The sequence below is a fragment of the Anopheles nili genome, chromosome 3 (genome assembly GCF_943737925.1).
Source record: "Anopheles nili chromosome 3, idAnoNiliSN_F5_01, whole genome shotgun sequence".
In the NCBI taxonomy this organism is placed as follows: domain Eukaryota; kingdom Metazoa; phylum Arthropoda; class Insecta; order Diptera; family Culicidae; genus Anopheles; species Anopheles nili.
Window position 1 is genome coordinate 42,854,930 of NC_071292.1, and position 535,946 is coordinate 43,390,875.

Here is a 535,946-nt window from a genome sequence, read left to right on the forward strand (position 1 = left end):
CTCAAAAATCTACCAAAGCTTACCTGCGTTACATGGCACAGAACCATTACAAAAACTAATCGAGTCAGTCCGGCATAAGACAATAGGCGAAATAAGTAGCGAAAGCTGTTGGGAGGAAATGCTTCTCAGCTCGCAAATAATCATACAAATCTAAAAACGACCAGGCCGTTCTTTAATTAAATATCAATAAAAGTATTTTTTACGTCATTTATGTGAATTTTTGAGGCACATTTTTACGCAACATTCCATTGAAGTATTTCGTTTAATTAAATCAGTGAACTTTAAAGAAAACTCACAACGAAAAGAAAGGTTATGAAAACACAATCACCCACGTGCAATCAATAGTCAGATCGTTTGTCATGAAGCACAGCAAGATTAGCAAAACGAGCAGATAGTTCATTAAGGTAATACATCCCATCGGCATTCGTTCAAGTCCCGTCTGGTCGCCGTGTGTTCGTTATCATCTTCGCCGGTACGCTAGCTCCCACTTGAGCAGGCCGCTATTAATTTGATACCCAGCGTTTTTTATCCCACTCACCGTAACCTGGCATTAGCGGGTATTTAGAGGCTCTAAAAAACCATGAATCAGCGTTTACCCAGCCAATGATTACACGGCAGGCAGGCAGACCCTCCGGGTTGGGTGCTCGTGCCGCATACAAAGCAGATGCCATCAAACAGACTCATTTTAATTAATTAATTAATAATTCACACAACAATACTCCCCCGAAGACGCCCTTGTGCTGGGTTTTGAGGCTCCCACACGCATACACCTGGGCTTCGACGAGACGAGATGGTTGAATCGAAGATCACGCCGAACCTTCTCTGTCGAGAGGTCTTCGAATTCAATCTTCTTTCGTTTCGTTTTGTCGCCCGGAAGCTTGGATGTCGGGACGAGAACGGGTTCCCATCGTTGCCCCTCCGTGCTACAATAAGTTTTCCGACCGCTCCGTCGAGGGCACTTTGTTTGCTTAGATACCAACGACGACGAAAGCGACGACGACGATGTGTTGACGGTAGAACCCAAGCACGGCTGGTAAACATTTCCGAGTACTTCAAATCATTATCTGAACTGTCAGCCATCTGAACTTTCCACACTCAGGCTCTCAGGTCCGGGGTGGCAAGCGGCTGACCGAGGCTTTAGGCTTGTGAGATGAAAGCCCCATCTTCTCGGCTGGCTCGGATGCGCTTTACACCCACGTTCCAGCAACGTGGGGTTTCGAGCGTCGAACGCGTTTTCGTACGGCCGGTGTGAGTTCTCGATCGCCCGCAATCCAAGCAGCTATGAATGGAAGCCAATTAAAATGGAAAAACTTGTCTCTACTTTTGAACTTATGCTGACTATTATTCTGCCAAGTGTATTACAATAACAAAAGAGAGAAAATTAGTGCTCACCAGAACCGAGCGGTCTCGACCACGGTTGTGCCATGGTCGGTTACGATGTGCCATGCGTTGGAAGGACAAAAGCTTGGCCCGGGCGTCGCAGGCAAGCTAACCCGAAAGGACGAATAGGCGCGCATACGGTTGGTGAGGAGATTTGGCAACCGGAAATCAGGGAGCCGTATCAAGCGGGAAACTTTACCGGTCCGACAATGAGCCAGAAAGCACCATTGAGAAGGCAAAACTATTGGCTGCACGTGCGGTCAGGTTTAGAGAAAAATAGTGCCCAAAATTCACCAACCAGAGTTCGAGATCATCGAGATGGCGAAAAAGAGATCGAGCGATCATACTCGCATTTGGTTTGTTAATTCGAGATGCAGATGAGCGTGCTGTAAATTTGGCTCCACGCGATCAAGCTAGTGCACGGTGGAAGCAGTAGATTTCAACGTTTACCCGGAATTATTCAAGCCATTTTGCCCAAAATCTTCTCTCGTTCTTTCCCGTTTCGAGCGTAACTCATAGTGGAAAACTTTAGCAAACTTGACTACACGAAACCAAACTTGTGGTGAAATTTGCTTAGATAGTGATTTTGATCGGGTAATCCAGTTAGAGAGCAAGCTCGAAACACGCTACACAACACAAGCTGAAGCGAACTTTGCATCACGCCACGTGCACTTTCGAACCGTGTTCCTTCATCGTGTAGGATTGTTTCTGCTCAGCATCGTAAGCGAAATGGCGAAGCGAAGGTCCAACTCGCCAGCCCACTTGGAACGGAAACCATATCCGTGCCAATGTCACGCTTGCTTCCAAACGCATCCAAAGCCTCGCCGTCTATGGTTTTTTTTTTGTTGAACTTGTTGAAGCAGCTGAGCACTGATATTTTCGCATCATACGACGGATACGCCCGCACCAGTCAGACGTGTGATATCGAAGATATAGTTTTACAACCCCCACTTCAGATGCTTCGGCGTGTTCGCTGCTGCCAAACGAACTCGCTCACATCGTCCTTGCTTCTGCGAGCAGGAGACGGCATTCGTGGCAAATATGCAGATTAAATATTTTTGCGCTCGAACAAGTTTCGGCACACGGTTCCGGAGCGGTGCTTTGAGTTGACCTCGTGGGTGTCGGCTGGAGCCATTTTTGGGGGTGAAAGCTCTTACGATTTAAACGACGTCACGATCGATGGAAACGACTCTATTGGGTGGAAAGCTTTAACTCGTGTAGCTTAAAGTAGTGATAAGTGGTTTCGAGAAACGAACGTCATGTGTTTTATTTCAACTTGGAAACTTTCGTCGTATTTCATCAAATTTTTCTTTATTTAACATCAGTTGTAAAGTCTATCATGGTTATGTTTGATTATTATATTAAAATATACTCCAAAAACTAATTAGATTGTAACGTAGATGTCGCTATTCCGAATGGGAATGAGAAGCGTACGATGCGGACGTTGTCTTCAATTCAATGTAAAACCGTGGCCGAAGTTTGTTTGGTTGACCTACTCTTATTAACGGAACAGATCAATCGGAAAGATGTCCTCCGAATGACTCGCAGACCTGTCTGCGGTAGCACCAACCAACCAAACGTCTCGGCACAGTAATAAAGTGGAAAATTGAAAAAGTTACCTTGGCAGCGAAACGGCGGAAGAATAACCAAAAAGCTGCTGATGGAGGCATAAAACACCCACCCACACACACACACACACACACTTCTGTGAAGAATCCTTAAAATGTTTTATTAGATTACCAACAAAACTAATTAGGAAACTAATCAAATCGTCCCGCCCGAAATCGCGCACTAGATTTTCTAAATTAAAATTTAATCGACATTAAAATAATTACCCAACACAGCTGTGACTGAGCACGTCGGTCGGGCTGCGCTTCCCGGTCAGGGTGCCTTCCAAACTGCAAGAACTTTGCCCTTTGGAAGTGGCGCCGCACTCGCCAAGGAATCCGAAAAGTCCGCCGGCTTCGAGGTCGTGGAGGGAAATGCGCCTCGTCGCGATTGTTACAAACAGGATGCGAAAAGGTGAGTTAAAAAGTTTACGCTTGTATGTCCATGCCAAGCTGAGCTAAAGGATTACCAACGAAGATGTCAGAGAGAAGACTGCGGTAGCCACATTTCAAGCGCGTAATCAATGAAATACTTGTTAAGCGTGAATGAGATAGTAAGTGTAATAGGTTCATCATACTTTGCGATACTTTTGCTATAAGGTTTTTCATGTGAAAATGTTCAAAGCATTGAATCTTTTGCCTTGAAAAGGCCTATGCTTGGCGATCTTCGAACGAACGAACGCCAAAAACGCACAACAAGCTTGTCTAACGCCATTTGACGGCTAATCCGTGCAGATGAGCTTGACGCAATGAAAAAAAGAAAAAAATACCGCTCCTTCAGCGTGCCAAAAGAAAATCGTAGATAAGCGAAAAAACGGCCGACCGTACGAGGTGGCAAACAGGGCAACGCCGTCCCTGTACACGCAAGGATACGATTCGGCGAGTGAACGAGATGCACCACCAAAAGCCATTAAGAGGGATTTGCGCGGCTATAATTGCTTGGTGTGCTGCAAATTATCCCACCGGACCCGGCGGATCTCTCGGAAGTTGTTTTGCAAACTTTGGGTTTTGCTTCCCGTCGCTGCTGTTTACAGAATTTGTGCGCTGCGAACGGCGGAGCACCATTGTGTGCCTGCTGTGCTGCAAGAACAAAGCTAACCGAGCTGAGGGCGAGCTGAAAAACTTTTTCCACCCCGACTTTGGGATGAACTTTTTTTCTTTTCATCAATTATTATTATTTGAAGGATGCGTTTTACCAAGCGGTAGGTTATATGCGCTTCTCTTCTGAGAAGTTTCTGTGCTAGAGCATGTCAGGGAAGATCTCTAGGGATGGGTTGAGTAACGATGCAGTTAGAATCGATCGCGAGTAATCAACTATTGGAGAAGGTTATAATAAAAAGGATTTGAACATGATTTATCATGATTTATGTGCATTTATTAACACATTTATCAATTTTCCCAAGGGTGGTGAATGATTGTAAGTAATTTTTCTCCATTAGATTTTTTTTCAAATAAAGCGTTCGAAGAATTCAGCAGGTCCTTCATGTTTTCAAAAATGCATTTAGTTTTGAATAACCAAGATCGCACCACTTTGTGGGAAGCCTGTTCTTCCATCATTAGTTTTCCCATTCCGGTGCATCGAAACCCGTCCGGACGGTTGATTTGTATGGAAATGGAACTATACGTGCGTGTGCCGTCTTATTGTGTCTCTGCTGTGCTTCGTAATATTGTCAGCCAGCCATAGCATGGCAAAAGCCATAGGCGGCAAGATGGCAAGAAGAACCCTAAACAACCACGAAACCAGGCAGGACTTCACAACCGTACGGATGGCTTCCGTGCGCACAATGCCGTTTTTCGCAAAATGCAGTCTCAGCCGGCGGATGTACTCCACCGAAGATGGTTTTCTCACCGGAACGGAAATGTGTCCTGCTCGTTCGCTTGTGTCCGCGCGCCCGTCCGCCACTTACGTGCGTTTCCCTGAACCGCACGGGATGGCACGTTTGGGAAATTTCCGGCCAACAGCAAATGGTAAAGGAAGGCCCACCACTACCACGTGGCCAGTGTGGTGTGAAATGCGCAAAATGGTGTGTGAAAAGGAGCGAGAAAAAAGCAAACGAAAAGATGCGAGAGAGAGAGAGAGTGAAAAATTTAACAAAAAGTAAATATGACATGCTGTCAAAATGCCACGGAAATGATATCGTTAGGCAAAATTTGCTCAATATCCAAAGCTCGCAGGCCGCCTTACGTCACGCGGGTGTGGAGACCGAGGTGCCCGATTGTGCCATGGAAATGGTCTCGCCGCGTGCCTCCAGGGATCGGGAAGCATGTGTACGAAAATTGACTGTGATGAATTATTGCAATCACGGGGAGCCATATTTTTGTTGTTGTACTCACTCCCCCACGCGCTCGTTGGTGTTTGCATCGCATGCGATAAAATTCTGGCCCAGAACTGCTTTCCTTCTCAGCGAAACTCAGTTTGTTGTTAGAATCTGGAGCCCAGCAGCAGCAGAAATAAAACGAAGTTTCGATTATCGTCATTCCACGATATCAGTTCCAATTAAAGCATCAATTCCACCGTCCTCGCAGTGAGTTTGTCGATCATCACAGTCCATGTCTGACGGCTCGTTCGACAAAGCGCTTCCTAACACCACGAGACGAACGAGAAAAATGAAATTAAATCCCCCCGGGAGAGGGGAGTACATTCAATGGGGCTCGCAGCTGGCGCACCGAAGCACCAGCTCGAAACCAATCCACATCGGCAAATATATGCTCGGTTTTCTGGCGCGCGCGCGCGCGGCGCGAGAGAGTGTCGAATATAATTACTTCATCAAACAAACCATGCATGATCATTAAAAGTTTTATTAAATCACATGGTTGAAGCGCGACGGTAAGCACGAATTTCTGCACACCAAATGTCACCCACCAGGCAGCAGGCGACGCTGTTCAATCGCAGCAACCCGGCAGAAGAAGAGAAAAAAACACACACACACACACATTCGATGAAAACTTTTCGCGAAGCAAATTTTCGTTCACTAATTTCCTAGACGCGAGCGTGCAGAGCTAAACTCCGTTCGCCATCAACTGTTGATTCATTTTTTGAGCATTCAATAGCAGGCGCCACGCGATCGGTTCGGGTTCGCGGCAAATGACAGCATGGTGTGGGTGTTGTGTATTTTATGGTAAAAGTAGTGTCATTCCACGTTGTGTGGCCGGTTTGTATCGGAAAAGTTAAAACTCGCATCGCAACAGAACGATGAGAAACGCGCCCGTGCGCTAATGGAAATGACGCGAATAGCTTGCGTGAAAGAAAAATCAAGGGAGGGAAAAAAAAGGACCAACTCAAAATGCTTTAATATTTTTCTCGATACCGATTTTTCTTACCTGAGTCCATGGCCATGCCCGACCAACCACCGACACATCCAAGTTGGAGCTCACACACACGCGCGCGCCGGGGCAAATTGTTTGAGCACCGGCAGCAAAATTAAGAACAACAACTTAATGACAGTGATTAATACTGGGGGTTTGGTGGAAAATAATTAAAAACTGTTCACTAGTTCGGGCATAGTTTCCAGGGAAGGCGCGAATGGAAAAGGGAAGCAAAAACAAAAAACGAAAGAGAGAGAGAGAGAGTGAGAGAAGTGTACACCACCAGTGTTAACGGCAGGTGTGAGTAGCGCATTTTCTTGCTAAAAAACTTGATTAATTTCGGGATAGTTTCGGTGGTGGGGAGGGGGAAAAAGAAGGGCCTTCGATTATTTTGCACTCCCTGTTTAGGTGCCCGCTTGTTTGGACATCAATGCGCGCTGTCGGGTTCGTGTGAAATTTAACTTTTTAATTAATAGCATGAGTGGCGTTAGTGGAGTGATGAAATTTACTCGCCCTTAAACATGCCCGGCGGAATCGAGCATATTTTTTTTTGTCAAACCGTAAATACTGTTACGAGGGTGAACATTGAACCGATCCATCGCGTGAAATCACAATACAATAGCTGGAAACCAGTGGTTTGCGTGAAAGCATTTACTTATCTACCTGCCTTCGGTACTGTAACGCCGGGCCATGGGGCGATACGATATGGGTGTAAGGATTTAATCGTTTAAAATCGCAACACCCATAACCACTCGCGATCAATAGTGCTGTTAAGCAAAGCGAAAAAACCTACGCGGATGGCTGATAAACGGGATGGCACACGCGCCGTGATCGTGATAGAACGGTGTCAATGGAGCCGCCTGGTGCCTTGTACCGGCAAGGGCCCAGCCAGCGACAGCACACTGTCCCAATGAGCGTTTTCAGGCATGTAGTTTTAATTTCAAAGAGCATCATTTTATGCCCCAAATAATAATATCAAAGCACGCTTTTCTAGATACCTGAACATTACCGGAGCCATTAATCCGGTTAGGTGAAGCCGAGGCCCGCCATCCGAGGCTGGCTGCCGCACGACAGGTTAGGCGTTTGTTGCCGAGGTGTGTGTGCATGTGTGTGTGTGTGCTGATTTTTTTTTGTACTTGGATCTTTATGCCTCACATCATAGGACCATGAACTCCTGTAAATGTATCCATATTAGTGTCGACTGAATGGGTTTTATTTATAAATGCCTCCACGATACGTCACGGCTGAATGGTCGAGACGGGGTTTCTGGCCCCTTCCCGGCCAGTTCCCCCTAGCTATCCCACACACACACACATACGCGAGCCCGCACACTTTTAGCTCCGGCGTGTTAAACCTATGTGAAGGCACTCGGTACCTAGAACATTCCAACGAAGCAAGGCGCTGATATCCGAGCTCAGCCGGGTGTACTTTTCACCTGGCGCGAATGGGTGTGTGTTACGCGCGGTAAGAAGAACCGAGGGATTGCGAGGTGGGAGGGAGCGAAAAGGGCACAAAAAAAAATAGCCACAGGAAATCGGATACATATGATAAACGTTCCAATGTATGTAGATACGGCGAGGAGATTTCCTCCAACCGTAACGAAGCACAACCATGGCGAGCTACCGAGTCCGGGAGAATAGCCCAGGCAAGCCAGGACGAGTCACCTTTGCGGCCGGTTGCGGGTGTACCGGTCATGCTGGACCGAAATCTTGGCCGGTTGTGTGGATTGCACAGAAATTACGGCGGTGAAAGGTCGGGTTTTCTTGCGCACCTGAAATGTTTACCAGCAATGTCCTTATTACCTGGTTCGCTTTCATGGATCGTTGGCAAGGCGAGAGATGAGATAAAAATGCTCCAGAAGGTAGCACGGCCCAGTCTAGCACAAACTGGCCCATTGAACGCAGTCTATCAGTGCCTCAATGCTCGTTCGGTGCTCGGTACGCTCTATCCCTGGTGCTATGGGTGCTTGCAACTCTCACCGGAACAGCCGATAGCCGGCAGTGATATTAACACACATTCTAGGCAGAACAAACACACCCTCTTCCGCCATAATTATCTCATATTTTATTTACACCTTAATTAAAATGCTGTGTTTTGGAGGAGCGAGAACTATGCCATGTTTTCTGCCAGACCATGTACTCGTTAACGCACTCGACGCGGGTCTCGTGCTGCTGCACTGTCCGGGTTCCACGTTCTTGGTTGGTTTCTCAGCTAAGAGCTGGCGAACGTCGGTTCCGGCCGGGTGACAAGACTTTCATCTTAACTCTTTAATAGCACGTGAAATGGCTTGTTGGGAAATGATTTTTCGTCTTCTCCTTTTTCTCAAGTAGTTTTAGTAAATGCAATAATTCAAATCTTTAGCTCCAGCCAAGTAAAGCTGGTACACACATATTGCAGTGTTAGTTGTTGAAAACCAAATGGAAGAAAAACGGAGATATTGTTAGCACTTTTTTCACAAGTCAAATTAGTTTCCTGACTTTACCTGTTGTCTGAATCATGAACTATAGTAAAATTATAACGTGTCAAAGACAATTTGGTCAATAAATTCAAGAAAAAAAATTAGTAAATCAATCGATTCCTCAAAACACCTTTTAATGTACATAATAAGAACCACAGATAGTATCGATGCGCTCCAGTTTTATGCGAATTGCAAGAGATTTTAAATTTAAATAAGCATAAATAAGGCAGGCTTGTGTCGTTCATGTAGCCATTTCGCATATACTTTGGCGAGAAGAGGTCGTAAAAAAAAACAAGTCATTATTTTCACTATTTGGCTTAAAAAGCAAGCAATGTGTAACATGTTCCATTAATGTTATTTTTAAATATGCCAAATTGAAAACATTGAAAACAAAGTTTATACTATGACGAAAATAAACAAGTATTGCTAAACATGACCGTCCTAAGCTAGCTTTTTCATAATTAGATTCGTTTCTATATTTCTAAGTAATAAGCTTAAAGTAATAATTCTGCATCTTTTTGTTGTATTGTATATTTGTTTGTACAAACAAGGACGACCCAGCTGCCGTCACAAAAAATATATGAAAAATACGTAAAGCTGTAACACCACGAAGCTTTCGATAAGAGCTGCGATATGAGGAAAGCTTTAAAAAAGCTTAAAGGTTTATAGCATACTACGCTTTTTATGCAAAAAGCTTATGTTCTCATATTTTGAGACGCCTGGCTTTTTTCAGCTAGCCATAAAAATATCTAAACTAAGTACTCTTTTTTTACTATTCGATGTGCTGTGAATGAAGTTTGTACGGTTTGTTAAAAAAATATGGTAAAAATACAAGCAATAGTATATCAAACTGTGATGCAAAAATAATCAAATAGAAACAAAGGGTTAAAAATTTATTTAAGCCCTCGTCACACAGCATTGGTTGGTTTCCGATGAATTTTGGTTCTAATGGTTGGCAATTTTATATTTTAACAGCTTTTCACAGTATCATTTCTATAATAAAATGATAACTATAATGAGTAACTGTATCTAATTATAGTCACGAGCATGCAAAAACACGTATTTTCATTAATATTTATCTTATAGCTATATCTTATTACTTTCATGTAAAGGTTGAGACTGAGATTATTATGTTTGTGTAATAGTATGATATCAAAGAAAAGGAAAAAAATGCCTTTGACTATTATTCAATCCACTAGATTGAAATTAATAAATTGCAAAAAATAGTGAATAAGAAAAAAATCGTTGCGATTACAATACTCAAAGCTTTCTTCTTGCTTTCTAGCTACGTTATTTTGCTAGTTATCTTGCTTTTCTTGTAATAATTTTGTATTCTTGTAATAATAATGAAATTTTAACAATTTAATATTTTTGAAATTTCAATAATGTGGTCTTTTTCATAGTATTCTTTGCATCTAATCCAATACATTCGATATGAAACTTTTACATAATAGTCGTTCAAGTCTTATATTCTAAGTACATTTTTACAATCATCTGCTATATTGTAAATCGGGATAGTTAACATTCAAAGTTGAATGTGCATCTTCATCAAATATCAATAACATAGAAATTAATGTAACACAGATCACATGCCAAAGATCCAAACAATGATAATCAATCGATTTAACTTACGCGAAAAGAACCAGCATTTCGGATATAGTATAAACATTGTGGAACTTCGCAGTCCAGTCAGCAAGCAAAGCTGTGCATGTTTTCACTTATGATACATGTTATGAACTTATTGAATCGAGTCGTTTTCCATAAAAGCTGCATTACACAATTGCAGTCAAAAAATAATTATTAGTCTAAAATCAAACGGGCAGGATAATTCAATCATTAAATACATAAATTTAATTTATTGGTGTTACTTTTTCAAGTTTGTATTAAAATGTTCAATATTTAGATAATTACATTTTGAATATCCAAAACTGGCAGAACAACGCAACCTAACCTCAATCGTTTTATTAAGATATTTTTAGAATCCCATTCATTCTTTGTTTAGACTTCTATTACTATTTTGTGCGAACGACTCTCGAAGAAAATCCACAACGTAATGAAATAAAGCTATGATATAGATAAAATCAAAACTAACAATATTTGCCTTGAGCTACCAAATTCTTCACAAATATTTACGAGAGTAAACGAACGAATTTGCTCACATTAAAAACAAATATATCGTCAAGTGCACTGTAGAAAGCTGTCCAAATATGAAATTGCATACCATTAAAGACACATTTCCTCACAAACCAACCGAGGGCTGTGTAACGAGGGCTTAAATACGTTTTAACCCAGCTCGCTTAAACATATCCAACCGACTGCTTTCTACAATCGTTGCCCCCCGTTCGCGTATGTCAATATTTATAAGGCGAAGGAAAAATGCCGATTTTATTTACTATTCGTCAACCCTCCGGCTCACCAGGCAGGCACGTCCCACTGCACTATCGTATTACATCCGACGTTATCGGTATTTACATGAAACCGATATGTGGCGCCTCGTGGACGAGCCCGCTAATTTATTGTTATTATGCTCTTCTCTTCGGCGGAGTTTCAGTGGAGTGTAACGCCATCTTCCGCGTGTTTTCTCCGCGTGGCAAACGACCTCGTGCCACCGGATGTCGAGGACGGACGTGGCTACATAAAAAAACAGTGCACTTGATACGTGCCGTATTGTAGCATTGTTTGAAAAACGCGGGCAGTATCTTCGCGCTCCACGATCCAGCACCTTTGGATAATCTATTCACCCGAGATACATTAGCATCGTGCTTTGCTGATGACAGTTTACAAACAAACCCAAAACACATGTCCTTCGTCCGATTCGTCTGCCAAAAGCGCCTCGTGACACGCCTGGCTCACTAGCTCACCATGGTGAGCTCACGTGTGAGTGGTGAGTGGTGACCGAATGTTTCTCACCACGTGAGAGCGCTGCGAGAGCTCGCTCGGTGGAAAATGAGAGCACACGTGAGAGAGAGCGAACGGCACTAGGACACTGTGCGTGCGTGAGGGAAAATCTGAAATCAAAAAACGGAAAGCTTTTTCGTCAGTTCTCGTCGTACTACTTTGCAAGCAGCACCACACCAGTTCGCTCTGGGGGCACTTCGCATTCACATTTAGTTTTTCTTTCTGTTACTCAGTTCTCTGTTCTCACCCAAAAACCTTCAAACTTCTTCGCTGCTGCTGCCAGCGGCCACACGCTTCTCGGTTTGCATCGCTCCGGTTGCACGCCACCCGCCACGAGTGGAGAAAGTTTGCTAAAGGTTGCCACAATTTCGGGGTACGGCTTTCGCAAGTAAAAATGTTACAATTCCCAGCAGGAGACGATGCGTGCAGAAAGCTAGCGAAACGGACCGAAAATTAACTCGCCACAGTGAAGTGTGTGGCATTTTCCCCCTGCTCCCGGGCTGCCAGCAAAGGGGAAAATAAAGAACACAACCACACACACACCATGCGCTGATAGTGCGCCCGCCGTTCGTTAAGATTATCGTCGAAGGAACGCGTCGTCAGTAATGGCGCCGTCGTTGGCGAAGCAATTGGTGAGGCAATTGTTCGTTAGAACGCCGTGTTCCCTTGGCGTAAGCCTGTAAGTGAAGTTCGATTTATGTAATGTTCGGGCTACGAACGCACGGGAATCGGTGAACGTGATGTGATCGGTGCGAATGGAAACAGACACACTGTTTGTGTAGGTGTAGCAGCAGTTGCAATTCGTGTGAGTGAACTGAACTGATGCACGCTGATGGTGAACACGGGACGGATTCGGTGCGGGCCGTTTTCGGTCTCATAAAATCGATTACGCCTTTCTAATGATAACACGGCAGAGCGGCAGAGTCCTGAAACCAAGCCAGCCGATAAGCTTTTCTTCAACACAAATGTCATCTTTATGCGTAGGATCACACAGACTCCTGCGTATGGGAGTCTTTTGAGCAGACAATACATTTTTATTGTTGAAGAAAAACCTTTGCTCTTTGAAAAACCAAAATCAAACAAAAAAAAAGTGGTATTAGAAGTGAGGTTGTATTGCAGGGCTGCTTATTGGATAAGATGGTTGCTGCCTACGTGAGCCTGATTAAGGTGATGCTGTTGAGAGTAAATTTTCATTTGCCCCACGATAGCGCAAAATAAGGATACCCAACAATGCTGCACACTGGCAACATTATATAACTCGAAAAGCGATTTAGAACCAGTGACGGATGGATGGGTGGTCTAATCATTTTAAAATGTATCCCGAATTTGGGGTCACCGCAAATGCAAAAAAAAAAGAAAAGGAAAAGAAAAGCAAAGAAAAGAAAGCCTCATTGTCGGAGAGGATGGGGCTTGTGTGTGCTCGTTTCGGCTGGCTGGCTGGCTGGCTGGCTGTTAGCAAGCAAAGAGCGGCCCCATTTCGTATCCCCCATTCAAGCTATCCCTGCTATCCTGGAATCGCGTCCATGCAAGAGCGTCTGCTGCTTGGGCATGTGCAGAACGGGCCACTGGAGTAGATGAGTAGGCCAAATCGTTGAAGACGACAGCGACCAAAGAGCGAGAGAAAGCAGACCTGTGAGACAGAGATGGAGCGAAGCCGAGGCGAGAGAAAGCACCATTAGACAGGGAATACACTCTCCTCACGGTGGAATACGACGTGGAAATGAAAATAACATACCGGCATCGTGACACGGCTATCTAAATCGGCCTGCACTGATAAGCGCCAGAAATCAACCGGCTAAGTATGGCACCGAAAATAGCTAAACCGATCAGCGGGCGCCTGGTTCGTTGGGCAGGTGTTTAGGTTTTATTTTCGGACACCACTCGACCCGACCAAAAAGGACACCCTCACCGGGCTGCCGGGCTTTGACATGACCTGCGGCCAGTTATCCTCACTGGGGTCCGAAGGTTTTCGGTGTTATTTCACCCATTTTTTTCCTTTCGTTTGTTGCTCCACTAACAGCAACAGCAGCAAGTTTGTTGGAGCACTTCCAGGAAGATCTTGTCGTTCCCGCCGTGCGAGGGTTTTATTTTTTATTTTTCGCTAGGTTCCAGTCCGGTTCTCCCTCACCGGTGGCAATTTAACGCCCACCGTTGGAGCCACAAGACCGGTGCAGTTTTTCAAACCCCCGTAGGCCTCCTGTTGATGATCCGAGCCGCCACCGGCTGTGTGTGTGTGTGCCGGAAAAGCTGGAACGGAAGTGGCCCCACAAAAAGGGGGTGCTATGTAGGTCAGCGAGGGAATCGTCCCGCGAGCTAAGGGCGAATGTTGTTTCGTGCTTCGTGTGCTTTTTCCGCTTCACAAACGTGCCGCTAACTACGTTAGAGCGAACGGAGCTGCGGAAGGAAGTAGTCCATTTCGTCTTCCTATCTTGCTTGCTTTCGACCTTAGGCTGTAATGCTTTTTTTTCGTTGGTCTTCTTCCAACGAATGCACCTTAGCGCACACCGTTTGGCGCTGGGAAGGCCAAATGTCGCTCGAGACGAACGCTGAAGAGGAAGAGAACTTATAATTAAGTGTTTAATCTCAAGCCCGGTCACGGGCGTGAAGGTGCGTGATTGGTCATAAACTAATGAGTATCGTGCGCGCGCGCGCCTGCAACAGGACAAATATCATTTGCATAAAGCGACCGTCTATTAAATACCGCAGGAACAGGGGGCAATAAATCCTTGCCATAATTTTCTCTCGGAAGGCCGACGTGCGACTAAAATTGTAGCTAAAATGGTGTTGGGGCGTAGTTTGGTTGCGTTTATCTTACTTAACTTCCCTGGTACTGAACGTGTGGTGGCTAAACGCGAACTAAGCGAACTCTAAAGGCATTATTGAAAAATGAAGCTCGCAAGGGGCTCTATAGTTCCGCAAACGATATGCAAAGCAATCTATTTCTACTCTTCTCTCACCAAAATAAAAAAAAAAGCACAGCACATAGTTAAGAAAAGGCTCCACCTTCCGGGGTTTTGGAAAGGTTTCTCCGCGACCCAACGCACCGCACAACTGCAGTTATTTGAGGAATGTGAAAAATGGCGCCATTGCGACCGAGTGCTAGAACTGACACACACATCCTGCCGTGAACACCAGCGCCAGAAGCAGCAGTGCGAAGTGAAACGAGACGAGTTCCATCGGTACGGTGGAGCCTCGCACCATCAGCCAGCACCCAAGATTGCATGCGTTGTTAAATGAGTCTGCCATCACGCAATGCCCGGACTGGTGTAATCCATCAAAGATGATAGTGAGTTTCTTCCCCGACAGTGTCTGGGGATGTACAGTGAAGCAGCACCAAAAGCAGAAACACCTCCTGTACCATAAGATCATCTACACCCTCATTAGCGATAAGTACAAAAGCCGAATCCTGCGGAAGTCGTCCTTCGCGCTGCTCTATCTGTCGTACGTGTTTATAAAGATGCTGCCGGTGACGTTGGCGATCGAAACGCACACCGGCACCAAATCGATCACCTCGCTGGCAGTGAAACCGCGTCCGCTACCGGAAATGGTGGCCCCGCCGCTTGACGATGAGGACGACGATTACTTCGACGATTACGTCGACGAGTACGATATAGTGAACAATAAATCGGGTAAGTCATCGCGCGGATGCCGTAAGTAAGCTCTGTGGAAACCCAATTCAGTGTGCTTTATTTCATTTTGCGTATCCGTAACCCAGCGGGGATGAAATTGAATTGTACAGCCCGCCGAAAGCAGCCTTTTGTCGCAGCTCAATGGCGCCGTGTCAATACGTCGGGACGCATTCGCGCATCTTACGCGAATCCAATAAAGCTACGCTTTCGTGGGCGCTCACTTGTGAAAAATAATCTAATTTATGCTCACGGTTGTGGTTGGCTCGTTCACGAAACGTGAAACCGTCGCGGCTTTATTGCGACGATTCGGAGACATACTGGGATACTTCCGGGATTCCTTGAAAAGGGGAAATAACATTTCCTGCTAGCTGCTACATCAAAGAAGCGCATGGCTTACTGCGAAACCCAAAAAAAAAGGTCATGGCATGCTGCGGACCGGGCGATCACGGAACGAGTGAAGTGTGACAAAAGCGGTTGCATATTTATTACGAACCGAGCTTTGATTTAATTAATTACCGAGAAGAAAACCCCTTTCGGGTTGGAAAATCGTGTATTGTTTATGACACGTGCGATCGCTCGAACTGAACAAGCGTTTTTAGCACATTTAACCGCTTCCGTGAAGCTATAGCGATGCGGGACAAATTTATTTATTTATCATTATTTTGACATTTTATCCACTCTAATATGGTCACGCAAAATGCTTCCGCTTGGGAACAAAGCAAAGATATTTGCGTAAGCGCTGGTACGCCGCTGGTAGCACTTGGTTTTAAAATTAATGCCCTCATTTTGGGATGCTGTTTATCCGTGGGCAGCATGAGCAGAAACACACCGCCTAATGGAACGCAAGGACCTACGCGAAAGTACAAATGCCTTCCCTTTTTACAGGTATTTTGCCAACCATACAGGATCGTGAAATGTATTATGGTCATTAAAACGGAGCTTTGTCCTTTGGTTCAGCACTGTTGGACCGTGCGTTAGCAGATAAGGCACGTACCAAAAGGGTCGATGAACTGAAGCCACGACATTCACAATTGCGATGAGCATGTGCGAAGACATTTTTAGTGGCATAATTTAAGATGTAAATTGTTCTGTCAAAATCAATACATCCGGTGTTCGTGGGTGTGTGTGTGGTGATGGATTGCGACAGTTCTATTTAAGTGGTTAAATGGGAAGAAGGTCGATTTCCAACTCAGCGTGAGTGCAAGAGCAAGCAACGACCCCGGCCGATGAAACAAACTCCGGTTCATGAAATTTCTCTCACGAGGATTCAACTTTTCACACCCCATTGTGGGGGTGTAGTGAAAACGATGCGTCCCGTGGTGACCCACACCGTCTCCTTGCGGGAAAGCTGACCAACCCGGCTGCTGCTGCTGCTGCTGCTGGTTTATCGTGCTTTGATCGCTTCTAATGATTGCCCTTTATTGGTGCGTGTTGAACAGGAAAGCGGAAGTTGCCACCGTTGTTTGTGGTTTTTCACGCATTAAGGGAGGAACGCGTGCGGTGTCAGCTAAAACGGGACGCTTCATTCGCTTGTTATTTCGACGTTTGCTCACACGCTTGTTTTTGGTGGTGTAACACGCGCAAAAACAAAAAAAACAGGAACTCCGACTACTGGACTAATGGACGTGGATGATGGCAACGACGTGATCATTAAAGAATCATTCAATCGGTGGAGCACTTGAACGGTTCATTGATTGGAAAAGTTTTCCCACTCCGATGCTCTCGAACACAGGGAGAGATTACAATCCATTTGGTTTTTTTGTTTTTTCATCAACCCGTGCAGTTGGCAGCTGTCTAGCTGTAACTGTACCCAGTTCCGTGTTTGCTCCGTGTTACCACCGCCGGAAGTACCTTGGCTTTTGCCAAAACTTCCCAGAAAAGTAACGACGCCGGTCGCTCTAAAATGCCACACATTAGTGCCGATAATATTGCTCCCGTGGTCGCCCCATTTGGTAATAGTTGACCCAAATTCTTCCTTACATTTTGCAACCCCATAAGCGCTGGCAACCGTCCAGCGTGCCTTCAACGGGTGCAGCCACGTGCAGCCGAGAAGATAATAAAAACAAAATTATGGGTTATTTCGCGCTGTTTTACAACGCCCCCCTTCGAACATTGCGCGTCTTACGTAAGGTGACAGATTATTTGTCCACCGCGACATGGCGGCACAGACAGTTTGTTTACAGATTCATAATGGATGATGGCATTATATTTCGTGCTGTGCGACGAACGCCAACGTGGGTGGATATAAATAGAGTTTTAGCAAATTGCGCGCGGGCGATGGTATATCCGGGAACCGATCAGCATTCGGATACGTGACAAATCCTGGCCCCCGACACCACCGACGCAATCAATTCCTTTTTTCCGATTAATTGCCGCCTGTGTGTGTGTTCTGTTTCGTTTACTTGTTGTATGTTTCTTTCTTTTTTTTTTTGGTTTCCTTTTCTACTTCCAGCCAAGGGAATGTACGTCGGGGCACCGTGCGAGTTTACGTGCCACGCTAAGCTTCATCACGTGTACTGTGATCCTACGACCAACACCTGCAGCTGCGAGAAAGATTACGTCGTGCTGATTGGTATACTGAAAGGATGTGCCAAGCGTAAGTTTTCCACAGGGCCTCGGCGCGGTCAACCTTCTTCAAGGCACGAACAAACACGCCCGGAACCGGAAGCACCAATGCTTCCGCCTTCCTGTTCCATTTATTTTATTTTCACCTTTCTGCGGTCGTCCCTCTCTCTCTCTCTCGCACTCGCTCTGTTCTCTCATCGCCAGCCTTAGAACCGCTTAGTTTGACCACTGCGGCGAGCTGACCGCAGGACGAAACGAAACGAGTTTTATGAGCCGCAACCGCTTTGGCTGAAGGCCAGCGTATTTTCAAATTACCCACAAAGCAGAGCGACAGAGCGAGCAAAAAAAAGCCAGAGGGAAAACGAAACCTTCCCACCACACTGGGTTCACAGCGTTCGAATCCACTTTGTGCGCGTTCCGTTGGCAGTGGCAGATTCCCACTTCGTGCCCGGGGATCGTGTTTCTGTTGATCAACATTGATTCAACATCGCGCGGCAAATGGGACAAATGTTTTCCTGACAAACTGAAACACTCCACCAACGTCCTGAGTGTGTGTCCTTGCATTGCAATAGCGAAAAGTGCGAGAAAGCGTGTGTGTCCGAGAGAGCGAGAGAGAGAGAGACACCGTGAAATGTGGTGTATGAAATTTCTAGCTTATGCTTGTTTGTTTGTTTTTTTCCCTCCCCCCCTATATCAGCCAAAAAACTTGGGGAACAATGCTTCTACCATCAGACCTGCATCTACAACGACGAGCATGCGATGTGTGTGCAGATCGTGCACAACGCCATCTGTCAATGTGCGCCCGGTTTCCACTCGGTCAGCTACTCGAAGCCAACGAAACGTGTCTTCTGCACACAAGGTAGGTTGCTCCCAAGGCTCCCAAAACCGCTTATTTTGTCTGCACGTCACACGCCACACGCCGTGTCCTGCCGCCGCAGATAAGGACGAAAGAGATCCTGTTGTTTCGTGCTTTCGCTTCACACGCGGAAAAAAGAAAGATAACGGCTGACTGGACGCGCTGGATTGTGCCGCATAATGTAGTTTGCCGTCGTCACTGCTCGGTGGAGTGATAGCAAATTCACGATGCAGAACCAAAGCGGTGCAAAGCGTTCCAACACGCGCCACGTGCTGCACGGCTTTGTCCGGTTCGTCAAGGTAACGTGAGGTGCTTTTTTTTTTGTTGGCTTTCAAACCGGGGCTGAAATCACGATCATCAGCATGCCGGTGTACCGTTGAAAGCGGTTACTAATGGCAAGGAAGCAGATGATAATCGATCCGTGTGGTAGATTGTAAGTAGCGTTAAAAGATGGGCTTAAACTTTCCACACTCAATTTGTTACCCCTTGTTTCGAACGTACCGGGGGAAAAAATATTCAAATATCAAAGACTGTTTTTGATCGATTTATCTATAGATGAGACGCTTAAAAGTTTTAACAACTTTTAAAGACAGTTTCTTTTGCATAGAAAAATATGCATTAATTATGTTCCAATCTGCATTACTTTATTAACCCTTTCACAGTTCCTCTATTTCGAAAAAAAAGGGTCAAAACATTGTTACCTGATTTTATTTGTATTTTGGGAAAACCGTGCTGTAAAATTCATAAAATATAAAGTTTGTTTTTTTTTAGATTACATGCTAAAAATGATAATCGGTTTAGTGTTTCAGAAAAATATTCAAAAATTGCTTGGTTGTTTTCAATATCAATGAATATTATTTTTTTTGTAATTTTAACATTATTTAAGTTTCTTGGTAGTTTCTATTGGCATGGAGTAAAGAACTCTATTCGGAGTTCGATAATAATAATCAGTTTCTTCGCGAAGCTTTTTATTGCACTTACTTCTGCACGAACCACACACTTTGCAGTCTCGTCACTTGAGTAATATTTTTTATTCCAAGAACGGACTGCTCGTACTGTTAGTAAAACTTGGTTATTAAAAAATCGTAATTCATTCATTCTAGCTCTGTAATTTCAAATATTCCATGGCTGGTGGGCATTTCCTTCCATCAAAGTCAGAATGTTGTAATAATTTATAAAACTATTACGAATGGCCCAAAAACAAAAAACTGCCAACTCACACATTGGCGGAGAATCTATAGGTACTCATAAAAAATGAAGACTCAACAGCCAAAACCAAAACTGTGAAGGGGTTAAGTTATTTTCCAAAAAATAGTTCCTTTTTTGATATACAATTTTGCAAAAATTGAACATCAATTTTGTGCTACTCGATATTACTTCACTAGAGTATTGTTCCAAAAATTGGATACTTTTTCTAAGATTCAAAGCTGTATCGAAATGTAAGATCACCTCTCAGAACTGCTCCTGCTTGGAATATGGTTGCAGCCTGTCGGATATATTCGATGTTTGATTTATGCCAAAAATAAAAGACCCACTGCTGCGGCAAACAGCGTGGCCGGCGATAATAGTTCGATTTACGTGCGCCGGCTGCCGGTCGTTGCAAAATAGACCCCCCCATTGCAACTGACAGGCCCTGGCAGTGACCCAAAAACAACGCTGCCCTCGTCGGCTGGTGGAAATAGCGAAATCTCTGTAATCCGTACGGTTTAACAGCTGCCAGCACCCCACGAGCCGCTAGTATGTGAGCGCTCCAGGACAGCTCGACACCGACACAAAGGACATACTCGCGCAGGACATGAACCGTGGCCCCTCAAAGTGACCGAATGAGCCGATGTGGCGATGTGACGTGGCCTGGCGCTGCGGTTCCGGCTATCTGCACCGCGATCGTTTAACATTTTAATCTTCCTTCCGTTTTCCTTCCATCCACAGACTTGGCCACCATAACTGCGGATCTTCCGACGCTGTTTGGCGTCACAAGCGGCATAGCCGTGCTGGCGGGGCTCATTTGCATGGTGCTGCATTTATTTAGCAAAACGAAATACCCTCGACCGAGGCATTTCGGTGACGCGAACCTCGCCCCGCCGATACTATTTTCCAGTGATACAGGTACGGTGGGACCTCGGGAAGGACCTCGACACCCGGCCAAGGAGATCTTGACTTTCCCATGTTCGGACTCGGTTCGGTTCGGGGGCTATTTTTACCATTGCCATCGAGTTGTGGGCTCCGTCGCTTTGTGCGGCAGGTTTTTCTTTTCGCTCCTTATCCTCCATCCTTCATCCTGACACCGCCCGTGTCCTTTCGCTTTGGCAAGACCTTGGCCTGCCACGGCGTGAGGGGTTTTCTTTTTTTCACCCTCGATTTATTTCAGTCCCATTTCCGGGTGCTTTTTGTTGGATTTACAGTTGCCGATTGGCGTTTCATTTTGTTTTTTTTCTTCTTTCGGGGTTATTTTGTTGCATTTCCGATGCCCCCCGCGTGACCCGTGCGCAATTTTTCGAACTCCCATCCAAAAGGTCTCGCTTTCACCTGGGGTGGGTCGTAAAAATGTGCCCCCTTTTGGGGTGGAAAAAAAAAAGAAATCAATCGCCTCTTCCGATAGCGCAACGCGCCGTTACGTTTGACGTTTCCGGTGGTTCGCTTTTTTTCGTTCTTCCCTCCCAATCAATTTTCAAACATTTCCGTGACGTGAAGTTGCACACCTTTTTTTTTTGGACACCTTTCCTCCGTTCGTATGAGTTATCTTGCGTTTTGTGAACACGCCCACGTGGTTTTGCACCCTCGATATCATGCCTCATCGTACGCTTCCGTTGCCAAGCGTTTCCGTTTCCGTTTCCGTGTCCGTCTGTGTGTGTGTGTATGCGTTGCCATTTTGTGCGATATGTTTGCGATACTTTTTTCTCCTCCTTACTTCATCTTTCTCCATTTTCTTCTTGATCTGTGTCTTTTTTTTTCTTTTATTTTCATGCTGACCATGCTGTTCACCGCTCACGCTATCTCTCTCTCTTTCTCTCTCTCTCTCTCTCTCTTTCGCGAACACACATCACCCCCGGCCCACCAACACCCATGTGGGGCGTCCACGGTTCACACACACACACACTTCGCCCACGCGTGTGCGATGATCACCAGGGATACCATTGACAATACAGTCGGCAAGACCGTCATCTCGTTCCAGTCAGCGCTCGAGCGGTTCCATCGGTTCCTATGGCAATCGGCGGTCGTCCAGTGCGCCGCTGCACGGCTCCAAAGGCGTCCTGGTTTCGACCTCCCGTACAGGTGCGGCCCGATCTGCCGCCATATTGCTTGTATCATGTCACATATCTGCAATTAGAAATAGTAAATCCACTAGTACCGATTCCCAGCACCCCAGCAGCTATCTGAGCGACGACAATATGACCAAATATCTCGAGCGCCAGCTCGAGCACCAGAAGCAGCTGCTCTACCTGGACATACCGTCGCTCAGAACGCACAATAAGTTGTTTTCCAAGTTTTGCAAGGCTACCGCCCTCATCGGCGGCCATCATGCGGAAGCCGCCCGGAACGACGATGGCAACACTGGCGATGGTGACGATGGTGCGACGGCCGGCGGCAGCGGTGGCGTTGGCAGCAATAATGGCCAGTATCACGGACCGTATCACTACGTGGGCGCTTCCACCAACGATGATTCGAGCTTCGACGATGAGGACGGTCGTGGTACGGCCGATCCGTTCGTCAATCACTGCTACAGCTACGATCCGCACGACAGCATCGAGCTGGGCGCACTGCCGACTCCTGCAAGCGAGGTGGCAAACGTTGCGGTAAAACACATTCACACACCTCCATCTCCAGGCTCTCCTTTAGGCCTTCCCATTTTCCTCCCCCCCTCACCGTTTGCTCTCATTCCAAGTCGCAGGAAGATGCAAAAGCAGAAGAAGAAGAAGACTCCCTTTTGCTCAATCGAACGATTTTGACCACAACTGTGCCGCCATCTTCCTTCAGAACCACCACTCTTCCTTCCCCACCTCTCCCCCCTGGAGCCTAGTGTACATGTATCGATGTGTTAGATGTTGCTGTTACGTTTACTATCCGTTTTGGCTGTACCATCCTCTACCAATGTATGTGTGAGTGTTCGTAAGTGTGCCGTGTCGTCACGCACTGAATCCCATCCCCTGTCCGTCCGTTGGGTGGGGTACTGGGGTCGAAGCAATCGTGCTGTGGCGATTCATCGTGCACAGGGAGTTGATTTGTTCGACGAGGTTGGTGGCACAGGTAAATTACCGTCCCATCGGGTACGGGTGCGAGTGTGACATCGATTTTGCTACTCGATTTCTGAGCAACACAGGGTTCGTCGTGACCCATTGGGGGCACACTGAAAGCAGCCTACTACGGTGGCGTCGCCCTATCGCGCCCTAAGCACATAGCGATTTGGTTAAATGGTCCTTATGGCGTTACAATTGCAGTAGGCTTCGATTTATTGGCGCACGAGCTCCTGGGATGATTTGATCGCCAGTAGCCCGCGCATTTCACTGGGCATTGGGGAATTTGAACGAATGGGTGAAAGATTTTGTTTTTGCTTTAACACCTTGCGTGCCAAGCGTTTTTTTTTAGGAAAGCGCAAAAAATGCCACGATTCAAGCGATTCTTGCTCATACGTTAGAGCCTCGGTTGCACCGGCTCTAATTCTTTACGTTCTACGTTTGTGATGAATTTTTGGCTTTCTTTGCGTTCATTCGTATTTCTTTTTGGTAATAGATGTGATAAAAAGGAATAGAAGCTGTTCTAAATATTCAAAAATTGCATTTTAAAATGAAGCGTTTTTGCCGTAACCCAAAAATGGGTGACATGGCATTCTTGCAAATTTTCCGTCAGTAACTTTTTGACTGACATGGCACACAAGGTGTTAAATTGAGATGTGTTCAATCTTTTAATTTCTTTTAAAATTAGGAGTTCCAATTCATTCCAACATTCCAAAGATAGATCTTATTGGTACATTTTTAGTAGTATTTTATAAATGTTATTGAAGCCTTCGGTGCAGGAGTTTGAATGCGTACAAATTAGCTGTTGTAGTACAAAAAAAATCACTACCACTTTTATTATCACATTTTTCGGTATTCGAAAAAAGTAATATGTTTATCATAGACGGACATTTAGTTAGAATAGGGTATTTTTCGAATTCAAACTGATCGTCAGGTTTGAATTTGCGATGGTGCGATAAAATAGATAACTTTATACTCTCGGCATTACACACAGCAATCAGTTGCTTTAATTTTCAAATTAGATTCAACATGCGATTTATTAAATTGTTTCCCCCCGCCACAAAAGCAACACCCATCGTGCAACAGATAAAAGTGTGACCCGAAAACGTATAAATCTGAAGCAAATTGAACACCGGTCATATCGACCAATCAATTACTGCCCGCCGATGGTATCGCGAGGGAGTATCACATTTTAGCTACATTTTGTCGATTCGTTAACGTAACGAAAAATCGTGAGCACGCCAATCGTTTCGAATCTAATTTCCCACACCTGCCAATCGTGCGAGCAAATTGCTTGTTTTTGGGACCCGCTTTCGAAATCGTGCAATTGCGTGCCAAACGAGCACCGCACATGGGCTGAGGGCTGTTTCGCGTAACCGACAGGATATGGACCACCCGGGCGCGTGTCGATTAAACCGCAACAATTGTCAAGGATGTTTCGTTCCGGGCTGAGCAGGAGAGCGTTATGTTAGCTATTTCCACGAGATTCCCTTTCCCTAGCGACTTTGTGTTGTGTTGTTGTTGATTGTTCGTTTGAAACCGGTTGTCCTTCACCACATTTTTCTATGTTGCCATTCTAGGTAGTAAGACACCGCCGACAAACTCATTTAACAATAGTGTGTACGATTCTTACCGTTGTGCCTAGCTGTTTCTTGTTTGGGTGTACATGTACATTAGTTGTGTTGTGTGACTTAGCGTTTGATCATTAACCGTCCTTTACTACTACTTTTTTCCGTTTCAAAAAAAGAAAAAGGGAAGCGTAAGTTTATGTTTTTCTTTTCCAACTCAATGAACGAACTAATTTCAGCAGTGTTTCATGCATATAAGCAATATGGCGAACTGATTTACCTAATCTTACACACAAAAACACACCAATCTGGTAATGGAACTGACATCCAACAAGCTGTTGTCATGGTTTTTGAAATGGCTTTATTTTGTATGTATCTATTGTCTATTCTGGCTTTCATCCTTATATGCTTTACCTTTTTCTCGCATCCTCGTTCCAGTTACTCTTCTTCTCTCTGTTCTTTGTTAGTTTCTTTGGTTTTATCTTTCCGTTTATAAAACAATCTTCCATTAGCTTGCCATAAATATGGTACATGCGCTATAAGTTTTATTCAAATCTTTCTCCCACAAATGCTTATCGACACAAAATTACACACCAGATCCAGAATAAAGCATTGGCAAAATTCGTTTTCTTTTAGTTTTTGTTTTCGGGTTAATTTTTTTGCGACTTACGACACATGTTGTATTTGCATAAGAGTAACCTTAATAAGGCATTTTGCAAACCAGCTACAAGAAACTGCATCGACTTAAACTGAACACTGCAAGTTATGATTGCTTCAAGCATAACACGTTATAGGTGATTTAGAAGGAGACTAAACGAAACGCTTGCTATCTGATCGTCTATCGTCTTGTAAACCGATCGTCAGCTTGTCTAACTGGAACACCAACTGTGGAATGTTTGTGCTTCATAATGCTTTTTTGTCGGTATCGGTGGCTTATCAATCAACTGAATAACGCTATGCTATGGATTTGACTATTTTTTTTTTGGTTCAATTTTCTCTATTCTCATACCTTTTTTGGCGCAACGAAATTTGCCCTTGTCTTTTGAACTAAATTATTAGACTTGCTATCGATTGCTCTGAAGCTTTCCTCTGCTCATCTCGTGCATTCATAGGTTTATGTTTGTCAACTTTCTATCGCATCGTATCTCTTCGGCATTTATATGTTACTTCTTTCATCACAGCGGAGAGTCTGTTACGATCTGATCTCAGCTAACATGCCATTCGTTGAATGTACAAAATAATATTGCGTGCACCTTTCATGTAATAAAATCACGTAAGATCACAAACGTTGGTACAGTAATCGACACTAGCTGCTGCAAGGAGATGATTGTTGCAAGAGCGCACCTTCTAAAAGCTGTCCTGTTGTATTATAATTTATTTTGCAAAAACTCTTCCGTTCCGTATCTATGGTACATGCATCGTTTCGTGTAGCACTATGCCAGCTTGTCAGCATTTCACACTCAATCAATTCTTAATGTACGTTTATTTATTTATTTTAATTTTTTTCTTCAACCCCATCGCTGCCGGTGGTTGCAAAGCGCAAAACGCAAACCGTTTCTAACCGCGCCGTGCATCCGCCATTTGGCTCATTGTCTCATAAAAGCAAACGAAACGAAAAAAAAAACCAAGCGAACATTTTTCCCGAGGACGGCCAAGTAATTGGGGTGAAATTGCTTTCTCTTCTTTCGAATCTTGCCACACGGTTCCCACAGGTTCCCGAAGACCAAGTTTAGCTTCCGTGCACAGTACCAGCTCGTCCGTGCGGAGCTACAGTATGCGTCGGTTCGAGCAGGAGATCCAGCAGAAGGAACTGCGGCAGGAGATGAAACGGCACCTGGCGCGGCTCCAGGAGCAGCAGCAGCTGCAGAAGATCAAACCGAACATCATCATCGGTGATGTGATATCGTGCCCTATGAATAAACCGATTCTGACGACGCCTAGCCCGATGACGCCTAACTCAGTCGACGACATACTTCCGTCGGTGGACGAAACACAGGAGGTATCACTGCCAACCATCTGCCAATTAGTGGAGTGAACGCAAATAACTCCTCTTTCGTTCGCAGTTCTCGCCGAACCTAAGCCAACGGTCGATTAGCGACAGTACGGGTGGCTGTTTCGATGGGCCGTGTAGCTCCACGGAATTGTTGAAGTAGTAAATGTTGACTTCCGGAGCGCGTGATCCTCTAGGCGTGAGCTCGTAGGCGAAATGTTATATAGAAAGTCGTTTTATGGAAATTTTTAGAGTGATAAGCAAACCCAAACCCCGAAAACACACACAAAAAACGAATACATTTGAGGGTCGTCAGCCTTTGCTCCTACCACAATCCTTAGGAACTGGAATGGCGCGAATCGACGCGAACAAAACTGACCAACCGCGCGAACCACTCAACAAGAACAACCCTGTGACATGTGAGGCTGACTTTTGGAGCCGAACGCCTAAACATGGGGCTCCTAGTGTCTGACAGTCTGCTAGCTCCGGGCTACTACGATTGATTTCTTCATTTTGCAGTTGTCATTTTTCATTCAGTAGGATACATACACACAAACGTGCAGATGGCTTGCTGGTCAGAGTAAATAACGACGGTCAAAGCAATACAGCGAAAAAGGGTACGCACACACACATTTCTTTCTACGGCCATGGTTGCATTGATTCAACGAAATATCCTTTAAGGGCAAGCGACATAGCGACATTTTCTAATACAATACGCCGACGTACACCTATTGAAGACGTTTGTTTTGTTGTAACGCAGACCCATTATCCCAAGATTTAATCACTAAGTATTCAAGCTGTCAACTGGCAGGTTAGTTTTTCTTACGAAAGTTTGTCAAAAAATAACCGAATCTTTCCAATCAAACCCAAGTCGTCTGCAGTTCACTGGGACAAAAAGTACGGCCTCAGCAAATCATTCTTATGATTACCCCCTAAACGCACTGTAGCCGTAGCGAAGATGAGGCCCTCTCTGCCTGCAAAGGGATTGATAGGGTTCGATAGGGTTCGTTGCTCTTTGCGCTTCCCGTTAAGGAAAGTCATAGTTTCATTAAACTACCGTAAAGAAACGCTAACCAATGATAAACACAAACAAACAAAAAATCAAAACCTCTTTACTAATGTTGTTGCAGAGAAGAAAAAAAAAAGTTATGCTGTAGCCTTTGAATCAGTGCGCGCGTTCGCGATAACGATTTTTAAATTGTTCTATTTCACTTTTTTCAAAAAAAAAACACTCTTTTTGTAAAATCCACATTCCATTCCGCATATTGATTCTGATAATAATCTAGAACAGCAACTACGTAAGCAACCGTTTAATTACAAAAACATTCAATAGGTTTTATGTAGACACGCAAACGCATAAAACCCAGTTAGCAATAGTGGGAACACAGCGGGCAGTAAGACAAAATGTTATGCAGTCGAACAAGCTCGATCGGTAAAAACATCTATTGCAGATTACTATAGCTGTACAAAACAAATGGCTGGCGGGGAGAATTGGCGTAGCGTTCTATTTCAGCAATGACAAACCCAAGATAAACGAAACCCTAAACGGAAACCAGTAAAATTAGCACGTTCATGTTGACTTAAATGTTGTATTAATATTAAGAAACTTATAAACATCAACTGATTACTCGTGCTCAGCCTTAGGCGTATAAAAAAAATGGATAAGATTCTCAGGATCGTTTGTTGGTCGCGAGAAACGTTTGAGGGCGAGCCAGACATCCGGTGGCAGGAAGGAAGATGAAGGAAGCTATTCCGACGGGAAATCGGCTCCCGCAGTGAAATCGGATTGGACGAATTGATTGAAAAATTATTCTAAAATACAACCATTACTTTATACAAGTAGCGATTAGTATTAAGGGAAACTGTTCCGTTGACGTCGAATGTGATGATATCGATTCTAGAGGCGATTAATAATGCATGTACATCTTGCTCTCTTGTCGAAGTATTACCAACCGTGATGCTTCGTTTCCAATGTATTCGGGTTTTTTTTAAAGATGTTTATGAAATGTCTACAATACTTCTCATGAACTATTTGAAACGACTTGTTTGATTTTACTTTCCCGAAGTTTAGTTTATGAAAATTCATTAACATTTTACTGTTTCTTCTACCCGATTAGTTACATGAATATTCTCATAATTTTTATTAAGTTAGTTTATCTACGATTGCAGACAACGATGGAATTACAAAACGTAAAGCGCGTTCAAATCGTGAATCAGCCATTAAAATGAAGCTAAGTGAATTACAACTTTACTCTAACCCTTATAGCTTCATAGCGGAACTTTGTTGAAAATCCGCGCCTGTATATGTTGCACCCGTGGCAGGAAAAATGCTGCGAGAAATTATTGTTTTCACTTGAAATGCTTCCTACCGACTCTTCCGTACGCGGTATTTAAAACAAACAAATCGCTGGGCTTGATTCTTCCCGTTTTTTCGATATCTTGTTACCGTTTACGTAATACGTGTTGAAAACAAATCTCTTGTATATTGTTTGGTTGAGGAAAAAAGCGAAATTAAAAAAAAAAACAAAACAAAACATAAAACGTCTTTCGGAGCAGAAATGTTACAAAATAGCTTGCATGTTACTGCGGGCGACACTAAACGAACCATTGATAAGGCAAAGAAAAAAGTGAACACAAAAGAAAGTACGATTTACCAAATCCTTGATGTACTGTCGGTTCTTGAAGCGTGTACTCCTCGTCGACGGTGGTGCGATTGAAGCGAAAACTGATCGAAGCCGGCGGTGCGTAGGCGACGATCGCCCCCTTTCTATACACGTCAAATGCATTGATATTGTAACTTTAATATTGAAAATAGACTGATATACCTATAGTTGAGCAAGAGGAACGCAAATTGGAATACTGAAAAGGGGATTGGAAGCAATGCGAAGCAACACGAAGAAAAAAAAGCAGATGTCAAACGATAGCAACGGTTGAGTAATTGAGTAACTAATCAAACAAGCCGCCGGTGAGCCACTGCCGGAAAATTCTGCAGTAAGGCATGGCCAACTAAGGGAACACGCAACGGGGACACATTGATCCTAGCGACATGATCCATACACAGTAGTTGCCATTGCTCCCATCGCTGGGCATACGCTTCTGGCTATCGCAAAAGCGCGTCGATGTTTAGCGTTGAGTGTGTCCGTGTGTTTTTTTGTTTTGTTTTGCTCAAAAACAATACGAAACAAACTGTGAGCATGCATGAGCACCGCTTCCAGATGGATGGGATTTTGCAGAATTCCACGAGGCTGTGGGAAAGTGCAAGCAAAGCCTACTCTGATCGCTTTTGCTAAGCTCGTTTTTCTCTAAACGCTTCTGTGTGCCCACGCGTCTTGCATTGCTTTGTTTTTTTTTTGGTTTTTCTTTCGGTGCTTTTCATTTTATCCCCGCGGTAAACAAATAACGAGAATACGAACCTTTTTTGAGCTGTGTAAAAGGCCCCAAGGTCAAGGAAGTAAAAACCACGCAAGAAAAATCACGACAGAAAATCTGCCCCCCCCCCCCCCCCCAAACATACTATCTTCTCACCAGACCAGAAAAACGCAGTTTGGTGGTGCGGTGAAAAAGTAACTGTTTTAGGACAAAATAAAAATGAATTATTAAAATGACAGCTTGCTTTTTTAGTTTCGCGTTTGTTTCACGGTGGTAAATTTTATTCCAATCCGCGTTGTTTAATCGACTTCCTCTATCGTCGGCCCGGCACCGGAAGCACCACCGGAAGTGGGTCCCGCACCAGCACCTGGCATTCCACCACCCGGCATACCACCACCCGGCATACCACCCGCACTCTGATAAAGCTTCTGAATGATCGGATTGCAGACCGCCTCGAGCTCCTTCTGCTTGTGCTCGTACTCCTCCTTCTCGGCCATCTGGTTGGCGTCGAGCCACGTGATCGTAGCGTCACACTTGTCCGTGATGAGCGTCTTATCGGCGTCCGGTATTTTGTCCTTCACGTTCGCGTCCTCCATCGTCGACTTCATGTTGAAGCAGTACGTCTCGAGCGAGTTCTTCGCCGAGATCTTGTCCCGTTGCTTCTCATCCTCATTACGGAACTTTTCCGCCTCGTTCACCATACGATCGATGTCCTCCTTGCTCAGCCGGCCCTTATCGTTCGTGATCGTGATACGGTTTTCCTTATTCGTCGACTTCTCGATGGCCGACACGTTCATGATACCGTTCGCGTCAATATCGAACGTCACCTCGATCTGTGGCACACCACGTGGTGCCGGTGGGATGCCACTCAGCTCGAACTTTCCCAGCAGATTGTTGTCCTTCGTCATGGCACGTTCACCCTCGTACACCTGAATCAACACGCCCGGCTGGTTGTCCGAGTACGTCGTGAACGTTTGTGTCTGCTTCGTCGGGATCGTGGTGTTGCGTTTGATCAACACCGTCATCACACCGCCCGCAGTTTCGATGCCCAGCGAGAGTGGGGTCACGTCCAGCAGCAGAAGATCCTGTACGGCTTCCGACGTGTCACCCTGCAGGATAGCGGCCTGTACTGCAGCACCGTAAGCGACCGCCTCATCCGGGTTGATGGATTTATTCAGCTCCTTTCCATTGAAGAAGTCCTGCAGCAACTTCTGCACCTTCGGAATACGCGTCGAGCCACCAACGAGCACGATATCGTGAATGCTCGCTTTGTCCATTTTCGCATCGCGCAATGACTTCGACACCGGTTCCATCGTGTCACGGAACAGATCCGAGTTTAGCTCCTCAAAGCGAGCCCTCGTGATTGACGTGTAGAAATCGATGCCCTCGTACAGCGAATCGATCTCAATGCTAGCCTGCGTCGAAGCAGACAACGTGCGCTTTGCGCGTTCACACGCCGTACGCAAACGCCTCAACGCACGCTTATTGCTCGTGATGTCCTTCTTGTGCTTGCGCTTAAACTCCTCCACAAAGTGCGACACCATGCGGTTGTCAAAGTCCTCCCCACCCAGATGCGTATCGCCAGCCGTCGACTTAACCTCAAAAATACCGTCCTCGATCGTGAGGATCGAAACGTCAAACGTGCCACCACCGAGATCGAAGATCAGCACGTTACGCTCCCCAACGCCCTTCTTATCCAGCCCGTACGCAATGGCCGCCGCCGTCGGTTCGTTAATGATACGCAGCACGTTTAGACCCGCAATGGCACCAGCATCCTTGGTCGCTTGACGTTGCGAATCGTTGAAGTACGCCGGCACGGTGATGACGGCATTCGCGATGCTCTTGCCGAGATACGCTTCGGCCGTTTCCTTCATCTTTGTCAGCACCATCGAGGAGACCTCCTCCGGGAAGAAGGACTTCTTTTCGCCCTTGTACTCGACCCGCAGCTTCGGTTTGCCACCGTCACTGACCACCTCGAACGGCCAGTGCTTCATGTCGCTCTGTACCGTGGCGTCCTCGAATTTGCGCCCAATTAAACGCTTGGCATCTGAAAAAAGCAGAAATTTGGCGCTCGGTGTTAATTTTACGTGGCCTTTTTCTCGTGCACGAACACGGCTCGGGATCTTAACGCACTTACCGAAAATCGTGTTGTTCGGGTTCATTGCCACCTGGTTTTTGGCAGCATCTCCGATCAACCGCTCCGTATCGGTGAAGGCGACGTACGAGGGCGTCGTGCGATTGCCCTGATCATTGGCAATGATGTCCACCTTGCCGTGCTGGAACACACCGACGCACGAGTATGTCGTGCCCAGATCTATACCCACTGCCGGTGTTTTTGCCATTTCTGGGCAGCGACGAAAAAATGGAAAGAAAATCCCACCCCACCCATAAGGATAAAACTCATGATTAACGGTTGCTTCACGGAATGCCGGAAAAATCTAATTATAGAACCCCACCGGTCTAAAGGTCAGGGTGGTAGTAACAAAAAAAAAAGAACCAGCTGTCTTATTTGGCATAGGAGGGTAATTTTTTGGGGGAATTCAAATGCTGGTCCCTGCATTAAAAAGGATCCACTAACATTACACTTTCACTTGCTTTTGCTTACCTCCGATGTTACAATTTAAATCCGCCGCTCCGTACGAATAGGTGCACTGCAATTAGCACGTGGTCTTAGCACTCTTGGGCTACCGGCGAGACCGTGCGTCCGTTACGACGAAGAAACTCCGCTCCGTTCGATGAACAATTGACGACTGAGCTCTGGGCCTCACGGAGCGTTCGCTTAAAATAGTATTCGAGTACGTTATGTCACAAAATCGTGCCCTACCATGTGGGCTAGTGACGAAAATAGTGACGATACGGTTGTTTAAACTGTAGTTGAAAAGAAAAAAAAAAGACATTTTCCGACGTTCCCGAAAGGATCTAGAAAGATCGTCATCGGAGAGGTGATGAGCGCATCGTGAAATCGTACAACTTTTTGTTTCTTTTTGAAAATAATACGATTTCATGCCATCGAATATACCGCATTATGTTGAAAAATGCGTGTGAGCACCTAGATTTGAGGACTAATCTTCCGGTTTCTCGAAAACAATCTTCAGACAGCTGTTTCAGCTACCGCGTGGCTTTTGGGTGTATAAATTTTAGATGCGAAAACCTCGCCAAATTACGTACTAAAACACAGAAACCACCCTTTTCTTATACGTAGAGCTAAACGGTTTACTTTTTATTGACACAGTTCAAAAAATCCTTTCTATCCTAATGACTTTCTTACTCGAATCACTACGGTGAAGCGATGGAAACGCATAAATTATAAATCTACGTAAACAAACAAATACCACAACAAAAAAGGCATTGGTGTCGCTTAAAGGCAATAGTATGAAAACCGAAAAACTAAAAGGGACTAAACAGTAGTGAAAGTTTAAAACTAGTGTCTGATACGCGAAGGTTCAGCTTGCGAACGATACAAAGGTTCGCATGGCTCAGGACACAAGCCGCGTGAAAAAAAATGCATATCTAGATAAAAGCGGGAAGAGAACCGGCTGGACGAGGCTGATGATTGTTGGCTATTTACAACCGCGCTACACCCGCCGTATCGGTGGTGTTCGTCACAGGTGGATGCCATTCACGATTTGGTAAAGTACGACTGGTACACCATTCCGAGCGAGCTGGCGGCAAACCAGATGAAGCAGCTCCACCACGTGGCAAAGCCAAACAGCCCGCGGTAGACCTCTTTGGTGAAAACCTGCTTGAGGTTTTGCAGCGACATGTGGAAGTTTTGGGCAGTGCTGAGTATGTTCTCCTCGAGTGGCACCACAGGCTCACCCTCGGGGGTAATGCCTTGGAAATCGTTAGCTTCCGCTATCGTTTTGGTCCGCGCGATTGTAGCCAATATGGATTTTTCGTACTCGAGATCGGCGGAACACTCGTCCAGCGGGAGCGACTGCTTGAGCACACCGTCCCACGTGTACTCGCCGAGCGTTTTGTACATTAACGCAAAGAACAGACACATCAGGATCGGTGCAACGTACTGGAGCGTCACCACACACAGGTAGTAGAAGATGGATGATATCTTTTTCTGCAGCTCAACGTTCGTTATGCGTCCGGCTTCCTTCTTTTGGTCTTCTACGCGATCGTAGGCGAGATTGAGGTAGGCTTGTAGGTAAATGGGCATCAGCAAAAACCGTAAAACTACTGCAACAACAACCGCCCCAAGGCGCATTGTTTCAAATGCTTCCGTCGAAAGTCTACCAGGGGGAGATGAAAGAATATTATGTTGAAATCTACCTTCACACGCATGTACGAGAAGGTCGAGCTTACATCGGGGAGCTCATGCCTGAGAATACTCGTGCAGTAAGATAGTCCCGGGACAGAGGTTTGATCCACAAAAGAACCAGCAGAAACGGCATAGCGAAGCTGACGTTGAGAAAAAACTTTAACCAAATGCGATCCTTGCAGAACCTGTAACGACAGTAAAGCAGCGTATCATGTAACTGAATTGAAACGGATCCTCCTCTCCCACGATCACGTACTTCAGTGAATCCCAGTGCATTCGCGCCATTCGCAATCCAGGGAAGGTGAACAAAGCTCCGAGGAAGCCGCAGCTGACGGCAATGAAAAACTTCACCACAATCTTTGATGCTGGACCACTAATGGGGAAAATGAGGAAAAAAAGAATCAAATTAAGTCGACCACTGTCGGCAGCATTGGTGGATTGGTGCGGTTTAGCTTACGAGGAATTAAGTCCCTGGCCCTCGAGGAAGCTCGACGCACTGGCGTTAAAGCTATGGTACGCCTTATCCAGACCAACTTCTAACGTTTGTTCGGGAACGATCAAGATTATCATGGCGATCAACAGGTAAGCTAGGCCCGTCACAATGCAGGTCGATCGTTCGCCGATTGATTCTTCACTTTTGAAGTACTGCACCGTAAGAGACGCTAGAAGTTTACTGTGGAGGTAAGGTTGATAGTTAAGGAGCGTGGGCATTGACAATAAAATTTGAACGAGATTGAATTGAGCCAGATAGAATTGAAAAGGATACAATGCAAAAAATACAACCAGAAGGCACCATAACATGCTGAGGTTGATCTCTTCTTTCAGCGGGAAGAAAAAGTGATACACCTGCAAGAGAGATCAAATTCGAACGCATTGTACCTTTGATTTAACTGAAGGCTCTGTAGATCTTCAAGCTGCTTTTCATACCTCGGATGTAATATATACGATAACAGAGTACAAGCTAAAATCAACCAGCCACTGATACTCGGTGTAAAAGCGCAAATGCACAATGTCGTACGACGAGATCGGAATCGAGTCCAACTGAATGTCCAAGCTGCGGGGAATATGGAATGTGGACGATTTCTCGCCATTCGCATGGTGACCGTTGCGTTTGTCCTTCTTCCCTTTGCTCTTTTCCCGCGGTACACCAGACAACTTTCGGAGCTCGTCGTCCGTTGGGTGTAGGTAACGGGTCAGACCCGTGGAACAGAGTATCCATTTGGCTAGAGAAAAATGCGGACTCAGCTTCTGGATCACGCTGACCATGATCAGCGTGATGACTAGTTGTGCGCCTAAAAGTGCCTGAAAAGTATGAAGTGATATTAACGACCATTATGAAGGGATGTTAATCGACAAGATTCATAAGTATAGCTCCACCCGGTGGTACCGGTAGCGGCGCCCGAGTGTATCAAGGAAGCTATTAATTTAGCGCTAATTATAGAGTTGTCCTCGCTAAAAATAGGTCAACCGATTTTCGTGTTTTGAAAGAGAACCTTGAATTTACGTACCATTGTGTTTTATCCTTTCCTGCAACTGTAAGTCAGGGATGTTGGCTTCTCAGCATTACGGATCAGCTAACAGTAGGACGGAAATGCGCCCACTACCGGCACGTTTTCATCAACAATTTCGCTCAATTGGTCTGGCTCGTTTTTACGTAAAAATACTGCAAAAGAACCCAGGGTTGTTGACAGCTGTTAATGCGCACGAATGACAGCTGACGAATTTGGTCCGATACCCAACGGGATAGAAAAGGGTTAAAACCCGGTTTACCGATACACTTGAGAGTTTCTGAAAGAATTAAACACCGCACATAATTTTTGTTGGGATTTTTAATAGACCATTAAGCAGTGATATGTACATTTTCACCCATTAAAATAAATATTGTCTGCCCAAAGTTGAAACTTTCATGTAAACAGCCGATTTTGTCTGTTTATGTATCGTTGAAATGAATATACCATTCGGTTCAGCACTTCAGAATTTAACACATGAGAAACGGATGTCTTAGCTTACGCTCACGCTTGCACAATATTTAGACCGGTTTATTCTATTAACTAAAAATGATACAAAAAAAGCTCGTGAACAGTTGTTTATTACTGATTTTAAACCTATTTCAAATATAATTTTGAGATGTTCGGTGCAGCTAACCTGGACGAAATTTATGCGTGTTGCATCTGCGATGTAAATTTGCCTTATCCAAAATGTTTGATTGTAATTTAATTCATAAGGCAACAGCAAACTGTAACGGGTAAGAATTAATCATTATAAAGTAAAAGAAACTAAAATAATTTTGAGAAAACAGAATCCTTGCATTTTAGCATAGCCTGAGTTACCATTCCCACCCGAAGCAGCATGAATGAAATAAGACATACTTAATTCAATAAGCTATACCTAGCGATTTTATTTCATACCAGAAATATTGCCAAATGACATACGAATTACGATTACATGGTGTAATGTTTTTGCTAATGTTGGTAGTCCTCATTTCATTTTACGATTAAATGCCACTTGTGATTGAAGGGCTGTGTTTTCTTGCACAGGCAGCGTTAGTCCGACGACAAAACTAGCTTGCAACTTCTTACCTAACTGTGGTGGGATCTTCACAACGGTGATCCTTATTCGTGCTAGCTTCATTAAATAAATGCTTCATAGTGGAAAGCGAACGGTTTCCCGCAAACGCAATAAATAAACGCGCACTAGCATACACGGAAGAGAGTTCGGTTTGCGGTAAAAGAAGACAAAGTTCAACATGCTAGTGCTAGAGGCGAGCGAGAAGGATGAAGGATGTGTCGTTTAGTGCATCAACTGCTCCTGCTTGTAAACGGCGTGGTAAGCGTTGCGAATGAGCGCGTACGGGAAGCACGACTCCAGCAGATCCATCGTGAGGAATGGCGACTCTTGCACGATCTGATCCAGCAGCAGGTAGATGGACTCGCGGTTCTTGATCGCCTCCTTGTCCGATTCCTGGCCCAGCCGCAGCAACGAGGAACTGGCGAGGGCGAGAAATTCCTTCATCCGATCCTCGATGTCGTTCTGCCCGCAGATAGTGAACATCGCGCCGAATATGTTGTTGATGGCCACGGCCATACAGTGCGTGTTGTTCGTGTGCGCCTCCAGCGACGCCCGGTAGAAGGAGTTTTCGTTTTTGGCCAACTTTGGAATGCTTACCGCGACGAACACCATCAGCAGGCAGATGTTGAGGTGGTCGCTTTCGTCCGGTTCCGATTTTTGCGCCTTCAGCGCGTTCGAGAGCGCCGGATCGACTTTGCACTTCAACCCGGCCGCCGACGCCATCTCGGAGACGGTTTTCAGCGGATCGCCTCCCGGCACGTGCTCCTGGAAGTCCTTGATTGATGACAGCAAGAACGGTACTCGCTGCTCCAGCACATCCACCAACGCTTCTTGTGCCAGCTGTCGGAAGCTCAGAATCACACCGATGATCGTCATTCGCTGCAGCAAGTTGTCGACCTGCTGCAGGCGCTTGAATTGTTCCTTCATTATCTCCGGCTTGTCGAAGTTGCTGCGCAGGATCATCAGCACTTCCTTGTTCTGCACGACTAGCCGCTTCAGCTCCTGCACTTGGTTGGCGATGTGCCACATCAGCGACTCGTTCAGCAGCTTGATACCGTACGGTCCGATCAGCTCCGCAAGTCCGCGCAACTCGTTGAAATCCGAAAACTCCTCCGGGTTGAACGGAATGTAGCCCTCCGGTGAGATCGACACGAACGCTTTCTGGTTCAGCGAGAACACAATGTTACCGCCGCTGACCTTCCGCAACAGCGCATCTGAGTACCAGGTGTTGTACAGTGCCGCGATCGTCTTCTCACCGTGGCTATCCTGCGGTTGCGTCTGTTGCAACAGACAATTGTTAAACACGCGCGTGATGTCGATGTGTACGTAATTCTCCACCGTCTGCAGCACGTTCATGTAGGCACGCACCGACGCCAACAGTTCCGATGGTTTAGCGATCTCCGACGTGTCCGGGCTGTACATAACCATCCCAACAAGTGCACGGGAGAACCGCGTCTCCAGATGCTGACAAAGGTATTCGCGCGGGGCAAACGCGTACTCCCACACGTTCACCGTGGGACAGTAGTTGATCGCGTAGCACAGCTCCGTCAGCGCCATGTGCAGCTTGTCCATTGTGGTGAGCAGTTCGCGTGTTTTCCGGTAGCTTTCATCACCCGGCCGCCGGACATCGTCCATGTGCTTCTTGTTTTTGTCCTTCTTCTTGCGGTTGGCCGCGGCGGACAGGATCTTGGCGCAGTGCTTGGGGAGTAGCGCGTCCGCCATCATGCACTGCTCGTCACAGATCGTGGTAATGATGTTCTTCGCCTCTTTGGCCATCTCGTCGAGGAACATGTTCACCACGGATAGCGAGCGCTCGCGGATGTGGTGCCGCTCCTCGGGGCACATCTCGTGCGTGCAGTTCTGGAAGTGGCTGCAAATCAGCGGAAACGCAATGATGTACCGGTTCTGGGCCGGAAACTCGAGGCACATGTGGAACTGATCCTCGAACATCTTGTTGTAGAAGCAAAAGATCGACAGATCGGACGTCTCCACCAGCGACTCGTCCAGATAGTCGACCATCTTCGTGTGGAACACCATCGAGTCGAGCAACCGCGCTAGATCCGGAAAGTCCGTGATGCGGACGGCCGATTTCGCGCTCATGAACGTCTGCAACCGGAACCAGTCGATCCGGAAGGCGCGGAAATCGAACACCTCGTTGTCCTCGACCTGCTTCACCGACAGGCTGGTGACGGTTTTGTACAGCGACGACAGAATGATGCTCTCATCCTCCGGGCACACCTGCAGCTGTTGCATCTTGTAGTTCAAATCGATCGCATCGTACCCGGACAGGTACTGCACGTAGTACCGCTGCATGACCTGGCTGTACTTGCGCACCAGCGCGCGCAACTCCTCCATGTGGAACAGCAGCTCGGGCAGGTGTCGATCGACCAAATCCTCCGTCGATTTACCCTTGCTTTTCACCACGGGCGGGTTGTCGTTATGCCGCAGCAACCACAGGATCTCGTCCCGTGCGTAACACAACCCAATGAACACGAGCAGTGCCTTCGGTCCCAGCAGACCCGGCTGATCGGTCATGATCAGCGCGAGTTCTTTCAGCGCCGTACGCAAGAACTTGCGTCGTTCACGGTGCAACAGTGCTGCCTTTTGGATGGCCTGGTTGTAGCACTCCTTCACCTCGGAGATGCGCTTTCCGTACCCCTTGAGGCCCTCGAAGTTGGTCTGAATGTACTGGTGGATGTAGATCACCTCGTCGCGGAACAGCGCCACTACCCAGCTCGAGTCCAGCGCCGATATCCACATGTTGCTCACCAACCCCTGCTGCTGCAGGGCTTGGTGGTGCAGCATCAGCCCAAAAATGACCCACCGATCGAGCGTTTCCAGTGATATGTACTCGCACGACATGGTGTCCGTTTTGGTCGCTTTCAGCAGCATCGCTGGCGTACCGATCAGGCTGAGTACCTGCAGTTCGCGCCACTTTTCCGCGCTCAGATTGCGCATCGAGTAGATCTTCGTGAGCGAATTGATCGCACTCGACAACAGCCGCTGGTGGGGGATGAACTCTTCGGCCAGTTTCTTCACCGGCATGTCGTAATCGATGATCATCTGACCGAGTCGCGGGAACGCTTGGTCGCTTTGGCTGTGTTGCATCTCGTAGGCGGCATTAAACAAACCGAGGACGGCTTTGCGATCATCCACACGTGACAGCAGGATCATGAGTGATACGTACGTCGTCACCAGATCGAGGTAGTTCTTCGTGAGCTCGAAGTTGAGCGTTATGTCGAGGTGGATCTGCAGCGCGTCCATGGTCGTAAGGATCTCGCACACATTATCCTTGAAGTCGAGCAGATCGACGAACGTGTAGTAGTACAGCGAGAGCGATTTGATGATCTCCGACTTGATGTTCGCGATCGCGGTCAACCCCTTAATGTCGATGTTCGGGAACCGCTTGACGATGAACTTTATCGATGATTCCAGCGACTTGTCCGACAGGAAGCCGGGTTTCGATTTCGTGTCACCGCACGCCTTCTTGATGTTGTAGATGCGCGTGAGTATGCCGACACCCCGATCGTTCAGGATGATCAGCTTCTCGGCGATCTTCTGCTGATTCGGGTTCAGCTGGCGCGCCATTTGCGTGCGTGTGTGTGGGTGGGTTTTATCGATGATCTGACGAACTGATGCTGGTGAATCGGGGTGGGGTGTTTAGCACCCGGGAAATAGTGAAGTAGCCGGTGTTCGGGCTACGTTAATGCATTGCGTGCGTGAATTGCGGCCACTTTCGGAAACGTCCGCACTGTGCCTGGGGAAAGAGGAAGGAGAAGAGGGAAAAAAACAGCCCTTATGAGATGGAATGTTAACGAAACGGAAACGGTACGGTGGGCGCAGATTAAGCTAAATAATCAACCGAGCGGGACCATACGAGCACGCTCTAGGGGTGAGAGAATCCAAACCCTCCTATCGCTGCCCATGGATGGATGGGTAGGAAAATAACGCCCTGTTAGTCACCCCCGTCAATGTGGTTACTATCGCGACCAGGAGATGAAACGAGCATCACACGCAAACGAACGAGAGAGGGAACGATCACGACGGAGCATCTGTTTCACTCTACACCACACGTTGCATCGTCCACAAAAATGCACATAGATGCACTGTCCATCCACAACGTTTTTGCTCCTTCCCGTACTACGGGGTGAGATAGTGTAACATTCCAATCGGAAGCCGCCCATCGATATAGAATGGGAGCACGACAGGGTGAGAAAAAGGGGGAAAAAAGGGCGAGTCCACGAACGATACCGCTGCACTGAGATTACACGACTTTTTCACCGGCAAAACACGCCACCGGAATGGGGGTTAGTGTTGATTCTTTGAGTTGCTGCCTACCTCGGCTGATTGCACGCACTATTAATGCTTGATTTGAGGCTCTTGTGCAGATAAATCACTTTATATTTTCGACGAACTGACTAACGCAGGTTTTTCAATCGCGACGCTTCTGCAGTTGTCATTTAGACACAGGTACGGACAAAAGTTTAGCAGCACACACCGAGCAAACGATGACGAGTGAAATCTATTTTTTGGTTATAATAAAGGGTCGCGAGTGGTATAATAACATGTTATGATTATAAATTAAAGCTTTCAGTAAGCTTATTTAAAGAAAAATAATGATTTTTGAGGTAATTTTATGTGCTGTTATTGGAGTTTATTCGTAGGCTCTTGTAACGTCAAATAAACGTCACAACATTTACGAATCGTCTTCACTTTCAAACGTCTTCAAAGAATTGTCCAGTGTACAGAAATAAAAGAGAATTAATGTTTGAAAAAAAAATATCACAGACATAAATAACCGCACAATCGATGCTGCTTGAAGTTGACGGTTGTATCCAGTGTATTTCACTGGCAGGCATATGACTCTAGATAGTCGAGTCTATAAGGGAGTGGTCAACCTTAGAATATATTAAAAGTGACTCTTTGAAGAATTCAAAGCTAGAAGGTTACATCCCATTTCACAAAGAAAATAAAGAAAAAGACGTTAATTAAGGTATATATCAACTGCAACTGGTCTACTGATATAAATGAGCTTGTGCTACATTTATTATTAAACTTTCAATGACTTGATTTTTTTCTTGTGAAATGGAAAAAAAAATTTATAAATGGTAATAGGATTTAAAATAGCCAGATTTTTATAAAAAAAATCTTTTCCACTTTTATTAAAAAAATGTTTCAAAAATATTCCGAACACATAAAGAAAATATACACAAAGATTACACACAATTTTTGGAGCGCACTCTAGCGAGAAAAATTTTGAGCAAATTGTGTGTCCATGGTAAGAACAATGCGATGTTTGAAATCATTACGAAGTTTCATTTAAATGCGATGTTTTATTAGCATGCGATGTTTTATCGAATGTTCTATATTTCGATGTTTTGATGCACGTGGATAGATTTGAAATCAGAGTATCTGAAAAACCTGAAAATAAAAAAAAATGATCACATCGTTCTCTTGTGGAAATTGATAGCACTCTAGCAATCACAATAGAAATATCACCACTTCCATTAGAGAAAATAAAGTGATTGAAAACAATGTGCATTAAATTTGAAGTGCATAAAAGTTCAAAAGAATAGGAACAACGAAAGGAAAACGACAGTTTATTTATTAAAAAAATTTTCCTGGCTCTAATTTTAGGTATAGGTACTGTAGGATATATTTTAAATATAAATATACAAATACAAATCGTTAAATATAAATTTATTCAAGGTCATTTAATACTTCATTTCCATGCATTGCACAATCGAAACGAAAACATTTTTGCCTTGAAATAAACGTAACCGTGTGAAAATAATCAAAAAAAGAAAATGAAAACCTTTTGTTGCATTTTTTGTTATGTTTTTACAATCATTAAAATAATATACATGTGCCATTTAAATATCATAGTTTGTGTTATCATATTTCAACCTTTCGACTAAATTACCAATCACTTTATTAATCATCATGATGTTAAACCAATTGCATCTAATTCTTCTGGTATTAAAATCTCTTCGACATGCATATTAAACTCTCGCTTAGCAGATCTGTTAGGACCGCAGGGTCAACAGATAGAAAGAATGTGAATTTGACACCCATCGATTAGGTTCTTTCATCATCTGCGCCACATTCCCACAACCCCACCACACAAATGAATTGAACTAAAAGAGTTAATCCTCCTTCGAAAGGGACCCCACTCCGGAAAATCAACCCTCCCGGCAGCAGGCAAATGGTTTGGAGGGGAAAAAAACCCAGCTTCCCACAGGAGCAGAGACGACAGGCAATCATAGGATCACCCCGGAATCGATTATTATTCACCCTGGGGCATTCACGTGTCTCCGGCCGAAAAAGGCAGGATGCATATCAATATTCCAGTTTGCGAGAAGGCGAGCAGACACAAAAAAGAAAACCCTCACTCACAAATTTCCAAACGGACAAACAAGCCCAACAAAAAGTGGCGAGAGAGATGGCAGTGAAAAGCCTCCCGGAAGGACAGCCCGAAGACCGTGAACGGACGGAATGCTGGCGGGAAAGTTATGATCTGCTGCTTAAAAACACATCTCCCCGCTCGGTATCTTGAATATTTAATTTTATTTATTTGTTTCCGCCTTGCGGACGGCAGAAGAGAGTCGCTTACTTTCGCCCGATTTGTTGCCACATTTCCGAGGGAGGCCGCTTTTCGATTCCTTCCACCGGTGACGACGACGACGACCGCATCATGGCCGGCGGAAACGACAAAGGAAAAACCGGCCTGGGAAAGCGAAAGTGCTCGAACCACTTGGCCGCCGAAACGGGGAATTATCAACCGATTTTGGGGATGCTTTTCCTCTTCCTGTTTTTTTTTCTTCTTCGTTGCTGTATTCCGCCCCTTTGTTATTTGCCTCTGTTTTATTCCACCACCGGGATCAGGGAGCCCAGCACCGAGGTGTATCTGTTGAGCTTCATCTTGGTTTTGGGCCGGAAAATGATTACGAATTTAACGGTGACCTCCCGGTCGCTGAAGATGATGGGTCAATCTCTTCGGGGCGTTTGGGCTTCATGCGGGGTGGATTTTATCATTGACGTCGTTGACGAGCCGGAACGCCGATGGAAAATGGATATGTCCGGCCAGGCCAGGCCGGTGCTCGATGCTCACGATGCTGCCATTCGCCTCGAGGACCAATTGGGTCGGGCCCAGTGGCTCGGGTGAACGTGGTTTGGCCAATTCAACAGGCAGCCGCATCGAAGAGACCCATCGAAGCGTTGCAGCATTGTGGCTGGAGTTAATATCGAGCCGCTTCCGGCACATTTGTGTCCGGCGTTATGGATCCTCGAGTTAGCTCGAGTGCTTGTTTTGCGTGATTTGTTAGTCGTTTAGTTGAACGGTGCATTAGCTGGAATGCAATTAACGTCGCTTTCGGATTTTTCTTCGATCCTGGAACTCTGCGGTTGCATTACCGAACAGAAATGGCAGATTGATATTCGTTTTCTTTTCTCTATATCTATTAGCATTTATTTGTATGATTATTCCGTAGATGATTTGCTATATTGGTTTGTGCTGATTTTCTTCTTATCGTGACTGAGAAATAATCAAAGCTTAGCTTATTATTTTCTATTAAATTTTGCTTCTATTGGATTCTTGTATTTACCTTTAAGTAGCAAAGTGCAGATTTTTATGCGTGTATTTTTTTATAAGTTATTATTAAGGCATAAAAAACGAGTATCAGAAGGAAAAATCTACTTTATGAAAAATGTCAGCAAAAGACAAACTAATGAGTTTAGCAATCCATGAATGTTGTTTGGCTATAATATTTAGGAAACTATTTGAACTATTTACAAGCCGAGCTAATATGGTTGCATTATGACGCTGATTATGATTATGATCATGATTCCAAATAATTTATAAAAAAGCGAATATAAACTTCAATAATAAATTAAATTACTTCTCCAGCTGCCGAATACAATCTTTGGGTTTGCAAAGGGTGTATGGTGGACTTATTGCTGCAATTTAGTCAGGCATGGCAAAAATGTCTTATAATAGAATTATTTATTACAAACAACAAAGTTATTTAGTTGCAAATTTGTATTGATTTCTTATATTACTTCATCGCTTTATGCTGCTTAATTTGTACCTTGAGTACCAAAATGTGGTATAGCCAAAAATTTCACTTGGTATAGTTTTTTATACTCTTTTTAGAAACCCCTTTGTCCATTATCATAATTGAGATAACAGTCATAAATTAATTTTCGATGGTGGATGCATAAATTAATTTTCGATGCAGGACATACTTTTGTGGTTTTATACTATCCAGACCTTCACGAACTCGTCGATAGCAAATTCACAGTCCACCACCGTTGGCAATGGCTAGTATATGGTGTAAAAGGAAATGATCTAGATATCACCAAAAGACCATAAACTCACATTTAAATATAATGAAAATTGCTTTGCGATGAAAAGTGGTATCCCATCATAGATAAAATTTCTGTTCGAGTTATCTGATATTCAAGCCATATCCGTGTCCGGTGTAGATGAAACGTTTTACTAAATGCAGACGCTTCGTTTCAAATTCTTTTGAATGTTTAAAGGTAGGAATGTTATCATGAAAGTGTATTGAGCAATGGCTAATATTTCTGGCAGAAGTAGAGCTAAACCCGCACACGATTATCCATTCCTTTTTATTGTAGGATAATCATTCTAACAAGTCGAGAAGGCTCACTAGCTAACAGCAAATGCTTCGAACGATGAAATCACCGTCCAGCCGTAGAACAATTATTTTTATTCTGCTATCTTTCCTCCTGAAATCCTTTTTTTTCTTCTCACCACACACGAAATTTTTGGCGAGCAGCAACAAATAGCAAATGTTTCGGATACGATTATGGCCCTGTGGCTTTTTATTGCAATACCTTCCATTTCCTCTATCTACTCATTGTGTATCCTTGCAATGCTGGAATGCATAAATTTTACATTTTCCTGGCAAGTTTGCACTACCTACCCGCTGAACGGCTGGATTTCGTTTTATGTTGCGTTTTTCCAGCAGCAAAATGTTGAGGTTTCATTCGTTACGTTTTGTGTTAAAATATGTCGAAAACTCTGAAGAAAAGAAGGCCAGAGCCTGAGTACGTGCTTTCGAAGCAAACGAAACAATATGGGCCACATTTACGTGAAATATATTTTCGGGCGTTTTATGCGGGAGAAATAACAACAACAGCAACACAACAATTCTAATTAGCTAGCGGCATTATGTCTGCTAATGATTTCTGATGTCAGAACGACCCCAACCTGGCATCAGCTACCTTTGCTCGATCCAACGCACCAACGCTCGAAGCAGGCCATGAACGTTCGCTAGTCCAATCTTTCGGAACGGCGTCTCGCTGGTCTACGGGTCGCCCAGTCCAAGTCCAAGGGGATGTGAGTCAACACTGATAAGTGATCGTAATTAAAGAGCCAATCAAACGTAGATCAGGATTGTCGCTTTACAATCTCGGTTCGGTTCTCGACTCGCCCGCACTCGCTGGAGCAGTCTTATCGGGATCGTTTCCGTGGCCGATCGATTCGGATGGGAAGCGCTCCTACTGCCGGATGATGGTGGTATGGCCGGTCGTATGGGTGGATATTCGCCCGGCTTGGACAGGGAAATAATTAATTTGAGATGAACACAAAATGAATACGATTATGGCGAATCGAGGGATTGCGTCGGTATAATAGGTGGCACAAGAGCGAGTTGACATGAGCAGAACATGTGGTGCGGGTTACATGGCACACTAGATTGCTGGCATAATGGATTATCGGAAGCTTCTGGTCAGTTACCTGGAATAGATGTGGGATGGTGGTTTCGAAAAAGGGCACGACGGTACTCATGGATAGTCGTAATTATTAGCCAAAACCTCAACCGTTCGAAAGTTGGATGCTGAGTGATGCTGATATTTTCCAGGGAATAGATCATATGAAATTAAACCATGTTGAACCGTGGTTAATGTTTTCGCTTACCATAACACCAATTTTGGGTAGCAGTTTTTGGTATGATTGATATGAATCTGATCATTGTTTGATTTATTATTTGGGTTTTTGCTACCACCACACATAAGCTGAGATATGCCGCATGAAGTTGTACCAATTTTATATGCAACATGTTAATTTTGATCCAAACGACTCTTGCCTATTGATTACGAAATACTTTCTATTTTAAAAGAATCATTTCCTAGAGGTGGTTTGGATACAAAACCTTAAAAAAAGCAAGTAAGATTATTAATCAAGTAAGTGAGAGTTTATATCAAAGTCAAAAGATGGGTCATGAATGCAATCTGTTTGGTGACAAAAGTAATGACTAGTAATGAAGTAAATTTTTATCATTGAACACTTTGAACACTTTATTAAGCTACCATTTCCCATTTGAATATCTAAAAACATGTGTTACTGCTTCAGTTAACAGGAGTAATATATTATTTTCTCACATAAAACGATCCATATTTTAAAAGCAAACAATTTAAATGAAAAACAATTCTCATACACGGCAGAAGTATGGGGTATGCTAATAGTAATAATAAATTTAAACTTTCATTTCAACGAAAACCACCGAAAGCCAGTATATGTGGCTCCCTTGCGAACGTTCCCTCGTTCTCGTTCTCGTTCCGGAAAAATCCTTCAACACAAAACCATGCGAAATGAGTTTGCATTAAGAACGAAACGAATTTAGACGAGCGCGAGCGCGACCATTCGCCAACCGAAACCATCCACGTATGATTAAACGCCACGAAGCACGGGCTTTGATGGCATACGGAAGAGGTAAACGGCCACGGCAGGTAAGGTGCATAATAGATTGCATCGCCTATCGCAAATCCCACGCCGATGCTTCTGGCACACCCAGGGCCCCTCGTACCATTTTGGGGGGGGAGATTGGACCCGCGAGACCACGCGCGAGGTATTATTATAGACGTTATTGTTATTGTCATGAGCAGGCACCCGCGCTGGAAGGCACGAAAACTCGAATCCCGAGCCCCGGGACGGAACTGGACAGCCGATAGGCGTCCGTGTGCGGATAGCGATAGGCAAATTTTCCACACTCGACGAGACCGAAAAGGGAGCGGATCGTAAATCACTGTCAATAATGTGCTGTAATTAATAATAAATTATAATGTGAAAGCTTTAAAAACAATTATAAAATTATTGCCCTTTCGAAGAAACAGGGCCGGCCCGTTTTGGGCCAAGACCACGCGGCCAAGTCAGCGCCAACAAACGCACACAGAACAAGCGACTGACCAGGCAGGACCAGGATCCTCCTGGTGGATCGGCCAAAGGATACGATTATTGGGTGGGATTACCGTGGACAAGCCATGCATCATGTGCATGGCCGAACGGAGATTGCCTTCTTCGTTTGCATCGAAAGCCCCAAACAAGTGTTTTCCTCCGCCAAGCGAGCCGCGGCTGTCATGCCGAGTTGCCTGGCCAGCCCCGGTGGCCAAATGCGAAATGTTGTTCCACTTGGTCGAGCGCTGAGACCTGAGCCGCGCTATCGGATCGGCCACTAGCGAGCCGCTCGAACGGCAATGCATTATTATGATTGTTATGTTATCATTTAATTATGCTCTGCCAACATTGGCATTATATTACTGTAAATTAATTCTCAATAGACCATTTAAAACGAAAACGGCCCAAACCGCTACCGGTTAGTTCGGTCGGGTTGGACGCTTACCGGGTTGCTTGCTTGCGGTGGTGACTGAACTGGCCCGTCCGAGACCCGGGACCGGGACCGGGACCGGGGACTGGCCAATTGCCTTTGGGAAAAGTTTTGTTGTGATGAAGAAAATTATTTGTCGAACCCGGGACCGGGCGCCTCCACCACCGGTTCGGGTGCAGCTTGAGCTGCAGCATAATTCATGCAAATCGTTTCGAAAATATAGTTCTCATTTTGCCGATACATTCTTCGGTCCTGGGAGCGGAAGCGAGAGTCCCTCATTGATGAATAGCCTCGGCTGCTATTCGGCGGCGGTTCAGGACACAGGACACAGGATGGAGCCCAAACAGGATGCACGAGGCGGAATAATCGTCCTGGGCCGGTTTGGACCGGGGGTTTCCAGTAGGGCAGCAGTTTGCCGGGAAGTTTAATGCCGAACGACATCGGTGGCCGGGAAGTATCAGGAAGTCCATTATGTTTCGCCAAACATTGCATTTCGTTTGCCGTGTTACTGACGCTGGGGGCGCGTTGTGTTCGGTGCCACGGTAAAATCCCAGCCAGCAGGGTGGGAGGCTTTTGGTTCATTAAAAATGGTCTACCATATCGCTTGCTCGAAACCGGGTTGCATCAAGATTGTTTAGAGGCGCTCGCACGTGGTTCCCTGACCTGGTGTCTGGGGTTTTAGTGCAGCGTCATAGGCTTTGGAGCAATTGTTACATTGGCCAGTGTTCGCCTGTGTGGTGATACCATTGTTAACCAGACTCTCATAGTAGGCCGTGCAATGTAGCCTAACGAACATAAAAAACTTTTTCTCTCTAAATGTAATTATTTGAGCTTTTTTTCTTCGTAAGCTTTCGAAAGCTTGTTAAAGCAATTTAAGCTATGGAAGTGTTGTTAAAACAACAGTAAAATCGAATGAATGATGTTATTAAAATAAATCTGAAAATAAAGGTAACATTATAATTACTCTTATTTTCAAGAAGATACTTTTTGAAGACTATGAGAGGAATTTATTGATTTTTTATTATTTTTATTCTCACCACAGTGTACAATTTGCGTGCCACAACAATAAGTAATACTTTTAAAATAAATATTAAAACAAAGGCAACATTATTATCACTCTTCTTTTAAAGAAGGTAATTTTTGAAGACTATGGCCTGAAGACTATGAGAATATTTTGTATTTTTTTGGTCTTTTAATTCCAAACTTGTTGTGAAATTTCTACCATTGTTGAGGTATGTAAAAGCACCTTCATAATAAATAATAAAGGTTGAACAAAGGTAAAATAAAAAGTGCTCTTCTCTTAAAGAGGATAATATTTGAAATCTGTTAGACAATTTTATTGGTTTATTTTATTTTACCTCTTCACAGTGAATAATTTCTTCTATTGTTGAGGTAGGTTACAGTGCCTTGATAATAAATAATATTAATATAATAAATATTAAAATACAGATAAAATAATAATCACTCTTTAAAAAAAAGAGGTAGTTTTTTAAGACTGTAAGATAATTCAGATACAATTTTGTCATTTTTAATCCCACCACCGTGTACAATTTCCACCATTGCTGTGGTATGGAACTGTGCCACACCAATAGCAACTAATGGATGCATGTTCAGTTTGATTTTTCTTCATCCAAACCGCAGCGCATGGATTAATTGGAAATGTTCTCTCAAATCTGCCACCCCCTTCTCGTTGGGAGCTTTTATGGGAGCGATTGTGCGTGTCGAGTAGCGTTCTTAAACGGCGTTTGCAGGATTAACTAGGATTTCTCGCTCGGAACGCCGCCGATCAGGGAACACCGCCTCGACCGAGGACGCAACATTTAACCAAGGCACTTTTACATCGTCAACTCCACCGCAAACCACTGTGTGTGTGTGTGTGTGTGTCACTCGCACACAACCACCCACCAGTGTGGCCGGTGTCGCGTATGCATCATATTAGCGTTTTGTGATGCTTTAGGGATTTCGGAATGCTTATCGGGCGAGTGTCCGCGAGGCGGTGCGCTGTGAAACAAAGCCGGAACAACACGGTTTCCTCCCACACACACACACACACACACACACACACACACACACACACACACACACACACCGGCAACGCGCACATTATCATAATAACATTAAGCATTTCATTATCCCGTTTGTTGGTCGGGTGGTTCGGCAAGCCACTCCGCAGGCTGCCGACGGTTGGACGAATTCGGTGGACGTTCTAATCCCCGGAATATGTGTGTGAAACCGACCACCACACCCCCACGCACACGTTAAAAAGGGCGTAATTAATTGATAATTAATAAAATCCGATGGGATACTCGATAATTGCTGTTCGCTCGCGGGGGCCCCGCGATGAAGATAGGCGAGTTTCAATTTAGCCTCGGTTGCGTTTGAAAATCAATTTCCTACACCTGCATGAGCGTGGTGCTGGTGCTGGTGTAAATTTAATTCAAATCACTTACGCATTAGAGCAGCTCATCGAAAGCTCCAAAAAGAGGTGGGCTTTCTCTACCTTCCTGATGTCTAAAAGGCGGGGTTGAGCGCATGGGAAAACAGGATACAGCTGCACCGCGCGGGCTGTTCCGATTGCAATTATGCCATTAATTTATTGCACTCGCTCAACTTTAGCTAAAGGTGGGCGCTTACTCGTCGCCGCCAACGGCCACGCGCAACAAAAGGAAGACATATTTTTCGGAGGCCGGTCATAAGAATGTTGTACCACCGCTTCCGGCTGCCGGCTACTGGCCGGGAGTGGATGAGTTTTGGCAGCGGTCAAGCCGGAAGAATGAATCATTTCGAATGCACGGTCAGTGCCAAAATTGCGGGCGAACGGATGAAGCTGGACTAAAAATTTGGCGCAAGTGTGATGAAGGAAAGTGAGCAAGCAACAAAAAAAAAAGAAGTCATGTAATAAATTGCTCGGCTAACTGTTCGGCCAACAAAACCATACAGCCAGCGCCATATGTGACGTAATAAATATTCAATTTTTCCGGTATGAGATAGCGAAGCGAATGGTCACCAGAACAAAAAGAAGAAGAAGAAGAAGAAGAGGAAGAAGGAAAAAAAGAAGTGACCGTGAATAGGCGCAAACCACCCCCAATAGAAACCCCATGCACGGTGACAGGTTAGAGCGAAAAGGGATGGCGCGCGTGTGCGCGGACAATGAAGAAAAGTTTCAGCGGAACAAGTTTGGCCACTGTAACGAGCGGCTGCCAGGGATTCCGAAGGGATGCCAGTGGATGGACGAATCCGATTTTCCACTCTTAGGCACAAGCGCCACACTGGACTGGGTGTCCAGTTTGTTTTTGAAATTGATGGTGAAAAGTTGGCCAACGCTTTGCCAAAAGGGCTCGCCTGCTCGATGATGCGTTATTTTTTGGCCCAGCCCAACCGGGCGGCCCAAACTGGTGCTTCCCGTGGCAAAATGGGCGGGACCTCCACGGATGGGGGGGGGGGGGAAATAACGGGCAAATAACGGGCCGTGCTCATCCTTTTGTTTGGAAAAATAACGAGCGTAAGCAACAGACTAGCCCAGGAAGTGGATGTTGCCGGTGATGCTGCCCGGTTCGCCGGGTGAAGGCAATATTTTCCTGCGAGCGCCCCGAGAATGGAAATTCGGTCGATTTCCCCCCCCGACCGGAAAGCAGCGGAAGGAAAAATGCCATTTAAATAAAATTAAACTGGAAACTATGGAAACATTTATAGCTAATTGTTGCTTTTTCGGGGAAAATTGATGGCTCGCAGACAAAGGGTGGCGGCCGGTGGTGGATTTGGTGGACCTCGCCGGTATTGTTCTTTTACGAGTTGCACGGGGCGTAACGGGTGGGATTTTTTGGGTTCATTTTAACGGCGAGCGCCTTCCGCATAGAGAACGCTCCGGGTGTTATTAGTCGGCCAATTACGGCCGATAGGCTAACCGAAATTTATTTCAATTTCTTTATCGTCCCCCCTACTAAAACGTTCCACGATTGCTAATGAGTGGTGGGTTTTGATGTGGAAAGTTTCGCCATTGATGAGTACGTAAGAAAAAAATAACAAAAAAAAACAAATCGTTAGCTAATATTGCTTGCGGGGTTACTTATGGAGTTGGAATGCTTAGCTTGGCTTTTTTCAATACGTGTTGTGATAGAAACGGTGTGATAAGGAAAAATGTACGAAATTGAATTTGTCAAATTCATAATTTTTAAAAATGCACATAATAAGCGCAGAATTTTTAGTTTTTGCTTTACACGTCAATAAAATATGTGGTTTGAGCTTTTAATTGTTTATGATAATGTATTGTTTCTTTTTTTACGATGGTTGCTACAAATTAGGTTAAAGAATTTCACTAGGATTATTAAGTAGAAGATTAGGTTTACTAAAAAAATTAATTAATTAACAAATGAATTTCAAAATGAGCTTTAAGGGTGGTCAATTGAAAACAATAGCAACCGAGCACTCGTAGAGGAAAGTTTAATAAAATTGATCATCCGAACGCCCGGTTTTACATAAAAACCACAATTACAACGATAGAGTGGAAGATATTGAAATGTTGTTTACCTATTATTACATGTTACATGATATTGAAAAATGTTACTAATTGGGAAACAGTTCTAATGCGTATGCTAGTGAAATAAAACATGTAATTTATATTAGCAGCATCGAATGAAAATGATAAGATATAATTGGATGATCGACACCTGTCTCGTTTCTCTAATGAATTTTTAATCAGTGTCGATAGATTTTTGTTCTACGTTTTAGCCACGTATAGCCACGTTGCTTCTGTTAAGTCCAGGTTGCAAAATGATCCTGAACAAAACAAAAAAACAACTCATTACAGCTGCATTCATCGAAAGAGTTATGTATTTCTAAGGATCAAAAAAAGAGACCCAAAACCGAATTTTACTACACGTCCATTTCACGTCAATCAGCTAATGCCGGGCTAGGAAGCTTGGCCCCACCGAGCGCCGAGACAGGGCGCTCATAAAACTATTTACGATCCAAAATTCGGTGTACCAGCGCCAGCAGTTTTCACCGATACGTAAATACGGCGTATGGTAACGAAAACAAATACGCCTTTTCCACCCCAAACGGCACCAGCATCGCTTCCACGTATGTTTGCAGGTGCAGATTTCCAACGAATCGTTCATCCATCGGTGACTTCTTGCGAGAACAAATCGAGCCCCAAAATGTTGCAATTTCCAGCGGTGCATATGCGCTGATAGTTCGGTTTGTGTAGCGTTCGCTTCCATCGTTTTTTTTGCGGCCGTGCAAACAATCCGCATCGAGCGTATCGATTGGTGGAATCGAATCGAACGCGCATTGATCTGCGGAATGTTATTTTTTTTGCTTTTGCTTTTGGTTTTGTGTGCATGTGCCCCATCTGAAGTGCATTTCGGGATGGAACCGCCTTGACTGCTTCTTTCCATCATGCCACCGCAATTTTCGAGCTGTAAACGGTGAGGAGTGCCCTAATTGAATGCGAACATCCTGCCAGGAGCATCCTTTCCGTGATCGTAGCCTTCCCCCATTTCAGCCACCGTGGTAAAAAGCGTTGATGTTTGCGCAGTGCAGGGCGCAGTTCGGTGCGTTTGCATTTCGAGCACAGCGAACATGAATATTTAATTACCATCTTGACGGATGAAATATGCTTGGAGCTGGGAATTAATAAAGTTTGATCTTGATTTCTGCCTCGCATGCTACCGATGCACGCCGGCATTGTGGCATTGTGGCAGCCGACAGCTCGTTGTTGATGAAAATACGCCTCCAAAATGCTTATCATGTGGGGAGGCGGTGGTCGGGATTGTTGGGAGTATGAATAAATTTTATTGAAGTCTTATTTCGCCAAAGTCAAACAGACGCTCCGGTTTGGGCACTCTCTGACTGACGCTTTGCCTGACGGAAAAGGTAGAGCGCTCGCGCTCGCGTACGTTTGCGGTACGGATGGAGTGTCGTAATTAAATGCATGCATTATAATTAACTTCCCTTGCGAGACGCAACTGCGTCGCAGAATGTGTGGGCCGCAGTGTGTGTCTGGCAAGGGCGCAGTTTCGCAGAAGGTGCACCGTGAACAAAGCCATACACAGCCAGCCAGCCAGGATTACATTCGAGTAGGGGGTGGTACCTCCTGCTGTGTGGGTGGTGGGTGTAAAAGATATGCTTTGATTTAATGATAACCGTCAATTTGTGGAGCCGGGTTTGAAAAGTGCTGCGGCCGTATGTGCAATCTGCAAACTTTTGCTCTCATGAATTAAGACGCTAGGGCAGCGGTACGGCAGCGTTTTAAAAGGCACCCGGTTTAGGCGAACAATCGGGGGGCGTACGAAACAAAGGGGGGATGAAATGGGTGCGAACATGCTTCAGCGCATTGTGCGATTGTGTGATGGCTCAATTGGCTGGCGGTTGTCTATAAATTTGATGGGTTGCGTTACAGTTTTACAAGGAATATTGCTCTCTGTTCTTGATTCAATTCATTTCACTTCGTGCATATGTCTAAGCTGCCTTTGTTTTAAATTAGTCTTAAATGCTTATCACCAATAAAATAGATAAAAGAGAAAAGGAAAATCAAAGAAACATACTGTAGAGCTAAAGATGCACAAGGGAAGAAGTGAACTCGAAAAAGGCTTACGTAAAGCAAAAAAGATTGCGTATGGTCGTTGCAAAGGAGTGAATATAAGTAAAAAAGAGAAAATACAGAGTTTAGCTCATAGACTAGAAATAAATATTGCATATTTAACCTGCTGAATTGAGTGGCGAATAATTGTTTAAGCAAATGTAATTTTTTTGTCGACAAAACACAATTTAAAACAATTTTACTATTATTTTAGAGCAAGTCCTTGATTGAAAGAGTTTAAATAATGTACTGACCATTTGATTAGTTGAAGGGATTGTTGGACAAAAAAAAAATCCACATCTTTTTTCGAAAAACTGTTCCCCCTGAAAACCGAATACGAATGCGAGTTTGTAAAACCCTTCGCAATGGGGTGCAGCAAAAAAAAAGCACAAAAAAGAAATCCATCAGTAGTTTCTCAAACGGCAGGAATGGAAGAAGAAGAAAAAAAAACAGCCAAAAAATCGTGAAAAGCGAAAACAATCCCACACGAACACGTCCGTTTCGCGGTGGCGGGGGTTTCGCATGAATTTGAAATTCTCTCGCAACCGTGGCTGCCACAACGTTCATCCATCATCGTGCCGAGTGAAATGGAGGTTTGGACTTTGATTTGTGTTTCAATTTTTCTTATTCATTATTCAATTTGAAAAGTTTCGTGTAGCCGTTTTGCGAAAAGGCGCACGCTTTACACCACGGCGCGTTGGGTCCTGCGAGAACGCGCCGTGCATTTGCGCAACGAAAAACAACAAAGCGCGAGTGAGCGGAAATAAAAAACGAGCGGCGATTGAAAAGGGGAGCGAAGAATGAGAAGAAGGAGAAGAAAAAAAAACCCCACAGGAAACCCCCAACGCGCCTCCACCGAAAAAACTGTCCCGAGCAATATGCGTACTCATCTTGCGTGTGAGGATCGTTCGCGCGACCGAGCGCCAACTTTACGCATGAAGTGATGCGTATGAGAGTAGGCAGGCATTGGCGTGTGTGCGCGGCCACACCAAAAATACAGCCGTTACATGCACGTTGGGTTGTGGCAAAAGCACGGTGCTTCATAAATCTTGGGACTGGGCCGGTTTTTGGGTTTTCGCATCGCACAGAACCGGGACATCTCATTCACCGCACGAAAAGGAAAACTCAACTCAAAGCTCGGTCCTCCTTGCATCCCTCGCGGGTTCGCGTCACGCTCGCTGAGCTATCTCACTAACAATGGTGGAACGAAATGGCCGATGTCCTCCCGCGTTTCTGCGACTCCACGGGCTGTCGGGCGCTGCGCTTTTGGTCGAACAATTCTGTTTACATATTAACATCAAGCGAATAACATTTATTCTCAAATCCCATCCCGTCGCTGGTACACGCAAAGAAGGGCCGGTTTTCGTGGGGGGAGAGAGAAAAAAAAATGGTTTTGAAAACTCCCGGCCCTCGAGTGAACTCTCGGAAGGGATGGAATGCATGCATGGAATCGTACGCCTTTTGAGCCGCGGGTGGACAGATGTCAGTGTTGTTTCTTGTTTTTTTTTTCTCGTGTCGTGGTGTTGCGTGATCCCGTTCACCGTGGCGTGTAACCGAGGCTTAGGCCGATCGAAGGGATGGAAAATGCTTTGAAATGAATTATGCCACCTGGCCGGTAGAGGGCGCTCTGTTGGGATGGATTGTTTTTTTTATCGAGAGGAGATCGTTTCGCAACCCGTTTTGAAGCGCAATGAAAAGGGTGAAAGTGAACAAAAGAGAGCTAGAGAGAGAGAGAGAGAGAGAGAGAGAGAGAGAGAGAGTAGAGCAAAAAAATTGCAAAAAAAAAAACGACACACAGATCCAAAAGCGACCGCCGCCCGGTGAAAGAGTTGTGAGGGTATTATTTTTTTTGTTTTTGCTCAGCAATAAAACGCAAACCCAGCAATACAAACACCACACAAAAAGTGTTTCCATTGGCAGAGCAAATAAGGCAGCGAAATCATGATCCCCCCTTTTAAAACATGAATATGGAAATGAAGCCTCCGTACCGGGGGGAGCGTTGTTGAGTGGCTAAAAAGAAGAGAAGGTGGTTGGTGAGATTATGAAGCATTAGGTTTGCCATACATTCTACTGATGCGGCTTCGTAATGCTGTGGATTAAATACGCATAGGCCGATATGTTATAATTTGTTACAAACACACACCCAGTCGGTTTGCTATTGCTCGTCAACTCGTCATCAGCGGGATGTATCGAGCCACCCGTGGGAGATTAATATTTCGACAAACCTACATCGCGATGATGACGGGTGAACGCATCGAGAACGCGTATTCTGCTTGGTGTGGTTTTTGTTTCAAGCAACAGCCCGCGATTAAAGACACGCGAAAAAGAAACGCGCACTTTAGAACGTAGTAAAGCTGCTGCAGTAAATCAGTTACGCAAGGACAACAGTAAACTAAAAAGCAAAAAAAAAGTAAAGAAAACAGCACGTTGGACAGGTACATCGATCTTGTCCACACATCACTTTGTGCCGTAACGTCAGAATTTATGAGCACCAATTTAAAAGCCTCCCCACGGCGTGCGTGAACGCCTACTTCGATCGTTTCGCTTGGCGTCGGTGCGTTTGTTTAGGACGGTGAACGAAATCTTGCAGCTTGCGCGCTCGATAAGGTTTGCTGGCGATAAGATTTTTGAAATGGGAAAGTATAAAAGAAGGCACCCTAGCGCACGCTAGCGTTTAGGGAAATGGCATGTAATGAAATGAACCGTCGGTCACGCTTCCTGGGCCTGCCTTCCGTTTGAAGGAGCCGCACGAACACACACACTCATACGAATTCATTTCTTTTATTTAATGTCCTCGCTGGGAATGTTGGGGTGGGTGTTCTCATGTGCTCTTGTCCTGTCGCTACCACAATACCAGGGGCCAATGCCTCTCACGGTCAGTCATCGTGTACGTTGAGTTTGGGGCCAGAAAAACGTGGCCTCGGTCTTCTTGAGAGGGCCTTGAGGGGTCATAAATTGTTTATGTCGTTGTGTAAAGATTTATACGCTGGAAAATGATTTACGTTCCGGCGTGGTGCGGAACAAACGAAAGCGTGTGAAAGCAGCAATGGGGAAGGCTCGCCCGAAGGGGCCTCCGATGTCCGGTCCGGAGTTGATTTGGGAATGCATTCGATTAAGGTTTACTCCCTGGCATGGCATGGGCTGGTCGTGTAATGGTGATTTTTATGTGCCTCCGCTCCCAATGGGCGTCTTGGGTGGTGTTTGTAAGAGAAAGCGAAAGTAAAAGTGCCCTGGGAAATGCCGTGCCTTTCGTGGATGGTTTCCTTTTTTACAATCACACCGTCAACCACGTTATGGGTCGCGTTCGGGTGGCTCGGTGGACATGAGAGATGTTTGCTGTGGCTCTCGTTTGTGGGTGCAAATCCCGAACCAATGGGAGGCGCAGGGAGTTTTTCCCGCGCAACGACATCAGCACGCGGCATCCTTGTAAAATGTTAATTTATATGCGAACAAAACCATCGCGCTGGCCTAATTGTTGTTCGTGATCGCGTTCGGAACACGCTTCTAATGAGAGTGCTCTAGAGAGAGTGAGAGAGAGAGAGAATCCGTGCAAAAAAAAACAAGCATAAAGAATACAACGATGTACAAACCGAATGCAAACCACCAAAACCAAAAATTTCATGATACGCTGGCATGTAATGCGTGACGCTTTTTCCGAACTCAACTCAACCCAACTCGACCGAACTCAACCCAACTCGACCCGGTTTGGGGTAAATGTTCCGCGCTTTAGCGAAAGCTGAGATGCGGTTAGTTCGCCCACCGACCTCAGCCACAGCTCTCCGACAACGGGCGCAAATGTTTTGTGGTCGATGCGTAATCACGAGCGCCCCAAGCGAAGCGCCTGGCTCCATTCCGGGTGGGGAATGCTAACAAAGTAACAAATAATTCGATACAAGCGGTTTTTGGGGCGATAGTTTTTCGGGGGCGTATCAGACTGCATCAGGTGCAGTCGGGTGGCCGAGGGTTGGGTGATTGCGATGATGCGTTTTCCGGTTAACCGCATCCGAGCGATGGTGAGTCGGTTGCAGACGGCTGCTAAGCACGGTGCATGATGTCAGTTGTTCGATTCGAGAAGGCCCTTTCCTGCTAATGATTGGTTCGCCGCTTGGTTGGGAAGGGTTTTCGCTGATTCGATTAAACGCAACCGAACGGAGGGTGGCAAGGATATTCGGAGGTCTTGTTTTTGTGTAGAATCAAACAATGATAAGTTAGCGCAGAGGGAGTTTTGTTTTTCAAGCGAATGACTATGGTTATCACAGTGGAGATTAGATTTTATTGTTGTTTTGCACATGCTGTTGATGGTTTGAAAGCAAACCTCTTTTATTTGTTTTATTTATTCTTAATTTGAGGTTAATTTGCACATGAATTTACTATTGTTTTATGTGGACTTTTCTTGGATAAAATTAAAAGCTCCACATACTTTAAAAATATTACTTTTTTAATCGTCTTGTGTTTTTTTATCTAGAATAGAATTAAAAATAAGGTAACTCAGTTTATTAATTTTTGATCCAATATATGCTATATTATTGTCATCAACCACGCTCTACTCCTAACCAAGATGACTAAATATGGATAAACGTAAAGTTGGTGTGGTGGCTCAGGAGCTTTCTGACTGAGAGACGCATTTTGGTCAATATCGGTGATGCCTTCTTGTCTCCATTCTCGAATGCATCTGGAGTGCCGCAGAGCAACATACTGGACTTCTTTTATTTACCGCATTCATCAATTACATCAAGTTATGGATTCCTGACGCATCGAAGCTGTTGCATGCTGAAGACTTGAAAATTTTCTCACATGTGCATGGACTCGACGACTGGCAGAGGTTGCAACAGTGTCTTGACCGGCTTAATTCGTGGTGTGCGACTAATTGTTTATCCATTAATGTGAACAAGTGTTGTGTTGTGTCTTTCTCAAGGAAAAAGTCTCACGTCTCGTTTAACTACTCACTGTCAGGGTCCTCAATTCCTCGTGCTGTCTAAGTTAGAGATCTCGGTGTTTTACTTGACCAGAAGTTAAGTTTTAACGAACCACTTTGACTATATTGTCTCAAAAGCTCTTCGTTCTCTAGGCTTCATATTGAGAGTCTCCAAAGAGCTCTCAAATAACCCATTTACGATCAAAAGCCTATACTGCTCTATCGTGAGACCCATCTTAGAATTTGCTTGTGTTGTCTGGTCTCCCATTCACCAACAACACATCAACAGACTTGAGCTTATTCAAAGACGATTGACGAAATTTATCTTTAACCGAATGACTTGGGCTAGTAGGGTCAACAAGGCCAATTATAAAACGAGGTGGCTTCTTTTCGGCTTGGAGTCGCTTGAGCACAGACTCATCTTAAGTAAGATTAATCTCAAGGCTCCTAGCAGATCACTGAGACCCAGACAGTTGCTGGCGGTTGACTTCCGGTGTTGAGAGTACGGCACGTTTGACCCCATGATTCACATGGCTAGGGACTTTAACGAAATGTGTCATTCAATCAATTTTAACCTCTCCATGTTCAGTGTCAAAACGCGTGCTCTTTAAGGCTTCTGATATGTGTGCTTACTTATTTGCGTCTGTTTACTTTGCATCATGTTTGTTATGCGTTATTTTGTTAAGCCTAGTTTGCTTGTTCTGTTTTGTTGGCCACTCGAGCCAGAAGACTTAATAGTAATAAATAAATAAATAAATCATGTGGATAAGGAACTTTTCGTTAAAATTAGGATAATGAGCGTTAGCAATATAAACATAATTTATGTATAATTGATTTTTATAAGCTGTTGAAAAAAAAACATTGAAAGGTTCAGTAAAGTGTCCACTGTATTTGGAAATCAATAGATGATCTAAATTATATAATAATATATGTCTTGGAGCCCTCTTTTTTAAATGATCCTGAGGAAGTGATAAAACATTTACATAAATAAGATTTTCCTTCCTTGCTTTCGCTTATAAAAAAACTTGAATAATGCTTAACAGAATATTCACATGAACAGCACAGCTTTTTCGATGATTTTTTCCAATTTACTACCATTATTACAAAACTCTTTGCTGTTTCTCTATTAAGCGGGTTGTTAAGGATACGTCGCGCAATAAGCATCGATTTTTCCTCGTACACTTACACCTCGTGGAGAAGTTAATAAAAACAAAAAACCGGCCCACGATAGAGTGCAACATTGTCGAAGGCGCACCAGCATCGAAGTATCGTGCCCACGTTCCGGCATCAAAAGTCGCAAACATTCCATAATTTATTAATTGATTAATTGAATCGATTCAATCGATCGTAAATTTTAGCCCACGAAAGCCATAAATTCAATAATTATTGTTATTATTATTGTTGCCGCTCGAACGCGACTGTGTATGTGTGTGTGGGTGTGTGTTTTCTGGCTCTGTTGGCCGAGCGCGGTGTTGAGTATAATTGCGAGCGAAATTGCACAGAAATAATTGCACAAAAATGCAACGCGTGCACCGAAAGGTCAACGAGCGAGTAAATCTGCTGTGTGTGTGTGTGTGTGTGTGTGTGTGCACCGGACGTGTTTGTGCGTTACGTTGCTTCGTAATGAATCTGACTGGCCGCTGTGACCGTGGTGGACCTGGGAAATGAAAAATAAAGCCAATCCGGCACAAAAAAAAGCGAATAAGTGAAAAGTGCAAGACCGCGGCAGGTGAATGTGGCATTGCGCCTTAAACCACGGTCACGCGGATTTCGCCCAGGTTGTAAACCCCGTTCTGATCCCGCGATTTCCCAGCCTGACCGGAAAGGCGAAGGTTGGGTGGGTTGTTTTCCATAATTTTTCAACTTAGTACACCTGATGGAAATGAATTTCACGTGTTGGCAAGATATTCATCAGCGCAGCGCAGCACCACACCTCGGCCGCTACTAATGGTTGCCCCTACCGTTGGGTGGATGGCAAAACTTTCAGCAACAATTCCGAATAGTTGCCCTCCGTTATGGCAGCCCGTTTCCCATTGCGCGTTATAACGTCCCCCTTTTCGAAGCGTGGTGGGGACGAGGATTTATATCCTTCAGGCATGACACGAGCCACTCGAGCCTAGGAGGCACACCCGGGGCGTTGCACGCGGCGCAAGCAACAATTGAGCAACTTTCTTGGCCCATAAATAAATAGACAGCGTGCAATTTGCGTGCGCTTTCGAGTGCGAATGCCCCCGGGAGCCGGCCTTCCTGACAAGATCGAGCGAATGGGCCTGTGGCTGTGAAGGGATGTGTGCGCTCGACGGCAGTGGTGTGTGATGGCGAAGCATAAATCATAATTCCAAAAGTGCAATAATTTCTCCACGCTTGGATTATGGCTTTTCCGTTGCTGGTTTTTATCTCGCACACCGCCGTGTATCGGCTTGAGCCACCACCCACGCACCGGGCTACTAACGGGCTGAGGGAACGCGATGGTAACGCAACAAAAAAAAGAAAGCCCTCTCCCTTAAAGGATGGCTTAGATATCCGTTTCGTGCTTCTTTTGTGTTCTTTTTTTTCTTCAGTTCGCTCTATCCCACCCCCACCATTTGTAACCCGTTTCCGATGGGCAAACTGTGCGCCGTGTGGGAAGCAGTGGGTGTACCGGACACAAATGTTCGGCAAGAAAATGTGTAACTAAAGCAGAAATAATGTTCCTTACTACTGTTTCGCACGAGATCCCGCACCAGAAGAATGCGCGGACAACAAAGAGGTTTCCCGGCTGGCCGGGTTGAGGAAACAAAATGTGATGAATGCGAAAAAGTATTCTAGTTGAGCGGGAATGCGAGAAAGAGAAAGAGAGAGAGAGACACGGTCTTGTAGGACCTCGGCCGTGGGTAGTGTTTTTGTGCCATGTGTAATTGGATTTTTGAACTGCGTGCATTATAATTTTGACGTTTCGGGTTTGATCGTTGGAATGTATAGGACCGTGATTTGCAAGCGGGTTGTTTATGAGGACGTTCGATTCGTTGGTTTTTAGAAAATAAGGCTACAATATAAAATAGGGGTTACAATTCACATGCAAAGGGATCAAAATGAAATTAACATTTTATCAGCACTTTATTTTATTATGAAAACTTATCAAAATGCGTTCTAATCTTACTTTAAGCACAAGTAATCAACCACAAACATTAATCACATGATTATTGTGACTAAAAATTGAATCTAAACACAAACAACAGCCTCGATGAAACACATAAAAAACGTTGCGGAATGTCTTCTTCTTATTTTTTACTGGCCGCTCACAATTGAGAGCACGTCAAAATGACATGGCCTACTTTGCTACCTTTCATTGCTTTTATGACGTTTCGGCTATCGAGCTCCTCCGCAATGTCGCGGAATGTAAATAGTAATTGATTATGTAATACTTGATATAATGTAATTTATTGAAAAAATAATGTAATGTAACAAATAATAATAAAAAAACAATTTATGTCAATATAAAAAGAGAGCGTATCGAGTAAAAGAGTGCATAAAAAGATTACAAAAGAGTGCTTTTATTATAGAGGTTTTTGAAGTTCTATGGTATGATTTGTGTTCACATTCTGCTCACTGATAGATAGGAAAAGAAAATGTTTTAAGGTATGAAGAAAATCTATACGGAAAATCCCGTTTGTTGCTGAATCTAATCTAATCGAGTGCTTTTATTTGTGAGGCTTCTAAAGCTACAAGGTACAATGAAGGATGTACTGAAGGAAAACGGAGAAGTACCGTACACGACAAAACTTTGTCAGAAAAACTGATACACTCGATGATTAGAAGCTATTGACTTCCAAACACCTAAACCCCGATTGCGATGAAGCTACCAAGCACACGCTCGAAGTTGTCGTTGTGCTCTCGTCTCCGTCGCTATCGAATCGATCGTTTGTTTTCATCATTAGAGCGTCAGCGCACTTCACTTTCGCTTACAGTGGCAAAGGACCGCTCAACACGGCTCCCGTGATTCGTGCTGTGGCCACCATCCCCATCGTCGCTTTCCAACACGGCCACCCTTTTGACGGTTTCGCAGGGCAACCGAAACACCGTGCCGTTGCGCTGCAAAATCGCAACAATTGCGCGAATGCATCGTGCGGAAGGATCACCCGGTGGGATGAATCTCGGACAAGCTCGACAGTTTGACTTGGCCACCGGAAGCATCAGTCAGCCTGGCATGCCACCTCCCACCCTCCCACCCCTTTTCCCCCATCACACGAAGACATTAAAAATTGCTTTCGGAATACGTTCGGCTGGGTGTGTATATTATGATTAATAACTGCAACTCTTTTGTTCGCCAACCATTTCGTCCCCGCATGGAGGGGGGGGGGAGCAAAAAAAGGGGGCAGATGGCACTTCCGCTCGCATGCGACTGATGGCCAATTCTCGCAGCGAAACGCCGTACCACGTGGGGTGGAGGGCCGTGATGTATCGTTGCTGTTTTGATTTATGATGCAAAAATAGTTCCTTTTTTTTTTTGCTTTTTCGCTCCACATCGTCCAAGCGGGTTGTGTCACGACGCGGAGATCCACGTCGAGCATGTGGGTGGAGTGGGGGATGGGAAACGGGCAGATGAAAAGCAGGACAACATGCGAGAGTGAGGTTATGTTTTTGGGTGAGCACTCGAATATGACGTGCACGCCTGGAGGCACTCGCGCGCGGAGATTGCATCCCTCGGTTGCTTAGTCGGTGCGATGCCACGTCCGACTGATGTTGGCAAGTGTTTAGCGAATTTCCCACACACACACACACACCCACCCTGTACTATGAAGCTTTTTGTCAGCGGTAGATTAACGACGGCCGCTGTCGTGCTATTTGGCGGTGTGCTTTCGGTGGCTAGGGCCTGTAATAGATGGACGATCGTTTCCCGGAAAATGATCGCCAGAAATATCATCAACCATCCAAGCATTCCGTTGGCCATCTCTCTGCAACCACCCTGTGCTGGGTGCAAAATCCGACCGCACAGGGTGGTTGCGGAAATGAGATTTTGATTATTCTCGCCATCGCGTCTAGTGGGGGAAGCCACGGGACGTGTGGTTTGCTCGGCGGGTACACAAATTGATGTTTATGGTTGCAAATTATGTAATGTGTCGGATGTAGTCGAGGGGTGGGTGCTTTTTTTATTTTTTGAAGCCCACACGAAAGATTGTCTATCACGGCATGATCATGGGACAGCTTTGTCGTTGTTTGTCGGTTGAAATGAGGAAAAAAAATCCACTACTGACCGGTTCGATCAAACGTGGGCGTGTACGATGTGAGTGTGATAGATTGGAGAATTGCACTCTTTTTTGGGAAAAGCTTCAGGCTATTGATACAACAGCTTATGGAAGGAAGTTATGTCGCTGTTAATCCTCTAATTTATCATGAAGCTTCAAATACGCTCCACCGGGCGTAGCTTAAACTTAGCTTAGCGATTTTTACGACTCTGTTTCGGTTAGCCAGACCACCACAAAAGAAAAAAAAAAACAACCCAACCAGCTTCCGGAGCCACGATGAACCCTCGGTTAGCGAATATATTACCACGAGGACGGGGCAACGTCGCGACGCGAGCACACCCTGCTGAGCATATGCTGCATGTCATTAGCAACCTGTTACCGGTGATGAACATTAAATAGTGTTGTCAATGCGAATCAGATGCAAGATTCATCGGGCACCGTTTGGCTAGGCAAAGAGTAGCAAGCTAAACCCCCCTTGGAACCGGCAGCGGCATGATTATCAGATTGGATAGTGTGCGAAAGGGGATTAGTATCCATCATTAGGGAAAGTCATTAAATCAACAGCGGGCGTTTGCCGGAGCGAAGACGTACATCTCGCGCTGAAAAGTGTCACTTTAATTAATAACCAGATTAAAAGCCGTGTTTGACGAACGCGTTAGAATGATTTATGGTGATTGGGAGCAAGTGAAGCGTGTCATTTAATTTCTGCGACCTTCTGGAAGGTCGTCTATTAAATTAATAAACAATCGCTGGTACACGTGTGGCCCGTTTGTGGGATTCCTATTTTCTCTTCTCTCAAACCGCTTTGCGGTGTATAAGCGCACAGTTTAAAATTGTTATGTGAATTGTTCGGTACTTGTGTTGCGCTTCCATAAACGAAACCACCACACACCGTGACGAACGAATGCACCGGAATGCGGGGTTTTTTTTTCATTTCCTGGAAGCAAATGATACGCTTTAAAAAATAATTATCTCGCCTCAAATCTTGCCCGACTTTTTGTCCGCCCGTTTTTGATTGAATAAACTTGGCAACGAAATATGGCACGGGCAAACTTTTCCAATCAATATTTACCACTAGTGTAAGCATTTTTGTGCGGCCATTGTTTCTGCGAGTTCTCGGGTTAGTGCTGGTGCTTGCCGGGAAGCTGCTGCTCAAAACCGGGGTTTATGGTGGAATGCTGAGAAGCAGAAGAAGAGCAGCGTGAAGAAAACAAAAATTGCTCCTCCACAAAAAAAAAAAACGGCGAAATGAAATGAGCGGGATCGCACGCGCACAACGCAATGATTAAAACGTTGCCAAAGAAGAACAACCGCATCCGAAACGGCATTAAGTGTAAAAAATGACTTTTCCAACTTTTGGCAAGCGGAAAAGTTGTATTGTTATGAATTGCTTTTCAAATTCTTTACGAGGTCAGGAGGAAATCGGTTAGAACGAAAAGTTGTCTCAACGCCGCCGGTTGGGTTGGGGACACAGTGCCAGTGCAAATGCCCGTTGGTTCGCCAAATGTTCAATAGAAAACCGCTAGCGAGCGGTGGTCAGCAAGCAAGAATGTTAGTTATTAGTTATCATGTTGGTTTGCTTGTGCTTTTTTTCCACTGTCGTGATTTGAAACCAAAAACTATTATGTCGCACATGGGAAAAAAACTTGTGGCTAAGAGGAATTGCACTGAACCTAATGTTTCGGGTGGCTAAACTGCAACTATCGATTGGCTGGAACAAACTAGTTGTATTTAAATTATGCTCTCAACGAAGGTATTTAGACCATGCTTTGGAATGTTTTTGAAAATGTGATGTGACTGTTTCTTTTTTCTATGCTCATTTGTTAACATTTTCTACTGTGGTAACAAGTTATGGAGCCACTTTTTTTCGTATAAAACCCGAATCAAGAACTATGTCGGTGGTATGTAAACCGACGTATTATAGCATTGTATGGGAACAAAATTGTACAAGCATGAAGAGAAAAAAGAAAGCACAAGCCTACTTACACATATTCAGCCGACAATAGTTTATAAACCCTCTTCCGGTTCTCATGCGCATGCATTTATTTCCCTACCGCAGGCAAGTGATGTGAAAATGAGAAGGGAGAGAAACAGCAAACAAAAAAAAAGGCTCGAAAAAGGAAATGGCTTAAATTTGCAGCAGTCCTCTCGCTTGCGTCGTGGTATTTTCGGTCAAACCACCGTATAGAAGATGTTGACGATCGCGAGCACTTGAGCGTTTTCCTGCGTCCCGTTCCTTGCGAGCCAAATTAAAACTCCACGGGGGGGTGGTTCATTTATGGCGCTTCCATCGGGCAGGTGGTAATGGTGCTTGCACACCGAGACGCCCAGGTTCAGCGTCATGTGAAGCAAAACAAAAAAAAAACAAAAATGGGGGAGAAAAAATACGCAACCCAACCACTCGCGAAATGATTTCCGCGCCGTCTGTATTCTGGAACCACTCGCCGATGGAAGCGAACGTCGGTGGAATCGGGCTCCCGTTCCCAATTTAAAATGTTTAGTTCAGAAGACATGAATGAGAATAATTTCAATTGCACACACTTGAGGTGGGCGGACGAGCGCACATTTCCCGCAACGTTTCACCGAATTAATGGCACACCGAAAGCACCCTTAAAAATGCATCCCATGCGAACCCGGGGCGCGTTCGGGAAAATGTAAAGCACCACGGAACGGTTTTTCGCGATGCGAACCAATGCGCACCAGTTCCATTTTTCCCGGTCGCGTTCTGTTCGCGAGTTACATCAGTTCTCGGGGCTTTTTTTTTGTTGTTGTTGTTGTTGCTGTTATCCTTGTCAGCGTTGTTGGCGCCCGCGCGCGTTTGTAAACTTTCTTGCCATGGTTCATTTGCCGTGCCCGATGGCGTTTCGATAAAATGTAGTGACGAGAGAGCGAGAGAGAGAGCGAGAGAGAGAGAAACCTTCGGGAAGCGCATTTCCACGCGCACACGCGAGTACAATGTGCGCGAGCTGGACAACGCTGGGCGTCCCCCGGAAAACGGAGCAGCATTAATGAACATTCCCTTTGATCACGGGGCTGCTGATGGTGTTTGGTTGAATCGAAATTAACATTCCGACGCGTCGGCTTTGGCTCGCTGCCACTGATAGGCCGTGGGTTTTGCGAGCGAACGCGCCTGCTGCCAGCATGCAACGATATTAATCATTGAGACGGAAATGTGGCCGACGGCTGAAGAGAGTGGTGGCCGACCCATCCGGTAGGTGCTGCCGCGAAACATAATTAATCATCCCCACCCTGAAACGGGGGGAGGGCGCAGAAATTACCGAGAGCACCCCTCGGAGAGCGTGCATTCCTGCGCTGGCGAAGCGAACCCTGAACGCCCGCTCGGATGTTTATCAAAAGCAACGAGAATTTACATATAAATACACGAAATGTTTGGCTAGTTGTCCATCACGCGGAGCGGAATGGAATCCGTGTTTTATGATGTTTCATTGATTATCTAGCGTCAGGGTAGGGCCAGGGAATGCACATACGCGCGCGAGCGCTAATAAATGCCCGAAGATGGGCCCGACTCATGAATATGTAACGCTCGGCGGCTGTTAAAGCGGCCAGGACTCGACTCGAATGCAAGGATGAATGGTTGCTTTATCATCACCGAAGACAGATACATTGTCCCGGGTTGTTCACCGGGTGGCCACTCGCTTTGTTGGTCGGTGCAAGCGATGGTTGCGACCGGGATGGTTTATTGCTTCATAGCTCAGCGCGTGCATCATAATTGGCTCTAATGCCTTCGCCCTTTCGGTTGTTGCCGTGTACACGCATGGGCATGGGATGCTAAATCACTGCCAGATCGAGCGATAGGAACAAAGCGCAGGGATCGCATCTGCGTGGGACATAAATTAAAACATTAAAAAAAGAGATAGAGAGAGAGACAGCGAGCGCGCAATCATGCCAATTGAATCGCTTTTGTGGAACCGCACAAATTAAGCACTATAAACGTTTCAGGCCGTTGAGGGAGATTCTGGGCTTGAGTGGTTTACACTTCACGTAAAGGCGTGTTGGGTGTCTATTTGGCGATCTGAAATGGAGGGTTCTCTTTTTTGAAAATTGCTTTTAAAATGCATTTTGTTTCATTAGTGCAAACTGTTGGAATGCTGGATCTTTTGGAAGAACCAAATTTACTTGCTTAACCACACATATTGCAAAGAACTCAAAACAAATGTTTAAAAAGACATCGCTAAGGGTCCCTCTTTGGTACAGTGCAAATGCATACCATATAGAGAGTAAAATACTCAAAATTTAAAAGATCATGTCGAAATATAAAATATTCTATGATGGTGTATGCAAACTTGTTGATAAGAAATTTAGTACGTTAAAACAAATGTTTTTGAATAGTTCCCTATTTGTAAGTTCTTCTAAGTTTTGTCACACACTTGGTTCTTTGATTAAAATAGATTATTAATATACACTAAGAAATTAAGCTTACTTCACTTTAAATTAAGGATTTTTAAATTCAAGCAATTTTTTTTCTCCAGCACACAAATTAATCATTCACTCGATGTTGAAGCACAAGCATACATGTTTTCATCATCCAAAATATCTACAATAATAGTAATCTGTTTCAATAAGGAAATATGTCTTACTCGAACCCATTACTGCTACATTACATTCCAGAATTGTGATAACTGAAATGTACAAGAATTTGAAAGACCCTTAATTACTTAACTAAGCTTAATCATTTTTGGAATGAAACATGCATCCTTTTTGGCCACTTTAAGTACATGAATCGAGTGAGTATCACCCAGAAGAAGAGTTAAGACCCGTTACTCGTGTTGTATGAGCTTATATTTTTGAGCACGCTTTTTTTCAGACCATCTCCCAGCCACAGCGCTCACTGGGGCTTGAAATGAATTCTTTCTCGATGCGCCCGACTCCGAGGTTGAATAAATAATATATCTCAGTTACTCCGCTTTCCACTGAGCGACACCCGAGCCCCAGATTAGCTCTGGCTCGGCTCTACCAACGAGGTGTAGCAAATAAATAAGCGACAGAAGCAAAAGAAGCAAAAAGGAAAAGCAAGAAAAAAAACAACATCTCTCGAAACCTCACTCACAAGGGCAGCTGAATAATTGAAGTTCAACAAATTAAAGCCAGCACCAGATTAGCATTCATTATATTTCCATAATATAACAACTATTATGAGCTCATAAAAATTTCTCGCACAACCCGTTCGGACCCTCGGCGGACGAACGAACGGACGGTAATCCTGCCCGTGATCCCCACGAGCCTGCGAGGCTGCAGCGACGGGTTATTTTTGATCAAATCTAGCCGAGATTTCGAGCGCCTTCGGCCGACCGGGTCCTTCGAGTCCTTTCCCTCGAGAGAGAGAGAGAGAGAGGCTGCGACGCGATTGCGAGCCGGCGAGGGATTATTTCATTATTATTAGCAAACGGCCAAGAGGGTTGTACAAGTGCTTAGTGCCTTCGTCGGGGCGAAAATCTCCGCCAGTGGCAGTGCACATTTCCACCAGGGAGAGAGAGGTGTAGATTTTTCCTCGGTTAATGTGGCTTTTTGCTCGATCTTTCCGTTCGGCTTTCAACCTACCTAGCGGGCACAGTTTTGTGAAGTGATTTTTCTAATTAAATCAAGATTGATGCACGTTCCGCTTTGCCTTTCGTGAAGCTTCAAGCTGCACTCGTTTGGGGTGGGTTTTTCTTTTTTGATTTTCCCCAGCTATTTCTTCCGCCCCCATGTTCACGATAAACGATGCGTAAAATCAACACCCATCGCAGGCTTGGGAGAGCGTACCGGGAACCCCTTTAATTATGGCGATCGCCATAAATCGCTCAAACCGCGACAGGTTACACGATTGAAAGTTTCCGCCCCAAAAGCCCGCCAGTTCTTACTTCAGTCTTATGTCCTTTCGCGCCGCGTGGCCAGACCGGTTGAGTTTGCTGATGCTGTCAACTCCGGAGCCGGTCGGTTTTTCCTTCGCACGAGGACGCGTGTACCGCTTTACGTAACGCAAGCCAGGTTCTGTGCTCCCTCGAGGACCTCGTGGGCTAAGACGCAGTAGCAGGAAAACAAAAAGAAAAAAAAAACGGCGACCGGACCGGACAGGAAGCGCACGCGCCACCGTGTCATGGTGGGCATGGTTTTCTTTTTTTCGCAAAGAGCGTTTTTCGTTTTTCAACCGCTCGCAAAAAGTGGCGAAATTTTAGAATCGATCGTAATATTTCACCGTGCCAAACCAGCGTGTGTGAAGAGCCGGGGGCCAGGCCGGACCAAAACGGGCAAGATTTATGTGTGTTCGTTTCAGTGTGCGTACGCTGGCCCCTTCACGGTAGGTGATCACCCACACCAACGCGTTGGTGTGGCGCGCTTCAGGCGAAGAAGTCAGTTGACATATTTATCAAGCCATTCCCCATCCACCCCCAGCTTGATGGAGAAAACCCGATCTGGGGCGGAAACTTACTTACTGCACTTTCGAACCACACCACACCGGATTAGGCCTACTGGTGTGGGTGTGTGGGTGGGTGTGGGTGGGGTGGTTGGGTGGGTGGATGATGCGAAGACGAAGCAGGACAAGTGTAATCTTGATTAATGTAAGGGCCTCCACCGAGAGTCCTCCTGCATGAATTCTGGAGCAAAATGGCGATGGATGTATGTGTGTGCGTGCGTACGTGTGTGTGTGAACGACCGGGAAAAAGGGGGACATTTTTTGTTTGCGCTGTGTCGTCGTTTCCCCGGCCGGTTTTGACTGCGTAAGACACTGGCACTGGCTTACGGGATCGGTAAAGACGAATCGCTTCCGGGCGAATCCTGGGGACACTTTGTTCCACCATTCGATGGACGACGACGACGACGACGCTGCTGCTGCTGTTTGTAACGTTGGTTAATGAGCTTGAATGATGGCTGCCGGACGGCGATGGAAGTAACCACGAGCGCGTTTGATTAATACCCAAAACTTTCGGCAAGGCCTACTTTGGGAAGGACGCGAACGCAGGCGAGTCCAATCGCGTGGCGTGTGGAATTACTTCACAATGGGTGCTTTTTGAACCGTTTGCCGGAATTTAGACGGTTTGGGAATCGAAAGGGTTCCGATTTGCACGGAATTCACGCCAACTGCCACTGGCACATGGACGAGAGTTTAATAAACTTGTCAAGAAAATGCACAGCTACGCTTCTCCAGGGGTGGCGCACTTTTAAAATAAACTCCTTCGCCTGAAAATCGAGTGTCTCTTCCCGGGTGGGACTTTTCCTATAAGTCCCATCAGGACGCCGTCTTGCGGGGTCTTGCATGCCTTGCACCGGCGCCCGTTCGCTCTCATTTACATTCATCTCGAGACGGAAAGTCTATGAATTCTGCGCCTGAAATTAGGCACAAATGTCGCCCCCTTTCCAAGCACTTCGTGCACTGGGCATTAACATTCTCCCTGCATGGGGTGGCTGGGTCGCCATTTTGGAGTCCCCGAGTTCCGGCATTCCCCCCCCCCCCCGAGAGTGGCTTGTCCGACATCAGCTTCGCTTACTTACGCTCCGCCAGCTGTGATTGTCATTTATCCTGGCGCTTTAGACACCGCAAGCAATGCCGGCAAAGGGCTTCCTGGGCGCGTTCGGGTTTGAGGGGTGGTTTTCCCACCCACCCGGGGTCTCGAGCGCAATCACACTAACGAGTGGAGACAGTTTCCGGTTCCGGTTTCTGGGGAGAAGAGGGGGTCGCAAAACCAAAAATAGTATTATTACGTAATTAAGAAAATACTTTCCTCATTAGACGAGACACAGATGTTACAGGCCACTCGAGACAATCTTTCTCGCATTGTTTGCTGGTGGTGGAAGGTGGTCATCATTAAAACCCGTCAGTGGAAGGCCTGGGGGTGGGGGAGGGGGAGGGGGTTGATGGGAAGAAGAAGAAGCGAAACATTTAACGGTTTTTAGCCCATGCCCCCATGAGCGGTCGGTTGGGTGCGCTTCGGCGGCGAACATTGCCACATTGCCTCGGACGACATCCAGACTGGGCCGGAAGCTGTGGAAATGTATGTGTACCAGTGTGTGTGTGTGTGTGTACGGTAAAGAGTTGCTACTGGCGGTTTGGTTCGGGTGCTTGTGGCAGGAAAACGGAACGGAATTAGTCTCATACTTAGCTGTTCAACATGCCACGGTTAACGTGTGCAGGCAATTAGTTTCACTTCACGACAAAAGTATCGTGTTGCTTTTCTTCTTCGTTTTTTTTTTCTGTTGCATCAATTTACAAGCGCTCGTGGGAGGGAAACTAAATTCGCACACCTTCGCCGCATCGATGGAATCGATAGCAATAAGCTCGAGCCCGGGAAGGCATTCTCCGTTAATCCGGCAGCAGACGATTGTCATTTGAACGGGCGCAAAGAGGCCAATGGTGCCAGCGCCGCAAATGGTTTGCCCGCGAGAAAAGCGATGTCTCATTATTTGGCCAATTGCACCGGGGGTGGGAAACGTCCACGACTACGCTCGTGATGATAGTCAGTCCATCGTACCTTTTAAAATATCCAACAACGACGTTTTCGCGCCGTCCCGGCTTTGCGACGTTGCCAATGAGCGTGTTTAGTTTCCAATTTCGTACCGACCTCGAAGATAATCGCCCAAAACGGGGCCGTCTGTGGCAATGAAAGCACTTTGCTGCCATTAAAATAACGCTTGCCCCGGGCTATCGCTGCGATGGGGCCGGCACACATGTTGGGCCGTGGAAATCGCCTGTGGATGTGTACCGGTTTTTTTATTTGCTCCTTTTTCTTCCTCTGTTGCTTTATTGGTACTGGCGCTACGTGCCACGGAGACGTTACGGGTTAAGTTAGTGTAAGCGCTGCTGCTGTTGCTATTATTTTTCAACTTCTATCCCCCCTTGGGCTGGTCGTTTGGAGAAAACTGGCGGCTGGTCAGTGGCCGGTGTGCGGTGAAAAAGATAATGGAAGATTCTCAATCTTTTGGGACGACACCAACTCTTTCGAATGCGCACGGAAAGTGCTTTGCTCGCACTGATGAAACGTTGCGATACGATTGGTGAGGAGTGGCAGAAAAAGAAAACGCGCATCACTCGCTGCTCGGCTGGGAGCGAGTGAAAAAAGCACACAAAAAAAAGAAAACAAAAGGGAAGCAAATATTACACAGCCAGCCTTGTGTGTGGTTCGGCGGGAGGAAAAAGCGGAAAAGCAGACCACAAAAGGCCGCAACGGACGGTGCCATTATATTTTGGGAGGTTTATTTCTTACGAACTTGCAAGGCAGCTTGGGCGGTTTGGGTAAAGTCCTGTGCGCGCCGGCAGGAAATAGTGTTATTTGATTAGAGAATTTACTAACCTCAGATGTCATTATTGTGTTACTTCGCGGTGTGTAACGCTTGGGTAACGGCTGGAGCCTAGCGGGCATATGGAGTAACGGGAGATTTTTCCTTCACCAAGCGATGGCTTTGTGTTGGTATAAAAAACGTCCCTTTCGTAGTTTCGCATTGAGCTTCCTTTTGTGATGACTGTTTGTACGTTGAAGCTATGATTGTTCATTGTGAATTTTCCCATTTCTATAGATCATTTATTTCTCATTGCCAGGCCGAAATGATGAAACAGCAATGCGAATGATCTTAGTAGTAAATATGGTAATAGTACATCGTTTAACACAACGAATATTTTAAATTGCATTCAACAAGAGACCCAAATCACCCAAAACAAAGTTCTGCCTTAAAATTGAAGTGAAATGTTTGTTATTTCTTTTGCAATGCCTTCACAAGTGTTACACGGTCATGGCCTACCTTGTAAAGGCATTTTTTCCTTTTTTTCTTTTTTTCAAATGCATACAAAAAAGCTTTAAGAAAAGACACATTTGCCTAAAAAAAGACACAAGTTGAAATTGTATAGTTCTATGTACCACAGACAAACCGAAATCAATTCTAATATCAACTCATAACACTGAAAGAAATCTAGGATTTTCAAATTGAAATTACAGATACAAAAATACAGATGTATGAAATGTCAGAAGGATTTCAGTAATTATGAACTCAAGCGATGCGAATTAAACAAGTTCAATTCGTTGGCAGCTTTTCTCCAGCAATCATCGTATTCTTTAGTGATAAGGTCAAATGATTTTCTTGTGTTAGGTTAACTGACAAACCGAAAGTAGAAGCAATTCGATCCAAGAAAAATCGCATTGGATATTTGTCTATCCCAGTTTCGGATACGGTGCACATAAATTAGAACACTATTGCTTAGCTTTGGAAAAATAATGAACGGACGAGCATATTACACTATTTATCAAGATGATGTAACAGCTCTACGATTGTTTCAGCGCTGTTTCGGCATCTTGAAAAATAATGTTCATAACATTAGCAGCTTCTATTTTTTTCCATCAGCTGTATTTTTGGATTGATTTCTAGGGCTGTTGGTATCCGGGTTGTAATAATTTGATTCATTCATGTAACACCGACGAAACCTGGTCCTGACCTTAGAAATGAGCGTGTGATAAGCGTGAATGAAGGCAAAACCCTGCTCACCTTGATCCGGACTGATGTGTCAGAAACATTGCGGCTAATATTTCGGATCTATCCTCCGGAAACCACGCGAACAACGGAATCGCTCGCCCCCTTTCCACACCCCAAACTGTTCGTCCTTAATTTCCCCGTGACACTAGCGGCTTACCTTCAGACCCACCGCTGCAAGTGTGCTAGTGCCTAGCCTCATTTCTTGGCACTGTGTGCGAATTCCGGCGTGCATACGATTCCAACACCATGAGCTTCAATTAATTTTGAAAATGAAATATGCCAGCGGTAATGGGAAGTAATTTATATCTTTGATTGGATTATTTATGTTTAGGCGTGCGGTCGAGCCACGGAACCACGGGACCACGCGGTCCTGCCTGGCGGGAATCGGTGGGTTGAGCCAACCGAAGCGTTTTTGGTGCCAAGCCAGCCAGCCAGCCAAGCCGAAGGGTGCCATTTAGGATGTCTCGGTTTTGTTATCGGGGAAATTATCTCATTTTTCTTGCGTCCACCGTGCAAACGCCCCCTTTTCGTCAGCCCATCTTCACCGATGGAGGCGCCTGGTGGGTTTCGCGGGCGGAAGAAAACCCCCCCCCCGGTGTTGGACCCGGAAGAACGTGAAAAGTTGCCAATATATATATTGTTTCCATTTGTGGTAATGGTTGTGTGTGGTAATCACGGGCAGGATTACGGGCGCACTTGGGGGATTTGTCGAGCGAAGACTAATGACAGGTGAGCTATCGTTAGTAAGCGCTTCCGGTGGAAATGGTGTGTGTGTATGTGTTTGCGGGCGAAATCAACACTTTGGCGTCCCCGCGTGCGTTTGATGAGTTTCAACATTAATAATTTACTTTATCGCCTTGCGCGTGGGCCCCTTAACCTCCACCCTGCAGACCGCTAATATGCGACGCGTTTAATTGGCCGACGCAGCCGGCTGGTTACGGGTATGGTTGATTTGTGGTCACCACTTAGTACTGTTAATAAGGATGGTTTATAACACTTTTAACAGCGCCTCGGGTAAATGAATTCTCACCTCACTGGGCGCGTGGGTTCGTGACGTGACAGTGCAGTGGAATTGCTTCCTTGCCGCCGTTTTACGATGTTTACGAGGCATAAATTTGGCTTGTTTGACTTGTTATGTTGTTGTGTTTTCGCCAGTAATTAGTGATTCGTCTTGGGGACGCTTTGCTTAATTGTGAGCATCGCAGACAATTGGATCGGTTTAAACTACGATCGTGAAAGGCTGCACGATCGTCCAGGGTTGTTTGAGTTTGCTAAACAAACGCTACTTTCATCGTGCCTCAAACGACCTTTACTGCAGCTTCCGTACATCGTGACATATTTAATAACTTGCGCTTAAGATTCCAACGATAACCGCCCAGCCACTTCGCTTTTCAAGGTGTGATATTTACACCGCCAGCACTACATTTACTGTGGCTTTCAGCTCGGCTTTCCGCCCGCCAGTCGTAAAGCCGCGAAGAATAATCCGCCCTGTAACTCGCTGGCAAAAGTTTTGTCGAGTGCGATTTTTCGTCCCGGTTTTGATGGCGTTCACCGAAAGAAGCGCAAAGTTTCGTTTTATCGCGCCATGATTGATAAGGTAATAATTACGTATATCAAAGTTACGGGCCAGCATTAAAGTTGGCCGTATTGAGCATCTTATCGCTGCGTCCAGTGCCGCTGTCCGCGCACCACCACGGTGGCATTGACGTTCTCGAGTGGAAAATCCAGTGGAAGATGGACGAACTGTTCGAGTGGGGTGAAAATAATGGCCCAAAAAAACAAAACGGCCATCTCCTGACGACCATCCTGGATGAGAGTAATAGCAACCATCGCGGCGCAAGGAAAGAGTGCCCAGAACTCAATGATGACACTCACGCGTGAGTGCTCATTTTCCCCAACCGAGATCCCATTTGCTTTACCCCTTTTCAAAAGACCATCCGGCACTCACTGACTGCCGGCATCACTCAGCCGATCACTCACAGAAAAGGTGGAGATTGTACACTCACTCACACTCACTCAACCCACGGGAGATGGAAAACCTTCTCCGGTTTACATGGCCGTGGATCGTGCCCGTTGTAATGGAATAACCCCCTCCCACTTTTTGGCAACACTCACCGGGAGTGAGTGAGTTCTACCAGTAGGCCAGCGGCTGAAGTGCGCATGAGCCGGTTTCGGTGCCGCGTACGCCAGTCGAAATCTCGGCTACTCGGATGGGACTTGCCTTTTAGTGGGCCAGCAGTCCGTTTCCAGAAAATAGCTAAAATGTGCGTGTTATTCCAGTACAGCTCAGCCGACAACGCTGCAATTCTTGGGGATAATTAAAGCGATGCCGTCCGTTGGGCGTGAAAAACTCCGCGAGTACGCCAAGCGAGGACACGCGCCGCAAAGGGGCGTAAATAAATGAGCATTTGAACGCGTGCCGTTGCAAGGACGAAAAAAAGAAAAGATTTCTCTTTTTTGCAGCGTCACAAGTATCCTCCGAAATATGGTGAAATTCGAATGGCAGAAAAACGCGCATCTAGTTCAAGCAGGATTTGTGGAAAAACTCTGCCTTTGCTGTGGCGATTTTCTCGGTGCTGTACGCCCGCTCTGTCTGACACGGTGACACGGAGATGGGCGACGAATTTCCCGAACCCGGGCTGTGGTTGTGTGTAATTTTGATCGATTTACGAGTTACTTTCGCGGCCGGTGACGCCTTTTCTAGCAGCGTGTTGCTGCTGCTTAAGGCTGTTCTCGGGCGCACAATGAAAAGTGTGTAACATTGCTGCTGCATTATTGAGCGAGCCTCGAATTTAGTCTCGTACTTTTAGCTACGATCAATTATTAAGTCATCCCATTGGTTGAAATTTTCCAATCGCTGAATAAATCATCGCCATCAGTTTTGCACCGTCAACGCACCATGAATCGCCAATTAGTCACATTGCGATTAGAGCCGTGCGTGTTTTGCACTGGCCCTGGTGCTCTGATAGCCAGAGGAACGAGGCGGTGTACCATCGATAGCATAAAAGTGCCGTGAGATGGGTTGCATGTGGTGGCTTGAAATATTTACAGCCTTAAAGTACGGGCTCGGGTTGGCTCGGTTGTGGCCGGAAATTGATGCCATGCCGTGAGGTGAGCATCCGAGCCTCAATCGGATTTCTGTGAGGGTGTTACATAATTTATGTTTCTTAGCATTACCAGGGTTTTACACATCGACATGGACGACCGTCGACGAGGTCATGCGTCCGTCGGCCATGGATCCTGAGGGTGGTTTTTGGTGGTGTGCGTGCCGGTTCCTTCGGTTCCTTCGGATGTAAGCTTCCGTGTTGTGGGTAGTTTTATATCAGGGATGGCCGACGGGATCACATCATCGTCGTGAGCGTTGGTTTGTATTGTTCATTTTTATGCTCTCCTGTCCGTCTGGTCGAGCGTCGTGGTGACAAACGCCCCGAAAGCCATTAGTAAAATCTCCAAAGAAACACACCTTTTCCCTGTTGGCCCATGATTAGGTTTCGGTTCGTTCTTTGTCTTTGCCCATTTGCTGTCCGGTCATTGGCTTCGATGGAATAATGTACGTACGAGCATTAATGGAAGCCAACCTTGTTTTTTTTATTGTGTGTGCGAGGGTAATCTGTCTGGGTGGTTTGAGGTATATTTGATGGACATACCGAAGCCAAAAAAAAAAGAAAATGCTCTGTTCTGAACATATACGAGCGTAATTCAAACGATGGAATAGTGTGACGCTACTAATGATTTATTTTACGACCATCACATCTGATAGACATACACATTTACCCAAAAAACTTGATAAAATGTTTAGTAGTTTGTATGCACGTTAATAGAGTACTTTCTGGACAATTTTTACGTCGTTACAACACAACATTAGAAAATATGCACAAGTAATAGCTGCTTCGGTTTTGGAGGTTTATGGTCTCTTTATAATAAACAGTTTAAGCTTCATTTTACAGTAACATTTACAGGCTCTAATCGAGAGATGTTTTACCCTTCTTTGAGTACCCATGCGCTCAAGTACACAAATTGAATGGAAGCTCTCGTAATGCAACGCAGTAATTTCTGCTATTCATTTTTATTTCCTTTAATTCCAAACTAACACTGCACCTGAAGAGCCCTCATCGGTAGGCAAACGAAGCACCACCGGGCTGCGTTTAGCAACGGCGCTCCCATAAGTTCCCGGGCACACCACAAAATGGCTGTGACTTTGGCCAAGATTTTGCACCACATCGAGGAGCAGCAGCAGCACCACAGCAGCGCTAGTTTTCGTGTGGTGGATAACGACGGCAATAATCGTTATCATTTATTCCATTATGGAAATATTTAAATAGGATTTTATCAAAAACCCCCACCCCCTTTGTGCCTTTTGCGAGCAAGAAATGAACCGAAACCACCACCGAAGCGAATTCCCGAGCATGCGGATGCGGTTGTTGTGTGATTGTTGTGTGTCCTGAAACCCATTGGCGTTACGAATGTTACAGCCGGTGCGGTGAAACGCAAGCAAAAGGCACAGGCGAGTGGCTCGAGTATATGTCCCGGCGTGCCGGCTTGGGACGTGTAAAAGCCACAATCCGGTCACAGGTGCACTCTGGTGCATGGACCCCTAATGTAAGCGTCGTGCCGTTTTCTAGCTTGCACTAAAGACGCTCGAGCTTTTTATCGCTCGAATGGAAGAGTTCGCCAAGCGGAGGTGGCTTAGCTGCTTGGTATTTTATTTTTTTTTGGGCACGTTTCCTCTCCAAGCGGAGAAGTTCATATCTAATCCACATAGAGCGGCACTTGACCGAGACGATTGTCTGGATTAATAAATGTCCCCGGCAACATTCAGCGGCTGGTATGTGACTTGCCAAATGGTACGGAAGTCACTTGCTCCTGCTATTTCTGCTCTAATGCTCAGTTACCAACCAACAAATGAGAATGAAGGCGATGATTTTAAAACTAAGACACAAAATGGGGAATCGAGTCTGCTCGCAAGTGCATTGGGGCTTCTGTTGAGGTTGTCGTACGAGAGCATTGTTCACCAGAGTGGGATGTGAAATGGCGAACGATAAGCGAAGGTGGATTGCGAGTGGTGCCAAAAAAAAAACGCCCGCTGCACTTTGAGGTTGTTCTTGATGGGAAAGTGAATCCTTACGTCTCTAAGGATTTGTGAAATTGTAGTATATAGTTCCAATTCACCATCGGTTTACAATTTTTCCGCTCCTTATGCGAGTAAACACGAGATTTTTTACTATTTCGCTTGTAAAATGGAGGCACGCTTTTCACGAGAAACAGATCTGTCGAAAGAATAACAGCGCTTCCTTGTTTAATTATTCCATGATATATATATATATATATATATATATATATATATATATATATATATATATATATATATATCGCAAACAAAAGATTCCTTCTCGCAAACAGCGTCCTGTTTTATCGATCCTGAGGTCCAAAAATAGCTTTAAGAATATAATGGCGCTCTGAAACCGGATCCCTCGATTGCGGATCGAGTATCGCGTTCCGGATGTTGAGCCTAATTGACTCTAAACTGACCGCAACGGGCAGTCCGAACCGATTCGACCGATTGCACGGATGTGCTGCGAGAGAAGCAAATCCGACCGAAGAAAATATTGGTTTCCTTCGATGCTCCCGAAGGGGAGCGGGCTCACACTAACATCGTGCATTTTTATTTCACCATAATACCTTCGCCCAGCCACAATTTTAATGCACACCGACGTGGCCATTGGCGAGGATATCGTTTTACGATGTACGCCATGAATTCCGGTCCATTAAAAACAAATTGCCTTAAGTAAACATTTGAATTACGGCTCGGTGGCGGTTTGTACGGTGGAATACGATAGGCCCCTAGAGGAATGTTCCCTTCTCGCTCGTGGTAAGGAAAAACGTTGTGGGAAATCGCCTTCACTGGGAGGCTTGTGGGCGCATTGTGCCGAAGTAGTCAGGCGAAAAGTTGCAGATGATACGCTGGCGCAAAGCATGATGTAAAACCCACCGATGAGTGATAACCTACGCGCGATGTGTATTACGTGTACTATCGTGCCTGTTATCTTGCAAATCATCGCAATCGAGCTGTTCTCGCTCCAAGCAGATCGTCGCTCATCGTCGGGGTATTGGGCAAGTCGCGAATGGAGGGTTTCCAAACTTCTTCCGAAGCCTCACAAAACGATGAGTCATCGCGCATAGCATAGAGAGACGGCTTGGGCATAATTACACATTGAAGATTGAAACCGACAAAGTAGGCGAGCTACCGCTGTTTGACGTGACGTCTGCCACCGCTGGGCGCTGGTGAGCTCGCCTACTGGGACTATAAATTACTCACAAGCACCTCCGACGGTTAAGTAAGAACGTTGCACATCGGGAAAAGCGATCCGTTTGTTTCTGTGGTATTTGCGTGTTTTGTTGGTCGAGTTTTGTTGCCCATCGGGGTGGTTAAGTGAACGCAACGAGCTTTCCAGACAGTGAGTTGTAGCGTCATGCCTGAAATTTCCGCTGGAACCAGCGCCGAGCGCGAACGCACGCACCAACTGGAAAAGCAGGCGTTTCTTGGAATGAAATTCGCCGAAACCGTAAGCAGAACAGGAAGGACGACAGCAGTGTGTCACTCGCGCCCTGGGTCGTCGTGTTCCATCAAATTGACTTGTCATGTTAAGACAATTTGTTCTTTTTCTCGGCTTCGTGTGGTTCGTCGCGCTGCTGGTAACCGTGCTCGACGTGCTGTGGCTGGTGGTGGACCTGTGCCTGGGAAGATTTCGTGCCTGATTTGCGCGGCGCTGCACATCCAGGGCTTTCTGCACCATCCGGAACCGTTTCCCCACGAGATGCTGTTCTGCGGTCTGTTCGCCAGCTACTTTCTGATCTCGTTCTACTCGTTTCTGTTCCTGCTCAAGGGCTGCAGTCAGGTGAACTACACCGTCGAGGCGGTGGTGGCCGGTGGTGCCTTCCTGCTGTTCGTCGTGTCCGCGTTCGTTTCGATGTACCACGCGGAAAAGGACATCCATCTTCAGTACCTGACGGACGAGGAGGAATGGTACCACCAATTTTTTATCTACTGCCGAATGCAGAGCCTGAGCGCAACAATTACGGCGCAAGTGTTTCTGGTCCACTGCTCGCTGGCACTCGAACTGGCCGGGTTTCTGGACCGATGGTTTGGTGGGCTCGCCGGGCGCCCATTGGGCACGGGAACGGATCCGGAAGCAAGCGAACGGTTGCAAATCAACCCATTCTGGATGCCTGCGTTGATTGCGATACGAAAACGGTTTTCGTGCAACTGCGAACGAAACGAAGCAGGTGTATTACAGCGCTCTTTGTAGTCTCAAGCGGTTGTGAAATTAAATGTTTGCCTGTTTGGTGCTCGGGAAACGAGACGAAAAAACACAATCCGCAATGCTAAATGCGTGCGGTTCCGCTTGTTCGTGGAGGTTTGAGCACCGCATCATCTGCTACAAACATCGGGGCACATTCGTTAACATTCCAACAGCAATAAAACATCGTACTTGAAGGTGCCGAAAAGCGGTGCTCGGGAAAAAAGAAAAAAACTTCTGGAGTGAATCACCTCACGTGTTGTGTGCTTTTGTTCATCGAAAGAAAACGCATTGAAAATAGGTAAGACCTGTCAACCACACGCTATAGTTATAGGTATAGCTCGTAATGCCACAATCGTCGGCCACAATCTGCAAACGCTGGGCTTAGACTTTGGGGTATTATCAACTTCGTGCGAAGAACTATAATGCGCCATGTATTACATCACGTTCGCAACAGGTTTACCGATTTTGTCGAAGCTAAGTGCACCGGTAAGCCGCCTGCAGCGTTCATCCTGCTTCCGCAACACAGCCTAGCTTCCCCTAAATATGCTGATAAACGCTAACATGCTAATTTGCAAAAGATTATAAACAGGTAGTAGTCGCGCCGGCACAAGTTGGGGCTTAAATTACGTGCTAAATATGGTTAGCTTGCCTGGTCGGTGTGGGTGCCGACACGGCGCAGCGTTTTAATTTTATCTCGTCAACAGCAATCTTCGCCGGTGCCGGTTTTGATGAAGCGATTAGGGACAAACTTTTTGTGCGCTCGGTAAGATAATAGGTGCATGGATTTGTTGGCTCCCGGCCTTGGCTTCACCGAACGGCTCGCACAGAGGTACGTTTTTGAGCGAAACCATTTTGCGGCAGGCTTCTTGCATATTATATCACGCTAAGGACCATGGGAAAAGTTGTGCAAAATGTGGCCCACGATAAACAGCACACGCTTCGCCAGCTAATTTGTATGGAGGAGAAAGCTTCCAAGTTCGCTGAATTATTAGTTTCTGCGATGGTTTTTGTCGAAGCTGGTTTCGCGGTACGCAGCGTGGTTGCGTGCAGTCGGATATGCTGCACGTACATCAATATTCATAAACGATGCTTTTGCTTATTAAAACTTTTGATGATTAACGAACCGACGGCGTTAGTTTACCGTGTCTGATTGTTATTGTCCCTTCCGGGGCGGGTTTGTCAGCGGCAAACCGAGGATAAAGTAGCAATGGCTCATTGATTAGTTTACATCAAATCACGTTGTTGGTCAAATAGCTGAAAAAGTGTAATGTAAATTACCAGAAGCAGTAAAACAAAAATCACTTTTTTAAGACGAGTATAATTGTTTTGTAGAATTTAGAGTTTTCCATTGCCTAAGCAACAAACACATTAGAAGTTTCGATAGAATTGTTAGGCGATGTACTGTTCAAAATAAGTAAAATAGTAAAAATCTATAACACTGATGTGGTATTCAATTTTTTTTAATTTTTCATCAAAAAATGAGCCTGAAACGCTGTTGAACACTAATTTTAAAATACAAATTCACGTCAAAAAAGTAATATTATACCACTTATCGCTCATTATGTCTTTTATTTTGAGCTTAGTTTCATTTTATTATTTTTTTTGTAAATTATTTTTAAAATTTTGCCATCATTTTGATTATGATCAATCTTTACCTTGCTTCTGCAAGAGCTTCCCAAGCACTCTATCTTCGAGTACAAGATATTAAACATTGAACAACAGCATTTCGGTTAAAACTAGAAGTGCAATACTAACATCCAAATCGCCCGAAAGGACGACAAATTGACCAGGATCAGTTGAGCGAGCTGACTATCTTCCGGCTAGCTCGCCCATGCGGACAGAAATGACGGTGGAAATAATTTAATCGACACGCATAGTTAAACATTTGCGCTTCCCTTTGGCGTGAAACGTGCGAACATTATTTGCTCAGCTTTCGAGTCGTGTCGACAGCCGGCGGGTTTGGCCGCCGGTTCTCGCCCGGTCGCCACTAAACGATGCATGGACCATCGAAGAGCTCAATGGGTTCACCCGAGCGAACGAAATTTTCACTCGCTTGCCAAGGATTTGTACTTCTTAGAATGTTTTAATTAGAATCCTTTCCGACGAGTGTCTCCACCGACGACACCGGCGACGAAGTGAGAGATTGTGGAAAAACGAGCGAGCGAAACACTTATGAGGATAGTAATGAGACAAGTGGAACCAAGTGCGGTGCAAGCGGTGCGATCCTTCGCCATCCCGTTTTATCGGGCTGTTTAAGAAACTCAGCCCGACCGGTGTCCGGGAAAGAATGTATCCGAGATCTTTATCCCACGAGAAAAGGTGGCCCGATACAGCCGCCACGGCCACGCTTGGTCGCCAAACCTTCCATTGTGGCCGTGTGCGGTGAGCGCAACTAGCAGCAAACCTCGCTGTCGTCGGTGCGACTTTATTTTACTTTCAATTATTCTCACGATAAAGTTTCTCCGCATGGCTTTGGGAGACAATGCAGGGACCTTCATAGGGTGTTCATGGGAGAACGGAATCTTAACGAATTCTGGCCGGGCGTATCGGGCGTTTTTGGGGCCGAAGCTGAAAGCATCAAAGAACTATCTCCCCGCCAGCAGATAAAACTGTAAGCCCTCCGATCTAGGGGTGGTGCAGCACCAGTGGAACCTTGGCGCGCGGCAAAGCGGATTACTAGAACAAGCGCACCTAAAACCCCCCTTTTTCTTTTACCAGGAGGGATAATGTTACGAGGTGAAGCTACATGAAATAATTAAGAATGGTTGGTCTTTCTCTGGACAGCCTCCAGCGAAATTGGATGTGGGAGGGAGGGGTTAAGTCGTTGAGTAGATTTCTTGATCAACGGTAAGTATACGCTTTTCTGTCATCCAGGCGACCGGCTGCAGGCGAGCAGGCGATTGTGGAGATGTTAATGAATTTGGCTCAAGTTGCAAGATTAAATTTTATCCCGCTACAACGTGCTGACTATTTGTGGGTGGCCTACTTGAACATTAAAGAAATCGATTAATACTAGCGTAGGCGCAACCACTCAACTCATATTCCGTCGGAAGCGTTCTTGCGTAATGTGCTCGATCATCTGTGAACAGCTAAAAGTTCCTGGGCTCTCGTTGTGTGGTGGATCGTTCTGATGCTCCACTATGAACCGTTTTATTGTTTCACCGTTGAGTATCTCGTAAGCAGGGCTTGCTTTCATTTAGAACAAGAACACGTTATTAGCCATGAAGATACCCTGGGTTTGTAGCACTTCCCGCTCGTGCTGCGAGTTGTGTACGACGTCCGATTTTGGGTGCTTTTCGGCACCGCGATCACCGTTGGTGTTTTTATTTTTAATTTCAAATGACATGATTTACACTCGCCCACCCGGAAGGTTTGGTGAAGCGTCTTCGAAGAAGGATGCTCTGTTTTTGCGGATGAGCAGTTTCAACGCTTGGGAAGGTCCACCGGTCGCTCGTAACGAGCGCCAGTCGATGGTGTAAATTTGCCCCCGTTGGGAACTTCCCGGTGGCTGGCTGGCTGGAAAACTAGCAACTCCGCCACGAACTTATCCGGCGCGAAACGGGTTTGCAGAAAAAGTTGTGGTGCAAAATATTCCCCTGCTTATGCAGTTGCGGAGAAATTGCAAGTGCATTCGCTCAGGCCGTTGGGCGATTTGGTTTTCCCTCGGTAGTAACTTTCGATAGATCCGTGCGCTCGTACATTCTGCCAACGCTGCCTCGTGGTTTGCCTCCGTCACCTTAGCGGTTTTCTTCAGCCCCTTTCGTTTGCAGGGGTTTGCATTTCGTTCACTCTCTCTATCTCTCTTTCTGGGATGCACTTGTTTGCCTCTGTGCAGACCGGAAGTGAATTGAATTTCTCCAGCTGGTCCGGATCGGCCAAGCGGGACCGTTCGGTACGAATGAACGTAAGCGCAGGCATTACATTTACGGGGCACTTTTATCGGTAGTTTATGATGCTACATATTTTAAGCGAAAGCGAAAATAATACCGAACAGGATTACAGGCAGTCGAGCGCTTAGCGAGCGCAACTTTCGTCCACGGGCAGAAAAGTGTGAGCTTTCGTTATTTTTTTTTGCTTGTTGCTCTTCTCGCGTTGGTTCTGATCACCGTGATGGCAAAACAGAACCTGGCTGTGTGGGTCGTTATTGGATGCATTTCTTGCTTGAGCTTTTTTTTTATTTCTCTCCACGTTGTTTTTTTCCCCACCGTCCGTATTTCGCAAATTAGTGGAAGCCTAAGATCGGAATGATGGTTTTATATAGATTGTAGGGGACTCTACTACAGCCTCTACTGATCGGTTGCACATTCGCGATGTGCACAGATGTGCAACGATCAGACGGGAGAGGTTTATGTGAGCGGATTAAGCACTGGAAGCATGGATAAGTCTGCTGTAATGAGTAATAAGTAAAAAGATTTTCAGGGAATAATGAAAGAACACTTAGTCTCTGGTATCATTCGAGATATTCGAAGCAAACCAAGAGTTTGCATACAAAGGATTCACTTAATAATGAATTGAGGTGTAAAAATACTGCTATAAGATGAAGAGGTATAGATATCACACAATACCTGATTGACTTCTCCGTTGACTTATTTCATGGCGCTAGAAATAGAATTCTATCGTTAGCGTTTCACAACGATGTCCTTCATCAAAAACGTAATTTACCTGAATAGAAACAATCGCTTGAATATCTGATCATACAACGCACACAATTCCCGCAATGCCTCATCGCTCTCGATCAATGGAAAACGGTGTTGTGCTGCACTGCCTGCAGCTACAATAGGTCCAAGAAACTCCGACACTTCCCAGCTTGTAAGCGCACGACCGAGCAGCATTTACAGAGTCACAAGATTGCACGAGGCAAACGGAATCTGCTGCTCTCCGGAAACAGAAAACCTTTGGGAACGCAGGCTGAAGAATGCTTCGGCTGCAAATGAATATAAATAAACATGAAACATTCTTGAAGCTTGTTTTTTTCCCTTCATTCTTGGTTGCCTTGTTCCTGCTGCCTGCAACGGGTGGACCCCAGTTGTTGACACTGGTGGATTTGTTCGGAGCGAAAGCACTCGGCAAGTGTCCAAACCGTTTTGTCGTGCCGCTCCGAGTTCAGCAAATATGTATGTGGAAATTTGATAATTTATAATCATTTAGTTTTCTTTTGTTCCTGCCCCGGGCCGGAACTTCAACATCTCGAAATGAAAGCCGGAGGGCAATCCATTCTTGTTGAACGTCCTTCTGTTAAGAGTGGTGCACGAAATACACACACTCTCTGGGCCCCTGCAGTCACGCCCGTTTTGGGTAGAGGCTGGACTGCTCCATAGATTTAGGGCCAAAAGCCGGCCATCGTTTTGTCGATCCTGTTGCTGGGAGCATCCGGTGAGGACCAGGATTCACCGGCAGGCAAAAGGACTGACTTTAATAAGCAAATGAGCAAAGTTCGAGATGTGACAATAAAACACAAAAAGCCAAACCTATTCTGCTGGCCAGCAAATTCCTGCCATTATTTATGAGTCCCGTGCATGTCCGTGCAGAAACGGCACCTGTTGTGGTGGTGGGCCGAGTGAAGCGAACTGTAGCGAGCATCGAAAGAGCCTATCATTGGCATATGCAGCTGGCATTTAAATAACTCGTCGGAAAGTTACATGATCACCAAATGGGTTTGTGCTGCATATGTTGTATTTTTTTGTAAGAGAATATTTTGATAATAAATCCATATCGTTTTTCGAAGATTCGGATGTGTTTGTTTAGTAAATAATTTAGATTGTTTGTCAGCCGATCAATATAGATTGTGGCTAAAATTTCGCAATTTTCGGGAGTAAAAGAACGCATCGAAGAGTGTAATATTCGATTTTAAAAATTCAAAGCAATATCGATTTGACATTAAATTAATCAAATTTGTTTATAGCAATGGGTTAAGGAATTTTATCAAAAAAGAACATATAATGGTTGCATTTCCTATTGACGATCACCCTCGCTCAGACTGTCTTATACTATTGCATAATTCCCTTCTCAGATGTGTGCATTCTTACCGAACCCATCGCATGCAGCACCTACCCGGTTCATGGTCGTTGGTAAAGTTGGTTGAAAAAAATTAATTATCCTACTCCACGATGACCCACCCCATTCCGTCGTCGACATTTTACCCCGATCGGTAATGTGAAAAAGTTTGCTCACAACCCCCGGCTTTTTTCCTATTCCGGTGTCCGGTGCGCGGTCCGACGAAACAAATTCCTTTACGAATTTACGCTTAACTTCCAGCACCGTGACGACCGTAATGGCGGGAATACCTTTTGCGAAGGAAATCGCGCAGAGGTTGCGCGGTAAGTTTAAAGTTTTATTAAAACGATACCTCTTTAATGAAGATGTTCGCCCATGTGGTGTGGAAAGGTTCCGGTCAGAAAGTAACGAAAAAGAACGGCCCTCGCCCCACTTCGACACTTAATGGGCGAACAGGACGCGTTTCGCTTGGTTTCGCGCCAGCCAACGGGATGGGCTAAAATACACACGCAGAAGGTAAAAAAAAAAACGGGAAGCGAAAAAGTCGACACAGCCTTTCGTGCCGAGAGGGAGAAGCAGCAAAAGGACGAAAGCATCTGAATGAATTTCAAAAAGGGCGAGTCGAAGAAGCGAAGTCCAAAAAGAAAAAAAAGAGGAGTCAAAATGTAATGACTGGATAGAAATTCTAGAGCACCGTGGAATGCGAACCGAGCCGGGAACCGTGGGCCGGGAAATGGAGAAAAAGAGCGAACACGGAGTGAGCGGAGAAAAAATCGGAAAAGTTTGGCTAATGTAATATGGAAGATCTTAATGGACTTAATTTGCATAGGGTGACGCCTGTTCGGTGTAAAATCCAGTGCCGGTGAATTTCCGGGCCGCGAGCGCCACCGACCAGAATCACGGAAAACGCAAATAGACAGCGTGCGGCAACGACACGGCAACTGCCACGGTGACGATGGCCAGGACGACAACGACGACGAGGACAAGGACGACGACCACGGGCGTGTCACATCTCCGGAGAGGCTGAATCTCTGACGATCTCTGGAAGTTCCTTTTCACCTTGACTGCTTTTAATAACGGTTTTAATGAAAGTTTAGATGTTTTGCAATAAACATTTATTTTAATGGTTCCATGACGGCGCGCAGGTGTGGCAGAGAACACCGAAACCAGCAAGGCAGGAAGTACGGACCAACGACAAACCCACGGTCCGGTGGCATGGTGCGTCCGCAAGGAGCCCACCGGTGAGTTAGAAATACCTAATCAAAATGACCCCTGAATCGGGTCGCTTAATGTCTTTTCCTCGATTGCCTGCGCCATTTTTGGCTCGAAGGCTCGGTGTTGGCTTTCCGGGGAAATTTGTGCACACCCAGCACTCCGATCCATCCGGTGTGATGGGTAAATTGTATCGGGAATCGTAAAATCACTTAACTTGGCATTAATTTGAGGGCAAATTAAACGAAATGTGTAGAAAATGTGCACTTTCCGAAGCGTATAGGAAAAAGGGGTTTTAAAGTTTAATTTTCAAATGACCGGTGCTGTAATCGCCCCAAAATGACCCAAATGTGTACTGACTTAATGAATGAATATCTCTTGAGTATTGCCGGTCAAGAGGCACGATAGAAGCGCCAAAGGAGGATTGTATGGTTTTCGTTTTTTTATTGACTCGTCGATTTCGAATATGTTTTTATTTTCAGAGCTTATATCATTTTTGAAAGCTAATGGTATCCGTTTACTATCCGTTTTACAACTTAAATGCCGCGTCACCCCAAAAAATGGATGACGACAAATTTTCTAAAATGCCGTGTCACCCATTTTTGGGCGACGGCAAAAACGCTTGATTTTAAAATGCAATTTTTGAACATTTAGAGCAGCTATTATTCCCAAAATTTAAATTTTTGGCTAAACAGAAATACGAATGAACGTAAAGAAAGCCAAAAATTCATCACAATCGTAGAACGTTAAAAATTGGAGACGGTGGATCCGTGGCTATGACGTATGAGTAAGAAACGCTTGAATCGTGGCATTCTGTGGAATTTCCTATAAAAGCGCTTGGCACTCAAAGTGTTTACCTTTCTTTGCATGATTTTAAATCTTGTTCCTTTCTTCCAGATCCAACAAATAGCGGAACGATTAGTTCTTGGCCTGGTAATTCACAGAGACGTTTGTTATTTTATGATAACTGCGTTTTGCTGTACGCAATAGTCGCTTAAAGAGTTGCCAGCAACATCAAATTTACAGCACAAGAATTTGAGTACCTTTTTTTGTTAACTTAATATTATGATGGAAAGCATCACCATGCAAAGAAGGGTTAAGCCATCAAGAAGATTGTTCAATTTTTCATTGCCAAGTAACTGCATTTATCTCGGCCAGCTAGTTGTCCTACTGAATCTGTAGATTTGCATTCTTGTTTTCGAGATGATTTCACATTTTCAGTAAATGAAGCCGTCGTGCGGGAAATGGCACAAATAAGCACATGAAAGTAAACTGTGTTTTTAATTTTACGTTTTACGAATGCATGCCTCGTAAATGAAACCCACAGAGTACCAAGCGAGTTCGTTAGCTGCAGCCCACCAAAATCCAGATAAAACAGGGCAATCGAAACCAATTCGGTGAGACACCTTTTGCCCCGCGCGAGGCCACATGAGCGACAGCGGAATGCGGAAAGTTATACATTGTAATCCAGCGCCAATACACCATGGGTGCCCATTAGTGAATCGAAAAAAGTCGAACAAATTAAATTAATTGCGAGATTAAATGCAATCCAGCAAACTGTGGGGCAGGGCGAAAAACGATTTCCGAACGGCCGACCGTGGCATTTTGCAACAAACAAATCCGGGCAGAATTTTGATTGGCCTCATAAATACTGAAATAAAACGCACCGGTGCTGAGAGCAAATTATACACGCTTTTGATGATGGCGCGCGTGGAATTGCGTATCGGTGTGGTGAAAAGAAACGCATTGGCTGGGAAAATTCATAACAATGAAATAAAAAAAAAAAAGGACACCGCTTTAATTTAGTTACATCAGCGCTCGCGCTCCACACTCCACGGTAATTGCATTGGGTTGGGATTTTTTACGCGCATAAAAACACGCACCACTACCGGCGCGGTAATGTTAGGACTCAAGTGCCACACCATGGGCACCGAATGGGGCAAATTGAATTAATGGTGTGCATTCTTTTTGTTTTTTCTTTCTCCACACATTAATCTGCGAGTAAAATCAATTCCTGAGCGAAACAATGACCACTCTCGGGTGGCCGGCAATGGCACGATTACACCGCGGCAATTGGAAATTCGCAAATTTGCTCGTGCACATCAACGCCTGCCGTGTGCAAGCTGCATTTGATTCCCCGTGGCGTTCGACTCAAGCCTCTCAGTCTCTGTCACCGGAATGTGTCCAATTCATCAGACCGCATTTACTTTCCCGTGTTACCGAGCCACTCGAGCCGGCCCGTGTGATGAGTGAGCGAGAACGTTTTAGAGTGCTTAAGTGTGTGCTGATGATGGCGCTAAAAGCTTCGAACTTCGGGAGCTGTTTCGCAATGCAACGCCGGGCCAAACCGAACCCAACACTTGTGCACCGTGAAGAGTGAAAAGCGTCCAAGGCCTCCCGAAAGGGAAGCCAACGGGTGGGTTGGCCGTCAGCGTCACCGATTACGACGCCGAATGGTGATGATGGAGATGATGGTTCTTCAAACCAGAAAATGCATATCTATCATGCACTTCCTGTGCACCCACCGGGGGGTTTGGGAGTTATTTCATTCCATTGCGCCAGAGCGATACAGCAACAGGGAGCTGAAACGCGTGGGGCGATGAAATTATTTCATGATTACACATTTTCCCGTCACATCCACCACGCACACGCTCGTCATTCTGGTAGCTCTTGCTCGAGATGCCGGTAAGAGAAACTTGTCATTAGCTGGTGAGAGTAATTAAATTTGAAAGTACGAACACCTAGCCTTGTGCTGATTTTCTCCAAAGCAAAAGTTACCCGAGATGTAGGTGGGTTCACACGTGATACGGTTGACCAGAAAGTCAAATAAAGCGTCGTCTGACTTTTTTGATTTTTTTCCTTCACTTTTCCGGAGTGGAACAAATAAATGAAAGGCACGTGCAGCATGCATTCGATAGAGCTGGTGCAGCGTTAAATGTCATACTTTTCGGTGCTGCAACCGGCCTTTTTGGGCTCTTGGATTGAAGACGACCCATTCGATAACCAATTTGGGATTGTAATTTCATTTCCTCAGCACAGCATAATGAAAAGCTAGCGTTGACGTTTCATTAAAACTCGATGCACGATGGGTGGGTGGGTGGTTTGGCGTCACCCAACGGAAAAACCCCCAAACCGATCGGGTGCCGGTGTCGAGAGGCGAACATTCATAATTCAGTGCAGCTGTTGCAGGGCATTTATTTATCATCAAATCATGCCTTCGTTTTGTTGCCTCTCTGCAGCACCGAAAGTTCCACCTGACCGGCTTTCGTTTCGGCTCGCATCAGCACCACAAACGCCCATTCCCTGATTGAATTTGGGGGTTGAGTCTTCGGACCAGACCCGCCCCCCACGGGTTCAACCGGGACAGAATCTTGAGTAAGTTAAATGCAGTAATGCGTTCAAGCGAGAAAGAGAGTGTGTGTACTTCCATTGAAGTGCTCAATACTTACTCGGCAACCGGTTCGAGCTCGAGGAGACCCCATTCGGTCACAGTTTTTGGTGTGGCACCGTTGTCTGGCGGGTTTTCCGATTAAAAGTTTCATTTCAGGACACAAGTGCCGTTGGACCGGAAATCGGTGAGCACGTTCCATCCACGGTGGCCACACGAGGTTGAGTCGCATCCTGGGCAGAGGACATACTTACATGCATGATGCTACAAATTCGAGATACTTTCCTGGAGATGTTGTGCCGGCGACGAAGCTTGGCCTGGGCACGGTTTCCGATGCCGCTTGAGCTCAGCTCGATGGAGCCCCACCCGGTGAGCGAGAGTGCACCGGCATGTATATGCAAATTGGGCGCTATATCCTTGTGGCGCAGTGCAGGCGCTGGTTTGGGCTGGACCGATGCGATGCGCGCGCCCTCGCCGGTGTGCCGATACATTTTCTTCGGCCTGGGCAGCTAACGCTGCTAACGAACTCGCGTTCGTTTTCGGGAGTGAAAACGAAATTAGTATTCATCGCCCGGAACGCATCATCGTGCGGGAGCATGTTTCTGAATAAATAAACTTCTTAATAGTATATTTATAGGACAAACACCATTATCCATTTCGGGTTTTCGCGATGCGCCATCAGGCGTTGAGCCACCAGCTTCGGGGTGGGCCTGAAAAGGCTAAGGAGTAGCAACAGAATGTGTCCCTTTCCGGGGGTCCATCTTCCGCTCCAACGCCATCATCATCATCATCAACGTCAAAAAACTATTCCTAATGTCAACCGTCTTTGATGGGCGCTGAAGGTATTGGATGCGAAGAGCGCAACCGTGTCTATCGGCCGCATAATCTTCCTACGGACGTTGTCTCTTCGGATTCCGGTTCCGGTGTCACTCCATTGTGGTGACCGTCGGTGGGATGTCTCACGTGAGCGTGAGCTTATTACAGCGCGGTTTTATTCACCGCCATTTAATTGTCTACCATTGTTCGATACGAACGGTCGCTTGGAAGACATTTTCCATCACTTGCCATCTCGAGCTTAGCGCGCTTTTTGACTGCACACAGAGAAACTGGAAAAATAAGAAAGAAAAAAGCACTTAATTAGCCAAGCAAGAGTGGCGTGCGGAAATGTATGCGAAAAGTTTGCCACCATTTATTTATCTAAGATTGGGGATATTGTTTAACTTACATGGCATCCATCCGCGCCGGTTGCTCGCTTTTTGTTCTCGGTCGTGGCCGGAAAGTAAACGCATCCGTTATGCGATCTGCCCGGGTGTGTGTGAGAGAGAGAGAGAAGAACCTTTGCACTCCGACTGGCACAAAGCCATCATCCATTGAGGTTTGCTTTATGAAACCAAATTAAACTTTATGCATCGGAGCCGCACATAAAAGCTAGATGAGAATAAACGAATCGAGGGAGACCCGGCCTCGAGCCGCGGTGGTGCAAGGAAAGTGCATTTTCCCCACATTCGCGTGGTGTGGCTTCGCGCAAGAAGTCTGGCGAGATTACTTCCAGCTGGCGGGTGTGGTTCGCTGGCGTTAGCGTTCTCCCGGTTCGCGCCGGTGGAAAATCGGGCCGCAAAACTCAACACGTTAGCGAAGTATGATTGTTTTATGTGCATTTCCCGTTGCACTCGGTGTGGGCTCGAACACAAGGCACAGTGCGCTTGGTTTGGAGATATTTCTTCAGAAGACTTTGTTGAGAGCCAACGACGACGACGCCGGCGACGGAAGGTGGCTCGAGCGCGGATTGGCTCCTTGGGATATATTTCTTTTAATAACCGCCACCGCTCCGGGCGGCCACTGGAAGCGAGCTTCGTCGGTGCCGAGCGACTCTATTTGCCAGCCTGAGCCTTAGCGCATGGTGCGCACGAGAAACCGAAACGGATTTTTGGATCATTTTTCCGGCTTACTCGCAACAAATCGTAATGCTCCCGGTACACTTGTACCGTGGGGTTTCCCGCTCGTTGTGATAAAGAAACAAACCGCGAAGCTTAACGCTTTTCCACCCACACACACCCATACATACATGCCGGAGGTCCGTTGGTGGAAAACCGGGAGCTGCCAGGCGATGATTCGTTCTGTTGCTTTTATGTGCATTTTGAATGTCGGTTGCAGTGCGCCTGGAATGATGATTTATGTTTGTGCTTCTATATTTAATTGAGATTAATTTTAGTGACCAGCAATACCGCGACCAGCGAGTTCCGGCGGGCGGTAGGATCTTAGTGCTTTAAGGTTAATATTCTTTTATTTTACTCCACTTGAAATTCACACACAAAACCCGTTCGCCAGCGCACGGCCAACAGATGAGTTGCCAATGCGATCTCATTTCCATTGCGGTTTTGTTGAAGCTAAAAGAGAGAGAAAAAAGAACAAACCACCAACAATCGACCCTAGAGGTTCGCGTTCGTATCATTATGCGTCCTTTCTCGTGGTTCCAATACATCCGCACCACAAGAAGAAATCATCCCACGAAGCCGGATAAACCTCCCGAAGTGGCAATATTGTAGCGTCCCTTTCAGCTGCCCTGCAGCTGGAAACCAACGGTCCCAACGCAAATGTCGAGCTGGTAAAAAACGTTGGCCTATAAACCGTTCAAGTAAACCATTCATGGCCCGAGCGTATCCTGCCGCTTTTGGCACAGAGTGCTGGTGAGATTATTAAAATTTTCGTTTGAAATATTATCATTGTTATTGTTACTGCCTGCGAAAGAGAATCAATTTTTAAGGAACACTTTGCCGCTCGCAGGCACCCATTCCCGTGACGGGTGTGGGCATGTAATTGGGGCGATGACGCCAACTCGCTAGGCACGCAGGAACCGGAAACCCAGGGACACATTCGCACCGCACTAGCCAAGCCTGGTGCCACACAATTATGGTGCTAACGTGCGCGCGCCGCCGAGGCATGAAAACATGAAAGCGATGATAAATACGGCAACCTGAGTGTCTTGGAATCGAGGTGGGGTGGGATTTTCTTTCGCGTACTCACGCAGTGATTATGGGCTTGCCTTGAAGCGTACCCCGGGGGACGATGGTGTGTAAACGTGGCCCCGTTTTGTTCAACATAATTGTTCGTTGATAAAATGCGCTTGTGAAGCAGCGAATTATTGCGCTGGGTGAAGTGTGTAATATGTATGCAAATGTGGGAAATAAGCTAGATTAAAAATGGCATAGAAAAGGTAAGTTATTTCGCGTGATGTAGGGCTTTTTTTTTGGTAGCGCGAATTCGCTTAACCTATCTTATTTTCACGAGGGATTTCGATTTGTTTAACCTGTGTTTTTTGGGGTGAGCTCGATAGCCGAAGCGTAAGCGTGCGGCACAAACACCACGATAGGATCGGGATCGAATCTCGTCTGAGCCTCCACTGTACGCAGGACTGACTATCCAGCTACGAGAAATAAAAAAAAGTTATGAAAGCCTTTGGCTTAAGCATAGCAAGGTAGGCCATGTAATTACGGCATGCTCATTTGTAGCGGGGCCAGTAATGAAGAAGCTTCTTATTTTCACATGAGCATGTTTAGTTAAGAATCATGCGATATTTTACTAATCATTTTTTTTTCAAATCTCTCTATTGATCATTGAACTGATTTCATTACGCAAATCAATTATCAAGCGTAAATATTTTGGGCAAAAATCCAAAAAAGGGAACCATTTCCGTTAGAATGTTGCGTTGATTTGATTAACACGCCTCGTTTCGTATCGACGAACCTCTCCACTGCTGATTCGAATGTAATCAATGGCGAAAATGAGCTGTGCAAAGCATTCCAATAAAATCCCCATCAAACGGCCACCCTTTACATGTAGCAAAAGCTTCCCAACACTAAGCTGCTCCGCCGCTGCTTGTTGACGGTGTTGTAAATAACGGCGAAAACTAAATCACCACCAAGGCGCGTCAGTACTCAGCTCGGGCGTTTGTTTTTTCGTGTGCTTTCACCAACCACCCACCCCGTTTTAATTGGCAAAACACCGAATTGTAAATGCAATGCAATAAACAAAACCACCACCAGGTTCGCAGCCGCCAGAGTTTCCCCCAAAATGCCAGCTAATTGCCAGCTCGCTGGAAGCGCGAATCATCGGCCACAAATCGGTTCTGTAACTTCTCGTATTGATTCGCGGGCGTGCACAATCCAACATTAATGCGCTTCCATGCCGCTTTCGGGTGTGGTGAGGGTTTTCCCCGAAACTGGCCACTCACACACGCACGGTTGGTCGGCAGTTCGGTTGATTATTTAACTGGATACTGCAAAACAAATTACATTTACATTAATTAATTTCGTACCGAACCCGGTGGGGGCTGCCGGGCGGCGACTGTCGCCCAAAACCCAGCATCCCGCGGAGTGAGGAGTGGCGTATTTTCGCAACAAAGTAGTAATTTGCTAAAATATAATCTCTGCCCTACGGTACGGCCAGGGCCGGCCCGATTCGGTGCCCGATGGATCGTTCCTCCGACGATGCTCCACGATACCGTGACTCAGGCAGGCCTCGTATGCGAACCAGATGTGCTAGCAGGCAGCTTCGTTGACATCAGTGTTTCGGGCCGGCCGTTTCGGTCGAAAACGCACATAAATACTGGCATTAGCTCGGTGCCGTATGTTTGCTGTAATATCATTAGTACACACGAAACCGCAACGGCACCACTGGACAATGTGCCGAACGCTTAGAGGTCGCATTTGGTCGCGTGGGTGCGGCTTGATTTGTTGTCCACCACTGGCAGCTGGAAGTGTTTTTCCTTTCGAGATTCTTCAGCCCGAAAAAAAAACAAAAAGAAAAGGCCGCCCAGGTTGCAGCACGTGGTCGGATATATCATGCCGAATTTACTTCGCCACGGAACAAGGCTCTAAAGACGCTCGCTCGTTAGCGACTGAATAATTACTGTTGCGCGCTGCATCCGTGGTCTACAACCGCGGGTTGAGGGATTATAACAGCGAGTTGCCTAGTCGCTTGAGCACAGGCAAGGTCAACAAGGGTCACGTGAACACAGGGTGGAGATAAAGTTGTGAGATACTCGAAAAATGTACAACCAAATCTCTGTTTCCGGTTCATATTTGCCCGGTTTGCTGGTGGGCAGGGCGTGCGAGGCCCGGCGCGCTATCTTAATTACAAAAGTTTCAAATTAAATCATAAATTAAATAAATTGCCCTACCTTCCTAGTGGCCTGCTGATGAACCTTCATAAATGCAATTCTCCTCGGAGCAGTAGTTTTGCGCAAAACGGTTGCTGGATGTGTTTTTTTTTCATCTTCCTCTTTCGTTCGTCTGTCGTATTCCGTGTTCTTCTCCTTCTCCTGCCGGGTGTTTCATTTTCAAACCCCCAAACCGCGTTTGGAGTGTCTTAGTCTTTACACGCTCGTTTTTTCGGGTGGGTAGATGGGTGGGAAATGCTCTCGTTTGGATCTCGAGCCTTTTGATGAAGTGCAAAACTGCTGACCATTTCGGAGGGATGTGCGACCGTTTTGTGGAGCTCCCCCGGACACCGAAGCGTCGGAGTGGAACGTAATGGGGGCAAATAATAAAAGTTGCTAATACTTTCGAAATTCACTCCACTGTATTACGTAAATGAGTTTCGCTGCCCCCCTCAGTCCGGGAATGGGAGTAATGGTGCGAGGTTTTTTTTGGCGGCGTAGGAAGGCCATCTCCCGAGCAAGCACGGATAGCAATCAATTGCTGTCGAGTGCAGGAGCATAACGAAGGGTATCTACCTTAAAAAGGCGCCACCTCGTTGAAAGTGGATGGAAGAAGAAAAGAAGAAAAAAAACAAACGGGAAAGCAAAAATACACACGCCAGCACGCTTCGGCTCGGAATTGCAAATGAAGTAACTCATGCGGAAGTTTCCATTCTGTAACGAAGCTGCTTTCGTCCTTATTTCCCGGAAAAAGTCGTGTCACCACGTGGAAGGACACGGGTGTTGTGATGAAGAACAAGAAGACGAAGGTGAACGAAAGCCGAGGACGAGCTGTCCTGCAAGAATATTGACACTATCCATCCGTGGGCGAAATATTCGTCTCACCACCTTCTTGGGCGGTGAGTTTGGGTTGTGTATGCAAACCCGGAGTCGGAAGCCAGTTTGAAGAAAACACTCGGCACCGTTGGCGAGCCAGCAGACTCGTTGTTGGTGGAGCTTTCTTTCGCCCGGGTTTCGGAAGGTCTTTCCCATTATTTGTTCTCATTAAACGTTTCGCCAGGGTGAGTGGGACCGGAGCAGTTGAACAAGATGTTAAAGCGGTTTCTTTTCCTTCTTGGTCATGGTAAGGGACAACCCGGCAGTGAATTCAACCAGCGTGCCTTTCTTTGGGCTACGTTTTCCCCTTTTGAAACTTTGTCCTCTTCCAGGTGTGGGAGGTTTTGCTTTTCTCTGCTTACGCTGAAAGTTTCTGCCATTCTGAGAGCGTTTCGCCCACGACGGCCACCCAAATGATAAAGAATACACGAGCCGTATGCCCACCGCCTTCATATTTATGTCGAAATACGCAAATGGAGGGAAAGTGACAAATTTCCCGGGCTGATCTTGGCCGGTCGCGCTTGTCATCCGCATTCCGGGGCAAACCTTTCCCACCACCCCCAAACGCACTCCGAGACCGGATGGAGAGACATTTTCACACCTCAGAATTCTGCGCGCGGTTACTTCGCTTCGCTTCGGCGGCCTGCGAACCACTCCGGGGCCGCAATGAGACTGAAGTGGTGAAAAACGAACTCCCAAAATAGCGCCGTCCACGACCCTCTGGCCATTCTGATTCACCACCAACCCAAACCCTCAAGGTGGGCCATGCCTGTCGTGTGGTGAAGAAGGGGACGAAATTTGTCGGGCGGACAATTTCACTTTTTCACCGAGCGAACGGACCACCGAGCTGTGCGCGGGTGTACATGAACAGAATGAATAAATATTGTGCTTGTTCCAATTTGGAAAGTGGGCAGCGGAAGCCACCATCAGCCGGGTCCATCGTTAGGTTGTTGGGAAACTGTGTGGGTGTGTGTGGTGTCCTTTTTGGAAAGATGGCCCTTGTCAGGAGGATGGGGTTTTTTTCTGTGTGGTCGGTCTCTTCTTCTCACCAGTAGTTGACTTATTTCGAAAACCTGTTGGGTGAAAGTTTCGGTTACTACTGGGGATGGGCACGCGAGATGAGATATAAGAAATAATTTTCCAGCCATATATAGCCGTCTCGTCGTATTGAAGTGAAAATTGAATAAAAAGAAAGCTAAAACGAAAAACAGTGAGTTACACAGGATTTGAGCATTTAACATTAAATATGGGATAATAAACAAAAGTGATAGGTAAAAAATAAATCGTATTTCTAAATAAAATGAAGAGCATATCAAAACGTACAGTACCAACAAAATTTATGAATATTCGTATTGATATCTTGATAAAAGCAAATAAAGGGTGTTCTTTTGAAGATTTGTACACCCAGCATTCATCAGGTTGATTCACGTTCGAAGGAGGGAAAACTTAATTTAATTACCACGTGGTTTTTTTTATGTCCCGAACGCGTTGTTGCTATGGCAACCTATTATAGCACACGAAACGGAGAAGCAGGCCCAACTGGAGCACACATGGCTTATAATTGGCGTGTGTGCGTACGTGCGTGTGTGTGTGTTTGTGTTGTGGCGCTCCATCCGAAAGTAGATGCAACACCTCCCGAATAACAAGAACGACGCGATGCGACACCGTTCCACCGTATGTTTGTTGATCGTTATGAGTGCAACAAACGCCCGGACCACCACCGTAACCCGTTTTTGAACCGGGTGAGGAAAGGACAATAAATTGCGCAAATGCTTACACGTGGATTTGAAATATAAACACGTCAACTCGGTCAAACCCAACGGTGGCCCCAAACTGCTCGGTTTCTCCCTTTTTCAACCGGTCTTCCGGCATCGGGTCTCTGTCGAAAATGTGCATCGACCCTTCGGCAATGGGCGTGTTGGGTCGTTTCGCGGGTTGACTGGGCCGCACGTTGGCGCATTATCGTCGGTACAACTCGACCGGCCATTAACTGGGCTACCCTGAGCTGAGGCGTACTGCGAGTCCAGCGCCAGCCGGTTGAAGCATTTTTCATGCATGCCACCACCGAACAAATAGCGGACTCGCTCGTTCACGATCGGTTTGCCGGTGTGCTATTTTTCAACATGCCACATGCACAGATGTGGTGCCAATTTTTGGGAGCCCTTCCTCGTTTTTTTTTGTTTATTTTTCTGGCACCCAAACAATAACGGCCAATAACGCGTCGAATCGCACCGCTCGGGAGCCAACCTTCGCGCAGGTGCTTCGGGTGTTGGGGTTGTTTTAAATAAATGCTCCTAATTTTCATAAAAGCCACATTTATATCAATCGTTGCACGGTGGTTATAAATTGGACCACGCTGCAGTTCGAATTTATTTTGGGCGTTCCACCTTCTTCCAGGATGGTGCACCGGTGTGTGGGTGGGATTCGTGAGCGATTACCTTCGGTATTGTGGATCAAGCTGGGAGGACAAATTATTGGTGAGTCGTTCGTAAAATTGCATTGCAGTCCACCTCCGCTTTGTCACTCGTCTGCTGTAGTTCTTTCAGTATCACCTCCATATTGGTATCGCTGAAGTACCAGGCGCCTCCATCGGGCTTTGCCATTTAATGGTATTGTTATGTTGTGTTGCATTTCACTGCACCGGTAAGCGTGTGTAGGTGTGTGTGTGGGAAGCTCTTCAAGTGCACCATCAAAGGGAACCTGGCTCACCAGGTTCGGCCAGCACGTCAACACGGACGCCCCCTCGCAAGGAGCGCAAACTGATGACGGTTTATGGGACTAGCTTTTTAGAAAGGTTGTCCACCAAACGATTCGTCACCGGCCACACGAGCCACTCCAGCAGATTGGTTTTCAAGCTGCCAGCTGCACGAAAACGTGGCCACCCGTGGTGGAAGGAGAGTGTGTGTGTGCGTTCCATAAAGCCAATCGCTGAACGCTCCAAACCACGGTCAGTTTTTATTGCACTTTCTCTCTTTCGCTTGGTGGAAATTTATTTCCCTTCAACCTGCATATGCGCGCGAGAGTGCATCGCAGGATCGCAGGAAGCTGGGTGGATACGGACTCGCACCGTCACGCGGAAGCGATGAAAAATAGGGCTGCGAATTTGCAATCGTAGGTGTAGGTGTTGGCCAGCTGGCGAGCGAGAGAGATCGCGTGGACCGGATGGGGAAGAAAATGCAGCGAAAATAAATTCGAATAAAGAGTACATGATGGAGAGTGACAGTCGAAGCGGTGCACATGAAAATTGTCATTATTCAATGTCGGTACATTAAACGGTTTTCATCGTTTTTGTTTGGCTTTTTTTTCGCGTCCTGGTCGCGTCATCAGGCTTCAGCTACCGGTGCGATCGTTTCAGTCAGATTGACTGGGCATTGTGGGTGGTGCCGGAGCGATCGCCAGCACCGGATGGTTCGCTGCACGGATGTGCGCGATGAATTGGCCCGTCCTGAATCATTCTTCTCCGTGGCGTAAGTGCAGACACTTTTGTGCCGTGGTGCCCGGGTTACTTGGCAGCTGGCAGCGCATGTTTCTTGCCCGAGCTGGCAGGCTCGATGGTACCATTTTTCCTGTGTGTGTCCTCCCAACGGGCGTATTGTGGGCGATGGTCTCGGGGGAAAAATATTTCGCTTCCGGAATGTGTTCATTCAATGTGTCATGGGTGCACGGAAAAACCACCAAACCGAAGGCGGAAGGATTGTCATCCGACGCTGACAAGCGACGCTCGAAGCCTGGCACGGTGACCGCTGGTTCGGTTCGGTGGTGGTTGCGCCTTGCCGGACACGAGAGTGTCGAAGTTTGGGTCCCTAGTGAATAAAATAATACTTTTGACAGACCGGTGGGCACGCTGGAGCCATGGAGGGTTTCTGTAAAATAATATTTTACCACACTTGTCCCATTTGAACGGCTGGTCCATGTTGGTGTGGCAGATCGCAAGGATGGCTTTTTTCCATGCCTGAGAAGCTCAACATGAATGAGAGAGCATGGCTACATCTGCTTTTTTTTGTCGCACAATTTTGCTACCAATGCGTCGTCATCGATTTGGGGTCTAAATTGATCTGTGAAACCTTTTTTTTGCATCAAAAAGGATGTGAGTAAGTAATGAAATTGATGTGTCTCTTTATTTTTGCGCTCCAATGAGTGATGATATTCGAAGTGTTTTACGCTATATTATGATGGAAGTTCAATGGAAATACTCTGATTAAGACAAAACACGTTTGCTGGAGATACTGGAAATGTTGACGCTTTGATATTGAATTTTTATAGCTTCATATTCATTGCAGAAATTTTTCAAAAACCTATAGAGATGTATTTTTCAAGTAATTACGAAGAAAATATAAGAGCATTATTTTTGAAACACGAAATAATGAGACTTTTACGCAAATTTTGTTTTTCATACTAAGATAAAGGATTGCACACGAATATTTACTTCCTAAAATAATTTGTCTTATTACTTTCTTCTTGAATGTTGATTTATTTATTAACATTCTTTAATTATGTTCCATGCTGATTCTAGATAACTTATATTTGTTTAAAACTTCTTAAAAATTTTATTTTATGCCATAAAACGAGAATACATTGTCATCTCTTGTGTTTAGAAAATGTTCTTATTTTGCACAGAAAGATTCTGTGAATTTATAACATCTGCCAGTAGCAAATGTTATGCAGAGTCTAGTATTCGAACTCTCCCGCCTCAAAAACAAACCGAAAAAAATTCCATGATGTCCCCTTCGATTCCAGCGCTCTGTTTTCCTAACTTTTGACCTACGGTCCGTAGATGGGTCAATTCAGATATTCTCGTCACATCAGGTGCAGGCGTAATGACCGAGTTAGCGTACACTGAATATTCCAATCAAATTCTATCTCAAATTTAATCCCACAAATCGAACGTGTTCGACAGCACCCGAGCTGCCGCTGCACGGGGACAAGTCATCGATGTCGTCTGCCAATCGGCAGAGCATTTCAGCTCCAACCCTGCCACTGACATCCCATTCCAAGAGGAATGGGGTGTCCAAAGCGAAAACAAAAAAAAACATGCGAACCACTTTCCACGAAACATAACGACTGAAGGTGAGCTGACGGACGGAGACGAAAAAAAACCACGCGAGCGAGCGAGCGAGAAAACACAAACAAAAAAATGGTCCCCGCGATTGCAACCCTTCGGTCCCGGCATTAATATCCCTCCGGTGGGAATTGACCCGCGCTGCTGAACCGCGAGTGGTTAAGCCGCTCGCTATAGCCCAAGCCGTGTGCGTGTCCATGGCCCGAGCGGTGAACGTTAGCGTTTTTGACGTTATCACCCTGGCGGGAGACATCATCCCGGTGTCCAATGGCCAGAGCGACCCTCTGGCTCAACTGTCAATTTTGAGCGCGTTGGACGAGACGAGAAATAAAATGAAACACGAACAGTACTAAAAGAAGAAGCAGAAGAAGAAGAAGGAAAAAAACGAAACGAATGGAATGAAAATCCAACCACGTTTCGATTTTCGCTTTATCGGTAGATCCCATTTGAAATTCTGTCTATAGTGGGTGAGCAGTTTAGCTGTGTTTAGAATTCCATTCGCTCTCGAATTTGAATTCTTGCGTTGACCGCAGCAGGCGGTGAATTCGATTTCGAACGCACGTTTTATTAATTAAATGTGGCATCACAATCTTCGGTGGCGTATGGTGCGATCGATTAGACCGAACATGGAACTGTTCGGTTGTGCGCAATTCTAAAAGTTTAATTAATGTAATGGTGCAGGCAGGGAAATATAGGCGAGTCGAATGCTCAATGCTGATGCATATTTTCGATTGGGTTTTGGGGATTGAATAAAAAAACATGTTCTAACTTTGTAAAGGGAAGAAAACTATCAAAAACCACAAATAAAAAGTATTTTATGATGCTTGGATAGTTTAGCAAGTATCTTTCATGTTTCGATGCCTTTCATTTGTGCTTAAATTACAATGATAGACTGTTCCATTGAACAGGTAATCTAATGAAATATGGCACCTGCGAAGCATAGCTGGCTTATTACCTGTGTTGTATTGTAAAATTTATGGCTTTAAGTGTCTAAGGTACCCGCCCCGATCGCCCACCAAATGGTGTCTGAGGAAGGCCAATATCTTTCCAAAACACTCGCCCATTCTCGCGTGAAAGAATTCGAACTCCCACCATCGCAAATGACGCGATGAAGATTGCCTCTACGAATGGCATTGTGCGCAATTGTGTTTCAGTTTCGAGCGCCAAGAAAAAGAAGGCGCAGATGCACAGAAAATGCGAAGAAACACTCGACAAACGACAATCGGTGAGGCAAATGTTTCCATTTCGTTGCTTGCAAACGAGATGAGGATAAAGTTTCACTTTTCTCCCACTCATTGCAATCGTTATCTAGCCGGGTGTGTTGGAGTGTTCATCGTGCCACTGCACCACCGTTTCACAATGATGGCCAGCCTAGTAACCGAACTGCTTACCGGCGCTTTTATGCAATCGGAGCGAAAATGAATTTTCAATGAAAGAAATAATTATCGGTAAGATGGCACCGATAGACGGGACGGTATTTTACGGGCGTTTTAGGTGTTTCCCTTCCATTTTCCCTGCTTTGCTGTCTCATCATTGTCTCTCTCTCTCTCACTCACTCGCTTCAGTGTGCCTTTTCACTCTACAGAGCTTTCCTGCTTCTGTCGCTGGTCCGAACGAGGTGAGTGGCCGGCGCTTCATTTGCCTTCATAAAATCTTCTCGTCCATTGAGCCACTCTTACGGTCGAGGCGTACCGAAGTTCCAGCTGAACGGAAGAGATTCATCGTTCAAGGCTGGCGTCCGTCCGGGACGAATAATGTGAGCTGATAGCTTCGCCAAAAAGGGAAAAAAAATAAAGCAGAAAACCCACCATGGAACCATGGAACGCTGCACAAAAGCCACACCGAGAAAGATGACAACCCTCGGACCTCGGGAACGATTCGAGTGAAAATAATTTCGGATTGAGCGGCCGGTCAGGCAGGGGCGTACCGGCATTGAAGGGTGAAAATGCAATTTATGCTTCTCACTGTACAATTATCTTTCGACTGTTGCAAAGAAGACACACAGACGAAAGAAAAAAAAAAAGCACCGAGGAAAAAGCACGCCAGCTCGGAAATGGGAAGCGGCGCACACAGAATTTAAATGGCCACATCATAATGATATTCTCTTTGGCTTTCGGCTTTCGTATTTCCTTCCTGAAGGATCTCACTCTTGGCGTTTTTTTGTGTGTGTGTGTCTATCTCCACCTCGCACCGTAGGTCCCAGCTCAAACCCGGGCCCGTACTTTGTAAGCCCTTGAGAGTTTATTATATCGGAAGAATCGGTCCTTGGACAAGAAAGATGGACTCCGGTCGAACGACAGCACGCGTTCGGACGCCTGGTGGACGGATCCGCAGGGATCGTTGCGATTCGATACCACCGACCGACTCGAATGCGAATGCGGTGTGATATCACGGAACAAACGGGGACACTTGAATGGTACTTTGGCTCCATCAAGCGGGTGGAGAGGGCTTAAAGTTCAATTGAAGGCTGACACCCGGATGGTCGGGTTCTTAAATATTCATTAAATTAAATTGTCACCGTATACATTGACTCATTACGTGCGACGAGTATTTTTCATTCCGTGAAACCCGAAACACCGAAACGAAACGAATGTTTTTTGAAGTGCAACGAATTGAACGTGCCTTGTTTTTTTTTCTTCCCTCAAGTAATTCAACACACGGCATGTCGCGAGAAAAGCAGCCAAACTTCATTTGAATTCCATTAACTGTGGAGCGGGTGGAAAAACCAGATTTGCTCCATTGGCGGGTTTGTCGGTGATTTAGTGTCTGGCACTAAAATGCACCGGCAGAATGTAGGCCGCGACCGGGTTGGATGAACCGGCGCCATTGCTCATAATGAAAAGTTGGAAAACTTTCCGCACAAGCGAAGGAAAAACCTCGCCCAGATTATCCGCGCCGTCTCGGAAGGGCTTGGGTGCAAAACGTGGGAGGGTTTTGCATCAAAAGAAAACTCACCGGGCGCATTAAACATTCAGACGGTAAAACAAATTTGTTCTTCGTTGGGACCTTCGTTTCACTTTACGCCACCGGACCGGAGGCACCACCAAACGCTGGAAACAATTTCCACCGGCTGACCTGCACGTCTCGACCGGCGACGAGTGCAAAAGGTGCGAACGAAATCCAAAGCGAACCGCTGGTGTAATTCCGTTTGTACGGAAGTTGTAAGAAGCTTTTGCAGCAGCTAAGCGAACTGATTTCGGGCACCACAAGAAAGCTTTGCGCTGCATACGAAGCCCACCACGAAAGTGCATCATCAAAGGGACAGCACCAGGCGACAGCAGATGATGGGCGTTAATCAGGACGGCTGAGCGAATGCATTAATTATGAAACACGGCACTGTGAGAGCCAAAAGGGTGGTCGACTAAAATCCGGATTGAAGCTGTCTGCCAGCGGCTATTGAAGGAACTTCCCCGGTAGAATCGTCCCAATTCCTGGGCATGGACAAAATTACACACAAAAATCTACGCTCCACCGAGGTGCCTTAAATGTGCGAAAAGGAACTTTACTGCCGCCTCGCAACTACACCATTCGCCCAACGTAAATGCCACGACCTTCAGGGACGTGTTTGGTGGGTGAGAGAGAGAGAGAGAGAGAGAGAGAGAGAGAGAGAGAGAAGAGCAGAGGCGCGCGCGCGCGCGCGGGAGTTTCATTATGCTTTCGAACAATTATTAATTATGTCATCCGAATTAAATGTAGCTGCATCGTAAAAAAAGGGGGCCGCTGTAAAAAAGGAAAAACACAGGGTGGTCCCACAGGGTGGCTAGTGTAACGAGCCGAAAAAGGCTAGCAGCAAAGTTGGGACACCGTTTCACCGCGCGAACGCGACTCGCTGACTTTACATCTCGTTTGTGTCGCAATAAAATCATTGCTTTGAGCGTGTAAATTTCCGAAGCGGTTCTTTTATCGCACCATAAAACAGGGCCCCGCGTGCGCTGCGGGACCTCACCGTGCCGTTTACCATAATGTTACACCAGGGGCATGCCGTACGGTTTTACCATTTGGCATCGAAGCAGGCCCGATGGCCGCTTTTGCGTGAAGGATGACGGGCTCCGGCGCAAGATGGAGTGGTTCGGATATATTTGTGTGTGTGTGTGCGTTTTTTTTTTGTTAGCCAACCCAAGTGCGATTTTCAATGAACATCGGCATCCACGTCCCCCGAAAACCCCGACCGGTAATAGGCCGAAGACATGGCAAATGCCACAAGTCGTAAAGCTGGTGCCAGAGCCGTATTTATGACATTTCGATCGCTGTACACGTTCGCATTTGACGCATCATATCGCTGCTTACGGTCGTCGCTTCGTCGCTTGTTGATGCGCCGAATTGCGTGAATTTGAGGATTATGGCTTCTTCAAAACCGTTAAAGGTATTTCTATTTCGTGTCGGTGTCGTAAATACGTTCGCGCGGTTTTTATGAAGCCAGCGGGCGCAATATGCAGCGGCGTAAAAGGCGCGTGGTTCCCGTTTTTCTTCGTCCGTGTCCTTTGTCCTGGTGGGGAGTTCGGTGGCGTAAGCGGCCGATGGTTTTGACGAGTGATGCTGATGCTGCTGGCATGCCGCTGCCACTGGTAGGCTCGTGAACGACAAGACAAAAATCGACGATTATCATGATTTTGGTTTCCTTTTACGAGTATCGGGGAAGATTGCGGGAGAGTACTTTTTTAAAAGATTGCAGCGCGATTCCGTTTCATAAAGTTCAGGTAAGTGATCAATTTAACAGCAAATTGCGCTTTGCTAACGTGCGGGATTATTTGGGCAGGGGAACTAAAACGTTCGGTAGCCTGTAAAGGGAAATGAATTATTACATTGCCGTAGAAGAAGGTGGAATATGTTTGGAGCAAATATGGAGCGATGTTAAATTGATTTTAAACATACGCAAAACAGTTCATTATTCGAGCTGCCGCTTAAACTTGAACTCGTTGTTTTTTATAGTCAACCAAGCGAGATGATGTTTTCATTTTGTTAATATTGATTTTTTATAGACATAAAAATATAACAGAGAAAATAATATTTGCTATTTTGAAATGAATAAATCGTATACTTTTCATTAATCTATGAAGGCTATGAAAGAAATACAAAAATACTTATGCTCTATTATTTTTTTACTTTTAAATACATAAATTGAATTTTGGGATTATTTTGAATTGCGTAAGTTGTATACTTTTCAATAATCAGAAGGATATGAAAGAAGCTCAAAAAATGCTTATATTTCATGAACATTCCATAGCTTACAACTAAGAAAGTTCAAAGGGAAAAGTATTCAGAAACATACATTTTAGTTTCTATAGCAAACCCTGCTTAAAAATAAGGCTTTTCACATTTATTTCATTACGATACCTCTAGTATCGTGAATCCCGCAATCCAATATTCGCGGCCGATGCCGCTCGTCGACACAAACCATGCAACACAGTAATGGAAATTATTTCAAATTGACCAATGACCTCACACTGTGAACAAGATCATTTGAAACATGCCAAGTGCCTGCGCCAGATGCCAGCACTGAACGAAGTGCGTAGGCCTTGCGACTGCTAACGGACGCATCGCCCAGGGAAAGCGAAATGGAAATTTTATGCTAATGAACCGAGCGTTCGGTCACCGCGGTGAACGCACGGGCCTCCCGCCAGGTAGAGACGTCACGCGTGGCTTTCAACGGGATTTCCACGGGTGCTGCGAACTCGGTGACCGAACTGGACAGCATAGATTTTGTAACGTGGCTTCCATCGATGCGTTCGTAAGCTCTTGTACATATTTTAGCCCACCAGCGCTGGTCGGGCCGCAGGATGTAACAGGTTCCTTGCCGGCGTAGCCTGACTCAGGTGAGAATAATTCATACGTCGGATATAATAAATCAACCCACCGCAAAAGCCAGCGGAAACCTATCGGCGTGATGTGATCGTCCGGTGTTTTTTTTTTTGTGATCCTGTTTGGTTGGGGCTTGACGAAAAAAGCCACCCCCTGGTGTGTGGCTGTGCGTTCGCCACAGGAACCCACGATGTGCTTAATGAGAAACGAAGTCAAGGCAGCCATGTGGTCATAATTACTCAATGTTCACGGGGGCATTAGAGGCATTACTTTTTGCACGAGACGCCAGACTGGGACTTATTAACACCGAACGAAAATGACAGGCTCACTAATGATTCGCCGAAGAAGAGAAAAAAAACAGCATTAGCTGTTTTTACTTTTGCGACAAGCAGATTTGCCAGGACCTCCTGTGGCCGCGCAAGGTATGGAAGTTATGCTGTTTGACGACCGTTGCTCTCCTGTCGTAACGTTTCATGTTTTATGTGTGCCTCGTCATCGTCTGCATTAAGTGTCCTGTCATCGTTCATATTATTTGTTGGTAAATTCGTTCTACTAAAACAAACGGTCATTTCAATGTTCCACCGATAAATCACACTATTTGCATTTGGGTTTTATTTGAGCAAACTGATGAACAGAGCCATACCATCTCATTCGCAAAGTTTCACGCCTCACAAGCCTCACGCATTCGACCGGCTCTATCTGATCGATAGAAGACGCGTTCTGGTTGGCATTCCCACAGCGTTTCACATGACGCTTTCGCCCTCGGGATGCTGATGCAATGCACTAACCTCCCAGGCAGCTTGCTAGTCGAACAAAGCGATCAGCTCAAGACAACTGCACCGACTGATGCAGACGTGCACACACACACACCTTTCGGCGAAACATCTCAACCATCGATTGTGTGTGCCCGTTCGCATGCAAGCGCCTCTAGGCAGCGGTTGTTCACCTGTAGGCAGCGTGCTTAATTAATTGCAATTATGTTAATTGAATACGAATATTGTGCGCTGCCGGGTGTGGAATCCGTTCGGCATTACAAGCGCACCTAGCATCACGGGAAATTCGATGTGCTTCTGAAGGACGCTGAAGTGTGATGCATACGAAACGACTACGTGAACGCATCTTCATCGAGTTTCACTATTCACAACAAGAACGGCGTACAGAATAATCTATCTGTAGTAAAGCTAGAGCATTGTATTGATGAGAACACCTATGTAGGTATTATTTAACGGCTTTAAGCCATGAGTAGAGTTTAAAAAAATGATTGTTTGCTGACATTTTTCTTACAATATGAGAAGAATTACCTTTCTTCTGTAGAAGGCCAAAGTCTACAGAATATCCTTACAATGTTCTGGATTATTTTATTGGGAACTGTCATTAAATCGCAGTAAGGTAAATTCCCATTCTCAACACCACTGTGTCAGACACTCCATCAAAACGTCGTTCAATATGTTTCGTGTCGCGGACTGGCGGCGACTGTAGTTTTTTTTTTGCCCTCTCAACACGATCAGCTGCCACTTGGCTTATATTTATCGCTTGTTCCCGTTTCACCCGAAGATTTACTAACCACTAAACACCGCTCATTAATCGCCATTACGCCTGACGAGACACGTGGTGTGTGTGGTTTATCGGCGCTTCGAGGCGCTTGCGTCCGTTTTTGCGTGCCACCAGGAGCTTCCCGAAGCCTTCCCATTGTGCTGCGATGATGAAGGGTGAGAACCGACGAAGCTAGCGACCGTTTGCGTCCTTGGCTGCGGCCACACGTTGGCCATTAAAGGAACGAAACGGTTAGACAAAATCACGATGCAAAGAAGCCGGCTGCATGCGCGAAAAGGGCGCGTGTTGGTAGCGTGTGCGTTAAATTTATGGAATGGGCCGCCAAGGGCCGACGAAACGACCTGAGCGCAACGACTAAAATGTGTTAATTTCTCCGAAGTAAATCGTGCCCATTAATCTTGTCGAGAAAACGGGCCGAAAGTCGGGGACGAAACCATGCACCGCGCCGTTGTTACATTGGCGTGTAAAGAGTTTACCGTCTCCGTTACCATTGCTGGGGATTGTGTTTTTTGTACGCGTGTGTGTGTGCTCGCCTGTATGTGTGCTGGAAGCTCGTGTGTCAGCTCTTGTAACACCGTTTAACAGGTAAAACTTTTGAATGACGCTTCTGTGATAATCGCCAACCGGATTCCGGGCCGGGCTGGCCCCGAAGACGATCATGACACGCACGCAACACACGGAAATGGTGCCATTCGAGGCACACTTATCAAATTTCATAATGGCACGCATTTGCGTGTCTCATCGCGTAGAATTAACGGCATCCTACCGTGAAGCATCCTGGGTGCATCCTGGCGAGTCCTTTAGCACCGATCGAGCGCGGACGCGCGCGGCAGAAGCGTGGAAATAAAAGAATGTGTCAAGCATGAGCGAGATAAGCTATTGCCGTATTAAAATCAATATCCAGCCTGGCATTTATGATATGCCGTAGCTTATGTCGGCTTTGTCGCTATCAACGCCGCCCTTCCCAACTCGGCGGGTTGCTCTTCTTGGCAGATGCAGTTGCAGTGACCGGCTCGATCATCGGAACGTGGAGCGAGCGAGATGGGTGATAGAGAGATAGTCGGAAAAAGAGGCTCTGTGGGGCATTTCCGGAGGTTATCCGGGGTTTCGTGCTGGATTCGTGTACAGCGCCTACACACGGCGCGTCCTGGCACGGTTGCATTTATGAGCGCTTTTGCCGAGCGAAAGATATGTTTATTCATGAGAAATGAGCTTCAGTGTATGAAATTCAGTGCATGAAGGCCTTCTTCACAGTGGGATCCATGTGGGATAAAAGATCAGCTGCCGTCTAGCCTCTAGCATCCCTGCACGGTCTCGCTTCTGTGGCGCCTGACCACCAGAACGAGAAAGGCCAACGACGAGCATCGACGAGCGCACAGGATGGCACCGAAGCCGACGGTTTCGGCTTCATTTCGAAGCCGACGGTGAACTATTTTCCCATGTCCCATGCGTCCGGAACGATTTTTCCAATTTGAAATATTTTTCGGTTGATCTCAAGCGCCGTGTGTGTCCCGGGCAACTCTCCCGGCCGTCAGGCTCACTTAAAGCATCCATATCGAAGCAGCGGGCGAATAAAACTCAACAACAGCCATGCCACTCTGGGCCTCGGGGCCCACCAGGAGCAGCTTATATTTATGTACGTCATCTGGTGCCTGGGATAATCGTTTCTTTCTATCAACACTTCTCCACCTACGGTCGCCGTAATGGTTCCATTCTTCTCGGCCGCCTCCGAGCATTGTGGCTGAATGGCGCACATTTGCCGCCATTCAGGGCGAATGGCACCAGGCAGCGAGAGAGAGCGAGAGAGAGAGATTTGCTGGCGACGGTCCAACATTCTTAATAATACACAATTTCCTTTCACATTAGACAGCGAATGTCTTCAAAGGATGGGACGATATTTGGACTGGATCGAGTTCATTTCGAAGGGTATAGAAATTGGTTCTATCTGGGGCGTTTTTGCCCACCCGGCCGGCATAACGGACACATTCGGGGGAGGTCATTCGCTTTGGCATTTGTTGCGATCAAATATTATGACAGTGTGCAAAAATTCTATCTGGATCGCAAATAATTAATGTGCGAGGCAGAATCGTAGAAAGTTTTTAGCTGTCACACGTTGCGTTCGGGACGCTTGGGTGATCATTTTTATCCAATCGAATCAGAATCCTTCCGGATCGATAGAATCTCGGAGATATCTAGCCATTATACCGGTCCAGAGTTGCATTTAAATATTCTTATAAATGTATTAGGCGCTTCTTTAGTGATTTTTCTTTTGCATAATACATAAATACTGCAGTAATTCTCGTATCAACACTAACCCGATTGCATGCCTAAGGATTTACGGAATCATTTATGGCTCATATTAATCGAACCGAACAGAAAGCGCACACAGTTTTTCGCAAATCCTTCCCGCCGGTGCTCGGTGGCCGGAAAAAATATATCATTGTCTACTTAATCATGCATCAATCTGGAAAATTACGTCCTACTACCAACATGGCGAGCTCGCATCAGACCACGGCCTGCTTAGACCGATCAGGCCGGTAGTTTCGATGCCCACCAACGATGCCATCGAAGCTGCTGTGTTGTCATCCATTGTGTTGCGATGTTATCAATTCTTTTTCTCCATGCAGCCGTGGTGGGTTTCCTACGCCAACGCACCGATGATGATGGTGCCGGGTCGATGCAACCGATGAAGTTTCGAGATTGCAAATGATGATGCTTGGGAACCGGCGCATCCTCTGCGCGCGACGCATTGTACCAAAGTCAATGGGCGGACCTGTGTTGCTCGGTTGCAACCAAGGAAGCATCGGTAATATGACAAGGCGCCTCCATCGGAAAACATCGAGCTGGTTCTTCTTGTGCGCTTTTTCCCTCCCACGGTGGGGTGGATTGGGCGCCCGGGCTTTACAGCACATCGATTGCAAAAATAACAAACGTTGCCCGGCGAGCAGCGCCGACAAGCATAAAACGCGTTTTTGCTATTTTCTGCTCCATTGCGAGCAGCGGCGAATTGTGCATAGATTGAATGTAAATCTACCGATGAGATGCGCTATCGAGCTCCCGGGGTTCCCGCTCGGTCGTGTGCATCGGCGCAAGCGAATGCATACAAAAGGGGCCCAGCGCGCTTTGCTGCATGCATGATTGGCGCGGGAGTATCGGCTGAGCCTGAGATGGGCTGGGAAGGCATCTATCTGCCCGTGTATCCGTTAGCTGATAATTTTACCCGTTCTACGGCTTACAGTGCCGGTGAATTTAAGCCATCGGGTGCCATCGTACTGATATGAAACTGTTGTGCTCCTGCTTTCCTGCACCGTTGTGAACAATTTTCTTCTCAATAAAGCTTCATCGAATGTAAAAATGCATAGTTTATAGCACATTTTTGTCCAATAATTAAATGACTGGCTTGATGATTATCCCTTTTTCAGGAGTTTCTGTGCACGTCCTTCTCCGAAAGATCCGATGCCGTTTGTTTCTGCCATTTTCTGTGGTTTCGATGCTGTCAAATGAACTACCGGAAATTCTTAACAGGGTCTGTAACATGGCACCACGGACCTCGGCAAACCCCTACGCACAATTTCGCAACATCATGCGCTGTGACATGGCTGATTTAAGCTGACAGCAGTGAAATATCCCGAAAAACGGCACAACCAGCACTTGGAAAATCCATCGTCCATGTGGAAATTCGCTAGCGCGATGCGAATATTGATTGATATTTTGCTATCAGTGAAAAGCAAACCCTTGTCGACGATTTTATCCCTGGATGTGGCTCAAAAACGACCTACCTCGAGAGCTTTGGCATTCTGTGTGCTGTGTGTCCAAAAGCGCGTTCAAAATTATTAGGCCCATCGTGGAAAGTAACGGACCCACGAGAGTGAGGGTGTGATAGTGTGAGCATCTGCAAGGATTTCGCTTAGCAATGAACGCACGACCAAAAGGGGCGATTTTCAGACATCCCTGCGTGTGTGGCGAAATGCAACCGGTCATGTTTATCTCATTACACGCAACAGTGACGAAGCGAGCTCAACATTTGGCATGTTGTTTCAGTTGCTTCTTCGAGCAGTGAAATTTATTGTTCAAAACAAAGTTAAGCTTCTGCGGATAACAACGGTACAACGTGCATCGTCAGTTTTGCTTCAAATTAGCAAATATTTGCCTAATGTATATTCCAGTAAATGGAATAAATTTTCGCAAAGACCACAACACGGGCGTGGCTCTAGAACTGTTTCAATGAGTTTAAACCTTGTAAAGTAAAGATATTCTATCGTTTAACAGACAACAACTCATTACGCCTATAATATGAACCGTTTCTTTATTTGTGCATTAGCTACAACGCCATCCTTTTGTATTGCTTGTAAATTAATTTCCTTAGAAGCATAAACAAATTTTAAATGATAATCAACGATGAGTTTCCTCCCTGAATGGCGTCGTGATTCGATCGACTTTGATCTTGGTTCCTCTTCCAGGGGCAGCTTTGTCCGACTCGATGTTGTTTATGATGCTTCCACATCACAGCCCCGGAATAAACATTTCTCCTGCCGTTGAACTCGTCCACCGCGGGATGACGCCAATTTATCACAGTCAAGTATTATCGTTTTTCTATCTGCCTCAACCAGTTTTTCTTTCACGGATGAGCGACTGCACGAGGCAACAATCGAATGAGATCATTTTTTTCTTCTTCAACCCTCTCAACCTTCTGCACGCGATGAGTCAGGCGTTTGCGGAGAGCCCGGTTTTTTTTGGAGAGCACCACAATCCGGAATTTTGCTGGCTGCTTAGGCCTGGGTCGATGGACCTTCAGCAGTCACTGACCGTGGCGAGTCAAAGTGGAGCGCATCTTTGTGCTTGCTGGAGAAATTGAAAACAATTAAGGGAAGAGTTTAATCAAGATGGATCGTCGCACTCGACGATGATTCGTGCAAATTTTGTGGAACGAAGTCAAAGTTAAGGAACGGGCGTGAAAAGTGGCTGTGCTTCTTGATAAATGATGCTGCCCGTGGAGGAAAGGGTTAAAGCTCAAGTGATTATTTCGCTTAAAATCTGCACTTTCTGTAGTTTACTGAACAATGCAAATAACGTTAATGAACGATGCGTTAACGACAATGACAGCGTCTTGTTGAAACGATTTGTTGAACACGATGATGGGAATCAATTGTCATATTTAAAAATGGAATTTAACCGTTAAATCGATACTTGCGAAGTGTCAATGAATAGTATTGATATCGACACCCACTGGTGACAATTTTACAGCTGTTTTTATTTGAAAGAACGAGTGAAGCTTTATAAATAATTTTTTTTTCAACAAACAAAGCTGAGCGAGATTGTTTGATTGAGTGGTTGGATTACATGCTGTAATGAGAAAGAAATTTCAATGCACTGTTACTGAATTCGTTTCGTTTCCTTATCGTGACTTAGCCAGCTTCAATTCTGAGCTAGAACTGACGTATGAAAACAAGAAAACATCGTACGAGCACAAGTGTGGAGGCTTTTTAGTTGACTCTACAAGAATAGGTGCTTCAGTTTTTTCAACTCTTTTTAACATTAAATCAACGGCATCATACAAAGTAGACGTGTTAGAAACAGTACAATTAAAGCGCTAAAGAATTGAAAATACTATGCCATACGAATTGTTCCATTTCATAAACCCAACAAAAATAAAAGAAATAAAAATTTTAATAGAGTTTTTTTTGTAGTATGAAGTATTGTGAAAAAAAAAAACAAAAGTCAATCGGGAACCCGGAAATGGCTACAAATTTCTAAAGTAAAGATGTTTATAATGATTAATCGACCGAGCATTTTTGTTTTGCAATCTACTAAATCATCGTTACCTTTGCCGGGGATGCGAGTTACGCAATTTGCTGTGCTCTAATCTACGCTGTTGAGTGCACTCACTCCATAAAAGCATACTTTTAATGCTAGCGTTCCATTCTAACGTCAAGCACTACCTGGCGCTCACTTCAGGTAATAATGATCAGTGGGTGCGTGCGGGCGAGTGAGTTAAAATAAGGAAATTGTTCCGCAAATGTGCCCCGTCCATTAGCGTGCGCCAATGCTAAGCACCTTTTTCACCCGCGGAACAGACAGGGCAGTAAATAATAAAGCAATTTTTCAAAACTGCAATCTTCATCTACGACAGACCCGTGCGCGGCCACGGTGCACAGGAGTTTCAATTTGCGATAGCCCTGTAATTTACTACCCAAAATATACGCCGACCCGTAATTTATGCGGTCAAATGTTATCAGCAGTATATTTCGGTCGGTTCGAAACATACGCGAGCAAGCGAACGCCCAAACAAAGCAACGAAATCGAGCCGGGGCTGCATAAACACTATGCACACGGTGGCCGGGCAGGGCGCGATTTAAGAGCCTAGGCTACCTGTACGAAATTTTTGCACTGTTAACAGGCAACCGGGGACCGTTAAGCCAGTGTGAGGACATGTGGCTGCTAATGTTGCGAGCTTGTGGTACGAAATTACGACCACCTCATGGCCCGGCTGGAACCGGAGCCACGAGAGTGTAAAAAGTGGATGCAAATAGCCGAGGAATGAATCATTTCTGGCCATCAGCGACAAGCTGTATGTGTTTGAAACGCCCCTGAAGGCTTGCGGACCATTTTCCGGTACAAGACACCGCCCTTCTATCGACGGGTCGGATCGCTAGGAGCTCGTCGTTATGGCACACGTAAAGGTGTACCAAACCCGGAGAGATATGCAAGGGAAATAAAAAAATGATTTAGCAGCATTGGAACAAAGAGTTTGTGTATGTTTGAAGAAGAAAAAAAAACGACGTGCTTTGCTTGTACGCTTTAATAATGGACAAGAATAAGTTGTGTTCAACACGGTCGATACTTTTATTTAGATTTAATTAACATTCCGCTAATCTGACCGATTGAGTCCACCAAGCGGTGCGTGCAATTGGTTTGCACATCAGTTTGTCAGGCTTGGAGACATTAATTAAACCTAATTTCACTTTAAATGACTGGCACATGCCCTCGTTCCCGAAAGGGCTGAAACGCGGCCGGGATGAAAAGTGGTTCGATTAAATGATAAAAATAAACCCCAAGCTGCACGTTTACCGCGCGGTGACATCACCGCTCCGGTGACGCTACTCGTCCATGATGAATATAATGTCAAAAATTAATATTAAAATAATTATTTAGCGACATCGCCCGTGCAGATGGGAAACGTTTTTGCCGAGGATGCGATGAAAAACAAAACAAAAAAATAAAACAAACGGCTCCCAATGAGAGAAACACCGCAGCGAACGAGTGAGGAGTGTGAAAAATTGATATGTTTCTGCAATTGTGTGTCGTGTCGTATAAATTATCGGATTTTTTTTTACGATACGACCACCGACCGGCCACGAGACTGGACGGCTCCGTTTCCGACGGCCCTTGCCTACCGTCGGGATGCGCGTACTGCCTTCCCCAAGCCGAAGCCATTCAGCCAACGGCAAACCACCCAATTAGGGTATGGAAATTCTACCAACATTATCATATACGCGGTTATCATCATAATAGAGTGCAACTGCTGTATTTTTGCCGTTTTTTTTTTGCGCCCTCCTCCCTGCTGTTATTGTTAATCAAATTTCATGAGCGAATAAGCGAAATGATGGCGCTGGTAAAAATAAATCTCGCCTCGAAATTCATGGCATTGAAATGTCATTTATGAGAAATTAATTCGCACCGTTTGATGGAGAAAACATTCTTCCAGCTCACTGCACAGCACGGCGTGGTCTTAGGTGATGCGTCGTCACCTGTCACTTTTGCCGTGCTCAAGGTTTTAATTGGCAAACCGAACACGTTAAAACGATGCTGTGATGGAGGGACATTTTTGTGAGACTTTTGGCACAACGGTAGAGACAGGACCATTTGTGGTTGGGCTTTTTTTTCTCTCGAACCAATGTTACCGGGAATTCTATAAAACAGCGCTTACAGCGTGTGTTGATTGCAGTTATAACAATCTCGTGCTGCTCTTCGCACGACATTGTGACATGTGTGTTTTTGCCTGAGCTCACGAGTGCAACAAGAAGCTGCCCGATTCTTGCCACACCGATGTTTGGGAGGGCGCATGTTTGTCTCCGTTTGTTGTTGTTTGTTGATTAAACAGCAAAACCCCTTCCCGACCGGGTCCAAACCGCGATGGAAACACACGCTTTCCACCACGAAGTACCGCGCACGTAAACAAAGGCAGAGATTCTTGTACCGTCCGAGTGTCATACGGCGTAGTGATGGGTTTTTCGTGTAGTTTTTACGTACGTCCGTACTGACCCCGTACTGGAGCTGGTGCAGCCACACACACACACACGCACTGACCCACACACGGTAAGCCCGCGTGTGCAGTGGCCGGCCCATATAAACTTGGTGAACGAGCGGAAAACATTCACTTCTAGATGGATGCGAATGTTCGCCCTTCCCGGTGGAACCTTCCCGCTGGATCTGGCCGCCTGGCCCTGGCCCTGGCCGGAACCTCTTTCCTAACTCATCTCTCCAACCTCCGGCCGCAAGGACGCTTGGGAACGGTGCAAGGGGATTTTTTATGTCCTCGGCGCACGGGATCCGCGTCGGGTTTGTTTATGGAAGCGGTCAGAGCAATTTCCATTTACCAGCTTACAGACAAATGGCTTTATTTCCCTCCGAAGAGAAAGCGATGTCCGTTCGCTGTTGCCGGTGCTGCCCCAGCGAAATGGCTGACTTTTGACCGGAGCACTAAAAGTGAGAGGAACAAAAACAAAAAACATGGCGAGCACAACAAAAATGACAAAAGAAACAACTCGTCATGCTCAAAGCGGTGAGCTAAGTGAATGGTTAGGACTTTCTACACATTTTATGAGCGACCGTTGGTTTTTAGTCGATTTAACAAACCCGGCGAGTTGGGTGGGCAAAGGCGAGAGACAAAATAAAAAAAAGATGCGATTGCGAATTTATGATTTAGTTTTTGTGTAGTGCCGCTATCTGTGGAATTTGTGTTGATGATTTCCTGAATCCCCGCTGAGCCTTAATTATGACGATTTCAAACCGTGGCTATAAATGCAGCGCCTGGAAGCATACTTTTTTTTTGTCGTGGCTTTAGAATGTGTCCTGGGCCTTGGAAATATGGCATCGGTTTTAAGCTTCAAGTATACCGCGCATGAATATTTGAACATTTTATTTGGATTGCATTCAGTAAGACTTACAAGATTCAGGAAAATTTATTAAAAAAGAATTAAAAATAAATAATAAAATTACTTGCCCTGCAAAATTCATCACAAGATGTTTTATATGGATAGTTCAAACGTTAACTAAAAAATCTATTCAACCCATGAGCCACGATTTAGAAATCGTTTTCGTTGGCTCAAGATGCTTCACGCTTTCGAAAGGTATAAGAGCATTTTCAACCAGCAACGAACTGCATACTGAAAATTCCGTTCCGGGTAGTTTTTGTTCCCCTTATTTGCCATTCAAAGTGCACTAAAAATACTTCAATCAAATCCAGCCAGCTGAAAGATACATTCTAAATTTTGCTCTCTCTCTCTCTCTCTCTCTCTCTTTCTCTCTCTCAAACATAGCCGATCGTATCGTAAAAGTTTCTTTCATCACCAGACGCCGGATCGTTTTACTTACACCGTGTGCGCATATTTACCTTCGGGTGCTTTCATCACCGCGTCCGGATCGAGGCGAATCGTTTTTGAGATCGATTCCGCTACTTCCAGCAACCATATAACTAGCGCCATCAATTGAAATGAGTGAATCGCCGAGCCCACCAGCCCAGCCAACGAGCAACCGTAGCTTTTTGATTTATTTTCGACCACTTCTTCCGTCTTCCGTTGCTCTTAGATGTCTTCGCCGCCTGCGGAAAAAAGTCATCAATAGCGACTTTCCTTCATTTTCCGATACCGAGATGTTACGTCCTTACGACGATGCTTTTCCGTTTTTGCTCATCAGTCTTCGTTCCACGGTTCGTTCGGCCGGGAACATGCCCTTTTCCGAATTTCCCTGCCACCGGCCGAACCGGCTCGTTCAGCTGATGGGGGATTGTGTTGGCTTTCGTTCTGCTTTCATCACTCCATTCATTTCGGATGGAAAAGACATCGACGAAAATCTTCGCTAGGCATTATTGCCGCGATGATGAGATGTTATGAGAACACCTTGCCTTGCCATGGCGTCTTTGAGTGGAATCGAATAGCGCGGTCGATAAGTTGCCAGATGTAGAAGGGGCAGATATTGTAGGCGAAGAATTAAACATGCATCGTGTGATCGAGATTTGATTTGGAATGTGAATGGATGGATAAAGAGAAAAAAAAACATATCGACAGAACATGAGGGAGAAAACATATGTGCGTGCTTTCTCTGCGAAACGATCCCACACGCTCGGGCGCTTTTCTATTCACCCTCTCGTGTAAGGAAACACTTATCGTTTCTCGACCTACCACTTTCCATCTGAAGTAGGAAATGATTGCCGATCCATTTTATTTTATCTTTTTCCTCTTCTTTCTCGTTCCTCTCCGGTGGCGAGGTGACAGTGAGTCTTTGGGAGCAAGCAGAAGTAGAAAAATACGATATAACGATTATGAGAACGAGAACGATTGACGATGAAATAACACCGCCTCGCTGAGCGGGATCGCTGGATCGGTGGATGGCAAAGAATAAGTTTTCCATAATCTCACCTACCTGGGGCGGTTGTAAATCATTATGCGAAACGATGGATGGAAATCAAACGGACGGGTGGGGGGCGATTAATGAAAAAGAAAAATTCTCCCACAATCCGATGCTAAGTAAGCGATTCACGGCTGATTTCTGTTCTGTTTGCCATCCCGGTGGCGTCCCGAACAAACACGCCGCGAGAAATGCGAATATTGCTTTCGAGCAGCAACTTCCACTACACGCGCAACCTGTCGCAGCAGGTTTTAATTTGGTTGTAGCGTAATCCTAGGACGGGCTGAAGAAAAGAAAAAAAATTTAAGTTGCGAAGAAAAATGAAAAAAAACCCCTCCCCGACAAGTTGATATTGTATGCATTAGGGCGAGAGTATAAAAAAGAATAAAGAATACTAAAGGAATATAACCCAACAGATACGCCGTAAAGATCCGGAGTATACTCCTCCGCCCGCGAAGGATCTTCATATCTTTCGCCCACAACCGGCGAGGTGCCGAAGAAAACGGAACGGAACGCAAGGAAAAAAAGGTCCGACTAAAGGATTAAAGTGAATATGAAAAAGATATTTTCTCGCAAAACACGAGAAAAAGGGCCTCGAAAGGGAATGGCCAACATAAAGCGAGGGAGCGAGTGAAGGGATGGAGAGAACCAAAAAGAGGAAGAAGAAAAAAAACTGGCGAAACAAAGTGAGTCCGCTGTCGCTTCCGTTGAGCAGGGTTCTTCGCTTTATAACTTCCCTCACGAAATCCTTCTTATCATAATTGCAAATCTAAACCAATCTCTCGGCCAGGGCACGCAGTGCGAGCGAACGAGCGAGAGAGAGAGAGAGAGAGATAGCGGTAAAAAAGATAACATTAGCCCATTTAATTTCAAGTTTATTATAATTTAACAGTTCAACACATGCCTCGAAAACACTGTTGCTGCACACCATATGCTACGGGTTCGAGTTTTCATGCATCAGATAGCCTGTTGAGCGAAAGGGGTTTGTGAAAAAGGGATAACACGAAAGAAAGAAAGAAAAAAACGAAAGCCCCCCGGCACGCTGACTAAATTCGTGCATTCGAGTGGTGCGGAATTCACTATCCGCGGAAAAGGACACGCCGAGGAGGAAGTTTTGGCTGGAAGCAAAATGGCGCTCTATTTTGGGCAAAACTTGTGTCATTATTCAAACGATGGGTTTTTTTTTAAATTGAGAAACAAACAGCTCCTCAACCACATGGTAGAAATGATGGCAAAAATGGAAATGCAATTTACATTTTCTTTTCCCGGTGTGGGTGTTTAATATTGTTTAACCATCACCTAAGATTCATACACTTATTGTCGTTAACAAAATCGTAGCTTCAAAATTCCCCCATCTACGAAAGAAACGACCTTAACGAATGTGAAGCCAGCTATGAGCTTCCAGCATCCTTAAACTTGAGTCGAGCACCGCCAAATGGGTAAATTATTTGCTCACCCAAATTCAAGCCAGGCTGCACATTTAATACCCAACCCCATTTTTCGCGGCGGTGGAGTGACATGGTCAGCTGTAGTTTTGCTGCGGATCCATAAAATGTGACACCTACGAGCAGCACAACCAACAAACCACCACGAAGACCACACGGCAGACCGAAGGAGACCGACACGGTTCTAGGATGTGAAGAAGGACCGAGTGAGTAAACCGGCTCAAGCGGCGTTTTTCGCTTTCGCCTTTTCCGCGGTTCAAAACGCACCACCTTGCGAGAGTTTCGCTTTCCCCGTGAGAGGCAAAAGCAAGCCACTCACGGGAACTCAGACGATGGAGTACTTCTCCCCGCTCGGTAGCTCACGGCACCATGTGACGTTTGAGTGCGGCGAGTGTGGTGAGTGCATTTCGCGGAAAATGAGCGCCTGATGATGATGGGTAAGGACGCTTGCGCCGATTTGTGTTGCACTCTGCGGACTGACCGTTGGCTTGGGTGACCCGAACGTTTGTATACATGCTCGTGGGTGGCGGTTTCCCTGCAGCTCCTGCTTTCCTTGCGGATGTAACTGGGTGCGCGTTTAGAAACGTCACCGGTTCCTTACAAACGGTGACGTCACGTCGGCATTAGGAGTCGATAAAGTGCGAGGAATGCGGAATTTTTTCCTGATTTCACACCACATCATCCGACACTCCTTGTCGAAGGTTGGCCATTCTATGCTTTGTTGGATGGTTTTGTGGGAAAACCAACACGCTACACGATGAACACACACTAATCGGGGCACTTTTCCACCACCAAGGCTGATAAGCCCCTGCCAAAAATAACCACACACCCGTGGAAATGTAATTCGACAGGCAAAGAAAGTGCGTTCAATGTACAATTTACCAACGGACTGACATCCGGCAAAAGCCCCCGGTGCTTTGGCCATCGTGAGTCACGATGGGAACCGTGGGTGGAGCGGAGTTAAACCCTGGCGCACCCACGGCAAGGATCTCATCGTCCTCGGCGCGTCGTCGGTCCTGCTCGGTGTCGTCGTCCGTCCGAGCCGTCGGGACTCGCAAACCGCACCAACCAGAGGTTCCTAGATCCGGTTGGGGCTGTTTTGGCTTCAGAGAAAGAAACGTGGAACAAGGATACGGGTGTGTTATCGTCATCGTCGTTGTCGTCGTCGTCGTGCTCGTCGTCGTTGTTGTCGTCGTCGTCGTATTTAGTTGTTCGAATCATAAGTTTGTTGATTGTTCCCCGGTCTTGTGTGAATACTACTACCTATACTTCGCCTATCACTACCCCATATCTGCTAAGGTGTCGCGCGCGCGTGTCAAGCTAAGCTAAGCTCGGTAGAATTGCCTCGAAAGCGAGAGTGTTGCGAGTGAGCGTGTGCGCGCGAGTGTGAGGAAAGCCCCACGGAACGGCAAGAAGAAGACGAAAAAAAAAACACGGACCCGCTGCATCCCAAGTAGCCACAGTGCGATCGCTGACCTGAAGGCGAATGAGTGAACCCAACCGTTCCGGTACGTCAGCGCGGCAAGGCATCCGTCGAGGTTTTGGCCGTCCGAAACTGTCGTAGTAATCGCGGGTTTGGCGTCTTGAAGGAAAGCGTCCAGGCCAGCGTTACAGGACGAGAACGACGCTCCCACACCGGATGCACCCACACCGACCGAGTGGTCATGACGGAGCGGTTTTGAGACAAACGGCTCAGGCAGCAGCAGGAGCAAGAGCAGGAGCAGCAGGAGCAGCAACAGAAGTGCCCAACCAAAACGCGCGAAGGACAACAAACAAAGCTACCAGAAGGTAAACAAACAAAGGCGTCGTGTATAAATAGGCTAGACAACAACATCCGCCACAAGCGCCGAGACGCGAAAATGAACACATTGTAAAAAAGTATCAACGCACGAGGCAAAACCCCTATCGTAAGCGGAAAGCACGAAAAAAGAAGAACCGGCGAGAGAAGGCAAAAAGGCAAAAAGGCCTCCCACGCAGCACACGCATACACATCCAACCGAAACAAACACTGAGCTCTGAATCAATCGAAAAATCATTACAGGGATTATATAGTTTACGAAAAGTGTACGTTAGTCACCGTTTGTGTGTATGTAAAGTGGCTGTTTAGATGACGATGATGGTAGCATTCGCTCGAGCATAAGGCGAGCATTTGGGTTTGGGTGGAAAAATCGATATAAAAAACCACCCCGCCCCCAACTCTCAAAAAAAAAAAGGGCGCCAGAACGAAACGCGGCCCGCACAGACGTTAAAGACGCGTGGGCTTTAATACCGGGACGAAATAGGAAACGGAATCCGGCGATCGGTGTGTCGGCCAGGCGGCCAATGTTGACTGACTTTTCCCGGAGCGCCTGCATCCGGACGACACGCGGACGGCGTGCGTGCAAGCGAGAGCACTAGTGAGCGCGAGCGAGACGGCACGAGCCCGAGCGAGCGGGACGGGCACAGGCGAACCAGGGCGCGTGCATTGCCGTCAATAATCAACAATCAGTCAGTCACTCAGTCAGCCAGGCAGTGGCAGCATACAAACAGGCCTGCAGCAGCTGCATCAGGTGCATCATATCCTGGCTGCATCCTTGCGGCTTTTCCCGGTGACTTTAAGCCTCGCGCGACCCCAACCGGTGCAAGTGCATTTTTGTGCGTGACCCATCGGGGAGGGGGGGCGTGAAAGTGAAAACGGTACAAAAGGAGGAAGAAGAAGAAGAAGAAGACGAGGAAAAAGAGGGGGAAAACAAAAACCACAAAATAACAAACAAACGAAAAATACCGGTTCCGCCAAACTAAACGTCTCGTTTCCGAGCAAAAACCCCGTTTCGCCTTCCCCAGTGTCGCTCAGCTGCTTCCGCTTCCTTTCGCTCCACGGGAACGGGCGTTTGTGTGTCACTTCGGGTGGAGGCGCGTGCGAGCGTAGCCCTACAAGCCCTACAAGCCCTACTACCTTCCAAATTAGCATAAGCGGCTGGACAGCGGGCCGGCAGTTGTAAGTCGCAGACGGCCGGAGACAAGCGCCTGTGAGCAAGGAAAACGAAACAAACCTTTACGGAAGCAGGAGAACCGCAACCATCACATCAAAAAAGTGCCTAACTATTTTTCGTTTTGCGTTTCGCTTACAATCCGTTGGTTTTTTGGTGTCGCGTCGTAGTCCCGGTGTCCCGGAGTGCCCCCGAAAGAGGCACGGATAGTTTGCCCGTTTCGCCAGTCCGTGCGTGCGTGCGTGCGTACGTGTGAGTGTTCGTGATCGGGAACGGAAAGAATCAAAAAGGCATCGAAAGTTCGAAATTAAGCGCTTCATAGTTGGTTGCCCAGTAGCGGGATATCGTTCACGTGTAGAGAGAGAGAGCTATTTAAAACAAAATTAATCAACCCACGGTGCAAGGCAGATTTATGAGCAACACCAGTAGCAACAGCAACAGCAGCAGTATATAGAGCGTACCGACCTATCAATTGTTATCGTCGATCGATTGTTACTCGATTGTTGCGGGAGGGCAAAAAACAAGTAAAAAAAAGAGCTCCCTCGCTCCGCCAAAACAAAAAAACAAATCGAACCCAAATTAAAATTCTTCCTCCCCGGGCGCGTCGAAAAAGAACCCGCGACGCCAGCCCTTTTGTAGCCTTTCCCAGCCTTTTTGATCGATGGCAGTAGGCGGTGCGTTACATTAAAGCGCGCCCGAACGCTGATTTTCTCCGCTTTCCGGCGTCCAAAGTTTGGCCGTTGGCGGGAGGCACCGCAGCAGCAAGTGATAGGAAATATTTGTGATATCAGTGTCTGTGCCAGGTTTTGCCGCGTGGGTGGAACTTCCGGTTAACTTCCTCACATATCGGTGCTTCGTATGCTTGCTTGCGTATGCTCGTCTCGTCGGCATATTTCCGTTTCGTGAAATTTAAATCGACTCACCCCTGGCGGCCGGGCGGGTGGACGTGACTAGTGACGTGGCGTGTGGGTGAAGGAAAAAAGGAGCAAAAGTGTGCGAGAAAGAGAGAGAGAGAGAGAAAGAGAGAGAGAGTGGGCTGAAAAAATAAAATAAAACAAATAGAACCAGCAAAACGGCCACGCGAAAGGAAGAGACTTCTCGTGCAGACGCCTCCCGCAGGAAACCACGCGAGGTTCTAATAATAGTTCCGCAATAACAATATCATCACTTTCGCCCCCATCATCCCCAGTCGGGTGGGGGTGGTCCACAGGACCAGCGGTTGGGTCCGGAGGGGAAATACTTTCGCCTGTTTTAAAGTGCACGTGTGCGAACGAACGCCACCATCCGCGTGATATTCGTTCTCGACAGCGATCGGGAGTTTGCGGCCTGGTTTTCCGGTGCTTCCCATCCGCGTTCGTGTCTGTGTGTTTGTGTGCTTGTGTGTACGTGGGTGTGTGTCGCTGTAAGTGCTTCCCATCCGCTTCCCTACACGTGCCTGGCGCATATTGTTTGATTTTTCGTTCGTGTACTGTTCGAGTGTGTGGACGATTGCGACGATCGCGAGTGAATTTCCCGGCAGATCTCCGGGTGGTTGAGAAATATTTACCACCCGCGCGCGTGTGTGTACGAGTGTGCGTGTGTATCCGTGTGTGTGCGGGGCAACGTTTCGGTTCCAAAAGGCCCCGCATCGTGAGGTGTTAAAGCCGCAAGGCGAAGCGACGGGTGAAAACAACCGGGCGCGAAGTGATACCCGCCGCGAGCGATATTGCCAAGTGTGGTGGAAAATATTGATGGTATTTTCTGGAAATCATAAAAGTCGAGTGGCGAGTGCACCGGAGAGTGTGTGTGTATGTGAGTGATTGTGTGTGGGTGTGGGTGTGTGTTTGAGTGTGAGTGCGCGTGTGTTTTCCCTCTATCACTCGTGAGCCATCACCGCCCTTCGGGCTGGGCACGGAAATAAATGCAACCGATGAAAAGCGCCCCAATGCAGGCGGCATAAACACGTGCAGGGAAAAGAGAAAAAAAGTCACTGCTCGGAAAAGGGAAATCGACGATCGTACTGGTGCCGTTGTACGACGGCATTACGACAAGAGCAAATCGCTAGAGCTCGCGACCCTTTCGAGGTGACAGAGAGATAGATTTCACCGGCGACAAAACAGCCGCTTCCGGTTTGCGAAAAGTATTTTGCCCATTTTATTGCGCTTCAAGATCATCAACAGCACTCCGCATACATGTTAGGTAAGACGGGGTGAATAATTTTTCCGTTCGACCCGTGTCCGTGTCCTTATCCGCGAGCTCGCGCTATCACGCTTTCAATTCGACCCGCTTTTCCCGTTCGCTTCGAGGGCTTCAGCTCGTTGCCGACACTTTAACTCTGCGCGTTTGGTCTCGGTGAATAACACAAAAAAAAAGAAAACGAAAAACAAAAAAGAAAACTCCCCACCAGAACGAAGCGAAAGTGAACATTCCGAATCACTTGCACTTCAATCGCGCACTCGCTCGCAGGCAAAAACCCCGACCTGGGCGTTCTTTTTGCTGTGGCGGTTTGCTTTCGCTTCGGCGCGATATATCGCCCTTTAAATTATTGATAAATATAAAACCTAGAGCGCTACGGGACGATATTTCTTTAGCAGAGGCTAGCCCGCCAAACCGCAGCCTCCGGAGCGCTCCCGGCTGCCCTTTTGTAAAGGACCACGAATGTGCTAAATTGTACGTACGCCGCCGGAGACGCGCTGGATGGATGGATAGACGACGCTCTCGGTTTTGCTCGACCTCGGTTCAGATCCCGTCCTTCTCGCAACAAGCCGTCCGTCAGCTTCAGACGGTGCCCCATAATGCCATTCGTTTGGGGTTGGCTTGGGGGTAAACACACACCCACACACACCCACACACACACACACACAGTCGCGTTCGCAACTTTGAACAGGCGACTGGTGGAGGGAAAATGAGAGAAAATCCATCCAAACTCCTAATGTGCTCGTTTTTCCACCGCACACCGCACACGTGCTAAGCTAACAACCGTGTGCACGCACACATACACAGGGCGTCATCAAAACACGCCCCCGTCTCCCTCCCCCTCCTTCTCCTCTTCCCCCGCTGTCTCCCATCCGAGCATCCTGGACCGTATCCTTCCAACGGGGCACGAATTGCTGGAAGGATTTGTTCGTATATATGCGGTCATTAGTATATGCTCTCATTTTACTCCTATCCTAGGTCGTAGTTTTTTTTCCCTTATTTTTTATTTCTTCTGCTTCTTGCGCCCGTTTGTGCGCCTTCATTTTGGAGTCCTTCTTTTTTTTTCCTGTCGTTTTCTTCCTCGAACGCCACCCCCCCCGGGGTAGCTCGGAAACGCTTGATTTGCTGTAGGCTCGTTCGGTTCGTTTGGTGAGCCGAGCGCGAGGTTTTGCTCAATTTTCCCTCAACCCAAGGCTTCCAGGTGGGTGTTATCCGACGTGCATCTCGACGTGGCCGCTGTTGCTGCTCAGGTATCTGTCACCCGTCCCTGTTCCGGTGTGGGGGAAAACGGGAAAAAAAAACAACTACAAACAAACCGGAGCAGCTGATGAAGTTTTTCTTCGTCTTCATCTCGCCGTGGCGTCGTGGTTTCCATCCGATAGTTTTCCACCGATCTGTCCGTGGGATGTCCTCGGTGTCACCGGTCCCCGGACGGGTTGGAAAAACGACGGGCTGCCATTTGCGAGCGGCATCGTTAGTTCCGGGGGTCCAGGATCCTCCCCGGGTTCGAGCTGGTTCGAGAGGAAATAGAAATGAGGTCAGATTTAGCTTTAAGCGCCCGGTCAGGTGACGGTATTGATAATTTTTTGCCATACACTCGCAAAATCGGCAAGCATCGAGGTTCACTTAAAGCCATATTCAACTATTCAATAAGCACGTTAGATGCTTGAAATACTACCCGTTTGCGTAAGAATGAAGCATTTTATGCTCGAAAACCCACACTAAATGATGCTGATTGCAGTGATCCATTGGCACGTGGAATAACCTTTATAATATCCCTAACCTTCGCGCGATTGTACTGTTCATCCACACTATCCGCTTTGTTCGTGCTTTTCTCGCCATGCTCGTCTTAAGAGCGTAATCCTTAAATACCATACCGACGTTTCTCGGGCGAGCTTTCTGCTCCACTTTAAAACTCACCCGTGCATGTCCAGGTGGCACCTTAAGCTGCGCTTTAACACCCCAATAGCCGCCACTTTAAATACGTGGTTGTTTCGGTGTGATCCAGAAATGTGGGCTTAAGTATTATCACAGGCTCCCAAAAGTATAAATCTTCACTTCTATCCAACCCACGTCCACGTGAACCACCCCGTCAACCACCCGGCACAAAAGACACGGCAGGGCAAACAAACAAACAGCCGACCGCTGAGACGTCCCGATTCGGGGCTCCTTTATCGAGTGCAATAGCTGCAGGTGCTGCAGCGAAAGGCCAGCAAACAGGCAGACAGAAGCAAAGCCAAAAGCAGCGCCCACGTTGGCGCTGTGTTCATACATAACCGAGCGTACGTGGTGTTCCGAGCTGACAATAGTTTGCATGCCAATGAACAGCCGATGTTATGATCAGCCCGGCAGGTTGCAACAGTTGCATTACGAACGGCAGCGCCGATAGGGCACCCGACGGGTTGCAGCGTACCGGCTCAACTGGTCGGTGTGTCTTGGGGTCGTTTTCCCGTACGGGGTGGTCCCATCAGAGGAGACTCTAGGAGGTCCTCCGACTGGTGCGAGCTTCTTGGTGAAGGCGTCGTGAAGCGCAAGAAGCACCAACACGGAACACGGTCGCGTTCCGTCACTTGTGTGTTGCGATAAACTTATAAAGTCACGTTAGCAGAAATAACAAAAATCACGTGCTGCTTCATTCATTGTTAACGTACCTCGCGCTGGCGCTGGCGCTGGTGGAATCGGTGGAACAATTGCATTCGTGCGCCTTGCAAGCGGCGTGATAGCTGGCCAAATTATATGCTACTTGAAGGGGAACGAGCGTCTAGGTTCCAATTTTATTTTCATGCATTCGAAACCACTGGGTATGTTTCATAGGTAAAGGGTTTTAACGGTTGCTTTGCTGATGAACGAGATATCACGCTGGCGGGGTTGTGTTATGCATTTTTGCTTGCCTGAAATTAAGTTCGGGTAACCAATAAATTTGAAGTGCTTGACATACAGCGCAGTTCCATCAGATTAGGTGCATGATTGAATATTTCCTTTAACTTGTTTGTATTCGACAAAGAGTTAAACTGTTTGAAGAACGATCTGTTTGACTTTACTCGAAAAAATTCATTATCAAAACTGATAGAATTAACTTGCGTTGGAGCAATTTTTTTGGAAGAGAAATATGTTCTTTCAACCAAATTTTGTTGATTGACACTTTACGTTGAATTCCAACAATCAGTCTTCACTTTGGTCGATTTGCTTCTAATTCATGTTTCTAACATTATATGATGGTATGAAATGTTTCGTGAAAAATGCAGCTTTTATGTCATATTTCAAGTGTCCTAAAATTGAATCATTTCACTTACACAAAATCGTTCTAATATCTTTGAAAACAGAACTCTGCATTAGATTAATTTCACAATATATTGAATTGTATAAAGAAAACAAAAGAAAACTGTATTCCGCATAGTTTCTTTTGCAGCTTACATTCAATAAAAAATATTGCATTTCTCTTCTAAACTTTACTATTTATGGAAAATAAACACAACGTTTTGTATTAGATTTTGTAGCATAGAAAAAAAAAACAATAAAAAACCAACACGTTCATAGTACTGAAAGCAGATTTTCTTCTTTAAATTATAAACGGAAAAAGCGTGTAAAAATCTGCTGTATTACGTTTGAAGAATGGAAAAAAATAATAATTACTGCACCACCTGCTTACGTTCTCAGCTAAAACCATTAACTTAAACGAAAAATTCCTGAGCAAATGCCTCCGAGCCCCAAATGTCGATCCCGAAATGGATGAGCAAACGAAACACACGGCTAGCTGGAGCGGATCTAGCCCTGCGTTCAAAAACAAAAACAATCCCCGTTTCTTGGCAGGGCAAATTGCCTAACGGTAAGACTTTCTTCTCGAAATCAATATTCTGCTGAAATCCACCCCCGACAACCCTTGACAACCCTTTTCAAAGCTTTTTAAAGCAGGCGCAGGCTCGGTGGCAGAAACGAACTGCTCATACGGCAGCTGAGCCACTTCAAGGGGCACCTTACGTTGGCTGAATGCTCACGGTTTCAATCTTGTAGAAATGTAAAAATTACCCGCCAGGAAACGGAGAATAAATAACCGAGCAACCGAACTCAGGGCCCGGAGCGGCCACTGAGGCGGAGTAAAATTTAAGTGAAAATAAAACGATAACGGAGCGGAACCGGAACGTACCGAAACCCGCCCAAGGAAGCTGTGTGTGGGTGTACGCTCGAGAGAAAATTTGGGTTGCCGAATGTTGGCGTTTCGTTCATTGCGCTCCGGTTACGTTCGGAACCGTTTTCAATCGAAAGAAATTTGAACAGATTTGCTTTCAATACCCGAAATACGGCACTCCGTCGGTGAACGAGCGCCGGGTGCAGAATGGCGAAGAGAAATGATTATGTTACATCATAAATTTGGCTCCAATCAATATCGTGTACATATGTGAGAATGTTGTTTCCGTTTCGCCCGGGCACCGGTATCTGGTATCCTTCGCCATCGGTTTCGGTAAATATCGATTGTCTCCAGTTCGGGCAAGGGAGCGTACCTTATACGAGGTCGAACGCATACATTTTGCTTCTGAAGGAAGTTTCAGCATTCGCCTGAAGGTCACCCGTGGTATGAAAAGTTACCGCTTTTCGAAATGAAACCCAACGCTCCCGGAGATGAACCCACGACGTGGGTGCATTATTAAGCAAATGCTGTGTTTCAGGGTGGGGCTTTTTTAACGGGTCGGAAAATGTAAGAGTTTTGTAAAGCGATAAAATGGAAAAAGAAAATCCCGTGAGCTGGTAGTTCGTCAAACGTTGTGGGTTATTTAACAGACGAGCTCCTGCCGGAAAACACGATCCCATTGTTTGAAGCGCACCTATTTACATATAATACAATCCACCATGCCGGTCCCGAACTCATTCGCAAGAGAAATATTTATTTTTGCACGCACCTTTGCGAAGCGGCGGTTCCCAGCTCCCGCGCGAGACCTTCCTCGGCGTGTACGTTCAATTTGGAAAGACAATAAAGCAAAGAAGCACTCGACTGCCCCCCAAAAATGAAACCGGCTTGATTGGTTCAGGGGGACGCGAACCGTTCCCGGTGCCGGAGTATTTGTACATCGTGTATTTCCCTTCCATAAGTACGCCGATGTCAACCCGACAGGAGCCAAGGCACCGGAACGGAATTGGCTCCGAACGGTGGAACGGCGGGACCTGACATGGGAAAAGCTTTTCCCGTGTATTTGCCTAAGAAAATGAAACGTCAATAAATAAACGCTCCACGTCTCCGACGATGTAGGAAGCGAAAGCGCATTTGCAAAAGTTAAAGCACCGCCCGGTCTGCAACTTTCCGAGCCGGAGCGACTTAGCGTGGCTCGTGTTTCGCATTTCGTTGTCGGAATAAATTTAACAAAACATTGACACCATCATTAAGACGAATGTCGCTGGTTGGGATTTTGTTCCTGCTGCTGCTGCTGCTGCAGCTGCTTCTGCTGCTGTTTCTGCCACCGAGGCCTTGCGTTTTGGTTTTGGGGGTTTGCGGTTTTCCCTCGCCAAAGGTTGACAGGAAAAGCGTCACGAAAAACGATGAAACGTTCTTATGCACGGCAAACGGGATCGAGTCTGCATCGGCTTCCACGGCCTACGGGTGCCCATGTAGCGTCGGGTGAAACTGAAGCGGCTTACCAGCTTCATCCTTAAGGTGTTGTAGCAATGTCTTTCTGGGCTTATTTCCGGTGTCCTTTTCTGGCTCCTTTCGCCGTCATGGTCGAGAAACACGTAAATCCCGGTCGTGCCCTCGCCACAAAGAAAGCTTCTGCAATTTCGGACAATTGTTTCGGGGAAGCTAGAATGTCGTACCGCATCGAAGCTTTGGGAATGGCAAATCCCCTTATCATGTTCATTGGAGCCGGTTCTGTTGATCCTATGCAGTTGATAACACCGGAATCGAAAACGACGATCTGCTTGCGCTGAAGCAATGCAATCGATTCGAATGGATACCAAACTTTTAGTAACGTTGTGAGAGAAAACATAACCAATTGCATGCGCTATTTTTAGTGTCGGACATGGAATTGGTCTTTTTCTAAGGAAATGTGCAGTTTAGCAGATGTTCACGAGTGAAATAAATGTTTTAGTCGGTTTTCGATACATAGACATTTTGTAAAGATGTTTTTCTTCTTTAGTATAGGACGAAACAGAAAATACTTGATCATTTCAAACCTTCAAAACCTTTAGAGCAGGACGAAACAGATAAGACAGATTCATATCAAATCTTACAAAACCAATGGTCATGATAACTACATCTGGTTACGTGCGTTTTTAATCTAACGCTTTAAGGTGGCAAGGTTCTGCCTGCTTCAAGAAAAGGAAAAGCAGATCTCGATCCAATCGTACCGAAATCGCTTTTGAACCCAAAAGGCTACCACCCAACAACAACAAAAAAATACCCGCCGAAGAAGCCAAAAGAAACAGCTCAATCGTCTGTGGCACACGAACACTATAATCGCATTAAAAATTTATTCGAATCATTTTTATCAATTTTCCCATTTCCTTGCTTTCAGCAGCCCCTCGGGGCCGGGGATTTGTATTCCGTCACTTACTAGCAGGTTCGATTTGGAAGGGTCGGTGTTTTTTTTTATTGCCCTGCCCAAAACACACGTTCACATGTATCAGGGGAGGATATTCTTGCTTCGTTTGCTAAGATTCCGTGTATTGGGTTCGGGTTTGCTTTGATGATGAAAAAGAACGAAAAAAAAAAAAGAAACCGTAAAGGCTGGACCACGCAATTAGTGGAAAGGTTTGTCGGGTGCAGCTATTACTTTAAAGTTTCAGCTGCTTAAAGTGTTTCATATGCGGAAAAAAATCCTTCATCCTTGTAAACATTTCATTTTTACAGTACTATGGTCTTTTGTTTTGTTCTTACAAACATTAGGAATAACACTAGTTTTGAATAATTTCAAAAAATACAACAAACCGTTTTGCTACTTGAAGTGTTCGAAACAAGCCTTTAAAACTTTATTTCGAACATGTGTACATTTTTATACGATCAAGCTCAACCAACAAATAACTATTATTTTCGAGATAAAGTATCAAAAAGTGGTATTAATATTCATTGATTTTGTGAAATGTTTCAGAAATATTACATTTCACAATCATTTCAGCTTAATTCTACTCTAATTTCAGCTATAAGTTTATGCAAATCGATTTAACAGATTAAGCAATAATTCTTCACGTTGACTCCGCAAAGAGTATTCCGCATTCTCCTTTTTTTAAACTGCACCCGGAAGGCATTCAAAATTCTTCCAGCCCTGCTGGTAGGAACGAAAATTAAGAAAACCTTTTGAGTCATGCTGACGCTCGCCCGGTGTCAAATTGCTGGACCAATCCGGTAGCAGCCGTCCGCCGGACCGGGAGCGTAAATCGATAAAGCCCCACAAACCAATGAGTCATCCGGTCGCTCGAAAAAGAAAGTGTCGACCATCGTTGCTGACCGTCGTGCTTTTCCCGGGCAGAAGGCACCGCCAATCGCACCGGCGCGAGAAAATAAAATCAATTTCCCTCCTGACGCCTTAGGCTCGGACGAGTCTTCCCCGTTCGCGTTCGGAAGCGCAAGGCTAATTGGTTTGTTTTAGAGCACCTACCGAAGTGACCCGCCAGGCAAACGGCGTTTGTAATAACAATAAATTACACAATTTATGCCACCACTTCGGCTGCTGGCGGCGCGTCATCAACGGATAGAACGTCAAAGTGCATTAGCGTTTCATTAGCGATTCATTTTGCCTATCTTGATTGAGTATCCGCGCATGAATTCTCGGCTGGCAATCCTTTCGGTCGCCGGCACTGGCACCGCGAGATTGCAACGTCCAACCTGCCCAACCTTTCCCAGCCTGCAACAAGCCCGCTTTCGTCCCGCTAGACGAGTCTCCGACGGACGGATGGATGATTGCGCGAAGTAGGTTAACTCGTTATCGAGATTTCCGATCGATTTGTTCGCTCAAACTGATTAGGGAGTGGCAGGGGGGGGGGGGGGCCTTAAATTTGTTATCGACCCGCAATGGCTGGCTGCCGAAGAAAAGGGTGCTAATTGAGAGGTTTTCGCTAGGTAAGCACTTTCAGCGGGATAAATTTCGCCGGTCGTCAGCTTACGAGACCCGGACGGCTGCACGTAAGTGGTCGGTTTGTCGAAATCGAAAATGAAGCCGTTCGATACCGATCGCAAGGTGTGGCTTATTGATGGCTCCGTTAATGGAATGCCCCAATCGATACTTATTGGTTTTGTCCCAAGGTTTTCCGGGGGCAAAATCACCCAAACCGCATGGGCAGCGCTTCGTGAAAACACGGGATGACGGTTTCTGTTTTCCATGGCGTGATTATTTTATGCTTAGCTCAATCAAATCCATTTTACTTCTTTACTTTTCCTTCTGGAAAATCTGATAAATCTGTCGCGTTTCGTTGTGTTACTGTGAACGTGCACTTTTTAATCGAAACACATTCGATATTGATTTTATAGAGGCAACATTTTGTCAAGAACAATAAAACACTTTGATGGCTTGAAACATCCAGCTACCACAAGCATTAATCAAGCCATAAATACTTTAGTGAGGCTTACGGGGCTCTACGCCTGGGCTTGGGTCGAACGAACGCTCCACTTTATAATTAATATCTACTCAACTTTGATGAAGATTCACCGAACCAACCGGCTCCAGCCGTCCGCGTCCAGCAGGCAAATATTGATATTCATAAGCAAATCTTTGTTTACCGTTCTTCTGCCACGGCCACCGATCCTTTGCTTTGGGTGTAAGAAAGCCCCGGTTGTATGATGAAGCACGGCTCGGTACAAAATACAAACATGATTAAGACGTATCATCTTTGTAATGATTGGCGTCGGGATCGTTTCTTTGCTTGATGATGGGAGGCGCGTATTTTAATATGGTTCTTCTCTCTGGTACAGCCGAGAGAAAGAACCGATGAACGTGAAAGAACTTTTCCATCCTAAAGAAGGACCACCGCAAGGCATGATTAAGTGGCTTGTGAAATAAAACCTCACGAGGCTGGATCGAAAGCACTAGGCTAAGGAATGAATGATGTTCACTTCAAACCATCGATCAATACACGTAAGAATTTTTTGTCAACAAACATAATTCGCAACCAAACTACGAGAGAATGAAGTTTGTGCATTACGCATTCATGAACTATCGTATCATATTCACTCAAATGAGTCCTTTGGCATTCCGAAAAAGGTGCTCCAACTTAATAACCCAGCAAGCCATGCACTCCCAACGAACAGAGCTCTGCGCCCGGGGATGGTATTTGTGGCATTCACTCGACTCAACGATTGCACACCTTTGAACGGCAATGCACGAGAACGGCATGATTTAAAAAATGTCACCCCTGCTTCAAAAACGCGAATCCACCCCCCACGGGCGGGCGAGTGTGAGGAATTTTCATTATGGCTTTTAGGCCGGATTAATTAACTCGTCGCTGCACCCGCGTGACAGCGGGCGATCGATATCAATAGCAGCCAGCTTATATTTATCACATTTTTCATCACACCTCGCAGGCAGGACACCGGCACGTGGAGGCTCGCTTTCCCGCGTTTTGCTAGGTTAGGTTCGCCTCACCGACGAATGGCATGAATGGGGAGAGAGAGATTTAAGGCGAGTCCTTTGCTGTCCTCGGGGCTGTAACCGGCTCGTTCCGGGCCCTGCCAGCTGCCAGTTTGGGTGCCTTTTCCCGGTTGATGAGCTGCGAGTTGCACCGACCGACCGACCACAGCCATGTGTGTGTGTTTCGAGCGAGTCGAACGGCATTGGAGGAAGGAAATGAATTTTCCCGCTTGCACCACCACCACCAACGCACCGGGGGAGCTGTGGTACGGTGTGCGCCACATTCACACATCATCATCGCCATCATCGTCATCATCTAGTGCCTTGTGCTGGTGTACCGGGTTGGATCATGATTGGGTTTAGGCAGGAACCCTACCGAGTGGGCTACGCTTGTACCCCCCGGTGTTTCGAGCGGATGACGGCCACCATAGTTCCCTGGGACTGGCTGGCGGAAGAATTGAGCCCCACGAGAGTGGGGCTGGCCTAAAGCGGTCGTGTGGACGGCTGTTGGTGGTGGCGGCCGTTGTTCACCCGCGTCCCTGGAAAGTCATCCCCGCCTGGTGGAAAGTGAGGCATGAAAATTTAATTTCTACCAAGATCTTACGTCATCCATCGTGGCCCTTCCAGCCTGCCAGCCCCGACGGACCGCTGAATACATTCATGGCAGAAACGGTGGGCATGTCCTGCCTCAGCGGACAGGACCGAGGTTTGGTTCCACTCGAAGCGATTTCAATCGCAAAAGTGCTCCTTATTTGGCCGATCTTTCATCAACGCGCAAGACAGGGATGTAAACTGGGCCACCCGGTTACATGCGGCCCGTGGGAGGACACCTGAGGACAGACTACGGTCGCGCACAAGCAGGGATAAATAACGTACCCCGCTGGGTCGGCGAGCCTCATCACGATCGGAACAGCCGACAAAGGCAAAATTACACAACAACAACAACGGCAACAACAACGGCAAAAAATCATATCAACAAGGACGAACGAAAAAAAAAAAGAAACACCCAGCGAACGGAGTGCGAAGGAACAGACGGAACATAATCAAGGATGGAGCGGTTCGTCGATGGTTTCGTGTCCGTGCACACCGTTTTGGAAATTGATCCCCTTGACGAGGTGTGCAACCATAAACCAACCTGCTCAGCGAATGTCGTGTCCAAGTAAGTGGTAGTTTGCTGGTGAAAGCAACAAAAAAGTGGAGCAACAAAACCGGTTGACGGAACCGGGACGAAAAGGACACACCGTGGGGCGATGCACGGGAATAAGGAAGGCTAGGTTGGGAACTTCACCGCCATGCATATTTTACGTTCCGGTTTTAGATTATAGAAAAATTATCAGATCCCAGCAGGAAACACTCGACGATAAGCGTATCACATTCCACACGCCCACAGCCCGGCAAAGTCCCGCGTTCGCGTGGAGTTTGTGTGTTTTTCGAGAGCGCGTTATTTGTTACACCGTGTCTCGAGTTGGGTGTTGCTGCGGATGATGCAGACACGCTGAGAACAAAGGTTTTCCGGGCTACGGGACGCGCTGACCGAGATGTTGAGACTTTGTTCGGAAAGGGTTACATGTCGTCCAAATTTTCCCCATGCCATTGCCAGTGAAATTTTGCGCTGGGAAAAATGTACTCGTAAGCACCGTATAAAGGGTCTCCGTTGTGGCGGGACACAACAGGATTGATTCGTTAAAAAGGTATGCAAAAGAGCTCACATCATTACGGGGTGATATCTTGACTTTCATCGATAGATCTTCTAACTTACGGCATTTGTAATGGGCAGAAAACTTAACGACAAACCCCAAACGATGAAGGATATACCAAAGGATGCTTACAGTTTTCCAATGCAATTTGATTTAATTTAACTGATACCAAGCACATTGGTGAATATTTTGTAAAGGCATACGTTTCAAGCTAGTGTAAAGATCTTAGACAATTTCAAATCGAACGCGTGGAAGAAGAGAAAAGCAGTAAAAATAAATCTAATGCATAAGTAGCTATATAAACAGACTTGCTAATGAATTCACAAGACACTGCAAGCCATACAGCCTTGAAATCTTCTTTGGTGTGTACGATTCACCACAAGCACTGTGACTGTGCGGGTAAAGGGTTTAAGACTTTGAGTAATTTATTGGCTATAAATAACAGTTGAACATACAAACCAGACATAAGCTAGCACTGAGCACAAGGGCAAGTCTGTTGTGGAAAATCAAGTACAAACAACTAAAGCCCTTTCAAGAACGAGCCAAAACAAATCTTACCATATTTAGCTTTCATTATCCAACAATAGTTTTTTTTTACCTAAAACCGATGTTTTGAAAATCCCTCAATTTCGGCTTCACTAAATTTTGTCCGATAAATTTCTCAGTTGCGTGGTATCTACAAGGAAACAATAATCGAATCGTTCAAATCGTGTGTGGAACATGGTTTACAGATAAAACAAATTTATCATATGCATCTTATGCCTTAACAAAAATAGTAATAAGTGGATGTACATTTTTTGTAGGAAATTGCCATTTATAAAAGTTTCTGCAAGTATATAGAATTTATTTGTTTCTCAAATTCTTAAACAATTGATGAACAAAAATAACACTCACACACCGATGTAAATTCTCACACATATCGTATTAAAAACGGTGAGGTATTTATTTACACCAAAAGAAGCTGAAGCTTTAAACATCACCATGATACAACTAATCGTTTGACATACAACAGTAACCGTTTTGCTATAATGCAAATAAGCAAGTCCATGAAAGTCGCAGATTCTCGTTGCTCGAACTGCCTGTGCGGTCGACGAGAGTTCGTTGTCCTTGCTGATGTCCCTTTTTTCGCTGTCTCTCCATCGCTCGACTCAGTTTCCGACTGACAGAGCCGGCAGGTCGGCTTGACTGGCATTCGTTTTCATCATCGTCACTGTCATTGTCATCGTCATCGCCGGTGAAGTCATTATGTTCCCCAACTGGGGCGAGATAATATAAATGTAGGAATATAAATTTTCTCCAGAGCTCCGTTCGTCTTTTTTTTTTTTTGTTTGCTCGCCCCATTCATCCAACGCGGCTCTTTCTTTTCTTATCGTGATTTATTTCACCCCCATTTCGCATTCCAACCATCATGCCGCGGGGCAATCCGCTTCCACGGCTATCGTGCCACGGGTCCGTTGTTTAGTCCGAGGCACAACAATCCGATCGCTCTCGCGCTCGGCTGAAAGCGGACAGCCTGTTTCCTATCACACTGAATCGAAAAACCATCCCTCCGTTGAACGCCGGAAATGTTGTCTTCCCCGTGAATCGGGATGCCGATGAGCGGCCGCTAATGCTATCTACTCGAAGTTTGCTGCTGCTGTCTTCTGTGCACGGTGGTAGCTGGGAAGGTTTTGCATGAGTGTGTGCCGTGAGATTCAATAGGGGTATGTATAACATGCCCGTTAGATAAGATTATATAAACTGGAGCGTCGTTTTTGGCAGCGCTTTCATTCTAAAGGTAAAGTGTGATCACAAAGGATTCGAATGATTTAAAGGACATGACAATGGACATGTTACAGATCGTACATCGTACATAAACATTTGTCAATCATTGGATTTATTACACCCTGTACAACATTTACGTCACTTCTTGCTGTAAAACCAAGCAGCATCATGTATTTTTGCAAACGAATCACTAACTTGAAGTATCTGTCTTGCAAAGAAACTGTCTCGTGGTTTTGTGATAGATGAGTACGCTGTCTAAAATAATCAATGCATGAAACGCATTGCACTAATGTATGGTAGGAAGTACTTGTATTTGGAACTATGTCAAAAAAGAACTTTGTTTTATAAAACCAAGAATATCTGTCAATGACTAGGGAGCGAGATTAAAAAAAGACTTCAAGATCAGAGAATTGACAACGTTCGCATGCGGAAACATACACATTTTCGTTCACTTGCAAAGGTACTTTTTCCATCAGAATCTGAAGCTGAATAGCTGACCCTGGATCTGATTTTCAAATCCACGGAGATGTTTATAAAATACTGCAGAATTGAAAATCAAACAGTAGAATAAAAGCAGCAAGAGATTTTACAATGCTTGCGGTTTGCTAAAGATAGGCTACAGACCTTTCGTTCGACGGCATAGAATTGCCGGCAGAATGCGAAGGGTTTTGCTTTTCTTTCGCTACCATCCTCGCAAAGCACTTTGCATTCCAATGCGAACTCCGTCATCGGTTCGCTCGGAAAAGCTGCTAGCTGTCCAACATGGCAGAGTTCCTTATCAAATCGAGAGAACTGCCTGCTGCAGTAACTGCTGAAAGCAGGCTTTCACGTCAGTGCGATAAAAGCTAGGAGCAGCTGGGCAGGACAGCAAAAATAGGAACACGATTGCTGGGAAGCTGCCACCGGCTAAAGGCTTTTGGAAATCCGAAAGCAGTACAGGCGGCAGCCCACGAAGCAAACGAGAATAATAATAAAAAAGCGGCAAAACACGTTTGAAAATAAAAATACAAACCTTGACGCATATTTTATTTTCGCTTGCGTAAACTTTATCCCAACTCTGGCGGGGGTGGTCCCAGCTAATTTGGATGTAAATTTTGTGTCTGTTGTCTGATTTTGAATTTCCAGTATTGAAGTGATATTATGAATAGGTACCCGTTTTACGACCCTTTCGGAGGTGGGGAGAGGGCGCTGTTTGATGTAATATCAGGAGAGTCCGACGGAACGACCGTGCCCTTAATGTCCGGCAGGGATCTGTGATGGTTTGCTGTGACGATAAGGTACGAGAAAGGGCAGAAAATGAGATGTAGATTGCATTGAGAGCGTCGAGGAAATCCGTTAGGAGAACGCAAAATGATGAAGCTGCTATAATTTGTATTTCTCACAAAACAACTGGCTGGCACTGTGGAACTGTCGGTGGATGCTGCCGGTGAGAAGTAATAATGGAGTTTTAATTTGACATATTCTTTGAACTATTTTCAATAGCCTTTTATTGGTACTTTTGAAAGATTAGCTTATCTAACGCTTTTTCATGTGCTCTCTTAACGAAACTGATAAGCTTTTAATAATGACGAAACATTCACGCAGCTTTCAGTAACTTTGGATGCAAATCCACCTCATTCTGATAGGAAATTATTTATTTTGAGATGCAGTCTCTTGCATTGTGTTTCTAAAACGAGGAAAAGTTAGCTTCTTAGAGGAAGATTCCCTGCCTGAAAGCTTTTCTGATAAACGCGATAAAAATACCAAGCTATGGGAAGGAATTGACTGGGAAACTCTTTCCTGTGAAAACTTTCCTTCCCATCTATATGTCTCGTGGATGTGAGAAATCGTCATACTGGAGGTGTGAAGTGAGGGCCGGAAAATCTGTTGTGCACCAGTCATTCAGCACCTTCACCTGCAAGTGCTAGAAATTTATTGATTTTCCTACGAAAGTTCGCTTTCCTGGCAGCATTTCACGTGGACGCTGGAAATGTACTAAGTGAAGGGAAGTGAAAAAGCTCCCAGGTGAAAGCTCTTCCACCCGGCACCATAAATCTCAGGCGCGAGAAATTGGCTCGCGAGAAATAGTAAACGGAAGGAAAAAGCAAAACAAGCTTTTGACCGTGCGAATGAGTGGCATAAAACGCCCATTTCACTACCATTCGTGATTGCGAATGAATTTACTACATTGAACAAGAGTCTTAGAGACGCTAGCTACTGAACGAAAGAAAGCTTGACCAGCAAGATCCTCGTGGATGCGAGATCATTTTCTAAGAGCAAAAAAAGAGTGTGCCTAAGGAGGAAAGCTAGCCCATCCGGTTTTGGTCATCGTGAATGCGAGAAAGTTTACGAAATTAAGGAAAGAAGATCAAACAAGCAACCTGTGTGAATCAACTTGGGCCGCGATAAATGCTATTGAATGAGATTTTCCCCGCCAAAAGGTCTGCTACCGCGAGCGAGATTTTGTCTTCTGTAGGCTTGTCTCATTCTAGGATCACCTCGAGTTTATTGCGTTGATTGATATCGTGCTTCTTATCCTGGCCATTCTGTTCTATAAAATACTATGTCGCATTGATCATCAGTTCTTGATGCTTTTAGTAGCTTTTTTAGAGCCTTTTAGACAACATTCAGCATTATGGTGGAAAGATAGTTCTCAGAGACAAGTCTCTCGCCCGTTTTGTCATTGATGGCTAGCCTCCATACCAACGGGTGGTTGTTTCTATTCTTCCTTCACGATTAGTTGGTGCCTTGTTGACGGTAAGCCTCTCAAGCTTCATCTTAAAAAGCTCAAAAGCTAGGACATCACTCCAGCGGCATTTTAAGAAGACGCTCCTTTTCCTGAAACCATCGAGTCTGCCGCATCCTCGGCAGTTTGCAATTCTTCACCCTCATTTAGATGACTTACCGACAGCTGCATGCGGGTGCGTGCTTAATTTTGCTCCGGTTACGAGTCTCAAAGATCCCTATTCAAAGATCCCTAATGAATGGTTTAGTCCCCCACTGGAACCTTTCTGGAGATCGCTATGGTTTAGTTTGAGTCACGTGATCACCTTCGTCACAGGTGGTCATAGTGAATGATCTCTAGGTAAACCCGCAGATCTGACTTTCACCCAATTATTGGAGATTGAACGATTGACGTGTTCCTGTCGAAGACTAGAATTCATAATGGCTTTCGGCTGGTTTGTCGTGAAAAACAGATGTTGGACCGAATTCCATTCCTTAACACTTTCTATCGCTTCATCGGTGCTGTGCCAGTTTTCAGTCCCCGAGAATGGTAAAATACACCAGTCTCAGAGTAGTCTTTCCAAAAAATGCCATGCTGTAGCGTCGAAACTGATATTTAGTGAACGAAGCAGGCAATGGTGATAAATCGTATTTCATTCGTTTGAGAAAAAATCACACGAGAGAAGATTTTGACTCTTTTTTTCCCTTGGTATTGCTTGTTGTTCTTTATGTGCTTGATCTGAGATGCATTCACACCATTGCAAAATCTCCCTCATTAGATGGCTGCTTCTTGTTGTTACAAGTAAAGCTTATTAACGCAGCTTTTTACAGCCTTTGGGCACATTCGATACTTTTTATCGCCGCCATGTATAGGTCTTCTACTCGATCTTCCTCTCCCGGGCATTAGATGATCATCACTATCCTTGTCAAATGTTCTCTTGCATTCGATGGTTTCGCTATTGCCAAAACATATTTTTCATATGTCGATGGACGTTTTCTGTAGTGCATTTTCTCATTGCCGTGAGAGAATGTTTTGAACGCATTTCTTTCCTCCTCAAATCTCACTCTTTTCGATACCTGTTCATGAGAAAAGCCGCTACACGTGAGTTTTTTTGCATTGAATTCCGTTTTAACCAATGGTTTTTCTCACTACTGTGATTTGTGATTTTGAACGGTATTTTTTATCATTTCAAAGCATTCCTGGTGCGTTAGTTGAATGATTTTGAGCGGTATTTTCAACTGGTTTCTCGATCTCTTTTGCTACTATTTTTACATTCGGAAATGGCGATCAATTGCCCTTATTCGGAAGTTCATTCATTCAACATTTTTCTCGGTTCTCTCATCGCACACAGAACCGTTTTTCACTTTCGCGAGTTTTTGCCTTTGAAAGAAAAATTTCCTCCATCTCGGTGGCTTTACTAATTGAATACTATTTCTCGTTGCCACGCTTGGCATGCCTGATACTGTTTTTAAACGGGTATTTACGAGAAAATTAGCTATCAACAATTAAATTGTAGAGAATTCATGATAATCGGAAAGGTTTCATGACACGTATTTGAAATGAACGAGTAATTTTTTTTTATAAATTACTTTGCTACGTACGTGATTACGTAGGCATTTATATCAGTCCGAGCAGTCCCTTATCGTCTGCTTCTCAAGATCAGACATTGTTTACAAACACAATCGATTTTTTTCATGCCATTTTTTGCACATCTAGGCCAAAATTGCTCGTCTGAGACGCAGACATAATAACCGGTAAAACCAGTTTGCATTAAAAATTTCGCTTCCAGTGTGTTTTTTCTTATCAAAATCTCAATTTGTAATGATCTTTGACTGGTTTCATTAAACGCTTGACCAATAGGAGATAACCCCAAGAGGATTATCAGTGTTTAATGATGGTGAAGCTTCAACATCAATTACAGCAACAGCCTTAGCTATGTTCCAACGATTATTCAAACTGATCCAGAGGTATTCTTTCACATCAATCAAAAGAACAATAATCTATTAACACTTCGTCTGGAATCCAAAATAAAGAAGCTTCCAATGGAACGTGGTATCGATGGTATCGCATGTTGTGCGTTTGCTATGTTACAACAGTATGTAATACCCTTGTCTTCATCACCGAACGAAGCTTGATCCCAGCCGTAATGTGCGCAAATGTCAACACATAACCGCTCGCCGGTGTCAAAGTGTGGATTGTTCAAAGTGATGAATACAATCCCCGCACTGCTCTCTCGATGAAATACCACTTTCCATATCCATTTAGGTATTTCCACCTTGTCGTTGTCTGCGAGGCTCATTCGTACCCACAATCCACTAATATCCTGCAGTTGTAGAATGTCATGCACTCCGGTGTATACTTCTACCGTTTGGTGCAGCATAGCGGCATATCTTCTAGCAGCGTTCTCCACACGTTTCCAGTTGCCGTTGTTGATAATCTGAAGAAGTTAAAACATTTTACACTCAGAATGATCCTTCAAAATATAGTGTAGCAATCAGGATTGCATCATATCGCTGGTATTTCTTAGCCATGTAGAAACCCTACCTGCCACATGGGAACTACATTAGCGTAGTAGTACGTAGCATCTGCCCAGCTGTCAAAGATTCCGTCTCTATCCGGCGTAAGATGGCCTCTAGCCAGAAATGAATTCGCATATATATACCGTCTGGCGAGATCTATTGATCTGAGTTGCGCTCCGAATCGTTGCAGTTGAGAGATCTGGGTATAAGCATCTTTTATATTAACCGTTCTTGGCAGTCCACCATATTTAAAGGTCCCACTTCCCTCACCAAGCTGAACATCTGCAAACACAAACAGTAGTTCAAAGCTTGGTTTGCAGGATTTTTCTTAAATCAGGCTATTATAACTTACGCAGCGTAACTCTTCCAAGCAGCTGGTGCTGGCTGTAGATAGCAGATTCTGTGCGTATGTTGTAGCAGACCTTAAATAGTGTGATGAACGGCTCCCCATTTACCTCAAAGCCGATGTCAAATAGCGCACCAGCTCTACTGGCGCATGGTTGGCACTCATCTTTTAGTACACTTCGTATAGTCTTATGACAAGCAATATCTCCAATATTGATAGTTGATGGCATCAAACCATTATAGTACATAAATTGCTGATCATTAAAACACATCAAATGAGTGAGGCTTGTTCTAGCTAAAAGAGACACAAGATTTTCTTATGCTGGATTGTGTAACACTTTCAATGTTTGCTGGCACATACTAATTGTGAGAAAGTTTCTAGCGGATGAGCAACCAACGGTGAGTATATCTCCGCGGTTCAACGTCAGAATTGGGCCTGATGGATGAAGTAGCTCGTATCGATCGATGGATTGCCTCAGAAGCAAAGGAAGGTTACTTTGCGTAAGATGTTGGTACAACCCTACCTGGCATTCTGCAAAATTTAATCGAAATGTAACATCGATCGCTAATATTGAAATACGTTATAAAAGCTTTTGCATTGATATATTGCACTAGCTTGATGCTCTCAACCGGATCAGTATTACTTAATGGAACAATTTTTTGGAACAGAGTGGATAAAAGATCATTATTAGTAAAGTTAGCTCTCGTGAAATATATCCGGCTTAAAAGGTGAGTCATGCGTTTAAGAGGGTAATTAAGAGATGAATGGTAACTGCAGCAAACAAAATCGAAACACTGAGTACAAGATATGCCAGTATGCTAGCGTCAGCTTTTCTTCATTCGTAAAACAATCTCGTTTCGTGCAAAGTACAGTTTCTTTGTAAACGTTAGACTTAACGTTAGAGATCAATAAGATGAAGAAACAGGGTAGTAGAACAAAAAAGGGTAATGAATTAATGGGTATGATGCATTGCACTAAAAGAATTAACCTAAGCATCCAAATATGACTTTTGCTTCCAGCAAATAAAAATCAACGAGCACAAAATGGTGTTAGTTTTCTATTATACGTACAGCTTGATCTTAGTCCCAAATATTATACAAAATGGCGAGCTAAATGAAGCATCAAACTAATCAATATAACAAATTGAAAAATAAAGATTTTCTAGTAGTCAAATTTACCCCCTTTTATTCTTTCTAAGAGCACTAATATTGTTATCAATACCACAGGGAGCAACATTTTATTCGCGGATGAACACAGCATGTACTGATCCGTAGAAACGTTAGAAATAGACTGAGTCAGCATTTTGCAAACCATTACTGTCGTGGTGTCCACACGTGTTGTTATCTGCAAAAAACTGAGTGTGTGTATATATTCGACAAACTTTTTGAACCTACGCTTATTCATGCTCTGTGCAATAAGGGAAGCAGATTCAACTTCCCAGATGGAGTGCAAATGTAGGTTCTAATACATGCTTTTCAAATCATGCAAAAGTCGGTTTAAAATACAAATGGAATGAATTGAAAAAGAAAATTTACACGTTCTCTGCTGCAAAGCTGACAGGGTTCGATTTGATAGTGTGGATGGCGTATGGCACAAAAAAAGAAGAGAGAGAAAGAAAGTCAAGTAAGAAGGTAGAGTGTGAAGTAAGTGAATTAATGAAATCGAAAAAAAAATAAACTGATGTAGTTTTAAAATCCTAAGCAAAAAATAAACACATCACTGTAAGTAATAAAACAGAAAATATTTTCAGAAATGCTAACCTGCAAATTCTACAAATGATTCGAAAATTTTAAATCTTTCGAGGTAAAATGTAGCTCTCAATAACGCATTCAATGTAGGTAAACGCAACACCCGAAAACATTCGAATGAGAACGACTTGAATGTAATCGGGCAAATCAGCTACTGATCAAACTGTAATTTGTGTAAGTGAACTTTGAAAATATAAAAAATCCAACGATGGGATAGTATTAGCAGCATAAAAAGTGAATGCTTGAAGCAACAGAAGCCACTAGAAAGGATGCTTTAAAAGTACTATACTCAATTTACATTAAAATGATATTTTTCAGCAATAAATTTAAGAACCATTGGTATCGAATTAAAAAAAATAAGAATAAATTCCTGTCAATCTGATACAAGCTTTGAAGAATCACTTATGTACTGTACATAAAAACAAGCAGCCTCAGAAGTAAATTCGGTTAATGATTTTAAACGCCACTTTGTGTCATGCTCAAACTTCATGGAGCATAAAAACAACTCTTTCTTATATTAACTCAAATTTCCTTATTTATGTCAGAGATTTAAGAAATGGTGCAGTGGCGTGAAGAATCGTCGCATCCTTGAGGTCAAGCGGCTGACACCGATTGAATGCTATCTCTCTAAGGTGATAAAAATATGCTGAACATTCTCAACGGTAGCTGCTGCTCTTAAGTTGAAACAAAATCAAATTGACATTCAACAATTTACTTTTCGGTAAAATTGAAAAAATTTAAAGTTTGAAGCAATATTTATGAGCTGAATAGTCAAAGTAGTATAGATAAAAGAGCAATTCTTATGAGTTAGAGTTATGATTGATTAAAGACAAAGAACTTTGAAAAAATATGGAGCTGAGAACAACGAGACTTGCTCCCACAGTTACTTTTTGGATCCGAAAACATGAAATGGTAGCGTTTTATAACAAGTTATGTGCTTTTCAGCGATAATTTCCACAAACAGCTTGTTGATTAAAAGAGAAACTAGTTACAATAAAATGTATCATATTTTACAACATAATCAGAAACATCAGAAACAATTTCAAACACCTTCCATTGAATTCCATTTGATTTTTAAATTTACTGACCAAGATCGAACCATCCCAGCAAAGAGAAAACCCTCGAAAAAATGCTTAGTTCTATTAAATGCAATAAGGGCGCATAATCCCTATATACATGAACAATTGATTTAAAGTCAAGATTGAATTAAAATCATTAGTTTGAACGTTTTAATTTACCGGGCCTTATATACCAACAAAACAAACAAACCTAATAAAAATCATCATCATCTACCTCAACCGATTCGACAGGATAGTACAGCGTATTATAGCCAGTAATTGATGTCGGTATGGTTGGGATCGCATTTCGCGCTGTCGCAAGAGTGCAGCAGTATGTTATACCCCTCGATATTATATTAAATGTTTCTTGATTCCATCCATATTGTGAGCACACGTTCGGGCATAGTCTTTCATTGTCCTCGTAATGTGGATTGTTCAACGTAATGAAGACAATACCAGAATTAGATGGTCGATGTACAACTACTTTCCATATCCACTTCGGTATCTCTACCATATTATTGGGTGCTAATGTCATTCGAACCCAGTATTGGTTGATGTTAGGTAATCGAAGTTGTCCGTGCACTCCAGTGTATACGTCTACCGTATCATGAACCGAGGAAGCATATTTACGAACCGCGTTCTCAACTCGTTTCCAGTTTCCATTATTGATATTCTGTGGATGGAAGATGTATAAATCAATAGAAAAAAAGACATTGTATCCAGAAGTATCTCTTGTGTTCGCTGATATCTGTCGTTGACACTTTAACATACCTGCCACATGGGGACCGCATTTGCGAAGTAGTACGTAGCATCTGCCCAACTGTCACAAATCCCGTCACGATCGGGTGTCAGATGGCCCTTGGCTAGAAAGTAGTACGAATCGAGGTGCCACTGCGCTTGTGTGGTTGATCCGAGAAAAGTTGTAAACCTTTCTAGCTGACTCTTTTGAGTGTAAGCATTTTTAATATCAACAGATGTTTGTAGATCTCCATACTTGAACGTCGCTCTTCCAGCGCCTAATTTAACGTCTGTAAAAGCAAATCGGCGTATTAGTGATGTACTCGATGTACAGTTCTGCGAAAGAACATGACATACGATTTGTGACCCTTCCAAGGAGCTGATGTTGACTGTAGATGGCAGATGTTGTAGCATGGTTGAAACACACTTGAAAATACCGAATAAAAGGCAGACCACTGACCATAAATCCAATATCATAGAGACGACCGATGCCACCGGCGCAAGAATAACCGTTGGCTCTAATGGCACTTGTAGCAGTTGAGCGACAGCTGATCTGACTAAATTCTACGGTTTCCGAGGAGCCAGAAAATTTCAATCGGTTCTCACCAAGGCATGTCATGCGAGCGGAGCTTGTTCCAGCTTATTAGGATAAAAAATTGTTGTATTGATTATATCACATTGTCACATAGTTTGAAGTACTTGAAGACTTACTGTTTGAGATAACATTCCTTGCACCCGAACATGCAATCATGATTTGTTCTCTAAATTGCAATAAATAATTCGGTCCCGTTGGATGCAGTAATTCGTTACCGTCTGGAGTTAAAATTAGGGGAGGATTGTTATGCGCGAAGTCGCGATCCAAACGTAGTCCACATGCTGCAAATAATAAAAACAATATCAGTATAATACTATTTGCTCCAAAACGATGCGTCCGCCAAAAAGGCCGGGATTAGTGATTGGCAAACGACGGCGCTCGACCGCGAACGGTTCCGGTTTCTCTTGGAGCAGGCCAAGACTGCTAAACGGTTGTAGTGACCGATAAGTAAGTAAGCTAACGTTCAGCTAAGAGCATAATGTTCATCTCAAAACATACTTACTTGATAAAAGAATCGCAACCCCAACATGAAAGGCCATATCGTTGCCGGTCGCTTGTGATGTGCTTGATGCTAGCTGGTTCGAATGACTGAATTTGCGATGGTCGATCTGTTCCAACCTAAGTGACGAATATTACCTCAACACGCACCCATACATTTAAAACATTGTTACAATTCGGTTGCGAGCTTTGGAAGCTTGTTGGTTTCTGGTTCATGCATCGCTGCAAAGCCGCAGCATTATCAATTATCAATTCTAATACGCATCTTTCTCGTATTTCGTTAATGACTGTTTATTTGATTGTCGAATGCTTGGCGGACCTGGTTTTCAGAGTAGTGTAGAGCATTTTAATCTATAATAAAAAGTGTATCTTTTGTAAAAATAGTGTCTATAGTATCTACCGTAGAGTTGTGAGCTAGTATATTAGACCAAATCTAAAGCTCTGCTTTTAAATCAGTCTACAGCATTGTTTTTTTACGGATTTTAAACGAAAAAACGAAAATTCTAAATGTTATTTGTTGTTTTACAACGCCTTGGAAGACGACTACCCAAAGAAGTTCAGAATTTTCTTCCATAATTTTTATTATACTTGAATAACTATTCCGTTTGGAATATTACGAATCACTGCAACTCAAGAACACGGTTGTTTCTGATTGATTTTAGTATTTACTTGATTGCGTTTTGCGCATCCGAGACAGCACAGAGGAAAATTATTCCTTTTCAGTGTTCGTTCGTTCAGTGTTGTAAGATGAATAGTAGCATTGGTCGATTCATATACTTTACTACTGTGTGTTTTTGAAAATAAAAATGCAAGTTGGCATTACGAAAAAATTACAATTTTAATATTTGAACTCAAAAACATTATACTCAGGTCTTGTGAAAATCATATCAATCCCAAACCTAAATGAACCAGACGAATGTTTTATTTATCGTGATAATAAATTACAAATTTTCCTCTTTTACGCAAGTAATTGTTGAAATTTCACAGCAATGAGTGTAATATAAAGCCGAAGACTAATGTTACATGATCAATAGAATACAATGGAAATAAAAATGAGGAATACATCTCATCAAAAGGAAAAGAAAATGAAGAATACTACCTCTAAAAGGGAAGGAAAGTGTTGGTTCTCATCAGTTGCTCATGTTGAAAGCTGAAGCTGAAAAAACTGAAATTTCTACACAAAATTTGCTCAAAATAAAACAAAATTGGAATTAGAAAGCAAACTTAAGAATTATTATGATAAACAATTTATTAAAAACTTGCCCGAAGACAAAGACTTTAATCCAATTCCTTGTTTAAAATACAAAAAAAATGAAAAATTTAAAGGATGATGTGCAACGAAACATGGTAACGCAAGTTGTAAGACAGGAAATATGTTTTAAAATATGAATTTTTACTTGCAGCGACGCAAATTAAAACAGATTCCCAAAATATTGAGCATTTTATAAATAAAATTTATTATAGAAATATGAAACACTATGTTTCTTAAAACAAACTGTTGTTTCATGATGTGTACGAATTGATTCTTGCGACTCGGCAATTTTTTATAACATAACAAGCAACAAGCAACAATTAGCAGCAGAACAAAAAATAGTCATGTCCTAATTTGAAACTTATTTTATCTGCTACCATTAGGTTTCCAGATTTATTGATATAGATCGAAACACTGACGCAAAAAAAACGTTAAAACAATGCTTCAACGTAGTTGATGCGTTGCCCAACAACCTTTATCACACTTCCACATTCCGGCTTGATTTTCAGTTATTTCAGTAAGTGAGTATTTCAGTACGTCGGTATTGTTGGGATCGCATTTCGCGCTGTCGAAAGAGTGCAGCAGTATGTAATACCCTTCGAGACTTCATTAAACGTGTCTTGATTCCATCCATATTGTGAGCACACGTTTGAGCATAGCCTTTCCCCGTCATCGTAATGTGGATTGTTCAACGTAATAAAGACAATACCAGAATTAGATGGTCGATGTACAACTGCCTTCCATATCCACTTCGGTACCTCTACCATATTATTAGGCGCTAATGTCATCCGAACCCAGTATTGGTTGATGTGAGGCAGCCAAAGATATCCGTGCACTCCGGTGTAAACGTCTATCGTATCATGAACCGAGGAAGCATATTTACGAACTGCATTTTCGACTCGTTTCCAGTTTCCATTATTGATATTCTGTGGATGGAAGATGTATAAATCAATAGAAAAAAAGACATTGTATTCAGAAGTATCTCTTGTGTTCGCTGATATCTGTCGTTGTCACTTTAACATACCTGCCACATGGGGACCGCATTTGCGTAGTAGTACGTAGCATCTGCCCAACTGTCACAAATCCCGTCACGATCGGGTGTCAGATGGCCCTTGGCTAGAAAGTAGTACGAGTTGATGTATCTCTGTGCTTGTCCGGATGATCCGAGAAGAGTAGTAAACCTCATTCCTTGTTCTCTTTGAGTGTAGGAATTTTTTATATCCACTGACGTTGGGAGATCTCCATACTTGAACGTCGCTCTTCCAGCGCCTAATTTAACGTCTGCAAAAGCAAATTGATGAGTTAATGGCGTACACTATGTACATTACATCGAGAGAACACGACATACGATCTGTAACTTTCCCCAGGAGCTGATGTTGGCTGTAGATGGCAGATGTTGTAGCATGGTTGAAACACACTTGAAAATACCGAATGAAGGGCAGATCGCTGACCATAAAACCTATATCATAGAGATGACCGATGCCACCGGCACAAGAATAACCGTTAGCTCTTATGGCACTGGAAGCGATTGAGCGACAACTGATCCTACTAAAATCTACGCTTTCCGATGAACCAGGTAATCTGAATTGTTTTCCACCGAGGCATGTCATGCGAGTGAAGCTTGTTCCAGCTTATTAGGATAAAAAATGTTGTATTAATTATATCACATTACCACACAGTTTGAAAAACTTACTGTTTGAAATAACATTCCTTGCACCGGAGCATGCAATTACAACATGATCTCCGTTGTTCCATGTATAAGCTGGTCCTACTGGGTGCAGTAATTGATAACTGTTTGGAGTTAAAATTAGGGGTGGATTATTATGCGCGAAGTCTCGATCCAATCGTAATTCACATGCTGTTTAATGAAAAGAAAATCACTGCTATGGTATGTCCTTCAACATCAGAAAACGATCTATATAGGTTAATGTACAATTTTTTTTGGAGCATAATATTCATCTGAAAACATACGTACTTGAAGCTGATGATGAAATACTTGCCTCGATGATCGCAGGTAGGAAGAAATTAAGGAAGGAATGAAACATCTCCGTGTCGATCGCTTGTGATGTGCTTGGTGCTAGCTGGTTTGAATGACTGAATTTGCAATGGTTGATCTTCGCAAGTCCAAGTGACGAACATACTCAACACGCACGCATACATTTAACGCACTGTTACCATTCGTATTGGTTCTTTGGAGTTGTTGGGTCATAAACTTTGTTAATTCAAAGCCTCATCATTATCACTTCATGCATTCATGCTCCAGCATTATCAGTACTATCTATTCTTATTCGCATCTTTTGCATGATTCAGCTCTTTCTCTAGCACTATCAATCGAGTTGCTTACATTTCTACTTGCAACTATGAGCAGAAGGCGTATCACGTACGCAAATGATAATTTGGGTGGCCGAGTTAAACAAAATAGCAAATCATACAATATTACGCAAGGAAGCGGCGCAGAGAAATAGCGTTTATGCACGCTTAGAACGGCATGTGCTTAGAAAAGAAACGAATAAAACCAGGGCAAAATCTTTAAGTAAAGAAACACAAATAAGAAAGTTTGATTGAACTAGTACGTTAAGTGTTTTATTCGTATTATTTCCACGTAAAAAGCTTCCGAAAACACGTTTATCGTACTTCCATACTCCGGATGAATTGAAATCATTTGAATAAACAAAACAATTTATTGAACACAATATATACCAGAAAACAAATTGCACAACTAATAAAACTCATAATCTAACTCAATCGATTCGTCAGGATAGTTTAGCGTATTGTAGCCAGTGATCGATGTTGGTATTGTTGGGATCGCATTTCGCGCTGTCGAAAGAGTGCAGCAGTATGTTATACCCTTCGATACTACATTAAAGGTGTCTTGATTCCATCCATATTGAGAGCACACGTTTGAGCATAGCCTTTCCCCGTCGTCGTAATGAGGATTGTTCAACGTAATGAAGACAATTCCAGAATTAGATGGTCGATGTACAACTGCCTTCCATATCCACTTCGGTACCTCTACCATATTATTAGGCGCTAATGTCATCCGAACCCAGTATTGGTTGATGTGAGGTAGCCAAAGATATCCGTGCACACCGGTGTAAACGTCTATCGTATCATGAACCGAGGAAGCATATTTACGAACCGCATTCTCAACTCGTTTCCAGTTTCCAGTATTGATATTCTGTGACGTCAAAATGTATAAATCAGTTGAAGAATATATTTTCCATCTACAATCATCTCTTGCGTAAGGTGATGTCTATTGTTGACACTTTTAACATACCTGCCACGTGGGGACTGCATTTGCGAAGTAGTACGTAGCATCTGCCCAACTGTCACATATCCCGTCACGATCGGGTGTCAGATGGCCCTTGGATAGAAAATAGTACGAGGTGATGTATCTCTGCGCTTGTCCAAATGATCCGAGAAGTGCTGTAAACCTTTCTAGCTCAGTCTTTTGAGAATAGGAATTTTTTATGTCAACAGATGTTGGGAGATCTCCATACTTAAACGTCGCTCTTCCAGCACCTAATTTAACGTCTGCAAAAGCAAATCGGCGCATTAATGGTGTACTCGATGTGCAGTTCTGCGAAAGAACATGACATACGATTTGTGACCCTTCCAAGGAGCTGATGTTGGCTGTAGATGGCAGAAGTTGTAGCGTGGTTGAAACACACTTGAAAATACCGGATGAAGGCCAGACTGGTGACCATAAATCCAATATCATAGAGATGACCGATGCCACCGGCACAAGAATAACCGTTGGCTCTTATGGCACTGGAGGCGGTTGAGCGACAACTGATCCTACTAAAATCTACGCCTTGAGAAGAGCCAGGTAATCTGAATTGTTTTCCACCGAGGCATGTCATGCGAGCGAAGCTTGTTCCAGCTGATTAGGTTAAGGGTTTTTTTATCAATTATATCACAATGCCACACAGGTTGCAGCGCTTAAAAACTTACTGTTTGAAATAACATTTCTTGCACCCGAACATGCAATCATGACTTGTTCTCCGTTGTTCCATGTATAAGCTGGTCCTGCTGGGTGCAGTAATTGATTACCATTTGAAGTTAAAATTAGAGGAGGATTGCTATGCGCGAAGTCTCGATCCAATCGTAATTCACATGCTGTTTAATGAGAAACAAAATCACTATCATACGATATTCTTCAACACCAGAAAATCTACACAATAGCTCAACACATCTGAAAACATACGTACTTGACAATATGCCTGTTCCTGGAAACAGTAAGAAGTTTAAGAAGGTAGGGATCATCTCCGTGTCGATTGCTTGTGATGTGCTTGGTGCTAGCTGGTTTGAATGACTGAATTTGCAATCGTCGATCTGTTCCAACCCAAGTTACGATCATGCTCAACACGCACGCATACATTTGCCGCACTTTTGCAATACAAACGAGTTCTTTGGAGTTGTTGGTTCATTAGCTTTGTAAATGCAAAGACCCAGCATTATCACTTCACGCATTCGTGCATTCATGCCCCTGCATTATCTGTACTATCAATTCTTATTCACACCTTGCTCGTATTCCCATCTCTCGCTCTAACAATCTACTTACTATATACACTACCTCTACGCAGGACAAATTTTTCCCTGCAACTATCAGCAGAAGGCGTATTACGCAAGCAAATTATAATATGGGTGGCCGACTTAAACAAGAACGCCAATCAAACAATATTGCACAAGGAAGTGGCGAAGAAAAATTGCTTTTATGCACGCTTAAAACGGTGCGAAATCATGTGTGTAAAAAAAGCGAATGTAAGGAGAGCATATTTTATGAAGGAAATAAACGAGGAAGGGATAAGAAACATAAAAGTGTGGTTTACTGCGTTTATGTTTGATAAAACTTTGGTGGAACGAATACGTTTATAGTTTTTTCAATGGTACAGACCTTCTTCTTCTTCTTAATTGGCTTGACAAACCGGTGTATAGTCTAGGCCTACCTTGCTACACCTAGCCAAGGCCTTCTATGACTTGGAATTTCTCGTAGCTGGATAGTCAGTCTTGCGAACAGCGGAGGCTAAGAAGAGATTCGAATCCAATACTATCGTGCGTTTGTGCTGTATGCTAACGCTTTGGCTATCGAGGCCCTGCAAACAATAACTGACGCAAAAATACAAATTACAAAACTTTCGTGATGATTTTATTTTATTGTTTCTGCAGGGCTCCGATAATTTTATTCGATAACATCTATTATCTCTGTTCATACATTTCTTTATTGGTTCAGTAAAAAAACCCACACTTATTAACCCTACTAAAAAACAAACATTTGTACTGGAATAATTGTTACGTTGGGAAGATTACAAATCACTGCAACTTTAGCACAGCTTTACTTCGAATTGATTTGGGTATATGCTTGATTGCGTTCTGTGCATCCGACACAGCACAGCAGTAGGTTAATCCCTTTCGCAACTCTAAAAACTCCTTCTGATGCCATCCATGCCGTGCACAAATGTCTTCGCACAATCGCTCCTCGTTAGTGGCGAATGGATTGTTCAGCGTAATAAAAGCAATAGCTGCATTGGTCGGTTGATGTACCGCAACCTTCCACAGCCATTTTGGGACCGCAACTGAGCCATCACCTCCCAAAGTTATTGGAACAGAGCTTCCCTCAATATCGGGCAATCGGAGAACGTCGTACACTCCCGTGTACACCTGTAGCGTGTCGTTCAGTTGAGTGGCCACTTTACGGACCGCGTTCTCGACACGCTTCCAATTGCCACCGTTGACAATCTGTAATTGGGAGCAACACTTTACTATCTGAGATGTTACTTAAGCATATAAGCACCTACCTGCCACTCGGGGGCGGCATTCAAAAAGAAGTACGTCGCAGCTGCCCAGTTGTTGAGGATTGCGTCAGCGTCGGGTGTTAGGTGGCCTTTAGCCAGGAAGGATCCCGAATCGATGTACTTGCTTGCTTCCTTTGAAGATCCAAGCAACGTCGTAAACCGTTCCAGCTGTTCTCTTTGGGTGTACACAGACGTCAACCGGACTGTGGGTGTCAGTACGCCGAGTTTGAATGACGGCCGGACATTGTTTATCTGCGCGTCTATAATTGTACAAAACGCATCGCATGTATTCCAGCACTTCCAAACTCCTCGCTTGAGATCTTTACTTACGACTCAAGCTTGCTCCCAGCAGTTGATGTTCACTGTAGATCGGCGTTGAGGTTGCGAGATTGTAGCAAACCTGGAAGTACTTCACAAAAGGCACCCCGTTGACCTCGAAACCCGCATCGTACCAGCTACCGATTCCATCTGCACACGGTTTTTCTTGTGCTCTTATCACACCGGACACGGTCGAGCGACAGCTAAAGGCGCCAAAATCTACAGACCCAGAGGAGCTTGCTGTTCGAAACTGTTGTCCGTCGATGCACGTCAATTGCGCTACGCCAGTGCCAGCTGGAAAACCCACCGCCCCCAAAAAGGATGCAATGTTTAACGGGAGTTTGCGAAATCTCTGCAGAACCTCCGAATGCGCTTACTCTCCGTGAGGACATTTTTCGTCGTCGAACACCCGACGACGGTTGTTTCTCCGCGTTTCCACTCAAAGTACGATCCCGTGGGCTGTAACAGCTCGAATTGGTTGCCTGTTCGGTGCAGGAAAAGCGGCGGATGATTCTGTGTTAGATTCCCGTTCAAGTACACCCGACATCCTGCGAAATGGAGCACCAATCGGTTAGTGAGCGGGAATGTTTCCCGGCGCTTGTAAGCACGCCTGTTAACATCGGTACGCCCGGGGACCAGCTTAACTACCGGATGCCTTCGCTCGTGGAGGCTAAATTGATTAATAATTTTGCCCTGCTGAGTAATCTGCCAGGCGTCTAAATTAAAATAAATTAGGCGCGATTCCGTGGCCATTGGTTCTGGCACGAGCGCTAGTGTCTAATAGCATTCGCTGTGAGTCGCGCTTGTAATGGTATGCTTACCGGCAGAGACGCTGTGTGAAAGCGCCGATAACGTTATCACTACGACAGCGTAGAACATTTCACTCACGAGCCTCACTGGTTTGGTCTGATCGGATGCAGTTCTACTAACCAACTGGTCGAAGAGGGTCGACAGCGGTCAGGGAAGTGTGTCCGCTTATGATACTTCGTACTCATACACCACCAGAGCAGTTCTGTGTTGATTCAGCCAATGGCCAACGCAAACGCTGCAATGAGTCACAGTACAGCGAACAGTGGGAACGCTTGGAGTTGAATGGTGATTGTGTCACATTTTGGCGTCAACAAAGCCATCAACCGGTCGCAGCGCGGATGTCTCAGCAAATAATCATCACGTTTATGGCACGGGAATGTTTTTGTTCGCGCGTGCGGGCGCTGCAACACCTCGACAGTTTAGCGCGGATGTTGTAACTACAAAAAAAACAAGCTTCGATGCTGGTTTCCCCTACATAGGCACGAGGGTAACCTTGAAAAATGCAGTTCGTATGCAGTTTTTAAGCGTCACTACGTGTTGCTCTTTGGGTCATGAAAGGGCGGCAATAAATCTGCAATCGTGGTGTAACTAGAACACCAATTACGTTTGCAGGTAGTATAATGGTAGTATTTAAACTTTTTTTGTATTTAAAAAAATGCTAAAAGCTTTACAATCCATTACAAACGCCACAAGCTTTCCAAATATTTATCAATACAAAAGATGATGTAGAAACAAGATTAAAAATTTATAAACGATGACGTTAATTATTCAATATAGCGAATAAATGATCAGAAAAATTCAATTTTTGTTTCCACTTGAGATAATTAATCATATTTTTTTTCAAACAACATACGAGAACTTTTGTTAGCCGCACAATACATGGAGCCCATCTACCCTCTACCACGATGGAATGGAATTTAATAAATATTTTTTATTGTTTTTGTTTTGTTCCTCACCTTTTTTATCACCTCTGATAAAGTTTTAGCGTATCAATAATATTGCGGCCAGCGTGAACCAAATGAACCAAGCTCAAACAAATGTTGATGGAATAATTTTCCATCTTCCATTCCTGCCGGTGAGCGATACTGCGAGCGAAAAGAACCCCTAGAAATGTCCCGCCACCATCACGAAGAAACACGGAAACCTATTCCCATCAATGGTTCGTCGAAATGTTTGCTCCTTCTTTCGTTCGTCTCTGCATTTGCGAACCAAACCCAGCCAGCTTGAAAGTTTTATTGCAAACCGTTCGGTGCGATTCCGACGGCAAAATCTTTTACATTCCCGCCTCTATTTACACAACGTCCGGTTCCGTGCAAGGGAAGCGAATTTTCCCCCGTTCGCAAAACGGTTCAATATCATTCGCCAGGTTCCCACCGCCAGTTGATCGACCTTCTTGTGAGTTTTTTTTTGCGCGTGGCGTTACTCTAACACTAACACTACTGGCGGTGAGATTGATTTCCCGTTTTCCCCCACATAACCGGCGCGTGTGCTGGTGTAAGTGAAGCGTCCGCCCAGCTGCTCGGTTGGAACGATTTTCCCAGCCGAGGGAAAGCATGGAAAATTCCGCAACTCCGTCGGACAACGGACGACTGACCAGGACGATTCGACGTCGATGGGACGCCATTCGCCGACCCAAGGCGGAACGCCGTACGTACGAAGGCATGAAGTAATATTTGAAATTGATATTAGCCGGAGGAGAGACAGCGAGCAGCGAGCAGCGAGCGCCGGACGAGCGAGAGGTCCTGAAATGTGCGGCATATAACTTTTTAATACTTCGTGTTCCTTTGCGCACTGGCGTTTCTTGCGTTTCCGCGGTTTGGTTTCTGTTCCTTTCGACCGCGTCGAGAAAGGAATGGCAGGATGGGCGAGACCTCCAAATATTGGTCCGTATTTTGAAATACTGCCGTGTTTTATGGGCTCGTAAAATTATTTTAGAATTTTCACTTGCCCCCGCTTCGGCACAAAAGTTCCGGGCCCCATTTTTCCTCGCCACACGTGGCCCGGGGGAGTCACCGGCTGATAGGGCGTGTGAGGAGGTGGAGGTGAGCGGAAGGAATATCGTTTTCGGAATTTCGGTACTTTGTTGACATAAAACATACGAAAATGGGAAGAATGAGAATAAAGATCTTTGCGAGTTGGGGCGTTATGGTGCTGGATGCTGGAGACACGCCGCTGCAGGAAAGGCAGGAAGTTTTCTGTTTGATGGCTGGTTCTGGCGCAACAACGAGCGCCCTGAAAACTCACTCACGACTCCCTCGATGTAACACGCAAGCACGCGGGCTGTGTCTTTTTATCTACAAACAGACGGAGCGGAGACGTGCGTTTTGCCGTTGCCGCGGCACCGGAGCCAAGGAAATGTGTTATATTCTCCCTTAGCAAAGGCGAACGTTCCAAGGTTTCGAGGTTTGGAGCGTGCCATAGTTTTCTGAAAGACTCGGGAAACTTATACGAACTTTGGGAGAAGAAAGAAAGGAGAAAAAAAAACACCGTTAAAGAATGGCCCTCAAGTATGGCGACTCTTCGTATTGTGGTTTAATGTTCATCAAAAATGTTCTTCATTCGTTCGATGTTTTGCAGAGACAAAAAAATATCGCATCAATAACGGAATGTTCTACATTTACTCAAACCCATGGATGATCCCAAGTGCGATTAAATGCTATTGCGTAGAGGATTATATTTTTCGAGCGATCGCTGTTTTTCTCGCTACTACCGCTTATACTTCGTTTTTAACACCTTTAGTGCCATGTCGCCCAAAAAGTGGGTGACGGTAAATTTTCCAGAATGCCATGTAACCCATATTTGGGTGACGACATAAACGCTTGATTTTAAAATGCATTTTTTTAATATCTAGAACAGCAATTATTCCCAAAATTTAAATTCATCATAAACGTAGAACGTGAAGAATTAGAGCCGGTGCAACCGTGACTATGACATATGCGCAAGAAACACTTGAATTGTGACATTCTGTGGTATTTCCTAAAACAACGCTTTCCACGCAAGGTGTAAATCAACGACTTTGCGCAGATCTGATGAAGCTTGCAAAAAAGGGTACATTTTTTTAGCAGTCTTAGATAAAAACGTTAACTACTACAGGTTGATGGTAAAATGGAGCATATCTTGGTTCTGCATTAAGGAATGGGTTCCAGACTTATTTTCATGGTGTTTTTCGTCAAACTTTTCATACTGCATGTGCCTTTTAAATGACACTAAATTACAATTTCCTTGCTCCCGGAAGTGCCCATACCCAAAGCAGATTAACAGCCTTGGCTTAATGACCCATCATTGCTCACAGCCCGTGTCGTGCACATCCGCGAAGGAAGTAAACAGTTGATAAATTCACACAGTTTAAACTCACTGCAAGCGAAAGAGAACGAAACACTGCCACTTTCTTTGGCCGCGAGCGCAAAGTTCATCTGCTTCATTTACGATACCGCATTCGCTCGGGCCTATTTATCACAAATGGAAAATAAAACGTATCAATAAACCCCTATCCCACGCACACGTACACATGCGTACGCGTGGCAAACGATTTTCCGATTGTACGCCACACCACTGTCCGAGCAATTTCCATCGCTCTCTAACCTAAGCCTCCTGTCGCCGGTCTAAACTCGGGCCAAAATCGATTGTGTTTTCCCACCACACGTGTGTGTGTGGGTGTGTGTGCTTGAGGTGGGCGTCGGTGCAGCCCGTGGAGCACATAAATTTCACATTCTTTTGTTTCGCATTTAGGCAGATCCTCCGATAAGACCATTTACATCGCCAGCATGCCTAAGCTTGCTTTATGCCCTCGTTCTACCAGCCCATCCAAACCAGCGCCAATGGCCAACCGTGGTGCGTGTGTGCTGTCGACGCCAGCCCCGAGGAGGTGGCTTTTACGGCGGACTGGGCTTCGGTCGGTGGCGAAGATGCAAAGACTTTCATCAGGCCCGTGTCACGACGCGTTGAGCCGCTAAGTCGGCCGGGGGCTCGAGTGGAGAAAATTTCGTGGTAATCGAAACTTCGGGCCAAGGCTTCCCGAGGTGCCCGTGTAAAGGAAAGCCATGAAAACCACCTTCTCGTGGTGCCCGCGGATGTGCATTTGTGGTGTTGCTAAGCGAGAGAGAGAGTGAGAGAAAGCGAGAAAGAGAGAGAAGGTGTGCGTGAGTGTGCGCGCACACCCGAGAACGATGCCAAGGAAAAGCCAAAGTAAATATCTGATTGGTATTCATAAAATGTTTATGCATGATAAAAGTATTTGCGGAGTAAATAATCTTCCCACGAGAATGGGGCCATACATGCTGCGCCGTGCTGCTCGGGATGTTTAGCGGTGGTGGTTAGCGTCCCTTCCGGAACGTGTACCAAAGCGGGCACCAAGCGAAGACGTTACGAATGCTGAGGGTGAGCGCGAGCAAAAAGCCCTTCAACGTTTCCTCGTGATGCAACGGGGAAAAAGGGACCACCGTGATCCGTGTGCCGATACCGTTGCCACACATACTTCACGAACTTCGATATATAGATTGTCAATTCCCGGGCACCGGCGATGATGGCGAAGTCTGAGCGCAGCAGATTGAATGTGTGACATCAACGTCGGCCTTGCTGACGTGTCGAGCGCAAAGAGGGGGCCAGATCTCGGGGATGTGCCAAGTGCTTATATTAGGCACATCATAGGCCACATCTCGTCACAGCACTTGGGAGTGTAGCAGCAACAACAACAGCGAAAAAAATGGCGGCCCACGACGAGAAGGGGCACCTATTTCTGGGTGTAATAAAATCATCATCATCGTCGCCAGGACGCGCCGCCCATCAACCGCTCGTGCGATGAGATATGCGCCGTGACCTGATTTGAATGAAATGCAATATTTTCCTCTTTTATTGAATAAACTTTTCCGGGACGGGAGATTTTCACTCAACTTGATGGGCGCGTAACGAGGGCGAATGAATGACGCCTTCGTGGCCTGCTGCGTTTTGGCTGAAGGGCTTCTTGGTTTCTTTTTCTTCTGCTTCTTTTTTTCGCAGCATGCCATGCATGCGATGAAAAGGGAAGATTTTTCGGTGGACAACACCGTTCAACGTCAGTCAATCAGTGGCGACGGGTGAAAATTCGCGGTTGAAACCGTGCCAACCCAAACGCGGGCGCCGTGAGTGCTAGAAGTGGCAATATAAACGTTGGCGTGACATTCGACTGACCCTGCGCTACTGCGCACGGACGACGAAGCTGTCGGATTGTGGATTGAATCAGGGGGGTTTAAGCCAATTTTCACCACGTGAGTGGCGGGTAAGATGGAGTTGAGTATTGCTCAAGAAGCTGAAAGCGTGTAATAACACTGCCATGTTTGAAGAAGGGTTTTTTAAGGTGTTCCAATCTAGTGCAGGAAATGTATTTTTCGTTCGTTTATTGTAAACTAATCAAAAAAATCTCCAACTCAAAAATGATATTCATAGGAAAGGGCTTTTACAGCTAAAGCCATAGAGAAATGAATATTGTTATTTATTTAACGACAGCCTGGCAGTATTTAAATTTGTATAATTATTTGTGAACTGAAAGGCGTTTCCTGCCAACAGCCGCTGAAAGCCTTATCCCGGGCTGTCTCGGTTAGTTTTTGTTATGGTTCTGTGAGATGTAACTCAAGTAAGAACGCTGGACGCTAAACGAAATCGTTTACGTAGCTGTCAAGAGGTTTCAGCAAAGGGTAGCCTTTTGAAAATCACGTCCTGGACACGCGGGATATTTTCATCAAACGGTAGATATTCTTCAGATGCGATATCATGCAGATCTTGGTCCTGACTAACAGGAGTGTAAAAAATAAACTAATAAATAATTTTTTTAATTTATTAACTGGAGCCCAAATTGTGATCCATTTTTCTACACAAATTGCTTCGAAAAATGCCCGAAAAAAATACAACTCACTGGCCAGAAGCTATAGTGAATGGTTGTCCGTACAGCAATGTTTCAGACATTTTGAAAACCTCTTCGAACAATAACCCCGTCATGTTACACAATACAGCGTGAATAGCTGAGCTCCCAGGTTCTATTGTTTCACCGCGTTCGGCGTAGCGATGAAAGGGCAACAAAATTGCCCGCAGGACACACTGCTAAATTAATGAGCACTACTTAACCGCAAGAGCGGCTCGAAACTTGCTCGAAAATAATTCCCCAAAATGCGCCCCCGATTCGGTGGGTGGCCCATTAGCGCAGGTGAATCGTCGGAAGGGCACAAACAAAAGCCAAAACCACAAACGAGCCCTCCCGTGCTGACGAGTCGTCTCAAATGCGCGAAACGAGTGATGTTTTCCTTCACTTTGATTATTGCTGACATCCTTTCCGGGGCAATGCAGAAGCGATGGAATGGAGGGAGAAAACACACACACGCACACGCACGTCACCCACACACCCAATGAAGGCACAAAAAAAAAAACAAAAGCCCGAGAAGTCCATTCGGGTGCTTTCTCCCAGAAATATCTTCGATTGTATCGATTGTTCGTGGCCAAGCGATGTGGGCAGTTTTACGAAAGCTCTCTATGCTCGAGAACCTCGAAGGCACCAAAACCTCCGATTCGCTTGGCGATCGTTCTGTCTTCCTTTTGGGGGTGCTTTTCCCACCAACAACCAATGGGACGTTACAAGGGATTGCGTGTGGCCATCGATTTCCGGCAATCCCAAACATTGGCAGATCCCGTAATCGGTAAAAAGTGCGTCGTTCGGATGGTTGATGGAGTCATTTGTCTGGCATTATGCCTTATGGTCAGTCATTGTTTATGTCTGCCGGCAGTGGCTGGGCTTCCCAGTTCCCCGACCTGAAGAAGCGGCCCTTTTTTACACGCACACGCCCACGCCCATCGGTTTCCGGGCGGCGTACATGCCACCCTCGTCCTTAATGGCACCAAATGTTGGTTGAGCGTCCGAGGTTGTGAGAGTGTTTTTATTTCTCGAGCATGTTTGTTTGATTGTCCCCGATTCGGGGTGCCGGGAAAAGCACATGCAAAGCACACACACACACACACACTTTGGGAGGAGGTCTTTACGGCCCATTGTCGGCCATTGTTTCGCCCCCCCGGAGCTACACCTGCACGCGTTACTCGAGAACTGGATGACTGGAGAAGCGATGGAAACCCAAGCTCAACCGTTTCAGGCCAGGAGTGCCGGGAGTTTGATTTATCGTCGTCCGTTTTAGGCTAAATTAAAGATTATTTATAACCTGTAGGAACCATTCAGCGTGAACTATAAATCAACGAATTGGAAATTAAGGCGTCCCGCTTCAGGGCGCTGACCATTTGCCGTTAAGTGCGTCCCGAAGGGCGCATTTGGCGTGAGCGGTGTTGTTTGGGGCGCAAATAAATCCGATCCACATCCCCGAAAGGGTTTTCGCCAAAACCCTTCCCAGGACCCATCGGCAATCGGCAGGGAGAAGGTCCTTTTTTTGCGTGCCCCAGTTCTCGTGGAGCACGTTCCACCCAAAATAGGGTGAGTAAAGCCCGAGAATCCCCAAAAAAAGCCTGGGGTCGATTATCGAGATTTAAGGAAGTATTCATAAAATTGGATAAATTCCGTCGATAAATCAAACCGACCCCGGGCAGCGTCGTCGTCGTCCGATTGAACCGGATGCCGGCCAAGTGGACGTAGGGAAAATCAAAACACCGACCCGTTTCGATCACCGACGGAAGGATCTATCAACGTTCGAGTGAAAAGCGCTCAAGTCAATCGGGAGGAAAGAAAACCACGGAACGGAACGCTGAATGGCGGACATAAATTTGCAAATAGACTTCAGTTTCGCGTGCTCCCGCGCGCTTGACGGGGAAAATTGTTTCTTATCTTTCAATTAGGTTTGCGATATTATACGCCAAACACGAGCACAGGCACACAGCATTATGCGAAGGAAGTCTTCCTGTAGGACGAACGAGAGAGAAAAAAAAAAGACAATATGAGTGTCGAACGCGAAACAAGCACGCTTTTGTACTGGCCATGGTTTGGATTTGTTTCGCGGGGTTGTTTTTGTTAGTTCGTTTGTCGAACGCCCCTTCTACTTACGAGACAGGTGAACTGGAAGTTCCCTCTGTTCGTGCGCTGCTAAACCGCAACTACGAGCAAGTGAAATGCTAACCTGTGGCTAACCTGGCGTGCACCTGGCGCAAGCCTTCTTTCGCGCTGTTTTTACTAAAGGGGGTTTGAAAGCAGGAACATCTACGGCGAATGTTCTGCGAAAGGAAAACATCATCATAACCGGTAAATAGTGTTTGAAAATTTGAAACAAAAGCATGCCAGCAGAAACAGGACTCGGGCAGGAAGCGTAAAAAGGAAATTTGAATCGAGAAGAATAAATCGGGGAGCTTTGCTGCAGGTCAGAGAGAGTGAATGGTTCACCAAAAGCAGCCAAAAAAATCAAGCAAAAGGAAGTGATTTAAAGCGGCATACCTTCTGAATGGTCAAAGTCGAAAAGAACGGAAATATGGACCCGGAATGCATGCGAGAGAGAAAAAGAGAGAGAGAGTGTGTTCAGACAAAAAAGGGAAAAAAAGAAAATAATGCTTCGTCAATATTTGAGCTCGACCAAACGCTGGGCTTTCATAACGAACATATAACAAGTAAGTAGCGGTGGGTTTTTGCTGCTCGCCAAAAATCGCCCCAACCCACCCACACGCTAGTGGATGTCTTGTTTGGCCTCTATAAAGCTCGCTTTTTCATTCGAACCTGCGTCTTGCATAAACGATGCTCCCGGCCCGACCCGGGATCGTTTTGTTTCCCCAAAAGCAAGAGCCAGCGGGACGATGTATGCCGGCATACGTGCCGCGTGTGAGGTGTGAGGGAATAATTTAGTTGTCTAGCCTACAGGAACCGGGTGTGAACACGTGTGTGGGTGTATGTGTGTGTGTACACCAGAAGGAAGCTTCAAATGAACTAATGCGAGTGCCTGTGTCCACCGAGGGAACCGAAATTTCCCCAGAGGGATCTGGCCTGCTTCCTGACAGATAATCCGATTCACTTTCGGTTGACTCTGGGCAAGGAGTGAAACTTTTGGCACAAGGCAAAAGAACAAAACAATAAATGAAAAGAAAATAGGAGCAGGAAATTGGATCACAGCCGAATCAGCCGTTCGAAAGGCACGCTAAATGTAATGTGGCAGAAGCAAAAGAAGAAAAAAAAAGCGCACTTCGGGGTTGATGATCGGTTGAGCAGAAACCATTGATGGATGCAATTGTTCAGATTTAGCAATTTACAATGGTGGCGTACTTTCTTGCATCCAAAAAGGATATAAAAGATGATCACGAAATAGGTGGCATTAAATTTCACATAGGCTTGTTGTGGAATATTTTAGACTAGTAGTATTCCAATTTTGCAAAACCGGAATGGCATTTATTCATTATCTATTAACATACTTGTCCTTTGTATTTTGTCCCATTCTTGCATTTGTTGAGGCTAGATAACACAACATGCCTTTCATACATACGCTAAATTCAATCTAGCAGGCTGCGAAGTTGGTAAATGAATTTTGTGTTGCGTTGTGGTGAACTGATCCTCACGTATGGTATTGTACTGAAAGCATTGTCCTGAAAGCAGTAGACGCAGAATACGGCCATGGTTGATTTGTGCACTCCCGAGCCGGTGGGAGAAAGGAAAATTGACTTTTATGAATGCGGGTTGCTGCTATGCTAACGTGAATGAGCTAACCGTTCGTACTACACAACACAGCACTGGTATTTTACTCGCGGTTCAAATTATGTATGGGTGTGTTTGTTGTATGCCAAAAATCCCCTCCGATGGTTGATGATATTTGGAAAGGCAGCTAGCGGGCCGTTTTTGCAAACATTTCCCGCCCCCCACCACGCTCATTGGATCCATTGTTATAAAACTGATATGACATTCACCGGAAAAATGGATCTAGTTAATAGCTAGTGCTTTCTGGATGGCAGGATGTCTTGTGAGTTCGTGTTTTTTTTTCGTTTTTTTTGCTTTGAAGCAGCAGCAAAAGAGAGCAAATTCGCTGAATGCACGCCCTTTCCTGGCCTTGGTTTGCATTCAATGGGCAAATTGGCAGCTTGCTTCCTGTGTAGCATGTGCAGCAAACAAAAGAACGTTAATCGTCAACCCTCGGAATGGGACGTTTTAGCACAGGTAATCGCTGCTGATTGCCACTCGTCCTCGCAAAAGCTAGCCGTGCTCTTGTCATTTGGCGTTGGCGAGGCGTGAGTCTCCTCGGTCTCGTTGTCTCGATTTTCCCGGCACCATTCACCGGGACTCGCAGCAGCCCGTCATACGTATATGTCATCGTTGGTGCCCCCGTTTTGCCCCGATTGCTTCAGTCCATCATGGCATCTTTTTTTTTTGTTTTGCGCAAAAGAGAATATCATTTTCGAAACCAAGGGCAGCTGCAGAACGTACGGCGGTGGTACGTCGTTTCCGTCACTGAGGGAGCAACAGAGGGAGCTCTGGGTTTTCCCAGGTCCACACACCCACACCAACGGCTTAATGGTTGATAAAACTACAGCAAAGCCAATGGTTGGATGTCGTCTTTTGCCGTTTCGCTACAGCAAAGCAATAGGCCGGTGTGGGCGGAAGATCTCGGCCCAGGCGGATTGGTCTAAACGGACGGATTGGTTGTAAGAATGGAATGGCATCAACAGCAACAGCAACAACAACTACAGCAAAATGGATGGAAAACAAAACTGAGAGAGCAAAGCTAACACAAAAAAAAAAAGAAATTCCGCAACACACCAACTGACAGCAGCGAAGAGAAGCGAACCAAACAGCCCCTGGGACCTTTTCATCCACATTGTCCGGCAGGAAATGAATCCCGGGCCCCGGCCGTCCATCCAGGCGGATGGATTGTATAATTATGGGACTTTAATCCTGGTGGCCGCTGCCGGCCGACCGTGTCTCGGTGGCTGGCTTTGAGGAAAGTTGAAACGAAAAGCTAGGTCTATTTTTAAATTATGCTTCATGTCATTCCCGTTTGCCAGCTCCTTTTGAGCGTGTGTCTTTTTTTCTTTTCCTCCGACCCACACAATGTTTCATTTTTTGGGGCCAAAGTTATCGCTGGTTCGTTTTCTTTCTTTTTTGTGAGTATGCCGTCGACGTGACGCTTTCCTTTCCACCCTTAAGCGCTGAGGCTTCCTTCGCACACCAGGACGCGCTGTGCAACAATGCCGGTGGAGATATATCACGGTCGCTTCGGAAGAGCCGCTGCCTGCCGTGGATCTGGTCATAATTTATCAAAAAAGGGTAATTTATAAGAGGTGGACACGGAGGTGGGAGCAATCCCTTTTTAGTTCGGGACGTTTTTTCTTTTTTTTTTTTGGCCCCGGGAGGCAGCAAATACACACGATGACGGAAACTCAAAGGAGCCTTCAACGTTTGGAACGCCGTTGAAAATGTGTCATTAGATTAGAGCGGGGCTCGGCGAAGAGATTGCTGCACTTGCTTGGGACAGATTTTCCCGCATTTGATAAGCCTTGCAGGTAGCCGAGTGTGTGAGTGTGTTTGTGTTCAATTTGCGTTCTCAGATTACACACCACGGGGCCAGGGATTGGGCTCGAGCTGGATGTACAGCACCCTTATCGCACTTCCAGGAAGCCTCCAGGGAAGGCTGTTTCTTTTTTATTCACCCAAAAATTCATGTCCATGCAAATAAAACAAGCAGTTCGTCCCGTTCGCATAAAATTCAATTTCAGACCCCGCTTTAACTGCTCTAGCGCTGGTAGGTTCTACCACGAGCCGCCATGATCTGACGGCGTGCTAATTTGGCGTCTAATTAGAAGGGAAAAGTTTTGTTTGCTTAATCCAGCACCAATTGAACCCTTGCAATGCCGGTGCGTATCAGCTGTTGCCTCCAAACTCGGGGGGGAGAGATATAAAAGTAAAAACCCTCCACCAAACTCCGGCTGTTCACCGGTGCGGGGTGTCGCAAACTTTCCCTTTTTCATCACTCAAATCCACCCACAGTTAGATAAGTTTTATATCGGCGAGTCCCTTTTTTTTTTGTTATCCTTTTTCCCTAACTGGCAACCCTTGCGCGGTCCCCCCCGAGGGAGGCCGAACAACTGCCCGTTAAAATGTGCCCCGAGAATTATGCCATTAGGGTGATGTTTCGCTGACAGCGCCCCGGGAGGTGATTTTTCACTTTCACCCCGAGTATTAGCGCGGAAAAGCGCTATTTTCTTAACGCGGCGGGGGCCGGCGGCGACGATTGTGAGTCTCACCCGAAACGAACGAACGAACGAACCGGGCAGCGAAGTGGAGTGAGCTTGAATTTATTATTCCGCCCGAATTTATGCCCCTTCTTTTTGCTCTAATTGCTGTGTTTTATGCTTTCCATTTTTGAAAGCCACCAAAATGATGCTGTCTAAAGGAAGGCTCCCTTCCGATCGGTCAGCAAACGGAAGGGCGACCCAACGAGCGGGAACACAGGCATCACGTCTTTCAAAACTCGCCACCGAGTGTTGACTGAGTGAAAGCATTCGCAAAACGGGCTTCCTTCTTTTTTTTTGATGATGGCCACGCGTCTCGCGCGCGATGGGCGGAAAGGATTGTGCGCCTAATGCGTTTTTTCTCTCTCTCTCTCTCTCTCTCTCTCTCTCTCAGCCTCGGGCTTTGTGGGTGGGTGGGCTGATAAAACGAGCTGCCGCTTGATATATCGGGTTGCTGGATTTTTGGCCACCCCAAAAAGCGGCTCCCGAACAATGCTTTACGAGCATTCCTTGGCGTGGCCAAGTGGCCTGATGGTGGGTTTTACGGCGCCTCGGGACACCATTAATATTTATTCAGCGCTTTCTAGCCCCCCTTTATTTCCTGCTGGTGCTGGTGTTATGAAACCAATTTAAAGCTCTTTCATCAGCCGGGCTTTAAGCGAACGATCGCTATTATCTACCCCGAAAACGCGTGCAAATCGTTGCAAAAAAAAAACATCAGCGAGCGTGAAGTTTTCCACCTGTTTAATTACCCAGTCACCTGTAGCCGTGGTCGGTTTCGTCGCCTGCCAATATAAACCCCCCTTTTCACGCTGAACCCCCTGTTGAACGATATTTGCTTAAATTCCCTTTTCTTTCTCCACAGGCTGCGCGTTTTTGACGTACTTCAGTCCGGAAAGCGCCGTTAACGCTCAAGGCGCGTTACATGAAAAGCAGACACTACCTGGGGTGAGTTTTTCTTTTATTTCACCGACCCCGCATTTGCGATGGTTTGCGAATAAATTTTAGCCACGTCGTGTCCTGCGAAGCAACACCTTCGCGAGAATGGGGGCCAGACTTTACGACCAGCTAGACAAGCGATGGTCACATGCTCTCTAGCCCCGCCACGAAGCTCCAGTGCGCTGGAAGATGGTTAAGTTTATGGTAGCAAGGCTGGTTACTCTGAGGAAAGGATTTGTCCGGCGACCGAGTGGCTTTGAAGGATTGATTTTACTGTCGAAAGCGAGCGAACGATGGAACGTTCGCTCGTTCGATCGATTGCAATACATGTCACTGCGCCACGCACAATCCGCTCGTCGCGAAGGGCTCGCTTTTATGGACGAATGAATGAATAAAATAAAACAACGGCTTAACCGGGTTGGCTGCCTTTCGGCCAAGGGGGTGAGTTTTACTGCGTGCTCGAGCAGTGAAACGCACGAAAACGGCCCGTCTTGAGCCGGTTGGACTCGGTGTGCGTAAAAGTAAATAATAAAGGCTGCGGGCTGGTGGCTCCAATCCAAAACCCCGGCGTCTTTTCGTGGTGGCTCGTGGCCCCCGTCGGAATTCAACAAATTATCCTTCTCGTCCTTCGTTGGCTTGGCACGGATGTGAACCGCACGCAGGATTGAGGCAGGCAATTGGATTGGGCTTTTGAGGGCTTAATTTGCCGCTGGCACGCTTGGCAATTGCTCGTTCCCGGGGGCGTAATTGACACCAGAATTAGCGATTGGTTCCGTTTGCGATGGGGACGGGTGGGGATGAAATATCCAGTTCCACCCCGTTGATTGGGGGCCGTTGAAAGGGTTGAAGGCTAGCCATAGCAGCATCGATCGCTGGTTCTGTTAGTTGGGTAATCATTTCTCAAGGATTTGTAGCAAACCACGCATCGAAGGTAGGTTAAATTTCAGCCTTTTTCTCGTTCTCGAGCAAACGCACTACCGACCACCGGGCATTCAACGAAACCACCTTCCGATGGGGCGTTCATTTTTGCAGCATGGTGCCCCAACGAAACCCGTTGCATAATAGAGCGCTCCTTAAAACCTCACCCCATCCACGGTGGAAATTGGCCGGGAAATCGGCTCGCAAATGATTTAGATGTTTTCCCTTTCGTCCCCGGGAACGCCAAGCGGCACAAACGGCCGGAAAACGCACGCTAACGCACGAAACAAACCGCCCCGGTTAACCGGTTCCGGTTGGTGGAAAATAGATGCAGGAAGTGGCTCTCCAAACCCGCCAAACACCGACGCTTCTGTCGATTTTCCCTGCCGACCTGATGCAGCACGGCGATGTTTACAAGTGCATCCATTTCTGCCGGGTTTTATGGGCGTATTTTTTTTTTGTTTTGTTTTTAAAAGGCCACCCTTTGAACCGTGCTCCAGCAAACCATTCGGCGTTGTTGGCGGATGTTTCGCGCGGTCGAACCCAGCAGTCGGTCCGCTACGCAGCGTGTTCATACGCAAACGAGCGCACACAAGTCCATGGCCTGCTACATATGGTAGGAAGAGAAAGAAAAAAAAAACACACACCACCACCAGCATGTAATGAAACTCTCCGATCAGGTCAATAAAGCAACGGGTAAAATGCTTTGTTGGTTGGGGAATTTTCTCCGGCCTATTTTTAGCGGCCGCGCGTCGAGTTGGCTTGCGTTTATGAGCACCGTGCGCTTCTGGGTTTTGTTTATGCTCCACTTGACTGGAAAGATTATGGGAATATGATTCGATCGAAGACGGAGCGAAGCGTGCATTCGGGCGTGGACGCGCGCGTGTTCGTACACGTAAACATGTGCGTGTTTAGTGGCGTGTGTGTGTGTAGCGTGGGGTTGTTAATATTTCCACCACGCAACGCAAAGCGAGGGTTGGAAAATGCGTGTTACTTGGAGGCTGAGGAGGAAGAACGCGCCGTTCGATTTCCTCCCGGCGTATCGATGACAGCAAAGAGCCGGCCAATCGAGGCAGCGAGTTCGTGCTGTTCACGGATGCATTTATCGATTACGGGTTTGGTTAGCAACAGCGGAGGGTTGAAAACCCTTACGAAATCTTACACCTTCGCCGAGTTGAACAGAAATAACACGTTGTTTAGTAGTGCTTTATGTATTTATGTGTATTTTCAAACACAAAAGGAAGGCAATTAAAATATTGTGAAAAAAATTTTAATGTAATGTAGACGGCTTTTGTGTAAAATAATTATGACTTCTTTCTCGTTTTAATAAACACTAGTCGAAAAATTGTGATGGTAAAATTCTCACCTTTGCTCATTATTGTCGATAAAACCATGTCGGTGTAACAATCGGGTTTCGAATCGTTTATCGGTCTGATTGTGAGAAGTTGTCCAATTTTTTAAGAAATCGAAAATAGAGAGGTTATCCCTCCGATTAAACCTAAGTAACGCTAGTGTTTTTACATTTTTGGAAGCCATTGAATACTGGATATGTCCAGAGAGTACATTTTTGCAAAATCATCTTATCGATTGATTTAATTGGTCTGTTACTTCGATGTTTAATGAAACTAAACGAAACCATAATCTTGGGAAACGAATAATTACACAACTTCATGAAGTGCCTTTCTCTTTTACCTTCCCAACACTCTTTTTGAAAGGCAATAATTACACTCCCATTATTCTCCGTTACATGAGCCTTACTCACCTCGCAACCGAATGTATGGTACGTTCACATTTAGCCATTCGGAAGAGTTTCGATGCACATTACAAGCTTGGAGAACGTTCGATTCTCAAGGTTCGACGTGCTGTCGTTCGGGCTAAGAACACGCACCAAGGTATTCCTACACCAGCAAAATGCGCCCATTCTCAGCCCGAAGTAAACTTCCACCCCCTTTCATTAAGGAGCCCAATTGGAACGGTATCGGCACGGCAAAATGGCGATTTGCCCTCTGAAACACCAAACACCGCCCGGTGCATTATCTGCGTTCCAATTATCAGTATCGATCAGGCTACGTGGCGGTTTTCCGCGTCTGTAGGTACCCGTGCCCCCACATCGACTCGACGCGTGTTTTGCCGTCAACGGGACGGTACATTTACATCTGCTGTCTAAACACCCGCGCACATTCACTCTCTCTCTTTCTCTCTTACGCAGCTCGAGGTTGTGCTGCTTCCGTAAAATGTTTACTCGTCCACACGAGGGCACGAAGGCATTCGGGTGGTGGATGCGAAAACAATCGACCCCACCCAAGGAAGTTTGGGGGGGTGGTTTTTCCCCCGGTGAGGTAGAAAAGAGAGGGGGGGGGTTAGTTTTTCCCAAAGGGTGCTCCCCAGACACACGCCTTTTCAAATGGGGCAAACGGTTTTAAAACGGCTGCGCTTACCACGAAAACTGGCTGATATTTTAAACAAGCGAAGTCTGGCGGTTGGTTTCGAAGGAAAAGTTCACCCCCCCCCAGCCCTGTCTAAAACCCAAACCACAAACACACGCACACACGTGGCCAAGGAATGGCGGCCTGCGTCTTGGCCAGAACACACGCTCTGGCACTGTACGAAGAAAACGCCCAGCTCCCGGGTAAAGATCGTGCACCGAGCGGCGATTCGATTCGATGATGTTTTCTTTTACATTTCCACCACCCTTATGGCCACCTCCACCTCCCGAAAAAAAAAAAACGCCTGCCACATTTTCCACAGCACCCAGCCAGTCGATCTTGCGCGCGCACTCGAGAGCAAGCGCTTTGCTCATCGCAACGAGGTTTGAATCGTCGGAGTTTCGGAACGCGCGCCTTCGCACTAAGTGAGGCGCATTTTCTTCGCCTTCGCCCATTTGGCGCACGGTTTTGGCGTGTTTATTTTAACGTCGTGGAATCGCCGGGAATCGACGTAAACGTAACCCGCGCCAGCGATCGATTCGGTCCAGGCCCCGGCCCCCACGGCCGATACGTTCGACCGTTTTGCGGAATTTGGCCACGCGCATCCGTTGGTGCAGTTCGTTGCGAAAGTCTCATCGTCGCGGGTCGCGGTTCGTCGAAGTCGAGTGCTCCAACCAAAGGTGATTGTCCAACAAGAATAAGTTAGAGCGCCTTTTTTTTGTTGGTTTGCAGCAACAGCCCTGGTTTTTTTCTTTGGTCATTTGGCAAGTGACGTGAAGGCATCGTGCCAGGAGTGATTTAATTTGCACCTTTCGAAAGAAGATCCTCGCGGCGTGTGCACGTGTGTTGGTGAACTGTTTTGGTTGGAAACTTTTTTGCCCATCACGACGAGATGATGTGAGAAAAACCTCACAAGCTCTCCCGATTGTCATATCGAATTACAAAGTTTCGCCTACTGCGCTTTGGGGCGAGCTAAAGAAACGGCCTGCTAAGTGCCCACACGGAGATGAACGTCTAGTGTGGTGTGTATGCGTGTGTGTGTGCGTGTGTATATGTGTGCGAGAAAGAGAAAGGGAGAAAAATCGAGTGATTTGGTAAACCCACGGGCGCGCGCGTGTGTGTGTGTGTTGCTTGTCCAAAGGTACGTGTGACACGTTGACCAGTGTGTGCGGGAAAAAAAAAAACAGGAAAAGCTTTTCCGGCGCGCGTACGAGTCCACTCGAAAGTCCTTTCCGCATCGCATCCCAGAAGCGCCAGGGCGACGGATTACGATGATGGATAATGCTAGCATTTGGTATTATGATCCGTTATGGGTAAAGCCGCGTTTTTTTTTTGTTTGTCTGTTTTGCCGTTCTATCATTTCGCTTCCATTCCCATTCCCAAGATCGCTTCTCCCACGCGGCGACAAAAGGCGACCGATGCCGTCATTCGTCCATTTCGCAGTTTGGGGATGGGTTTGGTTTTTGGGTCGAGGGTGTCCGATTTGTGTCCCGTTTTGTACAAATAATGAGTCACGCTTGCTTCACTACCATTGCCGCGGCCATTGCTGTAATGAGCAGCACACATCGAGCCGGGGAAAGATGTCCGGAAAAACGTGTGGTGTGTGGGGGAAAACCTTCAAGCAGATCCTCGCAGGATTACCGCGGCAGGAGATTGATTGCAATCGGATCGAACCGCGCTTCAACAGAATGCAAAATTGCTCATCCCACCGGTGCAGCTAATTTCAACACATTTTCACCACCGAACCGAGCAAACGCGAATGCGATTGAGTTATTGAGTCCGAAGGTCCGGGAGTTTGGCTCTGGTTCCAAAAAAAAAAACGAAGAAAATCTTAACGCAGCAGCACACCTTAGCCCTCCGTTAAAGGCGAGTTGTTTGGGCGAGAGTGGTAAAATGAAAATCCCCGGGGGGAGAGCGTTGAATGAACGTTTGAAGCCCGGGATGGGAACGATTTATCACTCGCCCTTTAAGCGCTCCCTGTGCATGTGCGCGCGTGTGTGTGCATACGTGGCCTTTTTCATGGTGGGCGTGTTTTGGTGGTAGTGTGCCAGTTTCCGGACCCGTTTTTCATGCCGGTTTGAGAGGACATACAGAGGAAAGGGCAGACCAACAAGGAGCCGCTACATACACGGGGATGTGTTTACTCACGTTGTTGGTCTGTGATTGGCATGGATCGATCGTTTGACTTCGGGCAATGGGTGAAGAGAAGCCGGGAAAGGATCGGAGCTGACGCGCGGCGTCGTTATGTTGATGGTGGAAATTAATTTCATTAAAAAATCAATGGAAATGTTCATCGCTTCCCGGCTCGGTAGCAGGAGTGGAAATCCGACCGAAAGAACAACGCCCCTGCTTTTTCTCGAGTGTGAGTGGTGTGAGAGAGAGAGAGAGAGTGTATGTAAAAGCATTTTCAGGTGTTGCCCTTTCGGTGGGGGGAGGTGGGATGGGATGTAATGGCGGGGTGCAGGGGGATGTGCAATATTTCCAATCGAATTTATACGCCCGGTGTAACTCCCCGGCGATAAGAGGTGAACAAAAAATCCTTTAAACAATGTGAATGTGCCTTATTGATTGATGGGTAAGATTGGCTCAATTGGGGTAAGAATATTTGGAGTCATGTGTAGGGTTAATGCTCTCGATATAATTGCTTGTTTTTCAACTTACTTAAGTCGAAGTAAATATCTGCTTCATGGAGGATTGTTTGCGAGCTAAACTGTGTAAAAAAATACTGTATATGATACCATTGATCTTAGCAATATTATAGTCGATGTAGAAAATCAACACATTTTGTCTTTTTAAGGATATCTACACTTTTGCCTTTCAGAGGCCTTTCAGATGGTCTTTTTAAAACTACTAGAAACATGAATCTAGAGACATTCTCTATAAATTCTCCTTCTTATCCTCTTTTCTACTTTCTACAAAAGTCGACATATGTCGACATAAATCAACGTTTATAGCGACCGTAGAGTGTTTCCGGATATTCGGATTGACTGTATTTTTTATTATTAAATGCATATTATCAAATGCAGTTAAGCGAGTTCTTCAACAACTACCATGTGATTGAATAATTTGTTTAAAAGCTGTTTCTTTCAGCACATTCTTAAAAATTACACAATGCATATAAATGTGCCAAAATAACATCCAAACAGCTGCAGCACACGTTGCAACAAAATCGCATACTAACGCTTCACTTTTACCACTTGAAATTCTTTGATCTTTCTTGGCATCTTGCAAGATAAACACATTGCAAGTAACCTCACGACTGGAACGGCTCAAACTAGCGCACACACAAAACACGCCCATTTTCCCCCCGTGTGATGGCACACATAAGCAGGAAAACATGTGCCTCCAGCGCAACGTTTGCTTCCGCGTTTCAGATTCATGAGGCACCACCAAACTGCCGCCAAGCATCTTGTACGCCATCCGGCCGGGATGATGAGATTACGGTCCAACCTAAAACCGCACCATGCGGGATTTTTGCACACGCTCGCGTCTTACTTCCACACAACTCCTCGCACAAGAACCAGAAGCTTCTCGTCGGAAAAAGGCACCCTCATCGGGAATGCATCGACCGGGGTCTGCCTCACACAAACTGTTGCGAACGTCCCGCAACCCGCTTTATGGTGTGATCATTGAAGTGGCTTCACCCCAACCGAGCCGCGCGTTTTCATGAGGTTTTAATAAACTTTCCGTAAAATAAAATAGCACGCAACTTGTTCATTTATTATGTAAGTTGCTTCACACATCGCGTCTCCACCACACACGCTAAGCCGTCGGCTGACTTCCTTTTTTTTTTTTGCTTTACTCTTCGCTTTTCCAACGCCTTCCCAAAACGGTAATCCTTTTTCTTCGTGCCCACGTGCGGGTTTTGGCGGAGCGATCCATTTTCTCCACCCACGGCCGCTCGAATCGCGTGCTGTGTTTTGGGTGTTGAGGCGGCACGGGCGAGACCTTTCGATTTTGATATGGATGTATTTTTCCTTCCAACCACGGCACGGGTGGCCTGTGGCTGTGGTTCAAAAGGGACGACGACGACGACCGACACGGCACCAGGAAGGAACGACGAAGGCCGAAGGTTAACTTTGAGCGGTGGTGCAGGGAAAATCCTACCACGTCCGAGGCGAATGTGTGTAGCGGGAGTTATAACTTTTAATTTGAAACATGCTTAAATAATCGCTCGACCGAACTTCACGCGGCCTCCGGAAGGTTTTTGTTTATTATGCAGCAAGCGCGACGCGTGCGGGTTCCCTTCCGAAAGCCATCTCTTACAAATTTGAGAGTTATAAAGTTTAAAAAATACGATTCGTTGGGGCTCTCCCCGACCAGAGCAGGTCTGAACTCGCAACTTGTTGAGGCGACATAATCGGGCCCGCGCGAAGTGGCTGTTTCGCTAATTATGATTGTGATTTGTTGCGCGAGTTTTCCAACCAACCAGCCAGCTCCAGGTTGGGGTTTGGGCGTGAGTGTTGCCTGTTTGCGGTCAGTTCCGGGTAATGGATGGTTGTGGCGTTAGGTTGGTTTTTCCCCGCACAACATCACAGCTCACGTGATTGTGATAAGATTCGGGAACGTTCGTATATATTTACTGGAAACGCGTGAATCAAGACCTCTTCGTCACCAAGGGAGGGTACCTTTTCATATTTGCTATCAAATTTAGGGCATATTTATCTAAACAATTACTCCCGTCGTCTTTAAATTGAGAAATTACAGCCACGCTTTCCAGCCCAACAATCCCTTCCGTTTGAGTCAATTCGCGCTTGGTAGCACAAAAAAAACGTTTCATTTAAGCAGAAACATTTTACCGTGTCGAATCTCTTCCTTCCAGCCGGTGGTGTAAAATTTAAGCATGAGAAGAAGAAACAATAGCAAAGCAACCAGCCCGTGGAAAACATAAAACGGAAGCTTTAAATTCCGTCCAAGTTCGCTCGCGCCGACAGGATTTTTCCCCCCTTTCGGTCTAAAGTGGGCACTCTGCGTCCGCGTATGTCTGGCCGTTTGTAGCTTTTGTGCTTCGGTACACTTTTTCCGTCTTCTTCTGCTCTCTTATTTTCATTTTCATTCGCCACCCAAACCCACCCAAACCGGGTGGACGTTTACGACATCCATTACATGTTGCCGTTACTTTTCCGGGCTCCTGGTGTTTTTTTTGCTGTTGTTTTCTTGTCCCTTCACTCCGGTGATGCAAACAAGTGCAAACAATGTTGCGAATGGTCGAAAAATATTGCACAATGAGTCTCAGGTGTCCTTTTTCTTAATAGCTGTTGCAAAATTCAATTCGCGCAAGCATTCCCGCTCGTTTGGGGGCCAGTTTGTGTGAAGGAAACTTTCGTACCATGGCTTTTCGTAGCCCGCCCGGCAAGCGACACAACATGAAGACAACTAGCCTGGGCGAGACTCGACGTAAAAGGTGGCCAAAAGGGGTGACTTTCCTGGCCGGCACTGGCGTCCCAATGGCACCTTTTGCATCCGCGCAACGGTGTTACCACACCGGCTGGGATAAATCTTCTTAATGGTTCGAGGCATATGATGGGTTCGGATAAATATCGCTTCGTCCCCTCCGAAAGAGCGAGACATCCGGCGTTCGGTCGGTTTGGGGGAAGTAATCTGAAAAGGCTTAGCAGAATTTGATCAAACATAAACGACTCGTTCGACTTGAATGCTTGAATGCCTTCAGGACGGTCATAGTTTTTGGCCTCTTGCATGTACCCGACCTGGTCCAATGTGCGAAAGTACTTCTTCGGAAAAGCCACTCCTTTTCGCCCGTGAGCGTCACCGAAAAAGTTCATCCAACTCGCCCACCATAAGCCACGTGAAGGGGGCATGTTCTAGCGTCCCGACGGTCAGATTGCACGTCCCCAGCCAGCCCAGGTTCGCCAGTGACATATGGGAGAGGCTTACATATGGGAGAGGAAACTCCTGACCGACCACGGCCACGGTGGGCGAACACTTTTTGATAGTAAATTTTTAATACCACTAATGCTTCTCCTTTGACATCGTGATAAGTTTATCATAGTTAATGACCCTTCGAGGTTCTCGTCGACGTCGACTCCCAGGACTCTGGGGCCGGCTCGATGAGTCTGTCAGCGCCACTCGTGTGTCTCCCTTCAGAGTGGCCACCCAATCAGCTTGATACGTGAAGGGCACAACGAAGGCCACACATACACGAAAAAGTTCAACCACAAGTGCCCACTTCCTCTTTAGCGGGGAAAAAAAAACGCACGCGACCAATCGAACCTCCGAGGTCGACGAGGCCGTCTCAGTGGTTGTGGAAAACCCTTCCGTCGGGCGGGTGAGTTTCCGAGATCGACCCGAGGCGATGACACTTGGACACTGCCTTGCTGACTAAGTTCAGGGGTGCGAGATGGAGCCGAGGTTTTCGTTGAAATTCATCACACAAACCACTTTAGCAGCCGTTCGGTTTGGGTCTCTCGAAGTCAGCGATTCAAAACCGCCGGGCACATCCTTGCGTCCTTGCGTCCTTGACGTCGGCCGGATCTCGTCGTACAACTCATTGATAATATGTGCACATAAAACGATTTCAAATTGATTGTATAGAATTATCGGTATGTGCGCCACATGTGTTTGTTCCTCCGCTTTGTGCGCTGTCCCGTGGTCCGAAGGATTCATCCCGCAGGTCCCCTGCCGACGGTGTGTGGGAGTGAGTCGTGTGCGATACTCGATGATTGCTCGATTTTCGCTGATTCAGCTACAGGCCGATGCGATAGGTTGTCCATTACCTCGCTCGTCCTCATGCTACGGCTCGGGAAAATGAGTCTACTCCGAATGGAACCGTATGCGTCACGTGACGCTCACAGTGACGCGCGTGAGAAAACCCACCGTGCAGGGGTCTAACGATGGTGAGTTGAATGAGCGAAAATGGGCCTTTAATCTTCGAGACTTTTTTTTATTTCGAGTGTGTCGACAGGAGCGTGAAATAGCAGCAACAAAAAAAACCCTCGAGTAAATGGCCAGCGAGGGATTCTGCCACACGCTATTAGCAAATGTCGTGGCAGCCACTGTGCGGTTAACGACCGTTCTTTCTGACCAGCCAGCTGGTTCAGCAACGGCGCCGGTAAACGTCGGGGGCCAATTCCAAAGCGATGCGATAGATGGCATCGGATAGCGCATCAGGGCGGAAAGATAGTGGCGAGATCTATCTTTCCGAGAATCGGTCGACGGGGTTTGTGCGAAGGCGACGTGGCATTGCACTCGGTCAAAAGCATCATGTTTGCGCTGTACATAATCAATGACATTTTCAGACGGCATGCTTTCCTTTTGAGCTGGCCAGCGGCCGGGACACTATCCGTGTGTTATCACTCACTCGACTCGACTCGACTCCAAGGGGGAAGACATTTCTCGAACTCGAACGAATCGGCCGCCATCGACGGGATTAGCGACCGAGAACGCTCCGTTTGGACTTTTTGTACTTTTTCTCTCTCTCTCTCTCGAGTACTCGACAAACGGACGATAAACGTCGTGTGTGTGTGTGTGGAGGATCACACTAAGACAAGCGATTTGAAGGACCACAAGGTTCGCTGATGATGGAAGGATGGATCGTGTGTCGATAAAAAATCAATGAATGCATTAAAAAAGGGGGCCACAAAAAAAAGAGCGACGGAATCGAATTACCTTTTTATGATTGACGGGCGTGAGTGGTGCGTCTGCTTAGGGCGAATCGTTTGATCTTTACTCGGTAAGCGAGGAGTCAAACGAATCGCTATCGTGGGGCCATTTTGAAATGTTTGTAACATCGTTTTGTGGGTAGGAAAAGATTTCATTTTTTTTCCTCGAGACACGTATCGAACAATTCTTGAACTTTTCCAGCGTACGATTTGAAGAACCTCTAGTCCGATTAGCTAGTGCTGATGATTATTTTATCTGCGAATCCGCGACCACCGTGGTCGGTATTTATCGAGCCGCTTAATGCCTCGTACGAACGAATGCATCTGCACCAGATCATTTATTGAGTACCACAAGCGGTGAAACAAATTCGCCACCGAATTGTCGCGTGGCAGTTTCTTGAAGAAGATTTTCGCCGCCCGGAATCAATTCCACACACAAAAAAAACCTCCACTTGCACCTCATCTAAATTGTACATGCGAGATGCGACCGGACATCCATAGCCATCGTTCTCGTGCACGCGGCCCAGCTTCAGCGAGCCACCGCCACATAAATGATTATTCATGTTCCCATCCGCCCTGATAGGGCGGGAAGCGATCGGTGTGGAATCGTCGCTGTGGAATTGCTCTTTATCGTTTGCCACCCACACCACCGAATTCGGTTTCCCACCCCCACAAAACGAACGAACGATTTATGCTTCTCTCTCTCTCTTTTTTTTCCTTTTTTTTTCTCCCCTTTATTGCGATGATGTTGCTGGCTGCTTTCCTTGCATTCTCACGCCGGCTGCGCCTTGCATTTCCGGCCCGGAACGGAAGAAGCTGCGTTTCTGTGTGTGGGTGTGGGTGGCCTTGCTCCTTGCATGCACTGCACCGTGTGGTGTTTTGTCTCGCCTCGGTCGACCCTAAACGAAGTTTTAAAAGCGTTTCCAGGAGGAGGTTATTTCCATGATAGGTTATCGGATGGCAAAAAGGGACTGATGACTCGAATTGGTAGGATGGAGCGAAGATAGCCCAACAACAAGAAAAACACACACACACACACACACTGCCGGAAGCTGGGCGTCATGCGCCTGCGGTGAAGGGAACGGGAACATTAATCACTCGACAGCAATTTGCCACCCTCTTTCTCGTTCAGCACCAGTGCGCAAAGGAAGTGGGGGTTGCAAAGTAGAGAGGCAAAAAGCAACACACACACAAAAAAAAACCGCACACCCAACGTTTGGACCGTTTTTCGCTCTGTCCATTCTTTTCTCCCTCATTTGAAGAACGCCTCCTCCTGGAAATCGTAGGCAGCACAAAAGCGAATCACTACATCGAGCGAGCGTTCCTTGAGGGGGCGCTTCATTTTTTTCTTCTTCTTCTTATTTCATTTTTGGTCGTCGGCTGATGCGAAATGCCAGCGGCTCGTCGAAAAACATCACCACGAAAGCGGCTCGTCGAAAGGGAATTGGATATTGTGAATCTTTTACCATCTAGCCGGGCATTTTGTGGTGGTTTAATTTTTTTTTATATTTTCCTGACGCTCGTGGCACTCAAGCACACTTACGGCGACATCCTCGCAACCCCTGTGTGTGTGTCGTGGTGCGAAATTTCAAAAGTGCCTGATTTAATTACCACAACTTTCCCGAGCCATCAAACTTTCAGCGCGCACGTGGGGTTGGGAAAAGCCGAAAACCCGCTTGGGTCTCCGTGAGCGAAAAGACGCCCAAAGGCGTCTACTGGGGACGCTGGGGTGCACGAGCGCAAATCACTGCCACCCACAACCCTGAGCTGAAGTGTAGTGTCAAAAACTAATGCGCCTTGGTATTGGTGAGCCAGCGCTCGGAGCAGCGTTACTGCGAGCTTATCCAGGCGAATGGAACGCTCCTTGGGGACGCAGGTTTCCGGTTTTGGTCAAGAGAGACAGAGAGAGAGAGAGAGAGAGAGAGAGAGAGAACGGAAAGCAAAAAATCCCAATGTCCCACTGGTGAACATAATCATGCTTGTTACATGGTGCTGCTTTTGTGTGACGTGCACCAGAAACGTCCGCGTGTGCGCGCGTGTGTGTGGGTGTGTAATTTATGCATTTCATTTCTAGTCAACCGCAGCTCGTCAAGTATCATTTAAAAGCCTTAATTTCAGTCAACAAAGCTGTCCCGTCGACGTTGTGGGTGGGTGGTTGGAGGCCATCCTTTATTCCCGGCCGAAGTGCCCTCGAGTCCTGTGCATCGAGGATCACACCCAACGAAGCGGGAACGGCTTTTTTTTCCTTGTGTGTGCACAATGGCACAAAATGAGACCGTGAGCAAGCACCGGCCGGTGAAAGCGGCTCCCGGAATGCATAATTACGCAAGAAAATGCCATAATCTTTTCAACCAGGGGCCAAAAGGGACCTCGGGACGTTCGTGGTGCCATCACTCCAGGACGCGAACCTCGGTTTCCATTGACAATTGGCGTTGGTTTTTCCGCACCGATGCTAATGATGGCGTCGGTCGAGCTGTTTCGTCCTGCAACATTGTTTCGGGATCTCGCAGGGGGGCGAGCTTTCATTTTTCGTTTCGGTGCCGCTCGGCACAAATAGTAGATTGTAAAAGCACACCATCTCGGGGGGGTTGACATTTGCGTGGGAAGAAGGCGCTCCAGGACTACCACCGAGCCTAGGCTAGCCCGAGTGGCGAGCGAGAGAGAGAGAGAGAGAGAGAGAGTACTAAATTTGTTTTTCTACATTTCCCATTTCAGGACAATGGCGACCAATTTCTTCGTGCAGAAGAGATCGCCATCTCTTCTGACCTAACGAATCGGTACGTCACTGAGTTGTCAAAAGCTAGTACTTTCTCTTCGCGCCGCAGTCCAACTCTAAGGACACCAGGGCGGCCTCCTTGTACAGTCACGCTATGCAGCACACATACACACAGCCACACAGCTACACGGCCACACACGCACACGATCGTGTGGTATTTGCTGCTCGCAAGATTCGAACGTACCTCTATTCTTTTCATTGTCCATTTCTATCTATGTATCTGTGTGTGTGTGCGTGTTTTTTTTTAAATCATTCCGCTTCCGAGCGTGTTCCGTACCTGTGTTGGATGCAAATTGTGTGTACAAACGTCGATCAGCGATCAGCGATCTTCGAGCCCGCGATCGTGTGTATGCGCATAGCGGAAGAGACGAGACTAGCTTTTGATATGAGTGGTGTCATTTGTGGCTTGTGTTATTCGTGTCATTTTCGTCAAATGTGTTTTCGGTGTTTCCTTTATTTTCCATTCGGTCGTGTGTGTGTGTGTGTGTGTGTTTTCTTTTGTTTTTATTTTCATTTTTATGTCAGCCGTTCACGGTCTCTCTCTCGTTGTTTTTCCTCTTTGTTTTGCGATTTTGTTCGTCTGCACGAGCTGTTCGTGGCCGTTTTAGCTGGCGTGGTTATGTGTCTTCTCTTCTTTTTTTTCTCTCCATTAAACACACTCGCTTCAATTGGTGGTGCATTTTGTTGCTAGTTTGGTGGAGTGCTTACATTTCGCGCGGTTTATTTCAGCAATGGCAGCAGCTTCTACATTTATAGATATTTTTCGTCCACTAGTTTGATAGTTTGTACGTTCATTGAAATGAAAAAAAAAATCCGATCCGATGCGATGTGTCTATTTTCTTGGAACTGCGGGCTCTTTCCCAATTCGATCCGTCAGTTGATGTAAAAGGAGTTTCCGCGAGCGCCGACGAGTACCTTTTCAACCCCACAGCTGACTAGTGGACCAAATTTACCAGCTTAAAAGTTTGCCGTTCGGTTTCAAACCATACCAAACCAGCGCAACACCGGGTGTCGCTTTGGGGCAGGTGACGAGTGTGGTTTTTCTGATAATACCGTTGCATCCACCCACCTCCCTTGTGGCACAATCCGGCAATCCGGTTCGTCTGGGAAATGTGCATAAATTTCCCACCATCATCCATCCGTGGAACAGAGAAATGTCACGATAAATAAAAAGGGAAGTTGTGTGTGTGTGCCTGTGAGTGTCTCTCGAGCGCTCGCTGTGCCTCTTTAGCCGATTTCTTCGCTTCCGGAAGATAACTTCTGCGAAAACGGTGAAAACACGGCCCTCGGTGCCGGTTTTTGGTTTCCATTGCCAGCCTCGATTTAAGGAATTCGTGCTTTCAAGCTACTCCGACGCGACCGGTTCCTCTCGCCGGCGCACCTTAGAAGCGGGCAACGAAGGAAAAGAAAAAAGCGTTTGCCTACGGAAGAGAAATATAAAGCGGAAGCAAGTCAAGTTCGGGGCGAGTTTCTTTTTTTTTTCTTCATTTCATTCTTATGTGAGGCTTACCTCGTAGTCGAATTCGTGTCTCGTACTCGTTAGGTGCATATCATTTTAACCCTTGTTAGTACACGTCATGTTCTGTGAATATGAAATTTCCGCAGGACTCGCCTCGTGGCGTTTCTCCGTTATTTTAGCTCGCCGCCGCTGAGCTGTTGGTATTCTTTTTTTTTTCTTTCGTTCATACCACCCGAAGGCCGTATTTAAGCAGGCAACGGAAATAGTCCGTAGTAAACGTTTGGATAAATTCTGTTTGATTGTGGTGAGGGTTTTTTTTGTCCTCCCCAACGCCAAGCATTTGCTTAAGCTTTGTGACTTTTCTAACATTGTTTCAAGAGCATGCAAAAGCACTATTTGTTCTGGTTTTTTTTTCGCCCTAACCCCCAAATAAACGACATTTGTTTCTAAAGAGCGAGCGAGCCCGTACAATGTGGTGATGATGTTTGCAAATCAAGCAAGAAACGATTACGGGGGCATGGTTTGATTTTAATTTACCTCGCCCCTTAGGTATGGTTTAATTTTTCAAACAGCTTGAGATAATGTTGTTAGCATGAGAGAGGGGCACATTTTCGTGTGCTAACCCTTTACCAGGAGCTTGTGCATGTCACATTTACCGTGCCCGGGCGTATTAAACAGCGAAACTTTTATAAACTTGCTCACAATAACATTGTGATCTCCAAAAAGCTTGGCCTACTTTCCAAACTTGGCCCCAGGAAGCGCCGAAACGAAGCGAGATCTCGTCTCCGAATGACGCCATCGTTATTAGTGGAATCTTTCCAGACAATGCCGACACACCGAACAATTGGGAAATATTGCACTAAATGACTTTTCAGTTTCCGGCTTAGTGCCACCCGGGAAAGCCCGTTGTTTTCGCTTTATTTTTAGCACCGGCTCTCCACTGGCGAGAGTGGAGCGACTCTCGAGTTCGTTCGTTCGCTCGCTTTGCCACGTGATCACGCTTCAAGACACTCGGAACGGAGAGACCGTGCTTAAATATGCTCGTGTCTTTTCATTATCTTTAATATTATTATTTGATCTTGTGCTGGCGCAAATGAGCGAGCATTTCGGTGAACTAAAAGCGCACCAACCGGCGTTGCACTGCGCGTTGCCGTTTCGAAGCGGCGAGCTCTTTTTTGGGGGCTGACTTTCCTGTTTCATTAATATTTCTTTGTTTATGCACTTTGGTTGGAACTGGAGCGCATGCTGGCAGGACGCAGCAAACCCGAACGGTGGTGGTGCTTTTCTTGCCAAGCCCAATCGAAAGTTTGGCACTTCCTGGTTGGATTATTTCCTCCATCTCGGTGGGTTGGTTTTGCCTAAAGTTTTACCCTTACTTTTTTTGTTTCTCCTCTCTTGTTCTGCTGCCGCTTGAAACTGCACCGAAAGTTTCGCTCCATTTTTACTGAACCGCGCCCATTTTCGGTGGGCCAATGCAGCTCCAACACGCCCCAACGCGATTGAACGAAATGGTCTTATAATGTATATGTTGGTAAGCTTTTTTTTTGCCCACTGCTGCAACTCAACAGCCCATGCTTGAATCAGTGATGACTCCTGCCATCGAAGCTGGCAGATGGCATGTGGCCGTCGTAGCATGTCTCCAGCGTGAAAAAGATATCCCAACGAATTGATAAAGCCCCATGGCATGGGTGGTGGCACAAGGAAGCGCAAAAATCCCTGCCTGCTCGGAAGCCAGTGGATGGTCAAAACTTTTCCCACTGCCAAAAGTGAATCGAGAAAGAAGCTGACATCTTTATTCGGAAATGTTTTGAATGCCCACCACTCGATGGGGCATTTCCCGGATTCGCAGGGAAGACGACGCTGACGACGAGAAGTGCCTAACGATCGGTTCTGTCGAACGAAAGTTCTCGCTTTTCAGAACCACCTCCACTATCCTTTACAAAAACCTTGTTTTTCACCCCAACCACCGGATCTCGTGCTGCTCGGCGCGAACCCCCCAACAACCTCGAAAGTTAGTTTGCAATCTTTATTATTATCATTCTGTGGGCACTTTTATTCTCCCGCCTCTGCGATGGCAACCCACACTTTGCGTGGGTGAAAAGCGGAGGCTCTCAAGTGATTCGACCGAGCGCCGTAGCGAATCCGTTCGGTAAGCCGAAATTGATGAGAATGCGAGCAAATTATCGGAATCTTATCACAACCGCGACGAAGTGACGCTGTTGATCGCTGTCAAGCGGAAAATCTGACAACCATTTCGACCACCGTTCTGTGGCTCCCAAAACTTTGCTTTTTCGCTAACGAGCCGATAGTGAAGTGGTTTGCAGAATGCTGTGTTTATTTATTTATTTTTTTGTGCAACGTTTTTTACAGCCCGGTTCGGTGAGTTTGACTGGCTTGCGGCATAGCGCAGGAGTTGGTATTGGAAATAGTTTTACAATAACGTTATACGTGCAATTGTGCCCTGATATATTTGTGAGGTTTCAAAATGGTTATGAATAGGTTTCTGCAAATATTTTCATTCTTCTTCTTCTTATTTTCTTTGAAATGTAATATGGCCTTCTATGTTAACATACCTCTAAGGGCCACTGTTATCATATTCAAAGGTTATCAATTTCTTCGTATGCCCGACTATCTAGAGTCATATGCTTTTGAGGTAATTGGGCTTGTTTTGTTTTATTTAGCTTTTTTTTACATTAACTTTTTTGATTCACTATGTGTCTATACCTATGTCTTCATTTCTTCTTTACTTGTTCACAGTGAATTTTTGTTTGTTTTTATGAAATTCAGAATGTTTTTCATCTTTTTCCCGTTTGGATCGCCAATGTTTTTATAATCTTAGAAAATTTATATAGTGGATTTGTCTTCTGCTCTTTTGAAATTTTTGGCAGAAAAAGATTTTATGGATTCCCGTTTCTGGCATTTGTCGCAATTTCCGTTTGTAATGTTTTCCTCACTTAATTGTTTAACAGGTGCTGATGCGTTTTGTTTGCTATTATTTTACTTCCAAACCTACTCTAGAGCATTCTATTGGCATCAAAATGTCAAGAACAAGTAAATAGATACCCCTCTGAGGTGCTTGCACATGCACCAGACCGATTGTAAACCGTTTGCTGGGTAGTGGTGGTGTAATTGAAGCCATCACTACTGGCCAACGAATTTCAGCTCTCATCCAGTGGTTGGCAGCTCTTCAGTTCAGTTTTTTTTTTGCTCTTCCACCACCAGTAATTGCATTTTACGTGCATCAAACAAATGCGAGTGGACGCTCGAGCTAGAATGAGAGCAGCAAAACACCCGACCGGCACCCGGGCCGAAATGGCCGAAAAAGATCAAAGCGTTGCGGGGAGATTCCGATCCGAATTTGTTTTATTTCTTCCGATCGATCCGCCAGCCTCCGAGCGTGTGGGCTTCCTAACTCATTTCTCCACCAACAACCACCGCTACCACGAGCTGCCAAATGCAATGCAAGGGTACCCGCTTTTCATCGCTCGATTCCGCTTGGCATTCCGCGCGATCGCGATTCCTTTGATTTTCGTTAGCGATGGTTTTGCTGTTTTGCCGGCTCGTTTAGTTTTAAATTTCATATGAATTTAAATTTCGTGTAATTTGCGTTTTATCGTCTGTGTACTTTTGCGGTTCATGTAACATGCGGCCCGGCCCGTGGGGTTGGTCGATTCCTATCCACCGCCAGCGGGTGTGTGCAGAAACCCGTGCTTTTTCGTTCTGTTGCGTTGCGAATGTTTGTTTGCGTTTCCGTCGCTCTTTGCGTTTGCGTTTTTCGTTTCCTCCTTTCTGTGCGTTTTGTTTTCTGTTTGTTCGTGTACCGTTCGATGTCAGTGTGTGTGTGTGTGCGAATTTATGTGTGTGTATGTGTTGAAATGATCCACCTGTCAGCCTCCTCGTGGATCGAATAGAGGTAGAGGTGATAGTTATGGCTTGGGGGAGTTCAAAGCCAAACGAGGAGTGAAACGACAACAAAATGAGGATGCTTTTGACTTGCGTGCACGTGTTCGCGTTCGAACGCAGCTCCATTCCAACTCCTGCGTAGCTTTCGATCCCAGTCCCACTTCCCAAGCTCCCCAATGCGAACGCGTGTCCGTGTGTGTTTCATTGTGATGCACTACAGTAGCCCGTGATTATCGATGTGTGAAGTGAAACGAAATTAAAATTCGTTAAGCTCTCGTTTTGGATGTTTTTTCTTTTTCTTCGTCGCAATTCGCCGTCTCCGTGTTTGCCGTTGAATAAATGTGTTATTTTTTGTTTTCTTTTCTCTCTTTCTTTTTTTTTTGTTTTTTTCTTCATTTCATTTCAGGTAAGTAAGGAGGGCCCGTAACGCATCAATCTGGTGGGGTGAAGGATGCATAACGAAATGTGGAATCGAGATGGCAAATGAAACGAAACGAAAAAAAAAGAAACTCATCGTCAAAACGCAACCCTCAGCTCAAAACCCCAATCATCGACGCATTTCCATCAATGAGGGCCCGGCTAGCTTTTTCCCTGCGTGCAATCGGCGCTCTTCGAGGGCATTCCACCAACCATCGTGTGAGTTATAGAAGCTATTTCCCTAATTACACCTGCTCGGGTATCAAAGGAGCAAAAAAGAAAAAAAAGAAACGCAAAATCGATGCAACTTCAAATTACAGCGAGCTAATTTGCTGCTCCACGGGCAATTATTTTCAATTACTGGCGTTTAAAATTACACTCGGGGCTGGGATATTTACCAGTTTTCCTTTTTTCCTTTTTTTGCTCTTCCCCAATTCTCGTTCACACCCGCGCTGCCTGTGCCGATGGAGGCGCCTAGTCTTTCTCGCACGAGGTTCATCGCGGGGAAGTCAGGGGGCCAATCAGTGCGATCGAGGGCATTGAACGGAAGAATAATTTCACATCAACGCCGGGCTCGAGGGTGCCACCCATGGTGGTTTTCGTGGTTTTTATGCAATTTTAATTCCGCATTCGATCTGTCGGTCCCCCATCTCCCAAAACCTTGCGCCTCCATCGGGTAGGCCATAATCCACCTGATCGGCTACGGAGGCCCGAAACGTTCATCACCTTTTTCTTAATGCATGCCTCAGACGGTACTCACTCCCTTGGGAATTTTCCCATTTGGCGCCGCCGGCCCATCGTTCGATTGGATTCGACGCGCGCGATGGAGACGCCTGGTGGTTTGAGTAATGGAGGGGTTCGATCGCAATAATGCTTACGATATCGCATACTCACGCGTTCGACCACCGACCGACCGACCCGACCGGTAGGCAACGCGCTCAAAGCAAGTAATCAAATGGCACGAACGAGAAAAGGACACCGCGCGAGAGAGAGAGAGAGTGAGAGAGAGTGTTTGAGAACACAAGATAAAGAGGAAAAATTATGCATTCAATTCGATTGAAAATTGGCGAAAGTTCTCCATAAATAATTCATATAATCCGTTTAACGCCGCTCAATGGAGGCGTTTGCACGTTGCCGGCCATCCAGTACGGCATCTCGGGGCCATTTCCACCGCTTTTGCCGCTCGTGCCCCAAACAGTGTGACCTTTGCCACGGGCATCAGAACTAGCCGGTGGGGAGGATTCCCTTTTTTTTCTCGTTCCTAGCCATATTTTAATTCCCGAACAAAGCGCGGCCCGTGAAAGCCGTCTCGTGGGGTAGGTTTAGATCCGTCAGCGCAAAGCGCAAGGTATGGTTTCAATCATTCGCATCGAGATGCGTTCCAGCGACGCCACGATCGTTTACACACGCGCACGCACACCATCATCATCATCATCATCATCATCATCGGTATCAACATCATCAACTGCACCAACAATGCGGGACAGTGGAGCGAGAAATAAAATCAACATAAATCAATGAGAATGTTTAATGAAATTTGTGATCGGTCCGTTTCATTTGGATAACAATATTATTCCAAATCGCTCCACTCGGACGGCCGCAAGCGGGTATTGCTCGGACAGCTACATAGTATTGGTGCAGCCAGGATGATCGATTTCATGGCGATCGGTGTGGCGTGTGGTCACGGGCCGGTGCTGGTGCGGCCCGTGTGGAGTTTATGTGGTCGATGTCGACAACTGAGACTGGCACTTCTTGCTGGTGAAACTTCCGGTGCCCCCGAGGCCACAAAACCAGACCAGCCGCACACTTTCTCCATCAATCACATTCGATATTTACAACCCGGAAGCGCTTCGAGTGGTAGTTAGCTGCTGACTGACATGCTTATCGTCGCTTCGCATCCGCTCCGGGCGTCCGGGAAAAGGAGCGAGAACATTGCAGTCCTCGGTATCGTATCTAATTCATTTTATCATTTACCAAATGGACTAAAATGGAAATCATGTTATATTGTTTTGTGCGATGTTCGGTGCGAACGCACCGCTACCGTAAGGGCTGCCCTGCGGCCAAAGGGTGTGAGGGTTTTTGAGTGCTATAAAATACCACCGGCTGCTTGTACAGGCGGCTTCGTTCGATTGCTGTGCTCTCTGTGTGGCGCGCCGTTTCTCGGACTCCTCGCAACCAGGAGTTGATTGCGATGGCTATCAAACAAAAGCCGTGCATGCAGCCGTGGTGGTGATTACTATAACCAATGCTCATTTATGTCGAAACCCCGAGCACGACGGAAAGTTGTCAAAGTGTGCGAGATTGAGCGGTACCATTTGTGACATGTACGCTTTATTTCAGCGGCTATCGTTTCGCAATCATTGAAAGGACGCGCTAAGAGACGATTCGGTATGAAGTCATGTAATTATATAAACATCTTGTTAAAAGTACTGTATCTGATTCAATATAGAGGCTTTTAATGCTTTCGAACGTTCAATCATCTACAAAATATTTCGCGAAAGTAAAATCATCCTGTAGAAATATTTTCAAAAGTACTGTTTCATAATGATCATATACTATTTTTAGCTATTACTTTTGATCGATCACATTTTTAGGATATTTGTTATTCATTTCCAATATAACATTACCATCTTTATACCCAAACATCCCATAAACCTACTTTACATCCAACTACTTTTATTCGCAACACAATTTTGAGCCGTGCTCTATCGATTATATAAATGAGCGTTGATATGCGTAACTCTTGCATAAGTTAACCATTCCACCGTACCACTGACTTCCTTCCCAGCCTGACGGTATGACGTTCGCATTAACTACGTCGCTAAGTGTTAAGCACATAAATGATCCGTTGATCCAACTGTGACACCAAAGAGTGACTAAAATTGGCGATTGTTCGAGGCTGGCCAGAAGCGACGAGCCAAACCGGCCCCGCTCGATGTTGCGATTTATGCGGACGGATGGAAATATGTCCATCCGTCGACACGCGGACATGCAACGCAGTGGCACCAGTGGCAGCCAGATGTGCCAGCATCCCCTCCAAAAAAACCCCCCAACGCACCAAGTTCGACGGAAGCCGAAGCTGTGAACGGTCCAGCGGCACAGGAAGCGACCGATGACACGCACGAACAAACGACTATCACCACATGTAATACATTTTTGATGTTGATTCAAATGAAATTGAAATCAACACTCAGCCTTTCGCGGGTGGCATCGTGCCACCGCACCACCACACGTACAGGTTGCACTACATCCGCCCGTGGGTCAAAAACGCACGGCCGTCCGGCAATGTGAACAGCCGCTCGGAACAGCAACGTGGTCCGAAAGGGAGCGCGCTTCCGGTGAGTGCAACAAATGAACAACACCTCCACGCCACGATGAGGTGCGTTTTATGCCGTGGAATTTATGCTGTCCGTGTGAGCCACACACATCCAGCCGGAAAAGCGGACGTGAGTACGTGGCCACAGTTTGGTGGTGTTGGTGCCGGTTCCCTTCGTTCCGTGGCGAGGTCTAATCTGCAATTCCACTCACTCTGACCAGTGGTGCAATTGCATGGCAGCGCGCACAGGAAGTGGAGTTGGAGACGGAATGTGGTGGGATGGCCGGGTGGGTGGTCGGGTGGTGGGAGGGTGCGATTAATTAAATACATAGTGATTAAATTATTAGGAGTTAAATTCAATTTGGTGCGATATTGACAAGCAAATGGAGGAATTAAATCTGCGGTCTCGTTTGATATTTCGAGCTTCTCGCTCGAGCGACCAATTGTGTGTGTGTCCGAGTGTATATGTGTGTGTTTCAATCGAGTGAGGCTCGCATTTAACAGCACCACCAGTACGAGTCACTCGAGCAGCTGTTCACGCAGAACAATCGGCTGTGGGGTCAACTATTCTAGGCGCAATAATGAAATCAATCTTACCGTGCCCTCACGCACGTTGGCTCAAGTCTTTGGCAGCATGGTACCGTCAGCTTATCACACCTTGGCCTGTCCGATGTGCTTAAATGCGCCAGCAAACGTTCCACCCGATGGAGAGCGACAGAAACGCGAATTTGCTGTAACCGCAGGTCCGCATTTGACGAAAGCACCGGTAAATGGCCACACGGGGTTGACCATCGAGTTGGAGCGCAAAATGATCGATCGGTGACCGAGATTGGGACGTTTAGCATGAGCAGGAAGGTCCTTTTTAATCGTGCAAAATAGTCGTAGGTTCGCATCTGACGTCCATCAAACCTGATAAGGTATTCGAGGCTTTTTCTCTGAATCCTTCAATGCTTTTCAGTGGTCGTTTTGGAACTTCCGTTCACCGTTTAATAAGCAAACTGTATGTGTTAAAGAGCAACGCGAAACGTGCAAGAAAACACTGCTAAAAGATCGAAAGAAAGGATCAAATTGCGATTCGTCTCATGGAAACGACCGAGCAGAACGTCGAGTCTCTGAAATGCTCCAATCGAAACACACATTCCAGAGGAGCTAGCATCCTTTTTAAGAGAAGTGCGATGCAATCGACCCTCTCGTGTGATGGAAAATTTGATTTTACAGACCCGGAATTGTGGTGGCCTAGCGCCACCAACAGAACGGCTTATCGGTTCGAACCCAACACTGATCCCCCTTCGATTGGATGGTTCTCATTTTGGAAGGACGCAAAATCGAACCATGTTTGGTGTGCCGATGTGAGAAAGTGTGAACGTTGGACATTCGATTCAATTCGCATTCGGTGCGTTCCCGAACGAGCAATATTGTAGCCCCGGAACACGAGTGCAAGGGCCTCCGCTAGCCTTCGTCGAGTACGCAAAATTGAATTGTTTCAATTACGCATCTTCTTGGGCTTTAACATGCACGTTAATTACCGCTTAGTAGCGAGGTTGTCGGTTTCCTTCCGAGCTCAAGGGGCTTCCTTACCCAGCTGTTTGTGTGGCCATAATCGGTCCTGAGCATCGGCAGCATCGCCGTGGTCGCCGACATACACCAACGGTGGTCATAATCGTGCGAAACAGAGAGAGAGAGAGGCTTCAGAGGCAAGTGCCTTTCTTGCTCGCGCTCGCTGTTCGAAGGTATGATTATGACAAGTGGCTGCCCCCCGGGGAGATCAACGCAGAGGCGCAATCAACTGCCCTCGAGGGATTGCTTCGATTTCACGTTCCGTAGGGATGCAAAAGTGCATAGATTAATGTGGGATAGCGTCGTCAGCATCGAGCATGTGGCCCTTCTGGGTGAGTTTCGACGGTAGAGAGTGGCTAATTCTTGATTAGGCTCTTCGATGCGTTTGTTTGCTTTCGTGGCCCATTTCAGACGCTCGCCGGGAAGCCGTTTTGGGTCGGGTTGAACGAAACTCTGATCGCCGGCGGGAAGATTCTGTCCGTGTCTACGACAGCTTTTCTGCTCGGGTGCATGAAACCCGCCCAATCTCGGACCACCGTTTGAGTTGGGGAGCTGTCCGAAAAATCTGGCGTATCTAAAGAGGCGTAATGATTGCTGATGGCGAATGACGCACTAAAGTGCTTGGATCCGAGCGTACACAATAAGAAAAATATATGTCATGAGTTGTATACTCAAATCAAACTCTTGATTGGAACTTTTAGTGAATGTGTAAATAATTTTTCAAAAATATTGCAACCACATATTGTGTACACACTCAATAAGCCTACAAGCACATAAATCCTAGCTTGCATTTTATTTAAGCTGTTTCTAAGGAATGCCCTAGTTGTGTTAACGAGAGTAATAATTATTCGCTGAGCTATTGCTTCTGGACAAAAATTATGATGCAAACTGCTTTTTATCGCTGCATTAGTCAATGTGTTGTAATTCGAAACGTAAAGTGGCGTTTCTTTTGCTATAAAAAACAGGGTATCCATAATGTTTCAACATAATTGTAAAATTTGTATCGCTGCAGACATCTGTTGGCAACTGGTACTTATCGCCAATGTTGTACTAATAAAATTTCTTACATCGTCCTTACTATAAAACCCTAGACACAATGCGTTATGGCACAATTTTCCAGATTACTGGAAAATATCCTTAACCAGGATATGTTTCTAAAACACCATGCTATAAACAAGATGTAATATCTTTGCTATAAAAAGCCGTCCTATACAATATGCTATAAAAATAGACACAGCCCGATTACATGGAGTAGCTGCCGCGGAAAATTCATCGCATGGAAAATTGAAACCATGCCAATCAAAGCTCTGAGCGGGCAGCTTTTCACCTCGCACGTTCGAACACACCCACACACCTGTATCGGTCATGTATTGCGCCGTAGGATGGCGCACGCAGGACGATGTATTTCGATTTTTATTCGTGTATTTATTCAACGGTTGCGCTGCGTCACGACGATCAACAGGGTGAGTGTGTTCGTATCGGTGGCTAGTAAATATGGCTTTCGATGTGAGACGGCGAGAAGAAAAAAAAATCAATCGTATTTATCGAGGCCCTGTGCCAGTTTCGACACCGTGCGATGGATTTTGTGGTGATGTTGGTGATCCGTATCCAGGCGAAAATGGCGCTCGCATGTCAATGGAGCCGTATTTTCAGGCCGTCCAATCAGCGCGCGTTCTCCCACCGCACTGTTGCTAGGCATTCGCTAGATTCTCCTCCGCTTCTTGGCAACCTGTTGCTAGAGACAGAAGCGTAGAAGCACACACAAGCGCGATTCCATTGCCGAGGGAATATTTTTGTGTCACGAAAATGGCTGTGGCAATCGTTTGGTGCTGCTTTTGTTCAGCACGTATGGTTTCTCGATTATGCAAGGAAAATGTATAGAGTATTACGTTGAGAAAGCTTACGGCTTGAGCATTTTTGCAAAATATAGCATACTATCCTGGAACGAATGATTAAAGCATCATTCTAGACAACAAGGGAGCTTTGCTAAAATGTATAGGAAAACTATTGCCAAGTATAGGAAACAAAAAAACACTATTTAAAATACAATCAAACTGCTTTACTTGAACTTGAGCATTGCGAATATCCAATAAACCGTGAGGAAAATAAAATCTACTACTTCAACACAATAAAGGCACAGCTTCACGTTACAAAATGGTGCTTATGGGGCGTTTTGCCCCACCCAACGCATGGAGTAAAGCTCGCTCGATGCAAATCACTTTCCATCGCTCCGGTTTGGCCCTTTCTGTGTTCGAATGTCACACTTCCGGATCCTCGGGCGCAAGCCGTAACATGAAACCCGTTGCGATGCAAACATCTCGATTGCTTGTTTATCGCGACCTACGCGCCACGAATAAGTCGCACCGGATTTCGCATTCTACGGGCGAGGGACTTTTCGCGCGCGCAACACGCGGGACAGCGCGGAAAAGTGTGGAGAAAACTAATTTATCTCTCTCGCTGCTGCCGTCGATGTTATGCTTCACTGCAGAACGGATCGAAATCCGGCCCGATGGCCATCGGTGGTCCTCGCAGATGAACCATTGTGTACCAATCGGGCAGGATAATGTTCGTGCCCGTTGGCCATTCGGGTGAAAATATGGAGCAAAATTAAAGGAAAAGCGACAGCCAAACAGAGAGAAGCAGCAGACAAAAAATGGAGGAAGAAATCGGGGAAAACAACACACGCCCATACTTGCTTGGGTTCGAGCGAAAACGCAACTGAACGGAATGAGAAAGGCACCAGCGTCAACAAAACCCGATCCGGTCCACTCGATGGTCCAGGATCCCTTTACGTGGGGAGGAGATGATATGCCATGCAACGTGAGGGTGGAGGGAATGTAGACACACACACATACACACAAAGAACCCCACCCACCCAAAACGCAAAAGGATTTCTTCCGCCGATCGGAAGATTTCTTCCTTTATTGACTGTTGATTTTCATTTGCTTCATTCTGTTTAAGCATCAAATCGGCCCCACCGGGCCGTTTCAATATCTTTTCAGCCCGAGATATTTATCTTCGATCCATTCAAGCTGTTGTCCGAGGGTAAATAAATTCATCGTTCGCACGGGGCGGCCAGCGGACGAAAAAGATCCCCCTGCCCGGTTCGATCACAATTGGTCGAATATTTTTATTTTCTCCATGTACCGGAGGGCGAGAAGTTTTTTGTCGAAAATCACAGCACCATTTGCAGCTGCCGAGCCACAGTCTTTGCACAAGCTCAGACGAATGCGCTGAAGATTTTCTCGAGACCACCGGAAAGGAAGCACCCCAAAACTATGCTCAATAAAACTAATGATATTCCCATAAAACTACCGTTAGCATCTACTTAACGATCGATTGGTTCGCAGGGTTTTGGTTTCGTTTCGTTTTTTTTTTGCTCGCTCCGATCGCCGCCTTTTACGGATGCTGATGCCGATGCAACCGAACGGCGTACAGCACCCTAAGTTCGTATCCTTTTGACCAGAAGAATCATGTCAATCGGTTCACCATCCTCCCATCCAGCTCGAAGCTGCCCGAACCAAACTTTCAAGAGTGTGTACATCACTCGATATCCGGTGCTACGGCAAACATCCTTTTCGGTGCTGGGTTTTTCTGCTCTCTTCACCCGTGCTTGTTGAAAAGGAGTCCGCTTGGGGCAAGGCAAAAGTTGACGGAATCATAAATATCTCAAAGCCCGGAGGATGGGAAGCCACGCGCTGGAATGTATATTCGCCGCCGGTCTCACTGAAGACGGAGGAATTTTTATTATTATTCATTTCCGGTTCCTGTTTACTCGCAAACTAGCGCAAACCTCGGCACCCAGCTGTTTGATTGGTGCGCTGCGTCTCGGAATCGATCACGGAATCGCCGGGCGGATGTTCGGACCTCACCATTCGGACCCTTCTGGCCTTTCCTGGCCGGAAACGGAAACGGCGTTTGTACGCCATCGCTGTTGTTCGCCCACCGGCGACCGATCATTTTGGTCCAACCTTGTCGGCCGACTGAATGGGCGATTTTACGGGCGAGTATTGAAGGTTTCGTGCCCCTTTTTGCTAGCGTTTTTTTTCTGTGACCCTACAGACGAGACCCATTTTAAGATGCAGACCTCACTCGGAAACGTGCAAATCCCCACCCAGGGATTTATCGTCCTTGACACACACACACACACTGGCCGCCAAACAAATCCGCCCGTAATTCGCGGGCATCTCGTGCTTTTTTTTATCGTCCGAAATGTGATCGCATTGCGAGCGACGGCGACAACGGATGCAACTCCGGTTGGGGCGTTCAGCTCAGGCCGAGATTCACCAACTACGGAGACTAGCGGCTGGGGCTGGTCACATATGAAAAAAAAGCAACCACCAACGCGTGCAGCTGGGCACGAAAAAGGGCTTGAAAAAAAAAACACCAGAGCGAACCAAAAAAAAAGGAGGAAAACTGCAACCCTTAACCGTAACCGCCGCACCCGAAAGATGATTTAAGCGGAGGAATATTTCAATTTGATTTATGGCACTCTCGACCCCCGAATCTGCCAGTCCCCGAAGTGGTTTCGCTTTGGCAAAAGGCGGCGAATCCTTTTCACTTTTTTTTTTTGTTATTCGGTCACGGATTCGGTTGCGTTTTGGAGGCTTCGGAATGCTTTCGCACCACTGGAGCAGCAAAATAGGCCCCCTGCTCCGGCTCCGGCTCGTGAAACACGTACGCAAATCGAATTCTAGCCACCATTCGTTGCGATACCTTTGCTGGTGCTGTGTGTGTGTGTGTGTGTGGCTGTTTTTTTTTGCCCAAGCCTTGGCGGATTGTGACAAGGATCTTATCACCGAAATCCGAAACACCATAAAACCGGGAAGGCCTTTTTTTCTTCTGCTCTCTTGCGCGTGGCTCTTTCAACGCATAAAAGCGAAGGTCCGTTAGGGGTAGTTTTTTCTTCCATCTTCTTCTTCTTCTTCTCGCTATTGTTGTTAGCTCGTCTATCGACACCGAAACCATCGCGGGAGAGGCTTTAAAACGCATGCGATCTGTTTTGAAGCGGTTTACTAAGCTCCAAAAAAGTGTTTGTTGGAAAATGTGTTACAAAAACCTGAATGAAAAACACACGTTGATTTCATCGTGTCTAAAAACGTTAAGCCCCCAAGTCCTCAATACACGAAAGAGAGCAAAAATCGATCGGCTTCAAAAAGTGGGTAGCTATTCAATTATTAAACACCACCAATTTCCCGTGTAATGAGCAGTTTTTCTTTGTCGTGTACGTCGCTCGGTACCAGCTGCGTAAATCGTCTGACGACTTGCGACTTTTTGGATGAAAATAAACGATGCCCGGTCGTACTAAGCGTTCATCCGTTTTCTCAGAAAAGTTTCACACAAAACCCGTATAAAATGGGACCCCCATTCTCCCTCCTACTAAATGGCGTGGCCAAGATGCGCTCTCGAACAGCGCCGCCTATTTGTCGTACGTGGCGCAGCGTGAAATGGAAGGATTTCTTCATGAATCAAAAAGGCAAACAGAAATAATCTCCAAAAATTATGTTTACTCCACCCGGGGCCCCGGCTGTTCGGTGGTTCTGGTGAGCGTACTGGAGGCCAGAGCCGGGGAGTTCTACCCCGAGGGCGTGTGTTTGCGGATGATGGCCTTCCGCAAAGTAAGCTGCTCGTAGGTCAACCCCCGGTGGCAGCAGAGCCTTGAGGAAGCTGTTTTGTCCCCGATAGAGCCGGAGATGATAGCGGCTGAAGGACAACAAAAGTATTATGCACTTGAGAAACGCTCGGATAAGAATAGCGACGAGCGACGAGCGAGAGCTAAATGCCCAGGCCGGTCGGTTGGGTGGTTGGGTTTTAGTGCTGTCCAATATGTGGCACAGCACCAGGCAATCCTTGGCCGTAATCTGGCGCTTAGAAATTTTCGACGGCAAGCAAAGAACAGGAAGAGATCAGCACCGGGTGATGAAGCAACTAGTGTGATTTGAGAATTTGAGACACAAGAGCCCATCTCGGATCGATTCGTGGGAAGCGTCACTTCAAGTGAGCTTGGGTTTGGCCTTCTATGGTTGAGGCTTTGCCAATGGTTGAACTCAAACAAGGCTTATAAAGGATGTTGCAAAGGCTTATACATTATTTATTTCAATTTGGACAAACTTTCTGCCTGAAACGAAGTCGTCTTTGGGTCTTTGGGTGATGGTTTTAGGAAACAGTGTAGAAAAACAAAATTTTTGTATTATTTAAAAAATTTTTCATTGTACTACATTCAGAGAAAGTAATGATTGCATCATCCTGCAACGATGCAGCGCATTTTTGCCCAACGGTTGTGATTCGCGCAATAAGCCGCTCATACCAACGAGCTCATCACAGTACAACCCACACACACAGCCATCAGCGGTGAGCTATTTAAAAAGGGCGACGGTACATTACTTCCATAATTAGATTTTTCGCCCTTAATAAACGCGCGTTGCCACGGTCCTCAGACCGCGAGGATCCGACGGTGGTGGTGCATCTGCCAATGTTCACATGCACCGGATAAGCCGTTCTGCGATGCTTCCGATGTACACGATGTGTGTTGGTGCGAGGGTGGCTGTATTGTTGTTGTCCGGAAGCCCAGCAGCCCAGCAACCCGGCCTAGACCCAGGGTTGGAGAGTAAATCTCATTTTCCTCCGAAATCGCCAAACCCACCAAATCCGCACCGATTCGTTCACATTAGAGTATGCCACGAAAAGCGGTTCCATCGACGGTAATCGTGGCAAAGCGACTGGTCCTGCTGCTGCAGTTGGCCACGGGGACACAACCCCGATCGGGGGATGCGATGCCAACGGGGGATGGAAAAAGAAAAGCAACGCGGAAGCGTTTTCGACCAAACATTAAATCCTTTGCACCTTCGATAATGCATAAATTCCATTATAAAGCTTTTAAAATTAATTAATCTACGACGTACTCATTATGTCGTGTTTAGGTTGTGGGTGGAAGAAAAACGTGGCGCTTGCGGCCGGGCGGCGGTGCGGGGATTATGTTGCGGGTTTACGAAACGTCCGCGCGAATATTTCGATTCCCGCGAGTCCGGGCAAGACAGATTTGAGCTCCCATTGCCCTATTTAAGTGGGAGAAGAATCGAAGCAGTAAAGTGGGGACTATAAATTAGTTCGTTTCTCGACTGACATGAGAGCTGTAATGGGGTGGTTTTGTTATTTAGGTTTTTTTTGCGTATGATAAATATGCTCTACTTTATTACCGAATCTTAAGTAGCTTCGCTGTTGCTGTGGTGGAACATGTCGAAAATATTTCATGAACGCTTCAAAATGATATTAACCCCTTCACAGTTCTCACACACAGCAGGTTCTCGGGCAGTTTTGGATATTCTTTATTCCTCATTTGCGTTGCGCGCTGTTATTTCTTCACTTTTTATGAGTATATATAGATTCGCCATGAATATATGAGTTGAGATTTCTTTTACTTTTTTGGTTAAATTGTGTATAATGTTATAAATTTTTACAATTTTTCAAAAGAAGAAAATGCCCACCAGCCAAGGATTATGTGAAATTATAGAATTAAAATGAAAGAATTATGTATTTTTGAACTATAAATTTAGTTTTGAAAGCAGTACGGCCAGGTCGTTAGTAAAATAACAAAAAAATTAACTTTTTGACTCAAGCGACGAGAGCGCAAAGTTTCTTGTTCGTGCAGAAGCGAATCCGGTAAAAGCTACACAAAGCAACTAGATATTATTATGAAACTATGAAGAGAATTCTTTGCTCTAAGCAAAAGAAAACAACGATGAAATTTAAATTAAGCAATAATTCAAAAAACCAGAATTCATTGATATTGAAAACAATGAAGTAGTTTTTAAGTAATGTTCTCAAACACTGAGCCAATTAACATTTACTTTTTGCATTAAATCTCAACAAAATACAATTCAAAGTTTTTATTTTATGAATTTTAGAGCACGTTTTCCCTAAACACAAAGGGTGACAGTTTTTTTTTACCCTTTTATTCAAAATCGAAAGACTACGAAGGGGTTACAAATACACCCAGTATACATATTAATTGACAGACTCTTCTTAAAAATCCAAACAAAAACCCCCACAGGGCATGTAATAAACACAGCGAGCCTTAAGCTTACTCCTTTAACAAAGGCCCCAAAGGCGGTGAAACAATGAAGTACGAAGCGAACCTTTTCATTCACATCACAAACTGCTTTGGATTGATTTCGCCTGCAGAAAGAAGCTAATGGCGTTGCGGTTATGCTCTGCCGACGATGGCAGGTACTTAAAATAAAAAATGCTCCAAATACCCCTGATGAAAAAAAAAGATCTTAAACGTAATTCCCACAGAAAGGCGGGTAATGCAGCGTAAAATGACGAGCCACCGGACGGATGCAACCGGACGCAAGGAAATTATCAACTCACCAGCATTCATTGCGAATTGAGTGGGCTGGACAGAAGAAAAAAACACGCATTTTCCACCCCAATGCACAATTGTGGGTGGTATTACACCACCAAAGCTGTTTCTGTAAGCCTTTCTCACCTTTGCACCTTGGCACTCGGTCACGTTTGGGGCGTGAGCGAGCGAAAACGAACGAAAAAAAAACGATATCTCCACGAAAGTTGGTTCGTTCGGTAAAAATTAAAACTGATTCCGTAATAGCACAAACAATCGGACGGGGAAAAAAAAAACAAAACAAACTTCGCACCCACTGTTTTGGCCACCTTTGGGCCACCTTTTCTCGGCATCGGAATACCTGCGCGGCGGCAAGAAACACTCTCCGTTGGGGGTGCGGAAAAGGAAAACTTTTTCCCCTGGCCCAGCTAAACTTTTGGAAAGTTTTGTTGCACACGAATAGCGTGCGCTAAATACCGGGCGGTCGCGCACACGGGGGAACAAAAAAAAACACCCCCGTGAAGAGGAAGAAGAATACGAAGAAGAAGATGAGAAAATTGGACACAAAAAAGCACACAAACAACGGCCAAAGACAAAGCCAAAGAAGGGGACGAGTGCGCGAAAGTTAAGTAATACTTCTTTCCACGTGGTTAAGCACGCACGTGTGTGTGTGTGTACGTGTGTGTGTACGTGTGTGTGGGTGTGTCTATTTCGCGCGTTTTTGCGTCCTCAAAGCGTTGGCGGTGTGGGTGATAAGGGCGTTCGGGGACACACCGTCAAGGAAGGCGGCCCGGGAAAGTGAGCTGGGTGAGGCAACAAGTTTCTTTGTTTTTCACGTCCATGTCAATTTTTCCCTCACATGTTTTTCTTCCCGACGCCCCATGATGAGCTTCGGCGGAACGAACTATTCTCTTGCGCGTGTGTGTGTGTGTACGTGTGTGTGCTTAACGGTGGGGGAGGAAAGGCTGTTTGTGTGTGTGTGTTTACCGTGACAGGAGGCCACCGGAATGCTTGCGCCGTGTCAAAACCGAAACCGAAACTTGGCTGCATGATAAATGGTATTTTGCAATATAATTTATTATATTTTTTTTAGCCCACGGGCTGTCCAAGAAATGTTTTCTCCCCGAGCTCGAGGGGCGCTCGACCAGCATGGTTGCGTTGGGAAGGCTTATGTATTATTCAGCACGGATTACGCCGAAATTATAGGGAACTTCAAACGGCTACAAATGGCCGGCTGCTGCTGCTGCTGCTCAGATAATCAACAAATTGTTCGAGTGACGAGAGTTGCGCCGCCTCGGCACGCCGTAATTGGAGTGAGCGATCCGATCGACAGCCGTGTTGTGGAGAAGAGGCAATATTCTTAAGTATGGAGGATCAATAACTGTAATGGTTTCTGGATGACATGTTTTTCCCTCGCTCGGGGCATCAATTATGCGTGCCGGGAATGCGATGCGCGGGGGTGGGGCTGTGTGTGTGTGAACGAGACTATTCTTGCGACCTGTGCTGTAAGGATTTAATGGACTATTGTGTGAGGAAAACCTTTTAGATCGGTTTTAATTGGTTCTTGAGAAAGCAGTCAAAGTTTTCATTCAAACTCGTACGTTGGAAATTTCAACTCGTACGTTGGAAATCCGAAGCGATCATTTCCGAGCTTTCTCGAGCGAGAGACATGCGTGCGTCTGTCTGCGTATGTATTTTTGTCGCTTCAAACCATTCCTCGATGCAATCCTTGCGCGTGCTCCGTCGTGCAGCATTTTCTACGTGAAAAGGCACGCGTGGGCCAACCTGCCAAGCACCGAGTGGATTATTATCAATTGCATTGCGAATCAAAGTAGACTTACGAAGGGAGTTTTTGGTCGATTTTGGCCGGAGAAATAGGCTCCCCGTGGAAGTCGAAGTCAGGTTAATTGGTACTTAGTCTGCTCCCGTGTGCGAAAACCCTCCGAGCATTCCTCCGGTGGGAAGAAGCGAAAAGGAAAACTTATGATCGAGACACCAATTAATGATAATTGGAGCCCTTCATGCCGAACGCTCGCCCAATAATCCGAGGTAGTCTAGTGACTGATTTCTCGTCGAGTCGCTCGTAACTTTCTGCTCGAATGGCAACGCAAACCCGGCACGCTTTTCCCAATGTATGTGGGTGTAGTTATGTGTATGTGTGCACTCGCACACACACACACACCAAATCTGATAGGGCACAGCGCCCTCTGTGCCCTCTGATCCGTGGCGTGGATTTTTCCCTCATTTTCCAGTGACAATGATACACCCACTGCCAGTAGTGCCCAGTGACAGCGGTTTCGAGTGTGCCGTTTCGAGTTTACCGTGCACGGTTTCCATGGAAACTCACCTGCTCGGGCTCGGTCTCGGGCCCACGGTGGGAACGAAATCATTATCGCGCTGCAATCGACAGCTTCCGATAATTACTCAGATCCGTTCGCGAGCCACCCATGGATTCCACCCCCCCCCCCCCAAAGTGAGGGTGGTTGGGGTGAGATTGTGTTTGAACAACACTTGAAACCACTTTAAAATTATAATTAATGGAAACTAATTAAAACTGTGCAGTAACTTTGGCAAATAATTATAACGCATTTTGAAACGAAATTTAATAACAATAATGACGTCTGGACTTGGGTGGGTGGCTGGGTGGGCCGAGGATCGGCTTGCAGGGGATTGCAGGTCCTGTGCAATGGCGTTGCCGTTTCCGGTGCGCGATAACGGCGCGTGGAATCTCGAAAAAAAGGCAGGAATTTCGAGCTGGGCGAGTATTGGCAAGTAGCTTCATTTCATCGACGCATCGGTCGATCGATCGGTCGGTCGGCATTGAAAGTAATAATGGCTTGCGGTTTGTGTTGCCGGCGTTGTCGGGATGAGTAATATTTGCTTTCCTGCGCATGCCGTGGTCGAACCCGTGTGGTAAAATGTTCTAATTTCGGATCCCCCGCACACATCGCTCACGTTTGATGTCGTAACATGAGCGAGCTGGTGGTGGTGAGGGCAACAAAAAAGAAAAGAGCACACAAAAAAACCACCCCCAAAACATTTTGTTTCGTTCGACCTCCAACTCAATTTGACACTGGTCGTTTTGTGGGGGGAGGCTTTTTCCCACCCCGAAACAAAAAGCCTCCCAAAACTCACCAGGCCGGACCGGAATTGCAATTAAAATTGTGCTCGCTTTAACAAAACCCGGTTGATTATTTTCGAACGACCTCCTTCCTTTGGTGGGTTTGTAATCGAAAGTGCGTAAATTAAAAGAAAATGAAGCAACCGAACGGAAGGCATGCGCCTGCATCCGAACCCAATTGCCATTCTGGGCTGGCTTCACCCTTGGCCTAGTTCGTTCGTTTGCCTAAGTGGCAAAAGGCAAAAGGGGGGAGAGAAAAAAACCCCCGATTTAAATGGGGCCCCACTAAACCTCCTCGAAGCTGCAATCTGCCGTTGCAGGCGTGTGACGTCTGCCGTCCACAGGATAAACGCAGCCCACCCCAACAAAAAAAAACGAATAAACCCCCAACAAAAGACGCCCAAAATCCTGCCCTCGTATCCATGCAGGCGTGCAGCATGCACTCGTGTTCACACACACACACAGACAGACAGAGAGCCACCCCGCAGACAGGCAGTCAACCATTCGGCAAAAGGATTATTTAATGTGCCGAACAACGGTGGCCAGAACGACAACGTGGCGGTCAGGCCAGGCCGGTCTGGCAGGACGAAGACCCGGTAAGAGCACTTTGGGTAATGGTAAAGAAACGCTGGCGTGGCGCAACGGGGCAGGGAGCAATGGGGGGGGTGGTGACGCACTTTGCATTAAAATCTATCGGCCACCGGGAAAGCCGGGCGCCCGTTCCATGGGGTGGCCCGCTTTCCGCTTGGCGGGTTCTTTGTCGTTTTCTTTTCACTTTGTTGTAAGAGCATTAAAATTGAATGGGTTCAATACGAAACGACAGATCAGGGATGCACTGTGTCGGTGTGTGTGTGGGTGTGTGTGTGGGTGTGGGTGGGTTGCACACACCAGCGCACACCTGTAGCATGGGTCCCCTTTTCCGGCGTAGGCAAGCCCGAGAAACGGGACAAGATGAAGCGATAGCGAGTGCTTCGTACTCGTCCTCGCCAGCACCCGATGATGTAATTCTTCGGCCGGAAAAGCGGGGGAGGCACCGCGGTGAAAAACGGGACGAGACGGTCGCTTTTCGGGCGCTTCAAAAGTTCGCCCCAAACGACCGCTCGGTCGCTCGCTCCGCATTGAACGGAATCATCCGAGTGCAAGTGCCAGCAAGAGTTCAAAGCCTCCCGATTTCAATGTCCCCGTCGGAATATCGAGCGTGGACAAGGGGGGGGGGGGGTGGGGCTGATGGGGGTGGGGTAAGGCGAAAACTAAAATACAATCATTTTTATTGCAGTCGATACTTTTCCACGACACCGAGTTTTATCCGTGACCGAACTTTTTCCCCAAAAAAACCCTTCAATAGGGGTTAATAACTATTAAATTTTATACTTTCTCGAGCTTCCTTTTTCCGCCGTGAGCTTTCTCTCTCACTCTCTCTCTCTCTCTCGCTCTCACTCTCCCGGTGCAAGTTATGCGACACACGGTTTGCTGGGCGATGGGTGAAGGTCTTGCCGATCGAGGATCGAGAAGCAAGCGGGCAGAGATCCAGGAGCCGACCATCAGGAGTCGGATGCAGGATGTACCGAAATGGGACTTTGGCGAAAGTAGATTTGGAGTTGGAAAGTTTTCCTTCTATAAATACGGGGCTTAAGGAGCAGCGCTAAACTTTGTTCTTAGCGCCGGTGCCGAGATCCTTGCGCTGGCCAATGCAGCCCCAACTTAGCCCCAAACACAGCTGCTCGGGCCGAGCTCTTTGGGGTCGAGCGAGCTGCAAAAGTCCTGCGGGCGGGCAAGACTTTGTGAGTTGTGGAAAATCCTCTCACGACACTAGAAGTGCCGGGGGAAAAGGTGCGCGCAAAAGGACACGCAAGGAAAATAAAGTGCAGAACGTGCTGAAAGGATGCGTGTGTGCGGTTGCAGCCAGGCACCGGAAGATTCAAAATTATTGCTCACAGGATCAGGCTAAGGATCCCCCGAGAAGGTGGTGAGAAAGTAGCACACGCAACCCAAAGAAGAAAAAAAACGCACAAAATCAAACGATACAGCTGGAGTGGCAATTTTGCAGTTCGGAACCCCAGTTCGGGACAAAGAACAAGCCGTGGCTGCAAGCATGTCGTAAATTTTGGTTTATTAACTCCAAACCGGTACTTGGGAAGGGCTTTTTTTTTTGTTGAGCCACGTCGTGGCAGATCAGTCTCCAATAAAAGGGTAGATTTATTGACAATCTTTTCCCTCCGCGTGCGCGTGAAAGGACGAATTGAAGAGCCGTTGTATCACGAGTGTCCTGACGCATCGAAGGACGCTCGCGTCCATTTGCAGCCGCTTCCAGAGATTAACGGTGCTTGGGAGGTTTGCTGTGGAAAAAGGCAGAATCAGGGACGACGGCGATCGAGATCTCCTTTGAATCTCGTGATGATTTCTCATCTCAGCACACGCCCTTCAGTGAACGGGATTTTCTCTCCCAGGCGCCATTTGACTTTTCTTATCGCCCTGCGGTGCGCCAGCTTCGGGCTGCCAGCGATGGCGGGCTTCATCGGGCTGACATCTGGTTTTGAAAAGCGCTTCCCAAAGGAGCGGAAATGATATTTCTGAGAAGTTTTGTAATAAAATTGATATATACTGTTTTCCGCTCGCTCGTCGCCTCGCGCTTGTCCTTTTGCTGCGTCCTTTTACCGCTTTCACCTCGACGGATAGTGTGGCCCGTTTGTCGTTGGTATCCTTGTCAGGCGTTCCCGCGCTCAGGTAGCGCGCTCGTCTCCGGGGTTTTTGGTCTTTTTTTTTTCTCCCCGTTTGGTTTTTTTGTGGCGTCGACCGGAAATTGAAAATGAAGAAGCACTGGTCAGGATAGGAGAAGCCCAGAACCGAAATTATTGAGCCCCGCTTGTTTGCTGGTGAATTTGGGATTCCATTATGTTTTTTTTTCTTGACATTTCTTCTTTTTGGACCACCAACATCTTTCCATTTTCGAGGCGGAGAGATGCACGTTTGCTGTAACAGACAGACGATTTATGAGCCGAGCGTAAGAAAATTGTTTGATATGGTTGAAATTCGAACGCCCTTTTTGGTGCGTCGAATTATTTCAAACATTTCCTGCAAACTGTGAGCCACCATTTTGCATCTGGAACTGTGTAAAACACCACATTCGGGCTGATACAATGATCGAACCACGAGCTACTTATCGTGGTTGAGTAAGGTTGAAAGCAAAGCCTGTTGATGAAGCACACAACGTGAATGCAACGTGCGCTCAGTGCCGATTGATCCACTTCCACGAATGACAGCGCGTTTGGTGAAAGATTCGCGGAAAATAATAAATAGGATCGACCGAGTGCGTTGAATTTCATGAACACCTGGAAGTGGTCTTCTAAGTGATCATCAGATCAGTGATGCCGGCTGCTTGTGCAGCTGTTGAAATGTGTCGATCCGGCGAAAAAGCGAGCTCAACATAAAAGGAGCTGCTCGGTATCGCCTTTTTGGAGGAATTTTCCCGTAAGCACTTATTACTTAGTGTGCGTAAAGTACGTTCGAGGTTAAATTAAGTAGCTGGATAGCATATTCAAACAGTCAAACGGTTCCTAGCGAGAGCTAATTGAGTTTCCCACCGCCCAACCGGCAGTCAGAGTACATTAACAATTTGAATTAACCCGAACCCACCGAAAAGGTGCATTCCAGAAGCGTTCGTACGAAAGCAGCCCGTACGTTTCCATCAAAGTTCAAATCTGTCGCCAGTTCCAGTCAACGTAGAGCAACGCGCGTTATCCATCATGATTATCTTTCCTCCGCAAACAGTTTGGCACAGTTTGGAAGTACCTTTCTTCCCATTTCCATTGCATCCATTATTGAAAAGTTAAACACTCGCCTGAAACGCCAGATAGTTCTCTTCTCCGCATGATTGATTGGGTTCCGCGGGCGTGCGACTGCAAATACTTCTTCCCGGGGTTGTGGTGACTTATTCGCGGGCGCGCGCGCTGAATAAGTGAATTCTGTTTAATTTTCCATTTGCCGTCCGGGGTTGCGTGATCGCGCACAGATGCTGCTTGAGTTTGGGTGATGGTTTTCTTTTTTTTTCTGTTGCCACTCCGTTTCCCTGGGCCACTTGGCTGCTGGCTTGCTTTTTTTGTGTGCTTTCTTTCTATTCCACCAGGGAAGGGAAGTAATTTACCGGCACGAAATTCAAAGTCTAGCACCGCCTAGTTTGTCGAATCGCTGAAGGAGTTTGATTGCATTTTTATGGTGACAAAATCTGCCGATGGCCAATGGCCCCGAACGTGGAAAGGCACCGGGAAGTGGTGAACTTGAGCGCTTTTCTTCGCCACAAAACGGTTCGCTTTCACGAGCGTGGAACTGGTGGGAAGAAGAAAAAAAAACGGAGTCACACAATATCCAACCCTCGGTGCTTGAGCAAGGGCGGTTCTCTGCTTGAAGCGAAGGGAAAACTTTGACGTACGAGTTTTTGTGGTCCTGAAACCGTGGTTTGCCGGGTGGTGTATCGAATCGCTCAATCTGCGGAATGGTTTCTCGCACCGGCCCGACCCAAGCGACAGGTACAGGGTGATGAATGCACGGGTTCGGAAAATTTGAATAATGTCATCCATTTTTGTCCGCCTCGGTGGGAACGAGCCCGTCGAAAAGGGAAAGAATAAAGGCGCAAACGGTTGTGAAGAAATTACATGGCAGCGAGAAGGGTGGCACGCTAGGTGGCTCGCGAGCGAGTGTGGTATTCGATTTCGCACAAATTGATATTTTATTCCCCTTTTAATCTTCGCTTTGCACCTCGTTGCTTGGCGGCACAGGAAATCGTGAACGGGGGCCAACCCGAATTTGGAAGACTTTTGTTTTGACGTCACACCGGAGCACAGGTAGCTAAAGTTTTTCGAGCGTTTGTTATTGATTATTTTCCGTGGCAGCGCTTTTTAGAAATTTTATGCGCTGATTTACAACCGGGAAAAAGGATGTGAGAGATGAGTTTCCGGGTGTGCCTTTGTCTCCTTTGTAATTTCTTCGTTTAGCTCTCACTTTTTGTACAATTCCCTATGCGTAATATCGGTAAACAGTGTGATTTATTTTTACATCATAGCAGTCCAATATGCTTGTTGATGTGGGTAAGAAATGTACCTCTTCATCTTCTTTTTCTTTTTAATTGGCTCTAAAACCAATATATAGTCAAGGCCTACCTTGCTAAATTAGGCGAAGGCTTTTCATGATGAAATTTTCACCTAGTTTCTGTTATGTCTGTCCTGTGGTACTGGGGATGCTCAAACAAGATTCGATCCCGATACTATCGTGTGTTTGTGTCGCACGCTAACGCTTCGGCTATCGAGCCCTTCCTCAAAGCCGTAGAAACGTACCCCATCACATAGAAAAAGATCCCCTAAAACAATAAATCGATAAAAAATACCTGCCAACCAGTGCTCGTGTGTAGAACTTTACCATTCAAATCCAGCCACGACTGACACGATCTGGTGGTCGGTGACACATTCCAGCACCTGCAATCCAGCCCACTCCGAACCTGAGGCGATGTTATTACACACTTCCATCACCTCGACTCGGTCGGACAAATCCCCGCAGGGACCCGCACGAACAGGGATATCATCAATTTTCCGGGATTCAATTAATTTCCCGTTGTTGTGATTTATATTCCCTACCGGATTTCACCAGCGCGCTCGGCGGATGTTTGCCATATGCGCGCACGCTAACCAAACACCGTTTTGTGCAGGGCATCAAATCGCTTTTCCATACGGCGGCCTACGATGCGGCCACTTCAGGATGAAACCCCGTGAAAGATCCTCGCTTCCGCTTCGCCCAGCGGTGCTGGTGGATGAAATTAAATATCTCCACCGTACTAATTCACTCCATTCAATCATGCGTTTGGTTGTGATGGGAAGCGAGTAAAAAAAAAAGAGTGGTGCCTCAACTCAAGCGAAAACGTACGAGCTAGACATGGCCTAGCACTCGGGCGGAGTGAAATTTGCCAACGATGAGAGATTGAGTGTTGGCCTCTGACGCGCGAGCGCTCGCAAAAAGCTAAGGGTTGGATTGAGAACGATTCCTCTTCCTTTTTTTTTGTTTTTTGATAAATTCCGCTTGCAAATTGAGCATAAACGCGGTGAAAGAAATAAACAAACGGCTTCCTTAGGACGACAAGAACGAACAAACACACTACGTACGGCTTCTCCCGTACAATGCACGAAGAATAATTTCAACAATTTCGAGGAAGACATTGATTAAATACCTGAACGGCTTTGGGCTCGAAATTACTCCTTGAAATCCTTTAATGTTCCGCCCGGCTTCGCAGCCGTCCGTTGGAAATTGCCTCACGGGGAACAGAGCGTGCGGGAGCGAAAAGAAAAACACCTTCAACCCGCCTGGCGGTAATCTAAGCCTGGTCGTGGAGTGGATTCGTAATTGAAAATATCCTCGTTGCGAGTCCTGTGGAAATGCCTGCACAGGAAGCTTCCCGAGCTCGTTGTTTGGCTGTTACAATCGCACAAATATGAGCCACTTTGTAATGATGAAAGCGAGTAATATTTTGTCCCCACGGTGGCAAACTCATTAGCTATAGTACGCGGGTGAGCTTGTGGTATCGTAATTTTATATGACATCCTGCTCCTGTTGATACGTTCATCGCCACACACAACAAAAAATGCCTTAAAACACAGCTCGAGATTATTCGTCAAGCTACGCTCTGACGATCATCTCTCCCGGCACACGTGTACCGGTTTTCGATTTTTGGACCAAAACGCAAAACAGGAGCTCCGTGGAAGTGGACCCAATGAAAGCGCACCCTAGAGGGAAAACCTTCGCTGTCCGGCTTGATCCGGCATCTGCCCTTCTGGTAGCCGCAGTTGCAGCTGATTACGCCATTGGAATACTAATTAAATTTTGTAGTCTTTTATCACACGCCCTTTGGGAGGATGTCCACGCGAAGAGGCGAAGGACACGGCCTTGCGCTTATCATCGCGCTCGTTCCGTTCGTCCAAGTAGCGAAACCCAGTCGAGAGTCGAGTCAGTGTGCAGTTTTCTCGTTTCAGCGCTTCCGGATTCGCTTCCGGGGTTTGTGGCACTGGCTGGATCTAAGCCACAACGCCACACCGGTTATAGATAATGCTGCGCCCTCTTTCGGCCCTTCACCGATCCTGATCCAAGGCCAGGAGGACAGCAAGCGGGTCAGAAGGATAAGCTCCAGCCCCGAAGCAACGTGGTGGACCTTCGCGCAAAACCGGATGCATCTCGCTCCGGTTTATTAGAGCTGTAGCCTGCCGTTGTCTTTAGATGTTGCGCTTCCGTTCCGGCGCCGCAGATTTCCCTTGGCTGCATGCAAAATGGGGCCACCCCCCCTTTTTTTTTTTTTTTGCTACCATTTTTCCCCGCAGCTTTCGGGCTCGGGCGTATATATTATCATCAACCTCCGCCACACACGCGCTGCACGATGAGGGATCGAGGCTTCCTTTTCGGGTAACTTTGCCGTTTGCTTTTTGCCGAGCTGCCGGCACCGTGTTTGCCCGGATGAAACATTACATATACTACTTGCGATAATTAAGGCGAAAGTGTATGAATAATAACAAAACTTCAGCGGGAGGGATGCTAATTTACTAGATGAGTTTCAATCCATGAGAGGTGTTATTTTTGCTCCATGCTCTCTCTCTCGCTCTATCGTTCCTCTGACGGTGCCTGGTGCTGGAGCGGCTTCCAATTCGTAGCTGAAATGTATCCTTCGAGTTTGCAGCAAGCCACAGGAGCCGCAGTATTGGTGGCGGTGTGAAATTGCACCCTCTCTAGTGTGGACCCGTACATTCAGACTGAGCGTAGGATGTACGGCGAAAAAAAAATAATGACCGAGGAAGGATTCAGAATACAGCGAACGCAGTGGTTAAGTGTGGTGTTTTAACAAAAGTGACCACATTTGTGATATAAAATACGACAAAAAAAACTATCCAGCTTGAAAGCGGGGTTATATTTCCAACGGTTTATCTTAGAGTTTTGTGTCCTTTTGATATCAAAAATATGTTTTATTTTGTCATCGTTAATGTTACAATATTTGATCTCGTTTACGTCCCGTTTTTGAGAAGCTCTTTTACATCGTAACAAAAACAAACTTTACAATTCTTTGATTGGAAGAGCCATGGTTAACGTATTTTTCTTAATTTGCTTTAGTTATTATTCACCAAAATAATATGCGAAATTATTTTTCAACGAGCAGGTTTTATAATACCTTTCACGAAGGTTTACAAGCGTCCAGAACGACTCCCGATTGTTATTTGATTGTCGACTTAGGGCACACAAGTTTCATACAGTATTTTCCCTAAACCAATCAACAGAGCGAATAAAAGTTGCACCTTCTACTATGGTGGGTGGAAAAAAGGGGGGGCTCTAGAAAAAAAAATGCAAATTGAAAACCCCCAGCTTCCAAAGGTATTGCCGTACGCCACACGATAAGAAACTCTCCCACACATGCTGCTCCGACATGTATCGGAGTCGCCTGGTCTGTCCATCAAAATGACAGGTTATTTTCCACCATTTTTAACAATGATACGGGTTATTCAGGCAACGCACCGTCAAACATTTTGCGTCCGTGGCCATACGTACCGCTACCGGAGCGCCCTCCGGGAGAAAACGAAGACTTACTTCACGCTGGATACGCGCAACGCGGTCCAACGTTGGCACGCTGGATTCCGATCGATCCATACGTCGGGAAACTCGTACGTCGATCCATCGCTCGGTGGTCTCCTATTTACTTTACTTTGCTTTTGTTTTGTTTTCATCTCTATCACTCAAGAAAAAGTGTTAAGGTTACCTTCGGTGCTCGAGGCGCTGGGATCGTTCCCATGCGACCACCACGTACTTTCCCTATTGTTTTCAATGGACCGTGACACCTTCCCGCTCGAGGATAGAATGAAATATTTTGCGTGCCATTTCTTCCCCGTGTCCCGGTGTTACTCGGTGGCGGTGTGGCGAATGGTGCCTTTGGTCGCTTTTCCGGTCGCCCGCTGCGCTCGAGATGGCGCAAAACCGATAGCAGCAATTTTCCTGCCATTTTTTTTTCGTCTTTCTGTTGTTGCTCTCAACCCTCTTACTACCTTACTACCACGAAAGGGGGGGCCAAGATTAACCTACATACTCAGCCAACCCCCGGTTCATCCAGCGAATGGCATATCTCTGCCGTATTGCCGGTTTCCTTGCGCAATTCGCTTCGCCAGTCCACGGTTCATGTGGTGGAATGTATGAAATATTTTATCATCATAATAAATTCATCGAAATAACTTTTCTTTTTTTTCCCTCGCAATATTTAAATTCCCCTATTCGTCACAATCATCGATGGGTAAGCGCAGCCAAAGCGTATCCTGGGCGCTCGTGTTCGGAAAGGGGCCGATTCGCCCACAGGGCACAGTTAGATGCCCTCAATTGAGCACGTGTATTTGCGCTGTGATAGCCAAATAGCCGTCCCAACGTACAAAAAGGGGGGTTTGAAAATTGGGTATCAAACGGAATCGGAACTCATACGGTGCATTAGCTCCACACTTCTCGGTGGTGGGTGGGTTTACGCTCAAATTTGTCTACGAAATATTGCGCTTTGGTGCCGATGGTGCTAACTTCACAAAACGAAAGCCACTTACGTGAGTGGGAGCACGAAAATGAGTTCATCGAAATTAGAAGTGACTATTTTCCGCTTTATCATTGTATCAGCGCGCTTATCGTAAATTTTCGGTGATAAATTACAAAATGGCCCAAATGACAAGCAGTGCTCATTTGCGGAAAGTTTCTGAAAGATTCCAGCGATTTCATGCTATCGCGAAGTGCTTCAATCACATTGACTCATTGTGCCATGGTGAATGAATTGTCGGTGGTTGAATAGCCATTATTGCGCGGGAAATATTAATCATCATGCGAAACGCGGAATCGTGCCATTCATCTTTTAGAATGATTAGAAACCCTGCAAATGTCCGCCAGGTTCGTGCGGCGCACATCGACATAAAAACTTTTTTCGCTTGCCGACAGCCAACCAAAATCAGTTCAATGAGCATATTTTTTGGTTTGTGCACTATTTTCGTCCTCAACCAAAGAGCGCATGATCAATCACAGATCGAGCATGCGAAGTAATTAAGTTTACGCCCACATTGGGTTGGTTTTTGCATGCCAAGCGATGCCGAGATAAACGTTACGCTCGAGGGCAATCCTGCTGCAGCAACACGAGCATTGTTTGACCTCACAGCACATTCTAATAGCTGCCCATTTGAGGTGCAACAAGGGCTGCTTATTTAAGATCATGTTCACCCAGGAGCACCTGCCGCAGCGCGTGGATGGATTTGTTCTGTTCGCTTCGACGATGACGAGGACGAGGACGACGACGACGAACGGCCCTTCGACTCTGGTAAGCCATCGTTAATATGCACAATGCGGCCCCGGCGCTAGCCAAACAGCGGTAATCTCTTTTCCGTGCCGTGCCGAAAATCTAAATAGAACCGCTGAAACAATCAGCGCCCTCTACCGGTGGCGCCTCAAAGCCTCATCGATCGCGGGCCGAGTGCAAAGGATCAAGCGATACCCAGGGAAAATCGCGTGATACCCAGGACCATCGGTTACTACGATGCGGAAAATGAAAACTTTGCTCCTGGAAAGCGCACTGCACCAACACCAGCGTGGCGTGTGTGTGCGTGTGTATCGGTGTGCAAGTTCCGTCTCTTTTTGGTCCACCCTGGTCCTAGCCTATCGGTGGGTCGTGAAGGACGACGGTCGTGGGGGTTGATTTCATGCGCGGAGGAAACTCACCCCCACGTACAATGGACGCCTGTTGCTGGATTTTCATCGCATGCTCCAATGAAAGTAATGAGATGAACGAGCGGTCCCGTACGGCACAGGAGCAGATGCGCGACTCCATGGCAACGTGAGAGTGAGAGATGGCAGATGCTGCGTGTTAGAGCGAGATCGACATCGAACGTGCGCTAGAGGGGAAGCCATACCCAGCGAGACAGAGAGCGAGAGCGAGAGAGAGAGAGAAAGGAAAAAATGAGCGATAGAAAAAGAGAGCAGTAGTGCAAAAGCAACCGATGCTCTTTGCATATTAAATGCAGCGACAAGTGAACCTGCACCTGCACGTCAAGTCAAATGCGCCGCGTGTTGCATACAGAAAAGGGGAAAATCGGCTAATTTGTGCGGAACGGAAAGAAAGTGAAATGCAACCCGCGGAGCCACACGCGCGCACTGGGTTGTGCTTGACACGAGGAAATGCGTTTTGAAGGCTCAGCTTCTGCTTCTCGGACGCTCTGGAATCTGTGGCAATAAGTCATAGGGTAATGTTTGTGTTCACAGCGCCGGTGTGCAATTGAAAGTGACATTAAATATGTGGCCTAGGTGTATGGAAAAACAAGGACCAGCAGCTTGCATTTTTCCTGCAATTACTGTGTAAGCTCATTTACGCTTGATGCAATCGTAACATTGTACCAATCGTGTGTCCGTGTGTGTCAGGTGTATGGTTCACTTTCCCACAGCCACTGGGGTGCTTTGGATTGAAAACATTCACTGAAGGGTGTATTTTTAGCCGCTCCATTACTTCCAGTGACTTCGCTGACGGGTTATCGGGAGCTTTTCTCGTGCCAAAACCGATCGATTGTTGCTGGTATCGGTGCCTAGCTTCAGTCCACTACCACTAATCGAAAGTTCGATGCCATTAGCCTAATGAAAAACGACTAACAATCGGCGAGTGGAGTGAAAGGTGTAATTAAAGTCAATTAAATCAGTGCTTTGTCGAGCACGGCGTCCGAGTGCAGGATAAGCTGAACCGTGGCCAAGGGCCGATTCCGTGGAATTCGCTCCAAGACAACGCGTTATTGGCATTGCTCCAGGAGAAAAGCAGAAAAAAAGCCACCTTTTGGCAGCGAAGAAGCTAGCAATCTCGCTGCTAGAAAGAACATAAAATGCAGTGTGTGTCCTGCGGCTGCTGAAGGCAACCAAAAAGGGGAAAATCAAACTGATCCACGCGGAATTTCGATAAAGCATCCAATCGGTGCCACTGCCGTTATCAGCGCTGGTGTGGCATTCGTGTGCCGTTCGTGCAGTCTTCTTGTCGTAAATTGCAATACTCGCTCGACAAAGCTAAGCGACTCTAGCGAAGCGGCAACAAAAGACGCTCCCGTAAGAAAGCAAGTGAGAAGTCAACGTGTACGCTTCTCGGATCGTCCCGAAGCGTTGGATGGCAGTCTCGGCGCCAGGAATCAGGTACAAACAAGCTTAAATACTCATTACTCTAATTTATTTCGCATTTTTAATCCCTTGATTTACTGACAGCGATGCGACCGGGCGAGCTGGTCGATGTCTCGCATCCATTTTGCTAGGGGTTTGGGGTTTTGGGTGCCATTTTTGGTGACGGAGTAAGATTTAGGACTTTGACCGTGGTGGCTCGGTTGGGAGGCGGATGGGCGAGCTATCGTAATCCGGTCGCCGCTGGGAGTGTTTTAATTTTCATTTTGCCCTAAATGCTCCACAATACTGGCGGATTAGGACTTACGCCGGTGCCGCACGCTGGGACCGCTTGGCCGGAAGGGATAATGAATTTTGTGGAACGCAAGCACGCGAAGCCGCTTGTTTGTTGCACTACTCGGGAACCGACCGGTGTGTGGGGGAGTTTATTAGAAGCAATTAAAATGAAAACTTGGACCAAATAGGTAAATGAATGGGGCTCCAGCGGGAGCGGAATGATTAAGCCAAGCGCAATCAATGTTGCATAAGCTGGAAGAGTGGGAATTTTTTAAATTATTGTAATGTTTAAATAATCTAGCTGGGCTCATTTACTCGCAACATTCATTCAATCTGGTTGTTTATTTACCACGTTTTTATACCTGTTTTAGGTTCATAAACTATTTAATTTTTCCTGCTTTTTGAAGCCACTTCGTTTGATGTAAAGTTTGGTACACAACTGCTTAAGCTTTTCTTGTAAAGCTATTTTAAAGCTCGTTGTACAGAACTAAAGGTTTCAGCTTTAACTTCTTCCCGTTACCGGTATCTTTAAAAAAAAAGTGACCCCACACTGAAGCCACTGGCCTCGCTTCGACGAAATGCACGTATGATGCATAAAAACCAATTTATGAATCTGCTCGCCATCGTGTGCCACGAGCTTTCGTTTCCGTCCTTCAGATCCATTGTCATCCACCAAAAGGGCAGAGAGCAGCGAGGCTCGTGATCGGGACACAGGATTTACAAGGGTGCAGTTGGGGATGAAAAGGAGACACCAAAAAAAACACAAAAGAGAGAACTAAACGAAGTATTATCATTTCCGGCAAAATTCGAGCACTCGGCGGTGGTGAAACAATGACCGAGGTGTGGGAGCGGGGAGCGAAAGAAAAGCGAAAACTTTTTTTCATGCTTTTAATTCACTTTATAAACCGAGTCCGAGTGTTGTCGCTGGCTGTGACGAGTGGCCGCGTTCGTGTTGGAACGGTCCGCGAAAACTAGCAAACGACATTCGAGCACGTCAGCAACTTCTTCGGACGATGATGTCAACATTTTTGCCGCCGTACAATGTCCGTTTCCCGACACCGGTCGGTGAGCGTTGGGTGAGTTGTTTGAAGCGAACGTCGTCGTCGAAGCATCTTACAGCACCGATTTGGTGATGGTTCAGTTCGCGAAGCTTATTTCTGTCGTTGGGAGGCAGCGAGACAAACGAACGGAGAAAGAAAGACGAATTAAGTGCGCCAAAAAAAGATTGGCGTGGAAGAGAGCGAGCGAGAGAGAGAGAGAAAGAATGGGAAAAATATTTCCAAAGCTCGGGTGATTTGATTACGTCGTTTCGTTGCACGAGCCCAATTAGAAAGATGATTGAAAAAGGGTTCTCGGGGGCACGAAACACCCACCATCCGAAAGGTGGGTTCGCCTTTGTCTCAATCAGAAGCTGATTGGATTGTTCCAGGCCCTGGTAATGATGCCCAGCAGCAACTGGTACGGGCACGTCGCCCTTGTGCTGGTGGAAGAATTTTTCCACACCGTCGGCGTGTTTGTGACCATGGCCATCGTCTTATTCTAATTGGACGAACCGATCGGAGCCCGTACCATTTAAAACAATCGATTGATCGATGACGGCGTTTTTGGATGAAATCATTCGACGCTAATTGGAATTTGGCCGTTGGCGTGTAGCAATTAAAAATAATCATGCGTTACAGTACAGACTGTTTCGTCGTTAAAAGCCTACAGCAATTGAGCAACAAGTGAATTAGTTGTATTGTGAACTCGCTTACACGATTTTGTAACATCAAATGTTAACAGATTTTTCGTCACACTAAATCAAACATAATTCGATGGCGATCATTCGTGTATCCTTAAATTGGCAATCGCAACAATTAAATTAGCGTCACTCCTTACACAAAATTGAGCACATGTCTTCGCAACCTTTAACTCTTCGAGCCTAATGGCGCACCTTTGCCGTAGCAAAAGAAAAAGCGGATTTTCCCCCCAATCGACCAATGTTCAAAACGTTAACCATACGATGAGCGACCTCGAGTCTGTGCGCTTCCGTAAGCAGAGAATGCTAATGATTAGCCGCCACCTGATTTGAATACGAAATCGAGTGCGCGGTAATTGCGGCTATTATTCTCCGATTTCACTTATGCTCGGAGCGCTTTTGGCACGTGTTTTGTTTGCCACCGGTGGTGCATGCGCTCGTGCACTCGTTTGAAATGGGAAGATGCCATTGTGATGCCTCGATCATCCGAAGGTTTCGGAGTGCATTGTTCGAGTCAATTATTCACACCTGGGAAGGTGTCTTCCGTTTTCTTGCGTGAATGAGGAGTAACCCCATGCCATGCGATATTCTCGCTTCCGTTATCCGTTGTCCGCTAACGAAGCGTCCGTGCGTTTCCTGGGCGTTTTGGCTGGCGACCTATCCGTCGGCTCAAATTGTCGATGCTCGATGTAATGGGGAGTCGTTTTTCGATATTATCATTAAAATGGCTGCTTCCTTGTCCCATTTATGGTACGGCTGTGTGGAGCATCAGCACGTTATTGTTACCTCAAGCTAGCCTGGATTTGAGAAACGTTAAACCTTCGTCTTAACACAAATCAAGACGTTGAAGTTCAACGCTATTTCGAATAGCGTACGCTCCCTGCGAAGTGACGAAAGCAGCACGCCGTTGTTCACAAAATTGAACGTTTCATTTCAACTGACAACGCCACGCCGTGCGCGAAAGTGCAGACATGCACACAAGTACACTCCGAAGTATGCGAAACTTTATCAACCTCCTCCAAAACACCTACGCGGAGAAGGAGCCAGAACCGAATTGTCACCAGGAAGCGTCACTTTCCCGCACCGAACGGAGTCACTCAAGTGTGGCATCTGTCAGCTTTAAGTGGAAAATATTTGTCGTGAAATTTTAAACATTCTTCGCACACAAAACTTTCCCCACGGATGCGCGGACGAAACGCGCGTGGATACGAAAAGGGGGTTCACCTTCACCGAACGCAATCTAGTTTCATAACCGGCCGCCAGCCGATGTGAGACAATGGTGAAACGAGTGGAACATATTTTGACATTAACTGACATTTCTGGCAACTGGGTTCGGTTGAGCGGGTCACATGGCACCGCTTCCGACTTTAAATTGTGTCTCCGCACAGGGAATGGCACCGTTTTACGACGTGCTAAATGCTCCCGTGTGAGATACGTGTGCTGGAGAGGCCTTTTTTGGAGGGGATTGACAAATTTTACGCGCCGTAATACGCTCCAGTGGCGCGATAATTTTGCGCCGTTAACAGTCAATTAAAATCGGCATCGGCATCGGTGTGAACCGTAAAGTGGCCTTTTCGAGCGCGTTAAGCGGGAGCCTTGATTCTAGCACGCAAAAAGGGTGCCGATAGGGGCTCAATGGCTAAATAAGTTCCAAATTGGCTCGTGTTGGCGGCCTGTAATAATAACGTTTCCTCAGCAGCCGCGTTATTATCGATTTCATGACAAAGAAGTCGATTGGATTTTCGGGCTTACATCAGAAGCGGGAGCTTTTGGCGCACAATCATCGAATTACCGACCCGAATGAAAACTGTAAAAATGCAATCGAAAATAAAAACCGGCGGTCTGAATTTAGAATCGAGCGAGAAATAAATCTTCCTACCATTGCAAGCCATCCGTTTTATTGTTCCCTCGCATGCCACCAAAAATCGTGTACATCCCCGGGGGTTTTCGTTGCAATGAACGGCAGCAAAACGAAAACGGTGCTTCTCTTTTTATAAATCTCGCTAATGGCCGCAAGAAAGCCTATTTCGAGGGTATTAAATTAGAGATGAAAAAAAAAAAAGAATGGCTGTGCCGCACGAGCAGGAGTAAACGAATCTCCCCGGTATCCCTTTTTGTTACCAGGGTTGGAACACAACAATTCGCCAAGAATCGCCCGCCAGCTTGGCAGCTAAGCATTCGGGTGCCTCTTTCTCGCTCGGTCTCATTCTGCTACATGTGGCGTTGGAAAGAGATGGGTAGAGAGATCGGAGTTCCAAAAAACCCCCGCACCTTGGTCGGGATGGTTTTATTTCGGTAGCTATCACAAAAATACGATGACTTTGACGTTGACGGCTCTTTATCGGCAAATGTTAAAAGAAGGCACAGGCGACAGGAACCTGAGAACGGACATACCCGAGATACGTGTGGGACGAATTCGCGGAGCGCAAAAGCACTTCCCTCGTTGCGACATTTCTCAAAAAAGACATTAATATCGGTCTTCTAAATCCGCTTTTTAGTGTTTGAATATTTTATGTTGACTTATGATATCGGCCGCACAATGTGCCGCAGAGTGAAGCCGCTTAAGAGATAAAATAGAGTGTTTCCGTGAGGGTCAGAACGGAGCGTGTGTTTTTTTTTGTATAACGCTCGTGCGTGCGTGCGTCTTCGTCTTAATGTATAAAATTTGGACACGACGATGATTCATCACACAGCGTGCATTGAATTGAATCTTTTAAATAAGCAGCATCATTCTGGGGCCTATAAAACAACACCCAACGTGTGCTTGAGTTCATATTTATGCAAGTTAGCGAAAGTTGGCGAGACAATATGGAGACAATCCAGCTGTCTGCTTGGAAACTTTCACTCTGCACCAAAAGGACATTTGTGCATGCAAAATGCTCAATTTCAGAATCATCCGTTTTTAGCGCATAATTCGCGCCTGCTTACACAAACTCTTGACTTCCAGTCTTTGTAATCCAGTTATCAACGCAACCAGCCTTCCAGAAACCATTCTTACCGGGGAGCCACCTTTTGCCATCACTTTACCTTATTTCACTGACAATATATCACCCAAAAAAACAAAAACTCCCACCTCACAAGCTGCACAAACTCGAGAGCGTTTATCAGATGCTGGTTTAATCCCGATTTGCCTCTCCGTGTGATGGAGATATCCGTAATACCGTCCGAATGCTCTTCCAGCAGGTATGGCCGAAAAACCACCGCCGTTGACAGAGGACATGCATTGCAACCCCGGGACTAGATTTGCACCCTAAAAGCCGAAGTAACACTTCGCCAATCCGTGTAATGTATGTGCGATCCGTTGGAACCTCGACCACATTGACAAGCGAACGTTACGCGAGTGTGCACACTCAATGTGCATCCGTCGCCTTAATCCCGTTTTCCACATCGAGTCCCATTCCGGGGGGTTCCAGAATCCACTCGGTCTGTCGGTCGGAGGATGGTCCTACTTTGGGAACACATCACAACGCCAACACGCCCAAGGATCCCAGTCCATTCGTCCTGAAACTGCGCGTGCATTACGGTAATCTGTAATTTCCAATAGCCAAGTCGCTCACACAGCCAGAGTGCGCAAGTGGGGGCAAACTTTTGCTGACATTTGCATAAAACGAGTCCCCGATCCGCTGGGGGAAAACGCCGGCTAATGACGCTCTGGTGCTCTTTCGAGTGGGCTCTAGGGTTCCACCTGGTTTCCAGCTTCACGCGGTGGCAGAGGCCGGCTTCTTGTGCCGAGAACCGCACACATCCGAGAGCCGAAAATTCAATAATGCCCAGCATTTGCGCGGCTTATCCCGGCAGCTACATTTACATTAAACGGATTTTAATCAATCATTTAAATAAATAATTCCCGCCATCCTCCCAACGGGTGAGTGCTGGTGGACGTTTTCAGCCGTTCAACCGAGGACCTGGGCGGATATATTTCAGAGATCGATCCCCCGAGCATGCCGAGTGAAGACACTGGCGACTGGTGACTGGTTTTTGCGTGATTGCCAAAATGATGCACTCTCTTTTTCGGATGCATGGTGCACTTTTTGAGGGCTCCATTCGAGCTGCACCGGAAGCCGTTCGACGTCCGCAAAAACGAACTTTCAAACGCGCTGCTGATGATGACCCTTTCCCGACGGCGTTCGCTGGTTCGCTGGTGCCCATCGGACCGGCAGTTCGCAACGTTGTGTAATTTCGAAAGTCATTAGCAATTTTATTCCGTCGTCCTGCATCTCGTCGGCCTTCTGGCCTCTCTCTCTCTCTCTCTCTCTCTCGGCGTTCGCAGACACTGATGGATGCGTTTGGGGGCGAAGGACCATCGAGTCGATGGACTGTCGCCGGTTTTGGGTGTGAGCTGGTAAATTATAGGGCCACTCGCTTCAATTGTCAGACGCAACCGTTTTCTAACTGCCTCGTAAACCATCTCCATAGGACATTTTCCGGGGTAGGGCGCATGTGTATGTGTAGGCCTGCAAAGTAATTATCATTCGGTTTCGGCTGCGTTTGGCAAATAAACGGTACTTCCGCCAGGCGAGTTTGCTGCGCCCGTCGCTGATAAGCGGTCAGTGATAGGGTGGAAGAAACGCTGAGCCTTAAATGAAAATCTAAACCTGCTGTTAAGCCGTAGCATTGCAACACAACACTAAGGGCGGTGTGCGTGTTTGAGCTGGCAGTCTTCACAAATCGTTCTTTGTTTGTTTATTATTTTATTTATATCCAATTGGGGTTTTTCATCTATTCTTTTGCTTACAAAAAGCAGGAAAATTGTAATATTTGATAGTGATTGGTATGTACTTTGTAAATTTGATCGAGTTTAATAATGCGCATATTTTATATATTGTACTCGAACATCATATTCGTATCAGATGTCATAAAATCAAAACTATCTGTTCCACAAATTAATTATAATTTTCTTCAAATGAGATTAGCCGTATATCTACAATAGCAAATGTCAGTTTCATAATTCCCTCAGATAAAGCTTTGAATAATTTAAAGTAAATTAAAACCAGTTACATGATCAAAGACATGAAATATTTCACCTATGTTGTTTCAACCATAATTTTATAAAAAAGTAACAAATGGCTTAACTTGTAAATCGCCAAACTGCAAGCTTTAAACGCACCAAAAGATGCAGCAATAATTGCACCGTAAGCATCCACTAAAATTAGTCACAGCTCTAACCCACTCCCACTCATACGAATACGTTACAAAAATCCTTAGCAACACTTTTAAATGCTTTATTTGTTTCCACGAGGCGACGAATGTGCACGCCATGAAACACAAAGTGCACTTACGCGCATCGATACGCCAGCGAAGAACGAACACCGGCAGAACGGCGGAACTCCCGGAAATGGAGTGAAGTTCTACCCAAACTTCAAAGAGGATCAAAAACCATTCCCCCCAAAACTGCTCTCGGGTGCAGTTGCCTCCGAGGATGCAACTTAATAAATTCGTGCTCAGCCATGACCGACTATTATTAAATTTGGTACTAACTTTTCCGAGCCACACACACTTCCTGTTTTACTCTCTCTCTCTCTCTCTCTTTTTCCTCCTTCTCTCTCTTGCTCTCTCTCGTGCTCTATCTCCACTTTGCACAAGTTTTTTTTGCACTCCCCCTGTTTGCTTGTCGGCTTCCAATCCTCAAAAAACCCACCCACCAAAGTTCCACTTTTCCGCCGCTTGCACCGACACAATGCAAAACTACTTCCAACGTAGCGGCACCGAAGGCGAGAGCTGAGGCGTGCAAAAAGCCGGTAAAAGCGCCCAGTGTTTTGTGCGGATTTTCTGCACTGCAGAAAGAAATCCCGCCCCAGCTAACCCACGGCGCGCACCATCTTGAGCCTGGCTTGAGTCCTTGCGGTTCGTGGTTGCCAGTACACGCTCGAAATCGAAATCGAACGAGAGCTCCGGAAGGGAAACCATAGCACCGGAACCGTAAGGAAACGAGCGCTGAACCGAGAAGGGGGTGGATGAAAAACACCACTCAAAGACGCGGCACCGGCTCCTGGCCATGGCGCTCACGAAGCCCTTAAAATGTTTCAATTTACACAAAAGTTCGGAACCGAATTTTGGATTGCTCGCATCCTTCGTTACCCCGGCAACGGAGCGCTCCTGTTCCCGTCCTTTTCACTCTCTCTGTCTATCTATCTGCCTCTCTCTCTCTCTCGCTTTTTTATTCGTTCCATCGCGCTTTGCCATCGGAAGGAAAAATTTTGCCGTTCTTTGATAAATGCTTTGCGACTCCGCTGGCCGAAGTGTGAATATCCCACGGAACCGATTCCGTTCCGTAGCACGGAAGGCAGCTTTTTCCGCTTTGAAGTGCACGGTGGATGCCACCGTTAGTTGCTATAATGACGCGACGAACCCGTCCAAGAAGCGCGGTTTGGTTTGGTGAGGTGAAAGTTGACTTTTTCTTCCGGCGAGTGGTTCCGTTCTCTCTCTCTCTCTCTTTGGGTGTTTTTGGGTGTGATTTTTTTGGGCGAGAAACACAAAAGCAGCTGAGAATGGATTTGCTTCCTTTGTGCCACCCATCGATGTGCCTTCCACGAAACGCAGCGTCCACTTGTTTGCGCTATCGCTACACACAAAACTAACAGCGTGCAAAAAGGCGTAAAATTTGTTGCCATCGTAATTTTCCACCCTCGCATCGATCGCCGGCATCGATTCGCGTGGTGTACGTTCCACCAAACTCTGCCACTACCCGGTAGCTGTTCATTTTTCAACCGAATACCCGTCACGAACGGAAAATCCCGCTCAAGGGTTCCTGCGCGACAGCGATTTGGTTTTAATTAAAATCTCCATCGAATGATAAATGGAAAATGGTTCCAACAGCCACCAAAACCGCCCAACACTCCGGAAATGGGTTTTCCCGTCTTACGGGCGCACAATCTCGGTCGCAGTTTTCCCGGAAAGCAACGGCCAAGTCCGCCCGATGCCGCCCGGGCTTCAGGGCTTCGCCCCGTAACCGGCTCCGAAACCACAATCTTTTGTTTTTCATTAAGGAAACACCTTAATGACTGCCTTAACCGCTTCATTTCCTCGGCGCATGCTAATTGTAATAAAACATTTCGAGCCTGTCGGTTCACGCTTCGGCCGGCCCATCCCGGACGTGGCTTCCGCTACGCCGGTCTGGGTGTCGAGGAAATGGGCATTCGAGCACCGATGGAAACCACCTTCGGGAGGAAATTTATCTTCCTCAAGCACCGGCAATGGGCAACACCAGAACACAGAAGCCGACAGATGCCTGACCGAAGCGGTAGCAATTGCAACCGTCATCGTTCGGTCGTTGCATCGTACGTTTGTAAATAAATACGGCGTCGAATAAAATAACAATAATGCCTGGCAGTAAGATCGAGAGGTGGCTTGTATGAGGTACGGCTTCCTACATCTCTCTCTCTCTCTCTCTCTCTCTCTCTCGATGCGAATGGCGGCCGGAAAAGCCATACAACGGGCCGATGTAACTGCACCGAGCACACCTGAAATGATCTTCAGAAACATAAATTAGAAATTAGCTAGTGAAAGGAAAATATGGTTTTGTCCGTCCGTCTGTTCGTCCGTTGCAAGGCGATGGTCTCAGCACTGTTGGGTGTTGGGTGGGAGGAAAAACTGACCACCCATGGAACTCGATCAAGCTTCTTGCACACGCCGTCGGCGCAAGGCGAACATCCTGTGGCTAACATCTTTTCATTATCACATCCCTGCGTATGCACTGATATCGAATTAATTTTCTTACACCCACTCACCCTGTGGGCTTGGGCTCCAGCATCACTAATGCTCACTGACTGCATGATAATGTGCACGTGATGCGTGCTCGGGAATGAATGTGTTTTCGCACGGGACGGTCCATGCTGGGTGTGGAATCCGTCCCTTTTGACTCCTTGCGGGTGGTTTTCCGGCCCCAAACACCCACTGCAACTGCAGCTTGCAGTGGAAAACCGGGAATACGCCCTCCGGAAGTGGGCTGCACGAGATGCGTTGAGTTTTGTGCGAGGTGCCAACGAGCTAAGGGTTGCAAAGCAGGTTACCCAACACTATCAGCTCGTAATCGCTCGTTCACGGGGCGCGCACGCATGCCGAGACGTTTTGCCGCCGTTCCCGCAATGCATGCAATAATCAATTCATTAAGCCGGCGCTGGTCTGCTGTCGAGCCGTTGTGGAGTTCTCTCTCTCTCTCTCTCTCTCTCTCTCTGTGTGTAACGCGTGACAAGCTCGCAAAGCTCCATGTGTGCCCGTGTGAAGCAGCGGGAAAGACAGCAGAACGATTGGCTCGAGGCGAATTGAGTCTGCGACCTGCTACAATCTAAAATCATCGCTTTTACGTTAGCGTGCGTGCATTTCGTGCGGAGTTTGGAGTTTGAAAGTGGTCAGAAACGGGTGTTGAAGAGATCTGAAGACGTGAAACGCTTTGAATTGCTGCGAGCTTAAGCACGGAGTTTATATTGTCGGGTTGGTTTCTGAGCGCGCGCGCGCGAATAAACCCCCTTTGAACGTCGCAAATTGTGCCGGGAAAAGCGAATGAAAATGTAATAAATTCATCCATTCTAGGACGGGGGGTGGTTCATTGCGTGCGTGCGACTAAACCATAAATTGTTTGATCAAATTGCTCGGTCAACCGAGGGAAAAAAAAGCCTAGCACGCCAATCATATTTTTCTTACTTATGAATTCCTTCCACAGGAGAGACGCGAAAAAAAACCAGCAATTTGATTACACTTTCTATCAATCAACCCCCACAAAGATGTGCTTCCGGAAGGGGTCATTCATTTGAATGGGGCCCCTAAATTGTCGATTGGGTCCCTTTTGTCACGCGAGCTCGTACGCCAACCGGTTGCATAATAAGTGCGCAGCTTATCTTTATGATAATACGAGCCTCCTTCTCGAGGCGGCCGGAGCAAATGGTGCGCCTCGTGACAAACGCGTGCTAATAAAGCTCACTGCACTCCCTCGGGCAAAAAAAACTTTGCCTTCGGCGTCCTTTTGCAAACGCCCAGCGCGCTTGGTAAAGGATCTCGCGACAGAAGGATGGGGCCTTTTTCGTTTCGTTTTTCTTTTTCTTCTTAGCGGGACGCTATTTTACGACACACTTTCGCAAACAGACCATGGCAAAGCGCGATCGCAAACATAAAGTTCAATCGAGCCGAAATTCGTATCACATTTTTCACTCTAAAAGCATCGATCCTGTAATTGAATCCCCAAAACCGACCACGGGGAGCGCTGGGTAAGTGTGTGTGGCAGAGAGAGAGAGAGAGCAAAAAAAAAGGAAAAGTTTTGCTGATTGGATTAGGAGCTTTGTCGGAAGGCTTGTATCATTGCTTCTGCTGATGTAGCCAACGTCCCTTGCAGTCGAACGGCCGTCCAGGTCGGTTTCGACCATCCACAGGAGGTCGGTGCTGCCGAGACTGCATTTTTCAACACATGTTTCTGATGCCGAAAACATTCCTCCATCGTTCTGTGTCGAGGCGCGTCCGGTGCACACCAACAACCGGGTACTAAAGTATTGCCCACCCATTCAATTAGGACGCAGGACATATCCCAACCGGGCGTACCATCGATCGATGGGATTGTTTTTGCGAGCGAGCTTCTGGTGGGGTGGGACACACGAAGAAATCGAAACCTTTGATGTCAAAACGGTAGCACCAATTAACTAAATTTACCGACGCCAGCTTGACCAGGCCCGGCGTCGGTGTCTCTCGTTCGGAAAGGGGTCCGTTTCAAGCAAAAGTGCACCGACCGGGGATTATTGGTAAACGTCATCAGTGCCCGGGAAACACTCTCACAAATGGGTTACATGATTGTGCTGTGCACGTGGTAAGTCTGCTTTGGAACCGGCGTCGGTTGGCTTTTCAAAAAGGGCATCGAATCGCCTGGGGCCTGGCTATCTTCGAACAGATAACAGGCGAGCTGAAATGCAACAAGCACGCAACGGGATGGAAGCGATCCAACGATGAACGGAGCAATTTAAATGCAGTGTTCCGAAATCGAACGGTATCGAACGATAAATTTGATTTCAAAACTCGATGCACCCGAGTAAAAAAAAAACGGTTAAAAGTTTAGCCCGGCTTCAAAGTGAACGTTTTAAGACTTTCAACCCCACTTAGAGCGAGTGGGATCGTTTCGAAATACGTCGCACTGAATAAAAGCGCACGCAGCCTTGTTTGACAGTAAATTTCGCTTTGCCGAAACCTGTCACCCACCGATAAAGCCATCCACCAAGGATCATAATTTTCCGCGGCCCTTTTCCATAAGCCAGCAGCAGCAGCAGCATCGGCCACGAAAGGAAGCCCGATTTTACGAGCCGGCCATTAAAAGCACCAGTAAAACCCCTACGCCCACACGGTGACAAGCGTCTTCGCGAGCGTTTGTTTTCTGGGATTTGTGACGGCTTTCGTGTGTCCTGTTTTTTTTTCGTTTGTTCCTTCATTCCTTTCGTCAGCCGTTTGCAAAACCACGAAAATCCCGCACCGAAGAAGCGCTGCTTCCTTGCTGATCGTTGTCGAATGGTGGGTCCTGAGCACAAAGCAAAGCAAAGGCAAAAAAAAGGGAGCCGACTTTTGTTTCGAGGGGCGTCATTACTTTTACGATTTTTATAGCTCTATATCCGAACGCGAGCCTGTGACAATCCCCTCTCGCTCGGCGCAACTCGGCACCGGGAAGCTGTTAGTTGCAGTAAAATTCCGCCTGGGAAGCTTCTTCACCGCCACCAGGCCACCGGGGGTCGTATAATTCACGCGCGCTAAAAGCACCGCACCGCCATTGCATCCCTGGGGCGATAACTTTTCAGCCCAGCCCGTCGCGATGCTTGCGTTAATAGTTGTTTATCTCCATGCAAGTCACGGTTCGGTGATTCGCGCGTGAATGTGGAAGCCTCCTGGAAGGCAGCGTTTGAGCGCTTGAGCCAGGCCCTGCCAAGACTACGGCTAGATAAATGCTGGCTCCTTCGAAGGACCCGTGTGGCCCTGTGTTTGCGCGTAATCGATGCGGCTGTCGGGCTTCTCGCGCCCGAAAGGATGAAGGCACATGTTGCTCTCGATGTAAAATGGTTTATTGTCTGATCTTTGCTCGAAAGAGAAAAAACGTGGGTTGAGAGTTAGGGCTACAAACTGTAAGATGGTGAACGATCTGCCATGCAACAATAACGGAGGATGCTTTCGCTACATCCTTGCTGGTTTGCTTCTCTCTCTCTCTCTCTCACTCTCTCTGGTGGTGTTCCGATGATGGAAAGATATGAACCATAACTGATAATGCCCTGCGCTGGGAAGGACGATAAAACGGCGCCGCTTGGGGTGGGTGAGTGTGCTTTTTATTATCGCCAGGACACCACCGCTGAAGCACCACTGAATCTTATCCATCGTCCTTCGTGAGGTTCTATTTTTTTTTCCTTCTTTCTTTCTATTCGCGCCAGCACGGCAAGATGGCGCACGGTTTGGAGCCCATGTATGGGCAGTGTTCGAAGAAAAGCGAATAGTTATGTCGGCACGGTTAGCTGTGGGTAATGGAAGTAAATGAATGCATCGTGTGGTTGGTTTCGGTGCAAACTTTATCCCTTTTGTAAAAGCAAACCCCATTCAACGCACCGTTAGCTCGCATAAACCGTTGTTTTCTTTTGCATGCAATTCGAACAATTCCTTCCTCTAATGAATTTCTTTCACAATGCAACCTTTCTAACCACCAGCGACGTGTGTGTGAGTGTGTGTGTGTGTGCCAAAAACAATTGCACGTGTGTCACAATCCGGCATAAAACAATCGACGAGTGGGGTTTTACGTCCCAACACCAGAAGTATGCAAACAAGCGCTCGCTCGCACGGAATTTCCCACCCACGAAGAAAAAAGGGGACAAAACGCCAAAGACGACGCGAATTTGCTCGCGCTAGTGTGACGAAAGCAAAACTTCATTAAAACTTGCTCCGGTGAATCAAATTTCGAAGCACTTCATAAATGTCGCCGCGCGTAATGAAACGTAGCGAAAACTTAATTACTTCAGCTCTCTGCACCCTTTTTTTTGGCAACCCGAGCCCAAAAGCCAACGTGCTTCCCGTGGCAGGACGAAACCCGGGCCATAACCCGGCTCCCGGGCAGAGTAGTAGTTCCTTCCGATAGACAGCTATTTTAGCGTGCCCAAGGAAGGAGGGAAGGGAGTGAAAGGCTGACTGATAAATTCAGCATTAATTTGTGGCTTCATTCAACACGACAAAATCCCACCCAGCTGCAGATGCGCGCTGCTCGATGCGATGCGTCGTGCACTTGTACTGATCCTCCTACCATCCAACAAAACCTCAAAGAAGCGGATGATCGTGAACAGATTGCGTTCAATTTTTCTCCTGTGGTTCGCCCAACCTGCCCAACGTGAAGCTGAGGATGGCCACCCTGGCGTGGGTGGAGTAAATAAATTGATTAAAATCCGCACGGTACAGAAAGGCAGCAAACTCCCGGTCGAAGACATCTTTTCGGTGAGTTTGGTTCGCGAAGGAAAAAGCGCCTGTTCGCCTTCCGATCGCTCGAGACGAGACGCGAGACGTGAAGCGGACGCAGTTTAAACGGTGGGAAAATTCCGACGAAAGGCTCTCCTCTTCAAACCGACCGCTTCTGCGAGACACGGAACGAGTGATGGATTGTTGGTGTATGTTCGAATTTAATGACTCAATAAATTGCTTCATTTGTTGCCGGCAAATGAGATGTGATGAAATTTGTTAAGCGTCACCACGAGCGAGAGAGAGAGAGAGAGCGCGCGCATTTAAATGAAAGGATCGAATTTGATTTGCAAATTGAACGGGGCGCAAGGACCAAAGTTAGTTGATTTTGTGGTGAGCGCGGTGAGCATCGATCGAGTGGTTGATTGCACGGCCGATTCCTCGGCATTCGCAGCTCGGCATCATCGGTTGCACGGTGGCGCTGTTGCGCGCTAAGCAAACCCACCGGCCGGATGGCAAGAAGCCAAGATAAACAAATCAAAATTAAATTCACGTCAAAGTAAACTCGGCGATAAATACTCGCCGATTGCGATTGCGATGGTTGCGCAAACAGTGGCGTGAAAACATTTCTTCAGATTTGCATGATTGATGGCCCGAGCTTGGGTGGAGATTCCCGAACGGCCGCCGTATCGATTGGGATTTAGATGAGAGCAAATAGGTCGCCCCTTTTCTCGCGTCGGCTCCAAAAGGCATTATCTTCCTCGTGGACGCGCGATCGGGATGATGGCTTTAAGGATAAATACGTCAAACCAGGCTCGACACGCGGGACGCCGTTCTAACGCCGTTGATTACTTTCGCGAAGACGAAAATTAGAGCGCATATTAATGTGCCAGTGCCGCTGGAAAAAAACCCCCTGGCTTTGTTTATTTTAATTGAGACTTCCAAATCTTCTCTCTAACCAGGGACGCGAGAATTTGGAACGCAAACAAGGAATCCCGAACCATGATGGCAGTTGGCAATATTTCATCTCCACGAGCGTGTCCAAAATACGATCATAAATAAAGGACGCAGCTGTTTTCGCGCTTTAGTGTGCCAATTTTGTACACGCGTGCAACTCCCCGCAAAATTGAAATGTAGGTTAACAGTTGCCAAAGCTCATCAAGTGGTTTGCGAAATTCAATCAAACAATTGATACGCGGTGCCTTTTTGTTCGACCAGCTCTAACGCCCTCGCAACTACACATCCCACAGTCTAATCCCGTAAGAGCAAGCGGACATAAACGCATTACGGTGCAATTTAGCTGCTTGCGAAGGAGTGAAAGAAACCGCAACCCAGGTCCCAGAGCTAAAGCGACCGGAATAAACGCACTCAGGGACGCGAATCGGTGTGCTACGGGTTGTGCATTAATATCCCATCCAAAAACCCCCCGGTGGCAGCTCTGGGAAATTGTATCTCGAGCTGCGGGAGAAGTATCCAAACTCCACAAGATGATGACGCGGATGCCAGCGGCCAGCGATGATGTGAAACCGGACACTGAGCGTCGGTCAGGACCGCAGGAACGGCTCGCGCGTTCTCGATCACTAATAGATTGCTTTTCCAATTTGTGCAAATATTTGCAGAACGTGCCGATATCAGAAGACAGTTAAACACCAGCTAGATCGCTGTAGCGAACAAAAAAAAGATATATAGAGAGAGATAGAGAGAGAGAGAGAGCGAGAAGAAATCCCCCAACCGAGCGAAGTGATTCTGTGTTTATAACCCTGCCGTCCAGCGAGGGGACGCCCGGGAAAATCGTGGAAAACGGCGAACGAACGGCAGGCCTTGATCGAGCACTCGAGCTGTGAGCTGGTGTGCGTGCTTTTGTTGCCCGATGGTTGGCCCCAATTCGTTGCCCGAAAGTGCCGGAAGGTTTTCCACACACATGGTGAGGAAAAACCGGCCGTCCTGGGCGCAACACAACTATTTATTATTTGGACCATTCCCGGTAACCCCGCGGTTTCGGTTGATTGTTCAGTTTCGGTTACGCCCGGCGATCCGTCCAAAACGTCGAACGCACACGCCGCGTGTGGAAAAACAGATGAAAAATTAATGAATATTGAGACGAACCGAACACATTGCGTGATGGCATGCAGTACATTTTCGCAGCGACGTGCGCTGCGTGGGTGGCGAAGTAAAAATAGAACCAAGTGAAAAAACACACACCCACACACTGATGCTTAGCTGGCGGAATTGGTGGCATTTGGAATGGCTGCGCGTCAGGTCATTCCAATCCACCATTCGCCATTGGGCATTTCCATAAGGAATTGGCAAGACGCTGGCGATGATGACGTCGTCCTCACGGGAAATTGAGCGTTGTTTGGCAAAGGCAGAGAAACTCTGGAACGTACATCGGTCTCCAGCAAAACCTTGGTCTCGCTATCGTTGGCCTTCCGGTTCGAGAAGGCGAAGAATCAGTTTTAATTAGATAAACAATTTAAAATGCAAATATAATTTACCGTTTGAATTAATTTTGGGGCGTTTGTGTTGATTTTAAAACGAGCGATTCCCGGGGCGTTTACACATGCAGGCAAACAGACACCCCCCAAAAAGAAAAAAACACATGCGCCCTGCAGTAACACAATGCGAATCGGAAACGAGCGCTAAGGGGAAGATGCCGTTGCATCCGTGAAGATTTGCACGGTTTTTCTGTCGAGCTGTTGTGCTGATGATGTTTGTGCATCTTGTTCAAGGTAGTACGGATGGGTGGTTTGTTCGCCGATGCTCGCAGAAGCTCCGTTACAACGATCCAATTTAGCTCGTGCCCTTTTTTATTCAAAAACGTGCTACCGGAACTCCATGGACAGCACGGTTATGCGATGCGAGGGTATGGGGATCAAAATTTGTATGAGGAAGGAATTTTCCTTCGGGAGCAATTGGAAAATGGAATAATTTATTTTACAATGTTTTTGTTTTCTTTCAAAAGTGCCCTTTGAAGGGAATCTTACCGTGCTACGAATTCCTTAAGCTGTGCTGGATGTTCCAATTAATTGCACTCTATTTCTTTAGTAATCTACTGCAAAACAAATTGGACGAAAAATTGTTTAATTGTGACTTGTTTCAGCATGCTATATTTACAGAGGTTCTCTATTCCAGACATTTTATTTCAGTTAGCTTTTAATTTGTTGCCTGCAAAACGGGAAGAATAGAATCGAACTCCTAGGTTTGTTTAAAGTTAGAGAAAGAGAATGAGACACAGAGAAAGAGACAGAGATAGAGAGATGCGAAGATCAATTAGTAGGCTGAATCGCTTAATAAAAGTGTAGCATGCAGAAAAGGGTCATGAAATCGGATTGCAGATCATCTCACAGACGTAAACAAAAATTATCGATTTTGCAGAAAATTGGAAGGGAGATAGAATTAGATTTTGGAGAGACGATTTGGGTTCATCAATCACGACGAAAATTATCCGTACTTAGGACTATGTTTGACCTTACAGCAAGTGTATTTAAATAGCATAATTTACTTATCGTTATATCGTTTAAACAATTTCTCAGTTTGCTATGATGTGAGTTTCAAAGGAAGAGCATTTAATCTACACACCCATATATCATTTAAATAACTAAATATAATTTTTATTTTTATTGAAACCATCTACAAATGCGGTCAGAATTGCAACAAATTGAAGATTCAAAATATTATTTTCAAGATTCGCTAACAAATAAATAAGTCGTTGAAAAAACTAGTGAAAAAGCTACACTATCCACAACATCGACCGCTTGTTTGTGCGCACGACCAAAAACACACGCTCGCTTCCATTACCAAGGCTCAAGAATAGTTTAGCAGCATGGACAAAACAGCATCGCACAGAGAAAAACAAATGCCACCTACGTGTGTAATGCAGCACTGTCCGAGTCGAGCGCTAAACATGGGTTCGCATCGCCAGACGAATCAGCGAGGGAGTAATTTTCCAAATAATACCACAGTTTGCCAACCCCTGCAACCTGCAGCTGGCAGGCAATTCGGCGCTGGCAGCATCATCACCACCACCATCATCATCATCTATCTGTGTTAGGGAAACGGAACGCGGAATCCCACCGATCGGGTTTTGGGGGATGTGATAAAACGCTGGTGCGCTTCTCGAAAACTTCAAACAACGGCGGCGCCCATGGAAACACGCACATTCCTAGGCGACGGTGGTGAATTGCAGGCGAATTCTGTGGTCGCCCAACCGCAATACAAACGACAACAAGCAACCTCGGTGCGATGATGACATGATGCCGATGACGGCAGCATCAACCCACCAGCAAAGGATCAGGGTCGGAAAACAACGGCGAAAACGCGCGGTACACCGACGAGGAAGCCCCGATTGACGAAACCATTCAATCACTCAGATTGTTTGTTTAATAAATTGAAAATTGATTTTCACCTCGGTGAGCGAGTTATTTGCTTGCGACGGGAATTAAGTTGCCGCCACACGCACAAAACGCGTAATCGTTCATCCAGCGACAACGACCCCCAGTTTGGCAACGTTTGGTTTGAACAGCCCAATTTTAGGGACACCCTAAGTCTTTCGCCCACCAACCGTGGGTCATTGTCGGTTGAGCCACCGAACAAAGGGGAACCTTTCGGTGCACAAAGAAGCAGAACACCAAGGAGCATTCGCCTCGACATCGTTGCATCGCCGATGTTGGTCACGACCGATACGGCTTTGCTTATGTTTATTCAGCGCCGCGCCCTGGTCAAGGGTGGGACTTTTTTTTCTGAAAAGAATTATCCATCTCTCGGTAAACCGATCCGCTCACTCGCACCTTCCCACGAGGATGGCAAAGACCACCGGTACCATCTATCATTGTCCTAATCTAGCTGTGCTGGCAACGCAACAAGCGTTGGAGCAAGCGACCTCCATAATCCCACGCCGCATTCCAGGCGCATACATATTTATTATCCTGACCGGTGTGGCATTCCACAGGAGGATGCATTCACGGAAGATCACACCTCGAGCACCTGTGGGCGCACACCTCGAGCCCTGACAGAAAGGGCTCGGAGAAGATACATGAAATATGCGCCCAACGCGTACTGTCCAGTTCTGCTTTCGAGTGAGGGGCATTACGACAGAATTAATGGAAGCGAGTGCGGCTTGGCGCGCTTTGAATGCACAATGTTTTTCCACTCCCGTGTGTGCTGGAGTCGCGATGTGGTTTAATTTTCATTTCGAACAGGAGCGTTGGGTTGATTTGTTGAAAAAAGAAAAATATAAATCCAAAATGAATTCACAAACAATTGCCTTAAAACGCGACGATCGGATGGATGAGTTTGTACGCTTTTGTGAGACGAACATTCCCAACGTATCGCGTACGCGATTCAGCGCGTAATTCCGGCGATTATTTATGGTGAAATAACTCGCGCTCGCACGCGCACACGGACGATATGGATCAAATTCTGCCATTAGCTACGAAATGGAGGGGTTTTTTTTTCTGCTTCTTCTTGCACCACTCGGCAAGAAAATCTATCATGCTAAAGAGAAAGCAGTTGCAAAAAAAAAACCGGACGGGCACGACTTGCAAGACGAACAAGTTCCGCTCGGGCAGAACATGGAAAAGGTTTTTAAGAGAAAACTGATTTCTTCTCATCTAAGCAGCGCCTTAAATTGATTTAAAAAACAAAAAAAAAGTAGCACCAGCAAAAAGTCAGTCACAGCCAGGGCGGGCCAATTTCATTTTCTTCCTCCACAAAACCCGCTTTTCCGGCACGGTTTCCGGCGTTTCGCTTTGCCAGGATGGACGGTTCGGAAAAAGATTATTGCACCGAAATGCGTAAAAAATCGTTCCTTCGGAGCGCGCTGGAATTGAAATTTTATTAGCCATTATCCTGGCCGAGGATGAGATTGATGAATGAATGTTGGCAGGACGGTTGGCTGCGAAAGCGAGACGGCGGAAGCGTGATAATGGTCGAGATTGGACGGGAGCGCGAACGAGACCAACCCAGCATGTAACTGCATGAAATGAGAGATGCGTGGCAAATATGAAGTTATTGATGAAACGCAAGAGAAAGCGCTGGGCGGAAGCGGAAAACAGAAAAAAGAAAACAAAAGAAACAAGGACAGCCACCCTGGCGGTGCGTTGTATCCGGTGTTGGAAAAGCGCAATAAATGAAATTGATGATAAAACATATTTTATGGAACCCTGACGTGAAACCTGTAAGTGAATTAGGGCGATATTGAATCAAAAAACCTACATCCCGGTTCGATCGCGGCGAAATGCCACGAAAGGTGCCACGGATTTTGGGGTCGCATTCGGGCAAAGTAAATTTCTATAAATGTAATTACACGAACACTGAAAAAGTGCGGGGTGGAAATGGTATTTTGCGTGAAAAACCCCGACCTGGTCCGCGAATGCCACAGGTGATGAACGGAAGCCTGCAATTTTGTGCCGAATGGTTCGCCGAATGTACCTGTTACATTTGCGCGCGAGCGACGAACAATACACGCTTTAAAAAGGAAAGTCAACTATGATGAGACAAGGGAAGAGACAAAAAAAAACGTACGATACGAGATTACAATCGCGCCAAAGCCCGGCACAAGCGCGAAGAAGCGTCGACGGAATCGCGTGGGACGGAGGAATCGAAAGTGCTTTATCACCGGATGCATAAATATTCATGCTTCGTCACCTCGGCGTGAGTGCAGCTAGAGCTTTATGATTTATGGAGGCTTCATTAATAATTGCAATTGCAAATGACTGCATCGCACTCGCACCAAAGGGGCGCTTCGGGGTGTCCGAGGCGTCATTTGAAATCGACCGAATGGGTTGTTTGTTGCTGCTTGGTTTATCGTTTTCAACGTCCTCTGGACGACAGGTTAGCAGAAGAATGGATGGGTCTGCGATGGTCGGTGAAAGTATGTTCTCCTCACACACACACCCGCACATACTCTGAAGCTCATTCGCTATCTCCTTTGCCTTTCTTTCGTACGACCAGCAAATAGAAAAGTCGCCATTTTTTATCTATTTTTTTGCGTTGTTGGGCTTTGAAATAAGTCGAATATGCAACGGCCAACGATGGATGGATGTTTTTTTTATTAAACGGTGTACGTTGCAGATTGAAATTGATTGTTCTGTTTACCACACAGAAAAACTGCGCCAGTCAAGTGACTACAAATAACGATTTGCTGGAAAACATGCTTATTAAATGGGAATGCGAGAACTAATCTTTTAATTGTTTTATCTTATTATTTAATTTTATCTTTTATTTAATTGTTGTTATTTTAATAACTAATCCAGAAGATTTAATAATAAATAAATAAATAAATATTTTCTCTAATGATTCAATTTCTGAACCTGCTTCTTAAAATATTAAACTTTTACACATACCATGCAAACGGTGGTTTTTAAATCTAATGCAAACAATTGGAAACAAATCATCGGAAATGATTTTAAAATGCTACTTTCTTGTGACAATGGATTTATAAATAATAAATGAGGGCATTTCGGCCTTTGTAACTGCTATCATGTTTTGCACGTTGAACACAGTATTTTTTAACCATTTATTCGAAAAAAGGAAGTAATAAAAGGGAATAAGTTTCGTAAGTAATCTTTTCAAATGTTGAGTGAACTTTTTTTATCACGGATTTAAGTTTTTCATCAAACTTATTAAATGGTAAGAGATCGGAGGGTTCTTTCCTACTCATTTTGTACAATATTATTCAGCCAAAAGCTCATCTTTTAATCTTTTCTTAGCTTTTGAATCTTTTCTAAGTGACGCTGAGAGAGCATTACAAATGTCATTCGTAGCCATACAAATGTTCATAATCCCTGAGGATTACTTCAAAAATCAGGCTTTATTAGAGATTCATATAAGTAACATGAAACATAATTCTGTGTTTAAACACGAAATTTGAAGTTTGGTTTCAGTTGCCTCACTTAGTACACTTGAATCTCACATGTTCGATCGGATAGTTAGCTCAATCGGTCGTCTGTTGCGTACACCATGACAAACTCCCGCTAGCCAGGATATCAACACCCGCCGACGTGTGAATTAACCTAGCTTCGAAATCGAATTTACAGCGCATGAAAATTGCGCATCGATGCAAAATAACGTCATTCAGGCGTTCAGGGTGCATCATTTTTCGATCCATCAAGTGCCCGCGTGCTATCTGTCCCGGTGTGTCCCGTTGTGTCCCGGTCACACAACCGTCGGCTCACCGTGAACTCCAATCATCCAGCAAAGGAACAATGATGGAATAATTATGCGCTTCAACGGAAGCAAAATTCAAATTTTCAATTACATTGTCCATTGTCCGAGCTCGGCCGGGTTCGGACGGTGTCCAGTCGCGCACCACTCGCTCATCAATCGCCAGTCACCGGCGACCGGCGACCGGGACATTGAGTGACAACCGAATTCTGTCCTATCGGCTTCCACCGCAAAGGTTGGCCGGTGTGTCGGTGCAAGGATCGAACCGACGATCGCCGCCAACGACCAGGTTGGAGGGTATTTTTCGCTTCTTCGAGCCGAAACCTCAGTGAAGCAAATTAGCAACCCCGATGGTGCGCTTGATTCTGGGGCCATTTTCGTGGAGCTCGCGCAAAAAAAAAGAACAGGCCATGCGCGCACACGGAATGCATTAGGAATCATTCGGTCCCGGGTTTTGGTTGTCCCCCGAACGAACGGACGAAATGCAAGTGGAAATGAATATTTAATTAACCCGGCCCAGCACCGAGTTCGTTAGCCACTGAGCGGCGAGTGTGGAAATTTATTCAATGCTGATTTACGACATGTGTTGCACATAATTGAAGCTGATTGGGACGCTTAATTACTGGCCGATATTTGTGTGCTGCGCGCCTCTGTCTCTTCGTCGGACGTCGCGATTTGGGGTGTGTGTGTTTTTTTTTTGTTTTCTGCCAATGTCCGTGCACAACCTTCACACACTGAATTCCATCGAATTCGCGAGCAAACGAAGCGAAACAAAACTGCGAATGCTTGTGATTCGCTGCCACTAAAAGCGCTACTTAAGCCTCGAAGAAGTCGTCCTCGTACGTCCTTTCTGTGCGCTTTCGTCCATTCGGTGAGCCGATTCTCGTCGGGCGGGATCCTTTCCGGCGGACACTTCCGCTAGCCTGTGTCAACAGCCTCGTTCGTGCTCGACGTTCGTTCACCCTAGTGTGTGGCAAACGGGGGCTAATAGCTGCCACCGTTGCGTTGCGAGAGTGCATCGATCCGCTTGCCGACGGACGGAGCTGGACAAATAAAAATTTCATTAAATTGGTTGGATCTAATTCGATAATTTCCGAATGCGATATCGGCAATATCGGTGCCACAGTTTTCGGCAGTCAGAGTGGCGCTTGGCCATCGCGTCTCTTGGGAAGTGTGGCCAGAGTTTCGTCCTTAGACCACACGAAGTACAGCGTCGGTGGGATGTTTTGTGCAGGCAGCATCTCGTGTAGGAACTTTTGCTAGAAAAAAAAACCCCCATCCTCCTCTAGACCGGAGGCAGCACGATCGCTTAGCGTACCGTTTGGGAGCATTTCGCAAAAGGTTCTCGAGGCAAAAGGATAACTCCACAACACGGTAATGCTGGCGGTGGAAATCAACCGACCCTCTAGGGGCACCGACTGCCGGGGCACGAAAACGCAACTAAGCCCCCTGTATGTAAAGGCAACCACCTTCGGCCGGATGTTTATTTATCCGCTTTTCCTGTTTACTCGGCACCGGATCCGGAGTCGAGAAGGACCGTCCAAAGCGCAGAACAGGATATACGTCCGCACTCCCGTGAACGCGAACAAGCGACCCGCGTCGATGAAGATATACCAAGGACCCTCAGGGGATCTTGTCTGTACGGGGGTCTGCGTATGATAGCGATGGTGGTGTGGTATTTTTCGCCCCAGGGTGACGACTTATTGGCAACGGATTGAATGATGCGACGTGAGTTTTCTCCTCCCACGAGGCCAATGGCTTGATTGAGGCTCGGACTGATGGAACGGCCATCCGGAGAACTGGCATCGAGCTCCGGTGGTATCGATTGTCACTGTCGCGAAGCGACCGAAACCAGACGAACCGGGACACGGCTCCGATCGGAGACTGGCAGGAAGCCAATAAGCATATTAAAACTTCTAAAGACGGTGTACGGTGGCCACGGATAGCTCGAGAACTTTGGCCCGAACTTTGCTTAGTCATCGCGTATTTGGGGCGTTGTTTTCCTTCCTTTTGCGGCGAGGACACACAAAGTATGCGATGCGATGGTATTCGGTTTCGGGTTTTCCGTTTTATGAGCGGCAAATAAAATTAATGATTGTTTCTAGAAGCTTGCGTCGTCGGGGTTTTGGTTTGCCAACGGCAGCGGACAGTTGCGAGATTACGGACGGCAAATGTAAGTAAAATGTCAATGTCCGCGATTGTTTGCCTTGTGCTGGGCTGGGGAGCTCTGGTGAACTTGGGTTCTCCAAATTTTCGATGTGCGAATCATAATTGATCAAACGGGTGCTTCCAGTGAGGAGAGAAAAATGTGCTACGCTTCGGTGATAAATCATATCTTATCAATTCAACTGGAAGTTTGTTAATTTAATTAGCTAAAAGGTAAACATTACTTTGCAATTGCTGGTATTCTGATGTAGCATTCTTAGCAGAATATTATTCTCTTCCTTTAAAAGGTTCACATTTCTGTAAACGTACCCGAGTTCCACATAAGAAGACGGAAAATATGGAGCATGTTTGGCGAAAATTATAAAACGGTTTTGTAGCTACTTTGAAGTCCTGTTCTTAGGAGATGATAAATTGGGGTTGTCGGATTTCTATATAACACAAAAATATAACCTATTTTTTATTCATAATTTTGACAAAAATGTCTCTATTCTTAGTGGAGCTCAAACTTTATTATCTTTTTGTTTTCAATTCACTACTCGTCAGCCATTTTAATGTAGAGACCTCAAGCAACACAAAAAGATGTATTTATTTTATGTGAGCTATGAGTATTGCGGATACTAAATAGTCGTCTTTTAGGTGCAATATAGTTAGTTATATGACATATTGTATAACCGCTTCTTTGTGTAACGTATGTAGATCTCCGCCCTAAATTTACTTCAGCTTGCATTACCTAATCATATTCTCCATTCATCACTTCTCGGAACCATTTTAATACAGCTTCCAAGCACCGTAAGAAACTGGTAATATATTCCTATTATTTGTGCCATTCTACGCTACGCAACGGACATTCACATGCGGGACATTGAACATAGTTATAAATTCATGCCCGGACCGTACGCTCTCATCCTTCAACCATCCGATACTTCTGACAGCTGTCGACCGAGAGACGAGAACTTTCTTCTTCTTCGCCCTCTCCGAAACGACCGCTGTCCTTCAGCACTCTCAAACCCGTTGCGCATGCAAATGTGAAAGTATCTAGCACGGCGAATCCTGACAGTCGAAGCCATGCCCAACCACAGATGAAACCACTCCAAGTCCAAGTACGAGCGGGCCACATCGAAGCCGGACGCATTGTAAAAATGCTAACGACACCGAAATGCGGTTGCTTCTTGCGATGCATCGCAAATCATTCACGCCCGATTGACGACTGCTCAACCGGTGGGGCTCGATGTGCTTCATGCTTCACCTGTCCCAGCCACGCACGGGAGAATATAAATCAAAAAATCAACAATTGGTTGAAAATTGAGCGCCCGGCCGCTCGTCCTGTGCTCGCTGCGGGTGCCGAAGCAATACCACAGACAATTTACCACGACCAACTTTGTGCGAAGCGAAAACTTCGTCGTCCTCCGGCCGGCCAGGACATCTATCTGCCAGCGACAGCGTTTGTGGTGCGATGCGGCTTGTTGGTTTTCCAATCGGCCACCGGCCCACATCCGGGTTTGCGGTGGTCGAATTTCTCGATAATTTCGGGAATTGTGATTCAGCTCACAATTCTCGCAACCGCACTTTAGCAAATGCTCGCTCGTGGGCTTTTCTTTCGGTGGTTCTGTGTCGGCTCGGTAGGAAAGAGTCCGGCCACCGTGCATCAGGTGACTCCAAACGAGCCCTTGGTGCATCGTGGAAAGCGAGTGCCGTGCTAGGAAAATGATATTGATTATTATCGCACCCGACCGATCACGGAGCGAATGTCCGTGTGTTCGTTCCGGCAGCGGAATCATAACAGCACCGAACCGAATCGAACCCAACTGTGTGGCTGGCTCCCGGGAAAACGAGTCCTTTTAGCTGGTGGTCTGAACCCAGCACTCCAGGAGGAGTTACTGGATCTTTGTCGCTTTCCAAAGCTTCCCCGGGGTCAGGCCGTCCACGTGTGTCGGGTGTCATTTTCACCCTTGCGTGGGGAGGGAGAGAAAATAGACTGATAACTGATGTTAAACCACACAACATTCCATCCGGGTGTTGCGAACTGCTGGCTGCGTCTGAGGTGATGGCACTTGCATGCGGTGACTGTGAACGGACCACCCACTGGTTTACTGGTGCGATCCTTGCGTATCCTTTCGAGCGGTGCCATTGTTCCGATGCCTGTGGTGCAGCACTATGAGATATGTGCTCTGAGATCGGTGCAAATTTTAAGGGAAATAAATTCGAATTTCTATGCCCGCTTCATAACGCTAAAAGTTGAATATTAACATCTTTCGTGGAAAGCGTTTTTTCGGGAAATTCCACCCAATGCCACGATTTAACAAGCGTTTCTTGCTCATATGTCATAGCCACGGTTGAACCTTGGTTGTAATTCTTTACGTTTTACGTTTGTGATGCATTTTTGGCTTTCATAATGTTGGAAAATTTTCCGTCACCCACTTACTGGGTGACGCGACACTCAACGTGTTTAAATGCATACATTAGCCGTGAAGTGGAATTAATGTGCGTACCTGTGCCATGTGATATTATGAGACCGATTTCTCTCTCTCTCTTTCCGTTGTGCGAACCAGGATTAGTGTGTGGGACGAATATCATAATACGCCAATGATCTAATTCATCACTGCCACGGTGAGTGTGAAGCCGACGATGAGCACACCACCCCCGCCCCCGAAAGGATTCGGTTTGGTTGGCCTTTTTCATCCCACCCCTGTTTTGCATCCACCATCAGACCTTGACAACCTCGTCACGCATCGTCGCAATGACAAGCTTTAGACGTGCGGCACACACAATGTATTCCGTACGCATACACACCTGGGGCTTTTTCGCCACAAAAACCAAGGCGTACGGTGGGGTGGGAAGCATGTAATTGCACACGGGCACATCGTGTTTCACACCGATGTTTGACATGACTTCCAGGGTTTTGCGTGCGCTACGGGGACCTAGATTTGCACCTTGCGCATCCGTGAAACCTCAAAATGTGCAACCAACAACGAACGGAAGAACGCCAACGCCGATATCGCAACTCCGTGACGGGTCGTGGTGACTGCATCTGCTACATTTCGAGGTTGAGAGAGAGAGAGAGAGAGAGAGAGAGAGAGAGAGCGAGCGCAAATGAATTCAATTTCGCCTGGTAGAAGCCAAAAGCCCGCTCCGGCGTAAACCGCACATTGAACGCACGGATTTGCAACCTCCGGCCCCCGGAGAAGCGGGAAAAATTGCACCGAAGCTGGGGAAAATGTTACCATTATCTTTTGGCCCCCCAACCCTGAAAAGAAGCACCGGATCGTTGGTGGCGCGATGACAAGCTGCGCATATCACGTGGTACCGCCAGTCAGCCAACGGTTGGTGCCCTAGCGTTGCATATGTCAACGTGGCAGGGCACGAAAATGCAGCTGTTATGTGGCGCAGGTGGCCCTAGCGCTGAGTTGCCTTTGCGAAGACGTCAGTTTCGCCGTGCGGCAAAAGTTGGGTTTCCATCTTTTGTCGCACCTTCGACGGGCCCACCTCGTTAGAGTAATCAGTCCCCCCTGGTGGGATCGTAATCGTGGCATTCAGCTGGGGTTTGGAGTTTTCTGCCGATGTCACGTGCCGGTTTGTGATTTTGAACAATTCTGAACACCAAAGCGTATGCGTGTGGGAGGCGTCGTTTAAAATTGATCTTTATTTCACCGTGCCGCGGGAAAATGGCGACCCTCTTTGGGGCAACGAGGCGCTTCGGAATTGAGCCCATCCGGTGAGAGAGCGTTCGTGGTATAATTTATATGCAATCAAAAGGAAGAGGATGTTTTTAATCTCAGACTGTTTCCAATTACGTGTTTAGAGGGTGCTGTTGCTGCTTACAACACCGAGCAAAAGCTGTTATCAGTGCGGAGAAAATCAGAATGCAATCAGAATACAACAAATCACGAACAGCTCGCTCATTTACCGCCTGTTCGTTACGTTGCCACTTATTTTCCCAACAATTAACCAGAACCCGCCCGGTCGTTCGATGCAAAAATGACTCACCGGCACCGAGGTCCTTGGCTTCACTCAACCCTCCTACGAAACCCCCTACGAAATGATAAAAAAGCCAATTCGTCGTTTGTCATTAAAAACACCTACACGCGGTGGTCGTGGTGCGACTAAACAAAAAAACAAAACAAAACGGCACCCATTTTCGTGCCGAAACCGTAACGCAAAATGAGAGGAAGAACAACAGCGAACAAAACCCGTACCACGCAGCCATCGAGCTCTCATTTGTCTTGTTGACTGGGAACTATTTTTCACCCAGGCGCGCAAAAGTTGCTCCAACACGACACGCAGCGAGCGTATATATATATATATATATACGCGACAGACAATGAGACGACATTACCGAATGGGTGGGTGGGCCGAAAAACTAAGCGGCCGCGTGGGGGAGATGGAAAATGGAATTGCTCCGGCTCCGGGTGCCCGGTGTTTTCCCGGCCAGCTAGCCAACCGCCCGGAGGCGCCAAACGGAAGCCGTCCGTTGTTTCTTCGTTTGTTTGTCGTACGCTGCACGCTTCAAACAAAATTTGAACGCATTCGCACACGGCACCGTGGAGATTGGTCTTCGTGGTGTGGCGTGGCTCACACTTTATTATGTGACATTTATTACCACCAACTTCTACAATTTGTACTTTTATAATGTGCCACCTTGGTGCATAAATCATCATCCTTCGGCAAATTCGTGGTCCACGTTTTGTCGCTCCTTCTTTGTGTCTTGAGTTGTTTTTTTTTTCTCTCTCTCTCTCTCTCTTATGGCTTGCTGTGTCTTCTCGTTTTGGGTCGGTTTTATTTTTTTTTTTCGGTGTCCTCACGCCCCCTCCTTTTAAGATTGCGAAGAGAGTATCGCGAATGACAGCAAATTGCGGGTAATAAGGGCGCCACCGGAATGGCGTCCGAAGGGTTTGTCGCAAGCGCATGCAAAGGAAAACATTAATTTGTTTTGCGAACAAGGAAATCTTTTCCCAACATCTCACGGTACGGTGGGGTCGATTGTGCAGTGCTTTAGAAGCCAAAAAAAAAAACAGCCATTTCGATATGCTTTCTCAGCTGCGCGAGCTGTGCGAGATCGAAAGTAGCTCTGATTACTTTGTTATCTTTTTCCTGCCGGCATGAATTTTGTTGGATTCGTGTTCAAACAGGGTATTTAAATTGAACGATTCATATACTTTTGATTGTAAACAGTTTAGACGTGGTTGTTTTGTTTCCTAATTATTCTGCATGAAATTTACGAAGGCTGTTTACAAATTTACGCTTTATTGCTGCAAGCAAGATAGATGGCGTTACTGTGTTAGTGGTCATTGATACTTTACCCTCGTAACGGTTGTCAGTTCGTAACGCCTCTTCAGAAACGTCATTCATTAGTTTCCATAGAACTTTCAAATTTGTATGTCAGAAAGCTCAATAAGTGTGTAGTTATTTACGTGTGATTTTTTAGTAACAGCTCAATTACAACGTTTCCTGTTTTCATAGAAGTAATGTCTAACGCTCATCGCATAAATTCTCGCCATTTGTTCTTCGGTTCAAGTTGTTGCTTTATTCAGACTTATCTCAGCAAAACTCGGCACCTGTGGATGTATGGAAAATCTAGCCTTAACCTTCTCGCCGGCATACAATATGCAGCTACGGATGAGACTTTTTACTTACGAAACCCCCGTCTTTTGCCAGCTGAACGAGCGGTGCTGCATTATTTACGCCAGAATTTTCCCAAAACCAGCACAGCGAAACGGACGATCGTCCCCGGAAAGCAATTTACAACATTCGCCCCATCAAACCCGTGCGACGCGAAGCAGCACCACTCATTCGGTAGCGATATCAACAGCACAGCAAACAAAAAAAAAACAGAGATCCTTTCACCAGATAAAAAGAAACGGCTTTCAGTTCTAAGTCGCCACCGCCCGGAGCGGACGGGAAGCGAAACCGGAAGTGCACCCAAAAATGGAGAAGTTTCAAAATTCAATTTACAAATAGTGCAGTTTGGGAGCTTTTTCTCGAGCCCGGAAGTCCGGATCTTTTGCGTCGTGGCCGGTGGGTTATGAAGTGTTGAAGGCCGCTGACCGGGGGCGAAGAAAGCGAGCTGCAAAAGCGCCGTGTAAGAAGTTGCTCCTTTCCCCGACCGGGCATAAATGTATGCATCGAATTTAATTTAGCTCACGAAAACGGCGCTTCCGGAATGGTTTACTTAGTCAAGCGGCACTCGCCGGTCAATCGCCTACCAGGACACGCGGTCGTGGCGCAAAAGTTTCCCATCTTCCTGCCCTATGTGGCCGTCTTGGGCGGAAGCGTGCTGTGTGCGAAATTCGATACGTGCACGAAGGTGTATGTGTGTGTGTGTGTGTTACGGCCCAGCCCCCAGAAGGATACGGATCCACCCGAGCGAACGACGCACCGGAAGTGAGGATGGATATTGAAATTTATTGCGCATTCCCCGGTTTGCCTGCCACAAAATTTATCTCGAAAATCAATTAGTTTTGATTAGTATGAATTGCAATGCATTTATATTTATCAGATTGCCCGGCACGGAGTTCGGAAACTCCCGTTGCTTGGAGGGTGCATTTTCCTAGCACCCCTGTTGGTTGGTTGCTGTCTCGCTATCGTCCTCGAGTGTAGCGCATTCCAACGCCCAACTCAACAGCATAAACTTAATAATCTGTGTCCTTCTTCCGCCTGCTCGGCAACGATTGCCGTACGCGGCGTCGTTTTCCAGTCCACAATCGATACGATATCGTTCGGTGGCCACCTTCACCTGCTCTAGCCTTCGCTCAGGTTCGCATAATTTTCCACCTGAACGGAACATGATCAATGGCGCGACCCAAGACGCCTGCAATTAGTGTGGCGCTGTGCGTTCAGCACCCGGCAAGCGACACAATAAATCAGATGCTCGTTTTTCAGCTCGCTGAACCCTACGCAAAGGATCGGCACCATTTCCACGCACAACCACACCTGGGAAAACTCCGGTCCGACTGGTCGACGAGGACGACGCGTGTTTCGGTGTGCGGAATTAGACGTTACCATCGTGATCTGCTGTGCCCGTGAACGCCTTCCTAACCAGGGGTTGTCGATCGCAACAACGACGATGACGACGACGACGACGTTGGTTGTTGGCATGGTGCGTGCTTACGCATTTTACGCAAATTGAGCACCTCGTCATGGGTTGGTGCGAGTTTTTAATTGACATCCCAAGCCACTGCCAGGAAACAAGTCGAACCGACGAAGGCACCGATGCAACTTCTGAGCCCGCATTTCTGCCCACGACGACTCAGCTCAACTGCGCCGCGATGCTTGCGGTAGGCTTAGCCGTGTTGCGATGGATGAGTCCTTCCAATCCCGCGGAATGGACACAAGTTTCCCGGAACATACCCACAGAGCGCAGAGCAGCGCTCGGTTAAAAGAAACTTTACAGTATTTCAAATTACTTCACGCTTGGACTCGCTTGCAGTGGCAGGCGTTGCGCAGCCAAACCACCAATCCAGCCGGGATGTTCGGCAGGGAACCGTTCGGGAAAAGTTTCCCTCCCACTCGCGTGCTCGTGCACCTCCCCCATCGGTTTCCCCGGGTAACCTGCGTCCTCGCTCGGTCGCCACAAATCGAAACGAGAAATGTAATTAAAAGTTTCCCATTACGATTCAAATATTTGATATACACTTTTTTGACTCGCCCCGTCCACCATTTTCGAGTACATAACAGGACCCACGGACGTGGACGTGGCTAGCGGGGGCCTCGGCCACGGCTTAACGGTTTGGCTTCCGGCGATTTGTCAGCGGCAAATTAGGACGTGGAAAGTTGTGACGTTTGCTAAACTGAAAAACATAATTCGAGCCGCGTCACCTAGCGCATGGATTTCGTCAAGGCTCCCTTTTTTGTGTGGGTGAGTCCCGCGGTGAGAGGGTGGAATTCGAAAGCGGTGGTTCGTTCAATTCGTTCGATCGGTTCGTAATCGGTTTTTGATTGGGTAAAAAACCGGCCCCCCGCTTCGCCTGTACGCGCGGAAACTTGCTCGTGACGGCGGTTCGGTGCTGGGAAAAGTTTCTATAATCTAAATATTTCCAGCCGAGGGGTTGGATGAACGTGAACGTGAAAAACGGGGTGACCAAAAAGAGCATCAGCATCAGTTGTTTCGGTAGCGCGACAGCCACTGTGGGCCGGCTGTTTGGCTGTTGAGCGAAGTTTTAATTATTTGCGGAAAAGCTTAACACACGCTTGCATTTTTAGCATCGTCGTGATTATTTTTAGCGCCAAGCGCGGTGGTACAGATTTTTCCCGACCGCTGGGAAATGTGTGCCCGTAACCAAATCCGTCTAACGATCGAGCAACAAGCGCTTGGTGCGCTGGTGATTGAATTTGGAAAACACGATCAACATCAGACACGTCGGAATACCGCCCCGAAACAACAGGTTTACAGGTGTTTCAGCACGATGGCAAGGACCTGACGTTTGAAGCAGGATCCCTCATCACAAGGGAGCTCCCGAAAACGAGCAACGTCAATCAAAGTTCATTTTGTAGTTTATTAAATTTCTGATTATGACGATATCGAGCCTTGTGGGAAGCTGGCGCGCCAACTTGCAATGCTCGTTACGCTTGAGCCTACTCCTGCCGGAGGAGTCCTCTCCGACGGCAGGTCCTTCCGAATCGCCAACCCGGATCGGATGTAAAAACACGCTCGTCAGGTCTGCCAGCCAGACACAGCCCTTCACATTGTGCCTTTTCCACCTGGGTGTTTGAGAAACAATAAGCCTCGTTTACGCGAGGGCCTCAACCAAATCTCGCAACAGGAGCCGCATCCAGATCGTGCGGATGTTTTGCTGCGGGTCGCGGGTTTAGCTAACATCATTAGGGTCATTGTGTTTCGGATCCTCTCCGGTCGGGCTGGCTCGTACGTATCCATCGTATCGCGAACGTCCATCACATTGTCGCTGGACTGGTTTCGCCGGCCGTGCTGAATTTGCTTTTCATTTGGGTTGCGTTTTTCGCGCCCATGCCCGGGCACCCGGGTGTGCAGATAATCTCCGGCCCGGACATCGCGACCCAGCCAGCCTGTTGCTGGTTTTCCCCGCTTTTTCGCGGCCATTGCAGGTGTCAATTCGGTTGTCAATGAACGGGACTGAATGCTCATTCGCACGTCGTCCTTTGCGACGGTGGGTCCGTTTTATCACAAGGTCCTTATTGCATCGGGCGTGGTAGCGCTTTTCACACGCCACGAATGGTGCCGCGTGGGTTTGGAAAATTCAATTTCCATCTCACGCGGGAAACCTTTTCAAAACACTCCCCCCCTGTGTGTTTTTTTCGTTGAGTTTCTGTGATGGAGGAAGGATTTTTGCTACGACCGGTTGATTGTGTGGTGTGTGCGCTGAACTAATAAAGCTTGTTTTTTTTTGCTCTATCGTTTCAGGTAAGCGCGACAGGTTCCGCAACCCGCACTGGGTGATGAATAAGTATTTTCTTTTGTCGAAGTAACGCAAATAATGGTCCCCTTTCACCCAACGGCACACTAGTCACACGGTTTGGCGCATACGAGTAGCTCGTTGTCGGTATCCTTGCGCTGGCAGGATTTCATTACTGAAGGACGACGGTGCATTCTGGGAGCAAAACTTTAAAACGAAGCAATCTCGGAAAGCCAACCGGACGGGCGCGTAAAACTTTACAGCCATTTAACGGCGCACGGTTCATTAGGGATGAGACTGGGGCTGCGATGAGACGATGAGATTAAAAATTTCATATGATTTAGCGTGGCTGTGACGCGACCGTAAAGTACGTTACGGCATTGCCCACGTATCGTTGCCTGTGGCCCGTGGGTTCAAACCACACTTCCAGCACCACAACCGGGTTCGCCCAACGCCGGCAATCTCATCAACGGTTTTCGCGGGCGGGCACAAACTTAATTGAAACATTCCTTGTCTCGCCCCCAGCCACCGAGGGCTAGAGTTTATTGAAAATAATTTGGATATTTAGCGAAATATTCCTCGCACACTTGCACGCGACGAGCCGCGTCTCTGAGCACCGTACCGGAACAGGCGACGGATGGGCTGGGGGGAATAAAAATCTGCCATAAATAAACAAATCTCTCTAATTATGTTCCGTCGTGTGCCGGTAGCTACCGAGGACAAATTAGAACAGCACGCTTCCAGGAGTGGTGGTTCGCGAGGATTCCTGCCACGGAGCGGAGCTATTTTTCCCGCCAGGACCAACCTCACGGTGCGTTTTTGAGCACACACCCGGTCTGGGTAGGATCCTTCCTGGCGTGCCACGAGCGGCTCTCGATTGTAACATGCATATTTCATTAAGCTCACCCCGGAAAGACAGATGCCACCACCAACCGGGTGGAATCGTCCGCACGAAAGTGCGCCGGTGAAAAGCCGCCCTTAAATAAAATGACTGGAATAGCAAATTAGGTTTCATACTTCGCGGCGTCCCCCGGCGTGACAGTCTTGCCATCGATATTCAGCAACGACAAGATGCTCACCATCCAGTTCTTTGCGGACAATAGTTGAAGAATGGGACGTTTTTCGTGCAAGAGATCGCGCGATGTTGCTGTTTTCAGAATTACATTAGCATTGAATGCATCACCGTCGAAAGGCTCTAGGGTTAACGGCAAGTAAGGGATGCTTTTTAAAAACCCATCATCTCAATCTCATCCGATTCGTGGGTTGTCTTTCATTTTTAGACAATTTCATTCCAGTTTTTAGGACGCACTCACTCACCTTACAACTTCAAACGTGGTTTTCTCGAGCAAACAGGAGGCATACTTACACTCACTCAAAAAGAAAACTCTGGCAGAAAATTATTTATGATTTATGCTTCAGCATCACTTACGGTACGCTGCGGATGTAGTTTCATTTCACCATTTTTATTGCTCGCTTGTCTCACTGGCTCTTCAAAGTTTTGCGATTGCCAAGGCGCTGCTCGAGTAAGCCGAGCTTCACGAGATGTCTGCGTTACTGCGAGAGTGCCCCCTTTTTTGTTTTGCCTGTGCATTCGATGCACCGGAATGACGATTTGCCGGAGCATCCTTGAGTTTTGTGTGTGTTTTTTTTCTCTCCCCAGCAAGATCCAAGAAGACGAACTTCCACTTGCCATCCATTTTCGAATAATCAGCCCACAGGGCACACTGGTTCCGGTTTTCGTTTGAAGGTCCGTTGCAGTCTCGGTTGAAAAGTTTTTGACATTTTCCATTCCCCGCTTCTAACGAGCTCTCGCAAAGCGCATCTCTCGGGCGGCTGGATGTTGTTTTGATTGAGCTGTGCAGCGAAAAAAGAAAGGAAAACAGGCGAGATTTCACGCTCAACCTAAGCGCTGCGGACCGAGCGGACAACACCGGGCAAGGGGCCACTCGGGGCCAGCTCGCAGGACGAAAGAAAAAAGCTTTCCAAGGAAAGTTGATTTCATAATGCGATTCGCCCGCGCTCGCAGTTGATTATAGTTGGTTAGCGAATCCCGCAAACAACGGCACTAACTCGCAAGTTACCGTGGAAGCGCCGTGTCCCTTCGAAAAGGTGCCTTCCCGCCGGTGAATATTACAATTTCCCGGAATAATTGGTTGCCCGGTAAAGCTCGGCATCCAGAAATTAAATGAGGTTCTAGCAAATTTGGTTTCATTAAAAAAATGCATCCGAGCTGAAGCGAACAAATTGCCGCCACAAAATCACCGCAAGCGCCCTCTAATTAAAGCGAAACTCACGAACTGCCACACAACCGGTGTGCCACAGTGCACTTTTCCACCCCATCCCGGTGTGTGTGTGTGTGTGTGTGTGTGTGTGTGTGTGCGATTCGAATCAAACTTTTGATCTCACGCCCCTACCTAACCATCATCCATTAGGCGCGAGCCCAACGACCCGTTTGCATCTTAATTTTCGCCAAGACTCAACCGCAACACCTCGGCACACATAAATTTTGCGCTCTGTTTGCATATCATCAGACTCTTCATTTTTTTATGTCCTTTCTCCAGCCCTTTTCCACCCACGCCACCCTTCCGTGGTGCCAATCAGTGCGCTTTCAGGTGCGTTTCGTCAGGAAGCATCTCGTTCTTCGCTTCCGGCACACCAGGAGGGAGCGCGAATTCTGATTATCATATGTTTGTGTTACCGATCGCACCGGGGGACCGGTTGGGTGTAATTGAAACCTTCGCATTCGTGTAAATTTTAATATTCAAATTAAAGTTTATGGGGTCTTGCAGAGAGAGAGCGAGGACGACGATGTTGTTCCATCCCATTACTGAAGCCGAACGTATGGGGATGATTGTCTGTGTCTTGTGATTTTCTTTGCGAGCAAGAGCCACCCACCACGACATGCCATTTCTCGAAAGCTTTTAGTGCTTTCTGTTCGTTTTGTGGGCTTCCATTCCGTTCCGTGTGCGCTCAAAACCGCCCAGATTAGCACGTGCGCGCTGTGGAAAGTGTTTAATAGATTTGCTTACACACTATTCCCGGGTTGGGCTCGCACGCCGAGAGATTAATAGGCTCGAGCCTGGTGTGGCGTGGTTTCACCCGAATAGCGAGAAGGCGATTTAATCCCGCTGCTTTCTTCGGAAAAATGATGGGTTTTCGATTCGGCAGGCGGTGTTGTGATGCGCAGAAAGGCGCACAATTGCGTGACGCGTGTGGTTGTGATCTCACGTGCGGACGGGACGTCTGCTTGGCGCCGTGTCGCCGGGATTATGGATTTTAATTGAATTTTGCAAAACTTTCACGCCACTTACACGAGCCTAGGTAGGTTACGGGCAGGTTGGCCCCGAACCGCCGTGGAAGAATGCGGGAAAATCGGGCGCCTAAACCAACGAGCGGAAAAGCGTGTCCTCGGAACGGAAGCATCTTTTCCTGGGCTTCTGTTTTTCCCTCGCTGGTCGCTAGGAGATTGTGAGGTTTGACGCGTTTATGCCAACACGTAGGCAAAAGGCAACCATAAATCTTATCCTTCTCGCCGCGTGGCCATTCGCTGTTCGTGCCTTTTTCCACCTTGACCGAAAAGGTGACCTTGGCTGGAGCAGCGCTTTTTAATAAACACGCTCGTTTGGGAAAATTTCACACAACCCCAAGGAGGGGTTTTTTGGCGAAATATCAATGCGCGTCAGGGAGCGCTCGATACAAACCGTTCGGTCGGTTTGGGCTTCGTTTCGGGGATTTACTTTTGACTACGCTCGGTTTTTCCACCACATAACGACCCATCTCCATCAGTAATACTTGTCGGTGGTGTTGAAAAAAGGGATAAAGGTTCGCTTCTTTTTTTTTTGCTCTCCTATTTTCTTCACATTTTTACCGCCCTTATAACAACAGCAGGCACAGCGCTACTCCGGTGCTTCCGAAAATTGCTTTGCCGATTGAAAAATGGCAGCGAGCTGCACAATACATCGCTCCCCCAGAAAGCACCCCTCGAAGGATCGAATACCGGCGTCTTGGGGTGTACACACACACCCCCACCCACACACGTATTCGAGATGCGTGGAGGGAAGAAGTTTTAATGAGTTTTTAAATGTAATTGAAAAGTTTGGAATCCACTGAAATGATTAATTAAATTTTTCATTCCACCCTGACGGGGGCTTTGGAAGACGACCCGCGGGACCTTTTCCGTACCAACAACGAACGGGAACGGCACACATGCAGGCGTCAACCCTGCTCAGAACCCGTTTCTTTGGGGTTTGGGGAGCAGAAAAGGAACGAAAGAAAACACACGCACAGCCACAAGGGTTTTTCTTTCGCATTGCGTCGTGAACGTACACCGAAAGACAATGCTAATTACTATCCTTGTTCGTGATAGGCGTGATGGTGAGATAATTTGTTAGAAAAACGGGAGACAATCCTTTACCACCGGTAAGGATGTGACGGACACAAAAGCGGATTGCTTCACCGAAGTGTTTGCAACAAGTTCGGGAAGTTGCCATTCTTTAGCTAGACGAAAATTCATTCCCTTCACCGAGCCAAACTCGAGCTATCGGCATTCACCCATGGGGGGTTAGTTTTTATTCCCGCTTGCATTCCAAACCAACCGAAAGTAGAACGATGTCAATAGCACCGCTGATTACGAAACGCCCGTAATAATAATAATTACGTTGAATATTCAGGCACGCTCACGAAAAAACCCCACTGCCAGTTGATTGAAAGCGCGCTCGTGAACGCTTTATTCGAACCATTTTGTCCTTCCCATCGCAGAGACAAACTGGCCGTGTCCCAGTTTCCATCGGGTCATGTCCTGCACCGTGTGCTCATCCCACCAGCGAGCGCAACGAATTCATTCCGTCTATTTTTATGGACCGCAATAAAAGAAGACCTCATTTGGTGTGGCACACGCAGCGAGCGAAGCATAATTTGCTCTCCCGTAAATGCCCTATCAACTGTCACGAGATCATGATATGTGTCGTCCTCGGTCTACGGTCCGGTTGATCGCAAGGAGGCAGCCACATCCTGTTGCTGAAGAGCCAACAGGACGTGGATGGGACGGTTTGAATGTCCACACTGCACTGGTCCATAGTGGTGGGCAATTTTCTATCACTCGGTTCAAGCGCGTCCAGTATTATTTATAGTTTCGCCCGGTTGGCGCATTGTTGGCCTGAATTCTTTTATGGATTGGGCTTGCCAACCCCGAGAGCATGCGAGCGGGTGCTTAAGTGGGCTCTAACTCGATTCCTGCACCTTCCTGTCCCCAGGGGGGCAATACCAATTGAAGAAAAACCTGGCGGAAATTATTCCCATATTGAATTATGTGTCGTGTGCTTTTACCGCTTTGGCACTTTCTTGCTCCTCATTGCCTTCGTCAGGATCGTCCAACCGGCTCGTGACGATAATAACGCACTACAAACGAGAGAGAGTGGAAAAAAAAATACCGTCAACCAACGAAACCAACGAAGCCAATCTCAAGTGTGCCGTAGTGCGAACGTGCGAGTAGCTGAAGTGCTTAGTAGGAGCGCACTTCATTTGACATTGTACTAGGATGAAGTGCCTGCGAGGAGTATTATCCTTCCAGGCTTGGCTCGCGTGAACGTATGCACTTACGCACACAATCGTGCTCACTTGCGTGACGTCGTCTGCACGCTGACAGCGCTGTCATTCGGTGAGTGTTTACATTCGTAAACGCGATATCCTTTCCCCGGGAGTTGGAGGCCTAAGTACTTCATTGGTTGGGGGTTTAGGAGTTATTTGGTCTACAGGATGCGTTGTCCTGCGATATTAGACAACGGGTTCGATTGTGTGCTGGCTCTGGGGGATGGCAATTACTCGTGTGGAGAAGCCGCCAAAAACGGAACACTAAAAACAATGAACACTTGAAGGCACTGGCGTCTTAAGGCGTCTTATGTGTGGTTTAAAGACGCTCCCAAATTGAATGTCACATCCATTAGCCTCTAGGGCACCCGGTTTGGTGTCGTAGAACAATGCATTATTGTGTTCCATATACTCGACACAAGACGATGTGTGAAGCAGGAGAGTGTGCTCAGAATATCGCCTTTCATCGGGATTTATGCAGCTTGTGTTCAACTTTGACCGTCATCAAAAATCATGCTCACAGGCGGATGTTGTCTGTTGAAATTATGCAGTGGGTTGTAAATAGTGCAACAAAAGAAACCGATCCCGATTGGCAATCGACATCAAATCTCCCACAATTCGCGATCATTCGCGACGTGCGTCGAGTGGAAAAGGAGTGTCCTGAAAATTGGTCAGGCGGAGAAAATTCAAATTAAGCAATTTCGTGGGGCTATTCAAATGAAGTTCCACTGGTAAAACAGGATCTGCGTCTTCTGACTTTGTTGTCTGCCTGCCCGTGGATCCCACACCCGAGCACCTCCATCAAAATAGGCCCTACAGGTATCGCTCGCCCTTCCGTTCGTTCGGTTGCTCGAGCTTTGCGTCCGGATCCTGGCCGCAGGACGTTCGGAACCGTAACGACCAATGTGGAAAACAACGACTAAGAAATGGGGGGGGCAAATTTTGTGCATAAATTTAACCAATCACGGAACCAAACCAAACACCACCCTTTCCACGGTTGCAGCGTTGCGACGCGCCGTAACGAAGACAATCGGATAAACACAAATTCACCGCGGGTTCCAGGATATCACCGGGCCAGGGAATCGATGCGAACGAATGCGAAGCGACAGGAAATTAAGATACAACCCCCAATAATGTCAACTGGGCGTAGAGGGTGAAATTGTGCGCGCGAGTTTTATTTTCCTTCATCTTCTTCCCGTTTGTGCGATTGAAAGATCGTTAAAGGCAACATTCGAAACGCCCCGTCGGTGGCAGGTTTTTTTTTACGAGCGGCAATCAAAACCCGCGCAGGTTTACCTTTCCCGGTTGGTTTGTTTTCGGTTTTGTTTGTTGCTTTGCTGAACATTTATCGGATGCCTTTTTGCGAACGGTTTAATGTGATACGGGGCAGCCGTTGGAGCTTGCGCGCGGAAGCATTTGCGATCAAGCGATCAATTAGCATTCGATACTTTACATCCAGTAAATAAAGTAGCGAACGAACCGCACCCATTCGCCCGTTTGGTGTACGGCGAATGGCAGTGAATGGTAATTGTGTGTTGGCATTTCGAGCGTACGAAGAACAGTTGCCTTCAAAGCATTAGCTTGAATCGCTCGTTTTATTTGGAAGAAACGCACCCAATACTTGTAGCATCATCAGCTGGCTCAATATAAGGAGTTTTCCATTCAAATTGCTGCAAGATTCACCCCTTTTTGATAAATATATCACTACCCTTATGCTTGTTAAACGTTTTAAAGCCCCTTAGCTGTGCTTAGGAAAGACACTTTAGCACCAGTTTAAAGTAATAGTGTACCCTCCGAGCGGGTTACAACCATAAACTGCTGCAATATCTGTGCCATTGAGGCGCATATGGAACCGCCTCATTTGCCGATCCGTCACGATGAACGTTTTGCTGAACTTTTGCGTGCGTGGCGGAGAACGAAAAGTTAAAGCTCGTTTCATTACGCCAAACCCCGTCTGCATGAGCTGCTGATGGTTCGCTTCGGCTGATTGCAGCATTCACAGGAGGACGCCGTGAATCGGCACCGTGAGGCAAATGAGGCTGAAATGACGCTTTAAAACATCTTCGAGCATAATCTCTCTCTCTCACTCACTCACTTTCCCCGAGTGGGAATGAGGAAAAATCCCCAACTATAACGCCACAAACACAAGCGCGCAAGCACACGGACCCACATCTGTTGATATGGTTTTGTGGTAAATGGTTGGAAAAGCGTCTTGCCACCCCCATCCCGTGAACGTTTTCCAAGAGCCCGCGCCATGGCGCAAAAACCCCTTTTCCGACGACAGTAATGGAACAGTCTTGGGTTTGCTGGGCGCGCGCACGCTCGGGTCGAAGAAAACATCGCAAGGAGCACATTACACGACACGATAAATGCGGATTATATTTCTTCATTATAATGCTGGTGGAAGCCCCCAACCGGGGTGGGGAATTTTTGAAAGGTACGAAAGGAACGACGGAGAAAATCACTTCTTTCAGGGCGCGCAAAAGATGACGACGACGACGACGACGATGGCGACGATGGTGCTGGCACTGAAGATTCTAACCGATTGGATATGTCTCTAATGAAAAACACACTACCCCATCGTGGGGCGGTTGACGTGGCAGCATCCTCCTGTTGCTGGATCCTGCCCTGGGTGTGTGTGGGTGTGTATGTGTGCGAGCTATCGACCCGACGCTCGGGCTGGAAACTAGACCGAGAAACACGGAGCGAAGCACGAGACAAAGGATAAAATTATTGATATTTTACGATGAAAATTATCTCATGCGAAAGATAACAAGGCGTCTGCAAGACGGCCCCGAATGGCGTAAGATTAAAGCGAGGACGCCGACGATCGCACGGGGGATTGTTTATTTTCTTTTTAAGGTTGGAAGGGAAAGGAAAAAATATGGTAGAACCATGACACCGGCTACCGATTAGCAGCTCAACATGCCAGCCCCTAGACACGGGATTGAGGTTTATCCGAGTCGATTCCTTCGAGCTGGCCGTGCCGGTTAGAATAGTTTGGAATTTGTGACCGATGCCGGGGCGTTGGGGATTACTGAACTCTTGGAGATGTCGTTTTGAGTGTGGAAGAAACCCGGTCTTTTTGCGATGGATTTGATTAGTTTAGCCCGGGGGGAATAACGTAACGTATAAAGCAGCACAAAGTTGAAGGCATTCTCAAGCGAAACAGCGTCACAGTGCGCTGCATATAAACATGTTACAGTGCAGTGCGTTAGTTGTGGTGAGAAAAGGTAGTACATTAGTTCACCCAACCCACCAAAACGTAGCTCAAGAACTCATTAAGCCATCCTCATTAAGCCGCGGCCCCGTTAACCTAACAAAGTCGCAAGAAAGCTACGCTTCTCGGAAGGAAGCGCCCGATAACAATCACAATTGGACCCTTTCCAATCACAAATCGACGATAGGGAAAAAGCGTAATGAGCAAATCGCTGGAAGGAATTTTCACCTTTTCCTTCGGTGACGCAGAAAGCGCTCGGTGGGAAGCAAAAACAAAATGAAATAAAATATAAAGCCAAGCTTCTCCCGGGCAGTATCAGCGCTTTAATTTATTCTAAAACGGGACGGCCACGGCACAAAAGCGCAGGAAAAACAACCGAACTTTGAACTCGGATCGTCCCCTTTTCCGGTGATGAGTAACCTCCGGGGTGTTTGCTATTAGCGTAATTGTTTCGCAATTCTATGTCCGAGCGTTAAAACACGGGAGCGCAGGAGTTTGAAGACCGAAAGCAAAAAAACAAAATGGACACCAGCGCCGGACAAAACTCACCACACAAAACCGGTGCAAGCAAAGCAGGCGGTGGCTTTCAGCCGTAGCTTAAAAACGTTACAGCACGCTCGTAAAATAATGACGGACACCCGGTTGGGCCGAGAGATCTCGTTTTATGAAGTCGTTAAAAAATTTGCCTGTCGCTGTCTATCTGCGGCCTGCTGGGATCGAATCCGATCGGGTGCTGCCTGGCTGAATGGTTTTCCATTAGTGAAATTGAACTTGCGCGGGCTTCTTACTGACCGTCTGGGTTTGAGGCGAGGGCACTTACGCCACCGTTAGCAAGTAACGCCCACCCGCGCTAAATGCGAAAGTTGAAATTTTGTGACGCAATTAAGGACACCCGCAGCAGGACGCAGGAAGGTAAATGAAACATAAATAATACCACTCCGTGGAGCGCGAGCGGATGCCAAAGCAGGTGGAAGTGCACTCAAATAATGAAAGTTTAGCTAATTCCTTTAATACTTCTTGGACTTTGGGTTCGCTCGTTCGAGCACTCGATCCACGGGCATGAACGGCAGCAATGCACGCGCCCTTAAATTACAGACAGCCATCAAACGGACGAAGGGTTTTCCCTTTTTGGCGCTTCGGAAAAGCCTTACCCCGATTGTCCGTCGTTGGTCGAGGCGGAATTGAATTTCGAGCAGCGGGTTTGAGATGGAAAGTTATTAATCCTTCCGGCGGATGGTGAATGAGGCAAAGGTGGGCTCGGTCCAGATCAATCCATCGTAACTTCGTCCACTTGATGAAGGCCTCCCAAATGGAAGCGCGGGATGGATGTGGATCGGTGATGTGGATGCAATAAATTTTTACCCCTCCATTGTTTGGCTAATGTTTGCTCGTTTTTAATGGGTTAAAAACTGTCCGAAGTGGCATTACCGAGTCGCATTTCCGAGTCCGAGTGCCGGTGCGAGTGTTAGAAATAGCACTTCGGGAAAAATTTGTTTTTCCCTCCCCCCACACACCGTGCGCGTGCCAGGCCCTTTTTGGGGGCGGATGCTTTTCACAAATCTCTCACCACCGGGATTCCGGTTCCGGTTGCACCGGCGAGTTGCAGCGGACAGATTGCACGTAATGCTCACCTCACGAGTGGCTTGATGAAAGCCGGTCCTGGGTGGGTGGTGGTGCTTTAATCCACTACCACGAACCCACTGGCCACCGGGCCCAGGACCAAGCGCAAGTAATAAATGCACGCCACTCGGGTAGCATTATGAAAGTTGTAAAATGAATAGAGATAAATCAAATGCCAAGAAGGCGCGCGCAAGGTGGTGTTATCCTCGCTCGAACTGGAGCCACCACTGGCCACTGGCAGCTTCCCGGATGCGGTTAGACTAACCTTTTCCTCCAGCCTTCCAAGGGTGGGTGGAAAGTTTGGCCCTATTCGGGTGCGTGGGCGCAAGCGAAGGGATTCTTGAGCTGTTGGGTTTGCACGAGGTCGACCCTGCACGAGAATCATGAACCACCTTCATCATGCATCAAGGTAGAGTCTTGAAGGTGTTCATCTCGCACGGCGGAAAAAGCCAAGCACAACCTGGGCACACGCCGGCCCGTGTGCGCGTTTGGGAAGCCCTGGGGGTCCAGTTTGCCGGTAAGCAGCCCGGGACCTTCGGGAGCGCTTTTTGTAAGTGTTAATAGTAGACTGTAATTAAGAAAGTTTTCATTCAGACGACGTTCAATTAAACCGTTGTCGTCACATGCCCTGGTCAAGCGGTGGGAAAGTTGGGCGCGTGGGTGGGAGGGTTGGTTTCCATCGCTTCCGTGCTGATCCTTCGCGTCGTGTGGCTTGAGGAAGCAAAAACAGCAAAAAAAAATAGAATAAAACAAAACGCCCCTTGGCGGTGGATTTTGTTGTGACTTGTTCGAGTCAAAAGAGCGCACGAAACACGTCGCTCGGCGCTGGCCGGATCGAGTACGGTGGAGTTTTCTTTGGAAAATCGCGCATCCTGGCTGCTGGTGAGCTGCTTTCGCCGCTGCCAAGGGAGCATCATGATATCGTGCGGGAGAAAGTTTGATGAAGCCCCTTTGGGGGAGTCCAAACTCCAACACTTGGCCACACTGTCGATCTTGTTTCGTTTTGTTGCTTTTTCTTGTCAACCTGCTTCGGGTTAATGATGTCGTCACGATCAGCGATGGTTCTGCTTTCTGCTCTACAACGCAACACGGGTCTAGTGATAGTGTTGATAATATAACACGGTTTGCTTGAGGCACCAGAGAGCCAGAGCGTTTTGAGTGGATTTTTAGCAAATTTGGATAAAAATCTCCCTTTAATGAAACCGTTGTTACTTGCTACCTTTCAGTAGACATAAAAGCTCTAGAGAGCAATCAATCCAACGAAGAGAAAGCTGATGGAAACGCTGGGAACCTCAAAGAACATGTTTTCCTTACATTAAACAGCTGCAAAATAGAGTAACCTAAAAACTGCTTGCATTTGCTACTGGGAAATTGTCTCGAAAATGATCGATTTTCACATGGTGGAATAATTTTCCCCATATATATTTTAGACAAGACTCATCTGGCACTAATGTTCCACGTCCATCGCGTCACAAATAACACGGATATTTGAGTCAAGAAAAAAAGCCATCTCCATCCCAATGATTTGCCGACTAACTAACTCACAACTGCGCCTGACGCAGCCAACATCCACCGACGATGGAGCGGTCGGTTTTCTCGCGGCGCTTCATTGGCAAAATGGACACACCGTGATAGGTGTCGGCCAGTTTTGAATGACACGCGATAGCCGAAAGACACCAATTCGTCCCTCATCTGTGCCCTACCGGTCCGGGGGCGAAATTGCATTTCTGACAGCCCACATTTTCCACAATTCCCACCGACGAACAAACGAGCTCCACCTGATCTCCAGGAGCCTGTTGCGCGCCACGCAGCCTGCGGCGCGTTGTCATTGAGGTGGATCCGGGGGGAGGTGGTGGGCGAGTTTCAATTAAAATGATTTCGTCCCAGCTCGCCCGGCGAAGCCTGTCATGCTACCCATCATTCAAAGGTAATTTAGCCACCAGCAGAACAAAGCCGAAGCAGCTGTCAATTATAATAACGTTCCATCTTTTCCGATTCAGTTGCCATCAAAAGCAGAAGGCAACCCCCAAGGTTGTGGGGTTCAGTTGGGGGGGGGGGGAGGGAGGATGAGTTTTTAAAAATTAACACTTCACTAGGAATTACTTGCTCCCAGGACTCGTGGGCACTATCTTGCGAATCCGCGCACTTCCCAAGGACGAAACCATGCGAATGCTCGAATCCCGGGCTGGGAAGGAACGCCCGCGGGAGGCGCACGTTGTCATTTCCATGAAATTTAAACTTTGAGAAATCCCGCTTTTTTGTGTCTTCTCGTCTTCATTTTCCTCAACCCCCCCCACCCGCTCGACCCCCTCCTCAACCATCCAACGAGCGCAAGGATTGTCGAGGACGCACCGCGGGTCAAATCACATCCAGGTGTCGCGCCCTGTGAAAAGTTTAAGCACCTCGCGGGAAAAGCGGGCGAGAAAATGAAAAGAAGCACGACACAAAAAAAAATTGGCAGAAAAGCACGGTCGAAAACTCGAATCCGAAATTTAAATTCCTCGACGATCCGCGCCGCACGATCACCGGTTGTGGAGGAGCCAACGATTTCCAAGCCAACGGGACGGCAAATGATGATGGACTCTTGGTATGTTTCCCACCCCCCGACTGAGAAGGCGTCCTTTCTCACCTCCTTCCTTCCTCTTTCCTTCCCTTCATCACCGGCTCACTTCCCGCGTGGGTGGTGTTGCGCAGAACCCCAAGGCGGAGGCTAAATACTCCCAAGGAGATTAAAAGCTACGAGCCAGTTCACGACACAAAGGAATTCTTAATTAATTAGCTTGAATTATTTGTTCTATGCTCCATTGTGCGAACTTTTCGCCGGAAGGCACAGCCGAGAGTGCGCGAAAGAGGCAGAGTGTGATTCGCACCCCAGCACCGGAAGTGTTCGCGTTGACTTCGCGTGCCGCGCGCGAGAGACAAAAAAGAAAGAAAACTCGGGAGCCAAAGTGAAACGTTGTGGTTGTGGAAAACCCCGTAGACTTTGGCAATCATCATCGGCGGCTTTTTGATGTGTTATCGCGGTGGCATCGGTTTTGCAGAGGTCGATTGTGTCACCGCGCCGGATTGTTGCGGGCAGCGCAAGATACGATAAGGTCCTTGTGAAAGGGTCCTTGTGAAAGGGGACCCGCTGTCGTTTAATTGCATTGTTTGCACATCCTTGTTTAGAGGCGAAAGTTTCACCCTTTTGTCTAACTTCAACACAAGGGGCAGTTTCGCTCGCTGCAGGGCAATAGTTCCGGTGGCAAAGTTCCGTTTGCGCCACGACGCGATCGATGGATCCACTTTCACTCACAATCGGACACGCGCGTTTCCAAAAAACAACGCCAATAAATGTAAAAACGCGGTCGAAGTGCCTATAACTCATCGGGCAACAGCTGCCGGTCGCCATCTGGCCGGGTTTAACCCGTTTCACGTTCCGGCGCAAGGGAAGAAACAACAACTAATGCGTAATGTGGGGCCCGAGTGGGCCCCCGGAAACTGGGAATGGAAAGTTTCGCCTTTTTGCCAATGGAAAAACGCCTTCGATTTGGGGCATTCAGTTCGCGAACGGTTGCGATTGAGGCGTGGGGGGGCAAAAACCATAAATCATCTCGGCCGGAACTAAGAAGTTTTTGGGGCTCCGGTTTTGGCCGCAGCTGCGTGGCGATCCTGCGTGCCTCCGTGCCCCGGTGACAAAACATTCGTTCGCAAATTAATAGGATCAACTTTTGACGGTGGCGCTTCTTTCGCTGGCAAGCCGATTTTATTTGCACCGCCTGCCGCTACGGCGTAGGACTACTCCGTAGGGTTTTCCTCTTGGGGAAAAGTTTCGCCTCACGCTCGTGACATGCTTGCGGCTTAGTAGCGTAATTTTGGCATTTAGGTGTTGGAGCATTAACCGTGCAAGATTTGAATTTGAGCTACGCCGGAAAGGTCGCTGGTGGGGGAAACTTTTCTGCCGAGCCTGCGAGAGCAAATTGAATATCGAACGAATGGAGGGAATGAATTTTTGCTTAAGCATTTTATTCAAAACAGTCAAAGAATGGAAGCAATTAAGTGTGTCAGGAATAGCGAAATTTCATTTTTTTGTTACATTACACACTTTTTATATGAGCAAACGAGAACATAACATTTGAGACTAATTTCACGCCACTTAATGGAAGGAATTCAACTTACTTGAGCAGTTTTACATTCTGATTAGTCATCATGCTGGTGCTAGTAGTGTTTAGTTGACTTCCAAACTGTCAATTTGAATTTGCCTTAAACGTCAGATTGATTGTCAAGCAAGAGTCACCCATTTTTCCGAGTACATAAAAATATCTTGAGCCTCTTGAACACCTGTACAGAGCAACAACAAAAAAAGCCATCCATCTCGGCCACTTCCACTCGAATGCGAACGTTGGAATAGCGACTGACGGTCACTTTGAATGTGTCGTAATTGAGCGGCACACTGAATCGACCAAACCGACCAGCCAATCAGTGTGCCACGTCACGGTACACCAAAGTAGGCGGGTCAGTATGCAAACGACAGATGTCTAAATAATATGATAACCCAGGCAGGGCCGGGTTGGATTAACAGCCGCTCTTATCAGCCGACCGAGGTAAAACCCATCGGCCATCCTGTCGACATCCTGTGGCGTGGTGCAGGACGAACACTGCGGGCTGCCAGCAGAGTGCTAGCATCCTCCACCTCCATTGGGTTGATAAGTGTAACGGAAAGTTTGCTCCACGCAACGCAGCGGGGAGAGCATTCCGAGAACGCCAACCGGTCGGTTGATTAGATCCCCCGTGCACGAAATTGTCACACATGCACACGGTTGCCAGCATGAGATCGCATGATGCAACAACCGACCGTGTCCTAGTTTCCACCGTTTTCCAGCTTCCTTCGCGCTCGGTTTCGTCGGATTCGTCGAGATTATCTGTGCTGACCTGTGCCGGGGCGTGGGTGGAGGGCTTTCTGCGCTCAAAAATAAACCCAATTTACGTATTTCAAAAGGATGATTGGATGGGCCGCACACAGCAGCAACAGCACGGAGCAGTTTTAATGATTTACTTTATGCTCGCTCGCCCCATCCCGTGGGTGACGTAATGCGGCCGCTTTCTCCCTGGGCTGTGTCCCTGTGTCGGGAATGGGGCCAGCTAAACGGCCACTAAATAAAATATGCCCTCCCACGGGAGCCGAAGACATCATCATTCGGTAATACTATTTGATTACGCAGTACAGCATGATTAATATTTACATTGCTTTGAACGTTTTTCGGCTTCTGCCGGAGTGCCGATCTGATGTTGTCCTTTTTTTTCCGTGCGCCTTCTCGAGCCGCAGCTTGCTTGATGTAAAATTGAACACCATCAACATCGGTTGCTGCCGCTCGATCCGACCCCATTGAGCCCGCTCGGGTTGTCGAATTGTCGGCCAAATCAACCGGCAAACGGCGAATGGAACACGCGCGCGAAAGAAAGAAGAGAAAGATGCTGCAGATATTTATTTACCACCTTTCTTCTACGGCTCCTTCCGTTCCGGCTGTGTCAATTTGCAACCGGACGGAAATGTGGAAAGCGAAAGGTTTGCCAAAGGATGCGCGGGATGAAGCTGGGACCAATTTAATCAAGGGTCTTACATACATATTGAGCAGATTGCTCGTCAGGCAACGGATTGCCCTCGGGACTTGGCCCGCGTGTAATGTCTTCTCGCCTAATGCCTCGTCTGCATTAAATGCCGAGATTTGCCCTACTTCGCGGCTCGGCCTGTTCGCTTGCTCAGCTCGAAAGATGGCTTTTCCTACTCGATTTTTTCCTTCTTCTTCTTCTTCTTCTTCTCGATCCCTCGCATTATGGCATCGATGAAAAGCGCCCGGAATTCGGCACCGGAATCGGGAAGCATTGATGAAAATTCAAACACCCGCGCGTTACGTGACGCGACGACTCATTCAATCAGTGGCGGTGGATTTTCCGGATCACGTTCGGCTCACTTTTAATTTCGTTCTCTCTCTCTTTCTCGAAATCTGGCATCGTCCTTTTCGCGGAGAGAGCAAAATTTTGAGGTGCAAAAAAAACGGTATGGACAGTAACACGCTAGATTTGTATCACTTTTCCGATCTGCAAACAACAACAGAGACCGAAGCAACAACACAACACACACACACATAAAAAAACATTCGCCGTCTGCTCGCGAACCGAAGCCGGAAACAGTCGTAAACGGGTGCCATAAAAATCATCGCTGATGAATAAAATATACTAATCCTTTTACCCCGGGCGAGCGATTCCGCAATCTCGGTTCATCGCCAAAGGCGGTTGGGAAAGCTGTCCGAAAATAGGACGGCAGGGCCACCGGAGGTGTCGGCACCGGATGTAGATGGTGTTAAATATTTAAACCAGTATCATCACTTTCCCTGTCCCGTGTCTGGCCGCTATTAATGCTGGCTCTGGCAAACTATTCGCCCATTATTTCGCCCAGTGTGGGGCGGGGGCGTTTTTCACCTGCTTGTGGGTGGGACAGCGTGCGGTGCAGCAGAAAGCTGTAAAAACACCCCCACCAGGACATGTTGGTGGTGGGCTTCGTTGCAAAAACCCGAAATCTTCTCACGTTTTTCGGTTTTGGTTTTGTCTGCATGCAACAGCGTCACCGTTGCTTTCGCAACCGAAGCACCTAAGCCTCGGGTGGGATATTTATTGACCAAGGTGTCAAGCCACAAAACCGCCCATCACTGCCCATCCAAGGCAGGTGTTGTCTACTGTTGTGTGAGAGTGTGTTTTTGAGAGAAGCAAAAAAAACTGATGTGAGAGAGATTGTGTAGTAAACTGAATGTTTCGAACAACACAAACGATTTAAGTATTATAAAATGAAAGATGATGCAACCACACTAAAACTAACGTTTTTTGTTCAAATTAACACTATTGATAATTTGTAAGTTATGTAGTTTTGTTTAGGAAATCAAAGAGCATTCAATTTGAAATTAGAAGGCTTTATAAAACATTAGGATTAATGTGGTATAGAACACAAATAAGTCGTACAAAATGAAAGGCATGATAAATTTGTCAAAAATAAATTGAAGAATTAAAACAAAAATGCAACTATCATAAAAGTCATCATCCTAAATCATCATGAAAAATGGCATCATCATCATAAATGATTTGAGGTGACTGGCTATCCATAGATAACATTAAAAATTGCTACTTATCATAGCATTATGATTGTATTGATATTATCACTCTATACAACTACTCATCATTTTTATTTAAAGTTTAGTATAAATGTAAAAAAACTAGTAATTTCACTACATTCCCATTCGGTTGAGAAAAATATCTGTGAAAAGCACAAACAAAAACTTCAGCTAAAAATAAGGCTGTAAAAACTAATGCACGGCTTCCACTTCTACACAATTCTGGGAAAGTTATTCCCAGACTAAACACATTTGATCGGCATTTTACTGTTCAAATATAGATTTTTTTTGTAAAATATTTACATTTCTACAAAAAGAACAGCTGCATACAAGCTTCGTATGCATTAGCTTTCGTGTTTGAGTAAAGCATTCGCTGAATGTTATTAACCATACTAGCACAAACATTTGTACTAAAATGGCACGTTTATGCATTTACGGTTCCATTTATAGCTCCAATGCTCCCAATGCAGCTCGGGTGTGCAAATATATTGCTTTAAAATCAGTTATTGTATCAACCACACAGCGCACAAACAATATGTTGAGTGCATTAGTCCCGTTATAAGCTCATAGTTTATTTTTTTTTCTCACAGAATTTTTGTCAAAAAACAATCGCTCATAAATCCACCACGTTACATTGCTCTGGCTCTGGTTACGATTTCTACGAAGGTTTTATTTTTTGCACAAAAATGCTTCCAAAACAATCTGGGCGAAAAATGCCGTCTCTAATTTCAGCCCCAAAATAAATTCCATTAAAAAATGCATCACACACACACTACTAACAGCTTGTTTGTTTGTTTGCTCTTTTCTCCACAGGTAAGCCAGCGATAACAGCTTCCAGTGAACGAATGGGAACCATCGTCCCCCCGGTCCAGGAATGGGGGGGTGTAATTTTGGGAAAAAACAATCCGCTGCACTTTATCCACGCATGCTTCAATTTCATAATGAAAGTCCGGTTATTATTTGGTTTCGCTCATCACTTTTCCGGCACCATCCTCCGGCAAATGGCCGGATGAGGCGACTCGTTCGGCAAACAGACATCCATAAAAATATTAATTTCATTCCAACGTGTGCAGTCGCTTGCCTGCAGGTGCTATGGGCAAACGGGTAAACACAAAGTTGGAGAAATATTTGAGTTTCGGTGTAAATAATATCCATCAAACAAGCTCAACCAGCATGCCGTGTGTGCGTGTGTGTGTGGGTGTTTCTTTTTTTTTGTTTTTGCTTTCTCGTTCCACTTCCGAACCAAACCACCCCCTTTTTATGCAACTTCATTGCAACACGTGAGGCTGGTAAATCCGCTGGAAAAACGTATGTTTCCCTACCGTACCCACTCTCGGATGCTTTTCCTCCGCGTGGAAAACCCTCACCTGAGCTCCCAGCCGAGCCGCAATTTGATATCTTTTCGGAAAATTCATTTCGAAACGAAACGTGAAAATCCCACCGCGGGCCCACGTTGGCTTAATTGCACCCGGGAACGTGTTCGCGTGTTGGCTAGCGTGAAATTGTTGCTGCAAAACGGGAAAACACTTCGCAGTCGTTAATGAAATTGTAAAAACCAACGTTAAAATCGGTGCGTTTCTCGTTCGTGCCCCTTTTATCCTCCGCGGTTCCCACTCGTTCCGTGGCGTGCCTCGAACGAGTACTATCGGCTTGGGCGCGCACCGTTGAACGCTGGGTTTTCCGAACGGCGTATAAATCAAACATTTACCACCCCACCAGAGCCAGCCAATGTCGCAGAAACGCTCACGGGGAAGTCCTGGGAAAGCGGGAACTAATTAATTTGTTTTTAACCATGTAATTTAAGTACATTACATCGGGTGGCTTTTTTTCTTTCTTCTCTCTCTCTCTCTCTCTCTCTCTCTCTCGCTCACTCCCCATGGGGGCGTTTCAGACTCCCAGGAGTCGGTTCTTTGAACCGCGTGACTGGATTTGCGTATCCTTCTTGACTTTCATCGCCATTTCCCTGGCTGTGGTTCTTTCTCTTTCTCTCTCACACTCTTTGGCGTGTGCAGATTTCCCTTCACACACACCCACACCGATCTCCTGGTGAAACGATTTAATGCTGAATTATGCACTCCTCGCCATCACACCCGCAGTGTGTGCGAGCTTTCATTGTAAAGGTAAAGGTTCCTTTCCCATGATCCTGCCGTTTTATTTTTGTGCTGTGCGTGCATTTCCACAACCTCCGGATTTTCCGGATCGAAAACAATTCATTCCCTGCCACACACTGAAAGCGCAGCACGCGAGCGAGAAGGCAACAAAAAAAGGCCGCTCCGCAAGCAAGCCCACGACATAAATAACTGCTTTGCCATCGCTCGTAAATGTATCAACAACAACTCTCTATCAGTTGAAGCATAAATATTGAATTACATTATCATTAATTGTTTTGGTTCCGCGCTCGAGCTCGAGCCTACTTTGCTTGTTGCAGTTTTTTTTAATCGTCTCCCTTGTTTCGTTTTTTTTCTGCGCGTTTTGTTTTGCCTCACCACGTTGATACACTTACCTGTTTCATTGTGCCGTTGTGGGGGAGTTTTTTTGTCGTTGTTTTGTTGCCATTGGTCTCCGTACCGCGTGTAATTTCACTGATTGTGTATGAAGCACCGCGGTTTTGCGTTCATTATTTACGAGTGTTAATGTGACGTCTCGTCGGATGGGTAATTTTTTGCTTTCTTCACATTCGCCGGTGATCGCTTTCCATCTCGCGTGCAGTCACGAACGGAGGGGTTGGATCGAATATCGTTTGCTGAAGCAATCGAGTTAATGTGCAATATCAAATTATGGAACGATTAATCTTTATGCGTTGCATACAGGGTCCTTTTTTTAGTCAATTTGCGTATGACACTTTGACTGCCAAGCGTTTCTTTTTAGGAAATTCAGTTGAACGCTACGATTCAAGCGTTTCTTGCTCATATGTGTTAGCAAAAGTTGCCCCGGGCTGTAATTGTTCAAATTCTAGGTTTGTGATAAAATTTTGAATTTTATTACGCTCTTATGTATTCTTGTTTTTTCATAAATTTTATACTTGTGCCTAACAGCTGTTGTAAATATTCCAAAATGACGTTTCAAAATGAAGCGTTTTTGCCGTCATTCAAAAGTGCGTGCCATGGCCTAATTGAAAAAAAATACAAACAAAAGAACACTAAATGGCTGACGGACAGTCAACGTGTTAAAGTGTTCGTTATAGGATTCTGTCGGGAAAAAAACGCCAACTAAACGTTGTTCAATATACTTATTTAATCTGTGTGTTTGCTTATCATATCATAAACCTTTTGTAAGTTACAAATGTATTAATGAAATTAAACCATAAAACTACATCACTCTATTTCAAAGCGAAAGTGGAAATGAAGATAAATGTGAAAAAAATGGTTCTTATTTAAATATTTCGCCCCACCCCCCAGGCGGCTTTAACCAGACCGATAAACGGTCACGGGTGGTGCATTAATTATTTTACTTCCCAATTAACATTGCGCCCCGAGGGCCGTACTATCCTTCACTGCCATGGCACGTTTCAGCCGGCTCACGTGCTTCGAAAGTAATCGAAGAAGTTTCTTCTTTTTCTACTCCCCCCCCACCCCCCGCATGCCATCGAAATGGTGCGTGGTTCTTTCGCTTCGATACGGCGTATCACTTCAATTATCGACGCGTAATCCTTTTGATCCCAAGCGTCGGTGCAGCGCCAAGCCCCGGAATTAATTAAAATCACTTTTTCGCCAATGGTTCAGGAATCTCTTTTTTTTTGTGTTCGTGTGTGTGTGTGTGTGTGTGTTTTGAGTTCACCAAACTGATGCCTGTCACCGGCCATCGGCCAGTTCCGGTCCGCTCCGATCGGGATGAGCTGCAGGGAAAATCTAATTTGAATTTGTATTCATTACAATATCCCCGCGCTGGTACGCGGATTAAGCGTACATCCCAGCAGGATGCACATATTCAAGCGATCGAGTCAGGCCGGCTCCTTCGAAGGGGTGTCCTTCGGCGGGTGTGTAATTAAAAATTGACTTCCCGATCGAGATCGCCCTCGGGACTGCCCCTGCCCGTGACGTGGACAGCAAGCGCATACTGATTTATTTCCATTTAATCAACTCCTCGCACGACAACGCAAAAGACGCACTCGCCTTTCGTTTTTGGTGCTATAACAAAAAAAAAACGAAGCCGCAACTGTCGTTGTTTCTTCCTTCCTTCCTTCGCCACCACGCGGAAGTCGTATGGCAAAACATAATTTACATAGAAATTGCATTTATCATTCGCAGCTTGTTGCCCTTTTCGAGCACACCACGCCGCGCGTTCGAGCTCGCCCAAAAGGACCGCTTTCCGTATGAAAGACTTTGTAGTTGGGTGGGCGCCTTCTGTGCGCCTTCTTCCCATATCCCTGCGAAAGGTTCTTCCGCACGGAGAAGCGAAGCACAGACGAGAGCAGACACACGAAAAAAAAAAACACCAACGTATAACGCAACAACAAACGGGTCCCTTACAAGTGAAAACGCCCCTGCCCAAGGCCGCGTGTGCATGTGCGGTTTTGTTTACACGCAATAATCATATTCATAAAACGGGATCACACATAATTACATACACACGCGCTCACACACACGGGTCTACAGGCCCTTCGAGCCCTTCGAAATCGAGCTATCGGAGCCAGTGCAGGCCTACACCCTGTTGCACGCCGTTTTGCTATTGGTCTCCCGTTCCAGGTGCCTTGTGCGTAGGAAAAGGGGAGCGCAACACACTGTTCGATGACACACAGGACACGCAAACTGCAAGGACCTTCGCCGGAGCAGACAGCGAAGGGGGACGGGTGCGTGCGTTTGTGTGATTTTGCCATTTTAATGTCTCAATATATACAATATCAACGTTCTACAGTTACGGTCGCGGTTCGAGAGAGAGAGAGAGAGAGAGAGTGAGGCCGCCGGTTTTACCGCCCATTGATGCGTAAAGCCTCGTACGTGGCCCCACCCGTTCACCCACTATCATCGAGGGTGCTATCTAATGTAAACAGACCTCCGTCTGCCCACTAGCCGAACGCCTATTTTGAATATATCGATTTTTGTGCCTCACTCGCTCGCTCGGAACCGTTTGACAGCTAAGCCACCGGTTCGACCTGTTTCGCACCTTCACAGGAAGGGTCTTTCGTGCTGATGAAGCACCCCGATGCCGGTGTTGTTTGTTGGTAAGGACTCCGAGTGGGGTGTGGAGCTCTTGGTCGGCTTGGGTTATCAGAAGCCACCCAACTGGCAGCCCAAGTTGGCAGCTGCAGCGTTTGAAATGAATGCCAGCAATCATTACACTCGATTGGAAATTCGGCTGAACCGGGGTGGAACCGGGGATGTGCTGTTTCATTTTGTAATCACAATGTAAGGATGCAGCTGGAAAAAGTGAAAAAAGGGGGGCACGATTCGCCAAACGGTCCGGTGGAGTTGCGGCCTTTCGATCGATCGATCGATCGAGCTCACTATCAATTATGTCACAGGTACAGGAAGTGGCTGATTTGAGGCGGCAATAGAGCAATAGTTGGATTGTTTGGTGGACTTCTTGGCCGGAAGGGAAACGTTATTGACAAGTACGGCAATAGGTTTTGTTTTTCTGAACTTTTTTGAAGGCTTCTAGTGGCAACGGATGTTTGATAAGCAAATTTGGTTGGTTTATAATGAAGTTTATGAGCCAGGAAAAAGCCATGTTTGTGTAAAGATCTTGTTGTGATGTGCTTGGCTTTTAAAAATAATTATTAAAAAATCTCAAAACACAATGTTGTTTTCTCTCTTAACACCTAGAGTGCCACGCGTTTTTTTAAAAGAAATCCCACAGAATGCCACGATTCAAGCGTTTCTTGCTCATATGCGTTAGGAACGATTGCACCGGCTCTAATTCTTCACTTTCTACGTTTGTGATGATTTTTTGGCTTTCTATATGTTCAGTCGTATTTATGTTTAGTCATAAATTTGGTATTTGGGAATAATAGGTGTTCTAAATACTCTTAAATTGCATTTTTCGTCATAAAAAAAGGTGGCATGACATTCTGAAAAATTTGCGGTCATCCACTTTTTGGGTGTGGACACTCAAGGTAGTAACTATATTTATTACTTTTTTCATGATCTTTTAAACTAATTGACAAACAAATAGATCTAAGGAATAAATAAATTACAAACATAAAAAAAAACTATCATTTATGGCTCATTAAACCGGCGGTAAATTGGGCTCCTCATAAAAGCAACTGAAAAGAATGGCTTTCCAACCACTCAGAATTGTCGTACAGTTCTATGGTTAAAACCCAAACGCCATCCTTCCTGTGACTTTCGATTGCGTGCAGAGAAAGCTTACGGTTCCCATTTGCACGCATCCGGCCCACGCTGATTGTTATGGAAGGATTCACGAAACCCGCTCGATGCTGATGCACTACACTCCCGGGACATGTTCCATCTCACGGATCGCCGGAAAGCCTCGCTCGAGTGACTTAAACTACTTAATGGGGGTGGGTTTTTATTCTCGTTTTTTCGGTGCAACTCTCGCCGTACCGGCCATCAGCAGACCGAACCACGGCCAAGAAGTTTTCCAAACCGACCGAATTTGCGCCCGTACACCCGGGGCTCAAGCAGGGCCTCGTTTCAAACCGGCCTCACAATTTCGCCCGGCACTCGAGATAACAAGTAGTGGCTTGAAGTTGATCGTGTTTATTTCCAGCAGCTTTCGTTAGGCGTAATTGTTTCGACAATCGAACCAACCGGGGCCAGCACGATGGAAAAGCGGGCGCAAAATCAGGCAACCGTGCGGGATCCCGGCAAGCGAGGATCCGTTACTGAGGATCTCCGGCAGGCAAATGGCATATTTTGCTCCTTGCTTCGAGTGGGGTTAGCGTCGAGGACTGCCGAGTTTTGGTTTTGACTGGCTTTGTCCGGCGCCTTCACTCGATATCCCTCGATGCACGGGAAGGGCGAACAAAAATAAAGAAAAACGTTGTCTTATCTCTCGCTTGCGGCCCATGCAAAGGTAGGAGATCCCTCGTGGCGTTTGGGCCTCTCTGACGCACCCGCCAAGGCGGGCTGAATTTGGCGTTAAAGGTTTCGAAATCCTTCAGTTCGATTTTTTCAAATGAAGCATACAGAAACGAGAAGCTCTCAATCAACGTGAGTCTCGGAGCCGTTGGTTCGCCGGGTTTGGAGGGAATCAAAATACGACATCTTTGCGCTTCAAGACCCGGGATCGATATGCACACGGCAGCGCGAGTGAGCAAAGGGTGCGCCGGAAAAGGCCTCCGGAGCGGCCAGCGAAGCAGAAGTCGAGAATTATTTTTCATCCCCTTAGTGCGATTATTCCGTGAGTGCCTCGTGATGGGTCGTCTTGCCTCGGGATCCGTCAAATAATACCGTCCGTTTCGATCCGTTTGGAAGGAAAATCTTGAGAAAACCCGGGAATGCAAAAGGCACCCCGCAAATAAGCAAAAAGTTAACAAAAAAAAAAGAGGGAAAAAAATATCGCCAGCCCACACAAAAGGCGAGTTTAAGTGCCGCAAGGCATAGTGTCAGTTGCCCTCCCCGGGAGGCACAGGAGAACATTGGATGGAGGCTTGACTGTTGGGTGGACAGGGTTGATAACATCCCGCTCGAATGGTTCCATGGCCTTCCCATGGTTTCGTGGATTCGTCCTGCACATCCGTTTCGTTTGCGTTTGAGCTGCTTTTCTGGGTTTTTGTGGTTGTTGTCCTTCTTCAACCAAGAACTCCCAACCGAGATCGCGGTAACCTGGTTGGCAAGCGCTTTCTCGCAACTCGACCGGCACCGCACAACAATGACAGTAATGCGGATGAAAATATTGCACTAAATATAGATCGCTTGAATGAATGGACGGGGTGGTAGAAAAAAACGAGAAAGATTTTCCGGCAAATAATGCAACGAATGGGGGTACGCAAAACTAAGCAATGGAACTTGCCTTGAATTGGAGCGAGTTATCGAAATGGTTTACTTCTGTCCATCGAAACTGTTTGATACTTAACCTTTTATACTTAAACTTATGACATTTAGATTTAGAGTTACACATCGTCTGTTTATCATATGAAACTTCTATCAGATAGTAACATTACGGTATAATAAATTGCTTCCATGTAATTTAGTCTAAAAAACAGAAAGACCTATCCGAAGCCAAATATATGTTCTGAAACAGGTATTGGGCATTCCCTGAAAACGGAATCATTACTCAAGCCCATTAGCGGATCCATTTGAGCGTCTATTTTCATCATTTTAAAAAGTGCCCTCCCCCCTCAACAGTGCTCAAAAAACTGCAATTTCGTTTCAAATGAACTTGATCATTTAGATTTTGATAAGCTTTCGCCGAACACGCGCGCCAGCGACGGAAACGGGGACCATCTACACCGCGTGAGCCATTTTACAATGCAGAAATCAGGTCAGAAACCATAAATCTGCACCAGCGGTTCATTATTCGGACCGAACTGGCGTCCGGAATGGAGCATTAAAACTGTCTCGCTAAGCTAAATCATGCTGCGTGCATGGAGCACACAGGGTCCAGGCACACGTTCCCGGACCGATCGATCAGCTTTATTACTGGCGTCCCGCCGAGAGTACGTTCCATAAAAATGTGCCCGTGCGCTCGATGTCGTCCTAAACTCGCCCAATCGCGGAAAGGACGCCCTCACGTCGGCGTTGTGGAACTCTATATATATAAATTTATCACTCTCTGTTCTGCACGACCCGGATAAGGGTGTCGGATCGGTATCGGTTCCTTGTTTTTTTGTCAATTGTTTGTTAGCCATTGACTCGGTGCAGGGTATGACGACGACGACGAGAGCATTTTATAGCGATAATTGGTTTCATTACCGATGGTACATGTTTTGCTCATAAACGCGCACGATTCGACTTCACACCCGTGGTCGATCGTGTGTCGTGTGGGTGTCATTTTTAGTTCCATCGCACGGTTGGGCCAAAGAAGGACGTTACCGTGTTCGATTTTTCTCAGGCTCACGCGTGAGAATCATACCGCATCATACATCGGAATCCACCATCGCGCCATCACCGTCATGCGTCGTGGTTTTGTTGATGAGCTTGCGTGCTTGTCTGGGGATCGTATCGTTTTCGGTGTTGGGATCGAACGTTAGGTGAAAAAAAAAAGAAAATTTCCATAACGCACCGCACACACACGCTTTAAACATACATTCCAACGACAAGGAAAAAAAAAGTTCCTTTGGAGCGTCCTTCGTGGAGGACGAATTTGACTTTAAACCATCCAACATCCAGCGGGCATGGTAGCAGACAAAACGCGACGACAGAAACGCCACCAATGGATAGGTTTAAATTACTGCTCCAACCCGACTGCGGGTGGTGCTGAAAAATGCAATTCTTCATCCATTCGGCGAAACACGATCTTCGCAAGAACATAAAACCATTCTGAACCCACGTACGCACACACACACATACACGCCCATTCGTTCTCGTCCCCCTCTCAGCCACGTTCGTATCCATCATTCGAAGCAAAAGGATTCGCCGCAAAAAGGACGAACCACGCGGGTTTGGGACTCGGGTGATGACGGGAAAATATGGTTGACGATTATGACTGTCATATCGTTTTCACTTCCACCGGATCGATCCATTTATGTTGTTTCGGGGAGGGGTGGGTCCTGGGGCATCCCACCATGCTATCCTTTTTGGTATCCTTTTCACCGGTCCAGCCGTGCGCAAGCCGCGTGCCAGCAAGCATTCTCCCTCATGCGCTCGGAAAAAGGGTGGATCCCTTTGGGGGGATCCTTGGGCGACAACGACATACATATATATATATATATATTGGCACTGGAATGATCGGTTTCCGTGGGCTCAAAGTGTGCTTTATGTGTCCGGCGCTGTGATGAACTGCCGGCAGATGGCAAATTCTGCAACCATAACCGCAGCTGCGGCGGATGAAGCGCCCGATTCCCATTCCCCAGGACACCAGGTCTGCTAATGGTTCAATCCGAGATGCGAGAAAGGCACGTTGGAGGATGGAAGGAACAGAATTTTGAAACGGCACGAAACGAGGCGACAATCGACAGATACCAATGTCGTTTTTGCGGGGGGTTATGTTGGATGAGTTGGTTTTTTGATTTTCAAACTGGCTTGGAAAAATGTTCGTATTGCGGTTGAATATTTGGCACTAAATTATAGATTGGATTGCAGGACGCGTTTCAAATGGGTGAGCGTTTGCGAAGAAAACCAATGCAATTTTTATTCTGTTTGATGAAAAATGGGGAGCTCGATAGCCGAAGCGTTAGCGTGCGGGACAAACACACAATAGTATTGGGTTCGAATCTCTTCGCCTCCACTGTACGATGGACTGACTATCCCAGCTACGAAAAATTATAAGTCACAGAAAGCCTTAGCTAAGCATCGCAAAGTAGGCCATGACATTACGACGAGCTCTCTCAATTGTGAGCGGGTCAGTAAAGAAGAAGAAGATGAACAATGAGCCCTCTACAACACAGTATGCTTTGAGTCGTCGAAACAAAACTGCAACACAAAACCCCCCATTGGCTCAAAACACACATTGTATTTTGAACGTTAAAAAGCGTGCCCGAGCTCGCGTTATTACACTGTAAAAGCTTTTTATGACCGCTCAACTATGTTGCCAAGAGAGAAAGAATTGGAAAGTAGCCATCACACCTCATTCCACCGATAATGCTCACAACTTTTCCGAGGAACACTTTGACGAACCGAAAATACACCGCCAAAACACGAGCTCTCTCGCGCACCCGAAAAGGTAGTTTCCGCTGCGTGATTAATATTGTTGTTCTGGGAAAATTTTCCACACCCGCACGAGGAAATTTTCCTAACCCAAATAGATCAGCCCGAAAGGCACCTTTCGGTGTTTTTGTTTGTCCGAACGGACAAAATAACAAATAATGTAACATATTAAGTGCATTAGCCACATGGAATGGAAAAGTAAGCACGCCCTTCCGAAATTGGGCAGGACAATGGCGCTGGCGAAAAACTTTCGCTCAAGATTACCGTGGGTGGGCCGGGCGGCGTGGAAACCGTTGTGTGGTCATTTTCTCCTCCGAGAGCACGAAACTGTTCGACATAAAAAGAGTCGTACGGCGTCGTTGATAATGATGATGATGATGATTGCGATGGCGCTTGGTGAAATAAATTGTAAACCTATCCCGCTGCAAGAAACCGTGCGGTGAAGTGAAGATCGTTAAGTAACTTTTTAACGTCGGTAAGTACGTTTTGTAATTGCCGTTGGTGGAAGGAACGTCAAAAAAAAGCAAAAAAAAAAGGAAAGGAAAAAACTTTTCCCACTCGCCCACTCGACGTGGCATGTTCGCTTGGACCGAGTCGGACCGGAATCCTGGATCAAAGAACCACTTACGGCACACGGCTGCCACGGTTTGTGCGCGGCCAATGATTTATAGATTGTTTCATCTTCGCTTGCCTTTTGCAGCATGAAACTATTTACATAATTTCTATTTTCCTCTCGTGGCGATTGATCTCGGGCCCAGTGCCTTTTATGCTGGCTCGCTCCGGCGACATTCAGCCACTTTAAAGCCGTTTCCGTTTACACCGCAAATGGTTTCGCCACTGGGCAGCGGTGGCGCTTCAAGGGCTGGCCCTGGCCCTGGGCCGGTCACATCATCCGGTGGAAAGTGTGGGCCATGAAACTTTTCACATTACCCAGCCCGCGCCGACCCAGTACCAGGGTTCCATCGCGCACCGACGGTGACGAGGAAAGGCAAAATCAAACGCCGGAATGCAGACGCAGCCAGAGCCGACCTTTCTGTTGGAATAAAATATGATTAATAGCATTTCAGTCGAGCGAATCAAATTAAATCTAAATAAAATAAATTGGCTCTCCGCAGATCATTCGTTAGGTATGAGCCGAGATCATTCGTTCCCCTTGGCCGTAATACACAACGTGTGATTATGATGAATATTTTCTCGTGCCACGGAACTTTTTGCTTAACAAAGCGAACGTCTCAGAGATTTTGTTTTTCGTCAGTTAATCTGGCGATGTGGCAGTCAATTTTCCAGTGAAATTTCCTGGCTTTCCCGTAAACGGAACGATATTTCCCGTAGAGAGGCCTAAAACGCTTTACGCTTGTGAAGATAAAGAAGATAATTTATTCTACACGGGTTGGAAGAAATGTAGCACTTTTGTGGACTTTTCCTAAATTAAAACACGAGACCATGTGAGGGAGCTTCATTTGTTACACAAATAGCTTTTTGCTCCGAGGCTAAACCACTGATTTGCGGTCTTACAAGCGATTCCGTTGGCTTCCTGCTTATGCTCCTGCCATAATTCCGAATCTTGCCAAATCACGGCCGCCTCCAACAGAGCCACGTGGCTGTACAGGATGTGAATAGTCGCACTAATGGCGAATCACATTTTTCTTCTTTCCACCCTCCAGCACGCAATCACTCACTCCCCGGGTTGTGGACCATCTAATCTAGTGGCCAACCTCGGTTACCCCATTTTGGGGGATGGTTGTGGCGCAATGGAACCACCGCTGTGAATTGTACACGAATCGGTTATGCTGTCAATGCGCACGAGATGGCCGCGATACAGTGTGGCCAATTTTAGGCCGGGCCGTTCAAGCTCGGAAGATCAATAAACCACAATTGGATTATAGCATATTCGAACGGCTTTTGGGAAGTGCGAGTGAGTGGGAGAATTTTGTGGCTTCACGTATGACAATCGCTTGAATCGGATTTATCTGATAGACCAAAGGATGGAACAAACATGGCCTGGCGTTCTTTCGTTGCTGGCGTTGTTTCCTCAATTAGTTATTCCATTATTCCAAGGGCTAAAATTAGTCCCAGTAAAGCTTACACCTATCTGTGCTACTCTCCCAATCAACGCACGCAATTTAAAGGAATTTTCCATTTTCCGCTCGAGCTTTGTTATTGCTTGCCTACTTGAACAACAACCAACCACTCGAGCTTCGGTATGCAATCAATTTCAAACAATCGCGTGGCGTAAAAATCAATGCCAAATCATTTCCATGCCCACCAATCGAACCTGCCCCCTCCGTTTTTGGCGTACAATTTTAGTTTCGCTCGCTTTTAATCATGACCTTCGGCTTTTCCGCCTAACCTCATGCGCCACAACAAAACTCCCGCTTCAATATGATTAATTAACCACAGATCATTTGCAAACGGAAATCGTGTGGTTTTGTCGTCTCCGGAACCGTTTCTAAGCGACAAAAGGGGTTTCTCCGGTGGTGTTTTTACCCTAGCAGGCGTGGAAATTGATTGCAAAAACGAAACAAGAAGAAAAAAAGAACCCGAAAGTACAGAAATGGTAAACCTGTCCCCGGAACGAACCACTCGCACCGGTACGTGGCAGTTTTTGGGAAGTTTTGCGAATCGGATATTGATTTTGCTTCACGGTTTTTTTTCCGTCCATTCGCGGAATTTAAATTATGATGATTGCAATTCTCTTTTAGCGTCGCAATTGCGAGTGATCCCCGCGGAATGGCAGTGGTTTATCTACTGAACCCCGTAACTGGAACGGCGTCACGCTGGCAGGCCAGGAAATGGCTCGTTCACTTGGGCAGCTAAATCCCATTCACCGATATTATCCTACTCGCGCAAGTACCAACCACCACCGCGCCAAGTGCAATTTGAGGCTTAGCTCGAAAGCCCGAACCACTTCCGTCAGTGCCCGAACCAGTGACCAATTATCGCGTTGTCTGCTCAAACAAAAGGGCAGGTTTGCCCTTCCCAAAGGACCGCAGTCATCGACAGAGAGCGTGGTGGTTGAGACGTTTTATATCAGCGAAAATAAACAATGACATTTCCCACAATGTCTGCTTGTCTCTGAGGTTAGGCCAGCCATGATGAAGCGGGAAGATATAAAAAAGAAAACCACCAGCTAGCGGGCTCCTTCCCCAAAAAGGACCACTCACAGGTTTGTACTGCCATTTGTGCGTCACGGAGAAGCGGGAAGAAGAAGAAAAAAAAGAACCGCAAGCAAATAAAAGAAAATCACAACGTGCGATAATAAAAATAATAATCGTAAACATAAAATCATCGCTCCCCCGACAAGCGAACCATTTGCAGCGGAAACTGCACGGCTTCGTTCGGGGGAAGGAAAAACTCAAATATCAAAGCCACGTTGAGGCTGTGCTGCTGCCTGGGAGAAGAAGAAAAAAAGCGCCAGGCTTTGTGGCAAAAGATGTTTGAGCAGTTTTTACATTATTCATCATTTCAGGGATGTCAAAGTTGTGGTTAGTAGTGGAAAAGAAATGCTCACTTGCTGGTATTAGGTTGAAAATATGTTCACAAATAAGAAGCGTATCTCACCAATAGAAACATAAGAGCTTTTTGTATTATGTACTCAAAAAATAGGATTTCTTTTGCAACTTAATACAAATAATAAGATTTTATTGAAGCATATTACATCCACAAATGCAGCATTTGTTTGTTTCAGTAATAAAATGCTCGAATAATGCCCTGGCTTAAATTGCTGTTTCAGTTTTAAAGAGCCATATTTCTTTAGCGCACAAAAAATGCCGATATAACCGCTATCGTGCGCCCATGGAATTATGAAATATTGCCAACAAAAAAAAAACAAAGAAGAAAAGCGACTCTGCCGAAAACGAGAAACCTTATCTGCAGCGCAGACAAGCGGATCAAAATATAAACTTGTAACGTTGTAAACGATGTCGCTGGAAAAGCTCGCCCCAAAAGCCCGAAACGCCTACCAACCAGCCGGCCCGGCCAGCCGAAGGGGTTGACGCGATGGAAGCAACAACTCACGGGAAAATGACTACCGCCCTCTAGGTGTAATTAAGATATCTCACATCCACGTCTCCGGGTTCGCCCGGGCACCCTAAACGAGGTACTGCTGTTGCTTTCGGTGAAATTCGCAAAACCACATAATTTTATATCCTGCGGTTGGGCAAACAACGGGAGCGCAAGAAAACCGAAAAAAAAATCAACCAACCAGCCAGCCCATGATATGCTTGTTGTTTTCCTACGAATTTTCCAGCATGAATTTTCCAGCCCGCCACCTCTCGTCAGGTTCAGCGGCTTCTTATCGTTGCGCTGCTTCAATTGCACAATAATCCACCGTGATGAGTCGCAGCGTGGCGAGGTGACAAAGGAATAGTGAGAGAGAAAGCGAGCGAAAGAGAGAGAAAGAGAGAAAGAGAGAGAGAGTGAGCGAAGGTTACGGAAGGAGGTAGTGTGCGAAACTTCAAACGATCGCCGGAAGGAACGACCATTTTGGGGAGGTGGATTAACAAAGTCACTTTTGTCTTGTCGCCATCGCACGATAAAACCGGCGGAGATGACAACAGATGAAAAAACACGAACCCACGGCGTGGCGCGGGTGGAGAGGGGGAGCAAAATAAAACCACAGAAAAAAGTGAACATCTACCGGAGCGAGATGCTAGGGCTCTGACAGCGAAACCCGCTGTTTATCATAGATTTGGAGGAAAAGATAAACACAATAAAAGCGCCGCCAACCATCGTTACAAGCAGCAACGGCGTATGGGGGTGGAAGACCACAGGGAAAGAAAAACAAAACACACACACACACACACGCGCGCCAAATCCGGGAACAAGTGGAAAACTCATCCACGCACACACACACACACCGCCACGGAAAATGACCGCTCCGTCTCGGCGCCAAACAATGTTGCCCGCGTTGGTTTCGTGGGGTTTTTTGGAGGGTGAAATATTTCTTATTTCACGCTTTGATGAAATTATTATGACACCGCTAGATCATTATCGGGCGATAAGATTCTGCCCCGGCGCGACCTGTCGATTTCGTTCGTTTTAATGTCACACAGAATCGAGCCAGCGGAACGAAACGATGTGTTAACGGAAAAATATCGAATCAACATCATATCGGCAGCGACATCTGTCGGTGAATCACCCGCACTAGCGGCCAATGTTTTTCCGTGGTTGTCGCTTTTTCCTGCTCTGGGCTGTCGGAAAAATGCCACCGAACCGGGACCGGACAGGATCGGTGCCGGCGAGTCACGGCCAAATTAACTTGTATGGATCAAATTATATTTTTATTTATGACACCTGCTCGGTTTTCGCCGTAACCACCGACCGACGGTTCTGGCCGATGGCAGTTCAAAGGTAAATTATGACACGAAAGCAGGCTTTACGTAACCGAGCACCTGTAGCGCCTATTTTCTAGCTGATTTGTCTCTTGCGTCACAGCAAAACGGGTGTTTTATTCGGCGCACCGAACATTTCGGTAGGCCCGTATCATTTTGCATAAATAAAGTCAAACTAATGACTGGCTCAAGATGTCCTGTTCGATGCCCGTGTGGCGCTTAAGGGAATGGTTAATTAAATTACCTCGCAACGGGATCTCAGCACCAGCAGCAGTGCCTGCGAGCCCCGGAATAGGCGCCCCGGAAATATGATCAAATTTACAGCGCAAAACTGGCCGTCGAGTGGCTTCCCGAACAACGGCAGGCCAGCGAACGAACGCAAGTGCTATAAAAATGTTGGAAAAAAAACCTTACAAATAAAAGCGGCGTGCCCTTGGGCGAAAATCAACATCGTTCTCGGGTTCCCGGGGCTTCGGCTTCGTTGCAGCGGAAGAAAACGTAAGCCTGCCGGTCTCCTGTTCCGCTTCCAGGAGCTAATTAAAACCCCCTAACCGGTGAGTTGGTCAGCGCCGTGGGCCAATGGGGCCGTCCTGGCCATCTCCGATGCGTTCAGGCGAAATCTTATTATCAATCCGCAATGGACGCAATTCCTACGGCCTACTGAAGGACACTCGAGCGGCCGGACGCCTACGAGGATGCCCGTGAATGGTGATCCCTCCTGAAGTGGCTCCTGTTTTGCTGCGTTGTTTTAATAAATATCCGATTTCTCGGCGTCTCGAAGATTGCCGGCTCGCTTGCTTGAGCATGGTATTTCTTTTTTTTTTCTCCTTTTCTTCTTGTTGCTGCTTTCGCCTTCATCTTCGTATTTCGTTCGTCTTATTTTTCGCTAACTCCCGGCGTGCTTCACAAGCAGCAACAGCAGCAGCAGCAGCAGCAGAGGATCATGATTTCATGGATGCAGCTTCATTACGATGCAAACAGATAGCGGCACCCGAAAGGATAAGGATTCTCGAGTGGGCGAGCGCGCGATGTTCTATGTTTACATTGTTTTATTACGCAGCTAGCTGTGGGCTTGTGGCTTGAAGGTATGAGAGAAGTAAAAAAAACGAACGTGGTTTTTATTTTCATTTGAATAAGAGACATAGCGTTTGTCGGTTAAATTTACATCTTCTTAAATGTGCTAATACTGCAACACGCGGTGTTTGTTTACTACGCTGGCATTGAAAAAAGGAAGCAATAATTTATACTCAAAACGGATGAACGAATGAACAGAACGCCAGGGGTTTTTGGGAGTCAATATGCTTCTAGAAAAATTACAAAAAAACATGCGTTCTTGCGAAAGCGAAACCGGACTTACCCGCGCCTTTTTTGCGTGTGTGTGTGTGGGTCCGTGTTTTTTTTTTGTTCAATCGCCGCCCTTCAACAAGAGCGTTTGATTTACATCTTGCGCGCCGAGATAAAGACGTTCAAAACAGGCTTTGGACATGTTTTCATCAAAATCGCCCCGGCCCGTTCCAAAGCGTTTTCCCGCACCATATGGTGGGATCTATCGCGCGCGCCATTTCCACGCTATCAGCCCAAACAAAACACTTGACATGCTCGCCGTAAGCCTGCTGAATCGAACGCAAAAAACACATACACGCGCGCTCACTGTCTTGCGCTCTCATTTCAACGCCCGGCAAAGCTCTCGTTCTATCGGCTGGTTTTCCACCGGAGGGGGTTTTTCCCCCACAAAACGGGCACCTTCTCGCTCTCTTCCGCACGATGCCAATAATGCCAACGTCAAGGAAAGGAATGGCAGCTCAGCCCACCGAGCAGATGCAAGGATAAATGCGTGGCGTTGCCGCGGAAGTGATGCTGAGTTGGCGTTTCATCGAAACCAACCAAAAACACACACCGCCGGAACAAACGGAAACGCCAAACAACAAAACGGGCGGCGATCTCACCCGTGCGGTTGTGCGGCTGGCCCAAAAAACCAAGGGCTACATCCGCATTCCTCAATTTAACTTTGCTAATTTATTTAATGACTACTGTAGCGTAATGAAGTCATAGCGACTGAGCCGGCTGGGACACAGTCTGTACAGGATCAAAGTGACGCGACGGCTTCGGCGGTGTTCGGGACGCGTGTCGACATGTCGTGGAAAGTTTTGCCGGAAAGAGCACGCACGAAAGAAGGCGAAAACTCCGCCACCTGGGGAGTTCGGTGCACCCACCAAAAAAGTGTCGCGTGATTTCGGAAGGAGCACTTTGACGGAAGGAGGACGATTAATAGATCGTTGGCGGTGCGTTTGGCTTCGGTGCGTTTAGCTTCACGAAAGGGTTTGCTCCTGGGAAGTGAGAGCGAGAGAGAAAGAGAGAGAAAGATCCTCCCCCATCGAGAGACGAGGCCGATGATAAGGCAATTATGGGCGCCCGTGGAATGGGTTAATGCTACGAGCGAAGAAAAAACATGTGACAAGTAAGCTAGTATCGATTTTTCGAACCCACACCCACCGCGCGTTGGTGTGTGTCGCCAGCGTTATCGCTTTCGGAAACGGGCGTTATCAGGCGGATCGGTGAGACGTGTGTGTTGAGAGAGAAAAAAAAACAGGCACCCCTTTTTTGAAACGTAAACGCGTCGTGAAAACGATGTCGTCTTTCGCAAAAATAACGCTAAATCAAGGCAACATATGTCACGGTAGCCGGACGGACTTTCCTTCATTATCAAACGCTCGTCAGATCAATACGGGCATAAAAATTATCGTTCCAGCACACACCGCACCAGCCATCCTCACCAAGTAAGGGGAAAAGGACCTTCGATTGGGCCGGCGAACAAAGCGGAGTGAGGCACATTGATTAGAGGTTCCGCTCCGGACGGTGTGTGTGCGCATGTTTCGCAGCCGGAAAACCCCGCCTCTGTGTGCCGGGCGAAAGGTGCTGGCCTGCCGGAAAGCCTGCCCGAGCGCACACACCGATCGAAAGAGCGGGTTTGCCCCATGTATAGGTCAGCAGCGTGCCGTCGTCGTTTCGGGCCGTCGTCGTGTGAGCCAGCATCCCTACAGCAACGCTCCAGTCGCTTGTTGTGAGTTGTGAGTTACCAACGGACGGCGGAAATTATGTAACTGCTCGGTTCCCGCAGGAGAATCAACAGTCTGCCGTCCGCAACGAAGAACCTATCCGTGGCTTTTCCGGGAGGGTGCTGGTGTGTGTGTGTGTGTGTGTGTGTGTGTGTGTGGGCGCACCTGCGCAGTGCAATCGTGCGGGTGTTCACGTGCACTCGCTGGTGTTAGTGCAGCTGTAAGGGGAACACCCAACGACTGCTCGAAAACTGCTCGAAAAATCGGTTCACGACGATGAAGCGAGTGTGACCGAGCGTGTGTTGGGGAAAAATCATGCCACCGCCAACGCTCGCGGATGTCGTGCTGGTCGTCCTTTTGGTCGTCCTTTTTGGAGACCGATTTTCCGAAGGCACGAGCCACGAGTCGCTAAAAAGGGCCGAGTGCGGGTGCGAGCGAGCGAGTAAGCATGTGCTTCGATACGGGCGAGCAAACGAGCCAGCAGGCAACCGCGAACGCGAATACGGGGGCGAATTTTCCGGCCCGAACCCGAACCGGAGGGAAAACCCGAGCGTGCTGCGACCGCGCATCGGTCGCTCGCCTAGCAGAACGCGGCCACCCCGCATACAGCAGCAGCAGCAACAGCAGCGGCAACACACACAACAACAAACACGTATCGGAGAAAAAGAAAACTCGCGTCTATCCGTCCTCCGGCTGCATCTACCTACTTACAAACAAACATTAGATTTCAGTCTACAATTGAGTTTTGTATAGTTAAGTCGTGATCATATACACTTGTTGTTTGTTGTTATATTTAATTATCTGTCTATAAGCCTGTGTCTGTGTTCTTCGGAGCGAAAAACGCCACGCCAAACCGCCGGAAGCGGAACGAGCGCCAACCCAACGCCAGCACGACGCCGATTCGTGGCGGTGGACGCATCAGCAAAAAAAAAAATATCCCCAGAAATACAACGCAGCGGCGACGGCGACGACGACAACGCACCCAGCCGGAGATCGCCAGCAGATCTTACCCACGGTACGGTTGTGGGTCGTTTTCCCGCACGGCCACAACATCCTGGTGCCATCAAGTGTCCTTTCGCGAACGTTCGAACGTTCCTCTTGCGTCGAGGGCGCAGTAGTGAATCGCGTACCGGTCGCGTCCTCGATCGAGGGACTCTCGTGATCGTTTTGTCAGCGAATGATAGCAAGCTCTCGAGCGAGCTCGGACTCCAACGTCTTTTGTGACCGTGTGTGTGTGTGTGCGTACGTGCGTTTGTGTGTGTGTGTGATAGGCGTGAACCGCATTAAAGTTCCGATTGATTCGATGCTCCTTTCCAACGCGCTTAAATTGCGCCCTTGTTTGTCCTGACTGCCACACAATATTTCACTGTCGTGCGCCGTTAATAATGCCGTTCCGACAGATCGACGGCCCGGTTTGCGATTGATTCATCGCAAAGAAGGATGCTTCCGCTTCTGCCAAAGAAGCGCATCGAAGTCTCCGTCTCGCCCGGTCGCGCTAAGCCCAACAATATGTTAGCTTCGTTTGGTTTTCCGCGCGCTTCCCGAGGCTCATTACTTTTATTGATGAGCATATTTATCATAAATTTCAACTGGCAATTTTTCTTCGTCCACGCAGCGTGGATGGAGCGAAAAGAAAAAAAACACAAAACTCCCCCACCGTGCGTCTGATCGCGGATTTCGAACGGGGCTTGGCTTCGGCAGATGAACGGCCCGCTTCGCGAAAGCCCAGATAAATCATCGTTAAGATTTAAGTCCTCCGTGGGTGATTCATTTGGTTTTGCAATCCAATAATGCTGCCGCTTTGTGTTCTTCCATTTTTTTTCTCGTTCGTTCGTTTGTTTGTTGCTTTCTTCCGCCTGAGCCACGAAAATTGGCAGGCGAATCAAAACGGAAAACAACACGCTTGAACGCGCGTGCGGTTGAGCTTCTCGGTTTCCCTGAACACCAGTCAGCTGGATGTTATCAATCAATCATTTGCCATCTGTTTGCTCGCGCCTCCGGAGCGAGCGAGTACGGATTCGATCCTTTGGGACGAACGCCGTTTGTGGCGTGATAAATTTGGCAGACAATCGCGAGTTCGAACTTTCGCACTTCTATTGAAGCGTGGCACCACCTCGGTGGGCAGCAAAGCAAACAATTAATCGCACGTCTTTTTTTTTCTCTCTCGATAGGTGTTTTGAAAGTTTTGTGGCTAGGCATCTGTGAAAAGTGCAGTGCAGTTTGATCACGCAGTTCGGTTTTTAAAAGCCAACAACCAACAAAAAAACTCAATTCTGCAGCGGTGTTTATGCGCGCAGTCGATGAAAAGTGAGTGTCATTTCGCGAAATCTCATCGGAAAAATTTTTTGAAGCAGATTAAAATAAAAACACACACATACACACAAAAAAAGTGAATATAGTGAACCGTGGTTTGATTACGTTGAGACGACGGGCGGTAGGAAAATTTCTCTTCAAGTAGCATAAATAAACTCAACTCTTTGCTCCGTAAACGGCGGCTCCCGATCGCCGATAGTAAAAAGATAAAAAAAAAACATTCTAACCGTCTCGAGTGACAGCAGCGCTCTGTAGCATTAAAGTAGGCAAGTTTCGCAGTAGCATAAATTCTTAATTCTGGAAAACCGCGCACTATCTAGTAGGCAGGTTGGTCACGTTTGGTCACTCCGCCAGAAGCCTGGCCTCACATTCTGGCTAAGCAGGGCCGAAAACAATCCATCACAGTAGTGTGTCGGTCCATCCAAGTAAGTCTTGAGAACGATTGAGACCAACCACATCCCGAAGTGGCGCTAGAAGCCTAGAAGTGTTAATCCATCCCTCGGTGGACGAAGTGTGTGCGTGTTGGTAGTACTTGCAATCCTTTTTTGCTTTTGACGCACTGGTCGTAGCTTCACGCCCTGAACGGTGAAAGAAGCAAGTGTTACCGCAGCAAAGCCGCGATCCGAAGTCCCAAAGAACTCGCGCAGCAGTTTCCAGTTGATCATCCAGTGAAATCAATACATTCCATATGGTGCACATGATAGAAGTTGTGCGTCAAGGGAAAGTTGACTTTCCTCAAGTTATTGTAAGTAGATTTTGTGCTATTTTGCGACGTTTTATCTTTACCATTAGAATTTCACAACGTGATGCCATAAGAGTAGTGTCGTGGTGCAATATTCGGGATCAGGGTGACCGCTTCGCTTCGCGATTGATGAAAGATTCCAAAGTATTTTGGGTTCGTATCGCAAAAGGTCGCTCAGAAAACGGAAAGATTTTTCCTCATAGAAAGGGTTTCACAAGATATGACGCCGTTGAAGTTAGTGACATGATACGTCAAGCAATTTTGATCGAATGTCTCGAACATTCTTGAGGAGCAATCGGAGCATGCGAATTTTCGTACGCTCCGTTCGAGTTATTGGAAATATTTTGTGCATCCTTTTTTCACGGAAAATATTTATCATTTTCCTTGAAGACATAAACGAATGCCAATGTGCATTATACGCAGAAATAAAGAATGACAAACAGTGCCTTCATAACTCTGCCTACAATGCTATATTCTCTGGGCATTGAAGGCAATGCGAAAGGTCAAAAGATGTGCTGAGTTTGTGCTGTTTGTGAACATGTTTTCGTCAAAACACCAGCCAATGACACCGTGTTGCTCGATTTCAGTTCAGATTCTGCTTGCTAAGGCATACAAGAATGTTATTATTGCGTTCGGTACAAATATAACAAACCTCTCACGGCCGCACGCTGATGAACTTGGCAGGAATTTTGCTTCCTTCGATCGATCACCCGGAGACGGTCAGCCGTGTGACGAGGGTTGCGAAAACATTGGCCCAGCGTGCTGTGCGAGGGAAGCAAGGAATGAGCAAATAAAAAAAAAATGAAGCAGAAGAACGAAACGGAAACAAATAAACACATCCACGCGGGTGGATCGGGAGTCGTGGGACGGGAAAACCTCGCCCCCTCTCCCCCCCCCCACCAATTCTCGCACACCCAAGATGCACGCAGAAAATGGCCGAACCACATCACCGCCCCCATAAAACATTTCATTCATCCGTTTAAATTTTTATCGATTTTCACATTATGTTCCACATAAACAACAATTCCATCCCGGTGCCCAACGTGCCGAGATAGTGGGTGTAGTGAGGAGCTGGGGGGGGGGGGAAGGGGGGGATGGGTTTCCCGCAGCGGGAGTGAAACAGACCAGATACAGTAATGGCAGCCGAGTGGTTGCCTCATTTTCACTGGAATCCACTTGGTGTGCGGCCTGGGAGTGTGAGGAATGATGTAAGATGTGCCTGGGGTTGGAATTGGGAAAACCCACGGACGGAGAGCGTAGACAAACCGGAAGTGACCGGACCGGGAAAAAGGCCAGGGAGGCGTCGGGCAAAACGCAGAGATAATGTTGATGCGTAGGGAATAAAAATTTCCAGCAATCATTCCGGTGCTTCCGTGCTCCAGACTCGAGTGAAAGTGGATAAGGCAAAGTGAATGGTCGAAAACGCGTTTGGGGGAGAAGGTGAAATTCCACCCCCACACGGTCCGTGGAAAAGGCTCAATTCGGGATGGTTTCGGGATCTGGTTTTCCTTTTATTTTTTCACCCTCCGTTCGGTGCCGTGCACACGATTGCGAGCGGTGAAAGTGATGTAAGACGCTGCACAGATAGAGGAAAATTCGCCTAAAGTGGCAGAAATATCGTTTCCGATAACATGCCCAGGACCACTTCAAGGCTTCGATGCTTCCGAGCGACCATAAACATAAAACCTTGTGAGCAACAAATCCATAAAATTGCTTTCGATTCGCGTCCCGGCCGTTGGTTTCTTTGGTGAGAATAAAAACTAATCCCACTCACGTTGCACGTTCACGTTCACGAAGCTGGAGCGATCGAATGGGTTTCGCAGTTTTCTGGGCATCGTGGAAAACCGGCATCAACCGGTGCAACCGGTGCATTGAAATCGTTAGTTTTTGGACGCACTGGTGGAGGCTTTTCCGAGCCGCCTAGTGACGGAAACCGAGCGACAAAAGGAGCCTCCAAAAGTGCGCCTCCGAACGCCCGGAAAGGACGAAACACCGTCGGTGGGCCTGCCTGCGAAGGAAACCGAATCGTCCGCAAAACCCCGGCGCGAATGACAGAAAGGGCCAAAAACTGTCTCAAACCGTACCGGGGCCAGTGGCCGGTGGCCAGAATGAGAGCGTTCTTTTGCGTTACCGTTTTCGAGCGAGCCTTTGACCCTCTCGCTCACGCTCAGGCCCGCAGAGTGGCGAGATTTTCTTCCGCTTGGTTTTCCCGACCCGTTTGCTGGGGGTTTTCCCAGCACCCAGTGTGGCCTGGTTTTTCCTCAACGACGACGACGACGACGACGACGTCGACGGGTTCGGGCTGTCGCTCGCTTCGTCGCTCAGTGGAGTCGCTGTGAATGGAACCGCGCGGCTGCAGAGACTACGCCAACGACGATAACGACGATGACGAGGGCGAAGACGAATGCTCAGACCAGCCTCCCGAGCCTTTTTTTGCGGGCGAGCCACACGGGCGTTGGCACACTCAGCGAGCCACCGGGAAAAGTGGGTGGATCCGTTCGCCGGAACCGCTTCTTTTTGGCTGTGGCGTTTGCTTTCACCGAGCGCTTGTGGGGTCATTTTTGCCAGCTCGGCAAAGTTTTCCCCGGCTCGTTTGGGCCCCGATCGTTAAATTTGCACTGGTCCCGCGGAATCCGGGTGGAAAACCTGCACGCACCCTCACGCTTTAAGCGAGACCCTGAGCTGGGTCGCAGTAATAATAGAAATACACGTAAACGCAGATACGATCTCCGGAGGCACACTGTGGCAAGCCAAACGCCTCCAACGCAGCATTCGAGCGGCGTTTTTCACGATGACGTCATTTCGCACACCCGAAACAGCTGATCCGCGTTGGCGTTGGCGTTGGTGATGGGTGGGTGGGTGGATGGAAGGTTTTGTGATCCTGAAAATACGCCCGGAACTGACGTCGTGCCGTTGGGGTTTTGCGCGAGCGACGTTTGTCACGCAATCGCGAGCGCTTTAATGGGCGCAGTGTACGATTTTATTGCAAAACTTAATACCACAAGGAGCGAGTGGCGTTTCTGGGTGGAAAATGCACGGCTAAAAAAAACCACTAGCCCCGTTGGGGAGTGGGATTGATGTGATGCATTGTGACTTGAACTCGAATCAAACCGAAACACGCACGGTTTGTTGGAGACCGTGTACGTGACGCAGGTGCGAGTTGGAATGACTGCAAGAAAAAAAAAAGGTAACCCTTGTTTCGTCATAATGTTGTGCTAATTAAAGTGCTTCACGAAGAGTGTGCGTGTGTTTTTTTTTACCACTGTGCATCTACGAGTACGCTGTGACGTTCGTTTTTCGATATGATGTGGAAACGACGGTGAATTTGCGAGTTTAGATTAATGAGCGCGTGCCAGCGATTGTGGTGGTAATTGTGGCCGTTATTACAATTCCCACTGAATGGGACATTTTATGCGCGTGTTGAATTGCTCGGAAATCGGAATGTTTACTTTGATTTCGCACAATGACCTACATTTTTTCGCACTTTTTTGCTCTGGATTCACGCAAAAACAAATCCTTCGTGGAGCTTTATTTAGTCTCGGTCTATGGGTGAATGGAAACGAACGAATCGTGCTCAAAAGCAGCCAGCTTCATCACACGAGTGAGGTATGGTGTGAATGTAAATTTAACGGTGTCAAATGGCAGCTTTTACGATCATATTTTACACACCGCTGCGATATGACACGGCACAACGCAAACCCACCGTGCAGCGTGCTCGGAAAAATGCGTATACCCTAAGAAATGAGCGAGAAAAATGTTCATTTTATATCGTGTTAATATTTTATCAACTTCATTCTTTTTCGCTCACCGTCTCAAGGCGCGTCGGGAAGGGCTCGGTCGCGTCCTTTTTACCGGTCCCTTCCATTCGACGGTTTCCGGATCGCGGGCACGGCCACGCTATCATGCCAAGGACAATTTACTGGCAGATTTTGCCACGTACCTTGGCTTCATTCGTCATGCGACGGCCTACTGTGAGCGTGCCGTGCGGGATTGTCCCTGCTCAGCGGTGTCTTTATTTTTCGCAGCCTATCTGACGCCAGAAAAGTGACGTAAATTGCTCGCGCAAGATGAAATAACGCCCGGTCGAACGGCGACGTTTCGGTTCGGTGTTGCATATTTTATGACGCACCTCTTCGGAAGCAGGCCACCGTGGAGTGAGCGCGCAGAAATCAATTCCTCTAAAAGATTTTCCCATCCACGGAAACTCGAGGACGCTATCCCGGCGGCGGTGGGCTGTGTGTCACATCGTAAATACGTACCGAGAAATGAAAAATCTTATTAAGGCCCTACCACTTAGGGCTTTTTGGCTTCTTTCTGCTTTTTCGGACGTATTTTATTTCCTCCCTGAAGCCCGTCGTTCCCGAGAATTCGGACCGCGTGTGTTGTGCGTTGAAATCGGCTCGGCATGCGGCCCTAGGCTAAGCTGGCATGAACCGTGTTCGCCATTTCGGAGGCCCACACGTTACCGGTAAAGGAAAAAAAAATCCCGTCGACGGTACACTTTGGTCGGGTGTCGGTGGGATCATTGAATTCTATCTGCCGAAAACCATCTTCACCGAGCGAAGCGACGAACCACCTGCCGTTTCGATGGCAAAGCGAGCCAAAAGCTGCGGGAAAAAATGTGCTTTCTATGCAAATGAAGATTAAGGTTAGGGAAATATTTAAATTTCTTCGGCTGGTCGACGTTTGATTCGGTTCACCGATCGAAAAGCGTAAAAATGTCGACAAAGAAAAACCTCCCCGGGTCGAAAGCCGGTGCAACTGTGCGGCGAGTTGCGAGCTGCGAGCGGCACAATGACAAACGAGCGGCTTCGTGGTCGATATTGGCCATTGCGGTTTTAGGATTTGGGTGGAAAATTTAAGGGCTAGCATCCGGCTCGGACGGTTTATCGCAATCCCTGCCTTATTCCGTGGGTCAGTGATTGATGCGGGTCAATGCCTTTTTTTTTGCTCGCCCTTCTTCCAGTGCGCTTTCCAACGAGGATGCTTGAAATTGTTCAAGTAGTAAATTGAATCGAATCGAATTTGCATTATTATAAGGAAGATTCGGGTTGGGTCAACAATTAGGATAAAATGGTGCATTTGTTCAGGTTTCGGGCGTTTTTTTTTCGAGCAATGTTTCCATTCGCGTATTTCAGAAGGGTTAATGGAATTAAAGGAAATATTCTCTCATCTGCTGGGTGGGTAGATAAGCTTGCTGGAATCATCACGACACATGAATAATTAATCGCCATTCCTTCCTTCGGGCGCATCACGAGCCAAATGTCAACCATTTTGTCGATGAACCTTTTTCTCTCTCCCTCGAACACCGCCATTAATTGCTTGTGCGTGAATTTACCACGTCCAAGAATGCTTCTTTTCGGTCGAGAGCTCCTTTCTTTAATGACATCCTTCATCGGCTGATTACTTATGTATTCCCGCGCGGAACGGTGCCAGTGGAGCAATAGGCGCGTTCCAGTCGCTGTGCGTGTTCTAATTTCCAATCAGCTGCATGATTTATGGCACACTTTAATAAAGAAAACTTCTCCCGGCACGGAAAAAGACACTTTAACCTGCCAGAAATTGAGCCATCAATCGGGTCTCGAGGCCAACGCGTTGTCGAGTCTTGGATAAAAAGGAAACTTCCGCCCACCGTGCGACCGCACGAAACCGAAATTGCCGTAATTATGAGCTATCTCGAGAAGTTTCCGAGCTGTGGCGGTGTCGTAATACACATTCCATTTTCGTTTTTCGTTCGTATTGGACTTTCGTCCTTTTTTTTTTTGACGAAACACTAGCCTCGGGGTCTGCTGAGAGAAAAAAGGGGCCTGGTTGTGTGATTAGTTTGTCTGCCATTGCGACCCCGGTCGTTGCAGCGAACCGAGCACTCTCTTCCCGCAAGGGGTTGAACGGTGCTTTGATGGGGTGGAAAATAATTTATTCAACTCCGAATGATACGGTTTTGCGTGAGTGGGACGACAATTTCCGACGACGGTGTGCGGTTACATTAGAATGACAGCGAGCGTTCACGCAACACGTGCCATCACTTCCCACCTTATTGGGCTCGCTTTCTAGTTCCACTTTCCAAGGCCGCTTCAGGTGCCCAAACTGTTCCACCCCCGTATTAAATATCGACGTAGAGCGGTCCGACCGTGCTAGCACGCCGTTTTTCCCCCGTTAAGTCGAGAAAAAAAGGGGCAAAAGGACGATAACGAACACCGGGGGAACGCACACTAACGCGAACCAACAATCCGTCCATCGCAGAGCCCAATCCACGTCAGTGTCAGTCCGGCCAGCGACCCTGGTTGAGCGACGTGTTGCTCACATGTCACAATAATACGCGCAGCTGGTCCTCGTTCCAGGCATCCTGCCAAGACGGCGCACACATCCATCACGCGAGGTCGTGAGGCGAAAAAAGGGTGGCGCCGGTATTTTATCAGTTGCCTCATCAAACGTTGCCGCCAAGGGGCACGGTGACAACTTTCTCGAGGACGACCGACCGTCAACCCCTATAATCTTCTGGAAATAATTTAAATTATTGATAGCAACCGACGCTTCGTTGGCGTTGCCGTCGTCGTCGTCGTCGTCGTCCTCGTCATCGGTGAACGATGCCGCTTATGTTAGCCTTACGATTGGAAGCGAATATCGGTGCCGAATCGGCACCGAACGTACTCGAAACTTTTCATTTGCCAACCTTAAATTATTAAACCCATGGTCCCGGAATCAGCAGATCGTACTGACAGTTTTAACTGCCGTGCACCGTGGATGGGAATTTCGGAATTGCTCGGGGCGTGGTACGAAAACCCAGCCAACGTGACGATGGTTTTCGTTATTTTTGCCTACACCAGATAAGTACCCGGTGTTGGCTTCGGGGATCGACAGAATTTCAATATTTATCTTTCCGTCGTTCGAAAAATTGCTATTTTACTAGCACGGTCGTCCTGCGAGATAGGGTGGAATGATAGTAACGATGAGCTGGATGGGAAACTACCGCAATTTTTCGGCTTAACATAGTCTTACAGTTTATGAAAATTGCTCTGAAGTGGAGGATTTTTTCGATTATTGATGGGATTGTTCTTTTTTTTTATCAACCGGTCGAGTCGTGTTGAAACCAACGAACATCCTATTTGAAATGAAAAAAAAAAATAACATTTACAAAAAACCATTGCCTATCCCTCCGAGGTGGATAGGGTGTTTCTGAAGGGTTCGGTCGCCACCAGGACGATGCAAAACGTTCGGTTTTTCCGTTGTCAAAGCGATGTCGTTAGAGTACGAAATTAGAATACTTTATCAGGAGGGTAGCCTTGTTGCTTGCTGGGGGTGATATCCGGTCCTTCGGGAGGGGTTGCTTGCGGTGAACTCCGGGCGTTTCTTCAGGAGATTGCCCAACCTTTCGGAAGTGTACGCTGCCACTGACGCTTGTCACTGCCGTCGAAGGTCGGCAAAATGAAAATTCACCAATACCAGCGCCATCATCTCCATCAACACCGGCATTACAGCATGGAATCAACATCGTCGCTTAAGCCCTCGGTTGGCTCCAGCCATGGAAGACGGTTTTACGGTGGGTGTATGAGTTTGGTGCATGGGTGTGTGCGGAATCGTCTGAAATGGAAATTAGAACTTTTCAAATGTAAACCCCCACCGACCGTCGGGATGAGTCTTGAGCGTCGCAGCGGCGTAGGACGGCTCCGAAATGCCAATGGAAGCATGATTAGTGTCCTCGGCAACGCCAAGACGAGCCGGAGGAATATGATGGCAATAAAAACAGTTGGCATGAGTACCTTCTCCTTCTCCTCGGCACGAAAAGCCGCCGACCTGCCAAAGTAGCCTAGAGAGCCCAGGAGACATCATTTACATTTATCGATTTTTGACGATTTTGTGCGATAATTTGAAAAGTTTTCCCATCGATCGCAAAACGTCCTTCATTACGGACGGCCCACTAGGAGGCTGATAAATTCAAGCCTGACACTAACGTGGGCGTTGACAACCCTTAGCACGGAAGGTTCACTTACGACACGTGCTTGTTTTTTCTTCTCCCGTGCTTCATGGAAAATCTAATTTTCTATTTTTCTCTTTGTTGGCCGTTGCCATACCGATTACCGTCGCTTAGGGGCGGGCGAACGTCCTCTTAAGGACTCTCCATCTCCCCCATCGAGAGGCTATGATCGGCAACGCACAGTCAAAAGTGCCACAAACAACGAAGCTTTGCCGGAATGTCCCTTCAGAGTGGAGTGAGTTTTTTTTTTCAAAATCCTCAGTAAATAAAGGATTTACTATATCTGCGCCCGTGCAGCCAATGGTGGTCAGCGACAACGACGACGACGACGACGATGGCGGTCACACGGAGCAGTGTTGCACAAAACCCACCGGATTAGCACCCGAGCGCTGGGAGCTAAAGAGGTGCCCGAAGCCATCGGAAGCCACTTCACATTTAGCACAACATTCGCTCGAACGAAACGACATCGACAGAAAAAAGGACTCGTCGCTAAGGAGGCGCACAAAACGGCAAACAAGCAGGACAAAAAAATAAAACACGACTCGGACTCGAACTGGACTCGAGTGGACGCAACACTGACAGCGAGGGCTGATCGAGACAGCGAGGGTTAGTCGACTGTCGACGAGTCCATTTGCGATATCGAAGTCCGGTGCTGCCTTTGCGACCACTTCAGGATGCCTTCGGAAGTCACCGTAGGTCCGGCTCGAGTGGCAATTGTGCTTCGGTGGAACTTACTTTGACTTACTTCAGCACATTCGGCATTTCTGAACGGGCTCGAGAATCCGCGCCTGGCACGGCGTGTCATGCGCCCAATTGCAGCTACTTCTTTTACGAGATCATTCCATCCAATCATATAATTTAACGATTATTGCAACGGAAAGGTCACCCTGCGCGAGCGGATGAAGATGGAGGGTCCTCGGCCGGTCGTTTGTCGTGGGCTCCGGCGTTGTCAACGTGATTGCTCGCTGGAGCTGGAGCTGGGACATGGGCGAATCGAAGAATAATCCTTCGAGGAATCCTTTTCTCAATCGTCTTGTAGCAGGCGAGCTCAAGCTGCTTGCTGGGAGATTCGTTGCTTTGGAGGAGCAGTTGGGGTTGAACTTCAATTCCATCTATTTTACCCGTATTGGGGCCGCACCCTTCGCATGAAATACCGACCGAGCACGATTTGTGAGCTCAGTTTAAAAGTGCATTCCCCCAGGCAGGAAGCGGTCCTAGTGCTAGCGTGGTTGCTGTGCATTTGGTGCAGAAATTTACGACAAATGGGAGGGCCGAGTGAACACTATTAAATTCAATAGGTTCGCAAACACTCTCTCGCTCGTTGGGGAGATTCGGAGGGTTCGTAGGGAACCCGGTTTCCGGACCTACCCAGTGGACCTTTCACGTACGTGACCTCCTATTATCGGGCAACCGCAAGGCGAGAAACACTACCGGCAGTGACAATATATTCGTCGGTTTTACTAGCCTCACGCCGGAAAGGATACAGGTTCGTAACCCTATTGTGGGCAGGGTTGCGTTAATTTTATCCTAGTTCCTGTATGCGCCCATCACACGCCTATTGCCTATTGCTACGAAAGGACTCGCGAAGGGAGAGCGAAAAATAGCCCTCACGGCGAAGGAAAAGAAAATAACAACAACAAAAAAAAAACGAACAGCGATTTGGTGGCGAAATTTATATTTATTGCGTGTTTATACATAAATCCGCACCGAAGACAAATAGCATTTTTCTGTATTTAATTTAATGCTCTCCTGTTCGGTCGATTCGCTTAGCGGTTTTCCTTCGCCGCGGCACGTTCCACCGATTCGGTGTTGGTTTGGCTGCCATGCGCCCGTTTGCTGGACCGCGTGGCATTGTTGTTCGAGATTTTTATGTTTAGTGAGTGCATAAATATTCTGTTTCCGTTTTATAAGCTCGCTTTTCCTTTTTCCGCCGCACTCGGCCGCGCACGGAGCGCGAAAGTCGTTTCCTTCCGGTTTCGGTGGCTATGGTTTGAGCCAGAGAGCTGAACGTGTGGCGAGTAGCTCCCGCGGATATACTAAAATAAGGGGAAATATAACTGAGGCACCCATTACGACGAGCCCGCATGGTGGCTTCGGTTGTGGTGCGATGGTACGAACGGTAAATGGCCATGCTCGGCACCCATTAACGGCTTTAGCACCCGGCCCGGAGAAGCTCAACAGTCGGTGAGGTTTCTGGGGAGTGTAGTTTTGCTCGCTGTCGCTTTTTAATGGTCTGTTAATTTTGCGCGTTTGAAAGGAAAAAAACAAATCTCTCCTTTGGGTAAATTAAAATATCAGCATTTGCATTCGTTACAGTTGGGTTCGCTTAGCCACATTGCACTCTTTAATTTATCTGACAAATGAGGTTATATTACATTATTTGAGGCACTTTAGAACAGCACTCAAGAGTATGTCTAGGACACCCGAACGAAAGAAACTTATTTTTATATAAATTTGGCAAACATTCATCACATTTTGATGATGAGCGATAAAAATGTTTCCTTCGGGAATTCATAAAATTTCTAGCCTGATTTTTCGTTCAGGACTTAAAGTGCGGTAAATGTTCCTGAGCACTTTCCACACGAATAATCCATGCTTTCCCTACACTCCCACTTCCACGAGGATTGGGGTTGGGAAATTCATGGCCAGAAAATCGTACGCTCGTCCGACGAAACTTTCAGCTTGCAGGCGGAACATTTCTAACTGACTAAACACAGCACGTCTGCTGGCGAACGAGTTTATTACCGGCTGCTCAAACCACCCAGGGGACCACACACATACACACACCCACGGTACCGCATTTCATTTAAATCCTCATTTTCCGGCCCGTGCACATTCTAGTCCGCTTTGATTCGACTGCCTGCGTTGCCTGTTGAAGCAATTATAGCAGATTTCAACAAGTGTGGGCAAAAATAATGACGGAGTTGTTTTCTTCGTCTCTAGCGGTTGCGTATGAATGTTAAAATTGGACGTATCCAAAATAGCCCTGTTGCTCTGTTAAATACGTGTCCACAACACAACACGTTTAAAGAGTTGACGTTGATTTAAAGAGTTTTGAAGAAAAGCAACAAGCATGCATGCATGAACACCTTGTGTGCGTTCAGTACAATCTAGTCATTTTTCCGATTCGTTGAGGAAAACACAGGCACACCTTTAGCAGAAGAAGTAAACCGAACCGGTAATGATCGCTCGTTCCAGCAACTCCCGTGGTGCTGCTTTAGCAACTGAACGTAACCGTGCGCCATGTTGTCGGGAAGGATTTTACGATACACTACCAAATTCCATTGAATTGATGTAGTACGGCAACCAGCGGGCGGATGGCCACCCGTGAAAGTGGTGGAAAATTTTATTTTCCTTTTCGCCTAAATAAATAAATTCTAGCCAGCTGCTCGGAACGGGCCGAATCTAGCCGGACCGGTGGAACCGCCACCATCACGGCTTTTCGGCGAATGGAAAACGAAAACCAGAGTATCCTGGTTCCTTTGGTCGTTTACGGAACGGCCCTGGTCAAGACGGATGGATTGATGTTTAGGGCCTCGCAACCCGAACGACGCCGGACCGGTGTGCTCCGATTTTCCTTTATCCCATCGACGTCGGTGCGAGTGGCTGCTGCCCTCAAAGAGCATACCGAAGAGTAATAGAGGTTATTTATATAAATAAAACAATCCATTAATCCCTAAGCGGATCGGTGGAGTGGCCGAATGGCCGACCAAGCTCTAGCCTTTCTGGTGCGACGGCAAAACCCACACGACACGAGTTGCTTTGGTACCGGCGATTGGATCAAGGGCGGTTTTGCTGTTAAGATGATGGAAATTGTACCTTTTTTCCGGGCTGTGCGACTTTAAAAGAGTGCACGTGAAGCCGACGGGGAATTAAAGTTTAGCCGGAGGTTTTAATGCAGGGATTAATCTGTAACGTTGAAGCTCAAAGTGCTCATTTTTTCTCAACGACTTGAAGCATACCATCTTGGGATGACATTTGGTTTGATAGTAAATCTCTCTGCACATTCCAAATGCTGTTTAGTTTAATAAATGTAACAATGACAGTTCTTCTGTTGTGTTCGGTTTGTATGTTTAAATGTCGAACGGTGAAGTATCTATGAATTTCAAACCTTTCAGATCAGCAAAATATTTGCATATCTGCGTCCATTCGCATCTAAACAGCTCTTTTATATTTCCTTGCACGATAATATTGCATAATATTATTCAAACTTCAGCCCCACTCAAATTAACCTACCTGCTTTATAATCCCTTGATTATTGCGCGTCCAACTTTGCTAGCTCGTTTATGACCCCCTCTCGTAGGGATAGTGCTCTCGCTGCAACGATTATGAGATGCATTTAATGAGGATAATACCGGATCTGGCCGGGTCGAATGCATCCGCTACCATGCTTCATTCCAGCAGTCTCAACAAGCGAGTGAAAGAAACATAGCAACCTATGCTCATCTCATCACACGACCTGTCATTAATTATTGCACTAATAAACAATTCGGTTGACGTTTGTGAAATGCCGTCGACGTTTAATGCAGATGAAATGGCTGGATTTTGTCGACGTCCTTTTTTATATCACTTTTTATCCGTCACACGTGTCTTTGGGTCGACAAACGCTACGGCTGGTGTGGGAGTCGAGTAAGAGTCGTAGCAGGAGCACCCGTTACCTAACGTTATGCCAAACATCCGGTATGGAATGCACATGCATCGTGATGCATCCAGACTTACACCCTCCGATGAGGCGTAACTGGCGGCAAACCGTGAGGGAAGTAAAACAGGGAGTACTTTAACCCCAAAATGCCTGACGCAGCGCCAGCGTGCTGGTATGGAACGTGTACGCACGTCATCGGGACATTCGTTCGTACGTTCCCTCGCTCGTTCGATCGTTCCGGTAGTGTTTTGTGGGCAGGAGGAAATATCTGCAGGCGGGTGCAACGAGCAAGGATGCCATCCGGGAATGAATGCACCGTGCATCGTTGACGTAGTGCAGCAGCATCTCTTATCCTTTTCCATGAGGTCTGCTTGCAAGCCTCACTCTCGCAGACGAGTTAGCAGCTGTGCTAGGCTCGCCAGGACGGCTAGGCGAGCAAGCGAGAAAGCATATGTAAATGTGTGTTTATGTGAGAGAAAGCGAAACAGAGTGCAAATGCATCGCAACGGCCGTCATGCACTCGGATGTAACCGGCGCGGCAAGTGCGTTCATTTACACACATTTACATTGTCTTTTCCGGAATAGGAACAGGAACAGGAATGGGACGTCGGTGGCGCCAGCGGCACAAATGCTTATGCACCGTTACTGCCGTCTGCAGCGAGATAGTGCAGCGAAACGAGGCCGGTGTTGAGAGCAGGTCGGGGATCAATGTTACAAAACCAGAGCGACATAAACAGTCGTTCCGTCCTGCCGCTAATGTGCCTCATCAAGCGATGTCGGTAGGCCAAGATCAGACCACATGCAACCCGAGTTCGGTGCTGCGGTTATGTTTGCCTTTGAGCGCATCGTTGGTCGAGCGTGTCCTCTGGCAGCTTTTCCCGGTTGCTGGATGTGAAAAATTCTCGACATTGTGAAAGGAGTGCTCTGGATGAATGCGAGCAAACAGAGGGAGCTCGGCTTTGAGTGGTGCAGTATTTGCAGAAAAGACTTTAAATACTTTAAACAATCAAAGCGTTGGCGTCCGGACGGAATTCACGGAATTGGAATTTGAATTTACATCTCATCAATGGGGGAGGTGGATGGCTAAATTAAGAAACAGTCCTTGATAACGAGTCCAAAAGAGTCCAAAAGGCAGCTAACTTTGCCCAAAAGGAGCCTGCAAACAATATCCAGAATTCCAGAATGGTGTTGGCACGAACCTTGCCACTTCCTAGAGCCGTATTGTAATCTTTTAAGCTTAGAATTTGTTCAAGATGTTTACATCATTGGAGCAAAACAAGAGCAGCAATCCCTTCGTTCGTTCACGTTGCTCATTGTTGCCATCCCTCGAGGAAGGTTCACTCGATTCCTGCGCCATTTCGACCGCACTAATGAGGGATTTTCAGGCTAACGAAACAACCCAACTTTGGTGCGCTCGTATCGCGCTTCCGTCGACTTAGCTCGCCGGTTATCTTCACAGGAAGCCTGCTCCACGGTGCTCCATAAAATTCCTCACTTTGTCGACACCGGCGAAAAAAAAGGGGGAGAAAACTATTTTAAATTGGCCCAACAATGACTGCGAACAAGGCGTCCACAGTCCAACCGATGGCCCGCACGGGTTCGACGCTAACAACCGGGACCGGGAGCGGCAAAATCAACAACTTAAATCCTTAATGACAACACTGTTGCTGAATGGGGAAAAGTTTGCCGTATTGCAGTGCGCCGCCATTGCGCCGGGATCCGTCGTTAGGGTCCGATCGAAAACAAATCCCCAACCCAACCGGGAGCTTGACGACTGGCGGTCGCGTGGTGAAGAAAAAGTCCAGTAATCTTTTCGTCCGAAATCCTCGTTCGCAGTCTTTTCTTCTCGGATGAAATGGCACTCGGAAGTGAGGATGGGAAGGATCTTTAAACACTACAGTCAGGAAAACAATGTCAGCCGGCTTGTGGTGTTCTTCGCGCTGGTACCAATGGTCGAGTGAGCTTCGCCGGTTCGTCGGTGACGGATTTTTATCGCTATCCAATCCTTTTTAATTGCTCCCTGCACGGATCGTCCACTCAAGTCTGTTCGGGTTGCACTTTCGCCTAAGACGACACGGCACGTCGTTCGTACAAGGAAAACTTTTGCTTATCGGAGCCGGAGCGGTGTGAGCAATGCATAGATCGTCGCGCTTTGCTCGATTTTCGCTTCCTTCCGTGGACTCCGTTCGTGCTAAAGCAAACGGAAGCAGTTTTCATGTTTAACAGGACAAAGCTGTCACGGTACGATTTGTGAGTTAACCGCATAGTTTCGGTGCATTTTGGTATGTTGTGTTTTGGTTTCACGGGGCAGGCGAGATTTCACCATCAGTCGAAGGCATAAACGAGCTTAATTACCATTCCAAACAAAAAAGATTCTTGAAGCAATTTATCGAGCAATGGTTATTGAAACAATTAATAAAACATTTCCATACAAACGACTCAGGCAACACGTTGCCACTGCCATCGTTGGCCCGGAAAATGTGCCTCCATTACGGGGCGCACCTTCTGTCGTAATCAACCTGTCGCTAATCGCATTCGAGAGTGAACCGTCCGTGTGTGTTGCGGTAACGGAGCCACAGAAATGAAAAAAAAATCAATAGACAACATCTAACCTGGCTACGGGGGCAGATAATGGACACCCGTAAGTGGATTCCGCATTTCACTCACCTCCGAACTGGCTCACGTTGTCCTTCCGGTGGCAGCAGTTATGATGTCTATGATCCGTGCAGGCCTCGAGCGATTGATTTATATTTTATTACACCTAAAAGAGCTCGGGCCCCAAATCGAGTGGCCTTGACGGTGAAATGACAGGCCATCGATGTTGAGCTACACCAAAAAACAAAAAAGAAAAATAGGAGAAAAACACCACTCTCAGAGCCATTAGGCAACTCGCCTCGGTAGCCCCGGAACCGTGCTCGATTGCACAAGTGCACGTCCGGTCTTTCGAAGTTGATTTGTGGCAAATACCGAGCAGGACGAGGCACGTTTCCACTCGACGCGAGCGCATTTCCGACACAAGGCATATGCCCAACCCGGAGGGCCACGCGCCCTGACCAAACCCAGTCGACGGCAAGCGAGCTCATTTTCTCCGATATCGGCAACCACATACCGGTGGAAAGGGAACCACATCGGGACCGAACAATGCCATAAACTTCCTTCCCGGGGGGGTGGGTGGCTTGGCCCCAGGAACCTGGCCCCGGTCGGGCCCCTTATCTCTGCCGAACACTTTGTTATAATCTGAAACATAATATAAATGGTAGCTAATTACGTTAATGGATGTGTATTTGTGTTGCGTGGGCTCACCACACCGCACACCGGTCGTTCCATTGTCATTCGTCCGGCCGTCGCCATCGCCATCGCCCTTTGCTTCCGGCTGGCGAGAAAAGCGATGGAAAGCGGTGGAAAAGTAAGCCAACTCAACACGCGGACACGTTGGTTAATCGCGCCCTTTCGTACCGTGCGAGCTGAAGGGACACCAAAAGGCCGTGCCGTGGAAAATGGGCTGTCTTTTTCGCCCTGCCCGACCGACCGGACGGTTTTCCTAGTGAAAAGCGCCCCAAGCCCTTGTACAGGAAGATGAAGCGATTGAAAATGCGAGCCAGTAAAGATAAAGCCACGCGTAATCGATCGATCGCTAGCCGCGGAGACGACAGCATGGCGAGGATGGCGCCATTTCTCGGTAATATATCATTCGCTTTGAAAATTTATTTATTGCTTTTCTGGACACCCGCAGCCACCAGCGCTGGAAAACCACTGCCGCTAGATGGCGCTGTGTCCCATCGGTGCATCATCCCAGCGGTTGTGGGGGTGGCGCGATTTGAATCGATCTAAGTAATTAATTAATTAGTCGGAGGCGAATCCTCACCACTTGACATCGACATGGAATGGAAAAGGGGAGGTTGGGCTTGTTTCGGATGTGCCGTGCCGTCGGTTTTCCCGCTGTTTCCACCATTATTCCCAGCTCGCTCGGGGTCCACGGAAAACTTCGGCATTAGTTAGCTCACGAATTTTGCCCACCATTCGCCCTGGCGGCATCTGCTTCGTCCTTTTGCGAGCGAAATGGAGCTGGCGCTGGCGTTGGTGAGTGGAAAAACTTTTCCACCATCCATTTCCCGACCACACTGGTGGGTGCGTCTCGCATTTCTTTCGCCTTTTTTTCCCCCCCCAAGGGACGGCCGACGATGGATGGTCACGGGAGCCGACGGAGGCCCCAACAGGGAATGGGAAAGTTAAACTGGATGAAGCAGTGGTATGAACGAAGCTGAAAAGCAGAAAACGACAACGGTGTACTGACGGTGGGTTACAGTGGGTTTGGTTGACGGGAAAAAAAGATTCCCGCACACCGAGAACGGCGAAGAAATGCATTAAAATATTAAGTAAACATTCTCCATCATCTTTCGAGCGTGCGGAGTACACAACCCTGCTGGCCACCGCAACTCGAGCAATCGTGCTGTGGACGGTTTGAGAAGTGTTTCTTGAAATTGCGCAAGAAAAGAACCAGCAACCGACTCATCCTTTGGGACATTGCCGCGAGTCGGGTGGCGCAAAATTAGCTTCGCAAATCGGACACTGAGTGGAAAGAAATGTTCAGCAAAATCAGTTCGGATGTAGATTGTGCCCGAAAAGGACACGCGAAAAAAAGGGGTTCTGCGAGAAAAAGCGACGAATGGCATTATCTCCGCTCCGGTAATTGTGAATGATGGAAGAGAAAATAATTAGATGTGACTATTTATGAAAATAATTACCTTCCATCTCTTGGCGCCATCTTTGTGCTGGTGGCAGTCGCGTTTAAGAATGCAAATGAATGCGAACCAACCTCAAGCAAACCTGAGTAAGGTGTTTTAAAAGCTGCAAATCGTTCCCGCGCGAGATTAAAGCGGCAATACGCTGACCAAGGAATATTTTGCGGTATTACCACGAAGGCGCTTAATTAACCGCAAAGCGTTGACACCGTTTAGCACGCGGAATGGGTTTCACGGGCCATCGAAAATCTCACAGGATCGTGTTTCGGCAGTTAACGGGCGCGTAGAACAGTTGCTATCGCTGCCACCGCAGCTTCGGTCTGCCGATCGTCCACCGCTGCAGCATCATTATGCTCGCTAAACAACATTAAATTATGCAAAAGATTCAATTACACCTCCCGGCCGGTGCGATAAGATTGGAACATAAATTTGGCGTTCACCACGGCTTCGAGCCATTAAATGGCCACATCCTTCGTCGTGGAGCGCTCGTCCTTTCAGCGATACACTCGCGGAAAATCTCCGACCAACCTTCTCGGAAGCGGGCATAGCACGAAAGCACACTTTAACCATTGCCAACCGACAAAAGTTGTTGCCCTAGCGATGCGGTTGATGGTGAAATTAAAACGCGTTTTGCTGAAACGAAGAAAGTAAACCCCAACGCAACTGCCAACGGTGCTGCCTTCCACTTATCAAAGCGCATTGCTTCGGAAGCATAAAATATCGACGCGTTCCGGTGGCCCGAAGACGAATTGTTTTGCATCTCCGATTCGTTCCGCTCCCGGGCAATCGTCACACGACATTACAAGCCGAAAATTTGGTATAATGAAATGAAAACATTGTTCTCACATTGCGCGCGGCAAGGGCGAAGTAATCGCGCGCGAAGTAGGATTAAAATGAAAATTACTTTCACTCGTGCACTAATGCCATCATGCCGCGAGGCACCATCGACTTACATTGGCAGCTGCGGTAAAGCAACCCCACAGTGCTGCCTGGAGGTGGGTAAAATTCGAATCAATCCTTACGAGGAAATTTTACAACGCACAAAAACGTGAAGCAGACTTCCACGCAATCCATCGCATTGTAAGCAGCCGAAAAAGTAGGCAAGCGAGCTGCTGATGGAACATTTACGCCTTTCTTCATCGGCACGCCTACCAGCGTTGTGGCCAGCAGAGTACCAACTCGTGCACAGTGTGGTGCTGAACATGCCGAATTTTCCAACACACAAGACCAAAAATCGCAGCTTTCCTGCACTGCCACTGCCAGTGCCGTTTTTCCCGCAACTTACAACCGAAAACGGTGAAGAAACCTTTTATCGTTTCGTTAAACAACCACCCGCTGCTTGCGGGTTTCTCGCGAACGCACTCGAGCAACATTGATACGGAATCTGTGCCCCCGCACTAAGCTTCCGGCGTCCTCCCACCAAGGACTTCTTTGTTGCGGAGAGCAAATTTAATTCCCCAATTTCAAGCGCCTTTTGCAAACGCGCCGGGAAGGCATTTTCATGTCCTTTCCCGGGCTGCTCGTGAGCTGCTCCCGTTCACAGTGGGCTTTCGTGCGGAGGCGGCTGGAATTGAATATAAATTAAAACCCGGAATACATTAAAATATCCTTTACAGCCTCGCCCGGCCGCACATTTTTCCATTGCAAATCATTCGCCGCCTCCGCGGGTCTCGCGTGGGGTGAGCGAATGTTTTTGTTCGCGCTTCGTCGGCCTAAAAGCGGGGCGCCCGTTAAATTATGCCCTTACAATTTTATTGCGCTCACTCGATAATTTCTCCCGCCAGCGTCAGGTCGTAAAGCATAATGCCGCGGGTCTAATGAAAATCAGATTTTACCCAAACCCTCGTCGAACACTGAGTTTTTGGTCTCACGGTGCTTTCTTTTCTTGTTTTTCTCTCCCACAGATGAACCGTGCTATTCAAGTCAAGCCAGCGGATAGCGAGAACCGCGGTGGTAAGTTACGATGTGTTCAGTTTTGCTTCGTTTAACGTGGGTCTTTCCTTCCAAACTACCACTATTTGCTGTCTTGTTTTGTTATCGTTTCCGAGTTTTTATGTTCGATTCCGTTTTTCCGCCCGTTTTTCTCGAACCATCGCAGCACCTCTAAACTTTGCAGATCGATTCGCGGACGCGTCTGATCAGTCTCGGGCTGATCGAATAGGTCATGAGTTTGCACATTGTGCCGTGTGTGTGCTACGAATACTGATATCTCTGCCCAAAAGCTAATTCATCGCTCCACATCGATGCAACGGTGTCAGCACAATGCAACCCGAGCGGATTCATAATGGAAAATACTTCATCGAAATAACAAACAAAACGAATTGCCCTACAAAAGGAGAGGGAAAAAAATCGCACCCGTCCATCAAGCTTTTCGCCGCTAGCGGCTAGTGTAGGGCGAAATTGTTTCCTTTGTTTCATCCGGTTCGGGAACCCATTTGGTGTGTCCGTTCCGTTCGCGGAGCTCGATCTGCACCACCATTCAGTGCTCTGCCCATTTGAAAGGAGCTAAAATAATCATAAATTCACGCCAAAATTCAATCGCGAAAAACGGTGCCATTTATCTTGCTTTTCGGCGCGTTTCTGGCGAGCGGCGAGCAATCATTCAAGATAGCATCGGCGAAACGCGCGAACGCTGTAAATGCGCTCTGTTGGCACACAATTTACTTTGATTCACGACGATTGGTTTGATTTAAAAGTGCCCAGATTGGGCGCTTGATAAGATATGGATGGATATAAAATTGCGCCACAATGAAATGAATGGCTCGCGCAACGTTTCGCTGCCAACTGGTTCCGCATCCCTGGGCAGAAATGGTGGAAAAATTCCTTATCTAAAGCACCGTTTTTCGAGCTCAAATGTTTTGCTCGTCGAAGGGACCAGGAACGAAATTAGAACGAAGATGCTGTTATGACCGTTTAAAGCCACGCCAATTCGAAACCGGACCACGAGAAGGACTCGTGATTTTCCGATGCGCAAACAGCGCACCCGCTTTAATATCATGCTAATGAAATAATTTCCAGTAATATAAATTACCTAATGCTCCTCTTTTCACAAAATGAAAGATAAAATGTCTCTCCTCACTCCCTGTTAGTGTGTGCGGTCCTTAGATCGTGCCGCTTCGGAACGTACCGCTCGCAAAAGGCAACCGAGCGAACCGAGCAGCCGACCATGTGTAACCGTTGGCCACGGGAAAATCGTTTTCCTCGGCTCGGCCCAAGCGAGGGCGTTGTTTTCGGGGCTGCTGCAAAGCAAACAAAATATGTCTTTTGATATTTAATAATAATAACCTTAGCAACATTACCGCTCCGACCACGGTCGTGCTGCACGAAGGACCTTTCACGGACGCCCGACCCGAGTGTACGAGGGTTGCTGGTTGGCGTGTTGTAATAAGGCTTTGAGACAATTTCTGACACAATCTAGCCGTATCCGGGCGGCAGCAAGGACGCTCCTTCCGGACAGAAACCCTGCGTTGAGCGATGAAGTGCAAAGTCTCCGACAAGGCCGGCCCGACGACCGAGATGACAAAACTTGCTCCATCAGCTTTATGTGTTGCGTTATTAAAATTTATGTACACCGAGCACAAACGGCAAATGATCTTTTTTTTTGCTGTTGCTGTCCCCACCAACACCACCAACCTTCCACGGTCGGTGACCTGGCGCCAGCAAGTGCCCAAATTTCGCCTCAAACGAGCGAATCCTGTCGCCGACGCTGGCTCGGACGATGGCGAAGATTTCATTAGCGGCAAGCACACGGCCAGGCTGGGTCTGGCATCTGGCAGGGTGGTGCATTTTCCGACCGCACGCCACGCCCGAGTCAGAGGGCGAGTTATGAGAATGCTAATAAATCTCCATAAACATTACCGTTCCTTCGCGACGGAACGACAGACCAGGCCAAGGACACTCCTGGTCGCCCTTTTTGCGGCCTGAAAAGGACTTAATAGCAAATTGCTCCGATACGCTTTTCCTTCCCTTTATTCCCTGTCGCCGGCCAGCGGTGGGTGCGTGATGGAAGAAGCAATTTCCATTTGATAAATGGTTGCATGGCGACAAATGTGTGTTTACGATTAAAAAATTATAAACCAAACAACCGCTTTGCTCCGGCTGGGCGGTTGTAACAGAAAGGACGCCCCGAGGTTCGTCCGAGACGAAAACTAATCTCACGATTGCGACGTACGAGCGGCTCCACAAAAAGGACGAAAAGCTGACAGATGTAGCACGTGCGTGGAGGGATCCTTCGTGGTATCCTCCCTTTGAGCGCAGGTGAAGATTTGTGATAAGACAACCCCACCGACAAGCGTGGGACGAAATTATTCGACAAATAACACGCCTTCGCCTTCGCTCGCAAGGCCTTCAATCTTCGTCATCCGTTACCTGTTACTGGCACGGACGGCATGTGTGCAATGGCTCGGTAATTGCCTTAATCCTTTTCCTTGTTTTACAATCCGACCCGGCGTCACCTTCAGCAAACGCGGGTTCGTTGGGTCGTAAAAACTAGCATGATAGATTTCGCCCAAAGCCCCCTTTCCAGGCGGCTAGACGAGCTCATCGCGCTCACCCAACCCTGTCGAGCTGTCAGCGGGACGGTTTGATAATTTGATCAAATTAAAATCGAAACCTTCCCCAAAAAGGGGCGTCTTCGGTGATGAGAGCCGACACACTGAGCCAACGGTAAGGATCCCTTTCGTCGGCCGAGCTCACAACCATCGGCAGCCGGTGCCTCCCGGATGACGGTTTGTGGTGTGTGATTATGGAGGATTTAGTGGATGAGTGACAGGTCTATCGTACCTGCTTTCTCGACCGACCGAGCGTAAAGTTTTGCCACAAGACGGTCGCGGCCCAAGGATGCCGACAAGGATCCCGAGCCTGCTGACAACATCCGCCCGGTTGCGAGCAAACTTAGCGCAGCAATTTTCCATTAGGAAAATTACATTGTCATTAGCAGGTGTGCCTCGCTCGGGCCAGCTGACACCGCTGAATGACGGCTACGGTGTGGCCACGGTGCGATGTGTGTTCGGCTCCGACCTACGACGGGGTGAGAGCGTAAATGTAATTTTAAGACGTTTGCTGCGCCAACTCGAAGCATCTCCACGCGCCATTTGGCACCTTGTGGGCTCGTGGAAGGGAAAAAAGGCGTACGCCGGCGGGGCACGAAAAACAACCGACATAAACGCCTCCATTCGAACGTGCTTGAACGAGGATTTGGCGAGTAAATTAAATTCTTACACTTTAAAGGGCACATGAAAACAGTAATTACGCTCTACGTGCGTCTGCCCTTTTTTTGCGCGCTCATTCGGGTGAGCACGCCAGCACGTGCGGATATTTTCCGTCGGGAACGTAATGGAATTTAGTTTTCAAGGGTCGAATGTCGATGGCAAAAAAAAATGGTCGATATTTGGCACGGCATCGATAACGCTCATATTGCACGTTTTAGTCCGCACCCGCGAGGTCGCCGGCAGCGAATGCAACAGCGTCGGGGATTGAGTTTAGTCGGATAAAAAATGCATCTGCACTGCAACGGGGACTCGACCAAAAACCAAAAAAAGAAAAAGCAAACGTGCACGAACGCGAATGGGAATTCATATTTCATCCCTTTATCCCCACGGGGAAAGGAAATGAATGGTAAAATTTCAACACATTACTCGACTGATTGCTCCCATTAGGGAGATCCCCGTGTGCATGTCCTGGCCGGACTGCACCACCCCCAATCCCGGTGGCCGGTTTTCAATTCATGGAAAAGTTCTGAATATTTCATTGCGAATGTCAGTCATTTGCAGCGACCGGGATCGGGATGGGCCTGCAAAACCGAACCGCAGACCGGTCCGGCAAACCACCGGCGGATGGGTTGCATTTGGTGGTGCATTTCGCTGGTTTCTGACCTCACCACGATGAGCAGGGCGCGCTCCAGCAACAGTTGGAGGGTGGAAATTGTGCGGGAAAAAGGCCAGCTTCCATCCACCCAGCAGCGGAGATCGTGAAACTTTACAACATGTGAATGGAGGGCCCGCAGGTGCTGCAGCTCGTGTGTGCACTCGTGATGGATTGAATGGCAGCGATGGCGGCTGGTTAAAAGGATCACAAATGGGCCACCTTTCAGTGAGGGTAAACCGGCACGTAGTGTTTGCAATTAATGTTGCGGCTTTTTTCTCCCCGCGGGTGGCCAAGAAGACCAGTTCAGCAAACGCTGATCTCGTAGCCGGTGGTTTAATTGTACGTTTTTTCAGGCAAGCTTTGGCGAGGAAAAACAAGTGATAAAAATTATCTCCTTGCCATTCAATTTCCCGAAAGCCCAACGCGAAGCAGCGACACAAAATTTCGAAACGAAGCCGTTAAATCAAACCCCGGCACACAGTGTCACCAAGTGTTTGCTCAATTATCGCACCCGAAGCAAATTGGTCCATAAAAATCCCACCCGACCGACCGTACGCCAGCAGCGTGGTGGGAAAATAAAGAAAAAAAACCCACACACACACACACACACACTTCCAATCCAGTAGCTAATTTAAAAAGTTTTCAAACCAGTCCCATCCCCATCGGCACGCCGGCTGATTCCGGGTGTATTGTTGCTCAAGGTTTCGAAGTCGTTACCATGTTCCGGATGCGGCCAGCACAAGGAATTGTGTGCTGTTTTTCGGTGTCCGTACTTTTCCAGGCGTTCCTTTTTTCCTTCTTTTGGTTGGGATGGTTGGCTTTTTTTTTTGAGCCAACCGCTTGTGCTCCACCACCGACGACGACGACGTGAGGATTCGAATGGGAAGCAACCGTAAACACACACACACCTACACCAACAACGCGACACAGCGCAATGTGTATGAGCGCCAGGAGGAAAATGCCCCATGCGAGATAACGAGCATTTATCAGGCGCCAAAACGGGCGCGAGCGAAAAACAGGGAAAAAGCAAGCACCGAAACCGCCAGGCACGAAGGGTCAGCCAGGCCAATGGCAATGGCGACGATGACGACGAAAATGGGGCCAAGATACACCATTAATTCAAATTATCTCATTTACAACGGAACTCGGTTATATCACTAATTTTTTCCACTTGTTTTTTTTTTTTTGTTCATTCATTCCTCCCTCTCGGTTCGCCCCATCCCAGCGACTCATCTGTTCGCCCATTTTCCTAAGCCACCGGTCAGTGGAAATGGGGCAGGTTCCACTCCTTCCGGCTCCTTTACCCACGCTTAAGGACACTTTGGCCTTTATCGGCGAATGTTCATTCCCGCCCTCCGGATCCGATGTTATGCAAATTACCGAGCCACATTGTATCGGAGGTGGGTGGGTGGGTGGTCGGAGGGACGAACGGTGGCATGGAAAGGGGTGGAGGTCGGGGACAACCCGAACGAATGTCTTTCTTTATGCCTATTACACTGAGCTCCTGCGAGCCCGTTGTTTTCTCGTTTTTTCTCTCTCTCTCTCTCTCTCTCTCTCTCCGAAGCCATTCGAAACGGCCACGAGGGTTTTTATGATGCGGAAAGGTTACGCCAAACAATAGGCTTTTCCCCAGGACGTGTGTTTGTGTGCGAGCGAGTGAACGAGCGTGCAAGTGTTTGTTTACGAAAGGTGGACCAAACGATGACCCTTTGCGATGGAGACCTTTTTTTTGTTCTTGACCAACGCACGCCTCCTGCACCTAATGAATGGAGCGAACGACGATGGGACCTCAGTCAGTTTGCTGTTTGTTCGCTTCTGTCAGGCGATCAAATAAATGGAAGGACACTGGCACCGAGTGCACGTGGGTGACCGTTTAGGCAAACGCGCTAAACGATATTGCGCTGGGCCCGCGGTGAATACCAACTAGGATGGCTAAGTTTCGAAACAATCATAAAAGTAGATAGCATGTGGAAAGCCAGAGCCAGGTCCATAAATGGAGGGCTGCGGGTGAGCGTCCACGCAAGCGAACATTTTAAATATATCGATTTCGGATGCAGCCCTGTCCGAGCGATCGAGGCACCGGAATGACGGAATGGCCTTTTTTTTTTGGTGCGCGCAACGCAGGATCCGGCATAGTAGCATACATTAACGTTTATGGCTGCTACCTGTGCTAAAGTTCGCCACGGTCCGTTCGCCACGACAAAGGGCCCGGTGGCCGTAATAGCCAATGGTCGTGTTCTAGTCGATTTTTCATCGTTGATTTTTATTGCGAGAGTTTTCCGCTAATGTTCTCGCTGGAAAAGATGCTCCATTTGGGGTGCTGGAGGTGGGAAAAATCAACGAAGCGCTTCCTGGAATGTTTTTACTTTGTTCGGGAAAGGTAACATTACTTTGGTTGCTTGTCGCTTTTTAAAACATATGGAAGGTATGGAAAGAAAAAAAATTCCTCTATCGAATGAATTTTGCTGTTTTCATAAAGCTGTGTTCTTTTGCTTCCATGAGAGCCACCGATATATAGATGCAAATGATGATCCAGTGTGAGCAATTTCGCTCAGTTTAACGCATTTTAATGCTGATGAAACATATCATTATCACACACCACGCTGGACAAATTCCACCAGCGACTAATCACATTGACCACATTCAATCTGCCTCTGTAAATCACTACCGTACATCCCTGCCACTGTGTGCTGGAATCCTTCGCAAACAATCCCGAAACCACCGTCCATTAGACAGATTGCTCAATTACAGCCCACGAACGGTAACGGGTGGCTTGGCCAGCCCAAGCCAGCGAGCCCTTTCGAAGGCACGCCTGATATCTGATTTGTAATTCATAAAATTTATATCAGCTACACTTGCCATTCGCTGCCACGTTCGCTTCATCAACCGACGCGCAATGCAAACACTTGGTTGCCTCGTTTCAGCGATGTCGAGGGGCGCGTGGCTCATAAACCCACGTATCGCACGTACCCCAAACAGAGCGAGCAGCCTTTATTTTTTTCAATTTTATTTGCCGTTGCTGCTACACTTAACGTAATTTCACCACACGCGCACGGATGCAAAGCAGCAACCCCCAGGAGCACGTGGGCCCAAGCCGGCGAATCCGTGGAATTGATGATTATTTTTATGTACTTTTTATGTTATTTAATTTGTACACACATTCATCACAATCAATTGAAGCACAACTCGCACGTCTTCCCGCGGTGGCGCGGTTTTCTCGGAGGATTGTTTTCCAGCGAATCCTTCAACGTCGACCAGAGCGGTGGCTTGTTTGTGTGTAATTTTTGCGCCAATGCAAACGCCCGATTTACAGTCGAGCGAAGTGCCGAAACAGCGTCGAGGATGAGCCGAAACTCATCCACTATGGCCAGGCGCACGTGTGCTGGTGCTGTTGCTCGTCCTTTTTTTTTTCTTTGCCACCCACACAGTGCGTGCTTCGTGTGCATTGTGTGTATTCACACGATTTTGATTACATCATTCATCTTCATTTAACGCGTAACGAACGCCAGCGTTGGTACGCCGCGAGGGAATTCATCACGCGGTGCGTTGCGAACGGAAAGAAAGAATAAAACGTGATTTGTTTGTGTTCCCTGGTGCCGTACTGTGCGTTCCAAACCAAGTCTGCACAACCGCATACACGTTGTGTTGGAAGCGTAAAAGAAACGACAAGAGCGTTCATCTCTTCTCTGCTTCAACAACGTACGTAATTTCACGTGCCTCATTTGGGCCGGCGTTAGCGTCTGAGCCGTTGTCGATGGAATGGATGGAACCTAAAAAAAGGACACCACAAGACAACCAGCACACCCGGTCGGTCGGTGGATTATGCTACCCGAAATGGGGCTTCTTAAAGCCTCACGCGAGGGTGATTCCCGACTAGCCTCCGGTTCCGGATTCCGGTGACGGCTGGAGAAAAATCGATTTCCCTTGCTCACTAATCCATTAATCGATTTTTCTGCGTGTACGTGTGCATGCGAACGTAAGTGCCGGGTTTTTCTTCCCCCACCCCAGGAGGAATCCAACTCCACTCGGTGCAATGAAATCGGGAAACCTACAGCCCTTCGGTGAGAGTGTTTGTGTTGAGGTGGTTTGATGTTCCGAACGGTCGAGAGGTTAAGTTTGTTGAACCTGTCGCCGGTGCAGAAGGTGCTCGACCTCCGTGTCCTCTGCGTGGAGGGTGTCGACATAATTTTGCCAAACATATGTTCCGACACGTGATTACATTACATTAAGATTCCGCCCTTTTGGGACGCTTGCGCGACGTTGGGCCCGGAACGAGATGCTTCGAGCGAGAGTGTACAATTACAGATAATCACAAACATTATTGTCGCCGAGAAAAACCACGCAAGAAGCTCATCCCGTCGGCAGGAATTCGAGCTGGTACTGATTTTTCTCCAAGGGGTGCAGGAAAATCCTCATATGTGAGGGGTTGTTGTTGTTTTTTTTTCACCAAACCACCATTTTCCACCACGTGAAAACTCGCTTGTTTTCTTGATTTTCAATTTCAATTTGCATTTGTGTACACCGTCACCTGCCAATGTGCCGTGGAAACCGTGGCGGATGTATCAAAGCGAAGCCTCCAGAAGCCTCCTTGGTGTTAGAATGTGACTGGCTTTTACGTGGCTGCCCCAGAGTGCTTGGGAATTTTTAAAGCACAGACACCAGCCGGAAGTGAAAGCCTCGGCTGGGTCGGAGGATTATGACATACATCCGTGTGGAATCCCGGTCGAGTGTTGCCAAGCCGACAATGCTGTCGCTACTTATTTATACATTTTATGCACAGAGGACAAAATCGTCACTTGCGCGAAAAAGGCCCGGCTGCAAAAGCTTGCCTTCTTTTACGTTGTTCGTGCGTTGAGTAAAGCAAGATTTGAATCATGTGTGCCTGAGTTGAGGTGAATAGTTGTAGCGACCAAAAATCCATCCTCCTCTCGTTTCCGAATGAAGGTTTCTTCCCAAGTAAATCCTCCTTTTCCACCTTCTACAAAAGGGCTAAAGAGTCGCACCCGAACTGGAGGCTGGCATTCTCGGTACTCCCAAGCCAGCATTTCACCCTTACCTGAGCACCAGCCCTCCCGTCAACGGTGGAGGCGTCGATAATGTGAGAAAAACGAAGCGAAAGCAGGCGTGTGGGAGTTTTTAGGATGAATAATTTATGAAAATAAATAATTTGCTATCAATTTATACTGATGAGGGTCGTGAAAGTTTTATGAATCTCTTTCACATTCACTCGCTCAACGGGCGGGTGCCTGCTGATTCGGTTTGGATTTGTGGCATTTGGTTTTTGCATTCCGTCCCCTTCCTGATCGAGTGTGTTGTGTTCAGAGCGAACGCCATTTTGTTGAATCAACGTTCTGGCCCTGGCTGAGCAGCAGCTGCTCTGGAGCTCTTAAAATGTCTGCCAATCGGGCTTGGTTTATTCATTACCAGTTCCATCCTGCGCGGAAGGTGGATATTTTGTTTGCGAATGTGCTCTGGAAGCATTTCTAAGCATCAGCGGTGGTTGGTTTTGAACATTCGTCATTTTTGTTTCCTTCTCTTTATCATAAAGATGGCTTTTCAATCTTTTGTTCGCGGAGCGCATGGCCTTTTTGGCAATTTTGAACATTTGCCCAACATTTGGGTTGAATTGATCGGCAGGATATCCGGCGTACAAGGCGGGACAAGAAAATCCCCGGAAATCGAACAAACTCCCGACCTAGGCACAAACAAAAAAGGGAACCGAGGGAGCAAAAAAAAAAAAGGCCAATGGAACATCTCCGCCATTAGCGTAACCATTGCCATTGCGCTCCCGCCGTGCCGCATCGCTATTGTAAAACAAAATAACATTTATTGTCAATACTGTGTGGCTCCCAAACGCGCGCTTTCTTTGTTCGGCGATTTTTGTTTTGCTGTTTCGCTCGGTTTTCCACCCCCATCCTGACGTTGCGATGGGTTTCCTTCGGTCGGTTGACAGTTTCGCCCGGCATGGAAGCCCGAGCCGTACCTTTTTATTCCATCCCAATCAACTTCTGCTTGTTTCACTTCAAAAGGAAAATGAGCACCCCTAAATCTTTTCTCCATCAAATTAGGACATCGACCGGGAGCCGAGGGTTCCACGGGTTCGGAGGGTGTTCCGGTGGTTCCGGCGCGTACGGTTTTTGTCCGCAAAAGCGTCCAAAACACGGCCCTCGGCACCCGCAGGAGGTTTTGCCGCACATGAAACGCTTCTGCCAGATGAAGGTTTTGGGCGCTTTTTTTTTCTCTCTTTATGTCTTCGTTCTCTTCCTCTTCTTCGCTTCACTGTTCCATCCTGTCACTTTGATTTTGCTCCGGTTGGAGTCGTTATTTGAATTGATTTTATTATCTGCCTGGAAGGAAAACTCACACAGCCTCACGAACACACCCTCCGCACGCCAGCTGAAGCGCATCGAGCGTCTCCCCGAGAGTGCCTTGGGAAATACCAGCGGAAGCAGGATGCGTGGGCCTGTAAAGGTGATGGGGAAAAAGAAAATCAATACTAAACACGAACGAGTTTAGACCAAATCCAGTGCCAAACACCCTAAGCAAATGATTGAATCTTGTCGGGATCGGAGCAACAACAACTACAACAGCAAAAAAAGAAGGGACCATAACTTGGGCAGATGAACCGGAGCGTAAAACGGATCCCTGCTGCTCGTGGCAGCGCCCTACTTTAAAGCCCAACACCCAGCCAGCCAGCCAGCTAGGCGACGGTCCGCAATCGGCTGACAAAATGAGCCAGGCAATATACGCATTATCTCCTCCGGATCGAACCATCTCGCTTTTTTTTTGCCACCCGAGAAAGAGGGAAGGTGTGCATGATTGAAAAAATGAAATGGCGTCCCAAGTAGGCGGCAAGGACGAGCAGAACCCATGAAGGATATTTTATCCGGAGCGTTAGAGCGATGATTTTTCTTCATCCTCTTTTGCGGTCCATTTTTTTTCTCCCCCCATCACCCACGATGGTTTACGATTGATTTTCACCGTCAATGTGAAGGGTGGAACGTGTCGAGTGTTGGGTTTTGGGGGGCGCTTGCGAAGTCACCCGTCGCCATGTGTGCGAGTCTGTTGTGGCTATAAATTTTGTGGCCAGCAAGCAAACAGCTCCGACAGTGGTGTGTCCGCTGTGAGATGTGTCTCTATTGCCCGTGACACACACCCACAGACGTTTGTGTGCTAGCGCCTCGTCATGATGTCGTCCTCGACGATGTGTCGTTTCTCGCTGCGTTGGTCCTTTGTTGCGGGAGAAACGTTCGCCTCAGTTGTTGATGTCATCGAATAAATATTAGGTGACGAAACCAGAAAATGACACAATATTACATCAGATTGGCACGCATCTGAGGCCCAGCTTTGCACAGTGACTGCGCGAAGAGCATGCAAAAAAATGCCCTTGGTAAGCAGCTGGTCCAGCTTTAAGAGGATTTAACCAGCTGCTGGTTGAACGATGAATTTTTGCATGTTATAACATGATTTAGATGCCGTGCCTGCATCGGTTTTTTGATGATTGAAGTGTGTTTCTAACTGACGAATGAATCGACCTTTTAAGTTTCTATACTTAAATGCTTTGATAACATATAGATTAACTTGTTTTCTCTCTTTTGGATGAGCTATAAAGCATATTTCTCGTTACATCTAAAGTAAATAATATCAAACTGACAGTTTTGTCATTCGATTCCTGTAATCGACACCTACCATTGCGGATCTAATAGATTTTCTGCTGCGAGCTGACCATAGCACGCTCGTCTTATCTAGCATTATCCCTCATGTCTTCAATTTTATCGTTCACTGGCCGTAAATCAATAGTGGATGCTGCGGGCTCAAGGTATTTGTTTGACATCTTTAGTTGTCATCCTGACAAGCTTTAATTTCAATTAAAGCTCACTCCTCGTCCATCGACCGGACCGATAGCACCACCACCGATAGCATACGGTTCGGTGGTGAAGTCAATAGAACGCTGCAGCCCGGCAGGATGATGTTGCAGGAAGCGGTGTTCGAACAGACGACCCGAAGCCTTCGCTGAATTCCGGTGCAAAAGGAAGCCCCAACCTTTCTGCACGTGTACCGCACAGTAACGATTACCCCCGAGTCAAAGCCCATCTTGGTCGGGATGGTTCTAACGAACTTAAATTCTCCACCGGAAGCAGCGTCTTGGGGTTGGGTCGACCATCGGGTGCATACGTTTCTCTCAACGCCAGCCAACCGGAAGCACACGTACAAGCCACGTGTGATGTTTTGCATGTGTGCGAGCGAGCATAAGCCGTGCACAAGCGCCAGCGAAGCACAAGCACACGGATATTGTCGTGCGGCAAATGGCAAGCGTATTAAAATTAAAGGGAAAGAGAGATCTAATATATCAAATGTCTTCGGTGGTGGGTGGCCGAAGTGCATGCAGCCGCAGCATCTTACATTGTTGTAACCGACCGTGGATGAGGGAAAATGCGATGCGATACGATCCGTGAGCTGCCGGATTTACGAGCATCAGTCAGCCGTTCCGTGTGCGCTTGGCAGACAAACGACCGGCGAAAGATGATGACGGTGAGTGAATTTTGAGCTTTTGCGGGAGCGAATCCTCTGAAGCCACGAGTTGCGGGTGTGTGCGAGCTCGTGTGTGTGTGCGGGGTCGGTTGCATCGCTGATTGGCAACCAATTTTCCTGCCGTGTCTAGGTTTCGAGAAACGTTGTCAAAAGCCGCGGAACCGCTGACGGCGTGTCCGTGCAAAATACGTTAGCCCAAGCGATAAATCCACGCGTAAGGACAACGTCTTTGTCGTTCACGGTGGTGCCCCAATACCAGAGCTGTCAAGATTTGTGCGGTTTGTAGCGGTGTTTGTGGTGGTTCGTGGCCCCATGAAATTCGCGAAACCGGGCGTTTTGGCTTACGGCAGCAAATTAAGCCATTTGTAAGCGGTTAGTCGCCACCCGCTTTTTTTGGGCTGGATTTTCCTGCTCGAGAACGGTGGTACGGAGCCACCATCGAGCAGCAAGTCATCAATTTCTTTTGAATTTTAATGCACAAACTAGTGCCGCTGCCAACGGAACGAGACAAAGTGTGATGGGATTTTTATGTTTTTGAAAAACTGTCAAAAATGCGATTACTCACAGCTCGCACATTCGGTGCACCGTGCGCTTCGATTGGCTAAAATTCGCTCAGGCCGGTGCTTTGTTTCAGCCATCTCAACAGATTTGAGTATAGCAGAGCCGGAACGTAGAATGGCAGGTTGGATCAGTGCAACAAAGTGCATGAAAAACAGGGAATTCAAAAAAGAAATTGCATTCTCACCAGCTACGTTCTCACCGTTAAATGAAAACAAGTGCAAGAGCGATGGCTACGACCCAGACACAAACCATAATACATCCAATTCGCCGCCAGCCGAAGGTGCATCCACCGCTTCCTGGCCTCGCTTGGGTGCTTTTTTCTTTGTCTGCTGCCTCCGTCTGGCGGGAGGTTTTCCGTCACGATTATGTGCTAGTTTTCGTTTTTCTTTTTTCGCTTTTTCATTATTTCCCTCCCGTCAGCGGTTGGCAGTGGCAACCGGCCGACCCGTAAACCCGGACCGGCAGACTGCCAGAAGATCCTTCGGAGCCTCCGGAGCTTGATCGATGGATTGCACTTGAGGAATGAAAAGTAGTTTTTGCTTCCGCCAGACCCTCTTCCAGACCCGGAACAGCCGACGAGCTTGCAACGAGGCAATTGCCCTCGGGGATTTAACCTCCGAGACGCCCATCTGCTTCCGGGGCGTTACTCGCCGGTGGGCGTTTTGGCAACCCGCCAGAGGGAGAAAGCTGGATGAAATGTCAAAACATTTCACACGACAGCCCGATGACGATGCAACCGAGACGGCGGTTCGTCGGTGAGGAAATGAGCCACCCCGATGCAGGTCCGGGAAAAGCCGGGGCAATGTCGTAAAACGGATGCGAGGCGTAGAGGACATTTTATGATGAATTGCATTTGGACGACAATAACAACTTCCTCGGTTATTCAACTGCCCGCGTTCGCCTGCGTCCTTTCAGCACACCGTCCAGGGTTGTCGTCGTCTGCGCTTCGTCAACCTTTCACGGTGCTGGCGGAGTGTCCTTGCGTAGAAACGGTTAGCCATAAATTAATGATAGGTGTCCGAGGCGTTACACTTCGTGCGCAGTGGACGGTAACAAATGGCTCGAATCACGAGCGGCCGTAATGTGGAAGTGAAAAGGGGAATTGCAATTAGCAAATATGTTTTCGTTGTAAACCAGCTCGCCGGTATCTGCAATCAGTGGGCGTGAATGATGATGACCACCCACGTGCGAAAGGAAAAAGAACCCCTAAAGGACTGCCCCGTTTTGTGAGCTCGCCGTTTGTCAACGCGCGTTACATGAAAGAAATCAAGATCTGCGTTTCATGCGTGCGTTCGACACTCACGTCAGCGTCAGGAAAAGAAGAAGGAAAAAAAATAAAAACCCGCCCTATCAGGACCCATTTCTAACACGTGGTGGTGTTTATCTCGACCCATTGACGGTCTCATCTCGGCTTGCGGAAGAAGGCTACTCGGGAAAATTATTTGATTTTGTCCCGATTAGACGTGTATCCTTTCGTTGCGTAATCCGACGCTCGGTCACCCACCCCCGTAAGGGTGCGTTTTTCAGCCGGTTTTCAGGGAAATGTACCGGTTGAATGAAATCTGTCCCAGGATCCGGTCGGGACCGTTTCCTACCTTTTTCGCGCATTGATTAACCGTCCGCTCCAATTCTGCACCATTCGGGCGTTGTTGTTTCGGGTAAATCCTTTCAAAGCTCTATTTTTACTTTCTCCATTCGGTTGCGCTTTCCCTTTTTTTGTTTTTTTTTCTCACCACCCCGAACACGCTTGAATGGCGTTGCGTGCGGAAAATACGTGATTTAAATATATGATCAAATATCTTTCAACTCACTTTGATGTATCCCTAAGGCTAAATAATCCTCTTCCTAATCTTGTTGGTGCCGGGCGCCTGTGTCTGTGTGCGAGCAGCCGCGCCTGGTTTTTGAGCGAGGGCTTTCCCTTCGATTGAGCTGATCGCATCCGATGATCTGTCCAGGTTTATTTAACTCCGTGATTTGCGCGCGTGTCTTACCACCCTCGGGCCACCGTCAAAGCGGCCTGGTTGAACAATTTGCTAACCTCGCTCGACGCGTTGACGTAAAGTTTCAACACACAGTTCCATGCCATGGAAACTCGGGACTCGCTGGGTGACGCTATTATGGCCGCACCGGGCGGCTCCATGGAAAAACTTTCTCTTATCTAACGAAGTTAGAGGGTTGCGAAGCGCGCCGAGTGATAGGGGAAAAATTGAATCAACTTCGGGATGGCATCAAGGGGACTCAAGAAACAAAAAAAAAATAAAAAAATAAATAAAGGGAAACTTTGGGGGCACCATGCGTAGAGGGCCCGGTTCGTCCCGAAACCAGGGTAGCCGAGAAGGGATCCATTTCCGCGAGCCTGACGTGGGCACGAACCGTCAAATGGCACAAATAGGGCCTCGACGTTCGCCGCCGTGTCGAATGCAAAAGAAGCCGCCGTGTCGAGCGCCAAAAGACACCGGGAAGCAAATCGAAAGTTCCATACAATTACGTTTAAAATTCAATCTACGCACCACGGCCAGGACTTGCTTGCTGGGTGGTGGGTGCTACTCAGCCTCACGCCACCACTGGCAGCCGCCTTGGGGCAGCTTTTCGCCTCGATAAACAGGAAACTGGTCCAAGGTGACGATGGCGAGGCGTGCCGTGGCACTGGAGGAGATTGATCTTGTTTTGCTTCCATGTTTTACCTTTTTTTTTCTCACTTCCCCAGGGCGCAGAGTGGATCAAACGTCAACACACACACACACACACACGCACGCGAGCGTACAAATACACTCACCGACAAAGCTAGAACAGATTCCCTTGCACTCGGGCGTCGTTGTGGTTCGGTGGGATTTTTTCCAGTCCGTTTGCTGAAAAGCGCTTCTCACTCCCAGATCGGGGGATTTTCGATAAACAGGAAACACCGGGCCCGGAAGGTGGCTCCTTTTTCCAGCGTGGCCACTTCGGCACGAGCGTGGCGTGTGATTTGGAATCGCCGTCGGAATCCTAGGCGCAAAAGGGGGAAAGATTATTTATGGCCATCTGGAATCGGGAAAGATGCCACGGATCGATTGATTTATTTTGGGTTTCACTCCGAGTTTCCTTCGATTCTTTTTTTCTTCTTCTTCCATTTGCTGGTTGTTGGTCGGTGTGGCGCACACGAACGCACTGTTGCTGGGGACGCACGGGCCGACGTTACTGACACACATTCACGCGAGTCGGCCATTTCGTGGGGATGGTTTTTCCAGCCGGATTTTGCCCCGTGTCTTCGCCGGTTCAACGTGGGTTAAAAACGTGCGAAAAGAAATATGCAACCGGGCGAAAAAGTAAATTTCCTCCTTTGGCACCTTCCAGCCATGGGGGATGCGGTGGAAAAATCCCTTCCGCTTTTCCATTTCCAATCCGGTTTCCAGGGCCCTGTTGAGTGGAAATGAATGTTCACCCTTCGAGCGTTTGCCAGTCGTGTTCGGGGAGCGGGAAGAAATATTACATAATTTGAAATTCGATACACACAGCGCCGGGCAACACGAGATCCTTGCGTCGATCGTCCCGCATCCCGAGGCCTTGTATTGGACGCAAGAATTATTAGTCTAATGAGCACGTTCCTGGCACGTGACCAAAAGAACCGGAGTCGTCGGTGTGCCGTTGTCGACGCACGGTCCAGTTACGAGGTCCAGCTCTCGGGCATTTACGGAAAAGGATGTTTTCTGCTGACGTCGGGCCGCACTCATAACACATTTCCTTACTTTTCGCATTCCACGCAGGCCGGTTGAGGGTGGTCTGCGAATCGTTCCCTACGGTGTTGATGATGTTGACGAAGGTACGGATCGGAGCGGTGAATGCCATGATACGGGATGAAATGGGTATTGTGCTGGTTTTTTTTTGTTGCTTCGGCTTTTTGTTCGTCGTACGGATCTTGCTTAGCTTTGCACATTTCCACGACCTTTAAGGGACACGAGCAACCCGCGAAAAAGGTGCAAATGTGCGTAAAAATCAATACTTCTGAGATGCCACCAGAATGCCAAACGATTTGTTGATACTCTTGATAGAAGGTATCAAAATACCGTCATCTGGTCACCATTCTGAAGTAAGCCAGGAGTTTACTGACAAACCTCCTGAGCGTTGTTGAAAAACTGCAAACTTGAAGATACTCCGTACCGCATCATTAAAGCACTTCAGATACAGCGTGGCCTCCGTCAACCGCAAATTACACGGCAGTCTCACCGAATAAGCACCTTATCGAGGTCTCAAATGAAGCATTCCCTCGTCGCATCTGCTCGCGTGCTCCAGCAATCTGTGGCACTCGAGAACCTTGTCGAAACCAATCGCTCAGGCCAACCACGCTAGCGAGAAGCTGCGGTACGAGACTAAACCTCTAAACCATTAAGCAAATGACACTTACCTAAGCCGCATCCCTCAACGAGGCGCACGTTGCGCTCGAGATGCACCTAAAATGTTAATTACTGCAATCTCTATGCCGGCGCGTAGAGCAGTACGTGGAAGATGTACGCTCCACGTGCGGCCGGCTCGGCAGGACGTTTCCTTCAAGGACCTGCCATGCACGTCGGTCCGTGCCGGCGCGACGGTGGTTAGCAGCTTGGGATTTATTAATCGACTGCTGGGCTATAATTTATGTTCCGTTCGTATGATTAATTGCAGCCCAAACAGCATCAGTGGCAGCCGTGCCAGGTTCGCCTCGGTGCTTGTTCACCAGCGTGCCCAGAGCTCTCCCGAGGCTAGTAGGAATCGCTCAACCGCACCATCTTGTCGACGGTGCCATTCCGTTGGTACGGGGACAAACCTCAAACAGAAATCACTCTTCACAATGCAGCGAAACAGCGCCCAGTGCGCGAGTACTTTGCCTTTGGGTGGCTGCGGAAGTCCAAAAGGGCGATGGAAAAGACTCCTTCATGTGGCAAAGCTCTTCAACCGGGCTCCACACTGAGGCTCTTCTTTGTCCAGTCGGGTGTGCGAAACAAATCGCTCGTAATTACAGCAGCTTAGTTAGAGCGACTTTGGTGTGCCATCGCGCCAACTCGACTCGGGCGGCTTTGATCCTTTTTTCGAATGGTCCTCCATAGTGACTGGGATGGCGAACGAAAATTACAAAAAAACACACCCCAACGAGTGCATGTCAACTTGTCCCGGGAGAAAAGCGCTACATGCGTCATCAAACCCATCGCCACTCGCGTCGGGATATCGTTTGACGAGGAGAGATCAAAAACAAAAACCCTTGAGTAGCACACAGCAGTAAAATAGTAGAAACAAACGAACGCAACAAAGTCGCGCCCACGAGCAGTTGACAAGGCAACAATCGATACTTTCCCAACCGGGAAAATGTCGGATTTTAGCGCTAGAACGATGCCGATGGGGAAGCAAAAAACGCCCGGACCTTCGCTGTCGAAACATCCATAATGAAGCGCAATCTGTGTTCTGTCCGGTTTTTAGTTCCAAACGGTTGCGAGAGCGGCCGCGTGTGAAACGATGCACGTTGGGAAAGTTCGCTGGAGTATTCCGGGAACGGTATCAAACATCCTTTCGGGGGAAATCGATCCCTAGGGGAATTTCGACTTGCAGTGCAATTGAATAGCCGGCTGCCGACAGTGACATGATCTAAATTGAAATTCTCTCCGGCTTTGATTCCATCAGCATGTGCCGTTCGCGATGAAGCAGTCTTGTGTCGTGAAAAGCATTTATTTAATTGCACTTGCCAATTACTGAAAGGCGAGTGAGCTAAGCCGTTTTTGCTATGCGATTGGGGGGATATAAAAAAATCCTACCCAATCCGTAAGATCCAGCAAATAGCCTTCATTTAAAGACGAGCACACATACACAGTGCATAGCTTTAATGACTGGAAGCTGGATTTTTCATGCCAATTGGCTCGCTCATCGCTCCATCGCTGCAGGAAAACTCCCTCGGCGATGGATATTAGTGACACAATCCGAGGTAAATCCCCACAACTACTTGTTGCCGGAATTTCTTTAGGCATGACATTAAACGCGTAATTAGATTTACTAGGTCATTGACTATCGGGGTCATCCGAGGTATGTCTGCCTTTACCGCGATGAGGAGATTTCAACGCGCGTGCGTCCTTAACGAGAAAAAAGAAGCCATTGCCGCAGTACTTTCTCCATTGCCGACGGGTCGACCTTGCGGTGGGAAAGAATTCCAATCCCGAGGCCTCCATCTGGTCTCGGGTGAGCGCAAGAATTTGCCTCCCCCATCTAATGAGATACGGAAAATTGATTTTTCCATCCGGCTCGCATCGTAAAGTCGGCAAAGCGACGCTAACGGCCTCAGTCCGTCGAAACCGACGAAACGAAACGAAACCGACGTTTGTTTCACCGAGCGCCCTGTGAACGAGCCAATGAAGGCAAATCCCATTACACACATTTACACGCTCGCACAGGTTTAGCCTCGGGGGCCGTCAGGACTCAGCAAGCGACTCTACTGCGCGGGAACGACACGACAGCGAAGGGAGTGATGAATCCTTGCCGTCATGAGGCACGCCTGATGTGGCGAGATTTTGCAAAAACATCCACCAAGCCGCTTTTCCGAGGCTGCGTCGAGTTGGGCCAGATAGTAGTAAATCTAATTATCTAAATAATTATCGCAAATTGCCAAACTCAATTACTCCGGGCTGGCCGGTGAGAGAACGAACGAAAGAAAGAGTGAGAGATAATATGGCTAGGCTCAGAAACGATGCAATGTTGGCCAGCAAACTCGCTCAGTTTGTAAAATCGGGCTGCAAACTTCACCGTCCATGGTTTCGACGTGGAATGTGCCATGTCCCTTCTCAATTTTCCGTCCGACGAGGGACTCGGTCACCATTTTTCACTTAATATGTATGAATAAATGAAAAGCGAACCACTTTCGCTCGAATCACCGCCCGCTCGATGTCGCATACGGATCGAGGTTCTAGTACCCAATTTTCGACCACTTGAGAGCCGCCCGTTCAGGTCGGTGACACCCGCAGAATTTGTCTACTCCCACACGAGGACACGCGCGGCAGCAGGACGAGAGACGAAAATGAAATCGTTTTACCGCCATCTCGTTTTGCACCCGAACGTCCGGGACCCGTTTATGACAGCAGTTTTAAGGGGTGAGTTTAGCTCACAACCCAAACCCGAGGACGTGTGCGATGGTGCTGAGATTTTCGAATCGTTGATTCAACCGAGTGCTCCGGCATTCGAATGTTGACTCCCCCCGGGTAACCGGCGTCCGGTTTTTGTCCGTTTGACCTTCCAACAACCTCCCGGCGTGCGTCCCTCGGCGGCGTCACTGGTATTTATAATTTATGAAGAGGAAAATGTTTCCTTCGTCTGCAACTGATGTAACGCCATAAAGACCACTACACATGTCGACTTGGGTTCGGCTTTCCACGTTCAAAGCTTCTATTTACACACCACGCTCTCTTAGGCGGAGTACCATTCAACTGAATCGCGTTTTTTCGCCCTTTTCTTCGACCACTTCGCAAATGGAAAAACGGACCCGTTGGTCCCATTGGCCCGCCTGAAGGGACGCGGGCGAAACTGGTAGGTGGTTCGACTCCTGTTTTGAGCACATACACACTCACCCACACACTGATGCACACTCTTTTTCCGGTCACTCGAACCTCTCCGACCGGCAACAGACGGAATTTTAAAGTGCCTTTCCGCTTTATTTGATCAGGCAATTTTTCTTACATCCTGCGGTTGGAGTGGTTACGAAATGTTTCAGATTCCGGCCCACTCCCGGAAGCAGGATGCGATTCCACGTGGAAAAGCTAGCCAACATGACGCTGCCACCCTCTTTTGTTGCGCTTTGTATTGGCGGAAAAAATGCTCGTTAATTTCGGCAGCACGACATTCCGTAGGCGATTCGATTTGGCGATAACCGACCGCTGGTTGGCATTCTTGCGAACTTTCACTTTCCCTTTTTAGCAGTCGTTTGATGTTTTTTGGCGATTTGTGTGTGTGTGTGTGTCTCGACGTTTGTGGTCCATTATTTCAAGACATTCCTGGCTTTGGCTCAACGACATCAATAAACGTGCGCAAAATTCCCTCCAAAACGGTCGTTTTCAACCGTCAGTTTAATTTACCAAGCACATTTAACATCAAAGCAAGCGATTCAGCTCAGCGAGCCCACTGAAGCGGAAGCCCGACCGGGTTCGCAGCGATAATACACTTTTCACCCCTTGAAAAGCCTGCCGAAGCGATGCACTATCTCGAGCCAATCGTTCCGATCAATTCAGCAACAGCTCAAACGCCAACACCGTCCCAGGTGATACGGAATGGATTATTCTGGCGCTGCGTTTAATGCCCATGCAGCCAACTGTGGGCTGTGGCCATTCCTAATAGAGCAATTATTTTATCTTCCCTTCTGAACTGCACGGTCACCTGACAGGCTCGATGTTGCCAGCGTTGAGCGGAGTTTCTGTTGCAGGACGGCTCATACACATACAGTTCAGTGTATTATTCAAATTTCATGCGATAGCAATCTCCCCGGCCCTGCGTTGGATCACGTTGCTCATCATCCTCACTGGCCAGGGGAAACTTGTTACGAAGCCAACGAAAGGGGTTTTGAGAGCGAGAGGATGTTCGCCTCATAATCAGGCCGAAGTCATGCGGTCCGAGCGCTTCGCTTCCGACACATGGGCGCCGGGTGGTAAAAAATAGAAAAACGGCTATAATGAAATTGCGCATAATGATATTAAAATGTAATAATCATTCTCTTTTAAAATTTCATCATCGTTTAATGCATTTTTAATTAACTTTATTCTGCATTTAGCAGTCGAGCTGTCAGGGCTGTCACGCTGTTGGGCTAGTTTCGGTGCCGCAGCGTGCTAAGGGTGTGCTGGAACAGGGCCAGTTTGGCGCCAGTGTTTTATGGATGTGGCCGATTAGCGTTCTGCGCCGTTGGGCGATGAGATGATTTTTCATAGTTTTCGCTGTCATTGAATTAAAGCCTGATTGGATTTAGCAACGCGTCCAATTGTTCATCGCGCTCGTCCCCGTTCGTTGTGTTTCGACAAATGCGGCACGGGAAAATCGGTCGATTCGGAATCGGAATAAACGCACGGGGATGTATCATCGCGCCTTGATTAGGTCCATTCGGGGCAGTCGCATATCCTGTCGGCGGCAGTCTGAACCTCAGTGCGTTGGTTCCGCGAGGCGATGAACGATGATAATTTGTGGCTTCGTTGCAATTAGTTTGCCTCATGCGTGGGTCGCTTCGAAATTCGATCGATCCACTGGCACCGAGAAGTCCTCCTCCGACCGAGGTGACCGAGATGCTAATGGGAATGGCTGTTATTGGCAAACGCAGGGCCGAAAGATCGATTGGCTTCGGTTCGAGCGATCGATCACCCGGGAACGCGGGAGTGTTTCGGTGCCGGTAATGCAATAAATTAATAATCATTCAACTGAATGACTTAATCAATCAAATTTCACCGGCATTTCCAACCCATTGCCCAAGGAAGCGGCGCCACCGAGAAGGAGTGGTAAGATTTTCCGGTTCTCGGTTCCGGCCATGAAGGCGATGGAGCGCGTTCCAGCAGGATGAGACCCGAGCAAATTACCACGACTTCGCCACACAAGGCACAAGGCTGCGTGTTTTGTAAAATTAAATTATTGCTTATCGACAGGCTTCAATCTTTGTGCGGCGGCAGAATGAACTATTTACGGTGCGATGGCGTTGTGGCAATTCATAAAAAATGTAGGCGATATTTCGCCCAGAACTCGCTGCCAGTGAGGGTGATTTCGAGAGAAAATTGTAAATAGAAATCAATACAAATAAATGTCAATAAGTTGCCGCTAGCAACAGCAGCGCGTTGTCCTGTTTCTTGGCCACGTTGTCACGGCTTGGAAAGAAGCTGCTGTGCGCGGGGCAATTTTCGTGAATCATCAATTTTGCAAGCGCCCTCCGACGTGCGGAAAAGCGCTTTTTTCTCCTAATGCAGACCGCTTTTTCGATGTGAGGACCTCATTTTTCATAGCACCACCGCCCGAATATCATCCCACATGTATGTCTTCGGTGTTCCTTTAGAACCAGGGTTGGCTTCATTTTTCCCGTCCGTGGCGTTAGATCTTCGAGCTTCACGACCAGCGGCCCCTGCGTACGTGTCACACGCTTTATTAAGATGAATGTCTCGTTTCGTGACGTCGAACACCGGCTCGCACATATTTGCACATGTTTTGGTTGGCTGCTGGCGAGAATCGAATCGAAGGGAAAACTTCCCATCTGAGCACCCAACCCACCCACCTTCGGTTGACCGTCCGTGGCCTTTCACTGATAGGATTCGGAAAAACATTTTCCTCCGACTGCTCACCCGGCGCGTGGGGGAAGAAATATGAAATATTCCTGCATGATTCTGGCACGGCTTTCATCTCCAAGGCGCTCGGGAAAGGTGCGCACTATGGTGCCCATCACTCCACCAAAGCGGACCACAAATAAACGACTTCAGCATTCCCTCGTTTTACACGGCGCATGGCTACCGGAGCCCGTCACCCGAGCAACCGGAAGCCGTACGAGCGGGCGACAATGCCGAGAATTTCGACTTTGATTTTACGGTTTGACGATTTCTCGACACATTTCCCTCTTGCATTGCTCTCGCCTGCTGGGATGAATGGCAACGGAGCAGAAATCGGAAAGCGGATACCCTTACTGCTATGGCAACGGGCAAGTGAACCGGGCTGTAGGAATGTCTCTCGCACCGAGCACGGAATGTAAGGCAAGTTTTCGGGGAAAAAAGGAAACCATTTCCATCCCCGAATCGGTCCCGCCTGCAACGGATGCAAATCATGGGCGAGAATTCTTGGCTTCAGAGTTGTTTAAGGCGCGGTTGCCAGTTGCCCCACGGTTGAAGTGACTCATTTGACGTGGTCCACGGGTGGGTGGTTGAAAATTCTTTGTCATATCTGCCAGCGTTTTGGGGAAGGAACACATGCAAATTAATTGAATTTATGTGCCCGAAAGATAGCGTGGTTTCAGCCACCCGTCAAAGGCAACCGGGCTCGTGGTTGCCTGGCGCACGAAAACATGCAACGGAAATTAATTCCAACCATGTGATATTACAAACGTTTTAAACAACACCAAAAAACACATCGACCCGCTAAAATGACCCCGCACACGAAAATAAAATGTAATACCACATTTTACACCTCCCGGTGGCGATGGAAAATGTTTTCCGCGTACCGCTACCGGGGTTCACCGTGGGGAGTCTTTTTGTGTGTGTGTGTGTGCCGTGATCCTTTCATTCCGCAGTGCATTCAGTGCCGTGTGATGGGTGCGCATTTTTATTTTTTTTTTGCCGTCCTCATCCCACACACAAAATAAATGCCATGTCTGTAAAGGATCGCTTGCGTTCCATCCCAGCGCTCGGTGGTGATCTCACGCCCTGAACAGATTTTGCATACAAAGCAGAGGGAGAAAAGCGGGCTTAAAACAGCATTTCTGGCCGCACCCAAAGAGAAGGCATTCGCGACGGAAAAATAAAATGTTCCACGAAAGTAGTGGGTGCAAAAAAAAGGACCGGGACGAGCCACTCACACACACACATACACACGCGCGCGAATGGAACTACTAAATCCCATGTTACACGGTTGCACTTTCGGGCCACAGTGCTGTGCATGTTCGTGATTTTGTTATGATGATTCGGGGATTTTTCCCGGCCACGGTACCGAGGCACCGGGAGTATTTGACCATTCCTTCACTCGTCCCGCAATAGTCCCTGCCGTGGGAGCCGTTTTGCACCGCGAAATGAAGTGAACACGACGTTGCCGAGTGGCAGCTTAACCCGGGAAAACGCTTGCAATGCACCGCGCTCGCTGCCGGCGCGCTTGCCCTGCAGCAGCTTTTCCTGCAGCAGATGTAACATGTCCGTGGTTTTTTTTTGCTCCATTTCGACCGCGCTCGCGTTGGCGTTCCATTCACTGAACCCGCAATAGGAGGCGGATGCAGGATGAACGCGAAATGCGAGACCTCGCACTGAACTGAATTTAAACTACAAGTCTATACCGTGATTTGGCGTGGCTGAAACTATCCTCTAAGCTTTTCCTGTATACATGGGCCCCCGTTCTTCTGTTCCCTGCTGGCTTCGTGTACACACACACACATACACACTCCGAAGCACGGTATGGAAATGCAATGTGGAAAAAGAAACGACCTTAGTCTGGCGGACAAAAAAACAACCTTCCTCCAAATTGAATTTAGTTTTATTCTCCATCATCGACGTTTGAACAGCGTCATGCGTTTCTTTTTTTTTTCGTTACCCAAGCTCTGTTTCACTGTAACACGAGCTGCTTGGGGTGGGGGTTTTTTTCTGCAAAGCATTAGATTGCAAGGGAAATTGTTTTTCGCGTGCCGCTGCTTTTATGTCCTCTCATCGCCAGCGATTGGAGCGACCCACCGTTCGGGCGATTATGAAAAGGTTTCAATTTTAAAACATTCATCATTCGTCGTTAGTGAAATGTGGTGGCATGTTGCAAAGTGCATTACGCGGCATGTCGTTGAATAGAGCGGCCGTTATCATGCAGTAGAGGATAGGTAAATGCGGAGGGGGTAAATTTATTATTTTTCGTAGGGATTAAAGCAAACCCAAACACGACAGGTTTTGCGCTACATCGTATTTAGTTGAAAAGGTGGCTAACGGGTCCGAGTTCTGGAAGTATTCGTAACTGTTCAAAATATTCCTGCAATTCCACAAAATAACTGATGGCAAACTTGAATACATCAAATTACGTTTGCATTACTACAAACTAAAATGACTTTTATTAATTTAAATCACCTGTTTTATACCTTTCCAACACCATGCAATGAAAATGCGTATCTGAAAAAGCTCACTAGCAAAATGCCTTATGTTTTCACGCTACTGCTTTTCCTGGTCAAATGAGGTGTGTTTATTAAATTTGGCACTAAAACCCGCGAAGAAAAAAAGCAAAAAAAAAAACGAACGCAAACACACACTCACCCAAATGTGTTTCTCGTCATGAATAAATAATTTTCTCGCTTTTCCACTTCAATCGTCACCCTTCGGTGTGACGAAAAGGATGGTTCACTTATGTCGACGAATGTGCTGTTGCTGCTCTCATTGCCGGGTTGGCTCACACATTTACTAGCTTTTTCTTTCCCAGCCATGGCCTACTACCATCTGGCTCGAGTTCGACCGTCCGTACGTTTGCGTGTGTGCAAGCTTAGCTCGATTTTTCCTCTCCCACGTCCTCGAGGACCACAGTTTCGACGATATTCGCTTTTTGTATTCAACACGGCCCTGCTCAAACATTGACACAGACCGAAACCGTGCGGTCGGACAAGGCATCAAAGTCAGGGTTTAATATGACCGACGATTACGCTAACGGGCGACACCGAATGCCTTGCGGTTCACTCGTGAACGCCTTCAAATACATATTTATTCTTCAAAATTAATTTAAAACTCCGTTACCTCGGGACACACCGAGTGCCACCGCTGCTAGGGTCGGAAAAAGTTAACATTAAACGAGCCTGCCACAGAATGCCGCTTCTGCCGAATGCCCACGCCAGCTCCCAACCAGAGCCTGGACGGTGATGATGGAAATGAGCACGAAAAAAAAAATCACTTTCAAATATAATGTGTTTATTATGTTTTCTTTTCCGTCGCTTTTCCACCGGCCCCCTGCGGGTCGGGGGCAACTTTTCACGTGGGGCGAACAGAGACGGGAAAAACAATTTTGTCAGGCCTTCGGTGACTTTATGCGGGTGGTCACCTCATCTCGGCTGGTCGCACGCTCAATTCAATGGCAATTTCTAGCGCCTTCGAGACTCGACGGTCACGACCGAGACGACGGCGACGACGACGACAACAACGGACTTTTCCGTGTCCCTTTTCCCGGGCGTCGTAGAGAGACGTAGATCTAGGTGCTCACGGGTGGGAGGTTTTGCAAATTGATTTTCCAGACTATTCGCTCTCTCTCTCTCTGTCTCTCTCTTTCGGTCATGCATTCTGCATATCGCTTTGTCGTCGTGCAGTGCGCTCAATGTTGCTCCAGCGCTGTTGTTTTGACCAAATCCAAACTCCTGAACGGTTACAATAATAACCATAAGCGAACGAGCAGAGCGGAAGGAAAAATCGCGGGGAAAACACACGAAAACTCAGTTGTTTTCTTGGGCACCCGAGAGAGAAGAAATGGAAAAGTTTTGCCACGGTGTCGTTTCGTTTGCCACTTTACTTCCGCAAGCTACGCAAAAACGCGGAGCCAAATTGAAGGAAAAAGTTAAAGTGCCTTTTTAGCATACATAAAAATTCGCACCCATTCCAACTCCAACGCCTAGGTTTTCCCCGGTCACGACCGAGCCCACGACACATTAAGGTCGGAAAGTGTGACTGCGACTTTAATAAAGCCGCACCGACGACTGTCACCGCGTGCCGGTTCACCACCAGCCACCGATTGAGAGAGCGGATTTTGCCTAAACTCCCGAGTCCACCGAGTCGAGACACAAGTCAAAGTTGGAAAAGTCAGTAGAAATTAATTCCCTACTAAAAACCACAATTCCCACCGCAGGGACACCAACAGGCGCCCTCGAAAGGAGCAGCCGAGCCTCGAACAACAACCCTTTTGTTGGAAGGATACTCCCGACCACGCGGGAAATTGTGCCCGACTTTGCTAGACCAATAAAACTCCCGACGCGTGAGGATGGTGCACTTTCATTAACGGTCCCGGCAAACGGCCCTGTTGACAAAATCTCTTATCCTGCCGCGTACCGACCCGCTGGTTCCCGGTGGTTCGCAATTAAATAATTAGGAAAATAATTTATTCACGTACCCAGTAATTGTAGTAATCGCAAAACGGGCGCGAATAATCATTTTCCGCTGCCGTTAGCAAATTGCTGCACCGGCGCGGCCACTAAAGCGCCACCATCCGCCATTGGGGAGCGCATGTGAGCCAGGACCCTTGAAGATCGTCGCCCCAGGAATACGACCGAGGTCCTACGGGTCCATTCCAACCGTCCAGCGGGCGGTAATTGTTTGCCCTTTACGCTACCACTCGGCCTGGTCCTGGCTCCTGTTTGGTCGGTTCAGGCAAACATGGATATGATTAGAGTAAACATTTGCATAACCAAATTACGCGCCCCGCACGTTGGCACTCATTTTGCTTCGTTCGTGCGGTCTGATGGCCGCTTTGGGCCACTCCCCGGGTGCACCTGGAAAACCACGAGCTGCAGGGAAAACGGAGAATGCTACTCATTTTTCCACCCGTGTGCTGTCGTCGGTGGATGCCCCCATTATGCCCTTCAATCATCATCAATGATAATCTCGCTGAAAAGCTCCTGCATTCTGGGCTCTAGCTCGCGAGTGTTCGCGACCACCTTCCGGATCCATTAATCTTGCTAACGAATTGGGGAAAAAAGCTGGGAGGAAGAAGCTACGAGAACGGTCGCTTTCCGTCTCGATTCTCATGGCGTGGCGTGTCGACAGGATATTAAAACCGCTTAAAGCTTCCTCGGCTCATTTCGCGCATCTCAGCTCGCTTCAAGGGCTGATCTCCACAAAAACCCTTTTACCCACACACCCTCGCACACCCGTGTGCACCCGCGAACCTGTTCGATTCGTTTTTATCGGCAAGACAATGAATTATGTAAGGGGTGGAATAATTTTTCTCTATCTTATTTTTCCTCCCCGGTGCGCGAAACATCTTTAATGAGCTCGTTGCCCGAGGCAGGCTTCGGTTGTGGAATGCCAGCAAATTTTAACGCCATTTTCAAAAAGGGGCGTCTTAAAACCCTTTTTTCGGTTTCGTCCTTCCAACCTCGCAGCCCGACAGCTCGACAGCGCGCTTTCATCGAGGCCCGCAAGCTCCCCCGTTTGGTGCTGGATGCCGTTAATTATTCATTATTCTGAAAATTTTCAATTCATTTGCCTTGAATCCTCTGCTCGCGCTGCTTCAGATCCCCGCGAGGGCAGCCCACGTTCGGGACGCTTGGTGGCTGAGAAAATTAAGCAGCAAAACACGAAACAAGCACGAACTCGCTCGCGGCTCGGTCGTGCCTGGAGCACCCTTCTAGGGTGGCCTTGAGGAGTGAAATAGAAGGAGCAACAGCGAGAAAAAACACCCCGCTCAACAAAGCAGTAAGAGCCCGTGTTGGGAAAGAAAAATGAAGCAAGGTTTATCACTCCATTCCTTATCGCAGATGGCGCTGTGAGGCCGCCCGTGGGAAGCGGTGAAGCTTGAAATGGCAACATGAAAATGGCCAAGGAATTAAGGCTCGTCCTGGAAGTGATGCAAACCCGCGCGTTGGACGATAAAGGATTTGGCGGGCAGCTTCCCGGTTTGATGTAAATCCGTAGCGAACGCGCCTCCGCCCCAAAAAGAGCCGTTGTTATCTCGCGGGTGGGCTTTTAGGGCGTACAGCTGTTCGGGAATTAAGTGAACCGAAATCTGATAACCCTTTTCCGTCTCGCTTTGCTTCTTATCAGCCCATTAAAGTCGGTTACGATTCGGTTCGGCTTGAGCGCGCGCGTCGAAATCTGCAGCATTAAACGCGTGTAACGCGCCGTTAAAGCTTCGGTGGTGGTGAAATCACTTTCAAATTTCTTTTCAATAAAACTCGCCGTTAAAATGGGGAAAAACTTCGCGCACACGACGCTCGCGGGATGAGAATTTTAATTTGCGCATTACGAGTTGCGAGCCAAGCAGTCGTTGCCGGCAGCTTTATAGTTAATATCATCTCCGTCAATCAGAGGTCGGACATGGAGCGTCGTGGTGGAAGAAAATTTATCACAGACGAAGGATCGCGTCGGTGCAGTTGTGTTCGCGGTGCCATCGGTGTTTGTCGTCGCCATTCGCATCGTCCTTACGTTGGACTTTATCGATGATGACAACCAGTTCCGTTTACAACCACGTTTCACGCGCTTATTGCCGTGTCGAGCAGCATGGCGCAATGTTTCATTATTTTCAGCGTTTGGCGTCCGCTTTACGATTATCGTGGTACTAAAAATTCACGAATAAAACAAAAAGAACGAGAAAACACACCGAAATGGCATAAAAATGCAACCGGCACCGCGACGCGGCAAACAATGTGTAGTGGAAGCGATTTCGCTTCGGGGTGGTGCTTTTCGTTTCGGGGGCACAATTCATTACGATCGTCGCCATTCTTCATTTCATTTCCTGTGGAAAGCGTCGACCCAGGGGCGCGTGCAACCGAAGGGTGAGGCATTTTCCGCCTCCCTTTAACGGGCAGCCTTGGCGACGGCACGGCCCACACAATGTTGAGCTCGGTGAATAATTGACGTTTTTATTAACTTTACACTTTATGAACGTTTATTGAGCTTGCATGTGAGAATGGTAATAATTTTTATCGCTTTATATTTCCATTTCTCGCTTCCTCGGTTTCATCCTCGGTTCGCTCTTTCGGTTGAGGAACGAAACATGCGATATTTCGCTTGCGAACAAGCCCCAGCAGACTCTGCGGTGTGAGAGTTCCTTTCGTTCTTGACTTACTATCTTCCCCCTATAACGAGAACGTAATTTTAAAAGGGATTCAACGTCGGGTAAATCTACTACCTGACCCGTTTTCAACTCGTTCTCTCAACCGGACACTTGATTTCCTGCTTTCGCAAACTCCGCACGGAAGGTTGGTTGTAAAATAATGCACAAATAAAACACAGCACAACAACTACTGCTGGTCGCGGGTAGAGTAGACTTAACGAACATGACCTCCCATTGGAGTTGCTTCCAGACGCACATACTAAGGGTGGGCTTGTCGGTTTTTTTTTTCATGCCACCCGGTAAAAGGGTTTCAAATAAAAGATTAAGCAAATGGACAGGCATGAAATATTCGGTACGCCTTTCCCATACTGTTTGCTGGGGCGAAGATGGACTGAGCGTAAGTAAAAGTTTTCTAATTGGTGTCCGAATCTTTTGTTTTAATTAAATTTAACACAAGACATTCGTGGGTAAAGTTTTGAAAGAGAGCAAAGATTTCAACAGCAGCGGGAGAACGAAAATTAATTTCCTCACGGTAGTCCTTTACAACTCATGCTTCTTTATCCCTTCGAAAAAACGTCTCTCGCAGTTGAGTTAAATGATAATCTTTTTTCCCTCGATTTTCTTGGAAAGGCAACGCTTCATCGTGTTTGATTATTGATTAGGCAGCAGAAGGCGTTTTTTTACGCTTGACTTTTTTTAAATAACTCAAAATCTGTGATGATTAAACCTTTGAAACGTCTCTCGAGCCTATAAATCATATCTTAGCGAACAATACAAAGTTTTCGACAGAAGCAATCCACTATGAAATCTTTCTTTTTTCTTTCTCCGCACACCAGCTGAAACTGACGTTTCATTAGCGTTGGACAACGAATCCACTGACACAATTTAAATTCTTAAGAACTGCAAAGGTATTTAGCATCGTTGGGAAGAAATGATTTCAAACAATCGCTTGACGAGCGGTGACTCACTGCGTACGCAAATCATTCATCTGACAGGCATTAAAAATCACCTCCATTCGCGAAGGGTGGAAACGAACTGGAAATTATTGGTAAATAACCAAGCCAGACACTTCCTTCCGCATTTCGAAAGAAGCCGCTTTTACGACTGTCGGTAGAGCGCTGCGAAAACGGAATGGGCGTTATCGTTCCGAGCGGAACAATCCACCCCCCAAAAACAATCCTGGCCAATCGTTTGCAGTCCATTTCTGACTGTTGAATCTTAGAAAGCACTAAACCGAAGCCATTGCCTCGTTTCGGTAGGATTTCGGGCAAATAAACCCGACCGGCGGGAAATGAAATGTAAATCCTGCTTGATAGTGGGCTTTTTTTGCCGTCTCACTTTAGCTTCGAATGCATCGAAACCGGGCACTCTGGAGCCAATTAAACGGTCCCTTCTTGGTGGCTTGGCTTGGTTTGGTTTTGGGTTGGTATTGGTTCGTTCTTTTATGACCGGAATGTAAAGCAGCCTCATCACGAGGGATTTGGTTGCCTTTTGATGGTTAACTGTTGTCGTTTGTCGAGCGAATCGCTTGTACGCTGACCGGATCCCATGCTGTGCACATTTAATAGCCATTCAATCAAACGCCGATGGGAGGATGCCTCTTTTACGAGGCAGATACGGTCCTAATAAATTGAACAAACAGCCTGTTCAATTAAGCCGTTAGGAAATTACATTGTCCAAGTTTCACTGCCAACATCTCCGGCCACGATAAACCCAAAAACGTCCAAGTTCCCTATTTTCGGTATCGACAATCGGCTCGTTATGCTGCCTAAGTCTTTTACCACGCCGTCCACGAGACGCTCAAGTGGGTTTAAAGCTAATTCTGAAACCACAACCCGTCGAGGCGACACTTTAAGATTGCTCATTGCATTGCTCACTTCCCAGTCGCCTGATTCGGTTCTGATTCTTCCTCTCATTACGCTAATGCCACGTCCATTCAGCTGTGCATTTCGGTGATTACAGTGTCCCGTTTTTTTCGGGCTGTGGCTTTTCTAATTCAAAAACCAAACATTCCTTCGGCCCGGTTCCGGTGTTTCCGAAGGTGTTTCTGCTTTTCAGCGGTCGTCTACCGTCTTCCGGTGGTTTGGTGATGCGACTAAAGTCTCAGCCGTAAATGAGCTCGACTAAGGCAATCGTAAAACGGCAAAAAACACCAGCCACCCAAGGTGTGCACGAAAGAGAGAGAGAGAAAGCGTCCATCCTTTGCGAGGTGTCGAGCTTGTAAGTGGGTGGAAAGGCGCAAGATGGTGTGAGGAAATGAATTGAGCCTCACACCTGTCGTGAAAAAGGCGTCCCTCGGTTCGACCGGGCAGTGGCACCCGAAGGATGGACAGCTTTTTGTGTCTTTACCTTCACCATTTCCACTAATGAGATTACCGCTCAATAACTTTGACAATGGAGTAAACTTTTTCTCTTTACTGCCCCAGGTCGGGTAGGTCGGTAAGAGCAGCAAGGAAAAGCGCTGCTTGCGTGTATGTGTGTGGGTGAGTTTACTTCCGAATTCCGCTCACGATCCCAACCGGTGCCGGGGTTTATCTTGCATCGTGCCAGTCAGAAGAAGTCTCTTCCCCTGGAGGAGGTGCGCATTCGATGGAGGAAAGGCAAATTTGCGCCTTCCTTTTAAAACTGCGCCTCGAGAGAGAGAGGTGAAAAGCCAGCCACATCGAGCATCGGCACGGCAGTGCAACGGCATGAAAACGGCGCATAAAAGGGAACACTTAATCCAGCCAATTTTCTGCAGTTTGACTCTCCGGAGACACCTCAGCAGCAGTCGATGGCACCCGACCGCAGCGCGACTAGTAAAAAGTGAAGTTAATAAGCTTTTTTATCCGTCCTCCCTTGGTGAAGTTCAGCAAACTCATTCCCACGCCTGCCAGCGTCAGAGCCGGGAGTTTTTGGTGCTGCAAGAAGTTTAAAAACCCACGCGGCACTTTCTGCGAGCGTGTAACGTCGAAAAGGACAGTGAAGCGTCATTGATCACTTTCTTTTGTTACGATACTGTACGAGCCACCATGCGCCTCCATTTGTTTAATAAATGTGCTTCGATGGTAACTAAAAAAAAAATATGAGTTTGAATAAGTCCACCATTAGCTGTCACTTTAGCCATCAGGAGCACGAGGACCTCACAGGATATGCCCTGCGAGAAAAGCCATCGGCAGTCATTAACTTTTAATGAGTCATAAATTCGTATCTCTCTTTTATCTATTCCCTGCGTCCAACACAATGCTAATGGAAACAATGATCTATTTCCCTGCCCATTTGCCATCGGCCTTTGAGTACGCTGTAGCTCAGAGGCTCTAGCCGTACATTACGCTAAAACAGGTCCAGTTTCAAGCGGGAAAACGCTGAGAATAACTGTTGAATGTGGTCCCCCTTCTTGGTGATACTGACTCGCATGAAATCGGCGGTTCATCGATGGGCCATTACACGGCCTTTCGAAGGCACTGAGCCGCCTGTTTTTCCCTCACGCTCCACTCAGTGACAGTTTTATGGGCTCCTCGCTTTATCCTCGCCACTCGCTGTCCCAATTCGTCGTTCGCGGTCGCCTGATAATAAAAACAGACACACAAAAGCTCATTAGACGCCGCGCCGCACAGTACGGGCCGGGCTGTTTTACACAATGACAAACGAAATGGAAGCGATTATCGAATGGAAAATGAACGCGCACCCTCCTTTGGGGTGGAGAAAAAAAGCCCACCCAAAGCGAGATGGACGGAGGATTTGTGTTCGATGGAACCGGACCCGTGCCTTCGGTTGGTGGGTTGCGCACGCGATTCCTTTTTATTTTCTAATCAAAATACGATTATTCATCGAATGGTCGCTTGTCCAGCGAGGGCGGTGAAAGAAGCGTGGGGCAGCAAACCGTACAATGGTCGGTCCGGGTTGCAATAGGTCGGACAGAGACGGAGCAACCGAACCGAACGCGTCCATAATAGAGTTAGGCGAGAAAGCGAAAAACTGGCGTAAAAGGGATCAATAAATCAAGATCGAAAGAGCTAGATACAGCTGGGAATAATCAAATTTGCGGTCGAGGGATTGTGAATTGAGTGACAGCAGTTTTATTGGCGCTTTTCATCCGTTTCGCCATCCGCTAGGAAAGAATTCTGCAACTGGATCGAAGTTGTCCCTTTTTTTCGGGGAATATCCCATTTTCGTGTGGAGCCGCACGAATTTGGACGCATCTGGTAGCTGTGTTTAAACTTTTCTGGTAGCTTAGACGCAGTTTGTTGAGAAGGAGTTTTCTGTATCGACCTGTATAATTGGTAGCTATTGCGTGTACGCTTCGAAATTGTGCGATATCGTCAAACAAAACGTCGAGTTTAGCGACCATTTGTTGCCTACCGCAGCTTTCAATGCTGTGGCAACAAGAGCGTAAAGAGCATTCCCATTTGGTAGTCTAGAAAACTTCAAACTCTCCAATAAGCATAATCAATTTCAGCTTTCGATCCCGTGACTGTACTAAAGACACACCGAAAGGACACCAGCTTCAGGGAACCAGCTGGTGCCGCAGTTAACGGCAGGTGACGGCACGAAAACAGCAGCAGTACGATCCGTGGGTCGCAGAACCGGATCGTTCGTTAGCGAAGCGTCGGATCGCATTTGCAAAATTTTACATCGCCTGTCTAAATCAACGAATATTAAATTCCTTGCTCCCCGGGCACTGATTGGAAAACCCATTAAACCCCGGGCTGGGTGATTAGTCGTGCGGGTCGGGCAGCTGGGAAACCGAACGCTTTTCTTCGGCCCTCGGCCCTGCTCAGCCTGCTTGCGGGTGGAAATGGGCTTAACGGTGAAAATCTTTGCTAACTACTTCCAGTTTCCACCGTCTGTGCGCACCTTTCACCAGTTGTGTTGCCACATGATTTTCCCATGTTTCCACGCCGCCTCGTGTGCGTATGTGCGCGTGTTCGTGTGTCGGCTGGCATGACAATATTCGACTCCCATCCGCCCGGGAAAACCTTTACCGAGCCCATTCCTTTTGCGAAAGATGAACTTTGAATTTTTGGCAGCAACACAACCGGCTGTGGCGGTCTCGAGCAAGCGAGATGGAGTACATTTCCACCAAGCCAGCCAACCAGCCGTGTTAAGGACGAACGGATGAACCACCGTTTCCTTGGGCGGTTCCGTGCAACAGCCGAAGAAACACGTACCGTGGCGCTTTCGCTTGCACACGGGTGTGTAAAGTTCGGAGCGTAAAATTGAAATATAATAAAAACTTATTTATGCATGTTTCCCGTACGCTCCATCCCCAACGCATCCTGTTCTCGCATCTTTGCCGGTGGTGGTTCGTTTTCTTGAGTGACTCGCCTGATGGTACCGATTCCGGCCGAGTCTGGCGCTTGAAACTCGGTGAGACCGATCCCGACCTGCCACTTCCTGCCGTCGAGTGCAGTTTTAATTTTTATCTTTAAGATCCCGTCAAACCCGGGCGGATAGCATCAAGGATTCGAGCATCAGGCACGTCTCAAGCTGACGTGCGGAAACGCCTGCGCCCACCAAGCGAATACAAAGTGAAACACCGCGCGAGACTTCACGCGTTTCCTGCAACCGAGCTGCTGTTCTTCCTGCTGAAGGAAACGCGGCCCAGCCAAAAATAGCATTTACTCTCTCTCACTTGCTTCTGCGTGTGCTCGGAAAGGAGCACGTTAGAAAATAAAACAAAAATCCATATGGTGCCTGGCCCAGCAAGGATAGCTCGCGAAAGGTGAGCATCTTGAAGGGATTCCTCGAAAAAGGAGCGACTCGGGCCTTCGTTTAGCGGACCCCGAAAAGCTTCTGCTCGCTGCGCGGAAAAAAGGAGCCACGCAAAGTAACTGTTTTTCTTTAATTTAAAACGAACTTCTGGCCCAAGGCGCAGCACCACCGGAGCTCGTGTGGTTTCGGAAAACCGGGCAAAAGTGGCTGCCGTCGGAAGAATCGTGCCCGTGTGCTACCCAGTGCCTGAGTGTGCTGCCACACCTCTTAATTGAGTGAGAGATTAAGTTACGATCCCGTGAGCTGGCAAACGGTGGAAGGCAAACATACTGTGTGCCGGTGTGTTTATGTTCCGCGGCTTCATTCATCCCGTTCTGCTTCGGAAACCTGCTGCCAGCTCGCTCACCGAGAAGGTGTTTTCATTTTTATGTGCAGCTCACTTCACCTTTATGCAACCGCAAACGACCGGCGGGGTTTTTTTTTTGTTTTTTGGCTGAACAACTTTAAATGCCCCCGAAGTGCCCGAAGCGAGGGATTTCCATTCGAGGGTCGCTTGTTTTGCATGCGCATATTTCCCACCACGACCAGCCAGCTCGTTAGAATCCACTTCACGTTCACGCGGTTGGTACTTCAATTTCATGCGAGACCGCGCGAAGTGTTGTTCGGTTTTGTTCAGCAGTGTGTGGTGGAAAAAATGGCCCTTTTCCAACGCAACATTGTTCGCCTTCGGTGGCTGGGTTTGAGCAGTTGAGCAGACAAACGGGTTTGCGTTCGTCTTCGGGCCTCGCGTAATGGGGGGTTAAAACGAACAGCTTCTTCGCACCTTCGCTAAAATATCGATTTCAAAAGGTAATCAGCTGCGGAACCCCTTTCAAATATTGAATTTCCCGCGCGTGGCGCTGCTCAAAGGCGCATCCGATTTCCCGGCGACCGCGTGGAAAACGCGTCTGCGGAACGGAAACATTGATTCCGGTGGTGTGTTCCAGAGCGCTGGCGTGAGGTCGTGTCATTCGCCCAGCACCCTGCACCGGTGCGCCCATAAATAATAGAATAAATAAATATATAACCGAAGATTTATACGGTGCGATAAATCATTTTCCTATCTAACACCACGGGAACGTGGGGGCGAGCCCCAAACACTGTCTCCTATCCTTTTGCACACCAACAGCACGAGTGAGGCATCGTCAACAACGGTAACAACCGTACCTGGCAATGGTTCGCGAAGGGTGCCATTTTGAGGCGCTCGTCCTGGCTGTCCTGGCGTTCCCCCACGGATGGGACTAATGAGAAAGGCAACCACTTATCTCTTTGCTTTCCGAGCACGAACTTCGGCTTAGCTCGCGGCAGGTACGAGCATCGAATTTCGGCGTGCGAATGATAAATACGATCTTTAATCAGGGTGAGCTTTCTGTGGCAGATTCGTCTTGTTTTGGGGGCGTTCTAACCCACCGATGGCTGGGTTTTCGACAAGTAGGAGGAAGTGAAACATTTTTCCAATACTGAATGTCCTTCAAGCCACAACGCGTACCGTATTGATGGCGTGTTTTTCGACCACCAATTCACGCGACACCAAGGTTGGCATTTATCGCTCAAAATTGGGCACCGGATGGTGCTTTAAAAATCACATTTTGTGGGCGACCTCGTTTGCTGGCCGTTGCGCTGAAATTCTATCCTTCCCAGCGTTATCCTCCGGATTGGATCCAAGACGACAGGAAAATTCGAAAGCGGTAGCGCTTGTGATTACATCTAACGATACGACAGCGACAAACAACACCCCCGAGCGGGACCGTACACTTTGGTTACATTTTCTTCCGACAATTTCACCCCTAGCGCCAGCAGCAACAGAACTCTTTCCATTGCCGGGCGATGGACCGTGTTTTCGGGTTGTTGTGTTGGGTTATTATTTCAGAGCCCACCGTGCCGTGCCGCAAGGAAGCAACGTCTCAAGGCATGAAACATGACCAACCATCCATCGTTTGGCCGGAGGGTGCCACGGAAATGATCTTTTAAGCACACCACGATCCACAAAGTTCACGCGTCCAGCGTCTTTGGATGACTTTGTCGCCCTCCGGCACGAAGCTCGCTTTCAAATGGAGTCTCAGTTCGCGCGCTGGAAGCGTCTTAAACGAACCCGACGGCTCTAAAGTACGACGACAAACTTGTTATCAGATATTTTCGCCCTGAACAAAAGCCTGAAACAAAGCGTTAATGACTTTTCATTTCGCTCCCACCAACCGTACCAAGGCGTGCCGGTATGGAATGGCGTCGAGTAGGCCACCGCAGACGACCCTGGCAAACTGGGAGTGTCATTATTATGTGTCATTATGGCGACAGAGGTGACGCCACCGCTCGATCCCTTCGCGAGGACGAACCGATCCGAGCGAGTCCGAGACAAAGTTTATCTACTGCCAAACAGCGGTGCACGGAGACGGTGCTTAAAAGTGTCACATTCCAGGGTTTGTCATTTGATATTTGATTTTCGCTCACCTTCGAGCGCTTGCTCGTCCCGGAAGCTCGTCTCGGAAGCGGCTATCCTTGAGAGTGAAATAATCGCCCACATCCTGCTTCGCTGGCCCTTTTTGCCTTTCCACCGAAAACAATATCTGTGTGGTGGAAATCTCAAGAAATCCCACCGAGCAACCCACGGGGCTGGGTTTTCCCGGCAGGAAAAGTATCCTTTCGATCGATATTCATTGGACCGCGCCCGAAGGAACGGGCCGAAACACATTTTTCACCCCCGAAAAAAACGACCCTTGTGTGGGGATGTTTTGCGAACAAAATGTTCGCGTGGAAAATCCACGCACATTTAACGCACGGCCATTAGACAACCCCCGCGTCGTCGTGAGTTTTGTTTGCGCTGACTGGCTTGGAAAACGCTTCCCCCCCCAAACAGTTGGACAGTTATTTATGCGTGAGAGAGTGCAACTGTGGGTGTTTGAGCAGCCGTGTGAGCTGCTGCACACACTTTGCTACACGCTGTTGATGTACGGTCGCTTTCCTCGTGGAGGACGCCTTTTTCTTGCCGCGTAGCCTTGCTTATCACGCCGGCGCTATCTGCTTCTCGAACAGCAGGCGATAGAAAAGGCCCAGGCCGAAGCGCTTTGGCAGGGCTTAGCCGGGTGGATGCTGAAGCACTCGGTTGGGCCGAGCCGCACGGTGGAATCATATTTAGATTTATGCGTTTTCTTCTAATCGTTTTCGACGGAACACATAAATACACATTCGCACAACGCTAAATTCCCCACCGAACAAAGGTCGACAGGAGAGCGCGTGAGCAGCCTGCGTTTGCGAGAACGTGCGGCGCCTGTTGGCACCATTTTGAGGGAAGAAGTTATGCTTATGCGAAAGAGATCACCCGAAAACTGCGTACACGCGGTGAATAAATTTAAATGTTCATAAATTTCCAAACGCAGCCGCTCTACGCACGCTCTTGAAGTGGCTGGGAACCAAAACCACTCAAAACCCCGGCCACCCGGAATGGTGTGCTTATGAAGAAGAGCGCTTTTTCGGTGTCCTTTTTTGTGTTCTTGCGTCTTTGCCGGTCCTTGTGCCTCGCCATTTCCAAATAATCTCACAAATCGGAAAAATATCCTCCTGGGCGGGGGCGACGAAAAAATGCCTACGTGGGTTTCGTGGCGTTTTCTTCGTCCCTGAAGGATGGATGAACGCGGGCGGAAGTTTAGGCTGACTTTATCTTGCGGAATAAATCAAACGCCTGTCAGGGGTTTCGTGCGTGGCACTGCCTGGGAAGAATCCCCGTCCTTATCCCCGCGCGCCGGTGTGTGGGTGTGTGTATTTTTTTCCCGTGTCCTTTTTCCGAGCCTTCTCCAGCGACCCGAAATGTTTGTTTATTTCGGCTCAAACCAGACACGCTGCGGCTCATCGGAGACAGGTTTGCTTACTTTAAGGTGAGCGCAACGCAAAGAAACACAAAATTGCAATGCCATTTGTGGCAGGATTAAACGAAAACATGAACTTCCCGCAAAACAACCTCTGGGGACGATTCTAACATTCAATTCCCGCCGGGCCTTGGGAGGCATAAATCATCGGCCGGGAAATGCACCGGAGGCGTTGCTGTGGTTTAGCAACGTACCAAGCGGGCAATTTTTCATTTACTAACAAATTAAAACACTGCCAGGAAATGATTGTGCAACATGCAATCGTGATTTACATCTGCCTCGCTGGCAAGTGTTAACGATGCGCAACGCCCCAGCGCTTGGGGCCACGCGAGAAAAAAAAACCAACAGGACACATGCATCCTGTGGGGTGGAGTTTTTCTTTTCATTTTTGTCCTGTTTGTCGCCCCGTTGTTTCCGTGTTGATAGGGAAATAATGAGCCAATGAGCGTTCCAGGGCTGGTTTCCGGGGGCTTGGCGGAATTCCAGTGTCCACGCAAGCGACATAGGCGATTGGGCCGGAAAACGCAATGTGGAGCGGTGGAAAATTAACGTGTGGTATTTTTCTGTCAAATCCCCAACGATGAGCGATGGAACCCGGGATGAACCCGGCCGGCCGTAAATCATACTAAGTGGTGTAATTTATTGCGCTGCCCATCCCCATGTTTTGTGCTCTAAATGGAGAGCATTGTAATTGAATTTCAGCGCACACAAAAAAGGCTGAAACATTGCGTTGACCAGAATCTAATATTGTTTCGTGGTGTTGTTTTTTTTTTTTTGAGCCATTCAATTGTTGCAAATGAAACAAAAGAGCTGCAAAATCGTTTGAAATTATCCACAAAATAATACAACTGTGGGCATGCTCATACGGAATGGTTATTCTGAGTAACTTTCTCACACCATGCTGTTGCATAGTTGGTAAAAAAAAAGCAATCAACAATATAACAACTCACTCATCAGCAAGCACCACGCTCGAGTTGGCGAAAAGCGTAATCAAATCTTTGCCGCATTCACCCGAACGCCGTCGTCTGGAGAAGGATTTTCCTTGAGCCATTCATCAACGTGTCCATCAGCAGATCAATTATGTAGCACCCAAGCGGAACATGTTTTTATTTGCCGCGTAACCGATTGGCGCTGACGGGCTCGGACAGGGTGGCCATCACCGGGCGAAGTTCTTATTTTTCCATTTCATTACCCATCACGCGCGCGCACACACGCCACCCAAGAAATCTACGCCAGATGTTCGTGATAAGGTAGATTGATTGAAGCCTTTGCTTGGTTTTGCTGTGGTTACACGGTCGCCATCCGGTGTGTGGCCGAAGTTTGTAAGACGAGGACGTTTGCTAGGTGGAAACCACCCAGAAGGATCGGTTCCTCCGCCATCGAGAGTGACTGGACGATAAAATAGTTTGATTTAATGCATCGAGGAATTTCGCTCATTCGTAAAGAAAACTTCCTTCCAATGCCCTTCGGTGTGGGTGAGCTGCTTTCAGCTAAGAAAACCATCTCAAGTTGTTGCGGCATGTAAGGCTCAGCAGGCTGTCCTGGAAAGGGAGGTAGAAAAACAAGCTCTCTCGTCTCGTCCCGAGCGCGGGGATTCCATCGAAGGGAAAATGAATTGAAAGAAAAACAATCCTCGCACCACACCGTCCGTGATGATGCATGCAGAAGGCAACACGTGGTGTGCTTCATCACCACACACGAGAGCCATGCAGGCGCACGGGAAACGCATCCAAGATCGAGCTTCACTTCGGCACCGGTGGAAATACACCGAATTTCGACAGCATAGCAAACACTTGGCAAGCGATTTTTCATGCGGAAACGTAAACACACCACACCAGCTCGTCCTGGCCGGGCGCTCGAGCCACTTGACTCAGTTCTCGTTCGAGTGGTGAAGAAGGTGCAGCCCGTGGAAAAACCCGGGAAACGAGTTTCACGAACTCCCTCGGCTGGGTTCGCCACGCCGTGTCCATCTCAGCGCATTTTCCCCCGACGGCTTCACTTTTTTTGAGAGTGATTTTTTTTTGCGTGTGTCTTCATTTCGATTTTCTCTTGTCGGTCTTCTCGACGGCGGCACGAGAGCAAAGCCTAAAGCGGTGTGCGGAAATTACTTCCTCCTGGTGCTTTTCGGTGGAAAAGCCAGTGATGGCTGGGATGAAAATGCACCGCAATTCCCTTTCCAGTGTGCTACTTCACCCACACTCGGGCAGGTATAATTTAAAAGGTAGAAAATTAATGGTTAAAATGCAAATCTGTGTGCTTTTGGCTTTTATTTGCATCAAGTGTGGAATAAATCTGAATTTTTCACTTCTCTCCTCCTTCCGTCGCTGGATGGTTTTCCCATTCGAAACGGGAGCTGATGGAATGCCTGAATTCCCGAGTTGCCGCTCGGAAGGATAACAACGTTCGTGGTCGAGCGCCAGACGTTTGCGCTGGGTTGGCCTCTTGTGGCCGGTGTAAAAGCACGAATCCGAGCTCGAACCGGCTCGAAGCGGGCAAATGTGGTGCAAAAAGTAAAGGCTTCAGTGAACGCAACACACAGACACACACACACACGAATCCCACAATCCCATGGAGACCCCCACGGGACAAACGCGAGAAGCCGACCGTCGGCCTGGGAACAAGATTGCGGAAAATTGCTTTGGTTTCGTTCGCCAACAGCGAGCCATTTCCCAGCGCGAATTGGATGCATTCTGCCGTAGCCCGCGTACCCGGATGGATGGAAAAATTAGACCCAACGTTCGCACGGCACGTTCGGATGAGTTTTCATCGTTAGTTGCCTTGGATGGGTGGGTTTTTTTTTGTCTCCCGCCAGCCCGGTGCGATAAACGATTCCACGCGAGCGCAAACCAGATGCAAAGCACGCTGTGCAATGTGTCCTTCGGTGGCTTCGGAGGATGGGGCGTAAAATCTCGGCTGGATGCTGTCCCTGGTGCGTGATGATAACTGTTGTCCGATTGCAACGCTGCACACCACCACACCTGCGAAACCAACACCGCGGAAAATGGGGAAAAGAAAAGCACATGCGCTTGCGGAAAAGTGCCGATGTAAATTGAAATTGTTTACTTCTGCATTTTAATTATTCGCAATTTTTTCGCTGATGCCTCGTTTCCGCCTTGGATCCTTCGCCGATCGAGAGCGCATTCAAAATGGCAGCAAAAAAAAAGAAAACTCCCCCTTAAATTGCGAACCGGAGTCGTTTACTTTACGGGCAGTGCAGTGTTTTCGCGTTCCGTTTCCAACCGTTTAACGCAAACGTGTGAGCCGGAATGAATAGAGCCGTTTTGGAGCGTTTTTGCATGTTTACTTAGGACGGACGATGATGAAATAATGTGGCCGAAATTACGTTTTGCGTTCGCCGAGGAATTGGAGTGAATTTGCGCAAATAATTCAGCAGCGCGTTTGAATGTGTTTTGAAGCCAGCTCTCCTTTGCGTCTTACAATCTGACCTGCCGGACGGTTTTCGTTTCAAAGTAAAAAAAAAACCGAATCCTCTTATTTTACATTCCCGCCGCGGTTGATTGGACCAGCTTCAATGTTTACATTTTCTTTCCCTCGTCTCAGTAGAGCGTTCCGTTATGCGCCCTGCCCTATCGTTACTTTATTTGGTTTCTTTTACTTTCTATAATTACAGCCACCTTTCACGTGAAGTCGATGCCGATTCGAATCGTCCATCGCACGTAGCTTACGAACTCAGTTTCAGCCACCTAAAAAGGGAGCGTATCAAAAACGGTTATTGAATTGCGAGCGATAAGCGTAGGATAATTGAGCGAAGTAAAAAATAGACAAAATTTGCGAGTAAAAAATCGAGTTTGAATACAAATCAAAAACAAAAAAACAAAACAAAACAAATCCAAGCAAGAGCTTAACTACACTGCATCGGTAAAGAAGGCAAGCAATCCTTTTCCGACAGCTGCATAGTACAATGATTGGTTTCGGTAGTGCATACTTATTGTGATAGTGAGTGCTGGAATAGAAGAGTACGTTGTTTGTTTTATTTTTTTTACCAAACTCCGGACACAGAGAGTCCGACAGAGGAGAAGTTTGTTGCAAGTCTGAGGATCGAAAAACGAGAAGAACAAAAAACGCAGGTGCTCACCGTACGTAAATCGGTATCCAGGGCGTGTCTACTTGGCGAAGCGAACACGATTAAAGACCAAAAAACAGGCCACTAACGGAAGACTGCTCCGAGGAAGAGTCCCATTCCATCCCTTCGCTAGGATCGTCATCTCAGACCGCTTAAATGCTGACAGGCGACCGCGGGGCACATCTCCGCCAGTGCAAGTTCTGAAAAGTAAGATTATGTCCTTTACTATGTGTCACGTGATTTTCTCCCTCCATCATCCTCTCCTGCACCCGTACCTGGATGTGTTACTCCGCTGCCGGGGAATTTCATGGGACGGATGGCAAATGGCGAAAGAAGCGAGGACACAAAAAAAAAACATATAAACAAACTCGCCCAAAAGGTCCCTCCGCCGCGCGACAAGATTGGGATGCGATACGCGATAACACTCTCCCCTTGGCACGGAATAAAACGTCACCTTCGATCATAAATTAAATGACCGTGTGATAGAACGAGACGGAGAGCGAACAAATGGGGCAGAAGAGCCAGGAAGGGCCGAGTGCCGAGTCATCCTCGGACAATTCCTGGCCATTCCCCAAACGGTCAATACAGCGCCTAAAGCTATGCAAATGCCGTTCTATCGTGCCGAACCACAATCACTGTAGTCCCGGTAGGGATTTTGGGGTGACTGGCCAAAGTTGAGCCTGGGGGGGGCGTGGGGGGTGGAAAAATCACACGGATTTTCACATCATAGCATGAAATTGGTTTTCCGTTCACGCAGTCTCCACCGGTTGCCTCAGGGCCGTCCCCAGTTGTGGCGGTATCTTGGGCTTGCTCTGCTCACTCTGAGCCAACCTTCGGGGAGCTCGACGATTTTTTTCTTGGCTTTCCCTCCTGCGGGGAGAGATTTCCTCGCTAAGACAGCCAGAGGACTGTGTGAGGGAGGTGAGAGAAAAAAAAACAAAACCCAAATTTTAATATTCATTTAACGCCATGATTCGTGACTAACATACAGTTACCGTCGCCTAGTCGCTCGTACGCACCACCACGAGTGGCGCTCACTGTATCGCATTCCAATTTTCTCTCGACTTCGGAAGGACGGACCTGGCGGGCGATCCTGGCAGAATTGGCTTTCTTCCGGGGCCGGCCGCGTCGTTTCGGGGGGTCCCATCCGAGTTAGTTCGTCCTTTTTTTGGTCCTTATGATCCGTGCCTTGCGTGTTGACCCTGGAAGTACTCACACTACTAGACATTGCCCGGCTCTTGTATCGTATTTCTTTGTTTTGTTGTTTGCGCTGATTTCTATTTTGCTCTGTTTGTTCGTTGTCGTAACCTTAAAAGTGTCGTGATTTATGCATTCTCTTAGGATGTCCGTAATTATTTAGTAGTATGTTAGGAAGAAAAAACCGCATCACGCTCATTTCCATCACCAAATGAATTCGCGCTCGCCGTCACGTGACGTATATACATTTTCTTATTTTTTAACATCATTCCGATTCATTACCGATATCTCCGCTCATCTGCACCTTGAGACGTCCTTTGGTGCACTGCGCCTGATGCTGGGAAAAGCCCAATCTGCCTCTGTGAACCTCGTGTGTCGATGCGTACCTTAAATGTCGTTCGTTCATTTACCCCTTGTTTTATTTGAAGTTTCGATGGGCCGCATCGATATTTACCCGTTTTTCTTAGTGCATATTTGATGTGAACACATTTTTGGTGTAACTCTCTCTCTCTCTCTCTTTCTCTTACACTCTTACTTACTCTCGTTAACCCTCCACTGTCGTGTTCGGTAATACTCTGTGTGTGTGTTTGTTTGTGTATTTGACTGTGATGTTCGATGAGGTATGCGGGTGTCCTAGCGATCAATTTGGCTCCATCATGCTTGCAAGTAGCTCAAAATTAACAAAAAAAAACAACCCCCACGCCACCGCCTGTACCTCATTGACTCATTTCATCGTTTGAGTTTGGTTGTTGTGGTGTTTATTGAATATTAATCCATCTTTTACTCCAACAGAACAGCGCGCTGTGGAGCGACAATTGTGGCGGGCTCAAGTGGTGTCCTTTCAATTGCGTCTGCTCTTCTGAAGCAAAACTTCATCCATCCATTCACTGCTACTTGACATCTTCTCCCGGGCAGCTTGCCAACTGGTGTGGGTGTGTGGGTTTTTGTGTGGGCGTCCTGCGTGGGCGTCCTGCGCATCCTGCACGTTTGACCCACCATAGCTCTGGCTGCTGCCGTTAGATTAATTCATTATCCTTTCCGATAGCTGCCATAACCGCTGGTACTGGCAGCTTCGGTATAAGATCCTACGCTACGCTACGACAAGGGCAAGCGCAACTAATGAATTAACTCATCTCAACCGAACCGACCTCCCAGACTACGCCCGGTGGCAGGTTTCATTCCGTAAGCCTCGCGCGACGTTCATAAAGAACGCTGGAAGAACGTATGCCCGGTGGGAGCACGATGGCGACAGCTTTCCCCTTGGGGTTGCCCTCTACTGTCTGTAAAAGAAAGAAAATTAATCATATCCTCTATTCTTCATTTGTCTTCCGAAAGCTTACCCTATTTTCGGGCGGGCCATTGCCCTGACAACGCCCCCTGTGCCGAGGGTTTCTATTTCGGTGCCACGAAAGGAAACATCCTTAATTGCTGTCGGTGGAAAATAAATACTTTGATCACACGCTGTGAACCGTAATATCCACCAGTTCCGGTCACTGGCGCTTCCGGTGGGTGGATTTGAGACATGCTACGCCGCACGGTAGTGTCGGTTCTGAGAAGCTGCCCGGCAAAGAGTCCCGTTGGCTTCATCGACTACTTTCGCATCCTTTTCAAAGCGAGACTGCAACTCAACGCGAACGGATCCGGTCTGGAAGCAGGGCTCAGAGCACTTGAGCAGAAAAAAGGGTACGCTTACCGTTGGTCACCTGTGGCTGGCTGGCTTTTGATGGGCTTACCTTGCGTTAGCTCTAAACCCCAACCGCGATGGACCATAAACGACCCGAAAATCTGGTACGCTTCAGCTTCAGTTCGCTCAAAGTATTTGCAGCATACTCGTTGCTATTTTTGAAACGCATGCGATGTACCTTTTACTCGTTCCGTACGTTAGTCTAGATTGTGAGGAATGTCTATTTATAAATGTTGTATGCAAATTTGACTGTCCTGTGTCAAAATATGGAAGCGATTCGGAATACAGAAAATTATCTTTAACAACTTTGTACCATGCAATGCGACACGTTGCAGGCCCTCAAAAAGAGATGAGCTTGAGTGGAATAGAAGCTATTTTGTAAAAAATAAATCAAATTTCAAATAAAGTACTGCTGGGTGGACGACATTTGATAAACCATTTTTTAACGCTACGTGAAATGTATGGCATTTCGACACAATCACCACTCGATCTTCATCGTACTCCTGCATGCTACAAAATTGCCCTCATTGCTAATGGCACCCGGTCGATTAGTGCCACGTTGGCTAAGTTTCCCGCCGACTTTCGTCCACTAAATCAAGGGAAATTTTATTTCTCCTAATTGTCTCACTCGGCCCTGCGGTGACTTTGGTGGCTTTTGCTGATCGTACTTTGGAACCGAGATGCCGCAGATGAGACAAAGCCACGGATCACACAACAGGCCGCTCCTCTTTCACTCACTCTCTCTCTCACACACGGGCTCGTTCGTCGACGGAAACAAAGCCAAAAACCCCCAGTAGCTCATTAATTTTATCTATCGCCTCATTACCCTCGGCAGTCGAACTTTGTTAATGTCACTAATGGCAAGGGTGGCTGTCACCTTCTCTTCTGCACGTACAGCTACAGCTCGTTGGCCATTCGGGGCAAAGCCTCAGAAGCCATAGCCCCAGTTGGTTGGGTGTTGATTTATCAGAATTAATCGGGAAAATTTACAAATGAATTCTGTCCTGCGAGACAGGCCGTTGCCGCGAGCCAGTACTACTCGCCCCATTTGCGGTAGCCAATCTGAGGATTCTGTGGCCCGTTTGTTCCACAATCCCGCACCACAACGGTGCCACAGAATCGATCGGACCTTCTGCCATGCTATGCTAGAACCGTTTTCCAGCCGCGGCCAACATCCGGCCTGCCTGCGGAACTCGCATGCTCAGCCGGTGTAATTAACGAGATTAGAAATGTTGAAAAGGATACCCGACGAATCTCATAAATTACGTATAATGATCCAAATTGTATCTAATGGTAATATAATCCGATGGTGGATGTGACCGAAACCCGTCATGCCCAAGGCTTCCGGTCAGGGTTTGGGCGCGAGAGGCGAAGATAATTTTTCAAATACCTAATCTTCCGCCATTTCCGGGCTGAACTTTTTGTCTCCGAGGGTTTTCTGCTCCCCGTTTTTGTGCCGTTCGTGCGGCGGTGATACTAAATTTGCCAAACCCAACCGAACCGTAAGTGTATAAAGCAGACCGATAAAGCGTATCGTATTGATTTGATGTTAATCGCTTTTTCCTGGCAAGTTTCACTTGAAGCGTTTTACGATGATTCATCGTCCAGAAAGTTTCTCCACCGAAAAGCCCCTGCTCGGTGAACCGCACGTGCTGCCGATGCCAAGAAGCGTTCCTGGCGATGGAAAGAAGCACATTATGCGCCCGGCAGCATCTTCCGAAAAAAAGAAGCCCACACCAACGAAGGAGACGTTTGCATATTGCCGAACGTTCAATCTCGGCCCGATAGCTTCCTTCCAGTGGTGGTAGACCAATCCAATACCACAACAATGGCTCGTCGGCACGTCGAAAAGAGGTTCGGTGCCGGTTTCGGTCGCTCATCCATCCCTAGCCCATCGGAAGCACACGGATGGATAGCATTTCCGCTTCCGCTCGGGTGCATCGTTTAATGCACTTTGAAGCCGAAACCGAAAGCGGATGGCGAAACAAATCTGTTCATCCCGTCTGGCGAGGCCACGAGCTCCCGGGGTGCACGTTGGCAGCCGAAAAACTCTCCGTCGCAACCCTGGCACTGGGACGGAAGTGCACCATGATTCAACTAATAGTTTGCGAAAACATCGTTAGCAAAACTCATCACGTCCGCTCTACCGAGGGCGTGCAACCCACCGGGGGGTTCGAGCGCCGTGCTCAATCGATCGGGGGTAGTTTTCCTTTTGCCGGGAAAAGATGTTTACTTCCGGCGCTAGGGCAAGTGAAGCAGCCGTAGAAGATGTTTCGTTTAAAATTCCGTCAGAGTTCTGCGCTGGTCGGTGGCGGATGGCTCGGGGACAAAGAAAAGCGTCTCCACGGTGTTAAAGAGAACCGAAACGTTGGCCGGAGTGAGCGGATCGAGCGGAGCGATTGTAATAACCAGGAAGGGACAAAATATTTTTTCATTAGCATAGAGAAACAGCTTGGGGGCAGCAGGGTGAAGGTACACGACAAAGCCCCAGCTCGCTTGTTTCTTCGTTGGGTTTGAATTCATTCACAGCACCGGTAAGGAGAAAGAGACATCCGGGCATTCGGGCGCACTTATTCGCAACCATCACGTGGGTGCAAAAGCTTCTTTATGATCCTTTGTTTCGGTGGTCGTGATCGAGACGAAGAAGCCCGGCGTGTCCCCTTTCTTCGTTAGCTTGCCGTTCAGTCATTGTTAGTGGAAATTGATTAATACATTTCTTCCTCTTTTTTTTTATTCGCCTCTCCCCACGGAGAATAAAAGAAAAGCACGCCGTGCTCGGTGCGAAGGATGGTGTGTACAAATGGAAATTTGGGTCTCGTATTTTTGTTTTGCTTCTTTCAAACCCCACCGCTTGTGCTGACAAAGGTGAAGATTAATTTAAAAAAGGAAGATATTACGACAGCACAGCACAGCTGCGTGAGAATGTAGAGAAGAGAAAAAAAATCACAGAGTAATCGAATTCAAACACACACACACAAGATGTAATCTGTGCGAGTTTGCGCGATAATTCAATGCGTAATTTTTTCCAAAATGATTGGAGCACCCCCATTTCGGTAGCCGAAATCTTCCCAAGCGAGCGTTCTTCCTTCCATTCAACTTGCCTTAAAGCTTGCTTGTTTTGCCAACACACACACACAGGAAAAAAAATCCCCGAAAGAAGACGCACGATTGTATGCCGTGCCCTAACCCTCTGCTAACCCCTGCATGGGGACTGAATCTCTTCACCGAGTAAGCCACGGGGGCTGAAAGGGAAGCCATAAATTATCCTAATTACGCGTTGACGCTTTGCTTCCCTTCGCCCGGCTCGGGTGAAGCCACATGCTCGGATTGGATCAATATAGCATAAGCCGAGTGCCAACGCCAGCTGGTTCCGCTCATTGTGGCCTTTCATCCCTTCTAATAGCGAAAATACCCCAATAGGAAGGTTGACCGACTTCCTTCACAACATGCCCAGGCCCTAACCTCCCGGTGCAGTGGAACAAACGAACGCTAGGCTTACTTTTCCGCGTGAACGAATCGTCGCCCTTTTCGTCGGAGACAGGCTGATAATTACAGTGCCGTTGTTGCGGCGAGAATAATTGCGTGTACAAGAAGAATCTGGCGTCGGTGGTTGCAATGATGTAATGAAAAAACCCGTTTTATTGTTCTGAACTCATTTTGCTCCTTCGGAATGCTGCAAACGTAGACTAAAAGGTGTTCTTTTCGTTCGTTCGGACTGTGCATTTAAGTGTTTAGTAGCGTTCGTAATCGTATGGCGTAGAAATTCGTTGTACCTGTTGTGAGTTGTTATGTTTTTCCTTTTTCGCTAGCTTACGATTACAGGGAACAGTCAAAGCCATCAATTTTCGATGCACTGGGAACGGTTTTGTTTGATCTTTGTTTCAATTGCGTTGCGTCACCATTTCTCCACCAAGTTTTCACTCATAACATTCAGCGGACTGGCGCGTAAGCAGCAACAAACTATTTTCAATTAATTAGTGGTCGTTGTGTGGTACATTTTTAAAACATGTTAATTTTTAGATTATCGTATCCCGTTGTTCATTGACTGTAACCCTGTACGTTGTACTGCTGGCACTCTGTTTAACCCAAACACTTTCTTTATCCCTTTCTCTATCCCAGCCCCCAATCACGTAACCATTCCATTTGCCATGCGGTTTGGTCGCATTTATCGTTTTCCAACACCCGTTCCCGTTGTGCTCGTGGATGAATTTCATTTGCCATTCGTCATCCATCGCTCCAGCTATGTTGCCAACAATCACAGGATCCTTTTACACCATGGCTCTTGTTTTACTCGCCATTACTCGCTCGGTTCCCTCTGTTCCCCACCGGCCAAACAGAAGCACACACCAACACACGAAACACTCCCACACAAACTGTCAGCTAATTGTTCATGATGCAAAATTATTAATTTACTTTTTTCTTCTTTTTCTCTTTTCTTTTTTATGTCAAAACCCATTGTTTGCTCTTCATGCAAAAACCAAACAAATCAAACAATAATGATAAAAAACAAAACTATATATATGTATACATATAAAAACAATCAAAACCAATCCCGTTCATGGCGTGTGTTGTGTGGTAAATGTGTGGTAATCAAAATTAAACAAAAACAATCAACATCATCCATTCCAACTTCATCAATCGGATATCGACGAACGAAAATCATCAATAATTAACTTCATCAAAACCAACACACCACCAACATCACCAATCATCACCAACAACAACAACAACCACCACCACCACCAACTCATTATGATCATTCCTTGAAATGCACGCAAAAAAAAAAATACGACGAACGTAAATCGGTTCGGCAAACTGCAAACAAATCGACAATAACAATAACGAAAACGGACAAACAAACAACAAACCCACTTTGGTACGGTGTTTTTGCATTGCATCACACTTTAGATCGAAAGCTTTTCGTTGGCATGCTTAGCAAGCAGCAAACCGAAGAGGATGTAAGACAGTTGTTTAACGCGTTCGGAACCATTGAAGAGTGCACGATCCTGCGAGGACCAGACGGTGCCAGCAAAGGTAAGTGGCATACACGTATCCTTACGACTAATTATCTTCTATCTTGTTATTTTTGTTTTTCCTATTGTTCACCCACACACACTCGTTACTAGCGCTCGATTTGGTTAGTTTTGTGACGCTGTCCGCACACAGCCGTGGGTTCGTGGTAATGTTCGTGTGCGTGCAGCAAGAACGTTCTCTTGTGTTTTGCGTTGTGGCCAATCCTTTTTGTTTCAATGTTTCTGTTTTTCAATGTGCTGTTTTGTGCGTACTACTTCATGTTTGCGACTGTTGAGAATGTATATGTGTTTCTGTGTGTGTTACGTGTGCGCGCGCGCGCGCGTTTTGTGTGTCACTATTATGCACAATTCACACGAGCAAAACGAGCACAATCCACCCTCTCACTGCGTGTCGTGGCCCAGTATGCAATAGATAGTGTGTTTAGAGCAATTTTGTGTGTGTGTGTGTGTTTTGAATATTTTCCCACCCCCGGAGTACTGACATTCAAATTGGCTTAATCATAATTCATCATCTGGTGGGGCATCAACGCAATGGCTGAAAGTTTACGATCACACGATCACAAGGATCTTTATCCTTTGTTCAAGCAATGGGTTCATCACTTCTGGTCTTCAAAGCATCTGTCATTTTCAAACATTTTGCAACTTTCATCGCTTAAATTTTGTATTTAAAAAAAATGTTTTGAAGAAACCCAAGTGATTCTACAAAAATCCTAGTTAATTTGTTGAAAATCTGCTAACAACCTCTACGTGTACATATAAAACTAGTAACATTTTCGACAAGCTCTACCATCGAAAAAAACCCTTGTATTGCTCTAGCCGAGCGCAGCTGCTGCATTTTGCGCTCACCTCATCAATTTCACCGTAAATGCTCCCGTGCAGCTTAAACCGACAGTCTATCAAGCAACGCAATTTGTAAACGTTGCGCTAGTTACTAAAGTTATCCTTGCCTTCAACGGTGCTCCCACTTAACACTGTTGGTGCTCGAAGGAGAATGATTCGTATCGTTTTAATTGCTCATTTAAGCTTTCGGTTTTCATTTTCATTCGCGTTTTGCAATCGCTCGTACGCTCTCGTTTGCAATCCTCGAGTTGCTTGATTGTGTCGGAAGTGGAGAACAGAAGAAAAAAAACAACCATGAGGTGGAAATCCGAGTGGCCGAGAAGGAAGATTAATTACAGCAGGAAAAGCTGCTGCCCGTTGGTAGTCGGCGGTACAATCAACGTGGCTTTCGCACGCGCTGTACTGGCCATTCGGACGACCTTTTCCGAGTGTGCTGTAATATTACAAGAATTCAAATCCTTCCTTAAGCTGTGGAAAAATGCCACTCATTTCTCTTACGCTGTATTCGAGCACATAAACACTCTTCGGGTGGCATGGGGTTCTTCTGGAGCAATGTCCATTCATTTCGAACCTTTTCCCAGTTGGTCCGTTGTCCGTTTCTGTCCATTCGCCGCCTAGTTGCTAGTTTCGGATAAGCTTTTCACCGGATGCGATTTTTCCCCCGCCGATGCGTTTGTCAGAGGGGTTTTTTTTTCGTGCTTCTCATTCGCTTTCTCTATCGAAGGCCCATCCTCTTGATGCCATTTTTTCAATTACCTCATTTTGGAGAGTCCATCCGTCAGCCGAATTCACGCTGGCACCGGATCCACACCGGGACTTGTATCATTTATTTTGCCTCGTCTTGCGCTTTCGTCCACCTTCCGCGGCTTGGTTGTGCATAAGAGGCCTCACCAGAGGTCTGCCGCCTGTATGCACCCGTGAAAAGCGAGAGAAGCTTTTTCCCATCGCAAGCGAACCTCAAATGCACACTCATCTGTCGACCACTCGAGCCAGCACGAGCGGTAAGAGGATTTACTATTTTTGTTGCGCCAGCGTTCGCTGTTTCTTTTGTTTCGTTTAGCGCCGTGTTCTTCCTTTCACTTCTGATCTTGGCTTTTCCGACTGTCGGGTGGCCAAAGGTGGATTTGGACCCATCCAGCCTCGGTTCGCTTTGTGTCGCCTCGCAGCTCGAACTGCAGCCATTTTGCCGGCCCAACAGCTTTTGGCCGCATTTACACGCTCTCTTTGTGTGAGATTGTTACAGCGACCTTTTCCACCGCCCTTATCAATCCAGCGACTCATTACTTTTACCCTCAGGGCGAGCTCTCGTTGCCATCCTTTGTGAGCCGGTTTGACTTTCCATTCGCCGTACCCGTTGCGAAGGTGATTCACTTTGCCACCGGATTGACCAGGCTTACCGTAGCCCGTTGCTACGGCGCTGGCTGACTGCTTTGTGCTTCATCCTTTCGCGCTAGTTGGCGCGTTTTTTCCACGTTTTATTCCACCTCTCTCCGTGGACAGGATCATCCCGATAGCTGCGTTCTTTCATCAATCGTGGCGTTTTTTTTTCGGTCGGCAACTTGCAACGAAGCCGACAGCGACTTGGGCAGGTTGACAGTACTTTTTATTTAAAAAATGAAACTAATTAAAAATTCTCCCTCCCGGGGGTGAGCAAAGCCAGCGTCAGGAAAAATTCATCCCAGCTTTGGCAGTGACGAATGGGCACGAAGATCGGAGATCCAAACCTGCCTCGTAGCAAGACGACGCATGATGGAAGGTGCTGGTAAAAGAGAATCCGGAAAACGCGAAAAGTTCATTCCACTGGCTCGGGATGTTAAATGGTTGTTTTTGCTCCCAGCATAGAAGTACTTTCCACGGGGAGTTTTATTGATTAAAACATAAATGGAAATGAAGGAATCGTGGCGCGGAATGCTGGATTTAAGCGATGGTGTATTTTTATTCTAATCGCTCTGTCAAACAGTTGCGTGAGAAATTGGATGAAATTCAACATTTTTTGCAAGATGAAAAAAAAAACAGCAATCGCCAGTATATCTTTAATCATTCACACACGTCAATATAAAAGTAAGCATGAGCTTCACCACTACGGACCACATGATCGTCCGTTCGTATGCCTCGTTTGTGTAATACGAATAAAATTACTCCAATCACGTCTTCTCCCTCCAATGCCATCTATCCCAAAACGATTCGAAAGCACTCGTAAAAATCCACTCCAAATGCGTCACAAAATCCTTTCTGCTCACAAAATAAGGACTCGCAGGAAAAACAACAACAAGTCCCTCTCTTTTCTGCGCATGAAAGAAAGGTTCCTCACCAGCAGCACATCATGGCAGCTGCGTGGGAAACGCAAGTGCTACGAGAATCGAACAACCCGTCGTTCGATCACGCAACCGAAAACACTCGCAACGCACAACACATAGACGCCAAGGAAAATGGGTCACCAGATAAGATCCGCACCGAACTCAAGGTTTTTCACCAATCCTTTGCTCTCCCGCTGTGCGTGTCCTTTTCCGAGATCCACCAGTTGGACGATACGGGGTTTGTTTCACTTTTATCGTCAAATTAAAACGCCAAAATGAATTGTTTTACTATCGCACGAACGTCTGCCAGGAGCCTTCGTCGTCGGGACGGAAGCAGCGTTAAGGGACGGAACCCTTCGTCCTATCGATCTGTTTGGCACGCACTCGCCTAGCGGCACGTTTCCACTTCGGAGAATCGGTTGTTTTTCGCCAATCCCCGGCATTACTTGCGCTGGGAGGAAAATGAAGAAATAGACAGTTACGAGATAAGATAACGGTTGTCCATAACATGAATGTCCTGCCGTTTCGAGGATCTGTTGCTACGACACTTTGCTGGGAAACTTTCACAAACATCTATTATCGTGCGCTGATAAGCAGCCATGTACGTCGTTTTCGCTAAATGTCACATAACGCAACGTGAATCGTTCAATCTGGACCAGTTTCTTAACGTTGTTTTTAAACCAGTATTTTACTACTGCTTTTTTTTTGCTCGAAACAAATAACAATTTGTGCACCAAAAATCTTTTCCAAACCGGTTCAACTTTCGTTTAGGCTGCTTCCAAAATCGTACAAAGAACGGACACAATGGAAGGGCTCTCGCAACAAAAGCCCAGAACATTATCTGGACTTTAATCTCGATAGAAAGAAAAGCTTTCGTTGTATTTCGTTTTTTTTTGCCTTCCAATTTGCGCCCGCTTCTTTGGTGTTCCTTTTGACGGACGCTCTGAAGGACCCAAGCAAGAGCAAAGCAAGCCATGGATGCCGCCAAAGGATAATGATGAAAAGTAACAGGGTATTTGAGGGAAAGTGTAAGGTAGAAAAAAAGAACATCGACCAACCTTCCACTCGCCAAGCCAAGCGGGATTTTGAGAGACAAGTCACACTTACCCAGCCCGTGACCAATTCAAACACCCATCCGAACAGCTGCTGCGCTGGAGCGCACGAACAGAACGAGAGCGTGCGGAATTAAAAGCGCAAGCGAACGCTAAGCGAATCAAGCAGAAGACTTAATTCGCGGAAAGTAGCAGGGGTTTTTCCTGCCACACTCAATGCTGGCAACCTCTTACAGCTTAAGGGATCGGGATTGAATGTATCCTTTTCGGGAGTCTGGGAAAAAAAGGCGAAAGGCTGCGCGCAGGGTGGGAATCAATGAACGAACCGGCCGGACGGGTCGGTGGCTGGTGAAACTTTTGCTCCAAACAGCCGACGAAACGAAACAAAGAATTTTTATCCCCCGCTGGAAAGTAATGAGCTCGCGATGGAGCCAGGCGTGAGGCGAAACTCTTTCTGCACAAAGCTGAAGCTCTTCTTTATGGCTCTTTGGCTTCGAAGTGGCACATCTTGAGCATTGAATGATTCCACCGCATTCGTATCCCGTTGCTTGGGGGACGTTTTTTTTTGTTCCAGTGCAACGGTGTCAACTTCAACTGCGCCACAAAGTGACAAGGATCAGCGAACGAACACCAGCTGCCCAGTGGTGGTGAGTCGTGTTTCTCTGTCAGCTTCTTCGATTCGCTGGCACGAATGCCCCGTTGCATGTCGACGAAGACACACGCGCGTGCGAGATGTGGGTTTGATTGAAGTCATTTAAATGGAGATTACTTCTGTAAATACATAATTTATATGATCATTTGTAGCGCCGCTGTCACGTAGCACGTCGAAGATTTCGTTTGAGACACGCTGTACCAGCGCATGGCAATCGAATTGAAAGATTACATGTATAATTCAGTGAGAAATTTATTTTCAGTTCAATTTGTTCCTCCCCCCTGAGGGCACGTTCCGATGGCAGTAGTAGTGTCGGCGTTATTGATGATCGGTATCGGAGCCACTGACTAGTGAAATATTGAATCTTGATTTATTTGACAGTCGGTTCTTGAGACACTTACGAACCGGAACGGTGACGGTAGCCAATACCTGGCCTGAAATCGCTTGCATGCAGTAGCAGCTTGGCTGGATTATTGACAGGCAATCGAGCAGATTTCAATCAAAAGCCTTTGACCCAGTTCAGGAGATGGTGTAAAACGCACCACCCTCAGAAAGTATCGATGATTAAATGTACTCGCTTCGAGCCACCGACCGGAGCTGTCGTCAGTGGCTTTTCCCTGAGGCCGAGCGTTTTCTCGTCCCGCGTCTTGCATTCGAAATTAAACGACATCCCACTGTGCCGTACACACGAGTGCTGGAGACCCCTTCGTCTGCGCAAAAAGTAATTAAATTTCTGTAACACCGCTTTGAAGTAGACGTCAAGAGAAAGTTGATTGCTTTCTGGTTTCGTGTAATAGCAAATCAGCACCGAAGCCATCCGGTCGAACGGTGGATAGCGTGCGGAGAGTTTATCGTTTGAACTCGCCAACAATCGATACTCGGGCAATCGGGAGGCACTGTTGCAAACACGAGGGTCCTTCTGCGGATCCTTCCGGCATGAAGGATTATGCTCCTGCTTTCTCTTAATCTCGAGCACGGGCTAGCTTACACTGCTACTCTTTCTTTTCCAAACCGGCTCTGGGTTCTTCTCGTCGCTGACACGGATGTTTGGCTTCATTATGAACGAGTTACAGCACGCCTGTTTGCGGAAGCAAGGCAAGATCAATTAAAACATGTTCTCTGTTTACCGAAGCTCAGCGAGCAAACTTTTGAGCGATGTACTGTTATTGTTTCGTAACAGCATACTTCGTTTTTCACAGATCAGCGCTGATCGGTGGCGCATAGTTTGCTTTAAATTCGAACAAAAATATGCCCAACGAAACTCAAACTTTCGCAGCATTTTCTAGGCACCCGTTTCTTGGTAGAACCATTACTTGTTCCCTTGGATCTTTGGCTTTCTTCTGCTCGTTGCTGTGCAGCAGAGATCTGATGACAAGGCCACGGCGTGCAAACTTTGTGAACTTTCCCCAACCGAGACAAAATGGCTCTAATTGCTCGGCACAGTTTGAAAACTTTTTCACCTACTCGGCAATAAACGCCCGTTTGGTGAACGACTTCATCCAAGAGAAAAGAAAGCTCGGGATAAAAGCTAAGCAAAACAAAACCAAACCAACAAAAAAAAAAAAGACGCCCAACACAGCCCCTCCCACTCGGTCACGGCAAGTGGGAAATGGGAAAAGTTTCCCACAAACCACCCAAACAATGCCATAAAAAAGGACAGCCAAACCGCCACGAATTGGTCATCGAACGCTCGGTGGATGAAGACGCACCACGGCAACCGAAAGCAAACCAAACACGCCGAAGGATCTCGCAACGAACGCGGGGCCAGCTCGCGAGCAGATAAATTACCTCCATTTGTGCGAAAGTGTATCGCGTCGGTGGACCGCAGAAGCGTACGAGAAATGAAATTGTTTCGTGCATTTGTGCACGTGTGGCCACGCAGCTGGAATGTCGACGAGATTGTTTCGTGATGCGCGCTCCCGGAACGAAGATATGATGGAGTTTTATTACGCCCCATTATGGCCGACCATCAAGCGTGGGTGCGAGCCAGGGACGACCGCGGCCAAGGATAGTAATCAAAAGTGTTACACAATGTGGGAGCGCAATCGTGTCCGATTCTGGAACCTGGGAGAACCTGGGAGAACACCGAACGCACCCGAAATCGATCTTGAAGGTCCTTAAAACTTTTTATCACCACCGCTGGGGGAGGTTCAGTGTTGGTGGCAGCTTCACCCACCGTTGCTATGTGTGGGTGTGGACGCGAGGGTGCTCAAATAGACACAGTGGCAGTGAACAGCACCGAACACACGACCTGTGACGGGTGTCACGGAAACTCTCACCCGCGAGGCCAGCAAGGAACGTGATGAAAACTGGTCGAAAGATGGACCAAAGTTTGCTAGCGACTAACCACCGAAATTGTTTGTCCCGTGGGGTGCTCACACATACACACACGCATACAGCTACCTTTTCCTTTGCTGCTGAGCAAGGACAATCGAAGTGCTCGGAGTCTCGCCAGCCAGCGAAGAACGGCAGAACGCGCCGGGATCGTTAGGCAAAAAGTTTGTGTGTGGGACGGGCGAAGGACTCGTGGAAAAGCGAAATCCCATGCGGATATCATCAATACGTCGAGAGAGCACATACTTTCCAATCAACTTCTTTGCCCGTACCGGTTTCTGCCATCGTCGTCGTCGTCGTCGTCCTGCCAAAGGACGTCTCACGAGTATCGTCACGAGCCGAACATTATGTCACATCGCTCGAGCGATGGAGCCTTGGGAGCCGTAGACGTGGGGTTGTGGAAAACTTTGCTTCCAGCTTCGAGGAAATACCCCCTCCGGGTCTGGGTGATTGACCCGCATCGACCGACCGCTAAGCGTCTTCTTCCGCCGAAGGAGTTTCGGCGTGGCGGGAGTTACACAACCAAAGTTTTGCTCCCTTCTGCAAGTGCTTCCGGTGGTAATGGTGGTGCGAGAGCTCCATTTTGTGCTTTCTCTTTTCCATTTCCTTTTTTTTTTGCTGGCTGTTGCGTTGGGATCGTTGTTTGCCCGCGCGATATATATTGAACCTGCTCGGTTTTCGAGCGCTCGCTCGGCGACGGTTCCACATGATCGGAAAGAATCAGCCAGGATCGGGCAAATAACAACGGCTTCCATTTCCCGCACCGCTCGCTAGGCCACCGCTGTCAATGAGATGTAATAAAATATATTTACTGACATATTCGTATAAATAAAGTACGCTCCCGTTGCGTGCACGCCGTACGTACGAGTGGGGGTGGTTTTGGGATGACCAGAGAGAGAAAAAAAAACACACACACACACGAATGTGGGAGCAACTTTTCCGACGGCAGCAAATAAAAAAAAAAAAGGACACGAAAAATATATTCACCATCGGGTGTCTAAGTTTTCGCGCGAACAAAACCCAAGCCCTAACTCGTCATATTTTTTTCTTGTTCGCATCCATCCCTTCTAGCTTGGGCCCCTTTTTGGGCGCGCAAGTCTGGTAGGGAAAAGTTTTTCATTCTCCGTCCACGTCGGGAGGCTGTGCGTTTTGTAATACCTCCCACACCCAACAACCCCAACAGAGCACCCACGTGGAAACGTTCAACCATCCATCGTTTCCAATGGCACCGGAAGATTAAAGACCTTGCGCCTGAAAAACACGGATTGCCGTCCCCTTTCGTGCCAGCGAATCCTTGCGTTTGTTATCCCCTTACGCGGACAAAACTCTTTTTAATGACGTTCCCGTCCGTGGCTCTGGTTCGCATTACCCTTTCATCGGCTTTGCAATTGGCCGTGCATGACGGGACCGGGACGGGACCAGTCGGATGTGGCGGTGATGGGTATTTAGAAAGTTTCCAGTTTCAACACTTCCGCGCATCGAAGGAAATCCTTTTACTTGCGTATTTTTCGTGCCGCTCATCCTTCACCGAGCGCCGATTGAATGCGGCGTCCTGGAATTGAAGTACCGAGAAGGGAGAAAAAAAAAACACTACCTCCACCAAGCAAAGGCAAAAGTTCGGGCCCCGGTTCGCGTGTAATTCTAATTTAATTTAATCTCCCGTCGAAGGACCCTTCCACGTTGACGCACGGCTTGGGTGTTTGGAGGGTCTTTAGCATGTAGGCATTTTCCAAACCATCGATCGGAACGGGCTCGTCCGTTTCGCTTGCTCTATTCGTGTGTAATGTTGCAACAATTTGGCTCCCACCCAGCGATAGCTCGTTCTGATTTCGGAAAATGCGGCTTGAGCAAAACGCTCATCTCGCCCATCCTGAGACGGTAATGCGTTTTTAATGTTTCGGGAACACAATGTGCGACCGCGCTCGGCACAGTTGTTTGGAATGAATGTAATACGTTCGCTTGCCTGGTCGCTCGATTGCTGTCTATAACGCGGCTGTTGGGTGGGATTTTCCCTCCGTTTTCGGCATCGCATTCTTGTCGATGTCGAACATTCCTTCGCGAGAAAAGCCAAGATTGTCGAGTGTGGCTGGCCCCGCGAGCCGGCTCACAACAGAATCGCCAAGGGAATCATCCATAAACATTTTCAATGAAAGCTTTTGACGAACGTTATCATCCGGTTTTGGTTGTGGCTTCTCCCGCGAGTGCGGCTTCTCGGCAAGCCGGAGTTTGGGGCTCATAAAAAAATAATTCCAAAGCGACGACGACTGCCTCGAACGGTGGCAGCGAAAGGCAGCTGCAATGGTTCGCTTCTCTCGCCATCCTCGTCGCGGGAAAACGGGAGGCACACACACACACACACACACACAAAAACCAACCCCCTACTCTGGAGCATTCGTTTTTTTATGCAAATGTCCTTACAACGAGCATACACGTTCAAATGAAAATGGCACATTCAACAAGAGACCCGCCACCGTTGCACGGGTGACGGAGCAGAAGCGATGGAAAACCCCCCGAAAAAAGCCCCCACCTTACTGTGGTGCGGTGTTTTGCTCCGTTCGACTCCGCCACAGCACAAATTACTCGTTCCAGAGACATCTCGTGATGGGTGGCTCTAAGGACCCAACAACAGTGGAAGTAAAATTTCATTTTACGATCGCTGCTCGCAATGCTCGCCGGTGGAAAACCCGGTGACGGCGCCTTGAGCGTGGCGTGGGAGATTTACATTGTCTCGTTGCTCGTAAAAAAATCAACCAGCATAGAAATAGCTAAAGAGAGAGAGAAAGAGAGAGAGTGTCAACGAAGAGACGGTACGATGCAGCAGTTAAAAGCAACAAAATGTTCGCCCTTATTTTTATTCCTTTGTAATGATTTTGGTTTTTTAATCTCGAATACATACCGCAGCATGTAGCCGTGGCTTGTTTTCTTGCATTAACATGGTTTGTTCTTTTTCTTCTTCTCTTTTTCTACCGTTTCTTGCAGGTAAGCTTCAGCATGGAATTTAAACATTGAGTGCAAACGCTGACGGTGAGCTGTCATTTACTAGTATGTAAGCTACTGTACATGATATACGTTTTGTTATTCAAGCACCCATTCGTATGTGGCGTTACTAAACGAGGACGTTCGTAAATTGATTAAATTACTACCGTATGTTGTCGATTCAAATTTCACATCACGTTATCGTATGAGGAATGTATCCTTTAAGGCGTTACACAAGAAGGAATGAAACGATGTCCCTGCCAGCGAGGAATAAATAAAGCGAGGAAGGACCTTAAGAATGCCGCTTATGAAATTCCGCGAACTCATCTGTTTTCATCATCCGCTTGGCACGGAATGAAGCGCATTGGTGCATTCGAACTATGCATGTACGTACATTCCTGCGTTGCTTTGCCACCAGCGAACGATGTTCATGGATCCTCCGTTTATAATAGCATGCGAAATAGGTTGCAAGCGATTTCAATCGTTAAACTACGGCCCATAGATGGCTAAAACGTCGCAAAGAACGGGCCGTTCCATTTGTGAGGATAGCCGTGAGTTCAAAGCCAGCGACAATACGAGATAGCGCGACATATTTCGAGATAGGCCTGCTTTCAATGCTGTTGTTTACTGGTTTACCTTCAAAGCGGCAAGATACGCAAAAAACCGATCCGGACACCCAACTCATCTCGGCAAATAAGCCTGCCAGCACCAATAAACGTTTACTGGGCTTCGGATTACGATTGCAAATCGTTTTCGATCGGCGACAAATGATTGGGAAGAAAATTGGAAAATTTTCCACTCCAGCAGCTGCTGGCAATGGCAGGCGCGAGCGAAAGAGCGAAGCGCAGATATTCCGGTCAATGTATTTCAATTGGTTTTTGAATATTTTCTTGCCCCACGCATATTGGCATTTTGGCAGCCCCTTGGAGTGGGGTGATTTTTTTTTTTTGCTCACTCTTTCGAATGTGTGTGCTCATCTGGCCGGAATAGTTGACAAAGCAGCGGCTATCAATGCGGTAATAGTGTTTGGTAAATTTGTTTCGACCATCCAGATGATTGTGACTGGATGCTATTTAAGTGGCGTGTTTAAGTTAAAACGACACAAAGTATTTCATTTCAGCAACGACAACGCAGCAAAATATGAAACTCTCATGCACAGTCTCGGTGTTGAATTTATGCGCAGGATTGTGGCATGAAAATGCCTTCCCATTCATTTTTCCAAGCTCAATGCGTCCTGTCAACAGGTCACTTAACCTCCGATATGAACGCCTTTGCAGTGCGCTCTAGTGAAGCCGAGCAAATAAATGTACGACCACTTTCCGCAAGAAGGCGCATGCACTTCATGGCAGAAGCTGGGGCAAATTTATTCACTCATTGTTCCCGAAAGAAGCTCACTCCTTCGCTGTCCAGTTGAGGTCACTCGCTTTCTTTATCTACTTACAAAATGACTGTCTTATCCTTTTTGGAAAGACGGAATGCTGCGTAAAAACTCGCTCGCGTTACGCCACAATGTACGAGGCTGGCAGAAAGTATGAGTGGATTCCCTGGTGGATATCTGCCAGGGCAGAATTTCCATATTTTCGCCCTTCATTTCTTACACCCACTCTCGGCACACTCGGCACACTGCCGGGACTGCCTGCTGCGTGCGAAATGATTTTCATCTTTCGCCGTGCGACGTTTTGGGACGATTTCGCTCTAGCCTTTGTCCTTGGGAGTCTGCCGAGCGTGGGTGAGCAAAAGAAGATGAAGAAAAAAAAAAGAACGGCCACAAAAATGCTGTGCGCCCGCCCGAGCGCACGTTCGGCACATGGCAAAATGCCTTAAGGACTTTTGCTTAACTTCGTCCCGGCTTTTTCCGACCCAGCAGCGTCCCGCGGGGCCATGCTGCTGATGTTTTGCCATTCAGGGCGCCTTTTTTTTTATTTCTTGGTGCCTTTTTTGTTCATTTTCGATCGCACACCCCTCGCAACACGACCCGCGCACATTTATCTGACATTTGAACGACATCTGGCAGAGCGAGGTTTTTGCGGGCGAATTTGTGCCCTTGTCCGTGTGGCTTTGCGTGGGTGTGTTGCTGTGAGCGTGTGGGAAGGCGATCTCAATGCCAAACACAAACGCCACGTACCGACACTAAGACGAAGTGCTTCGGTGACAGGCGGCTGGCTAGTGATAAGGCTCGCGAACCGAGACCGAGCTGGATGGAAAAGCGCCTCCCACAGCCGGAAGTGTGAAAAAGTCAGAAGCGTACATCATTTCGAGAACGATGTCACTTCCGGTTTTCTTTTTTCTCCGTCGATTCTTCTGTGTGAATTCCTTTTACAAAACACTCCACAAGGTGGGTGAAGAAATGAAGCGCCTCGGCGTGAGCGAAGGCTAAATGAAGCGCGCAGAAATGCTTATCGAAAAGATTGGAATATGCGATATTATTGTGTCTTCGATTTCGCCCGAATGAGACCGTAATCCGGCCGGAAAATCCTAACGTGAGCATTTTCACGCGACACCACGACGCCCACGACGTAAGCCCTAAGCGATTTGCCCAAGTGTCCTTTATCTCGACTTATTTTATGCAAATTGCCTTTAAATGAAATACCACCCGAAACGGCGACGAGGGAACCATTTTTCGTGGAATAACAATCATCGTCTGTGCTCCTGTGAGATTGCTATCTACCATCCCGACGGCCAGACGCCGCTGTCGTCGCAGTCTGCAGGGCGATGGTGGTGATAAACAAACAACCAAACACCTTGCCAGGACCTTTGCCAGGCACTGTTGCTAGTGGCTCGGTCGCGCCACGACAAAGGCAAACCTACCGGTCTACAGCCCCAACCCCAGCCAAGGGCACCGTAAATGAAGAAATATTAACGCACCGCGCCCTAATACAATATTAACACGATATCTCGATGGGCATATTAGGTAATGGAGTAGAACGTAAAAGTTTCCTCCACCATCGGGTGGCGAGAGATCGTCTTCAGAGGCAGGAATATGTTTGTTTTCCCTGTCAAGGATCATGCGAGAGCGAGAAATGAGGATGTCCTCATCGCACTCCCTTGCGCCTTGTCGCTTACGGAGAAAAGAATCAAACAAAAAGAAAAAGCGTATCATCTTCGCACGGTTGGCTGTGCAGGTAGCACTCAGGGCGGCTTTCTTCGCCGGTAAGCCCTTTTTCTTTCCCTTCGGTCTTGGGTTCGCCCCGAAGACGCATTCCCAAATGAGCATAAATATAAAATGGACCAGAAATGCGTTGTGAACGCGTTTCTTGGTTGCCGTGGGGAACAAAAAAAGCGCCAAGATAATGATTGATTGAATATTTAATGCGCCTTTGCTGTCCTCGAAGGGTCGCACGAAAAACACTGCCTGGGTGTGTTTTGTTCGTTTGTAAGGCAGGAAAACAAGGACCAAAAGAAGGAGCAAGCAATAAGCAAATAAATGAAAAAGCCATTGGAAATTTGAATACAGCTTAAGTATGTTTTTTTGTTTTGAATATATCGACTGTCGAGACGAAGTAAAGGTATTTAGAAACAAATTAAGTGTCCTACTCAAATGTACTGCTAAAAATGTATTCAATATCGCTGTGAATAAGTATTTATCATGCACTTTTCCCTTTCTACGTGCATTAGCGCAAGCACTGCACAAAGCCACCCCTACAAAGCCATTCCAGCCCGACAACGATCGTGAACCGCACAAGAAGAGCCATCATTTATCGGCTTATTTTCTTATGTTCCGCTCACTATCATCCATTAAACCGTCTCACCCGAATTGTCAAGTTGTCACCGAGAGCATAACAAAGCCGCCTCAACTAGCTCGTCGAGGCGTCTTGGGGCGTCTCCATCGCCCGCAAGGATCGCACATCCTTTGAGTGAAGAAAAACCCACCCCCAAGCGCACAATGGCATGCTTATGAAGTGACACTTGCAGTTCGCTTCCACTCGTGCCTGTGCCGGAAAATAAATTTGTTCCGACTGCGGGAGCAATTATTTCCCATCCCTGCGGCACTGTGGCGCTGGAAAAAGCGCAACTAGTCGCCACATTTGCCGGCGAATGACAAACGACGGTGAGCTGGGGCCAGCTCTGGTGCCTGCTGCGATCCCGGCGCATGAATCATATTGTCAGGCTCCCTTTGGCACGTTGGCAACTTTCGCTCTTGGTTCGCCTTTTGTCATGTGCCATTTATTTCATACCGTAAGTGGCATTGCCTCGTCCTTCCTTGGGAGCATAATGTGCATGTGAGGCTGAATGGGACCGGATATGTGCGTCGCTATTGGCAGTCCCGGCCACGGTCACCCATCAACCATCTCCTGTAGCAGTTGGGGTTCTTTTTTCTTTCGTGTCGCAGATGCTACCATCCACCGAGTCTATTCGCTCAACCATGGCAGGCATGCGGCATGGTAGCGGAATTGCACGCGAGCGAATGGAAATGCCAAACAAACAACTCGAGATGGCACTATGTCAGTTCCATCAGTGAAGGCGCCACTCGCCTGGTGGTGAAGTGATAACGGTCCTGCACGGGCGAAACCGGAAGCAGTCTCCCAGGAAATGGAGCACAAGCAAACGAAAATTGTTCCACGGAAAAGTGCTCCTTTTTGGGTGAGCATATCGATGTCGGCTTAGTGCCAGGCTAGCCGTGATTCTCCCGCCGAGCGATGGGATCGTTTTAAGGTGACGAGATGTTGTTTCGTCGTGATTTAATGCGATGCGATGGCTTCGTTGCTCTTGATTTCGCGAGGCGAGACTTTTGCATATGGTTTGTTGGTGTTTAATACAATCGAGTATTGGGAAGTGATGGTAAAACTCCTTTAACTTTTTTGCTCGGATCTCAAACGACCCTTGTGGAAATGAATCAAAAATGAACTACTTTTTTTTTCAACAACAAAAAAAATCATCATGTAGAAACGATTTAATCCAGCATTCTGGTGCCTGGTGAATGGTAGAAGGAGCCAAAAATAAACCAACAAACAGCCATAAATCTAGCGCACCGCTTGACTACATCACCGAAAGGATCCACTCGCGGGGAAAGCGAACGTACGATTTACCACTGTCGCATACTGAGCAGAGAACGGCCACGGCAACATAATTTCGGACGTGCTAGTAGCGTGCGGTGGTATCATGTTGCTGGCCCCGTACATCACTCGTGGGACCGGAGGTGGCTTTGGTTCGGTGGTTTCGGTGGTTCAAAGCCCGCAAAGATCAACCCGAAACACTTCCCTCGGTGGTTGTTGAAGTCATACACACACACTCCGAGTGTTTGTGACCCATACCGGGAAGCAACCGCAGGCAGCCAAATGCATGCACGTAGCGTAATTCGTTATTCGCATGTCTGATCCCGTTGAATAGCGTTGACCGAGTTGTTCGGATTGCCTTTTCCATGCGCTCTCGTTCGCGTGCACACACACACGCTCTTCGCAACACTCATGGACGAGTCCCTATCGCATCGTTTCAGGTGTCCTCTTTTTTCCGACCAACGCCTGGTATTTCCACTTCTTCGGGCGCTTGCATCTCCAATTGTTCCAAAGGGATTGGCGACTTTCTTCGTCTCTCCGGTGTGTTATCCGCGTGAAACATTTGTCACATCCTCGCATTCTCTGCGTCCTGTGGAAACACACACACACACACACGTAAACGGTGTTGCCCAAAAAAAACCGACCGGGGAACAAATCAACAGTGAATAAACCAAAAAATCCCGCACATTCCTTTGGCGGTGGGAGGTTCTTTTTGGTGCGCTTTGTTGTTTCCCTGGTGAGCCCCGGGTAAGGTCGGTGAAAAGCCCACGAGTTAAGTCGGGCTGGCCTGGTCGGACGGAAAATAAATTGGATATGACATAAAAATTATTCTTTTATGTCCGTCTGGGGCAGAGACTGGCGAAAATGGGTGCCGAAGCAAATGGAGAGTTTGGGGAGGGGGGAGGGACAAAAAAGGACTTCTACAGTATCGGTGCCGGTGAAAGGCCTCTCATTCCAGCGCATTCGTTTGGGCTTGGGTGGGCCTGCGTCCTATCATCGTTGGTGGAAATTGACTTTGAAAGTAAACCTAGTCAGGGCGCGGTGGTTGATATGAGCGGAAATGGAAGCATTTCTTAACCAGTTGGTGTTTCAAAAATCATGTCTCATGTTTCGCAAAAGAGCCCCAAAAAGCTGGAAATCTGACATTTTTTTATGTAACTTTCCACCAATAAGTGGTTAGATTTTTTGTGGTAGAATTTGTGAAAAGGAGTTTTTGCAATCAGAAGTCCATTACTTGATGTCTTCGTATTTTTGTGATTTATATTTTTGTGGAGAAAAATACCAACACAATCATGTAATTCTAATGCCAATTTTCCTCAAGCATAATTTTCGTGACACTCTACAACAATTTCAAATCACCTAGCGCTCGTTCTCCACCTAAAATGCTGTTTACTTTAACGTGTTCGCTCGTATCCGAACTGCAAACAACAGTTAAAACACCCAAAATTTGATCCTTTGCTTTCAGTTCTTTTTGGTCGTCATTTTTTTTTTTGCTCATCACACGCTCCAACACGTAGAAGAAGGATTTCCACGTCCCTTCCATCAATCACTGCTATCGCAAGCCCTCGCCGGAAGACGAGAAAACCCCTGGCACGATACAACCATCAGCCTCAAAGAGCAAAACCTCGGCTCTCGCCTTCGTCTCTCGTCAACCACGTCCATGCGTCCCTTTCGGAGAAAAACTTCCTTCCTTTCTCGCCCACGCAACGCCCAAAAGAAAATGAACCAAATGGCGGCTTTAATTTCACCTCGTTTGTCTTTCGCGCGATGGGATGTTTTTCCTCGACTCCGGAGCTCGAGTTGTTCGAGCCCCTGCGAATGCGACCTCACCTTGCTTACACGTGCCGCACCCGGATTCGCATATTAACCTCCCACCGAGCGGTAGGAGGTGGCACATGATTGCGAACCCCCACCCTCGAGGGGCGAACCGGCCGGGTTAAAGGTTTCCGGCTTTTATCTTAAAACGGGTTTATGACTTTCAGTTTATAGTGAATGGTTGTCATTTGTCCTGACGCCGGAACGCCTGATGCTGGAGGACTTTCTGTTTTCCTCCCCCACCAAGGGATGTGCAGATGGATGGGGTGCGTGTACCACCCACACCACCCCCACGAACCGCGTTGTGCCGGGGGTAAATTTGTTCAGGGAATTTATTTCGATTCCGGCCTGAAGTGGCTCACGGGCGCTTGAGTGGCGCACATAACCTCCGTCGGATCCCAGATCCCAGGTCCCAGGTCCGGTCCGTATGGTTGTGACAATTTCGAGTGACATCGTCTCATATGATGCCGGCCAGGACGGTCCCAAAACGGACCGAGACGCGACGCTCGTCAGGTAGGCTTCTTTTCGCCGTTTCGCTGCAATTTCCAGCGCTCGTCAGGCCCCGGTCGGGTTGATTGCCTTCACGGGACTGTGTCTTTGTGTGTAAGTGTGCATGTGCGTGTGTGTGTGTGTGTGTGGGCGGGAGGAAATGATGGCCGAAAAAAGGGTGAACCCTCGATTTAGGTAATCGAGTTATGGCGCTATAAACCATTCACCGAAGCTACGTGCCGCATTTAGAATCTCGACATTTTGATGAGCTGAGGGAAATGCCCGATTCCCTCTTGTTTTTATTTTCCCCCTTTTTTCCGGTGCGTTATTTTTTCTTTCTCTCTCTCTCTCTCTCTCTCTCTCTCTCTCTCTCTCTGTCTCTCTCTCTTGCATCCTCCCGGATGGGTAGGCGTGACGTGAGAGTGCCTCGATTACCATACACGAAGTCCTTGCGAAGTGTCCGAGGGACACCACCGGATCGACGGTAACGCTAACGAGCCCATGACACTAAGCGTTTTGATGTGTGACGGAAATTTATCATGTCCAGGTATACGGTGGCAATCGCAAATCCTGTCAGAGGACGCGGGAACGCGCCAATCGTCTTACGGAACCGGTGCCGGGCGAAATTGTCCGGGGGCTTTTCATTCCCACCGCTATTACGGTGAGCCGGGACACTCGCTGATCGTTTTTGATGTTCGCCAAGGAAAATCAAAATGATTGCCAACATGAGCTAGTAGTGCGCGAGAGAGAGAGAGAAAGAAATTGAGATGACTTAATGGTCGGCCATCTCGTGCAGAGTACCATTTATATTCGAACAACGTATCAAGCGGAGTTTTCCGTCCGTTGAAACATAATTCAAACTTTCTCGCCTTCAATTTCGGAGGAAAACGATGCAATCCTCGACCCCGTTTTGCCTTGCACACACGACACAACTCATTCTAATTCCAACGAGCCATTATTCCGAGCAGCTTTTCAACCCTCAATTCCCACCGGAAGCAGCCATTGATGAATTGATCATGTTATTTGCCTTCCCTCGTGCTGGATGTGGTTTGGTGGGTGGAAAAAGGAAAAGCGCACCACAAAAAAAAAATCGGGGCAAAATCACCCAACATGGGAAATCGTAACAGCCCCTCGACACCGGCCGTGCTTATCAGCGCGCGCGAATTCCCCCGAGTGTTGCTGGGCGCATCTGCTCGGATGAGCCTTCCGCACAAAATGGTTTTATTCGCACCGAGCGAAGGAAGGAGTGACAGTCGATCGGTGGAAATGTGGGTGCTTGTGGGTGGTGGGAAACTCGCACGAATCAGCCGTGTTCTCCCACGCCCACGCCCCAGCCTATTGTGAGTGGGCGACGTTTCATATCGCCCGAGCAACGCGCGTCCATCCGGACTGTTCGGGTCGGCAGGCCGTTTTGTTTCCGTGGGCTTCCTTATCTACCCTGGCAGGACCGTAAGTAACCCTCGGAGTGGCTCGAAGTGCCTTTGGATGGTAAACAAACTGGCGATGAAGAAGAAGAAGAAGCAGAAGCAGAAGCAGAAAGGGAAAAAAACATCCTGCACAAGGAGCAAAACCCCCATCGCAGATGAAGACAAGCAATATCCTTGCTGCCGTGCGCCTTGGGGCGATTGAAAGGATTTTTGTTATTCGTATCGCTCGGCGCCCGACAACCGTACCCCTTTTGGTGGTGGTTTGAGGCTGAAAAGGATCTGCGAAGCCAGCCCAGCCGATGCCACCTGCCCCGAACACACGCACAGGCTTATCGCTCGATCCAGGCAGTCGTTTTCTGTTTCTATTCGATTGCACACCATTACGTTAAGGTCTCTAATGTAATTTAGCTAACCGGATTCAGCGGCAACTTAACGAGCCCGCGCCAGGGATCCAAGAATGTAAGCAAACGGCATCAGCCCGGGAGTGAGCGAGTGAGTTGTGGAGAGAAAAAAAAACCGAGAAAGAAAGATAATAGCCACAGCAAGACTACAGCTAACTAACAAACAAACGAATGGAAAATCGCCGCAGGAGATGGTAGAAAAATAGGGCAAAATCAGGCGCCTTCGAAAAGATTGGACCAAAATGAAGCGGCGTTTCGCACTTATGGTTGTGGATAAGTATCTCGACAGCTTATCGCTTATGAGTTGTGGAGCAGTGGGAAATGAATTAAAACTCTTTATTTGTAACTACAGTGAGCAGAGAGTTAGCTCAAAGATGGTGTGAATATTGCACCTATTCAATTCAATATTCAAGTATGTTATCTAATCAAAATCAACCGTCGCAGGTCGTATGTTATTTATGTTATCTTTTATTTTAACTAAACCATCAAAAACCATCAAATTTTTTAAAGTTCAATACACATCAATATAACGCTCGTTATACCAAATTTTAATATGCTTTCTAATAATCTTCACCTGAAACAGAAGATTTGCAGCCATAATGCGTCTTATTTATTCGGTAATTCAAGCAGCTATTTGAAACGTATAGTTATTTTATGACAAATTGTGTAACAAACTGCGTGTAAGCCATCCAACAGCCGTGGCGTTTTTATCGATTAACCTCGCGTAAACGTCCCCTTAAACTGATTCAAATCGCAACACGCTCCACAGTTCCCCATTACGATCTGGCACGTGTGCATATGCCAAAGTACGCTTGCATAGGGACAACCCTCTTTGGAATGCATTCCGTGGCCAACCGACCACTGACCACCGACAATCCCTTCGTACCGGTGAACTCACACGACGCGCCTCCCTGGTAACGGCACGGTAACGAGTGATCATAAACGAAATTCCGCTTGAAAAATGCAAACAATTCGTCCCAATAATGGTGGCACGATTTCCGTTTCGAAATTAAGCGGCTTACAGCGCTCCCCAGTCGCATTTGCGATGCAAAGGTGGAATCCAGCCCTTTATGTTGTCACGCACAAGGCCTGGGAATGGTTGGTTCGTGTCGTGTTCGTGGCCACGCGATTTTATAAGTGTTGCCCGCATTGTTTACGAGAGCTACGTGCCATTCCGGTACGCATCCGCGGATTCGAAGCCACGCATTCTAATGGGAAGTGACTCATTTCCGGGCGGGTGCTTTGCTTTTCGGGTGGCTTTACTTTTTCCGCGGCTCCAGAGCACCGTACTAAGCCACGTGAAAATGCGCCCCCAAAATGCCGTACGTACACTCGCCTCGGGAAAGGTGGCACATTGCGCAGGCTACCGTTCGCAATTATTAGTCCATAAATTCTGCAAGCGAACCCGGGGTAGAAGGTGCGCAATTTTTGCAGCCCCAAGACCACGCACACCTGGCCGTGAATTGCGCCATGCTGCTAGGAGGCCAGATCCGTGGTTACATTTACCACCCTACGAGCCCTTCAGAAGGGTGGCTCGGTTTCATCGCAATGCGAAAAATGTTGGCCAGATCTCGCACCCGGTGTGGGGAATGTTCGTTTTTTTTCTTTCTGTTGCTTCACCTGCCCGTATTCGACACGGTACGGTCCATAATTCCACCTGAAAGCAGGTTCCATTTCTCTCGCCGGTTGCGAAGGACGAAAATAATCCCTCCCGTGTCGTGCCGTGCAGCTTCAACGTTCCTGGGTTCGGAAAACGTTCAGCCGAGGTGACCAGAACGCTATTCAAACCACGGCAACCATCTCCCACCGCCGAATCAAACCGACATTCATAATTGCTCCACGAACACGCTTTTCCGCACGGTTCCCATCGAAAAAAAAAAAACCGTCCCCATTCCCTGGGCTGGCCTGGCCCTTTTTGCTCTTCCCCAAACCGACCTGTTCGCATCCTGGACGGCCGTCAGCACCATCACCATCACCGCCAACGAACCCGTTACAAAACCCGGCGTTATAAACCACGCCAGCCCAACCAACGCGATGGCCAACCCTTTTTGGCGCTCTGGCAAGCGGTTTTACGAACTCATACATATTTCTCGTTCGATTTTCTGTTCCGCTTCGGTTGGGTTCATAATTGGATTTTAAAACACTCTCCTCGGTTCGCCTTTGTTGAGTGGGTTTTTAGTCACAACCGGTCCCACGGCACCCCGACGGCGTTCTCTGCATCACCACGCCATTATTGGTCAGTTGCGGACGGGCGAATAATTTCGGCGCTCCGGTACATATTACGGTGGATCCCTTCCAGCAAGAGCGCACTAACGATGGCTTGATTCGGTGCAAAATCGCGTCTCTCATCCTGGGAGTCCTTTTTTTTTTGCTCTTGTTTGTCCTCTTGCGTTGTCTTTTTTTTTTTTTTTTGCTCCCACATCCCGAAGCCTGCAGCCCGAGGACATTGGAACGGGCGAAACATTTTATCCCCACAATGGGATACGAGTGTGCACACAGCCACGCTCTGCATTCCATCCCAAATGGCAAATTAAAGGGCCATTTTTTAATGTACGCTTCGGATTTTGAAAGCGCTCACAACGTTTACACTAGACGAATGGGACCTTTTTTTTGGTTTTTTTGGTGTGTTCTGCCTGTTCTGCTGCACCTTCGCTCCATTTTTCATTTTTCTAGCCCCCGTCCAGTTCGATGATGGATGGATTCGTCCTCGTGTTTCCAGGACCGCATGGTCGCTGTGGCGATGGTAAACAGCAAACCAGAGACGTGTAATTACAACAGCGGGACAACCGTTTTTCCCAACGCCGTTTTTTTTCTCCCTCCGACCACCGAAGGCGAGATTGGCTTTCCCGTTCGATTCGATCGGGGCACTTGTACACGGGAAATGGAAACGAATTCCCGTGTTTTATTAGTTCGACCATTCGATGGTATCGTTTTTGGCGGAGGGGTAACATTTCAGGCATGGTACTTGTTCAGTTTAAATACACGCTGTTTGATGGATTTTACTCTAATCGGACCAACAATGCCTGTCTGTGCATGAAACAGGCAAATCAAATTATGCATTGATTGATTTGCCATGTGAGAATTTATCATTTAATTTCGAGTTTTTGCTTCACAAAACAATTTTGTATTTAATTTTTTACACTTGTTGGGCTCACATCCATGGTATAAATTTCAATCAAATATCTCTTCCAAAAATGCTCTTAATAAATCTGCATAAATATTCCAACTGGAATCAGCTTTCATATCATGAATGACAGATATAATATTTGATGGACTTACACTTCTTTTTAAATTCCCCCAAACTAACGATGCACGCGTCTTGCTTGCTCGAACTTTGCCAAATTGGAAGCTGAAGGACCCAACCATAGCTCACTAATGGCGTACCGAAGGATGGTTTTGTTTTCAGTATGAAACTCAGAAGCAACATCCCTTATTCGCTTCCCATCCAGCAGCCGGTTTGAGTTCTACCGTGCATTTTCCCACTTTGAAATTATAATTGAATGTATCTGTTCGATCCATCGTTCGATTTGGCATACGAGACACATGCACTTCGTCACTTTCGGGTATGACAGAACGACGTCCGTACGTTTGTTAGCCCGTTCGCTGAAAGACAAATACGTTTTGGCACCGAGTGCACATGGGACGGTGCATGGAGCAACAACAACAAAAAAAAAGAATCCTCTCCCTCAGCCGGTAAATCGCAACATAGAATCACTGCAAACGAAACTCACCCAACGCTGGTTGTGAACAAACGCCCACATCCGGAGGGGATGACAAACGTTTCGCTTCGCGATTCGCACGGTGCATTCGCGTTCGCTTTTTGGGATGAGGAAAATTCACAAAGACGACGAAGCACACGCCGGCAGGACGCAAACATGTATGGATGCAATTTTTACGGCAACCTATAATAACAACGTCAGGACGACGCCGAGAAAAGCATGCCGTCCGCGCGAAGCTGGCAATCACAGTTGACAGATTTGTTATTTCCAATTTTTTCCGTTTCCAATTCCGATTCCGATTCCGACGCCCTCCACGGCTCCTGAAGCAGGGCGTGACATGAAATGAGAACGTGAAAGCGACAGGTCCTCGCCCTTGCGCAGCTCTAATGGGAAAGCTTTTGGCTGGGAAAACTCACCCTCCTTCAGTCGGGTGGAAATCGCACGTCGTCGGCGGTGTCGTTATGATCGCGGTGAGGGCACTTTCGTTGGGAACCGTTCGTTTCCTGCAGCACGGCGGGTTTCTTCACGGCTGGCAAATAATGTTTGTGCATTTTTCTTTGCCACACATGTGTGTGCCTTCGTTTTCTGGCGTACCCCGACCGAGACGGAAAAGTGTAGAATGTTGCAATATTGACGAACTTTTCACCCTCAGGCAGATGAAAGAAGTGCAAGCGAGAGAGAGAGAGAGGAGAAAGAGTCCAAAGAACGGTACCGAGCGGTATCGAAATAAACCCACTAAGTGATGATCTTGGCTGTTTTCGAGCAGCGCTCCCGGGTTGGAGCGCCTTGTCCGCCTGGTCTTCGCCAGAACCTGCTCGTTATGGACGCCGAGATGAGTTTTCACTCCAGGCTCGAGATGTGGATGCGAAATGACAAAATTCACATCCACGATCGAAAACGTCTCCACGTCTTCGGTCCCGCGATTCGGGACGGAAACGGAAAACATCACACTCAACGGCACAACGGTGAAGCGAAAGGGTACGATGAGAGTGGGAAAACAGCAGCCTCAGAACTCGTGGCGAAAGGGAAAAACGTCGAATGACGATGGGACAGCAACAAATATTGCCGCAGTTATCGAACGGAAACAAGCAATTTGTGAAACGCGATGAGCTGTGAATGTGAAGCTGCGCCCGGGAGACTCAGAAATTTGTTTTGCGGATGATAAGATTTCCTCACTTAGTTGGTGTGTGTGTGTGTGTGTGTGTGTGTGGGTGGGTTGGGGCTTTTTTGCACTCTCTTCCCGCATGTCTCTGGCCGCAACACGGTGTATTTTGAGCACCACAGCAAAAACATTCCCGAAACCCTGAACTGCGGCCGTGGCGCATTCCACCAGGCTTGCTGGTTGGATGGAAAACTATCTTCCCACTCCCTTTTCGGTGCCCGGGAGGTCTTCGGTTTCATCACCAAACCGGCAATCGGTGGAGATGGGATCGAATTGATTGGAATGATTCAACGGCAGCAGCAGCAGCAGCATCGGCCAGCCAACGCCAACGTTAGCGGGAAACGCTCGCAGCATCATTCAATTGAATTTTAATCTAACAAACGAAGTGCGATCGAATTTGGAAAAGCAATCGGAATGAAGGTTGCGCAAAAAAAAAAACAAGAAAAGAAAAAATGAACCGACAACCACTGTGCTCTCGCGCGCGCGAATGAGGCTGATTTTGGGTAGCAAAAAGGTAACATTGCACCATCGGCGAAAGAGCTACACGAATGGTGCGGGAATTATTTGATTGAAATCGATTTTGCATTCCGGCGAACCGGTGGCAAACTAATGTTTTAATGGTGCCGAACGATTAGTGTCTGGAGTATTAGCTGTTTCCGCTTGCTTTGTGTTTAAAGTATTGAGCACCGATGGGGTGATTTTGGGGATTAAAGATGAACTTTTGATGGCTGACGGTGGAAGCGCATTTACGGGAGGTGTTTGAGATCAAAGCGCTCGATTAATTGAATTTTCACTTTGCATTGCCGATGTGAAGCAACATTTTGCTCTCGGGTGCTGAATTATGGTCTACATTTTTGCAGGCTTTGGCAGGATTGTGTTGGGAGCTCTGCAGGATATTTAATTTGCATACTTTGTTGTAAATACCATGACAAGCAAAGTTTGATTTTTACAACTCTGATGAGAATTAAAACGATAAGTTTGCTCCTTATTGTTACTTCTAACATTTTAACACCGTTTTAGTTTTTGATATACTCCTTGAATGCCGACTAATGTCGAAACATAGTTCAAAAAAATCGTCGAAAGTATAATGTAACTATCAACAGACATGTTTTGCATAAACTAAAAGCATTTTCCCAAATCAAAGAAGATGATAAAAAATACTCTCTCCTGAACCACGATTATTACCAATGTTAAACTCTTTTGCTCTACTAGCAACCGCAGGATAATTCAAGTTTTTTCTCCTCGAAAAAAGATACAAGTAATACGAAACAAGTACAGCTTCCTCCGTCCTATGAATCTAACCTCAAAAGACAGAACCGACCCTCCGGACGTTGGTTCGTGCCACGCTCCAACCAAAGCCGCCTGCCAGCAACCGCTCGGGCAGTGAATTCAAATTTGGCCTCGTGATAAATAAGATAATTAATTTTATTCATTCTCTCTACGTGCCTCGAGAGCGACCGTCGATGGACGCGGTCCCACGAGTCGCCAGGATTCAACCGAAAGGAATTCCTCCGGCACAGTCGTCTCCAGATAAAACCAACCAAAGCTGGCAAAGTTTCGTGCCCGGAATACCATTTGACCGGCGTGGAAGTAGATGCACTTACTCACCCAGCCAGAAGTGCGCCAACATCACGCGAAACCGATGGACGGCGAGAAGATTCAAGGGGTCGTTTCACTGTCTTCCTGCTTCACATCTTCACACTCAATGCCCTCGTCAGAGTGGTGGCAGAAATTTGAAACGCCAACGCCTCCTTGCCAGCAGTTCGTGTTCGTTCATTACTCCAATTTGCTCCAGCACTTTCTCGATCGATTGCTGCTCGGTGGCGTCGGTGGTAAAAGTGTGATCACATCCTTAACCACGTCCAGCACCCTTGTCCAGGCAAGGGATGATCGAACTCGGAGAGCGGAGTGTAGGTTGCGAAACAGAGAAACCAATTTACTGTCAATCAACCGTGAAGGAAGTGAAACGAACGAATTATTCAGCAGATATTCGCAATCCTTTTTTTTTGTTTTTCCTCCGTGCTTTTTTTCGTGCGCCAATTCTGGAACCACATTTGAAAGGCTCCTGCTGCTTTGGCCCCCGGGATGTAAGATGGCATGCACGGGAAAATGACGCAACCAACCTCCGGAGCAATGCGCTGTCAGTCAGCTAGCGGGAAAGGTGATTGAAATGTAAGCTTCCATCTCAGCTCTCGGAGCCGTCACCATGGGCAACCGGCTGCCTAATGAATCAACCAGTTGTCATCTGTTCGATTGCGTTTCGTTACGCTTTGACGAGGGGCTGACAGAGATGTTCCTACTTTTAAGGCTTCCGTGCTGAGTGCGTGTGCCTGCCATGCCATTCGGGGATGTCGTAATGGCCGCGACGGCCATCGAAATTATCTTGAAGAGGGTCCGACCGGTGGGGCCACCGTGGGATTCGTGATTCGTGTCGAAAGTTGAACTCCCGGCCTCCCTTGATGGGAATTGTGTTAAAAAGAATTTCCGCTAGAAAAATCAAAAATTCATTTAAATCCATCTACCTGTCGCTAGTCTACGGCTGTCGGTGCCAGAGCTTCGGTCGGTGGGGAAAAATTACATCACCGAGTGAACATTGATGTGACCGGAACGTCCTTCGTCAAAAATCAAAAACTTCCCACCCACCCTCGACGGGTGTGCTTCGTCACCTCCCAAGGTGTTGCATTTAACATTAGTAAGCTAATTTGCAGTCCCGTGCCTGAACTTTCGCTCAAATCTCTTCCACGCCGAAAAGGAGGGTTCGAGCTGCCGTACGTCACCGGTTTTGATTGGCAAACCGAGCGACGGAAACGGGCCGTGCGCAAAATCCGCCCATCCTTTCCGTGTGGTTCCGTGAATGTGTGTTTAGTGTGCGTTGTGTCGGCACAAAACCTGCCGTCGTCCTACTTTCGCCACCGTACGGGTTTGGGCGGAATTTTGCCGAACGGACCGACTGCTACCGGATTCGAACAGGATTCCCCACCGAATGGGATGGGTAAAAGCTTCCGAGGGAAGTTGTTGTTTTTTTTTTCCTGTGTGTTTGTGTGTGTGTGTGTTTATTTCACCACCGTTCTCACATGCGGCCGACCACGAATGCGTGTATCCTTTTCCGGCGTGCAACGGGTTTTTGTTGCTGATTGACACGGGTTGGTGGGAAAATCATACGCAACTACCTGCGCGTATCGTTTCGTTGATTACGGGTTGATAGAAATTTGCTTCTATCCGCGTTGGCGTTCCATCTACCGTGGTTATAAATAGCCACATATTCCAACTCCACTGAGTATCGATGGATTCAACGGAATAGTAATGAATATGGATCGCAAATGTAGCGGTCTCAGTCTCAATCATTCCAACAAATTATTGTTGCAAACTTCACGTTATTCACACCACGCGTGACGTCGAGCTCATCCCCTTTACGAACGGTTCATTTATTATCCTTCCCACGATGAATGAGTTGCAACAATGTACACGGATTCAATTGATTTTTGGTGCACATCTATAGCCCCGCTGGGACACATTGCCAACTGGCGAATCGGCACGTACTGCTGCTGATTTCCAACAAAGAGCAACCATTCACACTTTTGTTTCAGTTCCCACCGGATGTGAAGTTTTTCAATAAAACGCGTTTTATAGCCCAAGCCTTTCGTTCTCACTAAAGGCACGGACGGACCGGCTGCCAATCCTGGCTGGCGAAGGTCAGTCTGATGTGTTGGTGCTGGCTGTCGGAAACCTACCCACTGTCGAACAATCGATCGCTCTATTCCTTTGTTGTTTTTCTCCACCTCGTCGTCGTCGTTGTCGTTTTCCGTGACGCGTTGTTGTTTTGTTTTTGGATCGACTGGTTTTCTTTTTGTTTTTTGCTTTTTGCAAGCCCCATTTGTGCACACAGCAAGTGCCAAAAGCCATCTGTTGGCCCGCGGTTGCCTTGAATCTCCTGCATGAACCAGCCCACCCATCAACCGAGTGGTTTTATTCGATTTTCTCACACCACCAAAGCCAATGGGAATGGTGTCCGCCCGGGTATAACATCATCGATCACCGCGGCGACCCAAGGCTCGTGAGTTTTATTTGCCACCATAAATATTGCCTGCCTGCAAGGATCATTTCAGTGCCGTCTATCCTGTCTGTCGCTGGCAGGCGCTGGGCGAGCGAGCAAGAAAATAGCGCATGTATGTCATGAAAACCTTCCCGACTAAAATGAATCGACAGAAATGGCGGCGTGCCTTCCTTCAACCTCACCAACCAGTGTCCATTTGATATAATTGTTTATCGATTTCTGATGCGCCCTACACTTCATCCGACGTGCCATATACTGTTGCGGATTATCCTTGACCGGCGGCAGCAATCTCGCCCCGACGTGTGGAAACATTCCAGGACGAAGGTTCATCCGAGCGCTGTCACTTGACCCGAACCCGCGTGTGGTTGTGTACGATACGCTGGGGCACTTTATCGCACCCGACACAGGGGTTCGTTATTTTTACGGGTTGACTTGCAGGCTCGGATAGGAAAAGCGTAAACCCACCACACCACGGGAGAGATAAACAAAATGGATCCACCACCGTAACCGTTGACCGTTTTCTTTAATCTCCACCCGGGCGTGCCTTGCAGCTTCGATCGTGCCGTTTTATTGGTTTCGTGTGCTCCATGTGCTCTAATTCTGTTCTGCATTTTTCTTTCCTTTCGTTTTTCTTGCAGGTTGCGCCTTTGTTAAATTTACCTCGCATCAAGAAGCTCAAGCTGCTATAACATCACTCCACGGTAGTCAAACTATGCCGGTAAGTACGCCGCTTCATCATTTGTTTCTCGCTTTTGCGAGGTGGTTTCGGTGGTTTCGAGCCTCTCTCCCAGTGGCCATTAAAGCCCGCTTCGATCCCGCCCGAAACCCGGGCAAACATCACCGTGCCGCTGGAGCTTCACGCCACGGGAAAATGGGGTTTTCCCGGAAGGAGCGCGCCGGTTCCACCGCGTGCGGGAAAGTGATTGCGTGTCACTTAATTTAATTTGCCAAAGGGCTCACCTTTTTTCCATCGGTCGGGTGTTTCCCGCTGTTTCGTTCGCGCTAAAAGCGACAAACTATAAACATGCGCCGGTTTGAAAAGGCTTTTCAGGCCTTCACGAAGAGGGTGTGTATGTGCGTCGGTGCGTGTGTATCGATGCAACATGGATTTTTACTCAAAACCCACCGCGTGGCGCGAAACGTGCCAAACAATCGAGCATGGGTGGGTGGTTTTTTGTTCGAGCGTGAAAAAAGGCGCAAAAGCATGCTCTATTTTCATGAATAATTAAACGAAATTAACTCCTCTCCCGGTGGTGCGTGAAGTTTATGAAAATGTCAAACATTGCTGTTAATTTGTAACTCGGCCGCGCGGGCGCGCGCTGCAAGGACCCTTCGGTGTCGCACGGTTGAAGGGTTTCGGGTGCCTTTTTGACGGGGCCAGCCACCAAAAGTGCGCTTGTAGCGGCATGTTTCTCGTTTATTATTAGCCACCCTGTTATTGTGATGCGTATCGAACGAGCAGGGGTGTACATTATTCGTCAAATACAGCTCTGCTTTAAAGGTGCGTTGGTACATGAAAATTACCTGAAAAAACTTGCCTCTTAACCTGCGGTGGATTTTCACAATGACGCTCGATTGAAAAGTGATCCAATTCCACTGGAAAGAATATGATTAATTGCTTCATAGTTCCACGTGACACGTGAAATTCTATCTTTTCCTCCACGAGCAAACAACGTCACCACACAAACTCCTGCCTCACGCAATCAAACTAATGTCGTTTGTCCGCCCAAATGTTTGGGCAGTGGCGCTCCGCTAGTCAAATAGACAGAGGATGTGTTTGTTTAATTTTCGCCCGCCCTGTGTCAGGTGACAAAACCGAAGCAAACAGATGGAACGATACCGAAACTCGAGTCCACCCAGCGCAGCAAACCAAGAAAAAGGCAAAGTCCTTCCTACCCGGGGCAGGTCGCTCACGTGCACCACATGTAGCACCAGGTGCTCCTGATGGTTGTCCCAATAATCGAGACGATTGTGGGGTCTTTCAGTTCACGGCGAACTTGCTGCCAACGCGAGCATCCCTTTTCGGGTTGCATCATCATCACCCACCGAGCCACATTTGCCACATGCTCAGTTCATCCTCTGCCTTTCCATTAAAACCGAACGGCTGCGGGAAAGCAGCAGTTCCTTTATTTTGCGTTTCGTCTTAGCACCCACACCTTCAGCCTGCCGTGTACCGGTCGCGTGCTTTTTTATTGTCCTGGTGAACAAACCCCAACATGACGGTACCGAGATGTCGTTTGCAGGATCATCCGGTCCCGGTCCCGAGGATATTGTTTCCTCTCTGCCCGGCGTGGCCTGATCGAAATGCTAACGTGAACGTTCGCAAGCGTGAAGCTCGCGCAGAAAAACGGCAAACTATCCTCCGCGAAGAAAGCGAAGTAGAGTGAAGAAAGAAAGCAACAAAAAAAAATAACCCCCCGCATGATGCACATGTAGCACTCAATTTACTTTTATTATTCCTTTGTTTATTCGCTTTTATTCATTTTATTCCATATTCCGCCCGAAAATGTCCCGATTCGGATTCCCTTTCCCGAATGGTTTCGTCGCGCTCGGCACATGGAAACCGAGAACGTTGAAGATTCACACATTTGGGTTTCGCTTTCGTCCTGGCCATTACCGCCTGCCACCCGCCACCCGCCAAGCATACCAATTGTTCATCCATCGTCCAATGAGCATCTCGTTTCGAGATTCGCTCCTTTATTGGATTCCTTTTTATCGGGCTGCTGACGGTGCTTGCTTGTGTGGAGCGAGCGGGACGAGCGGATGGCAGATGAGCGAAGCTAGCGAGAAAAAAGAAAAGAATATGTGAGGGTGGAGAACACGACAACTGCCATCAACGGGCTCTTCCAGTGGCTCTCAATGCACACGTCGGTGTTCGACGATTCCTTCCATCTTTTGCAATAACACAGCTGGAAGATGCTTCCGACGCTACTCACACCTTACCCGACCTGGGAGAGACAAGCGTGTGGCGTTTTTCTTTTTCTGTGCTTCGGTGTTTTTATTTGCGCACTGTTTGCCCATTCCATGTCCCAGGGCCGCTGGCCGGGTGGTAGGGAATTGTTTTTCCGTCCGGTTTTTTTTTCTCCTTCTTTCCACTCCGTTACCCGATAGAGCGTTCTTCGGATCCATTGCAGCTGGGTATAAACGAGCGAACCCGGCAGAAACCCGGCTCCCTCACATGCTCGAGGTAAAACAACAACAACAACATCAACCAAAATCGCCAGAGGAGCTGGATCCGTTCCAGCACGACGTACACGTCGTGGCAGCGCAGTTGGCAGCGGGCGAAGGTGCTAGTTACGAGCCGAAAATACGGATATCCTGTCATTTTACTCCTATCTTCTTTTTCTTTTTTTCTGTGTTTTACCTCCTTTGCGACCCAAAACCCATCCCAGGACGGGGCAAAAAAAGGCATTCGAGAGCCATTTTTATGGCGCTACTTTTGTCAGCGAGCATACGGCACCGATGTGCACGGGGTCCTGGTGGGACTCTTTCGTTGCCGCATTTCCGCTGGGGAATCGCTTCGGGAAAACGACATCGATGTTGACATCATTGGTTTTCGGCACCATCATATACAACCAATTAGGCGCGGAGAACCTCCCGGAGGTGTGGTCATCGAATTAGGGACACTTTTTTTTTCTGCGAAATATTGCAGCTGCCTGTTGTCGGGATGTTGGAGTTCGTTTTGCATTCCATCGAGTGGATCGGGGAAGATGAAGCTCTTTTTCGTGATTTTAAAGTGGCTGCAAATTGCAATACTATTGGTAGAAAAATACAGCTGAGATGAATAAGTATTTAATTAAATAAACTACATTTACAAATCTTAAGATTTAAGTTTTATATACATGCTTTATAGTAGGCAATTTATTACTATTTATATAGCTTCATTCAAGCATTTTTCACGACTTTTAGATGATAAAGAATATCAAATTAAATCCAACATTTGTGATGACTGGGTCAGGTGAACCAAGAGCTCATAATCGATCAAAATGGTATAAATCATGCAGTTTTGCAATCTTTTCAAATTCTCGTGCCTATTACCAGCAAACACATTTAAGAATTATGAGTCTAATTTGTTAGATTCAAGCCAATTCCAACCATTTATAATATCAAATTTGGATTTCCAGTGAATAGCCTTCGAATAGAGCTTTTAATTTGGGTGCGACAATCAACGCCTCTAATTTACTCCCAAAACTATCACCCCACGATGGAGACGCCTGGTCGTTCACGGCAACATTGCCACTAAAAGGTGTCACATTTGCTCATCCCGTAGTGCCAAAAACAGCGTGGGTTCAAAAACATCTCACACCAGCTGCCACCAGAACTTCCACTGACTGCTGTCTGCTTGTGAAATGCGGTGTCAAGTCGAAACTTGAAATTCCACACATTTTCCTCGCATTCACTCGACAAACCGTTCCATCGTCCGCCGCTAGCAACTTGTTTAAGCGCAACAGTTCAAGCGAGTGTTTAGCGAACGGTGCACTCTGTGTCACATGGCGGTGGCTGTGTTTGCCGGGCGTTCCCATCTTGCGTCCAACAACCGCTGCATATTTAAACTGCACCAACAGGCGCGAAAATCGCACCACCACTGACACGCCGAATAATGGTCCGTGCGGGAGCGCTCCAGTTTTGCCGCACTCTTCTGCACACTCGGCGCGCGGAAAACGCGTGCGCCAAACGTGCGTGTCAACTATTTTGGGTAAAATGTTGTGCGTCCCACAAGGGCCCCCAAGAGCGAACAGCTCCTCCCCAGCTGCTGGAAACGCCAGCTGATGTATGCTTTGTAAACGCATTCCGCATACGTACAGGGCCGTTTTCCACGCTCAGTAGGACTACGTTTCTCTACTGGCCCAACTCGTGGATAACCTGGGAAATGGGAAACACAAGTCCGGCTAGACTAACCGGTGGAGATGGTGGAGTAAAACAATATTTATTTAGTCACAGCACGGTCATTTCCATTTGCACGACTCGTCCGGAGTACTCGGACTTGCTAAGCCTGGCATCGCTGGACCCATCCATGGATGCTTTGTGTCGCCGATGACCAGGACTGGCAAGGATTTAACGTCGGATCTCTGCACAGGTAGACCCTTTGGCACTACACCATTAGGCTTCGGATTCGGTTTGGACATGTGCAGAGTTGACAATTTAATTGAATGGTGTACAGCTTGTACGAAAACGTAGCCAAAAAACCAAAAGCCATTCGGAGATGATTGACAATATAATTTAATTAAAAAAGACTCCAGAAAGTGCTGCTGCTGCGAGTGATGGAATGTGCAGGAGAAAAATATAAATATCACGCTTCAAACTGCAACAAAGTAGAGGGCCAACAATTAAGCGTAAAATAGACACCATCTTCATTCGCTACAAAGCACAAGCACACCTATTGCTAAAACATGCTCATCAGCTCACTTGCTCAGTGCTGCTACTTGGTCGAGCCAGGGCGATCGCAGCTTTAGCAAGGTGGAACCGATGGAAAACCGAAATCTTTCCACCACCGTGCGATAGTAATCCCTTTGTTCTCCCATTCAATAGCTCGATGCGGTACTTACCACGTGATGCAGCTGGAGCGGTCGATGGTTTGGGCCATTCATCGAAAATCCTCCCAAGCCCGATGGCGAGGGATTATCCTGCCAAGCACTCCCGGTGGCACAGGCAACAGGCAATGGTGGTCGAAAATCAGCTTCGTCTCATATTGAAATACCATCTTCTTGAGCATCAATCTTCGACAAAACCGCACCCTTTGCGAACCAACACACACCCACACGCTCTCAGCTTTGCCACGCTACCCAGCTGAATGCTATTTAATATGCGCCCATATATGTTATGAATAGGTTCATCCATCCATTCGCAAGCAAAACGGTAGCAAAATGAGGAAGAGTGATTGCATATTCAAACATGAAGACAAATCCGGTTGATCACCGAAGCACGGGGAACGGAAAAGCAGGTTCACAATAAACCCGTTTCGATCTCGAAACGTGATGCCGGCACGAGAAAGCCGGTGGCCCGAGCCGAGACAGGTGGTCTGTCTTTCGCGAGCAGGCACAGGAAACGATCATCGACAATGATGGTGCAGCACGAGACCGAGAACGAGCTGGTGGGGTTTTTCATTCGGTTCGGCTTTCAGCATCGATAGCGAACGGGAAAAATCGGTCGAATGGTTAGGCCTGCCTTACTAGGAGGCGCTTCTTTTCGAGCATCGTCCCATCTCCACAGCGACGAGCGAGATTTACAGGATTGAGGACAGGATCATATGCTTATTGGCTGGGAAGCGGGCTGGGAAGCGGGCTGGCTGTCTGGCACGGTTCGATGAGAGCCGTGAAACTACAAAAGCTCCGCCGAGGTATTCAAATTGTCGGCCGCTTTTGTTATCTCGAAAACGGGAAGTGGATTTGCCGGAGCGTGGGTAAAACCCTTAAAAGGGCACATATTGCGATTGGGTACGGATTCTGGTGTTGCGCAACGAAATAGGCTTTGTGTAGCTAATTTGAAAGCCAAACCCCTTTTCCCGTGGTGGAGGCTGTACTATGATCGCATTAGTAGAATTTCATGCTACGATTGCATCGCAAAACTGTTCGATTTAAAGAGAGGTGTTTGAGTCACGAAACGTGTGTTAATATATATTTTATTCACTTCCTATTTCATCAAAAAAAATCTTTATAAATCATATTTGTCTATCTAATTCCAAGCCCTATGCAATTAATACCAATTATAGCGTAGCTCGGTTGTCATTCGCTGTGTTGAGCCACACGCAATCGGAATCCAATTTCTGTAAACCGTAATTCACTAGCAAACAGCCCACGTTGCGGCCTCGCCATCGCAGCACTTATTCAAAAACCAATCAACGATTTTAGTGCGCGCTCGCGCAGCATCACACGCCGCTCCACCACAAACACAAACATAAAACACACATCGCTCTGGCAATCTGTAGCGTGGCTGCTGGGCCAGCAAAAAGCACCGAAATTGCCATAAAACCCCTGTGCGTATCGGCCACTTGCCCATTTCTCGGGCTCACTCCCGGGGACGGGTTCTGATTTGAAGCAACATCGTTTTATGCGCCGATGTTTTATTGCGCAACATATCGATACAATTTACTCTTTATCGCGCTCGCCTTTTCCTTTATTAATATTTCCCATGCCATAATTTTTGATGGTTTTATTGACAAGAAATCCATCCGAAACAGTCCCGCTTCGAGCGCAACCGGTGCTGTGCGGACGTCCCAGGCCCTTATCGGTGGTGATGCCATGGATCGAATGGGGAAACATCGCCACAAATGGACAGGAAAATATTACTTTCGACTACAATTCGGAGAAAGCGATCCTTTCGCCCCTTTTTTCGGAGCGCTTTCTCGCTGCTTTGTGCTCTGTGTGAGGTGGCGTTTCCCTGGCAGCGATGGCAGGATGGGTGAACTTTTATTCTCTAAGCGAAAGGTTCCGATCCAATCGGGACGGTGGATCTCGCTCACGAGGGTGGCTGTCAAACCCCTGAACACCGGACTGGCTTGATAAGCCCTTTGAGGCCTGAGTGATCCCTCGTCTCTGTCGTCAAGTACATCTCGATGGATCAATAAAGTTTATGACCACCCTCCAGATCCAGCCAGCCAGCCAGCCAGGTCGGTCGGTTGGATGCCCTAGGCAGGGAGGCATTATTTTGTGTCTACGATTTTATACATTTTTGGCGCCATTCCATCAAACATGATGGCTTTCACGAAAATCACCAAAACACTTACCGACCAAAAACGCAACCAAACCCAGTTTGAGGGAAAATTCTTCGCCGCTGCTGCATTTCCCCGATCGGCTCAATTCACTCCGCGGAAAACAAAGAAAAAAAAAGCGCCAAGACGAACGTACGGTCGTAAAATCGAATGAAATTGAAAACAAACAACTCTTCCTGGGAAATCTTGCTGGGAAACTGGCACCCAAGAGCGATGTGCCAAAAGGATCTCAAGAACGTCGAGCGAAACCGCTCGTAGAACGAGGTGATGGATCGTTCGTCGCCCACGGTCGCGCGAGCATTTAAGAGCCGAATATTGCACGCGGAGGGCAAATCTTTCGCTCAAATATTTATGTCCCTGCCGCACGAGCTGAAGCTGCTGGGTTGCGGTGGTGATTCGGCGATCCCTTAATAGTTCAATATTTAATGTTTGCCTTACAGTATTTGAGCTCGCTTCTTAAGCCCGTTCTTCACCACAGCAACCGAGCAACTCGATCGCTTGGTTTTGCGTTGGCCAGCCCCAAATCCCTATCCCAACTCCGATACCGGTACCATTTTTCGCGCTTTTCGTGGCGTTTCTAGCCCGTGTGGGCGAATAAAAAAAATCGATTCCTACATTTCGAGCGATCCGACCCTTGTGCGAAATATTTACGGTTGGAAAATGACGCTCAACAGCGCGAGCTTTAATCGAAGAAGAAACACGATTACCCAACCGGAGGAAAAATCAGCCCACCGCTCGCGTGAGTGGAACGAAAGCACCGTCTTTGGCTTTCACAAGGCCAGCGGTTGAGGCCAAAATCTCGCCTCGCATAACCATTTAGCACCACCACAATATGGAGATTGCTCACCGACGGCCCGCAGAGCCCGACGAGGATAAAAACCGCCGCCATGCAACCGACATTAAATTAAATGTTAATGGCTCCGTTATGATAATGGTGATAATTCCGATGAAAGAAACCGTAAATGTGAATATCCGGAAGGTTTTTTTTTTATTCCTCGCGGTATTCCGCAACACGCGAATGTTGCTACCGACGGCGAAGGGAGCTATGAATGAATAAGTGGGAAAGCGAGTTTCCCGCGAAACGAGCCCCCTTTTCTGGCATTCGGCATGTGGCATGTGGAAAGTGTGGAAAATATTTTACCCCAAATGTGTCGGTGGTATTCAAAAGACACACTTTGCGCCTTTGTGGCAGTGTGCAAACTTCCCAAAGAACTCTAGAACGAAAGGAATGATGTAAAAAGCAAATGCTTCCACAGTGCTGTTGGATGCGTCACATTGCGTTCATTGTCGATTGAGTGAAAGATAGCAACAAAATACCAGCCTCCGAGTCATTTGGCACATTTCACCCGCGATTGTTGACACAAGTAATGGGCTTTTATTTCGCACCCCTTTCGGCGGCTTTTCACCTTGATCCGTTAATGTGACCAACGCCTCGGCGAGTTATTAGCCACCAATTTCAGCGCGACCCCGTTGATTAAGAAGCGTTCCGTGCGTCCATACGGGTGGGCAATAAAAACAAATTGTACGTCGGTTTTTTTGCTCTTGTTTTGCCTGCCTCAATGAAGGCTCACACTCTGTGCGGGAAAATTCCAACACGATCGAGAAAATTACAGCCCCCGTCCGGTCCATCCGGTCGGAAGCGACTCGCACACGGGGTTTTCGTTGGTTTCACCAGACGGTTCACCTCGTTTCTGGTCTGTTTTTGTACGTCCTCGAACCACCAGGTCCCAGCTGGAGCCAACGAACACCGACCTCACGGGGCGAGGCAACATTAGCGGCCATGCTCTAATCCAGCGGACGTGTTCGTACGGGCCCAGGCGGAGATTATGCTATCAAAAAGCACCCGCGTTGATGAAGGGTTCGAGTTGCCGGGGCCATCGTCCTGCCGGGTGCATTTCGTTCCGACACGCTTCGGCCCCTTCTCGGACTCGAGTGGCGAGCGCGTATTTAAATATTAATATTATTTTAGGATTTATTCAATTTTACCAAAACAAACAACCGTGGGCGTAGGCGCCGTGACTGGACGTACGAGACACCACGACGAGAGCGGTCGATTCGATGAGCCAACAAACCGTGGACGAGTTCACCGACGTTCGCTCGAACGGACAAATCAACTACCAAGTGAACGAGGACGATCCTTTGTGGACCGTTTCGCCACCCACCGCAGCTGGTACGCTTTGGTAGCAAAATGTAAAATTGTCCCACCGCACAACCACCTCTGGCCCACCTGACGGCATCGTGCTTGGCCGCTAATGGAGCCGAGGCCGGTGAAAATGAAGCGCACGCCTGGCAACCATCGCGCGGGGAATATGCAGATTATGTTTGTTGAATCATTAAAGCAAAAGGCGCGGCCAGCTCGAACCACCCACCCGATGCTGGTTACAATGCATTCCCGCACCGTGGGGTGGCCTTCGGTTTCACCAAAAACGGCATCCACGGTGTGTCCTTTCGGGCGTAAAACAAACAAGCGCTCGACCCGAAAACAAAGCACCAAACGCTTGGTTCGTGCGCGCTGCTCGGTTTTCTTGTCTCCGTGCGGCTAATGGCGAATAGATCGCCCACGCAGCGAGAGAGTGGCAGCAGTCGCAGACATGGAGAAGGAACAAAACCAAAAAGGACCTGCTGAACGATGCTAAACGCACTAACTAACCCCAAAAAGGGACAGAGCCGAAACACAGAGAGCTCCATCGTTGATGGAGTGGAGCAAGGAGAAAAAAATGCAAGAACGACGATGAGGATGATTATTGCCGGACATGCCGAAGAACGTGATGAAGGAATTCGTTAAGTTTTGTTATTTTCCTTTTGCTTCACGCTCGTTGGAAAATATTGAACGGGCGTTGTGAGGGTGTGAGTACGGAAAAACAGCGTCACGTCAAAGGTCCATTAGCGTGGGTGCTTTGACAATCGTTTGCGAGCGTTGAGTTCACATCATCGGTGTCGTTATTCAGGTGTATTGAATCCTTTCCGTCGTTTCGCTTGTTAACAAGATGCGCAATTAAGAGCAATTATTGAAGTTAAAATGACGATACCGACGAAATTGACGACATTTTTATTGATTTTCTGCTCTGATCGTTTGCGTACTTTGGGTATTATATTTCTCTCCATCGATTGCTAACGACCATTTTCGAACACCGTGCGTAATGAACGATAATGCATTGTTATGAAACGCCACTCGCGGTATCCCGAGCAGCGACCGCCCCATTTGCTCGACAAATTAATACCGCTTGGGAATTTTGGGGGTTCGCTGGTCGATCGAAACGCTCCCGTACCAAAGCGCGTTGCTCGAGGACCTTTAAGGACCTTTTCGATTGCGAAAACGAGAAAGCGAAGAAAAAAATGGACGAGCAGCAAAGCGCAAACAATAACAGCACGACACGCCTAAGCGCCGCGCAAGAAAAGTTTCTTCATCAAAAATATTGATTTATGCTTGTTTCGCGACTTACTTTAGGGCGCTGGGCCGAATTCCCCCGAGGGCGTTCGGGCGGCTGAAGCTGATTGGAATCCGGGGCCAACCTTTCTGGTGGCTCCCAGAAAGTTGCTTTAATGGAAAATATAACTCAATTTCCTCCCGATGCTCAGGTTACGCGACGGTTTCACGTCAGAATCACGTCTGCGTCGCCGCCTGACTGACACGCACCGTGCGCTGGAGCTGCCGGTTGTGGGTTATTATTTCCGATCTGTGTCCTCCGGCCCAAAAGAAGCCCAAAATTGAAGCAAAAACGATGCGAAAAACTGGTGCTGCGACGAAAGAAACATTGCGTGAACTTTCGCTTCCAGCGAGCTAGTGTCGACTTCGACGGGAAAGGCGAACTGGAGAAGGCAACATTGGCACATCAGTTTGGCTTAATTTTCTTTCCCATTCGGTAATGCAACTCTCGCCAACCGACACCGACGCGCGTAATCAATCATCGATGGATTGCGAAGGCGTAGTTTTCGGTGTCAAGGATAGGCGGGTCCGGAAAATTGATACTCAAGCGCAAAGGTGCGACTCCGTTTGCGAGTGGCGTTTTTTTCCCCACTAGCGACGCGAGTATCGACGTATGTTTCGTCGATTTTTTTCCGATCTTCTGCTGTTTCGTAGCCTCTCGCCACGTGTCTCACCAAAAAGGAAAAGAAACACACAACCCGGACAAACAGAGCGGTGGATATCGCATTACATCGATTCGGGTTTTCGGTTGTGGTCGAACGTAAAAGGATGTAACAAAATGAGCCTCAGGCTCAGGCGAACGCTCCGTTGATGTTTATTAAGCGTGCACGATTTTGCAACCGACTGGGCAGCAGTTCGCTATCGAATCGAGTGAATCAGAACAAAAAAAAAACGGAAGGTTTCCCGATCGACAACGCACTTTCCGACACTGGCCCGATGCCTGGTACCTAATGAGGTTGTCTTTCTTTGTGATGCTAGCGCACTAAATTATGCTTGCTATCACGTTTACAACAGCCCCGCGGCTCTGCACGCACGATGAGTGGCACAAAATGTAAACTAACCCTGCCGTACGCAACCGGTTGTTGGCAAACGCAATCCTTTTGGACTAGCTCTAACCACTAGGCTGGCCTCGAGCTGTGCGCGAGTGAAAGATACGCTCCTGTGCGGTCCTTCGACGGTCGTTCGGTCTGTTCCATTTAATGATGAACTAATAACGAACAAGCGGTTCGAGTGCGTCCTCTGCGAGTGGCTAGGCGTGTCGGGGTTGAACCATAACCGCAAGTTGTTGCATCAACTTGTTGTGCTTGCGCTAACGCGAAGGGTACGATCAATATTTGCCACCCCGTGCTTTACCACGTTCGATGAGGATTAGTTTTTGCTCTACCTCTTCTTAGCGTGCCCGGGCTCTATCAGGTGTTGATGCCAGCCATTGGTCGCGGATACTTAAGCGTTGTGCTTGAATGAACACACACACATACACCGAAGGCATGTCCTTTGTCCAAGCGCGAACCGGAACTTGGTGCTAGGCTTCGCCCGGTGATGACTCATCGCATGCAGCGAACCTGCTCGTTGGGGTGAAATGCCATGTCTGGACTCAAGTGTACGTTATGGCGATGATTAAGTGATTATAAATATTGACCCTGTAGCTGTATTTATGTGGAAACGCATGCACACGGTCAAGCTGTGGCCTGGGGACGATGTAGACAGACATACTAAGACGAAAAGTAATGATGGTTTTCGACTGGACAACGGAACGGCATACCAGCGAGCGGCGAGTAAGGAAATGCCTTATTCAAAAGTTGCTGAAGTATAGCGGATTACCGCAATCGAGACAATTGGTATAGGTTTAGGAGAAGATTAAGTCATTGCGTTGTAGCATATTTGCTGGGTAATAGAGAGATTGCACATCGTTCTAATGCACTGGAAGGATTGAATAACTCCTGAATGCCGCAATAATCGGGCCTGATTATTGACAGTTGTGAACGGAGCCATTGTTATTTGTTGTCAAGTCTGTTGACGTGTTGTAAGAGAGTGTAGAGATGAAGGCATTTGGTCATTCATCCAATGTGTTACAAAATTTCCGTACTAAAACCCTCTTCAAATGTTGCATGTTTAAAATGACTTATTTCTTTCAAATATGACAACCTCTCGAATTGATTTCCCCAGCACGCAGTGTCAACCAATCACAGCTAGTCTCTTGCCACTTTAAACAAACCAAATCCCTTAATTGTTCCGATGCAAAATCCCCCACGAACTCGACCGCCGTACAACATGTTTGGTTGGGTTGGTTGATTTCCAAATCAATCTGCTCCCTGATAACGCCCAACATTCAAACATGACCCTTGCAAGTCCGACCAGAGCCCAACCGGACCGCTACTAATTCCGCTGTATGTCGCTTTCTGAAGAAGCGAAAGGTCACCGGCGATATGCTCGAGAATCCCAGCACGTTGCCTGCTTAATCCTGCCCTTGGCACTTGGCCAACCGCACACGGGCGAAAGTCAAGTTGTAAAATGGAACGAGCGCAAAAAGCGAAACACGGGGCACTCCCAACATCTTCAACAACAAATTCCGTGTGGAGAACAACCCACAAACGGGAACGGGAACCGAATGGGAGTTATAAAATTTGTCACAAACTTACCGAAATCGCCCCACTGCGGAGCGCCGCCAGGATTTAAGGGCTTTCCTATGGGGTTCGATTTCGATGATTTCCACTGCGCCTCGGTGGGAGCGACACCAAACCCGACCAGCGAACGGGGGATTCTAATCGGGGAACAAGTTTCTAAACTACCTAAATTAAGGGATATTGGCCGGATAGTTTTATGAAGCTGCCATGCGAGTGCGGTTCACCGGGCGGGGCCGAGATTTTAGACAAAAGATTAAAAACTTCCACCTAACCCGTCAAGCCAGACGAACGCAATGGCGCTTCGATGAGGCGGAAACACAGCGCAACCCAGTGCCACCAGTCCGGGAAAAAGGGATTCGGAACTCCACCGAAGAACCGGCGGCTGCGATGGCTTCATTACAACATCCACCAACCCCAAAAAAGGCGCCCCGAAAGAAAAACAGTTTAATTATAAGATATCCTATGTGACATGCATTCATTACCCGACGTCCCAGCGAGGGCCAGCTTCGGATCCTTCCCGTTCACGTATGCCCTTTAGGACACCGACTCGAATTCCGACCCGGTCACTAGAAGACGGTTGCCGAACCGCCGGCGTCGGTGCTGCTTAATCGAATTGGAGAAAGTTTTACGCTCGCACACACCGACCCAGGGCTACCAGGGCGCGGGCGGTCCCTTCGGTGCCATTGCTTTTATGTCCGAATGGGTGTGAGTGTGTGTGGGTATCCCTCAAGCACTAATGCCTCGGCTGGACCAGACACCAATGTGTCCTCAGCAGCTGTAACACACCGCTTCGGTTTGGAGGAGATAACTTAATTTCTGTCCTTCTGTCGCTGGAAAAGCGAACGTAAAGTGAAGCCCGGCTCGAACACGAGACCCGAGACAAAAACATATTCTTGTCGCCGACATAATATGTGCTGCTAAACTGTGTTTTATCTTTCGGAAATATAATGAGAACAGCTTCCGATGCCCGAAGCTCAGGCAAACCAAGCAACACACCCCCAACGATAGCCCGTAATCCCGGATTTAAGTGGTTTCTCCACCTCGCCACCAGGTTCAGTGCTGTGGCAAAGATCGCATAAAATAATCAACAAATTATAAGTGAAAATCCAGATTTGCACATCCACCGACCGACCGGTGTCCAACACCGGTTGAGCTGCCGGTTGGATTTGCATGGTCCTGGCACGGAAAAAGTGTCGAGTTACCAACCGGGCGATCCGGTTTGGATCCGTCGTCGTGCGATTATGCAAATTAGAAAATGAAACTGCATCTCATTTCCCACCGGCTCTCTCCGGGGTTGAGTTGCGTGTATCAAAAGCACCCGGATAAGCGGCGTGAAAGTGCGCCACATAACTCGTGTGCGAGAGAGAAAGAGAGAGAGAAAGAGAGAGAGAAGGAGTGTGCTGTTTCGAATCCTTTCACCGAGCGAAAAGGAGGAAAATGGCACGACTTGATGTGTGAGGAAAAAAAGCACAAACATTCCGGAGCGAGAAACACGGCATCAAATGCAGATATACTTGCATCCGAATGCCAGGGAACGGGCGGCTCGTGTGTTTTGAAGGTGTCGGATGCAAGAGTGGCTGGTAATGCGATATATACAGCGCAACAGCTTCGCACCGACCGTCCGTTGAAGGCCGTGCAGTTTTTCCGCTGATGTTTACAAATTGAATCATGAATATTCTATTTTTCGCTCCCATATTTCGTGCCCAACTCAAACCAGGGTTTGTGTCGCAAAAGGACTTTTTCACAGTCGAGTCGCCGCCTGTCACGGATTGCGACGCGTTGCTGCAGAATTCGCTTATTCGCCTCACGACGACAGCGCCCCCTTGCGGTGGAGTGTCAAAATATGAAAATGTATGCAGCCGAGGGTTTATTTGTTCATTTCCACCGAGCGAGTGTAATCGTGCGAAGCAAAATTGCATGCCACCCAGTTTTGAAACTATTCCAATACATTATTTGCTATGCTTTTGACTCGCTTTGAGCACGGGGAAAACCGGGAGGCGTTCTATAAGTCGCTGCAAGCACATTAGCACGATTGTTTTATCGCACTCGATTTACATTCCACTTATACGAGTATATTTACGATCCTTCGCAACCCGGTTTGGATTAAACTTCAAGGTATCGCTTCCGGCACTCCTTCAAAGAGTACGCTTCATATCTTCGCTTAAGCCTGACAGATGAGCTTTAAGCCTCTTATAACTGCACACGCTGTCGATTGCATTGCAACTCTGTCGATGCTGCTACAAACAGTGGGTTGTGCTCAAGAGTGGTTCTTTAAACTCGTGCTTCTTATTTTCATTTCCAGCGCACAAGCACAGAAAAAAATTATTCCGCACAAGGGGTTGCGAAACGCAGATAGATCTAACCCCATGGATGAGATCCATCGGCAAGGGATTGGTTTCAATGCACGAGAATGGTTTCAGGGCGAGCCGTTTCTGTCGATGATAGGACTTGACTGTGATCGTACATGGTGGTGAGCAACTCAAACCAGCACACCTGCGTTACGGCCACAAGTAAACCCTCTCAGGGGGCGTTCCATTTCATTCCGTGGGCGTACATATTGTGTAATAATGGAAAATGCCCTCAACACCTCAATACCGCTGTAGTCCCGTAGGCTTGCTTTTTCCACCGAGCCGCCGGAAGCGCACGAAGTAAGCAACAATAGCGCAGCGTGGAGTTGGCCGAGAAGCGGGAATTTTATGGTTTAAAAACAAATCTACATATAAATATCCCATGCACTCCATCGGTACGAGCTCGATGAACACTCTCGTTGAACGTTTTCGTTCCTGGCCAGACGAAACTCGATATGAGCTACTCTGGCAGCGCACTGGAACACCATGCCTGCAACATTTTATCGTTTGCATGGATCCTTTAAAACGGCACCCTTTCTACTGGCTCCAACGCAGGGATCATCCCCCCCAGAGACTGTCTAAACTTGCCGCAATTCTTTTCATTCCCTGGCCAAGTGATGGCCGTACCGGTGCACGGTTGGTGATGCGAGAACCAGCACATGCCCACGAACACACACACACAAAATCGAATGCAAACAAATAAACTGTAATTGCGAGAGTGGTCCAGACGGAAGATCTACGCCAGCTCTCATATTCGATGGCACGGGACCGCGGTCTGTACATGTCGATTGTTGTCTGCGTGTTTTTGGGTGGGTCGGACCCAGCAGTTCGTTACGCTCGAGACCGTCGTAATTTTCCACCGTTTATTGCCGGCGTCTGTCAATGGTGGGACGATAGGGTAGAAGGATTTTTTACATTGTAGGTAGTAAGAACTTTAACCATAACTTTTACTTCGGGAAAGGATCGAAAGAATGTGCGCGAACACACGGTCACGGCATATGGTAAACTGAATATCGTGCAAAGTTTGCAGTCACGAAGGAATACAAAATAATACATAGAACAGAGCTTGACAGAATTATGGAAACAATTTTATTGGAGGGTTTTATGCCTGAAATACAAAGACCTGATTGATCCTAATGGTTTGAAAATTGTGTTCCGAATATATCTTGAAAAACGTTCAAATTCAAATCCGTCTTCTCAGCTACGCTGCCAATGAGCTTAATTCGAGAAATTCAATAGATTCAACGCAAAATTGCGCACAAAAAAAAAACTCAATTTAAAATTAAAGAACCCTTAAGCTACCCCAACTTGGGCCGCCCAAAAACTGCCAACAATTGAGAAGCAGGAAAAAAACCGCACCTAAACGAAACTTTTACTCGTTTAAGAATTTAAGCCTGTTGAAAATAACTACCATTAATGCATCGAGAAGGGGCAGAAAAAAAAACGTGAAAACAGTGGGCAAAACTTCCATGCCTCGATCGAGCCGGTGGTGAATGAAAAACTTTCGTCCCGAAAGGTTTTCGTTTCGGTGTTTTTTTTTTGCTTCCAAGTCCCACCACGAGACGGCCGATTGCTTGCGTCTTAAGCATTCGTTGCTGCTCGCTGCCGGCCAGCTGCCGTGCGAAACAAAGTTAACGAAAAATCAATTTCAAAACCAAACGAAACAACACCCCATCCGTAGGTTGGTTTTGTGTCATTTTTTGTTTTTTTGTTTGTGGTCAAATGCTTCTGAAGAGTGCTTCACGAGCAGCACGAAAAAAAATATCACATTTAACCATTGCTCCATTTGTATCCATGCCAAATTGCAAGTAATACCTCCGCGAAAGCGAGAAAGGCGGCCAGCAAAACTTCTGCTGAAAGTGGAACAGGTTTTTGGAAGAAAACGCAAAACTGAAAAGTAAACGGAACTTTTCCGTTCGCCGATAGAAATGTATTAAGCTGCAAGCCAATTGTGGCTGAGGGCTGCTTCCAACGCCGAGCCTACCGATTTTGTAATCGTGTTTTCGGAAAGTTTTACACCTTGCAAAAGTGTCACGAAAGTGGAATTCAACTGTTCCCCACAAGCTGGGAAGTCAGAAAGCGAGCCATTCGACGGTGAATATGGAGGGTGGCACAAAAAAGTGTTGGCTGCTGTAATTGTAAGTGAAGTGTTGGCGAGAGTTTTCACTCTGCTGTCATTTTCACTCGCAGGCTTTAGGCATCAGGAGCTAAGGGTGGAAAAATAGCTTCATGCTTGACGTTGAAGTTGTCGTTTGAAGGCAGAAGAATCAAACACCCAATCCATTCCAAAAATAGAATGAAAAATTTCAACCTCTTTCTTGAAAAACACAGTGGATGTTCAAAAATTCTGAATCAATACAGATAAGCTTTTCTTTCTGGCTTTTATAATTCATATGAAAATTCATTCAAAAAAAATAATCATTATTATAACAAAATTGGAAATTTAGGATGAGATTTTTGTTGTAATAAATTGTTAAAAAAAGGTTTTGCAACGTGCACACCAAGGAGCATTTTCGTTATTAATTGCATATGATCATTTGCCTCCATGCGGGCACTTGAATGGGAAGGATAAAATTTCATTCCATAAATTGCGCTGCTAAATTGGGTCATGAACAATCATCAAACGGTGCAAACTACTTTGTACTACCATTTGTCATACATCGTCAGCTAAACCCCTAGCGAGAGTAGTACGAGAGAATGCGAGCTCAAACAGTTGCTACTTTAAAGTCTGACCAGCAAAGCGAGACAAGAGACGCACGAGAAAGTGCCAGAACGTCATGACGAGAGCGATGAGGACGGTGAGGACGACTACATACCGATCCGTTCCGCACGAATGAACTGAAAATTTATTTTTCACCCAATTGACTTGCTACCCGAGACATGCAACGTAATGGCGCAAGAAAAGAAAGGAACTCGAAGGCACACATTCCCCGGCACAGCCACGTCCCGGACAAAGAGCAGTTGCCGTTCGCGAAGGATTCGCCTGCTCAAGAGTGCAAACGCAAGGATCATTGAACGGGCGGACGATGGATTGCTATGCCACGCTAGCCGCGTTTCCGCAGTAGCTGCACGAGCGAAAAGCGAGGGAGAGAAAAGAAAAAAAATGTATATGAAAATATGTAATAATTTATATACCAAGCCAAATGGCACGACATTCCTTCAAAGGAGCGAGAAAAATGACTGCCAACGAGGTCGACGGGGTACCGAAGCGGGGTGCACATTTTCTATCAATTTTCGTATAAAACCCAATGGACTGTGACGTATCATTTCACTGGGGACACATCAGCAAACACCAGCGTACTGGAACGAGCGTGCAGAACGTGCAACCATCGCGCGTTTGTGCACTAACGAACGGTTTTGCTCGATTACACTGCTAACAGGCGGCGACTGAGGCCGTGTCCTGCAGTTTTCCTTCCCTACCAAGCTCATCTGCCCGAAGGAAACGAAGCCGAGGCTGTAAAAAGGCAAATGGCAACGAATGCGACCGAAATATTCAAGCGAGACCTACCTTCTGTCACTGAGGGTGATGTTTGCTCGGTTGAAAAATTCAGAAGATTTTTCCCTTTTGAAGAGGACGCTTCAACCTCTCGAGAGAACACTGCAACCCATTGCAGCTCAAGTACCATGGTGGTATGTCCATGGAACCATGAAAGAGCGAAAAGAAGCAAGCATTTTCTCGACCACGTCGGAAAGAAGGATTTCTGATTCACCATCATCGCTCGACTGATTTACCACAATAGAAGCCGTATTGTGTGTATGTGTGTATGGAAGAAATTGCAGTTTCATTTACTAATTTCTTTGGGCAGACCTATCGCTCTCTCTCTGCACGAACGAATGTGTCTCATCCATTGAAGGCAGTCTCGAACCACTCAACACAGAAAACGACATCTTCCTGACGGCCATCGAGCAGACGAACGGACCAACAAATACGGTGCCGCTTCTTGTACCACCCACAAACACATTCACGAGCCACAGATAATCATTTCTGCTGACATTCGCACGTTCGATTATCGATGAGCCGAGAAGCGATCCAGACACTTGCAGCAACCCAAGCACGCCTTAGCACCGCGCGCGCATTACAGCATATCGATTCCATATGGAGCACAATCTTGCGGTACGCGATAGCTGAGCATTTTTTGCTTCATCGTTTTCTTCCTTTTTTTCCTTGCTCGCTCGCCTCACACTCGGCTTGGCTCAATCAATCGACGACCAGGCACTAGTTATTCGATTTCGATTACACCCGACGTGGGCGTGCCAGGATACGTGAGCATCTCGATTTAGTTTACATCTAAATAGATGGAACGCCGGCTGCTGTTACGTTTCCTTTTTTTTCTTTCGTCTTCTCCCTTTTGCTGTCGATATTTTTCCTGTTTGCGCTCTCGAAGACGTGGCTCCTTTATGGCACGTTTTTTTTTTCACCCTCCCATCGAGACTTCATGTGGGTTAGGAGAGCAAAACAAAAAAAAAGCGACTACCGAACTGGGGAAGTCAGCACGAGGGAATATCGATATCGTGCTTCTCGAGGCCACTCGCATCCTTCTCGCGTCTCCGTCTCACTCCGTAAAGTAAACGTCGAAACCAACCATCCCAAAAGCTTCGAGCACTGACGACATTGCTGACAACCCAAGACAGGGTGGGTTTTCGGATGGGATATTGAATTAGGTAGTAATTTGATTAAATTTTGAAGTACCGCTTCCGGCATCCGGTTTCCGGGCACCGCGTCCGTCACCCGAGCCGATGACGTGCTCCGATCTCTTCGACATCCTTGTCGTCCGCAACTCGACGACCTGCCGGATGCACATACATTCTTGTACCTTCGGCAACCGACCACCAGAGGGACGACCATTGCGCTATGGAGGCACTAGCGATCGAAGCACGGTAGGACTGGGGGAATTTAATTCCATCAATTGACGGACGGATGGTGAATTTCAACATTCATGCAATTTTTATTTCCCTCATCTGCATTCGCCGGTGCGGGTGTATGGTATAGCTCGAAATGTGTACCACATGGGCTTCACTTTTTTACACCATTATCTCATGCAGATGGAGAGAACGTTCTCGTAACACACCTCAGCTTCATCTCAAGCAATGGAATTCGTGATCGAGCAATGAAGGTGTAACATTAAAGCCGTGCGCTTGTTGAGTCCTTAAATATTGTCGGGCCTTTAATGTGGAGTTAAATGGGGACCATTTTACCCTTTAAACGTTGAATGGGTATTGTGGGCGGATAAAAAATCGCCTTCTTTTTAAGGGCTACCCTGGAGTAGGTAACATCATCGTGATTAATGTTCATAGCTTATTGATTTTCATGACTATGCACATTTCACCTACCATCAAAATGCATGCAACCGTCATCCATCTTCTTGGCCATCCTTCCCGCTTACTGCTTAATCGCTCAAAACCCCCCAAAAGCAGCAACCGAGATGGACACACAAAAAATTGTTTCATTTTTCGATCCTTCGTTCGTTCGTGCCTTACCGAAAGTAACCTTACGACCTTACGACGGCGAATCATGTTGGCGAATGTTTTAAAACTTTCGCCAGCTAGTAAATCTTTCTTGTGCTGTTTTTCGCTTTTTTTTTTGCTCGTCCTTGCTAATATCTTTTGCCGGTTCCGGCGTATAAACTAAGAGCGGCGGCTCATTGGCTGCAACGCGATGTAAGACGATATTAAACGATTCATGTTCTTCCCGTTTTCGTTTTCTGCCATCATTTTTTAAAACTTCATCCAAGCTTACCGGGGAAAAAATGGCATCCCGTGCTGCGATCTGGTCATCCACACGGTAATGGGGGACGTTAAAACACGAAGTATCCTTCACCACGGGTGATGGAAATCGACGAACAGAGAAAAAAAAACACAGAATTCAAGAACGAACGAACACCCGTCAAACAAAGGCCAAAATCTCATCAACTCGGGCCAGAAATAGATGACCAGGATGAACGGTTCGGTTCGTTCGTTTCGGCAGATTTGGTGCCCGCGTTATTTTTTCTTTTTGCTTCTCGTTAATATTTGCTTTCCCAAAATCATCGCATGCCCGCACGGGCTGGCGTCGCAAATGACCGTACGAGCGATGAGCAAATCAATTTTTCCTTTAATAACCTAATTATGTGTACTTTTTAGAGCTCCTCGCACGAGAGCTCCCTCGCGAAGGAAGCGGCAAAAGGCAAACAGCGCTAACGAATGCGGCAAAAAAATCGGTTCCACCAACTCCTCGAAGAACGAAGGAGGCAAAAAAAAGCACCCTTAAAGATCGAGCAGAAAATCGGCATCTTAAACACGGCAACTTAAGAAACGCTAACAAAGAAGCGAACAGACACGCACTTCCGCGCAGGCAAACATGGATGGGAATAAGGGAAGAAAAACCCAGCGAGCCGCATAAACTTACCGTTTGTCCGCTCGGCCGGACGCACACACAAAAAAAGAGCAACGGCAAACTTACGATTCACATGAAAAATTCAAAGCCCACAGCTGCCGGGATTCCTCGCGTCGGGGGTTCGCTCAATTTACTTCCGCCGCGAAGAACCCGCCACGAAAGCGGCCCAAAAACGGAACGGAACGGAACGCCGGAACACCGAGACTGGCAGCAAGTGACGCTGATGGGGTCGTTTGAAATTAAACTTTATTTAATCGCTTTCATTATTATTTGAGAAGCTATTTTGGAACTTTGCCAGCGAAAAACAAGACGATCGAGTGGCCGCGATTGGGCGCTCGAGTGGCAAGCGAATGAAGAAGACAAAGAAGCAGAAGAAAGAGAAAAAAAAATGCACAGGACTCTGGCGTGCAGCACAATTCCAAGCTCGGGCACGAAAAAATGCGACGAAAAGGAACGGCCCGTAAACACTTACTCTCGAGCTGGGGGATTTTTTTTTGTTCGTGCTTCCTTCAGCGTGCTATGCTCGTTCTCTCATGCTCTTGCTCGACCACCAGCACCGGGGTTCTAGTGTGAGCTTCTGGACTCTGTTGAGGCGTGAAATCCGTACCATTTCTACACCGAGCCCCGGAACATGCAACATGCGGTTCGAGTTTGTTGTGTGTTCTTTTTTTTCGTGTAGCTCTTTTTGCCCGCTCCGTTCTGGCACGAACAGCCGGGGAGAGAAAAACCGCTTTTCCCACCGTGGAAAGCGATCGTAGTGTAGTATTATTATTACTGCACGCCGTTCGTTCGCTGCCTTATGTGCCTGTTGCACATTTTTAAATCCCCACGATCTCGTGCGGTTCCGCGGTGCAGTGTTTCCACAAAACACACTGCCTGCTGGGCCGGGAGCGGTCATGACAATTTATGAATATTATCATTATATGCACAGCGCATTACAAGCACGAAAATCTGCCCGCAGCTGGTGGTTCCGAGCGCTTGGGACGAAGTTTAGCGCTGTTTTCTGCAAACCCAAGCGGCAGATTACGCCACCAAGCAGTCTAATATATCACATTTTCGGGCGTCATTTGCGGGCAACCAGGGGCACTTTCTGTCCGTCGTTCAGGCGGAAAATGGATGTGGTTTTGTTGGGAAAGATGCTCGGTCGGAAGGTTCTCGTGAGACGGCTCGATTTGTTGGGATGCGATGCGGTTGGGACCCTACGAAATGCATTCTAGTGGAAGCGATGAAAAACATGGATGATTTGAAATGAATCGCCACAATCAATTGAACCAACTTCGTTAACCGTTCAAAATTCGTGGGATAGCAAGCCGCCTTCGAGATGCCCTTTTTTAAAGGCATAATTTCCCGAGCCATTCCATCAAAATCTGTTGTCAACGCAATTTGGATGCGCTGTACACGCAAAATCACGGCCACATGCTCTGTGGTTGGGAAAACAGATTCGCCCCTCGAGTCATATTTGTGCTTTTCCTTACCGTGCTCTCGAGCACACGTTTCACCAGAATTGCAGCCCGTTAGCCGGATGAAAGTAGACATTTTATTTGCGTTGCTTGCTGTCCCGTTCAGCATGCCGAAGAGCCGCCTGAAGATGACACTAACGCCGGCAGCTGTGTCGGTTTCGCGCAGCATGCAATGCACCGGTGGTCCTTTGCTGGTGGTTCTGGTTACTGGTTACTGGTTGGCGGCCCCATTTTGCCACGAGGATGTTGCAACAACCAGCGTTACGAGCAGGCGGAATGTAACAAGCCCACCGGGAATAACCCGGTTCGCTGTGGCCCGGTTGGACCGGCAGAGTGCACACACTCGGGTGAAGCCTCTTCATAGCTCTCGCAAAAGGAGCCTTACTCCTGTGATCCTTGAGGCGTATCTAAGCAGCACCGACTGGGTAGGTAGCACTCGCGTTAAGGAACGACGGGCTCTCGAGGCGTCCAAAATGCACCAGAAACAACAACCCAACGATGCCGTCGACGGTGTTTCGGCTTGAAGTTTTCCTATCTGTTGATTTCCCCTTTGGAAGACCCTTTTCCCGGGACCGGGTGGGTCAGATCGCTATGGCAACATGGTAGGAATGAATAAAATATTGAATGCTTTTGTCTCGCCTCGCCGCTCGAGTTTTTCACTTACCACAGAAAGGCGCCCCACCGGGTTGTGTAAAGACCACCTACTCGTGTCTGGCACACCCCTGGAGGCCTGGACCGGCACTAACCCATTCAGTAAATAAAACAAATGAAATAAAATGGGCTCCCGGACGGCTTCAGGTGTTCGTCTGCACGGTGCACGCTTCGGAAAACCCGGCACCGGTCGGTGGGAGTGTTATTGATGGAATGAAGTTTCAAGTGGAAGTGGCCCGAGTGGCCCGAGTGTGCCCATTACACAGAGGATAACGAATCAGCTCAATTCAATTAGGGCCAAAGCTCTCCAATAAAATGTATCGTCTTCTGCTTCAGCAGCGTTTCACCTGCCTGCGAGGGACTCGTGGTGGTGAGTCGATTCCGCTCCGTTCCGTTCGTAATGGACGGTTTATTTATTGTTTGAAGAGATTTCATCGATGCAGCTCGGCGCAGGCAGGGATTCGCCATTATCTTCGCACTGTTGCTTTTTCTTTTTTTGGTGTGTACACATACGTTTTATGTTTGGGATCCGTCGAGTGGATCGAATTTATTGAAACTCGCAACGTCACATTTCGATTTTCCTTTTTTTTATTTCCTTCAAAGCACTATCCAGAAAGGATCGATTAGGTTGACTTTATGTGACAATTTATTTAACTGTTTTTTTTACTTACGAAACAAAGCATTAGAGCATCAGGTAGCGTCCCAAAATATGTTACATCACCCTCATCATGTGTCTTCTAATCAATTTCCCGTGAAACTCCCGTTGGTTGTTGAGTTTTTTGTGCGTGCCGAATTAGCGCCGGCAATCAATTCACCTGAACCGAAGCTCCATAAATCATCTCCACATTCAGCGAACTCCGTACGCAGGAAGCTCTTCAATTTGTCATCAATTAACCCCAAACGAAGCCCCACGAAGGCGGGTCAATCGATCGGCCCAAGCGAGTGCCCTTAACGCCAATTGAATCAAGTCCCAGCGGGAGTCCTACCACCCAGCCGACCTGTCGGGCTTTAATCAATAATATCCTCCGACCTTTCGACGCTACGTTTGGGGCAGCAAGTGAGTTCACCTTACGCCACCGAGAGGTTCACTTTGATGTGTTGCCGTCCCGGCAACAAGAAATCACCATCATTAATAATGCCCTTTTTGGTGCCGAAGTGATGACAATCTGTCGCAAGGTGATGCCTTTCTTCTGAGTCTATCGCCTTTTTTTGTTGTTGCCCTTCGAACACGAGCTCACGATGGAGGCCACAATTTTATCGTCATTTTTGTGCCTCCACGCTTGCGGTTTGGTCTAAAAGTTCATCCACGTCCTCATTCTTTCGTGGCACCATCGCAGGAACTGGCCGCAACAGGCAAATTGCAGCCAAAAGGCAAAAACAGCACACCTGCAAAGGCAATGACGAGGAGAAATTCGTGCCCCAAAGATGCAACACGGACTCGCGTGGAAAATCCGGGACGAAATAATGCCTCCGACGTGCGGCCGTGCTCCCGGAACCAATCGTCTTCGACGGAGACGGCAATTCATGCCGTCACGAAGCCCGAGACATAACAACAGGTTTCCGCTTTCGAAACTCTCTCCCCTCACTAGAGCAGCAACAGTTGGGTGGTCGTGGAAATGGAAATTCGTCAAAAGTCGGGAAGCGACCCGGAAATGACTGTCATAGTTTGGGGGGGCGAGCGTAGTTCCAACGAGGCCGCCCGCAATCGGCTCTGGCGGATAGTTCTTTACGGAAAAAAAGGGGTACAACTCTGACGTGACTAAGTGCGGGCTTTGGCGAGTAAACGGCACGACACGGCACCTCAGCCTACTGTGTCGGGCTGCATACGAAAGGGGTTTTCTTTTTTTTTCGTTTTTCTTTTTCCTTCACCTTCAAGCGACTTCACATTGTTCACTTTACGTCGTCGCTTTTCAACAACCACGGCCTGCTAGATTGTGTTGTCGCCCTTTTGGGGCTGAGAAAGCAACACGTTCGTGCCGTTTTTTGTTTTCTTCTTTTTCTCCGATCAACGTTGTTTTCTTCATTGCAAGCATCAACAGGTGTTGGCTCGCTGGTCAGCCATAGATGGGTGTTTCGTTCGCTTCCAAGGACCCATGCGGGTGGACAAGAATGTTTTACACATTTTAGGATTGTCGTTTGTTCAACGGATGGTGCGCGGGAAAAGGAATGCCGTGGGAAAAAAACGGTACTCTTTTTCGCTCTACGTAAACGAGCTGGAATGAGGCAGGAAAATGTGCAGTTTTAAACTGCGATGGAAACACCAGCACGATTTAAAGCACCCGTTGTTGGGGGGAAGGGCCTTTTTTTGTTTTGTTTTTCGAATTGTTTGAATTAAAAACCCAAAACAACAACATCCGGCTATCTTGGTCACGCTCGGCTGTCGGAAGACGATTAGCAATCTGCAAGCGCTTCATTCTGCGCTTTCGTCCAATTCCCAAATTCTTCGCTGGGTACTAAATTACCGTATTCCAGATAATCTCACCTCCCGAACGTGACGGAGCTTCTAGCCGTAATCGCTATCCGTAATCGCTTTTGTGGGAGTGTAGCTTTGCGTGGTATCTCAAGTTCGCGCGCATTTTCTACTCTCCTTTTTTCCCTATTTACGTGTGTGTGTTTGTTTATGTATGTATTTATGTATGACCGTGCCAATGTAAACGCTGTATTTATGTTGATGTTTGAACGTATCCTTGTGCTATTTAGCAGTTGTGCTCGGTGTTAAGCAATCGTTTAGCAATGTGCGTGTGGTTGTAAACATATACATACTCTCCACCAGTGTGCCGTAATTAATCATGCCAGACTTGGCCATTCCGTGAAGGTGCGCCACGGTGGAGAATTATTTTTGCAAGCAGCCAAACTGCCCCAGAAACGCCCATTATGTGCGCCTTTGCAAAGTGAATTATGTTGCTGTTAATGTATTTATCTTGAGCTACCAGATCGGGCAGATCGGGCGTATCCTGTAGCACAGTTAGCTGTATCGCTTTTCTTTGTGTCGAGTAATTTTTGGGTCAAGATGATACCAAAAATTCGATGTAAATTGATGTGAATTATGCGCATCTCGGTGTTGTCGAGCTTCACGCCATTGATGATGATAACTGCATAGAGAACATGGGCAGTGAGAGAGCAAGAGACTGATGGGAGGCTGTTATCGTCATCGTCACAACCACCACCACCACGCATCCTGATTAGCATCCTGATTTATGTTACTAACGCATCATACAACCCCCTTGGGCCGGTGTTTTCTTTCTTTTTTCCTTGCATTCAACAGGGTGCATCCTCTAGCTTAGTGGTAAAGTTTGCTGACACCGAGAAAGAGAGGCAACTCCGTCGTATGCAGCAAATGGCTGGCCATATGAACCTGCTGAGTCCGTTCGTGTTCAACCAGTTCGGACCGTACGGCGCCTACGCCCAGCAGCAGCAGGCAGCCCTAATGGCGGCCGCCACCGCGCAAGGCACGTATATCAATCCCATGGCTGCACTAGCAACACAAATACCTCACGCGCTAAACGGTAAGTGTCACTATCGAGGCCTTGCAAAGGTTCGCTTTTCCGGGACTCACACATTTTTCCCACCCCTCAAAAGGTTCCGGACAGCCAGTGAACGGGGCCATCCCTTCACTACCGTCACCCACGATGCCCACCTTCAACATGGCGGCTCAAACGCCCAATGGTCAACCGGCCGGTTCGGAGGCGGTCTACACCAATGGAATCCCCCAAACCTACCCTGGACGTAAGTACTCGAACCTTTTTGGCATCGATTGCTCAAGCCAAGCACGCGTCCCTGCGCTGCCACCCACATACCCGAAGCGCGTCGAAACACAATCATTTATTCAGCCCTTTACGTAGATGCGCTGCACCTGTCGATACCCGCGCAAGGACTTCCGAACGGAGACGCCGCTTTGCCGCATGCAGCCTACCCAGGCATCCAGCCGTATCCTGGTGTCGGTAAGTTCCACCCAAACCCCTTTTTTACTCTATTTCACTCTGTTTCTTACTCGTTCAACCAACACCCACCCCTTTTTCTGTACCACCCAAGCCACCTCTCTCTCTCTCTCTCTCTCTCTCTCTCACACACTCACTGTTTCTCGCTTTCGTGCCAAACCCAAAGCCTACCCAGCCACGTGTCAGCTTCACGTAATGTGTAGAGCCTGTTCCATGCCAACAATCGTCCTTGCCCTTCAATAGAAACCCATTGACCAAATGTCCGATGTAATGCTGTACACTGTGGTTGTTGTTGTGTTGTGTTTTTTTGAACGTTATCTGGTTGGTTTTTGACTTTCTTCCGTTTGCCGCCGAATCGTACCCATTCACTGGTGGACCGTATTCGTTTTCGTTTGTCATCTGTTGTCATGTTGTGCTCATTTTACCACTAGGTCTCTTCTTTTATTGTCTTATCGTTGTTCTAATCCTAAAGCCGGATTTCGGTTCAGCCGTTCGGATGTGATTATTTCTTCTTTTTTTTCTCTCTCTCTCTCTCTGGTCTTTTTACGCTATCTCTCCAGTCAGTGTTTAAAACTACCACTACTTACACTGTTTGCTGTTTTCGTTACCACTTTCTGTATGATTTGTGTTTTTCCATGCGAAACAGTGTCATTGTGATCCACTCTTTTTCGCCCGTTGCCGTTTTTAATTGTTTATATGTCAATGTGTTTTTCCTTTGATGATTTAGATATTTTTGTGTGATTGCCTTCCTAAAAATCCCGTGTCACATGTTTTAGTTGCTTTTAAAATTTCTCTCTTTATACTATTCTCATCATATGATTAATTAATTTTCGAATCATTTTTTTCCACTTTTAAATACCTTCAAATCTTCTGAACGTTGTAAATATATTGTCTTACACCATACACCGTTACCAGTCACAAACGTTGGAAAGCGTGAAAAACATACCAGTGTTTCAATTCCACGTCTTAAAGCTTTACATTTTACTGCAAGTCCAAACTGAAGGAGATTATTTCTCCCAGCAATGTGCAGGTGAACCTGCGAATGACGTCTCTTTCATTCGATTCGTCGGCTTCCGTCGGCTTCCCACTGTGAGCCTGGCAACGACTCTGGCCTACCAGCAGCTCTGTTTAATGAACTTTTTTTTTTTGGTCGATGACTCTCCAAAATTAAACAAAAACATGCAGCGTAGCGTAACACATCAAAAGCCATGTGAGAAACGCTGCACAGGCTTTGCAGTGGAATGATTACATCATAGCAAAAATATGCACGTACGCTTCGGAACGTGCGTATTTACTTTCCAGCAGCTTTTTGTTTAACATTTTACGTTCCACTCACCAAAAAACCCGATGAGGCATGAGCATGTGGGAGCATAATTGAGAGCTAAAAATAATATTATCAACCACCTCATAGCCGTGTCTGTTTGTGTGTGTTTCTGCCGCTCGTATGCACGAGAATACCACTTCTCATTGCATCCCCTGCAAAAAAAATACAGGGAATGTGTTGCAAATTGCAGATGAAATGTGCTGAAAAGAGAATGCAGAGAATATATATTCTGCTGAAACAGTTGCACACCAGCATGGGAAATAAAAACAAAACCCAAACACTGTAGCGGTCGTTGAGTCATGTTTCATTGAAATTATAAACTTTCTCACCCGAAAACAAATAACAAACTTTAATTGCATTTCACTACCATGCACCCGCACGCCCTGCGATGCCATTCCGAGCGCCAACCCGGCCACCGGGGTATTAACAGCACCATTTTCACCTTCTCGCTCAGTCTCCCCAGTCGACGCTGGCGGTCTGGCGAAGGTCGTTTTTTCTATTATTTTTACGCCAACGCTTCTGTTTGGTTTGATGTCAGTGAGTTGTGACGGTACTTTTCAGCAAAACCACTTTCACAGTCCTTCATCATTCGCATCGCACAGGGCCCGTCGCAACTTGCGTCGGTGAGGTTTTCTCCTACTCTTTTTGCTGCTTTTTGCTCAGGAAGGAAGAGAAGCTATGCTTAATTTTTCCCGAACCTTTATGCCCGCTCGCACCAAGCGCATCCTTACGATCCAGATACGGCAACTTTGCGATGGTAAATAACACAACTTAGTTGTAAATTGCGACACTTTTTCTCCTTCCAGCTCCGACAAACAATGCCCTTGTTTTTCGTTTACTCCCACTGTCGGCTCGCTTTGTGCCCGTTGCAAGTGGCCACTCGCCCGAATGCAACAATCCAAGGGAGAGTGCATCCCGTACGACGGGAGAAAACTCACCGCCAATTCCTGCTTCTTAGCCTCTGTCGGGCGAATTTGAAGCCGAGCCCGACATGCCGTACAATCTGCGCACCCATCAGCAGCACAAATTGCTGGTGACATTTAAATGGTACAAAAATTTTAAATTGTCACTGCCTTCCCGGAAGTCGCTCGTGATTAGTTTTCCCTTCGACGCCGGCCGTGCGCTACCAGGAGCCTCCATTTCGGTCGTGGTTTGCGGCTCAGCCCGCGTCGTAGATTCCAGAACCGTACCCGGGTTGCGTTGTTTTCGAGCTGTCGGTGGAAATTTTGGCGAATCTCAATGAGGCGGAAGTAAATTAAATCTGATTTCTCCCGCGCGCTCACCGCCAAGCAACCATAACGGCAGACATGGCGCAGGACGAATGCCGAGGCTGTCAGTATTGCTTTGATTTGTGTGCGACTTTTCAGCCCAAGTGGCACAAAGGAAGTTACTCTACCAGCCAGCGAAACGGAGGCCACCATTTGCGCCAGAACCGGATATTGACGGAGAAATTGCTAATAGAATTAAATGTTCGCCGTCCCGGGTGCTTCCGTTTAGCCTCCGGGTCTGGTGAATGTTTCGTGCAGAAAAGCCACCACTCTGGTGCCTGGGGAAATGTTTATATTAGTGAGGCTCAGCCACTCTAGAAAGCAGTATCTGAAGTTGAATTTAAAGTTATTTTGACTCACATATTAGCTTCGACAAATTTAAGGATCTTTTTCTCATAACTTACACTTTATTTCCAAATGATATTTCAAAATTGGAAGGTGTGAAATTCAAGTTTTGTTTTTAATTCAAATAACATAAGTATTTAAAAAATCTTTAGATACAATAAATGAGCAAATATAATACCAATAAATAGATAAATAATAATTCCGACAGCTAATTTTTCACCATGATTCGCAATTTAAAGAAAGATTTTCATTTATCTTTCAACGATTTATCAAATCTACACTCTATTACTTCAATCACAAAGAGCGATACAAAAGATCGCTAGGTAAATCTTAGCTCAATCAGCTCCAACAAGAGAAACAAGCATCCAACCGGTTTGCTTTATACTTCGAGACAATCAATAGTGAGCTCATATTTTCTCTTGTCGCGAAAATACTGTGTGCCATTTTCGGATAAGATTTATGCACCGATCCTGTTTTATTATTACTGCCACTAACTTCCGCCCGTTTTTTTTTTATCACGCGCTAGATTCCTGCACAACCCGGCGTGCAAAGAAAAAGCGCCAGCCACATCGAACAAAGAAAACTACCCTTAACGGATTATGGACAGCGAATAGGCCATTGGTCGTGAGTTTAAGTGGATTCTTGGGGCAGAAAGAACGACCGAACCCCCCGCTGTTCAATGGACCAATTTTTGCTGCGCTGTTCATATGAAACCCCTCACGATTTGGGTCTTCCCTTTTTTTTTTTGGCAATGAATTTTCTCGTTTTTCTCGCTGCTCTGCTCGTTTCTTTGGTCACCGTATCCAGCAGCCGAACACAGCGATTGGGATGTGGCCTCGCCAACGATTGGAGTTTGGTGTGGAAAATTATGAGCATGTTGTTTTTTTTCTTGTTCTGCCTTTCTTGCCGACGAAACGGAACACAATCCAAATCCAGGCTCCCAGTTATTGCTGGGAGCATGTTTTCCATCCGGATCAATTCTTGTACCATCGCGGTAGAAAGAAAGACAACACCGGCCTTGTTGGCTGTTTAGTGTGTGGTACAGGCAAAAAAAAAGTATAACGGAAGGAGGCTTTTCAACCCATCGAACAACGACCGTAACCAATCGTTGGAAGACTTGCTGCTGCTTCCAATTTTTGCTTTTTTTGTGTTTTTTGGCTGCTGCTTCCTCCGAAACGCTCGGATCCGGAGGGTGATTCGGGCTAGGACGGAATTTTCCATTTCATTAAACAATACTTTTAGGCAATTGGTTTTTAGCAGCTTGAGTTATGAGACAGTTTCAGCCGACGGCAATAATCACCAGGCGGTGCCAAACGATTCACCGTGGGGCTGATAATTTGCAGCTCGACGCTTTCCGAAACGCAACCATCGCCACTGGAAAAAAAAAACCCCGCAATAACTTACGCTGATAACAATAAGCCGTGCAGGGTATTTACCACTCATTTTTTATTACCTGCTTCGGAGATAAGGATCCCGTTCGGGGTTTGGAAAGTGGGCAAAAAGGTTGACGCTTGCTGAAATCCACTACATGTGCGAGAGTCCATTTTCAATTGTACGAACACACACTGGGTTTCGTTTATTTTTTTTGTCGTTGGCTTTTGAGGATTTTACATTCAAATGTGCCGTAGCAAACAAAACTATAAAAACGGCTTTTTAACTCTGTTGAAGCCATATCTCATAACAACTGGTAAATCACGAAGGTTTATTCCAATGCGAGATTACCATCGCGACATGAAAAAAGCACCAGTCCGCGTGGGATAGACATCCTACCAACCGTTGTTGGTACCGTGTGCTTTTCCCATCATTCTTGCAAACACGCTTTCGTGTGGGGATTGAAAAAAAAACAACCGGGTAGCATTCTCTACACCGCCGACATTATTTATGTGTAGAAATGTGCAAACGACACACAAAAGTAATGTTCACCGTAAATAGTTCAACAGCACAGTGAGATGAAAAGGAAGCACATCCAGCGATAAGCAACCAATGGATGTACTTTTTCGGCTCTCTCGTTTTTGCTCGTTTACTTATGATTTCATTTTAACTGATTTTGTCTTCCATTCATTGCCACACACACACACGCGTTCAGTGATTTTTTTCACACTCTCTCTCTCTCTCTCTCTATTTTTAATCTAGTGCTATGTGACACTCTTTCCGTTTCCGCTTCCAAACCAATGTAACCGATGGCGATGTAGCATATTGATCCTGAATCCGATAGTACATAGTTGTTTTTCGTTTTTTTTTCCTGTTCGTTTTATTCCGTCAGTATGAATCCATTGTCTTGCCATTCCTCCAGCGTACGATTGCGGAAGGTAGTGCAAAACGCTTGGCGTGGCGATCGCAAGCGCAAACTGCACAGTAAAGTCATAGAAACTGCATTGACTTGCAACTGCGATCTTGCACTGCACTCGCTGGCTTAGCAAAACACCCCGTAACACTTCCAGTCTCCCACCGTCCACCATTCTCTATTACCGATCGATATATTCTACTGTGTGTTGTTGATGTATATTTGTTCTTTTTTGATTGTAAATTTGTAAATTTAACAGCCTACCCAGCCGTCTATGGACAATTTCCGCAAGCTATACCGCAACCGATTGCCGCCGTTGCACCAGCACAACGCGAAGGTAAGCATCGCCTTCCCACACACACAACGTCCGAGCGAACGTCTGCACCGAGCAACCCTTAAACTAGGGCCAGTTCACGTGCTGCGTGTTGCGAGACACTCGAAGCATCGCTTGAGACCGAAAACAGTCCTACAACTAGAACAGCCAGAAGTAGCTTAGATCGTATCGCACAAGCGGCCGATCATCTGTTTACGCGATCTAATCGACTTCTGAGCTGCTTATCCCGGCCTCGAAGGCTCACTTCGATCCAAGGTCCTAGTCGCGAAAAGGCGGCGATCCAAAGGTCCAAAGGCGATCACTACAACTATCCCTTGCGTTCGGATGAAAGCACAACTGATGCTCACATTTGCTCCAACCGTCTTTTGTGTAATGCTCATTTAGTGTTTCTCTGTGTTTCTGAATGTGTGTGTAAGGATGTATGTGTGTTTATGTCCGTTTGTGTGTTACTTATGTTTATCGGCCCGCTTTCTTGACTTGATAGTTCTAGTTTGTAATCACATTTGCAAAATGTCTGTGCATTCGTTTTCTCGTGGTTGCGGTTGCGGTTCAGCCTTTCCGATTTCCGGTGCTTACGAAACGATCGACACATGGCACAGCTACGGCGCGTACTGCGGCAAGTAGGCTGTATGTAAAGTGTAGCTGGACTCGAAATGGGCTGAACTGTGGCCCAACCACTCAACCGGTATTGTTAAACGGTAGCTCGCCCAAATCCCTCGTTAATGGTCGTTGAACTATAAAAGTACTGAATCATAAAAAAAAGGCTAGACTTTAAAACCACTCTAGGAGCAGTTTTCCTTCTTGAGTTTTCCTTAGCTCTGTATCAATGCCCGTGCACCTTCGTCAGTGTTTCGTTCTTGTGCCTCCCTATGGTGTAGAAAGCAATCTCTATCTCTCTTAAGCTTGCAGCATAAAACCATCATAGCATATTTAGAGTAGGCTTTCCCCGAACATGAGCTTTGGAGATGTTAACGTCAATACGTGAAAAGTCCTAAGCGGATTTCACGCATATCAGAGTACAAACTCAAATAGCCTGTTATGAAATCCTTTCAACATGACCACACGCGAATGTACTGAAGCCGCGAGCCTTCCCATCATTCCCACCAAAACGATACTCACACTCCGTCTCAGCCGTGCCTCTTTCGTTCAGCAATGATATGATCACAATATTTTGCTTTCCGTTGGTGATGGATTGTTTTAATTTTCTGTAAAGAAATGTTGATGTTCCCAGGGTGCTCCATATCGGGCCCGGAAGGTTGCAACCTGTTCATCTACCATCTGCCCCAGGAATTCGGAGACGGCGAGCTGATGCAGATGTTTATGCCCTTCGGAACTGTGATAAGTTCTAAAGTCTTCATCGATCGAGCTACAAACCAGAGTAAATGTTTCGGTAAGTACACCCACTCGTCGCGTTCACTGCAACCGAATCAGGGTCAGGGACGATTCCTCAGATGCCTTGGCCTCAGGACAGCTAATTAATTGGCTTTTCGTTTGGTCTCATCCCACAGGTTTTGTATCGTTTGACAATCCAGCCAGCGCTCAAGCTGCGATTCAAGCCATGAACGGTTTTCAGATTGGTATGAAAAGACTGAAAGTGCAGCTGAAAAGACCAAAGGATGCGAATAGACCCTATTAACAATCAGAGATTAAAAGCGCTTTAAAGAGTGCTTCTGGTGAGTGTTACCTTATGCAGTTCTCTTACGCTTCCACCTTAAGCCCACCGCCCTAGCAATCCACCTCCCAGCAAAGCAAACCGAAACATTTGGCCACAATTCACCAGTGAAATGCTACCTTTTGTGTTGTTCTCAACATGCCTCTTCTCTATTTCTTTTACTCCTCCCACACACGCGATTGCTGGAAAAACCCGGTACGTATACCGTAGCTGAAGCTTTAAAATATGAAGTTATTCCTTAGACAAATTTAATCTAATATCATCAATTATCAGTGCAGTTATGATTAGATCAAACACAAAAAAAACTACAACCAATCGCTTAAAGTTTAAAAATAAACTCACAGACACAATTTAACAACAAACATATGAAAAGGAGCAAACATTTAAGCTACTCTATATATATGAAACAAAAAAGAAAACATCCTATATGACAAAGCAAACGATGAAACGATTACAAAGCTATACAAAAGAAAATGCTGTCGCGGCAGTTACGTTCGTCTTATAATCAACCATGTACCAACTATTCGCGCCCGGGAGGCAGGATGCAGACGACTGGAGCATGGTATGGCAACGGATCTGCATTGGGTGCACCGGCAACAACGGCGTCAACTGGGGTCGCAACACTGGGAACAAACTAAGCCGGCAACCAGCCAGCCGTGTGCATTTGGGAGCGAGCATGCTGTTTCGCCGGAAGCGGCCCTTTTGGTTTATTTTAGCGGAAGTTAGTTCCAAGTTTGCCATCCTTGTCGTGGCGATAGGATAGGGAAGGGAGTTACGGAAAATTACGACTAATTTGACCCACATCTAGATAAACGAAATCAAAAACTCTCCGGATAAGGGACAAATTTACTACTACTAGTCCAGCTTGGGCTCGGAACCCCGAGCCCGAGACGTTGAGGCGAAGGACGCAGCGTCCTGCTATTTAAATACCAGTACATTTTCACTAGCGCACAGATTTCTCTATCCGTTACATTCACTTACGCATTTAAGAAATTGACACGTCCTTCACACGTCGTACACGATCAACAGAGAAACGTAATTTTTAACAATACAACCACAATCCATAGACTACGGCTAGAACCGAATAGCGCAAGGGGTTGCAAAGTGTAAGAAACAACAAAAAAAACATCATCTTTGCTAATTTATGTATTCAAGTTTTATACTAACGACCATTTACTATAATCTTTACCATTCATCACTCTAACAAAGGAATTGTAGATATGGCGCACCGTGGCGCCCATTGATTAACTTTGTTTTCCTCTGAGAAACATTTGCTTCGCACATATAAACGCATGCAATCGCAAATTACTTACATATATAAGTGACTCTCATCGCCGATCAAGTATCTTATTTCGAGAGTATCAAACAAATGCAACCATATTATTACCACAGGTTTTGCGATTTGATTTGAGCAAAGCAGTTTGATTCCCTCAAAACAACAGCCAGAACTCTGTGCGAGAAGGAACTCGGCAGGAGGAGTCTTTGGCGTGGTTTTGGAACACCCATTCCTGGTTGCTTGTACGATTCTTACAGTACTCGTTTTCCAGTTTAACATAAAGCAGAAGCCTGACAGTGAAACTGGACCACATTGAGGTAGTGAAGAAATGGGTGATGCTTTGGAAAATCCACTAACCTTCCTGCAGTTATTTGGTCACTGATGATTTACTTGTGTTTATATTGCCATCAATTCTGAAAAGAGCATGGAAGAAAAAATCTACGGCACAAGTTTAAATCATTTTTGGACGCTACAACACGATAACTCGTTTCACTGATACACCAGTGTCAGCCGTTACAACAGCACCATTAACACAAGTGATACAGCGTGAGCTAGAAAAAACAGTAAAAAAAACCATTTCCTACATCACAGGTGAACGACAAAGTTTAGGCGTGGAAACGTCGTGAAACCAAAAGATCCTACGAAAATAACTAGCTGGATATATGAAACATTTGAAATAGCAAGAAATAGAAATCACAAAAACAAAAATTAACTTACTGCATAAGCTAATTATGAACCGTCATTTACATATTTTACCTAACACGTCTAAGTGGTAACCAAATGGAGTAGGCCATGACTTTAGTATAATAGATAGCAATAATTTATCTTAAACAATCTTTCAACGATCACGCAAGTAGGCGCGTCAATGAACTTTCTTGCTTTTCGTTGGTGACTTTAGTACGTTTGTTTTGAAAATTTCTTTGAGTAAACTGTTATCGAACTGGCGCAAACGACCAGCTGCGCCGACGTGTGCGAACATACAAATCATCTTTACGCTACTTACCCTACCATGAAAAGTCTTCTTTTCGTTCGTCCTCCTCCGCCTCACAGGTGGACATGGTAAAGTGAACGAATTGTAATCTAGTTTTCGTTATTCGAACGAATCGCATCCGCAGATGGTGCAGATTCATCTTCTTGCTAGAACATTAACGATTAAATCGTACCAAGAAAGTAAAAACAACCTAGCGCCAAACGGTATCACAAATCAAATAATTAATTATTAGCTCAATCTTAACCTTATACTAATCCAATAATGGAGTACGTTACCATGCTTTCAGTTCTCTAGACCAGGTTTGCATCGTTTTACCTATTGCAGTATTAATTTATATTTATATTAACAAAGACAAGTATATCAAAGCCAACATGCGTTACTTTTCCACGAACATGCGCCTTTCGATTGCCTCTCACTCTACCGGTACGGGCTGATAGTGGAAGGCGATTATGTAAAGATAATGCAAACACACTTATTGCGTTTCTGCTTCAACACACTAGTCATTCGTAGGCTAAGAAATGAATATCATCTAGAGCTACACTCGCCCGCCATATTTGAGCTTTGCGTTCGGTAGTTTTGCATCCCTCCAGAGCCTGGCCGGGGTGGCCACGTTGGAAAGTCTAGTAATCGGATTCCTGCCTAAAAATTTAAATAAAACAAAAGTAAAAAAAAACACTTACACATACGTTAGGGAATGTAGTCATTGAAATTGAACGATTAAATTCATGCATCAAAGTTTAAGATTATATGAAGCAAGGGAAAACCAAGGTTTAGGTGAAGGTAATTAACGTAAACAAAACAAAAAAAAAAACAAACATACAATTCGTATAAGAGATACTATTCAAATGAGAATCTACAGCTAAGCAAAGCCAAAAAGAAACAAACATATACACACGTGTATCGCGGTGCATAAACACGCGTCTGACGATGGCAGATTTGATCGATGTTGTCGGGACGAGAGTGCGAGAATGAATGGGATTTCTAACACAAAAAAGCAAAACTTTAACATTGATCAACACGTACGCTAAATTCAACTAGACTAAAGAGTAACTTGAGCAGAGAATTTACAACTAAGTAGCGCGGTAATATTTTACCGATCCTCCCCCGGAAACCATTTTTATCCACCCTCCCATATGGATCGCTCGGCACAACAGGCAGGTATGCTGGCGTAATTTTTCATTTACCTGCTCCAAGTTCGATTGCACGCGTTGGTAGCACTCTTTCAATAGACGTAGCACTTGAACATTTCGTCGCAAAACCCCATTTCCCTGCGAGGCGCACGGGAGCTCCGTTTGTCCGATTTTTGTCTCACATCCGCACCCCCACACCGGTTGGTCAAACACACACTGGACGTTGAGTTATCACGATTTTGAAGACCAGAAACACAAACCACAAGGATGGGACGCCTTTAGATGCGAGTAAAAGCGCGCTACTATCGCTACGCACAACGCCCTACGGTGGGTTCTTCTGCATGCTTTCAGGGTACCGCAGGCATATTGCTTTGCATCGGATTGCTTTTGCTACACTGAGCAGTGGAAAAAGGGTGCCTAACTTATCTTGCCGCGCCGGTCTCTTCGTGGACGTTTCATTACTCTCGCTAGTACGCAGAGCCTGAAGGGAGCCGCAAGTAGGGTTTTACCAAACAGTGACACATTACTCGATCAACAACCACCACAACACGAACAACTGGGGACATATTATTGTTAGATAAACCAACAAAATGGGCTGTGATTTCAAAGTATGATTTGCGAACACACACAAAAAAAGGCGAGAAAAAAGAGAGATTTAAAAAAGAGAAACCCTACTCGAACACGAGGCGCTTGTTTTCGGTTTGCATAGCGAGGTATAACGCAGAAGCGTGCGGAAAAGCACTTGCTTTGGTGTTCTGTTCTTCACGGTGCGTTACTTTGACCTGTTTGGAGCGCGTGTTCTTACGGACCGTTTCAGCAAACGGATCAATTTGCCAAACCTGCCCGTAACCCCGTTTGTCCGGCCGGAGCTCCTGAAAGCATGCAAGCTTTATTTCGGTTTGATCGGTTGATGATCCTCGATCGACGCAGAAGATCGCAGACGATCGCAACTCCATTTCGTGTCATGCGATAGCAAAATACCACCCAAAAACAAGCCAAACCAGAACGGTTTAACTTTGCCAAACTATATGGAAACGAAATTTTGCGACAAAGTAATGCCCAGCGAAAAGGATGTTGATTATTGCACTCCTGTACATAGTTGTAAAATCAAATGCAAACATTTTTCTCTCTCTACTCTACTTATAATAAACATTATTACAGCAAAGCAAAGAAAAAAAAAGGAAAAACCCCCTTAGCGAACCTAGCAAGTATATACGACAGCCCTCTAGCTGAACTCGACGGCAGTATGAATGTGCGATCGCGCATTATGGAAGCCATATCAGTTATTGAGACTAAAAGTTTCACTCTTCAAATGCTAGTAAAAATAGAAGGACAAATGGATGGAACGAAGCACGAGCGATACCATTTAAAAATTACCCACGTAGAAGCGAACCCGAACACGAGCGCCATATTGCCAAGCTACGCGAGACGCGTACCTAGAATTCCTAAATGAACTTTTCTCTCTATCGCGCACTAAACAAAACAAAAAAAAACACCGCCAGAATTGGGTACCATAGCAAATGGTTCTTTGATTCGTTTCGTACGCGAGCGTTATAGAAGAAGAAGAAGAAGAGGAAGAAGAAATAAAGTGAAAGGTAAACAAGACTAGTTAAATAATTATAAAAAAAAACAAATAAGGACACCCATGAATCCACAAATATAAGCTACTTGAACAGATAAAACAAAACACAACAAAGTATGAATTGAAAAAAAATGGACTACAGCCCAACGAACGTGAACCCACCTTCTTCGAGAGAAAAAACTGTGAAACTTTTCCGTCAAGTTTGATTTTTCTCTCAACAAAAAAACACCTATTCCCAACCAAGCCAGGGAGCTTTCATTTGTATCCCTCCTAAGCTGCCTCTCTAAACTCTAATGTAGTTAGTGTGTCCTCCCTGCTCGAAGTTGGATATTTTCTCGCTCCATCTCTTGGTACCGTTTTCTATTGGCTAAGTTTACCTTGATCCTTGAAACTGTACTCCTAATCGTACGCTATCCAAAATGGCAGTTTTTCTTTCTCATATATTTCTTGTTCAACACAAGCATTCGGCTGTTGTGTGCTATGTTTTTTTTCTGTTCATTGGAATGAGTCCCGATTCGATTGTTACTGTTCTTGTTATTTGTCCAAAGAACGAAAAGCGTTAAATTGATCTGTTTTCGTTTAGTAGCATATCTATTTACTTTCCATCAAGTTGCACAATTACGTTACGTTTAAAGTATGCATTCTTTGCCGTCGCCAAAAAACCCAGAGATTGTGATTATACCTTAACTGGTAGACGGGGAGTGACTATGTAGCCACATGCAAATGAAGCGAAGGTAATCTATAGTATTAAGCAACGAGAAAGAAGGTGCAGCATAATGTAGAAACAGCTATTGATATGGATTGCTAGAGACCGGCAAGCACTACTTGCCGCTCTCGATGTGTAACAGTAGGTGAACTTTACGCCCGTATCAAATCCGTACTGAAAACAGTAGCTCAGTTTAGCGAACTCCTCACGCGCGGGGAAACTATCATTGCGGGGGAAGCTCATCCTTCACCCACACCCACTACTCTATCACTATCGTCCACTTATTTCGAACACCTTCTTCACGGCTTTCGGTTTACCACATTCAATCAGGCGCTTTAGGTTTCCGTTCGTGTGGATTTATTTGATCAAGCTTTTGTGCGCCGATTTGTTGAAGAAAACAAAAAAGATCCATCGTTACACTCGCGTTCATCGATAGGTGAATTTAACAACAATCTATGCACTTTGGTTGCACTTTCGCTAGTAAAAAGCCTAGTCTTAGCTGCTTCCCAGCTCCCAACTACAGGAAACTCCGTTAGATGCTACCATAGGGAAGTGTTTTCGTTTGCTTACATCAATTCTTTACACCGACACTGATAGTATATACATGAATCTATATATATACTTATAGATATATACACTCACACACATATAAATATATACATATATTTAGAGGTAACATTATTATACACATTTACCGTTCAGGACACGTACCCACAACTACACGACCACAAAGTTAGACCCCTTTTCCGACGGAGGTCGGACTTGATCAGTAAAAGGAATCCTTGAAGGATTCAGGAGTACCCGTACAGCCATACCGTGAACCAAACTACAAACGCGCCAGTCTGGGCGGAAGGTGGTGGAAAGCCACCCACCCAACGCTGGGAGTGGGAAAGTAATGAAACAATGGCTACTGCTGGAGAAAGTTATTTTAAACATTACACAATAGGTAAGCTGCTCGCAGGTGAAAAGCATGTTCGATGCGTATGCCATGCGTGTCCGCACGGTGCACTCTTGCGGTGGGACCTTTTACTCGACACCCACATACACCCCCCCACACACACACAAACACACAGCCACTTCCGCACAATCCGAAGGAGGTCTGCAACAAGTGGCGCGGCGGCACATGCGCGTACGCATGCGAACACCGCTTACTTATAAACTAACGATACAAAAAAGGAGGAAAAAAAAGTAACATGTAGTAAGCTATTTGCAAGAAGAAGAAACAAAAAAAACAATTCACGACAGATAAGAAACATTGTAAAAATCTAGGATACAGGGTATTTCTTGCAATCATTGAAAATAACGAGAAATTAAATACTTATAGGAAAAAAACATGTTGACTAGCGGTGCGGGAAGGGAGTAAAACAAACACTTAAATTTTTAAATACCTATTATAAAGCTCATTATTATTGCGATTAAATAATGCAAATTCATTATTATACATTTTTGCTAGTATTATTCCTATCATTATCACACAGACATCCATCCACATACACACACACACATGCACACACTACACACGCCCACATAAACAGACGCGATAATCACACACGGCGGAGGTGATTATTTGGTTTATCAGTGCGTTTGAAACGGTTAGAAAGAGGCGCGGCGAAACGCAGAACCATTTACACAACGCATTAAATCTTTAATCTCGTATATAAATTTAAAAGAAAATCATTAAACATTAAACAGAAAGCAACACAAAAAAAAAGCATACACACGTAAAGCGAATCTTACTTAAATAGCAAAGGGCAGCAGCGTTACGCTCGATTGTTGCAAAAAACCAGCGTTTTTTAGACGACCCTCCGACGAGTTTTATTGCTCCTTCTTTTTCTCTTCCCCTTATTAGAGATCGGTCCCTTTATTCTGTAGCCTTTAGACGTTCAGCCTGTGGATAAAAGTCACGAAAAAAGGGAAAAAACGATATGGTGTTTAAAGAAATTAGTTTTGTGATATGAATATTTATAAAAAAAAATAATAATTATAATATTAATGAGAAAAATAATATTAATAATAATAATAATAAAAAATCTTTATGAAATTGCTAATTGAAAACAGGAAACTAAAAGCGATAGGCCCAAGTAGGAGCGACAACAAAGCGATAGGCACGCACGGCGATCCACTCGGTGAGAGAGAGAGAGAGAGATAGAGAGAGAGAAAGTGAGAACCGAGGGAAGAAAAACATATTCGTAAACAATAAAATATTGATGAATTTATTACCTTTACAATTTATTATCGAAAAAAAAACACACACTCACACACAAATCTCTACGCACTTACATAGTTGCAGAGTGTTGCGAGCTACTAGTTCTAGCGCGTCGATCAGTCGCCAATCGTGGGCGATTTGGTCGCACAGTTTGGACCGCAAAATGCAGCCACTACAGGCACTGGAGGGCACGTCGTCCAAGCGATACATTTTGCACTCCAATCTCTCTTTGGCAGTAAAACGACCACCATTACCAAACGCTTACAAGTTGTTCCTTTTCATTCATGTGCTTTTTTTTTTGTTACTTCATTCGTTGATAGTAACACTACCATGACTATCGCGATAGTCTGTTGCGATTAGCTATAGCCACAATGCGGCACTAGTAGGAAGGCAGTTTCCACCTACGATCGCCTGGATCTTCGAGGCGCAAAAAAAACCAACACAACCACACACACAAAAGCGACACATTTTCCGAGGATACGACATACACGAGGCATTACAATTTGTGCACTTTTGCATGAGATGTAAGCGCGTGCCCTGCAGTACGAGTACAGAGTTTGACAGACAGTCGATCGCGGCTCGATCATCGATCGGATGATTTCAAGTAGTTCAAAGTTCGCGAAAATGCATCTCAGCGTTGAGAGCGTACGGTGTAGTTGTTGTTTTTCTAGCTTTCTTTCTTTCTTTTTTTGTTCTAGTTTTCCCTTTTCTGCAACCTTAACATTAACCTTTGAGAACAGAGACATAAAGTTTTTGATAGCTAAAAGTACGCGTTCGTATCTTGCATGCGCGGGGACAGCACGTTTAAAATGGGAGGTTCAAATCAATCAAAGAAAAGCCAAAGGTGCAGAGCCAAGCAGGAATTCATAGAAGCACACACACACACACACACACACACGCACACATAGCGTGGGTGGACGGGCGTGTGCGTCGAAGGGAGAGCGGGAAACAGGAGAGACGCGATCTCGAAGGAATCGTGAATGCGTGGCACCAAACAACAAGGAGAAACATGACAGGATCAGGTGCAAAAGATGAAGAGAAAATATATATACCATATATACAAAAGAGGTACTTTAAAATTTCACTTAACAAAACAGAACAATGTGGAGACATCTGTACATTGCGATATTTAACGCTTCGAAAAAGTATATATATATATATATATATACATTAAACTATATATTAATGATAATTTAGTATATTTAGTATAACAAAGGATCGTAAACGATATCTAGTAGAAGCAGAGCCACAAATTGATAACATGTCACGTGCAAGGGAGAACCCTAGCAAGGCAGCAGAAGCGAGTACCAACACATACGGTGAATACTGGAAAGCAAACAACAACAAAAAAAATATTAAAATTAAACCAAATTTTTAGACAAATTTACTTTTGTTTTCTTTTTCCAAACATTGAGAAAAGGAAGAACGCGATGGAACAAAAAAATAATAAAGAAAACGTTCGCAAAACAATGCACAAGATCAAAACCCCATTCATTGCTCGCTGTGAACGAGAGGCCAACCCAAGAGGCTTCCCGACGACTGTATAGCATCCAATAAATCATCCTGCTTGCTCTGGTTATCTCGAAGCGGGGTTTTGCGGTAGTTTTGCACATGATTTAAACACTCGCAATTAGGTGCGAGATGCATTACGGTGCAGCAGCCGCCCACGCGTTTTGATTGTGCGCTCGAAATCATATCAAAATACGGGCTTTTGCGTTCGTTGTCCCGGCGACTATCGATTTGGAAGAAGAAAAAAAACACGTTAACGACCTTTGGAAGCGATCGTTTGCTCTAGCACTCATTTCGACTCGAGTGTTTCGAGTGTTTCATTAGCTGCCCTGGGTATGTCAGCTATGCAAGGCGCACAAAAAAAAAAGATATTCACGAGAAGTGATGTACAAGCTGCTAGTTTAATGAGCCATCCTTTAGACAACCTGGTACTGTTCCGGTTTTGCGTTTTACTTACCTGTTGCCTGTGGGTGGGTTTGTGCATCCTTTCAACTCGGGGCGGCGATGAATTCGTTAAGAGATTCGTTAAGAATTCGTTTACCGATCCTTTGTTTTGAGTGCTTTGTTTCCACCGGCGTAGGTAAATGTTAGCAGATCAGAAGCGACCCAAAAGCTCGCAGGTAATAATTGAGGGCATGTAGTTTAGTTTGCGAGTTCTCACGAGAACATATATGTTGAAGATGATCAGGCGCGAAAAAACTAACACCCAAAAATGTGCACCTCACCTGAACCTGTACGCTTCGGATTGCTGGTATTGCCATTTTCCTTCGATTCTGTTTTTTTTTGCTCATCCTTTTTTGTTTTTGCTATCCATCGGTAACAACACAACACACAACAATAAAATGCTGAACAAAATCGAAACACACGGTAGGTGAGCATGTGAGTGTTTGCACACAGGCGCGTGAACCGGCAGATGAAAGGGAACGAAACGTAAAAGGGGCGAGTGCGAGCAGATACAAAATAATTAAATGGGAAACTTTAATTATTACGACAATATGGTATTATAATAAAGTATAATATAAACAACATTGAAATGAAGCCTTAAACCATGTATATGCTACATTAAAAAGAAGCCGACTGTGCACGACTTAATTAAAGATGAAACGAGTGTTATCCAAGATTTGAAGAAGAAAAAAAAGTAAAACCTAAACGTGCGCTTTCAAAAACAAAAACAAAAACAACCCCGATAACCACACCTACGCATGGACACAGGACACACACGAACGCACACACTACTGCACACCAAAACAGGACACAAAGCAGGCACAGCGATGAGCTCTCGGGAGCGCAGTTTAGAGCATGGGCATGGGCAAGGCTGGATTGGGTGTTTTGGACCAGCCAGGCACTCCAGCAGATGCTTTGAACGACTAAATATCCATCAACAAGAACAACAACAAACCCAACAACAACAACTACGACCATATTGAATGGTTTCAATCAAAGAATTTTCTCTTTAAAACTTTAAAACGAATAATACAAATTACAACTGCTGCAGATGGCAGCAGAACAAAACAAAACAAACAAAAAAAAACGACGCCGCAAATGAGGCGCCGCACTAACTTTAAAGTAAACACAAGTATCCTAAACACTATTGTAGAGGTTATTGCTCATCACTATCGCGCCACTACGCGCGAGATTTCGATGATGACAGGGATATTCGTACCATATCTCTCATATTTTTGTTCGCTCTCTATCTCGCTCTCTTTTCTTCTTCGTCTCTTTCACTCACTCTCGTTTTTCGGGCTAAGAAAAAGTGCTTACTACGATGGAAAGGCACAGAGTGGAACCGCACTCGATGATCTGAATCCATGTAGGCTTGTAAAAAAGGTCTATGCTTGTATATTGGGGTGTCCTTGACACGTGTAAGACCTCCTGTAGCCATTTTTTTTCCGATCGTAGCTTCAATCGCGCTACTTGATCATTGTCTTTTGCTGTTCTTAAAGTCATTTTCCAAAGAACTGGTACAAGCATCACGCGTCACGAGGAAAATACGTAAAACAATCGATACAAGGGAGACATAGAGAGAGAGAAAGAGAGATAGAAAGAGAGAGAGAGAGAGAAGCAAAGCGAGAGAGTGGAAGAGAGCTTGGGTGCAATTGTTAACAGGCGTTCGATTGAGCAAACAAATGCGCACGAGTTATTCGATCGAATAACCACAATAGGGATTAGAGCGCCAGCTACAATAGAAGACGTACGAATTTGTTTTCAATCAACGCGTAGACCATTATTATACCGAGGGAAAATGAAAACAAACACAAAAAACACACACACACACATGATTGCTAGAATAGTTGAAATTTAAAACTAAACCATAGCGACGTCGCGATCGGCAGAAGAAAGGCACCGACGGGAATGGGAAAGAAAGTGGTATATAAATATACATATACATATATATATTTATAAAAAGTAAGAATTATTTATATCGAGCAAGGGTTTGCGAGACGAGGCGAACAAATCGAACGAGCGCCGTGGAGGGTGAAGCACCGTGAATGATCTAAATTTTAAGTACAACAGTATTAGATGTTCCAGCGGCAAGGTGCCAGATGCTGCTCGCAGGTAAAAACGCACGTTCCGATTCGTTGTGTTACTTTTCGATTTGTTAACTCGTTTACCACCCAGGCTCTGCGAGCGACTCGTGGTCCCGTAAGGAGATTAGTAACATTCGCGCATCCCTCCAGCAAAGAGTTGACCAGCGGAAGAGAGACGGCACCGTGAGAGAAAGAGAGAAAGCTCCGCGATTACGTAACGAACCCACTAGTAGTATAGCCAGTAGTTTTGCGTGAATAAAAACGTTTGTTTGTGTACGCCATCCTTGAGAGTGGCGTAACAAAGTTCCAAAAAACTTTGGCGAAAACGAATCTAAAAATCCCAACAACCAACAACCCAACCAATGGACTAAGAACGTAAGGAAATCCCGATCTCCCAAGGCCACGCTGCTGTACGCAAAAACAAATCATATCAAACAGGTACTAAAAGGTAAAAGAAACACACAGTCACAAGCAGTTTGCTGCGTGAATGTGAACGTAATATTGCATTGTAGAAGACAACAAAAAACAAACAGGGTTTAAAGCTCGCTAAAATGCGTTAGAAATGCGTTCGATGGAATGGAAAAATGTACATTACTGTCAACAACCCCCCCGTTTCGGACGGCGCATGTGTTGAGTTTCATTCGAGACATTTCATTTCGATGGTATTTCTGTTGGCGGAATTGTTTGTGTGCTAAAGTAAAGTAAAGTAAAAAAATGAAAGCCAACCGTCGTTGGAATATACCGTACCGACATCAACGCTATAATCACACGTATCTTGTGATAATGCTTTAACGAATTTATCACGTTTTATCGTACCAACGTTTCATCACCTGTGATTTGAAAGTTTTCTTGCGTTGTTACTTAAAACGAGCGTTTCTCCGTTTCGGTACGTCGACGGTCGTAATCAGGCATCGTTAGGTATTGCAAACAAACCCTGGTAAAAGAAAAACAAAGTATAACAAACAAAGCAAAATAACAAGCAGATAAAATCAAGCCGCAAACTACTGTAGTGCGAGAGGAGTATAAAAGCAAAACCTACACTGATTATACAATAACTACTCATTAAGTAAAGGCGAATGTTTAAATCAACACAATGATGATGATCCTTTGCACCGGGTCCCACCAAACAACACACGCACCTTCAGGGCTAGAGTAGCGTCAGGTTTTCCCATAAACTTGCAAATGCAAAAGTACTTCATACTGCACCCAAACGCAGGTTCACTCATCTCTGCTATCAGCGTCCTGGACCACGCGGCCAGCAACAGAACTTGTTGCTCCGAGCAGTCATACAATCAAGCTACCAAAGCATTCCCGGAACACAAAGGGGAACACAGCGAAAGCGAGGACATTTTGCAAAGGATGGTGATTGAATGTTGGCCTTTTTTTTCTTCTTCAACACGCGTCACGCCGTGTTGTCCTTGTTGGTGCGTGGTGCGGATGGTCACAAAATGGTGTCAAAAACAAAGAGAACAAAATGGAGAACCAAACGAGCAAGCGTAAAGATTTAACTTTGCACCGTTTTCAGTCTCGAGGCGGAAGACAATGCATTGAAAGACCTTTAACATGCCCGGCCCGGGAAAAGATTGCGTACGTAAACTAATTACACAAACTCGAGCATGTTTAAAAAGCACACCTTCACAAGGCGCAAGTTAAAACACGCCACCCACCCATCCCCGTGACGGTTTATCGCCAAAAAAAAAAAGAAAAAACAGGGCATACGATACATTCGCTACACGCATATTCTCTTTCTAGTAGAAGTTGTAATGAGCTTTTTTCTTGTTCCGTTGAATCACCGCTTACCTTAGATGCGCAGCGATGCAGCCGGGAGCGCTCGTAAATCCCAGAACCCGGGTGTCCCATCAATAAATGCCAAACCATTAAATTAGGAGCGTATTATATGCGAACAAATGCAACAACAAAAAAAAACCAAAAACGTAAAAGTCTGCGGAAGCGCACGATGGGGGCGGAAGCGAAAACGAGCGAAAGAGCGGCCGTGGCCGTGGCGCCAGTGATGGAAGGGGTGGAAAACTGACTGAAGTTTAAGCTCTAATGTTACAAAATCAAAGATCAAACAAGATGGCATGATGATGTGGAGATGGCCCTCCCCCCCAAAGGGCGGTAGCAAGAAAGGAGGATCATGAGTACTGGGCATACCTTGCGCCATCATGATCATGCATTGATACACACTTACTAGCATATAACGGACACGTCCCGCGGACCTATGATGAAGCTATGATCTAGGGAAAGCCAGTTTATGGTACCGGATACAAACGAGCTGTAAAGAGAGCGAATGGGTGAGAGGGAGAAACAAAGCTAAATAAAAAACACACCTACCCGAAAAATAAAAAGAAAAACACACACACACACAGGCCAGAAAAGCAGGACGATAAGTCTAAATCAAGTTACTTGCATTACATTATTAGTGAATTTAATGCGACAAGTAGAGCAAAACATAAAGTGAAACAAAACAATTGAAAACAGGCGGTAAAAGGTAACAACACACGTATTAAGTACTTATCATCAATTAATTAATTAGTACGAAGGAAGAATTAACATAAAGCAGATCGCAAAATCGCAAAAACAAATCGTAAAAACTACAAACAAAAACACTTAGCAAAATATAACTCAACAGCAGCTGCAAAACAAAATGCATAACAAAAAAAAACCACCAGAAAAAAAAGAACATATTTAAAAAAATGCGATACCACTTAACACAACTAATCTTTTTTAATTGACAAAATCTGCATATTGATTCATACGGTTCTAGTACGGAAGCGAACAAAACTAAGTCTAACTATTATTACGATAATTATTACGTTGATACTTATTATTATCATTGAACTAGATAAAGAAACAGGTAAACAATGGTCGTAGAACCAGGTGGCGCGATAAAGCGCTCGCCACGAAAGGGTGGAAGAGAGAAAGTGAGAGAAAGAGAGAAAAAAAACGATGAAAGAAGAATGAAAATATGGGAAACGAGTGCGAGAGCTTGGCAAACACGTGCAGAACAAAGCAGAAAACACGGATCATTGAATTATTTTGTAGATGAGGACCCACTGAACGCATGTTGGCCAGTGCCGCCGAGTTGTCACTGATAGACACCCACTCAGCGCGCTGCTGCTAGAAGAATAAGAGGAATTTACAGGATAGCTGCCTGATAGTCTAGGACTACTACCCACGGAGGAGAGGAAAAAGAAACGAAATCGCAAAACAGGCAAAGTTTTTCCCCGTTTGCAGCTAATTTACGAAACAAAAAAAAAACAAAATATATTCTCTAGTAACAAGTAGCAACTCCTAAGAAGATAACACAACAAAAAAAAGAAGAAAATGTCCATTGCAAATGCTAACAGTGACAATTCGTTACGATTGTCTTCGATGATCAGAAAAATTATTATATATAAAAGGAGGAGAGGAAACATATTATCTTTATAACAAAGAAAAGTAACAAAATAAAAGTTAAAAATACACTTTTAAATTACGTCATTGGGCTTGGCGCGATTTTGGAATCCGAAAACCGTGCGAAAAGAATGTGTGAAAGAAAGCTTGCGAGTGAACTGGGTAAGTATAAATATTCAAAACTATACCGTGATTCTATTTTGTGTAACATTTGAGTAAAAAATGTTCAAATTTTGCATCAAAATGCATCTAATGCAGTAGAACAAGAAGTAAAACATGTAAAATTATTATGGAGAAATCGATCAAAGCTCTATTGGTATAGCACAATGATCTCAATAAAATTGCCCCATCACTGAATGCGCTGTTTGTTTTCATGGATTCAATTAAAAAAAAACTGTCAATTTGAATTAAGGGTAAACATTTTTTACAATAAGAACGAAAATGTAGCGATTATTCTGCCAGATAAAGCCACTAAACCCCCAGCCTACTTGATCCATACTGTTGAGCAAAATTTGAACTCTTATTCGAAACAGATCAAGCAAAAATATACGTTCCATGAATTTAAAAAATAATGTAGCTCTCTAGCGCCATCTATGGTGGAAACCAACATTCACAAGCCAACGTTCGGATCCTAGTTAAGCCTTCTTTTGGCGTTGGCAGAGTTACAGGACCACGAACGTTGCACCATTTTTCGATGGAGCTTTTTGAAAATTCCCTATAAATCCAATGACTTTCGTTAATATAAAAATGAGAATCTTCTTAATCGGACCAGTGCATAATAATGAGCTTATAAGTTAAGAAAACTCAAATCTAGAAAGAAAACTTTAAGAAGCGTATATGACATTTTCAACGGAGATTTGTTTCATAACAGTAATATCAAATATTTCATTGTATTTTTTACATAACTCTTCATCCCAAAAAGGTTGAATTGAAACGAAAAATGTACTATATTTTGTAAAGCGTACTTTTCGGATGGCACAAGCTCACTTCTCACATTGACACCAAATGGCGTGCCATTGCGCTGCGCATCTGTTCCTTTGCGCTCGGATTGAACCATCAGCCGACAGTTCCTAAATCCAGATTTATGGTTTAACGCTTGTCCACCTCTTAATTGTGCATTATTTCGCCATAAATTTGCAGTGTAATCTCGTTGCAGCTGCACCGCTGAGCTCGTGCGTAAAAATCAGTGACAACCGCGCCCGAAAATCCCCACGACACGGCCAAGCTGACACGCGTGTCAACCCGGTTCCCGGTTGCGAATAAAAACGCGAGCCATGCACGCGCTTTGCCCAAATGGTTCGAATGGCGGCTCGATGGGAATGCACGCATTCACCACCGCCGAAGAGCTTTATAAAATTTAAAATCAATTACACTCACTGCAATTTTCATCGTATCAATTAATTCATATGACTCCGTCCCTTCACGCAACATTGTGTTGGGTGCGATTGTTTGAAATTTCACCGTCACCAACGCGCAAACCGAGGACCCCCTAGGGTCCAGTGCGGTATATTTTGTATAAGCCCCAGGCCCCATTCTCAGGTGGGTGCATAGCGCCACACCGAGGCTCTTTTTTCTCATTAAACCATAATGACTTTTTCCGCGGCTCCCAGGAACGTCGTCCCGCGTGCCCACGTGCGCACACAATAGAACGATAAATGGGGGTGGCGTGGAGAGAGAGAGAGAGAGAGAGAGAGAGAGAGAGATAAAAAAACACCTACATTAAATGGATTTTCGTTCGCACCACAAATGCCACCGGTGTCATGCATATTTTGACACGTGTTAACCAGGCGTTTGGATGGAGGCGCTTGATGGAATGGCCCACGTGTGGTCGCAGCCTGCTGCGTTTGCCTGCCACGCCGGAAAATAGAGTAACTGTCAAAACTCGCAGGTGTGGTCCCAGGAGCCATAATGTAAACAGCAGATGCATATCTACATTATCGCGTAGCCACCGTGCGGCCCTGGCGGCCTGTCAAAATGCTTCAATATTCATGACAGGCAGGTTTGCTGAGAACGGAAAACGATCGATCGATCGGACTGCTATCGGCCATCGCACGCCGAGGGAGAACCTTTTCACGATGGGCACCACATTTTAAAGACCCACTTCTACGTCGGGTGTTTGAAACATTAATTGCACAATGCTTTTATAGGGCGATGAATTGTGTCTTGTGCGGAACAGGGAAATAGGGTGAACACCAGCGTGAATGAACATGCCCAATACAAAATGGCGCAGATCGAACGTGAATCAATCAAATCGAAAGTAAATGAAGCGTTCGACGTAGGGGTACTAAACGTGATTATCATTCGCTCAGCACGTCATAGCATTTCAAATCCTTCCCGTAGTTAATATTTAATTTACGCCAACGATTTAATGCACACTGCTCGATTTGGTACGGGTTTGGCGAGAAATAATACATCGCACAGCGAAGCGCAAATCAGAAGCAATAACGTAGTTCCTTGAAATGTGAAAAAAAAACCAACGGAAACACTCAACCTGAATGCTGCTAAATGTAGCCCACACCTCCAGGGGACGCTGACACTCGAATAGTAAATGAAGCTCCATTCATATAGCCAGCAATTCACAGCAATCAAAGGTCAGCCTGTTAGGCTGCAGGAATCAACGGAATGAAGCACGTGGAGCAACAAAAAAGAAATCCACCCAACGAAGGGCCGAGCGAAGTAGGGAGCTGCATAGATTTCGCTATCCATAAAAGTAATCACCTTCTTCATCTTATTCACATTTCATTCGTCTTGTGCCCTAGGCAGGCGCAGCTGCAGCACAATGGCCAGCAGCAATGGATTAACGGTGATCTATGCGCACAATAAATTTGCCTCGGAATTAATTACAGTAAAACTTAAAATAATTAATTGTTGATCTTTCGCCTCCGGGCGCCTGTGCCATTGCGCTTAAAGCGAATCCACCGGTAAGAATAAAAGACGAGCCCCTCGGTGTGAGAAGGCGGCGTGTGGCTCTTGCAGGTCTAAAGAAGTGGTGCAAGGAAGGATTTTAGAAGAATTTTTCCTCATGAAATACGGCATCAAATAAACCCGGTCGGTACCGTATGCAATTGTTCGTGCTTGGTGTTTAATTGTTGAGCGGCACAATCCGCCGTGAGTCAAAAAGAAAAAAAAACTAAGGCAGGAAAATTCAACTCAATTCATTTGGAAATTAAATTGCATTCCCAGCCCCATGAATTGGGGATCATTTGCAAGGGTGACCATTTGAGTGGGTTTAGTTTTAAACATGCATACGGTTGCTGTTAGTGCTCTAGAACTCGATTTGTACATTTGTAGAGGTATATAATTTCTCGCAATGATGAAGACATGCACTTTTGTAATACCAGAACCTCAAAGCGCACGGTTTTTTACCCTCACATAAACCATGTGGAGTAATCACCGACTGTTCCCCCCAAAACAAAAAAAAACAAAGACCTCAGAGTTTGAGAGCCATTTCTCGCTGGTCACCCATTCGAGCGCTTTCTTTTCCAAGTCCGTGTCACATTGTTTCCTGCAAAGGATGCACAGTTGCTCGGTGGCACCAAAATAATCCATTAAGCAGCGTATTTACTTCGCTCGTAACAAAATCCAAACTTTACCCCCCATTCGCTCGTCCGGGTACACCAGAACTTGCATCGCCGGACGTTCGAAAGGGGTTTTCGCATGTGAAGACGGCCATCCCACTGGCCAATGCAGGAGATACTGTCATCCGGCCGGGGTTTCAACACTGCCCGAGCCACCGAAAAGCCCTCGAGCCCTACGAAACCCACGCCCGGGTGGGAAGACGCTGTTTATTTTACACTGAAAGAGAGAGTCAAAATGACATTTTCATTAAACCATCTCAACCCGACCCCGCTGCGGCTGGTCCGATCGGGTGGCAAACAAAGCGCTGGCCAAAACCGGCGGATTGCCTGATGTCCCGAACTCGAACCCGAACGGCGCTGATGACCCGCCCGGGTGGTGCTGTTTTTCTACCGAAAGACTAATGAAAACATTGTCGATTGTGTTTTTCTGGAAATAATTGGATTTTTCGGCACGACACCGGACGACGGACACAAACGATGAGTAAATATGCGAACGTGTGTGCAGCTGGTGTGCTGGGTGGCCAGTTCCGGTGAACATCCGGTGGTTTCCGATGCAACCAAAAGTCCCAAATCCCAGTCCCCATTGGCAGGTAGTAGCGGGCGAGCAGCAAAAGAACAGCGAGGGGACGGCTAATGTGTGTGCCCGATTTCTAACAAGATACATGCTCGAGATTTTAGCGAAACGACTTCCATCCGGCTCCTGCCGGTCGAACCATGGTGGTTCCATTTCACCAAACCCGGTCACCGGCCGTGCGAAGACGAAGATCAACTGCGACATGGCCGTTGGACTTGGACAGCTAAATTGTGTAGTTACTGCTTTATTGGTCCCAAAAGAAAATGTCTTCGTCGTCGATCGTCCAGGCCCTTCTGGGGCAGTCCAGCTTACAGCGTTGGCCGCTTCCTGTAACGAATGATAACGATAAGAACTGACGGAAACCACTTAATCTCGGGTTCTTCGGGACGGGACTTCATCTTTGCGAATTTTGGATACCGCGAGTCGGATTAGAACCGGCAGCTGACAAACTCAACGGGAAGGAACTTTCGCAATTGCACGCTTTTGTTCCGGGGGCCGTATGTTGGAGACATTGGCAATGCATGCGAACGGGCGCGTCCTACCAGTGATCGAACTACAAAGTTTTTAGTCATCGTCCCACGCTGCTCGGCGAGGAAATATCGTCCACCCCAAAAGCCCTTACTGAGCGTATCGCATGTGCGTGCAACGGTTAGCTTTTGCGTGTGTTCGAAAGGGGGCTCGGAAGCGTGCGGTTTTTGCGTGGAAATTTTCTAGATTTATTAGCATGCCAGACATACGGGTACGGAATATTTTGGTTTACTACAAAGTGTTCAACACGAAAATTATTGCACTATTCTTTTGCTGGAAACGGAGATTCTTTATCACATGTTCATGTGCTTTTTAAAAAAAAGAAAGCTGTTATTCGTTATCACATTATTCGAATTACCTATATTGATCGAATGCAATTTCTTTCGTGGCTTATTTCACAAATAATCCGATATAATGAAATCAATAACCCGAACACAGCTATAAGGACACAAATATGAATCTTTACTAATATTTGTTTCTGGAAAATTTCCACTTGGAAGTTAATAATGTCAAATTAGAACATCTCTTGCACTGACTAGGCCAAATATGATGTATTCCTCGAAAAAAGGGTCAATTTCAAAACTCACATATAATACCTAACCTAAAAGTGTAAAAATCACAAAATTTTCTTTTGTTTCTTAAATTTAAAATGAAACCTTAGAGCTTAGCAAAAATTAAAAAAAAAACAGTACTATTACAACTACTATTATTAAAAGCTATAATTCAAATTACTATTATACTACCAATTAAAAACAAATCTAAAATACTTACTTACACATATAAAACAAATTTTCAAAAAGCATTGATGAGGGTTCCTCCTGGGGACAGTAAAATTGAATAACATCTTGCTTAGGAGATACCTAGAATACATTTCTTCCATTCATTACTAACTAGTTTTCTGCTGATAAGCTATTCAAACTTTTTGTAAATAGGGGCAAAGTTTTTGTGTTCTTATAGGTTCTTTTTTCTCTTTTTTCGTTCTTATCTTATGTTAGGGCATAAATATACTTTAAAACGTTTGGCTCAAACACGTGGATTCTAACACGTTATTAAATCGCGAACATAAATGTTCATCAGAAAAAGTTAACCATATAAATAATTGTTTTTGCTTAATTATGAAAATCGAAATAGTCGAACCTTGATGCTTACATTACACTGCATGAATGTAAAAACTGAAAGGAACAAGATTCAAAATAAATTTTAACAAATGTAACAAAAACTAATGCTTGTTTCTTGCTGAAAGACGATCATGTATAAGCACACTCTTTACTGTTTGCAGCCTAAACTGATTTTAAAATCAAGACAACATGACGCTATTGCTTGCTGTTCAAAAACACCCTTTTACATTTTAGCTGCACATGCTTCGTAAAGCCTTTTTCCTTCAATATTATTTTACGACCAACCCGTAAGAGGCTCAACAGAACAATTACTAACATTTTCCATCCCACTTTTCCCGCACGGGTAAGTGCCCTACATGCCTTCGTACCCGCACCAGTCGCGTACGGTGGCAACATCTTCCTCACCAACAAAACCCCCTGGACATCGCCCAAGCCGGCGCGTTTTGGTCAACAAAGTCAAACGAAAGAAATTAACCAATTTGTTCGCGTACGTTCCCCAGGCCCCTGACGTCCGGTCAGGTTGGTCAAGATTACGGAGGCAGTAATAAATTTTCTTATTTCGCCTCACACGAACCAGTTCCGGCGCGGACACGGACACAGCACGCGCGAACCGGCCCCTAGCACACAAGTCGCTCAAATGAACGAAGATTAAAAGTAATGGTTTAATATAATAGCAAAGTTTATACTTAATTACCGCCGGTGGTCACCGGAAAAGCTCTCAGCTGTGGGCTGACCGCACGGAAATCACTGGAATACTTCCTCGTTCTTTTAGTTGTTTTCTTTTTCGCCTCTGTTTTCCGCTTTCACTTCAGCCTTCACAGACTGGAGCGCCAGGATGAGCGGTCGGGTCAATTTGTGAGGTTCTTTATTAAATTTTTGGTTTTATGCCACGCAGAGCATCCGCGGCGTTTACGCTCTGTCATAAGAATGTTATGAAATCGTAAAACACGATAATCAAACATCATAGCCCCTTCAGCCCAGCCCAGCGAGCGAGTGAGCGATTTTTTCGCGCGCTTGCCCGTTTTAATTGATTATTTAATCCATCCGAAAACGCTTCCACCGGTGGTCGGAACCCGCGGGAATCACCAATTAACGGGGGCCATATTGTGTGGGTGGCCACCGTTGCACCGGGTTTTATTTCACCACCGAGCCGAGCTGGCAGAAGCCCATTTCGCTGCGTGACACATCGTCATCGTCAGGCCAACATTTTCTCGAACGAAGACCCGAAGCCACACACACACAAACATGGCGTTCGAGGGCCTCCACCCGCAAGACAAAGGAAAGTAAAACGCAGATGTTCATTATGACTCCATAAAATGGCACGAAATATTAGCTTAAGATATTTTATTCCATCCGCTCTCGAGAACCTCGTCCACGGTGGGAATAGTGACGGGGGCAACTCGGGTTCTTACGGATGCAATTTATCGTCCACGGGCGCAATGTTTGCAACAGACCGAGCAGAACCGGGTGGCTTCTTATCCGTCAAGAAGGGTAGGTGACAGTCGGTGTCGCTCGGAAGCTCCCGGGCAACAAAGTGCATATTCTCTCGGAAAGGGCTCGAAGGATGGCTCGTGCATGAGGCGCTCGATGGATTCGATACGTGTGATGAGTGTGCATTAACTACTAAATACATGTTTTTCTGCAATAAAGGTAAAAATTAAGATTGATAAACATTTGTTGAAATAAAATCCTACTCAAAGAACAACTTAAAACATACAGAAACGCGAGTTCATTTATTCCTATCGACGATTGTATACACCTACTTGTTATAAACTGTAATGAAGAGCTTGTTAAAAAACAAGAATTTATCTGCATCTATTTATATCAAACACATTTTCCATAAAAAGTATCAGTAAGGGTCATATTTCAATATAATTTATTAAGATATATAATTTTATTTTAAGCTTTTGCAACTACAGCCAATTTGAAATGTCCTTCTCTTCTTTTTTTTCTCTTCTTCTTTTTATTATCCTTAAGTAGTGTAACAAATGCTGTCGGTCAAGGCCTACTTAGGCGAGCCTTCTTTGACATGAAATGTTTCCTTGTCGAATACTTGAAGTCAGCAGCAGGCTAAATTATTCGTAAATTAAGCAGATGACAGTCTGCTTCAAGCATCAGCATTGAATGATTCTAAAGGAAAAATCCTTACTCTAGCTCAGCAATGTCGATATAACTATGTCAGCTTAATCATCAGGTTTCCGGTCGTTTATTGCACTGCGTGTGATGTTTTGCTGCAATACTAAGTGGTTTAAGTAGCTAAGCAACTAAATAACCCTTTTAACGTAATCCCCGCTATAAGACCTCACGCTTATCATGATCGTATCAGAAACCAAGATGCACAACCTTACACTCCAGCCACAAAGTTGTACAGGAGGATCGAAGAAGTTGGACTCTCTACCTTGACAAAAAAGATGAATTAAAACAAGAGATGTATAAAGATGCTCTTTCTTTAGACTTTCGTGACTTGCATCCTACTTAAATTCTAACAAATATTTTTTATTATTTGATATGAAATTATATCCTCTATAGCTCCAGAATATAACACATCCTGTATTGCAGCTACTAATGTCTCCATTACTAAAAGTACGCACCTCGCTATAGTCCAGCATCTCTCGTTAAATAGAAACCCATTGGTTGGTTTAGTTGTGCATCTTTTCGCAATGAATAAATTCCTACAGTAAAACAACATCGAAAGCAATAACGCTCTGGCAAGAACTACACCGAATCGATCATCCATCGAATGTATCGCCCGTCTTTCACGAAACTAATCGCGCCCCCTCCGATCGCAAGATCACAACTACGAAATAATACGCCCAATACGCACGAATTCAAATCATTCGACAGTTTATCAAAGATTATTCCCGCCAAACGGCACAAACATAAAATCCATCACATTCAATTTCCCATTAGCCACCGGGGCCTAAAGCGAACCCCACGATGAATTATGGCCCTCGCCGCGCAAGCTGATCAAAATGAAGCTCACGCTCAACTCCCGGCCTGTGTGTCAGTGCTACTGCATCCGGTTCCACCAACCAGCCAACCGGCTCAACATGTGTCACACAGTCCGCCTCCCTTCCCATCCAAAAAGGCCAAACTTCCCGACACTTCCCGACGGTTCCAAACACACATCACCCGAAAAACGGTCGTGCGTGTCGAAAATCGTTCAATGAAGCCTCCACAAATTGCCTCCATCACTTAGCATTTTATCGGTTATCCTGTTGTCGGAGCCATTTCCACTTCCGGCTTCCGGTTTTCGTACGCCACGCCCGATCCAGACGCGCGTGATACTTCCTTCGATTCCAACGGTTTTGCTCTGGCACGCTTTGGCCCCGTTTGCTCAGCATCCTACCGAACGCTTGAGCTCGCACTCGAAAGCTCATTATAATTTCAAACGCCTACGTATCCGCCCTTCCGAAAGATGGCACCACTCCAAAATACGCCTCCCCAGCGAGGAAGTACTTTCGCTGGCAATCCGGCGACCCGGAACAGAACGGCGAGCCCTTCACGGATCGCCAATCGTTCGGTGCCAGTGATTTGGTGGGTTGAGAGAAAGCAAGAGAGAGAGAGAGAGAGAGAAAAAAAATCACCCCATCCCGAATGGGAGGAAAAGGCGATGGAATATAAAAATTTTTCCAATTATTATTCTGTCCCAGCATTCGGAAAGACATATGTTTCTGTGCAGCCTGGTGGTGGCGTGCCGTAGCGAACCCTCGTACCTCGAACGTGGAAATCTCGGGAAAATTTGGTTCCATCTCCCTTAGCGGTGTGGCACCTATCGTTTGAATCCTCAAGCGCAACATACGCCCGCCGAGTGCATTGGGGGGAGTGGCTGCTGCACGTTAGCGAGTTTGCTGGTTCACTTCAGCGTGTGAAGCATCGGAACGGATATTGTCGGCCGGACCTGTTGAACGTGAGCGAACGGAGTGGTTTTGATTTCTCCCTTTTCGAATTTTTAATTCGTGCCCTCGTCGCAGTTCGTCCTTTTGGGATCGTTCTCGCTAAAACCATCATATTTCTCGTTCGCTAAACGTACACCAAGGTGAGGAATCCTTTTGATCAATCCTCCTCATTTGATGCCATCGAGATTTGTGCCTCAAACGCTGCAGCACCACAAAAGCTCATCACCTGTGTTTAATCACGCTCGATGGACACAAAACTAGCCTATCAAACGATTTCTCCCTCACCCGATCGGGTATGATTTATGATGTGACGAGGTCCTTTTTTTTCGCGTTCCATTCGTCACCGTACCACTTGTTGAAACAGCCAGCCAGCGTTCGTTCTCGACCAGCAGTTTTGTTTGATTTGCCAGCCCATCCCCTACAAAAAGGCACCTGTTTTTTCGACCGGTAATATATACACTCCACCAAACAAATTACGGAAATAATCAAATAACTGTTATGCCGTAGCAATTTGGCGTTCAATTTGTAGTGCCCCCGCGTGGAACGGAAAAGGAAATTTCACGCTACCAGCCGGTACCATGTTTCACACCTGCGAGCGTGCGTGCGTGTCGAAGCGTTGGGTGGGTGGAAAAAAGGCACACACAGACACACACACGAAAAACCCTACACGCCGATGGGTTTGGGGCACGCGAGTAAGGGCGTCGTAAAATGGCGGCAAAAGAAATTCGATTATAACGCATTTTATTGGTTGCGCTAATCGGTACCGGGAGCGTTCGAACAGTTTCGGAACGGTTGCACGTTTAAGTTAAACATTAAACAGCCGCATAGCTTGAAGTCCCAGCTTGAAACTGGAGCGCACTGGTGCCGGAAATGCAGAAATCTGCGGGAGTAAAGTGCATTTTGGATCGGTAGCTATCGCTTTATAGTTTATGTCTAACGCATCGTAAAGCCGTCAAATGCATTGCTCATCGTACAGTTCCTTTAAAGATGCACATTTTCGTTTCATCGTTCTTTCACTGCATACTAATTTCAATACGAAACTATTTTAAAACATCTTTAGACTGTACTACACTTAACTCAATACTATCTAAATAATCTAAATCCGCTCACATGTTCATTGAAACATCCAAAATATAAAGCATTATCATTTGAGGGAAACAAAACTCCTCCAAATGCAATGGAAATAAAGGCACGTTGCACCGAACGGCTTGCACGTTTTTCGATCGATAACTGACAATGGCACCATTTCACCACCAAATGGATACTTGAAATAAAAAGAACACGCTTTAAAATTATCAAATCGTACGCCAATTACCCGCCAACTCCACACAATCCACGCGCAGCACGAACCAACCATAACGCGGATGGAATGAATTTGAGCTCATAATGTATTGGCGCGGTTTATGCCGGGAGCAATTTTCAATCAACACTCTAATGATGAACGAAAAGACCACCGGACCAGTACGGTGCGAGAATGTCGATTTTCCGCGCTGGGTTGCAATTTTCCGCAAGCGCCAAAGATCAACCACCACCACTCGATCGCAAGTTTGTACCACCCAGAATCGTGGCTGTGGCAACGATGGCACGGAAAACGGGAAGCTTAAAACGAAATGGGGAAATATATTGCCAATGAACGTACAAATGGTGCTGCTGCTTCTGCTGCTGGTGCTGTAACGTCAGTTGCATACAAACGCTTCATTAGACGTTGCGGCTGGGCAGAATGCGCCCTTTTGTTTACCGTGCCATTGGGAGGTGATGGCTTGTGCTAGGGATTGTTGCCGGTGCATCTGCTACCTATCTGCACAGCATAATCAAATGGAACCAGCACTTTAAGATGCTTCGCTGTGTAAAAAGAAGGGCTTACGCGCAACGTTACAACGGCGATGGCGATCAATTAATGCATGTTGAGAGCGTTTAAAGTGCCGGCGAAATTGTGCAGATGGCATTACGTTCAAATCGCATATTTTTGGACAAAATTAAGCCAATTTATTCGGTGCTTACTATTTCTCTACGTGAAAACTATTTGAGGGCTAGAAAAACACACATTAGTATCAGCTTTAAATAAGGACTGAGGCTCCTCTGTACGCAAAACTAACGAGCTAGTTTCGGGAAAACTTCAAATCATATGAAGCCCTCAACGTTGGCTCATGTTTTTGATAGTCAGTGATGTTTCCTGGGAGGCCATCGCTATAATTTTGGATAGCCACCGCCGTACATGACTTTAAAATTGTTATTTCTCCCGTATAATATTAAAATGTTAAAATGAAAACTCTCACGTGCAAATGCTTTGGTGATTATGAGATATTATCTTTTTTGAAGCCTATCTTGTAGTTGATTTTCGATTTTTTTAGCATAAATAGATTGTATAAGCGTATTTATAGAATGCATTTTCTTTACCTCTATCTCTTTCACTTTAAGCTTCAAGCTACTGTTGTGTGAGTGAGACGGATAAAGATGCATCTAGAAAAAAATTTGTTGAAACAAAGGATTTTAACGACATTTTAAACAAACTTGTTTGAAAATTGTAAACTCTTTTGCACATAATGATTTTTTTTTAAAAAGGTGCAATTGTACTAAATTGGATATATTAGAAGTAGCTTCTCTAGAAGACATTTGACACTAGTACCACCGGCCTAGTCACTTTGGCTTGATTCGGAGAGAAAAACAAAAAAACGTTTGTCAAAGTGTCAACAAAGCAGGCCTTGACCGTTAACGGTTGTTGAGCCATCTTCGAATAAGAAGAAGGAAACTGTTTCATTTCCACTATAAAAGATATTTCGCACACACTCTGAAGCTTTGGTAATGATTTTCTCTTCTGGACCAGGTTAATCCTTCCTGTGCAAATTATGTTTAACCTTTTCGCACTAAAAATCGCCACACGACCACGCCAACTTTGATGCATTAAAGCACGCGTGCCCTTCAAGTCAGCGCCCGCGTTGGTGATGATTTTTCACATTCAACTTCTCTCTCTCTCTCTCTCTCCCTCTCTCTCTCTCTCACTCAAGCGGTGCATCTCGCGAAGGGAGCCACCGGGCAGCCAAATTCAATAACGGACAGGTTCATATTTTACCCAACGCCGGGAGCGCCCGTAATTAAATTCGCATCACGCCGAAACTGGCCGCTCGAAAACGGCGAAACAAATTATTACCACTCATCTCGCACGCGCTCCTGTGCAGGATATATTCTGCTTCGTTGCGGTGTGATTTTGCAGCACGTAAATTTTTCCCTTGCAAAATAACTCATCACACAAATTGCCATTTATTCGAAACAATCTCACTCAATTTCCGGCCCACTGGTACGGCCCTATCACCCGTCAGGCGCCCACTACTCGATGCATCATCGGCGTGGGCGAAGCGCAGGACGGAGTTTTGTATGCACAACCGAGGCAATGCTTCCGAAACATATCTCATTAGTCGTTCATATCTTCCGCAGCAAACAGGAAGTCAGTTCAAATAAGTTTTAATTGTGTTACCGGTAAACATGGCGTCGAATACTTTCTACACGGTGGCTCGATTCGTATTCGCACAACATCGACCCGGCTCGGACCCCGGCGATGTCCTTTTCTATCGTCTCTCTCTTTCTCTCATCATCTCTCTCTCTCCTTTGGCACATGCAGCAAATCGTGGCGGTGATGATGCTTCGCAAATATAATATGAGTGCTGTGCGGATAGATGAGGCGTTTCGAGTAAGTATCATGCAAAAAGAGCACCGTGGCGTAAATTTACACAGGAAGCGCACCAGAACACCGGGCCACCGTGTGTATAGAAACTCGGGCGAAACATTGTTTAAAAATTGTTGTTTATACGTGCCGTGCTGTAACTGGGAACGCTATATTTACCTCGAAACGCAGCTCTACATCATGCTAACAAACGCGCTGTATGCACTATTCGCGAGAAAAACACACTCCGTGACGAGGAAAAATGGGTAGCACATCACGTACGGTTGAGCAGTTAGTAGATTCATAGACTCGATGTCCTTAAAAGGCTCATGAATGTGAATTAAAATGATTGTACGTTTGTATAGTTATCATTGCATGTTTGTGTTGTAATGCAAATAGACGAGAAAATCACTACTTTCCAGATTATGATGTACAAATTTGTCTTCTTCTTTATAGAAAAAAAATCCAAAATAACTTATCAATTATTTCATTTGAAATTAACAGTAAACTACTTGAAAAAACATATTCTAACGACAAAACATGGAGAGCACATCACGTACGGTTGAGCAAATAGTAGGTTTATAGACTTGATGTTCTTAAACATTTACGTTCGTAAATGTGAATTAAAACGACTGGACTTTTGTATAGTTATCATTTAATGTTTGCTTTGTAATGCATAAAGACAGGAAAATTTATGCTTTGAAAACTATGGCATGGAAATTTGCCTGTTTATAACAGAGAAAAACATCCAACATAGAATATGATTTTTTTGAATTAAAATCAACAATGCACTACTTGTGAAAAACTCATTTTAACAAGGAAAAATGGAGAACATGTGTAAAAGCAGTCTCGTATGTCAAAGTATTTGGTAGATCTGAAAAACTTTATTCCTTTCTTTGGTTCAAAAATGTGTAAAACATAAGTAAAACGGCTGAACTGATGGACTGTTATCATTTCATGTTTGTTTTATACCGCTGGCAAAGACAGACATAGACGGGAAAATAATAATTTGCATATTATGACAATGAAATTTGTCTTTTCATGGCAAAAAAACATCCAATATTCGCAATTCATTAGATTGATTGAAATTAAATTTAAATAAATGCTTTTTAAATGCTTCAATCTAACATTGTAATTGACAAGTATGTTAATAACCTACATCCTACATCCCGTTTGGTATCTTTTAACAAGTTTGTACATTTTCTTATCATTTAGATTTTAACACCATTTCGCGCCAACTAGTATTCAACAAATTAACGATAAATTTAATACAACACCCCTTATCGTAGCTACTAAAAATCCGCACAAAAAGTACCATTTGATCTTCGGTTCAAATCGAATGCCCTGTTCCAAAAACGACACTAGCTCGATCCATCTAAAGTGCATCCATCCACGTGTAGAAAACGGCGCTAGTGAACGATGGATTGATGAACCAAAATCTACCACCCACCATTCGAGTGCAGTGCATCATCCGCTTGCAACTCTTAAAGTTCGCCACCCAGCCGAGGGCCATTGGCTGCAGCACACCAGGCTGCCGAAAAGTATCCATCCCATCCAGGCCTGGAAAATGGGAAAATATCGTCACCATCACCACCATCGTCAAACCAACCCGAGTGCACTGTGCACGAAATCGGCACTTCAGTGTGCTACGCTGCGTTTTACGTTACTTGCGCCAAAATTTATAACCTCACTTTATAACCCGCCGGGCAGGAAGAGAGCAAAAGTTTCCACTACCACGGATCACTCCGAAAGGGTCTTCGTATCTCGTTATATTTTTATAGATTGTACACACACACACACCCGTCCACGGTCTCATCCACCAGATCCAGATCCTGCTGGAAAACGCGGCTTGAAATGAACCATTTAGACGGTGGGCGTCTTTGCGCGTACGGAAGCATTTACTTCGAGCGTTTGCATGAAGGACTGCACCCAGGTCTGGGGGGACTATAGTTTCCCTGGGCATAAAACTTCACTAAAGCACCGGTGCCGGTAAGTGCGACTCCGCGACAAATTAAACACAAACAGTACGGACGGCGGTGTGCCGAATTACGGCTCAACGGGGTAACGATGGCTTTTGCAAGCTTCAATTTGCATCTGGCTTCTTTCTATTGCTTTGGGGGTCTTTTTGCAGTGTGCTTAAAATTTAAAACCGAGCTCTACTATCCTTGTATTGGAACATGGGAAGGCAATTTCACGTCAAGAACGCAATCGCTTCAGCAAATAAGAAAAAAATCAATTGTAAATCTGCATTACTAAAATCAAGCTCAGTTTTAAGCAAAATGAAACATTCAAACGCATCTTTATTTGACTTTTAATTTTTGTTTAAATGAAGTATGTATTTTTGCTTTATTTTTTATGCTTTTACGTGAGATAGTTTTGCGATTTTTTCCCATGTAAATAATTTTAGATTCAACTGTTTGAAAATGTACCTTTTGAAAATATTTGCATGCATCTCTTTCTCTATCTTTCTTTCTGTTTTTCTTCCTCTCTATCTCTCTCTTTCTCACTCTGTTCATATGGTTTGCTACGCTCCAGGGCAACTATCATGCATTTTGCAACATGAAAACATAAACAGACTCTCTCCCCCATTGGTGGTTTTTATGCGTTCCGTACGAGGCGACTGTCTGCCTGAATTCTTCTGCCCTTCGGAATGGTTAAGCCCTTCGAACTCAAGTGCAGCAAACCGAACTGCTGTTGCCTCCTCGAGGGCCGGATCCCTCCGCGGGACGGATAAGCGAAGAATATTCATTGTGAAATGACGCTGACATGAAACCGAACCAGACCGAGAAATGATCACTCCAGCGTCAGCGAACATCAACGTCAGGAAAGCGATATTTTGGTGCTCGCATAAAATCTCGAGATCCGCAGTTTCACGTTTCCCCGTTTTGTGACACTCGGTGCCGACTCGGTTGGGGAGTATTATGGTCCGATTTCGGTCCTATTTTCCTTCTTTCTTTTTTTGGCCACTCCACCACTTCCCAAGCAGTAAAGACGTCCCCCGTTCCCGGCTAGGCATCCTCGTTGGCGTCCATGGACTGTCTCTAACCTGCCGTCAGGAACAGATATTTCAACTTCAACCACGTACGACGGTGATTTTGGCACCACAAACATGCCCACCGTCGTCTCGCCGCGAGGAATTTGTGGTGAATTTTGGCTCACTCGTCTCAACAAAGGCAAAGAAGAAGCCGCCGGTAAGCACAGTAAGCCAGTCGCCGCCCCGATAAAGATGTGGGTTAGGTTTGCGATCGAAAGCGCACATAAAAGTTACAATGCATTTTCGGTAGCGCGAGTGTCACTTGCTTACAACGCAGCGCATGATAAACATTCCTGCAGCAGTACCGTCGAAGACAAAGAGAACCGGAAGCCGACGTACGATGGTGGGAAATTCCAGCATGAGCGGTGGTGGAGATGGAGAAAAAAAAAATCATTCACAACTAACATCACTTCATGGGATGCATTCCGAGAGAGCCAATCTTATTTTGCATATGCACAACTATCAGAAAACTTATGAAAAATAATGAAGCAGTAAGGATAGTCATTCCTCACGTGGAAGAAATACATTCTTCTTGTTATTATTATTATTATTTATTTAAGGACGGACAGGCCGTGTGTAGAAATACATTCTTCTTGCATTTAACAAATAAATTTTCGTAAATAAAACATTAACATGCGATAGTAGTGGTATTTTTCTTGCTTCTATTTTTTAACACCTTGCACCGGCTCTATTTCTTAACGGTCTACGTTTGCGATGCATTTTTGGCTTTCTTTGCGTTCATTAGTATTTCTGTTTGGTCATAAATGTGATAAGTGGGAATAATAGCTGTTTTAAATGTTCAAAAATTGCATTTTAAAATGAAGCGTTTTTGCCGTAACCCAAAAATGGGTGACATGGCATTCTAGCAAATTTTCCGTCAGTCACTTTTTGACTGACATGGCAGGCAAGGTGTTAATGAGGGAGAAATATAGCCTTCTATGATGTAATTACTTCAAGTTCAGCTAACAAGGATGGTTGGCCTACTACTCTATTTCGAACACTTTTTGTTGAAATCTTAAATCATTGTTAATGTTATTGATTTTAGGACGGCATGGCCGTATTTAGATTCGAATAATTATTTGTAAGCTGAAAGGCATTTCCTCCGAACAGCCGCTGAGAACCTTATCTCGGGCTGACTAGATTAATCTACAATCATTCGTAAATCTATAATTGATACGCAAAATGGTGGCTACTCCCAGCACGGTATTACTTAACACTAGTGAGTTGTAGATGAAATTATACCGTTAAAATATTTAAAAGCAGTTGCTAGATGCAAACGAATGCATAGCTTCCTTTAGAGCAAATCATCACGTTAAATGTAAAATTCTTAAAAATGGCTTTGGAAAAAAACTATTTTATGTCTTCTAACATAACCTGACGAAAACTCTCCTTTTTTGGAGCTATAAGAAGTCAGTATACTTGCTCTTTCTTAGAGCATCGTTTAATTTTTGCACTACATGGAAGTAATGTAGCACCTTTACGTAACGACGCACTTTATATGCCAATATTCTTTAATGAACGAACCCATACGTTCATCTCAGATGTTCGGTAATAGCGTCCGTTCCGTGAAATCCCTCAATTTCGCCCTCCAAAAAACGAACATTCCACTTTCCCAGCGGCTTGCGAAAACTACACAAACTACGCGAAAACACGACCCTTTTTAATGTTTTCCGCTACACTCCTCGTGCTCCTCGTTGCAGCCTTGCCACGCCCGTAGCGGTCCTCGTAGTGCTCCCGAACAGAGGCTCTCACCCTTTTCCATGAAGCGACGAGAGCATTATTAATTGCACCATCATGAATAGGCGTTATGCCGAGGAAAAACTAACATATGCTGCGCCAAACAAGCACCCACCCATGTACGGCGTATGTGGCTGGCAACCATGGCAACGAGACTAGACCACAGCCTGCCGCGAACGAGAACAAACTTACATGAATCATTCTGTGCCCCGTTACCGAGCTTACGAAGTATCTCATTACATATCGGGTTTCACCATGGCGCCGGCAGGCGAACAGAACTATACCGCGCAAGATGCTTCCAACAACTATCATTTGCCCGGACCCATTTTTCGTACTTAAGCGCGTGGAAATGCGCCGAGTCAGGCTGCGGGAAAACGAGGACCTTTTTTTTCATTTTATTTTTGCTTTCATTTTCTTTACACCCTTTACGTCTTGGGGGCGGGTTTCACAGACTGAGCGGCCAAAGACGATCACCTATTAAAGCAACAAATTACCTTGTAAGTCAATTTAACGTATAACAAGTGAGGCTGCCTTTCGCGTGGAAAATCAGCACCCTTGCACATACACACGTGTCCTCTTTCCCGGTGAGCAAACAACGCCGCACGTCGCAACCAAACAATCTATAACATACTTGATAGTATCATTGGCTTACGAGCACAGGACAGGGCGGACATTGTGCCGGCCCTTTTCCACGCAACCACACACAAACACACACACACACACACACAATGCCACGAGCGGGAACTCTCAATCGAGAGCCGGTCGTGCAGGTCGCGGGGAGACGGAGTAATTAATGTTTTCGATGGCAGCCATGGTTGGGAGCTAAATTTTCATTTCATTCTGTTTGCGCTCACGTTTCCGCTCGAGCGGCCACTTTGATGCGGCCAAGTCATGCAAAAGGATGCTTAAGGGGATGCTTCTTAGCTCCGCTTAATACGCGCCCGCTTGCATGACCGGCTGTTGGGAAATGGCGCTGAATATGATGACAAAACCGCAATGATACCCGGTCGGTTGTGTTTCGCGTCTTAATTCGTGGCGATCACTTCATCGCAATTACGGCGCTGCGTGGAGTCTAATTAGCTCGAAAACCATCTGCGACGTTCGTAAAATGATGCAAGGGCCTTAAATAGAGCACAAAAAAAAACAATCCTTGATTAATGCAAGCGAGGCAGTAAATCCATCCGCAAGTGACAAACATATTCCCATGCACTGTAAAGAATAGTGGTCTAGTAGCAAGAAGCGATTTGTATTAATTTATGTATGATTCGATGCACCATCTGTGATCGGTGAGCAAAATTCACCTGCAAAATCATCACCCCCGCAAAAGCGCCCAAAGACAATGCCGGCATAATTAGCCCACCCCGGGTAGCACTCTTCATTACGGACGAAATTCAATTGCAATCAATCGACAAGTAGTTATCCATTCGAACCAACTTTCCCGGCCGATATGGTATGGCGATATTAAATTCCGAATTTTCTTCGCCCGCGCAGATCGCCCCACCAACCCAAAACGGCCACTTCCATTATTCATTCGCTGCGCACCAGCACCGTTCGCCTTTTCACTTGGCGGATATGAATTAATTTGGTAGCAATTAAACTTTTCCCACTCGAGAACCGTCCCCTCCGCTGGGAAACGGTTGGTCCCGGCGTCTCCGAAGCCCGAGACAGTGCCGCTCCCAGCCGGAGAGGTGAAAATAAATGATCTCGGGGAAAATTTTGGTGGGCAACGGGAAAAAGTTAGTCCATCGGCGGGAATTGGCGACCCAAGCTCACGCTCAGTCACGCTGCACATTAGTCAGATTTCGACCACATCAATGAATTTTGAAATCGCTGTTTTTCCCACCCGCCGAAAAGTCGCGCTCTGCAAAACTGCAATAAAACCAGTTGAATGTAAAAGGGGGTACCGACACAAGAGTAAAAAAAACGTGACATCCGTTGGCGTTTGGTGCAATTGGTGGGCTTCGTGCTTTGTTCGCAAAAGTTGGGCAACCTTTTTTGGGCAATTTAGGCGAGTGGCACGAAAGAAAGCGATGAATGGCAAGCAGAATAGAGAACAAATAAATAGTTCGCCACTACAAAACCATAATCTAATTGCGCCTGGCTCGAATATTAGATCATTTTGTGCGAGTCGAGCCGGAGCAAAACCCAAAACAGACAACTTTGCGATTTTCATAAACCACAGCCAGGCACGGTGTCGTATCCTGCTGGTGCCACCAAAAAAAGCAAGGACTCCAAACCGACGGGGCCCGTGGTCGTCTGCGTGGCTGTGTTTTATTATATCACACGCTCAAGACGCTCTCAGCTAAATTAAAATTTAACTCAATTACTCGTCAACGGGCCGGGCCACAGTCGTATGATGATGTGCCTTGAAGGAAAAAAAACCGTAGCTTTAACACCCTCGAGAAACTGCTGCCTGCCGAATCAAAGCTTCCGAACTTTTTCTCCAGTTTCTTTTCCAATTCGGTTTTACTTATCACCTCCCACTTGTTACCCCCCAAACAAAAAAACCACCCAGTTTCGGTACGGAGCGATAATTTGATTATTTTCCAACAACCGACTTGTCTCGCTGACAATGCTGGCCCGTTCCAACGAAACTAGCCAAAAAAGGAGTTCGAAGCGAGGGCGAACGGAACGGAACTTGGCTTTCCGAAGCATTATGCATGCAACGAAATGTTTAATTATGTTCGCAAATTTGCAACAAGCCAAGCGAGACAGCGAACCAGACCCCATGGACCCATGGATGAAATGGTATGTTTTTAAGGACTACAAAGCCACGCCGGGAGTCCTCAGGACGCACACAACAGCACATCACCTTCATCTGTTCGCTCGAGGGACGCGTTTAGTTTTAGAACGTCGTGGGAATCGAAATAGGGCGGAAAAAAAAGAGAGAAAGAGCCCGTGGGATTAATGATAAGATGCCACCCAAACCACACAGCCGCTGGCGTCAGCGGCTTCCGGGTTAAGCGACGGTATTACAATATCAGCTCGCAATTTATTGCGCTACCGATGGGATCGAGCACGGTGAAGCCTATAATTCCATCACTTTCCACACAGATTGCGTTCCATCTCGACCTCCACCCACCGACAGTCGAGTGACTGTCTGTTTTTCCTGCCCGAGAAAGGGACGGCCTGCTGGCATTTTGCTGGCTCACCTTTCCGGGACTCTCTGGGCCCTGGCGATCCGCCCAGGACCCGGTTGGATAGAAGACACATTATTTTGTTTGTAATAGGCGGGCTTTCAAAGAATTATGATATGGATGAAATATTTATGAGGCTGGGCATCAGCCTTCGTTTCAGTTATAGTTTTCCTGAGAGTTTTGTCATGTGGCGGCCCCTTATCGGCGGAAGGTTGGAAACGTCTCCATTGTAAATGTGATCAAAAATATGCAACTCCATTCAACTGGGTGGAGCCGGGGTGAATGTATGCGGTTTATTAGACCGTGCTTATTTACTTGATTAACTTCCCAATACGAGGCGGACACTCGCAAAGACCCGCGGCGAGATGGGGGCTTTTACCGAACGGGCATGAATTATTTCATCATCCGCATCAAACGCATCTCATTTCGGTTCAATTCATCACCAAAGCGATCGAGTCCATGCTATCAGAGCACTTTGCAATGGAAATGTCCACCGCCGGTGGACTCGTACTAAAGTTCCCATGGGATCAGTTTACTCGCTCGCACTAAGACACCGGCTAAGGGCAGCAATCGCATCGTTTGTGACTGAAAGTCTGTTGCGCTTCGTTCGTGCAAATAATAACCACCATTTTGTGGCCACATTCTCGCACGAACTGGCTTCCGCAGGCGGAACTGTCGATTTGGAATCGCGTGCGAAAGGGCTCGTTCCGCGTGAAAACAATTTCTTACGCGGCCCGACAGCCCCCATTTATTTATGGCACACCAAGACACAAACCCACCGTTTGCGAGTTCCAACGAGGCGCAACAGTCGGCTGCAGAGAAAAAATCAACCAGAAGGGGCCCGGCTGTCGACAGGACCTTCGCAAGGACCTTCACCACTCAAACGCATCAAACCGGTGCCATAAATCGAGCGAATAAAAACTTCCAACATCGGGGCCACAATGAACCAATGCGCCAATAATTAAGTCTGCCTCGAACCGGCCAAGCGAGTGCTTCCGGGTGTGACAGAGAGAGAGAGAGAGAGAGTCCTTCTTCGCTTGCCGGAAGGATTTAGAGCGCCCTCTCGTACGCTTTCGCGGAATGATTTGTGCTATCGATATTAAGATATAGCGCGCCGATAGCGCAGCTAAAATGAGCCAATAAATTGCTTTCGTCGTCGTCGTCGTCGTCGTCCACGCCGGCTCAACAGAAAGTCATTCTGGAAACGATTAGATAAACTGTCGGAGAAAGGAGCGAGAGAGAGAGAGAAAAAAGAACCCATCAACTTCTCGTGCTTCTTGAGCACGGACACGGACGGGGCACCTTAAACGTTCAACATGTTCTTGCCGGTTGTGTGAACGAATGGCGAACGAAAACACCCCCTAAACGGTCCACGGTGGTCACTTAATCACGTTAGCTCAAAACGGACCCCATTTATCTGCGAATACCAAAGGGAATCCATTAATGGGGTGATACGCCACAATGCCGGAACCGCAACCGTCAAAACACACGAAAGATTGTCTCACAGTTCCTGAGGGCCGTAAACGCGGGCGGGCAGTAAGTGACTCTTATTTTTCGGTCGATATTTATTTCCTTATCACTCGCACATGTGTACACACGCTCGTACGCGCGTCCGATAGGCGGTTTTCCTCGCAGGTGAACACGCGTTGCGTGCCGAGCGAAAGTGTATGAATGAGTTAATATTTTATAAGGAAAAAAAACTAGGACGGTAACGGAAACGCTCGAGCAAGACGCCAGTTTTCCCGAACGCTGGAGTGATGATAATAATTACACTCGAAATGTTAACGATATTTTTTGCCTCTCCCCGAGGCACCCGGGGAAAAGGTGACGGTGAAAAATCGTCCTCCCGAGGCCTTTGTGTTTGGCTAAAGGGATGTGACAAGTGGCACCGTGCGCTCGAGTTGTCAGCTTCAATTTGTTGCTCGGGTGTAGCCATGCGGAACGGTTTGTGGTGCACATGGTTTGGGAATAAAAATTATCTACCTTTTGCAGCGAATGGCGCTTACATCCGACAAATCATCTTATCAACTAATACGCGAGCCGTTTCCGAGTGGATTAAAATGACGATTCATTTTCGCTCCAAAACAAGCAAACCCGCTGTCCGTTTGCACAAAATTGAACAGAATTTTGCCCACTGCTGCTGTTTGGATTCGTGGAAAACGTGTCCACAAGCCGGAATTTAAACATTCGTTGATTAATTTCTTATGCCCCGTGCCACGCAACATTCTAATCAGCGCTGTGTGCCGTCCCGTGGCAGCGAAAGATGAATCAGAGCGTGCAGATTAATCATTACAGCATCAAATGGGCGGCAAGCTTCAAAACGAAAAAAAAGCCCCCAAACACCGAATCCAATTCGAGACGCGACCGAACGAGAAGCGATACAACAACAAAAAAAGGCACACCCGGAATCGGAATGATGAGCTCGCATTTCGCTTTCGAGTGGAGATGGGAAGAAGGAAGCCGAACGAAAAGCAAGAAGCAGGAGAAAATAAAAAACACCTCCCACTAGATTCGATCAAATAATCGAACATCAGCGCGTCCGGCAGCGCCGACGGTCGCCACAGCCGCCATATGCCAATCGGCCGGGATCGTCCTGGAACTGGATCGGTTTGTCCTTTTTGCAAAGCGCCGGCACTGCACTGAATGCGTCCAGCTATTCCAATTTTGCCCTCACGTAATTATAAATGATCAAAGCATTTTCCGAAGGGGACCTAAAATATTTAATTTTCCAATGTTCTTTCATGTTTCCGGGGGTGGTTCTTCTCTACGTTTTGGCCTCGACGCCACCATATTTCGCATTCGCATTCACCTGTTACTTTGTTTTTCGGACTTTTTTTTTCTCCATCCTCACAACCATCGGCCACATCGGGTGTTTGGGTTTCATTTGGCGTTGCGGCAGTTGCATCGTTTGCCTTCCAGCGAAAGATTCACTTTTTACCCCCACGAAAGCTCGAATTGAAAAACGCAATCCATCACCAAACGCACGAAAAACGTATATGGTGCGCATTTTGCGTGCAGCAGCATGTTCGCAACAAAGGGCACACAAAATCAACAGCAGCAGCAACGACGAAACGAAAAAAAAAACCCCCCAATCGCCTTTCCAATCGACTGTTGCATGCAGATCTTGCGTGACAGGCGCTGCGGTACATTTGAAAAAAAAAACCTAATAACCTGAACGGGCCCATTTGTTTGATATTAATTGAAAGCTGTGCATATGAGCGACACAAATGACGCAAATGGCTGGCTGTGACATTGGCGTGGTTGACATTTTAGTTATTTTCCGGCGCATGATTGACGTACCCGGCAGGACACCGTACGCCGGCAGGATGGCAGTGTCCGAGCGGGCATTGTTGGGCGTTTCGAGAGATCAATTTTGGTGCAACAAGTTTTAATTTACGGCCGAACGCGGAGCAGCTCTTGTGCAAGGTGCAAATGATGGTGCTGGCGCAATACAAAAATATGAAAGAAACTAAATGATGCGCTTTTCAACGGTGGGTGTTTATGACAATTCGTTTTTGTTTGTGCATGTTACATTAACGCACTTTTGGTGTAAAAAAAGCATTCACTTTCGGGTACTGTGCTGTACAACATCATTCTCACATTTAAACATAAGCCAAAAAATGCTTTTACTATTTTTAATTTCCATTTGCTAAGCATTGTAAATATGGTCATCGTATTGAAGGTTGTAAAGAGTCGCAATCAATTTTTAAAGTTTTGTTTGAATCCATTCAGTCCATATTTCTGTTCAAAAAGGATCTTATGCTGGTTTAATGCTAGTTTTTTCATAATTTTTATATGATCATACGACGGATGTACATGTGCATTCCGCGTACCGAAATTCATTTCAAAATAGTAACATCTAACAACGTAACAAATGAAACATCATATCATATCTGTATATCTTTTCACTCTTCTTTCAAGTTATAAAATATGTACATAATGATATACATGGGAAGCAAACAAATGTTTATTCAAAAAAAATGTCTTATTTGAAAATGACGGTCATGTAAATGACGCATTTTCGGTCATGGCCTGCCTTGTTTCTATTATATGATTTTTTTATGTAGCGGAATAAACAGTTCTGCGTACGGAGCAAACTCAGTCGAGATTTAAACGGTATGCAATTGTGTGTTAGTGCCGAATGCATATTATGCAAACAATAGAAATAAAATCATATAATATAGCATATAATACTATAATTGCTTTCAATTGCGTTTAGTTGTAACACAATTAAACAAAATAATGCAAAGCAAGCGAAGGATTCCAAATAAAACTATATAAGAAACCAGGCATTTACAGCTACTCTCTAGACTGAAGTAGGTCATAATTTGTTATATTAATATTTTTTTCAACAATAAAGTATCGAACAAAGCATCAAAACATGCTTACTTCCACAACAACACCTCATAAGTGACCAGTTTGTTTGCGCAATTCCCATAACACCACCGCAAATACGCGACAAGTGAGGCACGAAAAAGTGACTCAATTATTTGCCTCCACGCAGTCCAATGAATTACGCTCGAGCTGACTTGAGCAAGTCCCTGCACTGTGTGGACTGCTCGTTGGTCGGTTTTTTTTTGTTCGCCCAATCGCCAGAACCATATGCATATCTTAGACACCGCGAAAGCACATTTGCACGAAACGATCGTCCACCGGAGGAAACAATCGAGATAAAAACGCGCCCCAATAACGAACCCAGCCACCCCGGGATCACCCATCATGGAAGCGGACTGTCGAAAACAAACCGTTCGTGGGCAGAGAAAACGAAGGAAGAAAAAAAACCACAATATAAATTGCACGTATTGGCAAAATCCACGAGCCAACTACGGCAGTTGGTGCAGTGAAAGCAAAGTTTCGCCTCAACCGTTTGGTGACCGTTTTGGTGGATGCGCTTAAAAATGTTGCGAGAGAATGCACACAAACACACAGCGCAAAAAAAAAACAACAGAAAACGAACCCCGTCCGGAATGCTTTATGATGCCCCGATGCAGCATCTGTTGTACAATGAACCGAAGTGGTCGGACATTTCTATTCCAACACCGTATGCTTTCGCTCCAGCGGTCGGGCGCTTGCATACAGACCGAAAAATCGAATAAACATGGCCCGCACCAGTGCTTGGGCCAAAAAAACACAGCCAGAATTGGTAAAGGCAAGGCAGAAGAAGAAGGGAAAAAAAACTGGCATTCACACAACCCCCACCAACCCGTAACCCGTAACACCCCGTACGTGACCAATGTGGTGGAAAATGAATTATTATGTTTTAATATTGGACGCCACCGGGCAGGTTGGGGCACCGAAAGCATCCCAGGAATGCCCAAACTTCATCTACCCGAGGATCATCGCGCGAGGATGTTGGTAATTGGCCAAGATGTACGGTGCTAGATAACGGTGCTAGAATTCCCCACCACCATCGATGGCGAGGAACCGGCGTTTTGTTGGGAGAAAAATGACACCGCCAGTGAATTCCATTTCAACCGAAAAGGTCAAGCAACAGCGTCAAGGACTCGGTTGCCTTTAGATCCAGAGCAAGTCGAGTCGAGAAGCGAGATAGAGGAAAAAGGCACACACACAATAAATGCACGACGCCTTTCGTGTTCTAATGGTGCCAAGATTTACGAATTCAATGTAATCCTTTTTAATGTTATCTCCCGGCCGGTCGTTTTAATTCGCTCGCAACGGTACCCGGGATTCGGGTGATTAAGTCGATAGTCACACTCCGTTGAAGTGAAATTTCATATTTATTGGAATAATTACCTGCCGCAGCCAAAGCCTATTTGTCCGGGTCGGGCAACTGTCTCGGTCGCGTGGCCAATAACTGTCGCACCTTTTTTACCGGTTATTTATGCGGCATGAAATTAGAGTAAGACGTCGTAAGGTTGATTCATTAAAACACGAGTCTGCCGGTGGAGATTGAATCACCTGCCAGCCAAGGGCCGGGTGCCCTTGCCCGGGATCGTTACTTATAATGAGTTCATCTGTAATGGCCAGGGTTGGAGGGCCAGGTTGTTTCAGGTTAATTTACATGCTACGGAATGTTTAACATTGGGCATCAGATAATTCCTCACGCTTAAAGTCAGTGATATTGACTACGAAGGATAACGGTTTGCAGTATTGATTCCGGTTATACACGAAGGAAAGGGTAAAACGATTTTTTTTAACAATAAATCATGCATAACATCATTGTATTTAATCATAAATATAAATATTACGATGAGTCTTTTTCATCAATTAAATCAATTGACACTCTATCGGTATTATATGTACAAATATATCCCATTTCGTTCCATCATTTATTAACCTTAACTATTTATTTATTGGATCTAAATCTAAATAAATCTAAGCAATCTAAAATTAATGCTCTATTGCTCTGAAAATTAGACTCAATATTCTAAATAATAGCTACGACAAATTCCAAGTCATAGAAAGCCTTGGCTAACCATAGCAAGGTAGGCCTTGACGGTTGTCAAGCCGATTAAGCAGAAGAAGAATTCTCGAGCACAATATGTCATTTCTTGATCTGAGAAATTAAAATCAATCTATACTTCTTTAGAGCAGCATGTTTCAAATATTAACGCAAATACAGTCAAAGCTTTCGTGCACCAACAAAGCGATTGAAGCATCCTTTTTCTGAGTCAACTTCCCCAACACGATTTAAAGACATTTTTGTCATTAAATTAGAAAGCTCTACAACGCACGCTTGCATCGAACAGCATGTTCTGTTGGACTCATTTTGCCCCGGCAGTTTCCTCGACGCATGGCTGCTGTACATATATATATGTACATTTATACAACACGACTGCTCCGGTCGACTTTCCACATTCTCTTCCAGTGCGTCATGCAAGAAAGATTGTTCATTGGCTCGTAATGAAGTTTCAAACATGTTTCCCGAGTGCGCATACCAGCCGCGATGCGTTTCGCCCTCACCGTTCAGCATCCCGTATACGGCCCGGACAAACCCGAAAGATCGCCGGGCGAACGGCGAACTAATAATCCCAAATCCTATCGAAAAACCTTTGCGGAAACTTTGCCTCCCGCTCGACGTGCTTCTTCATATTTTAACGATATAAAGTAAAGTGAATGTTGCGCTTCACCAGATCAGCAGAAACGTCGGCGCTCGGTGGCGCTTCTCGATGCCAACAGCTGAGTGGAATCATGCCGTTATTTTCTTCATTATTTTCCCTAACCGTTTCTCTTCTCGCCCACGCCACTGCGCCACTGTCGGTGAAGTTTCGCTTTGATGCAATTTTTCCTCGGCTCCGAACCCGGCGATTTCGCCGCTCACCATAACGAACCGTTGAATTTTCATCAAAGCGAAATTCATGGCAGTCCATCCCCACCGCCTCACTTGCAAGCACACTCGATCGGTTCTTTCGCGGCCTTCGACGATGGCAACACTGCGCTTAAGAAACCGCGTGGAGATGTGCAGCCGGGCAAAAACACTCGCCAGAAGAAAAAGAAAAACACTAACAATGCTGCCAATCGGACGCTACACACTCCGTGTTCCATCTATTTCCGTCGTCCTTTAAGACCCGCGGGCTGGTGGGGCTAGATTTTCGATCGCTTTCTGCACCGCCACGGTCCGATGGATATCAAGTAAATTATTTGCAATTGATATTTATTGAATGTGAAATGATTTACCGTTCACGGGCAATAATATTCAGCGCGGCGTTGCCGTCTCCTTGGTGCGGCTCGCTGGGTGGTTTTTTTTCTATTTTTTGCAATTTGTTTTTATTGAGCAACACATTTATGATATCGAAAAAATCTTCTCACCGCTGGCCGCTGCTGCATTGTGGGCGTTCTCGGATAGTTCGGTGGCGGGTTTGAACGAAAAAGCGGAATTGCAGATAGCACTCCAAGTGCAAGTCGATTGTAAAACTCAACAACCCAAGCGAAATTGTAAGTGATTACTAACTTATTGGTTGTCGAATTGAATTTGAGCGCAAGAAAACGACCGACCGAATTACCGGTGAAATATGCACTCGAACGAAACGATTGCATGGATGCCAATTGTCGTTTGTTTGCTGGGAATTGGCAATTTCAGTGCGAGGATCGAGACTCGATCTCGAAGAAGCTGTTTTATAGAAGCTTACTTATTTTTCATCGCCTTAACTTGATCGCCTAAGAACACGAGCAATAAGCTTTCAGGGGGAGCAAAGAAAAAACAAAACCCTTTTGTCGTGAGAGATGTGCTTCGATTTATGCTCCAAAAGCCGTGCATTTGAGGCATTAAAGTGTTCGCACCATTTTCAACACCAACACGCACGGGTGTATGATTGAAAATCACAACATTCTGCTGGCGAAGTGATCTCAAAACACGGTCCCAACCGAACGAAACACCGCCCCACAATGTCATCATTCAGCGTGATGAGAGAGAGAGAAAAAAAACATGCAAGCACGACCAACAATTTACAGCTCGAAACCTAAATGTCCTGGACGGTGAGAAAATAAAAAAGGCACACCACACCATCAGAACCACGCATGGCCTAATGTTTGCCCACATCTCGCTACCGCACAATAAATTGCTTTTTATAGCACTTCAAACAAAGATTTCCTCTTACGATTCTCGCTTCTTGGCGGGCGTTAGACAGCGACACCGACAAGGCTTTTTGCCCGCTGTGGTTCCTTCCACAGGAACCCAAAACGCAACCGCACCGCAGTGTTGGCCGTGTTTTTTTCTCCAAACGTTGCCTTGTTGCAGTGCCTTTTTCTTTTCGCTTTTATTTCTGTCGCTTGTATTTTGCGTTTCTCGTTTTTTTCTTGCTACCACTCCTTACCTACATGATGGAGCAGCCCGGGAATGTGTTTTCCTTTTTTTTCTACGGTGCTGGCATAACAGGCCCGGGTAACTTGTAAAACCACTTCACAATGCAAAGTTCTTCACAATCGCAAATACAATCAGCACTCAAACATCAAATCCGACGACTCAGAAATGTGACGATAGGAATTTCGAGGTGGCCAAAAAAAAGAAAGAAAGAAAGAAAGAAAGTAAAAGGAAACCCACACTCAGGAAGCCCGCCACCCACGCGCCACAATTGTGCGCTTTTCCCAACCCGGGGGTGTGTCCCTTTGTGTGTGTCTCCCGGGGAGCCTTTTGCGAGGCTTTGCAGTTTGGGCATCACTCGGTTGTGTTCATTCAAACCGACCCCGTTCGCTTGCAGTTTTCAGAACAAAAAACACGACGGGGATGGGCAATGGCACGTATTCATAACCAATTGCCGGCTCAAATCGCGCTGTTCCGTAAACTCGAAAAGGTACGCGTGCCTACACCGCGTTCAGGTTCGGGCGGCTCGCATTCAATCACGCCTCGGAGTGACAATTATTGTTTGAGATAAGAATTGCTCACACAACCGGAGGCTCACTTTGCGATCGTACAAAAAAATTTCTCAATAATGTACAACTTTTTCCCAAGCCATGGGGCATTTTCATTTTCGACGTCTCTCTCTCACTCTCTCTCTGTCGCTTTTTTGGTACGTGACGGTGTGCTTTGTGTTGGGCTCCTTTCAAAAACCAATTCCGGGAATCGTTTGCAAAAGAAATACTTCTTGCGAAACGCTTCGGCGTCGCGTCCTAAATCCATTCAAGTGACTGTAAACCATTTGGCTTGGGATATTGGGATGTTTTCCAAGCGTTTCTTATGCTCCTGTTTTGTTGCGTAATATTCTCGTAAATAGCATAAGCGAATTTTTTTTTTCTCCCCATTTTGACTTATACTGCTTCAAACCATCCATCTCAATTAAAACCAACAAACATTCGCATTTAAATAGCGTTTAACAGTCGCTGCGCAAAACCGCCCCAGGGATCGCCCCGGGGACCACCCGAAGACGTTGAATAATGGCGCAACGATGGCGAGGAAACTATGTTATCGGGATAAAGAAATTAGCACACTTGACTGACTTTTGATAAGCGCAAGAACGCCCGGCGTCCCAGGCGAGAACGCCCTTTCAGCTCACACCATGCGTGTCGCTGCACGTTCGTTCGGATGACACTCGATAGCGATATCAATTCCAAATGTCCGTGCCACAGAATCGCTCATGCTTGGCAGGCTTACCACCGAAAAATTCCCCATGCAAACCGCCTCTCAGCACCGACCGAGAGCACCGCTGGTTCCCCGGACCGGCGCTTGGAAATACTTTCAAATATATCCGACCGCATCGCCCGGAAAACCCGGGCCTGTCAGAGGAGTAAGAATGCAGAATTTATTGCTCATGCTATTAAATGCTGCCCTGCCGGGCGGTTCTGCTGCCGTAGTCTTTATCTTGACGGGCGCAACCTTCCCAGGTTGGTACATGACAATGTCATTAATATGATTGTGACATAAACAAATTTTGGCCCAACCGGTGGCACCGGAAATGGAACTGTCTTCTTACTGCTCGTGCAGTGCACGGGAAAAGCACGGGTATCACCTGTGCCGGGTAGTGCCCCGACCCGTCCGACAGAGGGCGCCTGAAGCTGTACACAAAAATAATCGTACCCATCCGTTTCGGCACTCTGCTCTTACACGGCGCGCTCTCGGCGAGCTGTGTGTTATTTGCATAAGGAAGGGCGTTGCTACGTTACCGGGGACAAACGCCCCGAACAGAGCTCACTGCGATGCCGAACGAGTTCACTTTTTGCTCCGTGGTTTTGATCGAGGTTACAGAAGTCGAGCACACAACATTTTTGATAAATGCACTTTTGTCAAGCTTCACTAATGCACGAATAATGAAGCACGGGCGATATAGCGGGCGATCCAATTTTATCAGGTTCGCCGGTGCAGCGACGTTGCCGCATCGTTAGGGACGGCGTACGAGCTGCTTAGCTTCAACTTGCCGGCTACTATCCACCAAAACCAAACCAAAAGATGTCTAAAATGTGCACAATTCGTCGTGCACTCGAAACTCGCAACTGAGGGAGGGTTCTTACAAATCGGATGTTTTTCAACCCACCGTACGTAACGCGTGAAACTAAACTTTCAACACAACAGCCACTTCAGTGGGGAAAATTGCAATTTGATGTAGTTTTGCTTTCAACTTTGCGAGTGCTACAATCACACGCACCGGGGTGAGAATAGAGCCGCAGCGTAAAACAAAAAGGCCACATGAAACCCCTTTTCAAACGGTGAGTTTGATGAAATATTTTCCAAAACCCAGCCGTACGGCTTGGGGCGACTTTGTTCCATTGAAATCGACTCAATCCGCACACCGAATCCAAAAAGCAAGCCGAATCCATTTGCAGCATATTCGATGTGAAAGTTTTTCCACACCCAGCCCACTCTCTGGTGCTTTCGGTGTAATTTTACCTTAATATAGAAACCCGCTTAACCCAGCCGTAGCGGTGAGCAAATTCCTTGTAATTTATGTTTCCCCAAAACCTAAGCGCACTAGTTGGGATGAATGAATTGAGCGAGGGAAATACGCCAGACATATCATCGCAAATCAACTGCACAACGCATTTGCGCCCAATCAACTCTCCGTGCAGCGATTGACAACTGATGCACGGCTAATTGAGAATCCCCAAGGGAACGAGCTGATTATGACGTAATTGAGATGTGACATAGGGTTTATTAGTGACGAGTGGTGCCCTTGCGAATGTCGCCAACGCTAACGCGAGTAGGCACGCGAAAGGCAACTGCGAGCCATCGAAATGCAGCGCCTTCGAGAACAGCGCGCGGTTGGCTTTCCGAAGGCTTTCCGAGGCCGAGAAAACCGAGCAAACACGGCCGAACCGTAGAACCAATGACGTCACTTCGGCTGCTCGACAACCTGTATGCTCTTTCGCACCCACCACTGGGCTGGGGCGGAAATGGCACCATTTCGCATGCCCAGATGCTCGTTATGCAACCAGGGTTGCATCTGCGCTTGCACATTGAGAAGGGGCATGAATTTTGCCAGCTGCCAAAGCAAAGCGGAATTAGGTTTTACCTCGTTCCTATCGGGGCATTTGTCACCAGAATTTGCCTAAGGTTCTTGCATTTATTGAACGATTTGTAAGTAATTCAAAGATAAGTGAACGCGTAGTTTATTGAGTTAAACTAATAAGGAGAAAATTTTAATTAAAAAAACAGGTTGCTTTGATGCTCGGGTTGCTCTCAGCAATGTAGCGTAAATAAAAACACATAAATAAATAAACTAAAATCGAAGTATTTATCCCGCATGACAGCTGCACAAGTGACGGCTATTAATCTTCTCTCTTTTTTTCCCATTGCATCGGAAACAAAGAACTGCATTAAAATGCGACAGACTGCACAGCTAGTCGTACGAAAAAAAAAACGAACAAACATTACCGAGCTTCAGCATTTACGTGACAACGTCACCGACACCGGCAAGACAAATGCTCGCCGAGGATATTGATGACTTCTGCAGCCTTGGCACGATTTGTCAATAAGCTTACCGACAGGGAAGTTATCACTTGTTTCGATTTATTTCTGGCATTAATTTTGCGGAAATGCAATTTTATCTCGGTTAGTCTTGGTACAAAAGTTCACAGGAACTGGAAAGCCGGAAGACTAATAATAAATATTGATATGGAATTGATATTAGTACATTTTTAATTTGTATACTTTTTGGTATCATTTGAAATTGCACTACTTGAGATAAATTTATGTGACTGTAGAAATAAACCTCCTCAGCCGTATTTCTAGTGCCGATGAATCAATTTTGACTCTCTCGATGTCACTAGTCCCTCGATACGTTTAAAACAGAAACTTAAAACAAGAAGCAACCTCACAAGTGGGCTGGAGCATCGCGAATGAGCCAGTTAATTTTACAGCCACGGGAACTGCTAAATAGTTTCCTCCCCGCACGCCTTCAGCTCTGGCTCATGACGCAATTAAGCAGCGGTGCAAATTATTTCAACTCCTTACCACTTATCCGCCTGCAAAGGAGGAAACTTCCCAAAACTTCCATATATTCCCTGTGCGGTTGATTACCGCCACTATTAGAGTAATGCCCGAATAGCTTTCACTCGCTTCACAGCGCCACAATGTTTCCCCAAGTGCTACTTTTCCTAAGGCATTCTTTTTCACTTTGGCCAGTTATTAGACTGGCTTGCTTAAGACTGAAACCGTGCCGTATATCGTTGAAGCTGGGCTTTCGCAGAGTGCTTGCGCTAAACTGCTAAGAAAGTCGGTGACAATGGTCGCTAATATTCTGGCGCATTACCATCCGATGCCTCGATGGTTCGAGCACGCTAACTGGGTGGAAAACTTCATCCACGGCTCGGCTTCTCGACAAAAAGCAACCCCAGCGAATGCTACTAATTCCACACAAACACGCTCGGTCGCCTGGCATGCACGTGGAAAGCCCAAGCTAACGCTCCTGGAAGCGATATAATCAAGTGGTAGTAAAACTGAATTCTGAAAAATATCATAAAAACTAATTGACTATCAACTAGTGTCTCCCCGGTGGTACATTGCGCGAAGTACCCCCACTCGACGAAGCTAATCGAGCTAAGACACATTTGAATCAAGGAACGACCCAAACGACTCAACACTTTTAGGAGACGGTCTTAGTGAGCGCGAGCGCGAAACGGCGCTGCTTTTCCTTCGTGGGTTTGCTGATAAAAAGTGATTCTTTTATTTCTATGCTATCCTTTCCAAACGGCGAGAAAATTCCATCGCAACCGAACGATGCCAACAGGTTCTTTTGCTCTGGTAGCCCTCAACCGGCGATGCTGATATACGTATAATTAATTCATCTGCTCTTTTTGTGTCTATTATCATTTTAATTATCGCCAAACGCAGAATGAATAATGCATCGTAAAATTTGGCTTCTGAGCAGAGTAATGATCGCTGTACGAAGCGAACCCTCTGCATGTGAACATTAGTTTGGCCATGATATCAAGCAGACGCATATATTGTTTAGCTTTGTTATCTGCTCCATATACAAAGGAGCATTGATTTCATCACAAAAACAGTAATCAATACCAATTCAAATCTTCTTTATTATATAAAATATAAATAACTTTTTCTTTGTTATAAAACAATGTGTTGACGATAAATATATTCGGAATCAAAATTGCTTATGGCATAACTAAAACATAAGTTAGTTTAAACAAAAGCTTATATGAATATATTTTTTATTTATCACACCGTCGCTAGCGCCAGCATTCGGGATAATGAATATTAGTATTATCAAACATGTTTCCTAAATTCATATTAAATATTGCCCACAAATTCACAGTACATAACAATAAATTTTGCATATATTTAGTAAACCCAATTGCATACTAAATTGTATTGTATCACCTACATCCGATAAATTACGCGAAATATTGTAAAATCTACATCTTTACGTGTACAATTTGCAAGCACACACATAATAAAAATAGTTGATCAGCATTTATTGTTCATTTTATACCATATCACATTTGACTAAATACGTAAAATAGCAATGAGTGACAATGCACTCGTTATACATTACTTATTTTTTGTGTTTAATTTCCTTTCACCCCAGACACCAGTCATGAAATCATTTGAACTATACAGCGTGATGTAAAAACGAACGTATGAAGCACTTGTATGGAGCATGTTCCTCAAACCAGACATTAAATTGCATCCATCGATACAGTATGCTCTCAAAATAATGTAAAAACTCATCTTCGCAAAGCATGAAAATTCCATTCCTAAGGGTATTACTGATTGAAGCTGATTGTGATGCAGCACCTACTCAGCGTTCCGATCATGATGTTATTACGGCGCAAAAGCCTGTTTTTTTCCGGCCACAGACACAGAACCGCGTGGAAAAGCATAATTGGCATCCCGGGGAGGGCCGACTGCTCCGTGATTCGGTGATGGTTGGGGAAATCGTACATGTTATAGACAGTAATCATAATGCAGTTATGAAATATTGCTCCTAGCAACAACCGCTCATGCTCATAAGCGACCCCGTCGAATGCGCGTCGGAACCGATCGAATTATTTGCCGTTATTTTATGCTCCCCTTTCTATTTGTATGGTCTCATTACCGAGCGGTTGGTTTCGCGCACAACCATTAATACCCTGCATGGTTTTATTCAATTTTCTTTCCACATTTTCGATGCTGTAGAATACATTTTTTGCGAGGCTTATAAACGCGTATTGTTCTGAGCGTGTATGCGATAACTGATTCGCTTCGAGTAAGCAGCAACTACATTGTGTCAACAGCATTAAAAGTATTTTAAGGGTATATCTTCTAGCCATTGCTTGTTATAAGCACCTTCAAAACCCCTTCAAAATCCCTTCAAAACGTTTAAACATTTTTAATTGAAACAACATCAAAAAAGAAGCTAAATTAAGGCAGGACAATTTGCTTTCAAACCTAAAAAAAGCCTAAAATGTTAGAAACAAATAATAACCACATTTCAATGCTAATCATCACCCAGACACATGTAAGGAAGCGAAAGAATACGAGCTTACCATTGAATAATGTCGCTTTGATGACAGCAACCCAATCCCGGTGCTTGTGCGGTATCATTGAATTTAAATTGTAAAAGCCATCTTATCAGTACGGAAACAACCACGAACGTCCACAACCAAACACGACGGGTGCAAATATGCAACAAAATTCAATTGTTGTAAGCCGCTCTCAGCTCCTATGCATCGAATGTTCTCATAAATAAATCTGCAACCAATTTAACTTCACACTCCAATCTGTCAGTTATTTGTCAGATTTTTGCTACTCATACTCGAACGAATGCAAATTTATGCATTATTTTCCCACCAAAACCACCCACCACACCCGATACGCCTTCCAGCGTCCAATTTCGTTGCTCCGATGGTGCTCCTTTCGCGTCACCAACCAGCCACTCCCTGTGGTGCCACTCTACTCAACCGGACAGCATACAAATCAGATGAGCGAAACTACAAGATAGGCTATAGCTTTTCGTCGCAACCTCCCGTGCGAAGTGGGTCGTGTTTTGTTTTGCTTCGTTCGAGGGCTTTTTTTATGCTTTTCTTTTGCTGCTGCGCTTGTTTCTTTCACGTTGCCGGAAGGAAACACGAAAACAGAGCTAAACAAACTCGAACCGAACGACTTATGTCGAGGGCGCAAAACCCGTCAAGAGCGTCGAGTGAAAAGAAGTCCATTTGGGAGCTGTCCGTTTCCGTTCCCACCGTTCGTCCGTTCGTCCGTTCGTCCTTTCGCACACATGTTGACACTTTTTGATGCAAGCGACAAATGCAAATATGCCTGTGCTGGCTTCTCGTTCCGGCCCTGAAGCGTGGTGGCCTCGGAAACCGATCCCGGCATAGAACTCTGCTGCATAGAAATCGAAGCCACACACCGTCCCAGTGGAGTCGACACCGATGCCAATGTACGGTCGCTCCCATCCCATCACACGTTAAATCAACTCAAACAGATACGGTACACACACACACACACACGGAGTAAAAAAAAAGCCCCACATCAGACCGGCCAATGGCGCCGGGAATATCAGTTGGAGTACAAGTGCCGATACAACTCGATTAAGGCTCATCGGGTAAGCTAGCTCAATATGTTTGCTCATTGATATTCATAGTTTGCCGTGTTACGAGACGCTGGCCAGGACCTGTGTGGCCAGGGAGCTCTCCACCCACCCACCAGGCATTCAATCAGCAACCGAGGGACATTATTTTACTACTCACACTTTGACAAATCCGGAAGCTGACACACATCCCGCTCAAAATCCCCTTCCCCCGAGGTACGATCGCTCGAGAGCTAGCTATGTCACCTGTTGTTACCTTTAGATCGACAGCTTGGCTCGGGTTTTGTAACATAAATATTGCTGAACCAATTAAAATGAATTATTACTGGCTGTTTGCACCTGCCAGGGCACTCACACTCAACCACCGGGTACACCTGGTTGCCGTTTCCCATCGGGAGGCGAAGGGCGCAAAAAACCCGGTCCACGGGAAAAATAATTAGCTCATCCATGTGAATGCAGGCAAAACTTTGTCAATTACGTCGAATTAATTCTCCGTCCCGTTACCATGGTGACCGGTTTTATGCTTCCATAAAAGCATAAAATACAAAGTGCGCGCTGCCGTCTCCGTCGTGCCGGGCGCTTTTGCCGGTGCTGTTGCCTTGCGTCGGGTTGTTTTTTCCCCCTTTTTCGCACCGGACCGGTATCCTAGGCGACGAAAATTCGTTTGCGACTGAACCAAAACCCCCAAACCGGTACGGTTTCATCCGCGCACTCCTTACGCAGGGTTGGTGTATCCTTCAGCTAAACTGGTTCAGGAACGCGGGCTCTCTCTCTCTCTCTCTCTCTCTCTCTCTCGCATCCAAACAAAACAACAATCTGTGTTTGGTGCTTGAGAGAGAGAGAGAGAGAGAGAGAGAGAGAGAAGGAACACACACACACACATCGCATCGATTCATCTCTACAAAACTATTCAGGTGCGCGCGTTGTAGATTGAGCCCGAGCACTTGCGTGGAGTCACCAATTTTCAACGCAGGCCGGGAAGTGAACCGTGTATGATTGTCAGAATAGTGTTCTGCGTTCCTTTTAGAGCCGAAATAAAGCGGGACGGGGAAAATTAAGTATCGAACCAGGGGAAGCAAATAACAGCAAAAAGAAAATTAGAGAGCGTTCCAAAAAGGGATGCACTAACAAGGATCTATAGTGGGTCGAAAGGCACGCTTGTTTAATGTGCTCTTTATTTTTACACACACTTGACTAAAAGCAAAACAAAATAAGCTGATTGAAATAAAGTATAGGCAAAAACTAAAACCATTTTTACACAAAACACTTGAAAGTATATCACCCGGAGGTGTGACACGCAATCAGAAAGTTTGTGTTTATTTTAACGGCAAAAATCACCCAATGGGGCTTTGAGGATAAAAATTAAAAAAAAAACAACTCAATTCACAACAACAGCACACTGTTGTACACTTTTAATTGGATGAACTCCCGCTCGTTTGTTGTGAAGCCAGAAAAAAAAACGCAACACCAATCAAATAACATTTTGTTGTACACACGCGCATCGAGGGATTCGGGCATTCCGAGTAAGCGCATTAACAAGCTTCGAGAAAATACGCATAATGCACGCACGCCTTGTCGGTGCCGGGAAGGCTGCAGGCAAATAATACCTCAAAATCCGCATTGCAATAGCTCATTACGGCAGCTGCTAAACATCTTACCTATTGTTTGCCGTGGCCCGTTGTTTAAATTTCATGATCACCTGTTCCGTAATAACTTCGAAGAATCAACGCACCACACCACGGAAAAAAGGGAACTATAGAAGCACAGATTATTAATTCGAGCAACGCGCGCGCGGTGCAACAGCGCCCGAGACTCATAATGCGTGTCCTCGAGCCCTCGTGCGACCGAATGCCGCCACAATGTGGGAAAATTCCACGAAATCAGCGCAAATGCATCGCGGATGTAAACAGCGCGTACACAATTAACCTCGCCGTGGAGCAGCGGATAATTTTGCCCGACCCGACCGATTATTATTCACATATTAATTAACGCACCCTTCGCGCGTCTTGCTCGCAGTTAAAGCAGCTCGGCAGACCCGTCACGTCCTACACAAAAGCCATAATCCATCGACCACCAGCGGGCACGTTCGGCTTGTGTTCTCCTTCCCAAATCGAACCCATTGCCAGTCAGCCGGGTCGTTGATTGATGCACGCACCAACGCCACCAACGATGGTCCCTTTCGAGAAGGGTGAATCCGCACACATAAAAAAAGCCACCCAAAAGTGCATCCAAGCTGCATCGGAAGCATCCTTCACCACAGCTAAACATCAGTGCGTTCGTCTCCCTTTTTGGTTTGGCGCAAACAAGTCTCACATGTTAAAATATTAATTTTACGCATCACTACGCCAATATCTGTTTGAATATAGATTAAGCTAGAACACGCTTCGTACCAGATTGTGGGATGCGCTCAGCCTCCGTTCGCACAATCGCCCCAGCGCCAGCGTGTCATGGTTCGGTGCATTCGGTGCAGGGACCTGGCCAAGCACATAATGCGTTCCCATTGTTACCAAAAACCGAAAGTGCACTCAATTCTCCCGGGAACGGGACGCATAATGCGCGTCTCACCTGTGGCGTGTGCTGGACGGCTATCCTGCTTTATACGTGGCCTTTGCGAGCTTGCAAAGACGATACATCGGTGCTCGAATGCAGGTTGAGTTATGCCTGGTACCTTAATTAATGCGAATGATGGAAAAGAACCTTTAGTCGAATCAACAACGGTTCATAACAAAAATTGACGAATAGATCAGCATCCAGTCGCGCAGGTTTTCATCGTCGGAAAATCTATCCGCTTTGGTTGTGATGTTGGCAAACATCAACGCACTGATAGACACAACGCGGGCGCTTTTATTTGAACATACGACCGCGAAAAGCCTCCACGGCTCACCTTTAAGCACCGGTGCATGCAAAAAAGGTAATCCCCAAGATCCGAGCCCAACGATCGAGGTAAATTATCCCGGCCGGTTGTGCTCGTAAAAAATAATAACGCAATTTATATGCAATTCGATTGATTACATTGCCCGGTCAGCTACCAAACGCGTGCGCTGGGCGTGAAGCAGTTTCGGGTTAGATCATTTGCTGTGGTCTTATTAATTCCCGATTTTGGGCTGCGGCGATAATTCATCGCGTGCTCGAATAACCTCGGATGCGAATGATTATTGGTTGGCTTTAATATAACACGCGTTTTACTGGCTGTTTCGGCATAAAATGGAGCAATATGCATTCCGGCCGATGCATTCCGCATCCGCGAGGGTTCATCACCGTACGAACGGCAGTTTGTCACTCGAATGGCTCATCCAACTGTGCATAAGCGTTTTACCAAGCGGATATGGCGTAATCTGATTCAGGTACGCGATTTACCGTTGAGTCAATACTGATGATGGGAAGTATTGAAAGCTGGCGTTGGTTGGAATTTTGCGTAAAAGTACTCTCGTAAAGCAATGAAGCTTGCTTCATAAATTTGCAGACGTATTCATGTTTCAACTTGCCAGTGACTCGATTTTCACTAGAAAATGATAAAATTTATACATCATTTTTTTCATAGCGATTTATGTCAACTTCAGCCACCAGTTGAGAGCAATAAATTTTAGAATTACGCAATTTTTCAAAAGCAACGAATTTATTAAAACACACAAACGTGTTGATTGTCCAGCCTGTTCCCTCAAATAACACGCAACCGAACTCGGTTCTTTTTCCCGTTTTTTTGTTCATAATAAAAGCACCCACTTAATGTGTTGAGCTCAATGATTCGATTAATTGAAATACGTCAACGTCTAGTTCAGCTCCTACGGCTTCGTTCCACCGCAGCATGATAAATTAATTTAAAGCCACACACACATAAAGCTTCACCCATTGAACGCAACGACAAAATAAGCGTGGAAAATCAAAAGTACGCAGCAACCGCTGACCACTGCGCTGTACCAATCCCACGCGGCCTGAGCGCATAATAATTATGAGTAAAAGTTTTTATCACCACCCACCGAACCACCGAATGGTTTGCAATTCAAATATCACCACAGTTCATTTGATCGGTGCAATTGCAACCGCGTCCCGGTGACAAACCTCACCATCACGGTGATGCACTCGGAATGTTGCAAATTGACGCACTCTAATAAACACACTGCCAACCTGCAGTAACGCATATTAAAACGCAGTTCAAACATCATCGACCCGGAAATCGCTCGAATCGAAATTCACAGCATTCTACATCAAAGTGGCGGCTCTCCACCCAAACCCGTTGCCGTGTGTGAAGATTGCAAAAGATGTGCTAACCCTTGTGCTTGTCGGGCCTTCGCAACATTGTGTACTGGCATCAGGTCGATCGCGCTGGAGCACCTTACGCTTGGCATAACGATCGAACGTTGAGGTGCCTTTTGCGCGAGGTGCAACATTATTGCATCTCATTCAGGTGGTCCCCACGGGCGGTTGGAGCTATTTCAATCCCGGAACGCAAAATAGCCCGCAGCGAGGCATCGTGTAAACGTTCCGGTTTTGCATCACATGATGGGAGATCTCTCTTCTTGCAAAAACCGAACCCTTCGATCGAACCGGCCATCGATTGGCGATGTGCGAGCGCTTTGGGGCGCCAGAACCAACCGGAAACGCTTCCGATTGAGGCGTAAATATTCCGAACGATTTATTCCGACGTCCAGGTTGGGGATGGGGAATTTTTCATTACTTACACTACACTAATTGCCTGCTATCAATATAATTCTTCCCCGGTGCCGGTCGATACGAGTGGGCCGATACTTTTCTACCATAGCGGCCATCGGCCGTTGCCATGTGCAACAAGCTTCGAGCGGGTTGCGTGAGCGAAACTCAATCAAGTAGCCCTGATTGGCCGGATCGGGCCCCCCAAAAACCCCGAACGCAGCTCATAACTGATAGAACCAGGAATGTGCTCGTCGGTACGGATACCCACCATCCGGTGACCGGTGAACTGGCAGATGATTGAATAGGTTCGAGTAGCTTGAACTGCAAATTTATTTGAATTTCGCTTTAAGTACTCACCCTGCGGTGGCTCGGGTGGCCCAGCTCGCGCAACCCCAAACCCACCGATAGAGCCGTCTTTCAGCGCTTGCCCGGGCAGAAGCATCGTTTATAAACAAGATGTTTACTCCAAACACACCCACACACACACACACGTATATTCACGCAAATACACTCCCCCGGGTTCTGGGAGGCGGCATCGTCCCAACGGGATATGAAGTCAGGCCTTGCACTTTCAGGCTAGTCTCGCAAAAGCATCCCCATTGCAGTGAAACTCTTCGAATAACGATGACGAAATCTTCGTCCCTCACTCTCTCTCTCGTCCCTTGCACTATCAAAACCATTGGCACACATCGTACCATCGGCCCTGCAGCACCGATATGATGTTGGAAAAGCGCTCACGGGCATATGCGCTCGAGAGAGAGAGAGAGAGATGCACCGCTGTGATGCAACCAGGCCGTGGGTGGGATGAGGCGGTCGAGTTTGATATTAAATTGCAAATTTCATGTTGATAAATTTTGTTTTCTCGCCTCGGAAACATTCGCCCGGCAAGACAAACAGCATGCCGTTTTCGCTATGATTTTCTTGATTATAATCTAATGCAGCGGGCATTAGGTCACCCGCACGGGGCAAAAACATGATAACACTTTTTCTGCGAAAAGCCTGGTCGGATGATGCTTGTGCAGATCCTTGCTGTCTATTAGATACGATTTCCTAATGCATGTTGGCTTCTGTTTGAGGACCTCAAAAGATTGGTAACGGAGGAATTAAAATATAATTATTTTCAACGCAAATTGGATTTATAAGTAATTATCATTAGAATGATTTGTTAATATACCGTTTTACCGTCAAACGCTTTATGGAATGGACATGCATCCAACCATCATAGGGATTGTAAAATATCTGCACTTATCTTACATTCTTCACATTAAAGACAACCAATCATGTAAAAAATGCATAATATTATCGATAACAACTAGCAGCTTATTTGCTGATAATTCGTCGGCCGGATGCTTCGATTTTTCATGGAAAAGTACCAGAGCCAAGCACTTATTGTTAATGGTGAAAAAAGAAGGACGCCTAGCATCCAGAAACAATTCCCAACGAGATTCTGGTACCGCGTTTTACACATAATAATTGAATATTTACTTTATTTTTTTACAGTAATTCTAGCCTTCTGGGAAGGCAGAATAACGGAATTCAAATAGCATGTTGGATGGTCCCTTTTATTACAGAGAGAGAAACGACGCAGGAAACTAAGCAGAAAACTTCCGATCGAACGTCGCACATCGTTAACGACCGAGCTACAATTTGAGGCCGAATCGTTGCCTTCTGAAGGTCAATTAGGGATAGCTGTAAATTTATCTTTCCAGCTCGTTTTAAAGGATTTATCGTTAGATAATAATATTTCATCTATTACATGATATCATATGAAGGAAATATAAGTAATACATTACTAAAAAAGTATATTTTACGATAATACTTCCGAGCGTACAATCAATACAGTTCTATTAACCACTGCCCGTACGAGTAAAATGTAGTTATTTTTTTCTCATATTTCTTTTTGAGTTATCAGTACTTCTTGTAGAATGCGACACATTTCGCGCGATTGTTTCGATGATGTAGATTACTTATAAGGCTTGATACTTGTTTCGGAATCCAACACGGGGGCTTGAAAGTAGAAAACAGATAGTGCTTATAAGGAATCTTGACAATTTTTAGAAATAAACATCGATACATCAAAATTCACGATAAGGTTTAACTTTCAAATAAAATTTGATCAAAATATATTTTGAAATGATGGTATTTATGGCAAAAAGTATAAATTTGAAGCTAAAAGAAATCAACCTTGTCACTAGCTAATGTACAACATCGGCTTCTAAGAATGAAAAAGGGCTGTACATCGAATACTTTATCAATATTATATTACACCAAAAATCCAATTTACAGCAACGCATTCTTTTCAGCACCATTTTACATTTGCTTCTGCATTTACGTCTACACTTTAACTTTAACCAAAAGTGAATTTACAGTCCCCGTGTCATATCGGAATCATGTTTATCCCGGTCGGTTCCATATGGTCCAAATATTTCACCTCAAATCCTCGACTGTGAGACATGTGAACGATCTGTACGAATGCGTGCTCCCAAATTGAATCACGCCTCGCGGATTTACTTACAAATCTTGTCCTGGTTGCTCGCGGTGTATGACGCTCCACTCCGTCTCGATAGCCGTGTCCCCTTTCACCGATCGCGTACTATATTGTCTATGCTTCAACGCCCGTATCGGCCCCGGTTCCAGCGCACGCCCGGCAATACGCGCCTAAGACGGAATTTTATTTTCATATGCTCGCTGCCGCCCGCCTGAATCCTGTGTAGGGTGTCGATTTTCTGATTCTGGCAGTGCGTACCCCGCGAAGGGTACGCGAAAGGAGTCGGCTGCCGGCTGAGCCGAATTGAAATTGAAGGATTTAAAACCGTTTATCGTTTGATGTTATTTATAACGGATAATCCTCAGATTGACAGAATCCCAATCGGGTCGCTTTCCTCCGGTGGCTTTGTGATAAAATCCTGAAATAAACGCAATACGACGCTAAATCCGCTGCAGTTCAAAATCTGCCCGCTCCGGCCATTCACCATTTGCCGACAACACATGCAAGTTTGGTTTCGGGAAAATTTCTTGCATTTTCAGGGCAACATGATATCGTTTCTATGCGTGCTCGTGAAGCATTCTGTTTCAATAACCAGGGGTCTACTAAACTAGCCAATGCAGGCAATGACATAAAGTAAAAGTGATGAATAAGCGTATTTCGTATAAGTGAGTACGCCTCTTATCTTGATAAGTTTTCGCAACCTAATATAGGCTAAGCGCGTCATTCATCAATCGAACGTCCTTTAACGTCCAGTAAACATAGTTTCGTAACGTTTTCGTAATAAAGTGACACGTGTTTCGGTGATGAGCATAGAAGCGACAAAAATTAACTACCCTCAACTAGAACAGCATCAAGACAATCGACGAACATTGGCTATGTGGAGCTGAAATTCATGCTCAAAAACCTTCCATCTGGAAACTGGCACCCAAGCAGCCAGCCCGCAAAGCAGAAGATGATGCCTGCACTCCCTCATTCGGCAACTAGTCCAAGGCGAAGATTTAATCAATAAAACCCATCTCGTCCACAATCTTCACCCTGCGTGCACGCACACAGCCTGACCGGGCGTAAAACATGCCATCACCCGATACGGCGATACGGCGTCAGAAAAACACATAGGCAACAGGTTGCCAAGCATTGCCGTTACTATTCCTTGAAAACGGCGAAAAGAAGCAGCCAGCGATGTTTTATGTACTACATTATGGCTTAGTGGTGTGGGTGTGTAAGTTGCATAACCAAAGCGATTGGTATTGGTAGTCGTCAGTGTTGGGAAATGCCGTGGTGAAAATGTGGCTGGATGCGATGTTTTTCCACGTATCCTACCTGTTTCGGTACAGAGCTTTCCTACTGCTATAATATCGTCATCTTTATATGATAACATTTGTATGCAATATATCCTTTGCTATAAAGCATGCGATAATTTATCAAGCTATACTCGACTATCCGAAGGATTTCTTATTCTCATCTCTATTCGATGCTTTCGAAATCCGAAGGATATTATAGAAGAACGAGTGGAAAAAACCAAAACACAACAGCTGGTGATTAGCAAAAAGGAGCTGGTTAATATAAGTATAAATTTTAGCTCTCACAGATATCGCTAGATATTTCCTATAAAATGCACTCTGGTGCATAAACTGCAGGTGAAGTAATTGCTATAAAAATCCGTTCATTTACTATACATAGCTTTTCATTCTTTTTTTTTTTCAAAAACAAAGCCTTGGTTTTTGCTTGGTTACTAGAAACGGTTATTTGTTGCGAATTTGGTCGTACTTTACAATAACAAGAGCTTAGAGATGAATGAAAACTTATTTTCGTTGCAAAACGCAGAAAAATATAAATAACCATGATGGTAACAGGCCAGTTTGAAGCAAACAAAGAAAAATCAATTAATGTTAATATTTTTTATCATAACCATTAGTTCGAACTATAATTGTCAACCATAATATACTCTTTCGAAATGCATAATATTGTAAAGTAGTAGGAAAAATTAACAAAAAAAAATCCTTTATACACATGGTAGCTTATCAAGTGCATCATCATGCACAAAAGTAGATAATAAAATCGTTACTTGTTTTTCGAGCCATAATTTCAAAACTTCAGAAACCCGTTCAATTATAAGGTTCAACTATTCAAGTACATCTCCAAGCACATACGCTGACGAGCTTAGCTTCAAAACGAAGTGGATCATTTTTACCATCATGCCATTCGAAACCAACAAACGGGTGCTGAAATGAGAGGATTTCCGCCCCAGGTGAATCCTCCGGCAACAAACGCTGCAAACACTGGAAAGGCACATGCATTCAATCTCGTTCATCCATCCGCGCGGTCCATTTCTGCTCAGCTGAAGCATGGCCACACAAAGGAACATAACGGACAGGCCAGGTCCCCGGCACAGCCGTCGGACTATCCCGTGTACCGTTGCGTTTAATTAATATACCATTGATTAGTTAATGGCCTGTGCAGAGTGCGAGAAAATTATGTGCTGTGCGGCGAGCAGCGTAAGATTCCACGCGAGCACATCCGGGACTATCCCATCTAGCGAAGTACGAAGCTTCCGTTCCGTAGCGCCTTCACATCACGTCCGGGATCTAACACGTACCATTGGTGCAGGTAGAGGCGATATTATTTTCTACACATTTCATTGTAAATAAATCAATGAATAATTTTCCACTCGCAGAACGCAACCCAATGCAACCACGCCGTCCACGGAGCACCAACGGTGCACGTGCACCCGAGCAAACCTCGGAAGCTATCCTAGCTTAACGCCAGTCTGCGATAAACTCGTTCTCATTGGCATTGGTTGCGAGTGCCCTCTTCTCCACGTCGTTCGAGCTCCAACCAGCAGCTTAGCTTCCGGTAGCAAAACACTCCACTCTGTCCACTGCGTAAAAGAGGTTCCAAAAGAGCGGAATGTCCCACCGGCGGGCGGCTGAATGGCGATGTGATATAAAACATCATATAATGTCAGATTACAAAAGGCTGCAGCTACGTATACCGACGCGCCGACATCGCACAACCGGAATATCAACGCAGCGGAGCTTGCGAGCAAAGGCTACGTCAAAGCGGGCTCGAGTTGCGGGAAAAAAAAACCTCTCACACACTCGATGCAGCTGCGAACTTGGCAGGAGGTAACACGCGCTGGATTTTCTGTTATTCCTTCTAATTAAAACGCACCACCGAGCGCATCCTGCGGCTTGAATGATGATGATGCGCTAGCCCCAGCATACGAGTGGATGCAGGCGTGCCACACAAACTATTCATTAACCTGGCAAAGTGCTCGCTAAACGAATGCTTCATTAGACTTTTAGGCATGACATAAAGTGAAGCCTCTGCAAGCGTCCTGAAATAGCAATCAAATTCCGATATGCACAGGTAGGTTGCGCTATGCAGCCTCGGAAGTGTCTGTCGTACCATTGGACGACCTGTGAGTGTGCTTTATAACAGGCACATGAGATTGCGGATGATGATGAGATGGCAAAGCAGATCACATCGTTCATAATTTACTGGCGAAACCACAGTCGTGATAATTATTTTCTGAAAAATGGGAAAAATGTGATAATTTTTCCGTCAAACCAGGAATTGCAAATCAACAACATAAAGGATTCAGTCTAAATTACTATTGATATTAGCATTTAAAATAATATAACTTATATGTAACTAATAAATAATCTAGTATATATAACTAGATGAAGATTAATCTAAATGTCTGAAACACTAAATCTAACTGTTCTAAAAATCTGGAACAAAAACAAGTACCATTTCCTCCATGTACGGTGCAAATATCAAAGGCAAAATATTACATATAAAAAGCTTCACAGCCCCAGTACTTGCCCATGTACATTCCCAAAATATTCGCATGCGTTCGTTTTTCCGCTGCCTGTTTTTTTTTGTTTTTTGCCCAAAAACACATTCCCACCTTTCATCATCTTTCGCACACGAAATCCCAAACCGGTGCCCAAAATCCCATTTCATCAAGAAGGGTTCTGAAACACCCGCGCTCCAAATGTGTTCCATTCCATCATAAACGAGCGCTCGAGAGTGCAAATTCAAATTAAGCCGCACGTAACGAAGCGACCTATTAACAGGTGCATCATGATAACTCAATAGCGCAACTTCATTCCTAAATGGGACAAACGCCAAACCCAGCCGCGCCTGACAATGAACTGAAACACGACACCAAAAACCCAACCGGCACCCCCAATCCAATTTGATCCCATCGGGTCCAATCGAGTGTGGAGCGGATCAAGCGGCACCGGACCACCCCCGACCGGTTCGGGAAATCGCTATTAATCAGTAAATAGCACCACCGGATGAAATTCGAACCGATTCGAGCGATTCGCAAGCCACAGTTAAAGCCGCCTCCGAGTCTCTGCACCGTTGAGTTGGACGGAAAATCGAGAAAATCCACCTCCAAGCGGACTTCACACACACACCCATTCCCACACACGCATGCAGTGAAATTGTAAAATGCACACACACGTACCACCTTGACAAACAAATAAATTACATTCTTATCTCTCAATTTGGTGCACAGCCGGGCGCGCGATCGTCCCGACCCCGACCGGGAACCAAACCCAGCGCCAGGAAAAGGTGACGGCTTTCGTTTTTCCCGATGAGAAAAGAAAACCCTCGGAAAACTTTCCCTCCAGCAGCAGCAGCAGCAGCAACAGCAGGGGCCACCGTCCTCGTGGCGCATTGGTCGCTCAAACATTGGCACCATTGTTGGCAACTAACACCGCCAACGGCTTGCGCCAACCGTTGTGCGTCCTTCTTCCGATCGTCGTCGGTCTGTTTGCTCGTTTGTTGACACCGCTCTTTCCACCCCGGGTGGGTGGTATCCACCCCCAAAGACAGGTGAGCTACACCACCCTGCCCGGGGACAACAATAATAAAATTTTCAATTAAATCAGGAGGACACCGAATCGTGGACAGGCCCTCCTCGGGTGCTCGGGTTGCATCGAGCCGTTACTGGAGCATCACAACCCGGGAATCGCACGGCAAACGAGCTCGTTGCGGGAGAAGTGAGCAAGTGGTAAGGCGTTGGCAAGCGGCACTTACTTGGGCGAATCGGTGGAAGGAAGCTTTTAATATATATTAGACAATTACGGCCTTTGTTTTCATTTCTCCATTTGTTGGTTTTCGAGACGACACGGCAATGTAGGCAGCACCCTTGCAGGCGTTGGAAAAACGACGACGACGACGACGACGACGATGGGTTTGCTGCCTAGAAGACGGGAATAAAACAGAAACGGCAAAAAAAACTAATCCAAAACCACCACGACCATGGGGCGGAATAAAACGGACGGCTAAACGAGTGCGCGAGAGCTGGCGAGACACGAGAAAAGTAATCAGATATCACCTTGCTATTTATGTGCCACGGCTGCCATGGCATTGGCATTGGGCCGTCCGAATTGGCGAACCAAACCCCCACGAACTGACCGAATCGTAAAAGCAATCGGAACCCCGCACGAAACCGAAAGGTGCCCATTTTCCAACGGTGTGGTCCGGAGACGCTAGAAAGCATAATGACTTCTTTTATTTCGATCCCGACCCGCTGCTGGCGGAGTCGAAGCACCACGATGATACGGCACATCTCGGGCGAAACAATCGGATTTGAAGAAGAAAAAAAAACCGAGGAAAAACACCCATGAAAAGCCACCAACCCACGGGGCCTTGGGCTTGGGCCACCTTTCGGTCGAGTAATGAAACGTTTCTCAGCTTCTCCGCTTCAAGCGGTGGTCTATCGATTTCGGTTGGTTCCGCTGGCACTCGGCTCATTGTGTTGCCCACCGCAGGGCAACCGTTCAGGCATTTGTGCCCACTTTCTTTACAACCCATGGCCATGGGCCATTTCGGCACCAATCGTCCCACGAATCCTCCCCAAGGCAGCCCTTTCTGGAAGGGCGCATTTCACCGAACACCGAAAGCCAGGCAGCTCGGCAGGTCTCTCAAAAGATTGTTTAATTTCAATTCGATTCCTAATGACGATTCCCTTTCCAGTGGTCGATTGAAATTGATAAATTGCTTCCGATATAATTGATGCCCGCAGCCGCCGGCAACCAAACGACGGCTCGTCGATACAAAGAGCGAGCATTTGGAATGCCACTCGAAGCTGGAAGGGCCATTCCGGCCGACCGGGTAAAGGTGGAGCGTTTTGCAACAATCACGAGATTGACACATTCGGTGAAAAGAAAGAAAAGCTTTTCTCGAAAATCGAATTGACCGAACGGCAAGCCGATTCGTGCGCATGGTTTCGCAAAGTAATTGCACATTGCCCGTCCGGGGGCCTCATGATCGATAGGATTCGCTCGGTTTCGTTGCGCAAGGACAGCGTGCCGGTCCCTTGTGTCCTTCCGGCTTCGGTGGCTTCTTAATGGATCTTGCCTCACAGCCTAATGGGCAAACGGGGGGTTTTCTGAGTGTATGAGCCGTTTCGAAGCACCGACGAACAATGCGTTCTAATGAGGATGAATCTGTTTGATCCGTCAATGAATTAATTTCATTACATGATTTACAAAGCTGATTTCTGTGAACATCAGTGAAAATTTACATAGAAAACCGTACGTCTTCTCTCACTCTTAGATTAAGCAATTATTTGTTCAAGATTAACTTACATCATACAAAGCAAAACCCCTTCCAATATATATTCTGCGTTATTTATAAACAAGTCATTCATACCCTCGAGCTGTTTAACAGAGGAGCTAAGCCGTCACACATAATCATATTGAGTTTGTTTTGCTTCAAAAATCACATTTCATTTTAGCTTCCTTTCTTTTTCTTCTTTGCGAAATGGGATGTAGCCTTCTATATTTGGATTCTCCAAAGAGTCACTTCTAATTTATTCAAAGGTTGGCCACTTTTTTATAGGTTCGACTATCTAGAGTCATATGCCTTACAGAGAAATACACCGGATACAACCATCCACTTCGAGAAGCAACGATTGTATGATTTTAGCTTCCAACAAACAGTAAGCAAAAGTACGTTTGCCATTTCTATCACTGTTACAAATGACATTTGTAATGCTCTTGCGCCGCTACTGAGTGAACAGGTTCAAAAGCTCAGAAACGTGAGCTTTTGAACCGGGAAGGATAATCGCATTTAAAATTAGCATAGTAGGCGTCCTACGAGGCATCTTTTTTCGCTATCACAAATAAAGGAAGACCTCTTTAAACTTCGTCGTTTTGGTCGATAAGTCCCACTAACGAACGTCTTTAAATTTTAACCCCAGGAAAACGTTGCAATCACAACAATCACAAAAAGAATTGGTATCTGACAAAGAATTCATTCACTTTTAAGATCAAACATCTTACATGTCATTCGCTATTGCGCATCGCTTCTTCGAACTGATTTGCTTAGTTGTAGATTGAACCGGCTCGTAATTTTATTTCATGTAACACTTAATGACAGTTCAACAAACATAAATTGTTGTCGAATAAATAAATGAAAGTATACTTCATGTGGTTTGAGAAAATACACAGACCTAGATGGAAGGAATTTTAATGAAAAAGATGGATTGGAATCTTACGCCGGCAAAGATCGTAATCTCGAAGCTTTGTAAGATTATAGAGCTGCATGAGCCTTTCAAGCGAAAGCGCTATCAATCAATCACCATTTTGCTGCTGACTGAAGCGAGCCTGTTAATATAAAGCCCCCCTCTCAGCTCTGCTTTTCCATTGAAAACGCTTCATATTAATGCAAATAATGCGAAGAAAATTCGGATGTGTACCCGCTACAAAATGTCATACGTGTGACGTCAATCAAGCCGATCCCTGCTCCACAGCCACCAAATTTATTATTCTGCAAACATCGCACCGTCACTCGACACCGCTTCGTGCGGTGTACAATCATGAGAACGCGCTGACGAAAACAAAACAAAATCCAACCAAAATCGGTGAAATGATATTCCAAAATTTTAAGCCCGTCCGTGTCCCAAGAGCACGCCAACGTTCCCGGGCGAAGACGTGAGCTCTGTGTCTGGTCCACGTTTACATTTGGCCCGGCTCCTTCCCTGGTGGAAGGTTTGTTTTTAATATTCTTTATTTCATCCGCTGGGATTGATTCTTTTTCATGTTTGCTGTCACTTGGCTGCTCCGCCAGCTGAGGTTTCCCTTTTGCCCAGCATGTTCGAGTAAGTCCCTCGGGAGGACAATGGGGAATGCTTGAAGTAAGCAAGCAGCGAGGAAAATTAAGAAGAAAAAAAAAACGAAACCTAAATCCACCGTCAACATCAACTATGGGACGCACGAACAACCCAGACGAGTGTGTTTCGCCAAACCGCAAACGGCCCACCAGGCGATGTGTTGCTCGAGCTTCTTACAAATAGGCGCTTCTGCCACCGGCGTAGCAGATCCTTTTTCTAAAAAAAAGGAAAAAAAAAACATCCTTCCCAGCGTGCGGTGATGAATTGTCTGATGACGGAATAAGATGAAATAAAATAAACAAGCGTATGGTTTGCTTTTTATCAAAAACCGAAACGAACTGTTACTTTCAGCCAGCGGCAACCACACTGCCAGACGCCACTTTCGTGCAAACGGTTTCAATTTAATTTCATTTCGCTCAGCCGACGTGAAGCATCCTTTGGGACGGTCGGCGAAGCGATCTCCAGCACCACAACCACCATCGTCATTTCGCTGCGTAACAGAGAACCTCGTGAAAGGATGGTTCGAGGCATGAAGTCTCGAGCAGCAGCAGCACGACCAGCACGGGTTATCAAATCTGAAACGCACGCTTAAAACCAACAAAATAAGCACACTGCCAGGCAGGATCGTTTCCTCCGGCAGCAGTCGTTCTTTGCCAGCAAAATAACGAGCTACGTTCCAGTGGGAAGAAGAATTTGCCTGATCGCATTGCTGCGGCGATGGGACAGTAAATTAATTTAGCAAATTCCAGCACCGACTACAAACAAACGTCCATCTAATCACCTTTCCGCTTAATCCACATTTCCGGTGCACTTTCGTCTGGTCACTGTGAACCCATCATCGTCGGCTAAATGCGATAATTAAAAGTCAAAAGGAATCTTTAATTTCCGACATAAATCCTTACCACACGGAACACGAATGCCAAAATGGGGATGGGAGTGCCAAAATTATTTTCGTTCTTTCCAAACATACGTTCCCTTTCTCCTTTACACACACACACATACACAATTTTCTATCTTTTTCTCTCTCCTTCATATCTCCCTAGTCACTGCACGTTCATACAAGTCCTGCTGGGAACGATCTCTGCCAATTCTAGGGTTGGTTTTCTTCCGCCACATAAAAATGCATTCAACCGCCTGACACCTCCCAAAAAGCTTCCTGAAAAAAAAACCCACCCCTCGTCAGCTCAGGCAAGAACGGAAGGAAATGTACTACCAACCCTCATGCTGCCGGAATTCGTTTCACCCCCAGCAGTGCGAATAATCTGATCCAGGCCAACCACAGCTTAACCAGAAACTTCCTAGATTGACCAGCCCCAAGAAACGATCGGACACTAGGGTCTTCTCGTTTGCTCACTTTTTACTTTCCATCGTTCCCTTTGCACATGCTACATGTGTGGTCTCGCAAAAATGTACCTCGTAAGCCACGTACATTCTCGCATGCAGTCACGGAGGTTTGGCTGGTTTTAATGCATCCACAGCGCCCCGACAAGGTTCCATGTGCCGTAGCAATTGCAATGCCAAATCATGGCACACGCTGAGTGACCAGCGGACATGGGCGGGCATGGAAGGACGTGTCTCTCTAATAAACTGAAAACAAACACATTTGCACACCACGAGCAAACCAGCCAAAAATTTGCCGATAAAAGCACCACAGACGGCAAGACTTCGAGTACGAAGCAAAGGACTGACGGAGAGAAAAAAAACTGCTACAGCGATGGGGGGAAAAAATCTCCCTCCCGTAAAAGTGTCGTGACTTGAAAGGCAAATCACGGCAAAAAAGAGTGTCGTTTCCGTACACATGTACACATATTCCTTGCTGTGGGCTCGAACACCCAACGCTGGATAAAAACAATGCCCTAACCCTAACCATTTCTTAGCGCGGCCATACAAAGTACTGGGCGCCTCCATCGCACCATGTACGATCGGTGAGGAAATAGATATTCCGAAAACAAAACCGAAAAATCGTTGACGATACTTGTTTTTCCCTTTTTTGTCCCCCTAAACCACCCAGCGCTGTAAGACTTGAAATGTTCCAAAGCAGGGGAATTGTTGCTGATTCAGAAGCAAAGCAAAAAAACGAACAAACGCAAGTGAGCTGAAAAGCAGCAAAGCCAGGACGTTTTCTGGTCCCTGATTGCGCTCGTCCTAGATCATGTCAACTCTTCCCAGCGCCCCAGTGGGGAAAACGAATCGATGCCAAAGTGCCAGCTAACGAGTGCGCCAACAGCAGTTTAAAATATTGTTAAATGAGTTGAGAATCATTGGTGCCGGCATGTCAGTTTGTAGGGAAATTTTCATGACGCTACTAGCTTTGGTCCCGCTGCCGCCATTTTGCCTGTTGAGCGTGCGACCGAACCCGACCATCCGTTACTCCGTCCGATGTGGTGGTTTGCTACCAGCATCACACCACACCAAGCGAACCAGTCACTCAAGACCACGGTTGGGTGTGGGTTTACATTTGCTCGCGCATTCCGTGGGCCATGACCGGACACGGCTTTGTAAGCTGGCGACTGTGGGCTATTATGTGTCAATTCTTGACTTCAATTTGATTACAACATTGCTGGGTAGCTAAACTGGGAAGATACATCTGTCCGTCCGTTTACAATGCTTGCCTGTGTCACAAGCAATCCCAAGCTATTACTATTTTTCATTATCAATGCACGTTTTGAATGATGTTCTTTTGCTGAATGATATCACACATCTGAATTATACATTTAAATAGTATTCTCGATGAACCACTGGAAATAATTTAAATAAAAAGACAAATTTAATACGGTTGATACAAATAATTTGTTGCAAATGCATATGTCTCAACACAGCGTATAGGCTGTTTAAGAATATTACTATAAATATTGCTGTCAAAACAAAATATAAGCAGGAAAACACAATCATATTAAGGTTTTTTTTATAACGCTTCCAATGAAACCGCATCTTATTGAGCTATCATCTTGCATTTACGTTCTTGTCTCACATTTCTATATCATACAATAGCCCACCCGTTGCTGCATTACCAAGTGCTGATTCGCAATGTTCCGAGCTTCCGAACGGCATCGACGCACACTGCCCAAAAACGAACACAGACCACGCGCTTCGAGGAAATGACACGGCAGGGCACTGATGGCATTAAGCCGCAAACATTTTATAATGAGGCAATATATGCAATTTTAAAATTTCGTTGCACCCACCGGCACCGACACGCGCTGGGAAAACTGCGAACGATGAGGCTCAAAACCAACGACCGTTATGAAAGGACATCCGATATTTTCCCTTCCACCAATCATCACTCATTGCCATTCAGCGCCATCATCACCAGGATCGTCGGCTCTGTCATCGCCGTTGACGTCGTCATCATCATCAACCGTGAACGTCACTCAATTATTCTGCATCCGCCATTGGCTCACCTACGGCTACGGCTACGGTTGAAACGTTTGAGCGTCCGAGGCGATGAAAGAAAATTGTTATGGAGATTATTGATATTAAAATTAAGTTCATAAATAATTGAGTGCCGGTGTTTTCACTTACGCCTTCTTGCGTAAACCCGTTGGCGGCCAATGCGTGGCCAAATAGCCGCCACGTGCTCGTGAGCGGTGGAACCAGACCGGAAAAGCGGACCGGTGGCGTCCGGTGTGATGGTGCGTTGGGCAGAAAATAGCCAAAATTATTACGGTCTATTAAATTTGATAAAACCGTTCTGTAATGCCCCCGGGTAGCCTGCATGTTACCGGTCACATCTCATTCGCCGACACGGGAAATGAAGAGATAAAAGGTCATATTCCTTCGCAACAAAAAAAATTAAAACCTCTTTTGCAAGCAATGCAGGTTGGAGTGGTTTGGGATCAAAAGTGGTCTTATATATTCTTGCGATTAACATTTACCATTTTTTATTTATGGAGATACAGTTCAATGTACCTGAATGCTTTTTAATTCTACCATGCGAACACATAAGTTGTTTGCTGCAATCTTCCGCTAAATCTCTGTATTTTTCAATAAACATAAAAAGAGTTTTAAAAAATATACATTAAATACTAACGCTACGTAATTTTCAAATGCTATGAATCAAATAGTAACCCAAACTATAAAAATAAATAATTGAATCGATCTATAATTAGGAAAGATAAAAAATGAATATCTTCTAACTTCTCCTTGTTCTTCTTTGTTTTAAAATTTCCTAAAAAATGAAGCTCTCAACTTTTAACAAAAAGTCAAAGCATCCAAATCCATTACGATTCATTCACAATTGGAGCAACCAGATCAAAAAAACAACACCATTACGGCTACTCCATTTTAAGCCAGTCCAACCGAAATTCATCACTCCGTTGATGCCTCGATCACCACAAACCACCACATGATGTGACGTGATGCGTCGGTGAAAATTGAATGTCCAACCTCATCGGGGGTCGATCTGGGGGTCCAACCACTCTACGTTTAGTCCCAGCCTATGATGAGAAACCCAAAACCATCCACCAATCAAAAAAATAGAACAACTCGCTGAATCACCTTGCCACAAAGAAACTGCGTGCAGTGAAGCTGCCCGCTTCTTTTTTTTTTGGTTTTGCTGCCAATGTCTGCGGGTAAATAAACAGTCCTTGTAGAGACAACGCGCCCACGCGAGGCACGTATCCCGTAGCTTAAATGTTGGCCAGTGCGGTGACGAGCGTATACGAGGCATTGTGGTAAGCCACGCATTCGCCACCAATTCTGCTAAAAACTTGACCAATAATCTGATAAGATTGTCACTACTCGATGCGCTACGGTTCCGCACACGCTGGTAGATTCGCTTTCAGTTCGTTCTGTTGTTGTTTTTTTTTGTCCCACCCACATCACACATCCACCGCACAACAGCGCACTGTGCGCAAAGTGCGAAAGTACGTGACGATAATGCAACCGGGAAACTGATCACCAACGCGAGCGACGTGCCAACGAGTCCTTTCTGCATCCCGCAGTCTCATGTGCGATGGCTCTGGTGTGAACAAAGAAGGAGGAAGGCAACAAAAAAACTGGAAGCCGAACCGGAATCTAATTAGCAGCGAAACAACATAACACCAAACGTCAACCTTATCGTGTTTCGGTTCACAAGCTAACAGCACCCAAAACAGCGCAGCTTATACAGTTCATCTGCATAGCAGGACATTCCCTGGCGTCTTTCCTTCGACACCATGCGAATGGTTTTTCTGTTTTTTTTTCTTTTTTGCTCACACACCCACTCTATATGTACGCCATTTCCCTCGAGCCGTGAACGGACGCTTTTATCCACCTCTGCAACACATCGCACAATGTTGCGTCCGTTCGCACTGTTTGACAAATGGCGGACATTTTTGGATCAAAGGGGATTGAATTACGCCGCATGCCTAAGAGGTACTTCTTGCGCTACACCACGAGCACTGGAGCAGAGGTCTTAAACTCACATCAATTAATCGCCCACCTGGTCACTCCACACAATAAGCTTTTTTTGCGAGATGTTTGCTCGGAAAATATGTTACTCCCCGGAGTAACTACAAGATTTGAATGAAGTACTACCGTAACTTAACTGGCGTAGTTATTCGCAGCATCCAGTTTGCTTGATAGATCTACGAACCCCTCGGTGCTGTTGTACATACAAAATGGAAACTGCCATGTGCAAATCACCACATCACTTTGAATGCCTGTCGACCGAAACCGGTGTGTCCGTCAATTGCAAAGGCCTACTCGATGCGTACTCGAAGAACCTACTCATGGCCTACTCCAACCAAACGCCGCACGCATGCAGCGCTCGGAATCGAACCATTAAATTTTAAATCTCCCATCACACCGTCGCTCTCACATGCGGAAAGCCAAACCAGCACCAGCAACACCGATAAACGATCGTGTGCTGACAGCTTGCTCTGAATTCATTAGCAGTCCGTAAAATAGGGCTTCCAGCGTGTGTACACCGAACCGGGTACGTGAGACCAGATACGGAACACACATACACACACACATTTCACAATTCTGCCTGCGAGCGACAACCCCACATAATACAATATTCTTTTCCCAAATCTAATTTTCTATAGCGATGACAAAATTATCATTGACTTTCCGTTCCTGCCATACAAATGAAGTGGCCTGCTCGTTTGGTATTCTGCCATTCCTGTGCGGCTTCACGACCCGCTGGCGCTCATCCGCATCCCTGCTTTCCATTTTCAGTAACACTTTTGACATCTTATCCGTGCGCAAGGTCCGCCTTCCTTCGGCAGTAATCACCCTTCCAGCTGGGGAGTTCCAGCAAAGTTTTCCCGCCGGCAAAAATGGAGCACTGGAAAAAGTGAGCCATCCATCCATCCAGCGCGCAGCTTTTCCCACCATTTTGCCACCGAGCTTCACGTCGTTCATCTTAGCTCAGCGCCTCCACGTGGGTGTCACCGTTGGGCCTCGAACAAAATGGGGGCCTTTCACATATCCCGGGCCCGAAAACACGACCGGGAAGAAGGTTGCTGTGTGCCGAGAGAGACCGAGAACGTGGCCAGCAGTAGCTGTACGGTTTGCCACTTATCGGCAGAATTGATGCGATGAAAATGAAAATTGACTACCCTTTTTGGGTAGGTGTCGGGATGGGGCCTCGACACGTGTGGCCAGCGAACGACGACACCGACGAGATGGAAATACATTTTGATGAACACTCCGGTTGGGGTTGGCCCGGCTACGGTTCCGGTTGCAGCCGACAGTTTCATCAACGAACGTTTGCTACTTTTGAATGATTTATTGCCAATCATAAGTATTTTCCAGACCATCTCGTCTCCGAAGGTGTGCCAGGACTGTGCCGAAGCGAGATTCCGGTGAACGACCGCCAGAGGGATGTGGATTCGCTGGAAAAGCTTCACTTCCGGTCACACTAGCTTTTACCGTGAAGGTTTTGTAAGCAACGTTCTCACTCATCGTCGATTAATTTTCATTCCCGCGATGCGTTTCTCACAAACCCGGATGTGTGTTCCTTTTTTTTTTTTTCTCCAACACCCACACCCATGGCTTTGTTGCGTCTTTACGATACGACCATAACTTCCCGATTATCGGATTCGAAACATAAAAGTATCACCCTCCCACGGGCTGGTGAATCAATCAGGAAAATGAACTCTCCACTCGCAGACTCCGTCCAACTCGCACACGTCCGGAAAAACACAAAAAGCAGCACACCAGCAACAGAATGGTTCCGCTTCCGGTGAAGCACATAAATTTTACCCCGACAATACCGACTAGCGTCAACAAAAGCCAAACACAAACACCCACACGGGGCCATCAGCCTCAGCCAGGCAGAGATGAAAGGACGATTTAATTTGCCTAATGTTTCGAACTCATTGAAATAAATCATAATGAAGTCCGCTTTCATGGCGGTGGGCCGAATTGAAACGCTCATCATAGCTGACCCCGGGGAGCGGATTTTGTGTTGCCTGGCAGCATGGAGCACTCCGGGAGTGCAAATTTCAGCACGAGACACCAACCATAAACCTTGTGTCAGGTCAGAGACATCAAATTTCGCCCCGACCATGGCCTACAGTAATCGAAAAACCCTTTGTAAGGGCTTTTATTTTACGATTTTGCCATGCTTTTCGTTTGCGGTCCATACAGCACTGCTACTGCTGCTTGAAGGCAGCCACCCATCAGAAGGCATTCGGCGTGTGCATTCGGATAATCGGAGACCGGCATGGCCTGGCCGACGTCCAACGTTAGCTTTTCCCGGCCCGAGGAAATCCTTCATTCTTTCAGGAGTCCTTTCCTTTAGCACGAGCGACGGGTGTTTTGTTTGTTTCCAATATGAGGAGATAAAAGATTGCACAAAGTAAAAGCCCAAGCCGAAACCGAATAATACCCAGAGCTTCAGGTCTGACGTGCGCTTCCCCCTCGCCGGTACTGAGCCATTTGGCTTTGGGGCACCTATCGGAATGCCTGGCACCAAGAAAGACACCGATGTCGTAATGCCCACCAGGAATGGCGGCTTTTCGGCTCCAAAGAAAAACCGGCCAGCTTCGAGCTTTGCCCAGTTGCTTATCTTTCACACTTGACGTTTCTTCCTTCACGTCAGTTTTTCTCTCACTCTCTCGCTCACTCACTCACTCACTCACTCTCTCTCTCTCTCTGACAGCCGTTTCAACAAAGCTCGGCTTTCGCTCCCGGACACATAAAACTCTTACTGTCAAACTGAAGCTGATAACTTTGAGCGGCCGAGGGAAACAAAAGAAAGTTTAGGCTGTCCGTGCTTTTTTTCCTTCTTCTTCTTCTTTCTCTTCCAAGCCCGTAATTTTCTGCTGCCGGCCATGCCGTCTCTGTTGTCCATTTTCTCGGGGTGTCTTCAGTGGGCTCGCTCCCACCCTGTGTCGGTAAAATGTCACACCCAGCCTCCTTTGACCAAACGGGGATGCCTTCGCCTGAGAGAAAGATTGCGGATAAATTCCAGTTGCAGCATAAACTTTGTCCAGCTTTTGCAACAGCCAGTGCCAGGGGGAGTTCAGCCTACTGGGTTTGGTGTGTAATTCGAATGCCGACTCACAGGGGCTTATGTTTGTGTTATACGGCACCTTTTTTTCTTTGTTTTTTTCTTTTATTTTCCACACACACACACACACACACTCGGCATTCGATGGGGCCACCGGACTTCGATAAGTCGAAGCGTACGTATAGATGAATCTTACAAATTGGAAAACCAGCCCCAGATTTATGTGCAGGCCAGTTCGGGCAAAAAGGTAGGTCAGCCGTATCACGGGGCCCGGATCGGTAGGCAGTACTGCAAATAAAGCTCCGGCCAGTGTAAGGAGAGGATGAAAGAAGCACAGAAGCAAGGAAAAAAAACAACAAACCAACACCCACAAGGACGACATCTCGTAAAACAGGCCAGAATTAGTCTGTCAGGCTTGCCGGTGTGGCGACCCGTGGCATTAGAAAGACCGTCCCCGGAGCACCTTTGGTAGTTGTATTTCGCAAATCTATAAAACTGCTCGTCACAAAAGCACTCGCCCTTTTTGCCGACCGGAACGGGTCGATAAAAGGGCATAAATGCAGCCAGCCAGCAGTCGTCTGGTCTGACAGTTGACTTGTTGAGGCCATGAGTTTTTTTTATTGTTGCTTCCTAGAAGGGAAGTTTCCAAAAACCTTCGGCATGGAAAAAAAACTCCACTATTAAACGAAAAACAACTTATCCTTCTCCTGCAGCTCGTTCGGAGAGCGCGTTTTGTTGCAACAGCAGTTGTATTTTGGGGATTGCAATTCGAGCTCCATTTTCAAATATGGCCTCGGTTTCCCCACGGAGGCCATTGTAAAGCGCACACAATTTAATCTAACTTTCATCGATCTCGCTCCCAAAGGGAAGTGTCCTGAACTCGGCATTTTTTTTGACAAAACTCTATTCAAAAAAGTGCGTCCCATTACCGATGCGCTCGCCCAAAACGCCCTGGAGCCTGATCGTGCTGAACGGATTTGCAAAGTTTTTCGCTTTTCGCACGATGCTGACGCCAACGCCCATCAGTCGAGGTTCCGCGAAACGAACGTTGCAAGTTCGACATGACCCGGGCCAAATAGAGAACGAGAGAACGAGAGTGCATTCAGTGCAAAAGGCAGACAAAGCGGCATCGTCTCGAAAAGCCCACCAACAGGCTGGGATGGTGGGCAGAAAATCGAGCATGAATCGGCAATGTTTGGCTGGCGGGCTGATTGGTATTTCGATTCCCCGGCCACAAGCAGCAGCTTTGTCGCACCGTATATCGATGTAACGAGTGACCTGCAGCCATCGACTCATCAACTTTGTACTGCACTCCTTCGTTCAACGACGCAGCTAGCGACCGATGGGAAAGCCTTGCCAGGACATCGGTTAGGCCGACTCCGTTGGGCGTGTTGATAGTCCAAACGGGGCACTACAAACAACGATCGAAATTTAATTTAAACTTTCGATCCACTCCACTTCACTGCTTGAGCTGGCGGGGAAAATTCCACCTGCGTACGCAACAACCACGTGAGTCACCAGAGTCCAGGCCAGCCGCAGGGCACGGCAACAGCAAAAGCGAACCGACCGACGACTGCAAGACTTCGAAACGCCTCGCCTTATCGGCTCATCAGCCGGAGGAATCTCCCCCAAAAGGTGCGCCCGTGTGGTCTGCTTCGGTCGGACGGCTTTACGGGCGGTGTTTCTTTGCCGAGCCGTATCGAGCCGTATTTGATTTTCGGTCACGTGAAGGATCGACAGGCGACCGGATCCATTCGTCAGTGTCGGTGGTTTTCGGTGAATGGGGAATCCGGAATTTATCAACAAATTCAACGTCTGCTTCAGCACCGCACGAATGGGCGGTGGGTGGCGAATGCTTTCATTAATTAAATTTTACAGAATGCTTCGCTTTCGAATCGAAAATACCACGCCACTGACTGACAAAATGAACTTTTCCAAGGAACCACGAACAGTTTGGGACCGTAAATGTGACCCGATAAAATGCTGCCTGAAGTAACCCTTTAGTGTTGATGATGTACAAATTATCATCGCCTTGACCAATTAAATCAATGCTAACCTTTTTATTTAACTCACTTTGAAAATTCAAAAGCTCAATCTAGTAGGCCATGCACTATTTTTCGTGTATATTTTTTCTCACGGAGTACATAACACAAGAAATTCGCTTAAACGATCTGTTTTTTTTTTTTAATTTAGAAATCTTAATATAGATCCATTTTGAAATCTTAATTTAACTCCAATTTAAAATGAACAATGTTTGTCAACAAAGCAAGCGCTCCGATACCATGTCATTTTGTTGGATATTAATCGCTTTCACGTCGCGCTTCGTACCAGAAAGATATTACAATTAATGTTATTGATAACCGCGCTTCCCTCACGGACCCGTTATCGACGACAGATTACTTTCATGTTCGCATTCCTGTGCGACATTTCACCACCGCTCCAGCGTTACGATATTACGCCCAGCCGATATTGACATTCGGGTATTGAAAAATGGCTCTCGATCGACCACGGTTTGAGCGGCCTCCGTTGCACTCTTTATTTTTTTTTGTTTGCAATCACGTACGGCGTTACATGAGCGCCCCAAAACCGATCTCACCACGGACTACACAGGAGGAGACAAGAATTTTCTAATATATATATAAGATATGAGAAAAGTTGATCAAAAAACGAACATTGACATCCCCCACCTTGGCCATTATTCAAGGGGCTATAAAATTATTGTATGAGGAAAGAGAGTGAGTAGCCAAAAAAAAAATGAGAAAAAAAGACGTCATAATAAAAATTAATTTCTCAGCAAACTTTCCGGAACGTGGGTCGCTCCACTGCACACTATTTTCCGGTGTTCCTATCTCGAGTGCGCGCCGACTACGATGCAAAAGGAAGCGGCCGTTTTTCGCCACTGACACGCCGGATCTCACCGGAAATATAATTCTTCATTCTTCCCATTCATTTCGATCAGCCATCTTCCAGTGTCGGGCAGCCGAAACTTTCCAGATTCCGCCCCAAACCGTCCTTGGCCACAGAAAAAAAAAACCGCTCCATTCCAGCTCTTACGGCAAATCGGTTCATAGGCAGCTCGAGGCAAAAAGGCCGGAATTTTGGGGCCGGGATTTCGTTGGATGCGAGCCAAACGGGCCGGGTTCGGTCAAACCCGGCCAGGATATCGTGCCCATTCCACAAACAAGCGGAGCTAATTGATTCGCAAACTTTCGGCTCCGTGCGAATAAACCGAAACCGCCTTCCTTTCCCGGCGTGGCTAATTCTTCCGATCGATATCTCGCCTCGAAGCCGTCTTTTGCCCCATCGGGAAAATTGGCAACCGCTGAAAGCCACCTCCAGGCGTCGGGGAAAATCGAAAAACAAACCCCCTTTAAATGAACGAACAAAAACCAACGCCCGGGTGCCGCTTCTTACAACGACCGCGTGCGCATATGCTTTGCGCGTGCCTTTGCGCTTCTTTTGGGAGGAACAAACGCGCGAATAACGAGCCCGTTTTCCGATGCTTTGCCCGTTGGCGGAAGCGTAGATTTATTGCACGTTCGAACTGGACCACGTACGAAGCGAACCTGCAAGGGGATATATGTGGGTGCAAACAAATTTTCCCATTGTGTCCCCAAGAGCCCAACAAATAATGTTGGCCACTCTCCGTGCCGTAACGATGGCGTTTCCCTCAGTTTCGAATGCGCCTTCGTTGCCGATGCGCCACGGGATAAGAAAAATCAATTCCTCTGATCGAGCGAACTGGAGAGAGAGAGAGATGGAGAGTGATCGCCTACAAAAAACCGCTACTCGACCACCAAACAACTGCCATCGGAATCAGGCTCGCTGGAGGCAATTGATAGATTCATGGCTTCATGAGCAAAAGCACTTCACTAGGCGCGATCTATTTCCTTGTTTGCCTTCCCGCGAAAAGCACGTCTGTTCGAGCCCGTCGGTTGTTAGGAAAGCGGGCGCTAAAAAGCACGGCTTGGACTGTGTTTTGTTTTTTTTGTTTTGCCCCTCTCTCTGTTTTGTCCATTTTAACCGATATTGATGACAGTTGCAATTTTGATTTGTGCCCTTGCATAGCGATGAGAGACACTGCGTGGGGCTTTATTGGAGTGGAAAACATCACTTCTGTTTTATGATCTTGCACTCTCGCGTGGAAGCAAAAGCTTTGGGTTCGAATGATCGCGAGGTCAGGGTTCCTCAAATAGGCGCCTTCCACAATCGAAAGAATAATACGGATTTATGTTTTTATGCAGGTCTGCTAGAGAAATAAAATGTACACACAGAAAGCTACTCACATTAGCTTGCCGAGGGATTGCTTTTCTAGTTTTAAAACTATTCAGTCGATGGAAATAGCCAGGTAATTGAAGGTTCTATAAAAAATTCATTTAGCAACTACCATACTATATTTTATGTACTTCTACTATTGGAAAAATTGTTTAATTAAGTTATGTTTTTTTAACCCAAAAATTATTTCCAGGGGTCTAGTTTACAAACAAAATGATCGAATAAAGAAATTTACAGCTCAGTATAAAATAGATAAAAACATGTTTCTTAAAGTATGTCCTGATTTTATCTCCTGGGTTTCTTTCCATTTTTCCTGAGGTAGAACTTGTGTAATCTTCACATTGGTATTATCAAATCAATTACGAAAAACATATAATATTATTACTACACTAGTTCATATCAGAGGAAACTTGAAAAAATACATTTTTGGCTCACTTCTTGAACCAACGCCTACGTTGATAGTACTAATCATATAAACTTGATAAATTTGAATAAGTTTGACAGTTTGGTGCAAACTGATCATCGTTAACCTACAAATAGACAAAACATTCCACTAAAAAACTTAAAACAGAACTCTTTTAACTATAAAAAGTCATTAGAATCACACTATCACACATAGTAGCTTCCCATATGGTTTGTGCCCCATTACTGTACATTGCAGCTCTAAAAACACTCTATACTACCCACTACTACAGCTCATCTAACTCTTTGCCTTAAAAACAAGCAACGCACATAGTATGCTCTAATGTTTTGCAACAGTGTTGGGCTCGGCAATCATGTTTGTGCCCGCAGGCCAAACTTCTGCCAAATGTGCGCAAAACCCCTCGGTTTGGCCATGACAGTGTGCTAAAACGGTTAATAAATTCGTTAAATAAATAAAACACAGTCCTCCCAACAAAAAAAAACGGTAACCGGAACGAAACGGAACGCCGTATCGAACGCCTGACAGGAAACGGTGCAAGTCAGTGCTTCGGTTCGACAAATAAACATCCGGTGTGGTCAGCCGTTCTCACACGTCCACGTATGTCAACTCACCAGGCCCGGACTGCCCGGGACCGGGACCTTCTGGACTGCGTGGGGGTCGCTTTTGGAATGGCCGCCATGGCCGCCCGAAGGCGAACCAGCTCAGAATTTACACATGTTGCAAACACAAAATTTTCTGACCCGCTCGTTCCCGAAATTCTGTCCTTCTCATCACACAGGCCAAAAAAGGTCCCGGGCACAAACATTACGCAATGCATAGCCCCCTCGAGGATGACATGGGAGGGGGGGGGTGGGTGGCGAAAGGCCTGCCCAACTGGCAGGGAAAACCGAAAGGGGTAACGTAAACCCGAACCCCGGGCCGGTCGACGATCTTGGCATAACTTACACATACCTTCCACGCCGGCCGGCCAGTGAAACCGTTGCCGGATTCAGCGGAATGGCTCGCAACCATGAATAGCCTGCAGTCAAACACCGATCACGAGACCGAGGCCGGTTCCCGTCCCGGAGGTTCGTAAATACTTCTGTTGACTTTGCTGACTGATTCGCATCCCAGTGGCGTGTGGCCATTGCGGCCCTCGCCCGCCAACAATAGTTCGAAAATGGACCATCATCATCATCCCGACGGGTTTTTCCCCCTCAGGGCGGCCATCAGAAAGGGAGCCATCCATCGCCCAGGATGCCAGGATCCGGCCAGATCCTGCCGGGTCCTTTCGCGTGGCCTCAACTCAGGAAAGAGAATAGCGTAGGGAGGCAACACCAAAAAAAAACGCTCTCCACCACGCGCCTTCGCTTCTACGCGTTCCCCACACAGGACACAGGATGTCCTTGGGAAGATGTTCCGATTCAGGATCGGCAGCTCGCCGCCGCCACCGAACCAAAGCAAACATGTGTATTTGAACATCTGTATAGCTTCTTTTATTTGTTTGTAAGCAGAGCATGATTAAATTTGTTGAAAACTGTGGAACTTTCCTAAAGTTCATCTTGAATTTGCTCCCAGCACCCACGGCCGTCCCGGTGCCATTTTGTGCTGCTACTGCTGCTGCCTCTTCTTCTTTTCCTGCTTCTGTCTCTCTGCAGTGACGATTTCATCGCTGTGGGGAAAGTTTGTTAAATTACTTTACATGTGTTCACACCAGCGCGAGCGCAGTGCATATTACGAGGGCGTTTCTTTTTATTTCATTTTCCAAAAGGCGAGTCCGTGCCATGTGAGAGAGAGAGAGAGAGGGCGCAGAGGTCCATTTTTATTCTAACCGCGCCTTCTAGTTCAAACTTTGCCCCCGAAATTCCCGGGTGGTTCCTTTGCTGCATCCTGGCGCTTTTTCGGGCTGATAGTTTGGCTCGAATTACGCGACCTGGTGGTGCTCTCGGGGTGGGAATTTTCTTCAACCCTACCACATGGAGTTTCGCACCTTCCAAAAGGTCTGCTCAGTGGGCTCATGTAATAGTATTCCAGCCATCGATTGGGTGAAAATGCACCGGTAACAAGCGTACGAGCGTAAAAAGAAGCACCAGAGTAGAAGATGGAAGGGAAAAAAATCGCTTACCTTGAGGTCCTGCACTCTGGGTGAACGGGGGGACCTGCTTTTGGTCATACCTTCACCCCCCCCAGGACGACAGAAGGACCCGGAAAGGTATTTCATGCATTTAAGGTTCTCCCCCGGAAACGACTGGCTAACAATTTGCAGATGCCTTCTGCCGGGTTTTCTCCTCGCGATCATCCCATAGGACATCCGGCCCTTGGATTCCGTTGACTAGCCTCCGTGGGGAAAAAGGGGGAACGGGAACGTGAATAAGGTCTTAAATTTAGCCTCAAATCAAAACGAGTGCTGCCGGTAGAATATTAATGCGGTGCGATTACATGCGCCCTCATATGGTACCTTCTTCGGATGAGCGGAAAATTTCATTCACACGTGAACAAAGTGCCAAAGGCAACTCCCATGTGAGCAAGTAAACCTACAGTAGTATGTCAATTTTAAAGGAATTGGTTTGCGTCAACATGTGCTATAAATGATTAATTTGTTAAAAAACAAGTCTCTTTTTCCTGTAATCCAATGGTCGAGATACGATTGATGCAATCATTACCGGTGTATTGAATAAATCATCACCACAGCACGGTTGCGTGAATTAAAACGTACAATTTGTGATCTCAGCGCCACCACGTTTGCTACTGAATCCTTTTGAACGCAAAACAAATTGAATTGAATAGATTGAGCCACCAGCTTACATGGGTGAAGCATTTTTTTGTCTCCCCCTTCACTTTCCGATGGTTTTAATCGGGCGCGCGTTTTTTTCTGAACCAAAAAAAAATAACATTCACACATCCCAATCAATAAACGGCGATATGGGGTTTTTTTTATATTTATTTATTACATCAAACAGCATCCGGAATCAAACACACAACCCGTCACCGGTAACGAACACGCTACGGCAGGCAATGAAAAGTTATTACACCGCGCCCAGGCGCGCAAATAAACCAGCGCGAGAGCTCGGGCTTTTCTATTTCCGTTTCCATTTTATTAAGCGCCCTCTGGTGGCGCTCGGTGGAACCCCCTTACGTCACCAACCACGCGCCGCTGGCATCGCCTACTGCTGCTCACTCAATAATTCAGCGAACTGTTAATAAAATCAACTAGAGCAAATTTATAACACCACACGGCCAACGAACGGTACGTTTTCCCATTAATCCTAACCAGTAAGCCAGTGCAAACAGCTGTTATGGTCGACGCGCCAATTCACCCCCACCGATTCCTCCACGCCGGTGGCACAACAAAAAGCAACAACGGGAGGAGGACACACAAAAAAACACACCACCCACACAGCATTTGCATTTGCAGAGTCTAGTAGCGGCGGGACAGCCGGCGCTATTCGCCACGATAGGGGCAATAATTCACGATCGAAATTCGCTCTCCCGACGTGGCGGACACTACGTGTCAGCTGTAAATTATTTTTGAATTTATAACCCTTTTGCTTACCCTCGGCTTTGTAATTACGAGCACATTCCGCGGGCGAGCGTTTCTGCTTCTTACGGCGGGCTGTGTTTTGTGGAGGAATGCTTGCATTTGCCGGGCGAGAAACATGTTACATGCAAACACGCGCTACTCAGTGATTATTTGATTAACTTATTCGATACTACTTATCGCATAGAGAACTTGCGCACATTGTATCTCTAATTGAAGCTTGGGACGATTATTGCTCACTGTAGGTTTTGTTTCGCATTATTTTCGCAACATTTCACCTTCCTTAAGTGTTCTCAAACGAAAGGAAAATTGTGCTTTATGTGGCTGAGTCGGTTTGCCAGGTGGAGTACATAACACGAGAGTGATTTTTACAGAAAATAAGGCAAGAAAAAAAAACTAGTACATAACACGGCACATACAGCAACAGCCCTCGCGCATATTTAGACAACACACAAAGATAACTAGTTTCTCCAGATTGCTTCCCGTGTAGCATTCCTAACTCTTCCCAAAATACCCAAACCGGGGCAGGATTTTCCGAAGCTATGTTTGTTATTCGAACAACAACAACGGCAGCAACAGAAGTTAAATAAACTTATTCCCAAAACTCCCCCAGCGAAACGACATCCTACGACTGGGAGAGCGAGAGAGAGAGAGAAAGAGAGAGAGTGAAAAAAAACAACCCTACCACACCGGCCTACGTCGATTGTCTGCCTTTCTGCCAGCGCATGTCCTAGTCACAGCTTGGGAAAGGGTCTTTTACACCGCACCATAAGGCCCACTCGGTGTTAACTCCAGGTTTGTGTGTGTGTGTGTGTGGGTGTTTTTTTTCCTACAGACCCCATCCCAGAAACCAGTAGACCCGGGATTCACAACCGTCGGTGAATCGAAACTTTCGAACGGTGGATCCAAATGGCCGAAAAGGACACCACTCCGCCCAACCAGCGGCCTAACAAAACGCCTCTCATTGGAGCTGCTGCTGCTGCTGCTGGGTCTCGACACCCCCAAACGACCACAGTTCGAACACATGCATGGCATGAATGTGGGCAGCGGCCGGATAGTGGCCAGACTCGCCCGACGAGTGTACCGAAATGGAGAAGGAAGAAAAAATATTTGCATTTAAAATGAATACATTGTTTATGATAAATATTTTCATTTCACGGTCTACACCGGGTTCTATGTGTACATGAAATTAAAATATATTGGATATTTGTTTTTAAAATGAACGATCGCCGCGTTGGGTTGGGGTTGCGGGGGGCGTCCCCACTCCCACCACACTTTCCACTCCCTCCCACAAAAAAGGACGTTTATTCTCCTCCTCTTGGGTGACCATCGTAAATCGCAATCGCAGCTTTTGGGACCCGGACCCGGTCACGGTTTTCACGGACGGATTTCGACCGGGGCCCCGGGAGTGCCGACCCCGATAATTTACGGCAGCCCAGTGATTTGGTGCTAGTTTAACGTACTCGAAGCGAGCGCCGCGTCACGAACGCGCGAAAGTGTTTATTTTACGGTGCGAATTTTCCGGATTCGCATGCCGTGATTTCGAGCGTGTGCCATCGTGCCAAAACGTCAAGCTTGACCTAGCTCATTGTCAGTTACACCTTTTGCAAACAAACCGTTGCAAAAACGTCCCCAATCCAAGTAGCCTGCCGATGTTAGCCGCTGATGCAAAATTCACTAAAACCCGTGTAATCACGGGCGGCCTCAGCATGCCATGAGGGCGCTAAATGACACCAGGCGCAAGTGAGCCGCATCCAAGCGCGCAACCAAGCGGTCTTTTTCTAAGGACGACGGCGTCATGCCGGGGGCTCGAAATGACGAGGGAGATCACTCCGAATCGATGGCGATAAATTGCCCGGTTGGGCTGATTGGCCAGCTCCTTTCACCCTGTGTGCGGCTTGGCTCGCGCGACCCGGCCGGGAGTTCAATATTTTGAGACTCGCGTACGTGCAAACCAACCCGAGCAGGCGTGGGTTGAGTTGGAATCGTTTTGCACACCTTCAATAATGCACACCCACGTGGGCAGGTGCACAGGACCCAAGGCATCGCCGGAAACCGCGCTGGAGGCAAAGAAAAAAACACGAGGTGAAGGGAAAAATCAAATATCATTTCCACAATTGCAACTATTTTCTGCAAGGTAATGAAAGGGCGAACTGAAAATTGCAAGTAGCAACGAGTAATAAATCATTTCGTCCGCATGATTCCAGCGCCTGAACCCTGAAGGTAATGGGGCTCGTTCTCGCGCACGGTTTGATGCTGCTGATGGCGACGATGGCAAATGCAAATGCACTCTCACACACCCCCATGCATATATGATTTCAAAATTGCCCACCGTATGTAATGGTGGTTGCTAGGCGATTTTCCAGTGGCTTGCTTGTTAACCGAAATGAACGAACGAGAGATGCTTACTGCGTTTTCCGACCGACGAACGCCTGACGATGTACCCGAGGGAGTGCAAACACCCGTATGCACACACACACACATGAGACATACACACTTGGTTAAGAAGAAAGACTGCTAACGACTGACGCGGCTGGGGCTGTCTGCCGGAATCGGACAATTCGCTCACTCGCTCGCCCTTTTTCTGTTGACTTTGCGCGATGTGTGTGTGTGTGTGTGTGCCGACTTACCGACTTAGTGTGACTTTGTAGGGTAGTGGGAGGAAAAACCACCAGGACTGGCTTTCCCGCCGGTTTCCCAAAACCCATTCGCCGTTCGCGGGTATCTGATTTAAATATCGAACGAGTTGCACTTTCCACACCGCGCACGGTGCATTATTTGTTTACTGCAGCGGCGCACTGATACGATTCGCCGCTCCTCTCCGTCGGTAAACAACTCATTATAAAATTAAATGATTTCATAACTTCCAATTACGTATCTGCTGGCGGGACAACCGCTTGGTGAGCTTCCCAATCGGACTGTCACCTACCGACGGTGTACGTGGGTGTGTTTGTGTGCGTTTTATTGATTAGTGCATAGCTGTTTGTTCAATTCATTAATTTTCTGTCTTTGTTTGGTGGATGTGTTTTCATTAGAGGAAAAGATGCAGTAAAAATGTACATATCAATCAAACGGTGCAATCTGATTGATTTTTTGCATATAATAAAACTCCATAAAAACGTTGCTTTCACGCTTAATTCTATTAACGTATTATCCGAAAAAGAATAATGAAAGCATGCCACACCGGCATTAACATATGTTATCACTCTGTTGCACCTTCAGCAATAGTACCATGCTGTAACGGGCTGCAGCTTGACCGACGTTATTCTTTGCTTCTTATACACTGATAATCTGCCCCAATATAGCTCATGAAAGTATTTTTTTTATGTTGCTACCTCACCTGCTAACCGGTAAGCAATATCGCCAATTTATAATCTTTTTGCAGCCTACACACGTACTGCATCTGAGTTCGAACGCGCGTGTTGTCGCAGGTAATTAAACGTGATAAATGTTCGACTACTCAAACATACAGCCATCACAGCCGGACGGACGTGTGCAACCTTTGCGAGTGCCTATGGTGCCAAAATGCCATTCCGAGTAATTACACCCAACGATTATATTTCAAAATTATCCCGTCCATAGCAGTCAGCAGTTCATGCCGTCCGGGATCTAAAATGCCGTTTGAAGGGCTTTGATTCCGCCCGTTGTTCGTGCCGTTACCTAGTCAGGGTAAATATTTAGCCTGACCTTAAGCGCCCGTCTCAACGTCTCCCCAAACGCCGCACCAGGCGCCTCCACCGCACCCGGCACACAGTCACAGATGTAAATCTCTGCCGCACTCGGGGCCGCGCGTCCGGGCGCGCTTTAAGTTGTGCTCGAAACAACGGTAACAACCAGCGAATTAAAGTCGCACCTACAACCAAGCGACAACAGCGATAAAGTGTAACCCGTCTTTCGTCGGTTCTCGCCCCGCGTAATCCCGCGCATTGCTGTCGCCGACATTACAAAAATATAGTACAAGTGAACGCACGCGCACCGGAAGTATTCTCCGCACACACTCGCGAGTGCTCGGTTTGCGGTACTCATTACCCGACCGAAAGGATCCCCTCTCAAAACGCAAAAGAACAACATGGGTGCTCACCCCTAGGTGAGTGAATGAGCTCCACTCAGCTTCCCCTCAACACGTTGAGCAATCATTGAGTGACGGAAGGGGCGCTCACAGGACGAGCGCTCTGTGGCGGGGCATCGGGTACTCTCGCAGTGGCTCTCATTTGGAGATCTCATCCACCCACCAAGCACTTGGATCAATTCCCACCACTCCACCGGCACATGCAGGAGACGCTCGTGCGGCGTTCAGAACGATTTCGTCACCACTTTTATGATGTTTTGTCTGGCAGCAACACTTGCCCAATGCTAGGACCAGCGCGCTAGACGCGTCATGCGTCTATGCGAGCCGGCCACGAACCGGCCATATACTTGCACGCTACGAGCAAAACGTCGACACAGTTTCTCCCAAACGCAGCCATTAACCTCGTCGCTATGTTGGTTGGCGTTTGGTGGGGCAAAGCAAAAAAACAAAAGGAACACAAAATGCGAACGACGGAGGCACAGTTCGCAGAGGGACAAGTTTCACTTTTTTGTAGTACATGGAGCATTTGAGCGAAAGCATGATGATTGGTTATGATTTATTATTCATGTTCGCTCAATAAAGTGTATGTATTTTTGATCACAATTGAATGCAACACAATAACCTGTAACATGGTCGTATAGTTTAAACGAGTAAAATAAAACTGTTTAATACATATAAGCTGATTGATTCAAAATTAAATTAAAAGTGAAGCTATTGGACAATTGTTATTTAATAGCAGATTATATTCAATTAAACTGTCTAATCGATTTTATACTGAGCCTTTAAATTGATTCATTTTTCTCCTTTCAAACCAAACTATAACGCTTAGTAGATTGATTGGCAAAATTAATCTGGGTCCGCTTCACATAAAAGCCACCATATGTCAATGTTACGTTCAATCGACAAATTACCAACGAACCCGACGACAGATAGACCCACCCAAAACAAAAAATAAAAAGCCAAAGCAAAATGTGGATGAAAATTGTAGAGAAAGAGCCAAAGGATAAGACAGTAAAAGTCCCGCCACAAAACAAAATGAAAACGAAATAAAACACCTCCGCAGACACTACGGTGCTTCCGCTTCGTTGCACAGTTCAAAAACCTTTTGCCATCATTTTCCACATGTCACACAGGCTTGATGACAATAAACCAGCAATCCAGCTATAAATGCGCCCAGACCAGAGAAGCATTACAATACGCCAGGCAAACTGTCTCTTCGAGCGTTCGAAATGGCGGTGAACTGGTGAAGCGAACGAAATAAGTGCGCAAAAGCGGTAAAAACTCTCAACCATCAACCCACTCCATTGATAACTCAGCATAAATTCACACACATGCACACAAAACCCGACGCGACCTGCAGAAAAAAAACTCAATCCGGCGACATCCATCGGCAAACACGCGGAAAAGAATCAAATTTGTGGATGTCTGGTCGGGAGTTTTGACGTTCCCGTGTCTCGAACCCGGCACCCAGTTACGATTGGAGATTTTGTTTCTTCCCTAAAATGGGTTTTTTTTTGGTAGAAATAACAATAGCTCAATTGATATTGGCTATTGGAGTTGTTGAAACGATTGCATAGAATATTTCGAAAAAGCAATGAGAGAATAGAATCAAATCGGGATGAATGAGCCGGTGTAAAGCAGCAAAATAAAATTGCTCCCAAAACAAACTGAATAAATGATTATTTCCTTTCATTCAACTCGAATAAAACAGTGCTCATTTCACACAGAGTTTCGATCAAATTTTGAATGTAATTTCCACCAAATCATTTACAACATGTCATATTGTTGTACCACACGACTCCACAAACTCGGACGCCTGCATCATTGCTCCAATGTGCTCAAAAAATAAATGTTTGTCTCCATTTTACTCTCCCATCAGCCACCATACGGTTCTCGTCATCTCGGCTCCGCTAAAACCACACAAGCACCGGCCAACCATCTAACCCCCCGTCCATGGGAACATACTAGCTGTTTACTTAATTTCTCGTCCCGCAGGCAATTTTTGGGCCACGGAGCAGGCCCAACAGTACGTGAGCAAACTGTCGAACTGCTTCATTTTCGGCAGGACGGAGGTGGGCGAAAGCAAACGATAATTACACTCCCATCGTGCGATTAATCCAAGTGCGGCAGTAAGGCCTCACAAGACGCTTCCAATTATGCTGCTCAAGAAACGAACGTGGAAGCGCATTAGTGCGCCCGAAAGGTTGTTGCTCTCGAAATGAAGGCTTCCTTTTGGCAGGCACGCTGTCGTGGTACGTGTTTCAGTACAAAACCCACCGAATCATCTTCATTAAAGTATTTGCTCGTACACTGGTGGAGGTTTACGAGCTTTCCAGCAGCGAGAGAGAGCGAAAAAAATTCACCACCACGTTTTGTCATGAACGTGTTCTAACGGGTCATTACATCACGGCTTTAGACTTGCGCGTCATCCCCACCGACAAGCTGCAAATCTGCACACTGAAGCACACCGTATATCTCACCTTACATCGCTGCATCGCTCGCTCGATCGATCGATCGAATGGTCAAAGTTTTTCCATCCCACCATCATGATCGGCACAGTACACGGCCCATAAACAGGTAATTAGACTCGCCGCAAGCCATACTAGAGAGCCCACCGGCCAATCGCCGGGAGCTTAGCACCATCGTATAACCACCGGATAATCCGGTTTTATGCTTCATCGCACTTACCGTCCGGGGGGGTGCAACTTTACTACACACCAAACACCGTGGTGCACCCTTCATCGTGAGTGCTTTCGTTTATAATTTCACCTGTGCGAAGTCCCGCACTTGCAGCGAAACCTTATCATATATATCAAGCGAAAGTTACCACATACCAACCCCGAGGAAATGCTTCCCCAGTTGGCTTAACTTTCTTCACAACTTGCCTCGCTAACAGGTGCCCGCTTTTCCACATGGCCATCGGTCTTGCATCACTTTTTCGCCACTAGCACATTAGAACTGCAATATAAAACTTTCGTCCACGCCTCCAGCTGTTTCCAGCGCCTTCTATGATGCGCTTTGTGCAGTTTTAAACAACAAAACTACGTTCGACGTCATGCTTGAGTTGGAGGTGGCCGAGAAGGACGATGCAAAAAAAAACCTCAACACACGCACGTCCGAACTCGAAAGCGGACCATGCGAGCTTTTATTCCTCCATTTTCTCTCGCTACACCATAAGTCATTCGCGCTGCGGTGCATTCGAAGATTCGCGAGCAAACTTTCGGAATCCAGCACGGTGTGCAGTTTACTTTCTAATCGAGATGTGGCTGGATTTTTCCAATCCTTCAACTCAAAATCTTGTTCCAAATCTTTCGGCTCGGTGCACTGGAGTACTTTCAGCACCGCACATGTGTCACCGCAACCGACCAGCTTTGGTCCAGTTATGGGCGTGTGTTTCGGTGCTACTCTGAATATTTATGCTGATGTTTTTTTTTGCTCTTCTTTCGCCTGTTGGATGTAACCCGACCGGATGGTGCCGAGCGAAATATGAATTAAACATGCAGCATCTGATTGCGTTACTGTAGCTGGGGACTGTTTTATTTTAGTTCCGTTTGCCACCAGGCAAACTTGGGCCGATCTTATAATCCCAACACAATCTCGGCCCACTCCCTCCGTGGGTGTTTTTTTTTTTTGCTTTTTGGGACTGGGTGGTTTTGACCCGAGAAGAGAAGAAGCCGTCCAGCTCACTAGCAGCCACTGTCAATCGAAGGAAGAAAAAAAAAGATATGAAAGCCTGCTGCTGACGAGCTTTAAAAGCACTCGAACACTTTAAGACCAGCCCCCTTCGGACCAGCACGATACAAGTCAGCCTCCTAATCGACCACACCACAGAGGCCGCTTGTTGCTGTCGAAAGCCGTTGCTCCAAAACCTCCCCCAATGAGTCCTTGTCCTGCCAATCTTCTTTGCATACCTCGTGTGCTGGAGTGCATGAGGACCGATTCTTGGCACTCGAACCTCTTCCAGAACCTCGGCGCACTGACGAAAGACACGTTTCTCCCCAGTGCGACCCGGATCCACTTGTGTGATGATCTCTCGAAGCGAATTGTCCTCAGCTCGGCTCGTGTGTGCCGGCATGTGGGGTACACACACACACACACACACACACACAAAAGGGAGGGAATCATCACAGCCGATAAGGATTCTGCTTCTGGCTTCTTTTGCTTCGTTGGCCCATCAGGACGCGGCTGACACCTTCTTCACAACCGACGAGGCTCCAGTTCCGGCCACAGAGCCCCTAATGATGGTGCACACTTTCGACGCTTTCGGTTCAAACAAAGTAGAAAGGCAAAAGAAGGAGAGAGAGAAAAAAAAGCTCCCGAAGGGCGAAGCCACATACGCCTAGTTCCGTGCAAAAACCCCCTTTGTGGGGTGGGTTGTCGTCCGAGCGAGAAATTACCCCTACGTTGATTGAATGCTAAGAATTCGACTCATCCGAGGGCCATCCCTTCGTGGGGTCGAGTAAGCCGATGCTCGAACCCTCGATGCCCTTCACCCTAGACGATCCTGGCCACAAGACGCCCACTAATATCGCATCGTTGTGTTCTTAGAATGCCTGCCAGCGCGGACGCTTGAGTATGCACACGTACGGGAAGGGCGGTTGTGCTACATGTGCATGAAATTGGAAGTGATTCAGTTTTGGATCGGAGGGTTTGCATTTTTCCACTCTACACCGAAGACAAAGAAGTACCCACTTTGCTCCCTTTGCCTCAATGCCATCAGTTCCGGTCGAGCTTCGGTGATAAGATGCCTTATCCTTAGGGAACAGGCCAGGGATACGCCTCTAAAGCCCCGTAGAAAGCAATCGATATCGTGTTCTTGTCATCCGGGGGTGTTAGATCGGGAAGCAAATAACGGGACAAAAACGTGTTTCACTACGAGCTGTCGATAATGCCCGAGCGAAATGGGTGTAAAAGTAAAAGGACTTTGTATCTACAAAATCATCATTAACTAACGGCAGGTACAAACGAGGTATAAGCCGTACCGACGAAAGTTGCGATTGAATGTTGCTTATGGGATGCTCTACCATTATCACTGAGTTTATAGTAGCGCAGTAGGCATTGCCTTTAGTGTCTTGTAGTTACCGTCTCGCATATTGGTCGTAAACTTCTGCAAGCCTGCTATGATTTATTGCGTCATTACAAACTCTGATTTCTTAAATAAAAAAAATGAAAAAAATGTTTCAGTCAGAGCTGAAATTTATATAAAAATTTATTTGAATGTTTAGCTACATTTACATCAATTTTGTTACTGATTAAATTTAATCTGAAACATTTTTTTATTTATTCATTTGTATTTATTTTTGATGCTATACACAGTATTACATTTTTAGGGATTTATTCGTAATACTAACACGCCATATTACATGAAATTGAATCTCGTCCTTCCTCAACATGCCAATATCGGTTTTATTTTTGTTTATTATTACTTTTGTTTTCTTGTAGTTTATTGCTTATATTTAATTATTTATTCAGTTTTTTTTGTAGTATTTCAGCGCTATCATAATCTATAATATTATTCAGTTTGTTCTCTAGTTTTATTTTGTGTATTTCTTTTGTATAGTCTTAATGGCAAACATAATATACTAAACAACAAATAATCAACTAACAAACACCAAAAATCGAAATAAAACTGTACTTAATGCTTTTATTTTGTGTGGTTTCGGATACAAATTTAACTACAGCTTTTTGATTGTGGATAATTGTTTCTTAATTTGTTCAAATCTTTGAACGATGGTACACAAAAAACCCACCAATTTTTCATTCAAAAAATCTGCACTCAGAATTGTATCTTTTCAATCTATGTTATTTTACAACTACAGCTATTTTTTATGATTTCAAAAATTGCAACAATGCCCAAAAACCATCACACTGAAAGATTTGAGATCAACACAACAAACGAACTGATAGCAAACTAAACATAATCGGTTTTAAGGTTTCCCCTAACATAAACTGCTCTTCCAGTGTGAAAACTCTCAACCCTTTGTTGGTGGAACTTAATGCACGGAAGTGAATGAATTGCATACAGTTTAAACGTTCGAACCACTCAAATTCCAACGAAACCAAACGATTACTCGTAAGCGTATGTGTTAAACAACAGATAAAATTTTGCAACGCTATCCTTAAACCAACATTTACCACTGATCGTGAGAAGTGTTCCGAAAATAACTCATCTGTTGAATTTGCGACCAAAACAAAAGCCAACGCACGACGAATAGAAACGTTCCTGCCGACGATCGATTTGAACCGACACCCGACACCCAGGTCCACCCCAACCCCAACGGTCAACCGGTGTGTCTCAATATATTTCCGAGTGTCAAAGAGTGCGCACTCGGCGTTCCATTTGCGAAGAAATTTACACTTACATCCTTCCCGAAGGACTTCTTTCGCTTGCTCGCTCGCAGGTGGCACACCAACCGGTCTCGGTCTCGGTAGGGTCATGTTTTCCTGCAAAGTGTTACCACCTTTCGTTGTTCGCACACGGCACCGCTTGCGAAGATCCTGCCCCTTTGCGTCCTTTTCTAAATTATAACACCTTTTCCTCTCGCGCTGAAAACCACCCCCAGTCCGAACAAACGACCCTTGCGAACGATGGACGATGTCCACCAAACCGTAAGCCACCGTCACGCGGCACATATAATGGTGCGTCAATATGCTGGGATGCGTGCATGTGTGTGGGTGTGTGTGGGTGGATGGAAGGTGGCTGGTGAGCCGAGGAAACTCTCCAGTGGAATGTTGAACAATGTCATTAAACATGCGACCCTTGCCCATTACCCGGGCAGGCCAGGCGGCCTCGATCTACTCGCAGTTGGCGCATCGTTTCACCGAGCGTGTGAGGGTGTTCTGGTGAGAATCTAATCCCTCGACCACCCGGAAAGCCATCCCGGTCCACCGGACTGGTGGGAATAAGACCGCTCAGAGGTGCATAAATCGTTCGCTTTTTCGGCCTGGCCCAGCCTACAGCGGATGGTACCGAGCGGTTGGTTCTTACAGCCTCTCCGGCTCGAAAGATGAACGGTCATCGCAGACCATCGTAAGGCCGATGGAGACAGAGGCCTCCGAGTTCGGTCCATAGATCAAACCATAGGAAGGTCACGGTACCATCGCGGTACGGCCGCCAGAAGGGAGGTCGCCTTCTGATTGGTTTCATTTCCGGTTTCACGCAGACGGCAAAAACCCGCCGAGATAAAGCAGACCAGATCAGATACAGCACGGTGGGAAGGCGCGTGTCGTCTTGCAGCGATGGTGATAAAATCACGTACCGGATCGGTGCGGCTTGCGGGTGCACATTTACGCTGCCAATTATAATTTAAGCGAGTGATTAAAGCCACACCGACCGGCCCCCTCCCCGGGGGAAATGGCGGCTTTTGCGATAAAAATGACAAGCGATCGGGAGGAAGAAGAAAAAAAAAACCGTGGAGGGGTTTTTTTGACGAGCGACTGGCGGTGAGTTCGCGCCTAGTGGTACGTGCGAAAAACAAGGAAAATGGTACACGATTTATTAAATATCTTTTATCAGATAAGGTGCCAGAAAAGGCGCCAAAGGCACCGCCGGAGATGATTCTCACAATTTTGAACCATTCGCACGTCATGCGCCACGAGTAACGCCAACGTCAACGTCAACGTCTGCTTACCCAACCTGGCGGCAACCATTCTCGGAAGGATACGACCCGGACTCGACCAGCATACGATCCAGGATCGCACCGATAAGACACCGTGATAATGCAAAATCGATACCGATTTAATTAGAAAACCTTGAGCGCTTCACGAGCCACCTTCCTTCTGGCCACTTCCTGGGACGCTTTCCTCGAGACGTACCCACACAAGGAGACGAGCACGTGCTCAGAGTGTCCTGTCGTTGCTCGGTACCGTCAGCGTCACTAAAACGGGACCCAAGCTTTACACGCACATTGTGTATTCCGGTCGGCAGTGTGCATAACACGCACTCAATAATGCCGGGCGCGTGAGTCTGAGCGGAATAGTAATCGGTGGCAATTCTTCAAAAAATTGACCAACCTGCCCGCCGCAATCGATCGATCGTTCGAGAGGCCATATTGGATATGTTTTGCTTGATTTTTTTTTTCTTTTTGGTTTATGGCAAGCGTAATCGATTCTTAATAACGTTTTTCGCCTGACGGTTTCGCGCGTTCGGTTGAGTGATGTGAAACCCGGCGTCGGTTTCGGCCGGCAGGTTTTGGTCGAAGACCGAAGCAATATATCAGCGTGCGAGCGGGAAGCAAGAACAGCCGCCATGCTGCTTTGCAAACGGGCAACGGTTAAGCCTCCCTGTCGAGCGGGAAACGTGTTGCTTTGATCGCTCGGTAATGTACTTCGGTGCGGCAATTAAGAGATTTATTTCCATGCTGACCAGCGCGTTACCGTGACATCAATCAATGTTTGGTGTTGCACAAGACACAGATGGTTTGGCATAACAGGAGGAAAAAAAAACATTAGTTCATACATGTGGCTTGGGAGTCAGTTTGTGAGAGCCGACTTTGTAGCGGTGGGAAACATTTTAAAAAAGAGGTATGTTTCAATACTCTTGTTACTTAACCCCTTCATGGTCCTTGGATTTTGGAAAAAAAAGGGTGAAGCAATTGTCACCCGTTTTTAGTTGTGTTTTGGGAAAAACGTGCTTTAAAACTCTGAAACTGATTTTATGCTGATAATTAGCTCATTGTTGTAGAAAAATTCTCACAAAACTACTTGGTTGTTTTTCAATTCCAATGAAATCTTTTTTTTTAATTCGAACATAATTTAAATTTATCGTTGTTTCCTTCTGCCTGGAGCAAAGCATTCATTTCAGAGCTCCATAATAATATCTAGTTTCTTTAGAAAGCTTTTTATCGCACTTGCTTCTGTACGAACAATGTACTCTGCACTCTCGTCACTTGAGTTAAAATGATTTATTTATTAATTTTTTACTCTAGTAACGATCTGGTTGTACTGTTCTCAAAACTAGGATATTCAAAACTAATGATTCCTAATTCATTCATTCGAATTTTATAATGTTTCATATTCCATGACTGGTCAGCATTTCCTCTCATCAATGTCAAAGAAATGTAATAATGGTTAACATTATAACGAATTAACCAAAAAACAGAAACTGCCATCACATGTATTCGTGAAGAATCTATACATGCTTCTAAAAAGTGAAGCAACAACAGCGCATAAGGCATATAAGAAATAATAAAAGAAAACCAAAACAGCGATATAATTGGTAAAAAAAATCAGTTATATTGAACTTAGTGTATTATCTCAAGGTGATCATTCCCGAAGATTGTACAAATGCGACTTAAATGTTTTATTACATAAAAAAGTGTTTTGTAAATGTTAACAAAATAGAAACAAACTTGTTTGCACAATCGTGTTAATAATACTAGTAAAAATTTAACTTTCCGACTCAATTTCTAGATATTTCAGTAAATATCACAAATCATAAAGGTAGCTCTCCAAATCTCTTTCCTTCGCTTTGGATTATCTTCAAATTATGACTCATCGTTACGAAGTGAACCAACTTACATCAAACTCTTCCCCACGCTTAAATTAGAGTTTCTCCATCAACCATCAGCCTCAGCCTCATTTTAGCCGAATTTCTTGTGCACGAACAGCCAGCGCTAAACCCTCAAAATAATTAAACAATTAAAGCTAAACGCCAGGACGCTGCTGCATGCATCCACCGACGGGATTAACACGGTCCATTAAGACAATCAACGTACCAGCTCCAAGGAACGGGCAGACTGAGCGACGAACGTGTGGTGCATCCTCCTGACGAACAGGTGCATCCTTTGCCCGGTGCAGGAAGCGAAAAAGATCCACCGAAAAAAAATCCCCCCCCCTCACACACACACACATGGCTAAAATAAACTCATAAACCGGAAGAAGCGCGCTACCGGCGAATGTCAGACCGGCTTAATTGCGCTCATAACGCCCTGTGGATGGCCATGGACACGGGAACCACATCAGGCTGCTTCGCTTTTCAGCGCCAGTAAGCGTCTGCAAAACCACATCGTGTGTGTGTGTGGGGACGTTGAAAAAGCACCAAAAAAAAAACAGCTGCCCCTTGCAGGCATGCAATTCCTCTTCGCGCTGCCAGCTGTAACATTGCCGCCGACAGTGTCGAGCTCGCCGAAGGAAATCGCATCCCAACCCCGAGCTGTGGTTTCGCCGAGTTCGCCGGACTGCTCTAATAGGCCTGGCCGTGTACGAGTGCATACGATAATTAAACTGTAATGAAGGCTTATGGCTTTACTGGGCGTTCGTACACGGGACTTTGGGGGGGGGGGGCGGGGGCGTCCGCTTTTGCTGGACGACTCGGTCAGCGGCTGGAGCCGATTTTAATTCACCATATGTTACAGGCTTATCGCGGCTTTGCCAGGCCCATGTGGGATACGATTGTGTGGGAGGACGCGCGCTTCAGGTGGCAGATTTCACCATAATTAGGATGTATTAAGCGCAATTATTAATACATTAGCCGGGCGAAATTATGCACCGATCGTTGTGACTGGTGGCAAGATGGAATCAACTCTCCCTTGGGGAGGGCGCGAGATATGGAAATGTATCAATGCGATCGATTGCGTCCTGAATGGGGTTTTCTTTTTCAAGGACGTTCATTATTCTTTTTTGAGGGCTACTAATAAATCCTATCACTGCTGGAAAAGGAGCTCAATCCACCGGAAGGCGCCCAGTCTAACGAACGTCTTTGTTTTTGCGACCATCCGGATCTGTGAAGCAGTCCGGATTAAATTGGCACAATCGAGACACAACCGGTGGGCGCTTGAGACGGCTCTTGTCTTCAGCCTTACAAGCCGTGGTGGCCCGTTTGCTGCACGACAAGCGATAAGATGGACTGTTTTGCATTTCGCAAGCAAGCGCACCAAGTAATACGTCTTGTCGAGCAGCACCATTATGCACGGCTCAACAATATCCTCTCGCTGGGGCGGGCCTTCTTTCTTTACTTTTGCGCCACGGAACAGACACAAAAACGTTAAATTTTGCGCGTTTCTTCATTATTCCCATTATAACTCCAATGATTGTGGCTCTTCTGAAAATGTGCACCATTCGGAAAACGCGTCCCTTCGATGGCCCTTGGGGGAATGGTTGCTCCGGCGTGGAATAATAACCGAACCGGCGTGCTAAGGCCGCGCCTGGAAAAGCGACAGAAAGAGACCGACAGAGAGTGGGAGAGAGAGAGTGGTCGCATCTCATAAGTTCTTGCTTTTGAAATTTGAGGAAATTGTGAAAACTTTCCCTTACCATTCCACTGCTCTAACTCTCTCGCTCTCTCGCTCTCTCGCTCTCTCTCTCTCACCCACACGCTGGAAAATTCGCCTCGAAAACGCCAATGCCGTGACATCGCAGGGCACATGGAGCCATGTCGCGATTTATGTTTTCCTGAGCCCAAACAACCGACGCAACCGCGAACCTGAGCCAGGCGGTCCGCCGAAAGCTCTTCGTCCCGCTCGGTTGCGGCCTTTGTGCCGATGATACCCGCGGGATGACGCCCGAAAATATAAAATTAAAAGTGCACCGTGCCTTCCGTGGAGTGGAGTGGAATTATAAATTATGCTTCATTTTTCGTACCCTACCAAGCTCGAGTGCCATTCGACGGCGAGATGCCCGAGTGGCGGAGACCGAGATTTACAGCACGCCGGGCGGCTAAGACGATAAAGCTTCTTTGGTGAGGGTGCTTACGAGTTTTCGCTCGCTGCTCCCAAGCGAACAGGAAACCCCTATTCATAAACCACGCATGAAAGGAACGCGTGCTGTGGAGCGAGTGTCCGTGTGACTGTCGGTGGGCGGGAAAAGCGATTTAAAATTCGCCCCCAAACAGCAAACTTGGGCCGCTGTTACTCGCGTCGATCGGGAGTCGAGTTGTACGTGGATTAAGCCAGGTACTGTGGCACTGTGGGAATCAGTTCGGGAAAACTAGGCCGAGTTAAAATGTCCTCAAAGGACCACATTCAAACAATGCGCACGTGGATTCCCGCGCCATGTTGGGAAAACAAAAGAAAAACCAAAAGTCACTCAGTTCGTTCGGGTGCTGGTTTAAAAAAATAGTTTCATAAGCATGTTCGTTGCATTTTTGCTCAACGTGGAATGGCCGGACAATTTAGAGCACACAAACAGACCAATACCTCTTCACAGTAAACGTGGCCATGCACGCCCGTAGTGGCCGAAAAAATTAATTAAACAACTACACGGCCGCAATCGTTTTCCGAATAGTTTTTTTTTTATTTCCCCATCGCGGAAAGTATTCCGAAAGGAAATTTTCGAATGCAAATTTCCCAGGAATTGCAGCCGAAGGTTGGCAGACTTTTTTTTATCTCCCCTACCCCCCACCCCTCTCGTTTTCCTTTTCCTCTCTCCCTTTGGCACCTCCCAGCCCCGTTATGAAGTTGTTCGTTCTATTTTCATTCGCGTCCATCTCGATCAGGCCTGCATGCATATTCATTTCATTTTATATAGAAATAAGGAACAATAATCTTCCGCCCGGTTGGGGTCCTCCCCCACCCCCTCTCCGGTACAGGAACCTCCGCTATATGGGCATTTTTGTATACACCGAATCCGGACGAAATCGGAAGGGGACAGCAAAACCCACCCACCCGGGCAGTATGCACCTTTTTCTCGCCTCTCAATATGTACCAGCATAATCTTTTGTCCGCGGATGGTGTGCTCACCGCTGTGTCAGCCAACCGATGCGGCGCTGGGTCGGAATTTAATAGAATATTTTCGATTCCCTCCCACGATAGCCATTCAAGGCTTTCACATTCAAAATACGAGCTATTGTCACCTTCAAACAATCGTGTGCTGGCGACGCGAGATTGCATTGTCAAAGCAAGCCGTGCCACAGCGCTGGTGCAGCGCCATGGCAACGGACTGGTTGAGGAAACGGTGAAAAAGAGGGAAAGGAGAGAGAGGGCGATAGCGCGCAAAATGAAAAGTCACTTAAAACCGACCGAAGCCAATAGTCGTTTTGAATGCGACAGGAAAATTGGACCCGGTAATCTTTTCCCGGTTTCTTTCTCCCCCGTTTGCCCCCCCCCCCCCCCCTTCCCACCATTCTCCCATAAGCACACTTCAGACCCCTTGGTCAACGGAAGGAAGCCGTTGTTTTTTTTTGCGCAATTTTTCCGCACGGTTTTTTTTTTGTTTGTTTTCCCGCACGCAGCAGGCGCACTTGGCAGGCGCATCGGGACGCGTTGCTCGCTTTGAAATCTAATATATTAATTAATTCTTTTCATTTGATCATACTTGAGCTGCTGGCTGGTCGTGGGTGTGGGACTCGTTTTCTACCTATTTTTTTGTTCGCCCCCTTCCGAGCACATCCTTTGCTTTGTCGCGTTCGTCCAGCCACTTCATTGGGCGGTTTTTATGAGTATGCAGTTTTTTTCTTTTTGCTCGATTCCCCCATCGAGAGAGAGAGAGAGAGCATTGCGCAAGTGAGTGCGAACGACATCTTGCACTATAAAGTAATTGACTTAATTAGTCGCTCAGTGGCCTCGCGTTCACGCTTCAAGACAGGAGCACAAATTAATGAAACGAAGCCCAGCGTTCGTTTATGAGTCTGGCGCGTTCCTAAGGGTTGAATCCTTTGTGCCAGGAGCAACCGAACCGTATCAATTCATGTTGGTAAGGTTGGGCCCATTTGGCTCACTCACTGACGGGCGTGTAGAGAGGAAAATGGCTCATAATTGAAATTTATTGACAGCGTGTAAAGTACACGCGTTTATCTTACCTTTCTTTTCTATTTACCATTAAGCAAGGTTGAAGGAAAATCAAAACGAAGTGTTTTTTATTCCTCAATCAAGGTGTCCTTAAGTCATGCAAGATCGCATCATTAGTCGATTTGAATATTCGAAACCTAATATGGTGAAGTTTTCGCTTATCCGGCATAATGGCAATACATCATCCATTAAATTGCTCTGTTCATAAATTATTCTACACCATCTACAGCGCGTTTTTTTTTTGTCTTCATTGCATTCCCTGACGCTCCCATCAAAATGTCCGAGAACGCGGCGCGGATCAATCTGTTTATCATTCCAACACACCGTTCCGTTTGTGGCGCGCGAATGTGGCGCGATTCAACGAACACACAATCTAATGTCAACATCTCGAAACGCTTCATTAGCATTATCATTTACATTTACAAGCCACCGTGCCCTCGGCCCTCACCATCCGGCCAATCGCCCGAAAGGTTCGTTGACACCGACCGTGCAGCAGATAGCGTGTAAAACATAGTCTCACGGTGAATGTCGGTTGTTTTTTGGTTTTTTTTTTGTCGAGCAGCTTGATTTTCCCTCCCCCGAAGCTGTACCTTGCGCAAACTAATTCACAGCAAGCACCGAAATAACGGCTAATGTTGGGGAAAATTTCCAGCAACCGGGCGCAACAGCGGGTTTTCGCGTTCACTAAAGTGTTGTCCCGAGAAACTTAAAGCAAACAATCAACAAGTTCCGTCCCGGGCGAAAAACTTGCTCATTCGCACCGTGCAAGTCCCCACCGATAGCCCACCAACCCACTCCACCCGCGTGACCGTTAGCTGGGAATGTGTTAACCAGCGATAAATGAGTCACAAGACCCGGTCGAAATTGGCTGACTGGCAAGTGTGACTGGGTGCCGGGCAAAACTCTGGGTGGAGGGCAAAAATAAGCCACATAAAATATGAAACGCCGCCCACCCGACCCGATGGCGCCGCGGGGCACTACCACCCCCCACCCACCCACCTTACCACGGTGGGAAATGTACATTCGATGCTATTATGCACACGAAATATTCATATCCGTGGCGTCGAATTGAAATGGAAATAGCCCACACTTGAGCGAAAGCGAGGCAGTTGTGTGAGTGTGTGTGTGTGGGCGTATGGTGAGTTGCAAAAAAAGAAGCGGGGTTTTCAGGGAAAAGGACGAAAGTGAGAGAGAGAGAGAGAAAAGGATAACAAAAAATTCTCAACCTAACCAACCAGCCCAGCCACCCGAGCGAAGCCACGGGAAAAGCCTTGTTTTTGGCGGAGGCTCGGTAAATGAAACGGATATGTTCGTGTCGCTTGCGAAATAATAAATCGATTTTAAAAGCCTTACATACGCTCGAATAAATACGCACGCTTTCCCGAAACCGGCCCAGGCGCATCAAGTAAATTTCACCGGATTATCCTTTTATCATTCAAATAACATTCACGGGAAAATGACAACACAAAAAGCCCCTCCTGGTCGTCCCGGTTGGTGGTGGTTGTCGGTACCGGCAAAGCGGCAAGATTAACTGTGCATGGCACAGTTCTTGATCTGGTTCCACCTGCCACCGGAACTAACATTGCGTGCACTTCTACACGCCACTAAGCGCGCTGCAGCAGAGCGTTAAAGCGGGACCGATTGCAGCACCATGATAGAGGCGGCTTCGTGGAGCTGGAGCTTCCGGCGCCGAGTGGCATTAATCGGAATGACGCGGATTTGCCGGAAATCCCACGGAAAAACTGTAAATGCGCATTCCACGCCCGTGTCTTTCCGTGTGGTAGACAAATATGATATATTATGCTCGGCTTTACATGGATGCCGCTGCACCGAGGCACGCAAAGCGAATGTATAAAAAAAAAGCAAATGAAGGACGGCTTCGACGAACGAATTTACACCGTAACGGAAGCTGACTGGTGACAAATGTTGAGCACTCGGCTGAATTTATTTGCTATTTTCGTTTCACTTATTTGAAGCGGTTACCTTTTTGGGGGATGTTGTCGAATAAATCATTGGGAAATTTGAACTGTAAAGAAAAACAATTAATGTTAAGCAACGCTTTGTTAAATTTGCTCCAATTTGTTTCATTTTTCACTGTTTGATTCGTCTTTTTTTCAAATTCTTTAAAGTTCGTTTCGAATGGCTAACGCTCTCACGTTTGAGCTTGTCATTGAACTGACATTTTCTGCGACCTTTAGCACAACTGCGACAATTACTAAATTAATCACTACATATTAGCTTCATCTTTGAGCCCTGTTTATATGGGTGGATTGAGTTCAAAGCTTAAAACTTTACAGCATTTAAACTTTACAGCAAGCACAGCACTGATTTTTGGTTTTCCTTTATTCTTGCTGATATGCCGTATGCGATTTTGTGTCTTCACTTTTTATGAGGATGTATAAATTGGTGAGATGAAATGCCCACCAACCACGGAATACGTGAAATTATAAAGCTAGAATGAATGAATGAATTATGAATAACCTAGTATTAAGAACAATACGATCAGGTCATCTAGAAATTATT

General features: G+C 46.5%; 7 protein-coding genes across 8 annotated transcripts; 3 read left to right on the forward strand and 4 right to left on the reverse strand.

Annotated features, from left to right (window-relative positions):
* The first annotated feature begins 14,929 nt into the window (after nucleotides 1–14,929).
* Nucleotides 14,930–26,767, forward strand: LOC128725961 (uncharacterized). The gene is made up of 7 exons (XM_053819734.1): nucleotides 14,930–15,278; nucleotides 17,731–17,874; nucleotides 18,541–18,702; nucleotides 20,629–20,805; nucleotides 21,826–22,389; nucleotides 26,212–26,498; nucleotides 26,563–26,767. Exons 1-7 carry the CDS (start codon nucleotides 14,930–14,932, stop codon nucleotides 26,650–26,652), a joined length of 1,773 nt encoding a protein of 590 aa, XP_053675709.1. The 3' UTR covers nucleotides 26,653–26,767.
* A 3,390-nt stretch (nucleotides 26,768–30,157) lies between these two features.
* LOC128723625 (heat shock 70 kDa protein cognate 4-like) lies at nucleotides 30,158–32,600 on the reverse strand. The gene is made up of 3 exons (XM_053817384.1): nucleotides 32,464–32,600; nucleotides 31,996–32,202; nucleotides 30,158–31,905 (listed from the first exon to the last, which is right to left on the reverse strand). The coding sequence occupies exons 2-3, from the start codon at nucleotides 32,198–32,200 to the stop codon at nucleotides 30,158–30,160; spliced, it is 1,953 nt and encodes a 650-aa protein (XP_053673359.1). The 5' UTR covers nucleotides 32,201–32,202; nucleotides 32,464–32,600.
* A 461-nt stretch (nucleotides 32,601–33,061) lies between these two features.
* Nucleotides 33,062–35,641, reverse strand: LOC128725229 (transmembrane protein 161B). The gene is made up of 8 exons (XM_053818954.1): nucleotides 35,637–35,641; nucleotides 35,056–35,430; nucleotides 34,895–34,974; nucleotides 34,586–34,801; nucleotides 34,385–34,501; nucleotides 34,173–34,313; nucleotides 33,715–34,099; nucleotides 33,062–33,651 (listed from the first exon to the last, which is right to left on the reverse strand). The coding sequence occupies exons 1-8, from the start codon at nucleotides 35,637–35,639 to the stop codon at nucleotides 33,478–33,480; spliced, it is 1,491 nt and encodes a 496-aa protein (XP_053674929.1). The 5' UTR covers nucleotides 35,640–35,641; the 3' UTR covers nucleotides 33,062–33,477.
* An 871-nt stretch (nucleotides 35,642–36,512) lies between these two features.
* LOC128725342 (membrane-associated protein Hem) lies at nucleotides 36,513–40,284 on the reverse strand. Its single transcript, XM_053819076.1, has one exon. The coding sequence runs from the start codon at nucleotides 40,282–40,284 to the stop codon at nucleotides 36,919–36,921; it is 3,366 nt and encodes a 1,121-aa protein (XP_053675051.1). The 3' UTR covers nucleotides 36,513–36,918.
* Nucleotides 40,285–81,611: 41,327 nt separating this feature from the next.
* On the forward strand, nucleotides 81,612–83,011 carry LOC128725392 (uncharacterized). Its single transcript, XM_053819133.1, has 2 exons — nucleotides 81,612–82,067; nucleotides 82,248–83,011. Exons 1-2 carry the CDS (start codon nucleotides 81,975–81,977, stop codon nucleotides 82,809–82,811), a joined length of 657 nt encoding a protein of 218 aa, XP_053675108.1. The 5' UTR covers nucleotides 81,612–81,974; the 3' UTR covers nucleotides 82,812–83,011.
* A 45,663-nt stretch (nucleotides 83,012–128,674) lies between these two features.
* Nucleotides 128,675–430,655, forward strand: LOC128727486 (CUGBP Elav-like family member 4). The gene is made up of 12 exons (XM_053821405.1): nucleotides 128,675–129,063; nucleotides 173,475–173,557; nucleotides 314,658–314,706; nucleotides 326,708–326,716; nucleotides 366,599–366,724; nucleotides 395,574–395,653; nucleotides 422,792–423,032; nucleotides 423,106–423,252; nucleotides 423,369–423,467; nucleotides 428,945–429,022; nucleotides 430,233–430,409; nucleotides 430,528–430,655. Exons 1-12 carry the CDS (start codon nucleotides 129,057–129,059, stop codon nucleotides 430,653–430,655), a joined length of 1,224 nt encoding a protein of 407 aa, XP_053677380.1. The 5' UTR covers nucleotides 128,675–129,056.
* Nucleotides 158,768–160,561, reverse strand: LOC128727485 (uncharacterized). Of its 2 annotated transcripts, XM_053821403.1 has the most exons (6): nucleotides 160,462–160,519; nucleotides 160,277–160,279; nucleotides 160,018–160,188; nucleotides 159,653–159,934; nucleotides 159,326–159,582; nucleotides 158,768–159,266 (listed from the first exon to the last, which is right to left on the reverse strand). In XM_053821403.1, the coding sequence occupies exons 1-6, from the start codon at nucleotides 160,517–160,519 to the stop codon at nucleotides 158,841–158,843; spliced, it is 1,197 nt and encodes a 398-aa protein (XP_053677378.1). In that variant the 3' UTR covers nucleotides 158,768–158,840. The 2 variants fall into 2 exon arrangements, with proteins under 2 accessions (XP_053677378.1, XP_053677377.1); XM_053821402.1 differs by lacking the exon at nucleotides 160,277–160,279 and having other exon boundaries at nucleotides 160,462–160,561.
* Nucleotides 430,656–535,946: the final 105,291 nt, after the last annotated feature.

Coding starts and splice junctions, on each gene's coding strand:
- LOC128727486 (XM_053821405.1), top strand. Junction 173,558..314,657: donor AAAAGCAGACACTACCTGGG/GTGAGTTTTTCT, acceptor TCTCTCCCACAG/ATGAACCGTGCTATTCAAGT. Junction 366,725..395,573: donor ACCAGACGGTGCCAGCAAAG/GTAAGTGGCATA, acceptor TTTTTCTTGCAG/GTTGCGCCTTTGTTAAATTT.
- LOC128727485 (XM_053821403.1), bottom strand. CDS start 160,519: ATGTTCTACGCTGTCGTAGTGATAACGTTATCGGCGCTTTCACACAGC. Junction 159,935..160,017: donor GAAAAATGTCCTCACGGAGA/GTAAGCGCATTC, acceptor TGGGTTTTCCAG/CTGGCACTGGCGTAGCGCAA. Junction 159,267..159,325: donor ATGCCGCCCCCGAGTGGCAG/GTAGGTGCTTAT, acceptor TCCCAATTACAG/ATTGTCAACGGTGGCAATTG.
- LOC128725392 (XM_053819133.1), top strand. CDS start 81,975: ATGCCTGAAATTTCCGCTGGAACCAGCGCCGAGCGCGAACGCACGCAC. Junction 82,068..82,247: donor GAATGAAATTCGCCGAAACC/GTAAGCAGAACA, acceptor GTGCCTGGGAAG/ATTTCGTGCCTGATTTGCGC.
- LOC128723625 (XM_053817384.1), bottom strand. CDS start 32,200: ATGGCAAAAACACCGGCAGTGGGTATAGATCTGGGCACGACATACTCG. Junction 31,906..31,995: donor CCCGAACAACACGATTTTCG/GTAAGTGCGTTA, acceptor TGCTTTTTTCAG/ATGCCAAGCGTTTAATTGGG.
- LOC128725342 (XM_053819076.1), bottom strand. CDS start 40,284: ATGGCGCGCCAGCTGAACCCGAATCAGCAGAAGATCGCCGAGAAGCTG.
- LOC128725229 (XM_053818954.1), bottom strand. Junction 34,975..35,055: donor TCGTATATATTACATCCGAG/GTATGAAAAGCA, acceptor TCTCTCTTGCAG/GTGTATCACTTTTTCTTCCC. Junction 34,100..34,172: donor TCAGGCATGAGCTCCCCGAT/GTAAGCTCGACC, acceptor TCCCCCTGGTAG/ACTTTCGACGGAAGCATTTG.
- LOC128725961 (XM_053819734.1), top strand. CDS start 14,930: ATGATAGTGAGTTTCTTCCCCGACAGTGTCTGGGGATGTACAGTGAAG. Junction 17,875..18,540: donor ACTGAAAGGATGTGCCAAGC/GTAAGTTTTCCA, acceptor CCCCTATATCAG/CCAAAAAACTTGGGGAACAA. Junction 22,390..26,211: donor CGACGATGAGGACGGTCGTG/GTACGGCCGATC, acceptor CGGTTCCCACAG/GTTCCCGAAGACCAAGTTTA.